The sequence below is a fragment of the Macrotis lagotis genome, chromosome 1 (genome assembly GCF_037893015.1).
Source record: "Macrotis lagotis isolate mMagLag1 chromosome 1, bilby.v1.9.chrom.fasta, whole genome shotgun sequence".
Lineage (NCBI taxonomy): Eukaryota > Metazoa > Chordata > Mammalia > Peramelemorphia > Peramelidae > Macrotis > Macrotis lagotis.
In genome coordinates, this window is record NC_133658.1 from 794743560 (window position 1) to 795240574 (window position 497015).

The following is a 497015-nucleotide window of genomic DNA, read 5'->3' on the forward strand; positions in this document are numbered from 1 at the left end:
TTGAGGATTTACATATATCTTTGTAACTAATGATTGTTCATTCAAGCGTTTTGTTTTCTCTTCCTTTCAATAAAATTTCCCTCTGTAATATTGTTATCTGCTCTGTTCTTACAAGCAAGAAGTCAATCTCAGTATGGTGGGAATACCATAGAGATGCATTTTTCCAGGTTTCCTAGGTGGGGCAAAGAACCCAAAGGAAGGGGAAAAATACCCTAGGGTGGACTCTGGCCCTTCCTATCATGACACATAAGTCTATGATTCTGTGGCATAGGAGTGGGAAGGGCTAGAAATGGTAATGATAAGAGTAGGTAGGATCTTAGAAAGTGAAAGCAAACAAATGCCTATTTGCTGGGCTTGGTGGCTAGAATCTCTCTGCTGATTTGTGAAATGACAGGGTTAGACTGGATCATTGGTGTCAAATTCGAATAGAAAAAGGGGTCACTAATGTGAAAATATGTTTAACAAATTTTGTACAACCCTATATCAGGTTGCTTGCTGCCTTGGGGATGAGGGAGAAAAGGGAGGGAGGAAGAAAAATTTGGAATTCAAAATTTTACAAAAAGAAATGTTGAAAACATGCAATTGGGGAAAAAATACTATTCAGTTAAAAAAAAAAGAAGATAAGTATACCTAAGCGTGTCATCTAGCTTCCCTAGGTAGAACATAGTAGGTACATTATAAGTGCTTGCTGTAAGCAAGATAGCTTTCAAGTATCATGTTCAATTTATCATAATTTTTTTAAAAGCAAGCTGTATATAATAGAGATTTGTGGTTTTGCATAAGATGCTATTTTTATTTTCTACTTTGTATAAGGAAATGATTTTGCAGTGGTATTAATCAAATTCATAATATAAAAAGAAAGTTTTTTTAAAAAATCTATTGCACTTCATTCCTATCAGTAGTAGTGAAAAACTACAGGTGTAGAATACCACATGTATTGTCAGACAAAGATTTTTGTAGGTAAACTCTGCCTAACCATTTTTTGTATGTTACAAGGGAAGGTTGGGGTAGACTGTCTCAGGAAAGGACTGAAGTTATAAGAAGGCATCACTGTATCACTTCAAGAAATAAATATTTGTTTAATGAATAAATGTATTTGAAATTGATTTAGCTTTAAAATGCAATCTTATTTATGTTTTATTATATTTTTATTTACTTTGTTAAATATAATGTTACACTTGATTCTTGTTCGGGGATACTGCGAGCCATTGGGGTATGTGCTCAGTTGACAAGTCAATATTTGACACCTCTGGATGTCCTAAAACACCTTGCCCTAAAACACCTTGATTTTTTTTTAGCTAGCAAACAATACACATTGCACTACTAGGTTTGAAAAACCCATCCCTTTGGTGCGGCACCTAGAAGTGTTTACAATGTAGTATATATTAACTGTGAAAAGCACCAGGCTCCAAACAAGTAACATCAACAATAATAATAGCATTCTAAGGTTTGCAAATAGCTTTACAACTACAGTCTCTTTATGTCCTCACAGTAGTCCTGTGAGGTAGGTGCTATTTATTATCTCAGTACTACAGATGAAGAAACTGAGGCACTTGGAAGTTAAATGACTAGTCCAGGGACACACAGCTAATAAGTGTCTAAAATAGGATTTGAACTGTTTTTCCCGACTCCAGGTCCAGTATCCCACTGCAACCTAGATGCTATCTTTTACCCTGAGACTCCTCCCTCACCAAAGGCTCTGTCCATAAATTAACCCTCATCCTTTAAGGCAATCTTTCTCAAAGTATGGTCCCCAGAACCCTATCAAGTGATCCACAGGATGAGACTATTATAAGGATGCTCTCATTTCTACTGTGGTAAACATCACCAGATATAATACCTATTCAAACAAAAGGTCTTTAGAGCACCAGCCCTGGAGTCAGGAGAACCTGAGTTCAAATCTGACCTCAGACACTTAATAATTACCTAGCTGTGTGGTCTTGGGCAAGTCACTTAACTCCATTGCCTTGCAAAAACAAAAAAAAAAGCTCTTGGGGAAGAGGAGAAAGGAGTCTCAATAATTTTTAAGAATCTAAAGTGATCCTGAGATCAAAAAAGTTTGAGAACAGCTATTCTAAAGGTTTTCACTTTAGCAAACAGGATTAAATATCTATTGTGTACAGAGAATGTGCCAACAATGGTCCTTGAAAGATATGTGGTTTCATTGGCTTGGGCAACTGGGTGAGAATTGAACTCAGATTGCAACCCATCTACAAGTGAATAAGTAAATTCTAGGGAAACTAATTGAGGTACATAAAATGCTTCATAAATGACTTTTATTTGCTCAGTTTTTTGGATTGAGTGAGGACAGAATAAGTCAAGGATGGATGTGTAATCACAAGATTATAGATTTGGAGCTTGAAGGGATCTTTATTTCATTCAACCCCTATATTTCAGAGAGGAAGAAAAAGAGGCCCAGGCAGGTAAAGAGACTTATCTAAATCTAAGCAGGAGAATGTGGCAGAGTTAGGATTTGAACTGTTCTCTGATCACAAATCTAGCCCTCAATTCATTGCCCCAGGCTTCTCCAGGGTCACCATGATCTAATAAGAATTAGAATCCCATCCCAGATTCTCTAATTCCAAATGCAGCAATCCATCAGGTGCAACAGGGGTTAGTGGCTTTCCAACACATATTTAAATAGTAATTATAAAAGGTAAGTGAGAAGCAGATGGATAAGGAAGGGGCAAAACAAATGCTATTTGAGATCCCAGAAGAAGTATTATTGCTGGCTATGAGAAGTCACAGAAGTGTCCATGAAGAAAGAGGAGGAATTGGAGATGGTCCTTAAAGGGTAGGTAGGAATTCAACAAGCAGAGAGGGAGATGGGAAGTAAAGACAGAATAGCATGGGTCTGTTTGACAGATGGAGAGAATAGTGTACGTGGATAGGAGCTTTGTGATCTAAGGCTGGAAAGCTAAATTGTGAAGGGACTTGAATGCTAGGTTATTATCATATGCACCTATCATCACCCATCACTTCCCTTCCCCTCACTTGTGCACCTAATTAATCCCTCAACACAATCCCAACCTAAAACACTTCAAGACTCTTTGTTGCATCTTCAAGTCAGCATAGAGGAATTTCTTAGAATGTAACAAAGAATCATAACCTATCCATGTTCCTCTGTCCACCCTTGAAGCTTTCATTCCTTCCTTCCTTAAAGCCTGAAGTTGGGGGGAAGAGTGGTCCAAAAAGTTCAATGAATAAATGAAAAGGAATTTATTAAGCTTGGGCAACTTGATTGAACTAGATTGAAAAGATGGGAAGGCAGTCTGGGAGTACGAATGCATATGGAACCACATTTTATGTACAATTACAAATTGGGCAACTGGATTTCTGATTGTGTTCCATGGTTTGTCTCTGGGCAACAATTAAGTGTTAACAGAGACAAGTGCAAGATAATCCATTTAGGGATAAGAAATCCAAACAATATGCATTAAAATGAATGGTTCCATACTAGGTAAGTGAACTGGGAGTCACTATAGAGAATTCCTCAAAGGTTGGGATACCAATCTACATGTGCTATTGTAGCCAAGACAGCAAAACAATGGATGATTATGATTTCTCCTGTATAGCTCTGATCACCTTACTTTCATTGAGACATAATTAGAGATTGGCCTTGACAACAAGACGGAGGAAGAGGTGAATATTCTTCCTTTCTGTAGCAGTGAACTTCCTCCCCTTCTGTGGTCTTCTGCTCTTAGGAGATGAAAAGAAGGAGACTCCAGTAGGTTAGTCCTGGGACATGAGCAAATGGGGACGGGATCAGCTGGCAAGATACTGCCATGTTTCCCAACATCCTAAGGGACAATCCCCCAACCACTCATTACCTACAGAAAGAGTACCCTTCAAAGGCTTCCCTTCTGCAGTGGAGAGGGGGTGGTCTGGACCTTCTGCCAGAAGAGGCATTGCAGTTGGCCTTCAGGGTGGGCATGTACTAATCTGTATCATACTCCATCCAGAGATGGAGACTAGCCTAGAGCTAGAAGGGACCCTATAATTCACCTAATTCACCCCCATTCACTTTGAGAGAAGACAAGCCTAGCTTTCTTTTCAACATACTGTGCTTCAACAGTCACTTAGTCAGCAAGTACTCATTAAGCAGTTGATCTGTTCCAGATTAAGTTCTAGTATCTATGTCATCACCTTCGGTAGGATACTGAAGCTTCCTCTTAAGCCTCCCCCTAAATCAGAGAAGCATAGCTAGTGTAAGAGTTGGCAATAAAGAGATAATGTCTCTACATCCTGAGGATTGGGGACTGGGTAGCACGATCCCCCAATATTCATCTGGATTTCCTCACAGTGCAGTGGAAAGAATGTGAGATTTGGAGTCTCAATTCCTGAGTTTGAATTCTAGATTCATGAGGTTTTATCTGTGACATCTTAGGCAACCTGGAAGGACCTCAGTTTCCTCATCTGCAAAGTGAAGGGGGCGGATTAGGTGAATTATAGGATCCCTTCTAGCTCTAGGAAAGAAAAAAATTATAACTATGGATCTTCAGACAGAAATATTTCTCCTTCCAGTTCTGACTTCAGCTGGGGAGGCTAAGTAGACTGACCGGAGGGGTGGGGCAGGGGTTGTGGTAGGACATCACCAGTACCGAAGCCCCCAGAGTTGACTGGCATATGATTGAAGTCCATGACATTCTGGCTAGGCTATGTGGATCACTAAATACTAGTTCAAAGGAATAGCCCCCTTCAAAAACTAAAGAGACAGGTTTTGAAAAAAGAAAAGTCATGTCACTTCATCTGGTGACTCAAGGACTCCTTACCCCAGAAGGTGGTCCTGAAAAGCAATATAAATCAATTCAAAAAGGGTTAGGACGGGTTTGTGAATGACAGGCTTATATGCCTTCAGGGGAAATAACCACAGCCTTTCCCATAGCAGGACTGTTGGAGACGTTGTTAGCTAGCAATGAAATGTGGATCCACTGGATCAGGATCTGATCCAAGGTGCCCATTACCATAATTCTATGTTTCTGCATGGCGGGGAGGAATGGGCTGCCCCTAAACTTCCCTCCTTGGAAAAAATCCGAGCTCCTAGAGAAGAGACCCCAAAGAAACTTTTAACTGCCTCCCACCCCCAAGCAGGCTCCCCGAGGACAAGAAAATGTGTTAGACCAAGAAAGGGGAGAGGAGGAACAGGGAAAAAAGAAGAGTAAACTGGAGCTGTCCAAGTTTCATATGGTGCAGAAAAATTGGATGGGAGGGGAAATTCTCCAGATCTTGGACTGACCAAATGGACTCAGTCAGTGAACTATTCCTGGGGATCAGTTTATTCTCTTCACAGTTATGGGTATCAAACTATCTTGGACTACTGGATGCTCCTAGTCTGAAGCAGGCATTCTCTGACCTCTGGGCAGCCACCTGGGAGACGCATCCTCCTTATCTCCTCCTACTGGAATCCTTTCCTCATTTCCAGGTCCAGCTAAAAGGCTACCTCCTTCAAGAAGCCTCCTCTATCCCTCCAAGCTGAAAGGGACCTTTCTTTCTCCCCATTGACCTCATGTTCTTTGTTGAAAATGCTCCTTTGATTTTATGATAGATAGATATAGTATATAATACTGTGTATCAGGATTATTTGTGTCTGAGTTATCATCTTTCCCCTATTAGGGACCTGATAAATATTTGTTGAATTGCATATTGCCTTACACATGTATCTGGTTTTATGTTTACAAAGCACTCTCACAAAGAGTATATTAGAGCCTCCCAACAAACATATGAGCAAACAAGGCAGAAATATTTACTTCTATTTTGTGGTTGGAGTAATTGAGTCTTTGAGCAGTTAAATGATTTTTTCCAAGGTCACAAAGTCTCTTCTCCAAGGAAATGACTTGGTCTTCTGAAGACAAGCCTAGCTTTCTTTTCAACATACTGTACTCCAACATTCACTTAGTCAGAAAGTACTCATTAAGCAGTTGATCTATTCTAGATTAAGTTCTAATATCTATGTCATCACCTTCGGTAGGATGCTGAAGCTTCTTCCTCTTAAGCCTCCCCCTAAATCAGAGAAACACAGCTAGTTTAAGAGTCGGCAATAAAGAGATAAAGCCTCCCTATCCCTTCCCTGCACCACCAACTTGCTGGCATCTTCTCCCTGCTGAGGATAGGGAGTCCTGGGTCTAGGTACTAGAAGCTGACAAAATAAGATGTAAGGACTTGATGCTGAGCATCATGGGAGTGATGCAGAATGTCCAGCACCACCAAATAGAGAATGACTGGAGGGCAGTGGGTATGTCTGGATCTACAAAATACCAAATAGTTACAGAGTACTTACTATATGACAGGTCTTGATGAGGGTGAATAATAATAATTAATGATAATTGACCATAGCTAACATTTGTATATCACCTTATAGTTTGCAAAGCACTTTATAAATCTTAACTCATTTTGTGCTCCCATGATGCTCCAGACCCTTTCTGGGATGTATCAATACCTTATCAAGTCAATGTAATAGAAAGGAAAGGGTGTGACTTTGGTATCAAAAAATTTGGTTTCAAATCCCTGCTCTATTAATTATGTGACCATGGGCAAGGCATCCAGCCCCTCTGGGCCTTAGTTTCCTCACCTGTAAAATGAAGGAGTTGGACTGGATAATTTAATAATTCCTATTTAAACCTCAAGGTGTAGTGTTTCAGAGAGGGTGTCTATTTGCTTTGGCACAGTCCAGAGACCTCTATAGCCTGGAAGTAAAGCAAACACTTTATTGTTTGCTCCTACTGACAATCCCTCCCCCCAGGTCTCTCTATAGCCCACTCCTAACATCAGAACCTTCTCAAAAGCAAATGCAACAGAGACCCTCAGTCTCTAGCACTCTTTCTCCAATGTCCAGAGAATGGCAGATTCCTCTCATTCCCATACTCACATGAAACCTTTTCTGCAAGTGCTCAGGGATACACACACACACACACACACACACACACACACACACACACACACACACAAACACACACACACATACACATACAAAGTGCTGGGGCTAGAAACAAATCAGCCTGGCCTGAGCAGATTACACAAGCACTATAAGCATGACCAGCATCCCTGCTGATTTTCCAAGCTCTCTGCTATTATAAATATGGATACACATCTGGCCTGTGGTGGGCATGTGTTCCCCCTCCCCACACACAGACATGCAGAACTCCCCCCTGCCTATTTGAGTCCAGGGCCCAGAACTGGGAAGGAGGGAGGCAGCTAACCAAATTGTCAATTAGAAGAACAAGGAGTGCCTCTCCCATTCTGAACATTGCAAGAGGTCCTCTGCCTCCTTGCTTCCTGGTTTCTCCATCCTCTCCCATCTTCAGTCATTCTTCCTTCTAAGGACTTAGGGAGCTTCTGAAACTGAAGATCCCCTGCCCCTCTCCAATTCCTCACTTCCCTCTTCAATTTGCTCTCTCCAGACTGAGGAGAACAAGCCTAAAACAAGGAGCAAATGTAAGGGAATAAGGAGAGGTTATGTGAGCATTTAATCGGAACAGAGGAGGTTGCATCTGGTGGAAATAAGGGTGAATCTGACTTTTATCTCTTCTCTTAATGTAGGATAGTGTGGGACAGTGGAAATCTGAAATCAGATTCTACTACCGCCACTACTGCTGCTGCTCCCACTACTGCTGCTACTACCACTACCACCAACACTACTATTACTACTGTTGTTGCTGCTACTACAACCCACCACCACCACCATTACTACTTGATACTACTACTACTACTACTACTACTACTACTACTACTACTACTACTACTACTACTACACTACTATAGCTACACTATGACTACTACTACTGCTACCACCACTGCTACTACTACTATTGTATAACCTGGGCAAGTCATTCAGTTCTTTGGGCCTCAGTTCCACAACTGTAAAATAAAGGTTAGATAACTCCAAGTTCCCTTCCAACCCTAATTCCTTGATTTATCTTATTCTTATGGATCTCTCTAACTCTTACTCAAAGAGTAATTATGTGGTACCATGGATAAAGTTCTGTAATCTCTGTTTGCCTCAGTTTCCTCATTTGTAAAATGAGGATAATAACAGCAATTACCTTACAGAGTTCTTGTGGGGATCAAAATGAGCATATATTATTCTCCCCATTGTACAGATAAGGCCTTGAAGCCTGAAAAAATGAAACAACTAGTACAAGGTCACAAAATAAGTTAGTGGTTTACCTAGCATTACAATCCATTCAGGTCCCTTCCAGGTTGATAACAATCTGTTAGCTGCTAGCTACAGAACTGAAACAACAATAACATTGCAATGGTCAATGAAAAAAAAATATGGAGGATACAGTTTTGCCCACTTTAGCTATTTTAAAATATTTTTCTCCCAAGGCTTTACAGTTTCCAGAAATTTCACCTCTCTGGCTGAGGGAGGCATTCTAAACTAGAGGGTGGTGTGTCCTCTGGTTATCCCTCTCCTTAGGAGCTGGGTAAGTAGTCCCTATTCCTTAGTTTCCTTCCTTCCCAACCCCATCCCTTTCCCGATACTGTGGTTTGAGCCTGGATTGGAAGGGGAGAAGGAAGGAAATGTGGGTTGGTGTTACCCTCTAGTGGTCATAAAGCTGACTGCAGTCAGCCCACCAGCAACCCTAAAAATCTACCTGGAAAATGCAGAAAAGTCCCAGAAAGCCCAAAGTCAGACCCCCTGCTTCCAGACTCCTTCACCAGGGTCAGACAGACCCCTTGATTAGCAGCAGACTCATCCTGAGTACTGAATTACTTCCTAGGGCAACTCCAATTGGAATTGGAACTAAATGATTTCAATTTTTTTAAAAAACATCATTTATTTGAGTTCATTTATTAAATATGTGCAAGATATTATTCTAGGTTCTAGGAGTATAAAGGTGACCTGTAACAAAGATCCTGCCCCCAAGGGGCTAATAATGTAACCAAGAATATTTGACATGAAACAAATAACTATAATTCAAGCGAAACAAGTCCAACAGTCTGGGTCCTATAAACAGCCAGGCCCCTAGGGGCATAGGGCTGTCAATCATGCTACTCTCCACCCTACTGCTACATCTCAAGCTTATCTGAAAGTTTGTGTCATTCGGAACACGTCAATCAATCTCTGGCTTAGCTCCCACTTACTTGGTCATGCCCTTCTTTTTCCTTCCTTTCCAGTTGCTTCATTTATTCCCCTTCCCTCAAGCTCCTACTTCAAACAGTTTAATTAGATTAGTAAATGCATAGTAAAAGTAGAAGTATTAATTGCATCGAACATAGACTTCTCATTCCATTCATTCGCCATATCAAGGCCTTCCGCAGGCAGAAACCTCTTTTAGGATGGATTAAATTTCCCTTCTCTTCAATCTTACAGTCACCAAATGAGAGTAAGAAAGAGAGCTAATTCAAAAGTTCAGTATCTTATAATAGACCTTCAATCTGCGAGTGAGACAGAATCAGTTAATTTCTCCAATCAATCAAGCTTTGGGACACCACCCTGGGACTGCGTCTTCCTGATAGGTCAGTGAGTGAGTGAAAACTCTGCTAATGAATGATATATCTAAGCTGGCCCCAGCCCAGGATGTTTCAGTCATCCACAAGGACGCCAACATCTCCTCAGTGCAGATAGCATGCCATCTGCCCTGTCCCTAGGCAAACCTTCCCTGTCTTCTACCTCTTGCTCTTGTTCTAGAAACAATAATTCAAATCATACTATGGAAGAGACATGACAATCTACTGCCCTATTGATCCTTGCATCTTCCTGTGATTTTCTACCCTCAAATTTTTATCCCTGGCTACTGCTTCTATTTGTGTTGTATCCCCCTATTTGAATGTGAACTCCCTAAAGACCATGAGTGTACCATTTTTGTCTTTGCTCACCAATACTTAACAAAGTGCCCTTCTTTAATTAAGGGCTTCATAAATGCTCCTAGTGGCTATTATATACTGGCATCAAAATCATTGATTCTCCATTCTCAAGGAGTTGACCATCTTCCTCTCCCCATCAGACCTTACCCCTATACTTGTTTCAATAAGCATGTTGATATCTCCTCAGATACTCTGGTCTCTACCCTGAAATACATCTTCTGGGATATCCTTCACTGAGAATCTCTCCATCCACACTTTAAATCTGGCTCTTCACCCTTTCTCCTATCCTCAGGAAAGCTCAAGAAGCAATCAAGAAAAATTCAGTTGCATAGGCAAGAGTTATTCTGGGAGCTTGGGTGGTAGAATGTCATTATTGGAAGGAATCTTGGAAATAGTGTAGTCTAATACATTCTACTGAAGTTCAGTCATCATTCTACTGCTAGACTCCTTCCCACTCCCAAGCTAGAGTAAAGATAGCCTAGAATTTTTATCTGTCCCTATTGTCAAGAAGTATCATTTCTTGTGGAAGAAAGATGATAGTGGTCGGCAGTTCCTTTGATATTGCATTGAATTGATGGGGACTGAAAGGGGTTTGAATCCCAAGGGTAGTCCTAGCGCCTCAGGTGTTCCCCCTTGTACTTTTGAACCCACAAGGCTAGGAAAATGAGAAATTGTTTCTGGAGAAAATAGTATCTAGTTTACTGAAAATAATGTAGGTAGAAAAAATTTTTCATCAGAAGTAAAAACAGTGGAACCAGGGTGTGTAGCAGTTGTGCTAGGAGTGGGTACATCCAATTGGGCAAAGAGAGTCTATCCTTACTCTGAGGAAGACCCTGGGAAAGAGGCACTTCATGGAATAGGGGGTTGTGTTCTAAGTCACCCAAGGCTAAAGGAGAAACATAAAACTAGGCAAATGGATAGTGATCACTTGGGCAGAAAGCTCATCCTCACTCTAGGACAAAGTGGCATTTGCCCCTAATTACAGCTAGTTATAGCTCTGCGTGTTGTCCCACACTGGTCAATCAAGGGGAGAAAAGACAGTGAGGTGGTTTGCTTTTTCTTTTCACTACCAAAAATAAAAATATTTCAGATCTGGAAGAAACTTTAGAAACAATTTAATTTATTCAAATTCCTCACTTCATAAGAAGGACCAAAGGAGAATCTAGAGCTTCCACTCAGTTGAACTTGACTCCCTGTCTAGTACTCTTTCCACTATTCCAGGTATTCCTATCTTCTCATTTGAAGTGGAGGTGGGAACCATGATATCTTCCCTATTTCAGTGCCATCTGTCATCCCACATAATCACATGAATATGTGAAGTTCCTGGAAGGAAGAGAGTGACCTTGAGACTACTAAACACCAATCCAGGATTCAGATTTTAAGCAAGCTCTTCCTTCTGCTAGCTTGAAGTAAAAAATGTGCTCCCCCTTCACCAGGTTGTACTGACCCAATGGAACTTCTGAGGTCCCCTTCCCCCACTCCATTCTTCTCCAGCCCAGACAGGAGTTCATTTGATATGTCCTGGCTGTCAGGAGCAATTCAAAGCACCCCATTTATATTCCTAAGTAGGGAGCTTGTTAATACGGAGCCTGCCTCTAGGGGAATGGGATAACACCATGTGAAATATGACAAATCATGAGCCTTATGGCCAGGCTGAGAGCACTAATATTAACTTGCATATCATTCATCACTAAACTTTATTGCCTCACAAGGGGCAGCCAGACACTTCCCCTTGCCCTGGCAGATAAGGGGACAGCAGAAAAGTGGTACATTCTGAGACCTCTAGCCCTTAATTCTGTCTCCTCTTCCCCCTCCCCAATCTAGGGACTTCCTAACTATCCTCTATGGTTCCAAGCCCATCTACCCTATCCTTAGATTCTGGCTCAATTGCTAAGGAAGAAGTCATTGCTTCCACATCCCTTTGCCCAGAGTTGGGTAGGAAAAGAGAAGATCTAAGAGCAAACAATATCCAGTTTCTTACAAGAAAAATGGAAGTAGAGGCAATGCCATGGTCCTAGGGAGATGGAAGATCAAAGAATAACAAGATGTCAGAGCCTGATGGAACATAAGACATCATGTAACTGGTCCATCACTGTTTGGCCATAATGGAGGAGAGCAAGTATTAAAACTCAGATTTTCTGTTTTCAAGTCCACCATTTAAAGAGAATATAAGAACATCATCTTATCTAAGCACAGTTCTATCCATTGAAATGAAATTTCAGTTGGTTCTGGGTTGGAGGAAGCCAGTACTAAAGTCTCTAGGAAATCCAGTCAAATTCTTTTTCCCATTGGTCAGTTTCCAACCTCCTATCCACATCCCCAGGTCTAATCTCTGGGCCAACAAAGACAGAGAATTTCAGAGAATTCTAATCTTAAGAATTATCTGGAACTGTAAGAAATTATGTTCCCACTCCCTCTTATTTTATGGAGAAGGAAACTGAATTCCTAAAAGGAGAAACAACCCACCCAAGATTTAAGGGATCTTGTGGGCAACATAGCCAAAGGGGAAACCCAGGTCTCTTGATTTCTCATTCCATTCTCTTGTGAAATGAAAAGAACTATATTTGTTCAGCCGATCTAACATAGTCCCCAGCCAGCTCAGTCCAATCTTTCCCTGAATTCAGGATATGTCTTATTCCCTGACCCATCTGCACAGAACACTCTCCCACACCTCCTTCTCCAAACACACACACACTCTTCCTTCCTGCATTTTGCCTGTATCTTCAGGCTAAAGAGACAGAGTAAGCCCATGCAACCACAGAATCCACACACTCCCTTGGTGGGTCAGGGCCCAGCGTGAATGATAGTATACTGGGATGCACCCGCATCCTGATAAGGGAGAATAATAACTTGTCAAAGATATATATGATATGTGTTTGCTTTCCAGGCGGAATATCTATAGGGATAATTCATCAAGCAGCTGGCTGTAGACCAGGGAAGAGAAGAAAGAGTACACCAGAGAAAACAAGGGCAGAATTGGCCTAGCTGGGGAGAGAAGTACAACATTTTCATACCAGATGCTCCCCCAACTACCTTGCCCTTCTAAGATCACTGGGGATCATTTTCCTTCCAAAAGATCTCACAGAAAAATCATAGACCCAGAGATGGAAGGAACATTGAAGTTCATCTTGTTCAAACAGCCTCTCCCATTTTACAGAAAAAGAAATTGTGCCCCAGAGAGGGCAAGCGATTCACCAAATGTCCCCAACTGAAAGAAAAACTATTGTGTCTAAGGTTAACATATTATATAACCTTCCTCCCTGGGAAATCTTCCTTAGGCCTAACCAATTACAATTCTCCCAGCCTAGTTCCCCTAGTTCACCACTTAAGGTGGACACAAGGGAGGGTCATTCAGTCTCATTCAATCTGAGTCTGGATCCCCTAGGAATTGTCTGGATCCCAGATGCTGATTCCTTTAAGATTGAAAAGGAATATGTCCAACAGCCACTGATCCTTCATTAAAGGAAGTCATGGAATGTGTGTCTTGGATATTAAAGATTATATCATTAAAAAAAATTAAAAGAGAAATAAATCATATATCCTTCAAAGCCATGACTAGGGGATAAATTCCTAACCAAACAAGGGATAGAGTGATTATAAAAGATAAAATAGATAATTTTGATCATGTGAAACTGAAAAGCTTTTGCATGAACAAAATTAATAATGTGACTTGTAGAAGAAGGGAAAAGGTTGCCTGAGGAAAAAGCTTTGTGTCAAATATCTCTGATAAGAGTCTGATAACCAAGATATATAGGAAAGTATTAGAAATAAATAAGAACAAAAACCATTCCCTTTCACTTATTCCAACCCCCATTACTGCCCACCCCTGACTCTTGGGCCAAGATACGGAAATTAGAGTATTCATTGCTCCCCACTGCTACTGGGTTCTCCCTCTACTACCATCACTTGGTAACCTTTCCTCTTTTGAGGTTCACTAAGTTCATATCTACTAATCAATCAAAATCTAGAATCTTTTTTCTATTGACCCCTAGGCATTATCCTTTTCTCAATGAATTCAATGCCTGGCTCACAGCCTTCCTCAAATCGTACCCTCACACTTTATCATACATATTGACTCTCCTTCAAATGTCCTAATCTCACAGTTCCTCAATTTACTCATCTCACATGACCTACTCTTCATTCTATGTCCTTCATTTTTGAAGAGGATCATGTCATTAGGGAGGAGATGCCATGAAAAGCTAGCAAATTGGATTTGAATAAGGGACTTCTGTCACCAGCCTCACTTTCTCCTCCAAAGTCATCTGGGTCCAGTGGTCAGATATGAATCAGAATGATTGGAGATGGTCCTAGATGAGAGGATTCAGTGGACAGCTAGGTGGCACCATGGATAGAGCACTGACCTTGGATTCAGGAGATTGGGAGTTCAAATTCGACCTCAGACACTTGACTCTTACTAGCTGTGTGACCTTGGGCATGTCACTTAACCCTGAATACCTCCTTCAGTCTATCTTAAACAAAAGGATGGTCATACTCTTGATCTCTCACTTCACATTCATGAACTCTGGAATTCTCTTACCTGATCATAATATGTTGTCATTCAACCACTCCCTCTGCCTTAGAACTCCAAACCCTGTTCTGCATCTTCCCCATGACCACCAATCCCTTGAATCCTCAAGTCTTTACCAGTCACCTCCCTTCCCCATCTTGACCACTTTTGTGAGCCTATTTAACTTTATACTGTTTTCTCTTGAGCCTCTTGATCCCTTATCATATTGCCAATCTTTCCTTGCCAAGCTTCAGGTTTGGATTACCCCCACCATCACCCTACACATGTGTTGCTGAACAAAGATGGAGAGATATATTAAATTGTTCTGTGTCCATTACATATTTATGTTATATAACCTCAACTGGGCCCTCACAATGATAAGGCAATTCTTTTACATATCTCATTCACAAGGACTCTTCCAAATCTTTGTATACCTCCTAAAATCTCTCCTACTCCCATCTTCTCAGCTGCTTTATATTCTACTGTGAAAAAAATTGAGTCCATTCACAGAGTTCCCTCTTCCTCATCCCACATCACCCAGATGCCTTCTGCCATTACCTCCTCCTTCACTCCTATCTGCCATGAACAGATGGCCCTTCTCCTTACCTTCTTCAATAAGTTCATCTCTATTCACAAGTGATCCCATTCCATCTTGTTTTCTCCAGCAGATTGTCCCCTCTGTCATTCCCCACTTTTCTCACTTATCTTCAATCTCTCCCTCTCAACTGGTAGCTTCCCTACTGTCTACAAATATGTCCATGTCTCTACTATCCTCAAAAAATCCTCCTTGATTCATTTAATTGCACTAGCTATCATCCCTTCGCTCTCTCCTGCCTTTTGTGGCAAAATTCTTTGAGAAGGTTGTCTAACATAGATGCCTCCACTTCCTTACCTCTCACTCTCTTCTTCAGTCTCTGTGGTTGGGTTTCTCACCTCATGGATCAATAGAAATTATTCTTTTAAAACTTAACAATGATCTCTTAATTGCCATATCTAAGGAACTTTTCTCAATTCTTATCTTTCTTGACCTCTCTGCAGCCTTTGACATCACCCCTGAAATTTTCTTCTCTGGGATTTTGTAGAATCATGTTCTATTGGTCCACCTCCTAAGTCCAAGATGATTCTCAATATCTTCTTAACAATCCCTATAACCTCTCAGATGACTTACATCTCCAACTGACTATTAAACAATAAATATCTTAAACTCAACATGCCCAAATATAAATTTACAATCTTTCCCACAAAACCCTGCCCCTCTTCTTAATTTTCTTATTACTATTGAAGATACCACCATTCTGCCAGTACCCAAGACTTGGTACCTATTTGTCATCCTTGACTCTTCACTCTGTCTCACCTCCCATAGTTAATAAGTTCTACCTTTGTCATATCTATCACATGCACCCCATTCTATCACAGCCATCACCCTCGTACAGGCCCTTATCGCCTGAAAACTGGACTTGAAGGAAGTCAAGAAATTCATGAAGAGGAGATGAGGAGGAAGAGAATTCCAGGTATGTAGGACATCTTTGGGCACTTTCATTGGCTGTCCTACATACCTGGAATTCTCTTCCTCATCTCCTCTTCATGAATTTCTTGACTTCCTTCAAGTCATAGATCTCTGGGAAAGTTTTTCTGATGCCCCTAAATTCTAGTACCTTCCTCCTGTTAATTATACTGCACATATCTTTGTTATGCAAGTCATTTGTATGTTGTCCCCCAATTAGATTGTGAGTACCTTAAGGGTGTGACTGTCTTTTTCCTTTCTTTGTATCCTTAGCACTCAGCACAGTGCCTTAGCACAAGAGCTTATTAAATATTCATTGACTGACTATATGAAATACTGACTATGTTAACACAATGTGGTGGTTGACTTGGGTGAATTTTTATTTTTTTATAATCCTTGTTGGGAAGGATATGTTCATAAATAAACTGATGTAAAAATAAGATATTCCTTTTTAATTGAAAAATATGATAAAATATAGTTATTCCCATCCACCTCCAAAAAAAGGAAGTCATGGAGAATCTGCCCAGGTCAATCAGTCTTCCTTCTTTTTCCAGCTTTACAAATTCCCAGACAAAGGCTGCCAAAATACTACAAAACTAGGGCATGACATCAGTCAGAAATGATCCCATCTGTGATCAAATGTCAGCTACCTGGCAACCTGAAGGATAACCATCCTGGTTAAAAGACAGCATAGAAGAACATCTGACAAGAAGTTAGAAAACCAATGTTTGCCATTTATTATCCCAATGAGCCTCAGTTTTCCCATCTGTAAAATTAAAACCAAAATCCTTGTACTATCTACCTAATAGAGCTGTGTCAGAAAAGCATACAATAAAATGTTGAAGAACTATGAATCATGTTACTCTTGTTCTTCTGTCTCCTCTTGACCTTGCATTCTTGCCCTTTCCCCTCCCTTCTCTGTTTCACTTTCTCAAGGGTTTCAGTGGCCTGAAAACTCAATATGAGTCAACAGAGTGATAAGCTAGTCACAGAGCTAATGCAATATCATGTTAGTGTTGTTTATTCATTTTTCAATCATATCTGACTCTTCCTGACCCCATTTTGCACTTTCTTGGCACAGATGCTGGAGTACTTTGCCATTTACTTCTCCAGATGAGGAAACCAAGACAAACTAGGGTAAGTGACCTGCCCAAGATCTCACAGTCAATAAAGTGTGTGAGACTGGATTTGAACTCAGAAGATGAGTCTTCTTGATTCCAGGCCCAGAACTCTATCCACTGTGCCACCTAGTTTCTCTAAGAGAGTCATTAGATTCCAGAAATAAGGAGGTGAGAGTCCCTTTGGACTCTGCTTTCCTCATATCACAGCAGGAATATCACATTCAGTCCTGGGTAACACCATTTCAGAAGCATGATAAGCTAAAGAAAGTCTTAGAAGGGCAACCAAAATGGTGAAAGACTTGAATCTATGACAGTTGGTTGAAAGAACTGAAGATCTTTATCCTGAAGAAGATTCAAAGGGATAAGTATTTAAGGAGTTGTCAAGTTTGTACTGATTAACCTCAGAATTAAAAGAGGATAAAAACAGATCCCTAGGGAATTTCAATTAAAATTCTCCAAGTTGATGGCTGCTGGGTGGTGCAAATGGAGTGCTGGTCCTGGAGTCAGGAGTACTTGAGTTTGGATCCCAGCCTCAGATACCTAAAAATTACCTAGCTAAGTCACTTAACCCCACTGCCTTGCAAAAAACAAAACTAAAAAACTAAAAAAAAAAACTAAAAAAAAAGGATTCTCCAAGTTGACATTGGTCTATTTATGGCACTTTAGCTACAGTCATTCAACCCATCTCAAATCCATATTATATCCAGAAAGAGAATATGATAAACTTTATCAAATGCCCTGGAAAATATGTAGATATGTAGATAGATGGAGAAAAAGAGAAAGAAAGGGAGAAAAAGAGAAAGAAAGAAAGAAAAAAGAAAGAAAGGAAGGAAAATTGATGAATTATTGAGCATGATCTGTTACATATAAATCCCTACTACTTCTTGATGATCACTGCTTCCTTTTCCAAATGTTCACAAACCATCCCTCTAATATTTTATAATTTTTACAAGAACCAAAATCAAACTCACTCTTTAGCCTATAAGTTTTCAGACTGGATCTGTACTGAGTGAAACTTTTTCTTGAACCCTGTGATTGCTATAATTCACCCCACACTTTAAGATGGTATAGACCTATTTCACAGTTCAAGGCATACTGTGAACTTCCAGAGGGCAGGGAATTTCTTTGGCCCCTTTTCATATTCCCAGAACTTACACAGTACCTGGAACAAAGTAGACACTTAATATTTATTTACTGGTAGACTGACTAATTTCTGCCTACTAAAATGAGCTTAGGTGATTAATCAAGTCCATACATTTATCAGTTTTTGCACACTGAATTTGAAAATGCAGCCAATAAAGGTTATGAGATTACATTCCTAAGCAGAAGAAATATTTATATTTATTGCATTCCTGTTTCCATGCCCATTAGGAACTTTGAAGTATACCTTGTATCCTCTTCATTTGTATATTATAAATTCAACAGGGATTATTTTTTCCCTTTTGCAAGAAGTTTAGTTTTCCTTCCCTCAGCCCACCTCATCTACTCCTCCTGGCACCTCTCAACAAAATAACAGAAGGTTCTTATAAGATCATTCTCAGGATAATAATTTGTACTTGAGGTAAGCAAGCTATCTGCCCCAAGAGAAGAACTACTTCCAAAGGTCATTAATAGGAATGCATATCAATCTTGGGCTAGTTTTGAGAACCTGTCCATCATAGAGATGTCCCTGTATCTGAGACAATTAAATATTTTGAATATATGCCAAGGGCAATTTGCCCAAAGGATCAATTATGAATTCTGAAAAGACTATCCACCAGTTCAGTCACATAAGCCTTGACCATTTCTAAATTCGTTTTACAAACATTATCTCATTTTATCCTCAGAACAACCCTGGGAGGTAGGTCTGTTTTTTTGATGAAAAAAACTGACGTTAAGAGAGGTTAAAGCAACTTGTCCAGTTTCACAGAACTAGTATCTGAAACTGAATTTCAACTCAGATCTTCTTAGCTCCAGGTTCAAAGTTCTATTCATTGTGCTACCTCACTACCTATTTCAAAGGATTATTGTAAGAAAAGTACTTTGCAAACCATAAAAAGAAATTACTTTGAGGTTGTATAGGTGTTCTTTTACCATCCTTGCAGTATTATAGAATCTTCAAATTGGAAGGAACCTCAGGAGTAGCAGAGGTGGTTTAGTGGATAGAGCAAGGACCAAGGAGTCAGAAAAATCTGAGTTCAAATTCAACCTCAAACATCTGCTAAATGTGTGACCCTGTGTGAAGCAAGTTACTTCATCTCTGTTTGCCTCAATTTCTTCATCTGTAAAAGGGAGACAATGATATCCAACTCTCAAGGTTGTTATGAGGATAAAATGAGATGATATTTATAAAACACTTTGCAAACCTTAAAGTTTAAATCTGAAATGCTGGTTATTATTAGTAAGCATCTCCAAAAAATAAGTATTTTCCTCTTGGATTATGCAGCTAATGAATCTTCGAGTATCACCTTAGCCAGTGGATAGAGTTTGAGGCTTTAGTCAGGAAGTCATCAATTTAAATCTTAATTCAGACACTAGCTGTATGACCCTGGGCAAGTTACTTAACATTTGACAAAGTTTCCTCAACCACAAAGTAAAGATAATAACAGTATCTACCTCTAGAGGAACAGTATCTACCTCTAGATCAAAAGAAATAATATTTGTTTTTTAACAGTACTTGGCACATAGTAGGTACAATATAAATGCATATTCTCTTCCCTTTATGAGAACACAGGAAAAGTTATCTTAGTTCTCTTCTTTCCCAGTTTCTTTCTCAAATAATATAAATGAAATAATTTATGTGCCTGAAGACCTTTGAGACAACTAGGTGTCACATGTATAGACCCCCAGCCCTGGAGTCAGGAGGGCCTGCCTTCAAAACTAGCCTCAGATACAGGATACTTACTAATTGTGTGACCTTGGACAAATCACTTTGCCCCACCAAGAAAAAAAAATGACCTTCCAGGGGCAAAACTATGGAGGTCCTGGATCTGCCCTTTACCCTTCTCTCAGCCCATAAACTCCCAGCTCTCAATTAATCTGAGTCAGAAATTCTCAGAATCTGAAAGGGAAGTCCTAATTAAGAGGATATAAAAGTGGAGGACTCAAAGGGCTTTCCTTGTACTCTCTTAATCTCCTCAAATTTCCTTCACTGCATAAAGTCATATAAAAGACAGTAAAGGGCCTTTGGAGGTCATGACATACTGTAAAATATATAAGATTTGGAGTAGGCAGACCTGGATTTGAATCCCAGTTCTTCCACTTCCTAGCTGTGTGAGCCTGGGCTCACACTTGACCTCCATAAGACTCAGTTTCCCCATCTGTAAAATAAGGAAATTGGACTACATGATAGTTAAGGTCCTTTATAGTTTCAAAGCTCTGCCTCTGTGATGTGGCAAGAGAAGAGAAGACTAAACTATCCTGTCCAATTCCTTTTTTAATCTAGAAGAGTGTTGATGTTTGTCCTTCGATCTCAAGAAAGACCATGACTTCAGGGGGGTGATGCCATGATGTGCAAGTGAGTTGGATTTGGAGTTGGGGAGCAAGGGGGGAGGGCTGTGCTAACCAGTTCACCAGTGTCACTCCCTCCTCTGCAGTCATCTGGGCCCAGTGGCCAAATCTGGATCAGGAGACTGGAGATGGCCCTGAGTGTAGTGGGAGACCTTGTTTTTTTTAAAAACTAGGTCTTTTTCAGGTCACAGTTTGACTAAAGCCAAGACAATTCAGTCATTAAGGTTAAGTGAGAGATAAGGCAAAGAAACCAAGAATGACCACTTCAAAAAAAAAAAGAAGAAGAAGAAAGTGTAGAGAAGGTAAGACCCTCAGGGTATCTCAGCAATGAAGGTGAGACAGTTTTCTAACACACTTTTGTTACACACTCTGTAACTCACTCTCTCTCTCTCTCTCTCTCTCTCTCTCTCTCTCTCTCTCTCTCTCTCTCTCTCTCTCCTGTGTGAGTCCCTCACCCTTCACGACCCTAATCCTTCCCTGACATCTAAAAGCCCAGGTACTGCCCAGCTCCATGAAGGTGTGGCACAGCTGTTGGCATCTGACAAAAGCAGATCTGGAACAGATTCACCCTTGCCTGGTTTTTCTGTCTTCTGGGCTCTGTTTCTCCCAGATAAACTCTGATGCCTTTTCTCCCTCCTTCCCTCCTCCCTCAACATGCTACCCAGAGACTGGGGACAGGGAAAGGCTGGCCTCTCCTCCTCCGGGTGCTTCAGGGAAGGAGGAGGGGAAGCCATGCCCCCGAGCCACACGCTGATCCAGCCTGGAGCTAGAGAGCAATTAACTTGGCATTTTCAAATAAAGTGGGAGCCTTGTTGCTGAGTCAGCGGTTGGGGAAGAGGCAGCAGCTCGGAGGCTTGCTCAGCTTGTTAGCAGGGCTGAGCTGAGCCAACAAGAAACAAGGTCAGGAGGGAAGAGCCGGTCACCCCCAAAGGGACTTAGAGTCTTAACCCTACTAAAGAAGGCCAGGCCCAGTCCTCTCTCCAGCTGGGCACTTCCCACTTGCAGACCTATACCAGCCCTACTAAGGTCAAGCCCAGGTCCTAGGAATGTTGAGTTCAAGGGACTCTCAAAAACCAGATAGCCCTTCTCCCCCTTTTACAGGTGAGAAAACTGAAGCCCAGGGAGACTAAATAACTTGCCAAGCTCCCATAGGCAAGCACCAGCATCAGGATTTGAATCCAGGATCTGCAATTGCAGAGCCCGGGCTCTTTTCTATTGTACCATGCTATCTTCCAGGAAGTCCTGGCCCACATCTAACTGCCTTGATCAACCAAAACTCCCCAGCTCTTATTCTCCCTCCAATCTGTTCACCCCAACAGAGCAGACTATTAGACCATTAGAACCAGAAAGACGTTAGGCATCCACAGGTCTCATCTTACTTATACATGAGAAAAAATAATAGAATCATAGATTTAGGCTGGAAGGGATCTTAGAAATTATTGCTTTCTACTCCATTTTATAGATGAGAACAGTGAGAACCCAGAAAAACTAATAACTTGCCCAAAGGCACACAGCTAGTAAATGTAAAAGACAGGATTAGAGCTCAGCTTCTCTGAGTCCTAGATCCAACATCCTTTTCACTCTGTGATGATGATGATGATGATGATGGCTAGCATTCATATAGTACTCAATATGTGCCAGACCCTGTGCAAAGCTCTTTACAATCATTCTATTGCCAACCCAAGGGAGGAAGGTACTATTATTATGCCCCTTTTTACAAATGAGGAGACCAAGGTAGGTAAAGTGACTTGCCCAGGGTCACAAATCTAGGAAGGCCTGATTTGAATTCATAATTCCAGGCCCGGCACACTTCCAGATTTCTAAAACCCTTTTCTTCAAATTCTCATTGAGGTTGCAAGTGCAAGTGGCATGATCCCTATTTTACAGATGACAAAACAGAGGCCCAGACCCTGACTGAGTGACTTTTCAACAGCTAATTAGTAGCAGCAAGGCTGGGGATCCCAAATGCTTGCTCAGAACAGTCCCTAGCACAGGTATTGTGCACAGCATTGTAAGGGATTAAATAAAGAACAGGCTATGTCTGACCTAGAGGCATTCTAATTAGGGAGACAGTGTAGCCAGTATAGACAGATATATGCAGAGGCAGGTATCATATGTGTGCATATGCATATGTATATGCACATGCATATATTACAGATGAGGAGACTGAGACAGAGGATACATGTGTATGTGTATGTAATTTATATATGCAGATGAAGCAACTGAGACAGGCTGCATGTGTACATACATGTAATGTATTATATATGAAGACAAGGAAGCTGAGACAGAGGCTGCGTGGATGCGTACATGTAATATATATGGCAATAAGGAGGCTGGGACAGAGGCTACATGTATACATACATGTAACATATTATATGTGGCAATGAGGAGACTGAGCCAGAGACTGCATGTATAAGTACATGTAATATATTATATATGCAGATGAGGAGGTTGAGACAGAGGATGCATATATATGTACATGCAACATATTATATATGCAGATGAGGAGACTGAGACAGAGAATGCATATATACACACATGTAATATATTATATATGCAGATGAAGAGGCTGAGACAGAGGATGCATATATACATACATGTACTATATTATGTGTGCAGATGAAGAGGCTGAAACAGGCTGCATATATACATTAATATATTGTATATGCATTCGAGGAGACTGAAACATATAGGTTGTGTACATATATGTACACATACACATACATTATAGGTGAACAAACTGAGACAGGTCATTAATATATGTGTGTATATGTATGCACATGTTACATATGAGGAAACTGAGATAGAAATTCTGTTTGTAGATATCTGTATATATAGGCACAGATATGATACAAGTGTGTGTACATCTATGTATATGTGTATATACATGTTCCTTATAATACAGATAAAGAAACCAAATAAAAGTTGTCATGTGTGTGTATATATGTGTGTTTATACACATATATTACAGAAAAATAAATTGGAACAAAGAGATCTTGTATATGCATTATACATATACACAGATATTATATATGTATATATATGTATATATTACAGATGAGGAAACTGAGACAAAGAGGTCCTGTATATACATCTGTGTGTGTATCTATGCATCTTACAATACAGATAAAAAAAACTGAGACAGAGATATTAAATACAAGTGTGTGTGTGTATAGATACATCTATACATATATACAGATATATGTGTATGTGTGTATTACAGATGAGAAAATTGAGATAAAGCAGTCCTATAATCTACCCATTGTACCTCCTAAGGGTCAGAAAACTAGACTTCCACCCAGGTCTCCTGGTCCTGGCTCTGGCTATCACACTACACTGCCTCACACAACATTAACAATAATTTTTACATATACTAGGGACCAGATGAGAGATTCTAAAAATAAGTTATATAAAGGAAAAGCACTTCATGGAAGAAGAATAACCTCCCTACACCCTAGGAATCAGCACCACACCTTTCTTAGTGACATGCTCATGGTGATGTAGTCAGTAGATTTCTCTTACTCCAGAACTGGTCTTCTCTTCTCTCTACTCACTATGCCACCCTGTTCCTAATAAATAACCTAAATAAATAGATCACCAAGACTTACAAATGATTTCTTTACAAAAGCATGGGAGGGAAGGAGTAAAGGTTTTATTAAGTACCTTTTTTAAAAAAGTTTTTGCAAAGCAATGGGGTTAAGTGGCTTGCCCAAGGCCACACAGCTAGGTAAATTTTAAGTGTCTGAGGTCAGATTTGAACTCAGGTACTCCTTACTCCAGGGCCAGTGCTCTATCCACTGCTCCACCTAGCTGCCTCTATCAAGTACTTTTTAACAAATGAAGAAACTGAGACAGAGAGGTAAAACAACTTGTCTGTGATCACAGAACTTTCAAGTATCAGTCAGGCTTTGAACGTAGATCTTCTAACTCCAAGTCCAATGTTCTTTCTATGGAAGTACACTTTTGAGCACAAGAAAATTGCTAATTAAGTGCTTAAAGATTGTCTTCTAGGAACTTACTATTTAATAAGAGAGGCTGCAGGTATATGTACATGTAATATATTATATATGCAAATGAGGAGACTGAGACAGGGGCTGCGTGTATACATAAACCTCCCAGTCAAATGCATTTATTATGATAAATAACATTTAGAGCAAGGATGAGTTGTCACCACAAGCATGGAGTCAATTCACTCTTTCTAGTAGGTTTTCAGAGAATGAACAGACTTTCCCTGTCAGTTTCTAGTCAATAATGTAGGAACTTTGGAATCACATTTTTAGAGGTGCATATCTAAGGAACTTGTAATGGGAAGTAACAGCATCCCCAACTTAGCTGCTGACCCAAATGAACCAAGAACCAACCCAGTTTGCTGAAAGTTGGGAGGGAAAGAGACTTGTTCACTCACCAACTTCTATTTAGTCATGAACACATGACCACTTCTGCCTCTTTTCCTAATCTTTGGTTTGAGTATCACCTAGAAGATATCCAGGATGGACACTGAAACCCTGTGAGTTCCAAATGGTCCTAGAAGGCTTTCTAGTGCAGCAACTACAATGTCCAGGCTTAGGACAGAGAAAGCTTAACTATCAAAGAGAAGAGGGTCAATTTGAATCTGGTCATTTTGCTAGCAAAGTGTTTGGACAATGCAATGCCCAGGTGAAATTTAAAAGACCTAATCATCAGTATTACAAAATGTCCTAATAAAGCTTAAATATTAAACCTCCCAGTCAAATGCATCTATTATGATTTAAGTTGTTGAATCCTATAAATTATGTTAATATAAAATATAACTGTTCTGTGTTTAGCATTTCTTTCTGGGCCATTCCCATCCCAAAGATGATTCATATTGTACAATAAATACTCTCTTTACCAGTCCATCCCCCTTTTGAGAAAAACTAGACTTGTGAGCCATAAGTAAATTTGTCCCAGGATGGTTGAGGCAAAGGGATTTAATAAGTCAATTAATATGGGAAAAGGGAGCTCCCTTTCACTAGAGGAAATTGACCCAGTTCTTCTACCTCCTATGGTCCACCAACCACAATGGCTGGTACTGGACAAGCTCCCAGCCTCTGAGTCCCAGATATAGGATTCTAAAGCTATCCATTCCTTAAGAGGAGTTTAATCAGCAGACTTTGGGGAGATCATGCAAGCCTGGGCAGAAATAAGAAAGCTCTCCACTTGGAGTTCATTCAGCATTTCAAGATCAGTACTAAAGGATTTCTTCAACCAAATCAACTTCAAAAGTCTGTGCTTCTGTACTGGATCCTCTCTCAAACCCAGAATTCTCAAACTTCTCCCCTGTCCAAGCACAGAGCCCCACTGGTAGACCCTACTTGTACCTCCCCCACCCTTGCCAAACTCCTTCCTTACCCAAGTCTCACTTCACACTCTGGCCCAGGTTCTTCTTGCAATTCAAGGGATCAATTATCTTATCTGATAAGGCCACCATACTCAGGTACCAATAGGAAAAGACTTTAGCAGTTCTTCAACCCTTTGCTTCAAGGTCATACATATGGATCAAAACAACAGCCTAGTGGAAAACATCAGTAATTATTGTGTAAGCATATTGTATTAACTTGTATGCCTAAATCAAATAATAAAAATACATGAACCAGCACACATAAGATTGATGTAAAACCTCATAGATATTTCTCAAATCATATGTATATGTAGAATATAATGTACCTCCTTTAAACAGTTACTTTCCAAAAATGTTACCCAAAATGTCTGTTCTCTCTTAAAAGTAGCCAAGTATGATGGCCTTGAGCAAGTCACTTATACTCTATTGATCTCAACATGGATTTCTTCACCTATAAAATAAAGAGATTATACTAAATGATCTTTGAATTAAATAATTTAAATAATTCTAATTGAAATTGAAATCTAAATCTATGATCCTATCATCTTCCTCTGGATTAGAAAATCTGGGAAGAGTACCTGTTCTCAGAATTGAGTACTAGGTAGAATTTGGACAGGTGGAGATGATTGGGAGGACATTCCAGGAGACGAAATGACATGAACAAAGACTTGGAAATGGGAAAATACAAAATATGATTGAGACCTCAAGATCTCAGTGAAGCATGGTTGGTGTTTAGAGTACAATAGATGTGGGATGAGAGAAGACTGGGAAAAATAGGTCAGGATCAGATCTTAAAGGTCCATGAATGTCAGACTAAGGAGGCATTGAAGGATTTTTATATGTAAAGATCTTACCCCTTAAACCTAGGATAGCACTTTATTTGTAACTCTAGAGCTGAAGAAATTAAAGCAAACAGAGGTTAGATGATTTTTTTCCAGGGTAATGACACAGCTAAAAAGTATCTGAGGCTGGGTCCAAGTCTAGCACTCTACTGCACCGTCTAACTGCTTACCCACAATTACCGACTCCTTGACAAATTCTCTTTCCAGATGCTATAGATTTCTCCTCTGTTTCATATTTAGTAAAGCTTCTTTTTTTAAATTAAGCCTGAATTAAACTTTCATCTAAGAGGTGGTATAAAAGTTATCATCAAGGATTTATATGACCAGAAAAGGAGACAGGCCTGTCACATAGCAAATTCAGAAACTTGATTTCTTCATAAGTTAATATGACAATCTGTTCATGCTTTACTGTTACCATAAGATAACTGAGATAACACTTTCTTTTTCACCATTTTTTGTATTTTCAGTGCTTAACACAGTGTCTGACTCATAATAGACAATAATCCTCATTTATAACTCATCATTATAAAACCAATAAGAACTGTGAAGAATGGAAGAATAGGAAATTGAAGGGTTTTTTTTCCAAAGAAGGGAAGCTCTGTAAACTAAGGGATAACCTAAGCTAACCTATCTTGAGATGGATTATCAAATGAACAATTTGTGAGTATTCCAAAAAGGAAGCAGATTAATAGAAACCACTATGGGTTCACTCAAACCAAGTTAGGTCAAACTAACCTTATTTCTTTTCTTTTTTGATAAGATTACCAGAGTGCTTGATTGGAAAAACAAGGTAGCTATAGTGTAAGAAGAATTCACTGAGGTTTTTGACAAAGTCACTAACAACTCAGTTACTCTGTGATTATGACAGCTCAAGCAGATTCAAATTCATCTGATTGTACCATGGATCAATATTAACTCAGGAGAGAGCATTCTAGCCCCAATTTTGTTCAGCATTCCCATAAATAACATAGATAATGAATGACATTAAGGTCATCTTTATAAACTTTAAAGATGATGATGGACTATGAGGGATACATTGGATGACAATAAGAATCCCAAAACAGGGTTTTTGGTTAAATTAACAGGCTAAAACCAAGAAGGTTAATAAGATTTTGGTTTATTTCCCCCTGACCTGAGATATTATGTTACCAATGCATATAAGAAACCATATTGCAACTGAGAATGGGGGAGAGTTGGAGCTAGGGAAAGGGGGAGGGAAGGGAAGAGTCAACTTATGCTAGAAGTAGGATTTGAACCAAGGCTTCCTTCCAACTAAGGCTGGCTCTCCTGTAGCACACACTTCTTAAAGATGAAATTCATTGAGATATTTGTAAAGTCTGACACATATTCATGCAGTCCAACTCCACAAATAAGCCTTGGGGGAGACTTGTCTATGGGAAAAATCTTGGAGTTTATATAAACTGTAGAGTCCATTTGAGTCTCCATTAATATATAGCCAGTTAATAGACTATTTTTATATAGAGTCCAGAAGTATGTCATGGAATAATGTCTTGATGGTACAATTCATAGAGTGATTGACCTGGAAGACAGGAAGACTCATCTTCTTGAATTCAAATCTGGCTTCAGACATTTCCTAGCTGTATGACCCTGGGCAAGTTCCTTAATGATGTTTCTCTCAGTTGCCTCATCTGAAAAATGAGCTGGAGAAGGGAATGGCAAACTACTCCAGTATCTCTGCCAGGAAAACCCCAAATGGGGTCATGAAGAGTCAGACATAATTGAAAAATGACTGAACAAAAATAAGATCTTATTCTATCCGATTGGCTCAAAAATCAACCATATACTTTCATCCTATGTTATCTGAATTTCTGGTAGAACTATTCTCTTCCCCAACACCTCTACCTTTTGCTTTGGGAACCATAATCAAAATCAATACCAACATTCCTTTAAGTTAAAAATCAGAATTGTCTTCATTTTGTTTTTACACCCCCAAGTGTAAATATGTAGTTTTTCATTCATAGTGATATCACAAATCTGAAAATCTGGGACATCTGGATCTCAGAAGAAGAAGAAAAAAACTACTCAAACAATTATAGATGTCCCAAAGAGCAATGAAGCAGCAGATAATAAGTAGAGGTAGCCCGCAGTATCTTAACAGTGAAAACTTGCAGGTAAGGAATAATATCTAAGATACCATAAAGATTATATAGTATCAAAGTTGAAAGAAAACAGAAAGATTATCTAGAATAACATTGATATCCCTGAAATATTAGGAAAGGAAGACCTCAGGCATATTGAGAGTATCTGCTATGGGGTTGGGGGATGGAATTATGAAAAGACTGACAAGAATAGGGCAATATGATATAGGACTGGGAGCATGGGTGCTGATCTCTCCCTTGGTGGAGAATATGACCTCACCTGAAGAATGCAGAACAGGGAATCAATAGCTACATGTTATTGTACTCAGAACTAGGCAGATCTAGTTATTTTTCTGTTCAGTTCAGGGCTTTGTATTATAAGAAGAACCTTGGCAAGCTTTATCTAGAGGTAAATGGCTGGGAGAGTGGAAACTTAAAACAGTTATCTTATGAGAAATAGTTAAATGACTTTAGCCTGGAGAAGAGAAGAGACGATAGCTGTCTTCAGAAATTTGAAAAGCTGTTATGAAGAAGAGGGATTAGATTCATCCCATGTGGCTCCAGAGGACAAAGCTAGGACTAATGGAAGAAAATTACAAAAAAGGCAGATTTCATTTCAACATAAGGAAGAACTTTCTAACAATTAGAGCTGTCCAACAATGGAACTGCTGTCTAGCAAGATCAGGAGCCCTCTATCACTAGAGGTATTGCTACAAAAGCTCTTGGAGATGTTTTAGGTAAGGATTGGACCTCTGAACTCATTGGGATCTTTGTAACAATATGTCTGTAGAGTCCATAAACCAAACTACTCTCAGAATTGATGTTTAGAGAACAGGTAGGGTTGCCCTAGACCTGACCGAACAGTAACCTACTGACACTTGTAGTGCTTGAAAGTCTCTTAGAGCCAGGTTTGCCCTGTGTCCCACTAAATTTGAACTTGAACCTTCCTGACATCAAGCTCTACCTTCTATCCACTACACCAGGCTGTCTCTCGAAGAAATGTTATTTAACACATGAAATTAATGAAATGCAAATGTATGTAAAGTGAAATAAAATTAGCATATGCCTTAGATATTTTCTTTGGGTCAGTGTTTTTTTGAGTCAACCGCTTGGGCACTCTTAATAATAGAGTCAATAGTGCTGACTCAAGGCCAGCATTGACCCCAGTGGCTTTGTTTGGAGAGATCTGCTGTCTTATTTGGAAAAGAGACAAAGGGGCCTGAGGGAGGAGCTGAATGAAGACTGTTTGCATTCCCAAGGTATGGTCTCTAAGGGTTCATGATTTGCCTTTCTCTATAGCCCCCAACTCAGTCTTCACCCCGGTGGCTCTGACCCAGAATGGTCCCAGCTCAGGGACCTGAGGTGGCAGAAAGAATCAGACCTAGTTTGGTTTCCATGACAACTAGAGGCATCAGGAGGCCCATGAAGTGAGTGAGAGAGACAAAAGCCAACAAGACAGCTGGTTTGGAGGTGTTGGGCTTTCTCTAAGGACCAGCTGGGCACATCCACAGGGGACCCAGGGCTGTTGCTAAGCTGGGGGGTGCCAATGGGACAAGGGCCAACCTACTATAGATTCAAACAGACACAGGAGACCCACACTACCACCACAAGCATCTCCCCTCAGACACACAGATACATATTCACAAAGAGAAATTGTACACATATATTCACCCACTCAAACACAAACCTATACAGAGACCTGTACTCATAATACACACCTATATTCACATAGATATACACGCCTACATTCACAAAACCCATTCTCACACCTCTAGTCATACAAATCTATTTTCACACAGACCTATATTCACCCAAACAGTTACAGTGAAAAACACCCATACAGGAAAAAATGGTAGGGGCAATGGTTTATAAGCACAAAACAGTAATAACTGCCCCTTCATTCCTTTCACTGTCCCACAAATCCATCCATTCCTGATTTCTATAGCCTGAATGAAGGTCTTACAAGTAATGTGGGACAGTAGAAAGATTACTGGAAGAAAAACAGGCTAGAAATTTACTCCTGACAAACTGTGTGACTATAGACAAGTTATATTCACTCTGAGCCTCAATTCCTTCTTCAATGGAAGGAACATAGAGACATTGTGGTATAGTGCAGCCAATCTCAGATGATATTAATAATAATAATAGCTGGCATTTATGTGTTGCCATAAGATTTACAAAAGCCTTGACAAATTATTCTCATTTTATCCTCATAATTCTAGGGAATAGGTGTTATTATCGTTCTCATTTTACAGATGAGAAACCTGAGGCAGCAGAGATTTCAGTGACTTGCTTAAGGTCACATAACTAGTAAGTATCTGGGGTGAGATTTGAAGCTGGGTCTCCCTGACTACAGGTCTAGCACTCTATCCGCTGAGCCATGTAGATGCCTCAGAGTCTGACTTTAAGGTCAACCTTTGACACAGACTAGATGTAGGATCCTGGACAAGTCACTCACTTCTTCAGGGCTCCAGATGCTGCCTTGGAATAGCAGAGGAATTCCTCACTTTGAGTTTCCCAGACTAAAGAATTCATAGCAACCCCCCCCACCAAAAAAAAAGGTTGGAAGTGGGAGTCACTAGTAACAATGGTACCTATTTCACAGGGTTTTGTTTTGGTTTGTTTGGGGGGGTTTTTGGCAAGTTTCAGATACAATAATGAATGTAAAGGACCTGAAAACCTTAAAGGACTTTATAAATGTCAGCTATTAGCATTCTCTAACTACTAGTACATTTACTGAAAGTTTATTATTCAGTTGTCTATGTGTTCTGCATACGTTCTTCACATCCATTTATCTTAGACTTTAAACTCCCATAGGGCATAGACAAGGCTTGTATAATTGCCTCCATGGGACTCATGCCTCTTATACTGAGGATGGAGATGATTATGATATGTGGAGGTACACTTGAACAGGCATTTGCCCAAGAATGAGACACATACATATATTACCCTGAAGACCAACTCATTCTACACTCATAGTCACACAAATTCACAGACCAGAATGTAACTAGAGCAGGGGGTCATCAAAGCTTTACCCCAGGATAGAGAAATAAGGAAGGGGGGGACACTTTCTGAGAGGGGGGACACTCTGTGGGAGGGGCACTCTTCCTCCTCATGGCATCTTAGTGGAGATCAGCATCTTAGTATTTCTCAGGCCTCTTTTGGCTTGCACTGTGGGATGTCTAATCCCTCGACCAGCTCCACCCATTAGAGCACCTGCTGCAAATTGCTTTGTTGTTATTGTTGTGCAGTAGTTTTTTACTTTTAGTGACCTCATTTGGATGTACCCATCAAAGAATTCTATTTTGCTTTATGAGCAAAGTAGAATTGAAACTTCAAAAGAATCACAAGATGCACAAATTTAGAGAATCAATCCCAAATGGATTATCTTTCCTCATCTGTGGTAGAGCTTTCCAAGTTTGTATTGCTCTGAGCAGCCACATTAGGAGACACTGAAACTTGACTCTTGCATAGTGATGTCATTTTGATCCTTTTCAGGAATGAAGGACAACAACCAGCCACATTTGGGGTTTTCTTGGCAAAGATACTGGAGTGGTTTGCTACTTCCTTCTCTAGCTCATTTGATAGATAAGGAAACTGAGGCAAATAGGGTTAAGTGACTTGTCCAGGGTCACACAACTATTAAGTGTCTGAGGCCAAATTTGAACTCAGATCTTCCTGTCTCTGGGCCCAGCACTCTAAATAGCAACCGGTGAGACTACTCTCCTGCCCAGCCATTGACAAGAACCCTGTCAAAATGGCACTCCTCAACCTTCTCCTCCCAGTTTTTTAAGACAGTCTGCTCCTGAGTCTCTTTGAAAGGTAGACTGCCACTTTTCCTAGTAAAACCAAATTCTCAGTTGGAATATATTCTGATCCACACTAACCCCACCACCGTGCTCTGTCCTTGCACTGGGTAGAGCTGTCAAAGAACTGATGTCCCTAACTAAAGGCAGGAGCATTGAAATGTCATTGGAAGAGAACAGATTTGGAATGCCTGAGTTTTTAAGTAAATCTTATATTTACTGTTTCTTTGTTTCTCCATCTGTAAAATGGGTCTAATAAAACTTGCCTACCTCCCAACAAAATCTGAGTATGAAAGTTTTTTTTGAAAGGTATAAAGTACCATGCAAATGGAAAAATTAAAAGTAAAGTAGGTTTACCCTAGAGAGTTTTCTCATTATCATCTGACTATAACAAATCCCACTTCCTCCCCCTGCTACTCTGGGACTCAGATGGGCTCCAGGAACATATGCAGAAATATATAGCTCTGTCCGTCAGCAATTACCTGTTCCCCAAACTGGACACCTGCTCATTATTTTCCAACAGCCAGATGGTACAATCGGGAAGTGCCAGCCCCCATCACCACAACCCCCTATCCTCATTCAGGCACACATGGCCAGATCCACCATGCTTCAGTTCTGGGATGGGAACTCCAGCCCCTCGCCAATTAATTAGTAATTGCTCGCTTTGAACAAATGAACGTTCTGAGAAGTTAAAGTCAGCGCCTTCTGTAGCAGTCTCCAGCTGGCTCTGAAGGTAGAACAGGAAGGGAGAAAGCCGAGTTTAAGAAGGCCTTGATCTTGGGACAAGGACATGAGACTGACCCCCTCCCTCCCTCCCTCCCTCCCTCCCTCCTCTACTCTGACAGATCTCCTCAGAAAAATTGAATGGCAGAAAGAGTATTGGACTAGGAACCAAGAAACTTGATTTCTAGTCTGAATCCTACCAAATTATAGCTGTGTGACCTTGAGCAAATTATTTGTTTGTTTGGCATTCAAAGCCCTCCAATCTTTCAGGTCTTCTTACATTGAAGTCCCATAAGGCACAATGGAAAGGGTGCTGACCCTGAAGTCACGAGGACCTGAGTTCAAATCAAACCTCAGACACTTGCTATTTGTGTGACCTTAGGCAAGTCACTTAACTCTGATTGCCTCCAATTCAGGGCCATCTCCAGTCATTCTGATTCATATCTAGCCATGGGACCAGATGACTCTGGAGGAGACTGGCGACTTAGCACAGCATCCCCTCACTCAAATCCAATTCACATGCATTTCCCAGCATCACCTCCCTGATGTCACAATCTTCTTCGAGAATAAAGGACAAGCATCATCACATCTCCCAACACATATTAGAGTATCCATTGACTCTGGCCTCCTAGCTGTTCGACATTACCTCTCTTGGTTCTGGACATTTTCCCTGCTTGTCCTCCATGCCTGGAACTCTCTTTCCTCTGCTCCAATTACTGACCTCCATGGTTCCCTTTTATATCACAACTAAAAAATACTACTTTCTATAGGAAGCCTTCCCCCAAATCCTCTTAATTCCAGTTCCTTCCCTCTATTTTATATATCTCCCATTTATCCTGTAGATAGCTTGCTTTGTCTATACTTGTAAGCTTCTTGAAGCCAGGACTGTCTTTTACCTCTTTTTGTACCACCACCCCCCCATGTTGGCAAAAGGCCTGCCCCATAGTGGGCAGTTAATAAATGCTTATGGATTAATTGACTATCTCTCTGGACCTCAGTTTCCATATCTACAAAAATGAAGGGAGTGGATTAGATGACTTTCTGGAACCTAATGCTGTTGTAGCTTATCCTGTGTTTTCAAAGGGGACCAATGACATCACAAGGTGAAGGTTTTCTTGTACGTGAATTGAATTTAAGGGAAGCAGAGTTGCTCTAAGTCATCAGCCTCACTTTCTGTTCCAGAATCATCAAAGTCCAGTGACAGGATGACTGGTGATTGCCCAGGATGCAGTGGATGACCTTGGCATCTTCAATGTCTAACCAATGGGAAACTTCTGATGACTTTTGAGCCAGAAAATAACTTGATCAGACTTGTGCCTCAGACAGATTATTCAGGCAGCCATATAGAGAAAGGATTGCAGAGAAATCAGTAAGGAAACCAATTAGGAAACAGGGAAACCAATTGGATTAGTTATGGCAAGAGGTAATATTGGGTGGTTGGTAGCTGTGTGAGTGAAGAGAATAAAGGATATGAGGAAAAGTTGTGGAGATAGAATGGAAAAGACTTAAAACTGATAAGCTATTGGAAATGAGGGGGAAGGGTAGATTTTATAATGACTTCAATGTCATAAACCTGGTTGCCAGGAAGGATACTAATACCCTCAATAGGATTAGGAAAGTTTGGAGGAGTGGTTGGGGGGTAAAGATAACAAATTTTATTTTGTACACATAGAGTTTCAGGTGTCCAAAGGAATGTCAATGTCAAACTACAACCCCAAAGAGAGATGAGCGCTAGATAGATGGGTTCAGGAGTATGTATGTAATACATAAAGATAATTGAAGTCATAGAAACTGAGGAGTTCACCAAAGGAGAGAAATTGTAATAAAGAGAAAAGAGCCCAGGAAAGAGGTTTCCTAGGAAAGCAGATCCTTAGCCAAGAGGAAGATAGATGATGAATTGAGCAGCAGCGTGATATAGTGGCAAGGACTTTGAATTTGGAGGTGAGTAGAGGAGTGCAAATCTCTGCTGTACTCCTTACTAACTTTAGCAAAAATATTTAACATTTCTGACCTTAATTTTCAGGTCCTCAATAACTAAAACCAGTATTGTTTCCACTATACTACCTGGGGTGACTCAGGGTTAAGGGTTTGTTGTTGTTCACTCATTTCTGACTCTTTGTGACTCCTTTTGAGGTACAGTGGAGAGAGCACTGGCCCTGAAGTCAAGAGGACCTGAGTTCAAATTCAGTCTCAGATATGTGACACTTTCTAGCTATGTGACCTTGGGCAAGTCATTTAACACTGATTGCCTCGAATCCAAGGCCATTTTCAGTCATCCTGGTTCATATCTGGCCACTGGACCAAGATGGCTCTGGAGGAGAAAGTGATGATGGTCACTTAGCTCAGCACCCCCTCACTCAAGTCTAATTCATATGCTTGTTGTGGCATCACTTCCCCTGTTGTCATGGTCTTCTTTGAGAATGAAGGACAAAAAACAGAACCCCATTTGAGATTTTTTTTGGCAAAGACACTGGAGTACTTTACCATTTCCTTCTCCAGTTCATTTTACAGATAAAGAAACAGATAAACAGGGTTGAGTGACTTTCCCAGGGTCACATGGCTAATAAGAGTTTGAAGCTACAATTGAACTTAGGAAAATGAGTCTTCTTGTCTCCAGGAAGATGTTAAAGAAAAGAGGAAAGTGAAACCAGAACCAGAGTGATATGTTAGCAATCCTAGCTGACATCTCAACAGCTCTTGAAGGTTTGCAAAGCACTTTACATACCTTATGTAAACTGATGCCAAAAGTAGTCTGGATTATGCCTGTTTTAGGCTCAAATAGGTAGTGACTTGCATATATATATATATATATATATATATATATATATATATATATATATATATATATATATAGTAATATAACTATTAAACAGGGGTAAAATTTGAACCCAAATCTCCATCTCCTTCAATTTCTTCCTTCAAGATTTGGTATCCCATTGCTTAGATTGAGAGGACAGATAGTTGAAGTGACTAGTAGTTATACAGAAAAAGATTTAGGCTGAGTGAGGCAGGAGACATGGAAGAACAGGAAATTATGATCAGAAAAGGTAAACTTCATTATTCAAGAATTTGGAGTTGGAATAGTCATAAGCAATGATAAGAGCTAAGGTATGACCATTTCTAGGTGGATGGTTAAATAGCATGAAGATCATTAGAGTTTAGAAGCACAAAGAGCAAACAGGATGTTTGAGGGAACATCAATGTATACTGAACTTCTTGAGTGTGACAGCAAGGAATAGGGTAGGATGACTAGGAGACAGGTAGTAAATTTTTCAAGGGAAGGGGGTAGGATGACCTGGAGATCAGTAGATATGACCACCAAGATTTGTCCTAGGAGAGAAGTGAGATAGACAGGGCTGAAGTGAATAGGAATAAGACAGATGTTTGTGTCTATTCTTCATGATCCCATTTGGGGTCTTTCTGGGCAGAGATACTGAAATGGTTTGTCATTTCCTTTTTTTGTCATTTGCCATTTTGCAAATGAGAAACCGAGTCAGGACTTGCCCAGGTTTACACATCTAGTAAGTGTCTGAGGCCAGATTTGAACTTTCTAGAGCTAGGTAGAAAAGGCTTAGGGATTATGTAATGTGTTTCATATTATCCATTCCAAGACTTTGTCTCACTCTGTTATTACAGTTAATCAAAAACATTAATATTAATAAGTGTGGCTTATCAGCCCAGAACCAATCCGGGAGTAGCCAGCCAAACCATTTGGTCTGGACCTCAAATTCAAGGAAGGCTTCAAATGTAGTAGGCAAGTAACTATTACCTTTTTGAACAGGACAGGACAGTTTAAGTGGTCTCATCAGGTCTGTCATCTGTGAGACTGAACAAAAGCTAAATCTAGCACATTTGCACTAAAGCATTTTAAATTAAATGTGTGCGCCCAAACATAAAGTCCAGTGCCTGATGCTTCATCTTGGCATGGGTGGAGGTGATTCTGTGTTCTGAAAGAGTTTGCCAATGAAAAGCAAGCTCTAGAATGTCCTGCCAAGCTGGACAGGCTTTGAATAGTGATCTGGCAATGAACTGTGTATCTGTCCTTCAAGGACCAGTCTAGCTAAATTCAGAGAGGCTTAGAAAATTGGCAAAGCATAGAACTCAGGCTTATAGGAGCTAGAGATGAAAAAGACCCTAATCATTTTCTAGTTGAGAAAAGATAGGGAAAGTGACAGATCCAAGGTAACACAGATAAAATGTAAATGATAGGATTTGAATCCAGATCTTTCAAACTACAGAGGTTCTGCTTCCTTTCTCCTGGTGCCACTTCCCTGTCCCATTAATCCTTAATCACTCTACTCCTCTGGGCCTCAGTTTCCTCAGCTATAAAATAAGAGGCTGTACTAGATTGAGGTCAGCTCAAGTGCCCTCTAACTTTAAGCTCCAATATTCCCTGAATACTCTCTTATTGGACTAGCAGGGTGTCTTGGGCTCTGGAACAAAACTCAGAAACTGAGACTATAGAACAAATTCCTGCCCGGTCAAGGTGGACAAGAGTCCACTAGGAAGAAAGAAGGCAAAGTCAGCTCTAGGGAAGTCTCTGGGCCCCCATTCTGACCAGAGTCACTCTCTCAAATGATTTGTCAACTGACAAGCAAAAATATATTACCAATTTAAGAATGTGATTTGCCTGCAACTTTTTAATCCTCGGGTTGTTGTTGAATAGATTAAAGTGTCTGCTTTGATCCATGCATTTAGATGGAAACACAAATATAGCCATCACTTATTCTCTGAGCCGGCTGGGACGGGTGTCACAGTGCATCACGCGGGCTTCCTCTCTGCCAGGCGCCCCGGAGGGGCTGGGCTAATGCATGCCAATGACCTTTTTGCCATTCAAATCCCACTGGCACTGAAGGCTGACTTTTCCTCCTCTGGCTCTCCCTGCAGGCAGTGGCCGCCTTCAGATTGCTTGTTGTCCATCTAATTGGACCAAGGCTTACCCAGGGAAATAGTAGCTCTGGGGACAATGAGGATGGAGAGGATGTGGGGCTGCAGAGAGGGGCTGCCCTAGGCAGCAGCTGGCAGAGAATCCATGGGGTGGTTCTGTCCTTCCCCAGTCTGGCCCCTTCTCCTTTCCTTCCCTCTCCCAACCCCCCACCTCAGCAGAGCCCTGGAAGAATAAATCTCCAGAGAAATAGATTTTGAAGAGGAATTTGGTACATAGATCTTCTGTCAGCGGCGCAGTCTCCGGCTCAGCCGTTTTTCAGGCTCGCTGCTTATCTAGAAATACATCTATTTTTACATGGATTTCTGGAGAGATTTCTCCCTTGAGGGGGTGGGGAGGTGGGGAGGGGAGAGAAAAGCTAGAGAAGGAACCGGCTGGATGGACCGAGGCACAGCAACCACAGCTGGAATACAGAGTGCCTGGAGAAGAGGCATCTAGGAGGGGATTTCCCGGAGGCCCAGGGGAAGACCTATATTTTTAAATTTTTCCCCTTTTTCTATCTCCCCAGGGTAAAGGGAAGATAAAGCCACAGAAGCCTGAACCTCTGGCCCTCTGGGGCATCCCAGCTGGACTTAGGCTGTGACTCTAAGGTGGCCTTTCCTTTCCCCCTTCTCTCTAGAGAAAAAAAAATTCAGTCTTTAAAACTTGGATAAATCTGCACTGTTCTCTGAGGAACTGCAAACATTGCTCCATCCTCAAGAGTCTGGGCAGGTGGGCCTAGACATCAAACTCAATCACATACTCCCATAAACACAAATTAGTCATGTGTCTTATACTTACACGCACATACACCCCAATCATGCTTGGACACTGAAGTGACTATCCCATGGTTTTCTGACAAAGAGCTGCCTGGCACCTGTGGCCTGAATTTTATTTCTGGGTCTGCCCATGGGCCCTGAGCCATTGTGAACAGTGGGAGAAAGCCTCTGAGCCGCCCCAAGGAATACTGGACACAGATGGGTGTTGGGGGCAGCCTGGGCTTTGAGCAGTGTGATCCGACAGGCAATTAGCTGTCAAACAATGGCTGCTAAAATGTCAAAAAGGAGCAAGAGGAGTAGAGAATTACCATGGCATTTGGACTGTTGGAGGTGGCACAAGGAGCTTGCCAATGTGCTAATTATCTCACAAAAGACTGGAGACAAAGCTCAAGCCTAACTCCCATGGATCCTTCAGTTGCAGGTAAGAATTGGGGGAAGGTGTCTTAAGCAGACTCCTTTTCCAACCAAGACTCCTTGGAACAAATTAGAGCCACATGTCCTAGGAATTTCCAGGCTACCAGAGAGTTCCTCCACTGCACTCAAGTTATTGCTGTTGTTTGTTATTCATTCTTGAAAAAGTCCTTGGTGTCAGGAGGGTGATGCCATGATTTGCAAGTGAATTGGATTTACATGAGTGGGGGCTGAACAAAATCAGCAGTCTCACTTTCTCTTCTGGATCCACCTGGGTCCTGTGGCAAGATATAGATCACAATGACTAGAAATGCCCTCACATACATTGGGAAACCCTTCTAAACTAAGGTTTTTCCCAGGTCTTAGTTTTGACTGAATCCCATTCAGAGATTAAAGCTAGGTAATAAATGAGGCAAAGAATGGCCTCTTTTAACCTAGTTTAAAAAAAAAAAAAAGCAAGTAGGGAGAGGGAAAAAAACAGAAACGATAGCTGTTTACACTCATTCAGAGCTATGAAAACTCAAACAGCAACCAAATGAGGTTTGGACTAGGATCTATTGTTGGCCCATCAATGAGAGCTAGAGGAATTTGAGTTTAAGGCATGATCCTTAAGAAAGAAAATTAACCCATAAACCCTAAGCTATCTTGAGAAGTTTCAGTGATCAAAATTTGTATTCCTTTGAGCAGAGCAAGCAAGGGTTCCCCATGTGGACAGAGGGAGAGATGTGAGGAAAGTAGGAAGGGAGGAAATGAGGAAGGAAGAGAGGAAGGAAGGAAGGAAGGAAGGAAGGAAGGAAGGAAGGAAGGAAGGAAGGAAGGAAGGAAGGAAGGAAGGAAGTGGAGAAGGAAGGAAGGAAGGAAGGAAGGAAGGAAGGAAGGAAGGAAGGAAGGAAGGAAGGAAGGAAGGAAGGAAGGAAGGAAGGAAGGAAGGAAGGAAGGAAGGAAGGAAGGAAGGAAGGAAGGAAGGAAGGAAGGAAGGGAGGAAGGGAGGAAGGGAGGAAGGGAGGGAGGAGGGAGGGAATAAGCAGCTTTTTTACCCATCGGGAACTGGCCAGTTGGGCACTATACTCAGATGAGGAATCAACCTCCACAGATGAGAGAGAGAAGCCATATTAGCTCCATAACTTGAAAATCTACAACCCTTTTAGTCTGTTATTACCCTACTTCTTATTCTGCTCTAAAAGCCAAGCAAGGTTCCCCTTCCTTACAAGAAGCCTCACCCACCAACCCCCAAAGCAGTTCATAATTAGGCCTAACCAGACCTTTTATCCAAGGTAGGCTAGTCCTTGCTGTTCAGTCAGAGGTTAAGCGACTTGACCAGGGTCATACAGCCAGTAATTATCTTGAGGTTACATTTGAACTTAGGTCTTCCTCACTCCAGACCCAGAGCATTATCCACTGACCACCTACAAAGGCTAGTTCTACAGGAACTCTAAATAATTGTTTTAGACTTCAAAGATCTAGGTTTAGTAGTTTCTAATTTCAGCTTTGCCATTTTGAGCAAGTTACTTCTCTTCAAGTTTTTTAGGCCCTCTGTTTCCTTAGTAATAAAATGATTTTATTGGATTGCAGCCTCTTTCAACACTATCCTCATACTCTTTCCTGTCCCTCTTGAGGACCTTTGGTGCTATCAGCCTGACCAGAGATCCAGTTTGTGCCTTCTACTGCAACCATAGCAATGAAGTGTCTAAATATTGACACCTGGGACCCTAAGAATAAGCCATTCAATTACAATCTAAGCCAAGAAGCAGTTATTACAAACCTAGTAATGTTAAACTCTGGAATAAATTGATACATCAGAAAGCAAGAAGAGCAATTAACCCTTCTTGAGATTCTTGCTGGAAAAATAATAGTAATTCTATCATGCTTGATTCAATAAAAAAGAGGCATCCTTCCTTCCTTTTGAAACTAATACATTTCCCTGTGCTCTCTCTTCCATCTCCTCCCACCACCTCCATGATCTTGTTCCTCCCCATCCTCCACTTCTCCTTCTCCAACATTTTGAATTCCTTTCATATTCTACCTTACAGAAATACATAGGTTTATCACACTTAGAAAAAAGTTCATGTGACCCTGCTGCCCCTGCTGCCCACTATGTTATTGCTCTTCTAGCACAGCATTATATGATGAAAAGTGCACTGAACTGGACATCAGATGATCCAGGCTCTAGGACTGACTCCCAACATTTACTGGCCCGAGGAAATCAATTAGTAACTTGTCCTAGTAATCTCTCTTTATTCTGACCTTGGTCCCTGCAGTGTTTGACACCTTTCATTCCTCCCTACTTGGAGTCTCTCCTCCCTTAGCCTTTTTGGTACTACATTAACCTAGAATCACAGAAATGTGGCATTCCGGACTTCCAAGGTCATCAAGTCCAATGACATTCTTGAAACTGGATATCCTTCCACAATAATTTTATCAAGAGTTTTCAAGATTTTACTTGAACACAATTAATTATATGGGATCTAACTGACTCTCAAAGTTCCTTATCATCTAAAAGGGAAGACAATATGCAGGCAAATATGTTCAAAGCAAGCAATTATCCAAGGACAAGGTCAGGGCCAGATCTCCAGGAACTTGGGGGATGGTTGATAAATCTTTTGAATCACTTTCTCCTGCAGGTGGGGTCAAAAGACAAGTTACAAATACAAATAATTGGAACACAAAATTATCCATGTATTTATGTAAGAGAGGTGCAAAGTAACATTTTAAATCCAGGTTGTTAGCAACTAAGAAGATAGTGTTGGGTTGGAATTATCTTAAGATAAAGGAAAGTCTTTGATAAAGATCACTGTCAAAGGTCACATAATAGAAGGTCATGGCTTATTAGAGAGGCTTATTTATATAGAGAAGGTTATGGTTTATTATTTGTCTGGATGATCTTTGGCACATTGAACAAAGAAGAATCAGGAAGGGGTGGTCAGCATGATAGGAGTATAGTGATAAAGTAAGGGAGCTAACTAGGAGTTCCTCATAGTCATTTAGAAGTCTTGTCTACAACAGTAGTAGCAGTCAGAGTATATGATAATGATTCACCTTGGTCCCTTGCCTTTGGTTCATCAAATGGACTAGCCCCATTTAGCATTTGTTTGCTGGATAGAGCTATAAATGAAAACATTGTCATTGGTCAATTAATCACAAATATTTAACTCAATTAAATTCAACACTATTAGTCAATGTATTAGGCCTGGGTAAATGCTGGAGTTACAAAGATCTAAACAAAATAGTTCTTTTCCTTAAAAGGGGAAGAGGGAAATGGATATAAAGAAGTATAGTAAAAGGAAAATCTAAACAGTAACAGAATTATAACTTGATAAATTAATCAGGGAAGGCTTCATGGAGGAGGTGACACCTGAGTCAAACCTTAAAGGAATACAAGGCTTTGAGAGCAGAGATAAGGAGAGTTTTCTTTTTAATCATGGGGACTGAACTGAATGAATGCCTGGAGATAAGAGTTGGAATACTGAGTTTTGTTGTTCAGTCATTTCAGGTGTGTATGACTCTTCTTGAATCCATTTTGGGGTTTTCTTGGCAAAAATCTAGCTCACTTGACAGTTGAGGTAACTGAGGTAAACAGAGTTAAATGATTTGCTTGGGGTCACACAGTTAAGTGTCTGAGGTTGAATTTGAACTCAGGAAGAATGAGTCTTCCTGAGTCTTAGCCCAGTGCTCTCCCATAGTGAGTCTGGAAAATAACTAGTAATCCATCTTGGCTGAAATATGGAGTTCATGAGAAAAAGTAGTATGACATAAAACTAGAAATGTAGGTGGAAGCAAGATGGTAATTGGCTATAAATGCCAGGTTAAGGTCATTACATTTTATGTTATAGGCAATGGGTAGTCAATGAAGGTTTTTGATCTTGGGTGCTAACATGTTCAGATCCATGCCTCAGAAAGATTATTTTGGCAGCCATGTAGAGTATAAATTGCAGGTTATTTGCATATATTTGTTTGCTCGCTGTCTCCCCCATTGGTTTGTTGAACTCCTTGAGAGAAGGGACTACCATTTGTCCTTCTTTGTATCCACAGCTCTTAGCATGCTGCCTGTCATACAGCAGGCATTTAATAAATGCTTTTTGACTGACTGACTGTTGGAAAAGCTGAGTACCCTATTGGATACATCAATTCCTTTCACTTCTTGCTCTCATTGTCCCTTCTAGATTATTTGAATAGCAACCAGAATTTCAAAACTTTGTTCTTTTCCTTCCATTTAGTTTTGTTCTTAGGCATTTAACTGTGATAAAACTTGTCCAACAAAATCCATACTGCTTGATATGTTTATTGAAGAGAGAGCTAAAGAATGAGTAAATTTTCTCTTTTCAGAGAGATAATTTTTGTTCATCAAAGCGGAGCTGGGGGCAGAATAGATATAGAGTCACACAGAGAGAATTCTAAGGTTAATCTATATGATACCAATATAAAGATATTCAAGGGGCGGCTAGGTGGTGCAGTGGATAAAGTATTGGCCCTGGAGTCAAGGAGAACCTGGGTTCAAATCTGGTCTCAGACACTTAATAATTACCCAGCTGTGTGGACTTGGGCAAGCCACTTAACCCATTTGCCTTGCAAAAACATAAAAAAGATTGCATTTATTGGGGTGGCTAGGTAGTGCAGTCCGGTCTCAGACACTTAATAATTACCTAACTGTGTGGCCTTGGGCAAGCCACTTAACCCCATTTGCCTTGCAAAAAAAAAAAACCCTAAAAAAGTAACATAAAATATAGTACATAGAACAACAAAGGAAATTTATTATTTGAAACAGTGTATTAAAATATTTTTAAATAAGTGCACAGACCATAAGTTAAGAACCCTGCTCTAGAGAAATGAGCTCAGAAAGTCTGCAAGCTGAAAAAAAAAAGTCAATTTTAATCTGAGAGAATTTGAGTGTCAGGCTTCTTACATGTGCATCATAACCTAGCTTTTTGGTAGGAAGGGAAAGTTGGTGTGGGGAGAGCACAGGAAGGAATTGGGGCAGGTTGAAGACACCACCATTTAGTTCAGTCTCCTAACTGTATAAGTGTGGTTGCCATAGTGATGCTACCATAGCAACATATGAAAGGTACCAATGTTTGAACTCACTCAAGAGCTCCCTCTGGTGATTAAATACCGATCATATTCTCCTATTAGACTAAGCTTCATGGAGATAGGGATTGTGGTTGTGCTATTAAAAAAAAATATTTCCTAGCACAGTGCTCTGCACACAACAAAATAAAAAAGCATCTAGTGCTTGCTTTTCTAATGTGAAACTGAATCTTTGTAACAGTAGAAACTATAAACAAGATGGCTTGCTTCCTTATATGTCTGCCCATGTACAAAGATACCTATCAGATTAATAGAAACCCTATGATTTCCCTGTTAAACTTTAGTCAATCCAAGGGTATCAATCAATTGAAGAGTATCTGCAAAATTCTATCTCTTCTTAGGAGAATGACTGCACCCCCCATTTCTCCACCATTGAATTCTGCTGCACTGAATTCCATCTACTTATCTACTCAAAACATTCTTTCCCACACACACTGCGGTTTTTTTACCCCTGATAATTCCAGGTCCCTCTACCTCATATGATGGTTCTTGAAGTAGACAACTGCCCGTTGAAATGTGAGGCAGCTTAGATCCATTTACAAACCATATCTTGTAGCTGATATGAGGGTCCTTGAAAGTTACAGCCAGGTTCAAAGTCTGCTTGAGTCAGCATCTTTTCAAAATTGTAGCTCTCAAAGCCCCATCCGACTTTTCTTTTATCAAACTAATCCAGAGGACACTAACTCAAAGGCGTTTAATTGTCCAGAATTGCAAAGTAAAATAGCAAAGATGTTGTCCCCTGTGTATAAAGAAGTGTTCGTTCTACTGTTGATTCTTGAGCCTTAGAAAAAGGAATAGGAATAGGAGTAGGATTGTATCTGTCATGGATTACCACTCACTGCTTCCTTGCAGAAATGTTGTCACTCTGCCAGTTTCTGGTGGGCCACCTTCTACCCTGAACGGCCATCTGCCTAGGTCTCCAATGATATCTGGTAGTTTTTTGTTAAGATACTGGTGGTATCTGTAGGTTCTACTCTGAACTACAATTGTTATGCAGTCTTTTCTGAACAAAGGTACCACTGCTCTTTTCCAGACTCTAGCCCATAGTCTCAGAGCTATTTTTACCTCTTTTGTAAGTCAGACCCACACCTTCATCCAGCCAGCACAGTGAGAGTCCCTCAAGCTAAATCTGTCTCTTGTGCTCTTTTGCCTTCACCTCTGCAGTTTGGTAGCAAGTCCTACTGTCTGAATCAACATAATTAAATTCCTTCTAACTTTCATATGTTTGTGCAGCTTGCACTAAGGTCATGCATATATTCCTAAGGTTTCATTTAGCAAGCCTTGGTGGGGGGGGGGGGGGGGGGGGAGCAGAGAGAATTGGAGGATAAGGCCAGTAACCTGTGTCCTATATTCATGTGGCTAAAACCAAATCATTACTCTCCCTATAATTAACATCATGTTGTATCTACTATGGTCAAATTATCTGCTATTTCCTCCTTGCCTCATGACGCCCCCATGTTGATCCTCTCCAGTTACCTTTATCCAACTCCAGCTTCCTAGTCTTCCTCCCAGTTCTGGAACTCTTCCCTTAGGTTCAAAAATCTTAAAATCTCCTCCCTGCCAGTCCTCCAGTATTGTCCCAGAAAGAGTCATTACTCATTCAAAGTCTTTGAAATCTCTCCTGAACTTTGTTTGCTTGGTATGTGCTGTATGATCCTTACCGGACAAAGTATCTAAAGTTTACAATTACTCTGGGTTAATTTACTGTAAAAAGGAAAGAATGTCAATCAAAAAATATGTACCAACCCCCTTCCTAAATTAAGGTGAGCCCACTTCTAGCCCTGAAAGGGGGCGGTAACACATCCTTCCCCTCCTCCTCCTAACTAAGAAAGCATGGAGAGTAATTAATCCAAAAGCTAATGAGAAATGTGTTTTCTCTCTCAACCTAACCCCACATCATATTCTTATTAGCTGAGGTTATTACAATAGTAATCATGCATGCTCCTGGCTCAAATTGGGTTTTTTGCTCCACTGCCACCAATTTAGAAAGCCATTAATGGCAAGATAAAACCCCTATGGCTCCCCCAGCTCTGGAGCTGGGAAGGTCTGTTTCCTAAACAGTCATTCACACAGTACCTCTTTATTCACCTTTCCCCGATCTACTCCGCACACTACTGGGGTGACCAGACCTTACCCTGTGACTCCAAGAATCCAGAAAGCTAGAAGCAAGAGGCACTTCTGGAGGATCACAAGATTTAGAAATGGAAAAAAAAATTGAAGATTCTTGAATCTAACCCCTTCATTTTACTGAGGGGGAAACTAAGACCCATTGAAGTAAAGTGTCTGGTCCAAGGTTGCAGAGTCCATTGCAGAGCTGGGATTCTCCTGATTCTAAATCCAATGCTCTTTCCACTAGATTGCCCAGTCTCCTGTCCTCCCTCAATCTCCAGTGTCTAGTACAGGGCTATCAGGCCTGTTGAAATGTGAGGCAGCTTAGATCTATTCACAAACCATATCTTGTAGCTGATATGAGGGGATGGGGACTTTCTGTGAAGCCCAAGGTGGAGAAGGAACTGATTTCTAGATCCCTTTGCCTTTAGTTAGTAGTTGTCAAATCAAATTATAACCAAAAGCATATAGTTACTATGGTATATAATTATATATAGTCAATAGTAATTGCCTTCCTATTTTTCATGCTCTCCTTGTGGGGCTGTATGTTTGAGGGGGAGGGGGAAGGAGAGGGGGAGAGAGACAGAGACAGGAGAGAGAAAGAGAAAGGAGAGAAAGAAAAAGGAGAGACAAAAGGAGAGAGAGAGAGAGAGAGAGAGAGAGAGAGAGAGAGAGAGATCTGATCTCTGCCTGCTATTGGCTGTGTGAGTTAGCTAAGTCACTCTGGGTCTCTGATTTTAGGTCTAGCCTTGTGATACTAAATCACCCAAGCACAAGAGAATGTTCCCATCTTTCAGAGGCATTGATAAAGGAGGACGTGATCCAGTGCTCTTCAGCAGTGCTATATGCCCTGTGCATTGGCTAGGAGGGATTTAGGGGCAGAGCAAAGGCATGAGGAGGGAGGCTGCACTGTGGAATGTGACTGAAGGCCAAAACTGGAGGATCTCCCTAGAGTCAGAGTTAATCCCTAGCCCTGTGTTCCTGTTAGAGATAAGAGGAAAAGCTCTGACTCAAACATAAATGAGTTTGATTTGTAGCAGTCCCATGGGCAGTGCTTGGGCCCATCCTGCATCCAGGGCTCTGACCAGCTCCGGTGAGTGTCCAGAAGTGACTGAACCTGGCTGAATAGGGTCATTGGCTAACACCAATCTGGGGTGGGGAGAACTCATCCCATGAGCTCTCCCTGGAGAACGTGTGGCCTGAGGCACCTGCACAAGGGACTGAACTAAGCCCCTCCCTTCCCTGCACTTTCCTTTATCTGCCTCTCCAGCTTGGCCAAGCTTCAGTGACATTAATTAGCAATAATCAACCCAGCCTTCCTCCATCCCCTCTGCTAAAGAACGTGGCTGCCTTCTGATCCCTCCCTCAGGGAGGGCCAAGTGGAAGCCCAGGTGTCAAAAAAGGAGAGATGGCTAGGGACTGTGACAGAGAAAGATGGCATGATGTCAGAAAAGAGTTGGGGCTCTCAGATTGAAACGTATGAGGCTGAGGTCCTAGAGACTCTAGAGAAGGCAGAGTCCCTGGAATTTGGGGGAATAGGAGCCAATAAGAAGTAAAGACTCTGGAGACTATACATTATGGGAAGAGAGGGAGAGAGAGCAGAGAAGAGTCGCCAAGTCCTAGCAGGAGGAGAGGCACCATAGGGGAGTCTGGCCTGAGATTCGAGTGAGAGAGGACTGGCTCAAAGGGTGAGAGATCCAGGCCCTGAGTCTGTGAGGGTCCAAGGTGGGGAAGGGACTGATTCCTAGATCCCTTTTCCTTTAGAATGAAAATGAAACTGAGTGGAAATCTAAGGAAAGCTTAGCTCTAGAAATCGGATGGAGCTATGGACCGTGGCTGCTACTTTTTCTTGCAGTCTGGACCTTATTTCCTGCTCCTGTTTGGGTTGACCTTTTAGAGATCATTCTGGTCTCCTGAGTCCTACCAAAGGAAGGAGTATAGCCCCATTGACTATAGCCAGCCAGAGGCCAAGCCAGTGCCCCCTCTGTTACCTGCAGATAAGAGCAGAGCCCCCTGAGGCAGCCGGGAACTGAGACCTTGTTGTCTAAGGATTCTAAGGATTAGAGATAAGGCAGTCCCCTCTGGTCCCTGATCTGGTCCATCTTCCTCCCATTTCTCTCCCTCCCTCCCAATCCCCATCCCTGTGGTGATGCAGGCTCCTGTGGTTCAAGGACACCTGATGCAGAGAATTTTCCTTCTCCCTCCCTACTTCTTTACTAAATACAACCGAACTTCAAACCAGTGGCGGAGTGATAGATGTGGGTCCAAGGGGACAGAAGATGTCCTTAGGAATCATGACATTATCTGGTTTCTGGCTTTGCCTTGGTTGCCTGTCTGCTCTATCTCCTAAGGATCTCCATCATCCTAGTGTTTGGTGCACCATGGCTAGAAAAGCATGGTATATGGAGCAATAGCAGATTAACCTGCTACACTGGCATTCCCTGTCCCCATCCACCATGAGGCAATATGGCAATGTCAGAAAATTAGGATGAAGGAAGTTGGAGACAAGCCACCCCACTGGGGTCCCTAAATAGCCTGTTACCAGGGTTATTGCCCAGTCTGTCCTCCATCTTGCCTCAAATGCTCCACTTAGGGGATCTCTGATTCTAACTCTCAGTAATATCAAGGTCCAATCTGAGTATTCATATTTATTCTTTTTTGTTTACCTGAAAGGGCAGAGGCAAAGGAAAATTCACAGAAGGAAGGTCATGGGAAGCAGAGTTGAAAGCTCTGGGACTGCTGGGGTGGAACAATTAATAGGTCCAGGAAAAGATGTAGGAGATAGTCATGTTCCATGGACACTGCATACATCTTGGGGGTATCTTGTTTGCATGTGGTTTCCTCAATTAGACTGAGAGTTCCTGAGGGCAGAGACTGGTTCTGCCTTCCTTCTCTACTCCTCGTACTTTGCCTAGTGTCTGGCGTGCATAGGGTGCACCTGGCATACCCAAGAAACACATACATTGCTGGAAGCACAGATAGAACTTGGGACAGATAGAGTAAATAACTGTCTCTGGCATAATATGCAAGGAGATGTGGCAGAGAACATATTGAATATAAAAATACCCAAATGGAGGGGCGGCTAGGTGGCGAAGTGGATAAGGCACTGGCCCTGGAGTCAGGAGTACCTGGGTTCAAATCCAGTCTCAGACACTTAATAATTACCTAGCTGTGTGGCCTTGGGCAAGACACTTAACCCTGTTTGCCTTGCAAAAACCTAAAAAAAAAAAAAATACCCAAATGGGTCTGTAATCTCACTCATAAGGGGCCTGGGGAGCAAGGACACACCCTAGATTAGACCACTGGACTTGGAGTCAGGAGGTCCTGAATTCAAATTCTGCTTCACTCACAGCAGCATGAGCCCAGGCAAGTCATTAACCTTGACTTAACTCAGTTTTCTCCTCTGTAAACTGGAGATAATAATAATAATTAAAACTCACCTCCCAGAATTATTGTGAGGATAAAATGAGGTCATCTGTAATCACCATATAAATATTTATTATTTATTATTATTACCTCCAACGATGCAGGTTGCAACCTATACCTGTCTTTCTCTCCCCTGTGTGACTCTTGCCCATATCCTCCTATATGCTTGACCTAAAGAGGTGTTCTATTTGCAAAAAGAAGGGAATAAGGATTTATTTATTAACTTCTAGGCTAAGTGCTTAGTATTTTACAAATATTATCTCATTTGATCCTCATAAAACTCAGGAAGCAGGGTTATTATTATTATTATTATCATTACTATTATCCTCATTTTACAGTTGAGGAAACTGAGGCAAGCAGAGTTTTTTTAAGCAATTTTTTGCCTTTCTGCCATTTAAGTATTTAATTTTGTTAAGGGTTGAAAGCTCAAAATCTCTGGTCAATAACATTTAGGGAATAAAATTTCAAACCTTAACTAGGACATACAAATGCCTTTTGGAGAGCTCTTGATAAAAGGCACCTGTAACTGTAGCTATAGAATGAAATGTGCATGGCTATTGTGGGAATTTGTCTTGCTTGTCTATATTTATTTGTTCTAAATAAATGTTTCTATTCTTTACGGGAATTTGGGGGAAGAATAGTGACAGTGAAGTCAAAAGAAAAAGCATCATTCAAATGTTTGTAATTATCAAGTTCTTAAATTAAGTTTTTTAAGCACTCACCCATGGGAGTTGGGAGATCTGGGAATGCCTCTTTCTAAGGGTAAGAGCATTTTGTGAAGATGGAAATAAAGGGACTAAAGGTGAGGAAGCACAGTATCCTTCCCCTGAAACCTTTTGAGTTCCATGTCTAGGACTCAGTTAATAGATAATTAATGGAGTTTGATTTCTCATTTTGGTGTAGAAATGGTCACCCAGTGGCACTGCCAGTACTGAACCCCAACTCTTAACATTCAGCTGGAAGGAAAGGGTTTGACTTCTCACAAAATTTTGGGAAATGTTCCCTAAATTCTTGTGAGCCTGCCCTTATCTCAATTCTGGCCTCAAAACCTTTAGTGATGAAATGCTCAGAGTGACCCACCAGAAAATGCCTCTTCCCTCTGGATCCTCCCAATCAGAATTCCAACTCCCACCATGGGGCCCTGCTGATCGAAGAGAAATTGCTACCCCTAGTCAGTCCCAGCCATCTAACTATGTTCTTCCTGCCATGATGCCCTGGGTTATGGCACCTGGAGTATATAACCTCTATTCTACCTCCTAATATGAGAATGGTAGTCAAAGCAAGATTACCATTGCTTCTGATTTCACATGTATAATCAATATCATTGACTTCTCAATGGGTAGAGAAGGAGCTGGAGGGAGGGTAAAAATTTGGAACTCAAAATATTTTAAGAGTATTAAAAAATTAATAATTAAAAAAAAGATTACCACTGCTTTTGGAAAAGTTTAAAATCATTGGCTCTCTAGTTGTAATTGTCATCCCTGTGACTTTATCATTCAGTGGCCACCACCCTCTTTTTGTGTTGTCTTTCCCTATTAAAACATAAGCTTCTTGAAAGCACTGTCACTCTTTTATAATTACATTCAGAGGCAGCTAGGTGGTGCAGTGGATAAAGCACCAGCCCTGGAGTCAGGAGTACCTGAGTTCAAATCCAACCTCAGACACTTAATAATTACCTAGCTGTGTGGCCTTGGGCAAGCCACTTAACCCCATTGCCTTGCAAAAACATAAATAAATAAAATAAATATAATTACATTCAGAGTGCATAGTAAATATTTACTGAATTTTTTTTTCATTTGTTCATTCTGCCTTTTGCACTCCAAGGCCACTGCCCAAGGCGGTGAACAGAAGATTAGAAGAGATAGGCCTAGGATACCCTCAAGGAAAAGCCCTTCCTAGGTCTTCAGTCTCTGGCAACTTAACAATGCCATGGCCCAAGGAAGGGCAAATTCCCCTTTTTTGCTTCTCTCCACTAACAATCTTTCCCAATGACAACTTTGCACACTGCAAACTCAGTCAGTCATCTGGAAGACAAAAATACAGAGAGAAAATCTCCAGTACACAGATAGATAGGTTGATTATAGGCATGCTTGTCTTACCTAAAAGAGATTTTAAAACTCCCTTAACAAAATAACACAGTCCACTTCTTAAAAATTTCAATCTAGATCTCTACCATCCTAATCACTCTTGACACTAGAAAGGAATCCCTCAGCTCATCTTCCCTACTTTCTCATACTTAAAACTATTAGAGACTGAAGTGACATTTGAAATTGTCTGGCCCAATCCTCTTTTTTACAGATGAGGAAACAAGTTCAGGGAAGTCAAGTCCAGTGATACCATTGAGTTTGGGTCTCCTATGCACTTGATTTCATTCCCAATCAGCTACCATCACACTCTCCAGGGGAAAGAAGGCATCCTCTTAGCCTATATTCATGGCTAGCTGCTCTGAACTGACAGAAAACAGCATGCAGACATTCTGGTGAAATCCTTTACTTATCTGGGGTGCTACATAGGCCCTACTAAATTCATAGTCTCACTCGGAGGTTTAGATCTCATCCAGAAGGCAAACACATTTTGAAGCTGTTGGACAGGTGACTTTTTCTCTACATACACATGTTGTTTAAATAACTCAGGGATGGACAAAATCCTGATCTCTTACTCCCCTATGTTATATCTTTAGTCCCTTTGTTTCTGCTGCTTCTTCAGCTTCAGGGACAATTCTCTTTCTCCAAGAAGCCTACTGCCCAGGAATTCCCCTTCTCTCTCTAGAGGACCTTGTGCCCAACTCTTGATCTTGACTTTACTGTTTAGGTAATGACCAAGTTTGGTATTGCCAAAGAAATCTTCCTTCTCTAGGTAAAAAGTCAGAGTATGAAATCACACTGCTTGGGAAATTGAGAATCCTCAAGTTGAGAAGTTCAGGAATGCTATCCACAAAGTCCCTTCTTGAGCCATAGTAGCAAATACATGTCCCCAAGCATGCCTACTTCAGTCATGTGCTACTCTTCCCCTACTGCCCCAGTAGCAAAATATCTCCAGTATTTGTGCAAAGAAAAAAAAAACAGAAAACCAAAGTAGACGCTGATGATTCTTTGAATCCACACATTTTCACCCTGCCCCTATAAGCCAAGAGATGAAAGAGGTATGTATCTTTTATAGAGTTAGTCTGGGTAGCTAGATGGTATAATGGCTAGAGTTCTGACCCTGGAGTCAGGAGTAACTGAGTTCAAATTCATCCTCAGGCACTTGATACTTACTGTGTAACCTTGGACAAGTCATTTAGCCCATTGCCGAGAGAGAGAGAGAGAGAGAGAGAGAGAGAGAGAGAGAGAGAGAGAGAGAAAGTCCCTACTTTCAAGTCCCTACCAGCCAAACCATCTTGGGGGCAACCCAAATCACTGATGCCTAATCAAGAGCTATCAATTGTCATCTTAAGAAGGTGTCAGTAGGCATGTCATACTCTGAAAGCTCATACAAAGCTCACTACTGAACCCTACTAATCAATCCCATCTCCCTTCTCCTCCACTTAGACTCTTGAAACATCACTCAAATTGCCACTTAATGACTTAAGACCTGAAATGATTTTATTAGGAAGAGAAGTTTTCATTGCACAATGAGAAGTAGACTTTCTCTTTTTATTATATTTAAGGCAGGGGTTAAGTGACTTGCCCAAGGTCACACAGCTAGGCAATTATTAAGTGTCTAAGATTTGAACTTAGGTCCTCCTGACTCCAGGGTCTGTACTCTATCCACTATACCACCTGGCTGTCCAGAGAAGTAGACTTTCTGATGGAATACTTGAACCAATGCTCCAAGCTCTAGTCTTAGAGACTGGATCCAATTTTAACACCAATATTCAAAGATATGTCTTGGTTCTGTTAACCAAAAAAAAAAAATCATATGCTTTGCAACTAGATTTATTACAAGAATAATGAACATGTATGTGGAACTCCAGGTGCAAGAAGTTCATAATCCAAACAGAAGTTTGCATATTTATGAAATTGCAACAAAGAGAGGAGAAAGAACAGTGATCTCCTCCTAAATTGAAGTGGCATAGGAGGAAGAAAAGAATAGTTAGGAATGGGGAAAGGACTAATGTCCTCCCCCAAAAGGAAGGAGAAATCATGAATAGATAAGAGGGAAAAAGTAGTATTCTTTTTCCTAGAGAACTGCTAGATGATGAAGATAGGATGGTCGGCTTATCTACAAGAGTCCCAGCTGCACAATTTCTCAGTCTGGTGCAGACCGGCTGACTTGACTCCCAAGGCCATACAGGGAGTCCAACTTGGGGTGTATATAACAGATTATGTCAGCTCAGGGAAGGCTTTGTCCTTGATACATTCAGGGCCTCCTGCAAACTCTGAGTCCAATGTTTCTGGAAAATATGACAACTCAAGAAGACAAGTTCAGGGGACCTCTTCACAGCTACTCTATCTAGAGTTGCTAGTAAGAAATATCAGCTTAGCTTGAAGCCTTGAATAAGGCTCTTGTCTAAGTTTCCACAGCTGAGAGGGAAAAGCTCATCATCCTATAAGCTCATCCAATCAAAAACTCAGGGTCAGCAACAAGGGACTAATGGAGTTAAAGAGGATTTTTTTTTAGCCCTGGGTCCAATAGAAGTTTGGGACAATGATAGTTCTTCCTGCTAGTAGGACTCATAAGTTCAAAGACAGACTGAATGCCTACAGGCTACAATAAACTAGCTACAATAAATTATTCTTTATTTTAAAAAAACTTAGCTCTACTAGACTAAGACTCTAGGAGCTGACAGATTTCCCTCTCCTTCTGGAGACAAAAGCCAGACATAACTAAGACTCGGAACTGACAGACCTTTCTCCTTACAAAGAGAAAATAGCTAGAGGGGGTGACAGAGAAGGGGAAGGGAGGTCCTAGTCTGATTCCCTGGTTAGATGAAGGACCTGACTTTCTCATTAAATGAACTGAAATTTAGTTTCTGAGCTCTAAGTTTAAGAAAAGATGACAGAGCTCACTTCTCAGGGCAGGACTCTACATGGGCAACAACAGCAGCTCAGGAAGAGAGAGGAAGAGAGAGAGAGAGAGAGACAGACAGACAGAGAGAGAGAGAGACAGAGAGACAGAGAGACAGAGAGACAGAGAGACAGAGGGACAGAGGGACAGTCAGAGACAGAGAGAGAAAGTGCATAAAGACCCTCATGCAACAAAACACAAAACTAACCACAATGTCCCTCTTTTTCCCTTCCCTTTCCTCTTTTTCCCCTAGCCTCTCCAAGCTTCATGTTTTCCTTTAAATCAATTCAACTGACTTTATTCATCCTATCATCTCCACCCTTCAGATCCCTTGTTTCATGTTCCTTCTCACATCAAATCACATAACATTCGAATTCTCAAATTTAATTCCTTTTAGACAAGAAGTAAATATTATCATCACTTCCTTTTTATACATGAAATAACCAAGACCTGGAGTCAGGAACACTCATCTTCCAGAGTTCAAAAGAAGATTCAGATACTATGTGACCCTGGGTAAGTCATTTAACCTGGTTCATCTTATTCCTCATCTATAAAAGGAGCTGGAGAAGGAAATGGCAAATCCCTCCAGTATCTTTGCCAAGAAAATACCAAATGGGGTCATACAAATGAATAGAACATAAGTACCTTGATGGCAAATACAATCTCTCCTTCAATTTATAACCCTAAGGCCTAGTTAGGTCCCTGGCAGATATTCTGTACAGTATTTAAGAAAAGCCTAGTTGATTGATTGATTGATTGATTGACCAAGTTTCCAGTATGCCTCAGGCAAATGAAGAACTCTGCAGAGGAATGATGAACTACAGAAGGGAAACCAGAGACCATGCATGCAAATGAGCTTGCTGCATAATTAATTAACATCTAACAGTTTCATTAAGTGATGGTGATCCTTGGCTGTTTATTGGTTTGCTGTTTTTTTTTTAATGAAATGGAGGAAAGAAAACAAGAGAAGGGAGGTTTAGTGTTGACTCAGGGGTCAATAGCTCTAACCCTGAGACACTTGGAAAGGCATAAAGGATCAAATTCTGCATGATGGGGGGTTGTTTGTTTTGAAACAGGGAGATAAAGAGGGCTATTTCACAGACAGTCAGAAATGACACAAAAATGGGTCCATTCTCAAAATCCCAGATTCAGGGACTACACCCCACTTTCTCATCCCTTCTTATGCCATATCACCAATCTTGACATCATAACCCAGATCAAGGTCACTCACTCCAGTAACTCTCCATTGGGGTGGGCTCAGAGAAACAGATGAGTTATATCCAGGGCTCTTTCTAACCACCAAACAACTCTTACCAACATCCCAGAACCAAAGTCACTGGTAGCCAAGACTCCTGAACTTGGTGGTCATTTCTGCTGCTCACTTATTTGAATTTGCAAAACTAAGCTTGTGGAAGAGGCAATTTTACTCATTCATTTGTTTCTCTGTCTCCAAATCAACCTCCACAGGAAACTGAGAGAAAGGTCACCTGTAGAAATGGAGGGATTCTTTCTAGCCCAGTGTCTCAACTCTCCCTTCTCAGTACTCTGTTTAATGTTCCAAAACTTGGGGCCGGGGGGGGGGGGGGGGGGGGGGGGGGCGGGGTAGGCAGGAAGCTCCTTGTTGAGTTCCCAGAGACATTGTTAGAGGAAACCCCTTCCTGGAACCAAGTCATAGGATCACAACCACTGGAAGACCTGACTCTCTAAAGCAACAATCTTGGGGGAAATCATAAGAGTCCTTGAGCTGTAAGAAACCTTGAGAAACAATCAAGGTCAGTCCTCTGCATCTGGGAAGATAAATATCAGATTTAAACTGTTCTGAGTACAGTTGTTGCAACAGTTTAGTGTTTTCTCATCATCAACCTTCCTTCTAATGTAATATTTACTTTGACTTGTACTCTACCTAATATGACTACTCAAAGATAACTGATCTCAGTGGAATTCCCATATCAGCAACCAATCTTCTACCTACTAAGAGACAGTTATTCTTTGCCATTTTGTTTGGGGACTTACTATGTCCTATTTCTGACTCTTTCCTTGAAGATGAGTTAAATATGTAGCTATGAGCATGACCAATAAAGAAATTTATTTTTCTTACCTATGTGGTAGCACAGTAACACCATGAATAAAGTGCAATGCCTGGAGACAGGAAGACTCTTCTTCAGGAGGTCTGATCTGGCCTCAGAAACTTACTAGCTATGAGACCCTGGACAAGTCACTTAACTCTGTTTCCTCATCTGTAAAATGAGTTGGAGAAGGAAATGGCAAACCATTCCAGTATCTTTGCCAAGAAAATCCCAAATAGGGGTCATGATGAGCTGGACCTGATTGAAAAATGACCGTACAATAATGTATGTAATGGATACAAAAATAAAGTGTGTGATAAAAATAAGAGTTTTGTTTTTTCTTTTTTTTTTCCCCTTATAGGGAAGTAAAAGAGGAGAGGGATAAGATGGGAGTTAGGGCATAGGGAAGGAGTCAATAGAAGAGAGAATGGATTGGGAGAGGCAGTAGTCAGAAGCAAAACACTTTTGAGGAGGAATAGGGTGATAAGAGAAAGATAAACACAGGGACAAAGTAGAATGGACAGTTAGTAATCATAACTGAATGTGAATGGGATAACTCACCCATAAAATGGAAGTGAATAGCAGAGTGGATTAAAAATAAGAATCCTAAATATGTTACATTCAAAAAATACACACTTGAAGCAGAGAGATGTACAAAGAGTAAAAGTAAAGGGCTGGAGCAGAATCCATTATTCATCAATTGAAATTTTTAAAAAGCAAAGGTAATTATCATGATCACAGATAAAGCAAAAAAAATATGGAATAATTTTAAAAGATAATCAGAGACGGGGCAGCTAGGTGGCGTAGTGGATAAAGTATAGCCTTGGAGTCAGGAGTACCTGGGTTCAAATATGGCCTCAGACATTTAATAATTACCTAGCTGTGTGGCCTTGGGCAAGCCACTTAACCCCATTTGCCTTGCAAAAACCTAAAAAAAAAAAAAAGATAATCAGAGAAACTACATTTTGCTAAAATATAATGAATTAATATAAATACTAGATGTAGATGCAACAAGTGGCATCACATCCAAATTCTTAAAGGAAAGTTTAAATGAGTTACAGAAGGAAATAGTAAAATTGTATTAGTGGGGTACCTAGATATTCTGCCTTCAGAACTAAGCAAATCTAATCAAAAATAAACAAAAAATAAGAAGATGAATAGGGGGCAGATAGGTGCCACAGTGGATAGAGCACTGGCCCTGGAGTCAGGAATACCTGAGTTCATATCCGGTCTCAGACACTTAATAATTGCCTAGCTATGTGACCTTGGGCAAGTCACTTAACCCCATTGCCTTAAATAAATAAAAAAAATTTTTAAAGATGAATAGAATTTTAGAAAAAGTTAAAAATGTTCAAACTTGAGAAAATCGAATAAAACAGAAAAGAATATGCCTTTTTCTCTTTGATATATGGCACCTCCATAAAAATTTACCACATATTAGGGCATAAAAATCTCATAGTCAAATGCAAAAAAGAGAAATATTAAATGCATACTTTTCAGATCATAATATAATAAAAATTGCATTCAATAAAGGACCATGGAAACATGGATTAAAATTTTAAATTAGTGACTCAAAGAACAAATCACAGAAACAATCAACAATTTCATGAAAGAGAATGACAACATGAGACAACATAACCAAATTTATGGGATGTAGCCAAAGCAGTACTTAAGGGGAAATTTATATCACTAAACACTTAGATCAATAAAACAGAGAAAGAACAGATCAATAAATTTGGCATGAAAATTTTTAAAAACTAGAAAAAGAAAAAATTTTCAATTAAACTTTTTTGTTGTTGTTGATTGTTTTTTTGCAAGGCAAATGGGGTTAAGTGGCTTGCCCAAGGCCACACAGCTAGGTAATTATTAAGTGTCTGAGACCGGATTTGAACCCAGGTACTCCTGACTCCAGGGACAGTGCTTTATCCACTGAGCCACCTAGCCACCCCCAATTAAACTTTAAATATTAAATTAGAAATCATGAAACTCAAAAGAGGAAATCATTGAACTAATAAATAAAAGTAGGAGCTGATTTTACAAAGTAATAATACAACAGAATAGATTATCCATTAGTTAATTTGATTTTTTTTTAATTTTTTTTTTGGTTTTTGCAAGTCAATGGGGTTAAGTGACTTCCCCAAGGTCACACAGCTAGATAATTATTAAATGTCTGAAGATAGATTTGAACTCAGGTTTTCCTGTCTCCAGGACAGGTGCTCTATCCACTGCATCACCTAGCTACCCCAATTTGATTTTTTAAAGAAAAAAAAACAAAATTATCAGCATCAAAAATAAAAAGTGTGAATTTACTATCAATGAAGAGAAATTAAGGCAGCTATTAGGAGCTATATTGCTCAATTAAACATCAATAAATCTAACAACCCAAGTGAAATGAATGAATATTTACAAAAATATAAATTTTCTGGATTAATAGAAGAAGTATAATACTCAAATAACTCAATCTTAGAAAAAAATAAATTAAACAAGCCATCAATAAGTTCCTAAGAAAAAAATTACCAGGACAAAATGGATTTACAGGTGAATTCTAACAAATATTAAGGAACAATTAATTCCAATACTATATAAACTATTTGCAAAAATAGGCAAAGGAAAAGTCCTACCAAGTTCCTTTTATAACACAAAAATAATTGATATTTAAACTAGGAGGAATAAAAAAACCAATTTCTCTAATGAATAATTGATGCAAAATTTTAAAGCAAAATACTAGAAAGGAGATTATAGCAATAAATCACAAAAGTCATATACTATGACCAAGTGAGATTTATGCCAGGAATGCAAGGCTTGTTCAATATTAGAAAACCCATCAGCACAATTGATCATAACAATAACAATACCAATAGAAAGCATATGATTGTCTCATTAAATGTAGAAAAAAATTTTGGCCAAATAGAAAATTCATTCCTAGTAAAATCATTGTAAGCATAGAAATAAATGAAGCTTTCCTTAAAATAATAAATACTATCTATCTAAAACCATCAAACATTACCTGTATTTGGGATAAGTTAGATACCTTCCCAATAAGATCAGGAATGAAGCAAAGATACCCATTATAACCACTATAATTCAATATTTTATTAGAAATGCTAACTATAACAATGAGAAGAAAAAGAAATAAAAGGACTTAGAATAGTCAGTGAAGAAACAAAACTAGCTATTACTCTTTGCTGATGATATAATGGCCTACTTGAAGAAACCTAGACAATCAACTTAAAAATGAGGTGAAATAATTAACAACTTTGACAAAGTTTTAGGATATAAAATAAACTCACATAAATCATCAGCATTGCTATATATTACCAACAGATTCAACAGGAAGAGTTAGAAAGAGAAACCCTATTTAAAATAACTGTATACAACATAAATATTTGGGAATCTATAAACCCAAGAACTATTTGAACACAATCATAAAATATTACTCACACAAAAAAATCAAATTAGAAAAATATTAATTGTTCATGGGTAGGCCAAGCCAATATAAGACAATTACACCTAAATTAATTTGCTTATTCAGTAAATATAAATAGCAAAAATTATTTTACAGAGTTAGAAAAAATAATAATAACACAATTTCCTAAAAGAACAAAAGGTCAAGAACATGAAGGGAATCAAAAAATAAAATGTGATGGTGGTCTTACCATACCAGATCTCAAACTATATTACAAAGTGGCAATTAAAATAATCTGATACTGGCTAAGAAATGGAATGGTGGGTCAGTGGAATAGCTAATATATAATACACAGTAGTAAATGACCATAAAAATCTGGTATTTGATAAGCCCAAAGACTCCAGCTTTGGGGACAAGAACTCACTATTTGACAAAAATTGCTTTGAAAACTGAAAAACAGTTTGGCAGTAACTAGGTATAGACCAACATCTCATACCTATACCAAGGTAAGAACAAAATGAGCACACGATTTGATGATGATGCTTGTCCATCATTCTCAAGGAAGACTATGACATCAGGAAGGTGATGCCATGAACAAACACATGAATTGAATTTGAGTAAGGGAATGCTATGCTAAGATACCAGTCTTACTTTCTTTTCCAAATCCATCTGGGTCCAGTGATCAGATATGAATCAAGACAACTGGAGATGGCACTAGATGTGAGGCAATAGGGTTAAGTGATTTGCCCAAGTTAACACAGCTAGTGTCAAGTGTCTGGGGTAAGATTTGAACTCAGGTCCTCTTAACTCCAGGGTTGGTGCTCTATCTATTGCAATATCTAGCTGCCAAGATTTAGACATAACAAGTTATATAAGCAAATTAGGGGAATAGTTTACCTAGCACATCTATAGAGAAAGGAAGACTTTAGGGCCTATCAAGATATGGAGAGCATTATATGATGAAAAATGAATAATTTTGATTGCATTAAGAAGGTTTTGCACAAACAGAACCAATGCAGGCAAGATTAGAAGGAAAACAGGGAACTTGGAGGGTAAATTAAAAACAAATTTCTCTGATAGAGGTCTCATTTCTCAAATATATAGAGAACTAAGTCAATTTTCTAAAAATACAAGTCATTCTCAAATTTATAGTCAAAGAATATGAACAGAGAGTTTTCAGAAGAAATAAAAGCTATCTGTATAATCACATATCTATATAACTATTGATTCAAAAAAACAACTCTGAAGTACCACTTCATACCTATCAGATTGGCTAAAGTGACAGAAAAGAATAATGACAAATGTTGGAAGAGTTATGGGAAAATTGGGGCCTTGGTGTATTGTTAATGGAGTTGTGAACTGATCTAATCACTCTGGCAAGTTGTTTAGAATTATGCTCAAAGGATTTTAAATATGTGCATATCCTCTTATCCATCAGGTCTATATCCTAAAGAGTTTTTTAAAAATGGAGGGCAGCTAGGTGGCACAGTAGATAGAGCACCAGCCCTGGAATCAGGAGGACCTGAGTTCAAATTCAACCTCAGGCACTTAATAATTACCTAGCTGTGTGATCTTGGGCAAGTCACTTAACCCCATTGCCTTAAATAAAATAAAAAGGGGAAAAAAGCTTAAAAATGGAAAAGGAAAAGGACTATGTGTACAAAATATTTCAGCATTTCCTTTTGTGTAGTGAAGAAATGGAAACTGAGAGAATGTCATCATTTGGAAAACATTTGGTTGGACAAGTTGTGGTGTATGATTGGAATGGAATACTATTATCAGTATTATTATTATTATTATTATTATTATTATACTATTATCACTTACAGTACTCTTGTAGTATATGAAATGATGAACAAGATGTTTCAGAAAAACCTGAAAAGACTTACATGAACTGATGCAATATGAAATGAGTGGATCTAGGAAACCAACGTATACAGTAATAGCAATAATGCATAGTCATTTCTTAATGCCTTACATATTCTCAGCAATAAAAATGATCAAAATCAATTCCAACAGATTTACAATGAAAAATTCTCTAAGAACTGATAATGTCTGGAAGCAGATCAAAGAATACTTATTTAAACTTTTTTTCTTTTTCTTGGGTTTGTTTGGTTTTTAGTCTATGTTTTCTTTCACAATACAACCATTATGAAAATACTTTTTCATGACTGCACATGTATGATCTATATCAAATTGCTTGCTTTGTCAAGAAGGAAGGGTAGAGAGAGAAAAAATTTGGAACTCAAAAAAAAACCCAAATCTTAATTTTTACATGCTATTGTAAAAAATATTTTAAAACTAAAAAAAAAAGCATAAAGGTAGACAGAGGATGCCCACTGATAGTATCCATGACAGAAGGGGCAAAACTCTTCTATTTTGTAGGATTCTTTGACCAATGGGTAAGAAAGAATGCTAGCCATGGTTGGTTGACTGAGCTCTCAGTTCTACATGAGGGGACAGAGGTTCTACTTAGACCTAGACTGATCCAGCAAATCCATTTTCCCATTGTAGACAGCAGTAGCCTTCAATGGGTCATTTAGAAAGTGTCTGGGTACTCAAGAATCTACAGTATGGCTGGGAGAAAGGGGGTAAGAATGCATTGAGGAAGGGAAGTGAAGGGAGAGAAGGGTTAAATCAAGGACTGACCCCTAAGCTCAGATTGCTCAGGTACAGGGATATTTCAGGCAATTGCACAGTCCACATCTTCCCATAGATACAATTAATTAAGAAGTACATCAAATATACAATATTCCACTGTGTGGGTGATAAAAATGGTTTTTTTTTTTTTGGAATAAAGCAAAATACTGATTTAATAGTTCTCTTCCAATAGGGAAGTTCCCTTGTACATGTTAAAATCATATAAGATTCCCCAATCAGTGCAGCCACAGAGATAACACTGTTCAATAATCCAATTAGCTTCAAGCCAAACATGGAAAATCTTTGATTTTGAGGTCAGCTAATCCAACCACTTCATTTTCAGATGAGGAAAGGAAATTGAAGCTCACAAAGGTCAGGTGATTTCTCGCTCAAAACTATAAAGGAAGTTATCACCAGGTCCATAATCAAACCCAGGGCCACTGACTCCAAAGTCAGAACTCATTCCATTGTTTCATATCAAAACACAAAGGCATTTGTTCATCATCAGCATTCACTGATGTAATGGAAGATACCTTCCCCAAAGTCCAAAAGGAAGACATATTCCCTATAATACAGTGGCATCCTACAGATGTTCCTATTTGTGGATGATATTTATTCTGATTCCATCAAGCCCTGGGAACTCCTCAAGTAGATCTAGGATTAGTCCCCAAAAGATCAGCATGATAATCTTAAGTGTAATTAGGCAGTTAGTAATATACTGAAGACAATGTTGGTATTGGAGTTAGGAATTCAAATTCAGTTGTCAGCATTTTCTGTGTGACCCTAAGAAATCACAGCCTGTTTTCTCATTAGTAAAATGAGAGTTAAACTCAAAGGTCTCAAGTTAAATCTTTGATTCTGTGACCTATATAGGGAAAAACTAAATAGATTAAAAGTGCTAATTGTTCATCTAGACTATGTCATATTGTTTAGAAGGCTGAGATAATACAAAGATTGCGGATAGAAAATAAATTGGTTCCAGAATCAAATAGGACAGACAAAAGGATGGATTGGTTTTGAGAAACTGTTTAATATTTTTAGCAATACCAAGTCACTCTTATTTAAAAGACAAATGCTTTCCCAATGGTTGTGCATGGTTGTAAATCTTGGTAAACAATAGTATCCAGGAAATTAAATGTGTAGGTGAGCCAAAGGTCAATGGAGAGCTAGCTGCATGGTAGGCGCACGTTATCTGTAGCATATTTCCAGTGATGTACAATGAGGGGCAAGTGGTATAAGTAATATCATTTAGAAAATATAGGATGGCAAAAGGAGATAGGTCATTTAGGGAAGTAATGGAAGAGAAAGATATTAGATGGACAGTTCAACAGCCACACTTGTGCCCAGCAATAAGAAAATACTTTGAAAGCCTCCAGTCCATTGGATAAGATTCTCTGTGGAGGGCATGGGAGAATGTGGGCAAGAATCAAACAGTTTAAGGTGGTCTAGATGGATATGGAGTTGTACAAATACAGGAAATACCTATACAGATGAAATCACAAAATCATAGGATTAGTGTTCACTGGAGTAGCCTTTTCTGACAAACACATCATTCTATTGGCTCATATTGATCTGGTCATGCCCCCTACCCTAAATTTGTGCAGACTGTTTTTTCTTTTTTTTCCTTCTTTTTTTAAACTTAATAGAAACTTAGATTTATCCTCATTAAATGTTTTTCTTATTAAATTCAACAGATCATGATGGTCTGCGGTCTGCCTGGAGCTTTTGATATTCAGTTCTGTAATCCAGCATGCCAAATGTCCTTCCCAGCTTCCTCTGCCAAGAGGTAGTACCAAGGTAGCCAAATGGATAAAGAACCAGGACAGGGATCAGGAAAACCTAAGTACAAAACTGGGGCTCACACATTTATTAGCTATGTAACCTTAGACAAGTCACTTAACCTCTACTTACCTCAGTTTCCTAAACTGTACAATATGAATAATCATAGCATTGATCTTGAAGAGTTGTCATGAGAATCAAATGAGATCCTATTTGTAAAGCATTTAGTGCAATGAATGGAACATAATAGGTGTTATCTAAATGCTGAATAATACTATAATTATTATTATTATTATTATATTTATGTCATTTGCAAATTTGATAAACTCCCCTCTGGTGGTGCAATGGATAGGACACTGGACTTGGAAAAAGGAAGATTTATCTTCATGAGTTCAAATATGAATTCAGATACTAGATGTGGGACCCTGAACAAGTCATTTAACCCTGTTTGCCCAGTTTTCTTACCTATAAAATGAGCTGGAGAAGAAAATGGCAAACTAATCCAATGTCTTTACCAAGAAAATCTCTTCATGAATATACATGTCATCCTTATGCAGAGGCCATACTAATCTTCTCCACCATCATTCCAATTTTAATATATGTGCTACCAAAACGAGTACTCAAGAAAATCTCAAATGGAGTCACAAAGAGTTGGATATGACTAAAATAATTCAACCACAAAAAGTTCTATGTAAAAGTTGATTATTATTGAAATGTGAAAATTTAATGAGTTTTACCCCTTCTTCCAAGTTATCAATAAAAGTGTTAAATAGAACAGAACCAAGACAGTGAGGCAGAGCAGACTGAGTGCTGGGCTTAAAGTTTGAAAGAGTTGGGTCCAAATCTAAGATATACAAGAATGCCATATTATACAATGAAATATAATGATTACAGAAAAGATAAAACTGTAAGAGTATCCAAAAAAGTACTAAACAGTCTTTAAGGTGGAAAAATTAGAAAGAAAAAAAGAAAGAGAAGGAAGGAAGGAAGGAAGGAAGGAAGGAAGGAAGGAAGGGAGGGAGGGAGGGAGGGAGGGAGGGAGGGAGGAAGGAAGGAAGGGAGGGAGAGGAGAAAGGGAGGAAGGGAGATAGGAAGAAAGAAAGAAGGAGAGAAACAAAGAAAAAGAAATAAACAAGGAAAGAAAGAAAAAGTAAGAGAAAGAAAGAAAGAAAGAAAGAAAGAAAGAAAGAAAGAAAGAAAGAAAGAAAGGAAGAAAGAAAGAAAGGAAGGAAGGAAGGAAGGAAGGAAGGAAGGAAGGAAGGAAGGAAGGAAGGAAGGAAGGAAGAAAGAAAGAAAGAAAGAAAGAAAGAAAGAAAGAAAGAAAGAAAGAAAGAAAGAAAGAAAGAAAGAAAAAGAAAGTTAGTTGTGACTTATTTCTATATGCCTTTTTACAAGGTAACTTGCTGGCTATGAATAGAGCAACAAGTTTGGAGTCAGTAAGGGTCTAACTAGTCTAAGCCCTTGCTGAGCATCTGAGAAGTTTCAGCGAGACAAACTAACTTGCCTATAGTCAGCCCAAGAGGAATTGGACTTTGGAGTCAAGTTTTCTGTTCCTAAATGCAGGACTCTTTCTGATGAACTAGGAATCCTAGATCAGAAGTGTCAAATTCAAATAATATGTAGAGAACCTTATGGGATGTATTAACTTAATTTTAAAATTTACTATTCACTTTGTTTTATTGCATTTTTGTCAAATATTTCCCAATGACACTTTAAATTCAGTTCAGGCCATATTGGAGGGTGTTACTGGTCTCATGCTAAACAAGATCCATGTGTTTGACACCTCTAATTAAATACCACGCTATCCCTTCCCTTCCTCCTTGGTTCCCCCTCTTCATTCCATCCCACAACAATATTCTCTTCCCTGTCATTTCTTCTCCTGGCACAAGTGTTCCCTGAGGGAAGGCAGCAAGGGCCTAATTGACTTTTGTCCCGTCCCATCTTCCCCCTGAAATTTGCCCACGTTTTCTTCAGTCTCAGGTGAAAAAAGAATTCAGATCTCCCTCTGACCACAACCCCAGCTTCCTTCTCCTAATGCACATGTTCCTGCAGGTGTCTCTTGAAACAAGAAGAAAGTTGAAGAAAAGTAGGACTTCTATCTCTTGCTGTGCAGGTTCAGCCTCCATCTATATGAACTCCTGTCTAATCTCCAGGCTTCAGAGGAAAGAAGAGAAGTGAAACGGAATATCCTGCTCGGCACCTTCCATTCAATGATGAATATTGATCATACCCTACACATACTAATGATTCTAAACCTCTAGAGGTCATCATCAAAACCCCATCCCCTACCACCTGATTTCTTATTTCCATCTCCCCCAACCTTCCCACCCCAAAGTCCCAATCAAATGCCACTCACACCTTCTATTGTGCCCTCTGGAATACCTGTTCAATAGTTAACAAATTCGCCTTCATCCTAAATCTTTTCTTCTCCCATTCCTTCTATCTACTAACTATTACAGAAAGCTAGAGAGGGCAGAGTCAAGATGGCAGAGTTGAACTCTTCCAACATTCCCTTCTAAATAACTTTAATATAACTCTTCAAATCAAATTTTATAACAGCAGAGCCAGCAAAAGGTCAGAATGAAACATTTTTCCAGCCTAAAAAGGTGAGTTCAGGGACACTGCAGCAAAAACTCAGGACCACCAACAGTTATAGGCCTTGGATTCTGTGACAGTAGAAGCAGCAACTTTGGGAGCTCTCAGCCCATAGAGAGTGATAGGGGAATGACTAATGATCACAAAGAGATTACAGACAGCCCTTTTCTAGTATTATCGCATATAACTAGCATTGATTGACCATAAGTAGTTCCAGGTTCTCATTCCAAGGCATGGAGGAACATTTCTGGTTGGTTGCAAGGGACCAGGGACCCTGGTTGCAGTTCCAGGATTCAGAGGAGTATTAGTACTTGAGGCTGTAGAGGAGCAGTGAGTGCCCTTCCTGGATAAAGAACACAGAACAGGAGAGTTGTATCCACACTTCTACCCAGATCACAACACAAGACCTCTAGAATTAGGTTGAAAAACAGCAGCATGAAAAAGTCTGACATTTACATCAACACCTCCTCACCACCCTCCAAGCTCTCATACCTGCCATAAGCAGAGCCCAACTTTAACAAAAAGTTCAAGTCAAGAAATAGGTTGTAAAAATGAACAAACAACAAAAAAGATTTCGCCCCCCCCCAAAAAAAAGATACTGTGATGTCAGGGAAGACCAAGACATAAACTCAGAAGAAGACATAAATGAGAAAGCTGCTACTCCCCAAAAAACTTCTCAAAGAAAAATGCTAATTGGACCCAAGTTCAATAAGAATTTATGGAAGCATTAAAGAAAGAGATAAAAGTGGTAGAGAAAAAATTGGGAAGAAATGAAAGTAAAGCAAGAAAATTATGAGCAAGGAATTGACAACTGGTAAAGAAGCACCAAAAAATCTGAAGAAAATAAAAATTACAACCATAAAAAACAGAATTGGTCAAATGGTAAGAGAGGCATAAAAAAATCAATCAAAGAAAAAAATTCCTTAAAAAAGTAAAATAGACAGATGGAAAGGAAAGTACAAAAATTAACTGAAGAAAAGAATTCCTTAAAAAAGCAGAATTGATCAAATGGGAAAAGAGGTACTGAAAAAGAGATCTCTAAAGAAAATGATTCTTTGAAAATTAAAACTGGGCAAGTAGAAGCTAATAACTCCATGAGACACCAAGAAACAATAAAAACAAAGTCAAATTAATAAAGGAAAAAAATATGAAATGCCTCATTAAAAAACAACTGATTTGGAAAATAGATTGAGGAGAGAAAATAAGAATTATTAGACTATCTGAAAGTCAAGATCAAAAAAAAAGATTCTTTATAATTTCAAGAAATTATAAAGGAAAATTTTCTTGATATCTTAGATCCAGAGGATAAAATAGAAATCAAAAGAATCTATCAATCACTTCCTGAGATTCTAAAAATGAAAACTCCCAGCAGAATTACAGCCAAATTCCAGAACTCCCAGGTCAAGGAGAAAATATTGCAAGCAGCTAGAAAGAGACAATTCAAATATCATGGAACCATTGTCAGGATCACCAATATTTAGTAGTTTCCATGTTAAAGGAGCAGAGGGTTTGGAATATGATATTTCAGAAGACAAAAGAGCTAGGATTATAACATAAAAAATGCTATAATATATGACACCCAACAAAATGGAGTAAAATCCTTCAGGAGAAAAATTGGTCACAAAAGAAGTAATCATAAGAAACTCAAAAAAGGTAAATCATTTATATTCCTGTTTGGGAAGCATTTTATCATTATTAGGACAATTTAGAGACTATACAGATAAAGGGTGTGAATCAATTATGTTGGGATGATTTTGTAAAAAAAATTAAGGAATAAGATAAGAGCAATGCACTGAGAGAGAAGGAAGAGGTAAAATGGGAAATTTTTTCTCAAATAAAAGAGGCATGCAAGGAAGAACTTTTATAATAGAAGAAAAAATTGGGGGAGGAGTAGCAGGCAATACTTGAAAACTTATTCTCATCAAAATTAGTTCAAAGAGAGAAGAATACATATCTACACTCAAATGGGCATAGAAATATATCTTACTGTAGGAGAGGAAGGGGAAAAGACATATGGAAGGAGATTAAGGGAGGCAATGGTCAGAAGCAAAACACTTCTGAGAAGGGACAAGATAAAAAGAGAAAGAGAAGATTTAACAGAAGAAGATGGTACAAAGTCAGTAATCATAACTGCGAATGAGAATGGGATAAACTCACCCAGAAAATAAAATAAATAGCAGAACGCATTAAAAACCAAAATCTAACATAAGTTGTTTATAAGAAGCACACTTAAAAAAGAAAGATACAGAGTTAAAATAAAGGAATGGAGTAGGATCTATTATGCTTCAGCTAAAGTTAAAAAGGCAAGGGTAGTCATCATGATCTCAGATGAAGCAAAAAACAAAAATATACCTAATTAAAATAATCAAGGAAACTACATTTTGACAAAAAGTACCACAGCTAATGGAGTGATATACAAAAAAATTTTATATCAAGTTTCTCTGATAAAGGTCTCATTTATGAAATATATAGGGAATTGAGTCAAAATCAGGAAAATCTGGTCCATTCCTAATTGATAAATGGCAAAAAGGATATGAACAGTTTTTAGAAGAAGTTTAAACTATATGTAATCCCATGAAAAAATGCTCTCTCTATTGATTAGAGAAATACACACTAAAACAAGAGTCAGAGGTACCATTTTACACTATCAGAAATGACAAATGCTAGAAGAGATCAAAGAAATTTGGTACATTCATAAACTGATTCAACCAATGTGGAGAATGATTTGCAATAAGTCCCACAGGGTTATAGAACAATACATACCTTATGATCCAGCAATACTACTACTAGGCCTATATGCCAAAGAGATTGAAGAAAAAGAAAAGATCCATATGTACAAAAAATATTTATAGTAACTCTTTTGGAGTTAGCAAAGAACTGGAAATTAAGGGTAAGCTCATCAATTGAGGAATGACTGAGCAAGTTGTGACATATAATTGCAATGAAGTGTGATAAGAAATGATGAAATGAATGATTTCAGGGAAAAAATAGCAAGAATTTTATGAACAAAGTTAAGTCAAAAGAGCCAGGAGATCATTGTAACTAGTAAGAGCAATATTGTAATGAAGATCAAATGTGAAAGACTTGGCTACTCTCATCAATACAATGATCCAAGACAATTTCAAAGGACTCAAGATGAGACTTTAGAGAGAGAAAACTGATGAACTCTGAGTACAAGTTGAAGTATAATTTTCTCGTTTTATTTTTTTGCTTTTTGTGATATATTTTGCATGGTTTTACATGTATAATTGATATTATTTTGCTTTCCTTCACAGTAGGAAGGGGAACATTAGGAGGGAGAGAATTTGACACTCAAAACTTAAAAAGAGAAGGATGCTAAAAATAAATAATAATAACCTCCCTGGATACATTTTCTTTAGGTCTTTTTTTTTTTGCAAGGCAATGGGGTTAAGTGGCTTGCCCAAGGCCACACAGCTAGGTAATTACTAAGCATCTGAGACCAGATTTGAACTCAGGTACTCCTGACTCCAGGGCTGGTGCTCTATCCACTGCACCACCTAGCCACCCCCCTGGATACATCTTCTAGTAGTGGTAGTACCTTCATTCATTAGCCTTGGGTCATTAGTAGAGATAGGAGAGTAGGAATATTCCTTACTCCCCATTGAGATTTCTAGATTCTCTCCCTTCCTCCAGGAATCAGTAACCTCTCTTCTCCTACAATCCATTTTATTCATATCACCCAATCACAATGCTAGTAGCTGTTTTCTACAGATCTCCAGATCACTCTACTTCCTTCCTCAATGAGTTCTACAGCTCACAATTTTTCTGTCCTTCACAATCCCTGTCCTCATATTAGGGGACTTCAACATATACATATATATTAGCTTTCCCTCAATATCCTAGCTTGTTAGTTCCTCAGTTTATTCACTTTCTATGATCTGAACCCTATCTCAGCCATGACCAAAACTGAAGATATCTTTGATCTTGCCTTTACCCATGTTTTCAAAGTGAAGTTTTTTAATTGTTGTTCAGTCATGTCCAACCCTTTGTGATACCAGTTGGAGTTTTCTTGGCAATATAATGTAGTGGTCTGTTATTGCCTTCTTCAGATCATTTTATGGTTGAGGAAATTGAGGCAAAGTTAAGTGATTTATCCAGGGTCACATAGCCACTAAGCATCTGAGATGGGATTTGAGCTCAGGAAGAGGAGTCTTCCTGACTCCAGGCCTGGTACTCTATCCATTGAGCCACCTAGTTGTCCTAAAAGTCCTTTATCTGACCATAATAATATATTGACTTCCCACCTCTATGGCAAAATGTCTTACCTTACCAAATTCTATTCTTTAATCACATATCAATTTCCAAATTCTACACCCTCCAGGTCTCTTTTAGGCCATCTTCCCTGTATTGGCTACTCTCTCCTCTTTTCCCCATCTTGACCTGAACCAGTACAACTTTTACACTGTTGTCTACTTTTAAATCTCTGGCCTTCTAATCATATCTGTGAAGCTGTACTAAGTTTCAGCCTTGGATGATTCTCACCAGCTTTTATTCCTACAGATGTAGTACTGAACAAAGGTAAAGAAAATCATTCAACCATCCTGACTGGGTCTGCTTCTACCTACAAGATATATAGGAAATAAGCTTAGGTTGGACCACGTCACTCCTCTAATTAGTAATTCCCTACAGCCTCCATCTTTGTTGCGCAAAACCCTTCATGACCTACTCCTCCACTCTCCCACCCCTCCCACATACCTTTCCAATCTTTTTACATCTTACTCCCCACCACATATTTTTAAATCTAGTGACACTGGCCTCCTTGCTGTTCTTTGAATAAGTCACTCCATGCACTCTCACTGGCTTGTCTCTCATATCTGGAATGATTTGCCTCTTCATCACTCTCTTGGCTTTCCTGGCTCCCTTAAAGTCACAACTAAAATTACTAGTTTTTACAGGTAGCCTTCCAAACCCATCTTAATTCTAACATCTTTTTTGCTAATTATTTACTACTTATCTCATATATAGCTTAATATATATATGTATAAAATATATACACCCATACATATTTGTGTATATTTTTAGATATAGATTTAGATATAGATATATCTGCAAGTATTATATAAAATTAGACTGTAAGCTCCTAGAGGGCAAGAACTATCTTTTGACTATTTGTATTCCTAGTGCTTTACCCAAAACAGAGCACATAGTTGGCACTTCAGAAATATTTGTTGCCTAATTAATATTGTATTTGTGATTAGGGCATTTTGATTTGAATCTTTTCTCTGTCACTCATTAGCCCTTGGGCAAATCATTTCACCCATGATCCTTAGTTTCCCCATCTGTGTCCTGTCTGCCTCACTAGTCTGTTGTAAAGACCAAATAAGATACCTCCTTTAAAATGGTTTGTAAACTACTAAGAGCTACCAAAAAAAAAAGTCAGATAATATTATTTCTTTTGGTTTAATTCTTCCCTGGGATGGCCAGAAGAGAGAGGAGGCATTTTAAATTAACAAGGTTATTAGCACTTAATTAGCTTAGGTATCTTTGTAATTGAAAATAAAAGAGAGAAAGGAAGCTTCATAAACATTCCTATCCCTATTCCCCCCTTCCTCCCTGTCCCTGCTTCCCCAGGGTGCTGTCTTTTTTTTCCCTTCTCATCCAGCCCCTTCCTAATTCCTCACAAGGATAAGGGGTTATAAATATTAAATATCTTGTAAAAGAAAAGAAACCACAACCAAGAGCCATTCAGCTGCCCTGTGGATATTTCCTAGCTGAACCCTCACTACAGTATTTGCAAAAATTCATTAGCTTCCAACACTCAGTAGATGGCCAGGAGACAGAGAAAGGTTTCTTTCAGAAAAGGTAGGGAAAGGGAAGGAGGCACAAATTCTGAGTTGAGAGCAAATATTATTAGTAATTTTAATCTTGACATATTTTTAATTATTCCACAATTAGGCAGAGCTGGGACATGCATATCCCAATTGCAACCTGTCAGTTCAATTGACTTTAGTCCCACCAAAGTTACTACCTGAAAATACCACCAAGATTTGAATTGTCTCTAGCTCTCTCCCTTTTCCTTTTCCTCCCTCCCTTCCTCCCCCTTTATTCTTCCCTTTCCCAGGAGAGCAACTATAAAGCTGAGGGACCTTTGGAGGACAGTGTTGGGACAACCACTTGCTGCCTGGTCCTAGCAGAGACAACACCTGTATTGGAAGTACCAGTCCCCCACACACACACGTTATTTTCCCACTTCCCCAAGCCTTCCCTAGACCCCAGAGCACTTTCTAGAAGCACATTTCAAAAAAGACTCTGGAAAACTCCTCAGTTCTTGTCAAGGTAGCCTTCCTCTACTGTGACATTAAAGAGAGCTCAGAGATCCAAGATAAGCCCCATAGAGTGGACCCTGAACTATGAAGAAGGTAGAATTGCAATAGGAGGGATCTGAGAATCAATGCTTCTGACACCTTCTGTACTAATCCTCAAATATCAGCTCTTATATGAACTTTGCATGTTTCAATTGGTCAATGAGCTACTTGGGCATCCACATGGATTTTTTAAGAAACTTTTTTTTTCCTTCTGGAAGATGCTTCTTTTTGCCTTCTCAGATTTTTTGCTTTTAAGTGCATTCCATCCCTCCTGGACTTTAGAATTTTGGTTCAAAGTAACCTTCCTATGAACCTGAATCCTTAAAAATCTGGTACTCATCAATCTAGCTTGTACATCATATTATTCCCAGGTTCTTCTTTCATCCAGAATTCTAAGAGGGAATGTTTACATCTTTCCTGCTAGCACCATAACTTCCCTGCTAGCACAATAATCCTGGTTGGTGAGAATCATATTCAAAACAGATGCTCACCTCGTTGGTTCTTCATCTTCAGAAGAATGAAATTATCGTTAAAGCAAATGAGAAACTATTGGTGTTTCTGCTTTGGGCAAAGAATGTTCCAGAGATGCTGAGATTCTGAGATTACTAAGGTATCCTATCACTACTCTAATTCAAGGTTGTGATCTCTTTCCCAAATACTGTCTTTCTGTCCAGGTTACTGGAACATATTTCTATGACAATATTGCCTCAGTTTCTGCCTCTGTTGAATTTCACCTAAATATTCTATACCACATTTCTTCCTTTGATATCTGGATTTCCTCATAGGAGTATATTTAATAATATCAAGTATTTCCAGATATAATCTGATTTTTATCTTCACAATAACTTTAGGAGGGAGTTGCTATTATTATTCCCATTTAACAGATAATAAGAAAGAAACTGAGACTGGAGGAGGTTAAGTGATTTACCCAGGTCACATGAGGTGGAATTTTAGTTTGATTCGACACCTAGTTGCCTCTACTTTCTTAATATACAATGTTATTCTGATTACCACTCCTTTGTTCCTTACTGTATACTTGTCATGAGGCTCTTTTGAAACATATGAGTAATACATTCAAGATCAAATTTGCCTTGTTGGATTAGTATCCCTTCCTTGTTACCCAAAACTTGGTGAATTTGTCTATAGAGACCTGAGGCATATGTCTTATTATTGTTAGTTCCTTCCTTAGATTTTTATCTCCAATGAACACCTGGGCACCTCTACTTCTTTTCTAGCTAATCTTTATGGTTATCTACCTTGGGGGATATAAGTTAACAATTTTCATCCCTCCCCCCCCCTTTTCCTTTTGAGTTTAAAGCCCTCTTGATTAGATTTGCAAAGGCTCAAGGCAAAAAACATTCATACTCACCCTTGTCAGATATACTCCATCCCTGGGCAGGAGTTTACATTCCCAAATTTGAAGTAATAGATCAGAAATTCAAACCTCATTTTCAAGTGCCATCTTTTTTTTTCATAAAATTTTATTAATATCTTTTCTTTTACATTACCTATATTTTAAGTTGTTTGGTAACCCTCTTTCCTCCACCTCCTCCTTACCAGAAAGCAAGCTCATTTAACAAAAAAAAAAAAAATATATATATATATATATATATATATATATATATATATATATATATATATATATATATATTTTGCAAGGCAAATGGGGTTAAGTGGCTTGCCCAAGGCCACACAGCTAGGTAATTATTAAGTGTCTGAGACCAGATTTGAACCCAGGTACTCCTGACTCCAGGACTGGTGCTTTATCCACTGCGCCACCTAGCTGCCCCCAACAAAAAATATTTTTAAAGAAAAGAAAAATATAAAAAATCTGATGAATATATTTTTTAAAAATTGGATAATCTATGCAGTGTTCCACAGCTGTGGACCTCCCTACCTCTGCAAAGAAATGGATGTGAGATCAGATACTGCATTTTTTTTGATGCAATTTGAATTAAGTGACTTGCCCAGGGTCACACAACTAATTAGTGTCTGAGGTCATATTTGAACTCAGGTCCTCCTGATTCTAAAACTGCACCATCTAGCTGCCCCTGACACTATATTCTTAACCAACCTTTTACTTCTTAAGTCTGCATTTTCATTTTCCTCTGAAACTTTTGCCTTCAATTGACAGAAGTTTTGTTTTGTTTTTTTAAACTACCTTCTAGCATCTTTCAGGTCTTCATTTCTTGCCTAAGAGTTTGTAATATTTTGCCAAGATTTTGAATTTCTTCTGACCATATCATTTGTGCCCTCATCACAAGTGGAGTCATGGCATCACCCCCCTGGTGTCCAACCTTTGAAGCTATGCAGAAAGTCCTTGCATGGCTCCAGTATGATGATCCAAGGGTTACCCTATGTGATGACTTTTCTAACTGGTTGCTGAACCAGAACTAAGTGGATGTCTAAAAGAAACAACGTGGTGCCTCTCCTTCCTCCTCCTTTCTGCTTAGAAGCAAGAGGTCAACTCTGAATTGTCCAGAAGATGGGGCAAAGCAAATTCTCTGTCTCCCACTTGGTCATCAGTCATAAGCACATGTTCTGCCAACTTGGTCTCCAGAGTCCTCCAGATCCCAAATCTCCCAGTAGCAAGACACAAGTTGTCCTCTCAGGTGTGGCTAATAGCAGGGAAGGTTGATTGTATCAGGTAATGCATCAATCACCAGGAGACCACCTAAGCTGTAAGATGAATGAGCTATACCAAAGGGAGGAATCTGCATCCTGGGTAGGACATAGGCTCAGAGATGGGCACAACAGGACAGTCGACTTTACCTGATTTGATCCTCAAGGAAGCTTTTATTCACCTACTCATTTCTAGCTCAGCAACCCATTAGAGGGTTCTTTGGCATCACCCTTAATCACCAAAGACTTAGACAATCAAAATAAGGGCAATAACAAGAAAAAGCTTCTGTTAAAATTACAATTAACTGGATACAATGCAACCCTCCCCCTCCCCCCATCTTCTCCAATTAGCACATGAATGGAGCATTATTAATAAATAATGAATAATAATTAATATTAATTATACTTATATATTATATAATTAATTATATGGTATTCAAATTAATAAAAATGTGAACTAGCATTTATATAATGTTTTAAAGTTTACAAAGTTCTTCACATATGCTCTCATTGGATCATAGCACTTACTATATGTGAGAAACTATGATAAATTCTTGAAGCACAAATTGAAAGACAGCCTCTGTCTTATCAAGGTCTTCTAAGGAGGGAGCAGTTGCAGGGATGATGATGTGAATCTACAAGTCTTCTAAAGTGAGAGCTCATCCAATGGATGAGAAAGAGAGAGACTGACAGAGAGACAAAGAGAGACCTACAGCATCTAATAGAAGATAGTGTTAGTCCCCAGAGTCAAGAAGACATATATTCAAATCCTGCCTCAGTCACTAGCAGTATAATCCAAAGAAAGTCACATATCTCATTCTTGATTTCCTCATCAGCAAAATAAAGACAATAACAGCTACTTCATAAAGTTATTGTGAAGATTATAATCTATGTAAAGTAATTTGCAAATATTAAATCACTATTTAAACGATACTGTGTAAAGAAGCTAAAATAAATATACATACACACACACACATGTACTTTGACACTGAGATCCCACTGTTGGGCATATATGTATGCATGTAAGTAGAGTCATAGTATCACCCCCCCATGTCATGGTCTTCTTCTAGAATGAAGGACAAACAATAACAACAGTCTATAGAGCTAAGAAGACCTGGGATACATTCCCCAAGGAATGAATTATTGTGTCCCTATTATTGTGACCTGAACCAGATTAAAATGTAGTTCCTATATTGGGGGACTAGAGAGCATACATACACATAAATACACTTATATATGGCAAAATTATCATGGTGGAGTCACTATGATAGCAAAGAACTAGAAGCATGATAGATACCACAGTACTGGGCATCATTACTCAAACTGAATGGAATGCAATGAAATTGCATTGTAAAGAAATAATGACTAAAAGGGACTGAGAGAAACATGGGAAGAGTTATATGAACTGATACAGAACCTAATAAGCAGAACTGAGAAAACACAACACAATTTAAAAAACAAATTAAATATTGGATAATTATAATAAATAATCTTGGTCTTGGAAAAGGAATAAGATAATATATACCTCTTTCAGTGGAAAGTTGTGAGACTGAGTGTAATCAAGTTTAAATAAAAACAGGGTCACTAAACTGTACACAGGGATCTTTTTTGGGTTACAAAATGACTTAGAAAACCAAATCCACACTTTTTTAAAAACCTAAACACATTAAAACAATATAGGAACTACATTTTAATCTGGTTCAGGTCACATTCTGGAGTTTTATGGACCACTCAACCCATGGGGAAGCATTGTCATTTATGTCACAAGAGAAGGATTTGGAGAAAAGGCAAGGGGAAATGTGTTGTAAAAAGCAAAAACCATTTAAATAGCTCCCAGATGGAAGGAGGGGGACTGGATGAGTTTACTTACTCCACCCATTTATAATGTATAAGGTTTCTAGACTCAAACACCAGGCCACCCCCCAACTCCCTGTACCTTAATTCAACTCCCAATGCACCTCCTCCCCCACTCTACTTTTCACTTTCCTCAGGCCAAAGCAATTTCTCTAGAAAAGGTTTATTTTTATTGACAATAATAGTTTCCATTTACATAATGCTTTAAAGTTTACAAAGCACTCTCTTCACAACAATTCTACCAAGTTGATTGTGCAAGCATTATTAGCCTCATTTTACGGATGAGGAAACTGAGAGACAGATTTGTCCAGTCACAAAGCTCTTAAGTTAAAGAACTGGGATTCAAACTTAAGTTTTCTTATACCAAGTATAAATTAGAACAGGGAAAAAGGAAGATGCCTAAATGTGGAGAAGGGGGGAATGTACCATGGAAAGCTAATTTCATTGCCTCTTCCTTAAAAAGCAGAATTGATTAAATGGGGAAAGAGGTACTGAAAAAAGAGCTCTCTAAAGAAAATAATTCTTTGAAAATTAAAACTGGGCAAGTAGAAGTTAATAACTCTCCCCCCACTGAAAGAGCAGGAGGGAAGCTCATCAGTTCTCTTAGATCTTCTTTGCATGGATTTTATTCTCTTCTTCCAGTCTTCTGCCCTCCTCTTCTCCCCCCCTTCACTTCCCCTTCTTTTTCCCTGAAGGATGAAGCAGCAGATGGGGAAAGGGGCCTGGTCAAGGGAGTCATCCTGGTTATCCCCCTCCCTCCTTCCCCACCATCTCAGGCTCCGGCCTCACCACACCAGCTGAGATTGCATTGCACAAAGTCACCTTGTGAGCATCTAGTAAAAGGCGAGTAGCTCCCTGTGCCAGGGAAGGCAGCCAGTGGGAGAAGAGCAGATGGGCAGCTGACTCTGGGTGGTGTGGAGAGAGCAGGTTCTGCAGAGCTTGGTGCCTGCTGAGGGAGTCAGGGCTAAGGGGTGGGGAGACACTTGTGAATGTGGGAGTTCATCATCAGGGGCTAAGTTAAGCCTCAAGGAGTAGGCTAACACTTTTAAGTGAAACTAATGGGCAGGTCTGAACCTGGAGCCACCTCTTAATTGGGTCAAGACACACAGAATTAATCTCAAACTTAAAAGAAGTTTTCTACCATGATTGGCTAAATAGGAATGGGGTCGGATCAGGGAAGGAGTGAAGCTGGAGTGGGCACAGAATCCAACTCCTCCCCTCCTCAAATTAGCTAAAGCCTCATCTCCAGACAAGGTTGCCAGTCCCTGAAGGACAACCTTTTCACAATGAGATGTGATTCCTGAGATGTTTGAAAGAGAAGCAGAAGTGAAAGAGGAAGGGAAGCTCAGAAAGGAGTAGAAGAGGCAAAATGCAAACTTTCACCTTTTAAATGAGAATCTCTAGAGTCATGAGGAAAACTGGGATCCCATTGAAACACATGATTCCCCATGCTTGAGCCCCCCACCTAAATGAGTCTACTATTAGAACTTTTTTCTCTGCAGTTGAGATTTGGTCTCATTTCTAGATTGCAGAGACTTCTAATTTTAGAACATTCTATTGCCTAAACTAATCATGTTTGGCTTCCCCAATTCCTATCTTATTTGCTTGCTTTGATAAATATAGTTTACTCACAGTCTGCAATTCTTTTGTGGAAAAAAAAAAAGATGGTGGCAGGGAGAAGTTAAGCAAACAAAGATTAAGCTGTTATCCTCCAGGTCTAGCGTGGAACTTCTTCCATCCTGTGCAACTAGAGAATGTGACTTTTATTCTGGATCCCCAAAAGAATCATCCCCCCTAGACTTCTATGCCTGATATATAATTAGATAGGTATAATTCCAAGTTTAAAAATACTTTTTTGAAGCTAGGAAAATTAAGGAGTAATCACTTAGCCATCATTTATCCCCCATAAAGAACTCCAATTTCCCTTGGAGAGGTGAGTATTCCAAATATGGTTATAAATGTTACTCACAAGCTACCCAGTCTTCATATTACAGTCAACATATGTTAGCCAACAAACATTTATTAGGCACTTGCTATTTCTCAGATAATGTGCTAAGTACTGGAGATAACTAAAAAAAAAGTCCTCAAATAGTCCCTGCCCTCAAGGAGTCACAGTCTAATGGGGAAGCAAACAACTATGTATAAAAACTCTATACAGAATACTTAGGATATAGATGAGAGATAAGACATTAGAATTAAGAAGAGTTGGGAAAGGCTTGCAGTAGAAGGAAGGATTTAGTTGGAACCTACAGAAAGCTAGGAAGGCAAGTAGGTAGAAATGAGGAAAGAGGGCATTCCAGGCTTGGAGGACAGGTGGAGAAAATACCCAGGGGCTAAAGAGATTACATAACCAAAAGGGAAATTGAGGCTGAGAGAGAGCAACCTCTTTCTCCCTGAGTCTGGTCCAAGGGATGGCAAAGTTGGAATTTAAACTCAACCACTCTGACAATAAATTTTCTATAGGATCAACACAGGGTTGTCAGAGACAGGCACGTCCAAGACTGACCTCTAAATTAAAGTCACACTTTGCCCAATCAGCTCACCTCCTCTGTCTTCATTTTCTTGTTCTTTTCCATACAAGTTAGGAGAAGCAGCAAACACTGGTCCTAAACCCTAAGGAGCCCAGTAGTGGCTACTGTTTTACTTCAGGAGGAGCCTGTTTTGCTTTCAGGGAACATGGAAAGAAAGGTGTCTCCCCTTCCTGTGATCAGAACAGACTAGGTGGGTGGGGAGGGAGAGTTGAGTGGGCTTCCTACTTGACAGTTTCTTCTTTGAATTCTTGGAGTGAAGATATTATGGAAATCTAGAGTCTATTTGTCCCTTCCTAGTGAAATGAGATCTGGGAACCCCAAGATTGAATGGTAATGATTTAATAAAGCAGACAGTGGGCTCTGATAGAAACCGGTGACACACTTACAGCACTTCACCCCTGTGTCATCTTCCCCATTTGATTGTCAGGTCTGGATAGGATTTGTCTTTTATATTTGTGCTTTTTCCACTTATTTATTCATTCATTCATTCCAAAATTCAGTGGTCTGTCAGAGAGTCCATATCCAGAGAAGGATCTGTGGAGTTTAAATGCAAACCAAAACTTAATATCTTTAATTTTTAAAAGTTGCCATATATATTTTTCTCTATTTTTTTTCCTCCATTTTGATTTGATTCTTCTCTCAAAACATTGCTAACATGGATTTTTTAGCATGATTAACATGTATGTCCTATTTTAGATTGCTTTCTGTTGGGGTAGGAGGAAGGGAGAAAAATGCAAAACTCAAAATCTTGCAAAAAAATGATTGTTGAAAACAATCATTCCATGTAGCTGAAAAAATAATTTTATATATATTATATATATTAATTTTTTAAAAAAATAAACTAAAATAGTTGCCTCACAATGTTAGTTCTGTCTTTTGAGGTTATATTTTTAACCTATTAGTGGGTGCTGTAGCCACTGGCCTGATCTTACTCAATACTAAGAATTGAACACCAAAGGGTTCTCAAGGAAAATGTCAAGCTCTATGTGATTCTCAGAGAGCTGCTACCTCTACACCCAATCACAAGTCACAGTGATGCAACTCCTTAGTCTAAGGGTATGGTTATGTTTAATTAAACACTTGGCTTGAGCTTTGGCTCCCTGGGATAACTCCACTCTCCTCTGGTTGGAACTGTATTTCAAAGGATCCTATTCACATTAGCTCAACAAAATGGAGTTGGCTGACAAACTTAACTAGTTATAATCTTTCCCTGTTACCACAGAATCAAAGATAATAACAACAAAATACTGTGACTCTTCCCAGATTTAGACTGCCATAGGCATGCTCCAAAGCCAGCAGGTCCCAGACATAATTCAAGTTGCTCAGTCATTCCCTATCTACACCAGAAACAAACATTAGCTAATGTTCTATTCACAGTCTCTAGGAGGGTCAATATCTAATTAGTTATGGGAAGTTATGATCCAGGGCAACTTGGTTGGTCTCTGGCTCCTCTTCAAAAGGCAGTCACTAACAATCTGGATTTAAATTCTAATTTCTCCCCAGGTCCCTTTCCCCTAGTGCTGACTTGCTGACTGCTCCATTCAGCTGTACCTCAAACTTCTGCTGACTTGTCAACAGTCTCATGAGGCTGTTCCAGCAGAAGGGAACCTTCCTTACAGAAATGGCTATAGGACCAGAAGCAGCCTCCCTTCACATTGATATCATCTTGACTTTATTTCCCAAAGTTTGCTCATTGACTGTTCTTGCCTCCTGACTGTTCCTCCTTGGAGTAGCTGGTTTGTTGGCTGGCCTATGTGACATTTATGTCAATGGCTGATGATGATCCAAAGCTACTAGAGATTGTAGAGTGCAGTCAAGGGCAGGTCAGGCCTAAGAACAACTCTTCTAGTTTCTAATGTTCATATAATCACCAAAAATCTCATGTTATTATCTGCTAGGGTTAATTTTCAGCTTTTTTTTTATATGGTCTTTGTTGAATGGATTGACCTATTTTTTGTCAGATAGGGCATAGTTAAAATTCCCTTTACCTCTTTATGTTCTTGGGGCAGCCAGGTAGTACAGTGGATAGAGCACTGGTCCTTGAGTCAGAAGGATTTGAGTTCAAAACTGATCTCAAGACACAAAATGCCTACTTAGCTGTGTAACCTTGAGCAAATCACTTAATCCCATTGCCTTGTAAAAAAAAAAAACCCAAAATCTCTATATGTTCTTTTTCTTCCCTAAAGAGGAGAAATGTCATATAAGGTCAAAACCTGTGACCTCTACTGCCTCTCTTTTCCTGGGCTTGGTCCAGAGTAGGGCATCAAGAAATGACTATCGATTAAAATGACAGTGCAGAGTACTGGGCCAGTTCCATAGCAATCCCTGCTCCAAAGATGTTCTGACATTCAGTTTTCTTTCAACCTGGTCACAACAGTGCTTGTTCCTGATTTGGCATCTTCAGTTACTCATACTCACTGCCCAACACTGTTCAGTCCCCTGACATCGACCTGGCAACAGAGGAGACAGGTGGGAAACAAGTCTAAGACTCATACTAGCTCTAAACTCAGCTGACAGAGGCAAACTCTAACCCTGAAACTTGGAGGGAGAAAGGAAAGAAAAAATGATCAAGGTTCCAAACAGACAGCGCCACCCCTGGACACTCACTCCTGAATCTCAGCAGCAGGGCTGTTGCTCATCAGTCACTAATTAAATCCCCCTAATGAGGAAATAAGGATGCAAGAGCCAGCTCTGCTCCGGCCTCCCCGGCCTGCAGCCTGTGCCTCTCCATTGGACTTATCGCTCGTCACAGGATGTTTACAATAATTTTTAATTTGTGCAATTATTAATCACTTTTCTATCTGCCTCATTTGCATAATAATTAGTCATCTCACTGTTTGGCATGCCTGTGAATGACAGTGTTTTAAATTGAATTAAGATTTTAATATTCTATTTTCCTGCTTTCTTCCCCCTCTGCAGGCTAATCAAAGTCACATTTGGCAGCTGGAGGAAGGAGGTGGGAAGGTGGTTGGCAGTCACTGGACCCAGCCTGTCCTGGCCTCCTGCCAGCTGTATCGGAGGCTGAAAAGCTAGGAGCAACTACCTCCAGCTCTGAGGGACTGGGTAAAAAGGGAACCGCCTCTGCCATCATAAAGTAGAGGGAAGAAATAGTGTTAGGAAGACAAAAGATGAATGAAAACCCGCAACCCCAAACTCACTCTGATATTTAATAGTTAGTTTGGCTTTGGGCAAGGAAGGGGTTGATGACAATCCCGGGAAGCAACCGCAGTCATATAAGTTATTTTCATTTTTCTTTGCACAGGTTAGTTGGTGGATGGGAAAGCTATACAGGCTATCAGTTGGTAAACTAAGTTCTATTTACAGGTTGTTAACTTGTGTGATTCACATATCTCTGAGAAACAAATGACTCTATTTAGGTTTTGGTTCTCTTTTCCTTCTAAATGTTCCATGCCCTCTGCCTACCCTCATGGAAGTGTTAAATATAAGTCCCATCCTTCTCCCTCACCCAGAAACTTAACCCAACTTGAATGAGTGGTAGGACTAACTATGGCCAATAACTAAGCAGTTATTATCGGCACTAGCAGGGATGCATCTTACAGACAGCTTTAAAATAGGTATATTCTGCTTAAGACTTATTTTTCAATGGTTAGTATGCTCCCACCCCTTCCACCCTTCCCATTTTAGTGATTCTAAGCTCTTAGTTGTTAATATGGTAGTTACAGTAGATAGAGACTAGCCCTGAAGCCAAAAAGGCCTGAGTTCAATCCAGCCTCAAGACACTTACAAGCTGTGTGACCTGGGTAAGTCACTTAACCCTACTTATCTCAGGTCGTCATCTGTAAAATGAACTGGAGAAGGAAATGGCAAACCACTCTAAGTATCTTTGCCAAGAAAACCCAAAATAGTATCACAAAGAGTTGGATACAATTGAAATGACTTTAAAAAAACTCATTCCCAGTTGTCTACTCCCTTACACTCACATCCCTCTCAGCCCTATCCCACCCCTACAATACCCTATTCTAGATCTAATTTTCCTTTCACTAGATTTTCTGCAAGGTTTGCTTTATAATTAATAGATTAGTTTGCATAGTAAACTTTTTACTGGCAGCTAAGAGTCAGAAAGTCTTGAGTGTTATCTTTCTATGTGGCCCTGGACAAGTCACTTGTCTTCTCAGCTTGTTTTCTTATCTATAAATTGAGGATAACAAATCAAATGAGGTAATATGCAAACTGTAAAGTGTGCTGCAAACTGTTAAGTAGATATTAGTTATTCTTCTTCATTCCTTCTTCTAGCTCTCATGGAGACCTTCCTAATGACACTCCATTCCAGTCTACTCTTTCCAGTAAAGTGTACTTTCACTTAAATCTCCTGATTCACTTGTTATGGTGAAGGAATTTGAATGCTGTTTCCCACTGCCATTTCCACTCTCTCAACCAATATCAGTCAAGCAACCTCTCTTCTTTAGGGCCTACACTTTCAAGTTGATCACCCAATCTGTATCCAATGGCCATTATCTATTTACCCTCAGGAAATTCTCCTTTCTCCCTCAATAAATTCAGTGTCCAGCTCAAACATATTATGATCCCTCAAATACCACCTCAAATACTCTTTCTAATCAGTTCCCATGATCAGGTGTTCGTCCATGTCATCTTAGCTAAACACCAAAATGGTAATAATCTCTAAGGACAAACTCTGAAATTCTTTTATCTGATCATAATCTTTTTCATTCCATTTTTCTCTGTCTTATGATTCTCAATTTTATTCTTTGTCCTCAGCATACCCTCCAACCCCTACATCTCTGCTATTTCATAGACCTACAAATTGTGGAGGTTATACTCTCCTCCACTATGTATCTCAACCTGATGAAGTGGTTCAATTCTATAACTATGCTTTACACCCTCCTCTCTTGCTCCCTTAATCTCTTGTTGATAACACTTTGCCAAACCTCAGTTCTGGTTTACTCCCACCATCCATGTTCTTTGATCTTATTCACATGTTGCCAAATAGAATTGGAGAAAATCACAAAATCATACTGCCTCTGTCCATTACAGATTTGTTACATAATCTTAAAAGGGGACTCACTATAGCAAGGCAATTCTTTTATGTCTCCTTAATCAATTCATTAACCAACTCCACAGAAAGTGGCTGTTCAAAACTTTTTTATTACTCTTCAAAGCCTCTTCATAGCATCCTCTACCTCCACCTTCTTAGTTGAAGAACTTGTTTCATGATTCACTTTCAGATTTTCTACCAAGACCTTCTTGTTTTCCCCCCTCTTCATTTCATACCTCATTCAAACATTTCCCCCTACTTTATGCTATTTCACCTATTTCACACTAAGTCATGACCCTTTTAGGGGCGGCAGTGGCTAGAGCACTGGCCCTGGAGTCAGGAGTACCTGAGTTTAAATCCAGCCTCAAACACTTATTACCTAGCTGTGTGGCCTTGGGTAAGCCACTTAACCCCAAGCCTTGCCAAAAAAAAGACATGACCCTTCTTGCCAAGACAAATCCTTTGGAAATATCCTTGATACCATCTTCTCCAGCAAACTGACCCTTCTTTTGTCTCCACTACTTTTCTAATCTTCAATCACTTCCTGTCTACTGACTATGAACATATCCATGTTCATCACTAGGCCTCCCATTATATCCATGCCAACACCAGTCATCCTGCTCCTATTTTTATATCAGATAACTGGGATCAGATGGTTCTGGAAGAAATAACAAGAATGGAGTCTTTACACAACACTCCTTTATTTTAATCCAAATCATATGCAAGTAATGACATCACTTCTTTGACATCATGGTCTTCTTCAAGATCAAAGGACAGCTTGCTTACTTACCAGTATCACCATCACATATCCTTAGAAAACCTTTATTTGATCTGACCTTACCAGCTGGCTATCATCTTCTCTTCCCTTTCTCTGCTTACATTAGGCACTTCCAACTCTTCTCATTCAATTCTATGCCCTTTGCAATCTGGCTTCTGATCTCATCACACAAATGCATCTGCTCTCCAAAGTCACCAATGATCAAAGCCTTTGACTCATCACTCCTCCTCAATCTCCTTGAGATTTTCATCCAACTCACATCCATTAACCAAAGATATACCAGAGGACTCTTCTCTTGGGCCCTCTTCCCCTAGTGAACTGGTAATTTTATCAGTTCTTCTTGTCTTCGATCATTAACTCTATGCCATATCCCAATTTATTTCCTTGACCTTCAGACTTGCTCAAAGTAAATATCCTATAAAGCATCTCAAACTCTAATATGACAAAAACAGTTCATTATCATTCTTGCCAACCTTCTGATTACTGTCTAGGCTACCACCAAGGTTTGCCAACTAGGTATCATGCTTGATTCTTCACTCACATTCAGCCCATATATCCAATCATGTCATTTCTACTTTTACAACAACCCTTATATTCATTCCCTTCTTTACACAATCACTAACCAGGGGGGGAGGCTAGGTGGTGCAGTGGATAGAGCACCAGCCCTGGAGTCAGGAGTACCTGAGTTCAAATCCGGCCTCAGACACTTAATAATTACCTAGCTGTGTGGCCTTAGGCAAGCCACTTAACCCCATTGCCTTGCAAAAACTAAAAAACAAAAACAAAAAAAAACTAAACTAAACTAAACACAATCACTAACCGGGTACAAGCTTTCATAACCTCACAATTATGCCTTCTGATTGGTTCCCTGCCTCAAGTCTCTTCCCAAATCAATCCATCTTCCTCCTACTCAGCTGAAAAAAAATGATTTTCCTAAAAAAAATGAGATCATGTCATTCATAAGATCCCCTTACCTAGCCCCTCCTCATCAAATTCCAGGGGCTATTATATCTAGGATCAAATACAAAAACTCTTTAGCATTTAGACTTTCATAACTTGACTCCTTTCTACCATCCTATCTTATACCTTACTCCCCTTCATGTAGTATACCATTCAACAACTCAGGTCTATTTGTTATTGTTCACACATAATACTATCTCCCTTCTCCATGCCTTTTCATAGGTTATTCCTCATGCTTACAAAGTTCTTCCTCCCTACCCTCCACCTCCTGGCTTCCTTCAAGATCTGTTCAAATCTTGCCCACTACAGGTGGCCTTTTCTAGTCTCTGTTTCTCAGTCAAACCACTCCTCTGAGATTATCTTGCAATTATGCTGAATATATCTTGTGTGAAGTTATTTGTATGCTGTCTTCATTAGAAGGTAAAGATTTTGAATCCGGGGTCCCTGTTTTTGCCATTGTATCCCTAGCACTTAACACATATCCGATACATAATGACTAATAAAGGCTCCTTGGCTGAATGACATCCATCTTCCTACCACCAACCTAAAACTTCAATTCCACTTCAAAATTTCTTGGGACAGTTATAGCAGACATTTGTGCTTCAAGTAAAAGTTGAGGTAAATGACCTCTGAGTCCTCTTCCAACTCTTAAGAGTGGAAGCTTTCTTTCTGCAGCCCCTTCTCTCACCTATCCAATTTATTGAAAGTGACATCACCAAGGTGATTCCTTCATTTACTAAGGAGAGCACTATAGTTTGGGCTAGGACTCTAGTAGTAAGTCTTTCCTATACTGTCTTCCATTATTCCTGAGCAAAGAAATCAAAGACAGGGAGGATTACCACCGCCTACCCTTTAAGCTAAGGTATAAGCAGAGGGAGGGAGTTGGATACGACCCCAGCCAACAGCTACACAGTCATCCGTAGCTCAGGGAAGAGAGAACTTCCAGTCTCATAGGTCTCCCTGAGAGCCAGCAATGCCTACAACCCACAGCCTTCCCCACGTCACAAAGGTAAAAGATTACTCATCCACAAAGAGAGGCAACATAGAGAATGGTCCAGCCGGGATTCTGCATTAGAAACTTTTCCCCTTCCTGAGAATTTTCCTCCTTTTCTCAGAAGTATTATCTCCCAACCTTTAAAATTTCAGTCCTCAAATGGGAAAGGTCATCAGGATAGAACTGGGGAGGGGCACACACTGCAAGGGAATGTAGGGATATAAGAAATTGAAAAGTTCCTTCTCCTGCCCCCTCATCCACCCAACTCTTCAGGGAATAAGGTACTTCCTTGCATTTAAGGGCCCAGAAGATGCAAGTATTCTCTATCAGCTAGAAGATCATCTACTTTTGTGTTAAATGGGGTATAACTTACCTAGAAGGTAGTCTACAAGGAGTGCCTCATTTTGAGATAGGCAGGATTTATAGAATGAGGAGATTCAACCTCAATTTTGGTGTAGTTAGTTGTCCTTGAGCTTCCTTATAGGAGCAAATGAAGAAAGCAGTTCCTGAGAGGACCAAGGTATGATGTTGTAGGGGGTACAGGGCTGGGTTTAGGTTATGTGATGCTGTGGAACTTTTCAGTACCAAACAATCCTATAATGGGGGCATTGTAGCACTCACTCTTTTGGGATCTGGTAAACTTGACTGACAAGGGAATTATTTTGAGAGGCAAAGGTGGCTTAGGATCAAATATTGGTTCTATCACTCAACTACATAACCTTGAACAAGTTACTTTATGGACCTCAGTTTCCTTCTCTGTAAAATTATCCTGTTTATAAAATTAACCTATCTGTAAAATGGTGATAATTTTACACTTCCTGTCCCAGAGAATTTATAAATAATAAAGCATGATATAAATGTTAGTTATTATTATTATTATTATTATTATTATTATTATTATTATTATGCCCCTTGGGGCACTATTTCTTATGGCTGTTTGTAATCCCCCCACCCTTCCACCAGCTAGAAGTCATTCATGGGTTGCCAGACACATCCTCAGGGTCCACTTTGTCATCCACTTTTCCCAACGAGATCTCTAGGATTTCCCCCTAAGGGAAATTAGGTGCCATGATACTCCTTGTCAACAAACCCCAGGGTGCTCCAAACCATTTGATCACTTGAGGTGTCTGAGGAGTGGGAATTTCAGGGCAGCATGGGAAAGCAGCCCTGTTCCTATCTGCCCATTCCTGTAGTCAGTTAACTATGGGAAAAACCCTAGAGGTTATATATATAGAAGAAATGACCCCTGGAGTCTTGGGCAATGTGTTTAGTCAATTTGTAGTGGAATAGAATGGAGACACAGAGACCCTCACCTGTGCACAGGCCCTCAACAAGCAAGAACTGAGGCCATGAGCAGGGAAAGGCAGAAAAAGTTGCCCCTGCCAGCTCTGGGTACAGATGCCCCTGCCACGCCCAGCTCTCTTCGTTCTCTCCACGCTGGCCAGGAGCGAGCCCTATCTGAACACAAAAGAGCACCTGGGCTACTCCCTGGGCAGGAATGGCTGGTGTCAGAGCGGCCTCTGCTGGCCACCTGCGCAGCATGCCCAGAGATGGAAAACCAAGCCCTCCAGGAAAGGGGGAGCTGTGTAAGATTTTCTTGGATTTTATTTCTTTGTTATCTACAATCCACCTTCAACCTTAGAGAAGGAGGGAACAGAACAGGGAGGGAGAGAGAGGATTGAGAGCAGAGAATCTCCTCCAGCCCAAAAGATTCAGATGTGACATGAACAAATGTACCCCTTGTTGGTCAGTTTAGGTTCTAGAGTTCTTCTTTTAAAGAGAAGCCCAGCCACACAGCTTCTACGTTTGCTTCCCCTGGAGCATAGAACATTTCTCTGGAGGGAATCTTTCATTTCTAACAATCCCTGCTCAATTTTCACCTGGCTAACTTGAATCCAGACAGAATTCTTCCCACAAACAAGCATACAACTACTTGGGAAGAATGCTGGTTCAGGAAAAAGATTTGGGATTTACCACTATTTGCCTATATGACTTTGGCCAAGTCTTAATGTTGAAAGCCCCATTTTCCTCATCTGAATAAGAGGTCTGCACTAAATGCTCCCTAAAGTTCTATCTAGATCTACAATTCCTAAGAACAAAATTCTGATCCGAGCTTCTGTTCAGCAGTTCCTATTCTGTTCAGTGTTCCTATTATTCTTCCCTCTCCCAGTACCCCTGGGACCCCCAGGGTCCCATACCCAGATGAGATAATAAAAAAAATTGCCTTGAAGGTCAGATCTCATTTTAAACCCAGCTCCATTACTGTGTGACTTTAGACAAATTACTTTCTCTTTCTAGGACTATTTCTTCATTTATAAAATGAAAAGGTTGGACAAGATCTCTGTGCTTTCAATTCTAAACCCTATGGCTAGGACACGGGCTGGCTGGCAATGTCACTTTTTCAATAACAGCAATCTAAAGAAAACTAAGAAATCCCCTCCTCATATTAAAATCAGTGGTCATATCTCCTTGCCCATCAGCCTTTGGCTCACAGAATGGCTTTCACATTCAAATGTAGAAGACCATGGCAACCCTAACACACCAATCTCCAGTCCCAGTGTACAAGTGCCTGCTCCAGAGCAAAGAAACAAGGCAAGGCAACCAGACTGACCCTTTTTCAAATACTTCTTGTGCTCCATTGACTATAGGTGAGTGTCCCTGACCCAATCTTTACACCCTAAATTATTTTATTCTCTCTTGCTCTTGTCCCACAAACTTGTTCTTTTCATCTTTCTCTCCCTGATGTATTCTGGAAGTAAAATTAACTTGTCTGTAGAGCTCAGATGCTGTTTTACTTTAAGATAGGCAGGTCTATAATGCTGGGTGACCACTTACTAGGGTTCTTGAAGAAGAGATTCTTGTCCAGATACAAGTTGAACTACATGAGGTTCTAAGATCACACTCAATTCTGAGATTCTGGTAATACCCAAATGCTGCAGGTTTACAACGAACCTGGAATTAGAAGTGATGCAGTAGGAAAAGCAATGGATTTCAACTCAGAGGACGAGGTATAAGTTTCCTCATCAAAACAGGAGGTAGGGTGGATGTATTGGGGGGGAGGGGAAAATAAGCCTAGAAGATTTCTAAGACCCCTTTCTGCTCTACAAATATGATCCTAGTAATACCAGACCACAGAGGTACTATTGTCTAAGGAGAAGATAAAGTAGTTAAATCTCACCCCACCCAAGTCAGTCCTAAGTGTCTAATACCCCTTTTCTAAAACTCTATGAGATATTAATGGCTTGTCTAATAACACAACATACCTTACATAAAACCCCTGCCCAAGTTCCAGCATCTAACATATCAAAAAACTTAGTTCCCTTGGCAGCCATGCTTGCCAGATTTCTAAGAGGGAGTGCTAGGATACTCAAACCCCCATTTTAGGATTGTTTGGTATTGAAAGTTCCACAGTATCATATACACATACCTAGCCCTGCACTCCCATACAACTTCCTACCTTGGTCCTCCCAGGAATTACTTTCCTTTGCCCCCTACTAAAAGGAAACCCAAGGAAACCATAACTGCACCAAAAGTGACCGTTGACTCTCCTCATGCTACAAATCCTGCCTATCTCAAAATGAGGCACTCCTTGTAGTCTACAAAGTAAGTTATTCCTCCAATCAACACTGCTCTTTTGACACAAGAAACTGCCTGAGTTTCTAGCAGACAGAGAATAGTCCCTTAAATGCAAGGAAATACACTCTTCCCTGCTGAATTGGGAAGGGGGGGGGGGGAGCAGGTAGCCTGACTCAAATCTAGCCAAATTCCAATGCTCCTGGATCCTGGATTATAAATATGATGGCCTGGCATCCTCTGGGTGGGAAATACCCTTACCCTGATATTCCCTTTCAGAGAGGCAGGTAAACAAGCTTTCTGCTTCTATACCTCCCTTCAAAAACTCAGGCCCAGAAATTGCCCAAGAAGAGGCTATGGCCCCATTATTCTGGCATGAGAGCAACATCTGGGACTGGCAGAGGTCAGGCAGATACAATCAGATGACACTGTACTCCTGGAAGAATCCTACTCCACTCTGGGGAACTATCCATATTAACTTCCCTTATTCCACAGTTGGTTTGGAATGCCACCTGCACTTTCAGAAGTAGTCATGTGTCAGTTGTTTTTGCCTGTTTTTGCTTCAAGGGAGGAGTTAAGGGAGATCTATCCAGAAACTGAGATGCAAAAACAAAGGGCATCAATAAGACATTTTTTTTAAACCCTAAAGAAAAAAATAACTGGGTAAGGGGAAAAGCTGAGACCTTCATCAAGCCCCTCAGAATGGGTTGCTCCTTAGATTAGACTGACCACCCTACAGAAAGAGTTTATTTTGCAGAAGGTGGCCTTACCCTCAGAGCTATCACCAAAAGATACCCAGAATCACCTGCAATCATCTCAGGGTCCAGTCTTTGGCTCCCATCTCCTCAGGCTTCCATTTTGACTAGCAATCTGAGCCTGCGCATTATTGCCACGCCAACACAAACCACCAAGACTATTTCAGGCCTTGGAAAATTATACTTGGAACCAACTATATGAAGAGCCCTAACCAGTCAGGTGAGGCTGTCCCTAGAGATGTTAGAATAAAAAAGTAGAAACAATTCCCTATGCTGACCCTTCAATTCTGAAATAACCCATAGCAACACTCTCCAACCCCTCCCCCCCCAAAAAAGATAGGTCCTAAAACTAAAGAAAGAATATTAACTAATCATTGGTTTCTAAGATCAGCTAGGCTACTGTAGATTGGGAATCCTTCAATTACAACCAAATACTATATAATTTAGGAAAGGAAAGAAAATAGATCATTAGATACCAATCACTCTGAAAACTCAGAAAAGCACTGAGGAATAGAAGACCTCAAATTCTAAACAACAATTCAGTTTTGGTTTGGGAAAGAGAGCTCCTTAAGAGAAATAATTATTTTTCTTCTTGTGTGAATTGCCAGCGCTTAGTACAAAGTTCTCAATTAAAGCCTGCTAGAATGGGAGGCAATACTGGCCAAACTAGACTTAAATGACCATTACATTTAAGGGACCTAAGGCATGGGGATAAGGAAAGAAAGGCCCCAGGTCTGTCTTCCAGGTTGTCTTGTGATGTCATCCCACCAAGGTCACTCTGTGCTTGCTCTTTTTACTATCAGGTAACCACAACATGCTAACCACCAACCAGGTATTCTTTCCTCCCCCACCGTCTGGACAGCAAGCTTTTCCAGTTCACATTCGAAGAAAAGTTGCACCACTGAAACACCAGAATTATACAGGCTGTCTCGCTAGGTACCAGAACAACTTCTAAATTGTGCTCTATAGTCTTTTCCACATTCAAGCTGCCTTACCCACTTCATAAGGTACCAATTCCAATACCAGCATTGCAGATAGCTAACTTGTGAACACAAAAGCAGCTTTCAGATTAGAAAAAGAAAAAAGTTTTCATTAGTCTCAAAAATAAGGCAAGGGTAGAACAAGTTAATGGCCCTTATAATTCCATTTTTTGAAGCCTCTCACCTCCAACTTAGTAAAAGAAAAAACTTCCTAGATGTTCTTCAAATTAAGGGCAAAACTCCACATGAAAAAAATCATTTTCAAAAAAAATGTGTATCAGAGGATAGGAAGTGATTGGCCTTTCCCACACAACTATCAAAAAGTAGCCCAAAAGGTAGCTAGGTGGCACAGTGGATAAAGCACCGGCCCTGGAGTCAGGAGTACCCGAGTTCAAATCTGGCCTCAGACACTTAATAATTACATAGGTGTGTGACCTTGGGCAAGTCACTTAACACCACTGCCTTGCAACCCCCCCCCAAAAAAAAGAACAGCCCTACCTCTTCCCAGTTCTCTAGAAAGACATATCATCCTTGCCCCAAACTTTGCCCCATGTCTCTTCCTATTGGCAAATGACTCCAATGGGGAATTGGGATAATTCTTTTACTCATGGAGATAAAAAAAAGGCCCATTTGGACCCAAAGTCAGTCGTCCTTTCCTCCCAGAGTACATAGGGATTGAAACATTTCTTCAAGTAAATAAGGGAATAGAAATTACTCTTCACACCTGATGAGAAGAAAAACCTTCCACTTCCCCCCCCATCTATTTTTGTTTTTTTTACAAGGCAATGGGGTTAAGTGGCTTGCCCAAGGTCACACAGCTATGTAATTATTAAGTATCTGAGGCAGTATCTTAACTCAGATCCTCCTCACTCCAGGGTCAGTGCTCTCTCTAGCTGCCCCTATTTCTTCAGGTTCCCTTTTTCAGGCTAAAGTTAGGGACTCCTAGCTGCCTATCTGGAGTTTCTAGGGATGCTCCCCTTCTCCCTCTTTCCTTAGCATTGACCATTTTTTGCTGAATTTATGATGCCCAAATAGGGTTAGAGAAAAACAAACCTGAAACATCTAGAAATTGTAAAAGCCTAGGCAAACTTTCAGAAATCAAAGGCAAAGGAAATAACATGCCCTCAGATTTGGTACGTGGATGGTTCCCAGGTACTGCTCACTCTACTTGTATTTGCATCTTTTCCCCATACATAGCAGAGACTTTCGTACCGTGCATAAAGAAGCTTATGATGGCTGGGATCCAAGCAACTATCAGCAGCCAAAACCTGTGCACCTGCAGGATGAGCTTACCAATATGGTCAGGAACAGCAATGCCAAATTTGATGACTCCACAGTGACCAAGGTAATCAGGTCACACCCTGTGCAAAGTAGCCACCAGCACAGGATCTTATAACACCAGAAAAATCTGTTGCCCAAGTTTTCCTCAAGATGCTAATTCTTGGGAATCCTAGAGTGATTTTTAACTCAAGTGCTGCCTTCTTTTGCCCTTCTGCTCTTCCCAGGTCTCTTACCCACCACCCTTCAAAACAATAAAAGTAGAAACAGGCAAGCAGCCCACCAGCATATTCAGATTTCCTAAAGCAAAGTTTCAAGATGTTACCACTAATAAGCAATTTTTCCAGAACTGGGGAGCCAAACCTCCAAACACTCATGGAGATATCTATGATGGGACCTACCTTAAACCTACGGTAAGCAGGGAGGCAATAAAAGACTGGCCCCTGGATTCTTTACTCAGCTCACACTCTTGATACCTCATCTGGAGGACAAAGACTGGGCTTTATCCCTGATTTTACCCCTAATATCTTGGGGATATTAATTAACCTTTCCACACTTAACTTTTTCTTTTCTGTTGGGGAAAAAAATTCCAAAGATGATAGACCCTACTGATGTTGGAAAGATGAAAAAAGGGGGGGAAAGCAGCTAGATAACATTTTTCACCATTGTTCTCCTTCCCTTGCAGTAGAATAATTTCTGAAGTCTTGCTGGCTATTGGAAAAGTAAGATTTCACCTCTACCACTCCAACTACTCCAGCTGAATATTCTTTTTTCTCTTCCTAATATTTGGATTCCTAGCTTCCATTTAAAAGCCAAACCAACTCCAAGAATATTTTCATGCCTACAATTGTCAAAAAGGCGAAGTTATTCAAACCTCAAAGCAGCAGCTTGAAGATTGAGGGAAAGTATGACTTCTCCACTGTGTACAGGGAGGCATACAGGTAAAAAGCAAGGGTTTAAGAAATCAATCCTACATACACCAAAGAGGTTGTTGGCAAGTCACAGAGAAATCCTGGGGTAGCTGTGGGTCAACTCCAAAACCCAGACTTGGCTATGGCTTCTCTGACTATTCTTGCAGGTCACTTCAATTGCCCAGCTGTCCACCGCACACCCGTCTGATCCAAAACCAGGACACAGAAACAACAAACACAGAGACTACAACTCAACTCACCTGAGCAAACTATCTGTGGCTCAGGAAGCAGTCCTTTATCAGTTTCATATCCAGAAAAAAAAAAGGATTCTTGCTGATCTTGAGTTTTGAATACAACCTTCTCTTGGAAAAAAGGGAAAAGTCCCAAAGCCACCTGAAGTGGCACTAACCAAGGACACATTAAGTCATCAATTATGTTCTGTCCAGAGGATGTTCCTTTGCTGTTCAATTGGTCTTAAGTAGTTTATCAGGGAGTTTGAGACCAAATAAGGAAAGAAGTTCTAAAACTGATTAAAAATTTTTCCTTTAATAGAAAATGGTTCCATAATTACTGTGACTCTTGATCTTAATGATAAAATGATCTACTCTTCCTGAGATGATCTTTTACAAATGAGAATGGGATGTTCTTCCAACTTTCCTTGGATCTAAGTTGTCTTGATCTGCCACCACAGTCTGAGTCATTATAACTTTATGAGTACCCAATAGGAACTAAGTCAATTGAGATAAAGGTAAGAAAAGATCATCTCCAGAAGATAATTATTCCTACAACTTTGAAAGACCTCAGACCATGCTTTCCCCAGTCCTGCAAGTTGGATAACAGTCCATTCCAGTTTCAAGTTATGAGATCATACAGCCAGTTTTTAGCAAACTAAAACTAGAAGTATCATTCCCCCAAGTCCCCCAAGTCTGTGGTATTCCCAAATATTTATGGGCAAAGAATCAGAAAAGCTTACAAATTTGAAATAGTATGAACTAAGCACATGAATAAAAAGTGTATTTCCCCCCAGGCCAGTCCCAGCAAAAACAAATATATTTCCCCTCCTCATTCCAATTAATGGTTCGTTTTGACATAAGCCAGCAAAGTAGTCATTATTTCCTGACAAGGTAAATAATGGAATGCCTTTTTAAAAAAATCTGAAACCAAAAAAATTCTTGATCAAATAAAATCCAATTGTGAGGAGGAAATGATGGAATATAGCAGTGACTAGACCTACTGCTACTTGCTACTGAGACTGGCACATGGAAGAGTTTGAAAAAATGACCACATTTTTCTCAAAAATGTTATCTGTGTATTTTCATAAGCATCTAAGGTTTGAGAAACATTAAGCTTTGAATAATTCAGACCCTTTTCCAGATCCTTTTCTTGTTTCCCAAGCAAGAATCAAACCCCTCTTATTTATCAACTCTGAGCCTAGGCTTCTCTGATAATTCTTGGCCAAAGTTAAGAAGAGGTTGGGGAGGATGAGACTGAGCTTGGCAGTGATTCTATCTAATATGTTTCAAGTGAAGAATAAGAATCCCTTATTCTCACAAATGTGAGAACTGATTCAAAGACAAGTTCTGCTCCAAATGACTGAGCAACATCCAGACAGTCATTCTCCAGGAGTATAAGAGGTGAGCAGTACACCAAAACCATCCAAGCTGATCCTTGCTTCTTGACCCACTTCTAACCCCTCCTATTTTCTAGATAAATGAAACATGACTCCCCTCCCCCAAGGCCCACTAGAAGGAAGAATCAGTTGTTTAAAATCCTTAAGAAAACAGAACACAGAAAGAAAATGGTTACAAAAATAGATATATTTGTTAGAAAAAAAAACTCCAATTAAGAATTAACTCTGGGGTACTTGTATGACCCTCAGTGGTGTATGCGTCACTTAGAAGACAGTAGATGCTGCTGTGTGAATGGTTGAAGACTTTGGACATTTCCTTAGGGCATGGTGCCCCCCCCCCATCAAATAGCAAAATTTAAGATCTCTCCCAGGGTCATTGGTGGCAACCATGAATGGCTGGTCTGTGTAAAATGTTAGCCCTGGCCCTGCCTGGCTGTCTTATTTGTCCACCACCAGAACCTACAATCATTGCTTAATTATGGGAGCTACATATCCTCAACGCTCCATTTATAGGCAAGTTCCTCAACAGCTTTCTTGCTGGCAAGTCTGGCAAAACGCTTCTCCTCAAAGCCATTGGACCTGAAATTAGAAGAGATACCACAGTAATCAACAACAGGCATTAGGTGCAGGGAACTGTATAGGCCAATTCTAAGGGGAAACCCACTGAAAGGAAAAGAGAGATCTTAATCCCTTAAAGGAACTTACAATTTAAGGGGGAAATACAGAACAGATACATGAGACACATAAGCACACATTTAAAAAAATACATGATTTAATGGTGAAGTGACTAAATGAAGGAAGGTTAGTAAAAGAAAGCTATAAGCAGATGAATTTGTAATGACCACAATTCTCCATTCCAATCAGTATATTCAGTGCACCCTCTTTTCCTGTATCTCTTGTATAACCTATGGTAATAAAGGGACTTTGCAATGTCTAATTAAAATGGGCCTGAAATTAACAGGAAACAGAGTAAGTGACAGGAAGCAGTATAAATAAACCAGAGAAAAGTAAGTATGAGAGATCTAAGAACCGAAGAGAATCTACTGGGAAAGTAAAGATAAGCTGGTCATTAATTGGGAGCTAATTCAGGGAAATTTCTGAGTTTGAGAGCTAAAGGGTAAAAACCAACCAGTTCAGGTTGTGAGGAAACCGGAATAATTCTAGGGATGTGCCTACAGGAACATCTTTCTTTTCTAGGGTCTAGTGGAGCACAGAAAAATAACTTGCACTGTCTTAGGAGCAAGAAGAGCTAGGAAACCAGGATGGTAAAAGGCAGGGGGAGAACAAACTCTGAAACTGACTGTATAGCTATAATTTGTCTGACATTCCTCTTCTCATACTTGTAGTAAATATATTACTTCCTTTAAACTCGTGGCTAAGTAAAATGTTACTCACTACCAAGAAGTAATAAAGAAAATTAAAAGACGAGGTTGGCCAGAACTAAAAGAGGTTCTTCACAAACCTTTGGATGTTGACAGGAAAAGTGGACAGAAAGCCTTACAGATGAACTTTAGATACAGAAAGCACTAGATTTGTAGTTCTCTTCTATTTCATCACAAAACAAGAGTATTTAGAAGAAAGATGGGTGTATTCCAAGAGAAGGGGATGATAATTTTTGAAAGCTGGGGGAAGAAAGCAGTAGTGTAGGAAGGGAGGACATGAGGAAGAAAGAGGGAGGAGAAGAAAAAAAAATAGAAAGGAAAGAAGGAAAAGAAAGAAAAAGGGTATGAAAAGAAAGATTTTTTTTTTAAGCATTATGTGCTAAGCACTGGGGGATATAAATGTGTAGCAGAAACAGATATGTCATAAGATATGCTAAAAGATGAAGGATAGGGACAGAATCTCTGATTTCACTCATGTAGAAAACTTTCAGATGTGAAGCTCCCTCTAACAATGCAGCTTGGTATCTTCTCTGCAACTTAGTCTTGAGATAGAGCCCTGAGAAGTTCATTTAAGTCATCTGATCAAGGTCACATAATATGTATCTCAAGAGAACCAGTCTTGAACCTAAGTCTTTTAGGCTCAAATAAGTTGAAGCCAAGCTAACTTGGGCTAAGTTTCAAGAAAAACACAGACAACCCAGTGAACACTGAATTAACACATAGGTTTACCTGTCCACACCATCCCAGCGATACCCAGGCCAAATATTGAATCTGTTGAGGGGAGGTGCTGGGCCACTGTAACGAGGCTTTTCTAAAGAGGGAAAAAAAAAGCATTCAGTCCCAATTTCATTCCAACTCCCAGAGCTGTTACCAATAGTGAAATAAATATCTCATTTATAAAATAGCTTTTAGATTTAACAAGCCATTTTCCTCAGCTCTGTTTAAACCCCAAAGGTCCCTTCCATGATATTTCCTACAAAGAAAATGTTTCTGTGCAGGAATATGTGTCTAATGGAACCCATATGATCAGGCCTCCTAGGTTAAAGATCAAATATGTCAAAGGAGATAACTAAGTCATATCACCTCTATATGTGCAAAACCATCATCAGTAACCAATCGATATTTAGGTATAGAGTTGGCCTTTAAGAATGAGAACATACCACTGACAGAATGGCTTGCACTAGTCTGAAATGATTCTTAACACATAATCTATTCTCTGTTCTCTCCTCTCCAAGTCTCAGGAAGCCTCACCTTTCTTATCCTTGTTCTCCTTGGCCTTATTCTTCTTAATGAAGTTAGCCATAGGGTCACCCTCTCTCTCCTGCTCTCGGAGCATCTGATCCAGGTCTTCATCATTGATGTAGCGGGCCAATGGTTTCTGCATCTCCTTTATTGCATCCTCCACGTTCTGTTGCTGCTGCCGACCCTGGGCAAGGCTGAATAAAGAGAAGCAAGAACCTTTGATAGACTGCCTACCATCCCTAATCCTAAATGAGGATGGAAATACCTTACTCTACTTGGAACATTTCCTCTAACGAATGAAATTCAAAATGCTGTCTTGTTCCCAACATTCTTGAAGACAGAAGATGCAGCTGCTACTAATCCACCTATCAGCAGAGTAGTAAAATTGGCTCTGCCCAATTTCTACAATGTAATCCAAGGGTTAAATACCTTCAGTAGTTCTCTTACCCCTTTCCCCACTGAGCATACTGCTCATTTTTCTCTGCCTCTTCCTCTTCTTTTCGCCTTTGCTCTAATCGTTCCAGCTTCAGGTCCCTCTTGCGGCCAGACTTATCTCGAAAAATGGTTTCAGCATTTTGGAATTCAGCTAAAAAAGATGCAAAGAACAATTTCATTTTTTTTTCTAATCTAAACAAGAATCAAAATTAAAACTTCCTGCAGAAATATGAATAGAGGAAAAGCATCCCAAGTTTAAAAGGGCAAAGTAGTAACTCAAGGCACTAAAGCTAGAGAAGAAATAACTTTATAGCTGAATCACAGAGTACCACCCAAGCAATAGCTTTTTGTCAGCTACAGACCTAAGAAATGCTATCATGGGAAAGAAGGAAAAGAATCACTTGGACTCAATGAATGGTTCAAAATATGTATTAAAAACCAGAGTTTAAATCCTACATCAGTTAACAGACCAAAAGATGACTAAGGAGCTTCATGTGCTTGGATTAGCCTACTGATCTTCAAATTTTTACCTTCCAAATGTTTGGTTTCTTGGTCCTGCCTCCTGAGCTCCTGCTGCTCTCTCCTTACATCAGACACCAACCCAGTTTTGGCCCCAGAAAACATCTGCGTGGCCTGTGCAATTGAAAGGGGGTACCACAAATGAATGAAATAGCATATGTTCCCAATAGGTACATACCAGAGGGACTCAAGGACTCAAACACTAATGGCTGTATTTTAACTAAATTATCCACAATGACCAGGGAAAAATGCTCTGGGAAAAGAATGTGTTAATTTCATTTTATATCCTCAATACAGATCACAGGATAAACAAAGTAAGAAAAGAGGATAAAAATAAAGAGAGACTTTGCAGAGAAGTGATGATTTTTGCCAGTTTTATGAGACAGAATCTTAAATTAAGATACTAGTTTATTAAAAGGCAATACAAAAAAGCAGTAGTTCTCATTTACCAAGCACTAAACTTATTATCTAGAGAAGGGACTTAAAAGTTCACTTTTATGAATCTGGTCAGAAATCTGTACCATGAACTGAAAGTTTATACTGCTACAACACTCCACTTACAATACAAAACCCCAATATTCAGGGTTCTCTGAACTACAGACAATACAATCACAAATGATATGGTCAATTAAAAACTTTTATCAGTCACTGTTTCAAAATGATGACCCAAAAATCAAATGTAAGCTAATTTCTTCAATAGCATAGTAAATCTGCACAATATTGACTGCTTCAAGAATTGGCATGGAACAGAGAGAGATAGATGAAATTTCAGTGACTCATTCCTTCAAATAGGTGATTTGAGTTTCTTGATCTATGTAATACTTAAGTACAGGGCCAGAGGAGAGCTCCAAGAGTTCCTTGTGATCTTATTGTAGACAAAGAAAAGCAAGCTATACATAATAGAAACCTATAGTCTTATGGACAATCCTCTTTTCTCATTGTACTATGTGTTATATTCAGAAGAAAAAAAAAAACCTAAAAATTAAACAAAATAAAGTACAGGGCCAGATCTCCTAAAAGACCATAAAGTTCTCCAGGAAAAAAAGACCTAAATCCCTGGATCATATTAAAATCTGTTGGCTTTACTCTTTTTAAATGAAGTTTAATAAATTCTTATTTCTTAAAAAATTTACTCAACTATCCTTGCCCCAAAATTACTTTGTATATGCTTTTCATTTATTCATCAATCAAGCAATAAGCATTTATTAAGCCTCTATTACATGCTTTGAATGCAAAGAATGAAATCACTCCTACTTGTGATGAATTTACATTATAATGGAAGTGACAAGTATATATAAAAATAAACACAGCTTAAATGTAAAGTTAATAAATACAATTACATAAAAGTAGTTGAAAGCAAAGCAGTTTGAGAACAACTAACAGTTCCTGGAGAAATCATGAAAGATTTCACACAGAAAATTGTGCACCTAGAAGAAAGAGAGGATTACTCTGAAGCAGAGACAAGGAAGGAGTGCATTCCAGGCATTCAGAACACAGTAAAAGACATGGAGTAGGGAGCTAGAAGCTCATCAGTGAGCAAAATCTATGAGATCACAGAGTATGGAAGGAGGAGGCTTGTACAATAAGGCTGGGAAGATGGGCTAGGATCTTGTGGTGAAGGGCTTTCTGAGATTTTATCTTAGAGGTAAGGATTAAGGATGCAAGCACCATGTGCTAGACACATTTGGTCTGAGTCCTTTACCAATATCACTTCATTTGATCCAGACAATCACCCTGAGAGTTTGTGCTATGTTCTTCATTCTATTGCTGAATAAACTGAGGCAGAGAGTGATGTGACTCACACAGAATCACAGTTAGTAAATGTCTAAAGCTAGACTTGAACACGGGTCATTCTGACACCAGAAGTCAGCCCTCCCCCCTCCCCCTCCACAGCCCCACCTCACTGCCTATGACTAGAGGGTGAAATGAACCCGACTCTAAGCTGGATGAAAGTGGGAAGAGACTTGAGACAGAGAAGTGAGGAGCCAGAACCAAAGAGGCAGCTGCATGAGAAAAGAGAAGAGAGGAAGGGCAATGTATGTGAAGGGGGAACCAACAAGACTCAGACACTGACTGGAAATGTAAGGCAAAGGAAGGGGAGGAGGGGAGCTCCTGATGAACCTTGGAGACTGAAAAGATAGGTGATGGCACTAGCAGAATGGGGAAATTTGGATGAGGTTAAGATGTCACTAGGATATCTAGTTTGAAATAACTAGTAGGTGGTTTGATTATTTGGGACTGAAACTCAAGGGAGAGACTGAGGCCAGATATGTACATTTGAGAGTCGTCTTCATAGAGATAATAATTAAACTCATGGGAACTGATGAAATTACCATGGGAATGCAAAGGGAGAAGAGAAGAGGGTCTAAGAAAGAACCCTGAGGAGTACACCAAGACAGGAAGTGATATAAATGACAAGATAGCAAAGGATACTGAACAAGAATAGGTTAACATAGGAGACAAACTAGGAGAGAGTAGTGTCATAAAAAAATGAGAAAGAAGAAAATATTCAGGAGGAAAAGGTGGTTAACAATCAAATACAGCAGAGAAATCATGAAGGATGAGGACTAAGAAACTGTCATTAAGAAATCATTTGGTTACTTAAGAAAAAAGTTTCAGTCGAATGACTAAGTCAGAAGCCAGACTGTAAGGGTTGAGTAAGTAAGTAAAAGAAATGGGATAGCTGGGATAGTTTGGCTGAGAAATAAAATGATAGATTGAAGAGATGGCTGAGTCTAATGAAGGTTTAAGGACAGAGGCAAATGGAACATGTTTAAAGGCGGGAGGGAAGGAACCAACTGATAAAGTTGAAGACTCAAAGAAAGCAGAGATAATTGAGGGCATAATCTGTTGAAGACAATGCAAGAAAGAAATACACGTGCATTTGCTCTGGCTCTGGAAAGAAGGCTAATTCTTTGTCAAAGACTGGAAGAAAGTGGCAGATGATGTAAGGAGTTTTAAGATAAAAAAGGGAGAAGAGGGAATTCACATCCAATGGTCTCAATATTTTCAGTAAAGTAAAAAGCAAAGTCCTCCCTCAATGGAGAAAAGAATGAGGTCTAGCAAGCTCAAGAAGGAAAGAGGTTTGGAATAGTTTTTGTGGGGAGTGAACTAGTGCTCACTGTAAGACTTCCTTACTGCAGTGATGTCCCAGTTGAGATTGGATAATTTCAATTTAAAATATACCTAGTCTATACATTGCTGGTGGAGCTGTGAACTCATCCAACCTTTCTGGAGAGAAATTTGGAACTGCACCCAAAGTGCAACAAAAATGTGCATTCCCTTTGACCCAGAAATACCACTACTGGGTCTATACCCTGAAGAGATGATAAAAAAAAAAAGGTGAAAACATCACTTGTACAAAAATATTCATGGCAGCCCTGTTTGTGGTGGTAAAGAATTGGAAATCAAGTAAATGTCCTTCAATTGGGGAATGGCTTAGCAAATTATGATATATGTATGTCATGGAACACTATTGTTCTATTAGAATTCAGGGAAGCCTGGAGGGATTTTCATAAACTGATGCTGAGTGAGATGAGTAGAACCAGAAAAACACTGTACACACTAACAGCAATATGGGGGCAATGATCAACCTGGATGGACTCACTCATTCCATCAGTGCAACAATCAGGGACAATTTGAGAATCTCTGCAATGGAGAACACCATCTGCATCCAGAGAAACAACTGTGGAGTTTGAACAGTCCAAGGACTATTACATTTAATTTAGAAAGAAAACTGATATCTTATTGTCTGATCTTGCTATCTCTTATACTTTATGTTTCTTCCTTAAGGATATGATTTCTCTTTCATCACCTTCAATTTGGATCAATGTATACCATGGAAACAATGTAAAGACTGACAAATTGCCTTCTGTGGGGGGGTGGGGGGAGGGAAGTAAGATTAGGGGGAAAATTGTAAAACTCTAAATAAAATCTTTAAAAAGAAAAAAGAAAGGAGAAGAGAAATAGCAGGCAATTTAGAGTGAGTTTAGAGACATGTCTTGTTCTCCCTTCTTCCCATCTCAATCTCTAGCAGACCACCCAATTGTTATATTTGTTGAAAGTTTAAGTGATGGAAAAGTTATTTTTCTAGGTTTCTTTTTCCATATAAAGGGGCACTGCTGCAGCCTATATTGGGGGGGGGGATGTGTCAACAAGGTTCTAAGGCAAGTTCATGCTTAAAATGTATCACACAAAGAATCCTGGTTCCAGAAGCAATTACCCATTTTCCTGCCTCAGATCTGTGCAACTCTGTACTGAAAGAAACTAAAAAGCAAAGTAATTTGCTAAATGGAAATAAAAACTCCACTGACTTCAAAAAATAAAATAAAATATACCCAGTCTATCAGTATGAGACTTCCACCAACTTCAGGAAACAGATTACAAGAAGGAGTAATGGTGGTGGATGGTGATAGTAATCCTGGATCTGGCAAGAGAAGAGCACAGAAGAGCACCCATAGGAAGAGGAGCCAAGAGATTCAAGAGCAGAAGACAAGTTAGAGTTGACATGACTAACTACTGAGTTGAGACTGGAAAAGAAAGAAAATGAAGTCAAAGCAAAGGTATTGACCTAAGGCAGTCCTGAGATGTGAAAGGACTAAAGGGAATAATGAATGAATAAAAGTGAAGAACAGTTACAGGAGGAGGGTTGCATGTAGAAAGATGAAATGATACAAAATTATGATCAGATAGGAGACTGTCATTGTTCTAATTGGAGAAGCAGAACAATTTTGGGTACTGGCTCAGGCGGAATAACAGAGTAAGTCATAGAACCTAAGGAGGTTGAGAAAATGGGACTGTGTAAGGGAGCCTGAAGAAGCATCTATATGTATTTTAATGTCCCTTAGTAGGAAGGCATTAAACCATATACATATTGTTACCTCTCCAGTACTTTGAACACAGGGACAATTTCCATTTTTGTCTTTCTATCCCAGCACCTGGCAAAGAAATGGGCACATATATGCTTGGCACATAGTAGGAATTTAATAAATGCTTATTGGATGTCTTGAGTTCTTTGGAATAATTTTTTTTTAACTATAATCCTATTTAATGTAACTACCCAGGCTCTGTCTGGCTCTTTAGCACACTAAGGTCCTGTCTGCACAGGAGAGCCCCTGAATTCCTAGAATTAACAGAAGCTGGGTTTTCCAAAATCCCTTCATATATTAGGCACCAGACTTCAGACTCTGGAAACTAAATTCTATGAGTCAGCAATAACTAGAGTACTTTGTTCATAAGGGGGAAAAAAAGGAGTTTTTTGATGTCCCTAAAATTAGGATGACAGATCTAAGAGGGGATAAATGCAGGAGATACTTGAGAAATTTGGATATAGGCAAGTTCACCTTTCTGGGCTGGGTTAAGATGAGTTTCACCAATATCAAGGCAAGACTTACCAGAATGACCTCTAATGATCATTCAGTCTAAGAAATCTTTATTCATTCAGACAGTAAATAAACATTTATTGAGCATATCTACAATACAACTGCTAAGGAAGAGATGAGACATGACTAAAAAGGGCTTGTCCCCCAGGAGTTAACAATCTAGCTTTATTTTACCTTTAAGAACTTTTTCTATTGGCTACATTTTGTTCAGTTGGCACCTAAGTGATCTAGATGAGGCACTCCACATTGGGGTGACTAGACTCCAGGAATACCCACCTTTGCTCCAGAAGGCTGACTCCTTCGGGGTGGAGAGAGATCTGAATCAGAAGACCTGATTTTCTGCTTCCTTCTTGGTGGAGAGAGGTCTGAATCAGAATCTCGTTTCTTCTTGTTCCGTGGAGGAGACAGATCTGAATCAGAGGCCTGCTGGTTGCTCTTCCCAGGAAGAGAATATCCATCATACCTCTGGTGTTTCTTGATTGAAAAGTTTGAAGGGAATTTCTTATGACTAGAGGAGTCTAGAAATTAAGAAAGAATCACTTTAATCACTTCAGAAAAGTTCAAAAATAAATTTTTCTTTGTCTGGTTTGTGCTTTCAGATCAGTTAAAATTTCTCTAGGATCAAGCTTGACTCAATGACACTATTATTTGTGGAGGAATTGTAACTAATACAAATGCCCAATCCACACATATACATTGAGGGAAAAAGAGACAAATATTTCCAAGACAACTGGAATATTGGAAGTCGTGCCAGTGATGTATGTTTCAAAATCTAGGACAACTAAGATGCCAAGGTCCCCTAGTCAGGTCAGAGTTTTTTCCATCAGTAGAACAGACAGAATAATTCTAGCCTATTTCTAGTTTTGAATGTTATGGATTCCTAGAAAATGACTGAGGTTCCCAGAACTAAGGAACCAAAAGTTCAAAACATTTTAAATCAGAGGTTAAAATCAGGGTCTAAGCATGGAGTGAGCAGTGTCATTCCATAGGATTAAATCTCAATCCTTTGCCAAAAATTTCACTCTAAAGAAGATAGAATACACAATAAATTTCCCAGTGTTTTTAGTTTGGGAATGAATATTCTTTAGTTCCCAGGAATTCAAATCTCACTACTAAAGATTTTGTATTCTTAGGGCAATGAATAAGGTCCTTGTCCTCAAAAAGGTTACAATCTAATATTAAATGACTTTCTATCCCTCCAAGGGCTTTCTCCTCTGGCTCTATGTTTTTCCCAGTAGGTAGATCAGTGTCTAGAAGTCACTCTTTAGGGAAAGATTTGAATCCTGAAATACTCACTTTTCTAAGAGGGTTGGCTCCTTTCCTGAAGGTTTCCCCATCTCCAGTCTCACATCACCAACTGCCTAATAGTCATCTCAAACTGGGGGGTCCCACAAACACCTTAAACTCAATGTGTCCAAAACAGAGCTCATTATCTTTACCACAACTCACCCACCCCCTAAAACAGACTACTTGCTCTACACTACTGTCCAAGCCACTACCATCCTTCAGTCACCCAAGCAGACAACCTCAGTCACCTACTATTTGCTCATACTAACCCCATATATCCAATCTATGTGAGGTCTTTCTATCTCTACAATATCTCATGCACATGTCCCCTTCTCTTCTCTGACACTGGCAACCCCTGGTGTAGACCCTCATTGCCTCCCACTTAAACTATTCTATTAGCCTTCTGGTTAGTCTCACCACCTCAAGTCTCTCACCACCTCAAGCACCACCTCAAGTCTCTTACCACCTCAAGTCTCTCACCATTCCAGTCAATCTAGAACTCAGGTGCCAGTCATTTTCCTAAAATTCCCCCTACTCAATAAATTATAGTGGCTCCCTTTACCTCCAGAATCTAAAGCATTCTATGTGGCATGTTAAAGTCTTTTACAATCAAACTCCCTTCTTACCTTTCCAGTCTTGTTACACTTTACACAGCTCTCTGTAGTCTACTATCCAATACCCCAGACCTTCTCACTGCTTCCCACAATTCTCTATCTCCCGACTCTTCTATCTCCTGACTCTGCACCTCTCTCTCTATCTGGAATATTCTCCTCATTTCCACCTTCTGGCTTCCTTCAGGATTTTCCTACAAAAACCACTTGCTACAAAAGGTACTTCCTAGCACCTCCCCATTCCCCCACTTGCACCTCTCCTTTGTCTCTCTAGAAGAACTGTAAGTTTTAGGATAAGGTCTATGTTTTTGCTGTATTTTTTGTTTCCCCCATACTTAGCCTACTAGCTTAATAAATGTTGCTGCCTGGCCAAAAAACAAAAAGCCCAGGAGAAATTTTGGAACAGAAGGCACTCACCCCTGGAGTCAAGCAACTGTTTCCCTGGCTCAGAAGAGGAATGTGATCGATTTTTATGTTGAGAAGATTCATGCCCATATCTAGTACTCATCTCCTTCAAACAAAAAGAGGACTTAGCAGGGACTTTACTAGATAGTGAATGACGAACCTCAGGAGCTAAATCTTGAAGGTTAGGATGGACCCTCCTAGGTGGTGATAAGTCTGGAGCGTTATGATGGGTCCTCCTAGGAGGTGAGGAGTCTGAGGAATCTGGGGAGTCATGACGGCCCTTTCTGGGAGGTGAGGAGTCTGGGGAATCATGACGGGCCCTCCTGGGTGGCGAGGAGTCTGGGGAGTCATGACGGGCCCTCCTGGGTGGCGAGGAGTCTGGGGAGTCATGACGGGCCCTCCTGGGTGGCAAGGAGTCTAGGGAATCGTGACGGGCCCTCCTGGGTGGCGAGGAGTCTGGGGAGTCATGACGGGCCCTCCTGGGTGGCGAGGAGTCTGGGGAGTCGTGACGGGCCCTCCTGGGTGGCGAGGAGTCTGGGGAGTCGTGACGGGCCCTCCTGGGTGGCGAGGAGTCTGGGGAGTCGTGACGGGCCCTCCTGGGTGGCGAGGAGTCTGGGGAGTCGTGACGGGCCCTCCTGGGTGGTGAGGAGTCTGGGGAGTCGTGACGGGTCCTCCTGGGTGGTGAAAAGTCTGGGGAGGCGTGATGAGCCCTCTTTGAAGGTGAGGAATCTGGAGAGTCATGACGAGTCCTCCTAGGTGGGGATAGGTCTTGCTCTTGTTCTAAACACAAAGCATAAAGTCAGCACAACACAGATTCCTGGCTTCCAAACACTAGCTAGATCTCCCCAAAAGTAACCCATCTCAAAATCATCCAGAAATTCTGAAAGATCCAAGGATACTGAACCAGCAACCAGGATAACAAAAATAAAACTAAATATTTTCTCAAGGACAATAAAAAAAACCCTGTGCATACAGAGAGTTCAGGTAGCCCTTAACTGTCCTTTGAGGGAAAAAATAACAAATCTAGTTTCATAGAAGAAAAGGGTTATTGACGATTCAGCTCACATCATGTCAAGAAAAGTTCCTCAGAGTGAGAGGTTTGAAATGTTTTAGCGTGCAAAGGCACAGCATGAGATAGGGAGAGTGGATCAAGTACAGAACAGCTAAGATGTTTCAATGGTTCTGCTCTGCAACTCCTCTTATTTTCACCAACCACCAAGCTATACCATAGTTAATAGAGTATAAATATTGCACAGTCCTTTACTGAATAAATTCATTTTAAACTCCAGTCTAAAGAGACCTAAGAACATCTATGATACCAAGTGAACCCTAGAGGAAGCTGTGCTTTCTCAATTTCTGTTCTCCACAATCTCCTCAAGGAAACCATAGAAACAGTGACACTTCATACAGAAATAAACTGTTCAACATTTCTCCTCTATCCCACCCTGCCTACCCAGAAGAATGAGGCTGCCTCTCACAGCAGACCATTAGGTCTGACCTATGATTTGGCACTCACCTCCTAAGAGCTTCCACTTGTTACTGGTGCGGAATGCCTCCATTTGTTTCACTTCTTCTGGGCGTTCATCAACAAATTCAGCCACCTGAAAAATTTCATAGGTTTAAGTAGCCTGAAAGATCCCACTACAGAGCCAAAAGTGACTTGGGAAGATTAAACCATGGTTCCACACGTAATACACATAGAACTGAGGAAATCTTCCTCTTCAGGATTTACTGCTCCCTCTGGTTCCATAACAACTTGTCACTGTCATAGCTTAATTACAGATCCTCCAATAACTAATGAAGTATCCCCCAAAAAAGGCAATTTATTCCATCACAAATCCTTTTTTAACAAGCTGTTAAGTTCCACATCACCTATTTCTGAGGTGAAAGATGGATATAATGTAGTCTTTCCTTTTCTACCCAGAAGGTTCATTTGACTATCCAGAAGGTTCAGCACCAATGGTTAAAGTATAGACAAGAAGACTATATCCAGTATATATCCTTCATGGTAATAAGGAGTCACCATTACAATTCACTTACAAACCAATCTTCTTAAGAGTAAACAAAACCTGCTTTATTAGAGGAGATGAAGATATCTGCAAGGAGGCTGCTATAAGGGCAGTGGATAGAGTGCCAGACCTGGAGTCAGGATGACTCATCTTTCTGAGTTCAAATCAGGTCTCAGAAACTTACTAGCTGTGTGATCTTGGGGAAGTCATTTAACCCTATTTGCCTCAGTTTCCTCTTCTGTAAAATGAGCTGGAAAAGGAAATGGCAAATTACTCTAGTATCTCTGCCAAGAAAATCCAAAATGAGATCAGAGAGTCAGATGGGACTGAAACAAGTGAACAACAATAAAAGCAGCTATAAGAAGACTTTATAAATAAACTACAAGGGGTAGCTATTTGGCACAGTAGATAGAGCATTGGTGCTGGAGTCAGGAGGATCTGAGTTCAAATTCAGCCTCAGACACAATAATTACCTAGTTGTGTGGCCCTGAGCAAGTCACCATTGCAAAAAAAAACAAGAGATAAGCTTCGCTAGGTGTTCTTGGTTCAGGATACAGCCTTCTATACATTCTACTCAATCTTATTCCTGGGCCAGTGTCCTCTGAATGTCTACCATAGGATATGTCTCTTCTAATTTTCTTTTTTAATTGAAAATTTATCTTATTTTTCCAAATACACGCAAATGTAGTTTTCAACATTAATCCATTTGCAAATTTATGAGTTCCACATTGTTCTATCACCCTCCCTTCCCTTCCCCCACTCCGTGGAGGTGAACAGTAGAAAAATTTGTACATGTACAATCATGTTTAACATATTTCCATATTAGTAATGTGGTGAAAGAGAAATTAGAAGGAAAAGAAAAAAACTATGGGAAATAAAGGAAAAACATAAAAGCTGTTTTTAAAAAGAGTAAACATAGTATTTACTCTGCATTCAGACTCCATAATTTTTCCTCTGGATGTAGATAAGAGGAATTGTATCCATCAGTTTCCATCTCACAATGTTATTGTTCATGTGGACAATGTTCTCTTGGTTCTGCTCACTCCACTCAGCATCAGGTTATTCATGTTTCTCTAAAGTCTGACCATTCATGGCTCCTTATAGAACAATAGTAACTCCATAACTTTCAACGTTCAGCCATTCCCCAATTGATGGACATCCCCTCAATTTCCAATTCCTTGCCACTACAAAAAGCACTGCTATATTTTTGAATATGTGAGATTTTTCCTGTTTTTACGATTTCCTTGAGATATAGACCTAGTATTAGATCAAAGGGTAAGAATAGTTTTACTGCCCTTTGAGCATAGTACCAGACTGCTCTCCAGAATAGCTGGATGAGTTCACAACCCTCCAACATTGATCATTTTCCTTTTATGTCATATTAGCAAATCTGATAGTTGTTTTAATTTGCATTTTTCTAATCAATGATTTGGAGCATTTTTTCTTATGACTATAAACAGTTTTAATTTCTTCATCTGTAAACTTCCTGTTGAGCAAAAAATCAGAAATGCAGACCTGATATTCTTGAAAAAAGGTATGTTTTAGGCTCCTTCAAATTCTGTATTTTCTGATTCTGTAACTAGAGATACAACTGGAAGTGATTTAGAGACCAACAAGGAAAAAGACTACAGAACCTGAAATAAATGCCCAGAGACTCAACCATGGAAAATTTGCAACTCCCTTTTGGGGATGAAATGAAGAAGTTTGGGTGCTCTCTTCTGTGAAGGCTTTCCCCACTACTATTCCCCCCATTCCATGAGTAATTATATTTCTTTACTTGGCTACATACCTATTTCACCCCAGTTAAGTGACTTGGGAAGAGAGATGTCTTCTCATAGGGAGGGCCTTGTGTGTGTATTTGTCATCTAGTAAATATTTGCAGAAGAAAATGAAGTTAAGAGGAACACTGATCATGGAAAGCCAAGGAGAGAAATCATTTTAAGAAAAGGTCAGGATTAAATGCTACAGAAAGGAAGAGGCATATAAGGAATAAGAAAATGTTCCAGGATCTAGCGAAGTCAACAATGCAAGGTCACAGAAGAGCTTCAGTGTGGCAGAGATGAAAGTGAGGAGAGCAGAGGTAAAAGTTTTATGTTACAGGGAAGGAAAGGCAATGTGTGCTTATCAGGTTTAGCAGCACTGTCTAAAAAAGTATTTCATTCTTGTTTCTAATTTTTTGTTTTTTATAAGAACTGGAGACCACTGAGAAAAATTTTTAAGCAGAAGGAAAGAAGTCAGTAGAGAGGGAGATATTTTAAATGGAAGAGCAAGGAAGGATGACTGATGAAGCAAGATTAAAGGATTTAATTTTGTAAAAATTATTAGTACTTCTGGGGGCAAAGCCAAGATGGCAGAGTAAAGGCAAAGACTCTCTAAGCTCTCCCTTAAATCACTCCAAATACCTTTAATTAACAACTCTAACTAAATTCTAGGGTGGCAGAATCCACAATAAGACTTAGTGAAACAATTTTCCAGGCTAAGGTAACTTGGAAGATCAGCAAGAAGGGTCTACTGCACCTGGGTTAGAGAGAGGGCAGTGCATCTTGGGCCACATAGGAGCAAAGTGGCCCCAAACATTCAGAAACAGGAAGCCAGGTGACTGGGCCAGGGACAGCAGTGGTAGTTCCTAGATCACTCAGTTCAGGAACTGCCAAGGACAACTAGGAAGATCAGTCAGAAAACTGCCACATCACAGTGAAAACTGGAACCCATTTCAGCACAGGCATCTGCAGCACAGCCTGTACCCCAGGCCACAGGACCTGAATCAGCAGCAGCTGCTTCCAGAGCTCCCAATCCATGGATGGTATGGGGGTCGGAGGGAGATTACAGGGATCTCTTTGCTATCCCTGAGGCAGGACTCTGTTACTTTACCCATATTATGATTTGGGTCACAGTCACAGGAAGAGGAGCAGAAGCACAATAGAGCTTGCTACCTTAGCAGAGCAGGGAACCTTCTCACAGTTCCAGGGTAGAGAGGAGTAATTGCTATCACTCACAGACCAGAGCAGAGGCAAACAAAGAGTAGTCACAACCTCTCGAAAGACCTTGGAAAATTTGAAAACTTGCAGGTCCCTAGAAGTATCGCTGAAAACAGCTACAAACCCCCCCCTAAAGCTTGGACTGGTGCGTTCTCCACCCTGGAAGCAGAGCCCCACCATTACAAAAAGTTAAAATCAAGTCACAGGTTCAGGAAATGAGCAAATGACTGAAGTAAAAAAAAAATCTATCTATAGATAGTTACTATAGTCATAAGGAAGACCAAAATACACTCAGAAGAAGATAACAAAATCCAAGCTTCCACATCCAAAGCCTCCAAGAAAAATATGAATTGGACTCAGGCCATGGACGAGTTCAAAAACGATTTTGAAAATCAAGTAAGAGAGGTAGAGGAAAAATTTGGAAGAGAAAAATGAGAGGGATGCAGGAAAATCATGTAAACCAAGTCTGCAGCTTGGTGAAGAAGTTCCAAAAAAGTACTGAAGAAAATAACATCTTAAAACCAGATTGGCCAAAAGGAAAAAGAGGTCCAAAAAGCCAATGAGAAGAATGCCTTAAAAAGTAGAATTGGTCAAATGGAAAAGGAGATACAAAAGGTCCCTAAAGAAAATAATTCCTTAAAACATAGAATGAAGCAAAGGGAAGCTGATGATTTTATGAGAAATCAAGAAACAATACAGCAAAAGCAAAAGAATAAAAACTAGAAGGAAATGTGAAATATCTCACTGGAAAAACAATTGACTTGGAAAATAAATGCAGGAGAATTTAAAAATTACTGAACTACCTGGAAGCCATGAACAAAAAAAGAACCTGGAGGTCATTTTTTCAAGAAATTCTCCAGGAAAATTGCCTGATATCCTAGAAGCAGAGGGTAAAATAGAAATTGAAATAATCCACCAATCACCTTCTGAAAGAGAAATTTCAGAGCTCTCAAGTGAAGGAGAAAATACTGCAAGAAGCCAGAAAGAAACAATTCAGGGGCGGCTGGGTGGCGCAGTAGATAGAGCACCGGCCCTGGAGTCAGGAGTACCTGAGTTCAAATCCAGCCTCAGACATTTAATAATTGCCTAGCTGTGTGGCCTTGGGCAAGTCACTTAACACTATTTGCCTTACAAAAACTTAAAAAAAAGAAAAAAGAAACAATTCAAATATCATGGAGCCACAGTCAGAATAATAGAAGATTTAGCAGCCTCCACATTAAAAGATCATAGGGCTTGGAATATGATATTCCAAAAGGCAAAAGAACTTGGCTTACAACCAAGAAACAACTACCTAGCAAAAGTGAACATACTCTTTCAGGAGAAAAGATGGACATTCAATGAAAAAGGGGACTTTCAAACTTTGCTGATGAAAAAATTGTATAGATAATCTGATCTTCAAATACAAGACTCAAGGGGAAGCATAAAAAGATAAACAGAAAAGGCAAGTCTCAAGGGACTTGATGTTGAACTGCCTATATTCCTGCACAGGAAGATGATACTGATAACTCATATGAACTTTCTCATCTATTAGAACAGAAGGCAAGGCACAGGTGGGAATTGAATTGAAAGGATAATATATTAAAAATATGGAGTTAATGGGTGAAAATGGAATGTCCTGGGAGAAAAGGAAAGGAGGAGATAGAATGGGTTAAGTTATTTCACATAAAAGAGGCAAGAAAAATTTTTTGCAGTGGAGTGGAAGAAAGGGGAGATGAGGGGAAAGTGAGTGAGCCTTACTCTCATCAGAACTGGCTCTGAGAGGGAATAACACACACACACTTAATTAGGTATAGAAATTTATCTAACCATAGAAGAAAAAAGTAGAGGAAAGATGTGGGGGAAGGGAGGGAAGGGAGGAAGAGGATCCTGGTAAGTAATGAAAGGGAGGGAAGATTGTGGGAGTAGACAGTCAGATGCAAAACACTTTTCAGGAGGAAATGGGTGAAAAGAGAGAGAAAATGGAATAAATGGGGGTGAGGGAACAGTTAGCAATAGCAACTGTGGGAAAAAATATTGAAACAAGTTTCTCTGATAAAGATCTCATTTCTCAAACATAGAGAAGAACTAAGTCAAATTAAAAAAAAAAATGAGCCATACCCCAAATGATAAATGATCTAAAGATATGAAAGTTTTCAGATGAGGCTATCAATGCTATCTATTTAAATATTTTTTTTTAAATATCCTAACTCATTGTAGAGAGGAGAAATGCAGCTTTGAACAATTCTAAGCTACTACTTTATATCTATTGGATTAGCTAATAGGATAGAAAGAGAAAATGACAAATGTTGGAGAGGATGTAGGAAAAATGAGTCATTAATACACTGCTGGAGGAAGCTGTGAAAGGATTCAACAATTCTGTAGAGCAACTGGAAAATATGCCCAAAGGGCTATAAAACCAGACCTACCCTTGATCTAGCAATGCCACTATGAGGTCTATATTCCAGATTCCAGAAGAGACGAAAAATGGGAAGGAAAAGGACCTATATGTGTAAGGATATTTATAAAAAAATCTTTTCTGGTGACAAGGAACTGAATCAGTTGGGGAATGGCTGAACAAACTGTGGTATGTGATTAAGATGAAATGCTATTATGTTATTATAAGAAATGATGAACAGGATGCTCTCAGTAAAAAGCTTGCATGAAAGGCAATTTACAGATGAGATCAAAGCAATTCATAGTCATATGAAAAATTGCTCTAAATTATTACTTATTAAAGAAATGCAAATTAAAGCTTCTCTGAGGTACCACCTCACACCTCTCAGACTGGCCAATATGACCAGAAAGGATAATGATCGTTGTTGAAAGGGTTGTGGGAAATCTGGGACACTATTACATTGTTGGTGGAGCTGTGAACTCATCCAACCTTTCTGGAGAGAAATTTGGAAGTACGCCCAAAGGGCAACAAAAATGTGCATACCCTTTGATCCAGCAATATAACTACTGGGTCTATACCCTGAAGAGATGATGAAAAAGGGTAAAAACATCACTTGCACAAAAATATTCATAGCAGCCCTGTTTGTGTTGGCAAAGAATAGGAAATCAAGTAAATGTCCTTCAATTGGGGAATGGCCTAGCAAACTGTGTTATGTGTATGTCATGGAACACTATTGTTCTATTAGAATTCAGGGAAGCCTGGAGGATTTGCATGAACTGATGCTGAGTGAGATGTAGAACCAGAAAAACACTATACATCCTAACAGCAACATGGGGGCGATGATCAACCTTGATGGACTCACTCATTCCACCAGTGCAACAATCAGGGACAATTTGGGGCTATCTGCAATGGAGAATACCATCTGTATCCAGAGAAACAACTGTGGAGTTTGAACAAAGACCAAGGATTATTACCTTTTATTTAGAAAAAAAAACTGATATCCTATCATCTGATCTTGCTATCTCTTATACTTTACGTTTCTTCCTTAAAGATATGATTTCTCTCTCATCACATTCAATTTGGATCAATGTATACCATGGAAATAATGTTAAAGACTGACAAATTGCCTTCTGTGAGGGGTGGGGGAGGGAAGTAAGATCAGGGGAAAAAATTGTAAAACTCAAAATAAATAAAATCTTTATAAAAAAACTTGCATGAGCAGATGTAATGGGAAATGTACTATATACAAAGTAATAGCAATGTTGGAGAATGATAATCTATGAATGACTTACCTTTTCTCACAATGCTGTGATCCAAGTGAACTCTGAAGGACTTTTGATAAGAATACTATTTATCTCAAAGACAGAGCTGATGATGGGGCAGCTAGGTGGTGCAATAGATAGAGCACCAGTCCTGGAGTCAGGAGTACCTAAGTTCAAATCCGGCCTCAGACACTTAATGATTACCTAACTGTGTGGCCTTGGGCAAGCCACTTAACCCCATTTGCCTTGCAAAAAAAAAGAGCTGATGGTGTCTGAATTCAGATTGAAGCATACTTTTTTCTTTTCTTTTTTTTTTTTGCAAGGCAAATGGGGTTAAGTGGCTTGCCCAAGGCCACACAGCTAGGTAATCATTAAGTGTCTGAGACCGGATTTGAACCCAGGTACTCCTGACTCCAGGGCTGGTGCTTTATCCACTGCGTCACCTAGCCATCCCTGAAGCATACTTTTTTCCTTGAAGTTTCTTTTTTTTTGGGGGGGGGGGCTGTTTACTTTTACAACATGACTATTATGATAATGCTTTTCAAGACTTCACATTTGTAACCTATATCTGTGAGGGGGATTGGGGAGGGAGAAAGGGAGAGAATTCAGAAGTTAAGGTTTTAAAAGTGAATGTAGAAATTTGTTTTTACATGTAACTGGGGAAAAATAAAATAAAATAAACATTTTAAAAAAGGTATTAGTACTACCACATGGGATGTGATGATCAACCTTAATGGACTTGCTCATTCCATCAGTGCAACAATCAGGAACAATTTTGGAATATCTGAAATGGAGAATACCATCTGTATCCAGAGAAAGAATTGTGGAGGTTGAACAAAGACCAAAGACTATTACCTTTAATTTAAAAAAAAAAAGTTATTATATAATTTTGCTATCTCTTATATTTTACTTTTTTTCCTTAGGGATATGATTTCTCTCTCATCACATTCAACTTAGATCAATGTATACAATGGAAACAATGTAAAGACTAACAGAACGCCTTCTGTGGGACATGGGGGGAGGGAAGCGAGATTAGGGGAAAAATTGTAAAACTAATGAATGAATGAATGAATGAATGAATGAATTTTTGAAGTATTCGTACTTCTGAAGAGAAGAAAAATAGGTGAAGTCCAGCGACCTCAAGAGTTCTAGGAGGCAGGAAGGAATGGAATGATACTAACAACAATTCATTTATTTAAACAGCCAACCTTGTAAGGCAGATATTACAAATATTTTAATCTCTATTTTACAGATGGGAAACTGAGTCAATTAACTTGTCTATATAGGGTCACAGACACTGAGTTAAGAGGACCAGAATTTGAAGGTGGGTCTCCATTCCAAAGAAGTCCAGTATTAAGAGATTGAAAGAAATATCCCATTTAAAGTAACTGTAGACAGTATAAAATACTTAAGAATCTAACTACCAAGACAAATCCAGGGACTTTATGTATAAAATTACAAAACACTTTTCATTCAAATAAAGGCAAAATTTAAACAATGGAAAAACATTAGACAGACCTAGTCAATACAATAAAAATGATAATTCTACATAAATTAATTATTCAGTGCCATACAAATGAAAACTGCCAAGAGCTAGAAAAATATAATAATAAAATTCATCCAGAATAACAAAAGGTCAAGAATATCAAGGGAAGTAATGAAAAAAAAGTGAAGGTGACCCCTCTCGACCAGATCTCAAACATAATAAAACAGTAAATTAACAAAACTATCTAGTACTGGCTAAGAAATAGAAATGTGGATCAGTAAAACAGATTAAGTACACAAGACACAGTAGTAAATAACCACAATAATCTTGTGTTTGATAAACCCAAAAACCCCAGCTTTTGGGACCAAGAACTCTCACTATTTGATAAAATCTTCTGGGAAAACTGGAAAACAATATGGAAGAAACTAGACATAGAACAATATCTCACACTGTATACCAAGAAAAGGTTAAAGTGAGCACATGATTTGAACATAAAGATTGATATCATAAGGACATTAGGTGAGCAAGGAATAGTTTACCTATTAGATCTACAGAGAAGGAAAGAATTTAGGGCCAAACAAGAGATAAGAGAACACTAAAGGATGTAAAATGGAAAATCTGGATTATATTAAATTTAAAAGGGTTTGCACAAATAAAACCAATGCAACCAAAATTGGAAGGAAAGCAGAAAGCTGGGAAAAATTTTTATAGCAATGTCTCTGATAAAGGACTCATTTCTCATATATATAGAGAGAGAACTGAGTCAAATTTATAAGAATATAAGTCATTCCCCAATTGATAAATGGTCAAAGGAGGGGCAGCTAGGTGGCACAGTGGATAGAGTACCAGTCCAGGAGGCAGGAGTACCTGAGTTCAAATCTGACCTCAAACAATAATTACCTAGTTGTGTGATCTTGGGCAAGTCACTTAACCCCATTGCCTTAAATTTTAAAAAATTTTTAAAATATACAAGAAAATAAATGGTTGAAGGATATGAACAAGCAGTTTTCAGATGAGGAAATTAAAACCACCTATTCTCATATGAAAATATGTTCTAAATCACTATTGGTAAGACAAATGTAAATTAAAACAACTCTGAGATACCACCTCACACCTATCAGATTGGCTAATAGGACAGAAAAGGAAAATGATAAATGGTAGAGGAGATATGGAAAACCTAGGATACTAATGAATTGTTGAAGTTGTGAACTTATCCAATCATTCTGGAGAGCAACTTGGAACCATGCTCAATGTGCTATAAATCTGTCCAAACCTTTTTGACTCAGCAATACTACTAAGTCTGTATCCCAAAGAGATGGGGGGGGGGGGGGGGGGGAGAAGAAGACCTACTTGTACAAAGATAGGAAGTTCTTCTGGTAAAGAATTAGAAATTTAGACATTAAAATGGCATGGAAGACTAATTAAAAGAAACTAATTTTTAATAGATTAAAGAATGACAAGAATACTTTAAACTCTTTTCATCAATGTTTTAGAAGGTCATTCTTACTAACTCAATTTATTCAAATATATTTAATATATATAAGACATATCTATTCTATCTTTTCCCCCCCCAAAAAAACACTGTTATCCAATTTTCCTTGCCAAATGAACTATGCAAATAAAATATATTATCCCATTAAGAAACTGGGAGGAAGTTTGAACAAGTTGTGCCATATGATTGTGATGGAATATTATTGTGCTATAAGAAATGATAAGCAGAATGCCTTAGGAAAAAACTAGAAAAACTTTCATGAACTGATGCAAAACAAAGTGAGCAGAACCAGGAGAACACTATACATAGTAACAACAATATCGTATAATGATTTATTATCCTCAGCAATAAAGTGATATGACAATTCCAAAGGACCTATGATAAAAAATGCTACATCTATTTCCAGAAAAAAAAAAACTGACAGTCTGAATGTAAATTGAAGCAAAGTAAATGCAAATTAAAATTTTTCACTTTATTTTTCTATGTCTGGTTTTGTTGTGTTTTGTTGTTTTTTTGTTGTTCTCTTTCATAACATGACTAACATGGAAATATGCTTTGCATGACTGTATATGGATAACTTATGTCAAACTGCTTGCTGTCTCAGGGAAGAAGAAGAGGAAAGCAGGAAAGAATCTGGAACTCAAAATTTAAAAAAAAATCATTAAAAATTGTTTTTACATAACTGGGAAAAAAATATAAAAATAAAAAAAAGGAAGAGGTCAGATGGACTCTTTGTTTGGATATTAGTTGGACTAGGTGGCTTCCTTAGAACCTTCCATCTCTAAAAAACACATTGTGAAACACCAAGCTCTTGTTCAAATCTCAGACTTAGTTATATTTCAATTCAATGCAAGAGACATCAACTAAACTCCTGCTCTCAGCAAGGAGCAGTGCCTGCTAGTGGATCAACATGAAATTCCTAAAAGATCTAAACCATCTTTCTCCTTTTTTCCAAGAAATTCTAGTGGCTCCTTATTACCTCTAAGATAAAATTCAAATTCCTCTGTTTGACACTGAAATCTCTTCCTCATCTGGCTTCAGGTTAAATCACTTTCTTATTTACCCTGTTATCTCCAAACTGGCTTATTCACAATCCCCATTCATTGGCATTATATCTCCTATTCCCAAGCCTTTGCAAAAGCTGCCCCTATCATAAACTTCATCTCCACCTAGTCAAATTTCTAACTTCCTTTTCAAGTTTTAATCCGTGTCATCTTCTACAAAGAGCATATGCTGATCCTCCCAACTAATTATGCTATCCCCACTGAAAATTATTTGCATTTACTATAAATACCTATTTTGTATCTACTTATCTATGTTCAAGTTACTTGTTACCCCAAACATGTTCTTTCCTCTCCTCTCCTCTTCCCTAATCATTATACTTAAGACCCTTAAAGGTAGGGACTGTTTCCTTTATGTCTCTATACCCCAGCACCTAGTCTAGTACTTGGTACAAAGCAGACTTTTAATAAATGCTTGCTTGCTTGTTTTTCTTAATGAATGAATGGATGGTGGCATCAAGTTATTAAGTACTAAGATGAAAGCAAAGGTTTCTTTAGAGTTCAGTTATGCTGCATGCTATATTTTTCAATGTAGAGTTACAACATGCCTCAGCCCAATACTAAGATAGTTTTGGCTGGGTAAAAACACATACTGGGAACTCACTCCTTTTTGATTGCTTTCTCATTATTAGGAAGATGATAATTCTACAATGAAATGACTATAGCACAGTTTTTAATTACGATTTTCCAACTGTTCTAAGCAAAGCAGTATTCCTTCTCTGCTCTCACCTTCTTCCCTTAATGCCTGACCTTGGGGAAGTTGAACTAGATAATCTCCAAAGTCCTTTCTAAATTTAACTTCTATGATCTTAACAACTGTGTGAAGGTAATCTGTTTGAGGCAACCACAAGTTCACAAGCCCCAATTACTTCCAAACTTACCACAGGCAAATCTCCCTCATCTTCCTCTTCTTCTTTTTCTGTCTTAGTAGAAATATTTGCCCAGCTCACATCATCATCCACAATCCTCATCCTAGAGAAAAGAACAGTCAGAAAAAGAACTGCTTTCAAGATGAAAATAAACATTCTGGGAGACTCAAAAAAGTTGCTTAGAAATAAATAAGAAGTATGAGGCGACAGGGTAGCCACATCTAGTTTGTCCTTTCCCTACAGAGCCAACATCTCTAAGACTAAAGAATTTAGGAAAAGTTGACGGTGACTTTTTTTTTTAGGTTTTTGCAAGGCAATGGGGTTAAGTGGCTTGCCCAAGGCCACACAGCTAGGTGATTATTAATTGTCTGAGGCTGGATTTGAACTCAGGTCCTCCTGACTCCAGGGCCGGTGCTCTATCCACTGAGCCACCTAGCCAGCCCTCGTTAATGTAACTTGAAAAACGACTGGGAACAGGAACAGACACCCTTAACCACGAGTAGGCTACCTCTTACCTCGGGGCCCACAAGTGTGCATTCCCCAACGAGAACTCCTACTTCTGGGCCAAGTCCCGTTGCTTTTCATTGGCTCCCTTGGCCGAGTTCATACCCCACGCTTAGCTTCTGCTCTTTACTATTTCATCCAAACCTCAGGCTGGAGCCTCCTAGCTGGGTCCTCAGGCTCAGGGGGAGAAGGAGAGTAAAGGGATGCCCCCGGGGCTCAGGTTGGCGAGGAGGTAGCAGGGAGGAGACAGCAAACTGAATGCGCTGCTCAGAGAAGGGGCCGCACCTAACAGGGAGGATGTCAGGAAGGGAGAGGGATAAAAAGGGACAAAGGGGGTGGCCGGGTGGCGCAGTGGACAGAGCACCGGCCTGGAGTCAGGAGGACCTGGGTTCAAATCCGGCCTCAGACACTTAAATAATGACCCAGCTGTGTGGCCTTGGGCAAGCCGCTTAACCCCACTGCCTTGCAAAAACCTAAAAGAGGGACAAAGAATAGGGAGGCGAGAGGCAAGTGGGAAAGAGGGCCGACAACCGCGAGCGGAGGCCAGGCTGCTGGGAGTCACGGAGCGGCCAGGGCGGGGATGGGAGGCGCGTCCCAGTGCCCGGGCCCGGGGGCACCACTTCAGCCGCGAGGGGGCGCCCTCGGGGGGCGCCGGGGCTCTGCAGCTCCCGCGCCAGCTGGGTTCCCTGCCGGGCTGCGGGGCCTTGGCGGACCCGCACGACCCAGGCCAAGGGCTCGCGCCGGCCCGGCCCCGGGGTCCGCGGCCGGGGCTAAGGGGAGCCGGGCCGGAGCCGCCGCCGCCGCCGCCCGGGCAGGACGGGGGGAGCGGGGCCGGGGCACAGGCGACACACAGGAGCCGCGCACGCCGCCCCACACACACACACACACCCCTCACCCTCTGCCTCCGGCGCCGGGCGGCTTCGGCCGCTTCTTGCGGCGCTTACGACCGGCCTCCGACCCCGCGTCGGCCGCAGCATCGGGCCCGGACAGGTAGCGCTTCAGATACTCCGCCTTGGACAGCGGCGGGGCGGCCGCCATGGCGGCGGAGGAAGCGGGAGGGGACCGGAAGTCGGCTACGGCACGGTCGGAGGGACAAATCCTGTAGCGAAAAACACGTGCCGAGGAGGTTAGCCAATGGGTGGAGCCAGGACTCTCCGGCCACTGGCAGAGAAGCCGAAGGCGGCGTCCGATTGGCTCCCGGATGTGGGCGGTCCCAACCCAACGGAAGCCAACCAGTAGCAGCCTCAGAAAAGCACTCGCGCGGGGTTTGGTTGGCGGTTGGGGGAGATGGGCGGGGCAGTATTAGCGAAGGGAGGGAGCTGGAAGGGACAACTCAGGACAGGCAGTCTGAGTCTCATGCGCATCTGCGCGAGCTTAGGGAAATACTAAATGCCTTACTCGGCACAGGTGGAAGGAGCTATTCTCCACCTCCATCCAGTCTTTTTTCTTTTGAGTTTCAAATTCTGTGCCTCCCTCCAGTTCGTCCCCCACCCCTTGAAAAGACCACCATTACCTACTCATTTTATCCGTGAAGTCAAGCAAAACAAGGCATGTAAAAAAGGACTGGAATGAGGCGACACTTGGTAGAGAAACTACCAAGGAGGCTATGATAGTAATCTAACAGTAAAATGATGAGGGCCTGAACTAAGGTGGTAGCTGTGTGACTGCAGACAAGGGGTCAGATGCAAAAGATGTGAATATAGAAATGGAAAGATTTGGCAACTAATTGGATATGTGAGTTAACTTGAGGCTATCAAGATTTCAAATCCAAGACAGTGGAAGAATGGGGGTTTCATTGACACATTGTCAAGTTTTCAAGAATTTGCAATGAGAAAGATAAATTCAGCTTTTAAGACATGTTAAATTTACTAAATCTTTGGGACAAGAGTTTGAAATGTCTAACTAGCTGGTCAAGGACTGAAACTGGGGGAGAGACCAAAACTAGATATATAAATCTGAGTCATTTACGTAGAGATGGAACTGTGGAAATGGAAAATTTCATGGAATTTATTGATTAGGAAGTTGTTGGTGACCTTTAGGAGGAAAAAAAAGCTTCAGTAGAAGCTATTCTGTAGAATTATGATGCAAGAACACAAAAAGCAAGAAAATGGTGAAGAATTAAGAGTATAAGGTAAAAGTACCTATTTTAAAAAATCTAACCATGAATAGAGATAGAATAGCTGGATAGATGAAAGGGTCAAGGGATGCTTAATTTGGGAGAACAACTCAGATAATTTGCACGGCTTATTCAACTGAATTAGAAGTTTAATTGAAAAAAATATGGAGGTTTTAGTGAACTATATACAAGTTGAATATGAAATACGACAACAAAAATGCTAAGATTACATTTAGGTAGGGAATTTAGGCCTAGGGAAATGAGCACCCCGCTGTCTATTCTATCCTGGTCAAAACATATTTAGAATATTTAGTTCTATGCACAATTTATGGATGACGGATAAATTGGTGAGAGGAGAAAAAAGTCAGATGGCATAGTAAAGGATTCATACCATATGAAGAGTTAGCAGTTGTGGGGCTATTTGATCTCAAGAATGATAGGCTCATAGGCTTAGAGCTACAAGGAACCTTGGAAGAAAAAAATAAAACATGACAAGTTCCTGTTTATTTCAGTTGTTCATTTATGGAAATTGTGCGTTTATCTGATACTGAAATTTTTCTTTCCAACTTGTGTCCAATGGAGAAAAATGATTTAGTTTAACTTGTGTATAATGAATTTTTTTTTTAAAAAAAAACCATCTTGTGTTCTCTTCCTCCTCCTTGGGAAGGCTGCAGCTATGAAGCATGATTGGTGACCCATAGTTCATTACAGGCTCACACCTAGCTTAAATAGGTTTGAGTTTTAAGAACCTGTTAATGCTTTTAACCCTATCTTTTCATTGTGTTGTTTTGTTTTTTGGATTTTTGCAACACCGTGGGATTAAATGATTTACCCAAGATCAAACAGCCAAGTATTAAATGTTGCTGCATTTGAACTCGGGTCCTCCTGACTCCAGGGCTGGTGCTCTATCCACTGTGCCACCTAGCTACCCCTCTTATAGTATGTTAATTGATGAACTTATTAAAATATATAAATTAGTGTTAGAAAAAATACTTGAAATATGAGTTTAAGTCCTATGAGGGAGGTTCACAAGATGAGGGGAGAATCTTGTTCTGCACTACAGAGGGGTAACAACAGAATTCCAAAAAACAGGATGTAAGTAAAAGCTAGAATTATGTAATATTTAAGAACGAAAAAATTATTCATCTTTTGGCTAAGTGTTAATATCTAAATCCATTAAATGTCCAAATTTTCAAAAGACTTATATATATAATATTTAAATGTGTGTAGTGGATTAATGGAGACCACTTACAGGTGGCTAAGATTCTTCCTGGTTTTATCCAGCTCCACATCTTTAAAGTTAAAAGGGAAATTCTACAATTATTTTCTAGTGATTTCCTTTCTGAATCATGGTTAAGGTTTCTTTAGCATGGAAAAAATGGGCTATTAAGATCCTCTCCCTAATGTCCATCCATTTCTGTATTGCAGCTTTCTTATATGGAGCACTTTTCCCTATTTTCCAGAGGACTACATACTAGCATGAAGGATGAGTTATTCTGGAGAGATTAGCATTGTCAATGACATTTAAACCAAGGATAATGTAAAAAAAGCATGTTCTACTTTAGTGATGTCTTCAAGCAAAGACCTATCATTATTAGAGACAAATCTTGGTAACGACAATATGGTTCCACTGGTCTCTCAAAGGTCTCTCCCAATACATCTAAGAGTCTATGACAAGTCAGCAGGTAGAAAGGAAGGAGTCCATAGAGACCCAAAATGCACTAGGGAAAGGTAAGGGTAAGCAGTACCTACTTAGCAGTGTGTCTTGCATGTAAGACATGCTTCATAAATAGGTTCTGTAGGAGGCAGGAGGGAATGGAACCAAAGACCAAAGCAGGGATTAGATTTAATGAGTAGCAACCTCTTCTAGACTAGAAGGAAGGCGGTGGGCAAAATTGAGCTTTGAGGAATGTAGGAGCTGGGCAGAGACCTACTTTTGGATAACTACTATTTTTTTCAATGAAGTAGTTCATCTAATAAATATGGGAAATGAAGGTGCAGATGTAAGAGACCACATTCAAAGCAGTCACTTTTTTAAGAAGTCACACCAAGGCTAGAATTGAACAGCATAAAGGACTCATGGGTAAAATCAGGTTTTTAAGATTACAAAGTGAAGGCAACATATTTTTGCAGGGAAGATGACTGGATTTGCCTGTATCTGTGTACTTGAGATAGGATAGAAAAGAGGGCTATAAATGTCCTTCACCTTCCTTCCCTCGGGGCTTAAAAACTTCCCACCACACTTGCTTGCTAGATCTATTATAATTACTGTATTGTAATCAGATAAACCACCCCATATATTATTTCTTCGAATAAAATAACAAACTTCATTTAGCTTCATGGTTATTAGAGTTCCTTGTTTTGCTTTCATCTGCCTCCTATGGACTGGAAACATGCTTTCTCCTAATTTTAACCTTCATTACCACCACATTATTGAGGAATAGGAAAAAAAAGGCTCCATAAATGGGTTTAAAACACTTTATAGGGGTGGCTAGGTGGCGCAGTGGATAAAGCACCAGCCCTGGAGTCAAGAGTACCTGGGTTCAAATATGGTCTCAGACATTTAATTACCTAGCTGTGTGGCCTTGGGCAAGCCACTTAACCCCATTTGCCTTGCCAAAAAAAAAAAAAAAAACCTAAAACACTTTATTAAACTTGCATTATTACTATTATTACATCATTCCTCACCTTAGGCAAGTTGCTTAAGATAAATTATACTTTGCCAACTCTGACTGAACCTGGCTGTCTGGTCAAAAGTCACACTTAACATAATGAAAAAAGAACAAGGTGAATTGTAAGATCACAGTTATTTGAAAACAGCAATTTTATTGGCAACCTTTTTTCTAGTCTGATATCAGGACTCCAGCCCTTCCCCATCTCCCACATGGCTCCTCCCATTTTTTAAAAGCAAGAATAGCTATAGAATGCCAACTCCTGTTTGTGTCCCAACTCATCCATTTCTCCAAGTCTAGCCCAAAGCAACTCCTTGGAGCCCCTTCCTTATAAAAAAGAAGAAATAGGGAAGGAAAGGAAGATTTTACCAAAAACAATAGTAACTTGCCACAGAGTTCAATTCCAAGTTTCTTCACAAACCAATACAAAACCTCCAAAATAAGGTCAGTAACAAAACAGACGTGCATTTGCATCATGAATTGTTTTGAAAGTATGCGCAGCTTCACGGCCCCAGACCAGGTGTTCCCATTAAAGAGAAAGTTCCTGTTCTCTTGTCCCTGTCCCTCTGACCTATTACAACAGTAATAAATAACCCTGGGGCCCTGAGTAGTTCTCTTGTCTGGCCTGGCCCTTTGCCTGCTGCTACCGCTGTGGAGTCAGTCCAGTCTCATAGCCCTCCGTCTTCATGTCATTGAGCCCCAAATCCTCATTCTGGTCAAATGTGCGTTTGTAGCGCTCAACCTTCATCTCTGGGTCATCCTCCGGTGCATACATATTCTGGTGGACAGAGAAAACGTCAGTGACTGTGCACTTCTTCAAACTCAGACCCTTTCCCCTCTTATCTCCAAACTCAAGTAACTACCTAACAAACTCCCAGGAACTCAAGAGTAGATATTCAAGGAATCCATTTCCTAGGTTGAGGCTAACCAGAGATCACCAACCTCAAGGAAAAGATAAATGAATAACATCATCCAGCCCCAAGTAAAATCAAGAAGTGGGTGAGGCTGGACTATGGCAACTTCCCAACTCCCTTCATGAGGTCTTTGTTCTTCACTACCAGCAAAACTTTCTGCCTTGTTCACTTAAGATGTAGAATAATAAAATTTAGACTGTAAAGGAGTATAAGTAATCTTGATCCCAGGATGGTAGAAATTACAGCCTCTCCAACCCTCATATTCCCTATTAAGAGTGAATAAAATTTAGCATGCCTTCTGTGAAAGGTTGCAAATCACTGAATATACCTTTCTCTATGGTCACAGATAGATGGAAAAGTAATGCCTTACAAATAATCCTTTGTGCCTTACTCCAATATCACCTAAATGAGTTCAATTCATTCTGAGAGCACATTCTAAGAGAACAACCAAAACCCCATTGTACTATTAAACTAGAATAATGTCCTTTTATTTCTTGAAAAATACTTGACATGCATTGAACATAAAGATATAAGCCAGGCAAAACATACCTGTAAATAGCTATTTCCTGCTGGATCATCCAGAATGAAGTGAGCATTCATTTTGCCCTCTATAATCTAACAATAGTAGACAAAGGATTAGAAGAGAAGCAACAGCAACCAAAAAAGAAAAAAATACAAGCATTCATTTTTTTAGTGGAGACAACTATATCTATTGTCATTGCTATAATGAATAAAGACAATGATGGTAATGTTGCTGAGTAAGTTAGTGTGTGGTCCTTTACATTCCCCAACCAGCAGATAGAAAAAGGATATGGAGTATGCATAGGTCTTCTTGTGTTCATAAGAGCAATGGTCCTAATATGACTCCTTACCTGATCCAGCTTCTGGCTAAATTCTTCCAACTTTTCTGTGCGGTCAGGGTTGGAGCTGTCACCCAGTGTAAAGGGGTTCCTGGTCACCTGCAATAGCACAAACTTGAAAGCTGGGCTCTTAAAATTATTAAAGGAAAACAGCTTGGTTAAGGATTACTTAACATACTTAACTTGTATGGTTAAGAGAGGGTACCCAGAGGTTTGGTTCACTGTCTAACCAACCAATGGCTTCTTTTTAACTAGATAAAAAAAGGACAGCTTATTTTAGAAGTCTGTACAACTTAAAAAGATAATTCTACTGAAAATCAGGAGAAGAGGCAGGACAGAGTGAAAAATGGAACAATGGGTCTCAAGTCAAGGAGCCCTGGCTTCAAATTTTACCTCAGACAATTAATAGCTGTGTGACTTCAGGCACTTAACTTGGTTTTGTTTCAGTTATTTATAAGATAAGGTCTGATTCAATGTCATAATGGCCCAAATTAAATTTTGGAGCAGCAAAGCAAAGTCAAAAAAGGGCTGTAGGAAAATTTTCCTGTCAGCAGGGAAGGTCTGTCCCCACAGTGATGGCTGGGAATGGAAGCCAACCCAGCCTTAGAGGCAGTTGCAACAGCAGCAGTGGCTTTGGGAATTCTCAACCCACAAATGGTAAGGGGGTCAGATAACTGGTCAGGAAAGAGATTACCAAGGACCCTTTGTTAATATAAGAACCAGTCCCAGTCCCATTGCCCAAAGATAGTTCTGGGTCAAAGTTCAGGACAAAGAGTAGCACACTAGCTCTTGCAGCCATAGGGAGAAGGGGTCTTGGTCTCAGTTCCAAGATAGAAAGAAGTATTGTACTTGCAGCTGTGGAAGGACAGGGTAACCAGTCACAGTTTAAGGACCAAAAGAAGGAAAAGAGAAATAAGGTTAGGAGAGCAGAGATCATTCCTCTTCCCCAGATCATACCACCTTGAAAATGTTAAAAACTTAAGAGACTCCCACACGAGCAGAATGAAATTTTGGGAGAGTTCCCAGCATCCCAGAAACAGTTAAAGACAAGAAATAAGCTGGAAAAATGAGCAAAAACAAACCAAAAAAAAAAAGAATCTGACCATGAAAAAATTACTATGGTGACAGGGAAAACCAAGCCACAAACTCTAAAGACAAAGCCATCAAAACAACTGCAAGCAAAGGCACAAGGAAATAATATAAATTAGTCACAAACCCAACAAGAATTCCTGGAAGAGGGACAGCTAGGTGGCGCAGTGGATAAAGCACCAGCCCTGGAGTCAGGAGTACCTGGGTTCAAATCCTGTCTCAGACACTTAAAATTACCTAGCTGTGTGGCCTTGGGCAAACCACTTAACCCCAGTTGCCTTGCAAAAAAAAAAAAAAATTAGCCAAATGGTAAAAAAAAAGACACAAAAATCAATTGAACTGATTAAAAAAAAGTAAAATTGATCAAAAGGAAAAAAAGAGGTACAAAAGTTCACTTAAGAAAATAATTCCTTAAAAATTAGAATTTGGAGGGCCAGCTAGGTGGCGTAGTGGACAGAGCTACCAGTCCTGGTGTCAAGAGGATTTGAGTTCAAATCCAGTCTCAGACACTTAATAATTGCTTAGCTGTGTGACCATGGGCAAGTCACTCTTAACCCCATTGCCTTAAATAAATAAAACATTTTTAAAAATTTGAATTGGACTACTGGAAATTAATGACTCCATGAGATATCAAGAAACATTTTTTTAAAAAATGGAAGGAAGGAAACAACTAACATGAAAATTAGATCCAGGACAGGTAATTTAGGAATTATTAGACTACCAGAAAGCCATGATCAAAGAAAGATCCTAGATATTATATTTCAAGAAATTAACAATGAAAACTTCCCTAATATCTTAGAATCAGAGAGGAAAAATAGGAATTAAAAGAATCCATTAATCACCATCCTGAAAGAGATCTGAAAATGAAAATTCCCATGATATTGTAGCCAAATGCCAGAGTTCCCAAGTCAAGGAGAAACTACTTTAAGCAATAAAAAAGAAACAATTCAAATATCATGGAACCACATGGATCTGAAATTATTTGTGAAGTGTTTTGTAATTGTGTTCCTAAAATTCCTTTGTTTGTTTTAGAGGAAGACTCCCAAGTATTTTATATTATCTGAAATTATTTTAAATGGAATTTCAGTAATATACTAGAAATGCTAGCATTGAAAAGAAAAAGAAATCAAAGAAATTAGTATAGGCAATGAAGAAACAAAAACTATCACTCTTTGAAGATAATATGATGGTATACTTAAAAGAGAATCCTAGAAAAGCAACAAAAGACTAGTTGAAATAACTTCAGCAAAGTTGTAGAGCATAAAATAAATCCACAAAAATGATCAGCATACAAATATGAATATATTTATGTAAACATATGGATATATATATATATATATATATATATATTACATATCCAATGAATTTTGGTCAGAAGAGATAAGAGAAATTTCATTAAAAATAATTGCAAACATCAAACTACTGAGCAGTGTATCTGCCAAGACAAACCCAAGACTATTTGAATATAATAAAAATATCAATTTTTTTCCCAAATGAATTATTCAGTGTCATACAAATCAAACTACCAAAAAATTATTTTACAATTAAAAGAAAATAACAAAATGCAAATGGAAGAACAAAACATTAAAAATATCAAGGGAATCAGGAAAAAAAACGTGAAGGAAGGTGACTTAACTATCAGATCTTAAATTGCTTTAAAAAGCAATAATTATCAAAACAATCTGGCACTAAGAAAGAGAACAGTGAATCAGTGGAATAGATTAAGTACAATACATGGTAGTAAATGTCTATATTAATCTAGTGTTTGATAAAGATCTAAGATTTCGAGACAAGAAACTATTGGAAAAACTGGAAACAATATGGCAGAAATATAGTATAAACCAACATCTTATACCATATACCAAGAATAAGATCAAAACACGTACATGTTTTAGACATAAAGGGTGATATAAGTATATTAGTGGAATACGGATTAGGAATGGAATAATTTAGGACTAAACAAGAAACAAACATTACAGATTTGAAAAAAGAAAATTTTGATCACATAGCGCTAAAAAGGTTTGCACAAACAAAACCACTGCGGTCAATATTAGAAGGAAAACAGGAAACTAAGGAAAAAATTTGATACCCAGTTTCTCTAACAAAGGCTTCATTTTTCAAATATATAGAGAACTGAGTCAAATTTATGAGAATATATGTCATTCTTCAATAGATATATGATCAAAGGATACAAACAGGAAATTTTCAGAATAAATCAAAACCATGTATAGCCAGCCATATGAAAAAATCTTCTACATCACTATTTTTTTTTTGCTTTTTGTAAGGCAATAGGTTTAAGTGACTTGCCCAAGGTCACACTGTTAAGTAATTATTAAATGTCTGAGGTCAATTTGAACTCAGGTTCTCCTGACTGCAGGCCTGGTGCTCTATCCACTGAGCTATCTAGCTGCCCCTAAATCACTATTAATTAAAGAAATGCAAATTAAAACTCTGAGATACTACCTAATACCTATCGAATTGGCTAATATGACCAAAAGGGAAATGACAAATGTTAAAGATGTGGAAAAATTGGTACACTAATGCATTCTTGGAGCTGTGAACTGAGCTAACCATTCTGGAGAGCAATTTGGAACTATAATCAAAGGACTATAATTATAAGTGTGCATACCCTCTGATCCAGCACTACCATTTCTGGAGCAAAAAAAGCAAGATAAAAAAGAAAAGGACCTTTATATAGAAGAATATTTTTAGCAGTTCTTTTTGTGGTAGCAAAAATTGGACATAGAGAGGAAGGGGAAATTGGGGAATGAATGAACTTATGGTATGTGATTGTGATGTAATATTATGCCATAAGAAATGAAAATTCAGGGTACTTTCAGGAAAACCTGGTAAGAGTTACATTAACTGAAAGTGAAGTGAGCAGAACCAGGAGAACATTGTAAGTAGTAATATGATGAACTGTAAATGTCTTAGTTAATCTTAGCAATACAATGATGCAAGATAATTCCAAAGGACTTATGAAGAAAAATGTTATCCACCTCCAGAGACAACTGACAGAATTTGAATATATAACTTAAAGCATGCTTCTTACTTTCTATATTTTTCTTGTTTTTTTATGTTTTCTTTTGCAACATGGCAAATGTATTATTTTGCATGACTTCACATGTATAATCTATGCCAAATTGTTTGCCTTAACAATGTGGGTTGGAGGGGAGGAAAAGAGAAAAATTGTTCCTCACATCTTCTTTTAAAACTTATGCTTAGGGGCAGCTAGGTGGCGCAGTGAATAGAGCACTGGCCCTGGAGTAAGGAGTACCTGAGTTCAAATCCGACTTCAGACACTTAATAATTACCTAGCTGTGTGGCCTTGGGCAAGTCACTTAACCCCATTGCCTAGCAAAAACTAAAAAAATAAAATAAAATAAAAAACATGTTTAAAAAAAATTACACATGTAACTTGGAAAAAGAAAAAAGATGTTAAGTAAAAAAATATTTGACATAATAGAATTTGTTTGCAGAAACATGAAAAATGAGGTAATTTAGAGCAAAAAAGGAGAACTGAAAACAATATATATGATGGTGACAAATAGAAATGAAAATGAAATAAATAATAATAATGAAAAACCTACAAAGGTCTTTGAGAAGAGAGAATGAACATATGCAAGAAGGCTCACACAGTGGTTGTCTGCATTTTCAAAGAATGCTTCTATATCAATATTTTAGCTTTTAAGAAATTTTAATTATTTTCCTTTATCACAAGGGAAGGTTCAATTTGGGTAAGGGAGAATACCTGTAATATTAAGCTGAAAGTAATCAAGAAAAGAGTGTGTGTGTCTATCTGTCTAATATTAAGACAAAAGCCAACAAAAAAAGTCATATATGTATGTGTTTTTCACAATATATAGGCCTGGGACAGCTAGGTGGTGCAGTAGATAGAGCACCGGCCCTGGAGTCATGAGGACCTGAATTCAAATCTAACCTCAGACACTTGATAATTACCCAGCTGTGTGACCTTGGGCAAGTCACTTAACCCACCCCAATGCCTTGCAAAAAAAAAGGAAAAAACAAAGTATATAGGCCTAATCTCAAGTTATGTTCAAGGCAAAAGATTTCCTGAATAAGGGAAAATGGTCTTGAGACCCCTGATCCTTCTAGAAGCAAAAATGCTGGATAACCCATAGGACTTACGAGATCACAGATGTCTTTCAGAAGTCCTTCCAAAGTGGTAAACTTGCCTCCAAGGGCACCCATGCCCAGCTCAAACTCCAGTTCTGGGATTTCCACACTGCATGTCTCGGACTATAAGATGAGAGAAATGGAACATTAAACCAAAATTAAATAGAAATTAGAAAAACTAAATATCTCTGAATTAACTCTGAAAACATTCTGCAGCTGCTGGCCAATATCCTAGCTAGCAATGGTAGTTTGATGTCAATCTTAAATATTCCAATTTCTTCTAGGAGAAGGCTACTGACCTAAATAAATAGAGACTATTTAACTAGAGACATAAAGAAGCAAATATAAAAAAAATAAAAACCTAAAAACCTAAAGAAGAAAATATACCCTCATAATCACAGTATCAATACTTTCAGGCACCTTGTAGGATAAAAAAGAGAGAGCCTACAAATTATGTTTAAAGTTACATGAGTGAGCTTGTGAATCAATTCTGATCTCACCAGAATCTTAAAATTCCTTCTCTACTTATAATCCTACAGATCCTAAGCTTAAGGAAAGTTCTTTCTCCTAGAAAACAAGAAAAAAGTGTTTCTTACACAATTCCAAGGAAAGGAAAATACTCTTGTCTATTCCATCTTACTTCCAAGGAAAAGAATAAAGCAGCTTTACCAACAAGTAGATACAATAAAGAACTGTCAATGTCATGATCAGGCCTACCTTCAATATATCCCTGGTCAAGTCTGAGGGATCCGTGATATGAAGGGTGATCCTGGTGCCCAAAGGTTCTACTGCTCCTCCTGACTTTACCTACATATCAAGTTCAGTCAACAGAGAAAAGGGGCCCATAAGACAGAAAGGAAAGGGGTTCTTGTGAATCAATTAAATCCAACCTGGCCCATTCAAGGTTCCCAGGACACATCAAGCAAAGGCAAGAAGTGGGAATTAGCAAAGTTTTAACTAGAGGTAGCTGCATTGTATCAATCAGAATGGGGGTGAATAAAAAGTAGGCCATTTATAGATCCAGGATCAATGCCTAGAAAATGATATCAACTTTCCCCCAAGCAAGCAGGATTAACCAAAGAAGAGATTAGGCTTTCAGATCTAACCCAAGCAGCCTTAATGCCACACTGTAAATAACTTTTCCCCTTAAAAAATTACTTCCCTCCACAGGCACTCCCACCCTTGCTAATAGTCTACAAGAGAGAATGTAAAAAGCAGACCCTTTAGAAAATGGACTCATTCAGTTTCTTCCTTCAGAGGGTCCAATTTAGAGCTTACCTCATTAGTCCGGTGCCCACAGTTATCACAATTGGTCGCCATGATGATAACCTCTTTAAAGTGGGGGATTTCTGGAAAAGGGAGGTTAAGGAAATCTGCCTTCCATATAGTAAGATCATCCTCTAAAGACATAATAATAAAGACAAAGTCAATAGTCAAATGTTTGGGTAAAGCTATCTAAAGAAGCCAATTCATGGAACAAGCTGTAGGCACAGTTGCATTTGTCCAGAGCATATGTCATGTCAGGTTTCCAAACCATACAGACTCAAAAGATGTCAGGGAAGAAAAAAAGTCACAAGATAAATGCAGAAACTGAGAGGAAGGTGCAATGACTGCATTTCCTCTCTGGGCATAAAAACTAGAACCTGCAATTTAACCCATAAAGACATGCCTTGACTAGATCATGTGCTTTTCAGGAGATATATCTTCTCTGCCCTCTAAGTGACTTCTTTGATCTGCCAGACAGAGGCACTATGACCCCACAAAAAAGAGGCACTATGACCCCACAAAAGAGAAGCACTATGACCCCACAAAAGATACGTACTAATTTCATGTTGGTGGTGGCAGGAGCATTGCACTCAGGGCAATTAGTGTTGAACTGTAACACCTGGAAAATGGGTAAAGACAAAAAGTGAACATTCCAGGCAGAGGATGATCAGCACAAAGAAATTCCTGAACAAGATTGTCACTTATATCCCAAGGAAGCCAGCAAAAACAAACCTTAGGAGGATCAGTCCAGTTCACCCATGTACCCATTATGGACTCCCCTAATAAGACTCAATTTGACTCACTTCATTCCTGAGATCTTCTACAGGATCAGTAGACTTCTCTTCAGGGTCTTCAGTCTACAACAAAAAAAAATGCAAGCCAAACAACTGCAGTTAACATTTCATCCACCAAGAAAGAGAAGAGAAGGAAAGGGTCTAGGCTTGACAGAGAGGTTAAGGGAAGAGTGACAGCCTGGAGGATATAAACACTATTTCTGACTTTATGTAACTAATCATATACTCTTAACCCAATAAGAAATCTTAGAAAATAAAATCAAATGCATAAACCTCCTGAAATAGGGCATGGAGGGCATAATTAGACAATATTGAAGGGGTACATGTATTTCAAAAGACTTTGAGCTTGCAGAATATAAGGTATTTTATGACACTCAGAGCATTTTTCTTCCTCCTCCTCCTCATTTACCTTGAGACCCAACATGTCCCCCTGCTGGGGAGTTCGGGTGTAGTGTGTGATCAGCAGAGCATCGTCCTTCCTAGGGGCATGGGGATTCTCCACAAAACTGTTCCCTGAGGGATCATCAATGATCTATCAGGTAGATGATAAAAAGATAGTAAGTTTAAGAAAAAAATGTTTTTAGAATCTGCAACCTACCATCCCAGGAAAAAAAAGTAAGCCTGCAATACAGCCCCAGAAGAAAAAGATTAAGGATGAGATCCTGGGGCTTCTTCTGCTCCCCCCCATTCAGGGTAACAATGCTACTCACAAAAGTGAATGGGGATTCTACCCGCTTCAGTTTCTTCAGTTTGGCAATAAACTCATCAATTTTCCCAGCCATGGTTTCTCCTTTTGCCTAGCATGAATACAGAAATGAGACTTTGTTGTCCTGGTACCTAGCTCCATCAGGTAGACATTCTAGATAAGAAACTTTCAAAAAAGTAGCCCAACAAAAAACAAACATCTAGCAAAATTGCTATAGCAAAAGATCAACTGGAAATTAAATTTTAAATCTAAGAACAAAGTTAAATGTTGACTTTAAAGGGCCTTGCTCTGATATTTGAATCAATTCAGCAAGCAATAGATACTGACTTTAGAAAAAAAAAACAAGTTTCTATTTTTCTAGGGCTTCTCAGAGAAGGTGGCATTTTTAAGCTGTCATTAAATGCTTCTACTCAAGCTTTTTTTTTTTTTTAGGTTTTTTTGCAAGGCAATAGGGTTAAATGGTTTGCCCAATGCCACACAGCTAGGTAATTAAGTGTCTGAGGCCGGATTTGAACTCAGGTACTCCTGACTCCAGGGCTGGTACTCCGGCACTCTAGCCACTGCACCACCTAGCCACCTTCCCACTCAAGCTTTCTAACACTGAATTAGGGACTGTGCTTACAAACAAGACACTAAAGACCGCAGAGTTGTGGCTGACACATAAGAGGATAGCTAGTTCTTAGTTTACTGAAATCTAATACTCCACAGCTTACCCTGCGGGCTGGTTGGTCCTGTTCTAAACCAGAGATGGCTCGACTAATTAATCCTTCAACAGTGGTCAGAGCTGAAGAAAAACACCAAAGTGGGCAATGTCAGTTATACTGGATTTCTTCATCTCCCCCTTAACACAATTCTTCATTCACCAACATAGTTCAAAGCTGATTACAGTTGTAAACATCCGTGTTTACTGAATCTACTATCAAACAATATACTACTTCTTTGTTTGGGATAGTTCCACACATTCACACTCACCTCCTTTTTGGCTGAAAGCAGGTATCTCAAAATCTAATTCTGGGATCCTTGCTGTGGCACAATCTGTTTTCACCACCTCTCGGTTCATGTCCTGAGCAGAGATTGAATGTCAAAGTTCAAGACTGACAGCAACACTGTCTCTTCCCCTAGACTCACTCAAATAGAGAGCTAAACCCTGATCTTTCCCAATCTTCATTTTAGGTAACACAATTCACAGTTTCAGAAGAAGTCAAGAGAATTTAGCAGGGAATGGAATGGCCTAATACAGTGGGCACCAAGCTACTGAGATGTTCAATTAGGAAGGGTATGCTATCAAGGGAATGTTTCTAGGACAAAGTTGACCATGATTACCTGTTCTCCCATCCCTCCTTACCTCAGGGACCCTAACAGACAAGGTATAGCGCACACCCTGTTCCTGGATCCTGCCAGCAGACTGAATCTCTGTGTTGGACCAACCACAATGCTCACAGGAGAAAGAACTCACAATGATCTCTTTGAAGAAGGGAATCTTGGTTAGCAGAAGCCGAGTCATCCCCTGAATAGATCCCAGACAAAGAAAAGTGAGGCCCCTTCCCCAAATTTATCCCCCTCAAATCTCCAGAGGGGACTCTTAAGTGGCAGTTCTCAGGATTTTCTCCCACCTCCCACCCACTGTTTTCTAAAATCTAGTTTCTTCTGTATCTTAACAGACATTTAAACCCTACTAGTCCCTCAAGCTATATTCCGATACTTCTCTTTCACAGTCAAAATCATAAGGGGGAAAATGTCTCAACCTATCACTTCTATCCACCTCTCTCCCTTCCCAAATCCTTGCAATCTGGTTTGTGATTCTGAAACTTCTCTTCAAAATCAGCAATAATTTTTTTATTGCTAAATTTAACAGCCCTAGCCTGTTCCATCTGTAACATCTGACCCTGCTGATAACCACATCTTATAAACATTGTCCCCTGCTTGTCCTCCTACTTGTCTGACCGGGTCTTTTCAGTTTCTCTGCCCCTGCTGGTTTGGCTATGTGACTGATCACTGAGCTCCTGGAAACTTGCTTTCTTGAGGAAGAAGAATGTAAAAATAGGTGCCCTCCCTATTCTGGTCCATTTTCTCTCATTCAACACTTCTCTGTAAACCTTACCAGCTCTCATGGATTCAAAATCTTACCCTATTGCAGACCACTCCCAATCTGTATTTATCTAGCCTTTTCCTCTCTCTCCTGAACACCAGTCCAGAATCTCTATCTAGATATCTCAATTCTGGTTGTCAAAATCAGTATGCTAAAAACCAAACTTATTATCTTCCCCAATAAATTCATTCCTCTTCCAGCCATCCAAGTTTTCAGCCTCGGAGTTATCTTTTGCCCTCAACTCTTTACTATTTGGCACACGTAACCATCATGCCCACTCTCTAAGTTTTTTTTTTACAATTCTGCCTCCACAACACCTCACATCTTTTCCTTTCTCCACTCACTCTCCAAATACCCTAGGTTTTAGGCCTCCATATCCTCTTGCCTGTACTGTCACACTATCCTGTTAATTGGTATCCATCTTAAGTCTATCATCTCTTCATCACAACTGAAAAATTAATATTCCTCAAGTATGGAACAAAGCATGTCATTCCCCAACAATTCAAAAAGATTCAGTAGTTCCCTACAATCTTTAATGTAGGGTCCACACTCTCCCTCCCACCTTCAGGCAAAAAAGGGATCATGGGATAGATTTCAGGGGCTTCATTTAAGATGAATGGGAAGAAAATCTCTAATTGAAATTGAGCATTTCCTTCAATTATAAAATTGAGCAACAAATCATTCTGGTGTTACCGGGACCTCTGACTGTCACCAGTAGAAGTCACAAATATTTTCATAACCTATTACATTGTTTCCCATCTCAAAATATTGTTCCTACCTAAAATTACTTAAAAATTAATGGATAGTGCCAGGGCAGCGGATAGAGCACCGGCCCTGGAGTTCAAATCTGGCCTCAGACACTTGATAATTACTTAGCTAGGTGGCCTTGCAAAAACTAAAAGTTAATGGATATTGCACACTAGTAATTAAATTAAAATTAAATTTAATTAAAAATAAAATTAAACTAAAAAAATTAATGGATATTGCACACTAGTAATTAAATCAAAATTTAATTAAAAATAAAACTAAAAAAGATGACTGGATATTGCACACTGGCAAATTGATTGAAGTCTTCCTGTCCATAAACTGTGATTTCTAAAATCTCTTCTGTATCTTAACAGACTATTTAAACTCTACCAGTCCCTCAAGCTATATTCCGATATTTCTTTCTTTCATAGTCAAAGTCATAAGGGGAAAATGTCTCAATCTAGTAGTTTTACATATTTTACATATTTAAAAACATCATCCTTCACATTCAATTTGGATCAATGTATACCGTGGAAACAATGTAGACTGGCCTTCTGTGGGGGGTGGGAAGTCAGATTAGGGGAAAAACTGTAAAACTCAAAATAAAGTCTTTTTTTCTCTAGGTTTTTGCAAGGCAATGGGGTTAAGTGTCCCGCCCAAGGCCACGCGGCTAGGTCATTATGAAGTGTCTGAGGCCGGATTTGAACCCAGGTACTCCTGACTCCGGGGCTGCGCCACCTAGTCGCCCCGAAAATAAATAAAATCTTCAACACGTGGTCCCGAGCTCTCCACGGGCTCCCCGAGAACGCCCAAGCAAGCCTGGCGCTCCGCTCCACAGGCTCTGCGCTCTCCCAGCCGGCCGAGCTCCGCAGGGTCTGCTGTGCCGCTTCACGCCCCGCTGCCCCCCCCAGGAGGCGGAGGGGGGGGAGGAGGAGGAGGAGGAGAGAGAGGGGGAGGGGGAGGAGAGGGAGGAAGAGGAGGAGGGGAGGAGGAAGAGGAGGAGGGGAGGGGAGAGGAGGAGGAAGAGGAGGAAGAGGAGGAGGGGGGAGGGGGAGGAAGAGGAGGAAGGGAGGAGGAGGGGAGGAAGAGGAGGAAGGGAGGAGGAGGGGAGGAGGAGGAGGGAGGAGGAGGAGGAGGGGGAGGAGGGGGGAGGGGGAGGAGGAGGAGGAGGAGGAGGAGGCGGCGGCGGCGGCGGCGGCGGCCTCCCCAGGCGCCCCTGCCGGCCACGGCCCCCGCCTCCCCGGACGCGCGCTTGCTCGGAGCGGCCTCTTCTCACTCCCACAGGGCGGCCGGGCCGGCGCCCCCTCCCCTCCCCGCCGCGGCTCCGGGCCCCCGGCCTCACGTTGCCGTAGCAGTTCATGCACAGCGACTCGATCTCCGTGGGCTCCTGCTCCTCGTCCTCGGCGCTGATGGGGTGGAACAGGCTCCCGGAAGCGAGGAGGCGGCCCCCGGGGGCGCCGGAGGCGGCGGCAGTCGCGGCCCCCGGCCCGACGCCGGCCACCACGCCGGGGTCCAGCGCCCGGAGGGCCGACATGGCCGCCGCGTTTAGGCGCAGCCGCCTCCGCTTCCGGCTTCCGCCCCGGCGGCGCGGCCACGCCCCCCTTTCACAGGAACTTCCGGCGTGTGAAGGCACCTCCCCCTCTTAAAGGGTCCTCCGTCCTGTAAGAGCGGCGGGAGAGGCGGAAGTAGATACGTACGTCCGCCGGAAGTGCCTGTGAAGAAGGGTTGAAGGCAGTAGAAGATGGAGGGCTCCTCCCTATTTAGCGTCACCATCACAGCTTTTCCCCGCCCATCAAGCTTTTCCCCGGTTCTCTAGTCTTGGAATGTACCTTCAGTCTGGTTCCCGCGGCCTCCGCCTCCTCTGACGCCCCTAGGCCAGCCCCCACGTGTTCCCTCCTTGCGGGCCTCTTCTCTTCCTTCAAGTCTGGATTTCTCCTAATCCCCAGCCCCCACATGTTCCCTCCTTGCGGGCCTCTTTTCTTGCCACATCAGTAGAGGGCAGCCTCCTCCCCACAATCCTGTGGGGTTCTCCCAGTCTGACTTTATATATCTCAGTCTAGAGACTCCCCTCCCCCAGAGAGAAATTTGAACACCCTTAGACTGTTCCCTTCAACCCTGCTGGGTATTAGAGTGAAAAGAATTCTGGATTTAAAATTGGGAAGAGCTGAGTTCAAAGGCAACTTCATAAGACACTTGCTTAGTATATGTATGACTTTGGCCAAGTCGCTTAATTCCTCTCAGCTTCAGTTTCTTCAGCTGTAAAATGAGGATAATAATAACACCAACCTCAAATGGGAATCAGATGAGACTAGATTCATCTTTAATTGTAATCCTTTCCATGACTTGCTGTTCCAAACTTTTCATATCCCCTTGTCCTTTCAATTAGATGACTTCACCTCCCAATGTCTTGAGAAGACTGAGGACATGAGTCTCTTATCTCCTCTACTCAATCCCTCAGAGCTTCTTTACATCTCCATCCACCTGCTCCTTTACCTTCTCTCCCAGAAGATAAAGTGGCCTATTTCCTCACTCTTAACCCCTTCTATATTCAGGAGCTTGTTTCATCCATTATTCTTTCTCAGATCTTCTTTCTGCCTATTCTTAGCCCCCTTACAAGTATACACAGGGACAATTCGAACAAACTTGTGATGGTAAGTGCCATCCACAACCAGAGAAGGAATTGTGGAATTTGAATGCAGATTGAGGCATACATTTTCACTTTTCTTTTTTTTTCCTTGTGATTTTCCCCTGTTCTCATTTTTCTTTCACAATATGATTTATGTCATTTTTTTAGGGTTTTTTTTTTGCAAGGCAGACGGGGTTAAGTGGCTTGCCCAAGGCCACACAGCTAGGTAATTATTAAGTGTCTGAGGCCGGATGTGAACCCAGGTACTCCTGACTCCAGGGCCGGTGCTTTATCCACTGCGCCACCTAGCCACCCCCACAATATGATTAATACAAAAAATTGTACGATTATAAAGAAAAAAATCACAAATCTACTTAGTTCTTGCCTGTCTTTTCAAAACAAACAAACCTAACCTCTCCACACTTTCAACTAAATCCCTAAAAAGAGAAGTCTACATTTCATATGACTCTGCTATCAGACCACTGAATCAATCCTCAACTTCTTAGACTGGTTTCCAATCAGATCTTTCTACTAGAACCAATCTTTCAAAGGACAACTAACCTCTTCTTTTCTCAAATCTGATAACTTTTTCTCAGGTTTCATTCTCTTTGACTTTTTTATAATGAAGATGACAGTGCTATACATCATAATGAAAATTATAACATTTTAAGGTTTATAAAGCATTTATATATAATATCTCATTTGAGCTTCATAACAGCCTTGTAAGGTACGTGTTTCAGATATTCATATTTTAGGGATGAAGAAACTGGCATAGTCACATTGTTTGTTATAAGGTTTGAAAGTGAGATACAGGTTAGTTCTCTCCTGACTCTATAAAGACAAGACCCCTAATCTCCCCTCCCTTGGTTTCAAACACAGAGGCTACTTTGTTAATTTATTATCTTCTCCTTATAGGTATCCCCAAAGATTCTGTCCTAGGCACTCTACCACTTAGTCATCTCATCCAATGCCATAAGATTCAATTAGCACCACTATGCTTTTCCCCCTTACAGATAGCCTTATATCTGTAAGTCCAGTCCTGATTTCTTTTCTGAATTCCCATTCTTCATTGGCATCTGCCTGCTGGACATCTCCATCTGGATGTCCTGGTGTCACCTCAAGGCACAACTTTTTAAAACTGAAATGATCTGTTCTTAAGTCAACTTCTCATGTCATCTTTGCTATTTCTGTTGCTGGCATTCCATTCTCCCTCCACCCCCAGCCCCAGTCACCTACACCCTAAATTTCAGTTAGCTTTGACTCTCACTTCTCCCACTCTGTTCCCAGCTCTTGTTTGTTAAATCCTATTAGCATAACTTCTCTTGAATCTATCCTTTTCCCATTCATATTAATACAACACTCTTTCAGGATTTTATCACCTCTTGCTTATCCTCTTGAAGCAGTCTCCTCATGAGTTCTTCTGCCTTGGGCTTCTTTCTTCCTTTAATCCATTCTTCAAGGAGCTGCCAAAATAAACTTCCTAAGGTATATAGGTCTGACCATACCACTCTGACTCAAAAGGCTTCACTTTTTCTTATCTTATAGCATCAAACAGTAGAAAAAGGAATAGATTTCAGTGACCTTAGGATCTGGGTTCAAATCTTCCACCTATTCCTTTGGTTCAGTCTCTTGATTGACCCCAGTTAAACTATCTTATAAAATGAGGGGGTAATACTAGATGACTTCCAAGGCACAGTGGATAAAAGCCAGGTACCTTGAGGTCAGGAAGACCAGAGTTCAAACATGAACTCAGACATTTGTTAGCTGTGTGACCCTAGGCAAGTCATTTAATCTGTCTCCCTTAGTTTCCTCAACTGTAAAATGAGGTTAATAGTACTATTTTCTCAGGGTTGCTGTGAAGACCAAATAAGATCATATTTGTAAAGCCTGGCATATAGTAGGTGCTTCATAAATATTTGTATTCCGGGGCAGCTAGGTGGCACAGTGGATAAAGCACCGGGGTTCAAATCCGGTCTCAGACACTTAATAATTACCTAGCTGTGTGGCCTTGGGTGAGCCACTTAACCCCGTTTGCCTTGCAAAAATCTAATAGATAGATAGATAGATAGATAGATAGATAGATAGATAGATAGATAGATATTTGTATTCCCTTCTCCCTCAAACCCCCCTCACCTTTTTCTAGCTCAAAAGTCCATGAGTCCAATAATTGACTTAGCCCCTAAACCTTGCCAACATGCTTACATAAATTACCTCATCAACTTAGTATTTTTTTTTTAGGTTTTTTTTTTAGGTTTTTTTTGCAAGGCAAACGAGGTTAAGTGGCTCGCCCAAGGCCACACAGCTAGGTAATTATTAAGTGTCTGAGACCGGATTTGAACCCCGGTGCTTTATCCACTGTGCCACCTAGCCGCCCCTTCAACTTAATATTTATTACCCCCACAGTCTGGTTCCATCCTACTTCTCCTGCCATGTTCCATACTTCTCTCTCTCCTGTAAATCTGTTTCAGTTAAACTGGACTACCAGCTATTTCCCAAGCACAATATGTCACCTCACACCTTCATGCCATCTTTCATCTTTAGAGATAGTCTCTAGTGCAGTCCTTCAGGAATTCTTTCATGACCCTGTGTTGCTCATCATTCATGTCATTTCCCCTAACTGTGGATATTCCACAAGGTTGCTAATATTTTAGCAAAATATTAGATAAAGTCACATTATCCTTATGGAAAACATTGGAGATACACCATAATAAGAAAGAAAAAGAACCTAGGTTCAAATTCTACCTCTGGCATTAGACCTTCTTATCTTTTCCTCTATCCTCTTTACTTGAATTCAACATAAGCTTAATTTTCTCAAGTATTTTCCTCATTCTGAGAATGCACAGCTTCTTTATCACTTCATTTCAAAATTCTTGCATTCCTTTAAGGCTCAATTTGGATGCCACCTCCTTCATGAAGCCTTTCTTAATCCCCCCCAGCTGAAAGAATGTGTCCTTTACATTCTTAAATTTTCTTTATACATTTTGGTTCTCTCCTTGCTTTCATCACAATAAGAACCATTTTAAACTCATCTGTCTACATTTGGTATGTGCCACAATCAATTATTTAACAGACAATTATTAAATACATCATGTATGCCAAGAACTTTGCATTGTGAAGAGATTGTTAGCTCTATAAAGTTGTGGACTGTCAAGTATTATTTTGTATTCCTAGTACCTACTTTACCTTACACATACATACATACTTAACAGATGTCCTTCAGTCTCCTTGCTCTCTTACTTTAAAATTTTTCATTAAAGGGATTTGTTAGAGGATTATTTATCAGGGTAGATGCTGTGCTAACAGACAAAATGAAGAGGTCAAAGTTTGTCTGTGTCTAGTAACCCTATTCTATTGAGGATGATCCTTGACCTGGGAATGATAGATTATAAATGATTAACAGAGATTTGATACCTAAGATAACTGAGGAGATAATAAGAGACAAATAATAAGAGAGAAACTAGTTGTGCTCTGTGACTTTGAACCAACAAGTCAGAAAGAACTTTGGTCCCAGGGCAGATATAAAAGTAAAGAACTCCTGTAAATGATCTTTTGAATAATCCTAAGAAACAATAGAGTGCTAGAGGCCAGCAAATGTTTTCTTAATTTTCAAAAAAGGGAAGAAGTCAAACTACTGACAAGTGTGCTTAACTGCCATTCCTGACAAAATTCTAAAACATATTAGATAGTTTGTGAACATATCATATAAAGAGATAAATGCCAAATTAATTTCCTTTCTCGATAGGATTATTAGACGAATTAGAGGGGTTTCTTAGACTAATATAATGGAATTTTAGCAAAATATTAGACAAAGTCATATGTTATCCTTATGGAAAACATTGGAGATACACCTCAATAAGAAAGAAAAAGGACCTAGGTTCAAATTCTACCTCTGGCACTTTAGCTTTTGTGTGACAATGGACAATTCAATTAGTTCTCTGGGTTATTAGTTTCCTCTTCTATAAAATCAGGACATTGTACTATAATGGCCTGTAATTCCCCTTCCAGCTAAAAATTTATGATCATATGGAGAGAGATAAAACAGCAGTAAGATGTATTCAGAATTGACTGAATGACCTAAACTCTTCATTATGGGTATCTTTAGATCTAGTTTCTAGTAGAATCCTTCCAGAACTTGTCCTTGACCCTGTGTTGCTCATCATTGATATCGTTTCCCCTAAATGAGGATATTTCCCAAGATTCTGGCCTAGAACTTCTCTTTTCTTTTTTTTTTTTTAGGTTTTTGTTTTTTTTTTTGCAAGGCAAATGGGGTTAAGTGGCTTGCCCAAGGCCACACAGCTAGGTAATTATTAAGTGTCTGAGACCGGATTTGAATCCAGGTACTCCTGACTCCAAGACAGGTGCTTCATCCACTACGCCACCTAGCTGCCTCGAACTTCTCTTTTCCCTGCACACTCTCTTACTTTTATTATCTACCATGAATTTAATGATCACCTCTATGCAAACAACCACCAGATCTCTATATCAAGACCCAGTCTCTCCCCCCAAGCTTTATTCCCTCATCACCAATTACCTATTGACTATTTCAAACATATTGAATATTTCAAAAAGTTCTCAAATTCAAAATGTCTAAAACAAAACTTATTATTCTTTCCCTTAATAACATCCCCTCTTCCAAATTTTACTATTTCTGTCAGTGGCACCACCATCCTAACAGTGTCTCTGGTTTATAATCTTAGTTCAACAAACTCATTCTCCCACAGCCAATATATCAAATAAGTTGTCAAATATAGGCATTTCTATTTCCACAATATCTCTTGTAGGAGAAATGTAACCCAATCTCTCTTCTCACACAGTTAGCATCTTAGTTTGGAACCTCATTTCTTCTCTCCTAGATTATTGCAACAGCTTAGTCTCTCTGTCTCAAGTTTCTTTCCATATAAGTTCACCTTAAACAATGTCAAAAAACTAATTTTTCTTAAGAATAGATTTGACGGGCAGCTAGGTGGCGCAGTGGAATGAGCACCAGTCCTGGAATCAGGAGGACCTGAGTTCAAATCCAACCTCAGACCATTTAATAATTACCGAGTTGTGTGACCTTGGGCAAGTCACTTAACCCCATTGCCTTGCAAAAAACAAAACAAAAAAAAAAGATTGACAACGTGTCTCCCCTGCTTAATTAGCTCCAATGGCTTCCTAGTATCTCTAGGTATAATAGTATCAAGCTTATCCCTTCAGGCCTCATACTGACATTGTTGTTGTTGAGACATTTTAGTCATGTCTGACTCTACCTGACCCACTTAGGGATTTTCTTGGCAAAAATACTGGAGCAGTTTGCCATTTTCTTCTCCAACTCAATCTGTAGATGAGGAAACTGATATAAACAGGGGTTAAGTGACAGGGTTCCACACTTAGTAATCTGAGACCAGATTTAAATAAAAAAGTCAGTTTTTATAGACTCCAAGCCTGCTACTCCATCCTCTGTTATTTATTCTATTAAACATTTTCAATTATGTTTTAATCTGGTTCCAATAATTTTTGTGGCTACATGCAACACACTGGGCCACAATTTGATACCTCTGTTTTGCATAAACTCCTCTGTTAGACTATTAAAGTTCTACACAACCTAGCCCCCAATCTATCTGGTTTCTCTGGACATTACTCTTCTTCCCCTGCTCTCTGATGCAAGTATAATGATACTGACATCTCTATTACCCAACAACAACCCTATATCCCCCATCTCCATGCATTTGCTTATACCAGATATGCAGACCCTCCTTACCTCTGCCTTATAGGGTTCCTCTCTTCTTTTAAGATGCAATTCAAACACCATATTCCATATGAAGACTTTCCTGACTCCCCCAATTGCTAAGACAATCCCAAATTACATTCAAGTAATTTGTCCTACTTTGTATTTTTTTGGTGTTTATTGACTTTTATATTTTTATACATAAACATATATGTATATATCATGTATATGTGTGTGTACATTTATGATCCTAGGAAAGACAGTAATAATTTCAATGCATTCAAATATTAGCAAAACTCACAATATGAAAAAATAAGCTTAAATCATGAGGATATATATATATATATATATAAAATGTGTGTGTATATATGTATATGAATACATATATTTGTGTATGTGTATTTGTATATATTTGTTGTTTTCCTTAATGGAGTAGAAAGTCATCCTCAGAAGAGATTTTTTTTTCATTCTTTGGACTCAGTTCCTAGAACAATACCTGGTTCACAGTAGTCACCTAATAAATACTTGTTAATTAACTGATTGATGAAGAAGCTGAAAATAGAAGTTAAGACTTGTCCCTGGTTACATAGTTAGTGAATGTCTGAAGCAATTTAAATCGAGATCTTCTTGACACCAAATCCATTACCTCACTAGCTACATACCACTGGCTGCCTCTCAGTAGCAGATAACATCTCCTTTCTGTACTCTCCTGGAACAATCTTTTTCTATGTCCCCATCTTCTAGAACTCTTAGTGGGTGCTATTGAAAGTGGCTAAACCTAGCTTCTCTGGGGTAAAGTTTAATTTGAGGGAATGGTCAACAAATTTCTTATGGGAACCAAAAGTCCCTAGGTACTGATACATAGAAGAATTTAATCTGAAATAAAGGAATCAGAAATGAGATCTAAAGCCCAGAGTATACAAAAATGGGTCTTAGAGACAAATACCAATCATTTTAACCACTAGAGCAGTCCATAAAAAAAATTGTAAGTAAAATTTTTTAAAAAGTTTTGCTTCAATAGCTCCCTCCAATAAATCGGTATGTCAATGAGCCTAATGCTTCTAACTGCACTTGCTGTAGTAACCATGCCACCAGGTGGCATAATAGCAGGCCTGGATCAATTAATAATTATAAAAATATTTATAGAATATTGCCATTCCCATTCTGCATCAGGAGAGGGAATCTCTTGCCTGGAAGTTCTTCACACCAATTAATTCTAGGTCTGATTCAAGAATAAAAATAAATGTTTATATGCCCCAACCACATATATTTTTTATATTGTAGCATGTTTTAAAATAAAAACAAAAACTTGGAAGTTTTGTTTTAAAAAAAAATGGGAGCTGGGACTGGTTTTTAAAGCCTTTGTTTTCCCCCATCAGTGTAACTACTTTCAAGGTGATCTAAAAGGACCACAAAGATGGTTTTAAGTAGAAGCTGAGAGTAGGTGGAGGAGGGATTTGAAGAGAATCTTGAGAAGGTATAATGTGAGTTTTCAGAGTCCTAGGATAGAGAGTTGAGTTCTGGTCAGATCTCATCCACATTAACTAGCTAGGTAAGGGACATTAAGCACTTTCCCTCTCTGGGCTTCAGTTTGCACATCTACATAATGTGGGATGGACATAGAAGTGAGGTCACCTCTAGGTTTCTTTCTCTTCTAATCTCTAATTCAGTGACACATAAGAAGCTAAGGATATTGAGAAGGGAACACAGGTCTAGGGCAATGGAAGAGGTGATAATCACTAAAAGTGGCAGAGGATATAGTCAGGATATAGGGAGACTAACAGTATCTGTTGCTGTAGAGAGCAATGATGGGGGATGCTCCTTTCATGTAACAGTAGCTCTAGCAATCAAGTCCAGGGAGAATAGGTCCTCTTGGAGAGCTGACTTGATTGATATAAAATATCAATTCTTAGCACAGTATTTGGAATATGGCAATCACCTAATAAAGGTTGGGGTTTTTTCATTCATTAATAGGATTTTATTGAAAACAATCACAATGAACAGCAAGAAGAGAAGAGATGGTTCTGCACCAGGCTCTGTGAGATCACTCTGATATAGAAGGGACTCTGGGCCACACAAGAGAAGCACTATGGAATTATGGGAGGAGCTCTGAATTTGAGCTCAGAATCCCTACTTTACATTTACTAGTTGTATATTGCTAAAGTTATCATAATTTTCTATGTCTCTCAGTTGCCTTATTTATAAAATGAGGGAGTTGCACTAGTTTATCTCTAATACCTTTTCCACATTAAATTTATGATCTAGAAATAAGAGGGGATGAGTGGAGAAGAGACAGTAATGATTTCAGTACATTTATATATGTTAACAAAACTCATAACATAAAAAAATAAGTTTACATCATGAGAAGGGCATATAGTCTATAACTCAAAAGGTTAACTAATCCCAGGCAATCTAGCAAGGGTTCAGTAACAGAAGTCCAGCTTCAGATACCTTTGCAATATCCTGGTCCTTTTTATGAACAGAAACAAAACCCTTGCTGATCAACTTCAAGCCCAACAACACAGACACACACTCCTCACAACATTCTCTTTTCTCACTTCAACTCCCCATTCAACATCAACTTTCATTAAAGGCATCAAGTCAATCCTATGGACCAACAGTTGCTAAAACCTGACTAGAGGCAAGTATCATAATCCAAGATGATCCACTTAAGCAAAACCTATCATCCAGAGACTTAACAAGTAGACTTGCAGCTAAACAGAAATCTTCACGTAGCTTTTGTAACTAACTTTGCTCCCTTGGCTAAGATTTCACCCCTGATTCATAAATGGGAGATGGAAAACATGGATTTGCAATTGTCAATTGAAACACAACTGGACAAGATAACCAAGATGTTGATCCCACAAATGAGGACAATGAGGACAACCTTCTGGATATGTCTGTGTCTTGCTTAGAGTCAGCCACCTTTTATCCCAACAAAAGGATTGTTGAGAACAGAGTGATGCTGGAGACTTGGGTTTGAGGATTCCCCAGAGGAAGAGATGGGGTAAAAGGTCCTAGGGCCTCAGATTATCAGGGAGCTCCAATCTGGCCATGCCCCTGATCTTGGAGATTAAAATAAATGTCTTCCCAAAGAGCATCAAGGCGGGATCTCAACTCTCCTAGGATCTTCCTGTCCCCATTATCCCCCAATAGTTCTGGAGAGAAGGTATTATGGGCAGGGGGAAGTGGAGCCAGCTGCTGTTGCAATTCCTCTGTTTCCTGGTCAATGGCTCTGGTGAAGTCAGCTATCTGCTGGAAGGTATCAAGACGAAAGGCCTCCAGCCTTTGCTGTACCTCTTTTGTCAGCTCTTCTGAAGACAGACGAGACTCTTGTCCTAACTCTCCCATGTCTTCATCTTCCCTGGCCCCAACCCCAGCATAGGCACTGATCTCATCCCGTAGCTGGTCCAAGTTGTTCTGGATGCGAGTGTGTAAGGCCTGGGCTTTCAGGGTCAGCTTTTTTGACAAATCTTGGATATAGCGACTGAGGCGAGCTGGGCTGGTGGTGGCATGTGGGGCCACATTTCGATGCAGTTCCTGAACATGCTGCCCAATTCCTGTCACGAGCCTCTCAGCATAGGGATGGAATAGTGCTTTGACCCTCCCAGTGTGATGAGCCACTTGATCCTGAAATTCTTGAAGTAGACCCCTGGCCTCATTCACACCCCCCAGCAATTGGTTCTTGGTGTCCTCCCCAACCATTTTCAGCTGCTCCTGCAGCTCCTGAACCCCTAGGGTCAGTCGCTCCATCAGTTCCACTGTATAGGGTTTGAGCTGCTTCCTCAATCCCTCCAGATTCCAGCCGACATGCTGATGAACTTCCTGGGTGTAAGGGGCCAGCCTGGTCCTCACCTCCTCCAACTCCTTGTGTAGTTGGTGCTGCAGCTCTTTTGAGTCATGAAAGAGCAAAGGAGGTTTTCCCTGTCCAACCAAGGGCCCTAGCTTCTCCAACAAAGTGTCCACATCACTGAGTTCTTGTTCACTGTTGGCTTTCAGGTTCCTGGGGAGAAAAGAAGCAAACTACTAAGTTTCTAAGCTTTCCTAACATATGCATATTCTTGGTCTCTACCTCCTAGGATTGAGTTCATTTATCCCCTCAAGGAGACCATGATATTGAACTGGAAAGGAAGTTGACTCCAGAACCAGTCTGACCCTCATCAAACTCCCCTGTCTAATATTTCTTGGAGTGCAAATACAGAAATAGGTACATGTAAACACATGCCACAACCCTCTGAGTATGTCCTTTTTCTTTCCTCCTCTCCTTTCCAACTCCTTAAACCATGGAGGCCAACATTATGACACTAGGGCTAGTGGACAAGGGAAGGATGTGTGGTCAGGGTTGAATAAGGCACTTGGGTAGAGTGGGGATAGAGGGCCCAGATTGAGAGAGGGATGACATAGAAAACTAGGTCATTTACCAGGATTTGGATTGGGGTTGCAGGAGTTTGCTATAACTTAAGGGGTTGGTTTAAGAATGGAGAATACAACAGATTAAGAATCAACCACCAATGGAAGAGTGGGCAAGATGAGAAACAATAATCAATTATATCACTAGGGTATCTTCAATGTATCTACCAAGGACTTCCTTTCCTCCTCCCCCTCCTCTGCCTTTTGACCCTAACTTCTTAGGGCTCCTAGCCTTGATCACTCACAGGAATTCCTTGCTGAGCTTCTGCTGCTCAATCTTTTCTATCCGACCCTTCTCCTGGTCACTCTGCAAGAAGTATTCCCAGAAGCCTTTGTGCTCCTTAGCTGCTGTTGACACTGTGGAAAAATTTGAATTGAAGATGGGTGGGGGAGCATGAATCCCTTAACATCCTCTCTTCTTCCACAAAGGTCTACTCTCCCTTGAAATCCTAGGAAGGAGAGAATTTCTAGGGCAGGAAAAGAAAGAAGAGATAGAGTCCACATTCATAAAATCATAGAAAGGAAGCTAGAGGACTAGTCCAACCTTCTCATTTTACAGAGAAGGAAATTAAGGTTTAGATTAGGGAAAGTGACTTGTCCAAGGTCATAGAGATAAGTGACAAGAGCTGAAATCTTTTGATTCTTCATGAGTATTCTTTTCAAGTCTAGAAGCCCAAAACTCACCTGGGATCTCTTTTTGTTCATTGACAGTTACATTGTGAATGATTTGATTCAATTCAATTCAGTTCAGGTATTAATATTTTCAGTAGCCAGGGATCCAAAGACATGTCCCCACTCCACCCACCCCATCCTCAAGAGGTGTTCAATCTAGTAGAGAAGCTAAGACACACACACACACACACACACACACACACACATACAAAACTTATGTAAGGCACACAACAATAAGGACAAAAGATTATCACAAAACACAGGGAAAGAGGTTCATAAACAAGTTCCTAAATTCAAATTAATAGGAATTAAACCAAGTTGAATTGGTAGTCGAATTGAGCTCACTTGCAAATGATTGAGATCCATGGAAGCTCCAAAATGAAGTTCTGAGAACAAAGTCTTTAGATTATACCCCTCAACCTAGACTCTAGGACTCTTGGGAACAGACCCAGGCATGCATAATCAATCAATCAACATTTATTAAGCTCCTACTATGTAATAAGGCACTATGCTAAATGCTAAGGATACAAACAGAGGAAAAAGACCTCAAGGAACATACAATCTTGTCTATCAATCAAACAATAAGCATTTATTAAACTTCCCTGTGAATGGAGGACTATGCTAAGTCTACAGAATAAAAAAACAGAAGTGAGAGTCCTTGCCCTCAAGGAATTTACATTCTAATAGGAGAGACTCATTATAATATACAGAATATATATATATATATATGTATATATATATATAAAATTAAATCAAGGTAGCTTGGGGGAGGGAATGCTTTTCCAGCTGGGAAGTAAGGGTAGAGGAGGAAGGGAGGCCCTTGAGTCTAGTATCCTAAACGTACCTCACCCCATCATTATAGCAAAGAAAGGAGCACCCACCTGAGAGGAAGACCAGAAGCAAGGGCAAGATTGTTGTTATCGCTGCCATGATCCACTCTGAGAAGGAGGAAAAGTAAATAGAATCAGAAGGGTGGGGGGAAAGGAAACTAAGAATCATTGAATGTCAGAGCAGAAAGGAACCTTTTAAGATCACCTAGCCCTAGAGCTTTTCCACAAAGTTCCTTGTAACCCTTCCCAGGGGCACTGGTCAAGGAGCTTCCTCCTAATTCTCATTCCTGAGCTAAGGTTCTGAGAAGAGAACATCATGGAGGATGAGGGAAAAGAAGAGGGTTTTCCCCAGAATTGAAGATGTCCCTGTCTTACCCACACAGAAAAGATTCACTTTATCAAAGTATCATAGTCAGGAAACCCCAAGAAAATAAATGGGTCTAAATAGAAAACTGGGTCCCTTCTTGTGCTATATCTTCATCTGTCTTCTCACTCCAGCTTCCCATTTCTCAGATGGCAAAGCTGAAGGATGAGGAAAAGGAAGATAGTACTTGGGGCCCAATTTCCTGGTTCTTGCCCCCATATTTTTTTTCACCATAACCACCTCCCTTGATTTTTCTCTCCTAAGATTCTGGAAACCAACCTTTCTTCTCACCTGCCCAAAATACCAGTTCTGGGTATAAGGAGTAAGCATTCAGCTTTATATCTCAGTGACCTGTGCCTTTGGCAACAGCTACTTCAGGCAAACACCACGTGGAGGTCTAAAGAAGAATGACCTCAACTACTGTCCAGAACTCATCAGCCACCCATGCAAGGTGCCAGAGTTAACTCTGCCCAAAGAAGAACTGAAGCTTTTTCTATGATCTATTTCCCAAACCCCAATTTCTTTGTAGTTAATTGACATCAATTCTTATTACTTTCTGAGATTTCTGTCAGAGGGAAAAGGCACATTGTGGAAGGTTTGGGGGAGGGAACCTAACTACTCAGGTTAAGGACTGAGCTCCCTACCTAGTTTCTTTAAACCCTAGGACCTTTAACCTTTCCTAATGACATTTTAGTCATACATGCTGTACCCAGACCCCAGTCTTACTCAACAGAGCAAATCATTGTGTCCCTAGAACAAACAAGTGACAAATTATCCTCACCCTTCCTCCAAACACTAGTAAACAGGGTAAGGAAGGCCTAGAATTTATAAAGCTCTTTCTCCTTTATGGAAAAAAAATCCAAGAACTAGCGTGGGAAGTCATGGGTAAGGTGACAGGCTTTACAATAGTTCAGCATTTGAGTTGGGAATTATGACTTTAAGGAACTGGAATAGAAGCACAATCCAAGCCTCCCAAAAAAAAACATGAAAGCCAAACTCTACCCACAGAGCATCTAAGGGAAACCTCTAGTCTCATCCTCCTGTGATGCCTCAAATTTATATAGGGATGGGCATCTTCTCCCTCCTCCCTCAACTCTTTTTCGCTCCGACCTTTTCATTCCTAAACTTGACTGGGGAATCTGACAATTAAAGAGATTTAATCACCTGTTTAAATGGAAGAAGAGAGGCAGTGAGGTGACACAATAGATAGAGCACTGGGTTTGGAGTCAGGAAGAGTTGAGTTCAAAACTAGCATCAGAAACTAGCTGTGTGACCCTGGGCAAGTTATTTAATCCTGTTCACCTCAGTTTTCTCATCTGTAAAATGAGCTAGAGATAGAAATGACAAATCACTCCAGAAAACCCCAAATGGATCATGAAGAATCAGACAAGAATGAAAACGACTGTGGTTTATCTTAGATTAGGTCCCTGGGGACCTAAGACAGTAAGAAATAAAGGATGGTTAGAAAGGACAAGAAATGTAGATATTTCTATAGGCTGGGCATCACAAGAATAAGAAGGTAACCCCTCAAAGGAGAGGATGCAAACTTCTAAACAAGAAGACTAGTTCTAGGGAGAATTAATAATTAAATCTAATTCATAACTCTGGCTGTCGGCAGCTATGTGATCTTGGCAATGTACTTTACCTGTCAATTCTCCAGACCATTCAGTTTGGTTAGCCTAAATTGGGGAACTATCTAATGAGCCTCTTCTAGCACTTTGTATTAAACTTGTCTTTTATTGTAGGTGTGTTTGGGTCTTATGCCTCCAGAGTCTAGCTACAAGGCCTTGTATAGCATAGGTACTTGGATCATTTGCTGTAACTGGGAGCATTCAAGAAGAGCACCCAGAACTGAGTTGTTGGCTCCTTGAACTGGAAAGGATGCTAGTCTGCAGGGGATGGGGCAGGGGCAGGTAAAAAGACCTGGTTTCAAATCCTGGATCTGCCCAATGAACTTGAGTTAGATATTAAACTTCTCCAAGACTCAGTTTTTTCATCTGTAAAATAAAGTAGTTGAACCAGATGACCTATAAATGTCCCTTCCAACTCTAAAATCTTATAAATAAACCTACTGTGTCAAGAGAACCAGGGGAAATTAGATATTCAGTGGGATGTGGAAACTAGGAACCAGCTTTGTTTGGCAGAGCTCTACTCCTGAATTTTTGTGTCCATGGAAAGTACTCCAAACCACAGACTGAGCACTCCCTCATTTGAGGCTGCTGGTATTCCTAGGATATCACTCTGGGATAGGAAAGCATGAATGTTGATACTGGTGTGAAGCATCTTCTGAAAAGGCTGCCATAGAGGAGTTGAGGGAGGGTGGGGAAGTAGTTCATCCCGACCTGACACTTTGCTAATTAGGTCCTCTGTTGGGTTTTGTTTTGAAAGATGTCCATGTTGTCAATACCCACTAAACTTGGCACTTTATGATTTGGAACTGAGGACAAATCCCCAGTGGGCAGCCAAGAGAGGCATTTTTAGTCTTTATGATGAGTATGGAAGAATTTAAGCTTCTCAAAATGTCATAGAAGGAGGGTCAAATTGGTGTGGTAAAAAGAAAATGAATAGTTCAGCTTCCCTAATACAAACCCTTTTACAGAAATCTAGAAAATACATTAGACTGAGTCCTAATGAGGAAATCCAAGAGAAAAAAACAAAGTCATTTTTCTAGCTCAGGTTGTCATAAGAAGATAGACATATAGGTATTTGGACACTGGGAACAGGATCTAGCCAAAAGCACAGGGCCAAGCAAATTGCTCTAGCTCAGGAACTGAAAGAAGATCAAAAACTGCATACCAGGACAGGACACACCCAAGCAAATCTAATGCAGTATGTGGGAATAGATGTAGTTTCCGGTCACAGATCCAGGGCCTATGCCTAGGTGTGGTATGCCAAAATGAATGGGGGTCTTTAGGTTGTTTATTAAGTAAGGAGCGAGTTTGGAGGCAAATAACCATGTGACTCTGATCCCAGGAGCAGAACAAAGACTATGTTTTAACCCTCAGTTCAGTTTGAAGCCTACAGAGGAATAACCAGGACAGAAATCTCAAAACCATTCTAGGAATCTACAGTCTGAACCTACAGAGCTTTCTATTTGACTTATAACAGTTGAGTATAGCATACTCGATTGGAACTTTCACTCAAGGACAAGCCCATATTCAAACCCAGGACAGGAACTTTCTGAGTTCAGTCCAAAGGGGTGATGATCAGATCACTTTGGGAACACTGAGAGCCTATAGATACTGAACTATCCCCAAGATCCTGTAAGTCCTTAGTCTGAACTATTCCTAAGATCCTGAAATAGCACTACACTCAATACCCCCAAGAAAGTAGTAGAAGGACTCAAAAAGACACAAACTCAATACTGACAGTCTCCACAGAAGTATATAGAGCTCAGGGCTAACATGAACTCCAAAGTCAAGATGCAGGATGGAATAATGAACAAACCAACAAAAAAGAATTCCACTATCATGAGGCTATTATGGTAACAAGAGAGCTCAAAACACAACCCCCCCCCAAAAAAAAAGCAGGACTCTAAATGTCTACAAATAAAACCTCAAGGAAAAATGCAGCATTGGCACAAGTCCATTAAGAACTCCTGAAGAAATAAAGCAAGAGTTTTAAAAAGAACTAAAGAGTTATTTTTTTAAAAAATGAGAGTGCTAGAGGAAAAAAATAGGAAAGGAAAAGAAGTGAGAGTTATGGAAGAAAAAACTGGAACAAGAAAGAGTTGTAACAAGAAGCACAAATGCATACCTAGAAAAAAAAATTCCCTAAAATCAGAATTAACCAAATGGAAAACTCCATGAAATATCAAGAAATATTAAAACAAGGTCAAAAGACTAAAAGAATAGAAGGAAATGTAAGTTATCCCATTATAAATAACCTGGAAAACAACAAGAAGACATAATCTAAGACTCACTGGACAACCTGAAAGCCATGACCAACCCCCCCCCCAACCTAGATATCACATTTCAAAAATCATAAAAGAAATTGCCCAGGTCTCTTAGAAACAGAGGTCAATGTGGAAGTAGAAAGAATTCACTGGTCATCTCCTGAAAGAAACTACAAAATGAAAACTTTTAGGAATATTTCAAAACTCTAGAATAACCAGATCAAAGAGAAAGTCACAGAAGAAGGGAAACAGTGGTATAAAATATATTAGTGCATTATTCATCCTTTGTTCTCAAAAAGCTCCAAAGATATATCACAGGATGATGATTGATTTGCTTTTGAACTGGACTTAAGTGAGGCAGAGGTGTGCAAGGACATCAGCATCTCTCTCTTCAAGAGTCATCAAAGTTTGGTGGCAAGACAAAAGTCAAGATGATTGGCAAAGACCTGTGATGCAATGATATCTTCAATGTCTGACCATGTTTTAAGTACTCCATATCACCCGCTTCAGTCACCTTCATGGCCTTTGGAATAAATTGTTCTCATCTGCCTGTTCCACCATGATAAGTCTTTACATGGGATAGACATCCTCTAATTCAACAAAGGTTTGAGCCAGTTACCCTCAATCTGACTTAGCTTGTCTACTGACAGCGGTATAGACTCTGTACATGCTATAGCTTTTTGAAATCACAGGTTGGGGCATGGTGGGGTGGGACAGGTGGACACCAGATGTGGATAAAGAGCTCAACAAACCCATCCACTGGAAGTGCTGGGTCTCTCTGAATAACCAAGACATTCCAAAACACATTAAACTGTAAGTGAGAAGTCCCAGCTCAATCATTATCTTGGACAAATAATTTGACTTTTCTGGGACTTCATTCCCTTAGTTGAATGATGAGAGTTATATTAGATTAAATGGTGATGAGATGATGATGATCTTGAGGGGAAGGACTGTCTTTTGCCTCTTTATGTATCCCCAGAAATTAGCAGAGTTTGGCACATAGCAGGTGCTTGATAAATGTTTATTGATTGATGTCACATTTCTATAAGTTTTCAAAGAACTTTCCTTTCACCAACCCTTACCAATAATATTGGTAAGAGTGAATATTCACCTAACAGATTGTGGTGATCAAACATATCCTGTCCAATTATTTTATTTGGTCCTCATAATAGTCCTGAAAGGTAAGATAGGCATTATGATTCCCATGTGAAGGTTGGAGAAATAGACCCAGAGAAAAGAAATGGCTAGCCCGATGCCATCCTGGTGACAGGGATAGGACCAGGCCTCCTGACTTGAATGGGAGTTCTTTCTATACCACAGCAGCAAAGAATGTCTAAGCACTACTGTTTTATGTTAGACCAGAATTAATAGGGACTCAAGACTTTTAAATTTGACTTCATCCAGAGCCCTATCTAGCCCATGGTTGCCAGGTGAAAGAGAAGGGCTTTTTTATTTGTATCCTCAGCACTGAGCGCAGTACTTTATACATAATAAGTATTTATTATAAGATTTTTCACCCATTCCTTCATTTGTGTCACTAACCAGTCTTTGCTGGGAGTCAGAAAACCTGGGTTTGAAATAATGCTCAATTACTTAGAAATTATGTACTTCCTTTCATTTCCTTACCTCTTTCTCATTTGCCCTAGGCTGCCATCCTTTAGGGGTATTATCATTTCAATGCCCCTCTCCATGGATGCCATTTCCATTAACCCAGAAGTAGGGGTTGGGTAAGAGCTCTCTGAAGTTCTAGCAACACCCTAAGTTAGGGATTCTTATTTGTAGTCCACCGAACCCCAAGGAATCCATGATGGATTACAGGAGATCCATGAATTTGATTATGAAAATTTCATCCTCATTTTTCTATAATTGGTACCCTTTGAAGTCCTATATATTTTATCATATTCATTAAAATAAAATCTGAGAAAGGATCCATAGATTTCACCAGATGCCAAATAGGTTCATAGGCCCCCCTGCTTTGGGGGCACAAAGAGACTAGAGAGTCCTTTGAGTCATAGAGGGAAGGGGGACTCCTTGCTTTCTCCCCCTTACCCAACTTAATTCATCCTCAGCATAGTTACAGTTGATTCTTGTGATTCCTACTTATAGAGTCTATAGCTTCATAAATTCTCTCACAAAAAAAGTAAAGGACTCTGCCATACTCTTTTTTAAAAGATTGTTTCAAGGATATGTTTCAAATGTACTTGTTGCTAGTAAAGACCCAGGAAATTTAGAAGGGCTATGTTCTCCAAGTGATAACTACCAGAAAAAAAGGCCCTTAAAAGAGAAAATGCTTGAAGGGAACCCTCTCTGCTACCACACCTGAGATATCTTAATGGATAACATGGTTTCCCTCATCTCCACTATTTTTTGGAAGGTGGTTGTCTAATAGATTCCAGGAAAACTGGGTAATTGTAGTCATGACCTCAAGAACAACATCCTGAAGGCAAAAGGACAGGCAAGGCTAGAGTGTAGTCCACACACTCCTCTCACCCACACACCCTGGAATAGAGTCCAAACCACCCTCACTCCAACCCATATAAACTCCACCCATTCAGTCTGACCTTTATCAGTTTCCCTACTTACCCTCTGTATCCACTGTGTCAGATCCAAATCAAATTGGCCTTGAGCTCTTCTTACCTTTGGGCTTGGGGTGCTATCCTTTGTTCCTGGTGTTTTGCCCACATTTCCACATGGTGCCACTCTTTCCCCCTCCGATAAAAGCAAATAAGCCAAACCATCTACTCCACAGATGCCTTTCATGGGAAACAGTTGTTGGTGGCCTTATATCCATAGACAGAATGAAAAGGAGTTGGAAGAGACCTAGGTTTGAATGCAAACTCTTTCACTTACTATGGGCAAGTCATTCAAAAAGATGCTTTACCATCTGCTTTGTGGTTTCCCTCAAAGGACCATGTGACCTTTCCATCTGATTTGCATCTAAAGTCGTGTATTATTTCTCTTTTTTGGAACGTGAGCACCTTGAGAGCAAGAACTGTCTTGTTTTTCTATTTTTGCATGCCCAGAATAAATTCTGGGTAAAGTGATTTGTGGATAATAAAGACTTAATATATAATTTAAATATTGATATATATGATATATAATAATAATAATATATTTACTCAGTCCTCCATTCAAGTCATTAACCAGTCCTAGTCTTGGAGTCAGTAGACCTGGGTCCAACCCTAGGATTCTATTACCTACACATTGTTTGACTGTGGGCAAATCATTCTTTCTAAATCCTAAAAAAGTGGGAATATTGACATTTGAGAGGTAATATGGCATAATGGTGGATGAACTGACTGCTGAGTAAGGAAGATCTGAGATTGAGTTCCACTGGACACATATTAAACTGGACATTTAATACCTGGCAAGTCTGGTAGTGTCTTCAAACAATTCTCTATGATGCTAAATTTCAGAATAGTGGCTGTTCTCATTTGATAGAGGGAGTTTCCTCACTGAGAGCTCCCTACACCAATGGAAAAACCAAACCAAAAGAAAATATTTACACTGTTACCCCACCAGGTGATTATGAGGCAAATGCTTTGTAAACCTAAACAGATCAATACTGCAAGGACTGGGGTTTCATCAACCTGGGAGTTTCCTCTATCCACCTGCAAAGCTTATGATCTTAGTGCCTAAGGCTCAAAGATCTAATAACCTTCCTCAGGTATAGGTGGTGAGAATTAGATTTGTACCCAGGTCTTCCTGACTCACGTCCCTTCATCCCTATAAACTTCAAATAGAGATAAAAATGTGCTATTAAGTCTCTGTCTGCTCATCTGTAAAATGGGAATTATATTGTATAAGTGAAATTATATGAAGTGAAAATATATGCACTTACACATGTAAAAGAGCTTTGTAGATCATAAAATATCATTTAAAGGTAAAATATTCTTATAACTGCTTCAAGTAACACAGTCTTATAATAGTCACTATTATCTCCAATTCTTATGGAGCAGCAGGACTGTAAAATGGACTTGGAATCAGGAGAGACCCGAGTCTCTGCTTTACCCCTATATCCATATCTATATCTCTATGCCCCAATATTTCATATCTACTATGGGAACATAGGCAAATCAGTGTCTCTGATCTTCACTTTCTTTATAGGGATAATAATACCCAATCTATCTCACAGGGCTATTAAGAGGATCAAGTGTGATTATGTTTTGTAAAGCACGTTACAAACCAGGAAAACTGATGAATAAATATGGCTTGGGTAAGTGATGTCCCTGATTTTCCTCTAGCCTCATTCCCCTGTGACTGTGACTCAGATAATTATTGTATGCATCAGGGTCACCCTCGGGACTCAAACTTCTCAAAGCAGTGAGGTCCTCCCTCCCTAATCATCACATCATGTCATCTCAGGCCATGCACTCCTTTGATAAGCTACTTGCAAGTTTCCCTTCCTGGGATTGGTTATTATGGGGAACCTCCCTTCCTTAGAAGCGCAGTACACCCAGAGATAGAAAAGAGGACATGCAGTTCCAAGCCCTGACTAAAGGTGCCTAGAAAAACCTGGGTTTTGAAATCAGATAATATGGGTTGGAATATTTTTTTTAATTGTAGTAATCAAACTCTTTGCTTATGCAAAATGCTTGGGGTATATATTTGGGAATCCTAACCATCTTTGTGGGTTATCCTACTTCATTTCATCCTCGTCTGAACTTAAAAAAGAAAGACAAAAATATTATAGCACCCATCATAAGCTAAACCATGCCACAAGAAACAAATATCTTTGGTTTGTATTTTTCAACAAGAAGGGCTTAGTCTGGAAGGAATTTTTAACCTGAGGTCTGTGAAATTTGTTTAAAATATTCTTTCTGACAACTGTAATTCTTTTTTTATTTCATTTTTTCTCAATTACATGTAAGAAAATTTTTTTAACATTTTTTTTAAAATTTTGAGTTCCAAATACTCTCTTTCCTTTTCTACCCTCCTCTCTCCTTGAGAAGCAAGCTATTTGACATAGGTTACATGTGGCTAATTATGGAAAACGTTTCCTTATTAGCCAAGTCTCAAAAGAAAAGACAGACCTTAAAAACAACAATAATAAAGTTTTATCAGTTCTTTCTTTGGACTGGATAGCATTTTTCACATTAAGTCCTTTGGAATTGTTTTAAATCATCATATTGCTGAGAATAACTGAGTCATTCACAGTTGGTCATTATAAAATACTGGCCTTACTGTGAATGGTGTACTCCTGGTATTAATCACTTTGCATTGTTTCATTCAAATCTTCACAGCTTTTTTCAAAAATATCCTGCTCATTTCTTATATTATATTACATTAATATTCCATCATAATCATATATTACAACTTGTTCAGTCATTCCCCAATTACCTATTCCCCTCAATTTCCAATTCTTTGTCACCACAAAAAGAACTATATTTTTGTATACATAGTCCCTTTCCTTTTTCTTTAATCTCTTTGGATACAGATCTTGGCAGTGTATTTCCAGGCCAAGAGGTATGAATAGTTTTATAGCCCTTGAGTATAGTTCCAAATTGTTCTCTAAAATGGTTGGATCAGTTCACAACTCCCTCAACAATGCATCAGTGTCCCAATTTTTCAACATCCATCTTTTCCAATTACTTGGCATTTTCCTTTTTTGTCATATTAGCCAATTCAATAGGTATGAATAGATACCTCAGAGTTGTTTAAATGTGCATTTCTCTAATTAATAGTGATTGCATTTGATTTCTTCTTCTGAAAACTGCCTGTTCGTATCCTTTGACCATTTGTCAATTGAGAAATGACTCCTAATCCTATAAATTTATCTCAGTTCTCTGTGTTTGAGAAATGAAGCCTTTTATCAGAGAAACTGTCAAGATTTTTTCCCAGTTTCTTAGTTTTCTTCTAATTTTGACTGCCTCGGTTTTGTTACTATAAAACCTTTTTAATATGATGTAATCAAAATTATTCATTTTATATCTTATAATGCTCTCTATTTCTTGTTTCTCTTAAATTTTTCCATTATTCATAAATCTGACCAAATAAGCTATTCCATGATCCTATAATTTGCTTATGAAATTACCCTTTATGTCTAAATCATGTATTCATCTTGACCTTATCTTGGTATACAATGTGAGATGATGATCCATACTTGTTTCTGCCAAACTAGTTTTCCCCCAATTTTTTTGTCAAATAGTGATTTCTTGCCCAAAAAATCTTGGATCTTTAAATTTGTTAAATTCTAAATTACTCTGGTCATTTAACTATTATCTGTTAAACTAGCCAGTACTAGATTATGTTGATGATTAACCACTGTGTAATACAATTTGAGATCTGGTACAGCTAGATTATTTTCCTTCATGGTTTGTTTGTTTTTTAATTGATTCCTTCAATATTCTTTGGATTTTACTACTATATTTACTGCCTATATAATTTTTGCCTCTTTACATCTCTAGGTTTTAATTTCCCCTGAGAGTATTGTGCTAGTTTGTATTCAGGGTCCCTTCTAGCCTTATGATCTTTGGCTTCTGTCTATTGCTTTTCCCTCTCCAATACTAAGAAACCAGAGGTGTGCTGGAGGAAAAGAGTCTGCCCTACTTCTCATTCCATTGGTTTTATCAAGCTCTTTCTCACAGCAAACATCTTTTGGGTGAATAACACCCAATCTGGTTAATTCACAGAATCAAAAATCTGTAGAATTCCATGGAAAAGGCTTGGGAGATCATCACATCCAGCCTATCAAAAGAATCCCTTGTATTCTCTCTGAGATTGCTCATTCCACTTTGGGAAGCTAATAGACTTAGGAAGATTTTCCTTATACTGAGCCAGAATCTGCTTCTTCTATGCCCTGAATACTTTCCATGCAAAGAAAAAAGGCAAATTGCTTTTCCAAATGATAACTCTTCAAATGCTTTGAAGACCCCTACCATGTCTCCTCTGTTTTCTCTTCTCCAAAGAATATTGAGGAAATCAATTAAAAAACAAACAAATAAACCACGAAGAAAGGTAAATTTGTATCAGATCTCAAATTGAATTACAAAGTGATAATTATCAAAACAGTTTGGTACCAGCTAAGAAATGAGTGGTGAACCAGTGGAATAGATTAGTAGTGAATGACTGTAGTCATAATGGTTTTGCCAAACTCAAAGATAAAAGATTTGGGGACAAAAAAAAAAAATCACTATCTGTAAATGATCCAGATAAGCTAAGGCATTAATTAAACAATTGCTATGGACCAAGCTTGTACCAAGAGCTGGAGATTCAGATGTAAACAAGCAAGTCAGTGCCTGCCTTCAAGGATTTTAATAAGTGGTCTAGAAGCATTACTCTATCATAACAACCAAAAGAGGCAAAAAATAGACTGCCCTCAAGAAACTCACAATCTAAAGGGCAAAAAAGCTATATCCCGAATAAAGAGGAAATAATTATCAGCAAGAAAGTTTGAGAATTAAAGAAGTTTGGGAAAGGCTTACTCACTGTAGAAGGTGGGATTTTAGTTGAGATGAAAAAAAAAAGAAGCCAGGGAAGGCAGGAGGCAGAGGAGGAGCAATGCAGGCATGGGGGTGGGGGTGGGGGTGGACAGTCAGTGCTTTAGGAAAATCTCTTTGGCAAGCTGAATGAACTTTCCATTCAGTGTCTGTGAAGTTGATGCTTTTAACGTCTGTAAACAAGGCTTGACTTGGGTAATGTGCTCCTAGGTGAAGTATGAGAGATAGCAACAATGATATATTTGGACTCCAAGTTAATGAAAAGAACTTTGTATAGACTTGGCATAGAAAGGATACTCAGTACGGACACTGTTTCAGGTAAATGTCTTCATCTCCCTAATAAATATCAAGACATCTATCAAGTCTAAAGGATACCAATTCCTTAAAAGTTGGTCTCTTTTGTCTCCTTAGGCAATCAGAAAGCTCCATCAACAGTTCAGGTGTTAGCTCCCTCAACCGGTTAAATTTTGTGAACTTATTTGGCTTATTCAGAAGAAAAAGTTAGCCTAACTGACAAGAAGGGGACTCAAGTATTTATTACTCCTATTATATAACCCAAGTATAAGATTTTAATTTTAATTTTGTCCAATGTTCTAATCTCTAGGAGTGTCCTTGGATACTAATTTGTCATGCAAAGTATTGGTTTTCTATAAGCTTTTCCAATAAAACCAGAGAAACAAAGCTGTCCATTATCACCACTTCTGTTCAGTATTATGCTTTGAAATGCTAACTATAGTAGTTAGAAAAGAAAAAGAAATATAAGAAATAGACATGGGCACTGAGGAAACAAAACTTACTTTTTGCAGATCATATAATGGTTGACTTAGAGTATCTTAGAAAATCAACTAAAAAACTAATCAAAATAATGAACTACAGGTTCATTTGCAGAATATAAAAATTAACCTATACAAATCATCAATTTTTTAATGTTTCCCACAAAACCTAATAAGAGAAATTCCATTTAAAATAACTGTGAACATGATAAAATACTTGAGTCTATCTGCCAACACATACACAAGAATTATGTGAACACCATTACAAAATATTCTTCACACAAATAGAGATCAGAGTAATTAGAGAAATATTATTTGCTCAAGGATAGGCCAAGCCAATATAATGAAAGTAACAAATACTGCCTAAATTAACTAATTTATTCAATGGTCTGCCAAAAATTTACTTATTCAGTGTCAGGGCCAATATCAAAGAATTATTTTATAGAACCAGAAAAAAAATAATAAAAAAGGTGAGCTTTTTTCCAAAGATTTGCATCACCAGCAAATTTAATGAGTATGCTCTTTGTACCTTTATGTGTTACACACACAGGTCAGAACCAAACACAAATCTCTGTGACATTCCACTTTCCATAGGATCAGGCATAGGAAGGATCCTAGAAGGATCCTAGAAATCCAAACTCTTTATTTTACGATTGAGAAAACTGAGGTCCAGAGTAGTGCAATGAGACTTGGCCAGGGTCACACAGGTAGAAAGTGACAGTTACCAGATTCAAGCCCAAGTGATTCCACACCCTTTGCATGGTACCATTCTGCAGTCCCAAAATGTCATCAAACCACAGGATCCAGCATTCATCTTGTTCCAAATCTACCTAATTATTCTATCTGGTCCATCATCTCATCTCTTTTCAGAAGAGTAATAAGGAAGACCTTGTCAAATGCTTTGCTAGAAATCAGGCACATGATAACTACAATATGCCCATGATCTACCAATCTAATAGGTTCACTGTTAAAAAAAGGAAATGGTATAAGTCTGATATGACCAATTCTTGATGAAGCCATGCTGAGTCTTTTTGACAATTGCTTCCTTTTCTAGATGTTCATTAACTATCCTTTTAATAATACATTTTAGCACCTCCAAAGAAAAAACTGATAGAAGTATACTTAGTACACATATGCATATGTACACCTTTAACATGCATATATAAATTTAAATATGTATATATCTATATACACATATCTACATAATGCCAAATACATATTTATATTTCTGTCAAATGGTGGCGTTTTCTCTGGTGCAAGATGGGAAGAGAGGGAAGGAAGTAAATAGTATAAATTCAAACAATTAATTTTTAGGGAAATGTATATATGTAGAGAATCAACTTGATAACTGCCTACAGTCTGTGGCTTGGTCTCGGAAGAGTTAGGAGCAATGGATAGAGATTGTAGGGGGGTAGATTTTAGCTCAACAAAGAAAAACTTCCTATACTTAAAAAACTAAAAATATTTGGAAATAGTGAGATCCCCATCATTGAAGATGTTCAAGGAAAAACTAAATGATCACTTGTCAGGTACCTTGTAGATGGGATTATTGATTTTAAAAATAAAAATACCTAAAAAAATAAAAATAAAAAATTATGGGTTAGCATTTAAAAAGTGCTTTAAAAATATCTCATTTGAGCCTCACACAACAGTCCTGGGAGGTAGGTGCTATTATTATTTTACAGATGAGACAATTTAGGGGTTGAATGACTTCCTCTGAGTCATATAGCTAATAAGTATCTGAGCTCATCTTCCTGATTCCAAGCTGTGGGCTCTAGCTACTGTCACACCTAGCTGCCTCTTTGCTCCCTTCCAACTTTTGAGATTCTGTGGTTGGGTTATGCATGTTTAAAGTATCTTGGTGTTATAAACAATCATCCAGAATATTTTGAGAGGGCATCTATTCACATTAGGGCCATTTGGGGTCAGCAGTCATCAGAAAATATCAAGAAAGCATTGTGGTAGAGTGGAAATAATTCTGAATTTGCAATCATAGGCTCTGGGTTTATGATCCTAGTTCCATCATTTACCAGCTATGTGATCTTGTTCTTTAATTCCCTTGGCCCTCAATTTCTGGGAGAGATGACCTCTAAGATGCTTTCAACCACCATAATGGTTCAGTTCTATTCACCAGTCATCCAGCTATGACCTTTAAGGAGTTTTATTTAGGATCACTCAAAGGATTTAGAAACAGAAAGGCCCTTATAGATCTAGTTTAACCCCCTCCTTATGCAAATGAGAAAATGGAAACTCATAAAGAAGGGAAATGACAAACCCAGGATTAGATACCCAGATGGTGTGGGGACTAAAACTTGGATGTTCTGATTAATACTGTACCCAGGATCTCTTGTTCTGGGAAATAATAAGGATCCACCAGACCTACCCCTAGCTGAACTTCTAAGTTCCTTTATTCATTATCTAGCTTACTTCACAAGGCCCAGTGACTTTCTTCTGGGTCTTAAGAGGTGATTGTTTCCCCTTTTAATTCTGCTAGGTTCTTTGGAACTTATCCAAAAAAAGACTTTCCCCACATTTGAGAGATTAATGCCTCCCCTCATGACTTAGTCTGGTGGTATGGTAGTATGGCCTCTAATTTAACTATTAAGTACCTAATGAGAAGGTACTCTTGGGGAAGCTTCACAAATTATAATATAGAGTTGGAACTGGAGAAGAGAGCAACGAGCAATGTAAGTCATCAATGTGACAGCCGTGACCAACCTAGATGAAACATTACACAATGTCCTAGAGTTGCAGACAAAAGGACTTTTGAAACTTTTACTGGATATTCTTGCCTGGGAAATTAAGGGACCCTCATTAGCTCCCACTGTTCCTTCTCAGGGTTGATGCCTCCCAGGCCAGGAGCATTGATCCAGTTCTAATTCATAACCCCATGCCAATCCACAGACCCAAGCTGGAGCAGGTGTCCACATAGGTGTTCCCCCAGAGAGGAGCTGGGCATGTTCCTAGTGTTACTGAAAAAAAGATTGGGCAGGTTTTCTGGGAGGAGAGCAGCAGCAGTACCCATCCTGATGACCTGGTCTCCTAAGAATGCCCTCAGCCTGCTTTAATTAGGGAAACCCAGACTGTCAGTGGATGAAATGGAAATGAATTTCAATTAGAGGCTCCCAGTCAGGGCTGATAAGATTAGAAAGTTACCATGGTGATGGGGATGTTGGCAGTCTTGGCCTCTGCCACTTCTGATTATCAGATCTTCACCTCTCTTGGTAATCTGTTTAGAGCCTTTAGAGCTTCCTGAAGCAAACCAAGCCAGACCTCTAGCTGAGCAGACAAGGACTAACCTCCCCCATCCCCACTCCTGAAAATATAGTTCATACTCACACACACACACACACACACACACACACACACACACACACCTACCTCTAATCCCACTATATTCTGTCTCCTAAAAAATATCATCCCTCCACTATCTCAGATGTAAGGCTTCCTTTTCTCCCTCCCCTCCCCCACCACAATTTCACCTAAACAAGTCAGTACCAAGGGGCCACTAAGTCTTTTCCTTCCTTTCCATGACTGAGAAACATTGAAGTTAACAGTTTTATTTAAAATGTGATGTCTAGGGGGTAGTTAGGTGGTGCAATGGATAGAACACCAGCCTGGAGTCAGGAGTACCTGAGTTCAAATCTGACCTCAGACACTTAATAATTACCTAAGTGTGTGGCCTTGGGCAGGCCACTTAACCCTTTTGCCTTGGAAAAAAGAAAACAAAAAAATTTGATGTCTAATTTTTATCACATTTAAATCCCTTCCTATTCTCTTGGACAGCCATCTCATATGTAGGCAAGAATGTTTCATAATGGATTTGATAGGAAGATGAGTTCAAATCCAGCAGCAGATATTTTGTTTTCACCTTTTTAGATATGCATTTACTTATTTCCTAATTATATGTAGTTTTCAATATTCATTTTTTATAAAATTGTCTCCCTCTCACCTGTCCTCCCCAAGACAGCAAATAATCTGTGATACATGCTGAATTCCACTTGTTCATTTCTTTTTTTTTTCTTTTTCTTTTTTAGGTTTTTGCAAGGCAATGGGGTTAAGTGGCTTGCCCAATGCCACACAGCTAGGTAATTATTAAGTGTCTGAGTTTGGATTTGAACTCAGGTCCTCCTGACTCCAGGCTGGTGTTCTATCCACTGCACTACCCAGCTGCCCCAACCTTTTCATTTCTTACAACACGCTAACATTACATCACAATCCTCTACTATGACTTCAGTCATTCCCCAATTGATGGGCATTCCCTTATTTCCAATTCTTTGCCATTTCAAAGAGCTGCCAGAACTATTTTTTGACTTGTGGAGCCTTTTCCCCTTTTTTTGATCTTGGACAGGCCTTGGGAAAGTCACTGAAATTCTCTTGGCCTCTCTGTTTCCACATCTGCAAAATGAAAATAGTACCCTTACTTTTCAGAGTTGTTGTGAGGCTCAATGGAGAACACACAATGAATCTTGAATCTCTGCAAATCTTAAGAGCACTATATAAATGCTGTTCTAATTAAGAATTTAAATAACTAAAACTATGCATGTTTGTTGGGGTTATTCATTTTTTTATGATTTTTATTCAGCAAGGACCATGAATGCCTCTTTACCACAGTAACAGTGCCAGGGCTATAGTTGGAGTGACTGGGCAGAGAGCCCTGGTTTGAGATCTAAAGTCAGGACATGGTGATCTAAGGACAGCAAGGAGGGACAGCAAGCACCTCATCGTGGGTATCCTTGAGGGTCTTGAAGAAGCAGTTGACCTTATCCCTCAGACCCTTCTCTAATAAGCTCAGGTGATCCTTCACCTCATAAGAGCAGGGTGGCCCCAGTTTCTGCTTGAGCTCTTCCAGATGCTGCACCAGGACTTTGTTGAAGCTCTCCCCAAAAGGCCCCATGCTCTTGCAGAACTCATCAATCTGATGGTCCACGTGGCCATGCATTTGGGTCAAGGACTGGTGCAGTTCCTCGGAACTTCTGGGTGGCTTCCCCTGTATCTCCTCAGCACAGGGTGCCAGCTTCTGCTTCAGGTCCTCTGTGCTGTCACAAATCCTGGACCGCAGCTGATCCACATTCTTCTTCATCTGGAAGGCCAGACATTCAAGCTGGTGGTTGAGCTGGACCTGGGCACACTTGGCAAAAGGGGCGAGCATCTTCTGAAGCTCTGAGATGTGCTGGTCAATCTTGTCTTGGAGCTGGTCTGCGAAGGGCGTGAGCTGGCACTTCATCTTGTCCACATGCTGGCAGACTGTGTGCTTGAACTCACAACAGAAGGGTTCCAGGGCCTTCTGGATGCAGCTGATGTTCTCCTTCATGCTTTTCTCCAGCTGCTGGGAAAGAGGAACCAGCTGCTGGCGGAGTTGTTCTGCATTTTCATTAAGGCTGTTTTGGAGTCCATTGGTGCAGGGACTCAGGCACTGTTTCAGGGCCTGTACATTTTCATTCATCTTCTGGCAGACCTGTTCTGAATTGGGCTGTAATTGAACTCTCAGCTCCTCCAGCTCCTGCCGGATCTGCTCCTTGAGCTTCTCTGAGTCCTGGGCCATATGACAGGGCAGTTCCATGATGAAAGGTACTACCTTCCTCTTCAGATCATCATTTTCTGTGCTAACTTCCCCACACTTTTCCTGAAAAAAGGTCCTGCCCAGGAGAATGAGAAGTAGAAGGTGATTGCTATAATTATATAATATATATTATTATGTTTTATAATATGCAATGTAATTATTAATGCCTATATTATATTGCATCACCCAAAAATCCTTCACTGAAGTTCACTGATGCCTCATCATGGTCTGGGATGACCCCAGGGTTTTCCCAGACTTTGCCAGCAGAGCACAAACTCTAGGTAGTCCTATCAGATTGGAACTGCTTCAAGTATGGGTCTAGTCTAGTGTGTATGTGTATAGGGGTGAAAGGGACTGGTGATGGGGTGAATTGAAGCCCACAATACATTTTAGTGGCCCAGGCAACATAGTTGCCTTCTTTAAGCTTTATCTTCAAAGGCCAGAAGTATTCCCAAAATATCTAACTGTAAATCTATGCTCTTGTGATTCCCTAATTCCCCTTTAAAAATTCAGCTAGAAACTTGCTCTAAAAACGATCCAAATCCTCATCCCAGTACACCTTTAGGACCTTCTAAAGGACTTAAACCAGCTTCTGGAATGATTTCCTGTGCCCATCACCCCCCCCCCCCAAACCCTTTCCCCCCATAGGTGACACCCTCTTACTTTAGTTCCTGGCAGAATTCAGCACTCTGAGGATGTTCCAAAGCATCCTTGTCATTGGTGCTTAGCTTACTGAAGTATTCCCATACTAGTTTGGATACTTGCTCAGGCTGCATTCTCAGCCTGGACACCTTGGGGAGGTAGATGGACAGAAGCTAGGCACCAAGGTTCAGACAGTTGGAAGTACCAGTTGCATGGTCTGGCTTAGTTTTTAGCAGGGCCACATTTAACCAAGAGTGTTTCTGGGTGGGGCCCATTCTGATGTAAGGGAGAAAGGGGAAGGGATTGGTTAGGGTTATCCTGGGGGGAGGGGGGAGGGGAAGAAGAGGGGACTGAGTAAGAGATATTTCCCTAGTTTTAACATAAAATGACTATTAAATTTTTATAGATCAGATTCAAATGATTCTACAATTGAGGCTCTAACCCAGATTAACATGGGAGTAGAACAGAAGTACAACTCCCAACTGTCCTGTCAACCATACTAGTCCCATCAGAATCAAATGGGGTTAATCCTCCTCTGTCATCTTAGCAGTTCTTCCTGTCCATCCCAAATTCAACCCAGAATCTCTAGTCCCATTTGAGGGACCATATCACTTTGGTGATCGCTGTAAAGGCCAGAGAGTATAATATAGTTTGAGAAACATTTTGGGCTATTCTAAGTCTAAATCCCGGTTCCTATGAGTAGAGAAATAAAGGGTGACTTGAATTTTCCCTTGGTTTTTTCCCTACTTTCTAATGACTTTCCACTGTCACACGGTTCATTCTTGCCCAGTTCCATGGTGTCTGAGGTCTTCCCCAACTTACAGAGGAGTATGCACCAGTCAAAGTTCTGGAATAGGTAACAGAGAATATTCCCTGACATCCCAAGCTTCTATGGTAATTCCATACTGGAAGGGGGTCACATTCCTGGGAAACTGTTATGACTTTGATCACCCTACCACTTGGAAGCTATCAGTCCTAAGGTTTAGAAGAGGGTCTGGTTAAGCCCTTATCCTCCCAAAAGCCCATGGAAGAATAGAAATTACAAAGTGCATAGAGGAGAGTTAGAGACTTGGAGTCTCAGGAAACCCTTATTAGAATCCCACCCACATATAGCCTTGGGACCTGGTCAAGAATGTTACTCCAGAGTATAGAAAAAGATTTCCCAACCCCACTCCTATCCTTGAACTCTCTTATCCTATCTCCTCAACTGTTAGAGTTGGATGGAAATCATGATCTATCAGTCCAAATGTCAGTTCCCAGAATTAGAATCCAGAAAGCAGGGTCTTGAAGGCCCAAGTTAGAAGTATGATTTGAAAGTAGTGGATAAAGGATAGAAACACAAGGACTTTTTTTTATTAAAGTGGGCACAAGAGGAGGGGTTTGACTGGTGCCATTGAAGTGCAATGGGATTGGGGGGTAGGGGTGGGGGAAGAGTCATTAAAAGGTTCATTTTAACTGCACTAACCCATCTTTCGGTACAGACTGCCTAGGACCAAAGCAGGAGATGGTGATAACCATGCTAGGCCATTCCTCTGTAAAGAAGGAAATATTTCCCACTAGGAAATATTTCTTCTTCCCCAACTTGCCAGATTAAAAGGCAAGTATGGCAAAGTTCACATTGCTAGAAAATTTTTTCCTGCCCTCTCCCTAGACCAATTTTCTATCCACTTCTTCATTCTGCCTCTCATATTCTATTCTATCACATCTTTCCAACCAAAGGGGAAGCCCTGTCTGAAGCCCCTCTCAGTAAGGGATAGAGTAGCTTCTCTCCATGAGAAATGGTCCATGTAAAGAATAGCAGCTCAGCAATCAGAAATCAGGGCAACAAGTGGGACAAGACAGTCTTTAAGAAAAAAACTATTTCTCTTTATTATCATTTTATTATGCCCCTCTGATGCTCGAAACAGGACACCCAAGGCCAGGGAGGTGAGTTTTCTGGCTCTCTGTACCTCTCCTATAGAAGACTAAGAGAGTCCAACTTGGTGGAAAGTCTCAATAGTCACCCAGCTTGCCCTTCCTGCCTCCCTTCCCACTAAGAAGGTGGCTTTTAGAGGCACAGACTTGTCCCTTTTTTGGAGATATTTTTAGCAGATGTGAAGGCAGTGGACACTTTCTTAGAAGTACTGTGCATCTATGATGAATTCCCTCTCCCTCCTGTGGAAGGTAATATTTATAATAGCTAACATATCTACAATGCTTTCAAGTTTTCAAAGTGTTTTGATTCTTAAAACCATCCTGAGAGGCCACTGCTCTTATTTTACAGATGAGAGATTGAGGTTGAGAAAGTTTTAAGTGATTTGTCCAAGGTGACATGGCTAATGAATAGCTGAGTTGAGATTTGAACTCTTTCAGAATCCAAGTCCAGAGTTTTAGGTGCTATACAATGCTGCCTTTAAAGATGTTAGTTTAAATGAAGCCCCAATACTGGCAGACCAGAAGTAAAATACTACTACTTTAGGTTTTCCTGCATACAAGCTCTTCTTCCTCCAAAGTATACTTCCCAAGGAACAAAACATATATTTATATATATAAATACATATATGTGTATGCATATTGATCTATGTGTATATATATAATATGTATATTTTTGAATTTGATTTTCTCAAATTTGTTTCATTTGACAATATATGTTTGTAATAGGGATTTTGTTTTTTATTCTCAATTTGGTAGAAGGCAGATTTTTGCTGATTAAAAAAAATAAAATTTATTTTTTTTTAAAAAAGGTATCCTTCATAGCACTACCAAGAGAAGATTCCTAATGCACAGCTTATCCTTTTACTGGAATGTAAGTTCCTTGAGTGTAAGAACAATGTGTTTTTCATATTCATATCCAAGAACCTAGCATAGGGTTTTACATATGTAGTAGTTGCTTAATAAATGTTTGATTGAATTGAAATTGTCTGCTTAGCTTTTTTTTTTTTAGATTTTTACAGGGTAAATAGGGTTAAGTGGCTTGCCCAAGGCCACACAGGTAGGTAATTATTAAGTCTGAGACTGGATTTGAACTTAGCTACTCCTGACTCCAGGGCCGGTGTTCTATCCACTGCACTACCTAGCTGCCTCCTCTGCTTAGCTTTTCTTTATGATTGTTTCTAGTTCATGTGATTCTAGGACTGAGACAGAGGAGAAAGGAAAAAGACTGTGAAAAGAGTTATCAGTGAGGGTCAGATGTAATTATATCTTCATTATTCACCCACATACAGTTTTATAGAGATACAAAAGTATATTTCATCTTTCAGAATGTCCTAAGTAAGGATAAACTATGGAACTACATACAAAAAATGGATTTATACCACTAAAAGTACTTTTCCATGTGAGATTTTCTTTGACCAAGAGTCCTAGGGCCAGTGAACAACCATTATGCTTCCCCTATCCCTAGTTACAGGGACAGATTCTGAGAAATAAATCAAATTAGATACTTTTCCCAGTCCCATAGATAGTTGAGGCAAATAATATCTCCTACCCTAGAAATGAGAGTAAGAGAGATTCCTCTGGTTGGCCTGGGTTGTTCTGCTCAGAGAGGCAGGGAGATAAAATAAGATAAACCCTGCATTCTATGACTCTACTAAACTCTACAACCAAATTGACACAGGGCTGGTGCCTAGATCCTCCTCCCAAGTTTAAGAAGCCTCTTTCAGACCAATCTTGGGAGTGTAGAAGAGTTGAGTTAGAAACCCAGCTTTTCTGTGGAAAAAGGATGAACACTTTTACTATCAGCTGGTGAAGGTTACTTCTCACCTGCAAGCTGCCTCTCTGAATCATTGCTCTGGTTCCTGTGTGAAATAAAAGCACATTCTATGTTTTACCCAAATCTTTAAGAGACTACTGTACCAACTTCATGTTTACAAAAAGGTTCTGCTTACAGAACTTACAGAACTTCTGCTAATTCAGAGAACCTTCTTATGTAAGCAATTTCCAACATTTCACAGTAATCACAAAAATAAAAGGTACAAGATTGAAGTTTAGGGCTTTTGGTTTACCAAGTTAGAACAATGGTAATTTTAATTGACATCTTCTTGGGGAAAAGATTTGTTTTTCATGGGAAACTCAGTGGTAAATAAAAGGAACATGAAAGTAACCACTTTGGTTTATGGTAAATTAAGAAATCATGACACTCTGGACTTTGACACCGTAAGTCTGCTGCCTTTTCACTTGGGAACTATCCTCAGTGCCTATGGTCTTCTCAGCATGTACTATCTCTTTACCTTGCCGGCCTCCTCTTCCCATTGGTGAGTTTATTCCAAGGCCTCAATTTTGGGGATGGGTCTAGGCCAGTCATACTTCATTCACAACCCAGCTAGCTTCTTGACTTTGAAACCATTTCTCCCCTTTCCCACGTATCCTGTCTCCCAACTCCATTGAATACTCTATCTACTTGAACAGTCTTTTTTTTTTTAGTTTCCTTTTATGTATTTCATTCCCAAGTATGTGTGTTTTTCCACTAGAATGTAAGCTCCTAGAGGGCAAGGACTGCCATTGTCTTGGCTTATATTTGTATTCCCAGCATTTAACACAGTCTGCCTCAGAGTAAGAGTTTAATAAATAACTGCCTGCTGCCACTCTTGTGCTGGTTTTTATAAAAAGATCATCCTCTATCTAAATGCCATTTCTGACTTCTTTGCAAAATTAAATCACACTCTTTATCTTGAGAGTCTCAGATTCAGGGAAGGCTAGGATTACCAGACTGAGGACATTGTTATAAGCTAAATTCTTAATTTTTATAATACAAAAGAAGCCTTTTTGTTATTGGCGTCCACCCTTGCCAAAGGGAGAAGGGAAGTGAGAGAGGTGTAGGAATAAAGTTGAGTATAGAATCTGAGAGTTAGAGTGGATTTCAAAGGTCTTCTAGCCTAACCTTTACCTGTGCAAGGATCCTCTACTTTGGTGCAAGACTTGAGTGACTTTCCCATTCACTAAATACTCCCGTCAGCAAGGTGGCACAGTATATGGAGTGCAGGGCCTGGAAGTTAGGAAGACCTGAATTCAAATCTAGTCCTAGATACGTCCTAGCTGTGTGTGACCCTGGGCAAATCATTTAATCCTATTTTCTCCAGTTTTGGCATTTGTAAAAATGAACTGGATGAGGAAATGACAAACTATTCCATTATCTTAGCCAAGCAAACCCCGAATGGGATCATGAAGAGTAGGACATGACTGAACAATAACAAACATTAGGGACATTTCTGGTGGGTGGGGGCATGGGGGGTGGTAATGAGAGTTGGGGAATAGAAGGGAATGAGTAGCAAATGAATATCAGGGAACACCTTCCATCCATTTCTTGGAGAGCTTAGGGATGTCATGATTGCTGTGAAGGTTATAGTTGAATAGATTTAGTTAAGACAAGAGGGAAGAGCACTGTTACTAGAGAGATTAGACCTGTTCTACAAGGGAAGAAGGAGGAACAGTGGGTAGAAGTGACAAAGAAGCAAATTTAGTTGGGTTTGATGTCAGGAAGAACTTTCCAAGCATGAGAGAGAGTAAACCCTCCCAGGAGATCTTCAAGCAGAGGTTTGATAGGCCCTTTAAAAATAGGATCAAAGGATGTTCTTTCTTTGTGCATCACAATAGTCTCTGCCTATGAAACTCTTCCCTCACCCAGAACCCAGCTGGGCCCATTGCCCAACCATTAGAATTGAACCCTGCAGCTATGATGGTTATCTATCATCATGTTGTCCAGATATTCAGGTGTACACTAGACAAGTAGATTTCTCAGCTCCTTGCCAACTCTGAGCCTCTGGGACTCTTATTAGCTCTGAAGGTCCTTTGAAAAACATTCAACAATACCCATGAGTGTTGTGGTGATGTTCTTGGTAATAATACCTAATATTTATATAGTCCCTTAAGGTTTGCAAAGCTCTTTTCAAATATTAGTTGGTTTAATCAAACACAATAACCTTGTGTAGAGTCTACTCTTAATTATCCCCAACTTAGGTTGTGAGCAGGACCCACTCAGGGTCTCACAGGTAATAATAATAATTAAATAACATTTATATAGCACTTTAATATTTGCTTTACAAATATCTTATTTGATAAAACTACTCTGAGAAGTAAGTACTTATTACATCTGTTTTATGGATGGAGAAATGGAAGTTAAGAAACTTGCCCAAGGTCCCACAGCTAGTGAAGTTTAAGGCAGGTTTTGAACTCATATATACTTGACTTCAAAGAGTGCTATTGTACTCTATCTGGATCAATTATGATGGATACAGCTCCTCTCAACAGATCAGTGATCAAAGACAATCCTGCAAGACCTGTTATGGAAAATGATACGCACATCCAGAAAAAAAAAACCCCAAACAAAAAATTATGGGGTCAAAGTAGAGCAAAGCATATGATGTTCACCTTTTAAAATTACTTTTATGATTCCCCCCCTCCTTAATTCTAATTCCTCTTTCACAACATGACTAATATGGAAATACATTAAACACAATTGTACTTGTATAACTTTTGCCAGATTGTTGCCATGGGAAAGGGGGAGGGAAAGGTGATAGAAAACCATGGAACTCATAAACTTACAAATGAATGTTGAAAACTACCTTTTCATGTAATTGGGAAAAATTAAATTTTAAAACATTTAAAAATAGAATAACACTCTATCCATTTGAACACCCAGATTTCCCTAAAACATTTCACTGGATTATTGAGAGAGTATTAATCTTGGAGACTAGAGATCTGGGTCTGATACCTAGCTAGCTTTGTGGTCATAGGCAAATTATTTAACCTCCATAAAACTCCATTTTTTCATAGACCCAATGTTAATAACTCTTATATTACTTTACAGGGTTCTCATGAGAAAAAGACTGTAAACCTTAAGGTGTTACTAAAATGTGAGTTATCCATTATATACTGTCAGCCTCCTTTGATTTGGTTAACTTTGCTAAAATGGTTTATTTGTTCCTATTTTTTCTTCTTGGTTAAAGGAATGGGGGAAGGAAAGAGATGTTAGGAAATTAAGGCAATAGGAAGACAAGAGATGATTCAAAAAAATATTTTTTAAAAAGAAACATATAGAGAGGCAGTTGTTGGTCTAGTGAATAGTGGTGGGCCTAGAGTCAGGAATACCTTAGTTCAAATCCAGCCTCAGACACTTCTTGTGATCCTATATGCAAGTCACTTAATTTCTGTTTGCCTCATTTACTCAACCTATAAAAGTATGAGGACAGTAATAGTATTTACCTTCTAGGATTAAATGAGAGGATATTTTAAAAATCACTTAGTGAAGTGCCTATAACTTAGAGAAATATATAAGAAAAGTTTTATTAGGATGGATTTGGTGCCTGAGTGCATATTATCAAGTAGACTGGATGTTGGTTTAGGATCCAGAGAGCTAGATTGTCAGGTTCTTCTTTATCATGATCTTGGGTAAATGAGTTAGCCTCTCTGTTTCCCTTCCTCTCTGACAGTGGGAGAAGAATCCATTGTTCTCACAGACTTTCCAGTCTATTGTGAGGAGAAATGAGACCAGAGATCAAAAAGTACTTTGAACGGCTGAACTCATGGTTTGGGGTGGCTCCCCTTTTTTTGTGCCTATCCTACTTCCTGATTTGTGGAGAAAGATGGCATTCACTCTCCTCTAAGGTTAGGTCAGTAGACTCTAGTCTCCTAGCAATCAGGCCATTGTTGACCCTCCTTTCATTCAATCAGTTAGTCAGTAAACATTTATTTTAAAAAGCCAGGTGCTATACTGTGGCCTGAGATACAAGGAAAGGCAAAATCAGTTCACATTCTCAAGGAGCTCACAGTCTAATGGGGGGAGACAGTATGTCAATAACTATGTATGTACAGTATCAATGAATGGTTGTTATCCATCCTTCATTTTTGAAGAGGACCAATGATATTGTGGGGTGATATCTCGATTCAGGCATGAATAGGATTTAAGTAGAGATACACAAAGACATCAGCCTCCCTCTTTCTTCAGCAAAGTCCAGTGACAAGACAAATTCAGGATGGTTGGTGATAGCACAGGATGCAGTGGATGACTTTGACATCTTGTATGTCTGACCAAGCTCTAAGTACTCCATAGCTCCTGCCTCAGTTGCCTTCATGAAAGAACATGGAACAAACTGTTCTCATCTATCCATTCTTCCAGGGGAAATCTTCACATGCTTGGGAAAGACCTTCCTAAGTCATGCTAGATTTGAAGCCTATCAGTTACCCTCAACCTGGTTGAGCCCACCTTCTGATATGGTTTTACCAGTGTGTGACCATTGTGCATGCCACACACACACACAGCTTGTTGGAGGCACAGGTGAGAAGTGGGTGGAAGGTAGGCACTGAGGGTTGGATGAGCAGCCATGAAAAGGGCTTGGCAAGTCCATCTCAAAGGGAAGGCACTAGGAGGACCAGGATGGGACTCTTAGAGAAAATGGGATGTTAAGTAAGCATCCCAAAGGTTTTAACATTATGAAGTCAGCATCCATTTTCTGTACTCCAAATGATCTATTTTTCATGCTTTTCCTTGCTACAGAGACCTCTTCCATTATCCTAAAAGCTTCCCAATGACTTTTTACCCTACTCTGCATTTTCAAACTTTCATGAAAGGATTAGATAAGCCAATATTAGGCCAAGGAATAAATAAGCAAAGATACTTTTAACTCATAGATTTAGAGCTGTAAGGGACATGGGAGACCAGATAGTCCCATTCCTTCAAATGAGGAAACAAATGCCAGTGGAGCTTAAGTGACCTGTTCAATGTCACAATCATACCTTCCTCTATTAAATTTAAATTAATAAAAAATTAAAATTAAAAAGTTATTCGTCCTTGGGGAGTTTGTCTTTTTAGCAAGGAAACCATTTCCAAACAAAAGAATTGAGTTCTAAATTGTTGAGTTGAGGCAGCCCCTGTAGGATGTTTTTAAGGGGAAGGGAAGCTGTAAACCCTCCTAACTCCCCCTTCCCCATCCTCTCAGAAATCACTTTATGTGAATAGTTGTTTTCTCTGCTCTTGTATATAGCTTTTGAATGCTGCTTTGGGCAAATCACTTGTGACTTCCTCTCCCCCTTCTATTGACTCTAGTTAAGTCAGGAACCTTGGATCCTTCATTCTCGAAGAGAACCAAGATATCACCACTATGTTGGAGTCAGGTTGCAGTGTGTCTGACTGTGGCTGATCAGACCAATATGAGCTCAGAATGCTCTACTATAGATTGGGCACAAATAGTCCATGTGAACACCTGGCCAGGGGTGGGGGAGTTCTGTAAACTTGCACATCTCACATTTCCTTTAAGCTATTTTAATTCTGCCTTGCTTATAGAGCACCCTCTCTGATGAGGGTACACCATGTTGGGTGGTCCTGTGGTCAATACCAAGGTTATTAGAGAGAACTGAAGAGCATCCTTGTATTGCTTCTTCTAACTTCCCTGTGAGTCTTTGCCCTGTATGAGTTTCCACAAATTAGTCATTTGGGCATTCAAGCAATGTGTCCAACCCATCATAGTTACTCTCTGTAGTAACATTTGAATGCTTGGCAGTTGAGCTCAAGAAAGGACATCAATGTCTAGTATCTTCTTCTGCCAGATGATCTTCAGAATCTTCCTAAGACAATTTAAATGGAAACGATTTATTTCCTGAAATGGCTCTGGTAGATAGTCCAGGTTTCACAGGCATAGAGCAATGAGGTCAGCACAACGGATCTGTAGACACCAGTTTAATACCTCTTCTCTCCCACACTTACTTTCAGAGGCTCCCAAATAACTAACTCTGGCAGTGTGTGCATCGACTTCATTGTCATTGTCCTTGAAAAGGACACTACCAAGGTTAGTGAACTTGTCCAAAACTTCTCCATTTGCTGTAATTGATGGTTTCACATATGGATGGTGTGATTCTGGCTGATGGAGCACCTGGGTTTTCTTGGTATTGTTAGACCAAAGTGAACAGGAGCAGCAGAGAATCCTTTGAAAACTTTGTTGCATCTCAGCTTCAGAAGCTGCATTGAGGGCAAGGTCATCTACAAACAGAAGATCATGCACCAACACTCCCTCTGATTTGGTCTTAACAATCCTGTTATCCTTATAGTGGTTAACCTAGGTAAAATCTGGGTGAAAATGAGGATGACCCCAGACCTTCTTCAGGATTCTGTTGGCCTCTATAGAAGCCCTGTCTGCTATGAGGAGTTGCCCTTCCACTCAGTACTCTGATTAATAATTGTTGTTGTCGTCTTAGCAATATTTGACCTCCATCAATTTGATTGCACCTAGGACTCCTATTAAACAATTCTGATATTTCTGTGCTTCTTTCCAAGTAAGTCTATTAATCTAAAAATGAGGTAACTGAAGCACAGAGGGAAGGAGTTGGGACCCAAATTCTTTAATCCCTTGAAGAATAATGGGCAGGAATCTGGAATCCTCAATTCCAGCTTGGCCAGGATTTTCCTTTGCCACGAGTTGGATTCCTGCTGGGGAACACTTTATCACTCAGTCCAGAGGGCAAGGTGAGGAAGATCATTTGTTTGTGGTGGCAAAGAGAAGGGGAAACACATGGGTGATAACACAGGACTCGAGTGTTATCTATCAGACTGGCCTCTACCTCCTAGCTCCATCTCACATGGGCTCATCTAATAAAGGTTTTTGGGTAAGGGATGCTGAGGGTGTGGGGTGGGAGATGGAAAGGTGAGTGCGTGAAGTGAAGGTATCCCTAGATCTGTGTCTAATCACAGGAATACATGGCTTCAGGCATGATGGAGCAGGGCCTGGGCTTAGAACTCTGTCTTCCCTAATAGTTTCTCTCTGGAATCACTGGTCTCTTTCTGTCCCAATCCTGCCCCAGGAAAAGGAAGAACAGGAGCAGCTCCTAATCTTCCAGACTTACAGGCCTATAAATGGTTCAGACTCCCTGTCTCTGTCTCAAAGAAGGCCCTGAAGACAATCCCTCCCACCATCTGTGCTCTCCAAGATGGGAACTCTTAAGAACAATATTTGAGAGATATCCCACCTTCTCCCTCCCTCCCCAGCAAGTTTGACATTACCTCCTGCTCAGAAGGGATGATGTTATCTGCCCTCATGCTTAAGAGAACCAGGTTGTCATGGGGCCTGGGAGTAAGGTCTTAAAAGACTCCCTCCGTGGCATTGACTCTGAGCCCAACCAACAAGGGCTAAAGGGATGGGAGGACAGAGAGCTTCTGTCTTTGTTTCATTTGGAATTTCCTAACTTAGCTGCCTTACCCTGGAAACTTCCACTCAGAGCTGGCTGCCTGGCTTTCCTATTCTAACCCTATCTGGGCAGGTCAGCAGGTGACCTTTGCCCAGCTGCCTGGGCCTCCAGTGCCCGCTGCCCAGGGGACAATATAAAACAGGCCACAGTGGGTCTTCCTATCCCAATCAGCACATCCCAGGAAGCAGCTTTTCAGGTGACACCCCCAGGGATGGAGAGGGGCGGGCAGGGGAGACAAGGACAAATTCATCTATTGTGGAAGATTTCTAACTCTTGAGCTCTGAATGTCTTTGGGGGAAACAGGGTGAGGAGAGGAGGAAATGCTCAAAGGGAGAGCACAGAATGGGACCCTAAGCCTGCCCATTTCCTCTGCTAGACAGTATCTGAACCCTTAGAGTGTCAGAGCAAGGATATATTCTTACTAGAAGACTACCCTAGTCCTAGGACCCATACATCTTGGGAAGTGGCATAGCAGGTCAGGGTGCCTGGTGCCTGTTCTCCTTGGGACTTTTTGACTTTTGCTCCTGTTTCAATCTTTTCAGAGAATAGCACTTGGCTGGGACAGAAGGGGGGTAGAGGAATTGTAGAGGGTAGGTAGAGGGATTGTGGGGAACTGGAGTCTCCACTCAGGTCAGTCATTTTCTTTCAGACGCAGAGTAGCCATGCAGAACCGAGTTTTCTTTGCTGCGGTGTTCCTGACCTTGCTGGTCTTTGCTCGTAAGGCCCTCTGGCATCGGGTGGGGGTTGGCCACGGGGATGGGACTCTGGAAAACCTCTAGGGAGGAAGAAAGGAAGAAAGGGAACCAGGGCATCCTTGCTTTCCACCTGCTCCTATTGCAACTCATTTCAAGATAGTTGAGGCTCAACAAAGCTGTGACAAGGGGATATTTGCAGCCAAGGCAAGTAACGCAATGGTGCCCACCAGTTGATAGATGGTTGAGGAGGAATGAGAAGCTGCTCTGTCCTGGGGGTGGGACTTAGAGGTTCTAGAATATCAGTCACTGCTGGGGAGGGGCAGGGAATAGTAAGGGGAGGAGGTAAAGACATTCTGGTGCATTCTCTGCTTAGCTCTGTTGTTCCTAGGGGATTGTCAGTGCTCTCCAAACTACAAGCCCCAGTACAGAGTCACAATGACCTCACCCTGAGGATCAGGTTTATCTAGGGAAGACATCCCCTTCCCCATAGAGGAAGCTCTCGCTTCCTGGTTCTAGTCAGAACTAGCCTTAAGGTCCTCTCTACCCTCAGTCTGATGGGGGCCATCATGGGAGAGCCAGGAAAAAAACCAGGAGAAAAGTTAGGGAGGATTCTCAGTTTTCTGCTTCTGTCCTTCTTAGGAGTTTTACAAACCAAGAGAAGGCTACTTGTATCCCCATGGCCTGATTTCTAGACCCATGCCATCTTCCTTCCCCTATTTCCTTCCATGCAGATGCCCACTCAGAGGAGGAGGAGGAGGAGACGATCCTGAACCGGGTCCAAGACTATGTGCAGCATGCGGCCCGACAAGCCCAGGAAGCTCTGACCAATGTGAAGGACCTTGACATGGCCCAGCAGGCCAAGTATGCCAGTTCTTCCTCACCAGCTCCTCCTGACCTTTCTTTGATTGCCATTTTTTCCTGCCCCCCACCTCTCCTTTCTCTTCCCCTTTCTCACTTTTACTTTTTTCCTTCTCCACACCTGCCTTCTCTTTTCTGCATTCTCTAAACCCCAATTTCTTTCATCCCTATCACATTTTCTCCTTTGTCCCCTTCTTCCTTCCTTCTTTTATTCTTACTGTCGTCACCTTTTCCTTTCCCCTTATCCCCCTTGTATCTTAATTCTCCTTCTTTCCCCCCTCTGTCTCTTCTCCTTCCTTCCTTCCCTATTTTCCCCCTTCCCTCCTTCTTTAGACTCTTCATCTTTCTTCCATTTTTAGAAGTTTAGACCCCCAATCTAGGTCATTAGGAAGCAAGAGCCTTGATCATAGAAATAATTTTGGGAATTTCCTACCTTTAAATGCTGGTGCCAATATGGGTAGGAAAGCCCTTTCTCCCTCTCCTTTTCTCTGTCATCATCTCTCTTTCCACATTTTTTTTCTTGTCTTCTTTTGTCCTCATTTACCATTTTCCTGCCCCTTTTCTATTATTGCCTTTTTCTTCTTTCTAGGGTCTCCTAGGAAACTTTCCCAACTCTCACTACTTCTGAGTCACAGGTTTAAGAATAAACATGCTTTGGGGCAGCTAGGTGGCACACTGGCCTTGGAGTTAGGAGTACCTGTGTTCAAATCTGGTCTCAGACACTTAATAATTACCTAGCTGTGTGGCCTTGGGCAAGCCACTTAACCCCATTTGCCTTGCAAAAAAAAAAAAAAAACCTAAAAAAAAAAAAGAATAAATATGCTTCATCTGTGTATTTTAAACTCCCTACACACTCTTATTGCTTCCCCTGACCTCCTACTATAGAGAATGGCATTTATCAAAGAATGTAAAAGCTAGAAAGTATCTTAGGCCATCCAGTCATTTTACAGATGAGGATATGGAAACCTAGAGAGATTAAGTAATTGTTCAAAGTTGCACAGCTAAGTAGTTGGTTATTCTTAAAATGAATAGCTAATCAAACAGAAACTCATCCTTTCTACCCAGTTTTCTTCTGCCCCAGCTATGTAAGGTGAAATCTGACTCAACAAGGAAAAATGGTACCCCTCTTTGAACTCCAATAGCACTTCCCAGAACCCCTCCTCTTCCCACCCCTAGTCACTCTGCTTCAACTTTGCCTGGGGGTTCTATATATTCTGGCAAAGTTGCCTGCCCCTTTCCCCTGCTCCAATCAAACCACCATAATCTCCTTTTTTAGTCTAGCCCCTAGTCTTCTTTCTAGGTCCAAGTCTGTGTTTTAGGGATAAGACAGTAGATTAAGTTAAGATATCTCACCATCTTTTACCCTCCTTCCAGATGTTTATAACCATGACAGAAATGGGTTTGTGGGGACACTGTCAAGAGTGTGATAGGTTTGAAAGAAGTATAAGGAGAGAAGAGGATAAGATGTTCAGTCCCAAAGAGATTTCTCCTATCATTTGGTCCCATATCCAAAGATTTTCCCCTTTCTGTTTAACTCTTTAGGGGCTGGATGACTGATGGCTTCAGTTCCCTGCAAGGTTACTGGAATATTTGGACAGATAAGTTAACTGGGCTATGGGACTCAGCTGATAAGATGCCAGTGCAAGAAGATCCTTAAAGAGGCACATCTTGAAGACTCAACTTCATCATTTGGGGTATTCATCTGTCGATCTCCCTGCCCTCCCTGGATCTTCCTATCTCCAGGGCTTCCTGGACTCTTCCATGGCGTCTCAGGAAAAGCATTTGCCCCCAGTCAAGGACTGCTCTTAAAAATAAAACCAGATGAGAAACACTTATGGTGTCTTGTATCCCACATGGGCTACTTTCCTTTGGGATATAGGAATAGAATTGTGGGGAAGGGGTGGGATGGGGAAATTCTAATCCATTTCATAGTTCCCAAATAAACAAGAATTGGTACCACTTGTTAGGGAATGGTACTACACTAATTGTCCCTCTTGGGGAGCTCAGGAATAGTTGGCCAATGTCCTGAGAAATTTGAGGAAAAGTGAGAGATTTAACAAAATGAAGAGGGTCCTCCCTCTCCTGCTTTGTTAACTTAGTGAAAAAGAGTAAAAAATTGGGGTTCTAGTCCTGGTTTTATGGACCTTTGGGCAAGTAATTTCCCCTATCTGGTCCTCTATTTTCTCTCATCTTTAAAAAAGGGTTTGGACTAAATTATGGACCCTTCCAACTGTGGTGTTCTGAGCCTGGGACCCTTCTGTTTCTGTCCACATTTACCAGCTAAGTTTAAAGGGGCTTTCTTCTTAATACCTTTTGGATACATCATTAAGTCTCAAAAACCCTTAGGACTGGAACAGTGATTAGTCATCAGGACCAAGTACATCATACTCTAGTGTATAGTGTCCTAGGCATAGAGAGAAGTTGTTGCTGCTGTTCAGTTTTTTAATCATGTCTGATTCTTTATGACCCTCTTTGGAGTTTTCTTGGCAGATACTGGAGTGGTTTTCCATTTCCTTCTCCAACTCATTTAACAAATGAGCAAACTGAGGCACAAAAGGTTAAGGTTAAGGGATAGGAGATAGGAAGCTAGTAAGCATCTGAGGAGGAATTTGAACTCAGGCCTGAAACTATCCACTACACCAGGATAGTGTAGCTATGCAAGCTCTGTGGGACTCAGTTTTCTCATCTGTCAAACAAGGTAGTAAAAATTCAAATCATTGGTCAGGACTAAGATGATCTCTCAGACCCCTTCCACCTCCAAATTCTATAAGTCATGCCCTCTTTCTTTGCCATCTTATTTTGTAAATGAGTTAACTGAGACCAAAAAGAAAAAACCTTGCCCAAGATCACTTGGCTAATAAGTGATAGATCTGGCCCTTTGAAGACACATCTCCTGATTCCGCTTTCTAAACTCTGAGCTGGAATTATAGAGCAAGAAATATCAAGTCAGTAGGTTTGGGTTGCATACCCAGGACCTTTCTGGGTGAACTTCCCTGGGAAGTTTTACTTATTTGCCCGTTTCCCCCCTGCTCCTCCTTTCTGTTCCTGCCTTAATAGATTCCTATTTTCTCTAGAATAAAAGACAAAATCCTAAAACAGTCTGGCATTTAGGGCTTTCCAAATTCTGACTGCAACATTTGCTCTCTGCACCCAAGTCTCCTCTTCTCTTCCCCAAGCTACATACCTCAAGTAACTAGGAAGAACCAATATCAAAACCCTGGTGCAGGACTTGGGAGAACAGAATAATTGAATGTCCTTGTCCCTGTACAAAATTGACTCTTGAAGAGTCACTGAACATATTCCTCTGCCTCCAATAGACTTCCCATTTCAAGTAGTTGAGGGCTCTTTTGTTTTGTTAAAGACCTCCAAGGAAGAAAATGCAATATCTTCCTTTGAGCACCCACCACAGTATGGAAGCCCTAACTGATGTTTATCTTCAGTGCCTTTGGTCATAGTGGAAACCTAGTCTCTCCTGACTTGCCAGGAAAAGTCTAGGTGACAAAGGAGGCAGAGATATTATCTCATTTCTTCCTTAACTCAAGGGAAGAAAAGGTCAGTCAACATGTGAGAGTATTAAAGCCAGGGGTGAGGGGGTACTTATGTCCTGGTTATGTCTGAATAGCAATCTGAGCCAGAAAAGAGTAGATTCCTTTTCTTATTGCTCTTTCTGGTGAGGGATCTTGGCCTAGAAGGGAAAGAGGAAAAGAAAAGTCTGATGCAAACCCCAAAGGAATTCATTATCTTTTCCATGTATACTCATCTCTTCTTCAAACTTCCTTCTTTCTATTGAAATCTAGTCACTGAAGTTTGCAACCTTGGACTCTCCCTCAGCCAAGCAGTCACGAAATTTGCTTGATTCTACCTATACAAATCTCTTGGGTCCGTGTCTTGTATAGACTCATCACCTACTATTTGGATTATTTCAATAATTGGATTCTCAGCTTCCGTATTCTCTTTCCTTTCTCCAATCTGTATTCTACTTAGTTCCCAAGATAATCTTCCTAAGGCACAGGTCTGAACCTCTAATTCTGTTACACAAGAATTTTCAGTGGCTTTCTCTTGCCTCTGGGGTAAAAAAGGAAACTCCTCAGTTTATAAGCAATCTCTAAAGTAAATGATTATACCAAATCATTGTTATTATACATCACTTTCATTTATTCTATATTTCAGCCTCAGTGGATTACTTTTTGTTCCCTGAATCTTTGAATAGGTTATCTTCTGAGCCTGGAATGAATTTTCATCTTTATCCATTAAAATAAAATTAGTAGAGGCAGTTAGATAGCTCAGTGCTTAAAGCATCGGCCCTGGAGTCAGGAGGACTTGAATTCAAATGTGACCTCAGCCACTTAATAGTTACTTAGCTGTATGACCTTGGGCAAGTCACTTAACCCTGTTAACCCTGTTGCAAAAATTCAAAAAGAATCCAATTATTAACTTCAAGACTCAGTTCATGAGCCACCTTTAATGCAAACCTTTCTGGATTTTCCTAACTGATAGTATTCTTTCTCTTTCATCAGACTATTTTCTCTTTATCTGTTTAGCTATTTATATCTTCTAATAGAAGTAAAATCCTTATAAAGTAGACACTGTTTTTGTCTTTTTATCTCCTTAGTGTTATAGTAGGGTCCTTGTATTTACAGACACCCAAATATTTATTGAATTGTATTGTTTAAATATTGTCCCTATTTTTAGCTAAGAAAACTGAAGCTCAGAACTGTAAAGGGACTTTCCCAGCATCAAACATATAAAGTCAGAGGCAGGATTTTAGTCCAGGGTTTCTGACTATGAATTTAGTATTCTTCCTTCTATACTATAATCTGTGTGCTGATTTAGCATCTGATTATATGGGATTTTTTATTTTAATTTTTTTTCCAATTTCATATAAAAATAAATTTTAACTTTGGCTTTTTACAGTTTTCAGTTCCAAATTCTCTCCCACCTTCCTTTTCTCCCCCATCAAGAAGGCAAGCTATTTGATAAAGAATACATCTGTACAGATGTGCAAAACATGTTTCTATTATATGTGATCCTTCTCTAATTGTTTCATATTCCTTCATCTTGTCTTTTTAGATCTAATGTGTAGTCTTGCCTGTCAAGGATTGTTTATTCTGCTTCTTTGTAGCCCCTGTTGTGCTTAACCACAGGCTGGCCAGAGTGCTAGGGGGTGATTGTAGAGCACTGGACATACATGTCCAGTCTTTAGCAGAGATTGAATCCTGAAGGTCAGAGAGCACAAAGAACATCTGCCTCCTATCCTGAACCCCATTCTTATCCAAATCCAGGTCAAGAATAGAACCCACCTGTATCAGGTCCTACCCCAGAGCTCCTACCCAACATTGCCCATGCTGCTCCCACCCCTACTCCCTCAGAATAGATGTACCAACTTCAAACCTCACCAGGAAAGACACAGACATTGCTTGATAACTTAGATATTTTTATTCCACCAAAAAGAAGTCTGAGAAGGGAAGGAAGAGTAACTGAAGAGCCAGGAGAGAGGATCATCCCGCTTCTTTTCTCCCCACCACATGTACACACAGCCCAACCTAAGGATCCATTGGTCTCCTTGGATTCCTCTCCAAATCCATCCCAGAAGCAAGGGAAATAAAGGAGTGAGAGGAACACCACCAGGTGCTCCCTTGTGGCACTGATGGCTGGAATAGTAGCAGCCTTCAGTGGAACCCTTATTTGTTTTTTGGTTATGGCTCCCTGTCCAGATGAGACTCACAGCTTAAAAAGGGGGAGTAATTTGGATTGGAGCTGGTCACTGAGGTAATGTTGAGGGAGGGCAGAGAATGGCATCCTCACTGGGTAGTCAGGGACTTCCGAGCATCTTCCAGCATGGACAGAAGATCAGCTTTGAACTTCTGGGAAAAAGGGTCAACACTTCCCTTGAGGTCCTTCAGGAGGGGAAGAACCTTTTCCTTAATGCCTTTCAGCTGTTCAGTCATCTTGGCCTGATATTCAGAGGTGGAGGGCAAGCCTTTGGCCCGGAGTTCCTGCAGCTTCTGGCTCAGATCGGTCTTGAGTTTCTCCTGGTAGGGACTCACATATTCCTGAACAGTCTCGATGTGGCCCTGAGCACTTTCTCGAAGTATGCCACCCAAGTCTGTCAGCTTCTTCTGGAGGTCATCGAACTTCTGCTTGGCGTCATCCTTCAGGTCCTTGGTCAATGGGGCAATTTTCTTGTGGTAGACATCCATTTCTTCTTGCCACTTCTTCTCCAAACTTTCGAGGTGGGGCCGAATTTGAATCTTCACTTCTTCCAAGCCCTTTGCCATCTCACCACGCAGGCTCTCTGTTTCCTTAACCAAGCTATCCCTGAGTTCCTGATAGGAAGGGGTGAGCTCCGAATAGAAAGCTTGGAAGGCCGTGCTCAGGGAAGACAAAGTTTCTGAGAGCTTCAGGCTGTGGAGAGTTGAGGAGAGAAGAGATGAGATGCTATTATACCAGTTGTGGTATCATGGGCAAGCCACTTCACTGCTGCTTGCTTCTGTTTCCTCATTTGTAAAATAGGGTTCATAGCAGCCCCTACCTCCCAGAATTGTTTCAGAGATCCATGTAATAATTGTAAAGCTATATAAATATTAGCTGTCATCATCATTATCATCACTAGCTTTGGGACACTGGGCAAGTTACTTCACTGCTTCCTGACTCATTTTCCCCATTTGTAAAATAGGGTTCATAGCAGCCCCTACTCTCAGAGTTGTTGCAAAGATCAACACAATAATTATAAAGCTATATAAAACATCAACTGTCATCATCATTATCATCATTAGCTTTGTGACCCCCAGGCAAGTCATTTCACTGCTGCCTGCCTCAGTTTCCCTATCTGAAAAAAAGGAATCATAATAGCACCTCTCTCCCAGGGCTGTTTGTGAGGATCAAATGAGATAATAATTGTCTATGGTTTAGCCCCAGGCCCAATCCCAGTAGTTGATGGGTTAGCTATCATTATAATTCTTAGCTATCATGGTCACAGGGCAGCCCAGGATTGCCCATGTCATTCCCTTGCTTGAAAAGTATCAGTGACTCCTAATTGTTTCTGGGATGAAAATATGGACTCTCATGCAGTGTCCCAAGTTTCCAGTTTATCTTTCTGTTCCCACCTTCTACAGCCCAGACTAATAGGGCTTCCAGATGCTTCTCCTCCATGGCATTCTCTCTCCCACCTCCAGGCACAGACTGTCCCCTCACACCTAGAATGCCCCTTCCTTCTCCCATTGGTCTCTTTGCTCCCTTTTCGGTTTTGCTTTAGGGTAACCTCTTAGAGATTTCTCCGATTATTGGTGTCCCAGCACCCCCAGGAGATTGTAGCTTCTTTGAAGGCAGTTACTATTTTTTTTTTTTTGGTATTCCTAGAGTCTAATCCCTTATCTTAGAGGTGCTTGTTGAATTGAAGTGAATTAAATTCTATCCCAAATGAGGGAGAAAGAGAAGAGTTGGGTGAAACTCTAGGTAGACGGTGCTTAGGAAGGAAGGTGTCTGAACTGCTCTGTCGGATACCCTGGTGTACCATCCCCTTTCCTGTTCTAGTCGGATTTCTCCTACCTGGAGCCAAGCTTCCCTAAGTTTAGAAAAAATGCTCGGAAGAGGAAGCTGTTCTTTGGAAAAGTCTTATTAGCAGGAGGAGGGTGGGGAGGTGTAGCCTATTTAAGATTGTCAGACCAGGCAACATCCAGGAAGCCACCACTGGCTGATGTAGTGCTGAGGGGTCCAACAGAAATCACTGATGCTCCCTAGTCACCCCCTTGGGGAAAGCAAGAACCCAGGAACTTCCTACCCTTGCACCCCAGAACAGAGTGCCCTCAAGAAGTCACCCCCCCCCAACTCGGAAAAAAACATGGTGTCCTATCCACTCCTTCATTAAGCTTGTTCTTTGGACAGCAAACCATCCAGGAGTTTTTAACCCAATCCTAGGACAAGCCTATTTTTTTCCCCTACTTACTCCAATTCTTTGCCCACATCAGAAGTTTCAAACTGAGTTAAGTAGTCTTTGCCAGTGTCTCTGACATTATTCAGGTAGACAGTTAGGGTTTCCTTCACCTGCTCAAGGGGTGACTGGGGTTCTTCATGCTGCCACAAGTAGTTGGCCTGGCTCCCTTGAGGAGAGGAGGAAGAGAAAGCTAGATTAGTACCAACCCTCTGTCCTGACACTCTTAAGACCCTGTTCAGTCCTTTCTGGGGGTTCCAGAGGGGAGGGGTTTCTGAGCTGGGGGTTGGGAAAAGACAGTGTATATGAGGGGAGAATTGCTCAGCTCAACCCGGGGCCAATGAGAGCAAACTTTGTATTGTGTTCTCCCAATACCATCTAGTGTAATCTGAGCAAAGAGGGAGGAAGGTTCCTGCCAAGAGCTGGGGCTTGGTATTGGCACCTACCTGCCAGGAAGAGCAGGGAGAGGGTCAAAATCACAGCTTTCATCCTGAGGACTTCTTCCTATGACCTATGGAGAGAAGAGAGAGGTTTAAACCATGGAAGAGGAAGAGGAGGAGGAGGAGAAAAGTACACTGGGCAAGGCTAACCACATAGGATGAGGAAAGAATGCCTGGCTTTAGTTCATTTATCTGTAAAATGAGGGGGTTGAATAAGATTGCCTCTGTGGTCCTGTCCAGGTCTGGATCTATGATACCTATGGTTCTTCCCCGCATCCCTTTCTCCTGCTAGGTCCTGGACATCCTGTCTGGAGGTCAGCCAACCTCAAAGGCTTGGCTACGCTTGGCCCAGACAAGCTGAGCCAAATAGCCAACAAGAAATTGGCAGATCTTACCTGAATACTCTCTCCAGGTGATCTGTAAGGGATCTGTAAGGGATCCTCAGGAGCCTGTATTTATGCTCCCTGTGAGGGCTGGGCTAAAGCAGAGAGATAAGGTGAACCTTCAGAAGGACATGTGGAGCTTAGAGTTCAAGGGTCAACCTTGCCTCTCCTCCCCCCAAACCTGGGCCTAGGCAGGTAGGCAAACAGAAAGTGGGGGCGGGTGATTGCCCAAGGGGGACCCAGCTCTGGCTCTGCAATCCAGGACGGTCCATTGGGCAAGGGATAGGCTGGAATCAGACAAGAGTAGCCCCTGCAGGGAGTAATCTTGTCTTGCAGAGATAGCTGAGGTTGGGGCCCCAAGCTGCTCTTTTTAAGGCCCAACCCCCCTCTTCAAAACCTTGGGAAGGAGCAAAAAAGACCCTGTCATTCTTCTCTTGGTTAATCCCATTACCCATTTAATCTCAGACCCAGGGAGGGACTCACATAGAAAAGGAGAAATCAGGAAAAGTGAAAAATGAACACTGGTTTCTGAAAATAGGGGAAATTGAGGCAGTGGTTTTTGGGTGGTTTCTCTCTACTAATCCAGGTTGTTTCCAAACCTGACTCAAACTCATATCTTCCAGGAAGAGTTCAGACTGACTCACTGAACTCATAGTTCAACTATTATCTTATCAATAACAATGTGACCATCAGCAAATCATTTCACTGACCCTCAGTTTCCTCATCTGTAAGATGGGGAAAGGCATACATGTAATATATAATGAAGATTAAAAAAAGACATCATGTATATAATATGTTCTGCAAAGTTTGAAATGCTCTGTGCCAGTTGCTTTCTTTCATCATCATTATATTATTCAGTTAGTTAAATGACCAAAGGATTTGAGGACCATTACCTAGGGCTTTAATAGCTAAACTTTCATCTCTTCCCTCTACTTGTACCTCGGGAGTAAGCACCCTTATTGAGGGATATGGTAATAGAAGAAAGAGCTGGCATGTTTGGGAAATTAGAAGAATACTAGGGGTAAGCTCAAAGGGTAGTACAGTATTGTAGAATGACTGATGAATACAGAACCAGAAGTTGACTCTAATTTAGCTATTGACTACCTAAGTGGCTTTGGGCCAGTCAAGCTGCCTGGATTTCAGTAAAAGGTGGGGACAGAACTAGCCCAAAATGGATAGCCCTATGAATCTAATATAATATGGTCTACTAGCATTTCCTATTATCTGTTTAGATTTCTCAGCTGATTTGTAAGTGCTTTTCTCATGGACAGATTTCAACTAGATGGAAGGTACAAACTGTATCTTCACTCCTCTGAGTCCTTCCTAGGATGTGATACTGAACTTTGTATACAACAGGTAACTTAATGGTGTTTGATAGATTCTTGCTCTACTAAATGTTGGAGAAAATTTCCTGCTGGGATTGTTTGGGGCAAGACTGGCTGGGTAGGAAAAGCCCTGGATTTTAGAATTCAAAATTAGAGCCTGCTTTTTTATTTACAAGTCATGTGAGCTTGATTTGTGTTCTCTGGGCCTCAGTTTCTTCATCTGTAAAATGCTGATAAGAATACCTCTCATCTGGGAAGATCAAATGAGATAAGAGTATGTAGCTCTGTATATAAAGTGTGGTTCCCACCTAGGAATTTATCTGAGACATTCTTCATTGGTGGTGGAATCAACGCTGAAGTTGTAAACCTACAAGAAAGTTCCTGGGGGGAAACAACCCATGCCTCAAAAATGTGTGCTTCTATCCAAATTCTTTATCTCTACCTTCAGAGACCTTTTCTTGAGGAGTATCTTCAGTCATGAATCAGGAAGTCAAAACCCAAAACGAAGCCATCTCTCCTTTCCCAGTTTCTAGCCGACTTCACAGGAACTGATCACCAAGTCTTGATGCAAACTTATAATCTCTGGGTTACATCCAAATAGCAAAAACTCAGAATTGGAAGGAACCTTGCGCATCTTTGAATTCAATCTCAGATAGAGTGGTTATACAGTTTCTATTTAAATTCCAGGTTGGCAGTTCAGTGGTTCCAAAAAATATTAGGCTACTAAAGCTTAAAACTGCACCAACACTTTGGGAATGTCCTTCATTAAGCTATAAGCTATCATCAGCTTCCCTATACCTTCTGGGGCCAAGCCAAACAAGTCTAATCTCATTTTCATGGGGCAGCCTTTTGAATAATTGTTTGAAGATGCATTACTCTTTTCCTGCAGGTCAAACATTCTCAGTTCTTTCCCCCATTCCTTAGAGAACACAGGAGTCAGTCCTCTCACCGGACAGGTCTGTTTCTTATCCTGTGAACATATATCCAGCTTTCCTTGTCTCTCCTACAATGTGGGTGTCTTTTTTGGTAAGGCAATGGGGTTGAGTGACTTGCCCAAGGTCACACAGATAAGTTATTATTATTTTTTTATTTTTTTATTTATTTAAGGCCATGGGGTTAAGTGGCTTGCCCAAGGCCACACAGCTAGGTAATTAGTGTCTGAGGCCAGATTTGAACTCAGGTACTCCTGATTCCAGGACCAGGGCTCTGTCCACTGTGCCACCTAAGTGACCCCTCTCCAACAATGTGTTACCCAGAACTATATCCACAGTAAAAACAGAGAATCTACTCTAGCCCTGGAAGGAAAAGCTGACTCCTTTGGATACTCCCATAGATGTCCACCGTCAGAACAACCCCACCCAGGTGCTCTGTGTCAGCAGCCCTGCTTATCTGTGCTAAGTGACTGAGGGTAAGGGTTAGGTAAGGATGAATGAGTGGAAGCCTTGGCTCAGCTAAATAACCCGGGGGGAAAGCATGTGACAGTGGAGGCTTGTTGTTGTTTGCCCTTCGACAATAAGGTGACGTCATGACTTGCAAGTGAATTGGGTTCGAGTGAGTCACCAGCCTCACTCTCTCCTCCAGAGCCATCTGGGTCCAGGGGCAAGATCAGGGTGAATGGAGATGGACACCCTAGTGTAGGGTGGGAAAATTGGAGAAGGGAAGAAAAAAAGGCAGGGGTGGTTGGTAGACATTAGGTAGAAGGAAAGGTTAAGATCATAAATATGGAGCTAGAAGGAAGCTGAGACCAGTTCCTTATTATTTTCTCCTCCAGTTCTTTAATTTTATAAAAACAGGACAGTTATGTGGGGTGCAGTGGATAGAACACTGGGTCTGGAGTCAGGAAGACTCATTTTACCAAGAATAAATCCAGCCTCAGACACTTATTAGCTTTAGTGAACCTGGGCAAATCACTTAATTCTGTTTTTCAGTTTCCTCGGCTATAAAATGAGCGGGAGAAGGAAATGGCAAACCACTTTCAGGATCTTTGTCAGGAAAATGCAGCTGGGGTCACAAAGAGTCAGATACAACTGAACAACAAATTTACAAATGAGGAAACAAGCCCAGGGAGAACCTGCCCAATATCACACAGGTAATGAGCATCAGAGGCAGGATTTGAAACAAGGTTTTTTTGACCCCAAGAACCATGCTTTTTCCCATTGCACCAGGATGGTCCACAACCCAAACACTGCACCACTTTTCTTAGCAACAAACATCATGTTCTCTCACAAGGCTGGAGATTTCTTTAACTTTGATTCATAGGATTGGAAGTGATCTTACTGATTATGTAGCGTGACTAGATTCTGGTCCAATTCCTTTTTATAGATAATGAAACTCAGGCCCAGGAAAGTGAGTTCATGGTTTGTCCCAGGTCACATTGATACATGTGTATTTAACACACATATAAATTATATATACGTATATGTGTGTATATTTTTATATATATATATCTATTCCTAGATTTGCAATAGAATGTCATACATATACATACAAACATATACATGTGCACAAATATATGCATGTGTGTATCTCTATAGCTACACCTCTACCTCCTATTGCAGATCTGGGAGTAGGCTTCTAAATCCAGTATTCCTACTTTATATACTTCAGTAGCTTCTGTGGTACACCACACCCACCACCACCTGGTCCCTCTTCCAGGGCTCTCTGGCAGCCTCTGGAACAGGCATCAGCAGCAACCTTTAAGGACATGGATGCTGAGCCAGGTATCAACAACCAGCTAGTTGATGGAGTGCCACTGCTTTAAAATAACTCCCTTTCCCCCAGTGTACATTCCATAGATTAGAAATTAATTTGGAAGAACAAATGCGGTTAAAGATCTCTCGTATTCTGGGCTGAGTCAAATGACAGCTTTGCTCAGTTGCTGGGGACCACATTTATGGAAGTTGACAGACTACAGTGCTTTTGGAGGGGGTCCCAAGATGGAGGGCTCAGGAAATGATCATATAATAGTGAAAGGAACTCCTGAGGCTTAACTTTGAGATTCAGGAGAGAACACTGATAGCTGCTATCAAATTTTTGAAGGTTTGTGCTCTGGAAGTGATTTAACCTCTACTCTTCTACATGGCTGCTTACTGAAATACTGAGCTTCCTCCTTCACTGAAAATACTTAAATGTAGGCTACATGAGTATTCATGCTTCTGGTAAGGGTCACATTAGATATCCTTGAAGGTCTTTTCAATGACACAATCCTTGGGAGAAAGGACCACATTCACTCAAATAATCTTCTCACAGAATGAATGGGTAGAAGGGGCTGGGACCGATTTTGATCAGGTAGAGTAGGAAATTGTGTTGGAGGTGGAGGGTGGTGAGGGAGAAGGCAGAGGCATTTTTTTAAGGTCAGGGACTTTTAAACTCAGCAGATGCGTGGGGGAGGGGCTCTGGAGCACCAACTATCATGGGTCCCAGGTATGGATATGGAATCTGGGTGAATGGGAGATAGATGGTCACAAAGAACAAGACTGACTTATTATGTCAGCTTTATGTTGAGTCCTGGCAATAGAGACTCGAATCTCATTCTAGGCTCCCAAGAGCAGAATAATGGACAGGAGGAGACAGGGATGGACCTGTGACTTCAGTGGTACAGAGACCATCTGGAAAGGAAATCCTGCAGAGACCAATGTAGGTCAGGGCTTCTCTGCAACTTAATAGTCTTTAGAGAGCCACTTTAAGCATCAAAAGGTTAAGTAATTTGTGCAAGATCTCACAATCAGAATATGCCAGAGATGGAACTTTAACCCACGTCTTCCTGCCTTGGAGTCTGACTTTCTACCCATTGCTTCAAGTTGCTTTAGGTAAAGGACTTCCCAGAATCTGCTCATTTTTACAGCCCTGATGCATGTTGCTTGTTCTCCAAGCCAATTCTCCCCAGCCTTGGGGCAATTTGGGAGTGAACCCTCAAGGAACTGGCTCATCTGAGGAATGACAGAAAAATCTTATGAAGGAGCGGGCTGAAGTATCCCAACCTAGATATATAATAATAAAAAATAACTAGCATTTATATCTGATGCTTAGAGTGTCTGACAGAGTAGGTGCCTGATAAATGTTTATTGAATTTACAGAGTGCTTTTAAATTTCTTTTATGTTCTTTAAGATACCTAAGGGAAAGAGCAGTTCATTCTGACAACTGCCCTTGGGTTGCAATGGATGCATACTTTTTCCCAGGCTTCATTCCTAATTCTAGTAATTTATTTTCTTATTGATTTTTTTTTCTTTAGTTTTTGCAGGGCAAAGGGGTTAAGTGGCTTGCCCAAGGAGGTCTCACAGCTAGGTAATTATCAAGTGTCTGAGACCAGATTTGAACTCAGGTACTCCTGACTCCATGGCCAGTGCTATATCCACTGTGCCACCTAGCTGCCCCAGCCTCTTGCAGTTTTCTCCAGCTCTTCTGAAGTCTGGGGTGCCAAAAAGCCCCCTTGGTTATCAAGTAAAAGTAGTTTGTTGGTTCCAAGGTAATGTTTAAGGTTGAAATGTTTTCCTCTAAACCTCTACCTAAGTTAGTTGATGTGTCATCAGCCATTTCTACATAGGAGTAACTAATAGCAATGTAAGGAAATTCATTGTCACCTTGAGCCCCCTGAATGGCCCCTCCTCATCAGGTTTAGGGTGAGAACCTTCTCTTTCACTGTCCAGGTCAACAACCTCTCAAATCCTCTTCTGGGAGGGAAAAAGTCCCCTCTGAGTGCTAAGGACTCAAAGTAAATTGAATTTTGGACTCTCCAGACAGGGCATGTTTTGGAAGGCAGAGAGAGAGAATGGACTGAACATGCCCTGCCCTGTGGCATTGTAGACATGTTCGGTCTTCTGGTCTAACCTTGAGTATTCACGCCGTGTAGAAAGGGTCTTTCTCTGAATCACAAGGCAAACAAGAGACTGACATAAGATCATAATCAGGTTTTTATTTATCATGATCCCCCACTGTTCAACTAGGTTATTAGTTGTAAGTGCCCCACAAAAAAAAAAAAGTGGACTAAAGGTCTTCTGACTGCAACTTGGGTCTGGTGATGGGTTTTGCTAAAATCTTTTTGTTTTTTCCCTTTTTCAGTCCAACATAAATGAGAAAGAAAAAATACTTGTGACATTTCCAAATAACAGAATAAAGTATATTAATATACATTCAACATATACTGCGCGTATTGGTTACTACAATACAAAGCATCGATTTTAAAAAAAAGTGTGGTTTGCAAGATGGCACGGTTAATAAACTCACTGGCTTTCATCTGGATTTGCTAAAGGGTGGCAGTTTGCTTTCCCAGAAACACAATATCATGTAAACAAAACTGGGGTGGGGGGGAGGGAGAGAAGAGGGAACGAGGAGGAGAGGAACTATGAGAGATAGAGCAGATATGGAAAAGTCAAATATTTTCAGTGTTTTCTTGGTTCCTTCCTGTTGAGCAGGTAAAAAATCACAATTAGAGTAGAAACTGGGATCTCACTCCTGGATAGGTCAAAGAAATGGAACCTAGGAGAGACCCAAAGAAATTCCCCATCCTATAGGAATCCATCTGGTGGGAGATATTGCTAGGGTTCTGCCTTGTCCAATGTTCTTTTTCCAACTGAAGACTGTTTCATTGATGATTCATTGGCTAAAGGGGTTGGGAGGATTGACTTTTGAGGTGAGAATGAGGAAAGGTAACCAACCTGTCAGTGGCAACGCATCAGCCATGCTGATCTCATATTTCCTTCTGTGCAAATTCAGGAAAACAACTTGGGAGGGGACTAGGGACATTTTCCTCTCCTTTCTTCCAAGGGAAAAAAATAAAAGGCTCAAGAGTCAAGTCTCATTAAAAAAACAAACAACCCCAGTCCCCCCCCCAAAACAGATATTCAAAAGGAGAAGAGCCCATATACTCTCCCAGCCCCCACCAGTGGAGAAGGCTTTGGTTTCTAAGAGTAAAGCAAAGACAAGAGCCACGGTGTATGTACTGCATCCGCGGGGGGGGGGGGGGGGAGGAAACCACACATAGGTCACTGGCACCAGTAAGAAGTGCTCACAATTACAGTGTCATTAAAAGGAAATAAAATACTTTTGAACAAAGGTGCAAGTCACAATTCAAATAGAACAGAATCTAGTTAAACATTTCTCTTTTAAACAGAAATTCCTTTTGTCTTTATTAATAATAATAACAATAATAATAATAATAATAATAATAATAACAATAACAACATTTACCAAAAACAATTCCTACATGATCAAGAAGAAAAAGGGGGCTGAGGATGGTGGGAGGTAGGGAGTGAGGAGGGATCCAAGAGCACCTCCTGTTCTTGCTGTGGCAAGGAGGCTGGAGGAAGGGAAGAATTTGAAAGGAAAAGGTATATCTATGTGTGTGTATATATACATGTATATATGTATACACACACATATATGTATATATGGAAAAACAATCCTTTTAGCGCAATAAAAAATAAGGAGAATGAAATATGTCACAAAAAAGCAGATCGCACCACTCTTGGGTGTTCTAACTGTCTGTGGGTAGAAGGGATGGTTTACCAAAGGAATAATAAAGGCAACCGGCTCTGGAGGAGACGAGAGGGGTTCTATGTGTCACAAACAACCCCCTCCCCCAAAGGAGGTGAAGTGAGATTTATTTTGCTCCAGGTTACTCCCAGCCTCAATACTAAGATTTTGGGAGGACTTTGGCTTTCTGTTAACAGCCTGCCAGGCTGGGCAAATCTTTTGAGTGGGTCTCAGCAGTGAAGACTCACAGGGTCCCAGGTAAGGGTCTCCTAAACTTTGCTTATTGCTTGCCAGTGCTAGATTCCATCCTATTAACCCCCTTCCCATCCATTCCCTGACATGTCGATTGCAGAGGTGGCCATCCTCTACACTGGTTCCTGGCATCTGACCATGCTGGCAAGGATGGGAGGCTTCTTGGAGGGCTGCTCTGGATGGTGGCTCAGAGACCTTTGACATCCATCCATACCCCAATCATCCCTCCTGTCTTGGAAAAGGCAGAAAAGAAAAACAGCCTCCAAAAGAAAACACAAAACTCAAATACACTTTAGCCAAAAGCAGAGAACTCTCATTTCCCATTTATTTCCTTGGAGGCTCGGTCTTACAGGCGTGAGCACCCTCTGACCCCGCAGAGCGGCACACAGATGGATTGGGGAGGAGGAGAGGAGCTGGGGTATTCCAGCTGGGGAAAATACAATGGCAATTTGGCGCAATGCTGCTAGATACTGTGGGTTGAAAATGAATGTTTTTTATTCCCAAGCTGTACACAAGACCTGCAACAAAGAAGAAACAGTCCAGAGTCAGAGCTTGGAGCAGGTGGAGAAGCTGCCCTCAGTGGCTCGGGGGATCCCGCTTCACTCTGCCGTTTGGGGGGGCTCCAACCTTGGTGGGGGGGCTACTCTCTACTTTCTAGCTACGATTCTAACGGAATCCCTATGCTTATTTATTTATTCATTCATTCATTCATTCATTTGTTTGTTTATTTATCTGAGGCCAGATTTGAACTCAGGTACTCTTGACTCCAGGGCCGGTGCTCTATCCACTGTGCCACTTAGCCGCCCCAGCCCTATGCTTCTTAAACCTGCTTTGGCTTCCTCCGAACATGAGCTCAGACTAGTAAACTTGCCAACTTCTGAGACAACTGCCCCTGTCCAAGGCAAATTTTTCCTTCCAATATGTCTCACTCTTTTTACTTCTTTATCTCTATATATGCTGTTTTCCTAGTATGAAATAGAAGCCCTCTCCACTGTCTGGCTGCCTGTAGATGCTACCCATCTTTCGAGGAAGAGAACAAATCAGCTCCCCCAACAGTCACTGCCAGTTAAATGGTGGCCAGCCTCCTCTGAATGTGGACGGCATTCCCTCTCCTTCCACCAGTCGGAAGATCCTTAGCATCCACTGATTACAATTGTAAACTGTTCTATTGAAGTGCTCATAATTCATCTCTCCCTAATCATCAATTAGAGGGCATAGACTGTGCCTTAATCTTCTGTATCTCCTATAGGACAGTGTGGGGCACCCTGTAAGTATTTGATATTTGTTGATTGATTTTGGGAATGCCAAGAGGATGTGAGAGTCATGCTAAAAGCTAGGGCAGGTCAACCAGTAAAAAGACAGTGATTTCACAGTAAGTGATTCTTCCAGCAAGACTACAGTGAATAGCCTTTTTTAAGCCTCTGGAGGCTGGGAGAGCTACCAAGACAACCCTATCCTAGTCAGGATGATACTCACACCTGGCTTCTTGTTACACCCCAGCCTGCTCCATGCTGAAGGAGACCTCTGGATGCTTGTAGCTCAGTAGAATGTCTGTAATACATGTAGATGGATAACAAGAGTTGTGTAAGTGCTGGTTGCCGTCGGTCAGGTCTGAGGGCTCTCGACCTTCCAAATTCTCCCTACAGCCTGAAAGATCAAAAGGAACATTTGAGATGGGTAAGGAGGGAAAAGGATGAGGGAAAGGTCCCTTTATTTGGGACCTAGGAGTTCTGAGGACCTCTAAAGAGGGATCTGTACCTGAGGATTTAGGGCTGGGTTTGATGATTTATGAGCATTTTTCCTACCACTTTGGGAAAAGACCTCTCTGTAGCACCTTGGTGCTCTGTATGTCTAAGCTTTGCTGGCAAAGTGCTGTCATTTTAGAAAACACAGTCCTACCATTGAGACAGAAAGAAAAAGGTCCATTTAGGGCCACGATGGTTCAATTTCTTAAAGCTTTCAATGCCTTCTTGGTATCATATTTGTTTGAGAACATCAACCTACTAGACTTTGAAGGGAAAAACTGGGTATATTTCCAATAGCATTGTCCACTACAAAGTTACTCAAAAATCTCAACTGGGCCCTCACAGCAGCAAAGTGATCTTTTCATACTTCTCTGATTGACTCATCCTTTAACTCAGTTCATCAGTTCTTAAACATTTCCAAACCTTCTCAAACCTTCTTTATGGTATTCTCTCCCTGAGTACCTCATCTCAGGAAAAAACTGAGGCCATTTGTTGAGAGCTCCTACTTGTCCCTTCCTCCTCCTTCCTCCTTTCCTCATCTCCCATCCCCCAGACGTCTTTATCATCTTGTAAAGAGTTGGCCATTCTCCTAAGCCAAGGCAAACTTCAACATATTTCCTTGATCTACTGTCCCTCTGTTACATCCATTCACTCCCCAACATTCACTCTCTCCCTATCTACTGACTGCTTTCCTACAGCCTACAAATATACCCATTCTTATAAAAATAAATTAAATATACCTTCATTTGGTCCAACTACACTTATGCCTCCTATCAATCTTGTAGAAAGCAATCCATAGCAGGGGCCTCTGTGTCCTTACCTCTGCAAGTATTCTAAACCCTCTAAAGCCTCTAACTTCATCACTAAACTAAAGTTTCACTCTCCAAAGTCACCAGTGATTCTTTGAATTGCCCAAATTCTTTTCTCATTCTTCCTCTCTCCTGATGGGGATGATAATGGCTACTCCCTCTAAGAGTTATTATGAGGATCACATTAAGATGACATTGGTCAAACAGTCTGATCATTTCCTTCCTTTGCCTCTCTCTATGGTTTCACATTACAACTCTGGACTGGACAAAAATATTCCATAAACTCCTTAATTTCAACATGTCTAAAACAACCCATCATCTTCTCCCCAACTCTCCTATGACTGTCAGGGGCTCAGTTCACTTCCCCACAACCCAGATTCCTGTAGTTATCCTAAAGTCCATGCTCACTGCACACATCTACCCAAATTCCATCTTGTCCACATCCCATTCTCTCAATTCACCCAGCTCCCACCTCGATAGATGCCCCCTCATCTCAACCCTAGCTCTTAGCTCTCATCACCCTAAGCCCTCACTTCAATCCTTCCTCCACTGGGTGGTGCTTTTTTAAGAAAGCAAAGGTCCCACCCTACTGGATTAGATATAAAATCTTCTGTATGATTTTTGAGCCCCTTTCCCTGCTTTGCTTCCCTCTGAGTACTTTGTCAGTTAACGACAAATGCCTGGCAGTGCTCCTGGCAATGCCAGGAGCAGGAACTGCAGACCATTCCTGAATCAGTGCCTCTTTCAGCATTTCCTCTCCAGTGGCCTTGGCTTCCTCTTGGGCTCAGCTCTCTGAATTCTAGGAATGGTCCTTGTTGAACATAAGCCTGGATAACAAACTACAAACACTTGTATTCATACTTTTCCCTACCAAGGATTTTCCTCACAATAAGCCTGTGAAGAAGATAATACAAGTATGATCATCTCCACTTTGCAGATGAATAAACTGAAATGAAGAGACTGAGTAGCTTGTCAAATTTAGAAAGCTGGGAGTGGTGGAGCAGGGAGCAGCAGAGCAAGGCACTTCCCTTACTGTCTCCAAGTGCATGCTTTCCCCAGTCTCCTGATGGTTTCTCTTTGTATTGGTGGGAGAACTTCAGATTAGATGCTCCGCCTGACAGCTTTGGCATCCAGACACATTACAGTCCAAGAAGAGAGAGCTGTCCTCCCCCCACCCCACTCCAGAAGCCCCTTACCCTCACTTTCCCTGTCCTGAAGCTGCTGGCTCCCCATGAGTGAAGACTGACTGAGGACGGCATCAGACATCCGAGCAGAGCTGAGAGCTTTTCCGGCCATGAGACTCATTCCGGGAAGGTTATCCAGCTGCACCTGCAGAAGATAAGGATAAAGTAATAACTCCTGGCCTGTGGGTCCTGAAAGAGATTGGTGCCCTAATCCCAAGCAACACTGCCCATCCTCTTAGACTTGGATGGGCAAATGCAGCAAGAGGGCAGGAATCTTACTCTCCCAGTGTTTTAAACTTTCCTGCTTACCCACTGACTATCCAAGATCTGTTGGTAATAATAATTCATATGTATGTTGCTCTTTAAGGGTTTCAAAGGGCTTTTTAAAATAAGCCTTTGAAGAAGGTCCTGAAAGTATTATTAGTCCCATTTCATAGATGAGGCAGATGAGAGAGATTAAGAGACAGGCCCTTGGTCATAGCAGTGGCATCTGCATCTAAGTTTCCTAACTCCAAGTGCAATACTCTTTCCTTGCTGCCTGAGGGTCACTCACAGGGATCAGTCATAGGACCAGAGTGGGATAAGCCCTCTTTTTATTTTTTTTTGAATTTTTGCAAGGCAATGGAGTTAATTAAGTGACTTGCCCAAAGTCACACAGCTAAATAAGTATTAAGTGTCTGAGGTCAAATTTGAACTCAGTTCCTCCTGACTCCAGGATTAGTGCTCTATCCACTGTGTCATCTAGGCCACCCAGGATAAGCCCTTTTAAAACATGGTCTCTCTAAAAGTAGATCTCCCCAACTCAAAGCATACCCTGAGTTTGCTCCTAGGAAGGAAACTTGATGGCTAATGACTACTAAGTCTAGAGTTATAAGTTCAGACCTAGTCAAATGGGCAAACTCAAGGTGGCTAATCAGAAGATTCCCTAGTCAATGGACTCAAATGTTCTATGGAGCTTAGTGGGGTTAAGATGTCATGTTAAAAAGTCAAAGTCTGGATGAAACATATTACTCTTATTCCCTAAGCTTGGAATTTGGAATATGAAGCTCAATAAGTTAATTTGTTAGAGAATGCCTAATATGTTAATTTTCTCTGGGTGCCAGATGAGGTTGGACCATGGCTGAGGGAAATAGATGCTGCCTAGCACTGGTGCTAAATCATTTCTTTTCAGAATACTCCAGATTTCAAAGTGACTTTTTAGAACCCTCCCAAAGCAGGAAGGACATAAACATACATAGGCATCATCGCTGTTCTGGATAGTGTGATGTCTCTGTAGGGTCCGGGGCCTGTGATGCTCAGTGACAGGGGAGCGTGTTGAATAACCCAACCCATTATGATCAGGTAGCTCCATAGCTTGTCCAGGAGAACTTCTGTCCATACAGTTCCCTATGACAGATTCTGGGGAGACAGAGCAAAAGAGGAAGTCAGCAGAACTACAGTTTCTCCCAGTAACACAAACCTCTCATATTACAAACACCTAATAGAAGACAATGTAATAGTTAAAATATTGAGTGATGACATCGAACTGACTGACGACATTGCTGAGAGTGAGACTGGGCTGGACCCAACCCTCAACTCCTTGGTCTGTGGCTTCTGCTCCTAGACTTGTGAGGGTCCACTAAAGAAGAAGCCCAGTACTAGAAAGTGGCTTAAGGGAGGGAATCACAGAATGTTAGAACTAGAACTTCCTAAGGTCACAAAATCCAACTCCCTCATTTCAGATACGGAAATTAAGGAGCAAAAGAGGCTAAATAACCAGTCTGAGGTCACAGAATTACAACTGAAGTCTGTTCTAATGCTTACCTATCAATCTGGGCTGGATCATTCTAAAAGCCAGCAACTCAATAACCTCAGGGTCCAGCTTCAGAGTTGAAGAGGGATAGTTGGGAAAATAAAGGTTCTCTGTTCAATCAGGAAGAATCTTGGTTGATGGAAGAATGCCTGGACATACCTTTAGTTTTCACCATCCTAAGACTTGAATATTTTATTTGTTTTAAAAGATTAGATTCCTATGACACTGGTCAAATCTTTTTAATTTTCATATAAAAATATTTGAATATGCAAAACATCTATGACTTTATCAGTCAAGGAAACTCCCTCCACCCATACAGATTGCAACTGTGATTGAGGGGACAGCGAATTGTCCAAGGAATAAAGAGTTTAAATGATTTGCTCAGTAGTAGGATTCAAACCCCAATTGTTTTTTGTTTTTATTTTTTGCAAGGCGGGGGGTGGGGTGGGGTGGGGTGTAAGTGATTTGCCTAAATTCACACAGCTAGTATCTGAGGCAGGATTTGAACTCAGGTTCTTCTGAAAGCCAGGACCGGTGCTCTATCCACTGTGCCACCTGGCTTGTCCCCAAATTTTAATTCTCTATTTCAAATAAAGTGGGGATGGGAGAAATCATGCTGATTTTTAAACCAACTGTATCAAGCAGCTGTCTGCTCAGTGACACCCTGAATTGCACAAATGATGAGGCCCTTGACGACAGAATTGGTTTGGGTCTTTTCTTTGTGTCCTCAGTGCTTCACCTACTCAGTCAGCATTTAATAAATGCCTGTCACTGATTAATTGAAGTTGTTCATTTGAATCAGGTTGGGGGTTAAACCAGGAAATCTTCTAGGTCCTAAATCTGCCCCCTCCCTACCCACTGTGCATGAATTTGGGCAAGTCCACAATCCTCTCTGGGCCTGAGGTTTTTCATCTTAAAAATGAAAGGATGGACTTAAACATTTTCTAATGTCCTTAATGTTTTAAATAAAAAAATGATGACTTCCATAGGATCATGAATTCTATGAGCCTAATGCCCAGGTCCCTCTAATAACAGGGGTGGGTCTGGAAAATACCAGCTATTAATGCAATTACTGACACAAAAATCATCTTGAAAAAGAACGCATTTTGGAGCGGCTAGGTGGTGCAGTGGATAGGACACTGGCCCTAGAGTCAGGAGTACCTGAGTTCAAGTACGGCCTTAAACACTTAATAATTACCTAGCAGTGTGGCCTTGGGCAAGCCACTTAACCCCATTGCCTTGCCAAAAAAAAAAGAACACATTGGTGGGAACCAAAGAGAAAAACTCCCAGCAAACTTCAATTCAAATTCAATTCAGAAAGTATTCTCAAATGCCTACTATGTACAATCATCCTACATAAATAAGGCTGATTTTGCAATTCAATTTGTGCTAATAAGGGATTTGTAAACCTTTAAATGTTCTATCAGTGGGTCATTTATACCTGTAAGGAGAATTGGGGGAGGGTCTGGGGAGAGGGGGAAGAAAAGAATAGAGCACGAAGAATTGTGCTGTAGAACCAACTTATATTACTCTCAGCAAACCCCTCACAGTAGACATAATCAAGAGATTTCAAACAAAGCAAAGATCCCCAAGAAGTGGCTCAACTTTGGAAGTGTAAACTGAGTACTAACCCTCTCCGTGCCATAATACTCTATATTTTAAAGCAGTTCTTATTTTCCAAAGACTGCTTATTTTTGACCTCAGAAAAAAGGCAGGTAGAGATGTTCATCATTTAACAAGTAAGGAAATAAAGAGATTAAATAACTAGTCACAAGCTAGAGCTTGTAGAACAGCAGGGGCTAAAATTCATGCTCCTGACTCCTAGGCCAAAGTGTTTTTCCCCCCTCATTAGCTCTCATTGCCTTATGCAGATAACTTATATCTGTTGCAATCACATGTTCTAATACCAAAGGGCTATAATTGTGTTAATGCTAGCCTGTGAAAAAAATACAAGAAAACCAACTGAATCACAGCAGACTAATCCAATGATGAAGAACCACTGATGCATTTGCAAATGAGCAAAGAATAACCTAGGAGAAAGAGACAGACAGACACAGATATGCAGGAGACATAGGAAAGTATAGAGAATAAGGAAACAAATAAGCGGGGCTATATCCGTTCAAATCTCAGAACATTCAAAAAAGACTGGCATCTAATTTTTGTGGTTTGCAATTTAGAGTATAAATAAGATTTTGTTTTGTTTTGTTTTTGGTAGGGAGGAAGAACATCAACCTTGGGAAAAACAGTCCCCATGCAACCAAAGCTGATAAGACTTCCTGGAAAATTACTAAGAGGTCATCAAGATAAAAATATTAACTAATGAAAGAGAATGAAATTTGAACCCCAAGTCAATCAATAAAGCATTTATTAACAGCATTCTATGAGATTCAACCCTAGAGGAATTGATATTCTATCAGGAGAGGTAATATTTACATCTAGAAGCATATACAAACTAGAGAATAAATACAAGGCACTTCAATGGGGGAGGAGGACACTAACATCTAGGAGCATGAGGAAAGGCCTCAGGGAGAAGGGACAGCTGGAACTGAATCCTGAAGGGATTTACACTGGGAAGAGAGCACAGAGCCTGGAGTGAAGAGGACTTGAGTTCAAATCCCTCCTCAGGCAGGACTCTAGGCAAATCACTCCTGCCTCAGTGTCCTTATCTGGACACTTCCTAGGGCTGTTGTGAAGCTCTTGGTACAGGGTCTCACATAAGAGGAATGCTATATAAATGTTAGTTGTTGTCTTTGAATAGAGGGAACTAAGGAAGGTGGGCATTTTAGACACACAAAGACTTGGCAATAGATGGCAGGAGTCCGAGTCTCAGCCAGGAGGTCAGTTTGGCCATGATGTGAAGTATAGACAGAAGGGTAATGTAGGAGGCCACAGCAAGAGGGCTTTTAAAATGAGTTCCAATCTGATACTAGAGGTAAAAAGAATAATTAGGAATGATTTGTTCAGACCATCACTGGTCAACCACACAGGGGACTGACTGACTGGAGAGTAAGGGAGCCCCGCCAAAGGCCACTGCAGCAGGGCAGGAAATTGTGGGTGGCTGTATGAGGAGGGAGGATATAAATGGATGGATGGATGAAGAGGGCACAGTCTAGATATGGGGGGAGTAAAGACAACTCCAAAAAGGAAGCCATCCAGAGTGTTTGGGACTAGCCCTCAATTGAAACAGGGATCTTCAGAAGAGGTGGGCAGGTGGAGGTTAGGAGGAAGACAGTGAGTTCTGTTTTAGACATACTGAAGTCAGTAGAAACATCTAATAAGTGGTTGCAGATGCTGAATGGGAATCCATCTTAGGACAGAGACAAGGGCTGGAATACAGAACACTGGAATTACCTGCATAGAGAGGCAATAAAATAAATTCATAGGTGTTAGTGAAGTCACCATCCTTTTAGCAAGGGCATCACTCTAAAGACTAACTTTTAGTGACAAGATACAAAGCAAAAAGAATGGAAAGTAGATGAGAGTTCAGCAAAGGAGACCAGGAAGGGAAGTCAGGCAGGTAGCAAAATAAGAGAGAGCAAAATCATGAAAACTCAGAATGGACAGAGTATCAAGGAAAGGGTGGCCAACAATGTCAAACGTTGAAGAAAGGTCAAGAAGAATGAGGATTCAGAAAGGACCAGATTTGGCGATTAAGACAATGATAATTTTGAAGGGAGTAGCTTTAGTTTACTGACCAGGTCAGAAGTCAGATTACAAATTGGGGATTAAAGACAGAAAGAGAGGCACTGCATATAGAGAGCTTTAGGACACGAGGTAATGCTAAGATCAGTTGAGGATTTCTTAAGGATAGGGAACAGATAGCACAGAAGGACCAAATGGACAGCTAGAGAATAAAGATTAGCATGAGAAGGGATGACCGAAAATGATAGGGAAAAGAGAAACTCTGAGTAGTAAAGAAGGCTGTCTACTCTTGGAGACAGTTTGGGGTTTAAACTTTTTTTTCTATTGGTCTTTCCAATTACTTCAAAGATCACCGAACAATTTTTCTAAATGCAGAGAAGTGTCTTAAGGAGTACCATAGCAGCTGTCTGCCTGAGCAGAACTGAGCACATACAAAGGCTGAGATAATCAGGAGGTAATCATACAAGGGAAAAGATTACTGGTTGGCCTAATTCCACCTAAGAAATCACTATATAGATACAACCCACTTAGTGTATTAACTGGGGCAGCTTGCACAATGCCCTATTGCTTCTGTCAATGTTGACTTGTCTTTATTCATTTGCAGAGTCTTCCAAGCTACTCTGGCCAAGGATATGACATGGGCAATTAACCCTTTTAGGGATTGTAAGTTAAATCTGTCACGATTTTTTCTTGCACCAAATCCAGTGGTCTATCCAAACTGGAGGACTAGTGACAATATAGTACAGTTTAGATAAAAAGAGAAGGTGTCTTCTTCTATGAAATGACAAGCTAGCAAAATCACTGTGTGAACTAATACTTGTTAACAAGAAAAAGAAATAGGTAAAGCAGGTAAAAATATGTACTGCAATACTTTGGCTGTGTCATCCCCCAGAGAAGTATATTGAAAAGGTATACCTAAACCCAGAGGGCCTGTTTGCCAACCCTTTTAGAAAGGGTATCTACTAAAGACCTTCTCATACTTTTGAGGAAGCCCACAGACTTACAAATATGGAAGCAACCCCAGAAATCATCTATTTCAATTCATACCTGTATAGGAGTATTCTCTAAACATCCTGACAAGTGACCATCAATATACCCCTCCCTTAAGCTGTCCATTCTACATTTGGGCAGGTCTCATTATTAGAAAGTATTTCCTTATGAGGAGATAAAATTTGTCTCTGTAACTTCTTCCTAAGGCTCCAGAACCAGATTAAACCCTCTTCCACAAGACAGCATTCCATATTATCTTATTGAATTTTCATAATTGGGAATGTAACCAAAAAGGAAATCTTTGAGCAAAGAAATAAATATACCCTATATTCCCCATCCTTGCCATAGGTGGTAGGTGACTAGCTCAAAGTAATCCTTCTTCCAGAGTAATAGCTCAGAGATAGAGATAGGAATCCATGTCATCCTGTTGGCCAGGTAATGGAACCCAAGATTAATATATTACAATGTAAATGTGGGTTTTTCAAAAAAGCATTTGAAATATTTACGAGATCATCATTGTGATAATTTTCAGGGTAAAAATAGGAGTAGCTGTAGATCTATATATACTATGAATCTAGGAATGGAATTATTAAAAAGTAAAGATAATGATTGCTTTCCAAGACCTTAAATGCCTAGTATAGTATACTCCAGACTCCAGACTTATTTGATAATTATCCCAAGTGAACTTTGATCCACAAAACAGTGCTGTGCTGCTGTAATCAAAGGAATAAGGTGAACTGCATTTAAGTAGGAGAATTACTTAAGTAGGAAAATATGAATAAAGTCCAAAGAGAAGGAAAAAGAAAAAAATTGAAAGGATGTTTAAGAATAGACTAAGAATAGATAGAATATTTAGAAGCTGAGGGCTACATGGACAGCTTGTGTCAATGGCCAGAAGTATAAGGGAGAACTTGGATTCATAGTTGGTGTCAGTGAGATAACAAGTTACTGAAAGAAATGACTACAAAGACACCAGTTGTGCCCAGAAGCTAATGGATACAGTAACTGAGGCTAAAATAGAATAGAGCCTAAATCCTTTATAGACCAAAAAGAGAAAACTAAAGACAAAGGCTCAAAGAGGGAAAAAGGAAGGTGGGCTAGTCAAAAGGATCCCACCCCTTTGAGTAAGAATTAGAAGAGGGGTCAAAGAATTTAGAGAAAACTACTAGCAGGATAGATTTTGAGAGGACTATTAGTGCTTTTTAAACCTGTGCCAGTAAAATTGAATAATGTAAGCTGTATGCAAGATATTTTGGCTGAATACAGTGTATATGTACTCTTAAATTCATAGAATCTTAGGATTGACAGGTATCTAAGGTCATTTACAACATCCTTACAGGTGGTCAATTAGCCCTTGATTAAACACTTAAACCAACAATCTTAGTATTATATAAGGCAGCCACAGTTCTTGGTAATAAGTTGCAAACTTTCACAGTCACTTCTACCCACTGTCCTATGTCTGCCCATCCTCTGGAGACTCCATTTTTCCAGGACAGTTCTTCAAACAGCCTATCATACCTGCGTCTCAAAGTCAGTATGGTCCTATATTTCTCTTCCCCTTCACAGCTAAACTTGAATCAGTGCTCCCACTTCTAACACTTGACTAAATCTTGTGCAATCTGGCTTCTGACCTCATCATTGAACTGGAACTGCTGTACTATCCAAAGTCCCCAGTGATCTAATAGAATGGCCTCTTCTTAATTCTACGTCTTCTTGACCACTCTTCATTCTCCAGGTTTTCCTAACCATTCTTTCCTGGTTCTCCTACTTGTTCTCATCACTCCTCAGTTTCTTTTAATGTCTTCATGTGATGCCCCATAATTCTGAGTGTGCTTCAAGGTTCTGTCAGAGGCCTTCTCATTTCTCTCTGTTCAATCACTTGGTAATCTTCATTTCCATAGGTTCAATTATCATTGCTATCTAGATGATTCCAGATCTATACATCAACTCCAGTGTCTGTTATGGGCTCTGCTACTACATCACTAATGATCTACCGGACATTTTAAACTGGATGTTTCATAGAATTTCAAATTCAATATATCTAAAACAAAATTCCCTTCTGAATTTCTCTATTACTGTGGCAAGATCACCATCATCCTTCTAGTCGTTTAGATTCATAACCTACGTGTCATACTCAACTCTATTCTGTTATCCCACAGTTGTCAATCAGTTGTGGAATCTTATCTCTTTCTCTCTAATATCTTGTGTGCCTCCTCTCCATTCACAAAGCCACTAACCTAGGTCAAGCTCTCATCACCTCTACCCTGGGCTAGTGCAATAGCCTTATAATGGGTTATTCTGCTCTAATTCTCTTCCTACTCTAATTCATTTTCCACAGAACTGCCAAAGTAATTTCCCCAAAGTATATATCTGGCCATGTTACCCTCCTGATCTCCATTCAATAATTACCCTTAGAATCAAATGTAAGGAGATTTGGCATTTAACACTCTTCACACTCTGGCCCCTTTCTTCCTTTCTCTCTCTTAAATTCAATTATACACCACAAACTCCACAATCTGGCCATACCAGGCTGATCGTTGTATTTTGCACTAGATGCTCCAGATCCCATCTCCGTGCCTGGAATGCTATCCTTTCTTCCTGTCTTTGAACTGACTCTTGCAATTCCTTTAAGACTTATCCTAAATATACCCTTCTTCAGGAGGTCTGTGTAGTCTTCCCAGTTGTTAGTCATCTCTTTTTAAGTTTACTTTTCATTTACTCTGTCTTTATCCTGAATGTTCTGATTTAAATGTGTTGTTTCCTGCATAGAATTTAAGTTTACTTGAAGGCAGGGAGGATTTTTTTTCTTTTAATTTAGAACCTAGTGCTTAGCACAGTGTTTGGCAGACAGAAAGAATTTACTGAAAGTTTGTTGATAGGCTAATTTTCTTATCCACTTTTAAAAAGCCCTAGTTTTCTTAGCTATGCTTAAGGCAACATGGTTTTCAGATCCATTATTTTGGTCACCCTCCTTTGGATGAAATCAGTTTATCAGTTTTCCTCTCAAAAAGTGGGGCTAGGAACTGACAACAGTACTCTGTGGGTCTCTGTCTGTATTACCCCTAGAAACGGATAATCATCTGCTGGTGATGCAGCCTTGGCCTGCACTGGATACTTTCCCAGTCAATCATACTAATGGCTCCTAATCATCTTATGACCAGTTAGCTACCATAAATTTTTTTCAAATAAATCTTTTTCACAGCTTCATCCTTCACTTGTACAACTAATTTTTTGAAACCCAACTTCCTCACAAGCTGAGTTGTATATCTGAACCAATGGTGTAGAAGTCTGCAATGAATAGGAGGGAAAAAAATGGAAGCTACTCAAGGAGAGAGAATAGAAAAAAGTGGAGATCCAAGGGCATGATATTTGATAGCACTCTCTCCTCTATATGTTTGATAATAACAAAAAGTTCCTGTTGAGCATGGGGGGCCATGTTACTGGATAAAGGCTATAGTTAAGAAAGAAGTTAAGTGTCTTACCCAAGGTCACACAGCTAGGTAATTATTTGAGGTCAGATTTGAACTCAGGTCCCCCAACTCTAGGGCTGGTGCTCTATCCACTGTGCCACCTAGTTGCTGCCAAGTTCTCTTTCCTAATGTCTGTCTTCTCAATGTCTCTTAGATACTGTAATGTGCAGACCTGAACTCTGTATTTCAACTCAACTCTCATCAGGGCAGTGTGAAATTATAGCCAGTTAACTCTCCAATTTCTCTTGGTCTGGCTGCCATATTTAAGTAAAGCAACCAAGGTATGGAATCAGAATTAGAGCTGACATAGGCTACAGACTTTGTCCAGCACTTTCCACATGTCCACCATGACATTCCCCAGACTTACTTTATAATGTTCATTCAATTTTCCCCTCTTCACTATTAAGCCTAATATATGTCTTTTATCCTAGCAAAAGCCATTCTTGGGGTGGCTTGGTGGTGCAGTGGATAGAGCACCGGCCCTGGAGTCAGGAGGACCTGAGTTCAAATCCAGCCTCAGACACTTAATAATTACCTAGCTGTGTGACCTTGAGCAAGCCACTTAACCCCATTGCTTTGTTTAAAAAAAAAAAGCCATTCTTCTGGACTGGGGAATACAGGGATACCATTTAAATTTCTCAGTGTTATATTTAAGGATCTCTAATTTGATTCTGATCCACCTATTCTGCATCATTTCATACTACGCTCTTCACAAAATGTTCATTTCAGTCATCTGATTACCAATTTTCTCTTGTTCTCAATTCTTCCCTCCTACAATTATAAATAAGGCCTTCAAGTCTCTCCAAATCTCTCCTTGTCTTACCTTCAAAATTCAGTTTAGGTCTAGCTTATGCATGAACTCTTTCCTGATTCCACCTATTGTTGTCACTTCCTTATTAAATTGCCTTGTATTTTACTTAACTTTGTATGTTATACCTTCCTCCAGTAGAATCTAAATGGAAGGCAAAGACTATTTTGTTTTGTTGTCTTTTTGGCTCCAGAGCATAGCCCAGAGTCTAACACAAAGCAGGTACATTATAAGTGTTAACTGGGATGACTAGAACTATATGTTGACATCCTTCCCAGAGATGTGTAATGGATAGCCTATTGGGGGAGGAGGGAAAGGTGACAGAGCCAGTAAAGTACAATCAATGGGACCTGGGTGGGCTATGGAGATCTCTTAAAATGAAATGCTATTTTCTCTTATAACCAAACTGGACTCTTTGGGTAGTTCCAGTAACAACTGAGGTGTGCAGGTTCATCTTTTTATTTCTACTCCTGGCTTATTTAAAGGGATAAAAAAGGAGAACTGAAATGGTAACTGTACAAGGAAAGAAACATGAATTATTTCAAAACTGTTATTTACTGATTTGCATCTTCCATGTCTTCTCTCATGAAAGATAAAGTCCTAAACCTTGCCACTATACCCATTTAATACCAAAATATCTCCCAAAATCTTTCTTTGGATCAGCAATATCAAAGACTACCAGTTAACCTTGCTATTGATCAAAATCATGCCCCAAACTTGGCATGCATGGACAAGGCATGGTGGACATACATACTTTTCCATGAGGAAGGGAGTCTTACCTCTGCTGGGCACTTTATTTCTACTGAATCCAGTCACTGGCTGATGTCGATATGGATGCACCCCCATTTCTTGTGCATGGCTTACAGTTCCTAGCAAAGATTCAGGGTCTCCAGGCCCTCCCGTGTTCAATAGCAGGGGGCTCTCATGGCAACCTTTGGTCAAAGTGTTTGAACTCTTACTGTCTGGAAAGCACTCCCTGACCCCTTCACATGAGCAGTCCTCCTCCATGCTCTCTGAGTGGATCAGCGCCGGCTGGTGTGCATACCCATGGGCCGGAGTGGGCGAGGGAACCTGGGAGATACATTCTTGTGCCCTGATTTGTAAGAGATGCTGGGGGCTGGTGTGGTGGTGGTGGTGATGGTGATGGTGGTGGTGATATGAGTCAGTGTTCTGATAAGGCAAAGACAAAGCCTGGCACTCTGATATACTCTGTCCCCCTAGGCTGGAAGCCAGGCTCCCAGCATCCCCTTGGTTCATATGCCTGAACAATTCTTGTAGTTCTTGCTGCTGCTGCCGCTGCTGCTGCCTTTTAATGAGCTGTGCAAACTCTGCCGGAGGCAGCCGAACGTCCGAGTGGCCTGTGAGGGAGTGCCGGGGGGAGAGGAGTCCTTGGAGGATGTGGGGGACCTGCTGGTGTCTCGGGTAGTCAGGCGGCGTGGGAGACAGCAGAGCCTGCTGGAGGGCCGACGTGGTGTAGTGCTGTTGCTGCTGATGGGCGCTGGAAGGGAAAGTGGGGAACTGGTCGAGTGCAGGGACTTTCAGGGCTTGGGCTGGAGGAAAGCCCCCTCCTGTGGATGGGCCATAGCTGGAGGGAGAGGCCCGGGACTGGTCCGAGAACAGTTGGGGGTGTAAATGTGCCTGGTCATAATTAGCAGGGGAAAACCGATTCATGTTCAAGCTGCAAACACAAAAGACAGTAAGTATACAAGATCCACGGAGGCATCAGAGACCTCAAAGCTCAGCTACTGCCTTCCTTCAACAGGGCGCACCTCCCAGGGAGGAGGGCCACAATGCCAGATGGACTCCTGGACTGGAAGGACCATTCTCCCTCATCCACTTCTATCTTCCCATGTCCTGGGCAATGGTTGGATGGGATTATGGGAGCTAGAGACATATGACAGCAGCAGTGGGAGGAAGTTAGCAGTTTGTTTTGAATGGCTTCTGGATAATTAAGAAGCATTGGTTTCTTGAGAGAATGACAGATGGGAAGGGAAACTAGAAGAGAGCCCAGGGCTTCTGAAAAGTCTATGAATGTAACAGGCTGCTGTTTTTCTCTTCTCAGACAAACAAGAATATAGTTGTGCCATTTTCTCCCTTTATCTCATTAATACCTTGACCCTGGATCACCAAACAGTTTACAAAGAACCTCCCAAGCCTCTAGTTTGATTTTAGACTATAATGGGAGAATTTGGTCCAGGGACAGCTCAGTCAGATTCCCCCCTTCCCCTCATCATGCTTTGGGGGAAAGGTGAGAAGATTCTTCTCAATTCACCTGAGGCCAACAGATGGGTGGTCCTGGAGGGCCTTACCTGTGGGCCTCTGCACTGTCGGCACTCAGTTGCTTGGATAACGGGCGGTGCCCATATGTGAGGGAGGCCATCAGGTTGGCACGGTGCTGCATCTGAATCTGGCTGGCACAGGAGTTGAGGGACATGCCTCGCCCAGCTGCTGATGCCCCTGGCATGTTGCTGAGCATGTCAGGTGGCTCTTGTACCTGGATGGTCACCTGCTGAGACTGGGCAGGCTGCTGTAGGCCCATGCAGGTCAGTGTCACATTGGGGGGAGGAGAACAGTTCCCAGACTGCTGGAAGATTGCACTTCGGGATGGCAAGCCTTGGAACTGGGAAGAAGAGGCAGCACCTATGGAGAAGAGACCTTCTAAGTAACTAAGCAACTAGGCTGGCAGTCAGAGAGGAGAAACTGGGAGCCAATAAACAAATCCTCAGGCGTTTTTATACCTGAAGCTAGTCAGAACAATGTCCCCTCACCTCTATCCGAAGTCTGACAGAAAACAGAATCAATTGGAGCTGTGGAGAGGTGTGCTAAGGCATAAATAACTTATTTCACCGAGAAAGTATTTTTTGGTTTAAACAGAGTTCTAAGGTCTACAGCTAATGAGAAATTCTATTTCTCCCCACAATGGTTCTGCCCTACTTTCCTACTCACCATGAGGCTGGAGGATGGCACTGCTGACAGGGGGGGGACTGTTACTGGGCTGCCTGAAGAGATGGTTGGTGGGGTGGCTGGGGGGAGGGCTGGAGGGTTGAATCCGTAACCTTAAAAAAGAAAAAGAGAAACATACCTCTAGAAGTCACATCCCAGTCATGAAGTGGATTTCAATCACTCAATGATTACATAAAAGACAGAAGACACTTAGCTTTTATAAGTTTTATGATACACAAACATTATCCATAATGTACTCCAATCAATAACTCTCCCTAGTTTACCAGACCTCTCATAAAAGATAGTAGCAGAGTTCAAAGGAGGCCTATGTTCAGTCTCTTGCACCAAGATATCAAGTTACTCATTTAATGAGAATAAGCAAGTATAAATAAAACTGTACAAATAGGTATGACTTCAAGGACATGTCTAGAAGAGGGTCTTGGACATAGTAGGCATTGAATAAATAATTGTTCAACTAAACTGAAGGAGGCTACACATTGAAATTTAAACCAAATATTACGTTAGCAACTTAGCTTTTTAAAATGGAAACTTTTAGAGGGAATGTCTTAGAAAGTTAACGGCTTCTCCCTGACAAATCCATTAGCCCTAGAGGTCTTTACTGTTGAGATCTCTTGATTTCAAGCAAAACAATTTGTCACCTCTGGAGCTGGTGGGTAAGAAGGGCTGGCTGGTTTTCACATGTAGTCTGAAGAGGTGGAGAGGGTTGAGGAGGGCAGATACAATCCTAAAATCAATAAAGAAAAATCAATTTGAACTATATTACTGTGAGCTGTTCTGTTGGAAGGAACAGGTAGAATTCTCTGTGACTAAGATTTCTGCTTATCATCATGTTTAGCTTCCAATTTAGAAACTGATTTTGCATTTCATCACACATGTCAACTCTTAAAATAAATCACTAAAATGAAAAAGTACGTGCAATGTACTTTGCAAATCTTATATAAATGTTAGCTATTGTCAATACTCCTCTTAAAAAAAAATTCATTCAATGTGATAAGACAAATCTGTTGGAAATCAAAGCTCTCCTAAATTGGAAGAAAGTTTGGACAGGCCTACCTGAATTTGCTGCTGGAGAATTTGATGATGTTGTTCTTGCTGGTATAACATATGTTGCTGCTGGGTCTTCTCAAGTGTTCTCTCATCAATCTGTCCCCCATACATCTTCTGCAGCTGCTCACACTCCTGTAATGAATGCAGTTAATATGGACTCGATGGAGACAATCCCATGCCATACACTGATCACAACAGATGCTCCAAAGTCTCATGGGCAAAAAAAAGTCACGGGAGATGAAATATCCTTCTACAGAGAAACTGATATGTTTATATTTGTTTATTAAATATAGTCAATCAGGTCCTGTCATACAGAAACATATGGAAAAAGCTGCAAAAAGTCCCCTCATCTTGATATCCCATGATGAGTTGGGCAATAACAGAGACTATGGTTTGCAGTGAAATTAAAGCTCAGTCACTGAAGGCTGAGATTAACTTAGAGCCTTATGATGACTCTAAAACTACATTTCTTAATTCAGGTACCAAGGCATCCTAACCATAGAGTGAACCAGACAGGACATACAGGCTCATGCAGACCGCTGACCAGCAGGGCAATGCCAGGGTTATTTATAAGAAAGGTACAAGCCAAACTCAAGATGTTTTCTTGGGAATCCTGGGGACAGTAACAAGAGTCCTGTCTGTTAATTAGAGATCAGAGACCCCTTGCAAGAAAACTATTCTTTTCTTAAGATAGAAGCTACAAGCAATCCTGCTGATGTGTCTGGATGTATTTAACATCCCTGGACATCCTGTTGGGACTCTGTGCTAATCATCCTCCTCCAATGGTACTGCAGCCTTTCCTCTTTACCTGTTGCAGCTGTTTGATGCTGCTGTGGTTGCCCATCTTCTCCAGGTGGGCTTTGAAGGCCTGGATGCTTGCAGCCCCATCGGAAAACCGGCGCACGGGGGAGAAACGCTCTGTGGGAAGGTGTAGGGTGTTGGAGTCCTTGTAGACAGAGCTGAGCACAGGGGAGAAGGTGGTTAGGGACTGGGTGTCTCTAAAGGACCTGAAAACTTGTCTTTTGAGGAGGACTGCCTAAATGTTCATCCAAGCACAAGCACAGCAGGCAACTTGTCCAGGGTGCTGCGGTGGGCAGTGCCCATGGAGTGGGTGGGCAAGTCTTCCTCTCAAAGGACCTCAATGCAGCTCCCGTTTCAACTTACCTTTGATGGGAGTCAGTCACTAAGCATTTATTAAGTGTCCATCTTTCCAAGTCTAGAGCTACATGCAAAGACACAGATAAAGATGAGCCCATGCTTGCTCTTGAAGAGCTCAGACCTTTACTTTTGGGTCAAACAACGCTGCTAAGAGTACCTTTCTATTTATGGAGTGGCTCATGCCTCCCAATAACCCTGTGGGCCAGAGTGTGCCAATATGATGACTTCTACCTATGATGAAGACTCCAGTGTTCAAGAGTGCTAAGTGGCTTCCTGAGGATCACCCAGCTGCTAGGGAGCAAGGTAGCAACTCTAGCTTGGGGCTTTTGATTCTGAAGTTGTGCTTTACAATTTGCCTCTCAAATCTACCAAAAGGATCCGTCTGCTTTTGCAAACACCAAGTGAATGATGGACTCTCAATGTCCCCAAGTTAAACTTGAGCAGCCATTCTTGCATCTATGACCACACTGTTTAAACAGTGACTCCACACTGATTTGGCTACAAATTCTCTTAGAATTAAGTTGTGTGGCAAGAGATCAGCACACAAGATGTACGCAGGTGATCCTGGGGTGATCTGGGGTTGGAGTAGCGCCCCTAAGGCCTCTCGCTTCAACAGGCACTGCTAAGGGTCTTATTTACTTCACTACTTCTCTGGGAGGCAGATGCTATGACCATTTACAGTGGAGGGTAAGTGATTTCCTGGGGTCCCACTCATATAGCTAGTAAATTTCTGAGCCCAAATTTGAATTTGGATCTTCCTGACTCCAGACCCAATCCCAGAGCCAACATGTCCTTCAGCTGCACTAAGTTTAAGCACTCTCCATTTAGGGATTCAAACTTTATTAAACTGCTTCCAAATTTGCATTTAAAGTCAATAATTTCCCATGAGATTCAAGGCTCTCCTCATTTTCCAGCCCTCCCCAACTGCCTTCACAAAAAGAGGGGGTAGCAGTGACATCATGATTCTGCTAAGATATGAACAACTCCTGTGGGCAGGCCCTCAGAACAGAGACAGATGAGAACCTGGCCCTTGATAAGGCTGTCCTGGACAACACCAGGGTTAAAGTGAATACCAACTCATTACCTAATCAGAAAGAGATGTTTATGAGTTGAAAGCATGCAGATAAAAGCCTGCCAAGGCAGCAGCATTCTGGCAGCCAGGAACAGGCTCTAGCTCGTAGTAAGGGCAGGGATGACACCGTGCTGAACTGTGATCTGCTGCACTGCCCTGCCTCTTACTCATTTTGGACTGTAACAAAGTCACAGACAAGGAGGCAGGTGAACGAGAGTTCAAATACACTCCAGACGGGGGAGGGACTAGGAAGAATATGATGACTGTGAAGAGGTGTAAAGGGACAGGCTGGAAGGAATGGATATCCCTTTCCCCTCTCAGGACTGACAACAATTTTTTAGGTTTGTTTTTTTTTTTGCAAGGCAAATGGGGTTAAAGTGACTTGCCCAAGGCCACACAGCTAGGTAATTATTAGGTGTCTGAGACCGGATTTGAACCCAGGTACTCCTGACTCCAAGGCCGGTGCTTTATCCACTGCGCCACCTAGCCGCCCTAACTGACAACAATTTTAAAGAAATCCTTCCCCGAAGCTTGATATTGCTGTATAAGTCCAAATGTAAATCTGTTTCAGTATCATTAGAAACAGGTTTACCAGTGACAAGGTCCAGCTCTTTCCAAAAAGATACCTTTAGTTCATTTTTTATTTTCAATTTTTTTTTTTTTTTTTTTGGTTTTTGTAAGGCAATGGGGTCAAGTGGCTTGCCCAAGGCCACACAGCTAGGTAATTATTAAGTGTCTGAGGTCAAATTTGAACTCAGGTACTCCTGACTCCAGTGCCAGTGTTCTATCTACTGCACCACCTAACTGCCCTTCATTTTAACTTTAGAAAGAGGTTTTCTAAGTCAAACATAGTAAAGAATCAAGACAACTTCATGGATTTAATTGCATTTTTACTTCCTTCTAAAACTTTATTAATTTTTGACTCCTCAAAGTTATTTATTAAATGATCAACCAAGTCTTATTCACTAAGAAGACCAACCTTTACTGAATCAGGAGAGACCAAAGCAATTTCACTGTAATAAATGTTCTCTACCACCCATAAATTTGTAGACTGATTTTTCTAGAATCTGAGATCAGATGTTCAGACAATGAAGAAGAGACTGATCCTCCAGTTGAAGTCAACTTTAGACTAGCTGGACTCGGTGGATTTCAGGAGACTTAGCATGGGGTTCAATTTACTTACTTATTTTTAAAAACTGTGTAAAAGAAAGGAGGTTGAGTGAAGAGTACCCTTTCCCACTTAGGTACACAAGACTGGCAAAAAAAATAACCACAAACTTTCATGGCAGTGTTCAATCAGACCCCTCTTCCACCGCTAAGCTGAACTTCACTTAGAATACTCCAAAGAGATAGAGGTATAAAGTCGACTTTCAGATCTTTAGAGATCTCATTAAATGACTACTCAATTTAGTGTTCAAAAAGTAGCTCTGAAATTTATGTTTCTATAAATCTAATCTCAGTCCCCTCCCTGCTGTCCTATTTTCTGGTGACTTAAATCCAAATTTGCTGGGTTCCTTATTTGTGCCCTTCATTCCCTGGGGTCCCCCCTCCCCTCCCAAACTGATTTAGCTGCAAAAACCTCTTGGAATATTCTATAAAGAATGTTCCTATTTAGGGAAGACATTCTAGAAGACAAGGCTTATTAGGCTTTTAAGTGGATATAAATCAAATAAAAGGACCCCATTGTGTACTCTGAACCTATGTGATTTTCTTCAAATAACGTAGAAGGCAATGATGGTAAATATAGGTTAATTTCCATGTTTTCCTAATAAGGATACATTCTCACAAAATTCAGAAAATCCAACTTGGATCTTGAAGTGCCCACGCTAAAATGTGATTTGATGGTAAAGAGAAAAGAAGTAACATCTTCTTTTAGATAATGATGAAGGTTGGAACTGATGAGTGAGCGAATAGATGGAGAAAGAGTGACTATCCAATAAATCACTTCAAAGACTCTTATGTGATTTTTATGAAAAGTTATTGCTGGGTAATAGTAGAGCTTATCATTCTTCTAGAGTTCCAGCGTGGCAATCAGTCTGTCTTGGTCTGTCAGAGTTCACCTGTTTTTGCTGATAACAATGCTCAGCTCAGCACAGCAGCTATCTATCTACAATAAAAAAAAAAAAAAACCAAAAAAAAAAACCCACTCTTCCAAGCTTGCTAGTATGAACTGGTTTCAAGATTTCATAGCAACGGTACGTCAAACTCGTATCCTTGGTAACTGTCTTGACCTAAGCAAGGAAGAATGTCAGATAAATCTTGCAAGTAAGACTTAAGCAAAATAAAAAGCTAGCAACTTGAAGTAGATTTGAAAGCTTTGTCCATTTGTCTTGAGGCCGCCTCTTGGGTACATAATGCTATCTAGTAGAAAGATGACCTTTCTAGAGGATCCTTCTTTTGTCCAAGTTACTCATCTAGATAGTAAGTCCCCTCCTCCTCCTGTCCCCCAAATTTGACTTGAATTTAAGTTTTGTGAAGTTCTCCTAGTCAGAAAGTTCAATCTAATCCCTTTTTTTACTCTCACTGAAACTGATCAGAATTGAAAAGAGATGAAACAAGATTTCTTTCCAGAATACTGATGTGATGATTTTGCAAATGTGCAACAGTGAGTAGATGTCATTCTGTTTTCCACTGAAGAGGTCTTCTTTCACATCGAGGCCAGAAGCATAGTGTAACACTGTGACATGACATTAAATGCTTATTTTTCTGCAGGAAACTGGCTATTAAAAGTCAAGTCCGCTGATACTGTCAACAAACTTCCTTTATCAGGCAGATTTTCTGGGTGCTTCTTCGGTGGCCAGGTCTTAAAGCTTAATCTCCTCTCTAAATCAATTGCTAGAATGTTGGATATCAGCTGAAGACAAGTAGGAGCTTTGTAAAGTACTTGGGAAGAAAAGTTCAAGGATCAGCTGGAAAACTTTGCCCTTTGCACCATTCAAAGAGGGGAACTGATCCCATTTAAGTTCATGATGGCAGGTGGCTTCTATTTGGAACCCTGCTGTTTTGACACCATCTGCCACCTCAGTTGGAGGGTGCCTGTCAGCTGAGCCTCAAGGGTCTCACACAGCTCATGTGGCTACTCACCGATGCTGATCAGGTACCAGGTGAGGCGGCCAGACCCGGGCACGGAAAGGCTGCTGTCCTAGCTGCCGCTGCAAGTCCGAAGGGATCTCAGCTGTTGGGTTGGTCATGGCCAGTGTATGTCTTTTGGACCTATTTGCCAAGTATCTGCAACAAGCAGGAGCACATTTCATAATGAAAAAGAGAGATAGGAATATTCTCCAGCAAGAAGCATTAGAAGTTAATCCAAAGCACTCACAAGGAAAAAATTGTGCTCTTTACCGCTCAAAATGGCTCCATAGCATAGATCTCTGAACTAGATGAAAGCAGAATACATAGCTGGCCAAACAAAAGTTGGCTCAACAGCTAAGTGGCTATCCAACAGTAGCCACAGAAAGAAATGGTGAGCAAGCCTGGTAGCAAGACTAGAGAATCTCTTTCTCTCCTTTATTCTGCCCAATAAAAAGAAAGTTCTTCATTTTTGTTTCTCTCCAACCTTTCAAAAGACTCCATGAATTATTCAGAAGCATCTAAGAAAGAATAGGGAATACATGGATATGGATTCCAGATATGCACATAAAAGAAAGACCCAATACAATTCCATTTGATCAGTAAGGCTTTAGGCCTTTACTCATAGAAAGCTCATGGTTATAGTTCACTAAGCCACAGGAAGTAGGTTGATGGTAAAGATTCTCTATATTAAAGTTAATGGTAAAGATTCTCTATATTAAAGCTAAAAGAGGCTAAAAGAGATGCTACTCTACATTTAAATCTTGTATTCGGTACTAGATCTGTAGAGAAGAAAGTGATATTATGCTCAAGAAACAACCATTTTCTTGATGAGAAAGAAATAAAGAAATGGTTGGATTTTTAGCATTGTCCAATTTTTAAAAAGGCTGAAAAGTGAAAGGTTTTCAAAAGTTGGGGAAGCTCCAACCTTATTAAGTTTTATCTTCAGGTCTTTGAGGGACACTGTTAAGATGAATATATAACAAGTTAAAAGTTTTCTCCATTCTTTTGTAATTGCAAAGTTGGGAGTTTTTTTTTTTTTCCCCACAGAAAAACTGATAGGCATGTTTTCCTGCAAAAGTATGACTAAAGAGGAAAGAAAGTCAGGGAGCAGAAAATGAAGTCCAAGAATAAGGGGATGAAAGATCAAAAGATGAAGGTGCTTTGAGGAAGAAAGACAGCAAGTCCCCTAATTTCCCTTCTGTAATTGACGTGTCTGTACATCTCTCTGGTGGTAATTGTTCACAACACCCCCAGAAAAAAAAGAAATAAACAAAAAGTTGCCAAGATTTCCCTTGAACAGCAGTGATCCCTGGTGATTTCTACACAGTAAAGGATTGCCTCACTCTACATTCTCCCCTTCTTTCCTTTCCAACTTCAGACCCACCCAGGACAATCAAGCCTTTATGCTGTAATTCTCAAACCAGACACTAGGGGAGTGGAAACATGCACAAACTACAAGTGGTTAGTGACCATGAAAAATGGCCTTCTTAAGAAAAAAAGCCTTTCATATTTAGTTACTTTGTCTTTTTTAAACTAGAAAGCAGTCAGTTAACAGACAGTGGGGTAATTAGTGGTATGATAACTTGACAAAAGGAGCAAACCATTAATAGTTTATATTCAATTTGAAAAAGGTACCCTAGATTTTCTTTTGAGTCTAAAAAAATGACAAAGGTCTGTACTCCTGTCAAGAGATTTTTTGGGGGTGTGCTTTTCATGGTATAAAGGGACAGAAAGAGCACACCAGAGATGCTTTTCCAATGCCAGCAGCATCATGAACACACTGATCAGGATTTACTTATTCCAACATCTCTAATTTCTATCAGCAAATATACAGGTTTTGGGCACATGGCAGGGTCCATTTGTGCCCTTAGGAACACTGCTGATGGTGCACTGGGAAAGTGGGAGGAAAGAGGAAGAGGGACTGCACAGGCAGGAACAGCAAGGTGCTTATGAGTTACTGTTGTCAAAGATGGAAGTTCCAATGGCTCTTGTGGAAAGTATATTTCCTGGGCAGTCTTCTGCTGATTTCAAGGTCAGGAGGACCATGCCATCTTGCACACCTAGAGGCCACACTAGTGTAGAAAGCTGCACTGCATCAGGACCTTGGGCAGAGGTGGCCTTGTGTTGACTGCCAGGAGAGACTGCCCAAGGATATGCTGCAAGCACTGCCAGATGTCACATTACCTCTGCACAGCTTCCTGATCTGGCTCCCCATCAGAGCTTTCCTCATCCACAGGGGTAACTGCTGGCACAGCCTGAAGAGAAATGGGAATGACAAGAACAAGAGTTTGTGATTTTTCTTTTCCCCAAACCTGACTCCTTGGATAACCCTTCTGCTAAATTTCTAGGCTAAAACTTTTTGGAGAAAATCGGAGTCCCCTTTCCCTTGTACATTTTTCATGAGCCCTTTTCAAAGGCAAGACCCAAATCATTATTTTAAATCTAAATTCAGTGAGAGAGACATCCTTGGGATACTAGGATAATCAGCAGCCAAGACAGAATAACATGACAACTCACAACTTCATCAAACACAATAAGTTCAACTATTTTAAATCTCATTTTATAGATAAAGAAACTGAAGGTCAGAGATTTTAGATGACTTGTCACACACAATTTGTGAGCAGTAGAGCCTGGATCCAAATCCAAGACTCCTTACTCTCTTCACCATACCACATGGTAAGAAAGGGGAAAACAAACAAACAAGTGAATGGTCTAGCCAAGAAATAACCTGATTTAGTGATTCAAATTTTACTCATTTAGACCAGTACAAGGTACATCTCCATGAAGTCTTTAATGACCATTCTCATCATTGTTCATCTCTCCCTCCTTTGAAAGTCTAAAAATCTATACACCTCATTTGGACGAGTAATCATCTATACTTTTTTTTAAAATTAAAGATATTATTTGAGTTTTATCATTTCCCCCCCAATCTTACCCCCCCCATGGAAAGCAATCTGTCAGTCTTTACTTTGTTTCCATGTTGTACACTGATCCAAATTGAATGTGATGAGAGAGAAATCATATCCTTAAGGAAGAGACAAAAAGTCTAAGAGATAACAAGATCAGACAATAAGATGTCTGTTTTTTTTTTTCTAAATTAAAGGGAATAGTCCTTGGTCTTTGTTCAAACTCCATGGCTCTTTATCTGGATACAGATGGCACTCTCCTTTGCAGACAGCCCAAAATTGTCCCCGATTGTTGCACTGATGGAATGAGCGAGTCCTTCAAGGTTGAACATCACCCCTATGTAATCATCTATACTTTTATATTGTACTTTAAAAGCTTCACTTTTGTTGTTTTTACTTCCTCACCTCTAAGAATAGTGGAAAGGCTTATACCTCCATTAAAACCCCTAAAGAACTTAGCATAGTTCTTTGTAGACAACCAATAGTCACATATTTCCTGAATGAAGATTACATGCCAGGAAAACAAAACTAGAGTTCAAAGGAGAAAAATAATTTGAAGGAGAAAATGTTAAAAAAAAAAAAAAACAAAGGAGCTGAGGGGACAAGAGAACTAGGTATTATAATGAGAACCAAGGAGTCATATGATTCTAAATTCTGTCACAGGGTGTTATTGAAAAAGGGGAAATTTCTTTTGTGGCAGGGAATTTTCAGAAATCAATTTAAAAAAACTGGAAGGAACTCACAGGTTCAACTAGCTTTTACTGAAAAGCTCATCTTCAGTCAAAGGCTAGGAGCCAAATGGCTGTTGCTGCTCCTGCCACTTGAAATGGAAAGAGGCAGGGATGTAGTAGAAACAGTCCTGGTACAACAGGAACTGGTTCATACCTCACAGAAAGAAGATGGGACTTGCTCAGGCAGGGTTAGTTTAGGATAAAGTTGGGCAATAATCAGGGAGAGATTACTGAATTAAAAGAGAAAAAGGTCAATAATCATTTAAGAAATTCCAGTCCTCTTAAGAAAATGGAAAAGACCTTACCTTAAGCCTAGGAAAAAGAACTCAGAAAAGTTGTATGGGAGATTTCTGGGACACAACCTTTTTAGGAAAGACCCCTGAAAAAGTCAATAATTCAATTCGGTCTGTGCTGCTACTCACTGGTGTCATAGTGACAAGAGGGGAGGGTCCCCTGGGGCGCTTCAGCAGTTGTTGAGCATGCAGCTGGATGTTGGCTCCTCCATCTGATGCCCGCCGGCCAAGGGGACCCATTCCATTCAGCAGCTGTAGAGTTGGAGGTTGCAGCAGGGACTGTTCCTGTCAGGGACACAGTGGAAGAGGTGGTTTAATTGGATAGGGGAAAGGTGGAGGAGGAAACAACCTTATTTTAATCTTATGAAACTAAATCTAAAACTAAAACTAAAAACTAATCTTATGAAACTCTTTTGAAAATGATCTAGAGGGAATTCTAGCTCTTCCCCATATTCTTTACAAAGTCCTCTCAATCCAGCTACTTAGAAAGGAAAATCCTCCTGATCCAAAGGGAAGCCATGTAAGTCCTAGGGATGATAAAATCCATAGGAGTCTCAAAAGATGCTCTAGCTAGTTTTTCTAGGGGGATTTTCTTAAATGTCTTAAACATTCTTATTTCCTGTGTCCATGTACCTTGTATTCTAACTGCCCAGTTGGTTGCAGATTTTGCATAGGGAGCAAGTTGTGCACGAAATTCATGTTAGGGGCCACCTGGAGGAATGGAGACTGGGGGTTGACTCGAGGAAAGCCTGGAAGGAGTTTCTGAAGATCTTCTGTGACTTCCGTGCTGACCGTAAATAAGATAAAAGAGAAGTTCAGTTAGACCCTTTTTCAAAGCACTTTCTATGAGAGGTAGCATGGTACTGTGTGAAAAGTTAAACCTGGAATTAGGAAGACTTGGGTTTAAACTCACCTCTGACCCTCTCTCTTTGATCATGGGCAAGTTACTTAACCTCTGAGGTTCAGTAGAATCGGCTATAAAAATGATACTCAGTGTTGCTGGTTGGAACAACTGAGGACTGATCTTAGCCACTGACTATTCATGTAAAACCAGCCTTCCTTACCCAAGAAAAAACCTTGGCAACATCCAGCATCAGGTTGGTTTCTAAAGTCTCAGAGGTGAATAGAAAGTTTCTGGAGGATGCAGGCCATTCACTGAAAACAATGGCTACCCTACATTGGGGCTGATCCACCAAGGGAAGAATGTAATTATGCTTGTCAGTGATGCTGTGGAAGAGAAGCACTGCATATTTGGGGTTGTCATGCCACAATAGAAGCTTTTACAACAAACTTTAAAATAAGAAATCTTTCCACCTCAGAGAATGACATAGGGCTCCACCTCTTTGCAGCTGACATAGATTGTGGAACCTGAATATGTCTCTGCTGACTGTTCAATCACAGTAAGATAGACTAAAGACTAGAACAGAAAAGGCAATGTGGCAGCATCTGTTTGTAGAGAGTTGAAATTTTAAAAGACAATCATGTCTTATCTATATGACATCTGTGCCATGAAGAAAAAAGATGGAAAGGTTAACCTCAGATGCCCGGACTGCAGGGTAGAAGAAAGGAGAGTTGATCATCAGGACTATACTTTGGGTGTATGCATCTCTAGGGTGGCTCATAAGCAACTCTAACCACTGTCCATGCTTGGAAAGGAAACACTGATGAATTTTTGTATTGGACCTGTACCATTAAAATGGTAATACACAAGAAGTTGGCATAAGGTGAGAGAATGTATGGAATGAACATGCTACTCTCCATATGACTCTTTGATGTGCAATAGGGCAATATGATGTGTAATCCTTCCAGTTTTTATTAAAATGGTGATGGAACACAGCAGTCACTACTCACCCACAATCAATTAGGTTAAGTTCAATGTTTTATCACTTACTTGCCTGTAAGTTCTGACTTAGATTAAAATTAGTTTTGTGCCTCCTAGCATTCACTGGTGAACACAATAAAAGAATGTTTGTTGAAAAACTGCAGTGTAAGGAGAAATTCCCTGCTGTGGGGTATGTAGGGTTGCTAGTTGTCTACTCACCGGGGGTCAGCTACACCCACTGTGTGCCTCCTCATCGAAAGGTACCGGACCAGGGCTTCTGGAGACGGCTCCTCGCCTTCATCGCTGTCCAAATTCATCGTCCCATCCGTCTGAGGCAAAAAGGATAATCAAACTGAATGAGCACAAGACTCGGCAAAAGTCTCTTTTTCTTGTGAAGAAGGCCATGATAATTATACCAATCTAGTTTAGCTCTTGAGCACTGTGTTAGTGCCAGAGCTATGAATGCTTACAAGCAATATATAGAAGTGGTGGAGGAGGGGCTGGGAAAACTCCTGTATGAACTGAGTCTTGAAGTTGGCAAGGGTGCGGAGGGGGAGGATTCCAGGCATGGGGAGAGCTGGGAAAAAGGCAGAGACAGGAAGCGGATTGTCCTGTGAGAGACATTTCAAGCCAGTCAGCGTAGCTTTACCGTAGATTGACACTGGGAAGAGAGATAAGATCCCCAGTGGTTAAGGATTTTAAAAATCAGATAAAAGTATTTTATATTTGGTCCTTGAAATAACAGGCAAACACTGGAGTTGATGGACTAAGGTGCCAGTGACAAGGTTATACCCATGCTTTACTAAAATCACTTTGCCAAGTGAAAAACTGTGAAGAAGAGAGAAGTCAATAGGCCACAGTAACAAGCCAGGGATGAGGAGGACTTCAGTCAGAGAGAGCTCTGTGAGACTGGAGAAAGAGGCAAGGGCAATACTATGGCAAGATACAACAGTAGACTGTATATGTGGGATGAGCATGAAGGGGGTGTTAAGCAGGATGCGTGGCTGGAAGGATGGGGATGTCCTCAATAATAAGAAAATTTGGAAGAGCAGAAAGTTTCTAATGAAAGTTTGAGTTCTGCTTTGGACATGTTAAGTTTGAAGTCCTATGGGATAGCTTGTTCAAGATATCCAAAAGGAAATAGGTGATGAGGGATGCAAGTTTAGTAGAGACAAGGGCCAGGTATCTTTCTATAGCTATAAAGATCTGTCTCTTGTCTCAGAATCACCTGCCAAGAAATAATAATCGAACCCATGGGAAATGATGAGATTACTAAGTGAAAAAATACAAAGCAGAGCTTATTAAGCTTTATTGAGACATGAACAACCTCTGGAAGTATGGTGAAGTCTAGGAACGTTTTCTCAGAAGCATGCTTTTAAATGAGTGTAGGAAATACTAAATTTCAATTAGAGGTAAGCGAAAACAAAGATGAATTATTTCCCCATTCAAATTCAAGAACTCTAAGTAAAGAATGTCTGAAATAAAGGAAGAAGATGATCCAGGGGCAGAGCACTGCAGTACACAAATAGTGGTCATGAGTTAAATGAAGATCCAGAGGAGAAAACTAGGAAAGAGTAATCAGACAGGTAAAAGGAAAATCAGAAATAGAGTAGTGACATGAAAATCTGATGAAGAATCTTAGAAGCAACAGTAATGGTATGAGAGCAGATAAATCAAAAGGATGAAGACCTAAAGTACATAGCATTTGGCAAAGCATTGGTGTCAAGTTCAAATAGAAATGGTTCCACAAAGGGTCCTTAATGATTTAACAAATTAACATTATCTAATGTTGAATTATATTCTTATTTGTGAGTTATATTTGGGAATTGTCCTAGCAATATCTGACCTCTCTAAATGAAAAGATCAATAATTGGAGAGAGACTTATTTTAAGAGAGATTTAGCAGAGTGTAGACAGCTTTCTCAAGGAGTTTAGTCAAGTGGGAAAGACAAAAATTACAATACTGTAGCTAACTGGAATAGTTGCATCAATTAAGGGTTTAAGTGGTTTTTTAATTTATTTGTTATTTATTTTAAATTTATTTATTAAAAGAATGGGGAAACAATTGCCAAATGGTCAAAGGATGTGCATAGAAAATAAGGAAACCAAAGCGATCCATAGTCATATGAAATATTGCTCTAAATCTTTACTGAGTAGAGAAATGCAAATTAAAGCATCTCCAAGGTACCACCTCACACCTCTCAGCCTGGTCAATATGACTATGGAGGACAATGATCATTGTTGGAAGGGATGTGGGAAATATGAGACACTAATTCATTGTTGGTGGAGCTGTGAACTCATCCAACCTTTCTGGAGAGCAATTGCCCAAAGGGCAATAAAAATGTGCATACTCTTTGATAAAGCCACTACTGAGTCTACATGAAAAAGGGTAAAAACATCACTTGCACAAAAATATTCATAGCAGTCCTGCTTGTAATGGCAAAAAATTGGAAATCAAGTGAATGTCCATCAGTTGGGGAATGACTTAACAAACTGTGGTATATGAGCACTATTTTTCTATTAGAAACCAGGGTGGGATGGGAATTCAGAGAAGCCTGGAAAGATTTGCATGAGCTGATACTGAGCAAGATGAGCAGAACCAGAAGAACACTTGTATACCATAACAGCAACATAGGGTTGATGATCAACCTTAATGGACTTGCTCATTTCATCAATGCAAAAATCAGGGACAATTTTAGGGTATCTGCAATGGAGAATATCATCATCTGTAGCCAAAGAAAGAATTTGGAGTTTAAACAAAGACCAAAGACTATTACCTTTAATTTTAAAAAAAAGTTATCTTATTATGGAATTTTGCTATCTCTTATATTTTATTGTATTTTTTCCCTTAAGGATATGATTTTTCTCTCAACACATTCAATTGTGATCAATGTATAACATGGAAAAAATGAAAAGACTATCAGACTGCCTTCTGTGGGGGGGGTAAAGGGAAGGAAGTGAGATTAGGGGAAAAATTGTAAAATAAAAAAAAAGAATGGGAGAAACAGTGACATGTCTATAAGCAGCAGAAAGACTCCAGTATAAAAGGAATTATTAGCAATTGGGAAGAATAGGATATAGAGGTAGCAATCTGATGGTGAAGACAATATGGAATCAAAAGTACATAAAGATGATTAATATGGATATATGTGTAGCATGGTTATGCATGTATAGCCTATATTAGGCTGCATTCCATCAGGGGTAGAGGGGAGGGAAAAGGGGGGAGAAAAATATAAAACTCAAAACCTAGCAAAAAATGCCTGAAAACTACCACTGCATGTAGTTGGAAAAATAAAAAAAATAGAATTTTTTTTTTTTTAAAAAGAGAGGGTTTGCCATGGTCAAAAAAATAGCAATCTCTTCAAGTGAGCAACAGAAGACAGTGGGGAAAAGATATTAAGAGTGATGAAAGATGAGTAGGAAGGAAAAAGAGGAAACTCTCGGCAAACAATAACTTTTTTCAATGACATCTGAGTTGAAAAGGTAGAGGTAAGAGAAAAGTCAATGTGGTGAGTGGAATGGTGAATTAATAATTAGAAAAGTATAAAAAGACATCCTTGCTGCTGTGAGGGCTTAGTTTAAATTATATAACATAAATTTGTAATGAACTTAGGCACTGGTTTCATAAAGTTCTCTTGCTCTTTTCAACAAGTGAAGAGGAATGAAGAAAGTGGAATGAAATTACAAAATATTCCTAACATAAGAAATGAAAACTCAAATAACTGAAGAAAAATAAAATGGATCATGATAGATCCATGTCAATAAAATTAAAATAACTTTATCTACCATTAACTATCCTTTCCTCTCTAGATTTTCTTGACACTACAATCTCCTAGTTTTCTTTCCATCTGACTGCTCCTTCTCAGTTGACTTTGTAGTCTCATCACCATAGTCTCTAACAATGGGTGTTCCCAATGTTCTATCCTAGGTCCTTTTCTTCTCCCTTTGAACTCCTGCTAACATCATCATAACCCATTCATAATCATCTATATGCAGATCACTCCCAGGCAGCTATCAATTGATACCTATGTCTCTAGCTCTATGTCTCTATCTATCTAGGAGTTTATCCATGTAAACAGTTATCTATATCTATATCTCTCCCAAAAGCAGCACTAATCGCTTATTGGACATTTCACTTTGACTGTTCCCAAGTCATCCTTAACTTGAAATCTCTACTAAACTCATTTTCCCCCTAAAACCTCTCTCTTCCATATTTTCACTATTTCTCAATAGTACAACATCCTTTCCAGTGCTGAATTACTCTCAACATTAATTCTCAACTCCTCATTCTCCCTCACCATAAATACGCAATCAGCAGCCAAATCCTAAAGTTTCTACTTTCATAATATTTCTTGTATCCATCTCTTTCTTTCCAGTCACACAACTACCACCTTAGTTCAAGTCCTCATCACTTATCTTCTCATGTACTCCAATAGTACTAACTGGTCTTCTAATTGACCCCCTTGTTTCATGTATTTCACCAGTCCACTTTAACTTATGCACCAAGAAATTTTCTATTAGCTTATATCAGGCCACATGACTCTCCTGTACAACAAATTCCAGTGAGTTTCTGTTGCCTCTAAGATCAAATTAAGTCTCCTTTGTTTAGTTTTTAAAGCCTCAATAACTTGGCCTCAACCTCTCAAGTCTCCTCATTCCAGCTCTCAAAATCTGGGGTTTAGGCCAATTGGTCACCTGTGTGTCCCTTCTTCATGGTCCACCATCTCCATCCTTTCCTTTGTGCATGTGTCCTCCATGCCTGAAAGCTCTCCTTCCCTTGTCCCAGTCTCCTAGGATCTTCCCTTCCTTCTTCTTCTTCTTTTTGTTTTTACAAGGCAATAGGGTTAAGTGGCTTGCCCAAGGTCACACAGGTAGGTAATTATCAAGTGTCTGAGGCCGGATGAACTCAGGTCCTCCTGACTCCAGGGCCAGTGTTTTATCCACTGTGCCACCTAGCTGCCCATTCTCTTCTTTCTAAGATGAAAAGTTCAGGTACTAACTTCTGCCTGAAAGGCGAATGTTTGTGCCCTCCCTTTCACACTATCTTGAATTTAGCTCCTTTCTTCATATTTGTATTTATTTATAATTATGCTGCCTACATCTTTATATGTACCTGCATCTCTCCTATAAACTCATTGGAAAGTTGTCTCCTTTGTATTGCCTGGAACATGACTGATGGGTACATGAATGCTCTCTACTGAGGCACTAGTAGTAGGCAAGGATAAGGCAAGACTTCTTTAAGAAAACGAAATTTGTTTGTCTACTGCTGAGTTTCTGGAGAAATGCAATGAAGGTTTGAGCTGTGTGAATGAAGAGAAGGGAACACATGTATGAGCTGCTGTAAAGGTAGAAATGACCACCCTTAACAATGGCTTGGTTATATATATATATATGTGATGACTGCAAATCCAGTTGTCAAGGACGACACTGAGGTTGTGGTCCTGGGGTCTTGGAGTTTGGGAAAACTGAATGGTAATAAGAAACGTGGGCAAGACGGAAGGGTTTGAAAAGAAGGATATATTTTCTGCTTTGAAAATGTTGACTTTGAGCTGTCTCTAGGACATCCAGTTCAAAATATCTAATTTGTTGCTGATCAAGAGAAAATTAAGATTAGGTTAAATCTGAGAATCATCTGCAGGGAGATGATGATATAGTCTCTGGGAGATAATGAGATCATCAAGTGAGATGACAGAAAGCAAAAAAGGGGAAAATAACTCAGGACACAGTCTTGGATGATACCCTCAGACAGCAGTCAGAAAGGTAAAAAAAGAAGAGAAGACAAAAATGCCCAAAGAGAAGAGCGTATACAAAAGAAGGTGATCATCAGCATCAAATCTGCAGAGAGGTGAAGAAGGATCAGGATTGAGAAGATCATCCAATCTACCCATTAAGTGACCACTGGTAATCTTGGGGAGGAGAAATTTTGGAAATTTCAAATGAATAGTGAGAAGAGAAGCCAGAATGAAGAGAGAGGAAATGGAAGGACCTGATTAGGTGACTTTCTCAAGGAGTTTCAATTGAAGAGGAAGAGACATAGATGATGTTAGAAAAGCTGTGAATTGGTCCATCCATTCTACAAATCAAGAAGAATCAATAACTAAAAAGTTTCTAAACTGTATACATCTTTTGACCTAGCATATACCTAAAAGAGACCAATTTTTGATGAAAAAGACAAGTGTAAAAAAAATAATTACCACAACATTTTTCATGAGATCAATTAACTGGAGACAAAATGAGTACTTGTCAACTGGGGAAGAAATGAAACAAATCATAGCACAGAGTTCGGAGGGGAATATTTTCCTTCTCTAAGAAATGATGAAAGAGATTCAGAGAAATCTGGGATGACTTGCAAGCATGGATACAGAATGAAGTAGACAGAACCATCAGAATAATTTATCCAATAATATCATAAAGTAAAACAAGTCGGAAAAACTTAACTAGAAGAGTATAGTGCTCTGGACCTGGAGTCAAGAAAATATGGATTCAAATCCTGCCTCAGATAGTTTAATAAATCCTGCCTCAGATAGTTTAATAACTATGTGACCCTTGGCAAATCACCTGTTTGCTGTACTTTTTTTCCTAGTTTTAAAACAAGTGTGTTAGACTAGGCCCCATTCAATTCTAAATCTTGATCCTATGACTAACAAACAAATAATCAAATTGGACATCAGAAGTCTGATAAGGTGTACATGCCTCCCACTTCTTGGAAGAATGTAGATGTACTAAGAAACAACCAATGGGAAACCGTTTTGCTTAACAATGTTTATATTAAAAAGGAAGGCTTTAGGTTCTGGAGGAACAGTTATGGGATGAAGGGATGTGAAAAAAGAAAATGATAAGAGCACAAATGTAATACTTTAAAAATATTCAGAAGTCAAAAGAAGAAAGTTCTAAAAGGGGTAGTAATGTTGGTACTATTGTGTTAAATTTAATAGATACTTAAAATTGAAATATTAGGAGCAACAGGATTCAGGATTTCAACATACAGTCCTTTTTTTTCCTGTTCTTTTTATTATATGGAAATGCCCATGGTGTTTGTCAAGCTAATAACTTTAAAAAATAAAGAAAATTATGAAAAAAAAAGATCAAAGGTGTAGGGGTGAGGAAGGTTCCTGTTGGAGTCTGACAGGGATAACTACTTGCCTCCACAATTTGGTTTTCCGGATTGATAAGCTGCACCTGGGGAACGCTGATGCTTACAGTGGTACCTGGTTGTTCAGCCTAGGAAAAAAGGGACATACAACTGAGAGAATATACATACACAAATTTGAACACACACCATTAGCAGTGAAGGAAAATATATCTTTCCCAAAATTATTGTTATAACATCTAACTCTCTCTCTCTTCAAAACCTAGAAGCTAAGGTGGCATAGTGGATAAAGTACCGGCCTTGGAGTCAGGAGTACCTGGGTTCAAATCTGGTCTCAGACACTTAATAATTACCTAGCTGTGTGGCCTTGGGCAAGCCACTTAACCCCATTTGCCTTGCAAAAACCTAAAAAACAAACAAACAAACAAAGAAACCTAGAAGCTAGAAACTACTAAAAGGAAATTATCTTTAGGAGAATACTTCTCAATTATATTGAAAACAATATCCACGTGATCCCCACTGCCCTGCAAAAACCAAAAAGAAGAAAAAAAAAAAAAAGACCCAAAATAAAATAAAATAGTAATAATAGTAGGGGTGGCTGGGTGGCAGACAGAGCACTGGCCCTTGAGCCAGGAGCACCCGGGTCCAAATCTGGCCTCAGACACCCAAAGATCACCCTGCTATGTGGCCCCAGGCAGGCCACCCAGCCCCATTTGTCCTGCACCCTCCCCATAATAATAATAATAATAATAATAATAATAATAATAATAATAATAATAATAATAATAATAAAATGTGCTTCAGTCTTTGTTCCAACACCAACAACTCTGTCATGGGTGGATCACATTCTTTTTTTTGTTTTGTTTTGTTTTTAGTTTTTTTTGTAAGGCAAACAGGGTTAAGTGGCTTGCCCAAGGCCACATGGCTAGGTAATTATTAAGTGTCTGAGATTGGAATTGAACCCAGGTGCTCCTGACTCCAGGGCCCTTACTTTATCCACTACGCCACCTAGCTGCCCCGATCACATTCTTTATGGTAAGTCCATCGCAAAAGTTACTTCCATATTTTTCCAATGTTGCCATTGCTGATCGCAACTTCCTCCTTTCTTATTTCTCCACTACCATGTACTATATTTTCTCTCTCCGGCTGTGGGCTTGGGTGCTTGTGGCTCCAGGGCTGGTGCTTCATCCATTGCGCCACCTGGCCATACCTACAATTATTACTATTTTTTTTATTTTAATTTTTTTTCTCTCCCCTTTACTTATCATTCAAGCAAGTCTATATTCATGGGGGGAGGGGGTATTTCGTTTACTCTTAAACAAGAATATTTTATTAATGTAAAAAAACATTTGTACAAAATGAGAATAAAAAAACAAAATAGTAAAGAAAGGAAAAAAAATAAAAAATAAAAAATAAGAAAACAATATCCTACAACTAAACAGAATGTTGGCAGTCTAACCTTTAATCCTCCTCTTTCAAAAGAGCCCCAGATCGTCTCTCAACCTCTGAAAATGAAGAGATGATCTATGGCTGGGGGGTGGGTAGGTGGGAATGGAAGAAAGGGGAGATGTAGGATTGGTGTGTATGTGAGTGGGGCGGGGGCGGGGGCGGGGGGGGGGGGGGGGGGGGCGCCAGGGGGTTAAATTGATTGTAGCTCCTTTGGCTCAGCCCCAATCTGCTTTTAGGCAGAAAGGGCCTATCCTTATTCTTGAGATAGTAGTTATCTGTTCTAAACCAAGGACACCTTGGTTGCTGCTCACCTGGATAGTGGCTGGTGCTGGGAAGGTCATGGTCCGAGGTACACTGGGAGGTGGTACAACACGGAGGTTCTTATGTCTCTTCAGTCGATCACACAATAGGCTATAGATTGCACTGTAGTGATCATAGGCATCTGTCCTTAATGACTGTCAGAAGAACAGGAAAAGGTCTGATAAAATAATGTTATCATCTAAACTCTTTCAATAGTAACACTAAAGTATAAAAGCCTCTAGATAGAAAAAAGAAAAGGGGATGTAAACTATATACCTGACCCTAGTTTTCTTTCCTTATAGAGTTACCTGAAGTGTTCGCTCTTTGTCGAGTCCCATCTCTACCATGGCCAACAAAACATCCTCATTCAGAGGCTCCATTTGTCTTTCAACCTTCACATGCTGGCATTCTGTTATTAGCTGCAAGGTATATGAAAAGGTAAGTCACAAATCTTAAACTGTTCAGACAAGCATTCTAAAGAAGACAGTCCTTCATATGCCACTTGATAGTGAAATTTGCTAATTTGGTATATTAAGCCTAGGATAGTGTTGAAATGAGACACCTCTGCAAATAAAAATTTCCAGCTAAGAACAGTTTGTCCGGTGCTCTATTTTTTTTTTTTTTGTGGGAGGTTCAAAGAGGATCTATATGTATAAATCATTTTGACTGAAATAATGGAAATAAAGAAGAGATGGACTTGGTGAACTCAATCAAATAAGAAGCTGTATACTCTATCAAATTCTAGATTTGATCTAGATTTATCAAAAACTAGAATTAGGAGCTTCGTATAGGAAGCAGGAAATTCTAGACAATTTCAGCAGCCTTGCTGCTGTCCTTTAATATCCCATCTTGCCAGTTCTACTTTGCTCCCTCAATGTTACACAATAGCTTAATTCCTCTTCCTACCTTTTCAGGTCATGGCCTGATTACAAAAACACTGTGCAGTCACCCCCAGGCAGATGGTGCAGAACTCACCCTTTCAAAGTTAGGATCAGCCTCTCCCAGTTTCATCCATTTGTGTTTGCAGATCTGCTCCATAGAGAGGCGCTTACTTGGGTCTAATACTAGCATGTGGCGGATCAAGTGCTCACATTCTGCAAGACAGAACAGCAGACTACTTATTTTTTGGTCGGGGAAAGAACTCCAAAAGCATTGAGGAACTACAAGTCCATTCCAAGTCAAGAAATTGCCAAGATCCTTTGCTTTTCAACTTACTCCAGGGCTTTTGCCATTTTCATTGCTTACTCAATCAAAGGCAGGAAATTCAAATTAGACAATTTGGTTACTTGTTAGTATTTTCATTAAAAATTCATCTGGAGAGGTTTAAAAGCTACTGGCTACAATGAAGTTAGGTAATAATCTCTGGACATTGTTTTTTTTCATGCTTCCTCTGGCCCCATTCTATCCGGACAATGTAAGGTTGACTGTCCTCTGGCGATATCTGGTCTCCTAACATTTCTCAAAACACTCAATCCTTTCCTCATACCTGATTGTTTGAATTCCTGGATCAGGAATTTATTAGTTTTTAGGGCTATGTTCATTTTTTAAGATTTTAACCCAGGGAATTAAAGATTTATGATGACATACTGTGGAGCAAATACACAAGGGCAGAGAGAGGTAATGAATTAATTTCCAAGTACAGGATACTTTCTCAGAACTTGTGAAGATTCTTAGGTATTCCAGTGAATAACCACTTGAAATTTTAATGAAATCATGTGTACAATATTCTGTGTTGTGTTAGCAGGCAAAGTAGAGGTGAAAAGATACACTGAATCTTTAGGACATTTTACTACACATCATGGAGAAGCATAATGAACACTGGTTTAAGAATCTGTCTCAGTTCTGCTGCTCACTTTCTGGTAAACTTGATTAATTCCCAACTTTCTCCAGGCCTCAGTTTCTTCATCTTTACTATGCAGATACTAGATGACCTCTCTCACAAAGATTATTGTGAGTATTAATACAATTAATTTGTTAGTCATCTATTACTGATAATTGAGAAAGCACATCAAAGTGTTCTGAGGAGTAATGATAACAAAAGCTGACATTTCCATAGTGCTTGCTATGTGTGAGGAAACTGAGGCAAAGAAAAGTTAAGTGATTTGCCCAGGGTCATAGAGCTTGTAAATGTCCAGACCTAGTCTTCTATCTAATACACTAGCACTGACTGTATCTCTTGTCTTTTTCATCCACTCACTCACATAATTGTTCAGACATAAATTCATACGCAAGCACTTAATAAATGAATGGCATATAAAATAGGCTGGCTTTCTGTTTATTTGAAACAAAACCCCTTAGCTTATTCTCTCTTCTCTATCCTGCCTTCAGATCTCGTTTCATCTTCTGCCCTCTCCTCACCTGGCCACTGTCATCGTTCAGGCCCTCATCAACCTTCACCTGGATTACTGCCCCAGCTTCTTGAATAGTCTCTTGACCTTCAGTCTCTCTTTACTTTTTCCAGTCCACCCTACACCATGATGCTTCAGTAATTTTCCTTAAGTGCAGTTTCGACCACTCGACCCCACTATTTGATCAATCTCTGGAGTTTCTTAATGCCTCTGTTTAGCCTTTAACCACCACCTCCCCCTACGCACATGCACATGCACACACACACACACACACACCCTCAATTCCAACCTATCTTTTTTTTTTAACTTTTTGCAAGGCAAATGGGGTTAAGTGGCTTGCCCAAGGCCACACAGCTAGGTAATTATTAAGTGTCTGAGGCCAGATTTGAACTCAGGTACTCCTGACTCCAAGGCCAGTGCTCTATCCACTGCGTTACCTAGCTGCCCCAGTTCCAACCTATCTTTCTAGTCTTATTGAACATTCCTTCTGTTCCTTGTGCAGGACACTCTATCTCCTATCAAATAAGATATTTGTAAAAGCACTCTGCAGCATGCCCATACATTGTAGGCACTCCATAAAAGCTTATTCCCTTCCTTCAAACTTTCCTTCCCTGGTTCCTCCAACTCCTTCCTTCCCTGTCTCACAGAGTTGCTTTCTTCTCTAAAGATGTAGCCCAGGTACTATCTTCTAGAGGAAGTCTTCTTATCCCCTCCACTGCTAGTACCCTTCCTCCTAGACAACCTTATCTTTACCTATTTTGTATATTTGAATTTATTCATTTTATACTTATGCTGTGATGATTCATTCACAAAGAAGATCATGACATCAGGGGACTGATGCTGAGATAAGCACATGAATTAGATTAGGGGGGTGGCTGTCTGTGCTAAGTCAATAGCTAAGTCATCAGCCTCATTTTTTTTCCTCCAGAGTCCTGTGGGTTCAATGGCCAGGTATGAATCAGGTGAGTTGAGGATGTGAGGAAATCAGGGTAAAGTGACTTGTCCAAGGGTCACATAGCTGGTAAGTGTCTGAGGCCAAATTTGAACTCAGATCTTCCTGATTTTAGGGCCGGTGCTCCAGCCACTGCACCACCCAGCTGCTTGCTGTACATATTTTAACATGTACTTGATGTCTCTCCCTTTGGAATACAAGCTCATAGCAGGTAGGAATTGTTAGTACCTCTGGTGCCTTGCACCCAGCAGGAATTTAATGAAGATTTACCAACTGATGATCTAGGATTTAAAGTCGCCAGTGCCCTGGCCACAGGGTCCTTTTTCCAGCCTCCCCTTCCATCACTGTGCTGTCCAGTCAGACTGGTGGCATTCATGACACTGTACTCACTCCCTGCCCTCACAGGTCATCTCTGAGGCTTGGAGCGCTCCCCCTGGGAGCCCCATGCCTTTCAGGACCTGTAGCCCTATTTCAGATCTCTTCTAATCTCCTGGGACATCTGGGCCACCCCACCCCCTTATATTTATTTTACGTTTACTTGATGTGTACATGTACATAAAACTCTATGGAATACTTCCCAGAGAAAACAGAAGCTGCTGAGGGAAGGGACTAGTTCACTCCTGTCATGTACTTCCCTAGCACTTTACAGGAAGATGATGACTGTTGATTGTCTTTTATTTTTTTAGATGAAACCATCTAAGCAGTATAATCACTTTTCATAATACACTATAAACACTGTATAAACTTATCTTCAAAAGAATGGAAGATGAAATTACCTCTAATTTTTGATTTACGCTAAACCTTAAATAATAAAAACATTTTTAAAAAAACCAACAAAGCTTTATTACACTGATTGCATACCAGGCATTTGAAACTTGTCCTTGCTCTGTGATTTAAAATACCGTTTTGGTCACTAGGACTGTAATGCCTACATTCCTACAGAATGGAGTAATTGCCTTTTCCTGCAACATTAAGCTTTTATTCCCACTTATATTATGTTTCTAGGCCAGCCAATCTAAAACCCACAATTATAGCTTTTCTATATATGGATGAGAAATACCATTGACAAGCATATTCTGGGGAATGCAATTATTGGTGGGGAGGGGAGGAAGAGGGGGAATACTGTATTTCATTGAGAAAGCCATGCTGGCTGAAGGATCACAAATGTATTTTAAACCTCTAGATGGCACTCCTCCATTTTCTTTCAACTTTAGTCCAGCAATTAGCACCTTAGGGCAAAACCTCACTAGCTCTAGAAGAGACAGATTTAGAAGAAGGACCAAATACAGACTTGTACCTTAAGTTCCCAAGCAATAACATCTGAAAAATAAACACCAGTACGCTCTTAATTTATGACACATTCAATTTTAAAGATTCCATATTTATAGGGAAAGATCTTTTGTTTCATTCAACATATAAATGATCAATAAAAACAACATTTTTCATAAATAATAAGAAAATGAAACATCAGGATGTACAAAGATGTTATCAAAAAGTAAATGATCATTTAACAATTTGTATTTCCTGAGTGTTTAACAATATAAGAACTTGAAATAAATTAGTTAAAATGGAGAAAATATAGCTAAAAATGGAAATTCTTCTAAGAACAAAATCAACCTATAAGATATTTAATCCAAATAGGTGAAAAGTAACTGAAGTCTGGGATCCAAGAGTACAAAGCAGCCACTTTTTCAGAAACTAAGAAACACTTCCTCCCCAGGGCAGGGCAGGGCAGGGCCTAAAAGATGAATAGAAAGGAAAAGTCCCAGCTCCTCCTCAGGAACCAGCACTCAGAGTGAGGGCTAGGGCAGTAGTCCCCTTCAGAGAGCTGCTTTCATCTGTTTCTTGTGTGACGCCAGCCCGTCTATGTGGAGAAAATCACCCTGGCTCCAATGAAACCCAATATACCAGCAGACTAACAAGAAGATGTTCCATCTTTGCCTGCATCTGGATGACTGAGGAGAAAGCTGCCTTGGGTGCAATGGGATAAGAACCAAAGGTGGAAGGAATGCTAAATAAAGAGAAAATCTTGGGGAAATCCAAGATTCTGATAGTTGTTTCCAAGTGAGTTTCAGAATATTTAGCCTGGAAAAGGAGAAATCTGGAGGATGGGAGTGATTTTCTTGGTATGGGGAACATGCTGCATTAATGCAGATGAGCAAGATAGCTGTAACTTTTAGAGAGTTCCTTCTTGTACTGTGAGATGAAGTGCCTTCCTTCTAGTACTATAGCCATATGTGTCAGAGTCGGGACTTCAACCTTGTTTTTGCTAATTTCAAGATGACGGTCTATTACAACTCTATTCAAACTCCATTCAAATACAATTAGGACTATAATACAAAATATGTTTATAATTCCTAATTTTCACAAGCTCTAAGAGGCTAAAATCTGAAACTCCATCTAATACATGAGAAATAATCAGTAGATTTGGTGATACTTAGCCTCCAAAAAGAAAAGGGGGCAAGGAAATTCATGATAGCTATCTTCAAATATCTGAAGGGCTGTCAAGTACAAGTAAAAAATGTATGCTGAGTTGTGCCGAGAGTAAAATTGGGAAAAATTAGAATTTATAGGAAGGTTTTGACTCTATTAGGGAATTTTCTGAAAATTGAATCTAAGAATGAACTTAATAAATTATTAAATGGAAATGTTCAAGCAGAGGCCAAATGATTATCAGGGATAATATAGAGTAGGTAGAGAGATTAAATAATTTCTAAGGTTCTATCCAAACCTTAGATTTCTAAGTTTATACTATGGAAGAGGCTGCCAAGGGATTATCTCTGCCTAAAGACAGGCCAGACAACTATCTATCTCAGAAGGTTTCTTTGTGGCACAAGACTAGCCCAGATGACCTTGATGTCTCCAATAGGAGAATTCTTTGACTAGACTGTTGCTATTCTGGGGTCTCATTGAAGAAATCTGTGAGCCACACTGCCATCTGATAAAATGTCCACATGTGGTCACAGTATGACAGTTATCATGTGGTGAACTAAAACAACCTTTGACAATGAAAAACATCTCTCCAAAAAACATCCCCCCCCCCCATGTCATTCCTTTGCACGCTAAAGGAAACAGAGCTGGAGAAAGACATAAGAGGAAAAAAGAAACAAGACAAGCAAGAAGATTCTAGATAAAGTAATTCAAAATCTAACTATACACCTTTGGAGGACTACAATTTTAGGAGGTGGCAGACCCAGATTAATTCAATTCCATTCCATTCATCAAGCCTTTATGAGGCACCTGCTGGCTGCTTGGAATTAGAAATGCAAAAATTAAAGTTATTCCTGCTCTCTAGAAATTTACAAGATATTGGGGTAGAATGTGCCTAAAATAAGAATTTACATAGCTTCCTTTGATCAAGTATCTCTGCTCTTCGATTCTTGGTCTTGTGACTGCTCCTCTGCTACAGCCTCTGTGACGTCATTCAATAGTTGTTCCAGTTGCAAGTACTTTCTTCTTCCTCAAATTATCTCATATTATACTTAATGTACAGACTGTGATTTCTTTCTAAGAATATAAAATTACTTTGTATATTTAGCAGCTAATGCCCTAATAAATTCAGGTTTGAAATTAGGAGATGTAGGTCCCCCAATGGGAGATCCAAAGATGCCCTATTCTTTGACACTAGTGGTGTGACATTAGGCAAATCATTCAAACTTTTTAGTGTTCAGTTTCTACATTTGTAAAATGAGGGTACTGAGTTCTATGACTGCTAAGGTCTCTTCTAGTTTCAAGATTCTAAAAAATAAAATGTTGAATGGGTAAGCTGATGATTATAGATAGCAATGGAACTAGTTGAAAATTAGCACCAAGGTAGATAAATAATGGAACTAAAAGTCACCATAAGAGGAGAAGCAGGATACTGTTGGGCTTGCAAGTTAGTTGGGGATAGGTACGCATGCTAAAAAGAAAACAAATTGGTTTATATAGTCTGATTACTGAAAGAATGATGAAGGACGTTATGGAAGACTGAAAACATCAGGTTTTCCTCCTGAAAAATAATAAGGAAAAAGAGGTAGTGAAATTTGGGAAATCCAACCACAAAGTTCCCAAAGCTGATTCCTATAAGGGAGTGAGAGAGGCCAACTGTCCCTCAAATCTTTTATGTGCTGCCAACTAATGGGACCTGGCATAGAAGTTATTTCTAGCTCTGTGGGCAGAGGGAGTGGTTCTGGAAGAAATAGAGTCATGGATTCTTTTAGGCCACATGAAACTACTCAGGGTTGAGGGAAGCACCAGGCATCTGTTTGTTAGCAGGAATGAAAGGGGGAGGCAAGTAAGAGGTAATTACCCAGCAAATTCAAACTTTTTTCTTGGAAGAAGGGTGAAGATGAGCTTCTCAAGAACTTTCCCCAGTAATGACTAGTTTTATTAAAAAATGATTCCAGAGAGCTTAGCTCAAGACTTTTTACATTTATATTTTTAATAAACTTCCTAGAGATGTGTTCCCTTCAAAGTGGTTCAGACTTCAAAGAGGGCTCAAGTATTAAAAAAAAAACACAGAAGGAAACAGAAATAAAGTTGACTAATAAATCTCTAAAACATCTGTTCCTATGGAAATGAATTATTGTCTATAAAACAAAAAAAAAAACCCAGGAGTCTAAATAGCATTAAAATTTTAAGTGATGAGAACAAAAAAGTTATTGACTATCCTCTATTCTCAATTCATTCCAAAGCCTAAGTACTGGCAAGAAAAAAAAAAGACAACATAATATGTTTGAAAAATAAAACAGTCAAACTATCTTGGATGATGAACAGTACAAGGAGAAGAAGGTCTCATTAAGGACTTACCTGTCATATTAAGTGTAATCATTTTTGATTTTGTAGGCATCCAATTAAAATAAATGAAATATTATTTACAGGTCAAATTTCTTTACAGTAAATTAGCCTAAGTGACTGCCTAGATTCCTTAGTTGTACTGGCTATCACTTGAAACAATGGCAGTCATTGTCTGGGGTCTTGAAATATTTTTAACATTCAAAAATTCAGGTAATGAAAATATTTTAGATTTGACCATTATATTGAAAATCTCTGATAGACTCACTAATCTAAGTAATATACAATAAAACAAAATTTCATTGTGACAGAAAATTTTGGATAGTACTTTATAATTTGGGTAAAGGAATTTGACCTTTATTTAGTTTTAAAAACATGCTGTTATGTTGGCAAATGAAATGTGAATATATTATTTATATGCCCGCATGTCTCTGTGGTAAGAACACATGCTTCCATTGTTTAGATGGCAGAACAGTGACCACATGGAAGAGGCTGGACTTTAACAGATGGCTGACGTCAATAGCTTACTTTTATTGGATGTGCACTGAGGGTTCCATTGAAGGCCATTCCTAGTTTTCTCAGCCCATAGCCCACAGTAACATGGGAAGGTGACACTTCGTAACTCTGACCAAACCTCTTTCCATATGACACTTACTATCTTGGTAAAAAAAATTACCTCTATTTTTATGTGGTTTACCTTTTAATTCTTTCAGCAATGATGGTTCTACCAAAAGATAATCATGGGAATATTCTGACTGTGGCAGGATTGGAATATCCTTTTTGTTTTAAAAAAAAAAAAAACTTGCCTTCTTTATAAGTGATTTTATATTTGGAAAAGATAAGCAAGATTAAAGAGAAACTTGTATGCAAGTGAGTGTTGACACTGAACAAAATCTAAACACAAACATAAAACCCCACAATGTAAAACCTTACCATCATTATATTTTGCTCTCAGTTTCTTTCAGGGAAAAAGAAAAAATCCAAATCAAATGTACACTAAGGTTAAAAAAAAATTCTAACAGATCAGTTCCCAATATTAACCAGATAAGATAGCCCTTGATTTAATTTTAAGACCTAATACTTCTGTTTTCCATCACTGAATATTTAATCAGACCTTTCAAGAATAGAGTATTAAAAAAACTTTCTTATGAATTTGACAGATAGGCATAGCAGAATAGCAAATACATGGAGAACTAGTTCAGCAGCTTTTGGCAAATAAAGCAAATAAGAAAGACAAAACTCTTGTTAAAATCCAAACAATTCAAGCTGAAATTATATTCCAAACCCCAATTACCCTACCCCCCCTTTCCCCTCCTCCACCCTTTCCCAAGTCAACAACATTTTAAAATAGAAGCCCACGGAGGGGTAAATTGCTTGGCCCAGCAATCTCTATTTATTTGAAATTTGAAACGTGTTTCTTTTAAATTTCTATGTTTTCAATCAATTTCACTGTGTGATTCCAGCACAATGAAACTTCTAATCTAAGAAGACTAGAAGGACCCTTGAAAGGACCCTTACCATACCAGAATATGGTCATTTAGAAGACTGATCACTCTACCCCTCCCTGTACTCAAAGCAAATATCTTCATGTTCTTATTCGTAGGTTTTTACTTAGTCCCATTAAAGTTATGGCAGTAAGAGTAAAATCCAAATTAAAGATTCAGTCCAGAGGGCTCAATTAGTTTTACAGGGCTACCCCAAATCAGGTATAGAAAAGAATACAGTAATGCCTGGAAAAAGATACCTTTTTTCCTAGTTGTTTTCTAAAACAATCTGCCTTATCTTTCTGAGATGAGAATGGCAGTGATTTAAAAGACAGAAGGATCAAAGACACAAGATTCTTTTCATTTCTCTTCTCTTTTCCTTTATTATCTTTTCACTAGAAAACCCTGAAAGCTAACAACCTGCAGAAGCAGCACTCTGACATGATGTGGTGGGGCCTGCTTTACTTGTGATTCTTTTGTCACAACTGTTTCACTGACTTTTCTCCTTAGGTATGGAACTTAAGTGAAAACTCTAAGTAGAGAATATCTACTGTGCTTTTCTATTCTAAGATTCTATGACCAAGTGGTGGCTTCAATTTACATGACAACTTGATTTTTCCCAGTTCTCTCTAAAGAAAGTGATTTTAACCATGAAGAATGCTGTGGTTCCTAGTGAATGGACAAATCAAAGCTGAGTTGTTTTTCTCTAAGTGGAGGATTTCTGGCAATAGTACATACTGCACTGTGCATTCTCCAGAAGCATTATATAAGGCTAAGTCTTGTATTCCCAGTAATAAAATGCTTATGTAGCATTAGAATTAATTAAGTCACAATGAAGTCTAATCAATAAGAACTCAACAATATTGTCCACTAGAGATCTCTACACACTCTCAGGCTTTAGAGTTTTTTATTGTAAATTAATTTTCCTTTAGTTAAATGTCTGCCTTCACTATATTTGCTTACAGGTGGTTCTCTGGGCAAAAGAACAAACTAGGCTTTCAGAAGCAGGCTTCTGATGACTGCTTTCATGTATCATTAGTGAGTTTAATGCTCAAGAAAAAAAATATGCTCACATAATGCACTCAGAAAGCTTCCTCACTATTCTGTGCAGCTGTATAACTGGTTATTCTAATGTTGATCTTATACAGAAACTTCAGCTACTACCAAAGTTTGATTTCTAATTTCCTGACAGATTTGGGTCCAATGGGGTACTTTACACTGTAATACAAAGAAATACTTTGTTTATTCTAAAAAATATCTTTCCAATCTCATTTACTTAGCTAACATATATAATATACAGGCATTGTTCTCTGAATTATATCCATGCAACATTTAAGTTTATTTAACCAATCCTGAGTCTGTATTCTAAGTGTTCTAAGTGATAGAAAAGAGCCTTTGGGATTCAAGAATGACAGTTTAGAAAGCTTTTAAGATACTTTCCAGTATTCAATGTATAGGTTAGTCAGTCAATAAATATTTTTACTGTGCAGAATTCTCTATTGCACTCTGCTATCGGCTAAGTTATTATAGAATTAAATTATCAGTGAAATCTCATTACTAAACAATCTAGATTATAGATTAATTCTGTCAATTAAAAGTACAGTTTCTGTTTAACATTGAGACTGATGTAAGCTTTCAACAAGTGAAGGTTGGTGTAATCATTCATTTTTCAATAAATATTGAGTCCCTACTACTATTACTGATATTATTATTCACATTTACATAATGACATACAATCTAATTCAGATCTCACAGGTGTAGGCTCTCTTCCATGGTGCAGATCACAACCTCTCCTTCCCCTCTTTTTGGTGGCTCTTGGTCATGTGCTCTCATAAATCTTCTAAAGAGTTTACCCAAGGTGCTGGAGCCATTCTTGACATTAAATAACTATCAGTGAAGGATGTATTTTGTCCATTTGGCAAACCTTGCTCTCACTATATAACCAATCCAATGCTTTTTCTTATGATACAACTCTTTAATATTAATCTTTATTATACCTATCTTATGTAGTTCTTCAGTGATCTAGGCAAGCAAAACAAATTCCTGTATACTTTTATGTCTAAAAAATATTTTATTGCCAGATTCGGACCCAGGTGCTCCTGGCTCAAGGGCCAATGCTCTGTCCACCACCCAGCCACCCCTGCTATTACTACTATATTACTACTATTTTATTTTATTTTGGGTCTTTTTTTCCCTTTTTTTTTGTTTTTTTCAGGGCATTGGGGTGGGGGGGGGGGGCTTGCATGGCACACAGCTGGGTGATTGTTGGGTATATGGGGCCAGATATGGGCTTGGGTGCTCCTGGCTCCAGGGCTGGGGCTCCATCCATTGTGCCACCTGGCCATACCTACAATTATTACTATTATTTTTTTAATTTTAATTTTTTTCTTTCCCCTTTATCGCTCAAGTGAGTCTATATTTTGTGGGGGGGAGGGGGTATTCTGTTTACTCTTAAACAAGAATATTTTATTAATGTATACAAAAACATTATTTGTACAAAAAAAGAATAAATAAATTTATCAGAAAAAAAAATGTATTGTGCACCTAGCATCTAACACCTTTCTCTGTCAGGAAAAGAGCAACAAACTTAATCACTGGTTCTCTGAAATCTCGATTGGTTATATTGTGTGAAAAGAATTCTCGAGCCTTTCAAAGCTGTTTTTCTTTATAATATTATTGTTTAAACTGTTCTACTGATTCTTTTTATTTCACTTTGCAGCTCATACAAGTGTTCCTAGAATCCTCTGAAAATGAATCTTAGTCATTTCTCACAGCACAATAATATTTCATTATGTTCATAAACTTGAGATGTTGCTTGATAGTTTGGAAACTCCTTAATTTTTGATACCTGTAAAATTGATTTGGTTTTGCTTTCAACTTTTCTCTCCTTGGTATCACCCTCTGTCTTAATACCCCACCCCAGTTCCATCTCACTTCTTTTTCTCTGTTGAATATTTTCGCTCTAAATTCTGTGTGTGTGTGTGTGTGTGTGTGTGTGTGTGTGTGTGTGTGTGTGTGTGTGTGTGTGTGGTTTCAATTTCCCTTTACCCAATTCAAAAAAAGCAAAGTTCATCTGAGACCTGATCCCTCTGCTCCTTTCTCCTTTTGAAATTTTTCTTTGCCTACACACAAACTACAAGAAATAGAAAAGTCCATTGCCTACTAATGGATTTCTTTCTTCCTTCTTTTTTCCTTCCCCTTTCTTGTAACTATGAAAACAGAACCAACCACCTTTCAAGTCTTCTGCTTGTCTCATTTAATTCTCTCAGTGTTTTAATAAAATATTTAGATGCTGAAGAGAAACTTATTTGTTCTTCCCCAATTAAAATGTTGGATCTTTATTATCATATAGCCCCTTCCAACTGTTCGAATAAATTTACCTTTCTAGGTTTCTCTGATTCATGTTTGTATTCTGAAGTTCCTAATCAGCTATGTTCTTTTCATCAAGTATGGTGAAAAATCTTATATTCCATAAAAGTTCCATTTTTTTCTCTATAGAATTTTTCTGAGATTTGCAGGGAAAGATATACTTGATTATAAGCAATATATTTGTATGCAATTTGCCAGTCTTTCTAACAGGCATTTAACATTTATCAATCTCTATTATGTGCTAGGCCCATGCTAAGCACTAGGGATACAAATATAAAAAAAGAGCTTACAATCTCAGTACCAACGTAGCGAGTCAGAAGAGAACTGAGGCATCTGGGTTGAGCTCCACCTTGAATGGAGGATCTTGAGATCATACCCTCTCCACGCCCCCCCCCCCCAATCCAAAGAGTGGTTGATTAAATTGCATTTTAAAATCTCTTCTTATTTATAAGAGAAACTACCAAGTCTGGGGTGATCCTGTTTGTGGCTCCCTGATACTCCAATGCTTTTTTTTCTGGATATTCCAAATATTTTTTCTGTAACAAAGCAACTCCAGAGTATGGCTCTGACATTTTTGGAACATATTCTTGAATTTTTCTTGGATTTTACTTCATCCTGTGGTTTTAATAGATTTTAATAGGTTTTAATAGACAGTTTATACTTACGATTCCTAAAATATAATGTCCAATTTTTAAAATGGTTTTCTGTTAATTCAAAGATTCTTTAATTATCTGTTTTCTGATTGCAGATTTTCACCCATCCTTTCAAAGTTGATTTTGTTTTAATAGGAATCAATGATAATGACTGCTCACATAATTATTTTCCCCCTTAGCCACAAAAGTAGAAAACTGTACCAACTCATTAGGAAACCCTCATATTCTTAATTTCACAATCTGAGCAATTATTAAATTCAACCTCCTCATTTTAGAGATGAGGAAACTGAAGTTCAGAGAGAATAAATGACTTACTAAGAATCGCATAGCTAATAAGGGCCTACCCTCCATCACGATGCCTGTTTTTGCCTAACTTAAACCAGTTTGTTTCCTTTTCTGAATTCCCATTAGTACTTACACCACATAAAGACATTATATGTGTGTATATATCTACTACTCCACAATATTCACTCTGACTCTAAGAGTTTACTATTCTATCATATTTTCTGGTCCATTCATTTTTGTACATGGAATTTCTTCCTTTGATCATGGTGTAGGCTCCAAGGTCTTCTCCCCTCCACCACCCCATTCTGTTGCAGTGAATACACTAAGGCCCCATTTATCAGATCACAGGATCAGAGGGCAGAATGAACCTTGGGGAGCTCTAGTCCAATTTGCTCATTTTAGAGATTAAGAAACTTGTCAAAGAACATATAGGCAGAAAATGGTTGGGTGCAGAATCTGAACCCAGGTCCTATGACTTCAAATTCTGCATTCTTTCCACAACACCACAAAATTTATTAACTTGATTCAACAATGTTAAGTTATGGATTTTAGAAAAATAATTGTCCTCTTCCTAAAATAAAACAATTCCCTCACAACTATTGCTTTTTTTTGGAGGGCAGGGCATGGCAGTGGGGTCAGGGAACTTACCCAAGGTCACACTACTAGGTAATTAAGGGTCTGAGACCAGATTTGACCTCAGGTCCTCCTGACTCCAGGGTTGGTGCTCTATCCACTGTGCCCCCTAGCTGCCTCCCTATCCCTATACATATACACATATATTCTTACCTCACAGTAAGCCCATGAAGAAAGTAATATAATTATTATTAACTTGCATTTTACAAATAAGGAAATTGAAGCTTAGTCAAGTACTCAAAAACTAATAAATATAAAAACCAGGTGTACTGACAAGAAGATTGCAGTGGCAGAGGAAAAAAGAAAAACCTAATTCAGATTAGTGACACTAATCCTATAAAAGGAATTCAAATAGTGTAACAAAGTGGAAAAGTTCTGGACTTAAAATCAGCTAGGGGGCACAGTGAATAAACCACCAGCCCTGGAGTCAGGAGTACCTGGGTTCAAATCCAGTTTCAAACACTTAATAATTACCTAGCTGTGTGGCCTTGGGCAAGCCACTTAACCCCATTTGCCTTGCAAAAACCTAAATAAATAAGACCCAGCTTCAAATCCCACTTCTGATCTGTGACCACAGACAAGTCCTTTAACCTCTAATAACCTCAGTTCTCTCATTTGTAAAATGGAAATAATAATACATTAATATCTAACTCATTAGGTTGTTGTGAGACTCAGATGAAATAAAATATTTTTCAAATTTTAAAGTACTAGCTACATGTTGGTTACTATTATACTAAGTACAATCTTGCTCAAAACAGGAGAATATAGTAGATGGCATCTGGGCCTTTAGGACTCATCCATACACACAAGGAGTATCGATAGCACTATAGTATAGTGCTAAGGATGGGAAAGAATGGATAATCTAACCTCTTCATCTTTCATTAAACTTTCCTTTGGATGTCTTTCCCATACAGGGCTTGGAGAATTCAATTAATGCTTCAGGCATCATTGAATTCATCTATCGGTGACAGCAGGTAAAATCACTCTTCAAGCTTTCACAAGTTTGTGTTTCAAGCTTGCATCCCTTTCTAAATTCACAATGTACATAATGAAGCTTTTGTTCCTACTATTTAACTATATAACAACTCCTCTATCATAAAAGAGCAACTCTATCAATTACCACTTCCAACTTAAAACAAAATAATCATGTAGAAAGCATTCAGAAATCTGAAGAAAGGACCCATAATTATCAATCCATATTTTACATGTAAAAAAATTTATTATGAAGATCATGGTTAAGAGCTTTCAAAAATCCAATACCAAATATTTGGACTCTAGTCAGATAAATGAAGAGTTGAAAGTTAGAAGAATGAGATGAGATAGCCTCTTTTACAATATGTCCTAGAAGGCTTTAGCTTGTCAAATCTTTTACCTGAACAAGACCTGTTTTTCGACAAAATCAGTGCTTATGAAGAATGCAAACATTCAGTTCCCTCTAAGTGAAAGGAATGCAATGTTAATTTTGATTCATATGTAGGGAAGTCAATTGTGCAATACTCAGTCATTTTCCCAAGATAACCATTATGAGTGAGTTCTAGCAATTGCTCAAATTAGAATACTGTACTGGATAAGCATGTTTTGGGGATAAGGAACTGAAAGCCCCTTTGACTTATTATGAGTGAAGATCTCCCTCAAGGATTCTTAACTTGGGGTCTATCCATAAATTTTAGGAGATCCATGAACAGGGATGGGAACACAATTACATCTTTATTTTAGCAAAATTGCTATCTTTGTAATTCTACATATCTTGAGCATTTAAAAAAAAGATTCTTCTGAGAAAGGTCCACAGTCTTCACTCAAAAGGCAGCAGAGTCTATGACCCAGAAATGATCAAGGAGCCCTGGTCCAGAAGGCCAATGAAGCATCAGGCCTGAAGGCATTCTCCCACCATCCTGCTTCTCTTGCCTCAGCTATCTAAAATGTAGCAAAACATACAAGCTCCAGCCACAATGGACCACAACAAGCTTTGAACAAAGCAAAACTGGTGACACTTTTTCCTTAGTACTGCCAATCTCTTACATATAAAAGGTGCATTTTATAAAAGGTGCAAGTTTATAGTCATATAAAATAAATATTTATCACACACTATCTTGTGACAATGATCAGGGACACAGTGGAGAGAGGAAGGAAGACCTGAAGGAATCCAGCCTTGCACGACCCGGACAAGTCACCTAATCTGTCTCAGTTTCAGTTTCCTCATCTGTAATTTGGGGATAATAATAGCACCTGTCTCACAGCTCACTGAGAGGATCAAATGAATTAACATATTTAAACAGCTTTGCAAAGTTTCAAATACCATATACAGTAAATGCTAACTATGCTATAATTCTCTTATCTTTCACTGTACATAAAACAGATGCTTGGTAAATATTTATTGAATGAGAGACAAATGGAGAACAGAAAATCCCAACTAAATGTTGAAAATAAGCCAAGAAAAAAAAAAAAGAAAAATTCTAGAATCCTTTAGAGGGAATAACCCCAAGCAAAGCAATTCACCACTTTGACAACTATTATATCCTTTTTTTCAGGTATAAAGTAGCTCAAGAAAGAGATAATACCATAATTATTATAGAGAACAGAGAAAAAGTTGTTCTTTTATGCTCTGTTTCTATAAATATCCTTGAAAGATTCTGACCCCTAATGATTGGAAGGGACAAAAGCTGTCAGACTTGTCTCACCTTTCACACAAAAGAATCAAAATAGAGAAACTCTTTGTGCTTGCTCAGAAAAGATCCACATTTTTCAGTCATTAACTCCAGAGAAATGGTTTTCATTAAAAGTGGACCAGAAAGATAGCAATGACAGAAACTATTCATAGAACAACATCTCACATCCTATACCAAGATAAAGTTGAAATGATTTCAGGGTTTAGACATAAAATTTACACAAAAAAGTATTACAAGTCAATTAGGAGAACAAAGAATAGGGGTGGCTAGGTGGCTCAGTGGATAGAGCACTGGCCCTGGAGTCAGGAGTACCTGAGTTCAAATCCAGCCTCAGATACTTTCTAATTACCTAGCTCTGTGGCCTTGGGCAAGCCACGTAACCCCACTGCCTTGCAAAAAAACCTTTAAAAAAAAAAAAGGAGAACAAGGAATAATTTACCAGTCAGATCTATAGAAAGGGAAGTAGCTTATGACCAAAGAAGAAATAAAGAACATTATAAAAGGGTAAAAATCCCACATGTACAAAAATATTCATAGCAGCTCCTTTTGTGGTGGCAAAGAACTAGAAATTGAGGGGATACCCATCAACTAGGGAATGGATGAATAAATAGTGGTGTATACATAGTGAGGGAACACTATTATCCTATAAGAAATCATGAGGGATGGATTTCAGAAAAGCCTGCAATGACTTTCATGTATTGATGATGAGTGAGATGAGCAGAATCAGAAGAACACTATATACACTAACAACAACATTGCTTGATGATCAACCATGATGGGACTTGTTCATTTCAGCAGTACAATGATCAAAGACAATTTTAAAAGACTTGTGTTGGAAAAATACCATTCATATTCAGAGAAGGAATTGTGAAGTTTGAATGAAGACCAAAGCTTATTATCTTCAATTTTTTTTTTTTTAGGATTTTGCAAAGCAAATGGGGTTAAGTGGCTTGCCCAAGACCACACAGATAGGTAATTATTAAGTGTCTGAGGTCGGATTTGAACCCAGGTACTCCTGACTCCAGGGCCGGTGCTTTATCCACTGCGCCACCTAGCCACCCCCATCTTCAATTTTTAAACGTTACCTTATATATTGTCATTTTTTTCTCTCTATTGTTTTCTTTTTTCCATTTGGATCTGATTCTTCTCCCACAACATGTTCAATAATACTCCATGTTTAGCATGGTCTATATTATGAGCTTATATCATATTGTTTTATGTCAGGAAGAGGGGGAGGGAGGGGAAGGAGGGAGAAAAAATTGTAAAACCCAAAACCTTACCAAAAAAATGATTAGTAAAATCTACCATTACATGTAGTGTAAAATATTTAAAATTTTTTTTTTAAAAAGCGAACCATAGCTAATATTCTTCTTCTCATTCCCCTAAGGGCTACCTACCTGTCTGGATCTGAGTCAAAATGTACAGACCTGTACTTTGTGTTCTCCCTAAAAATGAACATAGATTATTCAGCAGAACTAAAAACAATCCCTCACTACAACTCCTCTGAAACTCTATTTTAACACAAAGATAAATGCTAAAGTGCTTTAGATTCTAGGCTATGTCTTCAGTTTTAAAACCTTCTAAATCTAAAAACTCTTCAACTTTAATGCTCACTCATTTAAAACATTTATTCAATTTATTTATTTCATCACTTGAGTAGAAAGTGGGAAGATGAGAAATCTCAGATTTTCACAGGGGTTTTAAGTAGAAAACTAAGATATAAAATTAGCTGTCATCCTCAGCTTCAAGTCAGGTCTCAATGATTAACAGTTGCTGACCTAAGTCACTATGATTATGAAAAGAAATCACATTGCTGGTAACAAATAGGTCAGCAGAATGTTTCCTATCAACTATGCCCCACTGTTAGGTTCTTGATGCTATTAAGAGGCATCTGTGGTTATTAAGCTGCCAACTCCCTTACCTGTGGACATGAAAAATGGAATTCGGAACTTCCCACTCAGCACCCGGGCCCGGAGATTCTGTAGAGTGCTCCCATCAAATGGCAGGGCCCCACAAACAAGCACATAGAGGACTACACCAAGGCTCTGCATCCCAGAGAAGATATAGAAAGAAACAAAATAGACCAATAAAATATGAGCATGAAGATGAGAGTCAGTCAGGTACATGACAATGGAACAAATTTATTTTTCTATGAAGAGGCAAGCCTCAGGGGTGAAGATTTGATCAAGATTCCACTGTTTCTCTCAGCCCAGAATTCTTAGGTCCTCTCAGGTGAGGCTAATATCATTAAAGACAAGTGTGTCATGCTAATTATGTAAAATGAAAACTTACCCAAATATCCACTTTGGGCCCATCATACTCCTTTCCTTCAAAGAGCTCAGGGGCAGCATAGGGGGGACTCCCACACCAGGTCTTCAATAACTGCCCTGGGGTAAAGATGTTACTGAATCCAAAATCTGGAAAGTAATTGAGAGGGGCAGCTACTGTTACTTTTTTCCTAGAAACAAATTCCATTTTCTATAAGAGAAGATTTTATCTCAGTAAATTTGAAAGTCAAGTTTTAAAAAGCCAAAGCAATCCCATTATAATAGTCAAGCACATAAAACTAAAGTTAAAAGATAAATAGAGAAATGAAGAACATAGAAGACATTTGGTCTAATTCCCTTATTTAATAGTGAAGGAAACTGAGGCCCAGAAAGATTCTGACTTGTCCAAGATCATACAGGCATCAATGATTCATTAACTGATCAGTGGAAATAAGCATTTATTAAGTGCCTACTATGTGCACCAAGTACTTTATTGGGTGAAGGAACTGGAGCCAACAATGATAAGCTCCTGCCATTAAGGAGCTTGCCTTCAGCGAAAGGAAAGAACACATGAAATACCCAAGTCATAGAGTAATTTTAGGAGGGGAATCAGTAATTGATGGGGTTTGGGGAATGAAGGAAGATCTCTATTAGAAAGTAGCCTTTGAGTTCATATTAGTAGGAAACTGGGGGATTTATGAGGATAAAAAGAGGGAGGATGTTCAAGGCATGGGAGAGACACAATATGTAACAGCACACTTACAGGAAAAGGAATGCTGTGTTGGGAACAGCATGACAGAGTGGAAGAGCAGACAGAATTTGGACCTGGATCCTGATTCCAAATCCAGAAATCATTTCACTCTGGTATGACCCCTAGGATTGTGTGAAATGGATGCCTGGCATCTACATCTGGTACCAATGACTTCTACCAAGCAAAGAATAATTAATTTCAATTTATATAAACTATTTGTAATACTGACAAAAGGAGGTATTCCAAACTATTTCTACAATACAAATATGATCTTGATAACTAAACCAGGGAGACATAAAGGAAAGAAAATTACAAACCAATATCCCTAATAAACAATGATGCAAATATTTAAATAAAGATTAACAAGTAGGTTACAACATATTAAAATTTTTTCAATGAATGAATAAGATATTTATAACTATATGTAAATTACTGTGGATACAATGGGGAGCCTGCTCCCCAGGAGTTCACATTTTAATGTGAAGACACCGATAGGTAAAGGTCCAGCTGCAAGTCAGATGGAAAGCTCTCATGGTCCCTAGGATACACAAAGTAGATGGCAACGATTCTTTTTTCATATAATTTCCAATGATAAAATCTTATCAATTCTGAAGCTGAACCATTTAACAGTACTAAGGATTTCCTTCTCTGGTTCTTTAATAGCTAGGGTTGTACAAGCTTTAGGAGACTTGCCATGCCGCTCCAAATGGGTTGCTTCCCAGTAGGCAATGGGCAACAGGGTTGGAGAGAAGATGATGATGATGAGGGAAGTTCCACTTCATTCCCAAAGGGAAATGACAGTGGTGGAGGAGTCATGGGAAGACAGGCCTATTAGGACAATATTCCTGGAGCTGTGAACTGGGTGAGTTAATGTAGAAAAAAAAAATTTGAAGTATAAAAAGTCTCTACATACTCTATGGTTCAGTGTTATCACTACTAAGCCTATACCCCAAAGAAGTTTTTTATAAGGGGAAAAAAAGACCAATATGAAAAACTATCTTTATAAACAGTTCTTTTTGTTATAGGAAAAAAGCAGAAACAAATGAGTTAATCATTAATTGGAGAATAGCTGAATTTAATTATGCTATAAAATAATTTAAACTTAAAATAACATAAAACTGCTGTAAGACTTCTGGGACACTTTTACTGCTCTATAAGAAACCTGGAATCTTGTTCTGAAGTGATACAGGAATAAGGCATTACAGTATATGATGTTAATCATATGTTATTGTAATAACACCTAAAAAGAAAATCAACTTTGAACTATATAAGAACATTTAGTGGCCAAGAATGACTCCAGAGGTCATGCTATGGAAGCATGCCTAACTTCCTTTTTGGAAAAAGATGGTAGACTACAAATGTGGAATGAAGCACATGTTGCCCAAAGTGATTAATTAGTCATAAGGAAGGGTTCTACAGAGTTGGACAAGGGGAAGGAGGAAAATCTTCAGGAAACAACAATGATACACAAAAGAAAACTTCAATAAAATATTTTTGAAAAAAAAAAGTCACATCAGATTATTTCCAGTTTCTTTTCTGGGAGTTATTAAACTTGTAAGTCAATGAAATCTTGTAGATGCTGTTAGCCTGGATTGAAGTTAAGCAGTTGAAAGCAGTTTCTCATACCATTTTTTTGGGAAAAAATTGGAGAGTTTGAGCTAGATGACAACATAATCAGTTGACTAAAAGGCTGAATCCAAAAAGTAGTTGTTAATGGTTCAATGCCAATTGGAAAAGAAGACTCCTATGAAATACTTCTGTGATCTGAGTTTAACCCTGTGTATTGTTGGCAGCCCATCAGGCTCCGTCTTCCCAAACATCAAGGTGGATTGTCACCACACCTGGCAGTCAGGTTCTTTTTAATCCATATAGCACACATTGGTTTTTGTTTTTTTAGTTTTTAAAAGGTAGTGGGGTTAAGTTACTTGCCCAAGGTCACATAGCTAGGCAATTTTTAAGTGTCTGAGACAGGATTTGAACTCAGGTTCTCCTGACTCCAGGGCCAGTGCTTTATCCACTGAGCCACCAAGCTGCCCCCCCGACACGCACACACACTGTTTTTAAAGTCCACACAGTGGTACCTGAAATTTAGATTTTTGTTTGTTTGTTTTCTGGAAGACCCACTAAGAATTTAAAATAAATATAATAGATTTTCCTAATAAACAGGTGAAAAATATACAGGACTTTTTTTTTTAACTAAAAGAATCCAAATATCCATTTATTGAAAGTTGTCTTTCTTTACTACATATTATTTGTTTTTCTTTAATCAAGGAAGAAATCCAATTACATAAGGTTTTCCTGTCTTCCAAATAGAAGATTTTGATAAATGAAACAGTCAACTAAGTGAAGAAGCTTCAGAGATGACTCTGAGTTTTGATTAACGTTAGTATTTATACAAAAAAATCTAAGCTATCAAAGAATGGCATAATTATGGAAAGAGGGCTGGAAGAGGTGGGGCACAGCTGGAAGACCACATGGTTTCCATAGTACTTTCCAGCTTAGCAGCTGGCTACCCAAAACAGGAAAACTGAAAACCAACAAAAGCTATATTTTTTCTGAATTTATGGTATCCTCGGTTAATACTGAACAACTAGGTGTTAAAAAGATCCTTCAAAATTCTATCATTTTGAACTTTCCTTTCTCTCTCTACTCTTTTTCTCCTATATTTTATATCAACAGGCATTTATGTAAGTCAAATTGGTTTTTCTTGTGGCCATCTCCAATCTTAATACATTTCTAATATTTTGCCCAAGCATTCTTCCTCCAATCTGCCACATAACATAATTTTTCCTACAATCAACTCCTTGAAAAGCCTCTTTTGGAATAATGCATTTATTAGGTTTGTTTCGGTTGCCTTCAAAAATTTCCCAATAACTTTCAATTATGCCTCATCTGGTCACTGGACCCAGATGGTTCTGAAGGAGAAAGTGAGACTGGTGATTTAGCATAGCCCCTCTCACTCAAATCTAATTTATGTGCTTGTCATGGCATCACCTCCCTGAAGGCATGATTTTCTTCAAGAATGAAAGACAAACATCATCATCATCAAGTCTGACAGTATTTCAGTGCTGTTTCTGTTTATAGTATTATAATTATTTTATGTAATGTTCTCTTGATTCTACTCTTTACTCATTTTACTAATTTTCTCTTTTACATAAATGTTCCCGTTTCTCTGAATTCTTCAATTTAGTATTTCTTATGGTGTATCTTTATATACCATAATGTTTTCATCCTTCCCTGTTAGATGGACACCTAATTTACTTTTAGTTTTTTTACAATCACAAAGAGTATTACTGTCTTTAGTTTTGTAATTGATTTCCCTAAAATATATGCACAATCCTGAGATAGTTCTGTCAAAGCACAAATATAATAATCCCAAAGATACACGCAACAATCACAAAGATGCATTCATACACATAATACCTATAATATTTTCAACATAAGACAAACATGAATTAGGAATAAACAATTCCAACCTAGGTAAGAAATGATCATCTTAATCATTACCTAAGGAATTAATTTTAAGTGAATTCACTTGTAATTTAATAATGATAATAATAGCCAACATTTATACAGCCCATGCTATGGGCCAGGCACTAGTAAGTATTTTATAACTTTTATCTCATTTGATACTCGAAAGAAATCTGGGACTTAGGTACTGCAATTATTTCCATTTTACAGATGGGGAAACTGAGGTAAACAAAGGATGTGTCACAAAAAAATAAGAAAACCTCTCAAAAACATAAAAACCAAAGGATAAGTGTCATACCAGTAGGATGTGTCTGGTGATGCATTTGAAATCAGGTCTTCCTGACTCCCAACCTACCACTCTATCCACTATACCACATAGTTTCAAAATAAAGCTGTAAGCATCAATTAAAAAAAAGGTAATCAACAAAGACTTTATATTAGCAACTGTGCATCCCCAATCTACAGAACTCAGAAGTCATGAGTAATAAAAAATGAACAATAATGTGGTTTCAGAGAGCTCTCAGGAACCCAAATATCCACTTATCAATTAATCAATAAGCATTTATTAGATGATATGGCAGGCATGAGGGAAATAAAGACAAAAGTCAAAAAATTTCTCACATGCAAGAATCTATATTTATTTTTTTTATTATTATTTTTTTTGCAAGGCAATGGGGTTAAGCGGCTTGCCCAAGGCCACACAGCTAGGTAATTATTAAGTGTCTGAGGCCGGATTTAAACTCAGGTACTTCTGACTTCAAGGCTGATTCTCTTTCTACTGCACCACTATATTTGGATGTATAGAATACCAGCATTTCCTACTTAAAATCGTATTTGGTTTTTTATTAAAAATAATTCCTCTAATCTAAACACAAGGGCTAATCCATCTAAAAAAAAGAAAAAAGAGATGAGGAATTCATTAAAATATATACTCTTCTTCAGACAGCAGAAGCCATGAGAGTAGCGTATATTTTCTTCATGGAGCCTAAGTTTATTTATTTTTTTTCCTTACAAGTAGCTCTTAAACATATTAAATCTCTTTTCTAACTGACAACATTTGGTTGGTTAGGATTTATATTATAAGCTGAAATAGAAGCTTGTGTTCTTTGCTCTTAATTCAGAGAAATCAACTCTAATTTGAATCACCAGCTAGGGATGATTTAAATATTGAAGAATTGTCATCAATTTCAGGAATTAAGATTTCTTAGTTAAATTCAAGAGTTTGGTGCTACGCAATCTAAAGCAAATTGTAAAAATATAAAAATTGAGGGCGTGTGGTGGGGATGAGGGAGAAGAAGAGAAGGATAGTCCTGGTAGGGGAGGCAGTGGTATGGAAAACAGGAGATTTCCAGTAGGAAATTTTATTATCTGGTCCACCACTTCAGAAGATTTCCTTCTGATTCACTGATTCCATTCTGGGCTCATCAGGGAACAATCCTAATCAGACTCAAATATAATGGTTCTGGGGCGGCTAGGTGGCACAGTGGATAAAGCACTGGTCCTGGAGTCAGGAGTACCTGGGTTCAAATCTGGTCCCAGACACTATTTAATAATTACCTAGCTGTGTGGCCTTGGGCAAGCCACTTAACCCCATTTGCCTTGCAAAAAAAAAAAAAAAAAAAAAAAAACACCTAAAAAAAAAAGACTACATACAAATATAATGGTTCTGGAAAAGATGGTCAAGTAAGCAAAAGATCACAAGACCAAGTGGCAATTGGGAAATGTAAGGAGAAACAACAGTGCTATCTCACTCTGGCACAGGTCAGCACAAGAAGACAGGCAGAGACTTGGAGGCACTGGTTAGAGGACTAAGCCAAGAAGGCCTATATAGAGCCTCCAAACACCAGGCTGAGCTAGATCCTGTGGCTATATACAAGGCAGGGAGCAGTGAGAGGAATAAGGCTATGGCTATGTTGCTCTGTCCCAAAAATAGAGCCACAGCTTCAGCTCCAAATAAAGTTGGGAGGTGATGCTATGTAATAGGGAAGAGAGTGCAGACCAATGGCAAGCTAAAGTTCAGTCCCTCTGGCCCCTGAGAAGGATCTTGGATTCAGCCCACAGCTAAGGGTTAAGAAACAGCTGAATCATTAGGGCAGTGAGCTGAGGCTAGGAGTAAGCATACAATTCTGTCACTGAATCTGCTGTAGAATCTTCAAGTTAGCTTCTAGGACCTAGAGTCAGCAGCTATTATTGGAATTCCAAATAGGGCAAATCCATACTGCTATGGTCCCAGAGCAAAATATGGAAGGGAACCTACAAGAGCTCAGATCAAGAGAGCAAGAATAAAGACTGTCACTTAGAGTGATTAAACTGATTAAAGTATACTAAGAGTATATGCCCCCCCCCACCCGGGTCAGGAATCCTCTGAGGTCCCTGAAGAACACAGATGTATGATTCCAAGACTCCAAAAGAAGATGATGCATGCTACCATGCATCCTAATAGAAAGGAGATAGAATCAAGATGTAAAACAAGCCTTATATTTTTGGATATTTCCAATACAAGAATTTGTTTTGCTTGAAGATACATATTTGTTGGGGGGTTTTCTTCAATAGAGGGAAGAGGGGAAGTGGTAAAGATGAAATAAAGTAAAAATTTAAAAAGAAACAAAAAGTAAAAATAAAATAAAAACCCTGAACTCACTGAACTCGTCAAATGAGAGGGAAAACCGAAATCAATCCAAAAACAAACTGAACTGGTCTAAAGAAGGTAATATATGTGTATGAATGTGTTAAAAAAAAATACAAAGCAATAGCTTAAGTTATTGGAGAATTTTTTATGTATGAAGATGTCTGTTCCTAGATAAAGTTTATCCTCACTTCTACTTTTAATACTCTTTGAGTGCATCTCCTGTTTCTGTTCAGTAAAATTATTACTGCCATATGTTTCCAGGATATTACCAATCTGACATTTGAGAAGTCTGGAAGTACCAACTATTCCCAAATATCTTCAATATCATCACTGAAATACAATTCAACCCCCCATACTACAGGCACTTTTGAAGATATAGGGAATATTTATAAGCCTATTCTCAACCCATTGCATCAGTCATTTACTCATTCTCCAACACATATCCTTTTCCATACTTGCTCTAATGTCTTAATCATTGGGTGAACAAAGAAATTTAAAGGTATCGGAAATTATGCAATATTGAAAACATATGACCTCACTACTTTCTAATTGGTCTGCTTTTGTCCTTCCTCACAGCAATGAAGTCTTTTTAACATCAGCAAGTAGGTGGCTCAGTGAATAGAGTACTGGCCTAGAGTCCTGAAGAACTGAGTTCAAATTCAGCCTCAGCCACCTAAGAGATGTAGGACTCTGGGTAAGTAATTTAACTTCTGTTTACCTTATTTCACTGAAAAAAAGACATGGCAAACCAGTTCAATATCTTTGCTAAGAAAACCCCATGGACAGTATGTTCCATGGGATCACAAAGAGTCAAACATGACAGAACTACTGAACATTATCACTGTTCATCATCAGTGTAAATAACATGAAGATTCCTCATCTTCCTCCTCTTCTTGGTAGTCTACCTGAGCAACAAACTCCTTCACAAGATGGGCTACATGTAATCTGTCCTGAACAGCTCAATCACTGAGGAGAAACTCCCTACTTGTTAGATCTCCTGTCATTCTGAAGGCTGCTAGAGCCCCATGAGCTTTCTCCAAAGGGAACTGGTTTGAAGAAGAGGTACCGGTAGCTATTTCCTCTCACCCAGAAGAAGGACCTAATCTACCAAAGGACCCATCTTTCTTTGGGAGGATATGAAATTTTATTATTTTATGAATATGTAGACCAGAATCTTTTTGACACCAATGTGTTTATTTTTTAACATCAATGTGTCTTAACAACAATGCATATCTAAAATGACCACAGATTTTACTACAATTGTTTTTATAGTATTTGCTGGTCAGTGTCTTTACTAACATGAATTCTTTGCTTATCTTCCTGTGCTATTCCTTCTCTCTTTCTTACATCCTTGAATTAATGGATTCCATAAATCCAATTGTTTTGCTTTTGTGAGATTCACACATTTGATAACTATTCCAAATTTTTTCTCTTTGTAGCCTTCACTGCCCCCCCATTGCTCATAACTGAGACCCGTTTCACAGAGGAAGCAGAAACTAAGTTGGAACTTGTACACAATAGAAATCTGTTATGAACACAAAAATTATTTCTGTTCTTTTAGAAGAATGTAAATGTGTATATATGTAATAAATGTGTAATATGATGCATGTGAATATATGTACATATTTTAATAACTTAAAAAGAGTGTGGTTGAATGACAAGTTGAGCTATTTAAATATCTCTGCTATACTTCAAAAAGATCCTGTGTAGTTTGGACAAAATATTTTTTATCAAATAGCATTACAAAGAACCACTTCTAGACTTACCTTATTGCTAAACATGACTGTTTGGAGGAAGACAGCTTAATCCAATGTGCATTTTGTTCAATTTAAAAATCATAATGAATAAATAATTTAACATAAAAAATAACCCCTTTGGAGAGATAAGATAATTGAGAGTAAATAACTTAATAAATGAAATTTGTGGATCAAATAATGAATAATTAAAACAATAGATAATTTCACCAAAGAAAATGATAGCAATGAAACAACATAAAAAAATTCGGGATTTTACTAGGAGAAAATTTATCTTTCTTAAAGACTTTCATCAACAATAGAAAGACGAATTAGGCATGCAACTAAAACAAAATACCAAGTCAAAAATCTAAAAATCAACATCAAAACACTAAAATATAAATTCTGAAAATCAAAGAAGAGATTAACAATTGGGGGGGGAATAGAAAAGAAAAACTACTAAAGTAGAAGTTACAATTAATAACTGACTTTTTGGGGAGCAGAAACATCAAAAAAATGGATAAAATACATTAGCCAACTTGATTTTAATGAAGCAGATATCTAACTAGTGTCAAAAGTGAAAAAAAAAGAATTTACACCAAATGAATAAAAATTTATGTGAATTTTGTTTCATCTTCAGCTAAATCCAATTCTTCCTTATCTGTAATTTAGGGATGATCTTTGTCCTACCTATCTTAGGATTTGAGGAATATTTTCTAAACTGTAAAATGGTATCTAAATTTGAACTGATAAAGACAAAGATCAGAAATACTAAACTTTTAAAAAAAATTTGCTCTAAAGTTTTGAAAAGCAAAAACTAGAAGCATGTGTTCCAAATATTTTTTTTCATCTACTTATCAGGAATCTTTGACAGAAAGTGACTCAGAATCAAAGATAAAACCTGGCATTAAGGCTATTAAAAGAGGATCATTAAAATGAACATGATTAGTAAGATTTAGTACTGATTTTATGCTTAAGATACATTAAATTAAAGCCTTTTTCAAATTTTAATTACACTCTAAGTTTCCTGTAGTGGTATGGTGGAAGGAAGGTGTTGGGTGTTTTTTTTTTTCCTTTAAAGAACTGATCTTGGAAATTAACTTTTCAACTTCTGAATTAACTTTAATTAAGAGTTAACTATATTGAGGGCAGTCTCAAGGAGAAGATACTAAGATTAAGAAAAACTGGGAAAGACTTCTTGTAGAAGGTGTAACTTGAGTTAAGGTTTGAAGGAAGCCAAGGAAGTCAGAAGGAAGAGATGAAGAACTAATTCTAGGGAGATGGATGGCCTTGTTCATGAAACAGCAAAGAAGTCAGTAACACTGGATCACAAAATTAATAGAAGGGACTAAAGTATAAGAAGACCGAAAAGGTAGGAAAAGAAGTCACGTTGTGAAGGGCTCTAAAAGTGAAAGGGGATTTTATGTTTGATCTTGGAGGAAGTCATTGGAATTTATTAAGGGGGGGGGGGGGGGTAGGTGGGAACAGTGTTGGAGATAGAGGGTGTCATTAGGAAGACAAATGAGTGGAGGATGGACCAAAGAGGTGAGAGATCTGAGGCAGGAAGACCAATCAACAGGCTAGTGCTATAATTCACATGTCCAAAGTTTACACCAGGGTAGTGGCATTGTTAGAGTAAAGAAGAGAACATATGCAAAAGATGATGTGAAGGTAGAATCAAGAGGAATTGAGAAAAGAATGGATCTGGCAAAGGGTGAGCTGAAGATGACACCTAGATTCCCAGCATAGAGTAATGAGAATGGTAGTATTCAAACAATAATAGGGAAGTTAAGAAGAAAAGTTTTGGAGGAAAGATAATGAGTTCAATTTTGGATATGCTGATATCCAAGATAACCAGTATGGGAAGTGTAATAGACAATTACAGAGGTGAGATTGATGGTAGGGAGAAAGGCTAGGTCTGTACAAGTAGATTTGATAATCATTAGCTTAGAAATGATTTGAAACCATGGGAGCTGATAAGATCAAGAATGACAGTGGAAAATGATGACACCTAAGAGATTAAAAGAACAGGGGCAGCTAGGTGGCGTAGTGGATAAAGCACCAGCCATGGAGTCAGGAGTACCTGGGTTCAAATCCGGTCTCAGACACTTAATAATTACTTAGCTGTGTGGCCTTGGGCAAGCTACTTAACCCCGTTTGCCTTGCAAAAAAACCTAAAAAAAAAAAAGATGGAAGGGAAAAGAATATATGTTTTTTTGAAGAAGAAGAAGATAAGTAGAAAATGTAAAGGACATGGATTTTTTTATTAAGCTGCCATAAATGAGTCCTCCCTAGAAGCCACAAACTTGATGGCTTCTCCTTAACTATAACAAATCATATGAGTATTCTAAGTATTATACTCAGGGAAAATGGAAAGTAAATTAAAAATGCCTTACTTATAATGGGTAATTTCTTTCCATTAATGATTCCTTTATTCCTTAACTCAAAAATTTTTTGACAAGTATTCAAATTAAGGCACCCATCTCACTTCAACTATTTAAACAACAAAATAATATTTTAAAGTAACTTGACTATCGTATTTATAATAGATTATAAGAAAAACTGAAATGCAAGATAATTTTTTAAAATCCTAAAACAGTATATTTAAATTCTTCGACTTATAAAAATCTTAATCACCTAATTCAAGATAATTTTTCTTCAAAATTATACACACACATGCATACACACATGTATGTATGTATGTATATATGTATGTATGTATGTATAAAAACATTAAGTAAAGGACTTTAGCAGTATGGAACCTAATCATTCCTAACAGCACCTGATCTTCTGTAATTAACCAAAGCAAATATGTGTGAAGTAAGCAAAGATGAAATTGTGGTTCTGAATTTCAGAACTTAAGATAAAAGAACAACGGAAGGGCACATGTTGCTAATATAAATAGGTATACTATAAAACTTATGTGTGCCATTTGCATACCATATAGAATCAAAGTCTTTCAAACTTTCTCAAAAAAAGACACTATAGGCACAAAAGTGTTAAGTCTTAAACAGACTACATATAACAGAATAAGTAAGATTCTTCCTTCGACCTTGTATAAAGCAAAGCCCTGAGTGAAGCGTGTTCTTTTTGACAATACACAAACTATACAGATAAGCTGAGACAGTTTGACCCAGATTCTGCACACACCTTAAAAGGTGGCTGTGGATATATCAGGAGAATGGTATTCTCTATTAAGAAGAAAAATGTGCAGAAAAGAAAGAGGGAAAACTAGGTTAAAAGAGATTTAGGACAGATAGAAAGGCAGGCAGACAGACAAAAAAGAGAGAAATGCAGAAAGAAAATACAGAAAGGCAGCTAGCTACCTTGCTACTTCTTGTTTGTTTTTTGAATCTCAGTCTCACTAACTTGCCTGGGGTGGAAGGACAATGGTCACTCATGGTCCAAATCCATAACAACTGGTACCAAAGTGTTAACAAAATCTGTTTTCCAGTCTGGGTCACGTGGCCCCTTTGGGAGCTAGTTGGTGACCATCTGCTCCCAGGGGGCTCACTATTTTGATATTGAACTTAATGCAGACACCTGATAGACCTTAGTCATTTTGCAGTTCTGAATTCTGAACTCAAGAGATCCAGTGGCCTCGATCTCCTCAGCAGCAAGGATGACAATGCCACCACGCCTGCCTCTAAATGAGTTTAAATAAAGCAATTGAGCCAAATTCTATTTCAGGGTACTGAACTTGTGTACTATTGACTTATGTATCATTTTATTCAATTATTTAGATGAAGACACTGATGTTGTACCTATCAAATTTACATATGATATAAAACTGGGAGAGAAAAACTAAGGCAAGATTGATAGAATCAGGATCCAAAAAGAGCTGGAGTGATAGACAAATATAACAATTTGACATTTAAGAATGGTCAAAATATTGTTCCTTAGAATAATAAGCAGTATCTATCTGAAGCCATCAATAAGCATTATATTCAATGGGGAGAGGCTAGAGGCATTCCCAATAATATCAGGGGTGAAACAAGGATGCCTATTATCACCACTACTATTCGATATCATATTAGAAATATTAGCTTCAGCAATAAGAGAAGAATAAGAAATTGAAGAAATTAGAATTGGGAAGGAAGAGGCAAAACTCTCACTCTTTACAGATGACATGATGGTATACCTAGAAAATCCCAAAAAATCATCTAAAAGACTAATAAAAATTAGGGGCAGCTAGGTGGCGCAGTGGATAAAGCACTGGCCCTGGAGTAAGAAGTACCTGGGTTCAAATCTGGTCTCAGACACTTAAAAATTACCTAGTTGTGTGGCCTTGGGGCAAGCCACTTAACCCCATTTGCCTTGCAAAAAACCTAAAAAAAAAAAAAACTACTAGAAATAATTAGCAACTTTAGCAAAGTTGCATGATATAAAATAAACCCTCATAAATCTTCAACATTTCTATATATGACTAGCAAGATGCAGCAGAAAGAGCTAGAAAGAGAAATCCCATTCAAAGTAACTTCAGACAATATAAAATACTTGGGAATCTACCTGCCAAGGCAGACTCAGAAACTTTTTGAAAACAATTATAAAACACTTCTCACACAAATTAAATCAGATTTAAATAACTGGGCAAATATGAACTGCTCATAGACAGCCCAAACTAATATAATAAAAATGACAAATCTACTTAAATTAAACTACTTATTTAGTGCCCTACAAATCAAAATTCCAAAAAATTACTGTAATGAATTAGAAAAAACTGTAAGTAAATTTATATGGAGAAATAAAAAGTCGAGAATTTCCAGGGATTTAATGGAGAAAAAGTGCAAAAAAAGGTGGCTTAGCCCTACCAGATTTAAAATTATATTATAAAAAAGCATCAGTCATCAAAACTGTCTGGTATTGGCTAAGAAATACAGTGGTGGATTAGTAGAATAGACTAGATGCAAAAGCAAGAAATGATTACAGTAATCTGCTGTTTGATAAACCCAAAGAGTCTGGCTATTGGGATAAAAACTCTCTCTTCAATAAAAACTATTGGGGAAAATTGGAAGTTAGTATGGCAGAAACTTGGATTAGACCATCACCTCATACCCTGTATCAAGATAAGATCAAAATAGATACAGGATTTAGACATAAAAGACAATATTATAAGCAAACTAGGAGATCAAGTAATAGTTTACCTGTCAGATCTATGGAAAAGGAAGCTGTTATGGCCAAGGAAGAGATGGAAAACATCATTAAAAACAAACTTGATAATTTCAATGACATTAAATTAAAAAGCTTTTGCACAGACAAAACCACTGTAACCAAGATCAAAAGAAATGTAGTAAATTGGGAAACTACAACTAATATTTCTGATAAAGGACTCATTTCTAAAATATACAGAGAACTAAGTCAAAGTTTAAAAAAAAACAAGCCATTCTCCAATTGATAAATGGTCAAAGGATATGCAAAGGCAATTTACAGATGAGAAAAATCAAAGCAAGCGATACATAGTCATATGAAAAATTGCTCTAAATCACTAATTTTTAGAGAAATGAAACTTAAAGTATCTCTGAGGTACCACCTCACACCTCTCAGACTGGCCAATATGACCAGAAAGGACAATGATCAATGCTGGAAGGGAAGTGGGAAATCTGGGACACCAATGCATTTTTGGTGTAGCTATGAACTTATCCAACCTTTCTGGAGAGCAATTTGGAACCTCGACCAAAGGGCAATAAAAATGTGCATACCCTTTGATCCAGCAATACTACTACTGGGTATATGCCCTGAAGAGATCATGAAAAAGGGTAAAAACATCATTTGTACAAAAATATTCATAGCAGGAGGGCAGCTAGGTGGCACAGTAGATAGAGCACTGGCCCTGGAGTCAGGAGTATCTGAGTTCAAATCTGACCTCAGACACTTAATAATTACCTAGCTGAGTGGCCTTGGGCAAGCCACTTAACAAAAAAATTCATAGCAGCTCTGTTTGTGGTGGTAAAGAATTGGAAAGCGAGGGGATGTTCATCAATTGGGGAATGGCCTAATAAACTGTATATGTATGTGATAGAACACTATTGTTCTATTAGAAATCAGGAGGGATGGAAATTCAGGGAAGCCTGAAAGGATATACATGAACTGATGCTGAGTGAGATGAGCAGAACCAGAAGAACACTGTACACCCTAACAGCATCATGGAGGTGATAATTGACCTTACTGGACTTGCTCGTTTCATCAGTACAATAATCAGGCACAATTTGGGGGTATCTGCGATGGAGAATGCCATCTGTATCCAGAGAAAGAATTGTGGAGTTTGAACAAAGACAAAGACTATTACCTTTAATTAAAAAAAAAAAGTTATCTTATTATATAACTTTGTTATCTCTTATACTTTATTTTTCTTCCTTAAGGATATAATTTCTTTCTCACCATATTCAACTTAGATCAATGTATACCATGGAAACAATGTAAAGACTAACAGTTTGCCTTCTGAGAGGGGTAGGGAGAGGGAAGCGAGATTGGGGGGGGGGGGGGGAATTGTAAAATTCAAAACAAACACATAAATAACTTTAAAAAAAGAATGATCAAAATAAATCACGTATTGAAATTTAAAACAATTAACTGTTTAAGTACAAGAATAGGTCAGATCTGGTTTAAATCTACTTTATACATAAAAAAATTAGGGTAAATAAATCAATTATGAGATATGACTAATAAAGTGACAGATATTCTAATTTCAAATTGATTTTTTACACTATGCTACTTTACTTGAACAGAGCAGATAATAAATGTGGTTTAAAAAAAACATATGGTAAGAACAAACACATACAGGTAATACGCAAGATGAACCAGAGTTCCTAATACAAAGAGGCAAAATTAACTTCACAGATTTTGTATGACAGGTTAAGTTGATATTTATGACTGAAATATAACTTTAGATTGGCATAGCCATCTCCAGTCACCCTAATCTATGTCTTACCACTGGAACCAGATGGTTCTAGTGGAGAGAATGAGACTGATGACTTGCACAGCCCTGCTTTACTTAAATCCAAGTTAAGACATTGCCTTCCTGATGCTATTGGTCCTCTTTCAGAACAAAGGACAAGTAACAACAATGGTATTCAAAACAATATGCTATTTGTTCTTTGTTTTTGAAGAGGACCAATGACATTGCAGGGTGATACCATAACCTGTGTGTGAATTGGATTTAAGTGAGGCAGAAGTGGATAAAGCCTCACTCTCTTTCAAAGTCACTGAAGTTCAGTAGCAGGACAAGGGTCAAGCTGACTGAAGATGGTGAGGGAAACTATGGGTGACCCTGACATCATCAATTTCTTGTTCAAAAGAACTAGAATAAGCAAAAAGGAACACTGTAGCTCAATATCTACTCGTAAGGGTAAATAAAAGAATCAGAATGGAGAAGCATCTTGGAGAACATCTTGTTGATGATCAATGTAATTAGAAACATTACTAATTTTGTCAACAGAATAGGAAGAAATAGACAAAAAGTCAGTCCTCCCACATACCAGAGACACAAAGGAAGATTTTGAAACAAAAACAACAAAAATCAGGTAAGAGCTCATAATCTAATGGTACACTACTACCTCTCTACCACCTTTTGTGTGGCTAAACTCTTTGAGAAGGCTGTCTGTAATGAGTGCCTCCTTTTTTTCTCTCTCTTCCTTGTTTTCTTTTTAACTCTCTATAATCTGACTTCTGAATTCATCATTCAACTGAAATTGCTTTCTCTAAAGTTCTCTTACCTGCCAAAGATCTTTTAATTGTCAAATCTAATGGCCTTTTCTTAACCATCGCCAAGTAAAATAATAAAGAGGAAGAAAGGGCAGAATCCTGGGGAGTAACTAAAGTTAGTAGATAAAGCCAGCAAAAGACACTCAGAATGAGTGGTTGAAAAGGTAGAAGAACCAGTAGATATCAGTGTCACAAAAACAAAAACAAAAAAAGAGTGTCAAGGAGAATTAACAGGTCTAAGAGAGGTCTCTAGATGGATGGAATGATAGATGTAGTAAGGATTTTTTGAGTCTGGGGGACCATGGGCATACTGGTAGCCAGTAGGGAAGAGGAAGTAGGTAAAAAAAGATTGAAGATAAGTAAGAGAGGGAATTTTTAGGGAGAAAATCTCTTGAAGAGGACAGGACAGACTGAGATCACCTTGTGTATTTAGAGCACTTAGTCATGGTAACAAAAAAAAAAAAAAAGAGCTCTTCAGATGTTCAGGAAATGGGCCAGAAGCAGGATCTAGTAGTGAGGAAGAACTCTTTAGAATCTATTAAAAGCAGAAAAGGAAAAAAAATTTTAAAAATTTTTTTAAAAGGTAGAAAAGGTAACTAACCACTTCATTTAATTTAATGATGTCATCCTTCAAAACATAAGGATCCAATGAAAATTCAATTCTGGATCAGATTCTCATCAATTACTAGAGGGTAAACTATGATTACTTCATTAAGAAGAATTTGTCATAGAAGAGAAGAAAGCTGGGCAAAGTCTGACATTCACTCTAAAATTTTGGAGAATAAATTTTAAAGGATTGGGAAGACAGACAATTGTGGATTGTCTAGCCTACTAAAGGAGAAATCAGTTTAGATTAGATATGAAGCTCTCAAGCATGAAATTCTGAAAACACAAGGAAAAAAACTTGCATAAGAAAGAAAAAAGGAAACTCAGAGAATTCATCAACCAGCAGAGACAGTTAAAAGACATAGGCAAAGAACTGATAATAGAGAATGAAACAAAAGCCTAATACTCCTGAAAAAGTTGATGGTAGGCAAGAAAAGATAAAAACATCAACAAGATTTTTAAATGAAATTATACTATAGAAAAAGAAGAGTAAAAAACAAAGGATAGGATTGTTGCTTAAAGTAAATGCTGACAACCAATAACAGAGAAAAGAGAGAACTATCCAAATCTAATTTTGCTTCTGATTTCTCTGTAGAATTAAATGATCTTTGAACAAGAAAAGTCCGAAGTGTTTAAATACACAGCTGATAATAAATATAACTAAGGGGACAGTAAGAGATTCTTCACTGACAAACTACATTCTAGGAATTAGGAAGTATGATTAGAGTCACTGTCAGTGATATTTAAAATATAATGAAAAATAGTAACTTTAAGACTAAGGAAAGTTGCTCAAAAAAAGGGAAATGAATACAATCTACAAACCCACCACTCTAACCTGAATTCCTGTAAATAAAATATATTATTAAAAAGATGTCTAAGAAACAATCAAAATAAGAAGCAGTGAGAATACAGTCATAATAAGAACAGATCTCATCCAAGAGATACTCCCCAAGGTATAGATTAAGATGTCAAATGAAAAAACACAGGTTTCAGAAAAAGAAATGCAAATTCTGCCCATTTTGACCATATTTTGATATATAATAAGGTAAGACTGACTGTTTCTTACAGGTGGAACCTTTGTCTTTAATCCATCCTTTAGTTGATAGTCCTACAACAGAGGTCTGACTATGTGATTCCCAATTTCCTCTAGAATAAAATACAATTTCACCAACTAGATAATTAAAGCCCTTCATAATTGGACTCTTATTCTTATTTTCCAGTCTTATTTCATATTCTTTGCCTTGAATTACATGATGTAATAATCAAACTAGCCTAAATTAGCTTTTCTCCACAAATGACATTCCATTGTGCATTTTCACACATTGTCCCATGTTTCTTATTCAACCTCCTCAGTAAGATCTTTTCCAGTTTCTTCCCTTGTTGTTAGCATTCCCTTACTTTTGAAACCTTTTTACATTTTGTACTTACTTTATGTGTGTTACATCACTCTAGAAAAATGTAAATTCCCTGAGGGCAAGGACTGTTGAGGTCTTTGCTTTTTATTTTTATTTTTTTGGTCTTGTACTCATATAATGTTTAGTTGAATTAAAATATATCAAAAAAAATAATAAATCATGAATGAGAGAAATGCAAATTAAAACAATTCTAAGGTCTTGTTTCACACTCCAATAGGCGAAGATGAAAATAGATGGAAAAAATTGTGAAGGGGCTATGGATAGCAATCAAATGCTGCAGATGAGGTGGAGGAAGATGGTATTTGATCTATATGAATTTTATCCAATGTGAATTGATCCAACCATTAGGGAAAAATAATTGTGCATTATGAGAAAAGTCTTTAAAGTTGTTCTCAAACTTTTAGGTCTCAGGACCCCTTTTATTTACACTTAGAAATTATTGAGTAATCTTTTCCAAACAGCTTTTATTTATCTGAGTTTTGTCTCTATCAATACATGTTTAATTAGAAATTAAATGCCTTGGAATTATTATAAAAATAGTTTTGACTTTATAGATTCCCTGAAAGGATCTCAGGAATTCCCCAGGAGTCCATAGACCACACTAAACCATTTATTCCATTTGTAATTGCACTACTGCACATATATCTCAAGGATGTCAATATGACAAAGACAAAGGTTCCACGTATAGGAAATAGTTGCTCTTACATTATATACCAAGATACGGTCAAAATGGGCAAGATTTAGTCATGAGGAGTGAAAACATAAGCAAATTAAGGAAGCATGGAAAAATTTATCTGATAGATCTATGGAAAAGGGAAGAGTTTAAATCCAAACAAAAAAGATGGAGAGAATCACAGGAATTAAAATAGATAATTTTGATTATGAGGAATCAAACAGTATCGATGCAGTCAAAGTAAGAAGAAAAATAGGCAACTAGGGGCACATTTTTTACAGAAGATTTCTCTGATAAAACCCTTATTTCTCAAATATATAGGAAACTGAGTAAAATGACAAATGTTGGAGGGGAAAGAATGGGAGAGAAAGTGTTTTCTTATTGATATGAGAATGGCAGAACAAACCAGTACATGATTAAGTAAATAAGTAAAAAAATGAATTCAGAAAAAATGAAAAGAATAACAGAATTTCAGTGTAGGAAAAGACATCAGATGATATCCAGGTCAAACTGTACCAGAAAAAGAATCTCCCTCTATAGCACACTGACTCAGCCTTTACGTGAAGTTCTCTGGTGAGAAATCACATTTTCTGCCAAGGCAATACATTCTAATCTTACTCTCTATAGCCAAAAATGTCAAATCTAATCCTTCTTTTATAACAAGGTTGTCCAAAATGCAGCCAGCAGGGCGATTTTATGTTGCTGCTTTGTGGGATTACTAAATGCTTTAGTAAATGAAACCAAACTACTGCAGAGTTCTCACTAAAATGGAAAATCAAAATATATTATCTATTGTTTTAATAAAAACTTTTTTTTAGGTTTTTTGCAAGGCAAATGGGGTTAAGTGGCTTGCCCAAGGCCACACAGCTAGTTAATTATTAAGTGTCTGAGACCGGATTTGAACCCAGGTACTCCTGACTCCAAGGCCGGTGCTTTATCCACTACGCCACCTAGCCGCCCCTCAATAAAAACTTTTAAAAGTAAGGTTGGACAGCCCTTTTCTTTGTCTACCCAAATATCTGATGAGCTATTTACCTTGTTTCCTCATGGGACATCTCTTCACCAAACTAAAGATTTTATCTTCTTTAATTCATCTTCATTTGAAACAAATTCAAGGGCCTTCATGAGCCTAGATATTGCCTGCATAATATTCAATTTATTAATAAATTGTAGAAGCCAGCTCCAAAGACAATACTCCAGACAGGACCTGACAATATTAGCTATATCTTTTACCAAAAAATTTCTAACCACATCTTATTTTTTTTTGTAGGCTTAAGAGTTTACCTTTGAGCTTTTAAATGTTGTTTTAAGATATCTGGTCCAATCATTACTCTTTTTTAGACAGTTGTTATTCAGTATGCTAAGCTATCCCTTACAGCTTAGGTCATATGTAAATATGATCAACATGTCATCCATGCTTTTATCCAAGTTGCTTATCAGAATGTTCAATAGGTTCAAAGACCAAACACAGATCATTGTGGAATTCCCTCAAGACTACTTTTCAAAATGACAATGGACTATTAATGATTAACTCTTTGGGTTTGACAATTAAACTTGTTCTAAATTCAAATGAATATTGTTTATCTCAGCAGTTTCTAAACTTTTTGGATCACACACTTTCTATTAGTAAAAAATTTTTGAATAGGAAGCAAGCACATGAATATAAATTTATTTATAAGTTATTCCCAGGTATTGCTAAACTCTATATTTTATAAAAGCATATACAAATGTGAAAATCAAAAGAAATTAAAGGAAAAAGACAAAACAATATTTTAAAATACTTTTAAAAATGTTTTTATTTTTTGACTTCTTTGCAAAGCAATGGGGTTAAGTGACTTGCCCAGGGTCACACTGCTAGGTAATTATTAAGTGTCCAAGGTTGGATTTGAACTCAGGTTCTCCTGACTCCAGGCTCAGTGCTCTATCCACTGCGCCACCTAGAGGTCCCATTTGAAATACTTTTGTTAGTAATACAAAAAAATTTTTGTTCCCTCTAAAAGTATTGCTAACAATATTTTTGATGAGAGCAATGTGATTAAGCTTCATAGCTCATTATTTTATATTTTAGTTCCATTTTGGTATAAATATGAACAGCAAAAAGTCAGACAAAGTGAAGGAAGGAGAATAATGTAAAATAAAGATGGACATGCAAAGATAAAAAAAGAAATTCCATTCAAAATAAACCATGCATTAAATGAAATATCCAAAAGTTCATCTAGCAAAATATACAGAAACTATATAAATACAAATTACAAAACACTACATAAAAAAAAAGATGTTAGGGGCAGCTAGGTGGCACAGTGGATGGAGCCCCGGCCCTGGAATCAGGAGTACCTGAGTTCAATTCCGGCCTCAGACACTTCATAATTACCTAGCTGTGTGGCCTTGGGCAAGCCACTTAACCCTGTTTGCCTTGCAAAAAAACAACAACAACAACAACAACAACAACAAAAACCTAAAAAAAGATGTTAAGTAAATAATTGTAGAGATGCTAACTGATTGGGCAAAATGACGAAACTATACAAAATTATGTGTCTGTGTGTGCAAGCATATATAAAATTTATTTATTTAGTACTACATCAAACTGCCAAAGAATAATTATAGAGAGCTAGAAAAGTAAGAAATGTATCCAGAATAATAAAAGGTCAAGATTCTCAATGAAAAGAATGTTTTTTTTAAAAAAGAGACAGAAGAAGGCCTAGCAGTACACATCTCAAATTACATTACAAAATAATAATCATCTAACTGCTTGGTATGGTAACAATAACAACAAAAAGTTATCTGTGAGAGACTAGAGTTATAAGATACAGAAGCAAATGAAGATGAAAGTTTATTGTTTCATAATGTGAAAGACTCAATTACTGGAATAAAAATTTATTTGGGGGGCGGCTAGGTGGCGTAGTGGATAAAGCACTGGCCTTGGAGTCAGGAGTACCTGGGTTCAAATCTGGCCTCAGACACTTAATAATTACTTAGCTGTGTGGCCTTGGGCAAGCCACTTAACCCCATTTGCCTGGCAAAATCCTAAATACACACACACACACACACACACACACACACACATGTGTATGTGTGTGTGTATGTATGTATGTATGTATGTGGCAAAAACTGTTAGGAAACTGTAAAGTGACCCAGCAGAAATTACCCTTATTCTAATTCAGGGATGGGGAATGTTTTTTCTGCCAAGGATCACTTGGATATTTATAACATCATTCACAGACTAAATTTGGTCAAACATTTAATTAATTCTCCCCTAAAAAGCTACTAGATTTATTGAATTTTGAGTTCCAACTGTGGTTGTCTTGACAACATCACACCTATACTCTCAGCCATCCCTGTTCTAATGATAACTTAGGGCAGCTAGTTGTTACAATGTGCCACACCTGGAGTCAGAAAGACTTGAATTCAAATACAGCCTCAGAAACTTTCTGGCTGTGTGACCCCTGGGCAAGTCACTTAATGATGTTTACATCAGTTTTCTCATTTGTCAAATATCCTAGAGAAGAAAATGGCAGTATCTTTTCTAAGAAATTCTCAAATAGGGTCACGAAGATTCAAATACAATTGAAACAATAGAACAACAATGTTAGTATTTTCTTAGATACCATTCTATATCTATTTGCTGCATAAAACTGTCGACTATTTCTGTCCTGAATATTCTATCCTCCAAGGCTTTTTCATGGCACTCCTTTCTCCTGGTTCACTACCTACCTTTCTGACTACTGCTTCTTTGTCTATTTTAGCTGACCTCATCATCCATATCATGTTCTCTAACTGTATCTTTCAAGGTTTTCTTCTGCCTCAATATTCTCTCTTTTGGTAGCATAACACACATGTATGTGTATAAATGTATTTATGTATATACACATGCATATATATAATATTTATGTATATATGGGAGAAAAATAAATATTTACAAATATAGATAGTATATTTCTTCCCTGAGCTTCAATCTCCCATCACTGTTTGCCTATTAAACACTTCAAAATGGATATCCAGGAGATCTTAAATTCAACAGATTCAAAACTTAACATACTTTCCCCTTTCCAAATTTCCCTATTTCTGTTGAAGGAACCACCATTCAACTCATTTCTAATCACAGCATTATATTAGGATTCTAATTTTCATTTATCCCATATTCAGTTACTAAATCTTGCTCCTGACTCCCTAGAATCTTCTGTATCTGACCCCTTCACCCTATTCACAGAGCTACTTCCATGTTTCAGACTCTCATCACCACTTATTTAGATTACCTTGTTGTCTCAAGTCTCTCTACCACCCCAATCCTCCCTATACACTGCTGCCAAAATTATTTTCCTTAAACACAGATCAATTTACGTAAGTACCTAAACTCAAATCTAGTGACTTTCTACTACCAGTAGTGTAAAATATAAAGCTCTCTGTTTAGCTTTTAAAGCTAAATTTCTCATTGGAATTATTTATGTTTTCAGAAAATCATTCTTGAAAACTGACTTCTCAATTTCAGTTGACTTCTGCAGAATTTTGTTTCATGGAATTCAACCTATCCTTGTTTTTTGGGTTTTTTTTTTTTTTTAGGATTTTGCAAGGCAAATGGGGTTAAAGTGGCTTGCCCAAGGCCACACAGCTAGGTAATTGTTAAGTGCCTGAGACCGGATTTGAACCCAGGTACTCCTGACTCCAGGGCCGGTGCTTTATCCACTGTGACACCTAGCGGCCCCTAACTTATCCTTGTTCTGAATATTCAGTTCTGCTCTCAGGATGTAAGACTAATCATTCCCAGCCTCCTTCACTGTCTCTTATTATAAGAGAGAATGGTCAGTCACTTCCCTTGCCAAAGCTCCCATCATTTTTACCCTAGTAACTAGCTGCACCTTTTCATTTTTATAATCTTAAAACAGAATCAAACTCTCCCTTGTTAGATCTTTTACATTTTAAAGAATGAAAATATCATCCAAGTCAACAAAGTATTTCCTTCCATGTTTTTAGCAAAAAAGACAGTTCCAGCAAAGTCCCATAATTATTCTATCAAGTTTCTGATCTATCTGTCCAAATGGAACATTATATTCTTTGATGACTAATTCTCCTCTTTTTTGTCTAAATTGATTTTAACCTAAACACTATCTCTACTATATTTTCTTCCTTCTGGATTCTGATTTTCTTTAAGTAGAAGTTTTAAAACCTACAGTAATGTATAGAAAGATTTATAGGAAATTATAGGCAGTTTGTTAAGCAGAACCAGGAAAATATACATGACTATAACAATATGATCTGAAAGAATGCAAAATTGAACGAACCTTTAGTAACCAGAACGATCAAGGTTTGAACCCCTAAAGAAGACTTTAGAGAGACAGTGGCTATGAAATAATGCATCTATTGTCAGATATGGCCTATGTGTGTGAGTTGGTTTTACTGAATTTATTCCCCTTTGTTAGAAGGGATGGCTAACTGGAAAGGGAACAGGGTAATGACATATTTGGAAACTAATGTGATATTAAAAACAAAACATTTAGGAATATATTTTTTAAAATTCAAACAGACATATGATCCTATTCCTACACCTGCTTTTTAAAATAATCTATCCTTGGGGCATCTAGGTGGTGCAGCAGAGCACCAGCCCTGGAGTCAGGAGTACCTAAGTTCAAATCCGGTCTCAGACACTTAATAATTATCTAGCTGTGTGGCCTTGGGCAAGCCACTTAACCCCATTGCCTTGCAAAAAACCTAAATAAAATAAAATAAAATAATCCAACCAAATAGTGTTTTATAATCCATCCAAAGTCTCATTATAGTTGCAGGCATCATCCACCAAGTCATAATATAAAATTTGATTTTCTTGAATGAAGACCTCCAGTTCCTGCTATTCAATTCCCACTCGTTGTACCTTTATGTATGAAACATTTGAGATCTCTCTCTGGGCTCCCTTCTTGAATTCTGTGTCCTCTAAATCTGGGTTTTAACTGCTCTTTTCCCTCTTACATTATAGCTATTTGGTATGGTTCATCAGTCAATCAATAAGTTTTTATGAAGCACTTATTAAGAAAGATTACAATGAAAGGCAAAAAACATGGTCCCTGACTTCAAAGAATTCATATTTGAAAGGTGACATGCATCACTGAAAGGCCAGAAAAGGCATCCTGAGAAGGTAGCAGGCAGAGATGAAAAGATACAAAGTCAGGAGATGGGAGTCGTATGTAAGGAATTTCATGGCCAACTAATATTGCTGGGTATGAGTGTATATGAGAGTATGGTGTAAGAAAACAGGAAGAGGAGGAAGGGGCCATACTGAAAGGAGCTTTAAAAGACAAAGGAAAGAATAAAAGGATCTTGAATTTATTCCTGCAGGTAACAGGATGCCTCTGGAAGTGAATGGAGAGGTGGGAAAGCAGAAGAAAGATATGAGACAGAATAACCTGATCAGAACCGTACTTTGGGAACATCTGTTTGGCAGCTGGAGAATGAATGGGAGTGGGGAGAGACTAGAGGCTGGGATACCAACTGCAAAAGGATATGAGGACCTGCAGACAGATATATTGTAAAGGTAGACATGAAAAGACGACCACAGAGAGTATCTATGTGGCTGGGGAAGAGTAGAAGATGGCAACAAATCTGAAGAATCCTGGATAACTAAGAGAATGGTTGTACCCCTACAGTAATATCAAAGTTTCAAAAAGGGGCAGGTTTGAGAGGGAAAGAGAGCAAGTTGTCTGTTCTTAATACATTGATTCTGAGATGCTTAAAGGACATCTAGTTCAAGATGCTTACAAAGTAGCTGTTACAAGACTGAAGGAAAGGAGAAAAACAAATGTAATCATCTCAAAAGAAATGACAATGATTCCATGAGAGTTGATGAGATTATCAAGTGAGAATAACACATAAAAAAGAGTCAGTTCAATGCAAAGCTTTATTGCAAGCAATGGGAAAGAGGAGTAAGAGGAAATAGGAGGAGACCCGCATGCACACTAGTACTGAATATAACTTATCTAAGGGTAGCCTGGATGAAGATATTGGACCATTGATTAGGATGGAGAGAGCTCCAGTCAGAAGGCAAGCTCTTTTTCTGAGAGTGAAGTTCTCACACTCTAATTTTGGGTGGCTCCCCTGGAATTGGGTAAATTACATATCAGGGGTCAGAGCAAAATATTATTGGGGTAAGGGCTATTATCAGGAACCAAGAACAAGCTGCTGGTAGACAAAATATTATTTGGAGCACAGGTGGACTAACCTTAAAAAAGTAAAGCAAGCATTCTGCCCTGAGTATATTCTGCTTATAAGTTCTCTTAAGGGGAGACTGTCATGGTAGTCTCTTCAAGACTACCAGGCTCAATCTTATAACAAGCTAGAAGGGCCCATGAAGGCCCACGAAGGCCCTTATTGCACAAGGCAAGTTATTGGCTACTTTTGTTGAAATTTCTTTAGCAAAGGAAAATTCAAGGGAAAAAGCATATGGGGCATTTGCTAATATGCAAAAAAAAATTAAGTTTTACAAAGAAAATTTTAAAAATACAGAAGAACAGACAGTGTCACGTCAGTATAATTATTTCATTTCTCAAAGTATTGTGTAAAATGTCTCCTGCTATTCTTGTGGAAAAGATAAAGAAATATCAGTTAGGTGATAGCACAATTAGTGAAATCTGAAATAAGAGAAACTGGATCTAAAGAGTAGTCATGGGGAAGGGCTAGGTGGCACAGTGGATAGAGCACCTGCACTGGAGTCAGGAGTACCTGGGTTCAAATTCGGCCTCAGACACCTAATAATTACCTAGCTGTGTGGCCTTGGGCAAGCCACTTAACCCCATTTGCCTTGCAAAAACAAACAAACAAACAACAAAACTAAAGAGTAGTCAGGACATAATCCCTATTCACAAGGAGCTTAAGTAGGGCTGATGATAATGCTCAAGACAAAGTTAATTTACAAAGTGCTTCTAGTTTTGAAGATAATAAAAACATATTTAAGAAACCATGTCTTTATCAAAGATACTATAAAAATTCCCCCCAGTTTTCCTCTTTCTAATTTTGGTTACATTGGTTTTGATTATGCAAAATCTTTAAAATTTAATATAATAAAAATTATCCATTAAAAAAAGAGTAGTCATGAATGGTTCATGTCAACTTGGAAGATTTCTACTAGACCACCACTTTTGAATATATGCATTTTTAAATGTTCTTGATAAAAATATATCAAACTGGGTGACAATCAAGATAAAAAAAATACCTTGACAACTTAAACTATTAATCTGAATTTAATAGGATATACTTTTTTATATGTTTGTTTTTTGGGTTTTTTTGCAAGGCAATGGGGCTAGGTAATTATTAAGTGTCTGAGGCCAGATTTGAACTCAGGTATTTCTGACTCCAGGGCCGATGCTCTATCCACTGCGCCACCTAGCTGCCCCAGAATATACTTTTAATAGAACTAAATGAAAGGTCTATACTTGGGATTAAAAAAAAAAAATCAACCTCACAAATTTCCCTCACAAGGGAAAACAGTTAAATAGGCTGCTATGGTGGTTCATTAAATACAACTGACATAATTTACCAAACAAATTTTTTTAGAAGTGTAACTAGTTTCATTTTTTTAAAAATCAGAATAATAAAAAGAAATAAAAGATAAATGAAATTTTTTTCCTTATGTTTTATTGAATAAACCATTTGTCACCAAAGGGTTCTGGAGACTATATGCTCAATGAACAAAGAATATGAAGTGATAGTTGAAAAAGCTAATGCAATTTGGGTTTGCATTTAAAAAAACAACTAACAAAAAACATATTTTTCCAAAAACAAAAAAGATAGACTTTTAGCCTACCCTTTTAGCCTAGAACTAGATGTCCTTTAAGCATCTCAGACTCAAAGTGTTAAGAACAGACAACTTGCTATCTTTTCCTCTCAAACCTACCCCTCTTTGAAACTTTGATATTACTGTAGGGGTACCACCATTCTTTTAGGCCTAGCCTAGTAAGACCACATAAGAAAAGCTGTCTGTTTCTGGATGTCACATTTTAGAAAGGCCTCTGACACATACTGTTTATGTGACACCCCCCCCCCCCCCCCCGCTTAATCTCACTGGGTTCTAGGGTAGTTCTTTAAATCTGTATTTTAGGAAATTCCCTCATTTAGAAGTTTCTGATATTAATGAAATCAACAATTGAAGTGACCAGAAATGTTAGCATAAAGAAAAGACCTAGGGGGTACCCTGATAGCTATTTTGAAATATCTGAATAACTGTCACATGGAAGAACAAATAGACTTAATATGCATATGTCATAAAAAAATAGAACTGCAAACAGGTGGTAGAAGTTAGCTGCAAAGAAGCCAATATGGGCTTAATGCAGGGAAAAATATTCTAATACTGCTGCTACCCCAATGTAGAACAGGTTGTGGAGTCAATAGGTTCCCCTTCATTGGAGGTCTTCGAGCAAAAGGTGAATGATTACCTCTTGGGTATATAAGGAATTCTTTGTTAAGTATAGTTTAATCTATACAAGGCCATGAAGTAGCCATCTCAGAAATTTTGTATTCCACCTTCACATACTTTAGATTTCCATTAAACTTGAGTGCTCTTCTCCCATTTTTATGTTTTCCTCCCTCTCCCCTCTGTAGATTTTTGTTCATTTTGACCATTATGTCTTGATTAGACCCTTTGCCTTTACCAATCTCCCATCCCCACTGGAAGTCCCTCCTTTCCATAATATGAAACATCCACAGAGTCTTCCTCCCTGCCCCCCAACATCTACTCCTCAAAATAGGCAAAACTGACTATTTTTCTCCTCAAATCTTTCATAGTAATTAATTTTCCTTTGATTTGAACAACCTTGTATTACCTTTTAATATCTCCTTTCCACCCCTCTTTCTTGGTCAACTTAATCCAAGCAACTTCTTGGGGGACAGAGGATCATTACTAGTCAATGGTTTTCCCTCTCCCATTCTTATTGGAGGGTTAGTTCAATTTTTTTCCTGGTCTTTTACTCCCTGCCTTACATGAAAATTATCATTAGTATATCATTGTAGCCTACTTATTCCTACCATATGTCCTTTTCATTGCTTTTCGGGTTGTTTGTAATATTCTATATCAGGGTATCACTCTCAAGTTATAGTGGCAATTTTCTATATCTTAAAAAAAAGTAAGCACTTGGAATATTCTTCACAGAAAACTGACTTTTCTGTGGCTGTGCTTTAAACTTCAGTTGCACGCTTACTGCCAACCAAAACAACAATACTAGAGTGGGAACTATCTCATGGAGACCATTCTGGGAGCCAACATTTAGAGAGAATAGTTTCCAACTTCCTTGGGTTTTAAAAAAAAGTTTCCATCATTTTCAAAACATTCGCATAACTTCTGTGTTTTCAAGAACATTTCTTGAGGGAACAATCTACATTTAGGCTTTTCCCTAAGTAAACTTTTTTTTTCTATTTAATGTGGGAATTTCTCCAATTCATCTTTGGGGACATGATTAAAATCACCTTAAAATAAAAGAGAATAAGCAATTTTAAGACATAAGTGATATGAGTACATTAATAATATTCTTTGATAACTCCATCAACAAGAGAGTATATGTAAAATGCATGGTAAAACAAAGCATTATATAAATAAAACAATTGTTTGTTATGTCATTTTGACAAAAAGAACAAGATATTTCTTCTAGAGAGATTTTAATCATCATTCTTGTCAATTATTCTCAAGCTTTGTCCATTCTACCTTTACCATATCTTCCCAATCTATCTCTTCACTTTTCTTCTTACTCCCACCTTCTGGGTTACATTATCATTTGATGTCATAGCTTTGTAACTCTCATTAACCCCTAAATTCAAAGAACATTTCACTGAAATATGGACCTGGAAAATCAGATTCAATTATTAATTGCTCTTACTCAAAAACCTTCAATAGATTCCCCTTTACCTAGGATCAAGTCTAAATTATTTATATGAGAATTTAAAGTTCATAATCTAGCCTCTACCTGTATCTTTCTCTATCCCTCTCCTACATATGACCTATATTCTAACCAATTTCATTTGATTCACTAGCTTTTCAAAACCTCTGCTTTCCTGGCCCACTTTTGTTCTTAACATTCCACTCACATTGAATATGCCTTTCAACCTCTCAAACTACTACGTAACTTTCAAAAAAACAGCTCAAAACTCACTTTGTGCTAGTCTTAAAATGATCTCTTTTCTCCTCTAAGCCACTATAGCAATTATTATCCATACAAATCACTTGGGAATTTAACATATACTAACTTGTGACATCTCTTTTGTTATTATTTTAAAAGTCTATTATTGCTATTTAACTTTATGTTTATAACTTGTGATGCAACCTGGACCATTTGCTTTTGGAGCTCGTGAGTCATGTCTTATTTATACTTTAACATTATAATAACCGCTGAATCTTATACAACAAGTACAATTCCAGTAACTGATAAAATTTTTCATTTTCCATTAATTTCATTTTTTAAAGATGGATCTGTAGATCTCATGATTCTATGTTCTCCCTCTACAAGCAGAAATTGCAACTCTTCCATGACTTCTCATTTTGCAAGATTTTTTGTTCATGTGAGTCTGTAAATCTTCAAAAAGAAAGTCATGCTGGAAATCCTTCTCTAAATCTTTTAATATTAAAATAAAAATTAGTTCCAAAATAAGCAGTATTTTTTTTTCCTCTGCTGATAGCTGTGACTTTTTACATTTCCTTTCTTAATTTAAAACATTTTCTTTCTCAAGTCTAAAGAAGACAGGATAATTCCATTAAGTTAGTATCACATATTCATGTAACATTTAAATATATAAATTTCGGAATGCAACATTAATCATCTGCTTTGATCTTATTAGATGAGAAATATTCAAGAAAGCTAAGATTTGTAGTTAGCTGTGAATTAGTTTAATCTTTACAAGGAGAAGGAAAACAGCACTTTTTCAGAGAAACACTTGATGACGCCTTCACAGTAGCCTGATCCCATGATTTCAGAAATAAAGAACTGTCATATCAAACATAAACTGTACTGGTAAGTTTCATTTGCAAACAGCAAAAATGAAGGACTATGGGCAGCTAGGTGGCACAGTGGATACAGCACTGGCCCTGGAGTCAGGAGTACCTGGGTTCAAATCCAGCCTCAGACACTTAATAATTACCTTAGCTGTGTGGCCTTGGGCAAGCCACTTAACCCCATTGCCTTGCAAAAAACAAAAAACAAAAACAAAAACAAAAACACTAAAAAAAATGAAGGACTATAAAAATGGACATCTGGAAAGCAATATCAATATATGCAAATTTTAAAAATTCTTTAAAGACAGTAAAACCATTTAGGCAAATACTGGTAATAGGAAACACTTTTATTTTTTCTTATTTTTGAATTTGCATTAGTTGTAAGTTTGTTTGTTTTTTAGGTTTCTGCCAGGCAATGGGGTTAAATGGCTTGCCCAAGGTCACACAGCTAGGTATTTATTAAGTGTCTGAGGCCAAAGTCAGGTACTCCTGACTCCAGGGCCGGTGCTCTATCCACTGTGCCACCTAACCACCCCCTGTAAGTTTATTTGCAATTGTTATTTGGACTAAAAATAATTTAAGTAAAAGATAAAATTTTCTTTTTTCTCCTTTTTTGGGGATTTTTATATATCTCCTCCAGAGTTTTTTTGTTAAAGGATACAATCATTAGTCAGAGAAATTCACTAAAATTTCAAAACAGCTACTTTCAACTAGTAAAATGTACAATTGTCATTCTCCTGCCTACTGATTCATCATAATGACCCCACACTCTCATAGTTCCCATTCTCTCTTCCTAGGGAAAAAAGCTTACCCACTTGTCATGCAGGGCCTGGTTCTTCCATACATGTGCTCTTCTAAAGTGATGTGAGAGATCATCAAGCCCAATTCCCTCTCCCATTCTACAAATGAGAAAAACCAAGGGGCAAAAAAGATCAAGGGATCTCCCCAAATCACCAGAACTTTAAGGGAGAGGCAGGTCTTACTCTTGCTCTCACTCAACAATAATACTAATACTAATACTCAAACTAATACTAATACTCATCCATTGCTCTTTTCACTATACATATCTATAAACCTCAAGATAAATTAATTCTTCTTGCTCCCCTTTAGATAGTAGTACATTTCTGTCTAAAATTTCATGCACCAAATTTATTTCCAAATCTACTTTTTCATTCTGATGCCCCTAGCTTTAGTTGGAAAAAATGATGAAAATATTGCCTTTGCCTCTGGAGATCTTCAGGTTTGTACTCAGAAATTCATAATCCCTAATAGTATCAAGACTACCAATTTAGAATCACTTGACTAGTAAATCTGATAACCTTTTCTAAATCCTCATCTTACTTGAGCTCTGACTTCTCTGAAAGCTTCTGTCGTCAATAATCCCCCCCCCATATCATCCTAAATATTACCTTTGTCTTTCTGGCCTTCAAAGTACCACTATCGCATGACTCTCTTTTCCTGTGTCTCAGGCTCCTAGATCATCATCTATGTCCTGATATGCAGACATGGTGTCCATCCCTCAATGCTCTATCCTGGATTTTCTTCTCTCTATATACTTTCTCTTCATTATCTCAGCAACTTCCCACTAGTTCAATTATCATCTCTGTGCAAATCGCCAAGTTTTAGCTAAAATTCTTCCTTCTGCAAGAAGTCTTTCCTAGTCCCTCTTCATGCTAATTAGTGTCTTCCCCTGAGATTATCTTCTTCCCATGTATATTGCATGTATATTTTAATGAATTTGTCTGGCTAATTATTGTATCCTTTAACAAAAAACCTCTGGAGGAGATACATAATATATACTTTTATAAAAACAAGCAGCTTTGAAAGCTATAAGGATTATGATTAATATAATGGAATTTGGTTTTGCTTTCTATCAATGGGATAGGGCCCTGTGGTGAAAAGAGAAAAGAGATTTCTGTTCATTCAAAAATAAGGAAGTAGGGTATACTCTACAGAAGGGGAATGCTGCATACACTTTCAGATGAGGTTATTGAATTGTAGTTTTCTCTTATTTTACTTTGTCACAAGGGATATCTCAAAATAAAAGACATCAATAAAAGTTTAAAGAATGTATCTTTTACATATTATTTGTACATTTTTTTGTATGCTGTCTCTTGTAGGCTCTTTGAGGACAAGGATTGTTTTTGCTTTTCTTTGCAGCTCCAGAATACAGCACAGCACCTGGAGCAGAGTAGGCACTTAATAAATTCTTGTGAACATCACTTCTCTCCTCTTCCTGCCCTTCTTTCTCTTCCTCTCTGTCTTTGTCTCTCTTTGTCACTCGCTCTCTTCCTCTCTCTCTCTCTCTCTCTCTCTCTCTCTCCTCTCTCTCTCTCTCTCTCCTCTCTCTCTCTCTCTTCTCTCTCTCTCTCTCTCTCTCTCTCTCTCTCTCTCTCTCTCTCTCTCTCTCTCTCTCTCTCTCTCTCCTCCTCCTCCTCCTCTCCTCCCTCCTTCCCTTTCTAGACTTCATCTCTCTAGGCTTCAGATCAGAACTGAGGCATAGCTAATACTTGAAGGAAATTAAATTCTGAAAGAGGTGGCCAGGTCCCATGGAGGAGAAGGTGAAATCTTTCTTATGACATTTACTACTCGTTTGGTGAAAGTAATTTTACTCCCCAGAAGCTGTTTTCTTATCTCTAACAAAAATAATAGTCCTCTCTAGGAGTACTATGAGAATTACATGGGCAATTATGTATAACATACTTTGCAAACTTAAAATGTTAAATAACAGCTGTTTTATTAATAAGAGATTAGGAAGTCCAACTGAGGACAGCCCTCAAACGTAAAGAGATGGAGGGAACATCAAGCTTAGAAACTAGAGAGAGGCCAGACTAACTGTGATGTCTGGGTTAAAAGGGGTTAACAAAAAATCAGTCTGGAATGGGGGCTGAGAATGAGATTGTACAGATTTTCAATGCCAGCATAGGCTTCCCTCCATCTCTATCACAAACTCAATATGTCAAAAGCCATCATCATCATCATCATCATCATCATCATCATCATCATCATCCTCCTCCCCCCTAAGCTTACATCTCTTCCTCAGAAAACTGTGGGAAGAAATCACTATGTAGAAAATTCAGACAGAAGTTTCCAGGACACCAAATAGATCTAGCATTTAGAAGCCAGGATCAAAGATCAAAGATTTCTGGGAAGAGCAGCAGCAGCATTCCAGTCATCCTGTTTGTCATTTCAATTCATCCTTAGGTCTTTCCTCTTGCTCATTCCCTGAATCTGTGAGATGCCTAGCATCTCCACAACAACTGCTAGGATCTGAGCCCTCTGCTCCATTTCTATGATTTCCCCTTAGTTCAGTCCCTCCCCGCTTCTTGCCTAAATTATTTCCACAACTTCCTAACTGATCTTTCTGATTTCAATCTCTCATTGCTTAAACTTATCCTCTACCTAGCTGAAAATTAATAATCCAAAGATTATGAACATGATGCTCTTTTGCCTGATGAGTTTCAAAGGTTACCTACTACCTGACAAAATGCAAATTATTCATTCAGAAATATTTTTAACAATCTGGCTCCCACCTATCTTTCTAAACTAATTTCATATTACTCACCTTCAAACAATCCAATGTTCCAGACAAATAGACTACTATTTTCTGAACTTGACACTTATCTTTTGCACAGGCTATGCATTATGCTTGGAATTCATTCCTATTACATTTCCTAGGCTCCTTTGCTATGTCAAATTCTTATACTCTTTAAAATTTTTTTTTTATTTTTAGTGTTCTTTCCTTTTTAAATTTTGAGTTACAAAATCCCTCCCTCCTACCCTCTCCCCCAACCACTGACAAGGCAAGCTATATAAATTATATGTGTGGAATCATGCAAAATATATCTTCTGCCCATTTGAAGCATTTCTTCCATTCTCTCAAGAAATATTTAATTTTTCAAGATGAGCTGGAGGAGGTACAGGCAGGTCTCCAACCTTTTCATCCTTCCCCGAGCAAGGAGATTGCCCTACTTTTTTATATATATCCAGTTGTTTCTTAGCTTCAATGGAAACACAATAGCACAATCTCTGCAGATCACTTTTCTATACTTGCAGTAACCAAGATCCCCAATTCTCTTTGATCCTGGCTTCTAAATATTAGGTCTATTTGGTGTACTGGAAACTTCTATCTGAATTTTCTACATAGTGGTTTCTTCCCACGGTTTTCTGAGACTTTCCAGTCTTTTCGAAATCTACCTGGCAAAACTTGCTCAGGTATTTTTGGACTACAGTTAGCATATTTTTCTAGCAGCTTAAAACAAACAGTAACTAAGTGTTAAGTAAATTTAAGCTATTAATTGTGAGATACTCTTCTGGAAATCTAACATCCACCATTATTTGTCTCTCCTTGTCTCTTCTGTAAATGCTGATCAAACATCAGGTTTTCTGTACATTACTTGATCTGTGTAGGTACTTACTCCTTTATTTCAGCAACTATCTTATGCAGCTGGTTGGCCAATATATATGGCTGGTTTATCAATACATAAATACTTATTAGACATTCTAAAAAGACAATGAACTAATCCCAGAATTAAACAGAAAAAAGAAAATTGAATTACTTTTGGAAACATGCACAGGTTTTTTAATGATCTCTAAAGGTTGGAACAGAAGGCTCATATCTTTAATAACAATATTCTGTCAGTAAAAATCATGGACTCCCAACATCTCCAAATACACAAAACTTTATAAAGGTCTCCAAAAGGGCAATGGAGAATGGAGAATTGCAAGGTTGGCATGTCTAGGTTGAAAAATCTTATAGACAAGACATCACTAGAAAAAGAACATGACCATAAAAACAATGTAAAGACTAACAGACTGCCTTCGGGGGGGGGGGGGGGGGGGGGGGGGAAGACTGGGGAAAAATTGTAAAATTCAAAATAAATAAATAAAAGTTAAAGTTAAAAAAAAAAGAACATGAAAATGTGTGACTAGGGGAAAAAATAGAGATCAGTCTCATAGAAGGAGTGACTGATGATCCAAATGCTCCACTGGTAAACAACAGTGTCAAAAGATCTAGAGAAAGACACTAAGGATTCTCAGATGAACCTAGAGTTGATTGACAGGAGGACAGATCCATCAAAATATCAAAGAAGAAACTTCCACTACCCAAATGCATCACTGCCTATCATAAAAGGTATTCATTAACTGTAGGTCTAACATTGTGGTGATGAGACAGACCGAGTTCTAAACAATTTCCTCCTTGCATCTGACTTCCCCCAGTGACATCCCATTGCTCAAAATTCTCCGAAAGTCACTCCTCCAGATGCAGGAGAGGCTTGGAGGGATATGTATGTCAGAGTGGATCTATAAATGACAATCTCTTCCTGTAATGTGCATGCCATCTAATTATACCATGATTCCTCATCCCTCTCATCAATTCTATCATTATCATTTTCAGGATATCTCTTCCTATTTTAACATAAATAACTAGTTAACAACGGCCTTCCTCTCTATATTACTTCATACTCACACACTACGTCTATATGTATATATATGATGTCAACACTTCGATTTTAAAACTCCTCATTAATTTGCTTTTGACACACCTGAGACCATCGAGAACTAAAATGACTTCAAGGTACTGGATATTAAAATTTAATTTCCAACCTTTTACTACTCCTGCTTCCTCACCCCTATTTGAATCTGATTTTTTTTCTCCACCCTGACCTTTAGTTCCTTGACTTTTGTTTTCCCAAGGAATATTGGCCTCTTTACCTGCTTTCTGATCCAGCCTGAAACCCATGGTCCACCATCACAAAGACGCATTATTGCTATTCTAGAATGCCTGTAACACCTGAAATTCTTGCCCTGCTCTCACAGTGCTGGAAACTGTCACCATCTGTTTTCTATGTTCTTTCATTCCCCCCTCCTTACTCTAGTCTTGGCTCCTAGGCCTCCAAACTATACTGGCTTGTCTTGGAATGTCCTCAGCACCAGGGTTCTGTTTCTCTCTACAACATCCATTGGCCTGCTAGCATTCTCAACATGAAAAATTCCTCTTTGGGCCCACTCCTTTCTCCACTGGTGAATCTCTCTTACAGCTCCATTTTGGAGAGGGGCCCAAGGATGACTTTCATACTCTCCTAGCCCAGACCTAGCCTCTAACATCATCTCATTTGATCCTCACAACAATTCTGTAAGCCAGGTGTGATTGTTATTCCTGTTCCTATATTATTCTTCTACTGTAGAAGAAACTGAGTCAAAAAATAAAGGGACTTGCCTAGGATGCAAAATGAGATAGTATCTGAGGCAAAATTTGAACTCAGTCTTCTTGACTCCAAGTCTAGTGTTTTTTTATCCATTATGTCACCTAGTAAAGTCCAAAGTAGTAGAACTTCAGACAAAACTAAAAAAGAGCCCAGAACAAAATTAATTTGTAAATCTTTGAGATTTTACCATGTTCAGTGTTCAAAGTTTTCAATCTAAAGATTTACTATTTATTTTGAATTTAATTATTTGTTTATGAACATTAATTTTCTTACAGCAAATTTTACAAACCTTTTCCACATACTCTAACCTGTTCTGCACACTGTCAGTCAATAGGCATTTATGAAGCACCTACCCTATGCTAAGCATTGGGGAATAGAAAGAAAGGTAAAAGGAAGTCCCTGTCCTCAATGAGTTTACAGTCTAATGGGAGAGACAACCTACCCAAATAAATAAATAAATAAATTTCTTTGAAGAAAAAATAGGAAATAATTAAAAGAGGGAAGGCTCAAGAATTAAAAGAGATTAGGGAGGTATTCCTATTTTTAAGAAAGTATGAAAGGTTTATTACATACTTTATGATCTGCCTCCTGCCTCTTGCAATGAGCTATATTCTCTCTTATTCTCCTTTCCCCTCAAGCCTTTGGCCCTTACCCCCCTTCTCTCCCCCCATCATCCCCAAATGTCTGGAAGAATGTTTAGTACTTACAGACCATGTTCTCTCACATCCTTAGCAATCTTACTTCCAAATCCAACCATGTACAGAATATGTTTTCTATAAAAATTCTCAATCTAGTCACCAGATCCAATGACTTATTGGGGAGAGGGGCATTGTGTCCACAGTATCTTACAGCATTATTTCAACTATTCCTCAATATGTTTCCTTCCTTAACTTCCCTGATAGTACATTCTTGGTTCTCTTCAGCCTTCTTTGACTAGTTCTGTGTTTCTTTTATGATGGTTCTTACTTTCAGTCTCCAAATAAAGAAATTTTTCATGATTCTATCCTTGGCTCTTTTCTCTCTCTCTTTTCCTTAGTGATTTTATCTACTCCCATGGCATTAATTACCAAGACCCTGCAAAAGTACTCCAATATCTCTCTCTAGACTGAACCCCACCTCTAATCTCAAGACTCAAATTTCCAAAAGGATATTCTACTGAAATCTCAAAGGAACAAGTACAGACCAACAGAAGGTTCAGAGTTGGAGAGGACTTAAGAGAACACCTAGTTTTTCCTTTTTCAAATATGCTTGACAAGTGGACATCTACCTTTGTTTGGATAACGGCATGGGGGAATTCCCTATTTCCTAAAGAAGTCCATTCCACTTTGGGAGACCTCTTATTGTGAGGAAGTTATTACTGACGTCAAAATTAAAGTTGCCTTTTTGAGACATTCACCCAGGCATGGGGGCCTGTTCTAATCAAGAGGGATGCAAAGGAGGGGCATAAAAACATGTCCTTGTCTCCATAGGGATCAATACTAAGTATTAAAAAAGTCATCTACAATGGAGGAGTTGTCTACAAGCTAGACAATGGCTAGAAATGCCTTCCTCGCCTCCAGTGACAATGGCCTCCCTGCTGTTCCTTCCATACAACCCTCCATCTCTGAGGGCAAGCATTTTTGCATGCTTACTTCCCTCTTCATGTTTTCAGGCTTCCCTGCCTTCCTTCAAATCTAAACAGACCAACCTCCTACAAACATCTTGACCCAGTCATTCCTAATTTTATTGCATCCACTATGACGCTATCTCTAATTTGTCCTGTATGTATCTTGTTTGCTCATACATAGCAATTTGCATATTCTTTCTCTCCCATTAGACTTCAGCTTTTTTGAAAGTATGGCTATTTTTTCTTTTTCTTTTTGCATCTCTAAAAACTTATCACAGAGCCTGACACATGGTAAGACCTTAATAAATGCTTACTCATGGATTGATAACATGAATGTAATGAAATATAGCACTGTAAGAAATGACAAAATAGTTTTTAAAAATCTGGGAAGGCCTGTAAAAACTGGTGTCAAGTGAGCAGAATCAGAACAATTTAGAGAGTAACAACAGTATTATAAACAAAAATAATTTTGAAAGACTTGTAAACTGTCATCAATGCAATAACAAATCATGCTTACAAAGAATAAAAGATGCTCAATGAGTAAAAAACTTTACATGTGTCCAATGTGAGAAGTTTCTTTGCTTGACTAAGGATATTTATTTATGAGGCAAATAAATGCTTTGTTAATTTAGTTTAAAAAATAAATCGAGGGAGGGAGCACAAACTCAGAGGGAAGATATTACTAACAATGAGATAGATGCTGTGGGTTAGGAAAGGTCTTTTGAGCTGATGATATTTGTTCTTTGTTATCAAAGAAAATCATGATATCAAAGAGGTGATACCATGACAAGCACATGAACTGGATTTGAGTGAGGGGTGCTGTACTGTCCCCAACCTCACTTATTCCTCCAGAGCCATCAGGATTCAATGGCCAGATATAAATCAGAATGAATGGAGATGGCCCTGGATGAAAGGCAATCGGGCTTAAGTTACTTGCCTAATGTTATGCAGCTAAGTGGCAAGTGTCTGAAACTGGATTCAAACTTCCATCCTCCTGACTCCGACCGAAGTCAGTGTTCTATCCACTGCACCACTGAGCTGCCCCTTTGGATATGAGCTATGTCTTAGAAGAAGGCAGGGAAAAATCACAAGCTCATCTGGAGAAGGCAGAGTGGAAATTCATTTAAAAGCACAGAGTCAAGAGATGACCTGTCCTGTGTGAGGAACACCAAGTTGGCTGTGACACTGAATAGAGGGGAGGAAAGTGAAGAAACGGAAAGGCAGAATGGATCTGGGAAGACGTGGATATTTATTAAACATGGGATTTTCTATTTGATCTCAGCAAGAACTGAGAGTCAATGTAGTTTAAATGAGAGAAGTGAGGGAGTCAGCTCTCCACTTAAGGAAGATCCCAATAGAAGGTGGAATGGGTCAGGCAGATATGTGAAGATGAGAAACCAACTAGCAGTCACTACAACAGTTTGAATATTTATAGGAGAAGTGGCAATGGATTGGACATGTGGTTGTAAGTTTATGAGCTGAGAATGTCTGAGAAATAGATAATGCCATTGACAATAATGGCAAAATTAAGAAGAGTTTTGGATATAGGTATAAAGAGAATGAACTTTCTTTTGGATATTATTAAGCTTGAGATATCTATGACTATCTAATTTGAAATAGTAAGTAGTTGGTAATATAAGTCTGGAGCTTGGAGAGGTTATGACTGGATATATGGATCTGGGAATCACATTCATAGAGATAATTAAATTTATAGAAAATGATGAACTCACTAAGCAAGGTGGAGAGAAGAAAAGCCAGGAGAAGTTTAGGAGACAGCTACATTTAGTGGGTCTAACAAGGATAAAGATCCAACAAAGGATACTGAGAAAGAATAAGCAGACAGGTTCCTAGGAAGAACAATGTCATGAAGATCTAGTGAAGAAAGTATCCAGGAGATGGATAGTTGCAAAGATTATGCATTAGGGTCTACTAAGATTGAAAAAAGGTCATTAGATTTGGAAATTAAGAAATCACTGAAAGGAGATTTCAGGATGAAGAGTGTGCTTTGTAAGAATGTGAGAGGGGTGGCTAGGTGGCAGAGTGGATAGAGCACTGGCCCCAGAGTCAGAAGTATTTGATTTCAAATCCGGTCTCAGACACTTAATAATTACCTAGCTGTGTGACCTTTGGGCAAGCCACTTAAACCCATTGCCTTGCAGGAAAAAAAAAAAAAAAAATATATATATATATATATAAATTTTAAAAAGGGCAGCTAGATGGCACAGTGGATAGAGCACTAGCCCTGGAGTCAGGAGTACCTGTGAGTTCAAATCTGGACTCAAACACTTAATAATTACCTAGCTGTATGACCTTGGGCAAGCCACTTAACCCCACTGCCTAGCAAAAACCTCAAAAAAAAAAAAAAGATTGTGAGAGAGAGACATGGATATATCTGTAAGCTATAGGGAAGGAGCCAATAGACAAAGGGAGACTGAAGATTAGGAAAATGGGCAATCTGATAGAAAAGATTAGAGGAGAGGGTCTTTATGTTGGTGACTAATAAAGAAATGTTTAACATAGTTATCCATGTGTAACCTGTACTCTCTGTCAAGGGGAGGGAGGGAGAGAGAAAAATGTGGAACTCAAAACCTTACTAAAAGTGACTGTCAAAAACTATCTTTACCTTTAATAGGAAAAAGAAATTAATTATTTTTTTAAAGTTTATGTCGAGGGGGTTTGCCTTAAGGAGAAAGTCCACCTTTTCATCAGAGACAGGAATGAAGGAGATAGGAGGAAGATGCCTGAGTGATGTAAAATAAGGAGGGGAAAAAAGGACCCTCTCAGTGAAAGGCCTCAAATTTGCCAGAGGGGGAATGAAAGGTTAAGTGAACTTACCCTGCGCCACATGAAGAGAAAGACAAGTAAGAGACTGTCTTGTTGCACTGAAGGCACAACTGAAATGACATAAGATGAATCTGTAGTGGATTCACTCAGCATGGTTTCATGATTTTCTCCAGCACCACTCGATAGCACATGAATCTGAAGAAAGGAGACAAATGGAGGGAGCAATCCTGGACTGGGGACAGAACCAGGAGGCAGGGGATTCCAGAGGACAGTGTAGAGTTGAACTGAGTCAACAAAGGGTCGGCACAAGAAAGGGAGGAATGATAGCCTGAGAAAGTTCTTTGGTGTTGAAGGAATGGAGATTGATGTCAAGATAAAGACTAGGGTTGACACTCTTAAGTCATAAGGAAAGACTGAAAAAAATATTATGATCAAAAGAATTTTGTAGTTTGTGAATGTGGAAATGAACCACATATGGATAACAGTAAGATCAAAGCTAAGATATCTTGGTATGCAGCTCAACTGCAGTTGAGGAGTAAACCATGAGAAGTGAGTAGACTAAGGAACTGGGAAATTAAGATATTTGAAGAAGATCAATATGTATGTGGAAGTGAACTGGTTTGAGTGATAAAGAATAAGCTTGTAAATCAGATACTAAACACATCAAAAAAGAAAAAGAATGTCCTAGGGAGCAACAAAGTCACAGCTACCAGAATCCTGATTGACTTAATTAATTTGGATTGAATGAACCTCAAAGGAGAAACTATTGCTGAATGATGGTGGTAGAAGTGGCAACAGAGAGGCAAGTAGAGATCTCCCACTATGACTTTAAGGGAGATTAGATTAGGCAGAGTATGAGTGAGAGTGCAAGCACAGCTAAAAAAGAGTGACCAAGGTCTGGTTGCCCAGCACAACTACCAGAACAGTGGAGAAGATGCTGGAGGAGACAGGCAGGTAGCTGGGAGTGGTGGTAGGGAATGTCCTAGAATAAAGAATGAAGCCAAAAACCAGGAGGCTCTGCACAAGGCCCTAAAGTCTTCTAGTTTGCCTTCTTTCACCTGACATTCCCTCATATACTTAAAGACAGTTAATGTGTCCCTTCCTGAGTTTTTTCTTTACTTGGTTAAATAGACCTAATTATTTCAAAAGATACTTTTATTGGTATGTATTCATTATCTTTCCTCATTTTAGTTGTTAGCCTTTAAACATTCTCCACTTTATTAATTGTCTTCCTAAAAGGTGGGAACTCAACATTCCAGGTATGGCCTAACCAAAACAGAGTACAATAGAGCTTATCACCTCCTTAATACCTCTTATACCTGTAAGCAATTTTTTTGCCTGTCATTGCACTAATAACCCATAACAAGTTTGCAATTCACCAGAACTTCCATATTTCTTTCTCACAATGTTGCTTTACCATACTTCTCCCAATCCTCTACTTCTAAAGATGAGTTTTAAAAAAAAAAAACAAACCAAAATATAAGACCTTACATTTATCTCTATTACTTTTCACGTTAGTAGTTTTAGCTCAATGTTCTATCCTGTCATGTCCTTTTTGGATTCTGGCTTCACATCCGACAGATTAGCTATTTTTCCTCAATTTTTTTTAAATTTGCTGATATGACAAGCATATCAAAGAGGAAAAATGTTAAAAAGTCCAAAACCGAAGTCATCATCTTTCAATAAAATTCCTTATGATTTTCTTATTTCTGGTTAATGGTGCCATGATGTTCCTAGAGCCTTTTATCTCTGACTCCTGCCTCTCCTTCTCATCTTTAATAATCTAACTGCCAAGTTCTTTCAATTTTATCAACTTTATGTCACTCACATAATCTTCTATTTTACACACACACTGGTGGCAATTCAACTCAAATATTTATTACATACATCCAAATGCAAAGCACTGTCCCATTAACAAACTTGACATAGGTCTTTAAAACACCATCCTAACTCGGGTTCTTAATCCCTTCCAACTGAGATTCTGGGAATAATTTTTATCTATTACTGCCCCCTAACCAGTCTACTCCTCTAATCCATACCATACATGGTTGCTGGATTAATCCACTTATTACTTGGACCTGATGATATCATTTTAACCACTCAATCAAGTTTAAATGCCTTAGCCTGATATTCAAAGACTAATAAAGCCTGGCACCAAATTACATTTCTAACACTTTATACTCTATCTTAATATTCTATCCTCTCTCTTCTAGCCAAGCTAGAAGACTTTCTTATCTTCATGTTGTTTTCTACATCTAGAATATACACAATCTCATCTTATCTCTTTTGTCTCATTTAAATACTACCTGTATTTCAAAGATCAGTTTAAATTCCATTTCCTTTGGAGAGTTAATTCCTAGATCTCTGGCTCTTCAGAACTCCCAGCAATTTGTTCCTTTCTCATGCACTTATATTCTAATTTACATCATAATTATTTATATTTATCTCTTAACCCCCCCCACATACAATGCTCTGTACAAAGCAGGCATTTAATAAATATTTTACCAGTTGAATTTATTGAATGATCCAATTTACTTCTCTTACATCAAAAATATTTTTCACAAGCTTTAATGGGAAACATTTCTCATACTACTCTAGTTGATTCAAAGAATAAAGGAATAAGAATGCAATCTAATTTCTATGCCAGTAATTTAGTCTGGATTGTAATTATTAGCCTCCTTTATGACAGAAGGCATGAGTAAAGGTAATGTTAAACATTATGGCATACTACAAAACCAGGATTGCTCAAGTGTCATTTGCTTTGTTTTGTTAATATATGTAATAAGATGACAAAGCACGTGTTAGCTCATAATGCTTGCTAAGGTGTGCTTTGGCAAGTGAAAAGCCCCTGGCTGGTTGCCAACAACCACTGGAAGTGTGTAATTACACACCAACACGTGTCCCGAAGCATCTTGTTGTGACTACTTTGCTTTGTTTTAAATATTAACAAAGAAAAAACATTTAGAAACCTCTTGCCCAAATCCCTGCATCTGTAGAGATGCCAACCTTTAATTACCAATGATGGCTGCCTCCATGTTTGGTTTCTCAACGAAATAACTAAGGCCATAGAAATGTTTCTAAGTTCAAAAACAAGAATGGAGAGGCAAAAATAAAAATTTTAAGTTCTGATCAAGGGGGATGATAATAATAAAACTATATAATTTTCCAAGCACTTTCACAAGTATTATTATACGTGATCCTAACAACACCCCTGTGAAGTAAGTGGAGAGGGATTCCAATTTAACAGAACAGAAAGCAGTTAAATGGCGGTAGCTAAGGGGCAAGTGGATAGAGCACGGGCCTTGGAGTCAGGAGTACCTGAGTTCAAATCCAGCCTCAGACACTTAATAATTACCTAGCAGAGTGGTCTTGGACAAGCCACTTAACCCCATTGCCTTGCAAAAAAAAAAAAAAGTTACGAGCAGTTAAGTGAAATGCCCAATGTCAAATAAAAAAAAAAGGAATCATGCAATAGGGAAAGGGCTTTCCCAGAATGAATAAACCCAGCTCCCCAAACTAAAAAGCCCAGAAAAATATTTTTTGTATTACATTTATGGACTTGAATAAAACTTCTGAAGAAATACCTCAGGAGTCATTTCTTCCATCATTGAGATGGTCATGAAAAACCTCAGCAGAGCAGAAGTGAACAGATTTGGGGGGAGGCTTAGGCACAAATGCTTTTAAATCTATATTCTGAACATTAAATCCAAGTAAGGAGCATGAGGAAATATGGAGAAAATGATACTCTAAGCAAATTTATAATTTCAGTCAAAATTCTAAGCAAAGGGGTGGCTAGGTGGTGCAGTGGATAAAGCACCTGCCCTGGAGTCAGGAGTACCTGGATTCAAATCCGGTCTCAGACACTTAACAATTACCTAGCTGTGTGGCCTTGGGCAAGCCACTTAACCCCATTTGCCTTGCAAAAACCTAAAAAACAAACAAACAAAATTCTAAGCAAAGAATTTAGACATGGGTTAAATTCAGGTAAAGACTACATTATGCCTTTGAGACAGTTTCTTAGCTTTTTAATTGTTGTTTCTTTCTAGTGTTCTTTATAAGAGTGTAGAAGCATTTCTTCTTTGATAATGTTAAATTTGTAAGTTTCAGGTGACATGTGAAACCTTTTTTTGAAAGATTTTTCTCAAAGTTTTGAAAAGCTATTAGCCAGGATCATGGTGTAATAAGACATAACATTTTCCTTTAAAAAATTTAAGTGCATGTGTAGAGTTAAGAAGCTGTTATACATTTATGATATAATAAAATAATTCTAAAGGAAAATAAAAGACTACATTGTGTACCTTTTTAGTGAGGGCAACACCAGAAAGGGGTAAGTGAATCAATAGTACTTACTGTTGTTACTCTCTCCTTCCTCCCCTTCTACCCCTAATGTATTAATAATTATTACTAGCCTAGATGGAAAAGAGTTTTACACATTCCTTAACTCTAAAGAATAATATGACTATAATGAAAAAAGAACCTTTTTCCAAGTGTCCTTCCCTACTTCATCACCCTCTAAAAAATTTGCCCCTTCCCTGTGCTCCCCACTAAGGATTAACTTCATCCAATTCCATTCAAATATTTATTAAGTGACCACCATGAAAAGGAATTATGGTACAGTGTGGAAATTCTGCAAGACGTACAATAAGGGATACAGACCCTACTCTCAAAAGATCTTAAATTGGGGCTGCCAATGATGTTTAAATGAAGAAGCACTGGTATTCACATGGTTTTCTTCCTTCTTACACAGATACCTCCTACTTTTTTGCAACAAATAACTTTTGAAACCAAATCCCAGAAAATGGTTAATTACACAAACACTCTCTCTCTCTCTCTCACTCATTCACATATTGAAGAGGGTGACAGATATCCCTATACTGTGAAGGTTTGACAAAATTTTTTCAGGGGGCTACATAATCAATCAAGGCAATGCAAAATGAAATGTACGTACTATTTTTAAGCACTTTAAGTTTGTCATTTAAGTTTCAAGCCATCTCCATCAGAGGAACCAGGCTTATTCCAGCCTCTGTAGCAGATTTACCTTTCTGCTTGAACCTCCACCTCACTCCTTATGCTCCAGAGGATTCCCTGCCACCCAGAACAGAAGATTTCAAGCACTCAGTTTTCACAACACATGCTCTAGCTCCAACCTTTGACATGAGTTATGCAAACATATCAATCTCAACCTTGTTACATGTGGGGGTCATACAGAAATCCTACATTTCCTCTTAACTGCTCCTCATTGCCTCTTTCAGAATAGCTGGAGACAACTAGTTCCTTAGTTCCTTGTTTTAGGGCCCTAAGGAAGAGCAGTCATCTCACCTGCTATCTTGATGTTCAGATTGGCATCCAGAAGCAGGTTTTCTGCTTTCAAGTCCCTGTGAACAATATTCCGGCAGTGGCAGAAATGAACAGCAGCCACAATCTGCTTGAATTTCCGACGAGCTTCTTTCTCTGCCATTCGACCATGGGCAACCAAGTGATCTGTAAAGAAGAAAAAGGTCCCTTTTCATTCTGAGAGCTGGGACAGTCTCTGCACTTGAACTTGCATTTGGGAGAGGGTCTCCCATCCAAATTTGAAAGAATGAATCTAACATCTTCTCTCAAAACACATTCAATTTCGATCTGTGTTTAATATGGTAACATATGTAAAGCCTATATCAGATTGCTTCCTGTTGGGTGCAGAGGGGAGGAAGAAAAACTGTAAAACTCAAAGCCTTGCAAAAAAAAAGTTTGTGGTTAGAAAAAAGAAATATTTATTTAAAAAAAGAAAAAAGAGATTAATCTAACAAGTCATGTTTAGAGACATGAGAAATTTTTCCTTTTCTGAAAAAGCAAAACTACAATTTTCCTATGTGGAGGGAACTTCCAGAAAAAAGTTTCTTCTCTCAAAGCCAAGCAATACTTGCTCTAACACATCAAGTTAAGACTTGATATGTTCACACCATTTCTCTATCCCTTCCATCACACAATGTCTCTCAGTTTGTCTCTAAATAAAAGTTGTCTTAACTGCAGTGCCTTAATGATTAAGTCTTAGATAAAATAATATTTTTTCTTCAAATGAGGTAAAAATTATAAATCATTGGTACAGTAGTGAATGCACAGTAATGATAGTCATTATTAGTAGTAGTATAATAATTAATGTTAGTAATTATTATTATCATTATATCCTAAAATGTGTTCTACTAGGATGTGTATAAAAAGAATTCTTTAAAGAGAATTCTTTCAGATATCATAAAATTAAACACTTTGATATCCTGGAGAAAAAGATTTCATATGCATAGGTGCATATGTATGTGTGTGTGTATACATGTATAAGTGTATAGATGTGTGTATACAAAAATATATATCCCATAAATACATACATATACATGCACACATGTGCATGAAGATATTACATACCTGTGCTATAGGATAAATCAAAAATGAGCCAAAAATAGTCATTTTAGTGAAGAGGTTCACAGCAAGAATCAATAATTTCAAATAAAACACTGCAGTCAGTTCTGCTATAATGCAACAGATGCAATTCCAAAAAGCATCATGATATACAAAACTGCACAATAACTAAAATCACATGGCTTTTGGGAAAAATGAGTTTAGGGATATATGTTCAAAAATGTCATCAGTGACACACAAAAACAACAGGAAACTAATAAAAATAGTAACATAATTTTTATAAATGTTAAATGGTTAAGAAATATATAAATGTTACAATAAATCATGGCAATGACTCTGTGTTCCAGGTCCTTAAGATGGCAAAGTCTTGAATAAGTAGGGCAAACTACAAGCACGTTGAAAGGTTTATTGGGGTAGAGGAGGGAGCAGGAGTGTGCTGCATGCACATGGAAGAGGGGAGGGGAAGAGAATGCTTTTCTACCTATAGCTCCTATTACATCAGAATATGTACAATAATTATGGAGCTTTACTTAAAGGAGTGGGCCTCAAAAGGGTTGCAGCATGTGAATTATTGTGAAGTGGTACAGTTTTCTGAACAACATGACTGAAATCCATCTTATGCTCAAAATGTTCCCTAATATATCAATCATGTTGGAACAAATTTAAGTTTTCAAAACAAGTGTTATAGCAGAGCTGACTATTTGATAGGAGACACTTCTTAGGTTGAAGAATAATTTGGAAAAAAAAGATTTATAATTTGATAACTAAAATATAACAGAGAAAACTGAATTTTTCACATATATCACAGACAGGTACAGTCAAGTACATGTTCACACATAAACTGATTAGGTTTTAAAGCAGGGAAATTGTTCCTTTTTTTAAGAGTAATAACAGAGAATCAAATATATACCTTATATGAATTTCAAGTCAACCTATAAGTTTGTTAGATGTTTAAGAAAATCCTGTTATCAACTAAAATATTTCAAAAGAAATTTGCATGAGAAACAGTCTATAATATTGCAAAAGTGATCCTACTGACTCATCATCACAAGGATTAGGATGTCACTTGTTTTTTCCAACACTGGGGATAGTTTACTCATCTAAATACATACACCCTGTGATAGTAAATATTGTCCCTTATGACAACAAACAGCATTTGTTGATACTTGGTAGCTGAATTTCAGCTACAGCAAATAGCCACAAAATAGTTCTTCCCCTAAGCTAAAGCTTAGCTTAACTTCATTACCATCTAGTTGGGAATTATGCTGATAATGGCACATAAAGTACATTGTAAACATCACTGTAAACCAGAAAGTTGTTTTCAAATTTTCAGGATGTATTTATACAGATAGAGAAATCTTCATAACAAGAATCCTGGATAGGAAACAAATTCAGAGTAATAGCTTCCCTACAACTGAGTCACAGAGAGGCTTCTAGAGTACTAGACAAGTTGGGTGAATTGACCTGAGTCTTATAGCTAAGATGTTAGGAAGAACCAGGTATGTATAGCTCTGAGGACACTTTCATACATTGGCTAATTTTATTCCAATAAGTATGCTATTATTAATACTACTTTGTATTCATTCATCCTTCAAATTAAGTTAATGAAAATGAAATATTAAAACATCCCTACTATCTTAGTACCAAGTATAAAATGCAGGGTAAAAAATTTTTTCTTCAAAAAAAAGGTGTGTGGGGGGGGGTTGAAAGTAGAAGTCAGGGATATAATGGAAATTGATTTAAAATGAATCTCAAACCTGAAGAACATTAAAAAAAAAACCTGGTAGCAGAAATACTATGATTGTTGAAGGAACATTAATAACAAATCAACAGACCAACAAACAATAATCCACTTTAAAAAAGGATCTATAATTCTATCTTACAAAGCACATTTTTCTTTTCAAGAGAAATAATCATCAGGGCAGCTAGGTGACGCAGTGAATAGAGCACCTGCCCTGGAGTCAGGAGTACCTGAGTTCAAATCCAGTCTCAGACACTAAATTACCTAGCTGTGTGACCTTGGGCAAGTCACTTAACCCCATTACCTTGCCCATCCCCCAAAAAAGAGAGAAATAATCATCTATTGCACCAAATTAATAAGAAAAGAAGAAAAACAAGTTTCCAGTTTGGTGGCCAGAACAGCAGCTTCCTGAGGCACTGCAAGATGGTAATAAATGAATTCCCCAAATACGATGTTGAAGTTTCTCCAGAAACATGTCCCATGAAGTATCCAACAAAAGAAGAGGCACCTATGAGCTGTGGCATTCAGCTGCGTTGTCCAAGAACGCCAAACCCACCTTGAGTCGGACTTTCCTTTTCACTTCAAGAAATCATTAACTGTTGCTCTGACTCTAGATTTCCCTCAACTCAAGGCCTAATTATTCTAATCACATGTTTTGGTTGGTAAACTTTTTAATTAAAGATCTTTGAAGAGACAGTCATTCTTGAGAAACATAAAAATAAATCTTTGTGAAGGTTTATAATCAGGAGTTTATTTGGTTAAGCCACCCATTAATTAAAATGTCCAAGTCTCAACTGTCTTGCAGTAAATATTAATTATCAACAGACATCAAAACCTTTCTTGCTTAAGATTTCTTGATGTCTAAAATAATGAGAATTTTTAAAAAATCTCTTAATGGTTTCTAAGTATCTCATCTTTCAGAGATTAGAAAGTTCTCAAAATTGCTAGTAACACTCCATCCTTATCTCAATATTGATGCATTGGCTAATCATGGAATAGTCACTAACCCGAATTTACCTCTCCTTTTCAATCTATTAAATGAAAGAATCAAGTAAACTCTGTTGTATCATGTAGTTAGAAAATGGAGTAAAATGGAGAAAATATAGTAATATACTAACAGAGATCAATTTTAAAAGAATTCTGATAAAATATACCACACTTAAACAGCATTGAATTTTTCTTTAATATTTAGGAAGATGTGGCAGTGCTTCAAGGTGATCCTTATGAATCTCAATTATCATTCAAGTACAGTGATAGTAGTGAGATTTGTGCTTGACAGACTGTTGGGCAAACAGCTAGGATCCCAGGAGCCATGGGTGATATTTATATATCACTTTCCAAATTCTATAATTAAGATGTTAATTACCAAGTAAGAAGAACTCTCTCCTAACCAATCTTCAATGATATAATGACCAAAATACCTTTGTTCTCCAGGGATATGACAGCATGTTAGTTCAATATTACTTACGTTAAAAAGGCTAAGCCTTCCTTCTTTCTAGTCACTTCACAATTCATCTGCTTTCTGCCCAAGGCTCCAGCCTGGTGGGTATTTTAGGAAAGCAAACAGCCTACAGTGGTTTTCAGCTCCAGTTAAAAATGTCCTTTGGTTGCCCCTTGACAAATGGCTGGTTATATTCAATGTATATTCTGTATGTAGGCAGGATAAAAAATTCATCAAGTTAAGATATGAAATTTGACTTTCAGGAAAGGAAATTCATAGCAGTGGCCCAAACTAAAACAACATAGAGCAAAATGGCTAAAAAAAAATCTGGGGCAATTTTTGGAAGTTTCAGAAGGTAGTTAAAACAATTTAACACTCAATACTGATGATAAATTGTGATCTAAAAACTATCAGAATGAGTTAATGCAGCAGGACCTTCAGAAGAGTTGGTTTGGCTATTGAAGATGGATCAGTGGGCTGGCTAAAGACAAGACTGAACTACTGTCCCTAGGTTGCAATTATTGTTCCACAAGTTATACTTCTTGCTCTCTATACTCCAAGAATTCTGGTGAGTCCTTTCAGCTCAATTTTCTCAATAATGATTTTTGTTATCACTGTTGGTTAAAAATCATAAGATTAAATTTTTCTGCCAGTATTTCATACTTGCCAAACTAACAATCTTACTAATCAGTCAATGAATGTACATTAAGTATCTGCTATGTGCCAGGCAAGGGATATAAAAAGAGGCAAAAGACAGTTCCACTCCTGAAGTGAGATGAAGTTAATAATGAGTCATTTTAAAAATCAACCAATTTTTTTGTGGTGTATTCAAGCAAATTACTAACAGGGACAGTCTCAATTTTCTCTCTCATCTTTTTTTTTTAATCAGGACTAGATCAACATTACTGAATAAAGGAATGTAAGGGGCGGCTAGGTGGCGTAGTGGATAAAGCACCGACCCTGGAGTCAGTAGTATCTGAGTTCAAATCCAGTGTCAGACACTTAATAAAATTACCTAGCTGTGTGGCCTTGGGCAAGCCACTTAACCCCATTTGCCTTGCCAAAAATAAACAAACAAACAAATAAATAAATGCATAAGCAAATAAACAAATTAATGTAAATATGTTTTCCTAGATCTTTCCCACCATTAATTTCATTACAAATTTTCTATTATAATTCAAACCTCAGTAAATGCTATGACATAACTATTATGGCAAAAAAGTTTAAACAAATGATAGGATCACTCAGTATTTCCCAGATGAAGGGGATGCAGTTTCATACTCCACTCATATAAGTAAAGTAGTCCACAAAGGGCATTTTGTCCTTGCAACAGGAGATGGGAGAGAATGAAACCCCCACTAGATAACCAGACTGTTTTCTTTCAAAGAGGTCAAAAAAGTGCAAATAGAAGAAATGTATCAGTGTCAAAGTCAAGACATAAGTGGGGTAGTGTGGTACTAGGGAACTTACTTTATTTCTTAAATTCACTTTTCTACTAGATACAATGTCTTAAAAATGAACATACCACCAACATATATCAAATTCTAAGGTGTAGGGGGCGGAGCCAAGATGGCCACATGAAGGGATCAAGTCTTAGGCCTCTCTGATAAAAACTCAGAAACTAAGGACTCTAACTAAACTTTTGAGAGACAGAACCCACAAAGGGACCCAGTGAGGCAGTTCTCCTACTCAAGGTAACCTGGAAAAGAGCAGAAAGGTTCTGCTCCCCGGGGCCAGAGGGGTGGCCCCCCAGAGCAAAAGAACTTCAGCCTCTCAAAGGCAGCCCTGAGCTGCACGCCCGGGGGGGGGGGGGGGGGGGGGGGGGGGCACTGGCACAAAGTGGGGGAACAGTGGGGGACCTCTGCCAGAGCAAGCACGTGGAGCCCAGCCCTCAGGGCACACAGGGAGCAGCTTGGTCTTTCCACAGCCCAGACCTGGAAACAGAAGCAGGAGCCCCCAGGGCATGAGCCCATTGAGCTGAGGGAGGGGAGTGAAGAGAGACTGCAGAGCTCTGTCCTCTGCCCCTGGAACAGGACTCTGGGGCTCTGACCACATTCAGATCCTGATCGCAGTCTAGGCCCCCCCATAGAACAGCAGGGGTCCCCCACCTCAGCCCTGTGGCAGAGGGGGGTGCATACGGTCATTCACAGACCAGGAGGGAGGACAGAGCCTCACACACAGAGATCCTTGTGGGAGTGTCCCAAAAGCTCAGGAAGCACCCCAAAACCAGGCTCAGGCTGGGAAAATGAGCAAGCAGACAAACAAGAGGAAGACCATTGAGAAATAGTTTGCAAATGAGCCCAAGAAGGATCAAAATATTCAGTCTGAAGATGAGGAAGCACAAGCTCCTGCATCTAAAAACGCCAAGAAAAACAGAAATTGGGCTCAGGCTACTGACAGAGCTCAAAAAAGACATTGAAAATCAAATGAGGGAGTTAGAAGAAAAACTGGGAAAAGAAAGGAGAAAGATGCAGGAAAAACATGAAAATGAAGTCAGCAGCCTAGTCAAGGAAATCCAAAAAAATGCTGAAGAAAACAGCATGCTAAAAACCAGCTTAGGTCAAATGGATAAAACAGTTCAAAAAGTGATTGAGGAGAAGAATGCTTTAAAAAGCAAGATTGGCCAGATGGAAAAAGAGATAAGAAAACTCTCTGAGGAAAGCAAATCCTTCAGACAAAGAATGGAACTCAGGGAGATTGACGAATTTACAAGAAACCAGGATTCATTACTTCAAAACCAAAAAAATGAAAAATTAGAAGAAAACGTGAAACATCTCATTGAAAAAACAACTGATATGGAAAACAGACTTAGGAAAGATAATTTAAAAATTATTGGAACACCTGAAAGTCATGATCAGGAAAAGAGCCTTGACATCATTTTCAAAGAATTACTTCAGGAAAATTGCCCTGATATTCTAGAAGCAGAGGGCAAAATAGAAATGGAGAGAATCCACCAATCCCCCAGAGAAAGAGATCCCAAAACACCAACCCCTAGGAATATTATACCCAAATTCCAGAACTCTCAAGTCAAAGAGAAAATATTACAAGCAGCCAGAAGGGCACAGTTCAAATACCATGGAGCTACAGTCAGGATCACACAGGACTTAGCAGCAACTACATTGGAAGCTCGTAGGGCTTGGAATACAATATACCGGAAGGCAAAAGAGCTTAGAATGCAACCGAGAATCAACTATCCAGCAAAACTGAATGTCCTCTTCCAGGGAAAAAGATGGACTTTCAATGAACCAGGGGAATTTCAAGTGTTCCTGCTGGAATGGCCAGAGCTAAACAGAAGGTTTGATCTTCAGATACAGAACTCAGGTGAAGCATGGAGATTGGAGGAGAGGGGGGAAATATGAGGGACTTGATGATGAACTGCATGTATTCCTGCATAGAAAAATGACACTGATAATACTCATATGAACCTTCTCAGTTAATAGAGCAGGTAGAGGGAGTTTTTATAGTTGAAACAGAGGAGAAAGCTGACTCTTAAGATAAAATATGGTGTAAAAATGGAGTCAATATAAAAAAAGGAAATGTAATGGGAGAAAGAAAAAGGAGAGGGGGGAATAGGCCAAGATATCTCATATAATAAGATTTTTCTTTATTACAATGAGCTATTGCAATGATATGGAAGGGGGGGAAGGCAAAGGGGGAATAAGGGAATCTTTGCTTTCATCAGAGGTGGCTAGGAAAGGATACAGTATATATACTCAATGCGGTATAGACATCTGGAGTAAGAAGGAGAGGGGGGAGACAGGGAAGGGGGGGATGTGAGTGATGGAGGAGAGAATGGACCATGGGGGGAGAGTGGTCAGATATAACACATTTTCGTTTTTACTTCTTGCAAGGGGCTGGGATTGGATGGCCTGTCCGGGACCACAGGGCCCAGTGGATTCTGGGTGTAAGGGGTGGTATGGGGGCTTGGGGCCTCTTGGCCCCAGGACCAGGGATCTGTCTGCTGTGCTACTCAGCTACCCTACAGCAGAGTCAGAGTGAAAGGAGAGAGAAAATATAGTACATGGTAGTGGAGAAATACAAAAGGAAGGAGTTGCGATCAGCAATGGCAACGGTGGAAAAATATGGAAGTAACTTTTGCAAAGGACTTACCATAAAGAATGTGATCCACCCGGGACAGAGTTGTTGGTGTTGGAACAAAGACTGAAGCACATTTTTTATTATTAATATTTGGGGGGGTGCAGAGCAAAGGGGGCTGGGTGGCCTGCCTAGAGCCGCATAGCAGGGTGATCTTTGGGTGTCTGAGGCCGGATTTGGACCTGGGTGCTCCTGGCTCAAGGGCCAATGCTCTGTCCGCCACCCAGCCACCCCTACTATTATTACTATTTTATTTTATTTTGGGTCTTTTTTTCTTTTTTTGGTTTTTGTAGGGCATTGGGGTTGGGGTGGCTTGCATGTCACATGGCTGGGTGATTGTTGGGTGTATGGGGCCGGATATAGGCTCGGGTGCTCCCAGCTCCAGGGCTGGAGCTCCGTCCATTGTGCCACCTGGCTATACCTACAATTATTACTATCTTTTTTTTAATTTTAATTTTTTTCTCTCCCCTGTACTTTATTGCTCAAACGAATCTATATTTTGTGAGGGGAGGGGATATTCTGTTTACTCTTAAACAAGAATATTTTATTAATATATAAAAAACATTTGTACAAAAAGAGAATAAATAAATAGAAAAAAAGAGAAAAAAGAAACCAAGTGGAGTAACAACAATAATTAGGCAATAAATATTAAAAATTGGACATCCTAAATACCAAAATTAGGAAAGTTTTCTAAATAAGCTTCATTTAAATATGTGGAAATTGTCTTTTAACCACACATTTCTCCTCTTATGCAACTGAAAAATTAGCACAATATAAATGACAGTTACAGTTAATTTAAGGAAATATTCCACATGGAATATATTAATTTAGATGTTATTTTAAAGTATATATGGTAATTCAAACTAGAGTTACAAAGTATTCTCTTTTTTTTTGTCAAATACTTTCTAGTAGACACCTTCAAGGGGCTTATTTTAACAGATAAGAAAAGTTTATCAATTTCTTGGATATAAATGGATTCAGTTTGACAAATAAACCTTAAATGTATGCCACTTGCAAGTCTCTACAGGTGCTAGACATAAAAATTTAAATATAAAATATTCTCTGCCTTCAAGGAGTTAATATTTGTTGGGAGCTGCAATGTGTACATAAAAAAGTAAATGAAAAATAAATTGAGAAGTGAGAAAGTAGGAAAAAAAAACATTCACCAAGTACAAATAGTTTTCTATTAGGTATGAGACAATATGAATAATTAAAAATTATCTTGAAAAAATCTGTATCTTTTCTTTTCCTTTTCATCTACTTAATCAGAATATTATCTTATTAAGGAGATATGATAGTGGTATTGTGAGGGGGGAGGAGAAGAGCACAGTTTAGAAATTTCATTTCTTGATAGCTAATAAAAGGCAGTGTACTACAATGGAAAGAACCTGAGATAAGAAGTCATAGAAGAAGTCTGATTCTGGCTCTGAAAGTTGTCTTGAGATCATGTATTCCACCTCTGCGTCTCAATTTCTACAGAATTATTATTAAAAAAAACTGAAAACTTTAAAGTGCCATGTAAATATGATCTATGATTATGTCATATCACATTTTTAAAATTTTTCTCATTCTTTTAGTATCTTCCTCTTCTTGTGCTGTCTTGCAAAACAAGCCCCACAACACTTTCAAGAATTTATTTTCTCTGTGATAATAAGCACTGGGCATACAAAGAAAGACAAAGACAGGGTCCCTCCTGCACATTCAAATGAGGAAGAACCAAAGAGGGCAAGTTCAAGAAGGAAGCGCTGGGTCACTGGGAGGAACTAGCAGGGAAATCTTCTACTGGGAATGGAGGACAGACAGTGAAGAAACACCATCAGGAGGGGAAAAGCAAGAAGGTCAGTGTTGTCAGATTAAAACATATGTGGAAGGGAGTGAAAATAATAGAAGAATGGAAAAGCAGAAGGGGCCTGACCATGAAGGGACTTTAAAAAACAAAGCACTGCATATTTGATGTAGAGATACATAAGTTTAACCATTCATGAAACTTAAGTACTACTTTCTCATTTAGCACCCCCTAGTACTTATCTCTCTTCTGGGATCCAATTCACCAAAAATTTTCTGTTGAACATCTCTACCTAGAGTACCTAGAAGTTCCATCATTGTTTAAAGTTAACAGTTCCAAGAAGAAACTCATTATTTTTTCAATGTAAACTTGACCCAAATCCCAACTTTCTCACCAAAATTATACACCAGAGATAAAAGTTTCAGACATAAAGCTTGAAACCACACCAAAACTTTCAGACACTGGGGGGGGGGGGGGGGGAAGAGAAATGTGTCAAGATGGTGAAGTGGAGGCTGGAATTCTCAGAAGTTCTTCCCCAAACGACTCTAATGCCTTGAATTATGACTCTAACCTAAATTCTAGAGAGGCAGAACCCACAGAAAGACTGAATGAAAGAATTTTTCAATCCAAGACAACTGGAAGATCCATGAGAAGGGTCTGTTCCACCATGGTTGGAAAGGGCACCAATTTAGCTCCTGAACTTGAACAGAGCAGCTCCAGCCTTCCAGTAATAGCCCATGGGGCACCTGGGTCCCTGGGGGTACTTAGGTCCCCGGCAGCTGGGATGATTTCTATATGTCTAAACCTGGGGATCACCAAGAACAATTTGGAGGGTCAATGAGAAAATTCTGCTGCAGCAGAGTGAGCACAAAGCCCAGGTCAGTCAGGCCTCAGTGCAGCCCCAATCTGGGAACCTGAAGAGTCAGCCAGCAGCTACATCCAGAAGGCTCAATCCAAACAGTAAGGGGGTCAAGGGAGACTGCAAAGGTCTCTCTAAGACAGGACTCTGCTGCTTTGCCCATACTCAGATCCAGGTCACAATCTGGGGCCTACCAATTGCCATAGTAGAGCAGCTCCAAGGCAGAGAGGAGTGCCTCTAGTCATCCACAAACCAGAGCACAGGCAAAACAGCAGTCAAAGCCTCTCATAAGATCTTAAAGGAATTGAGATTCTTTGGGGGGGGGGGGGGGGGGGGAAGGGGAAGAGAAGATGTGTGTTCAAAAAACCCCTCTAAAGCTTGGGAAAATGTGTTAAAATCAAGTGATAGGTTAGGAAAATGAACAAACACCAGAAAAAAAAAGAACCTGACCATAGATAATTACTTTGGTTCAGTGGAGAATCAAAGCACACACTCAGAATATGACAAAGTCAAAGCTTCTGTATACAAAATCTCCAAGAAAAATAGGAATTGGTACCAGGCTATGGAAGAACTCAAAAAGAATTTTGAAAATCAAATAAGAGAGGTAGAGAAAAAAATTGGGAAGAAAAATTAGAGCAATGCAGGAAAATCATAAAAACTAAGTCAGTAGCTTGGTGAAGGAGATACCAAAAACTACTGAAGAAAATAAATCTTAAAAACTAGCTTGGGTCAAATGGAAAGAGAATTGGGGGGGGGGGGGGGCAGCTAGGTGGCGTAGTGATAAAGCACTGGCCTTGGAGTCAGGAGTGCCTGGGTTCAAATCCAGTCTCAGACAATAATTACCTAGCTATGTGGCCTTGGGCAAGCCACTTAAAACCCCATTTGCCTTGCAAAAACCTTAAAAAAACACACATAAGAGAACTGGCCACATGGAAAAGGAGATAAAAAAGCTCTCAAGAAAATAATTCCTTCAAATGTAGAATGGAGCTAAGAGAAGCTGATAACTGTGAGAAATCAAGACACAGTAAAACAAAACAAAAAAAAAATGAAAAACTAGAAGAAAACATGAAACATCTGATTGGAAAAACAACTGACCTAGAAAACAGATCCAGGAGGGATAATTTAAAAATTATTGGGCTACCCAAAAGTCACATCCAGGAAAAGAATCTAGACTTCATTTTTCAAGAAATTCTCCAGGAAAATTTCCCTGATATCCTAGAAGTAGAGGGTAAAATAAAAATTGAGGGAATCCACCGATCACCTCGTGAAAGAGATCCCAAAATAAAAACTCCCAGGAATATTACAACCAAATTCCAGAATTCCCAAGTCAAAGAGAAGATATTACAAGCATCCTGAAAGAAACAATTCAACTACCATGGCCCTACAGTTTAGTAACACAGGATTTAGCAGCACCTACATTAAAGGCTTATAGGGTTTAGAATATGATATTCCAGAAGGCAAATGAAATTGAATTACAACTGAGAATTAACCACTAAGCAAAACTGAACATCCTCTTCCAAGGGAAAAGACAACCATTCAATGAAATAATGGAATTTCAAATGTTCCTGTTGAAACAGAGCTAAACAGAAAGTCTGAACCTCAAGTACACGACTCAGGTGAAGCATAGAAGGGTGGACAAGAAAGACAAATTATGAAAGATTTAATGATGTTAAACTGTTTTATTCCTACATGGGAAGATGATACTGATAACTCTTATGAACCTTCTCATTTATTAGGGTAGTTAGAAGGAGCATATAGACAAGGCACAGGAGAGAGCTGAATATGAAGGCATAATATATTATAAAGATGGAGTCCATGGACAAGAAAGGAATGTACTGGGTGAAAGAGAAAGGAGAGATAGAATGAGTTAAAATACTTCATGTAAAAGAGACAAGTAAATGCTTTTGCAATGGAGTGGAAGGGAATAAGGTGAAGGGAGTAAATAAGCCTTCATTCTCATTGGAAGTGGCTCAGAGAAGAAAGAACATACACACTAAATAGGGTATAGAAATCTATCTTATCCTTGAGAAAAAAGGAAAGGAAAAGGATGGGAGAAATGGGATAAGGGAGAGGAGATGGGGTATACATGATAGAAAAGAGGGAAGATCGTGGGAGAGGATAGTCACATACAACACACTTTTGAGGAAGGAAAGGTGAAAGGAGAGAGAGAATAGAATAAATGGAAATGAGGAGGAATAGGATGGAAGGAAATATAGCTAGCAACTGTGGGGAAAAAAAAAAATTGAAGCAATTTCTCTGATGGACTAATGATAAAGAATGTGATCCATGCCAGAGACAGAGCTGATGGTACCTGAACACAGACTGAAGTACACCTTTTTCCCCTCTCACTTTATTTTTCTAGAAGTTTCTCTATCTTTGTGGGGGACAAGTGGGATTATGTTTACTCTTACAACAAGACTATTATAGAAATGTGAAAATAAATCAATTAAATATTCAAATAGTTAAGCAAAAAATAAAATAAAATTTAAAATACAAAAAGCCTTTCTGACACTACAGAAACTCTAGATCTCTCTCTCTCTCTCTCTCTCTCTCTCTCTCTCTCTCTCTCTCTCTCTCTCTCTCCCTCCCTCCCTCCCTCCCTCCCTCCCTCCCTTAAGAGAGATGAGGGAATTTAAGTGTGGAATATTTCATATGCTGTCAGACTGAGTTGGATACTAGTTTTTATGAAATGCTAGTTTTTTTCTTTGTAACAAGGGATGGTTTTCTGAGTAGGGGAGTAAAAGGGGCATATTTAAAAATAAAAGTGATATTAAAAAAAGATAGAGTAAATTTCCAAATGTATATAAAAACCTGTGTAACTTAGGATAAATCACTTATCTTTTCTAGGCCTCAATTTCTGCATCTATAAATGTTTCCTAGTTCTAATTCTATATTCTTAATCCAACTAGGATACAAAGTCTTAGAGGATCATAAACTAAGACCTAAGAGTCATCTAATTCAATTCTCTCAAGATGAGGAAAATGAACAGAACCTTGACTCATGCTAAATCTGAAAGAACTAAGGTGTCAACTTGCCCAAGGACAGTAAGTGAATGACAGAACAAGATTCATATCACACTTCTTATGGTAGCTCCCTTTTCAAGTATACTTTTTCTACTCTAATCAATGTAGAAGATTTTTTACTGTGATCACTTTAGAAAAAAAAAATTCTATCAAGGACAGTATAGGCCCAGAAAGATCTTGAAGACAATCACCGATATTGGGAGAGTCGGAGGGGTGGGGGTGGGGAGCCTGCAAGAAGAGACCTTAAAAGAATGACATTCTGCCTCTACTGTTGTAATATATGAAGGATTGTTCTGACTGCCCTTCTATAAGGGCACAAGCAGATTACTGTTTTTCACTAATAACCTAGAATATTTTGTTAACAAAGTAAACTACTTCTTTTGGGGTCTTAAACTGTTTCCATGTTTGTGTAGGATTATGGAGGTGTGATGGGCAAAAACTGTCACATTTCTTGAGTATAAGACAAATGCTAAATGAGGCAGAAGATGATTCTGTGATATGTTCATTGCTCACTCTAATGCTCGCCAAAGTCTGAATTGAGGCTATCCCTATTCTCAAGTTTCAACACTGAGACAGCAAATCCTGAAAACAGCAATGTCAAAAAGTCAATCCACACAAATGCAATGTTGATCATGAATGTCTCAAATTATATATTCTCTTATATACAATCCAATCATTATAAATAACGTTATATTTAAATATTAAAGAAAAGCAACAGATATGTTAATAATTTGAGTTCAGAGCTTATGGAATACATTCTACCTCTTATCTCTAAGGCAAAAGTAGTTCATCACTTTCTTTAAATGAATTAACATTTGCTGTAGTGGCCAACAATACCAAGGATCAGCTTTTTCCTAGTTGAATTATATGTAAAGATAACTTTCTGTTTTGCTAACTTATTAGATAATTCAAAAGGGATTCAGGGTTACTCACTGATAATAGAAAAATTAAATGGCAAATAAGACACCAAATTAAACAGAAGTTAAGCAGAATAAGAAATTAAATAGGGGTGGCTAGGTAGCACAATGGATAACAGCACCAGCCATGGAGTCAGGAGTACCTGAGGTCAAATCTGGCCTCAGACACTTAATAATTACCTAGCTGTGTGGCCTTGGGCAAGCTACTTAACCCCATTTGCCTTGCAAAATCCTAAAAATAAATAAATGAACGAATAAGTAAACAAATAAATAAATAGATGGTTATCAAAGAGGAAAGTACTTAGTACCTTAGCTTATACATCTGTGACACAAGCCAGAAATTTACAAAAAGAGTTCAAGAGAAAAAAGTTTCATCAAGGACTCCTTTAAGTTATATGCAATGGCCTCCAAATAAGTATTGTTAAAGATATCATTGGTCAAATAAGATTAAATTTATATTATTTTCATTGTCTTGTTTCATAGTGTTCATATAAAGTAAGTTACTTTTTAATTGGTGGGATGGCAAATTTTGATACCTGTTTTCAAGACTGGTTTAGTAATAGCTGTTGAAAGAAACAGAATTATAGTAAAATTCCCTGAGTAGTCATCAGTAACATCAGTAACATTGTGATAGGGTGAGAGTCAGAGAGGCAGGCTAGTGAGAAAAATACTAGCCTTTTAAAAATAATTTATCAAAGAATTAACTAATACATCTCCCAAAAGCCTTAATAATTTTACAAGAACATTTTTTAATTTTAAAAAAATTATAGAATATTAAATTTTCCTACCTTTATATTTTCCTCCAAATTTCAGAGCCTATAAAAGGCCATATAAATAAATTTAAGTTATCTTAAAGACAGTAAACACTTTCAAGTAGCCAAAAAGTCTGATGAAAAACAATGAAATATAAATTATGCAAATAATCCTCAAATACATCAATGTCTCACTCATTTTTGACTAGGACATAAAGAGTATATATTTTTCTTTTTCCAGAATCAAAATTTGAGTGGAGAAATTAAATTAGTCTAAGAAGGTAGAGAAAAAAATCCCAGAGAACTTTTGATAGTCATCAAAAAAATGCTAATTACCCATATGTCTTTGGTGAACATCTCTATGTTAATATTATTCTTTTCTGGAATCCTTTAGTACACAGATTCAATTATTTTATATTATCCTTAATTTCTGGGTAAATTGCTTTCTGTTGGCATATGTATGAGATGCAAGCTAATTTAGATGGTAAGAAGCAGCCTATTTTAGTGAATAGAGCCTTATTCTCATAGAGTTCTGCCTCTGGCTGAGTGACTCTGACAATGAACTTTTCAGCTCCCTAGAAAGTTTTCTTTCTGTTTTTTTTAAATCTATTTTTATTAACTTTTTAAAAAATATATTACTCTTTTTAAAAAAAATTTTCATTCTCTTTCTAGCTCTTCCCCATTCATTGAGAAATCAAATAATACATGTGAAGCTAAGCAAAACATGTTTCCACATTAGCCATATTGATAAAAAAAGAAAAAAGAAAAAGCAGTAGATCATTATACTGATTAGGGAAACTAAGTCATTTACAACTGATCACATATAATGTTGCTATTATTGTATACAATGTTTCCCTGGTTCCATTCACTTCACATTTTAATCAGTTGATTTAAGTCTTCTCAGGCTCTTTCTGAAATCATCCCCCTTATCATTTCTTACAACATAAAAGTATTTCATCACAAACGTACATCCCAATTTGTTCAGCCATTCCCCAACTTATGGGTAAAATATATTTAAGGCAGAACTAGAAATTTTTTCAACTGGGAGCTCCCTATGCCAATGAAATCATAGAACCAACTCTTCATCTCCCTTCCCCCACCAACCTCACATGAATTAAAATAGCTTAAAGCACTGTATAGATTTATTTTATTCATGAACAGAATCTCCTATTCAAAAGATATTCCAATGCTTATAGAATGTATAAATACTTCTTCAGTACTTTCAAAGATTTGTAATTTTGCTTGGCTATATCCTCCCTCTCAATTATGCATTTATCACAACCCATCTATGATTTAGTAAGATGTCCTTGAAAGTTGTGGCCAAACATGACCAGAAAGGATAATGATCTTTGTTGGAAGGGTTGTAGGAAATATGGGACACTATTACATTGTTGGTGGAGCTGTGAACTCATCCAACCTTTCTGGAGAGAAATTTGGAATTACACCCAAAGGGCAACAAAAATGTGTATACCCTTTGATCCAGCAATACCATTACTGGATCTATACCCTTGAAAAGATGATGAAAAAGGGTAAAAACATCACTTGTACAAAAATATTCATAGCAGCCCTGTTTGTGGGGTGGCAAAGAATTGGAAATCAAGTAACTGTCCTTCAATGTATGTCATGGAACACTATTGTTCTATTAGAAACCAGGAGGGATGGGAATTCAGGGAAGCCTGGAGGGATTTGCATGAACTGATGATAAGTGAGATGAGCAGAACCAGAAAAACACTGTACACCCTAACAGCAACAAAGGGGCAGTGATCAAACTTGATGGACTCGCTCATTCCATCACCGCAACAATCAGGGACAATTTGGGGTTGTCTACAATGGAGAATACCATCTGTATCCAGATAAAGAACGGTGGAGTTTGAACAAAGACAAAGGACTATTACCTTTAATTCAGAAAAATAACTGATATCTTATTGTCTGATCTTACTATCTCTCTTATACTTATACTTCCTTAAGGATATGATTTCTCTCTCATCACATTCAATTTGGATCAATATATACCATGGAAACAATGTAAAGACTGACAGATTGCCTTCTGTGTGGGGTGGGGGGGAGGGAAATAAGAGTAGGGGAAAAATTGTAAAACTCAAAATAAATAAAATCTTTAAGGAAAAAAAAAGTTGTGGCCAAAAAAAATAGTCTATCTTTAGCCAACGTGGTGACTGATGCCCAAGGACTTCCCACTCTTTTCTCTAGACCAAACTGACCTCATTTCTTATCATGGGTTTATTACAGGTCCATTCTCACCTGGATACTGACTCTCCTCATTCTCACTTCCATCAAAGACAACCCAAAGCCCCTCTCCATCCCAATCATTGGGGTCACTCCCTGTGCTTTCAATGTTCTGGACTATTTTCCTTGCCATTGTTTACCAAGATCTATACTGCCTTATTATCAGGCCTGCAATGTTTATCATCTGGCTTTTATTTCTACTGTGGAGGCTAATCCTATTCTATGTGATTTTTTCCTAATTAGAATGGAAGTTCTTTGAAAACAGATATTGTCCTCCCTTTTCTGACTAATAAAGAAATGGATTTCTTCCGTCACAGGGTCAAAATTCAAAGTCATTCCTACCTGGTAGGATCTACCATATACTGCCCAGTGTTGGCACAATCTTCAAGAACCCATGATATGATGAAACAATAAATGAGGTTTAGAGTAGAATAAATGAAAGTATTATTAATTATCTACTCAGAATATTAAATTTGGCTTTTGTACTATTGAGTCAAAGATTGAAGATTTGAAAATATTTCTACAGATTACTGTTATGTACTTTAAATAACTCAAAATTCAAAAAAGTAATTAATGAATAATTAATTGATAAACAAACGTCGAATCAAATTAATTCCACAACACTAGCAATCATTGTGCTTAACTAGCAGTAAGAATTTCATAATACAATAAAATTTCTTTTTAATCGAATCCATGGAACAAAGGTGCCACATAAATATAATAAACACATAAATTTCATCCTTTATTAAAGGAGTGTTAAAAGGTATTTTGATTTATTTTGGAAATGATAAGAAATGCTAGGACATTACCAAACTGATATATGATCAAAGAGGTAAACAATTAGTTTACTGAGGCAGCTAGGTGGCACAGTGGATAAAGTACCGGCCCTGGAGTCAGGAGGACCTGGGTTCAAATCTGGTCTCAGACACTTAATAATTACCTAGCTATGTGGCCTTGGGCAAGCCACTTAACCCCATTTGCCTTGCAAAAAAACTTAAAGAAAAACAATTACTTTACTAAGCAAGTAAGCTATCAACAGATATGAAAAAAAAATTTTCCAAATCCTCAATTAAGAATAATGTAAATTAAAGCAAATGTGATTCCTCATCATGGCCATCAAATTGGTCAAGTTAACAAAAAACAATAATGACAAATGTAGGAAGATAGGATCATTAATGGACTTTTGGTGAAGCTATGAATTTGGAACTTTGCCCAAAATGTCACTAAATTAGGAATACTCTTTGTCTCAGCTATACCACTATTAGGCCTATACATCAAAGAGAACAAAGAAAAAAAGAACACATGTGCAAAAAAATATTCATAGCAGGTCTGTCATGGAGGTAAAAACTGGAAACTACTGTATTACATAAAATAATGAAAGATAAAGGAAAACTTGTATGAAATAATAAAGTAAGAAGAGGGCAAAATCAGAAGAAGAATGTGTACAATAACAATAGCATTATAAAGACATACAACTCTAAAAGATTTAAGTATTCCAATCAATACAATGACCAACCACAATTTCAAAGAACTGATAATGAAACATTCTAACCATTACCTAAAAACAAGCTGAATTCAGGGAGCCTTTAATCCAAAAACTAAGCACAAGGATAACACCAAACAAAAAAAAAAAAAAAAAAAAAAAAATTCACCTTTCCTATCCATCTCAAAAGTCAGAAGAGTAAATAAGTACAGAGAGTACTCCTATCTGGGATGTGTTGCAATACTAAATGCTTTTTACACAACAGAGGTCATAATGAAGCATACAGTTAAAATCTGGTCAAAAGATAGTGAGCAATATCAAAGGTGTTCAGAGGTAAAAACTTCCTATATAAGAACTTAGGAAGAAAATGCAAACAATTAAAGTCCAAGTAGCCACAAATGATCAATAAAGAAAACCCCACTTTCAAATTGAAATCACTTAGAATAGTTTCAATTGATAAGTTACCTAAGATCTATAAACAGAAACATATTCCTATAAGCCATATTCAAACAAAAATTCTAAAATAAAAATTTTAAAGTCTAATACCAAAAAAATGAATTTTTCCAAGAATGTACTAAAAGGAAAAAATATTTATATCAATCTAATTTTGTTTGTTTTACCTTTATTCCTTATTACTGGTGTTAAAAATATTTGTTTTCTTCTAAAAACAAAACAAACTTTTCCCTCAAAAAAGCAAAAGACACCAGTCTCCTCTTTTTATATAATTATGAATTAATAATGTACAACATCCCTTTGTGACAGTGTCACTGAAATAGCTAGGGAAAGCATCACAGTAAGAAAGAATAACAGTTGCTGAAAGGAAAAAATCTTGAAAATTAACAAGAGTCAAGGAAAACTGTGAACACACAGAAGAGAATATGGCTTTATATTTAAATATATCACAGTTAAACATTTCTGAGATTGACTGCTTTGGTGTATCATTCTCATTCATATATTCCTCCCTCAGTCTCTTCTATATCTCTCTATCCCCATCTCCTCTACTCTGTACATGGATTCATGTGCCACGCATGCAAATACAGGCTATCTATGCACATGTGTGCCCATAGAAAGAGCTAAAACAGCCTACTGGAATGTGTGTTTGGTTTTGGAAGTCTTTGGAAGTATTAAGTGGTTAACCTAGACTGCCAAAATTGGCCAAAACACCTGAATATCCATTGGCAGCTTAAGGATGACGAAGTGATTTTTCAAGTTGAATCAAAAATATTTTGCTCTACAGAAACTGACAACACTGAAATGCAATGACTAGTGACACCTACACTGAAGGGACCAATACAATGAGTCTTAAAGTTTATTCAATACAATTTTTGTCTAAAGAATATAATAAAGATACTTACCAAATATTTCTCCTCCACTAGCATATTCTGTCACCAAATAAATCATCCGCTCTGTTTCCATAACCTGGGTGCAAATGTAAGAAAATGACAATGATATATATGACAGGAAGGCAACTAATGATTCCTTCTTAATCATAGGGAAGGTTGACATGTATTACTTGCTACAAAGTTAAAACACTTTTTTTTCCTAATAGATATAAATGCTGCTAAAGAAGCTGGAATGGGGGAATTCTTGTGTAGGAAATTTACTAATTGACAGAGACCATCTCTCTCACCCTTGTTCTTACCAATGTCTTTATTTCTTCCCAAACTCCAGAGAACTGAAAAATATAGAAGGTACTAAGAAGCAAAGCTAAAAGTTATATCCCATATAAATACTAAATCTCAGAAATATGGAAGAGGAAAAAAAAAACTTAAAAAAAGCCCAGAAACTATAATTTCATGTCTTCTCATTTACTTCAAAACTATTACTATCAAAATTTTATTTTTGAAATGTCTTTCCCTGAGCTATCTATCCTGTCACATTGGCCAGGTATAAAAGTCAACAGGGGAATCCAGCAACCAAGAAATAAAATGAGATTTTAAGTTTTCTTCAGAGAGACAGTGTACAACAACGGACAGATGATATCTCTCCTAAGGTGTCCCATTTTAAGAAAGCTATACAATTGAAAGAGTATCCTGGAAAACAACAACCAGGACAGTGAAGTGTCTCTGTTTCTCACATTACTAAGAACTGGAAATGCTGAAAAGAAATCTTGGGAGGGACATAATAATAGGGCTTCAACTATCTGAAGGACTAACACATAAAGGAAGATGTGTTATGCCTGGATCCAAAACTAGGAGCAAGAAATGGAAGTTTTAAAAAAGTCAGCTTTAGGCTTGAAGGAATGAAAAACTTCCTAACAAAGATATACAAAGTCAGCCACTAAAAACTATAAGAGCACTTCTCAGGTACACTGGAGAATAGATCATTTTTCAGGCTTAAGTTAGAATCATTTGACTGTGAGATCCTTTGCCACTTGTGGTTCCCTTTTTCTTTGAAAGCTGGAGTACTCGCCAATACAATGGCAGCTGCCAGAGGACATAAAATGAAAGTCCCTCAAAAAGATAAAGAAAGGTATGAAGATGTTATTAATATTATATCTAAGACATGGGAAGATAGTTTTATGTCTAAAAACATGGTGGGCTGGTAAAACTGTAGACAAAGTGTAAGTTTTTAAAATCCAGATACAAAGCTAACCAAATTAAATCAATTTCTTGAGAAAGATTAAAAAGAGACTGAAGGTAAATTTAAGCTAAATTCAAGAAGTATCTATGGTCTGTCAGTAGAGAAGAGTCAAATTGGGTTCTCTGCAATTTAGAAAACGTTTAGAAGGCACCAGGATGAGCAAAAACTTAGAGTGGGATTTACTTCTAGGGCAAGGCACAGGTGGGGACAAGCATAATTTCATCTGACCAATTTCAACAGGTCAAGTCCTGCAAACATGATCCATTTTCCTTTGTAGAGATTAATCCTCAGCAGAAGCCTTCTATTTTAACACTTACTATTAAAACATGGTCTTTCTTTAAAGTCTGAGCATTGTGCACTGAATTTGTTTTAAGTCTCAAACATTTCCTTCAATCATCCACATGCCTGGACCAGTAACAAGCAAATATTAAAGGATAATAATGATAATGTTACTCATTTTAACAAAGTAAGACTCAGAGTATGGGATTGGGGCTGGGTAGAGGAGTGGAGGGTAGAAGGGGGGGTCCTATCCTTCATTACTAGGGAAGAGCCATTCCAACAGACTTTTAAATAGGGTTATTCCCTATTCCCAAGGAGCAGTTAGGTTGGCACAGAAGAGTGATGGATATGTAGTCAGGAAAATATATCTTTCTAAAATCAAATTCAACTGTAGACACTTAATCTGTGAGCCTAGGTAAGTCACTTATCCCTATTTGCCTCAGTTTCTTCACCTATAAAATGAATTGAAGAAAATGGCAAAGCACTCTAGTATCATTGCCAAGAAAATCCACAAAATGGTAATAAAAACTTAACACACCACCAAAAACACAACTAAACAAAAATTAGACTATTCAGATAAAAATACATGTTTGCCTATATAATGTCAGAAGCTTCAAAATTATTTTCTGCAAGTCAATGATCACATGCTGTCCTACACTTATACCTGATCTGATGATGTTTTTGACCTTAAATTGAGGTGAGATAGTTATATCTAGAACATCAGTATTAAAATAAGGATTGATATAAAGACCTAGAGGAGAAAAGATGATAACGCAACTGTCAGTAAATCAGACATAGAATCATAGAATTTCAATACTAGAAGAAATTTTAGTGATCAGGTACCATAATCTTTATATTTTTAAAATGAAGAAAATGAATTTTAAAAAGGTTAAGGAATTTCCTAAGATGGCACATATGATAAAGCAACAAAACTAAGATTGGAAGCCAGGAGAGGCAATAAGCTATAGGGAAAGAGCAATGGATTTGGAATAATGAGACAGAATTTTACTGTGGCTCTATTACTTACAGTATGACCCACAAGATAAAGTAAAAGAATATCAGAGAAACATCTTCTTATAATATGGAAAATTATAACATCACTGCTCCTGAGGGTAGTTTGAGAGTCTCCAAATCACCCTAAATGTCCCAGAAGCCCTTCTTGTAACACTGGGCAAGCCACTTTACCCTGTATGCCTCAGAGTCTCACCTGCAAAATGAACTAAAGAAAGACAAGACAAACCATTCCAGTTTCATTGCAAAGAAAACCACCAAAGGGGTTAGAAAGAGTTGGACACAACTGATCATGAACAACCCAGTTTAAGAGTTGGTAAGTTCTCTCTCTCTTTGCAAATCATTATGAAATTCTCCCTCCTTCAAAAAAAAAAAAAAAAAAAGGACGGGGGGAATAGAAGGGAGAGATGTGGAAGGAACAGCAGGAGTATGAGAGAATACTTCAATTAGGAAATGGATGAATAAAAAATATAAATCATATATGAATGATATATGAATGGAATAGACCATCAATGTAATGTAACAAAGAAAAAAATATAAGCAACCTAAGAAAAGCACAGGGTTACATCTCCTACTCAAAACTGTGAAAGTATATGATATGTTTTTCTTCTAATTATTTTTAAATCGATATCTTGGTTTTTCCATCACCAAAATTTCTCCCAGTTTTACTGCTTCAAATCTACTGGAGAGAATCATTCCATACAAGAAATTAAAAGATTTAACTGTGAAAATCCTAACTTCTACAAAAAATTGTGGGGAAGTTGTCTTCTCATTTTTCTTTTTTTTGGGTCCATACTTATTCCTTATAATTTTGCAACATAAATTTTTGAATGTTTTGTGGTTGTTCCTTCCATTTATATTGTTGTAGTCATTGCAAATGTTATTCCATTGCCTTTAATTACTACATTCTGTATCATATCATGTAAATCCTTCCATGCTTCTCTGTATTCATCACATTTCTTACTTTTTAAAGTAATTAAAGTAATATTCTATTACATTCATGTGCCACCATTTGTTTAGATATTCTCCCATTGATGGGCATCTACTTTGTATTCATTTTTTTTGCTACCAAAAAAAGTGCTGTGGTGAATATTTTGGTGTATGGACGTTCTTCTTATTAATGAATTCAAGGGCAGCTAGTGATGCAGTGGATAGAGCACCAACCCTGGAGTCAAAAGGACCTAAGCTCAAATCGAATCTCGGACATTTAATAATTATCTAGTTGTGTGATCTTGGGCAAGTCGCTTAAACCCATTGCCTTGCAAAAAGGCAAAAAAAAAAAAAAAAAGACTTCTCAATTTAATCACTTTATTTCCTTAGTTCTAAGTTGCTGTCCAAAATGGTAATACTGATTCATAGCAACATCAAAAATGCACTATCTTTCTGCAGTACTTCAAATGCTTACTCCTATCTTTTGTCATCTTTGCCAGTTTGCTGGGAATGAGATTGTTTTTCTTTGCATTTCCTCCTCTTATTAATGAGTTAAAAAGTATTCTTTCATTTATAGGTTTTCAATCATTTTTTGAAAAATATTTGTTCACATGGCTTATACACAGTTGTGGATATAGATATAGATATAGATATAGATATAGATATAGATATAGATACTGGATGATGTTTGTTCCTCGTTCTCAAAGAAGACCACAGTATCAGGGAGATGATGCTGTGACAAGCACATGAATTGAATTTGAATAAGGGGGTGCTGTGCTTAGTCACCAGTCTCACTTTCTCTTCCAGAGCCATCTGGGTCCAGTGGCCAGATTTGCATCAGGACAACTGGAGACAGCCCTGGATGTGAGGTAATCTGGGTAAAGTGCCCAAGGTCACTTTACAGCTAGTGTCAAGTGTCTGAGACTAGATTTGAACTCAGGTCCTCCTGTGCTTTATCCACTGCACCATGTAGCTGCCCCCTAGAGTATCTTAAATTTTATCTATGAATATATTCAAAATAATTACATTATTTTAATATTAAGCATCAACTAGGAACAAGTCATGTGTATAAATGTATGCATATACAGGTATACATAAACATACATTTTTAATATCTTGAATATTCAGTTATCTGAAAAATTTTATATAGATTTTTCTCATTTGATCACTTCACTTCTTATTCTATGTGTATTTTATTTGTTAAAAAGTTGTCTTGCACAAACATACAGAACTGTCTACATATATACACCTGTGTGTGTCTTTTTGTTGTCGTTGTCTATAAATCTTGAATACTCAACCATTACATGAGAAACTTAATACAAAGATTTTTTCTCATTTGATCACTTTTCTTCTTATCTAGATGCAATGATTTTGTTTGTTGTAAAAGACTTACTCAATTTCATGCAATTAGTGTTATGTATTTTTATCTTTTCTAATTGTTTTTATTTCTTGTTTGATTTAAGAATATACCTCCTAGAACAATTTGGAACTAGGCTCAAAAAGTTTTAAAACTGTGCATATCCTTTGACCCAGCAATACCACTACTAGATCTGTATTCCAAAGAGGTCAAAAGAAAAAGAAAAAGTACCTTTATGTACAAAAATATTTACAGTAGATCTTTTTAAGGTGGAAAAAAAAACTAGAAATTGAGGGAATCCTCATCAATTGGGGAATGACTGAACAAGTTATGGCATACATTTGTGATTAAACTGTCTGTAAAATAGTGAGCCCTGTCTATAAAACAGTGAGCCAAGCTGGCTAAGAACTAGAGAATCATATAGGAAAACCCAGTCTCAGAAAAAAAATCACAATAATAAAGACAGCTCCTTCTCCTTAATTGCAAAAGTAGACCGTCCCATCATCATATACCAGATATATTTTCAGACTCTCACTGCACTGGTAGGGTTCACTAATTGTTTTTGTCCTTTTTTTCTTTTTTTTTCCTGTAAAAAATACCATTTGTTATATGGGATGGCTCACTGTAGTGGGGTAAATGGAATAAAACTGGGAGAAATTCTGGTGATATATAAAAATAAAAGATAACAATGAAATATTAAAAACAAAAGCATGGAAGTTTCTTAGACAATATATGATAACTGAGAAAATATACACTACAACTGGCACAAATAAAGATAGAGAACACTAAAAAATACTCAATGACTGTTTAATCTTAATGACCAATCTTGGACTCAAAAGCTGGAAGTAAGAACAAAAAATAAAAATTCAATAAAATAAAAAGTTTTCTTTAATTTGAGTTAATGATATTGATATGGTCTACACTGGAAGATAGAAAGTTTCTTGCAAATTCTGAATGTCTTTAAGTATCAGTAGATTTCAGCTCAGGTACAGTGGAACTAGAAAACCTTTGATTTTTCAGTCCAACCTTAATTTTCAAATGTTAAGATGACTGGGAGCTAAATAACAAAATAACTTAATCCATAACAATCACCAACACACAATTTTAAATTCCCAAAATCTAACTTTTTACAGAATTTAGGTTATCATTAGGCCAAAATAAAATGTCTAAGTTTTCATCAGATTCTGAGCAATTTTAAAATTCTTGCTCTGAGGAGAAAATCATATTTAAATAAAATATAAGCTTAAACACTTAGAGAAAGGTTATGAAAAGTCCAGATAGGTTGAAGACCAAGAAGAGTAAGCTCCTGGTGTGTGTGTGGGGGGGGGGGGGGGGGCGCGCGGGCGCACTAAAGGAGTCTGAGTAGGTTAGAGGATCATTCTACACTTAAACTGAGTGTCTAAGATGTATATTGCCTAGTTTAAAATTTTGTCTAGGTTCACACAGAGATTTTTAAGGTTGAATAGAAACAAATGCCTGCTGAAGAAGGGAATGGTAAACCACTCCAGTTTAGTTGCACAGAAAAGACTAAATGCGTCACAAAGTATCAGACATGACTAAAATAATGATTGAACAACAAAAAGAAGCCAATGTTCAGTAAGAAGAAGAATACCCCAAAGAGTCTGTGCTATCCTTCCCCCACCCCCTTCTTTTATTCAGAGGTGACAGCACTTCTAGGTGGCTCTTCTTGGAGCTCTGAGGAAAAACGTTGTGATTGTACCTGGTATAGCCTGATGATATGTGGGTGACAGAGCATCTTCATAATCTGAACTTCTCGGAAAATCTTCTTGAGGTTTTCTTCATCCAGCTGGGTCTTATCTATGATCTTTATAGCAACCTTTAAAAAAAAATACACAGAAAAAAATTTTACTCTATAGTAGTATTAAAAGTAGTTTATTTAGTGGCAGAGCCAAGGTGTAGTGCATTAAGAAATACAGTGAGCTCACACTCCCCTAACCTACACTGCTCCAAATAGCTCTAGAAAATGACCAGAGAATCCTGAAGAGGAAATCCAATAAAATATCAGAGTGAGTCATTTTTCCAGCAAGGAAATTTGCCAGGAGATCTGAGGACACCAGCAGTGGAGTCTGTCAGAAGTGCTAGTCCTGGCAGAGGCAGTGGGACTGAGTACAGTGGGGTCACTGAGAATCTTAAAAATTCCAGGCTAATGTGAAGTTGTACACCAGATCCTAGATTTAACATGAATAAGGCCAAAGCTTTGTAGCAACAACAAACCTCTGTAGGGGGCAGGAACAGGTGTACCCAGGAGAGCTCTGTCCCTCATTATCAGGTCACAAAGATCAAGGAAGGAAAGAACCCAGGATGACAGTAAAAAAAAAGAGGACTCAAATCCTAGCCTGTGCCTAACAAGCAAGGAGTGTGTTCAGAACCAAGCAATAGCTGGTGGCTCTGACTTCAGGAGCAGAGCAGGATCCTAATTCCAGCTTCTGGTTCAACCGGAAGTGTAGAGAGCAGGTGTGAGGAACTGCTTTTCTGCTTAACTTAAAAACTTAAAATTTAGCCTGCTATTTTTGGTGAAACCTTTAATTCACCCCTAAAAAGCTCTAAGATTAATGGAATTTTAAGTACTGCCCACGGCTGCCTTGGCAGAGGGCAGAAATCCCAGATAAGGAGACATCTACAATTCTGTCCCTCTGAACCAGGGGATCTTTCATCTGACTTAGCTGACAGGGTTCGAGTCCAACAGCAATCCATTCTTGCCTAGAGACAAATGTAGCTCAGGAGCTTGCAGAGCTCAAATCAGGGTGGCAATGATCAGACTTTGCCCTGGGATCGGATCATTTTGAAAATACCAGAAAGCTTGCAGATCCAGAACCTGAGCTACCACTGGTATCCTGGATTAACATAATCCTCAATGGGACAAAAAAGCAGTTAGAGGGGCCAATCCAGACAATGCCTCCCAAAGTGCAAAAAGCCTGATCCTAAAATCTAGTCTTGTCAGGAAGTAGGATGAAAGAATGAGAAAACAAAAAGAATCCCACCCTGCAAAGCTATTGTGGTAAAAGGGACACTCAAGATACAAGAGTTTTAAAAAGTTTTTAAATTGTTTAAATAAATGATAAAAATAGTGTGGAGGAAAAAAAATTTTGGAAAAGAAATGAGAGCTATGCTGAAAAGATGTGCATGAACTGATACTAAGTGAACAGAACCAGAAGAATATTGTATACATTAACAAAAACATTATGTGATGATAAATTAAGACAGACTTAACTCTTCTCAGCAGTACAACGATCAAAGACAATTCTAAAGGACCTGTGATGGAAAATACTATGAACATCCAGAGAAGGAACTATGAAGTCTGAATACAGACCAAAACACAATGTTTTCCATTTTTAAAATTTATTTGATGTCTTTTTTCTTCATGGTTTTCCTTCCTTTTGTTCTGATTCTTCATTTACAACATGACTAATATGAAAATATGTTTAACACCATTACACACGTATAACCTATATTAGATTACTTGCTGTCAAGGGGAAGGAAGGGATGGAAGAAAAAAAATATAGAACTAACAATTTTATGAAAAAATGGTTGTTGAAAACTACCTTTTCATGTGATTGGAAAGATAAATAAATTTGTTAAGTAAAAAAAAATAAAAAATGAATGAAATGAGAGCTATGAAAGAAAGAATTAGAAAGAAAATAGCAGCTTCTCATAAGAGGTATAAAATTTGTCTTAAGTAGTCAACTACATGAAAATTCTAAACCATCTATGGTCAGATTTTAAAATGTTCTACATCTCTACTGATTAGAGACATTCATATTAAAACAATTCTAAAACATTCGAAAACAATTCAGAAATGGTAACTGCTAAATGGGGATATAAGAAAATAGATACACTAATAAACTGTTAGTGGAATTGTGAAAAAGTTCAACCACTCTGGGGAATGGCTGATGATGATGATGTTTGTCCTACATTCTAGAAGACCATAACATTAGGAAAGAGATACCCCATGAAAAGCATGTGAACTGAATTTAAATGAGGAGGTTTTGCACCTCACTTTCTCCTCTAAAGTCATCTGGATCCAGTGGACAAAAATGGATGTGAGGCAATAAGGGTTAGGTGATTTGTTCAAGTCACAGTTATTAAGTGTCTGAGGTCAAATTTGAACTGAGGCCCTCCTCTCTTCAGGGCCAATGTTCTACCCATTGCACCATCTAGCTGCCCAATGGCAGGAAAAGGGCTAAACAATTAGTAGTATAGGATTGTTATAGAATACTATTGTGCTGTAAGTAATGAAAAAGACTGAGTAGGAGAAGAGAGGAAAAAGTGGGGAAAAGAAGGGTGAGTGGGAGGAAGGAGTTAGAAGAAAAACCTGGGAAGACTATATGAATTGATGAAAAATAAAATGAGGAGTAACAGGAGACCATTATATGTAGTAACAGCAATGTTACTATGATTAATACAATGAGACAGGACAATTCAAACTCACAATGGAAATTGCTAACTGTCTCCAAAAAGAAAGAACTGACAAACTCTTAGAGCAACTGAAGTACAATTTTCTGACTTTATTTTTCTTGTTTTTATTTGTGACAAGTCTAATATGTAAATATTTTAGAATTTATTTCTTAGTGGATGGGGGGAGGGAAACAGAGGGAGGGAAAGAATTTAGGGAGCAAAAATTCTTTTAATTCTTAAAAAATAAATATTTTTTTCAAAAAAAAAAGGAGGGGGAGCGGAGCCAAGATGAAGACAGGAGAGGATCATCTCTTAGGTGCTCTCTCTCAAAACTCATTAACTAAGGACTCTTAACTAAATTTTTGAAAGACAGAATGCACAGAGGGATCCAGTGAAGCAATTCTCCAGCCCAAGGTAACCTGGAAAAGAGAGGAAAGGCTCTGCTCCACAGGATTGGAGGGGCAACCCACCAGAGTGAAGGAACTTCAGCCTCTCGGAGGCAGCCCCAGGGCACTGGGAGCCACAGCTCACAGCAACGAGGGCAGTTTCCTCACCTACACTTGGGGAGCACCAGGCACAACTGGGGGATCAGTGGGGGACCTCTGCCAGAGCAAACACATCAAGCCCAGCCCCCAGGGCTTAGCGAGCAGTATGGCTGGGGCAGCCCAGATCCAGGAGACACTAAGCAGGAGCCCCCAGGGCATGAGTGCTGAGCCTAGGGAGCAGAGTGGAGAGAGACTTCCAAGGTCTGTCCTCTGTCCCTGGAACAGGACTCTGGGGCTCTGACCCCATTCAGATCCTGATCCCAGTCTAGACCCTCACATAGAACAGCAGGGCCCCCCCCACCTCAGCCCTGTGGCAGAGGGGTGCACTTGTAGTCATTCACAGACCAGGAGGAAAGACAGCCTCACACACTGAGATCCTTGTGGGGAGTGTCCCAATAACACTCAAAAGGTCAGGAAGCACCCCAAAACCAGGCACAGGCTAGAGAAATGGGTAAGCAGAGAAAACAGAGGAATACCATTGAGAAATACATTGGCTATGATCCCAAGAAGGATCAAAACACTCAATCTGAAGATGAGGAAGTCCAAGCGCCTGCATCTAAAGACTCCAAGAAAAACAGAAATTGGGTTCTGGCTATGATAGAGCTCAAAAAAGACTTTGAACATCAAGTGAGGGAGATATTAGAAAAACTGGGAAAAGAAACAAAAGAGAAATGAAGGAAAAAACATGAAAAAGAAGTAAGCAGCTTAGTCAAGGAGATCCAAAATAAATGCTGAAGAAAATAACATGTGAAAAACAAGCATAGGTCAAATGGATAAAAGAGTTCAAAAAGTTACTGAGGAAAAGAATGCTTTAAAAAGCAGAATTGGCCAGATTGAAAAGGAGATAAGAAAACTCTCTTGAGAAAAAAAAATCCTTCAGATGCAGAATGGAACTGAGGGAGGCTGCTGATTTTATGAGAAATAAGGACATAATAGTTCAAAACCAAAAGAATGAAAAATTAGAAGAAAATGTGAAACATCCCATTGAAAAAACAACTTATCTGGAAAACAGATTCAGGAAAGATAATCTAAAAATTATTGGAATACCTGAAAATCATGATCAGGAAAAGAGCCTTGACATCATTTTCAAAGAATTACTACAGGAAAATTGCCCTGATATCCTAGAAGCAGAGGGCAAAATAAAAATAGAGAGAATCCACCGATCTCCCCAAGAAAGAGACCCCAAAAAAACCAACCCCCAGGAATATTATAGGCAAGTATCAGAACTTCCAAGTCAAAGAGAAAATATTACAAGCAGCCAGAAGGACACAATTCAAATACCATGGAGCTGCAATCAGGATCTCACATGACTTAGCAGCAACTACATTAAAAGCTCGTAGGGCTTGGAATATAATATTCTGGAAGGCAAAAGAGCTCAGAATGCAACCAGAATCAACTACCCAGCAAGGCTGAATGTACTCTTCCAGGGGAAAAAGATGGACTTTCAATGAACTGGGGGAATTTCAAATGTTCCTGTTGGAATGCCCAGAGCTGAACAGAAAGTTTGATCTTCAAATACAGGACTCAGGTGAAGCATAGAGAATGGAGGAGAAGGGTAGACTTTGAGGGACTTAAATGATGAACTGCATGTATTCTTGCATAGAAAAATGATACTGATAATACTCAAATGAACCTTCTCATTTAATAGAGCAGGTAGAAGAAGCTTTTACAGATGAAGCACAGGAGAGAGCTGAATTTGAAGTGTAATGTGGTGTAAAAATGGAGTCAATAGCTAAAAGGGAAATGTAATAGGAGAAAAGGAGAGGGGGAATAGGCTAAGATTTCATATAAGAAGATTTTTTTATTACAAAGAGCTATTGCAATGATATGGAAGGGGGGAAGGCAAGGGGGAATGAGGGAACCTTCGCTCTCATCAGAGGTGGCTAGGAGAGGAAACAGTATATATATACACTCAATAGGGTATAGACATCTAGAGTAAGAAGGAGAGAAGGGGGACAGGGGGAAGGAGGAGGATGTGAGTGATGAAGGAGAGGATGGACCATGAGGGAGAGTGGTCAGATATAACACATTTTCTTTTTTACTTCTTGCAAGGGGCTGGGATTGGATGGCCTGTCCGAGACCATAGGGCCAGGTGGATGCTGGGCCTAAGGGGTGGCATGTGGGCTCGGGGCCTCTTGGTTCCAGGGCCGGAGATCTGTCTTCTATGCCACTCAGCTACCCTACAGCAGAGACAGAGTGAAAGGGGAGAGAAAATATAGTATATGGTAGTGGAGAAGTAGGAATGGAGGGAGTTGCGATCAGCAATGGCAACAGTGGAAAAATATGGAAGTAACTTTTGTGATGGGACTTATTAGATCATAAAGAATGTGATCCACCCATGAAAGAGCTGGAGGTGTTGGAACACAGACTGAAACACATTATTTATTATTATTATTGTTGTTGTTGTTGTTGTTGTTGTTATTGGGGAGTTGCAGGGCAAATGGGGCTGGGTGGCTTGCCTAGGGCCGCACAGGTGGGTGACTGTTGGGTGTCTGAGGCTGGATTTGGACCCGAGTGCTCCTGGTTCCAGGGCCAGTGCTCTGTCCGCCACCCAGCTGCCCCTACTATTATTATTATTACTATTTTATTTTATTTTGGGTCTTTGGGCGGGGGGGGGGGGGGGGGATTGCAGGGCAAATAGGGCTGGATGGCTTGCCCAGGGTCATGCAGCTGGGTGATTGTTGGATGTCTGGGGCTGGATTTGGGCTCGGGTGCTCCTGGCTCCAGGGTCAGTGCTCCATCCCCTGTACCACCTAGCCACACCTACTATTATTATTTTTTATTTTAATTTTAATTTTTTCTCTCTCGTTTACTTTATCGTTCACACGGATCTATATTTTTTGAGGAGGAGGGGATATTATGTTTACTCTTAAACGAGAATATTTTAGTAATGTATAAAAAAATTATTTGTACAAAATTAAGAATGAATGAATGAATGAAAACTGGGAAAAAATGAAGAAAGGAGTAATTGAACTAGAGTCTCAATCCTGTGGGGCAGGCAAGTAAATTGCCAGGGAAGCAGGAGGGAGGGGCACAGAGAAAGAGGGTTAGGGTTCACTGAATACCCTTCTATTAATCCCTCAATGAGCACAAATTTAGAGTCTTTGAGAAAAATCTGGAAGCAAAATGAACCTGGTAGTAAGTAGAGAAGCAGCTACTTAACCTGGAGGACATGGAGGATATGTGGAATAGATCCATCTCTGGCAACAGAAGGGCCTGGAGAAGAGGTTGTAGCCCTTGAACCAGAGGCACTATCCAGTCATCTTCTTAACCAGAAGCTCAGAATTGATGGAGTTAGCAAATGCCCATAAAAGACAAAGGCTGGGGGCAGCTAGGTGGTACAGTGGATAGAGCACTGGCTTGGAGTCAGGCAGACCTGAGTTCAAATCCGGCCTCAGATACATACTTACCTAACTGTGTGACCTTAGGCAAGTCACTTAACCCCATTGCCTTGCCAAAAAAAAAAAAAAAGACAATGGCTGCTACCTAACTAGACACTGACATCCCCATAACATATGCTTCCAAGTACATACTATTCAACTGTATCTCACCCTTTCTTAACACTAAGAACTGAAGTGACAGCTGACATCTATGAGATGAACAAGAGGTTGGTCTTCTTGGGGCCTTAACTTACTAAATCACAGAAACAGAGACTTTGACCAAGGCCTTCATGTGGATATCAGCACTTCTAGTCACAGATTAAGTATACTACTGCTAACCCCAGCCCACCACCACCACCACCTAACAGTCTATAGAATATAGGTAAGAAACTGACCTGGGTACTTCTACCAACTCCCCAGAACCCTCCCAGGTCCCAACATGCCCAGGATGCCTATTTCAGGGCATTTATGTCTAGATTCTTGCTCAACCACCACTCTCTGCTAGGTTCACATGGAAAACAGGGCACCCCCTAGTATCATTCAGTTGCAATCCTTATGAAGAACAGCTCTTATGAAAAAAATCTAGAGACTGAATCATTCAAATAAAGCATTTCTCTTTAAATAAGAACTTAAAAAAACAAAACAAGAATTAGACTACCTGAATGTCATGCCCAAAAAAGAGCATAAAGGAAAGCTCTCAAAGATCTATTAGGACCACAGGGTAAAGTAGAAAAAGAAAGAACCCACTAATTATCTACTGGAAAAAAAAAAGGCTAAAACTTCTTAAACTCCCAATAAATCTGGAAAAGCCCAAAACTTATGAATTAAAGGGAAAAAACAACATTGCAAAGCCACAGTCATAATCACACATGATTTATTAGCTACCACTAAAGGAGGACTTAGAATATGAAATTCCAGAAGGCAAACCCATATAGGCTTACAACCAATAATAATTTACCTAGCAAGCTGAGCATAATCCTACGGGGGGGGGGGGGGGGGGGGGGGGGGTGTTGGAAGGTAGGGGAACTGTATTTTTAAATGAAATAACTTCGAAGCATTGCTGATGAAAAAAAACAAAACTATGTGGAAACTCTAACGTTCAAACACAGGAGTTAAGAGCAACGTAAAAAGTAAACAAGAAGGGGCAGCTAGGTGGCATAGTCCAACCCTGGAGTCAGGAGTACCTGGGTTCAAATCCAGTCTCAGACGCTTAATAATTACCTAGCTGTGTGACCATGGGCAAGCCACTTAACCCCATGTTTGCCTTGCAAAAACCTTAAAAAAAGTAAACAAAGAATGAACTATCATAAGGGACTAAGTAAAGATAAAATGAGTACATTCTAATATAGAGAGATGATACATGAGTCCTCATGGAAGCCTATCATCAATGAGGCCAGAGAGGACATCTAATTAGGCAGAAGGCTTGGGAATGACTTAGTTATGTCTTGATGATCTTGAAGAATGGAAAGGGAAGAGATGGAGAATAGACTTAGGGTATAGGGAAAAGAGGCTTAGGGAATATAATATCACATATTTAGAGTGCAAAAGGAAGTCTAAACAATAAGAGAGGAGAGGAGAGGCTGATACTTAAACATCTCTTTCACCTAAATTGGTCAAAGGAATGCAGAATAAATATACACACATTTAGGTATAGAAATACATTTTGCTCAACAGGAAAAGAAAAAGGAAAAATTAGAGAGAAGGGGTATACAGTAAAGGAGAGATTAGTCCTAAGTACAAGTCTAAGGAAATAAAAAATATTTTTTAATTTTTTTTTTGCAAGGCAATGGGGTTAAGTGGCTTGCCCAAGGCCACACAGCTAGGTAATATTAAGTGTCTAGGGTCAGATTTGAACTCTGGTACTCCTAACTCCAGGACCGGTGCTCTATCCACTGCACCACCTAGCCACCCCCAGAAATATTAAAATATTTAAAGATCTTTTTGAGGTAGCAAAGAATAGGAAATCTGAGGGCCTACTTATGTACTGGGGAGTGATTGAACAAAATATGGAATATAAATGTGATGAAATGTCATTGCACTATAAGAAAAAACAAAGGTTATCAGAGAAACTTGGGAACAAGTTATATAGAATGAAACACAGTGAAGTATGCAGAAACAGAACAATTTTTACAATGACAAAAATATGATTTAGAATAATTTTGAAAGAATTAGGAATCTGAACAGTATAATGAAGAACCACAATTCCAGAGAGCTAATGATGAAACAAACTACCCAGCTCCACAGAGAGAAGTGAAAGATTTGGAGTATAAAACTAGACAGACATAAACAGAAACAGAAATACACACACACACACACACACACAGAATCAATGCAGAAACTTATTTTGCTTAACTATACATATATCACATGAGTGGTATTTTTCTTCTATTCTCAATTAAAGGAGAAGGCAGCTGAATTTTTTTGCTGATGAAAAGCTATTTTCTTTTAAGTTTTTGCAAGGCAAATGGGGTTAAGTGGCTTGCTCAAGGCCACACAGCTAGGTAAGTGTCTGAGGCCAGATTTGAACTCAGGTACTCCTGACTCCAGGGCCAGTGCTCTATCCACTGTGCCCCTTATCCATCCCCTTAAATTAATTTTTAAGTGTTTAGTAAATTAAATTAATTTTGAAATAATAAGAATACATATAGAGGCTATATGCTGAAAAAAAACCCAGTAAGATAAGTGAAGATATCTGAAAGAAAAAAAATCTAAAAAGCAATAGGTCTTCCATTATTTCTTAAAACTCTGATACTATAAAATCCACAATAAAAACATCTGATAGTATCTGATAGTCTCAGTGATCTTCCATATCAAACCTCAGAAAACTGTAACTGTGTGACCCTGGGTAAGACACTTAACTTCTAGGTGCCTCAGTTTTCTCAAGTGTAAAATGGGGAAAATAATAGCTGATACCTCCCAGGGTTATTAAGGGATCAAATGAGATAATATTTGTAAAGTGTTTATCCCAGGGTCTGTGTCTATCACATAGAATGTGGGTAATAAATGTTTATTCTCTTTCCTTTCCCAATGACTGGGAAAAGGGAGTGCTCATTACTTAAGGAATGTCTGGACAAATTCTAATCTATGAATGCAATGCCATATTATTACACCATGAGAAATAATGAAGTGAACAGAACCATGAGACCAGTTTACATTACAACAAAACTGTAAAGACTTTGAAAACTCTGAAAGGTTTAAGTACTTCAAACAATACAGTGACCACTCATAATTCCAATGAATGGACTGATGATAAAATATGTTATCTGTCTCTTAACAGAGAAAGTGATAGATTCAAGATGCAAAATGAGACAATTTTGTGGACATATCCAAAGAAGGAATTTAGTTTTATGTGACCATGTATATTTGTTGTAAGAGGGGTTTTTTTTGTTTAATATGAAGTGTAGAAGTAGGAAGAAGAAAAAATGAGCTTGTTAATTGAAAATTAAAAAAATAGAAGAAAATGACAGAGTAATCTCATTTCTTTTTTTATTACAGTATAGAAACCTTCCCAAAATCTACCAGCCTCTTCTCTCCTCTCTTCTCCTCTCCTCTCCTCTCCTCTCTTATAGTTGGAGAGAATTAAGTTAATGACAGACAATACAATTAGATGGATAGTTGAATGACTATATAGAGTGGTGTTCAATGACTAGAGGTCAACACAGGAGGGAGATGCCTAATGATATGCCTCAGGACTCTGTTCCTTAGCCTTTTTCTGATGTTTTCGTTCAATGATAGATGAAGTCAGAGATATTTTGCTTATCCAATGGGCAGCTGACAGAAAAAAAAAGGCAAGAATAGACAATATACTGGATAATGGATTCCAAAGATGATCTGACAATACAGAACAGAGGGTCAACACTAATAAAATATAATCTGATATGGATCAGAAGACTAGAAAGCATTATTTTATAGTTTTTGAGTACTGTTCAACATTTTAGAAGGCACCTTAACAATTCTTAACACATCCAGGGTAGATTATGATACTGAGAAGCATTAAATCATGTCATACAAAGACTGAAAGTAAAAAGTCCTTGAAGAGAAATCTAAGCAGGGTGGGGTGGGAGGTGGAAATAGAAAAATAGAATATTTAAGGGGGAGGAAATAGAAATAGAAATTTGATACTTGTCTTCAAAAGCATAAAGGATTCAATCATGGAAGACAATTAAACTTGTTCTCCTTTGCCTTATCAGTAAAATTGAGACATAAAAGAAAACTGCAGGATGATTATAATTTTTTTTAGATTTGGGGCAAAGATGACCATAATGGAATGAAGATGTTAACTTATCATGACTATATTCCAGATAGTTGGTCTATCTCTACTGATTTAACACCCTCTGAACTTCTGAAAGACTGCCACTAGATTCACACCAAAAGAATCCATGAGCCTTTCCCAGCTGAACTCTCCATAAGAGTAGGGAGAGTCTCATTTTTCTATTGCTGCACTTAGCACATAGCTGGCATCACAGTGCTCAATGAGTGCTTTTTCATTCATTCATTCATTCATTCATTCATTCATTCAGGCAGGCAGGGTTAGGACCACATAAATTCTTTTACTTTGGCGGGAAACTTAACATTCCTTTTGACATAGAGGACAAAGTCAGGTAGTTAACAAGTGTCTATGTATAATGCACCAAGAGAGAATCTTCTAGAACCCTGTTATAAATTATAAATACTTACTACAAAGCTTAAATTTATATTACAAAGTAATATCAAATTACTGGTGTTGAAACATTGAAATTTCCCTATACGATAGACCACTTGGAGAGGTAACTGAAATACCCATCAATTTGTGGGTATTTTTCAGAACCAAATGATTTCTGCCAGCTGATGTGGGAAGATGATGAAAGGATGGTAGCTGAAAACATGCATTCCATTCACGAAAGTCAGAGTGAGCCACAGGATGAAATACATGGCATGATTTGTCCTGAGTTGGCTGAACTAGAAAGCAGTGAGATTTTTCTTTACAAGAAAGATTTGTTTTTCCCAGTTGCCATTCTACAAAATAGCTAACATATAAACTAACATATAAAAGTATAAATATGCTGAGAAAGAAAATTCACTAAATCTCACTAACTGGTTCTACTTCAACAACATTTATTAAAATCTACTACATGCAAGGCACTATCGCAAGTGTTAAAAAGATACAAGGACACAGTTTTTCATATAATAATAATAATGCATATTATTATTAGATAGTATATATTACACACACATATATAATCAAGGATCACTCTCCCTTCAAAAAAAAAGGGAATTATAGTGACATGGATATACAAGAACACAATCCCAAATGAAAACAACTAATTCAAAATATCTTACAAGTAAAGCCTCAAAGAAGAGGCAACTGGACAAAGATTCAACTAAAATTCCTGGAAGATATGAAGTATTAATTTAAAAAAATTTTTTAAATGTTTTTGAAAATGAAATGTGAGAACTTGGGGAAAAATTAGAAAAGATATGAGAACTATGGAAGAAAGAATTGGAAAGAGAAATTACAAATTGGCACAACAGGTATAAATTTGATCCAAGCAACAAACTCCTCCTTAAGATAACAAAATATATTAAAACAATCAAAAAATTTTTAAATAAAATATATAGTATCGCATAGCAAAAATGAACTGACCTAGAAAATGGAGCAAAAAGAAAAAAATTTAGGAATCATTGAACTAGGGGAAAAATGTCTAGACAGCTTATTTCAAGAAATCTTAAAAGAAAATTGCCCGACCTCACAGAAACAGAAAGAAAAATGGAAACAATCAAATCTATCAGTAATCTCTTGAAAGAAAGCCCAAAATGAAAATATACTAGAGATTTCCAGATCACAGAAAAAATACTACAATCAGCCAGAAAAAAAAAGAAATCAAGTACCAAGGAGTCAGTCAGGTTCATATATAATCTAGCAATCACCACTGTAAAATAGCAGAAAACTTGGAATATAATATTACAGAAAGTAAAAGATAAGGGCTACAGTCAAGAATACCTTAGCCAGCAAAGCTGATTATAATGCTACAGGGAGGAAAATGGATATTTAATGAAATAAAGGACTTCCAAATTGTCCTGATGAAAAGAACAGAGCTACAAAGGAGTAAAGAGAACAATAAAAAAGTAAATTTGAGTGAATAGTGATAAGGGACTCAACAAATAAAGGAGGTGATACATGTTTACTCCCTGAAACCTATCTCAAATCAGAAGTCAGAATTAAACAGAATTAAATCAGAATTAAACAATTAAACAAGACCTGGGAGTAGTTCTGTTATGTCCTGATGATCTTAAGAATGGTAATTGGGGGGCGGGGGTAAAAGGAAAGGAAATTAAGGGGAAACTGTCACATATACAGTGCATAAGTGAAAATCTATACAAACAAAAAGGAAGGGTATGAGGAGAACAGATGATACTTTAACCTCATTCTCCTATGAAAGGTTAAAGGAAGAACATGCCCAATCCCACACAGATGGATATAGCAATACATTCTACTTAAAAGGGAAATATGAGGGAAAAGGAATAAAAGGGGATGAGGTGAAAGAGGGTAGATTGAAGGAAGAATTAGTACTAAGCAAAATATACTTTAATGATGTACAAAAATATTAATAGCTCTTTTTGAGGTGGCATGGAATAGGAATTTAGGGAGATACACAAAAATTAGTGGGTGGATAAATTATCACATGTCAATGTGATGAATACTATAATACTGAAAGAAGTAACAGGGACAGCTAGGTGGAGTAGCACCGGCCTTGGAATCAGGAGTACTTGGGTTCAAATCCAGTCTCAGACACTTAATAATAATTACCTGGCTGTGTGGCCTTGGGCAAGCCACTTAGCCCCATCTGCCTTGCAAAAAAAAAAAAAAAAACCAAACCCTAATGAAAGAAATAACAAAGGGGATAGTTTCAAAGAAACCTGAAAAGATTTGCATAAAGTGATGTATGGTGGATAAAACAGAACCTAGAAAAAATTATATATACTGAAAACAACATGATAGCAATAAAAAAATTTTTTTGAAAGAATTAGGAATTCCTATCAGTGAAATGACCAACTAACATTACAGAGAACTAATGATAAAACAGTCACCCATCTTAAGACAGAAGTAAAAGGACAGACTACACAAATGAGATTTTATTTTTCTTTAGTTCTAAAATGGGGGGCTGAGACAAGAAGATGATAAACCAGATTTTTTCCTAATTAAAAAAATAAAATATAAGGGTTTTTAAATTAATTTATGAATTTCTTAGATAGGTGCTCTGGAAAAACTACATAATGATGATAGATACTATGGAAAATATCTTCAAATTTAAATCCTAGGAAACTATGAAAGATTTTAATTTTATCAAGAAGAGCATTCCCTATAGCTTCTGTTAGGATGCCATTTGACATTTTAATAAAAAAAAAAAAAGAACTAATACAGTTCAACCAGCCTCATCTGTAAGAAAAAGTGTAACAAAAGACTTTTTGTCTGGAGCATTAAAGAAATATCTTCAGAACTTTGTTTCAGGAAAAAGGGATGATGGAAAGGAAAGGGGCTAAGCATTTTCATTGAGTCTGCATGTGTGAGACACTGAGCTAAGCACTTTTTACAGATATTATGTCATTCAACCTTCAAGGCAACCCTTTGAGGTAGGTACTATTCTCACCTCCATTTTACAGTTGAAGAAACTGAGGCAAACACAAATTAAATGACTTTCCCAAGGTCACACAGCTAGTCTAATTGTCTAATTGTCTGAGACCATACTTGAAATCAGAACTTTTTAATTCCAGACTCAATTTTCAGCAGAGACAATAATCAATTTTTTAAAAAAGAGTTGGGAGGCACTAAGATATTGAAACATTTCATTCTCAATTATTTATTCCCAGAACCTTAACTAAGGTACAGCAACTGGAGTTCTGGTACCAAGCACCAAAATATAGAAGGTGTTGACTGAGTTTAAACTACTTCAATAGAACAGTTGAGCTTAGCAACTAGTTGACAAAAATAATGATGTGAAATAGAAAGTTACCAGATGGTTTGTACTTCCTCCCCCTGGGCTGCTACTGATCTAGGAGTGTTGACTTCCCCTATCAAACTGAATGTGTTTAAAAAACTGATTTAGCAATGTTTGTCATGTTACTTGCCTCAATAAAGTTTTGTAAAATTTCCCACAAAAAATTAAAATGTGATTTATAGTTCAGTAATAAATAATTTAGGGTCAAGATTAATCTTGCAAATTATACTAAAAAATAATACCCTGATTACTTGCTTATGTGGCAGTTAAATACCTTGCTGTATATATAGTCTCCATATTTTTTTATTATGTTCTGGATTCTTTCATAAACTTTTGACTACCCTAAGGTCGCTTTATTGACTTCTCTATATCTTTGAGAACAAAATAAAAACTAACTGCTAATGAGAACTGGATTTTATGAATAATAAATTACTCAGAAAAAGGAGGGAAATGCTAATAGTGACAAATATAATAAAACATGCACTATATAAAGCAGTTTTTCTTTAATAGAGTTAATCTCTATGAAAAACTTTTAGCTTTTTACTAAGGAACCTTAATTCTAAATTTCCTCTAGTCCTTGTAGATACCAAGAAATATTAGACTTGAATTCTATTTCTAAGTTGGATTTTGAAAATATGTAAGCACCATTCCAGCAATGATTGTCAACTCTCTAGGACTAATCAGTTGGGAAAATCAGTTGACCTCTCTGGGGTTGGGTGTCCTAACCTGCAAAAATGAAGAGGTTAGACCAGATGACTTTCAAGGTCCCTTTCATCTCTAACATCTGTGACTCTAAGAATTCCTAAAATAATACTGAAAAACTTTCCACAGATATTTTCCAAAGTAATTGATTCTTAATGCACACCTCTTAAAGATGTTATAATGCTCTAAAAAAAAAGGTTTAGTTTAGTCCTATAGCTACCCCATTTCCACTCTCCCTAACAGTTTACTGAAGCAAACGATACATTTTAAACAAATAAGTCTAATATGGCTTAATACTACTATGACTTGTTTTGTTTCCTATAAATTTAGCCATCAAATATGTCTATAGTGGACAGTGGGTAAAGCCTTTAGTGACAGAGGACAATGCCCTGCTTTTTTTTTTAAAACCAAAACTGCCCAAGAAGCCTGAAGCCAATGAAGTCGGCCCTCTTTGAAATTCCATCCCATTGGATCTCTGGGAGTAGTATTCCAAAGTAAATAAAAATATAATTTCTGTTAATACGAAATTCTAAATTAGATTAAGCTGCTAAGAGGGTATATATTAGTTTTATAAAAATAGCTGTGAACTCAATCTATTTCATGCTAAAATAAAACAAAGTAAAAAATTAGATTGGCAAGTTTTCAGGAACACAAAAAATATTTTTAAAGAGACTTGATAAAAAATTTTGTCATCTAAGAAATGAAAAATTTCTCCATCAAGTAGTTTTTCTGATGATTGATATTTGCATTGGCTATATAGCTTTGTATATAGAACATGTAGAACAAATGTTTGCGTAATATAGAATAGAAATTCCAAGCAGCTTCTGTGCCAAAAGCTGACAGGGATAAGCAGTTGTAAGAGTATGTTCTAGTGTATTTTGTATTGTGTACTGAGTAAGGAACAAGTTCAGAAGCAAATAGAAGATATTTGGGATCAGTGGCAAATATAATAAAACATGTACTATATAAAGCAAAAGGCCTCCAGTTTTTCTTTCATAAAGATTAAGAACTTTTAGTTCTTTTTACTAAGGAACCTTAATTAGATTGGCAAGCTCTGATCCCAAGTCCAAAGCCAGGTATCCAAGTTGGAAGTCCACAGTAGAATTAGTAGGGCAGAAGCTCAAGACCAAAGGAGAGCCCAGAAAGCCTCCTAGTAGGTTAAGTTCATCTGGAATTTCTGAGTCTTCTGAAATTTCCAACCAGATACAAGGTAGTAGAGCAAAACTCCAAGTCAGCAACATGCAGACTCAGACCAGGATTTTACCCCAGTGAACAGGTTTTACCCCAGATCACATCACTTGGGGGACACTGAAAAGTTGGGTATAAAACGTGAGCTGTGAAAGTAGCAGGACACAAGTAGACAAAAGAAGCTCAGATCTCAGAACTGAGAGAGTCTAGTTCAAAGACAAGAAGTAACCTGGAAGAATGCACAAATCAAAAAAAGAATTCCATCATAAAAAGCTATTATGATGACAAAGAAACTAAAAACATCAACTTCGAAAAGAATGATTCAAAAAAATCCACAAGCAATGCTTCAAAGAAAAATGTAACTAGGATATTAGTCCAACTGGGATTCCTAGAAAAGTTAATGCAAGAGGATGGTTGTTACTGTTCTTACTGTTGTTGTACTTTAAAAGAAAAAAAAAATTCTTAAAAACCAAATGAAAGTGATATAAGAAAAAAATGAGGGGCAGCTAGATGGTGTAGTGGATTAAAGCACTGGCCCTGGAGTCAGGAGTACCTGGGTTCAAATCGGTCTCAGACACTTAATAATTACCTAGCTGGGCGGCCTTGGCCAAGCTACTTAACTCCATCTGCCTTGCAAAAACCTAAAAAAAAACAAAAAACCAGAACTGAGTAGAAAATTCCAACAACAAACACAGAAGTCAAGGGAAACATAAAAAAGATAAATACAAGCAAACAATCATAAGATACTAAAAAAGGTATAAAAATTGTCCACATTCTAACCAGATCTCAAACTTTACTGCAATGCCAGAATCATCGAAACAATGTGATACTGGTAAGAAATAGAGAAGTTAATTAGCAATAATGGTACTTAATAAACAGAAAGAAATGAGTATAATAACCTAGAATTTGATAAGGCTAAAGATTCCAACTACCAAGAGAAGAACTTGTTACTGGACAAAAACTGTCCAGAAAAATGGAAAGCAGTCTGAAAGATATATAAAAGACTTGCCTCACATTGTAGCAAGACAACATGGGTACATAATTTAGACATAAAAAGTAATATGATAAAGTACCTATCAGATCTACAGATAGGGGAAAAGTTTATAACCAAACAAAAAGTACAACAGTTCATAAAAGGCAAAATGAACAATTTTGAATACATAAAGTTCAAAAGGCTTTGCACAAACAAAACCAGTGAAGGACCTATATATACAAAATATTTTTAGCAACTCTTTTTGTGGTAGCAAAGAATTGGAAACTAAGGGGGTACCCATCCACTATAGTATACAGCTGAACAAATTATGGTATATGAATGTGATGGTACTTCATTATGCTGCAATAAATAATGAGGGAATGGTATTCGACAAGCCTAAGAAGAATATAAGATAATGTAAAGTGAAGTGAGCCAGAACCAGGAGAACAATTTTTTTCATTAATAATAACATTACGAAGATAAATGACTTCGGAATTAGGAAATGTGGGTTCACACAATTATCAATCAGTTACAGAAAATAGATAAAGTAACACGTGTACTCACTTCCAGATAGAGAGGTAATGGATCCAGAGAGTAGACTGACAGGATGCAGAATATAGTTACTATAATAATTTGTTTTGGTTGATTATATCTTTGTAACAGGTTTTGTTTTAATACTTTCCCTATTAGGAAGGAGGGAAGGAGGGGGGGAAAGAATTCAAAAGTAAAAACAAAATACTTTTTTAAAAAGAATATAAACTTCTTGAGGGTCAGAGGTTACCTTGATCAACTGTATTTATATCTTCAGCACTTTATCTATCTGTATGACTTTCCAACTGTGAAATTCTGTAATGGTCATAAGTAACATAAGTAGCTCTGTTTACTCAGAGCTGATTTTACAACAATGAGAATATTCACCAAGTAAATCTGAGAAATGAATGCACACCACTGAAAGTGCTTCAATTCAAGGTAGGAATAATACAGAAAAAGACTTAACTTTTAATAAAATATAAACTGAAAAAATTGTTAAGTCCCATTCTAAGTAAAAGTTTAACTGTGATATGACCTATATTAAAGCACAATGCATGTACTCGTTCATCTATAAGTAATTTTTTTATTAGAAATATCTTATAAGGGGTGGCTAGGTGGCACAGTGGATAAAGCACAGGCTCTGAAGTCAGGAGTACCTGGGTTCAAATCCGGTCTCAGACACTTAGTAATTACCTAGCTGTGTGGCCTTGGGCAAGCCACTTAACCCCATTTGCCTTGCAAAAGAAAAAAAAAAAGAAAAAAGAAATATCTTATAAATAAGAAACTCATCTCTATTGTCTCAACTTTCTGTTTCCATAGTGAAGGTGCTACTCCCTTCTACCATACTTTTGGATAAACCCAAACCAGAAGAAGAGCCAGAGAATGGCTGACACATGTGAAGAAATTTTAGATGAAGGTACAGTCATAACTGATATGTTTCTGAATGTTAATGACACAGATTCCTTCAATGCAGGCTAATAAAGACCAGATTCCAAATACCAGGACAGGATCATGTTACCCAGCAAAGCTGTTGGATTCACCATTAATGATTGCAGTTAAACCTCACAGAAAGCAGGTATTTTCAATAAATTCCAACACTTGGACTCATTTTCTATTTGCCACATTACAATAAAACTTTCCATCCACCTTCTTTAAATATCATAAACAACACTTAGAATATCCTTTAGAGGCCACACAACATCAATACTTAACTTGGACCTATTGATTTAATTAGCCTTTTTCCCCTTTGTCTGATGACAATATAATTCATGATAATTTTTATTAAGGCTCATGATTGGTATTCCATCTAAAATTAAATGTAAAGTAAGAAGTGGAATGAAAAGAGCAAAATGGAATTGGAACTAAAAGAAAAAAATTTTATTTTTATCATCAAACTAGACAATTAAAATAAACCTTAATACTAGACAAAGGTTTTAAATTTCAAATGCTAAACCAAAAATTTAAGAATAGGGTGTAAAGGTGGGAATCACATCTGTTATAAATCAAAGTAAACCAGTTATCCATTTCCTACTTTTCCCATTCATGACAATGAGACTGCTGTCTTAAGAGAAGCGTGCCTATTGTGTTTTAACTGGTGAAAATGAGGTCTAGAACTATATTGTTTTTCCCTGCTTTTTTTTTTTTTTTTGCAAAGCATTAGGGTTAAGTGGCTTGCCCAAGGCCACACAGCTAGGTAAGTGTCTGAGGCGGGATTTGAGAACTCAGGTACTCCTGACTCCAGGGCCAGTGCTCTATCCACTGTGCCACCTAGCTGCCCCTTTTCCCTGCTTTTAAAAAATATTGTGATGTTTCTTTTTTCTCATATTCGACATAAGAAATTATACACAAACTACATATATACACACATATCATATTTATTCCTGGATCTAAACTGTCATTATAATAGTTTATGACATGATTAAAAGTAAAATATTTCAAAATTCGGTACAGAAAACACAAATACTATGGATTAGGTCCAGTTAATTCTAAAGGGGTTTTAAAAACAGACTTCTTTATATTGTTTGAAATAAATTATTATGATTTTGTTCAAATTGCAAATACTACATATAGGCTTTTTCCATCTTTAGCTTTTTAATAGACCCAGTATCTTTAATATTAAATGCCAATTTTCCATTCATGTTGCCATTTTTGTAAAGCATGTGATGATAGAATCATTTTATTAGCTGGTATATACAATGGTATATCTAAAATCTATTACAACATAGCAAGGTTATCAGCAAAATTCAAATAAATAAGAAATAACTTATTTCATACATTCTGATAATTGGCAACTAAAATTGCCTGAAAATTTATTTTGTTTCCTAACTAAAGCCACATTAAATGGACACTCTATGACTTCTTGTTGTTCATCTAAAAGGGGGGAAAATCTACTCTATTCAATGTAAAACCACAGACTTGGGAAATAAAAGTTTTAAATAGAACGTGAGACTTGACTTTTACTACTTTGGGTTGAAAAGTCATTGTGAAGTGTGAATATCATTTGAGACATTTGTTGCTTAAATTAAGATTTTGTTCATTGGAAATATTTTAAGGGGGAAAAAGGGTAAGGGCTCTTTAACCTGAACAGTTAAAGAGCAAAATGAACTTTGGAAGTGAAGCTGACATGATCTGGGCAGGTGACAATTTAAAGTTCTGTCTTCTCAGCTTTTTGCTATTATTTATATCTTCAGGAATTGCAGATTAAATAGTAACCTAACCCTAAGACTGACTGCTTCCTGAACTAAACAGGGATGAGGCCACACATACTATTTAACTACAAACCATCTTGAATAAAGTATGGAAACACTCCAAAAGACAGTAATCTGATTCAATATTGTGCAGTTGTTTTTCAGTCGTGTCCTACTCTTCATGACCTCATTTGAAAGTTTCTTGGCAGAGATACTGAAGTGGTTTGCCTTTTCTTCTCCAGCATACATGAAGAACTAGGGCAAACAGGTTAAATGTCTTGCTCAGGGTCCCACAGCTAATGTCTAAGGTCAGATATGAACACATGAAGATCAGTTTTGTTGATTCCAATACAGTGCTTTGTATGAAGGGCACCATCCAGTAGCTGTTTGATTCAATAGATTCAATAATAAACAGACCATTGAAATTGCCTTTGGTTAATACTATGGAAATGGAGACAAAAGAAAGATTCTCCTGTGGATTCTCTAAGACTGAAAATCTGATTTTAATAAGTTATATAAAGGTCAAGGTAGAGTACAAAAGGACAATGTTATCAGTAACATCAGCAAAATATAACAATTTTTGAAAGCAAATCAAATTCAAAACATGGAAAATAGAGTATACTGTTTAAACTCTACCAAACTGGCAAGTCCTTTCACAAACATATCCACATAGTCATTTGAATCTATTTACAATTTTATTTCACTGGATTTTCCCCCCCTCTACTCTCCCCACCCATCCAGTGCATAGCAATGAAACTCGGGTATAACAGGTAAATGCTTTAGATGGAGGTTTACCCAAAGCTGCTTAAAACTAAACTGCAATTTTTCAATCTTTGAGGAGACATTTCTTTTTCTTGATTTGGAAATCTATGGTAATCTGTGGAAAAGGGACCAAGGGATATTCTTGTTGGTACTTTGTTTCTACTCTAAGTATCTTATTTATATACTGGTGGTCTGTCTTCTCCATTGCCCTTCCAATCCAAGAGTCTCCTCTTACTTAATCTTTCTTCTTTTTGTTCTTTCAGTTCTACTCTTCTAATAGCTCCTTCTCAGCCTCCTTCACTAGCATAATCACACCCATTAACTGTGAGTTCATTCCAAGGTTCTGTTGAAGGCTCACTTTCTCATTTTTCTCTTAGAGACCTCACCTCAAGTTCCAATTATCATCTCTATGGAATTGATTGCAAGAGCTATATATCCAACTCTAATTTCTCTCCCAAACTTCAGTCCCACATCATCCTTAGACTAGTAGATATTTCAAAGTGGACATACCAAAGGTTTCTCAAACTCAAAATATCAAACAAAAAACAGAAGTCATTATCTTGTATCTACCTAATTGTTTACATGTTATCTCCCCAATTAGAATGCTCCTTGAGATCAAGAACTCTTTTTTGTCTTTCTTTGGATCCCTGGTATTACACAAGTAGTAAGAGTTTAATAGATTCTTGTGGATAATTTACCTTTCCCCAGGCCCACCCATCTTCCAAACATCTCTTTCTGTTGAGGCACAAGGGATTTGTTAATCACCCAGGTTTTCTCCTTGATGTCTTATTCCATTCCTCTCTCACTCAATCCACATACTGGGATTTGATGATTACCAGATCTTGACATTTCTGTCTCCAAAATTAACTATTCTATTCATTCACTCAGCCCTATTCATTCCTCTTCTCTCATCCTTGTAATTAATATCTGCCTACCTCAGGTTTCTTCCCACTCCAATCCATTCTCCACAAAGGTGCAGAGGTGTTTTATGTAAAATATGCCTGACCATTTAACTCCCCATCCTTCCAATCAACAAATTCCAGGGACTCCCTATTAACTCTAAAATAAAATAGAAACTCTTCTGCTTGCTACTTACAGTTCTTTATGGTCTATTCCCATCTTTTTAATCTTCTTACTAATAAATTCCTCCTACACACATTCAACTCAAATCAATCAGTCCTCCCAGCCACTCCTCATATTTAAGTCTGCCTCTCCCATCTCCAAGAGAAAAACTCTCGATTCTCTGACCCTGGAGTGAGGATGTAAAAAGAAAACACAGATTTATTAAAAGGTAATTATAACACAAAAGAAAGAAAACAAGAGGTAGTAAAGAATTTTTTAAAGGTTACGTGGTTTTGGGGTTCTGGGTTCTGTAGTTTAAAGAGACAGGTCAGCTGCTGATTAAACTTGAGGGCATGTCAGCCTCCTGCTAATTGCCCCTCAGAGTTTGGGGGCCCCCTACAGCATTTTGGGGTGTGGTTGGGATTTTCAATTGGAGAGACTGTGGTAGGAGGTTAGGCTGTAGGAAGAGCTCCTACCTAGTTTAAGGTGATCAGTGTAATCTATCTTGACCCATAGGTGAGTGCAAGACCAAGGGTCAAAATAAAGGTCAAGAGGAAACATTTTAACAGTGCAGAGAAGACTACAAAGATCAATTCCCAATATGTATAAGATTATAGGATATAAACATTTTAACAGTGCCAAAAAAGATTACAAAATATGTTACCAATTCCAAGATTTCTCTGTGCCTATAATTCCCTGCATCCACAGCCCCTCTTTATCTATGTCCCTCAAGCCCTGGATGACTCTCTCCTTCCTGAATCCCTGGCTTCCTCCAAGATCCAACTCAAAGCGCCTCCCCCACCCCATCCCTTTCCCTAACCTAGCTTCTCATCCCTGGATGTCAATTCTTTCCCCTCACTTCCCCAAATTTGCCAGATATTTAGTAAGCACTGATTTGTGGTTTCTTTAAAGTCTCAGGAAAGTTCCACCCTCTGCAAGGAGCAGTTCCTCATCTTCTTTAATTTTAAGGCCTTCTCTGAGACTATCCCCGAACTATCCTGTATGGCCTGTCTGTTCAGTGTATCTGTTTATAGATGTATATAAAAATACATGGAGGATGTGTTTCCTCCATTAGGCTTGGTTCCTAAAGAATGGGTCCTGCTTCTACCTTTCCCTGCTCTCCTCAAGAGCAGGGCTGACATGCAGGAGGCCCTTAATAACCTGATTTGGTGACACTAAAATAGACGGAAAAACTAACTACAGCCACTACAAAACCATCCAGGTCACCAGCAACACTTTAAAGACCCTGCCTAATTCAAGAAGTATTTATTAAGTGCCTCCTTGGGGGCCAATTTGCTGAAAACATAAAGTACAAATGTATTCTAACGAAATCTAGACAATTACAATCTGAGTTACAGTATCTCCTCAGGATGGACAAGTTTTCCAGAATAAAAACTACTACAACAACATCATCAATAAAAACAATAACAATGGCTAGTATCTGTATATAGCTAAGTCCTTAACTTTCATCTCATTTGATTTTTACAAACAATCCAGGGAGGCAGCTGCTATTATTCATTTCCATTTTACAGGAGACATGGAGTAAACTAAAGCAGAGGTCAAGTGACTTGTCAGAGGTGGAATTTGAAAGTAGATTTCCTCCTGATTCCAGGCTCAGTGTTCCACCTATTAACCTGCCTAGCTGCCTTTAATAGCTAATAGCTACAGGGAATTATATACTGGCCCATAGCTAGGAAGAATTCTTCTAGATTTTGAAATCATGTCCGGTCCAAAATGGAAATTTTCTTCTTTTTAAAAGAGAAGAGATCTTGGGGAAGGGACATACAAGCCAAACAAGTCAGAAGGTTCAACATCAAAAATGGATATAATTGGGGCAGCTAGGTGGCACAGTGGCTAAGACCACCAGCCCTGGAGTCAGGAGTACCTGAGTTCAAATCCAGCCTCAGACACTTAGTATATTACCTAGCCATGTGGCCTTGGGCAAGCCACTTAACCCCATTACCTTGCAAAAAACTTTAAAAAAAAATGGATATAATTTCCTCAAGTATCCTCAGTACTTAAGCATAGTGTTCTGCACATTTTCACTAAATAAAATGCTTTTTATTCATTCAAGGCTATGCAAAGGAAAAAAGTGTAATATGGAAACACTACACAGGGAAATTATTAAAACAAAACTCATTTACAATGATTCCTTTCAGGTTATATAATTAGGATCCAAGGATTATTGCTTTTTTTAATATTTATTTATTCTCATTTTGTAAAAATAATGTTTTTATACATTAATAAAATATTCTTGTTTAAGAGTAAACAAAATACCCCCTCCCTCAAAAAAATATACTCGCTTGAGCGATAAAGGGGAGAGAAAAAGATTAAAATTTAAAAATAATAGTAATAGTTATAGGTATGGCCAGGTGGCAGAATGGACTGAGCACCAGCCCTGGAGCCAGGAGCACCTGAGCCCATATCGGGCCCCATACAGTCAACAATCACCCAGCCATGTGATATGCAAGCCACCCCAACCCCACTGCCCTGCAAAAACCAAAAAAAGAAAAAGTGGCTGGGTGGCGGACAGAGCATTGGCCCTTGAGCCAGGAGCACCTGGGTCCAAATTCGGCTTCAGACACCCAAAGATCACCCTGCTATGCAGCCCCAGGCAGGCCACCCAGCCCCATTTGCCCTGCACCCCCCAAAATAATAATAATAAAAAATATGCTTCTGTCTTTGTTCCAACACCAACAACTCTATCGCAGGTGGATCACATTTTTTATGATAAATCCATTGCAAAAGTTACTTCCATATTTTTCCACTGCTGGCATTGCTGGACCATTGCTTTTAGAAAAGATTTTTATAAGATGTTGCTCCTTCCTTTTTAGGAAAAGAAAAGTGAATGCCAGGAAAGTGAAGTGATTGATACAATGTAACAGGGCCACAAGTTTAAAGCCAATATTCAAAGTCACATCCTCTAAATGAGATATTATCATCTCCATTTTAACAATTAGGGAAGAAACTGACTTGTCTCCAAGTCCAACACTCTTAACATTTCACCATACTGCCCTTATAGTAACAAGACAGAGTCAGTGACCAGAATAAAGAAGAAAAAAGCCAAAGACAAAGGATAAAGGCAATAAAGTTGCTTACACATGTAAATAAAATGTATAGATAGATGGTAAATTGGAAAGGAGAGGAAAGTTAGTCTCAACTAGAGACTTTTTCTTCAGCTTCACTCTCATATATATATACATATATATGTATATATGTATATATAAAACCTCAGTTATTCATGTTACATATGCTATAAGGATTTACCTCTAAATTAGCAGCTAGGTGTGGAGAAATTAAAAAGTCAAGAATTTCCAGGGATTTAATGAAAGAAGTGCAAAAGAAGGAGGCTTAGTCCTACCCAAACTAAAATTATACTATAAAGCATCACTCATCAGGACTGTCTGACATTGGCTAAGAAATAGAGTGGTGGACCAGTGGAATAGACTAGGTGCAATAGCAGGAAAGGATTATAGTAATCTGCTGTTTGATAAACCCAAAGAGTCCAGCTATTGGGATAAAAACTCTCTCTTTTCGATAAAAACTGCTGGGAAAATTGGAAGTTAGTATGGAAGAAACTTAGATTAGACTAACACCTTACACCCTTTTTCAAAGATAAGAACCAAATGCATACAGGATTTAGACATTAAAAAAAAATCCTATAAGCAAATTAGAAGATCAAGGACTAGTTTACCTGTCAGATCTATGGAAAGGGGAGCAGTGTATGACTAAGGAGGAGATGCAGAACATCACTAAAAACAAACGATGATTTCAATTACATTAAATTAAAAAGATTTTGCACAGATAAAACCACTGCAACCACGATCAAAAGAAATGTAGTAAACTGGGAAACAATCTGTACAACTAATGTTTCTGACAAAGGACTCATTTCTAAAATATACAGAGAATTGAGTCATATTTAAAGGGGGGGGGGGGCGCGGTGGCTAGGTGGCATAGCGGATAAAGCACCGGCCCTGGAGTCAGGAGTAACTGGGTTCACATCCGGTCTCAGACACTTAATAATCACCTAGCTGTGAGGCCTTGGGCAAGCCACTTAACCCCATTGTGCCTTGTAAAAACATTTAAAAAAAGCCATTCCCCAGTTGACAAATGGTCAAAGGATATGCAAAGGCAATTTACAGATGAGGAGATCAAAGCAATACACAGTCATATGAAAAATTGCTCTAAATCATTATATATTAGAGAAATGCAAATTAAAGCTTTCTGAGGTACTACCTCACACCTCTCAGACTGGCCAATATGACCAGAAAGGATAATGATCATTGTTGGAAGGGTTGTGGGAAATCTGGGACACTATTACATTGTTGGTGGATCTGTGAACTCATCCAACCTTTCTGAAGAGAAATTTGGATCTATGCCCAAAGGGTAATCAAAATGTGCATGGCCTTTGATCCAGCAATAGCACTACTGCGTCTATACCCTGAAGAGATGATGAAAAAGGGTAAAAATATCACTTGTATAAAAATATTCATAGCAGTCCTGTTTGTGGTGGCAAACAATTGGAAATCAAGTAAATGTCCTTCAATTGGGGAATGGTTTAGCAAACTGTGGTATATGTATATCATGGAACACTATTGTTCTATAAGAAACCAGGAGGGATGGGAATTCAGAGAAGCCTGGAGGGATTTGCATGAACTGATGCTGAGTGAGATGAGCAGAACCAGAAAAACAGGGTACACCCTAAACAGCAACATGGGAGTGATGATCAACCTTAATGGACTTGCTCATTCCATCAATGCAACAATCAGGGACAATTTTGGACTTTCTGCAATGGAGAATACCATCTGTATCCAGAGAAAGAACTATGGAGTTTGAACAAAGTTCATTGTTATCTCTTATACTTTATGTTTCTTCTTTAAGGATATGATTTCTCTCTCATCAAACTCAATTTGGATCAATGTACAACATGGAAACAATGTAAAGATTGACAAATTGCTTTCTATGGGGGTGGGGTGGGGGGAGGGAAGTAAGACTGGGGGGAAAATTGTAAAACTCAAAATAAATAAAATCTCTAATTAAAAATAATCCTGAATCCTGAATCAGACACTTAATAATTACCTAGCTGTGTGACCTTGGGCAAGCCACTTAACCCCATTGCCTTGCAAAAACCTAAAAAAAAAAAGATAGGTAGAAACCACTATTGTATATAACTGGAAAATAAAATTCTTTTTAAAAAACAAATAAATAAATTAGCAGCTAGGTGAAGTGGAGTGGCCTCAGACTCTTACTAGGTGGATGATCCTGAGTAAGTCACTTAATACTGTTTTTGTCTTAGTTGCCTCATCTGTAAAATGAGTTGGAGAAAGCCTGGCAACCACTCCAAAATCTTAACCAAGAAACCTCAATGCAAAGAAGAGTCAGACACAACTAAATAGCTTATTTCCTTATGAATAAGCATATAACACACAACTGTGTATATATGTATCACATAAGTTATTGTTCCTGATTCTATTCCTTTCCAATATTAAATATAATTCAAATTTAGAAAAATATCACTTCTAAATACTTTAAGCCCAAGGAAGGAAAGAAAAGAGGTGAAGGCAAAGATAAGAATCTGTTCTAACAGCAACCCTAGGAACTTCAGTTTACTGAATTGTAAGTAAAAAAAAGCAATAGTAATGCTTATATGCTGTCACAGAATTGTAAAGGAAAGCATTCTATAAGCTTTAAAATATTTATTCTTATAATCAGTGTGCTCCTGGGCTGTAAATGTGAACTGTTTTAAGATGTGGTAGATGGTTTTAATAGAATATTATTGTGCAATAATAAATGACCAGCAGAAGGGATTGCAGAAAAACCTGGACTTCCATGAACTGATACAAAGCAAAATGGATAGAACCAGAACAATATATATGATAACAGCAATAACATATAAAGAACTATGAATGAGTTAGCAAATTATCCAAGATAATTCCAAAGGACTCATGATGGGAAAATGTTATCTACATTCAGAGAATGCAAATTGAAGCATACTAATTTTCACTTTATTTTTCCATAATTTTTTACTTTGAGTCAGTTTCCTCTTTCACAACATAATCAATATGGAAATATGTTTTACATGACTGCACATATATAACCTACATCAAATTGTTTACCATCTTAAAAGGGGGGGCAGTGAGGGAGGAATAGAGAAAATTTGGAATTCAAATTCTTTTTAATGAATTTTTATAATTATCTTTACATGTAATTGGGGAAAAAATAAAATACCACATAAAATATGAATTATTTTTATTATTGTTATAAATGGCCCATGAATACGTAGTCCAGAGTAATTAGAATGGTTTTTATTAAGGCATATTAATAAATGGCACACATCTCTCAAGGAGAGAGGGGGGTAGAAATCCCAGAAATGCTAGATCTTAAATGCACTTTGAAATGCTTTGTTCCTTCCCCTTCATGCCACTATTGGCTAGGGTCACAAATCTAATTGATATATTTACCCCCAAAAGTTTTCCCCACCCTGTTCATTATACTAATGGGCAAGAACAGCTTCCTCTTAGAACATGAACAAAGGAGAAAGACAAAGACCCAAAATTAACCAAGAACTAGGTGGGGCAGACCTGATCTCAGTTTTTGATAAGGTAGAAGCTAAATCTTTTGTCTTAACTCACATACCTGCCCCTAGGCAGTACAGGCAAACCTCAGTCTCGGTAATGTAGACAACTTCCCTTCACATTCTTGTGAAACCCAAACACCCCCATATTCCTCACAATTATTAACATCTATAATATTTTACTTAAGCCAAAACTTTTTCAGAGCCTATTTAAACAATTTTCCCTTTGAACACAGGATTTTCTTGGAATAACAAAGGACAGTGGAGAATTATACAAAGCATCCCCAAAACTATTTAAGTTAATATTATTAAATTATACTAAGAATTTTGGGGACACACCATATAATGTTTTACAGTTTATTAAATATTTTTTACAAAAAAACTTTAATTGTGAGAATTACCATCTTCATTTTACAAATAAGGGAAGTGAGACTCAAGAAAGGTTATGATTTCCATGAAGTCATACTGGAATGCTAGAGAAGGAATGATTTATGGGATCAGATGCTGAGCAAAGAGAGTAGAGCCAAGAGAACAATGTACACATCAACATTATGAGATGAACAAAACCTTGATGGAAGCAACTCCTTTCCACATCCAGAGAGCTAGGATATTAGCCTGGTAATGGTCTATATTATCCCCAGTCAGCAGGGGAAAAAAACCACTCTACCATATCTGATGAACACTTAATAAAAATTATCTCTTATGTATCTCTTTCCCTTAATCCTCATTCCTCATGCCAAAAATCACAAATTTGTAACAAAATATGTATGTAAAACACTAACCTGATTTCCCCATTGAGGATAAGCGGTGGGAAGGAAGGGTGTAGGGAAATTTTGTAACTTTGAAATACACATGTACAAATGGATAGCAATTTTTAAAAGAAATTTAAAAAAAAGAAATACCTTCTTAAAAGTAAATAACTCTTCCAATTTATATGTTCCCCATCTCTGACTTAAATTCTCATTCAGAACCTCCCTACTTCCCAGCAAACAAAGCTCTTCAATGCTGAAACATTTTAATAAAAACCAAAAATTTATAAAACCAGTATCTGATTTATCTACAGCTTTCAATCCCACAATCACAAGAAAATCAGCAGCCATCTAGTCCAACCTATACACATCCAATCAAACAATAACATTTATTAATTATTATTTGCCAGTTTATAGGCATTGAAAATACTCTCAAAAAGACAATCTAAAGGGGGCGGCTAGGTGGCGCAATGAATAAAGCACCAGCCCTGGAGTCAGGAGTACCTGGGTTCAAATCCAGTCTCAGACACTTAATAATTACCTAGCTGTGTGGCCTTGGGCAAGCCACTTAACCCCATGTTTGCCTTGCAAAAACCTTTTAAAAAAAAAAAAGACAATCTAAACTGTAGAGCTCTTGCTCTATGAAAGCAAATACAAGGTAATAGGACAGGAAAAGAGAAGCGCTAAGACTTAAAAATTAAATAATTAATCATTCTTAATTAAGGGTTCATGTTGAAAGTAGCAATTGAGACTAAAATTATTTGCCCAGGGACACACAGCTATTAAGTGTCAAGGGAGGCTGGATTTGAATCAGGTCTTCCTGATTCCAGGGCTAGTACCACCTAGCTGCAGGAAAAGTCAGTTTCAAAGAAACTATGCACAGGGACAGCCCTTTGCAAAGGCAGAGAGGTGAGAAAAAGTGGATGTGTGTGAAAAAAAATAACAGTAATGTCTAAGTCTGAAGGCATAGGCTGCTGTCATATTGTGAAGGACTTTAAAAGCCAAATAGTAGAATTTGTATTTTAGCCTAGAATCAATAGAAAGTCTCTAGAACTTTTGGAGGAGATATCACAGTCAGATCTGTGCTTTAGAAAAATTACTTTGGTAGCTGTGTTAAGGATAGATCGTAAAGGGGGGACCTTAGAGGCAATGAAAGCAACAAGTGGGATACTGTGACAGACTAGAGTTCATGTGTCCTTATACTCCAACTTATCGGTCCCCCAAATTCTTAAATTAAGAAAATGCTAGCCATTAAACCAAAAATAACTAAATGGACAATAAAAATAGTGTTTCATAAGTAACATTACGATTTCACTAAAAACAAAGAAATTTCCACATGTGATTTCTCCAATACCCAAAACAATACTTTTCCAATACTGTACTCATTAAGAAACCTGAAGGATTTCAAGAAATAAGTATATTCTCATGTCTTTAACCCAACGCAGAAGTAGCAAAGGAAAGTGCTAAAGTAAGCTGGTCGGGGGTGGCTAGGTGGCGCAGTGGATAAAAAAAAAATTACCATAAAAGTAGAAAGAGATAGTGACAGAAAAGGGGGGGGGGGTTCAAATTCTTCTCTTAAAAATATAAAGCCTACATAAAGACTTTTTCTTTTCTATCTAAGGATACTAATCTTTAGGGGGAAAGCAATAAGGGTCACATATTAGAAAAGATCAACTGAATTACACCTTTTCAGAGAGAGCAATAGAATCATATATTTTAGACATTCAAAGAAATTTACAAATTATCTTTCTTCAATCCACTTATTTTATAAAGAAGGAAACTAAGTTCAGAAAGATTATATGTCTATGATTCTATAAAAAATAGTTCATTCTTATGTGAATTGAGGCAGAATTAAGTAATAAGAATCAGAAAAACTTCTAAGAACAAAAAGAGATACTAAATATTATGTAATTGTAAGTTTGGCCCTAGAAAGTGTACGAAAATGAACCTCTACTCTTTCTTTGGAGAGGTAAAGAGCTATATTATATATACTGTCACATTCAGTTCGTATGTTGGATAATTTCATTTAGTTAATTTTCCCTTTATTTTTTTATCAGGATGGTTCTCAGATTAAGAAAGGAACAAGAGAGGCAGCTAAGTGACACAATGACTCTGGAGTCACAAAGTAGAAATCCAACCTCAGACAAGAGATACTAGGTCTGTGATCTTGGGTAAGTCACTTAACCCCCATTGCCACATAAACCCCCTCCCCTCCAAAAAAATAGGAGGGGTATATTTGGAAATGAAATGACATATAAAAACAGGAATTATTAATACATTCATTTTTATAAAAGCATCCCAAATATTTAACTGTCAGATTAACATTCCAAAATTTCTGCTTTCAACACTCTCATTATTCAAGATCAGTGATTCTCCACTGCTTATGGTATCAAACTCAATTGCCATGGCCTACATAAATAAAATCATCAGCTCTGTTTCCCTTCCACATTTCTGTCCAGTATACTACCATCTTTCGGGCATTCAGATTTGCAACCAGGCATTAACATCAGCTCTTCAGCCTCTTCTCATTACCAATACCCATTCAGTTTCCTAGTCTTTTTAAAAAAAAAAATTTTAACTTATTAGTTTACTTAATCTTCAAATGCATTAAACAGACAAGAACATCATTAATAGTTCTGAATTCCAGATTTTTCCCTCCCTTCATTTCCTCTCCCAGCTAATGGCAGGGAGTAACATGATATAAATTATATATGTACAATCATGTTAAACATATTTCCATATTAATCATGTTGTGAAAGAAGAATCAGAATAAAAGGGAAAAAACATGAGAAAGAAAAAGGAAAAAACAATTTTTAAAAAGTGAAAATACCACGTTTTGCAATCTTTATTAACTAATGTTTCTGACAAAGGACTCATTTCTGAATATACAGAGAACTGTCATATTTTTTAAAAAATGCCCCATTGACAAATGGTCAAAGGATATGCAAAGGCAATTTACAGATGAGATCAAAGCAATACATAGTCATATGAAAAATTGCTCTAAATCATTATATATTAGAGAAATGCAAATTAAAGCTTCTCTGAGGTACCACCTCTCAGACTGGCCAACATGACCAGAAAGGATAATGATTATTGTTGGAAGGGTTGTGGGAAATCTGGGACACTATTACATTGTTGGTGGAGCTGTGAACTCATCCAACCTTTCTGGAGAGAAATTTGGATCTATGCCCAAAGGGTAATCAAAATGTGCATGGCCTTTGATCCAGCAATACTCACTCCTTGAAGTTATTTTATGTGTAGCTTTTCTTTTTGTCTCTCCAGCAGTGCCTGGCACAAAGTAGGCACTTTATAAAATGACTACTGAATTGAAGATAGGTAATATATTCAATGGTACTAATCAAATGCACCAAATAAGTGGAAATTTTAACAAAATTCCTTTAAAAATAGGTAATAACTCCCTTTCCCAAACCAAGCTAGTTCTAGACATAAATATAGAGATCTCTCAGATAAATAAAATATTCTCTTCAAATGCAAGTTAGCCCATAAACCCATTCTCCTCAATTTCTAGTATTAGAAAGTAGCCTCAAAAGATTAGATGATGTGCACAGAAGACATAAGCATATGTTTCAGAATAAGTACCTGAACTCACTTTCTACCTCCAAGACCAGCACTCTTATCTGATGCAGGGAGTTTATGGGCATATCAGATGTTGATTTTAGAAACAAATTTTGTAATGTTTTACAGTTAAATTTTGTCCAGTAAGAAAAAGTTATCTGCGCTGGTGATCTAAATTGATTCCTATTGTTCCATTGTCCTCATTTCCACCCCTCCTGCCTGACCTCAGTCTTCTAGGGGGGAATGGGGATTTCCCCCTTTGCCCAAATTCTGGCCAGGAAGTGGGCAAGACTTTATAAAAGTCTTGCCTGGACTCTTCTTGTGACTCAGACTAGCTCAAGTCACAGTCCAGTCAGTTCTTCTGGGTTTTTTTTTTTATTTTGGATGTCTGTCTGTCTCCATCCCACCCATCCGCCATCCAACTGTCTCAATTTAGTTCTACCCTCAAGTAGCTTACAAGCTACTTGCTGCTTCTCCAGGAGGAGGAAAAGATGCAGGTTTCTAGGAGGTGAGAGAAACTCTGAACTAGACCATCTTTCCCAGATCACGCCAATTGGACTTTTAGCAAAAACCCTTCTTATTCGACACCTCTCTTGCTCCCAGGAGTCCTTGGAGGAGGTGAATGTGAGGAGTCCATGGTGTGAGACTGTTTTGTGAGTTGGGATTGACTAGCCAATGACTGGGACATTGGCATTGGGTCATCCTTGTCTGAGATGGGTAAGGATGGTGAAGGCATGCAGTGAGAATTATGTCCTTTTGGAGTCCTTGAAGTAGCATAACTTGTCTCATGTATCACAAGAATATGCTGAGAAGGACCTTTTTTTTGGTTAAGAGTTTGACTGGTATTTCTGAGAAGAAAATTGGCTAGTTACAACCTCTCCCTCCCCTCACTCCTGGAGGACAGCAGCTTATCTATGTCTCAGACTTTGTTTCTGCTTTTCTCTATCACTGTCTCTCTGAGAGAATAGTGTAAAAAGCTCTCTCCCTCTCTTCATATCGTGTCCCACCCACCCACCCAGGGGCTTACTTCTAATACCCAGGAACTTGATCCTTGCCCTAGTTGCAATGTATTTCTCCACTGATTGGGTAAGTTCTCAAAACTATCTGAGGGAACTCCCCATGCCTTATCCCTAGCAATATATCCAGTCTTTCTACTTATCATTACTAGTATTATATGATCAACTAATGGATAAGTAGTGCCAAAAATTAAACTAATATCTGGTCCACATTCTATGTTATCTATATTATTATTTATTATTATCATTATCATTGTTATTATTAATTTTAGCAAAGAAATAAATATGCCATATAGTAATAATCACTCCATTCCTATTCTCCTGGGAATTCTCCACTCAAAACTAATTTTAGGCAAGATGTTATTTTTGTTATCTGCGTCTCATAAAAATAAACACCAGGAAATCATGAATAATATCTTGAATAATTAAATTATTTGTAATTACCATGTGTGATTAATGCTTAAAGATTTGTCTGCATGGGATTTTTATGTTTAACTACTTTCTCAAACATTGCTTTTATAAAATACAGTACTGTCAAGAAGTCAAGAAATAATAAAATGGGGGTGAAACTTTTCTTTTAAGATTTCAAATTTTAGGGGCAGCTAGGTGGCACAGTGGATAGAGCACCGGCCCTGCAATCAGGAGTACCTGAGTTCAAATCCAGTCTCAGACACTTAATAATTACCTAGCTGTGTGGCTTTGAGCAAGCCACTTAACCCCCACTGCCTTGCAAAAAAACCCCTAAAAAATGAAAATAAAAATAAAAAAAACAAAAAAATCAAATCTTACTAAAATATTAACAATAAAGCATCATTTTGAGTGATAACTTATAAAAATAATCAAAATTCACTGAATTATAATGAATTCATTACTCTGTTCAAAGCAACAGAAAGATAAAACGTCCATGCAGAAGTCTTTCCCTAATACATTATAGTAATTAAGTACTGCAAAATCTTGCACATAAGAGATCGCCGAACCCTTGAACATGCTTATTAAAGAATTCAAATACATTGGCTAATGTCAGCATGGCAGAAAGAGAAATAACTGGCTCCAGTGAGACCATAAGTCACTGACATTGTTTTCGAGTAACACTAAGTTACCACCAGATTGCTAAGGAGCAGTTTGGCAAGTGAGTCCATAGGAAAGAATAGATTCATTCTCTTTGTTGGTCAAGTACTCAATCTACAGGTGTGCAAAACAGAAGGAAGTTACAGTGTACATAATGTGACGGGGAAGAGTAGAGCAGCTAAGTGGCATAGTAGATAGAGCACTGGCCCTGGAGTCAGGAGGACCTGAGTTCAAATTCCACCTCAAAACACTTAATAATTACCTAGCTGTGTGGCCTTGGGCAAGCCACTTAACCCCATTGCCTAGCCAAAAAAAAAAACCCTAAAAAAAAAGAGTGGGAAGAGTGAAAAAAGATACCAGATCCAATTTAAAAAATAGATTCTTATATATTACATAACTCTCAGAATCCATTATACAAGAAAAAAATACATTATACAATGAGTTTTCTTGTTGCCTCTTAGTTTTTGGTAGCTATTCCCAAGACTCTAAAATAAAATTTATTTATATGTTCTTTAAAATTTAAATTTAAAGTATAACATCTTACTCAAAAGTGACTTTATAACCTTAGAGGTTTAACAAAACCTTATTAAATAAAATATCCAAATGCTATAAATTATGACCACACATTCAAATCTGCACTTCAAGCTTTAATTTAAGGTGTGTGATCTGAATGCTACGGGCTAATTCAAAATTTGAAAGGAAGATCTAACTCATGGGAAGGAGGGAGGGAAAGAGAGACCAAGGGAGGAAAGAAGGGAAGAAAGGGGAAGGAAGGAGGGAAGGGAAAAATCTAAATTGCAAAGGAGAATGTGAAGGGGGGGAGAGAAAGGGATAATAGGTAAATAGGTATAATCTTTTCCAAATCATTAAATACAATGAAGAACTACAACATTTTGAAATCATCAGTCTTGAGAGAGAAAGGAAGATCCCAACAGCAAACCTCTGTATTCTTAAAGAGTTTTTAAATAAAAAGAAAAGTCTTCTAAAAAAAGTAGTTAAACATATAACTCCACATGTAAGATCAATATTAATAATATTTAGCCATTTCCCTAGGTACTATTATCAACTAAACAAACTTCTAGAATAACAAAACACTTATTCATCCATTTTCTCCTCCCTATGGTAAGGCCACACACACTTTGGTCCATAAAGGACTGAAGATTTGGTCATTCATTTCCAAAAGGTTGCTTTGATGTGGAAGCAAGTCAATGACCCAAACAGATCAAAGACATAAGGAATGGTTCTACATGTCCAAAAAATATTTACTGAAGCACTTTTTGCATTATCAAAAAATTGAAAGGAAATAAGTACCCACAGATTTGGGAATGGCTGCACAAAACTGAGATAAGAAATAAGGGAATATTGTTGTACCAGAAAAAATGACTACTATGAAGATTTCAGAAAAATTTAAGGAAACATTTATGTAATAAAGAGTAAAGTAAGAAGAACCAGAAAAACAGTTTATAGAATAACCAAAATGATATAAAGAAAAACAACATTAAGAGACTTTCAGGATTCTTATCGATATTATGACCAACAATGATTTCAGAAGACTAAGGGTATAGCATGTCCCAGCCCCTCTCAGTAAAAAAAGTGATTAAGTATGTGTGTGTGTGTGTGTGTCTCTCTCTCACACACACATATACACACTTGTGATCTATAAATGTGAAATGTGGTAATCATCTGTAAATATGACCAGTATATTAATCATTTTCCTTGACTGAACTTATTTGTCACAAGGGAATGTTCTCTGGGGTAAAGGAGAGAGGAATCAGAAAGTGACAATGATATAAAAATAAGCATCAATAGTCAGGAAAAGGAGGGTCCAACAGTTTTGGGAATGGCTGAACAATTCATGTTAGATCAATGTAGTGGCATGTTATTGCACCATGAGAAATGGCAAAAGTGATGGTTCCTCTTGAAAGCCAGGAGATTTGAACTAATATATGCACATTTCAGACTGAAATGAGTTGAACCAAGAGCACTATTTATTGAATAGCAAAAACACTGTAAAGACAAACAATTTAATCAACACTGTCAGAATCAACAAAGAAAATTTGCTAAAGAAGCATATAACCAATTCCTAAAGTAGAAGTAAAAGACACAAGATAGTGTCTGTGATGCTTTATGACATAGAACTGTAATAATAGGGATCTCATTACCACTTTCTAGCAGAACCCAGGAAAAGTCCCACTCCCCACCCCGATTTGGTCCGGCTGCCATGGCAACAGCAGGCAGACTCAAAATTCAATAAATCTAGGAGCTCTTAAGGAGTGAATTAATTAAATATTTGACTAAATATAACAGGCTAATGATGTTATAAATACACAAATGACCTTGGCAGGAAAAAGGTTCCCCCTCCCTACTCTAAAGCATGTCTTCAGAAAACTGTTTACAGAAAGTCTGTAGATGCTGAGTTGGTCTTGGTAAAAGAATAGACTTTTGTAAAAGATAAGAGTTTCTATCTTGGCCACCTAATTGTCAAATAATTACTTGTTTTCACCAAGGTTCACTGGCATATAACCTTTCTCTTTATCTTGGTAAATTGGGTTATAAACATGAAAGATGCTTCACTCTGAGAAAAAAAGTTTTGAAATTTGCCATCATATAAAGTATTCCTAAAAATGCAATAAAATTAAGATTTTTTTAATATCACAGAACCAAGGCTTTTAGGAACATATGGGAGAAATGTTCATAATATATCATGTAAGCATTAGTCTGAGAATCAAAAGCATGCCACAGAAAAATGATAACTAAACTTACCAAAACACTAGTATCCCTAAATGAACTCTGCTCAAAAGGAGGTGGAGGTTGTATTTTTCCTTTTCTAAAATCCAATGTGCACACACTCCTTACAGGTAGCCAGAATTAGTAAAGTTAGGACTTGCCAGCACTAAAAGCAGTCAATGTTTTACCTTAAAATATACCCTAGTTGTCATATAAATGCTGCCTTTGTAGTTTAGAGATGTGCTTAACGAAAACAGAGGAAAAAACCTACCATAGCATCCTCTTCTCTGGAAGGCTATTACCTTCTTGCTACATTATGTTCCTAACGCAGTTTCAGAAAGCCCACAAAGTAGTTTACACCAGACCTGGTCCACAGACTGCTAACATGTCTGACACAGAACCAAGTCTAACACATGCCCAACATTTAGTTTTGCTTAAAGAGTTTCATACTCAACCGAAACATTAACCAAAAAAAAAAACTTAATTGCAATTCTTAAATAGTTACATTAACTAGAAAGAAAGGAATCTAGGACACAGTTGTCTTCTGCCCTTAGAAACAGTGTATCTATCAAGTCTAGTTAAAAAAAGAAGTCTCACTATTAGCTCCAATTCTTTAAGTCTAAAAGCTTCATTAGACAACTTTTAACAGTTTAAGCTACTTTTTTAAAAATACTTTAAGAAGTATTCAGGAAATCTTTAAGAAGATATTTAAGTGCACTAATGATTTGGAGAAAATTTTAAGTTAATGGTTTTATAAAAATCAGATTAAAATTAAAACAACTGATAAAAGAATAAAAACAATCAGTGTACTTGCTTTTCTGGACACAGACCATTTTAGAGCTAATCTTGTCTTAAAAGGACTATGGATTGATTGTTATTTATTCCATGGGCTCTAAAGTTACCAGAATCATTAAGTGAGCAAGAAAAGGTAACAGGTGAAGTAAAAGTTAAAGCAATCAGAGGAAAAAGCAGCAGCAAATAGTGGTACCTTCTTTTATCTATAATCTCTTAGTATTATATACAAATTTAAATATAATTTCTAGGAAAGGATCATAAACTAAACTAATTTAAAAATCAAGACAGAAATTGACCCTTGAATAAACAGTAGAAAAAAATTAAGTGGAAGTTCAAAGTAACAGGATTAATATTGATGGGGCAGCAGGCTGACAGTAGTAACAGAAACAATAACATAGGATTATTTAATAGTAACTGACAAGAAACATTGAAAATATTTTGAATAAGTGTAAATTGAGTTGCATATAACCAGATATTATCTAGAAGGAACTGAATAGTGAGAAAATTTTAAAAATCAAATACTGAAAAAGCAGTTTCCAATTTATTAATATCTACCTTAATTAGATCTCCCAAATTGAAAGCATATGGATAGCTACAAGACTTTTCCCTTACATCCACTGCCACTAGGTTTATTCATTTCCTTTCCCCTTAACTCAGCAGATGCCCTTTCAGGAACTCTACTCATCACAGTCTTCTCCAATCCTCATTTTCGCCTTTAATAATTTAAAAAAACTGAAGAATCACTGGATAAGTAGGTTTTTTACTAAGATGTTTCTTTAACTAAAGTTCAGCATCAGGACTGGCTGGGGGTTAGGACATAGAGGTCATCCAATCTAGGAGTTAACCCTGCTTCCATCAGGGATCTCTGCTGCAAGCAGTCTGGTGAAACCTATGAGATCCTCAGAATAATGTGTTTAAATATGAATGGTATACAAAAAACAGAGAGAGCTAGGTGGCTACCTGAATAGGGTGCCTTGTCTGGAGTCAAAAAGCCTCATATTCCTGAATTCTAAACGGATCTCTTAAATTTACTAGCTCTCAGTTTTCTCATCTATAAAATGAACTGGAGAAGTGAAAAGCAAACCACATCAATATCTTTGCCAAGAAAAATCACAGACGGGGACATAAAGAATTGTACATGACTAAACAACAATAAAAATACAAAAGAAACCAAATATATAGAAATATGATTTCCAAAACCTTATAAAAAACAAAACAAGTTATTGGGCTCCAGGTTAAGAACTCCCTGAAAAAATCCAACTTATGATTTTATAAATAAGAAAACTGATAAAGAGAATAAATAATGTACTTACAGCAAGGTATCATCAGTTTTCATAATAGAGTATTCTACTATCTCAGAGGGTTGATATGAGGAAAGCAATTTGTAAATTTATTGGTTTTGGATTGTTTTTGTTTTAATTTTAATTAATTTAATTTAAATTTTAATTAATTTTGTTTTAATTATTTCCTTTATAGTATGCTTCCTTTCTTTGTGAAAGGAATATGTAAGAAACAGATCAGAACCTTCTTACAGAATACAAATGACTCTAAGAGATAACGGAATGACAATTGTATACTTCAATAAATCAAAATATATTAGAAAAATAGCTCCCTTTTAAAAGACATAATCTTGAAGCCAGTTATAACTCCTTAAAAATATTTTAATACTCTGTTCATTGCTTGTTATAGAATCCTACTAAAAGCTAGTAAACTTTGGTCTCTGGTTTTGATAAACTAGAGCTAAAATGGTCAACTAACTGTCAAAAACAGAACTCTCTCCCACTGCTTAATTATTTCAAATGTTAATCTCAAGAATGATGGGGGGGGAGGGGAGGAATCTATTATTCCTTCATTTTGTTTTCCTTTCTTTATCCTATTTCTCTTTCATTTTCATTCCTAACCCTGACCTACATACTGCCACTGGACTCTGGTGACTGGAGGAGAGAGTGAGGCTGATAACTTTACATAGCTCTGCCTCAAAGTCCAATTCACTTGCAAATCAAAATATCACCCTCCAGAAGTAACTGGTCCTCTTAGAGAATTTAAGACAAACAATCATCCCTAATCAGTAGAATTCATGACACATAGAAAGCTGCAATCAAAACAAAGTCCATTTAAAAATCTCATGCTTCTCTAAAAACTGAATTCTCATTGAGGTATTTTTAAAGGTCTAAGGCTGAATTTGAACTTGGATCCTCCTGACTCCAGGGCCAGTGCCCTTTCCACTGCCTCACCTAACTGCCCCATAAAAACTGAATTCTCTAAAAACAACTCCAGAGTCATCCAGAGTGTTTTCAAATTTAATTCACAGGAATTCTGGTACCTTATAGCATTCAAATTTAAAAGTGTCTTACAAAATTAATTTTGAGAAGGCAGCTAATATCAGATAGCAAGAAATAAAACCCACAAGCCAAAACACACTAAGTCAGAACCACATAGCTCAAAGTACTTCATATTTAAAAGGATCAATTTAAGAATATCAAGCCTTTAGCCTAAAAAAGACTTTATGAAAGTGACTGACATCCCAGTCATGCAGATATTTGTTCTTAAACTGGCCTAAGAGTCATAGTTTTCAGATCTAATAAATCAATCATCTTGAAACCTGATTTATCATTTCTTCAAAGAAGTAGAGTAATAATGTAAAATTAAGATTTTACAGAATAAGAGGTGGCTAGGTAGTGCAGTGGATGGAGCACTAGCCCTAGAATCAGGAGTACCTGAGTTCAAATCTGACCTCAGACACTTAATAATTGCCTAGCTGTGTGGCCTTGGGCAAGCCACTTAAACCCATTTGCCTTGCAAAAACCTAAAAAAAAATAGAATAAAATAAAATTTTACAGAAAATAGAAGTTTGAGATTAAATAGGCACAACTTAAAACCACAGTTTATCATTTAGTTGCATAGTCTTTAACTACTCTTTACTACCACCATACAAAAATAATTTAAAAAGACTTTGAAGGCTCATTTAATTTTGCTTTCACAAAGTCAATCCTAAATCACCATAGCCTTCTATCTAATAATACAGGCTTCTTTCCTGTTCCTTATACAGGCTAAGTGAATCTCCCTAGTGCAGGTATTTTCCCTGACTGTCCCCCATGCCTGAAATTTTTTCCCTGTCCACCCTGATTTCTGCCTCCTGGACACCCCCCCCCCCCCCCCGCAGCTTCCTGAGAATTTCAGCTAAACTGCAAACTTCTACAAAACATTTTTCTTCGATCTCATTCAATGCTAATGCCTTCCTTCTATTGATTAATTCCTTTTATTGATTATTTCCAATTTACCCTGAACTCATTTTGGTTGTCCATAAGTGTTAGCATGTTTTCTACACCTATTAGATTAAGAGCTCCTTGAGAACAGGAATTTTTGTGGTTTGTTTTGGGTTGTTTTTTGCTGTTATCTCCAGCACTTAACTCACAGTCTACCACACAATCTGAACTTAATAAATGCTTTTTGACTTTCAAAACCCAGTAACCAGTTATTTTTTCCCAGTAACTAATTTTTAAGTGAAAGATCTCAAATAAACTGAATTAGTTATGCTTCTTTTTTCAATGAACTTTCTGTTAAATGTTGACAGGAATTTATGCCTGTGGGGAATTGTGAACATCTGTTATAGTCAAATAAACTTGGGAGTAGCTTTCCAAAAAGTTTCATAAAGTGCTGATTTATTTACCAAAATGCTATGATGTAAACCAATAAGAAGGCCCCAAGCTGTAGATGGTGAAACTAAAATACCAACTTGAGAAACTTGGTCTCAATTACACATGACAGTCAGGGAATATATCAAGGAAAAATTTGGGAATTATAAGGTAGACCAGAGGGATGCTACTTCTGAAAATCTGAGATCCCTCTCCCTGCTTCCTGTCTTCCCCTCCCCCCCCTTGGAATTAGATTAGGTGTCAAGTGAATAGTTGGGAATCTCCGCCATCAGGTTAACTTTATTCAAAGAAGAAGAAAAAAACCTATAGGTGAGTTGGTGGGAAATTGACCAGAGAGAAGCTTAAGTAAAGAAATAGTCTTCATATTTCATGTGATTTTTTAAAAAGGAAAAAAGATAGTTTAATCAAAGTGAGAAATTCTCTATCTACCTTGAACATATTTGTGATAAGCATCTATAAACTCAAAATTTCTGTGGAAAGTAATAGTGGGAGCTCTACCTAAGTGGAATTTCTTAGGATTTCTGTGCAGGAAAGAAGAGAGAGAAAATGTTCAACGGATGTTTTCATCCTGAAAGGCCAAAGTTTCCTCCTGGAGTCAACAGCAATAAGTCCAGGTAAGTCTAAAAAATGATCATGCCTGGCCAGCCCTGGCCTGGAATTTGTTCGGTGTTACTCCTTATTTAAGGAAAAAAAAACCCTCTAGCTCAGGGCCTGTTCTGGACAAAGCCTCTTTATGTTAGGCAAAGGAGAAAGGGAAAGAGGGAATGAAGTTTTAAGAAAGAGGATTTGTCGTTTTCATAAAATAACTTTAAAATGCTAAAGCTCTGGCTCATATAGCTTGTTACCCCTGAGCAATAGAGGCATTTAACTGAAGATATGTTAACACCTCACTTAATGCACAGTTGGTGTTCTGTTCTTTCCCTTCCAGATTAACAACAGCAACTTTCATAGAAAAGCCCTTGTCCCAAATTAATCTTGTAATGAAATAGAATATATGATAGTAAAAGGGAAGTGAACTAAATAAAAAGCAGTCTCAGAAAAGTTACCTCAGCAAAATTAACTTTTTACAAGAAGGAAAAGTGAATTGGGGGCTTCAATCTCAAAAACTGATTATTACATGCAGTTCAATAGAATATTATTTTCCTTGATACTGTTTCAATTAATTTTTGTCAAAAGGGGGGCGGCTAGGTTGGCCAGTGGATAGAACACCAGCCCTGGAGTCAGGAGTACCTGAGTTCAAATCCGGTCTCAGACACTTAATAATTACCTAGCTGTGTGGCCTTGGGCAAGCCACTTAATCCCATTGCCTTGCAAAAAATCCTAAAGGAAAATTTTTGTCAAAAGGAAGAAAAACAATTTACCTTTAGATTTACTAAGTGTCAGTCTGTTTTTTCCATACCCAAAAGGAGTTACTTATACCCTGCTATTTATTTTAAATGTTCACCCCATTTTGATCATTTATTTGAGGATATATTTGCCTATTTGCATAATGTCCATATGTATTGTAGATGTCTCAGAAATAACTCGAATTCAACTCAATCATCCTTCTCTCTCCTCACCCCTACCCACCTTCCAGTTTCCCAGGTCCATTACTTTGGCATCATTCTCATTAACCTTCGCCCACAAACCATGTCATTTTATATTCCCCACCCTATTTCCCTCCCCTCAGGTGCATCTTAGCTCCAACCCTCATCTTCTCACTTGCATTATTGGGTTTTTGTTTGTTGTTTTGGTGAGGCAATAGGATTAAGTGACTTGCCCAATTTCACACACAGCTAGTAAATATCAATGTCTGAGGTCTGATTTGAACTCAGGTCCTCCTGACTCCAGCTGGCTATTACTCTATCCACTTTGCCACCTAGCTGTTATTGTTTACAGTTTCTCCCCACTCCAGTCCATTGGAAACCCTGAAGCCAAGGTAATTTTCCTTAAATGCAGATCTAACTAAAACTCCTCTACTTAGTTAATTCCAATGAGCTCCTAGACCCTCTAAAGATAAAATATAGCTTCCTCTGTTTAGGTTTTAAAGGCCCACCTAACTGGGCCCTGGTCCATCTTTCCAGCTCTCCTTTCTTCACTCTGGTATCTAAACCAACTCTATTCCTTATACACAGCATTCCATCTTCCACCTCCATGCCTTTGTCCTAGCTTCCCACCAGGCCTGGAATGCTCTCCCTCACCATTTCAATCTCACAGAATCTATCTTCCTTCACGATATGCATGAAGTTTTTTTCCTGTTCCCTCTCTACCTCACCCTCCCTCCCAACATCCTTCTATTTAACTACTTTGCACTGATTTATATGTATGCTGTATATATTTTCATTTGTCCCTGTCTCCTCCATTATCTTTGTGAATAGGAACTGCTTCACTTTTGTCCTGGTATCACCAGTACTTGTGCCTGGCACAAAATTAAACAATAAATTCTTGTTGATTTATCAATATTATGTAACAAATAGCAGATATTCTGGAAAGTGTCCTAAATGTTTGGAATATGACCTGCACTGAAGTATCGAATTGTCCTTTCTTACCAAAAACAAAGGGTGAAAATTTCTCTTAATCATATATGCAGGTACTACTACCTCTTTGTCACTGTCAAACAGTACTTGGGGGAGGGGGGGCTTGAGGTGGGAGAAAATTTAGCAAAAATAAAATCTCAGCTACTGAGAAAGAAAAAACTGAAAGAAACTCTAAGAAAGCAATCAAATAAATTTTGCTAAATGACCCACAAGTTTCCTATCCATTTTAAGTTCTTCAATTCAAATAACTCCCAAAACATAGAAAACTTGTAATAAAAAAACAAGGGGAAGAGGAATATAAGAAGAAAGGAAAATAAAAGACTCTATACAGTTTTTTTTTAAATAACCAATTCAGCAACTCTGTGAAAAGGGCCAGACCCCCTGAAATCATAGTCAACCGCATTGTGCACACATGTACATTCAATCACAAGACTTAGCTGCATAAATGGAATTGTGGTTTCAATTCTGTTTCTAAAAAGGATACTAATGCCAAACTCAAGGGTTACTTCAAAACCCTACTGACAAAGAGTTTAACTCTACAAAGCTAAAGAACTTGAAAAAATTTTGGCAGGATAAATGAGTAGATATAGCTGAAATGGGCAAACCGAAACCCAGCAAATCACTCTGGCTCTTAGACCAAAAGACTAAATTGCAGTGGTCTCAGATTTGGTTAAATTAACTTCCCACATCATGAGTATGAGTGAGTCTGCAGTCACTCTAGTAAGCAAAAGAAGCAATCCAGCATTAAATTATTGCAAGCTGTTTATCTATGTGTGTGTCTTTACCAAAACCTCAGATTAAATGACCTAAAAGACCAGAAGATACAGTCCCTTTAACTGGAATTTTTAGGAAGTTGTTAACAAACAGCTCCTATAATTTAACCCACTCCTTATGAGTTTTTATGTAAAATTAGTTAGGGCTCTCCCCCCACCCCGTGATTTTGCCATAGGTTTATTTCATGTTTATCCTAAAGATTAAGAATCTTAATTTTTTTCAAGTGTGCTTAAGATCCTGTGGTAATCTAGTGAATTGATGAAGCACTTTAATGAAATCCTGTTTGAAAATAATTTAAGGAAATGCTAAATTTCAATTCTTAGACATTATCTAATGACTCACATTTTCAAATCTATAACATTTGTTATAGACTCAGTGGAGAAGCAGCATTGAGCATCTTCCTCCTCTATACTCTTTCAAGGCATTTCTTATACTACCTCTAACAGTGACCACATTCTCACTTGGATTATGTTTATCTGTGTCTCAGTAGATATAATGCATTGGGGTGGGAAGAAATATTGAGTTCAGTTCTGGAAATGTTGAATTTGAGACATCAAACTCGGGCCATCCAGTTTAAAATGTGCACTGGGAAGAAGGAAAGGGAAGAGAAAGGGGGATACAGAACAACAGAACCTCTGAAAGTACTCATAGGGTGGATAATTAAGATAACAAACCAGAAAACAAAATGGAGACAGCACAATGCTAAAGGAAGAGCCACCAAGGGGAAGTCATGTCATGAAATCCCAGAGAACATAGAGTATTCATCAGAAGAGTGGATAACAATGTCAAATACAACAGAGTAGTTCAGAATGAAGTTAACTAAGAAAATATCAACTATGGCAATTAAGTATTGATAACTAAGACAAGGGCAGTTTCAATTTAGTAATGAGGTGAGAAATCATATTGCGGAGGGTGAGGAATTAGGAGAGGAAGTAGAGGCAGTGTCTATAGGCAACTTGTTTTAAAGAAGTTTGGTCATTTAAAGGGTAGAGAGAAATAGGTTAAGTTTGAGATAGCAGGGTATAGTTATGATTTTTATAAGAACTGAGATACCATATGGAAGGAAAAATACATTAAACATGTATTATTAACATCTCTTATAATGAACTAACAAAAATGAGGACCTTCAAATCCCACCTCAGACACTTATTACCTAGCTGTGTGACCTTGGGCAAGTCATTTAACTCTATTGCCCTGCCCAAAAAAACTGAGGGATGCTTCTGTGGGGGTGGGGGGAGGAAGTATGGGGAGATGAGAGTATATGGTTCAAAAATGCCATAGATCTCCCCTCTGAGCACACATGGACAAAATTAAATAGGGGGTCTCTCTTAAGCCCCATGCATTTTAGAGCAATAGCACCATATATCACTGGTCTTACGTAAGGAACAATGATGAAAAGTCTAACTCTCTTGACACATAGAGTGCTCAATGAAGTAACCTGTGGGTATCTCATATCACATTTTTGTTCTTCTCTACTCAGTCACTTGTATCATTCTGCTGTGACCTTGGTGTTCAGGGACAGAAGCAGACACACATAATTTCTACTGAATTAAAATCAAATCAGTAACAAAATGTCAGACTTAGCATACTGTGGAGCACATTAATAATTTCATTCCTTTATTCAGAGCAAAATGGCTTCTCTTTAGTTGACTATAATAAAATTAAAGATCAGTGTTATTAGCACTATATTGAACAATGGAAAAATCTGAACCCTAAGAGAATATCACCAAATAATACACTATCAATTAGTAAAAATTTATAATGCCTTTTTTTCCATCCTTAAGGAAAATAAAATGTAAAACAGGTGAACCCGAACTTCCTCACTTCTTGTTTTGTTTTTTTTTTGCAAGTATTAAGTGCCTGAAGTTGAATTTGAACTGAGGTCCTATGTCTCCAGGACCACTGAGTTGCCCCTTTTTTATTTGTTTTTGTTTATTTTTTTAACTACCCAACTTTTTAAAAAGTTCAAAGTGGGACTCACCCAAAGAAAAGCCCTATTCTGCCATACTATTTTCTATCTGGCAAGCAGTATACAAGAAAATTCATAGATAGATGGTATATCTAGTGAGTTGAATTTAAACTGACTATTCATTTGCTCAGAAAAATCTGGCTAAGAAGGGCCTGATTCACCCACGGTTATTTGGGCAAAGTTTGAGAAAAGGTCTGCCCTAAGTGTGGCAAAATAACAAACATTAAACATCCAGAAATATTTACACCAAAAAAAGGGAACCAACAGTCAAAATTGAAAGGGTTGATGCTGTTGCTAGTGACAAAGCTTAACCATTTGGGTACAAATTTCTTCTAAAACCCAAAGGAAAACTGCAGAGCAAATGTAAAGAACTGGGATCCCTTATACACTTGGCAAACATTAATAAGTGTTAACAACAGCATTGTAACAACAATATTTTACATTTTGAGGAAATGAGTCTTGGAAATAAGCAAAGAAAAAGCGATCCCAAACTCAGTGCCTATATTTATCTTATCTTTTAAACTGGCATTAGGCCTTGAAGAGAGTGATAAAAATCATTCAGTTTAAAAAGCATTTGTGGAAAAAAAAAAGTATTTGTGGCAGTCTATGTCCTGATGAAAGCCCTCTCCATTCACTATCTGAAAACTTTGTTTTACATTGCTTCTCTCAATTCCTCCTTTCACACCCCACTTCTCAATGCCTTATATTCCAGATTCTCACTACTCAACCAAAATGGTTATTTCCAAAATTACCAACAATGTCCTATTAATTCCAATGACTTCCTAATTTCTTATCCATTTTTGTTTCTCTGCAGTTTTTGACATTTTTGTCCACTCTATCCTAGACTATCCAATTTACTCAGTATACATGACCTACTCCTCTACCTCCTCACCTCAGTAACACAAAATAGACAGTTAAACCCTTGATCTTGATATTACCCACAAATGCTACACTTCCATGTTTATGAAATTTGAAATTCTCTTATCTGATCACAATCTATTGTCTTTCTACTTCACCCAAACCCTGCTCTTTTATATCCTTACCTCTAATCCTTCAGCCCTAAATTCTTTCTCACACCATCATTGCTTGTACTAACTACACTCTCCTTCTTTACCCCATCATGACCCCTTGGTTACAGAGTTCAATTCAAACATTGGTCTCTTCTCTTGGGTCCGGTGGTCCTTATTACTAATTTAGCTTTGCCAACTTCAAACCTGGATTAATTACTCCCATTATCTGCTGCCTTCTCCCTACACCATGTGCTATGAAACAAAGATGGGAAAATCACTATGCTACTACATAAAACTACAACACAGTGGCTCTTCCAAACCCTTTTGATCTGTATTCAAACCTCTGATGGCTCCCCATCTCACCACTCTCTCAGTTTAGAGATTTATCTCACATTTACAGAAAAACAAAGCTATTCACCAAAAGCCCTTCACTAGATACTTTCTGTCACTATTTCCTCCTCCAATGTTGTCTCTACTTATAAGCATAAACTGTCTTCTCCAGTGGATTGCCCCTCTCTCACATTCCCACTCTCAATTATGTTCAGCCTTTATCTACTGGATGCTTCTCTAAGAATAGTTTCCCAATCCTTTAAAAAAAACAACTCAATCTGTCCATCCCTGCTAGCCATTACCCCATCTCTCTTCTCTCTCTTTTACTGCTAAATTCCTTGAGAAGGCCATAACAACAGGTGTCTTCACTTTCTTTTATCTCTCTATCTTAATCATTCTGTAACTTTTTTGGGAGGGGAGGGTATTTTTGCAATGCATTGGGATTAAGTGGCAAGCCCAAGATCATACAGCTAAGTAAGTATTAAGTGTCTTGAGGCCAGATTTGAACTCATGTCCTCCTGACTCCAGGGCCAGTGCTCTATCCACTTGTGCCAGCTAGTTGCCACCATTCTGTAGCTTATTAACATTATGGATCACTTCCTTCTCCTTGATACCCTCTTCTCTGTAGATCTCTGCAATACTATCCTATCTTGGTTGTCTGCTAAATATCTAACCATTTCTCCTCAATCTCCTTTGCTACATCTCTCATCTCATGTCTCTCATCTGGCTCCATCAACTCTACTCATACAACCATCACTAATTCAGGGCCCCATAACCTGTCATTTGAAATACCACCTCAGCCTCCTTGCCTCCAAGTTTGACCTCTCTCCAATTCAGCCTTCAGACAGCTGATAAAGTGACTTCTTTAAATGAGAAGTCTGAAGTCACAGCTCCTTTGGCCTCATAGCTTCAGTAGCTTCTTATTGTCTCTAAGAGAAAATAAAAGTTCTTCTGTTTGGCATATAACAATCTTTATAATCTAGCTCCAGCATATCTTCCTGGTTAGTTTCACATTTTCCCCTCCCAATGCACTCTAAACTGCCCAAAATGATCTACTTTTTGCTTCCCATACAAAATATTCTATTTCGCACTTCTATGTGCTTGCAGAGTCTATTCCCCAAAGAAACCTCTAGAAATATGAGAGTAATCTGTAAATGTAAGCAATATAAAAACAAAACACACCAAAAGTAACCCAAAAAGTACAATTCAAATATCGTTTTCTGTAGGTAGCCTTTTCTGATGTCCCCAAGTATTAAACCCCTATACCCAGAACTTACTTTGTATTTTTTCTTGTTCATATTTTGTATATGTCAACCATATGCTTGCCAAAATAAGGCAAGCAGTTAAAGAAGAGTCAGAAAAAGCAAATCAAGGACACTGAAGGTATCTCTTAAGAATTTTGAAACTGATTGAGCAACATGGGAGACACCAGCACAGGTCCACCCAGCAAGGCATACCCTCATCAGACAGGGTGCTGTGCTCCATTAGCATGGCAGAATTGAAACAGCTCAAAGTAAACATGAGATGCCCATTTAGAGAACCCTCCTCAGATGTTCACATGCACTATGAGCACCTGACTGATGTAAGAGCATTCCCAGCTCACATTGGTCTGATTAGCTGCAGTCAGACATACTGTCAATTGACTAGAATCAACTGCATGGATAAGAGTAGACTGTAACAGCCATTCCCCAATTGACAAATGGTCAAAGAATATACAGAGTCAATTCACAGATGAAGAAATCAAAGCAATCCATAATCATGAAAAACTGCTCTAAATCATTACTGATTAGAGAAATGCAAATTAAAACATTCTGAGGTACCACCTCACACCTCTCAGACTGGCTAATATGACCAGAAAGGACATGGATCAATGTTGGAAGGGATGTGGGAAATCTGGGACACTAATGCATTGTTGGTGGAGATGTGAACTCATCTAACCTCTCTGCAGAGCAATTTGGAATTATGCCAAAGGGCAATAAAAATGTGCATACCCTTTGATCCAGCAATACCACTACTGGGTCTATACCCTGAAGAGACCATGAAAAGGGGCAAAAACATCACTTGTACAAAAATATTTATAGCAGTCCTGTTTGTGGTGGCAAAAAATTGGAAATTGAGTGAATGTCCATCAATTGGGGGATGGCTGAATAAACTGTGGTATATGTATGTTTATGGAACACTATTGTTCTGTTAGGAACCAGGAGGAATGGGAATTCAGAGAATTCTGGAAGGATTTACATAAACTGATGCTGAGCAAGATGAGCAGAACCAGAAGAACACTGTACACCCTTAACAGCCACATGAGGTTGATGATCAATCTCAATGGACTTGCTCATTTCATCAGTGCAAGTGCAACAGTTGGGGACAATTTAAGGGTATCTGTGATGGAGAATACCATCTGTATCCAAAGAAAGAATTGTGGAGTTTAAATAAAGACCAAAGACTATTATTTTAATTTTTAAAAAAAGTTCTTATTATGTAATTTTGTTATCTCTTTTTATTTTTTCCTTTAGGATATGACTTTTCTCTCAACACATTCAATTTTGATTGATGTATAGCATGGAAACAATGTAAAGACTAACAGACTGCTTTCTGTGGGGGGGTGGGGGGAGGGAAGTGGGGAACGGGGGAAATTGTAAAATTGAATAAAAATAAAATAACTTTAAAAAACTGCAAATATATCATGCAGTTTACCAAATCCAGTAAGTGGACTCTATACGTTATATAAAAAGTATATTGTAAACTACATAAGGTTACTGTTTCTACCCTATTGATCTTTGTATCTACAGTAGCTAGTGCAAGGATACTTAGTAGATGTTCAATAAATGCTTACTTAAGTAAATGGAATTCTATCAAACAAAGAAACATCCAGGTGATTGTATTGTTTTATTTTCTTCCATTGTACCCATCAAAAAAGGAAATGAAGCACTACCTAGTATAGGAATCATCCTTTCCACTTTCTTTGCTTCAAAGGTCACCAAGGTCAAACTACATAGGTAATTAAGTATAGCACCAATAACAGAAAGTGAAGTCTAGTCTTGCTAAGTGCTAATACATTTTTGACTCAAAGGAGTCAAAGTTTAAAGTCAAAATCCTTAAGTATTGACATCCTTTTAGAAATAAACACCAAACCACCCCACAAACAAAAGTTCCAATTAAAACATTTGCCTTTCCTGACTTTCCTGTCATTTTCCGTTTTAATCTCATCAAATTGCTACACACATTTTTAAAGAATAATTTTCCTATGGAACTGTTTGAAACCTCTGCCTCCCTTAAATAAAAAGAAGCAAACATTAATTAATTTTGAGATTGCCTGACTTCTGCCCATGGGAGCTTAAGACCAAAATCTATCACCTTCAATTGCATTACCCTCAAATATCGACAAAACTAATGGTCTATTCATGTTACAAAGTCACATTGGAAAAGTCACCACTTGGCATTTCCTGTGAGGAGTGAAAGGAAATTCCCTGAAATCTTCCTGACAAATAAGTGAAGTAAATGACAAGTGCAGATCCAAAATTCAATCAAATTATCCCTTTATTACTGAAGCCATTCATATATGTCAATTAAAAATTTGTTATTGGAGGGGGATAGAATTTCAAGGGGAAATTCAAAGTAGTATAGATATATAGAATTTACATTAAGAAAGAAATGCTTTCACTGGCTTTTAAGAGAACCTACTTCAGCCACTAAGCTTCTTTATTCAAGAAGAATTTTTTTTTTTTTTAAAAAGCTATCTCTTTCAGTAGGTACCAAAAAATTTCCTAAATATGGTCTCCAACTCTGGAGAAAATAAGCACTGCTTGGTGATGGAATGCTGAGTTTAACCACTGGCAGAAAGACTGCAGAAAACAACAACACCCAAGATAACGAGCGTAGGCTCAAGTACAGCATGTTCACTTTTTAAAATAACCACAGTGAAGTTCTAAAGTAAGTCAGTCTTGCTAATAGATTTTACGAAAATGCATTTGCAGCAACTACCATATGAAATACATTGCCCATGCTTATTTCTGACATTTTATCTCTTTTCTCTAAAGAAAACTAAATATAGCCTCCTTAAGAAAGGAAAACAAAGATGATTTTTGAAAGACAAACAAAGCTGCCTTGATGCCTTGGGAGTCTAAAATGTTGTGAAGTTGCAACTATTGGGGGGAGTTGGGAGGGGAGGGTGAAAGGAAATTTTTGTAATTTAAAAATATACATATGCATATGGATGAAAACAAATAAATTTTAAAAATAAAAATGAAATAAAAACCACTATACATTTATTTCAAAGTTCAGATAACACTATTTACAAAAATCATAGAAATTTATGGCACAGATACAAGGCTAAATCCCTTCTCATTTTACAAATGAGTAACTGAGACCCAATAGTTAAAAAGGTACTAGTAGAAAGAACAATGCATGAGTTGCCAAAAGACCCAGTTTCTAATTCAGTTGCAGCCGTTAAACCCTAGCAAATTTTAATTTGGGCCTGTATCAACTATAAAATGAGAACAATATCTACCCTGTCTACTTCCTACTATGGTTTGGAAGGGTTACATGGCATAGTATGTATAAAATTATTTGTTAACTTAAGTATGAAATAAATGTAAAATATCATTAACATTATATTATAGTTGCCCACAATCAATTATATGGCTAGTGGCAGTCAGAACTAGAACCTAAATCTTCTGAGTTACATTAGTGCTCTTTCTACCACACAAGAGTCCATTATTTAGTCAAAAATTGTTTATACTAAAATAATTTCCTATCATTGAAAAAAACTTCAAATGGAACATAAGAAATAAATAAAAATAAAAATATTTTCTATCATAAATGTGTCAAAATCATTTCCCACTATATTTAGTCTCACATTTCAACTGATCTATTATTGAAAGTCTCAATATACCATGATATGTGACATGAAATCGTTTTTCTAACATTTTACTCCATTTGCAGTATAGAGATAATATTGAGTTCTGGCATGACCTACAACAAGCAAAAAGAAGTTGGTCATAGTAACTTATAAAATCATCTACTAAAGTGTGAAAGGTTGACCAGATTATCAAAATTAATAAAAATCTTTCTGAAATATTAAATAAGTTACAGACCATAAAACAAATAAAATATAAATTATAAAAAAAAATACAAAGCAACTGAAAGCTTGGGTAGATAAGAGGTGCCGAAGTAATTAGAAAAGGTCTCCTACAGAAGGAAAAATGTAAATTGAACCTTAAAGGGAGGTAAAGAAGGAAAACTATTTCAAATACAGGGAACCATCTTTTCAAAAAGCATGGAAGCTGAATCATGAATAATGTCAAGCTAAATAAACCTTAGAAAAGTTAGTATCAATTTTGATTATAAAGGAAGTCTTTCCTCATACTCCTACTCTTAAGGAACCTACCCATTTCTTGTTTGCACATAGTTTAGACCAGGGCTGTCCAAAATGCAACCCGCAGTGCCATTGCATGTGGCTCCCTGTGGGTTTACTAAATGCTTTAGTAAATGAAGCCCAGCTGCCTCAGAGCACTCACTAAAAATGGCAAATCAAAATATATTGTCTATTGTTTCAACAAAAAACTTTTTAAATTAATTTTTATTAAAGATATTATTTGAGTTTTACAGTTTCCCCCCCAATCTTACTTCCCTCCCCCCACCCCACCCCCACAGAAAGCACTCTGTCAGTCTTTACTTTGTTTCCATGTTGTACCTTGATCCAAATTGGGTGTGATGAAAGAGAAATCATATCCTTAAAGAAGTCTAAGAGGTAACAAGATCGGACAATAAGATATCTGTTTTTTTCCTAAATTAAAGGGAATAGTCCTTGAACTTTTCAACAAAAACTTTTAAAAGTTAAGTTGGACAGCCTTGGTTTAGACTCTAAGTTCCTTGAGGGTACTTGGTCCCCAGTGCTTAGCACAGTGCCCCACACACATTTGGTGCTTACTATATAGACAATCTATCCAGTCAGTATACCAGAGAACACTAGAGAGAGGCTGGGATGATTGAGCTGATGAAATAGCCTGACCTTATGGGCTGAATTGGGGAGAGACTGAAGGAGAGGAATGGGAGGGAAGAGAACAAGATTGGATGAAGCCTGAAACATGCATCAGGAGCCATCTCTGATGAAGGGAAGACACTGCAACAGTCGACAGAGGTGATAAGCTTGTGAATTAGGGAAGCAGCCATGAGAATCCAGAGAGGGAACAAATTCAAGAGTAGCTATAAAAGCAGATTTTACAGGATTCAGCAGCTGAGCAGATGAGAAAGAGGGATGAATTAAAGAGCAATTAATTAATCAAGTTAGCAGCTGGGTGGTTCAGTTGATAGAGCCTAAAATCCTCAAGATTCCTCTTCATGAATTCAGATCCAGCCTCTGATACTCACTGGCTACATGACCCTGGGGACTTAATTCTATTTGCCTCAGTCTCCTTAACTGTAAAATGAGCTGGAGAAGGAAATAACAAATCATTCCAGTATCTTTGCCATGAAAACCCCAACTGGAGTCACAAAAAGTCAGACATCACTGAAATGCTAAAGAACAACTGATCTAATCTATTAAGCCCCAACTATGTTCTAGGCATGGTGCTTAAAAGTGGAAATACAAAATTGAAAACGTGGCCTGCTATCAAGGAGTTTGCTTTAATAAAGCATACATACAAAAAGAAAGTATATAGCTGGGGAGAGGGGGGAGCCAGAAATGTTCCCCCTATAGAAGGTGACACATAAACTGAGTCTAGAATAATATCAGAGATTCCAAAAGATGGACATGAGGAAGAAGAATGTATGAGGGTGGAGGGGAGAAGGAGAGAAGGAGGGAAAAATAGCAATACAAAAGCACAACTTAGAAGATAGACCATTATATGTGAGCAATACCAATACTGATAACCTGTAAAGTGTATACAGGGGAGTAATTTGCAAAAAGACTAGAAATAGAAAGGTGTTTTTATTTGTTCCTGAAATGTACTAAGTCAACTGGGTGGGGGTTACATATTCAAATATACAAATTAGAAAAATCTCTTCAGCAGTTGTATGGAGGACAAATTGGAGCAAGGAGAAATCTGAAGCAGGGAGACAAATGAGAAGATTACTACAGTATTCCAGGTGATGAAGAACTCAACTAGGATGGTGGCTGTGTGGGTAGAGAAGCAAATATCTTTGAGATGTCATGGAGATAATTGGCAAAATTTGGCAATTTGGTGGAGGACTAGAATAAGTGAGGACTACACCAATATCTGGGTGACTAAAAGGATGATGGTGCCTCTGAAGGCAAAAGGAGAAATGGGGGTTTTGGAGAAAAGGTGAGTTATTTTCTGGTCATGATGATGCTAACTGTACATTCAGTTCAAAATGCCAAAGAGGCAGTTTATAAAGTGAGTCTACAGCACAGAAAAGAAATTAGGGATGAATAAATAGATCTGATAATTTATGTATTGATAACTTGATAACAAGAACATCAAGCAAGAAAATATATAGAAAAAAGAAGGAAGGGCTTAGAACAGAACCTTAGAAGACATTCACAGTTAGTGTGCATCATCACATGGACGAAGATCCAGCTAGGGAAACCAGTTAGAAAAGGAGCAGTCAGAGGTAAAAGAAGCAAACTAGAGCAATTTCATGAAAACCTAAAGAGAGAGTATCTACAAAAGAAAGATGATAATGTCAAATGCTGCAGAGATAAAGAAGAATGAGACTGAAAAAGGACATTAGACTTGGCAATTAAGAGATCATAAATGATTTGGGAGAGAGATAGCAGTCTTAAAGGATGAGATCAGAAGTCAGATTTCACATAGTTTAGAAGAGAGTAAGAGGAGCACTTTAGTTAAGCTGAAAAAAGGAGGAAAGATATTGAACAATAGTTGGGGTTTTTTTTAGGTTTTTGCAAGGCAATGGGGTTAAGTGGCTTGCCCAAGATCACACAGCTAGATAATTATTAAGAGTCTGAGGCTGCATGTGAACTCAGGTACTCCTGACTCCAGGGCCAGTGCTCTATCCACTGCACCACCTAGCTGCCCCTGAACAATAGTTTGAAGGATGATAGGATTTAGTGTGGGTTTTTTAAAGGATAGATGAAAATTAATGTTTGTAGGCAGCAAAAGAACCAGTAGGTACAGAGACTGAAGATTAGAGAAGAGATAACAGTGGTGACAATATGTTAGAAAAGATGGCACTGGGTGGCATCAAGGATATGAAGAGGTTGGCTTTAGCAAGGAGGCTTATCTCTTCATCAGGCTTGAGTAAAGGAGATAATGACAGGTAATATATTAGGGGGACATAAAATGAAGAGAAAGGGTGAAGAAGAATCATTCAAGAAATAGCCTAGATATTGGAAACCAAAGCTGTAGTGAGTAGGCAGGGTAAAGAATAGATTAAGAAGTAAAAGGATGGTTTTTCTCATTAAGAGTTGAGATTAGATAACAAACTTGCAGTGGACTCAAGCAGAACAATTTCATGATTTCCTCTAACTCCATGCTACACTGAAAGAAGATTTATAGATTGTTACACTGTGTGGCTGGAAGGATAGTGGTGCCCTGAATAGAAAAAGGTTAGTGAGAAGGAGGTGTGTGTTTAGGGGGGAAAAGAATTGATTCTATTATGCATTCTACCTTCTATATATGCATTCTCTATTACCTAGAAAAATATGAATACACAATAGGAATTAGTGAACTAATATATATACCAATTTTTAATTATCTAGAGCAATTATCACAAAACATTCTAAGTGTATTGGGCAAAAAAAGAAAAGTTATAGTGTTGAAATGGCAACTCAAAACACCACTTGACAACCATAGCTCCACCTTGATTTTGAACAAATACACTTCCTCAAATTAGGCTAAAAGCCTGGGTCAAATGTGAAAACAATTTGAAAATACAGACCAACTTACAAATTATATGTTAAGAAAACTTCCCAAAGACTGAATGAGCACATTTTTGGCAAAGGCCCTTGTAAAACAATGAATAAGAGAGGACTGGATGCTGGCACAGCATTTCACTTTGGCAGTTCACTGAAGCTGTGTCTACAGTGTCTCTCCAGTCAAGCTCTATCTCCCCCATTCATCTCTTTGTAAGTGAGATGTTTCAGTTTTGTATGTCTAAAGGAAAGCTGGCTCTGAGTTAAGAGGGGGGGGGGGGGGAGAATAAAAAATAAAACAATGCACAAGAAACTGGAAAGAGAAAGTGAAGGGGAAAATAAAGCCATAGATATCGGTAAAATGGATTTCAATTTAATAAAAAAAAAACTTTTTAAAGAATCCTAGGGTCAACAGAAACCTGATTTTTTTTCAGAACATGTTGAAAATAGCATTACTTTCCATTTTAGACTATAAACCTCCCCCCAAAAACTCAAGTTTATAAACTCCATGCATTTCCATAAAATGATTCATTTTGTAGGAATGGAAAGTCATACAAATGCAACAGAAGTTACAGCTTTAAATGTTCAATCTATCTAGGCTTAAAGATTATAATATGGTACATGGTACATGGCACATATACTATGGAATACTATTATTCTATAAGAAACCATAAATGGTGGGACTCTAGAGAATCATGGAATGACTTACAGGATCTAATGCAGAGTGAAGGGAGTAGAACAAAGAAAACAATGTACTCATCAACAACAACATTGTGAAATAAACACCTTCATGGAAGCAGCTCCTCAGCAGTCCACTGAGCTAGAACAACTGTATTAGACTGGCTGTGGACCATATTATCCCCATCTAGAGGAAGAAAAACAAAACAAAACTCACAAAAAACCTAACCCTTTCAGAATCTGATGAACACTATATAAAAATTATCTCTTATGTATCTCTTTCCCTTAATCCTAATTCCTCATGCAGAAAATTACTGATCTGTAAATATGTTTATCAAAATATGTATGTACAATGCTAGCCTGACTGTATGCTGCTGAGGGGAGGGGAGGGGGGTGGGAAGAGAGGGTGGAAGGAAATTTTGTAACTTAAAAATATACATATGCATATCTATGAAAATAAATTTTTTAAAAAATGATAAATGGCACTGCTAGGGTAGACCAGGGATTTTATATGAGTAACAAGGAGTCACAGGCCCTGCTCTCAAGGACTTTTTAAAAATCAAGAACTAAGGGAAAGATACTGGGTAGAGACCTGAACAAAAAAAAATAGATGGAAGAATAAAACAAACTGAAAGCTATAACTATCTGATGGCAATGAAATCATCCCCTGAAAGAATAAGAGTGTGTTTAGAAATATGAAACAAATAAAGAGAAATATGCAATTTGTTTAGTAACACTGCCACATGGATATCAACAATCAAAGAACACAACTAATTTCCCAATATTAAAATATAAGTAGACCTAGCTATTGAAATCTGAAGAAAAAATTTGTTCTCTGTTCCAAGCAAATAAAACACTATTTTCCAGCTTAGACAAAACTAGATAATTCCTACAAATCAACATTATCATGAGGTCAGTTCCTTTCCCTTTCTGATATCTTCTTTAGCAATATGTCTCCAGAAACAATAACTTGCAAACTATTTTTTACAACCTGTTAATCTCCTAAACTGAAAACAGATTTGTGGACTTGAGTGTAAACTCCCTAATGGCAAAAACTATGTCAAATGAAGATTAAGGAATCAAAGTCAGAGGGGATAGAGCAGTGTGCACACAGATAGACAGACAGACACAACACACACACAGATTAGATCTGTGTCCTTAAAATTGTACTTTTAAAATAATTTATAAACTTTTTCAGTGCCCTCTAGTTCTAGTGTCCCCAGTTTTCCAGTCTGATAATTTAAGCCTTCTTAGAATTGGTCCACCTTCACAGCAGCATGGAAGAACTCCTCTTCATTTAAAAAGAACAAATTCAGAAGAACTAACCAAGCTCAGACCTCTAATGGACAAAAATCTTTGTATAGCTCAGTCATTATCACTAAGGGAAGTCACCTGAGGAGGTCTCCCAAAAGTAGGTCCCTGCCAGCTCTAAAGGAGTCATATATGTGTTTGGACAAAGTGTAGTACGGGGCAGCTAGGTGGCACAGTGAATAGAGCACTGGCCCTGGTACCTGAGTTCAAATCCAACCTCAGACATTTAATAATTACCTAGCTGCAAGCCACTTAACCCTATTGCCTTGCAAAAAACCTAAAAAAAAAAGTGTAGTAAATGGCTTTTTGGAAATGACAATACAACTAAATAAACAATACTCAGATCTATAATTGTATATGAATAAAACTAGGCAGTTAAAGGTAGACATAAAGGACCCCCCCACACAGTGAAAAAATGCAAACCAAGATAGACCTCTAGGATAAACAGATTTTTAAAAATAACTGCTGAAGATACAGTTTGATTTGTTTCTTTATTTATTTTGTAATTTGGCTTTTAAAAAGGTCAAACAGAATCATACTATGTGAACTTTGTTGTGATTTCTTTGGTCCAACCAAAAGAAACAATACTTAAGTCTCCCTGGGATCCAGAGGTCATGCTGGAATTGAAGATTACTGCACCCCATTTAATTTTTTGATGACGGAGTTTCCATTCTGTGTGCAAATATATTTGTAAAATATATCTATCTCTCTATGGAGTTTCTTGGGACCCCAGCAGAGGACAAAGTCCAGTCCCCAGGCCCCAGGTCGTAAGCCTAAGGCATACGTCCCAACCTAGGCTGAAATGGCTACTCCTTGGCTTATGGAAAATAGAACACAGGTACTGGCCTAAAAGACTACTTAGCTCTATCGCTTTTCATGCTAGTTTTTGATATTCCTTGAGCACAGACAAACAATCCTAAAGTCAACATTCCAAACTAGCAAGGTTCTCTCCTTGCTTTGGAGAGGATGATCAGAGACAAGAAAGGAGACACTACCACCTCACACCGACAACCCCATCAGACCTGGCAAATTAGTCAGAACACTTTAACTTGTGTGGTGGCTCCCTATCTCATCATATGAGGTGGTCCAGCCAGGGGAAGTCAAATCTCAGCATGAGAGCTGTCAAACTCCAGTAGAAGCAGGGGCAGGGCAGGAGCAGGAGCACCTCCAATGAAGCAAAGGATGTAGTAGTAATCCAGGCCAGTAGCAGCCCTCTGCATAGGGAACCAGAGTCGGAATTGCCACAGGGGAGGCAGTGGCAATAAGACTCAGTAACCATATGAAAGAGTGCAGGGTCTGGTAAGTGACACGTCCTACTCTGGTAGAAGAGGATAGCTACTGAGCCAGGCATAACAAATAGCAAGCACAGACATGTACCCAGCAGTAGTGGGAGGTGGGTAGATGGTAAATGTGCATCCCAGCAGCTCCGAGAGACAACATCAACCCAGGCACCAAACAGTGTCACTGTAAGCCCATCATACCCTGGCTCCTCCACATTGTTGCCAATATAACCCAGTATCCACTCTGTGACAGAGATCACACAACTCTTTTCCAAAGAGGGCTTAAAGTCTGTAATGTACCTGGAGGTGGGGGCATGGCGACCAATCTATCCAATGCCTAATGCCTGTTTATGTAAGCACCAAAATGCTTTTTAAAAAAAAATTTTACCTAGCTGTGTGGCCTTGGGCAAGCCACTTAACCCGATTTGCCTCGCAAAAACCTAAAAAAAAAAATTTATACACAACTTTATTTTAAATTGTAAAAACCATTCTTACCTCAAAGCCCTACCAAAAACGACAATTGTTTCTTGATCCCTGGCTTAGAGGAATGAACATGGATGGCATTGCTGGGTGGGTACTTATTTTCTGGCAACAAGGGAAAACCAGAAGTGTCTAACCAAGTCTTCCAAAAATAAGGGAAGAAATTCCTCAGAAGCTTTCCACTGGGCCCATATTTTGAATCTCCTTCCCCTACAATGGGGCTCCAAAGGAAGAGGAGGTCCCAGGGACCGTTATTCTACTATTAAACTTCTTGAAAAGGCCCTCTACGAACATATTACAAGAAGCCAGAAGGACACAATTCAAATATCATAAAGCTGCACTCAGGATCACACAAGACTTAGCTACAACTACATTAAGAGTTTGTAGGGCTTGGAATATAATATTCCAGAAGGCAAAAGAACTCAGAATGCAACCGAATATCAACTACTCAGCAAAACTGAACATCCTCTTCCAGGGGAAAAGATGGACTTTCAATGAAACAGGGGAATTTCAGATGTTCCTGATGAAATCATCATAGCTGAACAGAAAGTTTGATCTTCAAGTACAGAACTAAAGTGAAACATAGAGAGTGGACAAGAAGGGTAAATTATGAGGGATTTAATGATGTTGAACTGCATGTATTCCTGCATGGAAAGATGATACTGATAATACTCATATGAAATTTCTCATTTAATAGAGCAGGTAGAAGGAGCATGTGTAGACAAGGCACAGGAGAGAGCTGAATTTGAAGGTGTAACATATTGTAAAAATGGAGTCAATGAAAAGGAAAATGTACTTGGGAGTAAGAGAAAGTAGAGGTAGAATAGACTAAGATATTTCATATAAAAGCTATTTCATGTAGCTTTTGCAATGGTATGGAAGAGGGAAAGGCAAGGGGGGGGATGAGGGAACCTACATTCTCATCAGAAATGGCTCAGAGAGGAAACAGCATACACACTCAATAGGATATAGACAAAGAAGAGAAGGGGGACAGGGGGAGGGTAGAGGGGATGTGGGTGATAGAGGAGAGGGTAAATCACAGGAGAGGATAGTCAGATATAACACATTTTCTTTTTTACTTTTTGCAAGGTGGTGGAATTGGGTGGCCTGTCTAGGACCACAGGGCCAGGTGACTGTTAGGTCTCTGGGATGGGATGCAGGCATGGGGCTCCCAGGGCCAGGGCTCTGTCCCTCCGTCCGCTGCATCACTCAGCTGCCCCACAGCACATTTTTGAAGAAGGAAAATATAATAGATGGTAATGGGGAGGAATGGAAGGAGGGAATTACAATCAGCAACAGTAACTGTGGAAAAATATGAAAGTAACTTCTACCATGGACTTATGATAAAGAATGTGATCCACCTGAGACAGAGATGATGATATCAGAACACAGACTGAAACACATTTCTTTCTCTTTCTTATACTTTATTTCTCATGAGGTTTTATATTTTTGTGGGGGAGGAGGTATGTTTACTGGTTTTGGTTGGGTTTTTTTTATGTTTTTGCAAGACAATGGGGTTAAGTGGCTTGCCCAAGGCCACACAGCTAGGTAATTATTAAGTGTCTGAGACTGGATTTGAACCCAGGTACTCCTGACTCCAGGGACTGTGCTTTATCCACTGCACCTCCTAGCTGCCCATGTGTTTACTCTTAAACAAGTATATTTTAGTAATGTGTAAATAAATTAAAGAAAAATTTTTTTAAAAGCCAAAAACAAAGACCCTCTACAATAGGTCCTTCCACTGTCTCTCCCATCCACTCTCTTCCTAACTTTACAGTATGCTTCCAATCTCATCATTCCACCAAAATTCTATGTCTAGAGTTATTCATGATCTCATGATTTCAGTCCTCATTCTCCTTGACTCCTCTGAAAGCTTTCACATCAGTCTCTCCTTGACACTCTCCTCTCTAGATTTTCAGGACACCATTCTCTCCTGCTTCCCTTCCTAAATATCTAAATTGCTCCTGTTAATGGATACTTTTTTTTTAAAACAATGAAAGGCCTATTGTGGATTACAAAGATTTAGCATCACTCACCACATAGATTTGATCATTTAGATCTGGAATTTGGTTCTTCCTGGCCCCCTCCCAAATTTGGTCCCTCCTTCAGGGAGTTGTTGCACTATTTGCTTTCTGGTCTGATCATGTTTTGAGACTTCATTTCTGCTTTAGTTTTTCCTCTCCCTCATTTAATGTTGCTTTTTCAGGCTTCTTCAATACCTGAAGATGAGAGCTGACCAATCATAGCCCTAAAGTTATTTAAATGGTGGAAGATTTAACAATGTGAAACATACTGTAATAAATATCCAGATTGCTACTGAAAATAATTGAGAAATATTTTTAAAAATTAATAAAAACACAAGAAAATAATGTTAATATATAGTTTTCTAAACCACAGAGATCCTTACATACATTAGAAGCCTTTTTTTTTGAGTTTGACACCATTTCTCAAGAAGACTTAAGGTCTTTACCATCAAGAGAAAGAATATGTAGAAATAATATCCTATATATGATTTCTCTCTCATCACATTCAACTTGGATCAATGTATACGATGGAAACAATGTAAAGACTAACAGACTGTCTTCTGTGCGGGTGGGGGGAGGGAAGCAAGACTGGGGGAAAAATTATAAAATTCAAAATATATAAAATCTTTCTTTTATATAAAAAAGAAATAATATCCTCTGTCCCCCATAAAAGCTATAATAGTTTTTCCTTTAAAAGTACTGAAACAATCCTCAAAACTTGGTTGGCTTAGAGGACTAACAGCTCAAATTGCTAATGTCACTTTCTCTTTGCCTGAGTAACAAATAGTCATGAGGTATTTCAAGCCCTCTTTATGATGTTTGCTGGTGGGAAAGATGAGCATCTCAGGCAAGGGAGATTCATTCAGCTGAATCAGTTTGAAGTATCCAAATTGGATGTCCTCCTCCTGCTCCAGGTAAATAAATCCTCAAGTGCCAATTGCTGAATTTGTAAGCTGTCCATCAATGGAGATCTAAGTGAAGGCCAAACAGTTTCATGTTGTGAAGATTTCTACTCCATGACAAATTGGATGTCAGAAGTCCCTCTTTAGCTCTGAGATTCTATGAGTCTAAAGATGCCCTTAATTATCTGACTTAAATCACTAAAGATTTTCTGATATCTTTTGCAATTAAAAGAACATGTTATTTCATATTCTCAAATGGCAGATGGGGGGCGGCTAGGTGGCACAGTGAATAGAACACCAACCCTGGAGTCAGGAGGACCTGAGTTCAAATTTGCCCTCATACACTTAATAATTACCTAGCTGTGTGGCCTTGGGCAAGCCACTTAACCCCATTTGCCTTGGGAAAAAAAACCTAAAAAAAAAAAGTTGTCACTGAAATGGCAGATAATACCTTTGGAGAAGTCCTTTTGCCATAAATGTTTCAATTGAAGCTAAAATTTTTTCTTTAGGGCCAGATGTACCTAGTAGAACCCCTATTCAAAACATAAATCTAAAGCCTTTCTCTCTCTCTCTCTCTCTCTCTCTCTTTCTCTCTCTCTCTCTCTCTCTCTCACATAGATCCTTTTGGAGATCTCTCAATAGTCCATAAGTCTATTGACAATCTAACAAGAACATATTTTCAGATTCTTGGCAAGAAGAAAGTTTAAACATACCAACAAACTGCTTACCAAATCTGGGCAGACTAGGCCTAATATGAGATGGCTATCAAACCTTATACACAACCCATAATTTCCCAATAGGTCAGTATATGTTAAGAATACCCCAACATTTTCACCTCTATTCTTTTCAATCAAAAACGTATTCTAAACCTTCAAAAAAAAAAAATCTGTGGGGCGGCTAGGTGGCATAGTGGATAAAGCACCGGCCTTGGAGTCAGGAGTACCTGGGTTCAAATCCAGTCACAGACACTTAATAATTACCTAGCTGTGTGGCCTTGGGCAAGCCACTTAACCCCATTTGCCTTGAAAAAAAAACCTTTAAAAAAGTGTTCTACTGGGCGGCTAGGTGGCACAGTGAATAGCGCATGGGCCCTGGAGTCAAGAGGACCTGAGTTCAAATCCAGCCTCAGACACTTAATAATAACCCTAGCTGTGTGACCTTGGGCAAGTCACTTAACCCCATAGACTTGCAAAAAAAATGTGTTCTACACTCAGGCTGAAGAAAAGATTCAAAGAGCCAATCTCCATTCCTCAAAATCCCTTTTTTCCCCTTATCAATCTGGTGATTATCAAACTAAAGATTAAATACAAATTTTATAAATTTTAGTTTTTTATAAGTCATCAATGATGCACCTCTGTTATCTTGCATGTAAAGTCACAAAAACCTAGACTACCTGCAATAAATTTAAAAGATTCCTTACTAATACTAAACTTTTCCCTGAAAAAAAAACTCATCTTTTAAATATCAACACTCTACTAGTCTTATGATTTGTCTGAGACAGGAAAAACAAATCTCTGGTTATCAGTCATAGAATATCACAGAAGTCAATGGAAAATGGTGACTGGGATTCAACTGAGACATTTAATTGAATGAGGAACTTCAAAGAATAAGAGTAAAAAAATGTCATCAGGGAAATTTAAATGGGCTAGTTCCATGTGGAGGGTATATGCCTGGGCCCTGCATTAGTATCCACTTGTACAATGTCAGAACTTCAAGAATATTTCTAACACATGGAGTACACTATCTATGGCAAGCTCATGAGCAGACATGAACAAGAGTCAAACAGGATAAACATACATGGAAGTTAAGAGAGAACATTCACATTGATGAGATCAAAGATACAAATGAGTCATGAAATGTCTTGTGGCAAAACACATCAACATACAGAGAAGCACAATAGTAATAGATTCAGCAATTTAGGTAGGGAGAGAGGACGTAGGGGGTTCACATTATCATACTACCTTTACAATTGATTTCTTTGGGTTTAGACTTTGATTTTTTTTTGACCCATACTAATTTGCATGAATGAATGCTACACCAATACATAATTCTAATTCCCAAAAAAATGACAGTCATCATGATTATCCTCATCTTTTTTGCTATCATTGTCAAATTCAAACCCAGTTTCCCTAATTCCAAGTGTAATAATAATAATAATTTAGCAAAATAAGACTACTTAGTGGAGTGATGCCTTAGTAGAGTTTATGAGAAGGAACTGAGAATGGAAGAAATTTTTTTAAACTTTTTTTACATAACACACAGTACAGTAATACCATATTTACTGATAAGAACCCAAGGGATAACCCAGAAAACAGAAGGCCTTGAGACAAGCAAAAGTAAGAGAGACCCTCTGGTCTTTTCCCTCAGCACTCATTCTTGGGTTAGCCAACTTCTCAGACCACCCAGGGACCAGAATCAGCATATTCTTTTTCTAGGGACAGGCAAACTATCAGAAGAGGGAATTGACAATTGAAGAAATTTTTTTAACTTTAAATAAAACAAACAATACTCAAAAGCACAAGATTCTAAAATCATTTACTTTAGGTATCCAACAAATATTGAGGGCGATAACTGACATTCAAAATGATTGTGAGTCATCAGTTAATGGTAAAATGATATTCAGTATACTCCATTAAACAAGGCAAGAAAGCATAATATTTTATAGAAAGCTTTCCATTCCACCTACATAAACTTTTTTTAAATTTTATCCTAAAAACAGTAAACTTATGTTGACAGAAAAATCACTTAAGTGGCACACCTCATTTCCCAATGATGCCAGAATATTTTAAGTGTATCTGAAAATAGCTTTCACTCAAGAAACTTAATGGTCATTATTGATATTAACCTTCTAAGTCTCTCACAAACATTTAAGAGAACAATTGGGTTTTAATTTAATTTTCAAAAATTATATTATTTGGTTACTATTGTTTCACATTGCTTTAAATATCCAAAAGAAAGAAAAAGTTTGCAAAATATAGAGATCCACATCCTTCCCCTAACAACTTGAAGAAACCTACCATTACAAGTACTATATTTCCCCATATATAAGATATACCCTTTTAAAAAAATTTGGGGTATAAAAACTGCAAGCATCTTATACATACAGTGGTTGTAGATGTTTTTACTTGAATTTCCTGCTTTTTTTTTCAAGCTTGTTGTCTTTGTGCTCATTGTTTCACATTTGTTACCAGTATATTAGGTTTTATTTTATCATGTTCTGTCCAGAAATGGCTCAGAAAAGGTTTTCATACAGTGCTGAATTCAAGTTCAAAGTGATCCAGTTTGTAAAAAGTGTATGAAAATCCTGTTGCTGAAGGTAAGTTTGGTCCTCTTCCAGTTGAGAAAACAATATGAGACTGGCTACAGGAAGAAGAAAGCCTACTGAAAATGCCCTGGCAGAAGGTCATAAGAGGCAAGTCAGCAAAATGGCCTAATGTAGAGAGGGAACTGAAGAGATGCATTGAAGAGCAAAGGGCGATTGTAATTCCTGTGTCCACAAAGATGGTTCAGTGTGAGGCAAGAAGAATTGCTGATGAAAAAGATGTGCCTGATTTCAAAGAAGGACAGGAGTGATGTTTCAAGGTCATGAACCAGCATTCGTCCACACATCAGACTTGCCCAAAAGATGCCTGAAAGCTATGAGCAAAAAGTCCTTAAATTTCAAGATGAATAAAACTGGAGTTCAGTAACTTTGTGATACTTTTTTTTTCAAATTTCAGGCCCCAAAATTAAGGTGTGTTTTATACAAGGGGAATACAGTAATCACTTGCTTGAGAACTAGATTACTTGAAAAACTGAGTAAAACCTAGCTTCTGATCCAGGTGCTAAAATTATTTTCCAGATGGAGTTGAAAATTATTGAATATTTAAAGAACACTGTAAAGCTTAAAGCTTTATAGACATTACTTATTCCCAGTCCCCTCCAAGTCTATGCATATACTTCAGCTAAGGACAGCTAGGTGGCAGGCAGATAACACTGGCCTTGGAGTAAGGAGAATCTGACCTCTGACACTTGATACTAACTAGCTGTGTGACCTCAGGCAAGTCACTTAACTCTGATTGCCTGACATCCAGGGCCATCCCCATTTGCCCTGATTCAAATCTGGCTACTGGACCCAGATGACTCTGGAGAAAAAAGTGAGACTAGCGAGCACAGCACCCCCTCTCTCAAATCAGATTCATGTGCTTGCGATGGTATCATCTCCCTGATGTCATGGTCTTCTTCAAGAATGAAAAGACAAAATTTTCCCAAAGAAGTTGCACCAATCTATCATCCACACACCTTCTAAAGTCATTTTCCTTAAATTGAGATTTAACCATATCATTGTCTATTAAAACTCTATTTGATGGGGTGGCTAGGTGGCACAGTGGATAAAGCACCGGCCCTGGAGTCAGGAGTACCTGGGTTCAAATCTGGTCTCAGACACTTAATAATTACCTAGCTGTGTGGCCTTGGGCAAGCCACTTAACCCCATTTGCCTTGCAAAAACCTAAAAAAAAAAAACAACTCTATTTGAGTCCTTATTGCTTTTAGAATAAACTATATATTCCTGTTTAGCTTTTAAAGCCCATCACAACCCAGTCTCAACCTATCTATCCAGTCTTGTAGGATATTATTCCCCATTCAACTAGACCTGGACCAATCATCCTTCTTTCTATTTCTCACATAAAGATAAGTGTGTCCTTCCACTACTCCTCATTCATCATACCAGGAGTGTACTCCCTCCTAATCTATAAAATTCTTCCAATGCCCTAAGTGCCCTATACTTGGTTCTCTTTATATTTATTGTATATATACTAATATATGTATTTGCTAACTTCCCCGTTAAAATGTGTGATCAAGAGTAGGAATTCCTTCATACCTTTTATTTGTGAAAGTCCTTAATAAATGCTGATTGATTAAAGAAATGATTTTAAAGTATTTAACTTACTATGCTATGTGAAGTACTCAAAACCCATGCTATATCAAATACTGATATTAAAGCAAACATATTCCAGGTCAAAATTAACTCTGACCAATAATTTTAGTCCATTAAAAAAGTACCTTAACAACTCCTTGAGTTAAATAATGACTAAGGATTCTCAGAGGTTTAAAAATATTCAAAAGGGTCTATGGATTCAGAATTCAGAATTTGGTAATCAGATATTTCTTAAGCACCTCTTTGGAAAGAGTACTTCCAAAAACAACACAAAAGGTTCTGAAAAATTAAAAAAAAATGTTTTCCCCCCAGTCCTCCACAACCTGGCTTCCTCAAAAACAGCCAAGAGTCATTATGATATAGTGGAAAGGCCACTAGCTCTGGAGTCAGAGTGCCAGGATTCAAATCTTGCCTTTGATGATATTTAATACCTCTGAAATCTTTGTCAGAAAGCAAGTCATTAAAATGTCCTAGATTTCTACTTTCTGCCTATCTTTGAAAGAAAGAAATGGACTGGAAGGCCTCTGAGGTGGCTTCAAACTAGATGTCTCCCGTACAACCTGTCTATCCTCTTCATACACTGTTGCATCTAGTCCTATACATACCCTAAATTGTTCTACTTTGACTTTTTAATCATGCTGTTATTTATGATTAGAATGTTTTCCCCACTCTTCATCTATTAAGATTTCCTAGCTATTCAATAAATCCCATTTTGTCATGGAAATCTTTCATATCCTAGTTAATAAAGTCCTTTCTCCTTGAAGACCTCACAGCATTCTATTTGCAACTTTCTAATGAAAATCTGCAATATATTCATTCTTCTAGATCAGAGTTGATGTGTGTATGTTCCCCACTAGTTTTTTTTTTTTAATACAGTGAGTATGGAAGGAGTTATGTCTTATCTACAACCTTTATATCTCACTCAGGTTTTTGCATATTTGATAGGTCAAAGATCTGTGATTAATTAGTACAGGAACGCCTTCCATAAAAGGAAAAGCATATGCAACCCATTAGTGGTTGTCTTACAGAACCAAAGAGGTTAAGTAACTTATTCATAGTCACATATGCAATAAGTGCCCCATACTAGATGTGAACCAAATTCCAAAAAGTTTTGTCCAGTGTAAAGCATTGGACTGAGTCTAATAAAATAAAATTCAACAGGAATGAATGTAAAGTGTTACACTAGTGACAAAAAAAATAAGTTTCATTTGAGTAGACAAGATTTTATATATATATGTATATATATAAATATATATCTATAATATATATGTTATATATAGATATATATAAAATATATATCAATATCTGAGATCCTGAAATAGCATATGTGCTATATATATCTATAAAATATATATGTGTTATATATAGATATATATAAAATATATATATATCTATATCTGAGAGATCCTGAAATAGCATATATACATATATATATATATATATATATATATATATATATATTTGAGATCCTGAAATAATTTCCTATAAAATACAATTTTAGATTTTTTTTCTCTCCAAATAATAAAAAAATCTGGTAATGTTTCTTTTGCAACTAAATCATATTCAATCATCTTTATTTCCTTTGGAGACATTACAAGCCAACATGTCAAATCCAAAATGGAAAATATTATTAAAATGGTTAGAAATCAAATTGTCTGAAAAAAAATCTAGAGCAAAGGTTCCCAAACTTTTTCCATCCTTGTGCCCTTACAGTCTCAGTCATTTTTTTAACACCTTTAGGTTGAAAAAAACGTTTAACAATTCTGTTTATTAAATTTCTAAGATGGGGCAGCTAGATGGCACAGTGGATAGAGCATTACCCTGGAGTCAGGAGTACCTGAGTTCAAATTAGGCCTCAAACATTTAATAATTACCTAGCTGTGTGGCCTTGGGCAAGCTACTTAACCCCATTTGCCTTGAAAAAAAAACTCAACTAAAAAAACCCTAAATTTCTAAGATAAAATTTTTTAAAAATTCCATGGTGGCCCTGAGACCCTGTGACTCCAAAAGGCACCAGAGTATAATAGTTTGGGAACTTTAGACCTAGTGGTTTTAGTGGATGGCTGCCAAAAAACTATAGTTCTTGTGCTGCATTATGAGAGGGATGGCTCAAGCAATGAGGAGGGCATGGTTTCTCTGTAATCTGCTCTTGTCAGACCTAATTTAGAATACTGTATTCATTTCTGAGGAACTCAGTTTAAGAAAGATATTAATAAGAGAAGAGTGTGTCCAGAGGACAACCAAGATAGGGAAGGGCCTTTAGTCTATGTCATATGAGGTTCGGTTGAAGGAAAGAGCCATGTTTAACCTAAAGATAAAAGGAATAGGTAGTGCTTGATGATAACCCTCTTTAAATTAAGGATCATCATGTAGAAAAGAGATTAAGGCTTATTGTTCTTTATGACTCTCCAAAGGAGCAGAAAAAGGAATAGAAAGGACAAAGTCAAGAAAAACTTGCTAAAACTTAGAGCTATAGGGGCTGGGTGGTGTAGTAGACAGTACCAGTCTTGGAGTCAGGAGAACCTGAGTTCAAATCTAGCCTCAGACACTTAATAATAACCTTGGGCAAGTCACTTAACCCCACTACCTTGCAAAAAAACAAAAAACACAAAAAAGAAGAAAATTAGAGCTATATAGTTTCTTCTTTTTTTAAGAGTGACTTGCCCAGCTAGGCAATTTTAATATATCCAAGGTAGAATTTGAATTCCGGTCCACCTGACTCCATTGTGCCACCTAGCTGCCCCCTATATAGTTTCACAAGAGGTGGTGGGATTCCATTACTTGGAGGTCATTAAGCAGAGGCTTGTCAATTAATCAGATCATGGCAGAGATTCATTTTGGGTATAAGATGGGCTGTATGAATAATGAGGTCCCTCTGAACTTTAAAATTCTCTGATTCTGTGACTCCAAGACTAGCACCCTGCACAATATCCTATCCTGCCTTTCTGTTCTGTTCTACATATACCAGACAGAAATATTTGTTCAAATGTATTGATGGGAAAAAGGAAATTAAGGAAAAAATTTTCACTGAAAAAAAAAGAAAGGAATAGGAAATGGACATGGGATTTAAACTGGTATAGAGAAATCCCCTGTAAGAAAATTCCTTCCACTATTCAAGCTGCTACTTACTCTGCAATTTATATTTCTAGAGTTGTTTAGAGAACTGAAAGATTAGTCAGTAAGAATGGGTAAGAGATTGGATTTGAATCCAGGCCTTTCAGGCTTTGAAGCCAACACTTTCTACACAGCAACACAGTTGCATCTCTAGGAAAATCAAGTCAAGTTAAAAAGACAGTTGGGAAGTGGCTCCTATGGGCCAGGCTCTGTGCTTTAAGCCCTGGGTATAAGACCTGTCTTCAAAGAGATCACATATAACTAGGGAGATAATCTGAAAACAGCTATGGATATACCTGAAAGAGACAAAATATTCTTGCAGAAGGTGGACTTCAGCTAAGACTTGAAAGAAACCAGAAGAAAGAGGAGAGGAAGAAAAACTCCAAAGCAAGGGGAGCAGACAGGAAAGAGGCTGGAGTAGGTAGAGGGAATGCATACATCTGAAAAACAGCTAAAAAAGTCACCATCACTGGGGCATAAAGCAAGGAGCAATGTAAGAAACTGAGAAAAGTAGCAAGTGGTCAGATTGGCTGTTTGCATTTTAAAATTAAATTTTATTTTCAAACAAGGATTAGCATTCTCTCCCTCCCATTTCCCTTCTCTTATCCCCTATTCTCTTTGAGAAGGCAGAATGAACAAAAACCCTCTTACAAACATATACTCAAGCAAAATAAATTTTAGTATTGGTCATGTTAAGAAAAAAATAGTTCAGAGACAGCTAGGTGGCGCAGTGGATAGAGTACCGGCCCTGGAGTCAGGAGGAGTAGCTGAATTCAAATCCAGCCTCAGACACTTAATAATTATTTAACTGTGGCCTTGGGCAAGCCATATAACCCCATTTGCCTTGCAAAAGCTAAAAAAAAAAAAAAAATTCAGACTGAACCCTAAATCTATGACTTCTCCATCAGATAAAGTCCTGAGAACTAGTCACTGAATTGAGCAAAATTCCCACATTATTGCATGTAAGTGTGTGTGTGTGTGTGTGTGTGTATATGCACATATAAATATAAGCATATATGTATATACACATATATACATACACACACACACATTGTTTTAATCCAACAAAACCCATCTTCTTACCCTCCCACTTCCCCACCCACTCAGAACACAAAGGAAAACAAAACCCAATACAAACATACAGTCAATCAAAATAAAGTTCCACATTAGCCATTTCCAAAAAGATTTATCTCATTTTGCACTGAGCCCTCTCTAATAAGAGATGGATAAGTGTGATTCCTCTTTAGTCCTCTAAAATTCTGGTTGGTCATTATACTAGTAAAGAGCTCGACAAGCTAGTATATTATTACATTTATTTATAACAATTTGTAAAACTATTCACTGATTTAGGGGTACTCTTGTCAGATTCCTATTCTTTGTTAACTCAAAAAGAATCATATTTTTGTAATCTTTAGAGTTTTGCTTACAACTAATCTCTTCCAGACAAAACTCTCATTCTTTGCAGATGACATGATGGTCTACCAAGAGAATCCCAAGAAATCATCCAAAAAAATACTGGAAACAATTAGCAATTTTAGCAAAGTTGTAGGATATAAAACAAAACCCTCATAAATCCTCAACTTCTCTATATATGTCCAGCAAGATACAGCAGGAAGAGCTAGAAAGAGAAATCCCATTCAAAGTAACCTCAGACAATATAAAATACCTGGGAGTCTATTTGCCAAGACAGATTCAGAAACTTTTTGAAAACAATTATAAAACACTTCTCACACAAATTAAATCAGATTTAAATAACTGGGCAAACATCAACTGCTAATGGATAGGTAGAGCTAATATAATAAAAATGACAATTCTACCAAAACTAAACTACCTGTTTAGTGCCCTACCAATCAAAATTCCAAAAAAAAATACTTTAATGAGTTAAAAAAAAGTTGTAAGTAAATTCATATGGAGAAATAAAAAGTCAAGAATTTCCAGGGATTTAATGAAAAACAGTGCAAAAGAAGGGGTGGCTAGGTGGCGCAGTGGATAGAACACCAGCCCTGCAGTCAGGAGAGCCTGAGTTCAAATCCGGCCTCAGACACTTCATAATTACCTAACTGTGTTGGCCTTGGGCAAGCCATTTAACCCCGTTTGCCTTGCAAAAACCTTAAAAAAAGTGCAAAAGAAGGGGGCTTACCCCTACCTGATCTAAAATTATATTATAAAGCATCAGTCATCAAAACTGTTTGGTATTGGTTAAGAAACAGAGTGGTGGACCAGTGGAATAGACTAGGTGCAATAGCAGGAAACAATTATAGTAATCTGCTATTTGATAAACCCAAAGACTCCAGCTATTGGGATAAAAACTCTCTCTTTGATAAAAACTGCTGGGAAAATTGGAAGTTAGTATGGAAGAAACTTAGATTAGACCAACACCTCACACCCTATACCAAGATAAGACCCAAATGCATACAGGATTTAAACATAAAAAACAATCCTATAAGCAATTAGAAGATCAAAGACTAGTTTACCTGTCAGAGCTATGGAAAGGGGAGCAGCTTATGACTAAGGAAGAGATGGAGAACATCATCAAAAACAAACTAGAAGATTTCGATTATATTAAATTAAAAGGCTTTGCACAGATAAAACCACTGCAACCAAGATGAAAAGAAATACAGTATTTGGGAAACAATCTTTACAACTAATGATTCTGACAAAGGATTCATTTCTAAAATATACAGAGAACTGAGTCATATTTAAAAAAAAAGCCATTCCCCAGTTGACAAATGGTCAAAGGATATGCAAAGGCAATTTACAGATGAGAAGATCAAAGCAATCTAGTCATATGAAAAATTGCTCTAAATCATTAATTATTAGAGAAATGCAAATTAAAGCTTCTCTGAAGTACCACCTCACACCTCTCAAACTGGCCAATATGACCAGAAAGGATAATGATCATTGTTGGAAGGGTTGTGGGAAATTTGGGACACTATTACACTGTTGGTGGAGCTGTGAACTCAGCCAACCTTTCTGGAGAGAAATTTGGAACTACGCCCAAAGGGCAACCAAAATGTGCATACCCTTTGATCCAGCAATACCACTACTGGGTCTATACCCTGAACAGATGATGAAAAAGGGTAAAAACATCACTTGTACAAAAATTTTCATAGCAGCCCTATTTGTGGTGATAAAGAATTGGAAATCGGGGCAGAGCCAAGATGGCGACAAGAGCAGATGTGTCAGGCATCACTCTCATAAAATTTCTCAACTAAGGACTCTTAACTAAACTTTTGAGACAGAACCCACAGAGGGACCCAGTGAGGCAGTTCTCCTACTCAAGGTAACCTGGAAAAGAGCAGAAAGGCTCTGCTCCCGGGGGTAGGAGGGGCGGCCTGCCAGAGGGGTGGCCCGCCAGAGGGAAAGAACTTCAGCCTCCCAGGGGCAGCCCCAGGGCACTGGGAGCCCCAGCTCACAGCAGCTGGGGAGTCTCCAGAGCTACGCCCCCGGGGAACAACAGGCACAAAGTGGGGGAACAGCCTGGGGACCTCTGCTAGTGCGAGCAGGTGGAGCCCAGCCCTCAGGGCACACAGTGAGCAGCCACTGCATTCCAGATCCAGGAAACAGAAGCAGGCGGAGCCGGTAAGCAGGAGCCTCCAGGGCATGAGCCCACTGAACCTAGGGAGGGGAGTAAAGAGAGTCCTTGGAGCTCTACTCCCTGGAACAGGACTCCTGGGGCTCTGACCATATTCAGATCCTGATTGGAGTCTAGGCCCACCCCCCCACTTAGAACAGTAGGGGCCCCCCTCCACCTCAGCCCCGTGGCAGAGGGGGGCACATATGGTCATTCACAGACCAAGAGGGAGGACAGAGCCTCACACACTGAGATCCTTGTGGGAGTATCCCAAAAGCTCAGGAAGCACCCTAAAACCAGGCTCAGGCTGGGAAAATGAGCAAGCAGAGAAACAAGAAGAACACACCATTGAGAAATATTTTGCCTGTGAGCCCAAGAAGGACCAAAACACTCAGTCTGAAGATGAAGAAGCACAAGCTCCTGCATCTAAAGATTCCAAGAAAAACAGAAATTGGGCTCAGGCTATGACAGAGCTCAGAAAAGACTTTGAAAAACAAATGAGGGAGTTAGAAGAAAAACTGGGAAAAGAAATGAGAGAGATGCAGGAAAAACATGAAAATGAAGTCAGCAGCTTAGCCAAGGAAATCCAAAAAAAATGCTGAAGAAAATAGCATGCTAAAAACCAGCTTAGGTCAAATGGATTAAAACAGTTCAAAAAGTTATTGAGGAGAAGAATGCTTTAAAAAGCAGAATTGCCAGATGGAAAAAGAGATAAGAAAACTCTGAGGAGAACAAATCCTTCAGACAAAGAATAGAATTCAGGGAGATTGATGAATTTATGAGAAATCAGGACTCATTACTTCAAAACCGAAGGAATGAAAAATTAGAAAAAAACATGAAACATCTCACTGAAAAAACAACTGATATGGAAAACAGATTTGAGGAAAGATAATTTAAAAATTATTGGAATACCTGAAAGTCATGATCAGGAAAAGAGCCTTGACATCATTTTCAAAGAATTACTACAGGAAAATTGCCCTGATATCCTAGAAGCAGAGGGCAAAATAGAAATGGAGAGAATCCACAGATCCCCCAAGAAAGAGATCCCAAAAAAACCAACCCCCAGGAATATTATAGCCAAGTTCCAGAACTCCCAAGTCAAACAGAAAATATTACAAGCAGTCAGAAGGACACAATTCAAATATCATGGAGCTCCAGTCAGGATCACACAGGACTTAGCAGCAACTACATTAAAAGCTAATAGAGCTTGAAATATAATATACTGGAAGGCAAAAGAGCTTAGAATGCAACTGAGAATCAACTACCCAGCAAGGCTGAATGTCCTCTTCCAGGGAAAAAGATGGACTTTCAATGAACCAGGGGAATTTCAAATGTTCCTGTTGGAATGGCCAGAGCTCAACAGGTCTGATCTTCAAATATAGGACTCAGGTGAAGCATGGTGATTGGGGGGGGGGGGGGGGGGGGGGAGAAATATGAGGGGCTTAATGATGATGAACTGCATGTATTCCTGTACAGAAAAATGACACTGATAATACTCATATGAACCTTCTCAGTTAATAGAGCAGGTAGAGAGAGCTTTTATAGATGAAGCACAGGAGAAAGCTGAATCTGAAGATAAAATACGGTGTAAAAATGGAGTCAATAGAAAAAAGGGAAATGTAATGGGAGAAAGAAAAAGGAGAGGGGGAATAGGCCAAGATATTTCATATAGTAAGTTTTTGCTTTATTACAATGAGCTATTGCAATGATATGGAAGGGAAGAAGGCAAGGAGGAAAGAGGTGACTAGGAGAGGAAACAGCATATATACTCAATGGGGTATAGGCATCTGGAGTAAGAAGAAAAGGGGGGTACAGGGGGAAGGGGGGGATGTGAGTGATGGAGGAGAGGATGGACCATGGGGGGGAGAGTGGTCAGATATAACACATTTTCTTTTTTACTTTTTGCAAGGGACTGGGATTGGAAGGCCTGTCCAGGACCATAGGGCCAGGTGGATGCTGGGCCTAAGGGGTGGTAGGGGGCTCGGGGCCTCTTGGCCCCAGGACCAGGGATCTGTCTGCTGCACCACTCAGCTACCCTACAGCAGAGTCAGAGTGAAAGGAGAGAGAAAATATAGTACGTGGTAGTGGAGAAATATGAAAGGAGGGAGTTGCGATCAGCAATGGCAATGGTGGAAAAATATGGAAGTCACTCTGGTGATGGACTTATCATAAAGAATGTGATCCACCTGCAACAGAGTTGGTGGTGTTGGAACACAGACTGAAGCACATTTATTATTATTATTATTATTATTATTTGGGGGGGGCAGGGCAAATGGGGCTGTGTGGCCTGCCTGGAGCCACATAGCAGGGTGATCTTTGGGTGTCTGAGGCCGGATTTGGACCTGGGTGCTCCTGCCTCAAGGGCCAGTGCTCTGTCCGCCACCCAGCTGCCCCTACTATTATTACTATTTTATCTTATTTTAGGTCTTTTTTTTTCTTTTTTTGGTTTATGCAGGGCAGTGGGGTTGGGGTGGCTTGCATGTCACATGGCTGGGTGATTGTTGGGTGTAAGGCGTGGATATGGGCTTGGGTGCTCCTGGCTCCAGGGCTGGTGCTCTGCCCACTGCGCCCACCACCTGACCATATCTACAATTATCACTATTATTTTTTTAATTTTAATTTTTTTCTCTCCCCTTTACTTTATCACTCAAGTGAGTCTATTTTTTTGGGGAGGGGTATTTTGTTTACTCTTAAACAAGAATATTTTATTAATGTATAAAAAAATTGTACAAAATGAGAATAAATAAATATTAAACAAAAAAAGTAAAAAAAATTGGAAATCAAGTAAATATCCTTCAATTAGGGAATGGCTTAGCAAACTGTGATATATGTATGTCATAGAACACTATTATTCTATTAGAAACCAGGAGGGACAGGAATTCAGGGAAGCCTGGAGGGATTTGCATGAACTGATGCTGAGTGAGATGAGCAGAATCAGAAAAACACTGTATACCCTAACAGCAACATGGGAGTGATGATCAACCTTGATGGACTTGCTCATTCCATCAGTGCAACAATCAGGGACAATTTTGGGCTGTCTGCAATGGAGAGTATCATCTGTATCCAGATAAAGAACCGTGGAGTTTGAACAAAGACAAAGGACTATTACCTTTAATTTAGAAAAAAAAAATAGATTATCTTATTGTCTAATCTTGTTATCTCTTATACTTTTTGTTTCTTCCTTAAGGTTATGATTTCTCTCTCATCACACTCAATTTGGATCAATGTACAACATGGAAACAAAATAAAGACTGACAAATTGCTTTCTGTGGGGTGGGGTGGGGGAGGGAAGTAAGACTGGAGGGAAAACTGTAATAAAACTCAAATAAAATCTTTAATAAAAGAAAAAAAGGACTAATCTCTTCCTCTGATTACCCCTATCCATTCTCCTATTTCCTTCTCATTTCCCTACAGAGTGAAGTGTATTTCGGAACCCACCTCTGTATAGGGATATGTGTTTCTATTGACCGGTTCAGATGGGAATGAGGTTTGGGCAACAGTCAAATTCTTCAAATAGTCTTTCCTCACTGCATATAGTTTTCTGCACCCTGATTATGAGATATTTCCTAATCTCCCTTTTCCTTTACCTTTTGTATAGTCCTCTTGCCCTCTCTTTCCATGTTTGCTTTTCTTAAGAGATCAAGGTATAACCAAACTGTTACAATCAGACCTTGATTAATGATGAAGACAGAGATCAGAGCAATACCTGCATCATCTCTCCATAGTTGCATTGCCCAGTTCATCTTTGTTCTGTGCTTTGTCAATACTCATTTCATGTTCATCTTTTCATGCACCTCTTCATTCTTGAGTTTGAATTCCACAGGTTCTCCACAGCTCAGGTCTTTTCATCTGGAATTCTTGAAAGACTTCTCTTTCATTAAAATCTATTTGCACATGTAGCATTAGAGCCCATATACTTTACCTTCTAAAATAATGATAGCCAGAGATGGCTCACATTTACATAGTATCTGCCATGAGGCTGGCACTGTGCTATCTCATCTGTTCATCATAACTACCCTGGAAGGGAAATGCTATCACAATCCCCACTAGTTCAGGGATGTGCCCACAGTCATAAAATAACTAAGTATCTGAGGTCAAATTTGAACTTGGGTCTTCCTCACTCCCAAGGCTAGCACTTAATAAACTGTACCACGCAGCTGCCAAGAATATCATTTTCCAAGTTCTCTATTCCATTAAAGTCAGAGCTGCTGGGTTGTATGGGAACCTAATTGCAGCCTTTGGTCCTTGAATTCTTTTTTTCTAATTGCTTGAATTTTTTTTTTTCCTTTAACAAGGAAGTTGTAACTTTTGGCTATAATGTTTCTGGGAGGTTTCATTTTAGAGTTTCTTTCAATTTCACTCTGCCCTTTAATAGGAACTCTGGGCAGTTTTCTTTTAGGAATTCTCAAAACAGGATACACAAGTATACAGATAATCTGATAAACTCTTCATTCTTTTCTTTCTGATTTGTCTTATGAAATTTCTCCTATGAAATATTTGAAATTTTCTTTTTTTTAGCCTTTTGACTTTGCTTTAATAATATTTATTGCCTCATGCAATCATTGGCTTCTGCTTGTTCCATTCAATTTTTTTTAAGTTTTTGCAAGACAATGAGGTAAAGTGACTTGCCCAAGGTCAGACAGCCAATTATTAAGTACCTGAGGTCATATTTGAACTCAGGTCCTCCTGACTCCAGAGCCAGTGCTCTATCTACCATGCTACCTAGCTGCCCCTCCATTCAAATTTTTAGGGAGCTTAGTTTAGTTATGGTTTTTTAACCCTTGCTTCTCCTCATTCAGAAATTTAGTTGAACCTGTGATCAAGCTGTGTTTTTCTCTGTGGCAATGCTTGAGATATCTTGAGGTCACTCTTTTCTTCTCTGCCTGTGCCTTAAATTCCTCTGCCACATAAAGAAGAACAAAACCCAATACAAACATATACAGTCAATCAAAAGAAAGCTCCACATTGGCCATGTCCAGATTTATCTCATTTTGCATTGAGCCCTCTCTAATAAGAGATGGATAATAAGTGTCTTTCCTCTTCACGTTGAAGTTTTTTTTTTTTGTTTGCCCATTCTTTCAGTCTTCTTCCTTACCACACTGGATGTTAGGGCTCATAGACACTTCTGAAGTCTATGTTGCTCTTCCTTTCTGTCCCTTTCTTAGGGCTTTGAGTGTTGTGTCAATCAGAATCTCAGAGACAGGCTGGGGACCGGTAAGCTTTCAATGCTCCCATATCATGATTGAGGGTGAAGACTGATTGAAGGCCCTGTGGTCTAAGCTCTGCAAATTACTGGTGTAGGTTTTGTGTCTATGCAAGAGTAGACTGCTTTTGGAATCCACAGCCTCAAGTTATCTGAAAAACTGTAGGCTTCCTTTTCTTTTGGGATTCCTGACTTACTTATTCTTATGTAGACTGAGCTAGATGCTGGAAGTGAAAGCTGCTTTCCCTGGGTTGTTGACCATATTCCTTTTGCTAGCTTCTGAATACTTTTTCCAAACACAGTCCAAGGCTTCCTTACCTAAAATACTTTGCCACTCCTCTGCACAAGTCCCTTTATCACTCTTCCCTGGATAGTGGGCAACAAAGCTGCCAGTTTGCACCTGTTCCTATCATAGAAACATAGAATGGTGCTCAGGGCTCCTTGCTTGGGACTGAGACTTCTGCTAAGCTGTTGTGTCTCCCCACAAGGTGCTCTTGGCCTTCCCAGTGTTCACAGATCTTCCTGTTTGTTTCCTTATGTCAACTGGTTAGTCTTTAGGCTCCCTATCATTTTCTATGGATTATTCTCACCAGAATTTGGTCTAATGTATTTTCTAGCTCTGTCTAGAAGAGTTTGCGCATAGTAGCTCATCTTCACTGCTTCCTATCCCTACACTATATGGATACTCCACCCCACCTCCCTAAATGAGCAGGTTTGTAAAGATTTTAAAAACTAAATTCTGGATTCTGGAGCTAAGGAAATTTACTGAGTAGGGGGTGATAAGATCATCCCTGAACCTTAGGAAGATAACTAGCAAATGAGTGAAACTAGAATAGACTGAAGACCAACCAGAAACAGCCTAGGCATAAAATGATGAGAGTCTGCAATGAGGTGGTGGCTGTGTCAAAGAACAGAAGGAAAAAGGGCACAAAACATTTTGGAATGGGAGAATCAAAAGGACAGCAGTAGAATAGATATAAGGGTTATATATAAGGGTGAAGAGTCATGGATGACATGTAGGTTTCAAGTCTGGATGATTGGGAAGATGATGTCCTTGACAGTAACAGGAAAGTTTAAAAAAGGTAAGGATATGGTGTAAAGGATAAGTAGCTTAGAACATGCTAAGTTTAAAATGTCAACAGGAAAAAGAATGAAGTAAAAAGTAAGATAAATAACAATGAAAGCAAAATCAAAGTTTCAAAATTTAACAGTTCACATTTCTATAATCCTTTACATTTTGTAAAGTAATTTATTCATAAGAGCCCTATAAGGTTCATAGAACCTCTAAAGCTCTAAGACAAAGATTCTTGGATAACTATGTTCCTTCGTCATGGCTGTAGGAGTGATAAAAGTAGCATTCAAACCAACTCTCCTGTCATTACTTCAGGCTGCTATTAATAATTTTTTTCAAAAAATCTCTCATATTACAAACAATTTTTCTACCTTTTTCTCCAGATTTCCAAAGGAGTTCATAATGGTGCTCACAACTAAAATTCTAGTCCTGACTCTGAAGGTAATTAGCCATGGAACTATTTTATGACAACATAACAAGCAGGGGGGTGGTTACTACTAATTTTAATTTTACTTAATTTCTCTTCTTTAGGACCTTGAGGGTGTTATGTAGAAATATCACTTGGATTTTTTTTACTAAAGAAGCATAGCTATTGAAGAAAAAAGTCTTAGAATTAGTTTTTAAAAGTCACAATTATAACTCAGCATCTGCATATTGTTTTTAAAAAAGAAATTTGTTTTTTAAAATAAACACCCTCTCAGAACCTTCGTAGAAATCCTTAGAAAAAGGGTACAGTCAAGATGATCGATTAGGGTTAGCAAACCAGCTGAACTCTCCCAACCCTCCCCTCTAAACAACTTCAAAATAATGCCTCAAATGAAATTATGGAACAAGTAGAGGCAACAAAAAGTTGGTGAAATTTTTTTTAGCTTAAGAAAACTTAAAAGTTTGGCAGAAATCTGTAGCACAGGGATGGAGGTCTGGTTTAATGACTAGAGTTTTCAGACCAGGAACATTAAGAGTGTCAGGCAACTTGACATAGAGATTAAAGGAGACTGTTTGTTGGAACAGGGTACAGCTGGCACTGATTGATAACTCTACTGCCCATATCCAGAGTGAAAAGGAGAGCTTGTGGTCAAACACAAGGGACCAGGGACCCCAGTCACTGTTCCAAATCAAAGAATAGAGCTAAAGCTTGCAGGTACAAGAAGCTAGGGATCCTTCCTGAGTAAATACTAGATCCCAGACAATGAGAAGTGACCACACCTCTCCCAAGAACACACCAGTTTAGAAGCATTAAAAACTTGCAGACCCCCAGAACTAGTACTGAAAACAGCAGCATGAAAAAGCCAGAAGCTTGGGATAACATCTCCCTATCCCCAGAACAGAGCTCAACTTTATAAAAGATCAGGTTTAAAAAATGGGAAAATAAGTAAATAACCAAAAAAAAAACCCAAAAAACTAGATCATAAAAGGCAACTATGGTGGCAGGAAATACATAAACTCAGAAGAAGACAACAATATGAAAACAGCTACCAAAAAAGCATCAAAGTAAAAGACCAGCAATAATTCCAGGAAGAGTTAAAGAAAGAAAGAAAAATGGTAGAGGAAAATTAAGAAAAAGAAATGAGAATGATACAAGAAATATGAAAATAAAACAGCTTGGCAAAAAGAGGTACCAAAAATACTAAAGAAAATAAAAACTTAAAGAAAAAGAATTGGCTTAATGATAAAAGAGGTACAAAAAAATTACTGAAGAAAAAAATTCCTTAAAAAAATAGAACTGGCCAAATGGAAAAATAGGCACAAAACCTCACTGAAGAAAACTCCTTAAAAATTAGAATTAGACAAATGAAAAATAATGATTCAATGAGACTTCAAGAAACAATAAAACAAAGTTAAAAGAATGAAAAAATAGAAGAAAATATAAATTATCACATTAGAAAAACAACTGACCTGGAAAAGAGATTGAGGAGAAATAATTTAAGAATTTTTGGAGGACGGATAAGAAAGGAAACTGCATCTTCTTAAAAGCAATGAAGTATCAATATTAAAGATATACAGCAAGTAATATAGCATTCAAATTCTTAGAGGAGAAGTTATATGAGTTATAGAGATGTAGATAACAAAATCATACTAGTGGGGGATTTCACCCTTCCTCTGAATTAGAAAAATTTAACCACAAAACAAACAAGAATGAAATTTAAAAGGTGAATAAAATTTTTAAAAATATAGATATGGCAGACCTCAGGAGAAATATGAATAGGGACAAAAAGGAATATAGCTTCTTCTCTGGTACAAAAATTGTAATAAAAATCACTTGTAATAAAGGGCCATGGAAAGATATACTAAAAATTAATTGGAAACTACATAACCTAATATTAAAGAATGAGTGAATCAAAAACAACAAATCTTAGAAATAATCAGTAATTTCATGCCAATCAATGACAATAATGAAACATCATACCAGATTGTAGAATGCAGCCAAAGCAGTTATCAGAGGAAATTTTATATCTCAAAATATTTATATGAATAAAATAAAGAGATCAATGATTTGGGCATACAACTAAAAAAGTTAGAAAAAGAACAAATTAAAATTTCCAATTAAATACTGTATTAGAAATTCTGACAATAAAAGAAGTAATGAATAAAATCAAAAGTAAAAAAATTTAAATTAGTACATAAAACTAAGAGTTAATTTCATGAGAAAAAAGATAAACCTTTGGTAAATCTGATTTAAAAAAAAGCAAAAGGAAAACCAAATTACTAGTTTGAAAAATGAAAAGGATAAAATCACCACCAATGAGGTCATTATTAAAGTAATAATTTGGAGCTACTTTGCCCAACTGTATGTCAACAAATCTGACAACATAAGTGAAATGTATGATTACTTACAAAAATATAAACCGCCCAGATTAACAGCGAGGAAATAAAATATGTAAGTAACTTCAATTCAAAAATGAAATTGAAGAAGTTATCAATACTCCTAAAGAAAAAATCTCCAGAATTACAAGGTAATTCTAACAAACTTTTAAATAACAATTATTTATAATTCTATATAAACTACTTGAAAAAATAGGTGAAGGAGTGCTGACAAATTTCTTTTAGGTGCTGAGACCTAAACCAGGAAGAGCCAAAATAAAGAAAATTATGCACCAATCTCCCTAATGAATATTGATGCAAAAAATTTAAATAAAATTTTAGTGAAGACTACAAACAAGTTATTACTAGAAAATTACACAATGATCAGTTTTTATAGCAGGTATGAAGAGATGGTTTGATATTAGGAAAACAATTAGCATAATTGACCATATCAATAACAAAATTAACAGAAATCATATGATTATCTCAAATAGATGCTGGAAAAAACCTTTGAAAAAATACCGCATCTATTCCTATTTAAAAAAACCAGAGAACAGGAATAAATGGGGTTTTCCTTAAGATGATAAGCAAAATCTATCTAAAACAATCATAAGCATTATAGGTAATGGGGATAAGGATCAGGAGGGAAGCAAGGAACACTTTTATCACCACTGTTGTTCAATATTGTATTAGAAATATTAGCTTTAGCAATAAGAAAAGAAAAAGAAATCAAAGGAATTAGACTAGGCAATGAGGAAACAAAATACTCACTTTTTCCAGATAAGATGTTATACGTGTAAAATCCTGGATAATTAACTAAAAAACTCCTTGAAGTACTTAATAACTATAGCAAAGTAGGAGGATATAAAATAACCCCACATAAATTAGCATTTCTACATTTGACCAACAAAATCCAACTGCAAGAGACAGAAAGAGAATTTCTATTTAAAGTAACTGTGGACAACATAAACACTTTTCACAGAAATAAAGTCAGATCTAAACAATTGGGAAAATGTCAATTGCTCATGGTTAGGCAGAGCTAATGTAATAAATATGACATTTATTTCTAAATTACATTATGCTTTTAGTGTCATACCAATCAAACTACCAAAAATATTTTAGAATAAGAGAAAAAATAATAACAAAATTCATCTGGATCAACAAAAGATCAAGAATATCCAGGGACTGAATTTTTAAAAAATGCAAAGGAAGTAAGGTGGCCTACCTGTATCAGATCTAAAACAATATTATAAAATGACAGTCATCAAAACTGTCTGTTATTAGCTAAGAAATAAAGAAATGGATCAGTGGAACAGATTAGGTACAAAAGAAACAATAGTCAATGACTATGTTTACAGATTTATAAACCCAAAGGACTCTAGCTTCTGGGATAAGAATTCACTACTTGACAAAAATTGCTGGGAAAATTGGAATGGTAAAAACTAGGCATAGATCTACATCTCACACCCTGTACCAAAATAAAATAAAGTCAACATGGGTACAGAATTAAGACATAAAGGGTGGTACCAGAGGGTAGATGACTGATGAACTGTGAGCAGTAATACAAGCCAAGAAACAAGGAGATGAAACCAAAGAACTCAAATTCCATATTCTAGAATGGTACCTTACTATTGATATAATGGCAGAAGTTGGAGCTGTGCAATGGAGTGCTGTGACAGACTAATAGATCTCCAACATGGTCACAGAAAGCAATTAATGCTGCTCAGTCTTTGGATATTAGTGTGTACTACATGATTGTTCAGGGCGTTGGGTCATTTACTCAAAAAAGTAAAGAACAAAGATTTGAGTAACCTAAGAAGATAAGCAGATGCCATTAAAAAATGGGGATTCTAAAACTAGATGTTTTAGAAGAATAGTGACCAATGTGTATTGCATATTTAGAAAGTATAAGTTCTAGCAAACCTTTGGAATTTGTTTGCATTGGGGTTTTTTGTAAAGTTATTAAAAAGAAGAGAAAATAGATCATTTCATCAAATATGTTCTATGTATGTTGTAATTGAACTAGAAAAGCTTATATGGCTGTTCAAATGCTGCAGAAGCATTTTCTAGGATTCATTCTGAATAATACTGAAACTTTGAGAACAGGCCAATTAAAAAACAGTTAACTTTGGCAAACATTAAGAAATCAAAAACTTAAGTTTACTACCCCCAAGGAGAACAAAAAATAGCCTATCTGTTGGATCTATGGAGAGCAGAGAAGTTTATGATCAAACAAGAGATAGAGAACATAATAAAATGCAAAATGGATGATACTATATTAAATTTTAAAAATTTTGCACAAATACAGAAGATAATGGAAAGGAGCAAAATACAGTCAATAATCATAACTGTGAATGGAATGAGCTTATCCATAAAAGGGAAGCAGACAGTAGAAGAGATTAACAACCAGAATCCAACAATATGTTATTTCAAAGAGATATACTTGGGGATGGCTAGGTGGCGTAGTGGATAAAGCACCGGCCTTAGAGTCAGGAGTACCTGGGTTCAAATCTGGTCTCATACACTTAATAATTACCTAACTGTGTGGCCTTGGGCAAGCCACTTAACCCCATTTGCCTTGCAAAAACCTAAAGAAAAAAACAAAAAAAAAGAGAGACATACTTGAAATGTAAAGTTAAACATAGTTAAAATAAAGGGCTGGAGCAGAATCTATTATGCCTTATTGAAATTAAAAAAGGCAGGGTTAAGCAATTATGATCTCAAACAAAGCAAAAGAAAAAACTAATTAAAAGAGATGATGGAAGAAAATACATTTTAATAAAAGATACTATAGACAATGAATATCAAAACTTTTTACAGCAAGTTTCTCTGAAAACGAGTTCATTTTTCAAATAAATCCTGAGTATAGAACTGAGTCAAATTTATAAAAAGAAAATCTATTCACAAATTAATGGTCAAAGGAAATGAATGGTCAAGTTTTCAGAAGAAGAAATAAAAGAAATAAAAAAATGTCCTAAGTCACTATTGATTGGAGAAATGTAAATTAAACAACTCTGAGGTTCTACCTCATATCTATCAGCAACAAATGTTGGAGGAGATAGGGGGAAAAAAAAGTACACCACTGAACTGCAGGTGGAGTTGTGAACTAGTCCAACCATTCTGGAAAACAATTTAAAATTATGCTATAAAACTGGGCATACCCTTTGATCCAGAAATACTACCACTAGGTTCATATCCCAAAAAATATGGAACAAAAAGGAAAAGGATCTATAAATGCAAAAATATTTATAGCAGTTTTTTTGTGATAGCAAAAAATTGGGACATCAAGGAGAGATGGTCACCAATTATAAATGGCAGAATAATGGCTGAACAATGGCATATGACTGTGATGGAATACCATTGAAAGGATGAGGGGGTAGTTTCAGGAAAAACATGGCAAGACCTGACCTGGTGCAAAGTGAAGTGAAAAGAGCCAGGAGATCATCATGCACAGTAACTGCAATGTTGTAATGATGATCAACTGTGAAAGACTTATCTAATCTGATCAATATTATGATCAAAGACAATCTTGAAGAACCTTTGAAGAAAATATACTTGCTATTTTCCTCCAGAGAGAAAATTGAGTAACTATGAGTGCAAATTAAAGTCTAATTTCCTCCCATACTTCATTTTTCTTGGTTTTCAAGAAAAAAAATTAATATGGAAATGTTTTGCATGAGTTCACATGTAAGAGTGACATCATATTGCTCACCTTCTCAGTGGGCAGGAGAGCATGGGAGGAAGAGAGAATTTGGAACTCAAAATTTAAAAAGAAAATAATGATAAAAATAAATAATAATTTTTTAAAAAGAGAAAAAAGATCCTTAGAAATAAATTTTAGATTTTTTCCCCCTACCAAAAGGTTCATTTATGGTCATTTTTCTTTCACTTTCATCAGTAGTTCTAACGAACCTTTAGCAAGACAACTAGCCAGGTGTCAGTGGGACAATGAAGAAAAAAGTCAGGTAAGTTGGTAATGTTGTAAAGAAAGGTTAATGATCAGGAGTTTTGGGTGGTTTTTCTTTTAAAACAAAAAGAGAGGGGTTTTGCTACTAAATAACTTATGAGGTTTGACTTTAAAGAGACATTTCAGTGGAGGTCCTGATTTACAAAGAGTAAGAATTTAAGTTCCATAGTTCAGCATTAAGACCAGGCACACAGTAAGAGTTTTGGGGGTTTTTTTTAGATTTTTTTAAGGCAAATGGGGTTAAGTGGCTTGCCCAAGGCCACACAGCTAGGTAATTATTAAGTGTCTGAGGCCGCATTTGAACCCAGGTAGTCCTGACTCCGGGACAGGTGCTCTATCCACTGCACCACCTAGCTGCCCCAAGAGCTTTCTTAATAAATGTCTGTTTCCTTCCTTCCCTTCTTCCAATGGTTGGTCCCTCTTTGCCCAAAGTAAAAAGATGAGATTGAAAAAGGTTGCACAGTCAGTGCCTGGTCCATATATTTAATAAAGGCTGACTAATTTTTTTTTAATATGGATATTTTGATTTGATGACTATTCAGTTTCATGGATGGAGTACTACTCTCAAGGACAAATTTAAATTTATCCATGCCTTTTTTAACATATAAATGATTATCCATATGTTTCCATAAATCATCTATCAAGGAGTTATCAATATGTTAAATTTTAAATACTGAAAATAAAATCTGCTGTATGAGTAATTACTGCATTATCTTTAGAAAAGGGGAAAGGGAAAGGAGATAAAAGGAAAAAAAGGAAGAAAAAGAGAAAGATGAGGAGGAAGAAGAGAAACAGGAGAAAGTGGAGGGGAAGGAGAAAAATTTTGGACAGAACTATTTTCAGATTCTAGTTGAATGTGGAAGTTTAAGTGCCCTAATATCTTCTTCCCAGATAAAAAAATCTACTACAGATAGAAGTGATCCGGAGAGATCATGGTATCTAGTCTTTAGGAGAACCTTAGTCATAAGCTTTAAAAGATAATGGCCATTCCTTTAAAAACCACGGCAGTTCTTGCTTACATGAGAGTTCTGGGCAGTGAAATGGGAGTTTTTAGGAAAGCTACAGGAGCCACGATTTTAAAAAAAAAAGTAAGCCATAGGCTAAGTTCACAAAAAATGAAGTCACTATGAAATATATCAGTATAATTTAAGAATATAGAAAGAAAAACAACAGTAAAAATCAAAGACCCCCAAGTGGATACACTGTGCTCTTTACACACTACTGGACAGAGAAGCATCCAATAACCTAGCAATTCACTTTATAATCAAGGAAGCTTTCAAGCAGATACTCAGCAACCTGAGTGTTTAAAAAGCAATATATCCACACAATTTCACTGAGCTAGTATTTGAATGCCAGACTCTCAGATTCAAAGTCATAAGATGGTGAGAAGTGTAGCTCTTTTTTATGGACAGGCAACTGTCCATAACTAACATGCTTCACTGACATCCAAAACTTTATTACATTTAATATTTAAATTGGTATTTAAAATACTTTTCTGTATAGAAGACATTATTATAGGTGTGGTGAAAGATCCAAAATGAGATCTGTCTTAAGAAGCTTAGAACTTAACTGAGGAGACAAGGCATAAGCATACAAAAAACTAAATGTTACAAGTTTAAAATAATATAATACAAAAGAATAAAAAAAGTCACAAGATAGTGAATCATTTGTCAAATGAGTAGTATAGGTAATAAATGCTTTAAGTTCAGAGGGAGATCACTGTGAGCTGAGAAGGCTTCATAAAAAAAAAAAAGGAATAAGTAAGACCTTGCTGAATAAGAAATATTTGGATAAGGAGAAAAGAGAAGAGAAAGGTATTCCTTTCAAAGGAACAAAAGGAATAACTCACAAAGCATTATTATCTGTTCTCCTCAAGGAAGAAAACTTAGCCATCAGTCAAAAACTAAATAAAATGTAGTACAGCTTTATTCCTTTGTCTTTTGGAGCATTTAATCTAAGGATTGTGAATAAGAATTTTCTCTAGGATTGCAAACTCCATTAAAGAAAGAAGGGAAAAAAATGAATTCAAAACACAATTTCTGTCACTCCCACACAAGAATGGTAATCATCAAGATGAACAAAGGTGAAGAAAATCAACTTCAATGATTTAGAAGCTGTTATGTAAAACAAATCCATTGAATTTGCATTTTCCTTTGGTTTTCTAAGTGTACATCAAAATGAGAAACTTTTAGAGCAGAAATACTGACGATGTATTTGTACTTTATCAGTATTTTAAGCACTGCCTCTACTCATTCATCTGGCAAGACACAAATTTATACCTAGGGTCAGTCCACACAAAACATCTGGAGCTTACTATGTACATGGTGCTGTATTAGCATTAGAAAGACAAATTAAAAAGTCAACTCTGTTCTCAAGGAACTTAAAAGTCTGATGGAGATCAAAGTATGAGTTTAATACAAGGTAGAGTGTACTAAAAACAAAAGGGAGGTCTAGAGAAAGTCCCATGTGAAATTTGAAGAGAACAAAACTAGTTTCACTAAGGAAGTATCAGGGAAGATTTCACAATAGATGTAACTGGGTCTTCACTCAAAAGAAGAATTTCAAAAGATAGGAATGGGATCCAGTAACAGGTAAATAGTGGTACAATTTGGCTAGAATATAAAGTACATGAAGGGAAACAGAATGAAAAAAGTCTGGAAAGGTAAACTGGTACACAAATGTGTAAAAGTCAGACTAGCTGGCTAAGGAAGCTTGTTATTCAACAGAAAAAGTAAAACAAGAGCAAGATTCTGAACAGAGACGAAACACATATTTGAAAGGGCACTCAAAGGCCAAAGAGTCTGACCTGAGTCGACCTTCGTTAATATTAATAAGTAGTCACTGTCCTTTGATAGAAGACCTCTAATGAGGGGACACCCGTTATATCTCCAGGAAAAATAGTAAATAACTACTAGAAAAAATTTCCTGGCATCAAATCTTGCCCCTTGCTAATTCCACTGCTGGTCCTTAGTTCTGCCCTTTTGGGTCAAGGAGAAGCAATTAAACCCTTTAAATGTTCTTGAATGTGACAGTCCTTCAAATGAAACCAGCTGTCACGTTCTGTACCCCCCCCAAAACCTTCTCCAGGCTAACAATTTCTAGTTCCTCATATCACATAGCCTCCAGACTCTTAGCATCTTCAAGGACCTTCTTTTAACCCTCTAGAGCTTGTCTATGCCCTCCCAAAAAAAAGTGGTGCCCAGAGTTAAACAAATGTGATCATATATGTGATCTGACCAAGATAAGAGTACAGTGTTGCTATCACCACCTCATTCTGAACCCTACCTTCTTAAGGTAACCTGGTCTCTCATTAGTTTTGTGGCAACTATATGAAACTGTTGGTTCATGTTGTGAGCAAGTAGCCCTAGAGCTTTTCAATTAACTGTTACTAGCTATGCCTTCCCTATCTTCCAGTTAATTTTATTTTTTAATCTTAACTGTTCATACTTATTTCTAAAACAACTTTATCTTTTTTGGTTCAGCCCAGATTTAAGATTAAAATAATTCTTTTGGCAACTGTATAAAGCATGACTTGTTAAAAGGAGAGACTAGAGGCAGAAAGACCAGTTAGTAAGCTATTACAATAACTAAACTAGGTGGTGGCAGCTTAAGTAAAAAAACAAAATTGACTGTGATAAATGTTATGTAGATAGAATTGCCAGATCTTTGTTACTGTTTAGATCTAAGAGATGGGAGAAGAATACAAGATGACTTAAGAGTTTCAAATATAGATACCTAGGAGGATGGTAGCTTGAACAACATAAATAAGAATGCTGAAGGAACAATGGATTTAGAGGTAAGGTTTTGGAACAAACTGGGTTTGAAGTGTCAGCAGACAATTCAGATGGAAATGCCTAAAAGGCAGTTAGAAATGCATAACTGAGCCATTTCTACAAGTGTGATGAATGTAGCCATGAAAATGGGTTAAAGAAGATGAGGACAGGGGTGGCTAGGTGGCGTAGTGAATAGAGAACTGGCCTTGGAGTCAGGAGTACCTGGGTTCAAATCCGACCTCAGACACTTAATAATTACCTAGCTGTGTGGCCTTGGGTAAGCCACTTAACCCCATTGCCTTGAAAAAAAAATCTAAAAAAAAAAGATGAGGACAAAATAAATGCTATCAAGTGCCTATATCATGCAAATTTTTTTTTAATAAAGTTTTCTCAACTGCCATTTTTCTTCAAGAAAACATTTTCAACCTTAAAGAAAAGTTTCATGCTTGCTATCTTTTCTTTTGCTGTTTATCCTGGAGAAAAGAAATGCTATGTCTTGTTTCACTCATATAAACAGTACAGCATCAAACAAAATGAGTTACACCAGACATGTGAATTAATATATCAAGTAATATATATAGAAATAGAAATATCCTGTCTGGAGAGTCTCCTTATAGGATTTTGCTCACCTGCTTTGGCCTTCTTCTCTCCCAGCAGTCTTGTTTTCTCAGCCTGATATGAACCTACTCAACTTAATACAGAATCATTCAAAAGAATCTTCACAGAATACTCAAATGAATGATTCATAGTTTACATAAGCTGGATATTTGGAGATTTTTCAGTTTCAACAATCTCTTTTTTTGTGGAGTCTATTTTTCTTGCCAGGTGGCACGATGGATAGAGTCTTGGGCCTGCGGTTAGAAATATTCATATTCCTGAATTGAAATCCGGACTTGGACACTTACTAACTGTTTGACCTTGGGCAAGTCACTTAAAGTTGTTTGCCTCAGTTTCTTCATCTTTAAAATGAACTGGAGAAGGAAATGGCAAACCATCCCAGTATCTTTGCCAAGAAAACTCCAAATAAAGTCACAAAGAGTTGGACAGGACTGAAATGACTCAATAACAGAAAAATTTTTCTTGTCAGTCTCATTGTTATCAATACTAATTAATATAAGTATTTTAGATAAGGGTCAGCTAGGTGAGAAGCTGGAAGTCAAGAGGATCTGAATTCAATTCTAGCCTCAGATACTTACTAGCTTGTGAGACACTGGGCAAGTTGCTTAACATTGTCTGCCTCAATTTCTTCATCTATAAAATGAACCACAGAAGGAAATGGCAAACGACTCCAGTATCTTTGCCAAGAGTCTGAAAGGACTCAACCACCACAACAGAAATATTAAAGATTCACTCACAGTTCCTAAGATCAATCAATCTACAGCCAGGAAATTGAGATAGGTTAAATGATATCACTCAATGTTAAATAGAGAGAAAGTGGGAAGGAATTTTTTTTTAATTAAATTTTTGTATTTACATTTCAATATTCAAGCTATAACAGTTATTGCCATAGGTAAGAATTCTTATCACTGGAACTATTTTCTCAAAAGAAAAAGGAAACGGACTCTTAAATGAAATCAAAAATGGTCATTTAACCAGGATATAAAGAAAATCCAAATTCAAAAGGCAGACCTTTGCAGAAAAATATAAAGAAATGCTTAACATTCAAAATAATATCAAGTTTCTGAGGCTATTACTCATCAAATTGAATATTCTCTGCCAACAAGGAAGGCATAAGCATCTAAGTATGTTAATAATTCTAAGACAACCCTGCATGCAGTGGGCAGAATGCAAGAAGTCTTGCACTAGAAACAATTCTATTTTCATTTCCCTTTGCTGATAATTATTTCTGTTGTTACTTCAAAGAAGGGAGAGATCATTTCCTTCTAAGGGGAATCAGGGAAGCCTTCACAAAGCCTTGACATTTGATCTGTCAAATTGAAGGACTGAAGGAAAGAAGAAAGCATTCTAGAGAGAAGATATATCAATAAGGAACCATTTATTCATCACTTATACTATGCCTTAAAAACAAAGGAAATATAAAGCCATGAGCCAAAACAAGTACCTGCCCAAAAGATCTTTTATTATAATAGGGAAGATAACAAGAACATATAAAACAAACATGCAAAGTAGATACAAGGTAATCTTAGTAGGATTTAGCAGCTCAGGATAAAGCTTTGGTAGGAGGAGTTTCAACTGAGTTGTGAAGGAATCCAAGAAGCAGAGATAAGGAAAGAGAGAACATTGAAAGCATGGGGCCTATCTCCAGGGCAAATATACAGAAGACAGGAAATGAAGCTTTCTATAGGAGAAGAGAAAAGAGAATCAAAATGGCCTGCCAGTTACAGAGCACAGAGAGGTAAGAAGAGATAAGAAGCCTAGAAAGGTAAACTGGGGAAAAAAGATTCTTCCATTCTAAAATGGGAATGATAACAGCAGGACCTAGCTCCCAAGGTTGTTATTTGGATGTAATGCAAATGTCAATGTAATGTAAAATGTAATTTGAATTAAATTCAAAGAATGGGAAAACAAAGCTGAACAGCATATGATGACATTATCAGGTTTGATCATGGAGCAGAGATGAAAAAAAATACAACTCACTCCTTTCTTTTGAAAGAGACTATGGGTGGGAAATATTATAAATGCTGTCAAACAGTTTTGGCTGAATTTTGGGTTTTTTTTAAACATTATGAGGGAAGATGTGCAGAAAATGGAAAGAGAAATGGAAGAAAGGGAAAAAAAGGAAGTGGAGGGGCAATGAATTCCAGCCCAGTCTTTAGAACCTGATGAAGACAGTAGGCAGTGCAGAAACATAGCAATGTGATTATATACTTTTATTAATAGAAAATCTTCCACAATTATAGATCCCTTTAACAGGTTTCTTTTATTTATTTTTCACTTAATATCATATAAATAATATCAATGGTGAATACCTAATCACTCACCATACCATAGTTTCTAGTCTCCACTTTGGAAATCAAAGAATAATCTTATACATTAATTCTACTAACTCATCTTGGCATACATACTCCTAATTTTTTTTCCTTTATCCAACAGAGAATTACATAGGCAGAAATATTTTCCTTTAAAATATTAGAAAAAAATGACTGGTAAAACAAGTTTGTTCCTTTTCTTAATGCTTTCCTCTGATTTTTATAACTTTTGTCCTTATTATATACTCTTTTTGCTCATCCAAACAACAAGCTCCTTTTCCTGGTTTGCCGAATTTCTTGATTTTTTTCCTTCTTCTCTCCCAGTTGTCTTTATTTTCAGATAGCTTCACAGTACAGATTACTATTATCACATAAGAGTTCAACTATTAATATTCTGAACTATCTTACTTGTATCAATAAGTTCTAATAGTTTAATTGAGAAACATATCTACAAAGAGGTCCTTCTACTTATTGTGTTGGTTATGCAGATGACATCATATAATGCCAGTTGAGGATCTTACTGAGTCTTATTTTTTAAATGACAGCATAAATATCTAAGCACACTTGTCAGAAATTCAGTATTGAAGTCAAGAGACTCTTATTTAGGATAACATAAGGAAGAATAAAAAGGATTTACTTTCTTAAATGTTTTAACTAACACACTTTCAAAGAACCCAGATGCCCAGTGTTCATAAGAAATAATTCACTATGGATTCTCCTTGAGCTAAATCCCATCTATAAATGATGTAACTTCCCAATTAAGAGAAATTCAAGTAGCTTAGTTCCAATATCATGCCTTATATCAGTTGATCAACTGAAACTTCCCTTTCTCTGTTTAACCAAGTGTAGAGATGACAAAAATTGAATCATAGGTGATATAAAACTACTGCATAAATGGCAGTCTAAACTAATCAAAGTAACAAGGCAGAGTGAGGGAGACAGGAAGCAAACCTATTGAGTCAAACCACCACCACACCTTGATTCCCATATACCTCCTTAGATCCCTTAAACAATTCAAGAGCCTTGGGAATACCAACATCCCCAAACCACAAGGCCTACTTTCAGTCCAGACCTTGTAGCCAACATTTATTCTCTACAATTACATCATTGTAGAGAAGAGGACCACATCCTTACCAGAAACAATTGCTAATCAACTGCCCCACAAGTGGCTGAAGTAGAAAAGTATCATGGGGAGAGACAGGAGAATTCATACTCACAGCAATCACATCATACTAGCACTATCTTGACTACTATTTCCCTTCAAACAGTGATGGAAACAGTCAAGTACTCTGAACCCAAGTCTTGGAAATGGCCATACTTCTAGTCCAGTGCCCTCAGACATGATCTTAAGAGAGCAGCCCCTGTAGAGATGTACAAGTAGCCATGACTCCTTTAAGTGTAGAGGTTATAGCTACAAAAGATCCAGAAAATTTAATTCTTGTCCCCAAAGTCTCTGGTTCTGGCAAATGATTCAACATCATAAATTTGTGATTTTCTCATTATAAGTAATATTAAAGAAGAAGCATTTCAGTTCCTTTACCAATGCACAGTTAAGTACCACAGGACCTTTTCTTCCAGTTAAAACCTACTATATGTGCAAATTCCCTCAGTAGAATATATAAGTTCCTTGAGAGAAGGGCTACCATATTTCCCCATGTATAAGAAAGACCCTCTTATGAACAAGATGCACCTTCATTTTGGGGCCCAAAATTTGAAAAAAACTCAAGTTTTATTCATAATGAAATTCAAGGACCTTCTGCTCATAGCTTTCAGGCATCTTTTGGACAAGTCTGTTGTCTGGAACCATACTTAGTCCATTCTGGTTCATGAACCTGAAGCACCAATTAAGTTCTCCTTTGAAATCAGTCACATCCTTTTCATCAGCAATTCTTCTTGCCTCCTGCTGAACCATCTTTCCAACTGCCCTTTGCTCTTCAGTCCATTTCTTCAATTCCCTCTCTATATCAGGACATTCTGCTAACTTGCATCTCTTGTCCTTCTGCAGAGGCATTTTTCAGGAGAGTTTCTTCTTGTTTTCTCAGTTGGAGGAAGAGCAAACTGACATTAAGCAACACAATTTCCATTCATTTTTACAAACTGGATCACTTTAAAATTGAATTCAGCACTGTACGGAAAAACTTTTCTGAGCCATTTCTGGGCAGAATGTGGCAAAATATAACCTAATATACTGGTAACAAACATGAAACAATGAGCACAAAGACAAGTTCAAAAAAGCCAGAAATGCAAGTAAAAAAACTACAACAATGAGTGCAAAAACAAACACGAAAAAGTGGGAAATACAAGATAAAAAAATCTACAACCACTGTATATAAGATGTTCCCAGGTTTTAGACCCCCAAATTTTTCAAAAAAGGGTGTGTCTTATATATGGGGAAATATGGTATTTTACTTTCCCACTGGCATCCTCAGAATTTAACCCAGTGTTTTGCATAATCAATACTTAATAAATGCTTTAATCTTTCATTCATCTATTCATGCTAATGAAGATTTAAAAAATAAGAAATGTTTTCTTTGTAGATGCCAAGTTCTATATGGAAAATAAATGTTGAATCAATTATGTAGTTTTGTTATTTCATTAGCTACTTGAAGTGGCAGATTATTTATTGTGCTAGAGTACTATTTTGTTGAGTCAATAAAATATGAAATGATTGTCCTAACAAAGTATTTGTAGACCTCCCATAACTAAACTTTTCTCTTCTAATATCACATTAAACCCATAAGATTTATAAAATCTTCAAATACAAATAAAATTGTTTCTTAGTGACATGATTTCCTATCTTACCATACTTGCCACAACTAAAAAGTTTTTGATTCAGCAGAAGACATAACCCCCACTGAAGGCATAATACTACTTTTGAAACTAGGAGTGGGGAAATTTTAATGACTAAGAGAAAAAAAACTTTTGAAGAAATGAATCAGAACAATTTCTAGACAACATTTCACTTCTTGTATTACTTAAATCTCACTATTAAGGTCTACATTTATCATCTAACAAAAATTCCCAGGATCACATAAAAATATAATATTCTACCCTCAATCTGAGTGTTATCCCAAAACTGCTTCACTTTCAAATGAAAACAATGAAAAGTAATGTTAATTTGATCTCTAACTCAATAAATGATATTAATTTGATCTCAACTCAGTAAATGATATATTCCAGATTTGAAAAGTATCATAACCTACAAAATTAACCCCAAATGACTTTTTTCTTGAAGAAGAATTGGAGGTTCCAAAGTGTCAGCACTGTCAGCTAAGATTTAATGTAGTTTAATTGTGTGCATATGGATAAGCTATTATGTTTCCCTGCCAAGTACAGTTAATAAAAAAAAATTGTCCCTTATCACAAAAGGATGTAGATATCAGATTAGTTCTGAATCAGGGAAATATTTTATATCAAATGACTGAAATCAATCAACAAGTATTTACACTGTGTCTACCATGTGCCAACTAAACATTAGGGGATGCAAAGACAAAAATGTTCCCTTATCCCAAAAAGGCTTTCATTTTATCAAGGAAACAAGACATAAAGCAAAATGGGGGGGTGGGGGGTGGGAATGGGGAATAAGAACACCAAAACTATTAAAACAAACTAAGAAGTAAATGTCCTGGGTTGATGTTTGTTAGTCCTAGTTTTGTGTGGTTTTTTCCAAATAGGTAAGTACTTATTTTGACTGGCCTTTATTTTTTAAAAGAGCAATGTCGCTGAAGTTTCTTTGTTTCCATCTCTAGGACTGTGATTTATACATGAAGATGAAATACACCATCAAGGTGTTTAGTATTTAAGACTAACTCTAATTTCACCATCATAATCTAAAGTTCTGCTACAATGACCCCAGATCCTAGAGGCTTTATCAGTATAAGCACTACAGGTCCTAGCAATCTGGAAAAGCTCTGAGTTTTAGAGTGACTGCTCTAGACTGACTGAGAACTGGCTAAACCAGCTAAATTCAAAAAGGATTATCACACTTTAGGGTGATATGGTTTTTTTTCTTTTTTTACTATTTCAACTTCAGAGGAGGGTTGAAATCTGTGTCAGAAGGAAGCAGAACAGTAACCTCTGTAACACCCAAATAATCGTTATTGAATATTGAAATAATTTAAATGCTATTTTTACTTCCTCTTGAAAAAAAATTTAGACTTTCATTTAAAATTCATCTCATTGATCACAGAATTACAAAATGAACTAATGAAAATTAAAGGAAGCAGAATCATAAAAGCAGTATATTGTTCACAATGCAACCCAGAATACTGCAACATTATAAATGACCATGCTTGTTTCTAAAGAAGACAAAAAAAAAAAATACATCTCCCTCCTTTCTTTTCAGAAATAAAGAATATGGGTACAAAACATTGGATATATGTACATTTGGCTGTTGTGTTGTTTCATTTTGATTAATTACTTCTCCCTCCAATTCTTTTTTTTTTAATAAGTCTCTGAGTAAGCAAGGAATTAAAATATTTGGAAAGGCAAGTGATTTAAAAAAAACCCAAAGAGATTTAAATTAGGATCATGGTTGTTTTTTTTTTCTTAGGTTTTTGCAAGGCAAACGAGGTTAAGTGGCTTGCCCAAGGCCACACAGCTAGGTAATTATTAAGTGTCTGAGACCGGATTTGAACCCAGGTACTCCTGATTCCAAGGCCGGTGCTTTATCCACTACGCCACCTAGCTGCCCCCAGGAGCATGGTTTTAAGTAAAACTGAAAGGTACTTTAGTGGACATCTGTTCCAATTCCCTTGTTATACACAAAATGAAACCGAAGTTTAGAGAAAAAGAATGACTTGCCTAAGGTCACTTCACTTGCAAATGGGACTAAAAGATTGGTCTTTCCACATGCAAAGTTCATCTATGCCATCTTAATACTGAATGTGGTAGAGTTTCTCTATATTTTAAATCCTGTTTAGACAAGAGCATCTATTCCAATGACTGTTTCAATTATGAGTCACTCAGACAAGCCAAGACACATTACTAGACTAAAAGTAAAATGCCAACTTAAGAAACATGTGAATAGAAAAGACATAATAAAGTCTTCCAGGAAATACTGTACCCCTCCTGGGTGTCAAAAGGCACCGGTCTATTCACTGGTTTACTTAAAATAAATATATACTTCTTTATAAACACTGTAGGCTACCAAAAATAAAAACAAAAGCACTACCTAATCAAGCATCAAGTTCATTAAACAAATAAAACAATCAAAATTACCTGATTTGGAGGACACTAAATAGATGATAATATCCACAAAACAACCACCAATACTCATTAAATATTTCAGGCACCAAAAATAAAACAAAATGTTCATGGTTGAATATAGTAAATATAAAACAAGTATAATCAGCTTTATATATTTTATTTTATCTTCATTCTGATCTTATAGGATTCAATTTTACTCTCATCTCCAAAACTATAAAATAGAAGCATAGGCACATTCTTAGCTAGAAATGCTTAAGGAAGATTATCAGCAGCTAATTACATTCTGCATACTGATAGGAAAAATCTGTTCACCTGCCAAAGGGCTTGAGAGAATGAGAGCTGCAGATAGAACAACACTCACTGGCTTCCTACTTCCACTTCACAATTATTTTTGCAATTATCTGTGAACTATAATGTCATTTATAATCTAGAATCAATTATAATATACTTATAAAATATAGATAAAAAAGGAGTTTTAACTAGAGGCATCATCATGAAGCTAACTGAACCTACTCTGATTCTCACCTGAATTCAACACTGGAAAAATTAATGAGATTCTCGTTTCTTGAATAAAGAGAAGTAGGACAGGGTCCCATAGTAAAGAAAAATCTTTTTTGCCACCCTATTGCTACATATACCACATATTTCTTTCAAAGATGAATCTTTGAATTAGAATGAGACTCAGGATCATTAAAATATCTACAATATTTGCAAAATGCCATCCACCTGCTCTTAAAAACCATCTTTCCAATCAATTTAAAGGCAAGTTAGCTAGATTTTGGACTTACAAAGAGTTACTGATGATAGTTACTTAGCTGTGTGACCAAAACTAAGTGAATTAGCTGTTGTGAATCTTGGTTTCCACTTCTATAAAGTCAAGAAGTCTCACGGGGCTATCCTAAAGCCCAAAAGAAATAATTTGTGTAAAATGTTTTACAAACTTTAAAATGATATACACCAACTTTTATGGACTGACCATGCAACTGCATATCCTAATTTGGAAAAAAGGTAATTTTTTAATTCATTTAGTTTTTCCTATCTGGATGGTAAAGTCCATATCTTTTGTTTTGTTTAGTTTTTAGGTTTTTGCAAGGCATTGAAGCTAAGTGACTTGCCCCAGGTCACACAGCTAGGTAATTATTAAGTGTCTGAGGCAGGATTTGAACTTGGTCCTCCTGACTCCAAGGCCAGTGCTCTATCCACTGCACCACCTAGCTGTCCCCCAAGTCCACAGCTTTTGAATAATCACAGGTGTCATTCTTCTATGATAATTAGGATGAAACACACCTTCACCTAGAAGGAATCCCTGGATCTTCATCCATGTTATGCCCATTAATGATGGGTGTGTATCCTAAGAGTATTGCCTGGACCCTTATCTCTATTTTCTCCCTTGATAATCTTATCAGGCTCCATGGAATAAATTATCTAGCTTCCAAATACCTTTCAAAAACCTGAAACATCTTAAAGTAAACATGTCCAAAATAGGACTTATTCACTTTCCCTCTACCAATCTCCCACCCCTCAGGCTCACAACCTAGGAGTCATCCTGGACTCCTCACTATATCATTCCCCATATCCAATCTGTTAAGGTCTATAACATTTAACCTATAACTATAACCATTAACCTTAACCTAAAACTTTTAAGTTCTATAACATTTCTTGAATATACCCCCTTCTCTTCTCTGACACTACCACTCTCATGGTGCTGGTTCTCATCACCTCACAGCTAAACTATTACAATAACCTGCTTGAAACGTCTGCCTGCTACAAGTCTCCCTACTCCAAAAACAACACCCATATAAAGAAACCAAAGTGATTTTCCTAAAACAAGTGTCTGACTGACTATGGCATACCTATGTCCCATAACTAACCAAGAAAGCCTAGCAGTAGGCTAGATAGCAGAAAAATAAGTTAGATTAGACTGCTGATTCAATTAATATATGTATAACCTAAATTACTGCATAGTTGGGGGGGGGGGATTTCAAACCATGAAAGAATAGTCTATAGCATATAAAAAAAAATTCCATTTAACAAATTCCACAAAGCTGAGCAGATTTCCTATCTTAATAGTAAATAATTTTTTTGCGCCAATATCTTCACTAACAACTTTAACAAAATCTGAGAGCAACAACATTTATTTTCCATAAATGTGATGTAAATATATTTCCAGGCAAAAAGAATGGTGCAGGAAAAATGCATAGAAGGCAAGAAAATGTAATGTATGTTCAGAAAGGAAGGAATAATTTAAACTGGCTGAAACTTCAAATTCCTACTGGAGAGTAGTTAGAGACAACATTAGCAAGTCAGGCTGAGGACAGGTTCTTAATATAATCACTTTTAAAAATGCAACTTACTATTTGTCTATTTCTACAGAACCTGAACTCAAAAGGAATATTACCAGAAAGATTAAAACCAGCAACTCAGATTACTTAAGAGTGAAACAGGGAAGGGGGGGGCAGTTAGGTGGCGCAGTGGGTAGAGCACCTGCCCTGGAGTCAGGAATACCTGAGTTCAAATGCAGCCTCAGAGACTTAATAATAACCTAGCTGTGTGGCCTTGGGCAAGCCACTTAACCCCATTACCTAGCAAAAAAAACCTAAAAAACTAAAAACTAAAAAAAAAAAAAAAAAAAAAAAAGAGTGAAACCAGTAGGTAAATCCTTTAAAACCTTCAATGGTTCTCCACTGCCTAAGGTAGGAGAGGGAAACCTCTGACCCAGAAGTCTTTTAAACCCTGAGAAATCATTTGTTTTGGTGCTGAGAAGGTAACAGCAGGCAGGATTTCAAATTCAATAAATTTAGGAACTTTGAAGATTAGGATTTTTAAGTAATCATTTTGAATGGCCCTTGAATGATGCTGTAAATATCCAAATTCCCTTGGTAGAAAAAAGGTTCCCCTCCCTGTCTTTTTTGTTAAGTTTTTGCAAGGAAAAGGGGTTAAGAGGCTTGCCCAAGGCCACACAGCTAGGTAATTATTAAGTGGCTGGATTTGAACTCAAGTAACTCCTGACTCCAAGGCCAGTGCTCTTTCCACTGCACCACCTAGCCACCCCATCATAAATTTCTTCTTGTAAATACTGAAAGAAAAAAACACTAATTTGACCTTATATAAGTACCTATAGAAAGTTGAATAAATCCATATTTTTTTTAAAAAGTAAAGTTCTAACTTTAGACCAACTCAACTGTATCCTCTAAAGGAAAATAATACTGCTGATAGAAATTTTCCAATCAATGGCCTGCATTATCCCACCCCTCATTTTCTAGTCAAAGCTGGATATCTCGAGATGGGATAAAAAATTTACTAGCCATAAAAGAATTCATATTTTCCTGTCTAGTGATTGCAATATTTTCAGAAAGATATTAATTCATCCAAAAATGGGATAACTTTAAATGGAGGTAGTTAAGACTAGGGATCAATGTGTTACTCTCACAGTTATCTTTTTTTTTAAGGTTTTTTTGCAAGGCAAATGGGGTTAAATGGCTTGCCCAAGGCCTGGCAGATAGGTAATTATAAAGTGTCTGAGGCTGGATTTGAACTCAGGTACTCCTGACTCCAGGGTGCAGACCCACTGCGCCACCTAGCTTCCCCACCACAGTTATCTTCTTAAAGTTAATTCAACCCATTTATTGTGACTTTTCTGTGCCTGGAACTTTGCAAAGTTCCAAAATACAAAAGAGAAAAAAAAAGCCAAAAGCCTGTCCCTACCCTCAAAGAGAGTTCAATTTAATGGGATAGGAAACATGCAAAGCAAATTCATACAAAGCAAGCAATGTATAGGAGAAATAGGACATAACCAAAGAGGGAAAGGTCTGAAATAAGGTTTCCTATAAAAGGAGAGATTTTAATTGAGATTTAAAGAAAGGCAGGAAGACCAGTAGTTGGATAAAATTTGTGATGGTTTTAAAATCTGAAATAATATAAAATCTCTTCCTCAAAGCTACACTCAATCCAACCTGTTTTCTATACCAAATATTTATTTTTTTGAAATTCCTACCAGGAAAAAACTTTTTTTTAATTATTATACCTGCCTAAAGCAGAAGGCTGACCACGTCACCTCCCTATTTAGTAAACTCCAGTGACTCCTTACTTCCTCCAGGATCAAATATAAAATCCCCTGGTTTTTCAGAACCAGGCCCCCTTGCCCTTTTCAGTTTTCTTAATCCTCACTCCCCTCCACCCAATCTGTAATCCAGTGACACTTGCAGTTTCTCAGACAAGATAATCATCCTCTCCAAACATTCTCACTGGTTGTCCCCCATATCTAGAATATTCCTGTTCCTCAGCTCTGCCTCCCAGCTTCCTTCAATTCTCAGTTAAAATTCCATCTTCTGCAAGAAGCCATCCCTAACCCCCACTTAATGCTAGTGCTTTTCCTAAAAGACTACACCCCCCCAAAAAATTGGTCTTCCTTCCTATCCTTCTTATCCCAGCATTCATCATAATATCTGGACTATAAATGGTGCTTAACACTTACTGATGTGACTTGACTTTCCCAAGTCTGTCCTTAGGTAATTATTTAACCTCAATACAACTGACACTTAAAAACTGAATCCTACTACATCATTTTCCCTGAGACAACATCTCTGTCAAAAGGTCTTAACTTCTATTCTCCAAGGTCTCACTAACTAGTTCAGATTCCAGTCTAATTTGAAGAAATTAAATAAGTTAACACTGTTGATATACAAAGCTGATTCAAACATGACCAGCATGTACGACGTATGCCTTCTGTACATAAACAAAAAATATTTTGGGAATCAAGGCATTATAGCTATAACTCTAATTTTGCTTCAATTTAAATACAAATTATTTCTCATAGTCAACCTTGAATAGCATTCCAAACTTTCTTTCCAAATGAAAGTTTTGGTTTATAAATCAGTGACTGTGGGAGAAGTTACATCCTGAAGATATAATAATGAGACTAGGTCTTTGTACCACCTATTTTTTCCTGGGGGAAAAAAGTATTACCAAAAAGTGAATAGCTACAAACTGTAAATTGTACTATATACCTTTCCCTCAAATTAATAATTCAGAGTAAAAACTAAATGAATCTGCAACATGTCTCAAAATAATCAGTGACTGATTATGCTTAGACCTTTAGGCTGGAATATTCCTCTAACCACATAAGAATCCAGCGAAACAACTTAATTATTATCTATTACCCTAAGTTATGGTATTTAGATCTCTAAAGCAACAATGTTTCAGAATCTCTCTGCAAGGTACTATGCCCACTCCAGCTCAAACATTAATTGGCAGGATGTTTATACCAGAAATACAACTTCAGGACCTAGCTTCTTTTTTAATAAGTAAGCAATCCCTCTGGCATGGGCTACCAGTAGAACCAGTAACAGATACATACCAGGCAAAGAACATGCCCAGATTTAACCCTGTGCCTGAATATTATTCATCTTAAGAGGGGGAAGCAAATCTGCTTGGGAATTATGCCATGGATTACTATACAGCATTCTGCTATACTTCATTCAGAAGATAACAATGATTCTTCAGGCTAGCTGATAATCTCCTCAAAGGTCAGAAGGTAGAGTCAAAATAACCCTGCCAATAATAATGCAGTACTAAGAATTTCCACAAACTTTATATAAAAGGTTTAAAGCTACTAAGACATTTTGGTTGTTTCAGGCACCATTAGCTCAAGAAGAATTTGATAGTTATGTGATAATAGCTAAGAGATTTTTAAAAGATATTATTTGAAGTGGTTATTTATAACATTTTAAATTAGAAGTTTCATTCTAAGCCAAGTTCACAGGAAGGAGGAAGGAAGGAAGGAAGGAAGGAAGGAAGGAAGGAAGGAAGGAAGGAAGGAAGGACGGAAGGAAGGAAGGAAGGAAGGAAGGAAGGAAGGAAGGAGGGAGGGAGAGAGGGAGGGAGGAAAAGAGGGGAATAAGAGAAGAGGGGAGAAAGGGGGGAGGGAAATAAAACTCAACCTATCATTTTGTGAAGGCCTCCTCTTAAAGATTTTAAGGATTTCTTGATCCTAGAAGCCTCTCTAGTACAAAATTATTGGTCCAATATTACTTTATTCACTTCAAAGAAGTATCTGACTGTAAATGGTATAGTTTTTAAATCCAGGTCACATTTCTTTTCTACTGATCAGCTCTCCCACAAATAAAAATTGATACTATAATTTTAGCATATATTATCAGAATTTCACTTTGTACATAATTATCCACTATTCAGAATTTTATTGCTCAAGGAATATTCTTTTTATTATTTATTTATTTTTGTTTCATCTATAATGCACATGTATATTTTTAAGTTATAAAATTTCCTTCCCCCCCTTCCTTCCCACCTTCCTCCCCTCAGAGGCAATCAGGTTAGCATTGTACATACATATTTTTGATAGACATGTTTACATATTAGTAATTTTCAGTATGAGGAATTAGGATTAAGGAAAAAAGATATAAAAAAGATAATTTTTATAAAGTGTTCATCAGATTCTGAAGGGTTGGGTTTTTTGTTTTGTTTTGTTTTTCTTCCTCTGGAAGGAAATAACATTGTTCATAGCTGGTCTAATACCGTTGTCCTGGCACTCTGAACTGCTAAGAGGAGCTGCTTCCATTAAGATAGATCATCTCATAATGTTGCTGCTGATTGTGTACATTGTTCTCTTGGTTCTAACTCCCTTCGTTCAGCATCAGATCCCATAAGTCATTCCATGCTTTTCTAGAGTCCAACCATTTATAAGTTCTTATAGAACAATAATATTCCATAATATTCATGTACCATAACTTGTTCAATCATTCCCCAATTGATGGGTATTCCCTCAATTTCAAATTCGTTGCACTACAGAAGGGCTACCATGAATATTTTGGAACATGTAGGACTTTTCCCATTTTTTATAATTTCTTCTGGAAATAGACCTAGAATTGAAATTGCTGGGTCAAAGGGTACAAATAGTTTTATTGTTCTTTGGGCATAGTTCCATATTGCTCTCCAGAATGGCTGGATCTGTTTACAATTCCACCAGCAATGTATCAATGTCCCAATCCTCTCACAACCTCTCTAACTTATCTTGGCCAATCTGATAGGTGTGAGGTGATACCTCATTGTTGTTTTAATTTGCATTTTTCTACTCAATAATGATTTGGAACATTTTTTCCTATGATTATATAAAACTTTAATCTGTTCATTGTTTATCCTTTGACCATTTCTCAATTGGGGAATGACTTGTAAACCTTAGAAGTTTTATGCAATTCTCTATATATTTTAGAAATGAGACCTTTATCAGAACTCCTAGTTGTGAAGACTGGTTCCCAGCTTTCTGCTTTCCTTCTAATTTTGGCAGCATTGATTTTATTAGTGCAAAAACTTTTTTAATTTAATACAGTCAAACTCATTTATTTTGTTTCCATTGATCTGATAGAGTATTATTCTGTCTATTAATTTATCTATGGAGTCTCCCTTTATGTCTAAATCCTGTACCCATTTTGACCTTATTTTGGAATAGGGTGTGAGATGTGGGTCTATGCCTAGTTTTTGCCATATTATTTTCCAGTTTTCCCAAAAAATTTTTGTCAAATAGTGAGTTCTTATCCCAGAAGTTGAAGTCTTTGGGTTTATGAAACAGTAGATTGCCGTAGTTATTTATTGGGAGTTTCTTTTGAACCTATCCTAATCCATTGATCTATTACTCTTATTACTTAATCAGTATCAAACAGTTCTGATGACTGCCACTTTATAGTATAGTTTTAGATCTAGAGGAGCTAGGCTACCTTCCTTTACATTTTTTTTTTATGGGGTTAAGTGGCTTGCCCAAGGCCACACACCTAGGTAATTATTAAGTGTCTGAGACCAGATTTGAACCCAAGTACTCCTGACTCCAAGGCTGGTGCTTTATCCACTACCACCTAGCCGCCCCTCCTTTACATTTTTTTCATCAGTTCCCTTGCTATTCTTGATCTTTTGAGGCAGCTAGGTGGCACAGTGGATAGAGCACTGACCCTGGAATCAGGAGGACCTGAGTTCAAATCTGATCTCAGACTCTTAATAAATGCCTAGCTGTGTGACCTTGGGCCAGTCACTTAACCCCATTGCCTTGAAAAAACACAAAAAAATTGCTATTCTTGATTTTTGTTGCTCCATATGAATTTTGTTATTTATTTTTTCTAGTTCAGTAAAGTACTTATTTGGTGAATAAGTAATTTAATTTACATAAGCGATTGATATTTTTTCCATTTTTTTTAGATCTGACTTTATTTGGGTAAGAAGTACCTTATAATTTTATTCATGCAGTTTCTGGGTGTGTCTTGGAACAAAGTATTTAATGTTACCTATATTTACTTTAAATGGGATTTCTCTTTCTATCTCTTGCTCTTGGGCTTTGTTGTTCATATATAGAAATGTTGATGATTTATATGGTTTTATTATATATCCTACTACTTTGCTGAATTTGTTGATTGTTTCAAGCAGTTTTTTAGATGATTTTCTCAAGTTCTCTAAGTATACTATCATATCATCTGCAAGAGTGAAAGCTGGGGAGGCTAGGTGGTGCAGTGGATAAAGCACCAGCCCTGGAGTCAGGAATAGCTGGATTCAAATCTGGTCTCAGACACTTAATAATTACCTAGCTGTGTGACCTTGGGCAAGCCACTTAATCCCATTTACCTTGCAAAAAAACCTAAAAAAAAGTGAAAGCTTTGCTTCCTCATTGTCAATTCTGATTTATCAAGAAATATTCTTGCAGCATCCATTTAAAAAAAAACTCTAAAATTTGAATTTAAATTTATTTTGAATTCAATTTTCAAAAAAGGCAAAGAGTTTTACATATATTATCTCATTTGATACAACAACCCTGATAAAGATACTCTCATATACCTATTTTGCAGAAAGCAAAGAGAAGATACGTATTAAATGAATTACACAGGTTCACATAAGCTTAGTGATTGTCTGAGGCAGGACTTGAACCCAAGTTTTCCTGACACTCTCCAAGGTCAGTTCTCTAGAGTTAAACATCTGAATGCCACTATATGCAGCAACTTTAAGACCAAGAAACTAGCACGCTGTATGTAAGTACAACAAACAAGTATATATGAAATTTAGGAAATAAAACTACATTACTATAACTAAAAACATGAACAAAAATGGTGAAGCAATAGGGGAAAAAAGCACCCCTTTAGGAAAAAAACTAGTTGCTTCTTTCCTAGACCTTATACAATCAAAACTTGTAATATAGTAATCAGATTGTGCATGCACAGAACAATCACTCATTCATATTTATTAAAACTTACTATGTCAAAGAACTTAATTAAAAGGGATTACTAAATGAAAAAACACAAACTGAAGGTTTAAGTGATTTAAAATAATAAAAACTGGGGGTAGCTAGATGAGGCAGTGAATAGAGCACCAGCCTTGGAGTCAGGAGTACCCGAGTTCAAATCCGACCTCAGACACTGAATAATTACCTAGCCCTGTGGCCTTGGGCAAGCCACTTAACCCCATTGCCTTGAAAAATCTAAATAATAATAATAATAATAATAATAATAATAATAAAACTCACTGTGAAGCTTTGAGCAAATCATTTCACCTCTCCATAAGTTTATCTCATCTGCAAAATGAGGAATTAAAGCTGAATAATTAGAGATCTTTCCTCTTCTAACATAATAGTCTATAAGAAACATGCTTTTAAAATAATCGTAATAATTAACTGTTTACTTGACCCCACCCAGTTTTTTATCCTGCTTTTTTGTCAGGTAATCCATTAGCTATTTGCAATAATCCATGAAAAACAACTCCATTCCATTTCTTAGCTTAAATTCTGCTTAACAGTAAAGGAATATAATATTTCTTGGAGGACAAATGTCTTTGGAAAATATATTAATATTGGCATGTGACAATAGAGTTGGAAAGATTAATCTTGTTTAGCCCCTTCATTTAACAAATTAGGATGAAGCCCAGCTACGTTCAGTGATTGTTAAAATCAGTCAGGTGGTAAATGGTAATGCCTGCATTGAAACCTAGGTCCTCTGAAACTAAACCCAGTCCAAAAAGAAGCAAAAACTGAAGATAAGAGTTTCCAACAATTCGAAAATTGAAAGCTGGAAGAAAGACAAAAAAATTAAGAAAGGGCTTGTATCCATAACCAATAAAAAAATCATCCCTACAATATTCACATGCTGTCAAAAATGTCCATGATATCTGAAGACAAAAAGTTATCTACAAGTAGATAATCCTTCATAATTCAATACAGATCCAGTCAAGCTATGAATGGCACATAAAGTTGTTTTACTATTGCTTTGAAAGTGAGCTTAACACACAAAAACCATACCATTAAATAAGTTTAAAACTTTTGAATAAGATTTCCTTTGACAAACAAGAAAAAGAAAGCTTTTTATAAAATTAAATGTGGGGGCGGCTAGGTGGCGATAGAGCACCTTAAAGAGAGAGAATTATGTGTACATAATTCAAGATTTTTTTTTGTGAGGGAAAAGTTTCTGTGATCTTTATAAGCATTTTTTTAGATTTATTTTTTTTTTGCAAGGCAAACGGGGTTAAGTGGCTTGCCCAAGGCCACACGGCTAGGTAATTACTAAGTGTCTGAGACAGGATTTGAACCCGGGTACTCCTGACTTCAGGGCCTGTGCTTTATCCACTGTGCCACCTAGCAGCCCCTTTATAAGCATTTTTAAAGTAAAACCATGAATCAACTATTTGAATGCATTCACTTGGTTTTAAATGGAATTTATTAATTTGATGATGAATCAATATTAAAGTACTTCACATTTATATAGAACATTAAATTCCTAAAGTTAGTAATTAATTGTGTAGATTCTCAGGAGTCTGGTTTTGCATTAATTTAGAACTTGTTTTACTTCTAATTTAGTAAGTGATAAACAGATCATGTAAACAGGGATCACTGCAAACAATCAAGTAACAGAACTTTCTCCTTAAAAAATGTCTGTACAAAAAACACATTGATTCAAAAAACTCATAAGCCCTGTGTCTAAGTATTTAATGCTAGAAGTAAATGTAAGTACTTCTGCGGCCTTCTGGATGAACTAGAAGAGTCAAATAAGGTGGGTTCTAAGAAAAAGAAATATAGGCATACTAGAATTATAGCTTAATTTTAAAATTCTCTAGTGTAAAGAAAAGGGCTTTAGAGTCTTTGTGCTATCTTAGGACAACTCATGAAATTACAACACAAATTCCAAATAAAGGCTTTTTTAGCAGAAAAATAAAGAAAATTAGTGATTTCCTCTAACACTTCTATTTAAAAGGATTCACTCCTTCCAAAAAATACCCTAAACAGAACCAGTAAAAAATAGGTATCAGAGAGAAGTAGGGATGGAAGAAGTTGACTAGAAAAATGGTAAACATTCAAAAAAACTTATTTTTTTAAAGAATATATTATTTTAATTTCTATCTAGTCTCTTTATAGTATACTTCTATAAAGAGGCAATATGGCCTAGTATGTTAAAGCCGGACAGAGGATTTTATATCTGATCCTGGAGGCAATAAGGAACCACTGGAGGTAACTGAAATGTCAGGTGCTTTGGCAGTTAAGTGAGGATAGACTGGAGTGGGGACAGATTGGTAGCAGGGAATCCAATGAGCATGCTACAGCAATGGCTAGGCATAAGGTATGTTACAACAACCTACACTAAGGGGAGACAATGTCAAAGGAAAGAAGATTTTTGTGAGATCCGAGGCAGTGAGCAGTGACAGTATTTGACAATAGATTGAATATAGGAGGGAGAGAGACTGAAGAGTCAAAGCAGAGACCTACATTTTTTTTGCCTAGGGAATGGGAAAAAGGTGGTATCCTCCACAGTAATAAGGAAATTAGGAAGAGGGGGGTTTGGGAGAAAATAATGACTTGGTCATGTTAGGTTTAAGATTTCCAATAGGCAATAGAGACGGAGAGGCAGCTAGGTGGCACAGTGGATAGAGCACCAGCCCTGGAGTCAGGAGTACCCGAGTTCGAATCCGGCCTCAGACACTTAATAATTACCTAGCTGTGTGGCCTTGGGCAAGCCACTTAACCCCATTGCCTTGCAAAAACAGAAACAAAAAAACCTAAAAAAAAATGTGAGACATACTGGCAGTAGAGATGGGAGAATGGACATCAGCAGAAAGGACAGCACTAAGGAAGTAAATTTGAGAATTATTACTAGCATAGAGATGAACATTTGGAAGCTGAGAAGCTCACAAAAAAAATAGTACAGAGGGAAAAGAGGACAGATTAGAGTCCTGGAGGATGTTAGTAGGTGTGACCTAGAGGAAGATCCAGCAAAGAAGCCTGGAGAAGAAATAGTCAAGGGAGAAGAACCTGGATAAAGAAATCTAGAAAAAGTCAGTAATTTGCCTCTGTTGCAAAGTCAAGTGACAGTGCCAACATTTGGGGCGGCTAGGTGGTGCAGTGGATAGAGCACCGGCCCTGGAGTCAGGAGTACCCGAGTTCAAATCTGGCCTCAGACACTTAATGATTACCTAGCCATGTGGCCTTGGGCAAGCCATTTAACCCCATTGCCTTGAAAAATCTTAAAAAAAAAACAAGACAGTGCCAATATTTAAACTCAGGTCCTCCAGTTTAGTAAGGGTTTCTCTATCTCTGGATAGAGAAATCCAGAAGATGGTGATCAACACTTCAAATGTTGCTGAAAGATCAAGAAGGATAAGAAACAACAAAAAAGTCATTCAATTTGACAATTAAAAAAAAAAGATCATTGGGGGCAGCTGGGGGGGGCGGCTAGGTGGCGCAGGTGGCGCAGTGGATAAAGCACCGGCCCTGGAGTCAGGAGTACCTGGGTTCAAATCCAGTCTCAGACACTTAATAATAATTACCTAGCTGTGTGGCCTGGGGCAATCCACTTAACCCCATTTGCCTTGCAAAAAAAAAAAGATCATTAGGAACTTTGGTGAGAACAGGATCAATTGAATGATGAGGTCAGAAGTCAGACTGCAGAAGAGTGAAATGAATATGAGGAAAGGAAACAGAGGTTTATTTTAGTTTGTCTCTAGAAATTTAACCACAAAAATGAAGGAAAATATTGGGACAATAGCTGGGGAGGAATGAATGGAGTCAGTGATAATTTTTTGAGAATATGGGAGACGTGGGCAAGTCTGTGAGCAATAGGTAGCCAGTAGACTAAGCAGAGAGAAATTAAAGATTAGCAAGTGGTGATGTCAGAAAGGATGGAATGGATCACTTGTGCATGTAGCAGAGTTTTATCCTAGCAGAGAAAAGTCACCTCTCTTTGTTAGACAGGGGTAAGAGACAAAAGTAATACTACTTTTGTAGTAGGCATCTGAGTTAAATGAGCTGAAAAGGAATGAAGAGAATGCTCTTAGCAAATGGTCTCAATTGTTTTTTTTTTCTATAAAATATAGGGGAAGATTTTTAGTTAAAAGAATGGGGAGAGTGGGAACCATGAGAGATTTGAAGGATTAAAAAAGTTGGGAAAAGTCATTGGGGTGAGTGGATAGTGAGTCAAGTATGTAGCTATAAAGGTACTCAGTCCTTTCCACAGTGAGAGCCCAGCTGAGATTATGTTAATATAAACTGGGAGTGGACCCAAGTCAACATGACCTTCTTCATCATTCAACAGCAGGTAAGTAGGAACAAATGCAGGATATGTTAAGGAGTGATGCAAGGGCAGAAGTTTAGAGTGGCAAAATCTTGAATAGTATAAAAGAATAAGGAACTCAAGGGAAGACAACAGTGTAGAGTTGAAATGGTTCACCAAGGAGTCAGGAAGAGAAGAAAGGGAGTATCCAGACCAAAAAAAAACAAAAGATAGGTATATTCTTTCATATTTTGCAAGTTTGTAGAAAAAAAAGCACATAGTAGAAGTGAATACAAGGGCAAACCTGAGATACTAAACATATCTACTTTTATGGGTTCACAATCTACAATGACCTAAGAAGCAATGATGCCAAGGAAAAAAGAGGAAGCAGACAATCTAGTCCTGCTAAGAGATCCAATTGGGGTTTCATAATAAATTAAGAAAATGGATGTTCCAGAGAAGAACAGGAGTGAAAAAAAAAATATTTTATGTAACATTTTACAATTTACAAAATTTACAATTTTGCCTATAAAACCCCTCAATATTTATGTAACAGTTTACAATTTACAAAATACTTTCCTCACAACTATGTCATAAGATAGATGATAAAAGAAATATGATTTGTAAATATCAAAACTAGAATTAGAACTACCTTTATCTGTTGATACCACTGTTTTTCCACCATATTGTCTCCTATATCTAAAATACCTTAAAAAGGAAAAAAATGAGTAAAATCAAAAGCTATAAGTAGGGGCAGCTAAGGTGGCACAGTGGATAGAGCACCGGCCCTGGAGTCAGGAGCACCTGAGTTCAAATCCAGCCTCAGACACTTAATAATTACCTAGCTGTGTGGCCTTGGGCAAGCCACTTAACCCCATTGCCTTGCAAAAAACCCCTAAAAATGAATGAATGAATGAATGAATGAACAAATAAACAAAAAAAGAATGAATAAATGAATAAATGAGTAAAGCTGTGAGCAGTGTGGTTAAGTGGAAAGTTTTGGATTCAACAGACAGGTGACTATAGTCACAGTTTTCTCACTGAAATCACCAAGTGCCTCATTTTCCCATTTTGTAAAAGAGCAATAAAAATTCCTATCCATATACAATGCTCTAGAAACATTTCAGACTAATAAGGCAATAAATGCAAAACTGTTTGAGATGAACAAAAGTACTAAAGTTACTGAGGAGAGGAACTAATATTTTTTAAAAGCTTAATTATAAAATATACTGTCAAGTTATTGTTAAATAAAATTGATAAGGGCGGCTAGGTGGAGTAGTGGATAAAGCACCAGCCCTGGAGTCAGGAGTACCTGGGTTCAAATCTGGTCTCAGACACTTAATAATTACCTAGCTGTGTGGCCTTGGACAAGCCACTTAACCCCATTTACCTTGCAAAAATAAAAAAAAATATATAATGGATAAGTAGTTACCTACAGTCAAGAACAATCCAAATCCCTGTTCTGGCACCTTAAGTCTTAAATCAATAGACTCTACCTTACTTATCTGATTCATCTTCCACTAGTCCCCAAAACAATGTTCCAATCTAGTTAGGCATTTCTACTATACTTCTGAAATAATTTGTTCTTTACTGTTACTTTTTTTTCACCTTGAAAGTCCTTTCTGCTCTTTAATACCATTCAAATCTTTCATTTTGTTAAATGTTCAAAAGTTTATTTTGTTAAATGTTCAACTCAATTCATAGGATCACAGAGTTGGAACTGAGTCAGAGGTCTTCTAGCCCAATATCCCCACATTATAGAGGAGGAAAATGAGACCTAGAAAGAGTCAGTAATTTGCCTCTGTTGCAAAGTCAAGTGACAGTGCCAATATTTAAACTCAGGTCCTCCAGTTTAGTAAGGGTTAAGCTTTGTTTGAAAGACTTTTCCACACTATATTTATAAATTTTCCCACATTATGAATCTTTCAACATTCATTAACGGTTGAGCTCCAGTTGAAGATTTTGCCCCATTTATTATTCATACATTTCCCTGAATGACTTTTGTGATGGCCAATAGGGGTCAATATTAATCAACAAGAATTTATTAAGAAACTATGTACAAGACACTCTGCTGAGCTCTAAGGATACAAAAACAAATGTGGAATAAAGTGTAAAGAGCTCCAAATAAGTAACTTTGCAAAATCACTTCATTTTTCAGGTTCTTGGTTTTATCCTGTATAAAATGAAAGAATGGCCTCTAAGGTCCATTCCAAGGAGTTTTTTTTAAGAGGGAAGCAACATGTCCATAGATAAAAGTTATAAATTTAAAAAACAAATGTTGGCACAGTAATAGGCAGTAGAGGCTAACCTGGGGGAAATGAAGAAAGTACTCTTAAAAGGAGGTAGCACTTGAACTAAGGCTTAAAAGGAGGCAGAACCAAAAGAGAACCAAGAAAGGACTCTTAAAGGACAAAAAACTTGAACTAAATCTTAAAGGTAGACAGAACCAAGGAGGTTCTGCCAAGAGAAAATCCAAAAGGAAGAGCATAAGGGACAGACTATGTAAATAAAGAGAGGCAGAGACAGAATGTCATAAACCGTGAGTATACTCTGTGTTTGTGTGTGTGTGTGTGTGTGTGTTTGATGTAGAATAATGTGTCATCAGTCTAGAGAGACATGCTGGAACCAGAGAATCAAAGGCTTTACCTACCAACAGAGGCAGTTCTATTTGACTTAAAAGACATGAGAAGTCATCCAAGGTCTTTGTACTGGAGGGGCATTGTCAGATCTGCACCTTAGGAACAGCAGTTTGGCAACTGTATAGAGAATAGAATGAAGAGAAAGGATGGGATAACGGAGGCCAATTAGGGGGCTACTGCAACAGCATCAGCAAAAGGTGACAAAGAGGGCCTGAACTAAAATGGTCATGGGGTGAGTAAAAAGAAGGTGGTGGATTTAAAACCAAATTATTAATTTGAAAACTTTGGAACATATATTCCATCCATGGATACTTTTTCTAGTATGAATTTTATGATGCTACCTACCAAGGAAAGAAATGTTAGTGAAAGTTTTGTCAAATGAATTACATCCCTAGGGTTTCTCAGATGCAGGTTTAAGGCTGAAAGGAACTGAAGTCATCAAATCCAATCCCTTCATTTTACAGATGAGGAAACTGAGATAATGAGCTAAATTTCATGTCAAGGTCACATTGCCAAGAAGTGCCTACATTCAAGCTAGTGCCCATAACTTTCCTTTCCTAAATCATATTGACTTTTTCCTTTTCTGAATTTCTGCTACAAGTTGTACTAGAGAATAGGGACCTCTGAAATAATTGGAGTAGGAAGCTCCTGGTGAGGAACTTCTTCTGCCAATGCAGATAGACACCTTCATCACTGAGAGGTCACATGTAGCATATGAACCCAGAGCTTCCTAATTTCAGAATCAGTTTTTTAATCCCCCTTCCCCACACATTGCCCTTATCCCTAGTAAAACATACATTTTTACATATTTTACTATTTTTACATACTACATATAAGCGTAGGTTGAGGGCTGGAAGAAAAAACCTTAAAGGTCTTCTAGTTCAACCCTCTCATTTTACAAATCAAGAAACTTGGCCAGGGTCAAAGTGATAGAGCTAGAATTTCACCCCAGGGCACCAAGATCCTCAAGTACTTTGCCTAGAAAAGACAGGGATCACAAAAAGCACTCTGGAACGTGATGGTCAACATACTTAAGACCAAGCAGGACCAACAAAAACACACAAAAGTGCAGCCCGGGACAGAACCTGGCTCTGTCACAAAAAACCTAGATTAGAAACTAAAGTTGAAGAGGTGAGTAAACCAAAGAATAATCCAACTAGTATAAAAAAATTACTGAGGGTCTAGATCCCTAAAAAGGAAAGAAAATAGATTTTCCACATAAGGACTATATAAATATCAAATTGAAGCAAAGAATAAAAATTAAAGCTCTAGAGGAAAGAACTGAAAGAACTCAGCTCCAGTTAATCATCCCACAATGTATACACATCTAAATGCTAAAAATGACTTAGGCTATCCTCCCCCCCACCCCATTATTCAGTCTCTCTATCTTAAGAACTACTAATTATGAACACAACAAACCATTTCTCCCAGAACATATTTTTTTTAACACAAAACCAGGAAGTATGTTCACTTTCCCCCAGGGACATTCCAGTTAGCCAACATGTCTCAATGATCTTTTGGTGGAGGCTACACAGTAGTGGCTCAGGAGAGCCCCTCAGTTAGCTGTCTAACAAAAAGGCTGAGACATTTCACCACAATTCCTGTGACCATAAAATCAGCTCTAGGACAGTAGCCAATAACTAACAGTGAATCACAGCTCCGGAGTACTTATTTTACCTAAGTGTTTACATCTCACATTATAATTCCCCATCCAATAGCAGCAGAGTTGAAAATTTCAAAGGAAACCTCCCCAGAAATTGTACACACTGTTTCTTAACAGAAAGTAGGTAATGGACTAAGGAAACAAAGTCTAGTTGGAGTTAAAGCATATAAGATAGTATTTGGACCACGAGAAAAGGGATCTTTCCAATTAAGCACTTGGGGGGGGGGGAGAGGAAGGAGAGGAGTGAAGGGAGAAGATCTCATTTATAGTAACTTCCTCAGTATTACCTATAGGTCATCTAGTCCAACCTCCTTTTTTATTTTTACAGCTAAGGAAACTGAGGTTCAGAGAGGTTTAGGGATACAAGAAAGTAGTGAATGACAAAACATGCACTCAAACGCAGGTCCTCTGACTTCAGATCCAGTGTTCTTATCTCTGATATCATATCATCTCTCTAATAGTAACTCAAAAATATTTGTTAAATTGAGTTAAAAGTAAATCTAAAGGTCCCTAATACTAGAGATAGTAAAACCACAGTTCCCTAGAAACCAGATAGAACCAGTAAGTAAAAAAAGTAAACATATACCATTACCTGATAAATGACTTTTCATCTTGTCTCTATCCTCACATGGATTCTGTCAGTCTCTATGAGGAATCTGTCTCTTCTCTTTCCACCCATTCTTTTCCCATCTCTTCTGCTTTGTAATCTCTCTCCCTCCTTCTCCTTTTCATTACATTACTAACTACAGACAAGAGGATCTTTTCTTTCTTAGAGCCTAGGTCTGAGTGCTAGTCTCCTTTCTACAACCTTTATCCTCTTTGAGAAGGAAGGACAAACAACAATAACAGCAATTAGTGTTCAACTACATTTTTATCAAGAAAGTGAGCAGATTCAACTTCTGGCCTACTTACTATACTGATTAGGATTAATCAATTTAATTTATTAAAGTTCCCAACAATATTGATAGTCCTATACAAGTACGAATTAGCCTCCCAAATATCACTTGTTCTCACTTTCTTTAGCACATCCTCTACCCCTACTTTCCCAGGTATGAGTGAAAACATCCTTCTGTAATTCTGAAGAAAAAAAATTATTTCTAGGACTTATCTTTAACTTATATTTAAATAATATCACTTCTCCACTGAAATGCTTTCCTACTTCTTAACCATCGATTGCAATCCCCTGGTCTCAGACCTTTATCAAGTCTTATGCTTCCCACTATTTCCTAGCTCATATCCTGGGCCTCTTCATGTAGCTAATATAGTCATTAAGTTCTGCAAGAGTAGAGACTAAATCTTATTCAGTATTAAATCTCCCCCAATTCTATACAAGACATAGGAAACTTAACAAATGTTTATTAAATGAATAAAGCACTCTACTTTATTTGAAGTCTATCCATCCTAGAGGGTTTTAGCCCATAACTTTGGTTTATGGAATCACTATACTCTAAATTTATCATATGTTTGTTATGTATTTTGTCATTATTCTCCTCCATTTTGTCTTCAGTTCAAACTACTTTTCCTGCCTCATAAAGCTCCTTTTTGCCCTCCAATATAAAATCTTAGAACCCAGTTAGAGGCTACTTCCTAGAAATTTTCAATCTACTTACCCCATTTTTCCATTCTTCTCACTCTATATTTGCAATTTTACAGAGATATTCATGAGGACCTTTCATTTACATATGACATTGATCAGATGACTAAGACTTATATAAAAAGAAAGTTTCTCCTCATGCTATACATCTTACAACCTGCACCATCAGTAAAGAAGACAGCAAATTCACTTCCTAGGTCAGTCTCAACATTCCAACAAATACCACCTAAAGCAAACTATGTTCCCTTCCATGATCTCATTCTGTCAAGTGACTCAAGTTAATATATTGCTTCTATTCAAACTTGCAGGCTTGCTAATTATGTGTCTATTTGCTATGCTCTTCCACATTCAATGCTATTTATAACTCCTATATCCCTGTTCATTGGAGTTTTGCTTAAATCTTTAAGGATTCTCTGAGCCATTCCATTTCACCCTTCAACTTAGATCAGGGACTCAATCTAAATCTAACTCCCAAAGGAGACAAGGTAATGAACTAAAGGTTCTCTCTTTCAAGACACAACCTAAGCAAATCATTGGCTTGTGTCACATCTAAAAATAAGTATAAATGAAGACCCAGCTAAACCAAGGCAAAGAAAGACTAATTGAACAGTCAATTTTCTGTCTTCTAGCAGGCAGAAGATGGGGTAGCCAGATGGGCACAGTGGATGAAGTGCCAAGTCTACAGTCAGGAAGACTCATTCATCTTCTGAGTTCAAATCTGGTCTCATTCACTGACTGGCTGAGTGACCCTGGGAAAGTCACCTTATCCCTATTTGATTCAGTTTCGTCATCTGTATAATTGGCGCTAGAGAAGGAAATGGCAAACTAATCCAGTGTCTTTGTCAAGAAACCCCCAAATGGGACTATGTCTGAAAAGTGACTGAACTATAGACAGTCTATTTCTTTGCATAAGTAATTCTACCAAGAGGGGCAATAAGACTTACCAAATAAACAACCATATATTAAACACCTACTATTTGCCAGACAATATGATAAGCACTGTAGATATAAAGACAAAAATAAAACAGTTGTTTAAAGTCTGCTATGTCTACCAACCCCAAATTTAAAGAAGCATTACTGAGGACATGTTTTTAAATAATGTCAGACCGTCATAAAAATGATCCACAAGCCTTACTCAAAAGAGCAACTATGCTCCCTCCCCTCTTGCCTTCCTACAAGTTATTTCTGGAATTGGCCTATGAAGCAGCACTTTGTGGACTATGAGTTTCACACAGACTCCCAGTCCTCCCCCAATATTCCCTTCACATGCAACCCTGGTTCTTTCTGGCAGAAAGTTCTAAAACCTCAATGGAATACATAATGAAATGCTGGGTTACTTTAGGGCAAAAAGGTCAAATCTAGAAAAGCTTTATAATTGGGTAATCCATTCATTGAAAGCATATAGAAAGCTACTAAATTTATTTTTTCCTCATTTTCCCTTTTTCCACAAGTTTCTCAATTGACTTTCCTCAAAGCAAAGCTTCAGCCCAACTACCTAAACAAATCTCAAACATCAAGTGGTGTTTTTTGCAAGCACAAGTCTCAAAGGAAAGAAGCAAACAAGAGATAACATCTACCAACAAGCTACCATTAGTGGCTCCCCAGTAGTTAACTGCCTAAAAACCATCTCCATTAAGATTAAGATTGAGAAAAATAACATTTGAAGCCAGAAAACAAAAACAGAAATCTTCAAGTAAATCATCTACTCTTTTATAGAAAAGTCCATTTTTTCCTTTTTTTTTATCCAAGGCGGTTAATTGTTAGGTGGAATGAAGAGCTAATCTAAAGAACATAAGGAAGTAATCTGAGGGAGATTTTTATACAAATCTATTTTTCAAGTCCTGATAACTCCAAATTCCACAGTCAAAAGGAACAATTTTGAAAAGGTAATCAAAATGGAAAAAAACTAGTCACACACAAGGAAACAATCATCTGCAAATAAGCTGTTACAAATTAATTAGAGTTGTTTCAGAATGTGTTCTGGAAAAGTGTTGGAATTGTGAAGAAAATAGTCTCAGTCTACATGTTAGCCTCACTTTCCATCAGTCAAAAAAACTTCTCCAAGAGTCTTAAGTCCAATCAGTGGCAGCTCTTCTCACTCATGGATTCTCTCCCTTCTCTTCTCTTGACTTCCTCCAAGTCATAGCTGAAATTCTCCCTTTTCCAGAACCCCTTAATGTTCCAAGTGCCTTCCCTCCAAAGCTTCTTCATATGCTCCTGTCTATATCATATTTGCACTTCATCTTCTTCCTCATTAGACTGGAAGCTCCCAGAGAACACAAACTTTTTTTATCTTTGTATCCCCAACACCTAGTACAGTGCCTAGCAGAGAGTAGTTCCTAAAAGAATACCTCATGAATAATATGTTGCACTAAAGACAAAACTGCCATTCAAAGTTTAATGATTCATTATAGTCAAAAGAGAAACTTTAAAATGTAAACTTAAGAAAACCAAGGGAACAGGGCAGAGCCGAGACAGTAGTGAAGGCAGGAAATCCCAGAAGCTCTCCCCCAGACCTCTCCAAATGCCTTTAAACTATGACTAGCCAAATTCCAGAGTGGCTGAACCCACAGAAAGACTGAGTGAAACGATTTTCCAGCCCAAGACAACTTGGAAGATCAGTGGTAAGGGTCTGTTCCACCAGGGTTGGAAAGGGTCTCAGTGCAGCCTGGGATGTGCTGGCCAAGAGCAAACCAGCTCCAGCCACAGAGGAACAGCCTGCAAGGCGCCTGGGTCCATGGCAGCCAACGGGTTTCCAGACCTCTCAGTCCAGGGATTACAAAGGACAGCTTGGAAGGTCAGTTGGAAAACTCTGCCACACCAGAGGGAGCACAGAGCCTCAGCTCAGGCCTCAGTGCAGCCCCAGCCTGGGAACCAGAAGCAGACCTGTGGAGCCACCCAACAACTGTCTCCAGAGTGCTCAGTTCACTATCCCTGGGACTCTGCTGCTTTTCCCATACTCAGATCCAGGTCAAAGTCTGGAAACCCATACTGCCATAATGGAGCAGGGATCCTCCTCACAGCTCCAGGGCATAGGGGAATGCTTGTGGTCATCCACAAACCAAAGCATAGTCCAGGAGAGCAGTCAGAGCCTCTCTCTCATAAGAACCTGGATGAATTGAAGTCCTTAGAGGGGGGTGGGGTGCTGAAAAACCCTCAAAAGCTTGGGAAAATATATCTCCCACCCTGGAAGCAGAGCCTCACCTTAACAAAGAGTTAAAATCAAGTCACAGGCTGGCGAAATGAACAAACAAAAGAAGAAAAGGCAATTACTTTGATCCCATGGAGAATCAAAACACACTCAGAAGATAACAATGTCAAAGTTTCTGTATCCAAAGCCTCCAAGAAAAATAGGGATTGGTCTCGGGCTATGGAAGAGGTCAAAAAAATGATTCTAAAAATCAAATAAGGGAGGCAGAGGAAAAACTGTAAAAAGAAATGAGAGTGATACAGAAAAATCATAAAAAACAAGTCAGCAACCTGGTGAAGGAGATATTAAAAAAATTGAAGAAAATAACATTTTAAAAACCAGCTTGGGGGATGGCTAGGTGGCACAGTGGATAGAGTACTGGACCCGGAGTCAGGAGTACCTGAGTTCAAATCCAGCCTCAGACACTTAATAATTAGCTAGCTGTGTGACCTTGGGCAAGTCACTTTAACCCCGACTACCTTGCAAAAACCTAAAAAAAAAAAACCTAAACCAAAACCAGCTTAGGTCAAATGGAAAAAGCAGTCCAAAAAGTCAATGAGAAGAATGCCTTAGAAAGCATAACTGGCTAGATGAAAAAAGAGATAAACAAGCTGTCTGAAGAAAATAATTCCTTCAAATGTAAAATGGAGCTAAGGGAAGCTGATAACTTTTTGAGAAATCAAGAAACGTATTTAAAAAAAAATCAAGAAACAATATAACAAAACCAAAAGAATGAAAAAATAGGAGGGAAAATGTAAAATATCTCACTGGAAAAACAACTGACCTGGAAAACAGATCTAGAAGAGATAATTTAAAACTTATTGGACTACCCTGAGAGTCATGACCAGGAAAAGAGCCTAGACTTCATTTTTCAAGAAATTCTTCAGGAAAATTGCCCTGAGATCCTAGAAGCGGAGGGTAAAATAGAAACTGAGGGAATTCACCAATCTCCTCCTGAAAGAAATTCCAAAATAAAAACTCCCAGGAATATTACAGCCAAATTCCAGAACTCCCAAGGCAAGAAGAAAATATTACAAGCAGCCAGAAAGAAACAATTCAAGTATCATGAAGCTATAGTCAGGATTACACAAGATTTAGCAGCTTCTACATCAAGGGCTTATAAGGCTTTGGAATATATTTTGGAAGGCAAAAGAGCCTGGATTACAACCAAGAATCAACTATCCAGCAAAACTGAACATCTTTCAGAGAAAAAAAAAAATGGACGTTCAGTGAAATAGGGGACTTTCAAACTTTCCTGTTGAAAAGACCAGAGCTGAACAGAAAATTTGATCTTCTAGTACAGGACTCAGGTAAAACATAGAAGGGTGAACAGGAAAGGCTACCCTATTTCCCTATGTATAAAACCCACCCGTGTACAAGACACACCTTAATTTTGGGGTCTGAAATTTGAAAAAAAAAAGTATTACATAAAGCTACTGAACTCAAGTTTTGTTCATCATGAAATTCAAGAACCTTCTGCTCATTGATTCCAGGCATCTTTTGGGCAAGTCTGGTACATGGACGCATGCTTAGTCCTTTCCGGTTCATGAACTTGAAGCACCAATCATGTCAACCTTTGAAATCAGGCACTTCTTTTTCATCAGCAATTATTCTTGCCTCCTGCTGAACCATCTTTGTGATACAGGAATTCCAATAGCCCTTTGTTCTTCAATCAATCTCTTCAATTCCCTCTCTACATCAGGCCATTTTGCTGACTGTCCTCTCATGGCCTTCTTCTGCCAGGGCATTTTCAGTAGGGTTTCTTCATCCTGTAGCCAGGTTCATATTTTCTCAGCTGGGAGAACAACCAAACTGATGTTCAGCAGAATGATTTTCATTTACTTTTGCAAACTGAATCACTTTGGATTTGAATTTGAATTCACCACTGAGTCATTTCTAGGCAAAACATAACCTAATATACTGTACAAATGTGAAACAATGCGTTCAAAGATAACAAGCATGAAAAAAGCTAGAAATGCAAGTAAAAAAATCTGCAACCACTGTATAAGAGGCTCACAGTTTTTTAGACTCCAAATTTTTTGGAAAAGGGTTTGTCTTATAGATGGGGAAATATTAATTATGAGGGATTTAGTGATGTTGAACTGTGTTTATTCCTGCATGGGAAGATGACACTAATAACTCCTATGAATTTTTTCATTTATTAGAGCAGTTAGAAGGAGTGTGTATATATATACACACACACACACACACACACACACACACACACACACATACACACACAAAGCACAGGAGGGAGCTGAATATGAAGGTGCCCTAGATATGAGAATATTGTTATTAAAAATGCTATATAGGTGAGAAATGTAGGCATAAATTGGCATATGTTCTATAAAGAGCTAATTGATACTTTAGTTGATTTTTTTTAGCAGTAAAAAAATCTAAGACTTTTTCCAAACCTTGAGTATTTTCCCTTTTCTCCATATATCTCAAGAATCATCTCATGCAAAAATGTGTCAGCCCAGGGGCAGCTAGGTGGCACAGTGGATAAAGCGCCAGCCAGCCTTGGAGTCAGGAGTGCCTGGGTTCAAATCCGGTCTCAGACACTTAATAATTACCTAGCTGTGTGGCCTTGGGCAAGCCACTTAACCCCATTGCTTTGCAAAAACCTAAAATAAATAAATAAATAATGTGGAAAGTGTGTCAGCCCACTGCCTTTGTCTCTCTATTTGGTCTAGTCTACCTGCTTTTTCCATCTTTCCTTCAGTGACATTGCCACTTCTTCTATAAATAAATTAAAGACTGTGATATTAGAATCCAAAATGTTCTTAAGGGTGAAAAGTTTGTTATAAAAATCCTTTGCAGATGATTTCCACCTTTGTTGTGCTCCTTCCAATTTAATCCTTAAATGCTCTCTAGATCATTTTGCTTAGTTGGTTCTCCCATCAAGCCTTCTTGAAGCTGATTTTTCTCTTCACTGCTTCATATGATAAGCTCACTTTACAAAAATCAATTCACATCCAAACTCTTGATGTACATTTTTTGGTTCCACTTATTTCAGTGATCCTCTATTCTTTGCAATCTGGCTGCTGACCTCAATTATTGAACTAAAATTGCTCTTTCCAAAATTACCAATTAAATGTTTCAAAACTTTAAGTATTTTCCATTAATATTCATCCATTAATATTCACTAGCCTTCATAGAGTTTGCAAAGTACTTTACAAATATTATCTCATTTGATCTTCACAATCTAGGAGGTAGGAGGCCATAATTATCTACAATGAATAAAAGACCCAAGAAAATAGAGATTAGGTGACTTGACCAGTCACATAGCAAATAAGTGTTTAAAATCTAATTTGAACTTAGATTTTCCTGACTCCAGGTCCCTAATCTACTGAACTACCTACCTGCCTCTTTCTTGCCCATATTGGGGGGGAAAGGGGACCCTTATACAAATAGGCCTACATAGGGGCAGCTAGGTAGAGCAGTGGTTAGAGCACCAATCCTGGAGTCAGAAGGACCTGAGTTCAAATTTGGCTTCAGACACTTAATAATTACCTAGCTGTGTGGTCTTGGGCAAGTCACTTAATCCCATTGCCTTGCAATAATTTTTAAAAAATATGCCTACATGATCAAAACTAATTCTTCCATTGGCCATGTCAAAAAAATAAGTGTCTCAATCTGCCTCCTGAGACATTACCTCTCTGTTAGGAGATAGGTAACACATTTGCCCATGGGTTCTCCGGAATAATTTCTTTTTTTTAAATTTTTGCAAGGCAATGGGGTTAAGTGACTAGGTAATTATTAAATGTCTGAATCCAAATTTGAACTCAGGTCCTCCTGACTCCAGGATTGGTGCTCTAACCACTGGACAACCTAGCTGTCCCTGGAATTGTCTTTAATCATTGTTGATCAGAATTGTTAAGGCTTTCAAAACTGTCTTTACAATGTTACAAAATTGTTTTGTTCAATTTACTCTGCATCACTTCATCCAGTCTTCCAAGGTTTACCTGAAACTATGCCTTTAATCACTTAAGCACAGCACTGTCTCAACTGAAATCCAATTCATGTTTGTCATAGCCATCACTTCCCCTGATGTCATGGTCTTCTTTGAGAATGAAGAACAAACATCAAGTCACAAAGTATTCATTATATTAATTTACTACAATTTTTTAGCCATTCCCCAAATATTAAGTGCTCCCTTGGTTTCTGGTTTTTTACCATCACAAAAATAGTGGCTAGAAATATGTCTATATATACATGAAATTTTCCTAATAACAGTAGAGGGTATTTACAATTTAGTAACTTTGGGGGCATAATTCCAAATTGCTTTCCCGAATGGAGAGGGCAGTTCAATGCTCCACCAACAGTGCTTTAATGTTTCTATTTCCCTTTAACCCTTTCAACACATTATTTTCCTATTTTTTTTAATTTCATCAATCTACTGGATAAAGAGTAGAAGCTCAGAGATGATTTCACTTCCATTTTTCTAGTTATTAATAACTTGCATTTATTACTTTAAAAACTGCCTATTCATATCCTTGGCAAATTTATCAAATGAAGAATGATTCTTACCTTCTCAGTTCCTTACATGTCTTAAAATGGAACCCTTATCAGAGGGTTTCCACAAAGGCTTTTTCCCCATTAACCTGTTTCCATTCTAATTTAACCTAAATTGATTTTATTTGTGCAAAAACTTTTAACATTATTTGAAAAATATTTTTTTTAATTTTCTGTGATGTACTCTAATCTTTGATCATGAATTCTTTCCAGGTCATTTTTCACCCTACTCTCCAGATCTGTTTAAGATATCATTCTTTATATCTAAGTTAATGATCTCTTGGTGACCAAATCTGATGGTCTTTACTCAGTTGTCATCCTGTCTACTGAATGACTTGATGATTTTTTTCATCCTGGATACTCTTTCCTCTCAGGACTTTAGTTCTGGTTCTCCTGCTTCTATGTGTGACAATTCTTTCTCTATCTTCTTTCCTGGTTCATCATTTATATCAGGGGTGGGGAACCTTTTTTCTATCAAGGGTCATTTGGATATTCAAGGGTTATATTTTGTCTCAAAAGTATCTTGACTTAATGCATTTCAAGTCCTGCCTGTGATTGCCAGACGCCTGGGCTAGAGTTCCCCACACAGATTTATATCATGCCTCTTAACTACAAAGGTTTTGTCCTAGGTATTCTTTTCTTTCCACATTCTCTTAGTGACCTCATCAATTCCAAAGCTTAAATTATCATCTCTATGCTGACCACTCAGATCTATCAAATCCTAATTTCTACTGTACTCCAACCGCACATCATCAACTATTTATTAGACATTTCAAAATTAATTAACTAAGAGACATCAAGATAACCAAAACAGAACCCATTTTAACCCCCTGAAACACTTCTTTCTAATAGATATCCCTATTTCTGTTAAGGACAACTCAATTCTTCCAGTTTCCCAGGATTTTTTTTAATTTCAGCATAATCTTTAATTCTTCACTTTCATCCTATATATACAATTAGTTGCCAAAATTTGTTCTTTCTACCTCCAAAACAATTCCCATATCTGACCGTTTCTTTCTACTAACACAATCACCAGCATAGTTCTGGCACTCTCACTTTTATCTTTGCAATGGCCTAGGTTGTTCTCCCAGTCTCAAGTCTCTCATGATTCCAATCTGTCCTCCATTATGCTGCCAAAATGATTTTCCTTAAGCACAGATCTGAATATGTGACTCCTGTATTCAATAAGCTCTAATGGCTTCCCAAGACCTCTAAGATAAACTGTAAGTCCCTCTCTTTGGCTTTTACAAACACTTTCACAATCAAGCCCAAACCTATCTTTCTGTGCTCTTTCTTACTCTCTTCCTCCTGCCTGACAAATTGGTCTTCTTGTTCTTCCTCACACATGACAAGCCAGTGCCTGTTTCCAAGCCTTTGTACTGACCCTGGTGCTCAAGTACCACATTCTCCATTTCCTCATGCTTTCCTTCCCTTACCACCTTGTATGCCTTTTGTATTTCTTCTGTGTTAATTTATTTCTGTACACAATATCTCCTTAGACAGATAGTAAGCTCTTGAGAGCAGAGACTTTCACTTCTGTGTCCCTAGTGCATAGGACATAGTAAGGTCTTAATAAATGTTTGACAACTGATTCATTTAGACATCTTTAAAAGAAAATATACCTGTAAGTAGAGGTCAGAGCCTGAGATGGAAGTCAAAGGAAGGTAAAAAAAACAGAAAATAAAAACAATCAAAAATAGAAATGAAAAACAATGTAAAGCTAAATGACAGATTTTTTAGAGTTAAAAGCATTTTAGGAGTAGATGAGGTATAGAACACACACACACACACACACACACATATGTGTGTGTGTGTGTGTGTTCTACCCTCCTCAATTTATAAAGAAACAGAAACTCAAAATATTTAAATGACCTGCAATCACAAAATGGTCAGACAACTAGGACAAAGGTCCTAGGGTGGACCATGATCTAGTGGAGAGAACACTGGGTGAGAAGTCAAAAAATCTGACCTATCTCTGCCACCTACATCTGCTGTATAACTAGAAACAAGATATAACTTCTCTGCAACTTAATTTCTTCTTCTGTTAAAATGGAAGTAATACTTGCTCCATCCAATTCACTGAATTGTTAAGAAAGGCATTTTACAAGCTATAAATTGATATGTAAGATATTGTTTTTGCTGGTGTTGGTGGTGAAGCTGAACTGGAACACTGAATCTCCTGCCTTCCCTGTTCCAATGTTGACAAAGGAGGAAAAGCTGGAACATGTCTAAATAAACAAAAAAGAAAAGAAAAGGTTTTAGAGCAGAAGTAGAAGAGAAATTAGCTATCAAAGCTGAAGTGAGAACCTTAAAAACTGCTACCAAAACGGATTCATGGAAATAAAAAAAAAGTATGAAAATCACTGATAAAGACAATGGGAACCCTTGTACTTAGGATTATTTAGAATAAGGTTCTGAATTCAGCTCTTGAGTCAAATGAAGGCAGCAAAATGAGCACACAAGAGGAACAATCTAAAAATCACTACCTACTTCTTCAGATTTTCCATAGACAATGATAAACATGCATGAAACAAATACTTTTCTTTCTCTAAAAATCTTTCAAGCCATTCTGAAATGCACAATCTCAACTTTACTTGCATCATACAGAAAAAGAAAGAGATACACAAAGAGGCAGAGACATAGACCTATAATGAGAAACAAAAATAAGTTATAACAGTTACACCATTTGAACAGAATAACAAATCAACTAGTGATGTAGAAATGAGAAGTATGTCAAAATCATAAAATAACTAAAAACATTTTGAGAATCAAAAAGAAAGAAATTGGAGGGAAGACTACTAAAATATTCATCCATATTAGGCCACTGCTTATGAAACAAGAATATTTTCACATAAGAAAAGGACAATAGAGGGGCGGCTAGGTGGTGGAGTGGATAAAGCACCGGCCCTGGAGTCAGGAGTACCTGGGTTCAAATCCAGTCTCAGACACTTTTAATAATTACCTAGCTGTGTGGCCTTGGGCAAGCCACTTAACCCCATTTGCCTTGCAAAAACCTAAAAAAACAAAACAAAAAAAAAAAGGACACTAGAACACAGGAATCAGAAAAAGAAAGAAGTAGAAAAATCTTGCAAGTGACCAGCTAATGCTCAAAAAGACAGCACCATTCCTGACCTCCACAATGAAAATGTTTTCATAAACCAAGATTTTGTCACCAGGAACAGAAAAATATAATAAGAAAATGTCAACCTGTTCCATGGAATATACTTAACTATAGACACAAACTTTTTAAACTCTGGGAATTTTATTTCCTTCTCCTGTGTTTTTAACATCATATTTACCAATTCAATTAAATAGAACTGCAACTGGAAAGGGATGATCAAGGTTATGCCCCAGCTCAAGAAATTTAAATGGCAAAAATTTAACAGGTGCATTCCTTGGATATGGCTGAGAAATGAAGAGGAGATTCAAGTTATGGGAAGCTTTCTCTGCACAGGGTCTCACTTTCCCTCCCTCTTCTCTAGATTTAACAGCCTTTTTCTGATCTTCTCCCAGATAATCCTACCTCATCCACCCTCCTCTCCAAAATACTAAAATTTCTAGTGCTACCTTTTATCTCTCTCAGTGTGAAAGGAAGCCTCAACAAGGCATCTCTAACAAAATAGAATAGAAACAACAAAATATCATAAATCCTATGGGTTGGCTAAGATGATTTCCAGAAACTACTAGAATGGCTAATCTCCTCCCCCTCAACTGAATTTATCTTTTTTTTATCTTATGCAATCTTTTTATGGGATTAAGTGACTTGCCCAAGGTCACACAGTTAAGTATTAAGTGTCTGGGATGGGATTTGAACTCAGGTCCTCCTAACTCCAGGCCATTATTCTATCTACTGTGCCACTTAGCTGCCCCTCAAATGAATTGATCTTAAATACCTCTAGTATTATTTACACATAAGGAAGTACAAAGTTGATTTGAGGATTCATTTTGTGTTGCTTGCCTCAGGTGCTATGCTGAAAATTACTCTATAAATGCAAATTAGCATCTAAGTAATCAAAGATGACATCAAGATGATATACCATCACAATCTATCAAATGTCATCAAATTTCTAGTAAATATGATCTATTCACAATTCAATATATCTTTAAAAATGATAACCAAAATATAGCTATCTTTGTAAGGTAAGACTAAGAAGAATCCTATTTGTTAATATCAATTTCTTTACTTTTGGCTATCCCTAAAGAAAGTAAGGGATAATTACCTAGCTGTGTGGCCTTGGGCAAGCCACTTAACCCCATTTGCCTTGCAAAAACCTAAAAAAAAAAAAGTAAGGGGAATTATACAAACTTGTCTTTATACAACTTTTATTCATCTTTGAGATGGAGTTGATTTGCCTACTAAGAGCAATCAGAGGCGAGTCAACAATTCTTTCCTTCAGCAATTCCTCCAGATTACATTTGTGTATACTAATTTGTGAAATATCAGGATAGAAATATTACTTACTAATTGCTGAAAGTAAAATATAATTGTATGTTTCTAGGAAAAAGGAAAACTTCAATTTTGAGGTTCTGGTACAGAGAAAGAAAAGATTCTTCTCATATGAAAGACTTAACTACTTCTGTCCCCCCCCACAGGTGGCTCAACAGACAATTTTGTACCTCCATCCAAGAAAAAGGGACAAAAAATAAGATAAGAATAAAAAAGTGGTGTGAGCCAACTGAAGAAGGGTAAAAGAAAGGGCACTGATCTATGCAATGATCCCAGGGGGCCAAAGAAGCAAGCTTCAGACTTACCTCCTGAGAGAGATAATGTTATCAAGATGCAAAAAAAAAAAAAAAGACATTTTCAAATAGGGTCATTATGGACTTTTGTTTTGCTTGTCTATACATATTTGTACTGAGGGGAGGGAAAGAAAGGGGAAGGGAAGAGACAAAATGGTTATTGAAACATGTTTTTTAAATATCTGGAAAAGGTCAGAGGGAATCATGGATAACCAAAAACCTAATATTTCTCCTATGAGAACAAACTTGGTCAATACAATTAACAATAATAAGAGCTAGCTAGTACATATAAGTTTTATACCTTATAAAATGCTTTATATATATTATCCAATTTGTTTATAAATCATTGTTTTTTAAAAATTTAAATAGCTGGGGAGCAGTGTATAGAGAACAGGCCCTGGAGTCAGGAGTACCTGAGTTCAAATCCAGCCTCAGACGACACTTAATAATTACCTAGCTGTGTGGCCTTGGGAAAGCCACTTACCCCTATTGCCTAGCAAAAACCTAAAAAAAAAAAATTTAAATAGCTGAAAGGAGTGAGCATTGACAATTACTCCTCTCTCTCTAGTTCTGCTAGTTATGAAAAAAAAAGTCTGTTATTCCTTTACCCTAACCCTTGGACCAGGCAATAACAAAATGTATTCACCTTTAAAGTAGCTACTGTTGGGGCAGTTGGGTGGCACAGTGTAGAGTACCAACCCTTAAGTCAGAAGAACTTGAGTTCAAATTTAGCCTCAGATACTTGATACTTACTAGCTCTGTGTTCTTGGGCAAGTCACTTAACCTCATTGCCTCGCAAAAATAAAAAAAATCAAATAGTTGCTGTTTAACTGCTGGTGGTTAGACCCTACCAATATAACAAAATTATAAAACTACCCAAACTGATTTACAGATTCAGTGCTATACTAAAGTATCAAAAGAATACACCACAGTACTAGAAAAAATAACAAAATTCATTTGGAGGAACAAAAGGATAAAACTCTCAAATGAAATAATGAAAAAATACCAGATCTCAAAACTGTTTGCTATCTGTTAAAGAATATAAGAAGTCATCAGTGGAATAAATTAGATACATATAAAAGTAATCAAATACAGTAGTAAGCATTCAATAAAAATGAACCCAAGGATTCCAACTACTAGAAGGACTTATGCTATTCAACAAAAAGCCATAAGGAAAGCTAGAAAATCAATGTAGCTGTAATTAGGTTAACACCAATACCTTAACCACTTATCACATTAAGTTCCAATTGGATATAAGATCTAAAGATTAAAAAGTCCTAACATAAACAAATTAGGAAAAGAAATGGTGGCAACTTCTCACATCTGTAGATGAAGGAGAGTTTCTGCCCCCCCCAAAAAAAACCATCAATGAAGTTAGAATTAAAATGGAAAGTTAATTGGCGGGGGGAATTCTTTGTAGCAACTTCTCAAAAGCCTAATATCCAAAATATATAGAAAATTCTGGGGGAAAAATATAACAAGAACCATTCTACAATAGGTAACTGTCAAATGACATAAACAGTTTTTAAAAGCAAAAGACCTTCTGTATAAAAAAATACTTGAAAATACTAATAATAAAAATGCAAATTAAAACAATCCCTAAGTTCCATCTCACAATCATCAAATTGAAGATGATGAAAATAGAAAAATGACATATTAGAGGGATTGCATGAGGCACTGTATATTATTGCCTTTGACTGATCTTCAAAATGGTACAACCGTTCTGAAAAATCATAGAATTATATCCAAAAACTTACCAAACAAATACAATATCACTACTGGGCTTATACCTCAAAGAGATCAATTAAAGAGGGGAGAAAAAAATCTCATGTGTACAAAAACATTTATGGTAGCAATTTTTGTTATAGCAAAGAACTGGAAACAAAGTGGATGCTCATTAACTGAGGAATGGCTAAACAAATTACACCATATAAACTTAATGAAATACTACTATGAAAAAAAGGGCAGATTCAGAGAGATCTGGGAGGTTTTTGTATGAATTTAATGCAGAACAAAAACTGAAGAAACAGCTCAACAACTTATATAATGGCTATAACATTGTAAAGGAAAACAATTGTGAAACACAAGTTCTATAATCAACATCATGACCAATCATGACTCCAAAAGAATGAAGATGAATCATACTTCCCACCTTCTGACAGAAATGTGATGGACTAAAAGCACAAAATAAAACACATTTTCAGATAGTGTGTGAATCTGTTTGGTAAGATTATACATATTTGTTACACTTGGCTTTAATTTTTTTATTGAGGGGGAGTTATTTGGGGAATAGTGATAGTGATAGTGATTCTAAAAAGGAAGAAAAAAAGAATAAATGAATCATTAAAAATAAAGAGAACAGAAGGAAATTCAGAAAGAGACACAGACAAACAAGGATGAATTAAAACAAATGTAATAAATGTGAATTATACTTACTCCCTCTCCCCGGCAAAAAAAACTCCAAGATTAACATAATGCAAAAAATCCCCTATAGATAACACAAGTTCACAATTTCATATATAATCCCTTTTTCATAGTAAACACGAGCATACTGAAATCATTTTTATTGATATTTATTATGCTTATAATAAATGAAATTTTTAAAAAACAGGTTCTATTTTGAAGGTGAAGAAGAGAAGGGACAGGATTATTCAGGTAAAATATTTCACTTAATTTTCTTTTCCAAACATGGGGGGGGGAGAAGAATAGGAAAGAGGCAAAACCACAAGTAAATAAAATATCATATTATGAACTCACACAACCAACACCAGATAAAAATAATCTGAGTTATGAACATATGATTGCCTATTCACAGTGGCAAAATGTCTCCCCCTCCCAATCCTACTTCATGCCCTGCCTCTCCAGGCACAGAGCCTCCCTGGACAGATGGTACAACCCAATGACTGGCTGGCACGAGGAACTCTTAACCTTAAGCCTCCTCACCATCTCTTTTGTTACCCCTCAGAAAGATGGTCCATAACCTACACTCCATTTCTAAGATGCGAAGTTTAGTTAATTGACTTCTGTTGAAATTTTTCACACGTAAATAAATGGCAACGGCAAAGTGGAGAGACCATGGGGTTGAAAGTCAGATGACCTAAATTCACCAGCTGGGTGGCTCAGGAACGTAACTTAACCTTTCTCAACCCCAATTACCTCATCAAGGAAATGGAGATAATAGTCACACCTATTTCCCTGGATTGTTGTGAGGCTCAAATAAGATTGTACATCTGTGTGTATAAAATTTTACAAACTTTTAAGTATTATTATATAAATGCTAATTACTACTATTAGTAGTAATTAAATATTCTTTTTCTTTCATTCTTTCAACAGTTGCCCAGTTACACTGGAAAACTTTTTCCTTTTTCTCCACTTTTAGCTCAAAATGACCCTGATCATGGGTGTTAAACTTAATAGTGCTAGTCACAATCATGGAAGATAAACATAATAGTGCTAGTCACAAAGGAAAAGAAAAATGAAGGTAAGTTGTTAGCAAAATCAGACATAATAACGAGCCTATGTCATCAAACTCAAAAGTCCTGAAAAGTATTCAGATGTCTATTCCTGAATCTCTATCTATAAAATGCTCCCTTTACAAGCACATTTTAAGCACTAGAACTCAAGATAATTAAAAATATATTTCTATTCAATCCTTAGTGTTATATAATTTGTTTAATTACTAATGTTACAACAGTGTTTCTACTATTTTTTGATACAAATGTACAGTACTTCAATTATGCTACAGAGTACTATTCAAAGTTAGTTTGGGACCCAAACCATCACTTTTTTTTTCTCTGTATTTTAATGGAGATGATGGAACATTAAGTGAGTTGGTTCCTTCACTTCAGCTCCTTCACAGCCAAACCAGGAGGCAGGGACTGTTTAAGTTTCTCTGCCTTCTCTTTGTCTGTGATGACCAATGTGTACAGGTACCTGGCTGCATCAGACCTTAAACTTCACATTGTCCTTGTTTTTCTTGATCTTGACAGATTTAGCATCTTTTTGTCTGGCTGTGAGCAGGAAGTCTTTTATTTCCTCATTTTTTCGGGGCATGGTGACAGCAGTGGCGAGTGGCCCAAGAGATAGAGCCCCTATCACTATCCCCGGGGAAGTCCTGAGCAGCCCCGAGCCCCCACAACCGGAGGATAGCACCGGATTCCCCACAGATTAATCAAGCCTTACCTCCAAACCATCACTTTCTTATAATAACATGTCTATGGAAAAATAAAGACAACTTAATAGACAAATTTTTGGAACACAATCCATTTGTAAAGCTGGGCCTTCTTGTATATATGGTTTCCATATATACAAGAAACAAAAAGTTAAGAGGCAGAGGGGGAGGGGGAGGGAGGGGTCATCAGTACTTGAAAACTGTCTAGTTAGAAAGCAGCTTAATTCTGGGCTCCACAACCAAAGGACTACAAAAACTTAAAAAGTTTTCAGGGGTGGGGCGGCTAGGTGGCAGTAATGGATAAAGCACTGGCCTTGGGAGTCAGGAGTACCTGGGTTCAAATCCGGTCTCAGACACTTAATAATTACCTAGCTGTGTGGCCTTGGGAAAGCCACTTAACCCCATTTGCCTTGCAAAAACCTAAAAAAAAAAAAGTTTCCAGGGGAAGTAGCAAAAACAACTAACAGTTTGAATAAGTCCAATGAGGAAAAGTTAAAGAAACAAGGATTAGTAAAATTAAAGGCACAAAAGAAACTTTCCCACCTGTCTTCAAGGTCATTTTAAGTGGTATTGGCAACAAACCAAGCAAGCTCTAGAGGTTGCTGTCCACAGGGAAGCACTGTATAATGAGCTGTTTTGTACAATTAGGATACTGAATTTAAACTACAACACTTATAACAGGAATATAGAACTTTCTAATGGCAAGAGCTGAATAGGATGAAAACACACTGGTAAAGCATTTTGTAGCATCTCCTTCACTGAACATTTAAGGGGAAACAGTTGACAGTTTTCTATAAGGAGATGGGGATAAATGGATTCTTGATTTCCCTTCCAAAAGTATGAGCATATGGTAGGTACACTGATTATAAATACAAAGAGTTTCATAAGCACTAAAAATACTTAAAGTATATTTAAGTTATAATATCTTGGAATACTAAAGAAAAGGAAAAGGCACATATTTTGTAGTTTTTTTTAACAAGATTGTTTCTTTAAAGAGCATACTCACAGTCAAAGCATTAGAAGAAAACAAACAAGTTTCCTCTCAAAAAAAAGTCAAGTCTCAGATTTCACTAACTAACCTACATTTTCTCACTACATGTTGCTTCTGAGGAGTTGTGAGAAGAAAGGGCTATCAACATTAGTGCTACTAAATCTAGCCACAATTTGAAAAGTTATACAGACTTTCCTAATCAAAATCTAAATTTATCCTCAGATAACTGGCAAAAGTATACAACTGAGTAGTCTACATACACAGACAGTCTAGACAGGTGGTGGGTTTGCTTTTTCCGTCTGTTTCTTGAAAATGTAGCTAAGTTATATGAATTCTATTTCTTAGCACCAGGCAAATTCTGAAATGAACCCCAGATCAATGACCAGTTATCTTCTTGTTCAAACTGAGATATGTTCCTGGATAGACTATATGACAATTCATCCAATAGCTGGTCTACTAGTTGCTGAAATTTGATTCAGGAAGATTCTGAATGGAAAACGTTTCTTAAAGCCACTGTCTTGTAGCTCTTATTTGTCATTTACCTACCATTTACTTACATGCGAACAAACACATACACACACACACATTTCTAAACAAGATTATAAGCTCTTTGAGGACAAGGACCATGTTTTATAATCACTTCAATTCAACATTTATTATGCCTCTCATGTGTAAAATATTCTGTTAGGCAATAGGGATACAAATATTTTTTAAATGATGATCCTCCCTTCAGGAGGATTCTCCTGGAGAGGGGAAGGTATAATCTATACTCAAATAAGCATAATATAATGTACAAAGTAATAGGTTAAAAATTCCCAGATCAAAGTCTATTATCTTCATGTTCAAAGAGTATCTCCTGGCTAAACTAAATGACAGCACATCATCTACTCACTAAGGAACTTTTATTCAGAGTTGCGCTGGAAAATCAGCTAGAAAAAAGGAGAGATTACACTTTCTTTCAACTGAGATTCTGTTATTTTAGGACCAAAGAAATAGGGTGGATCAAAAAGCACTGAATAGGGAGTAAGAAAACCTATATAACCCTGAATTATTCATTTCCCTTCCCAGATCACAGATTCCTCATCTGGAAATTTAAGATATTAAATGGTCTCTACCTAAGTCCTCCTTGCATTTCCAACTCCCAGAAAGCCTACCAAAAAAATATTTGAGAACTAGCTGATGTTTTATACATGAAGAGGCTAGATACAGGGGAAATTCTTTTCTCCTACTCAAGGTCTATTTTCCATTTCTTCTTATGCCCAACTCCAAAAAACATTAGACTGCTGAAAGAACATAAGCAGTACCTCTAGCATCAAAATGAATAGACTAGCCAGATGCATATCTACATAACTTCCTAGACACCTGACACAGAAGACAGAGTGTCTTTTTTTTTTTGGTAAGGAAGCTTCAATGATTAAAGTAAATATCATAGTTATATCTTTGTAGATTCTAATTCAAATAGGTTTCCACTTATCAAAATTTTTTCCAATCACAACTGTACTCAAATAGTTATTCATGTATGAAAAAAGTCCAAAGCAATAATACTAATATTTATATAGAAGCAAATGCTGAGGTTTTACCTCGTGTCCAGAAAATCAAATTGGTTAAGATGATAAAATATGGAAAGTCAACCCTGGAAGGGCTGCAAAAAGCTAGGTACACAGATACAGACAGGTAGACTACAAATGGATTCATCCATTCAGAAAAATAACTTAGAACCATAGAAAGAGAGCAGTTAAATATACATATACTTTGATCTACAAACTCCTCTAGATGAATGAAGAATTTATTAAATGTTTAATATGTGCAAAGCACTGTTCTAAATAGAAAATAAGACAGTTCCTGGTTTGAAGGAGCTCACATTCTAATGGAGGAGACAACACATTTGAAAGATTTCAGCTGCAAATCAGATGGAAAGTTCTCATGGTTCTTTTGGTATAGCAGCAAAAGAGATGGTAATAACCTCTTCTTTAATATTATTTCCACTGATAAAATTCATATAAATTTCTGATTTTAAATCATTTGACAGTGCCAAGTACTCTGGTAATTGGAACATTCTTTTCCTAAATTTCAAATGATGTGGCTCTAAGAACCTGCAGGAGTGTGTCTCTACAAGGGCTGTTTCCCAAGATGATGTCTGAGGGCACTGAGTTGCAGCACTGCTACTCCAAAAGTTCTTGGGTTCAGGGTCCTGAACTGTTTCCATCAGAGTCTGAGGGCCAAAAAATTGTTGGTGGTGATTTGACTTCCCCTGCAAAGGTTGCCTCCTGTCTCTCACTGAAGTTGCCTTGCTATTTTGGCTAGGGTAAACTTGCCTGCGCTGTAGTTGACAATTGGTGGGAAGGATTGGACCTTTTTCCATAGAAGCCACTTCCTTAAATGATGATTATGAGGGCTGGTCTAGAAAAGAGGCCCAATGGTATGTGGGATGATGCTACTCTCAGAGATACTGTGCCTATCTGTCTGCTGGAATCAGTTGGTCAGCAGTTGATGGTGGTGGTGAGAAAGCCTGGCCCCTTCTTCAAAATGACTGCAACTTTCAATGATGACTGCAAAGTCTGGGGCAGATCAGTGACAAAAAACTTCATATACACCAAAATATCTACAGTAGTACTTTCTGTGGTAAAGAATTGGAAATAAAATGTTCTGTTAGAATGGCCAGAGCTAAACAGAAGGTTTGATCTTCAGATACAAGACTCAGGTGAAGCATGGAGATTGAAGGAGGGGGAAAATATGAGGGACTTAATGATGATGAACTGCATGTATTCCTGCATAGAAAAATGACACTGATAATACTCATATGAACCTTCTAAGTTAATAATAGAGCAGGTAGAAGGAGCTTTTATAGTTAAAGCACAGGAGAAAGCTGAATTCGAAGATAAAATATGGTGTAAAAATGGAGTCAATAGAAAAGAAGGGAAATGTAATGGGAGAAAGAAAAAGGAGAGGGGGAATAGGCCAAGATATCTCATATAATAAGTTTTTTCTTTATTTCAATGAGCTATTGCAATGATATGGAAGGGGGGAAGGCAAGGGGGAATGAGGGAATCTTTCCTTTCATCAAAGGTAGCTAAGAGAGGAAACAGCATATATACTCAATGGGGTATAGGCATCTGGAGTAAGAAGGAGGGGGGAGCAGGGGGAAGGGGTGGGGATGTGCGTAATGGAGGAGAGGATGGGCCATGGGGGGAAAGTGGTCAGATATAACACATTTTCCTTTTTACTTCTTGCAAGGGGCTGGGATTGGAAGGCCTGTCCAGGACCATAGGGCCAGATGGGTGCTGGGCCTAAGGGGTGGTAGTGGGGCTCGGGGCCTCTTGGCCCCAGGACCAGGGATCTGTCTGCTGTGCCACTCAGCAACCCTACAGCAGAGTCAGAGTGAAAGGAGAGAGAAAATATAGTACATGGTAGTGGAGAAATAAGAAAGGAGGGAGTTGCGATCAGCAATGGCAATGGTGGAAAAATATGGAAGTAACTCTGGTGATGGACTTATCATAAAGAATGTGATCCACCCATGACAGAGTTGTTGGAACAAAGACTGAAGCACATTTTTTATTATTATTATTTGGGGGAAGGGTGCAGGGCAAATGGGGCTGTGTGGCCTGCCTGGAGCCACATAGCAGGGTGATCTTTGGGTGTCTGAGGCCAGATTTGGACCCGGGTGCTCCTGGCTCAAGGGCCAATGCTCTGTACGCCACCCTGCCACCCCTACTATTATTACTATTTTATTTTATTTTGGGTCTTTTTTTTCCTTTTTCGGTTTTTGCAGGGCAGTGGGGTTGGGGTGGCTTGCATGACACACGGCTGGGTGATTGTTGGGTGTATGGGGCTGGATATGGGCTCAGGTGCTCATGCCTCCAGGGCTGGGGCTCCGTCCATTGCAACCCCTGGACATACCTACAATTATTACTATTATTTTTTTAATTTTAATTTTTTTTCTCTCCCTTTTACTTTATCGCTCAAGTGAATCTATATTTTGGGGAGGGGTATTGTTTACTCTTAAACAAGAATATTTTATTAATGTATAAAAAAATTATTTGTACAAAAAGAGAATAAATATTAAAAATAAAAAAAGAATTGGAAATAAAGTAGATACCCACCAATTGAAGACAAACCATGGTACATGAATCACTATGCTGTAATAGCAATGATTATGATGTATAGAAGAAAAACATGGAAACACTTCTATAAACTGATGCAAAATGAAGTAGAATCAGGTAGACCCAAGAACACAATGACAACAATGCACACAGCAAGCACAACCAAAAAATCAAAACTAAATCCCCTTAAAAAATTATAATGATCAAAGTTGGCATCTAGAAAAAGTGAGAAATGGTGAGAAGAAACTACTCCTCTACAGAGGCGAAAGACCCATGAATTTGGACATTTTTTTTCTTCCTCTTTTTTCCTTTTTTTTTTTTTTGCTTGCTTGTTTGTTATTTCTTATAAAAGATGGTTCTCTGGGAGAGGATTTGGAATACAGTAAGAATTATAATTACTGTTGTGTTGTTAGTGGGAATTATAATATGAGATGAACAGATAATGGTAAGTAATAGATGATAAATGCAAAGCACTGGCAGTCTTTTTTTAAAAATTAGTAAAAATATGGCTTTTCTCCCTCATCTCACTCCAAATTGAGAAAGAAACATAAAATGTCTGTTTATAAACATGCATGGTCAAGTAAAACAAATTTCCATATTGGCTATTTTCCTCCACCAATATTAAAAAAAAAATCTTCCATTCTTCACCCTGAGTCTTTCACTAATAAAGAGAAAGATGGTAAGGTAGCTAGGTGGCACAGTGGATAGAGGGCCCTGGAGTCAAAAAGGCAGGAGTTCAAATTTGACCTCAGTAACTTGACAGTCACCAGCTTTTCAACCTTGGGCAAGTTATTTAACCCCAAAGCCTCACATAAGCAAAACAAAAAAAAAACAAAATGAATATAACCAAACATGAGACAGGTGGTATGTTTCATCATTAGTACTTTAGAATCATAATTGGTCATTTTACTGATCAGAGTGCCTAAATCTCTTCATCATTTTACAAAGTTGTTGTTATTATGTAAATTGTTCTCTAGGTTCTGTTCATTTCACTCTGAATCAGTTCATAAAAAAGTTTTCCAAGTTTTCTCTGAGACAATCTCCTTCATGTTTTACAACACAATAGAATATCCTATCACATTTATAGACAATAAATTCCCCAATTAATGGGCACTCCCTCAATTTTCAATTCTTTACCACTTCAAAAAGATCTATAAATATTTGTCAACATTCTTGGAGTTTGTTTTGTTTAGTAGTATTAATTCCTCTCTTACTCTACCCTCCCTCTAATTCTCCCTTCCTTCATTTCCAACTTATTTCCCTATTGAATAAAATGTATTTCTCTATCCAACCTTGTGTGTATATGTATGTGAGTGTGTTTAGTGCACTGTTTCCTTTGATCAGTTCAGATGAGTGAGGTTCAAGTGTCAGACACTCTCCTTTATCCCTTCCTCCTTGCTGGTAGCTTGTACCTACATCCTGATTATGTGAGATAATTTTCTCTAACATCTTCATCCCCTCTTTCCCCAAATATACCTTTTATGGTCATCAAGACATAACAGAACCAATTCCAGACCTTCTGTCTAATCAGATTCTCTATATACATCTGATAATAAATTTCAGAAGGGACACATATCTCTTCACATCACTGACTATTTATCTGTAGAATTGTACTAAGTTTTTTGCTGCATAAGTTATTCCTGGCTATAAGCCTAGATACTCTGCATTTGGGAATACTATATTCCAGGCTCTACACTACTACACAATGTTGGCTGCTAAGTCATGTGTAATTCCTTGGTACCTGAATTTGTTCTTTCTGCATGCTTGTTTTATTTCTTCTTTGACCTGGAAGATCTGGATGTTGACTGTAATGTTCCTACAATTTTCTCTTTGGGGTTTCTGTCAAGAAATGACTGGTCAACCCTATTTCCATTAGGTGGCACAGTGAAAAAAAAAAGCACCAGTTCTGGTGTTAGAAAAACTCGAGTTCAAATCCGGTCTCAGATGTGATAATTGTATAACCCTGGACAAGTCATTTAATGTTTGTTTGCCCCAATATCTAGCATCTACTTCCAAGAGTTATGTCAATAAAATGAAATATTTTAAAAGTGCTTTTAAAATCTTAGAACAGGGGAGGCTAGGTGGCATAGTGGATAAAGCAAAGCACCAGCCTTGGAGTCAGGAGTGCCTGGGTTCACATGCGGTCTCAGACACTTACCTAGCTGTGTGGCCTTGGGCAAGCCACTTAACCCCATTTGCCTTGCAAAAACCTTAAAAAAAAAAAAAAGAACAGCCCTGGAGTCAGGAGGACCTGAGTTCAAGTCTGGTCTCAGACAATAATTACCTAGCTGTGTGACCCTGGGCAAGTCATTTAACTCCATTGCCTTAAATAAAAAAAGAAAAAGAAAACCTTAGAACATTATACAAGTGCTAGCTATCATCATCATTATTATTATTATTATTATTATTATTATTATTATTCATTCAACCCATACACAAGTGGATTTGAGGCCCTTTACTATTCTAGTTGCTCTTATTTGGAAGCTCTCCAAAGTATTTAACATACATGCATTTAGCAAACATTTATTAAGCACCTACCCTGTGCAAAATACTGCATTAGGCAGTGGCTGTTGGGCATAGATATATTAAATTTTAGGTAAGATAGGATTCCCAACCTCATTAATATTTCCCATTTATCCTATAGGTAGCTTATCTATAGTAAGTTTGCATTATCTGCCCCATTAGATTTTAAGCTCCTTGAGGGTAAGGACTTTTTTCTTAGTTTTCTTGGCCTCTTTTTGTTTTCAAGGTACTTAAATGCTTAGTGACTAATTGAAATAAGATGTCTAGACTCTTTTTTTTAGTCTTGTCTTTCAGGTAGTTCAATCCTTCTTAAATTATCTCTCCTTGATTTGTTTTCCAAATTAGTTGTTTCTATTATGACACATACACTTCATATTTTCTCCTATTTTATTCATCAATTTCCCTTAGGTTTTAATCTTTCTTATCTCAGGAAGTCATTAGCTTGCTTCTCTTTAGTCCATTCTAATTTTTAAGGAGTGGTTGTTTGTACAAAGTTTTATATTATTTATGCCAAGTTAATTCCAATTCTTTTATGGCTCTCATTAGTTGAATAAGCTCAAGTCATTTTTTCTTTAAGGCTTTGCTTATAGATATTTTGATGTCACTGTATTTCTTCTGAGTTTGTGGCTGAAGTATCCCTGTTTTGGGGTTTTGTTTCTTTTCCAAAGGCAATGTGTTTAAGTGACTTGCCCAAGGTCACATGTGTCTGAGGCAAGATTTGAACTCAGGTCCTCCAGACTGCAGGGCTGGTGCTCTATCCACTGTGCCACCTGGTTGCCCCTTGAAGTGTCCCCATTACCAAAATAGCTTCTCATGGTACAGTTTTTGTTTGCTCACTCTTCCAGCTTCCTTCCTGACTTCTGACTTGATATTTTAGCCAGGCTCTGAAAAACTGGAGAGAACTTCTGGGATGGTCCTACTGCTGCTTTCTTGGGATGTTCAAGATTTCCTGCAAGTTATATGATGTAGGGCAAAAATCTGATCACCATCCTCCCCTCCACTTCTGAACTCTGCTAGTTCCTAACTTGAGCAACAGGCCTGTGAGCCTGCCCTGTTTGGAGTTTCAGGAAATTGCTGTTAGAATCAGCCACCATCAACCAACAGAAAAGTTTTGCTGGGTCAGAGTGACAGAACTAGAGGCTTCCTCTTGGTCCCAGATCCCTCCCTTGGTTATTACTTTGTAAATTTCAAACTGAATTATCAGTTGGAATTGAGACCCCACTCCACTCCTAACATCCAAACACACAGTGGTGCTTGCTTCTAAATTTGCTTTTAATTCGTCCACAGCTAAGGGCCTAAAAACCATGGAATGATATCCCTAGAAGTACATCTACTCCTCAATCCCCTCCTGGATTTGTGACCTAGAATTAGATAGTGTCACAGCTAGCAGTCTGCTCCTATTGCTTTACCCTGAACAAGCTGAAGCCCCTTTATGTTAGATTCAGGACCTCCTCTTAACATGGTGCCCAGCCTCACCCTGAGATGGAATGATGCACTCCCAACCAGACCCAAACACCAGTGTCCAAAAACCTCTCTATCATTCCATGCCCACCTGGGCCAGAAAATGATACAATGTTGCTTGTTCAGTTTTTCTTGGATTTACTAATCAGGATTTGGTCTGGTACATTATCTAGTTCTATTTGGAGTGAAGTTCCCAGTACTTTTTCCTGCTTAGCCACCATCTAAAAGTGGCTTAGACCTCTAATACTGGTGTCAGGAACCTCAAAATCATAGCTATCTGTAGGGCAAACTGAAATTTGATCCACTGTCAAATTTTGGGTGTGCTGAAATCAATCAACAAATATTTACTGAGTGCCAAGCATTGTGGTGGAACAAATACAGAAGTGAGGCAGTACCTGGACCTTACATCCTACTAGGGAAATATAACATACACAAATAAGTAAATAGAGGATATATGCAAAATTAAATTACTAAGAGGAGGAAGGCAACAAGGAGGTACTAACAACTAATATAAAAACAAGGAAATGCAAAAACCAAAAATATAACAACAAATGCATTTTTTTAAAATAGTTATTTACGGCCAAATTTTTTTATTATCTATCAAAAAGATTTTGCAATATATCCAAAATTTGCTTTTTTTATTTTTATTTTTTTCCTGACCCAATGACTTCTTTGCTTTACCCACAAGTATAACACAACCTCTCTCTGCTTACAGCCCCTATTCTTCATAGATGAAGATGATGCTTACTAACTCCTCCTCTTGTAAGATCATGCCAACCCTGAAATTCACACCTCCCCCCCCCCATCCCCATTCTCCATTTAAGGAAGGCCCAAGGCAATCATCTCCCCAGGCTGAAGAACTTCATCAGGTCCTTCCCTTTCTCTCTCTCCTTTTAGTTTTTTTTTTTTTAATGTATTGTCTTCAGGCATCAGTTCTAAAGAGCTTGGAGCACAAGAACTGTCTTTTGCCTTAAACTTTACTAAGTGTTTAATGGTTTATTGACTAATCCATCATCAGTTGGATATAATCTTTGAGTTGCTTCTCTAATATAACAGATAGATTTGTTTCTGAACCATCACTTCTAACCCTAACTTCTTATAATCAATGACAATATATTTGGGATGCAAGCTGGTCACATACTAAATGTAGTTTATGGCTAAGAGATAGAATGAATCTTTATTCTTAACTAAAGCTAAACATGTATGACCTGGGGGCAGCTTAGGTGGTGCAGTGGATAAAGCACTGGCCCTGAAGTCAGGAGAACCTGAGTTCAAATCTGGCCTCAGACACTTAATAATTGCCTAGCTGTGTGACCTTGAGCAAGCCACTTAACCCCATTGCCTTGCAAAAAAACTAAAAACAAAAACCAGAATGTATGACCTGGATCTGGATAGTAAGTGTCACAGCTGGCATCTGCTGCTTCACCTTCAACAAGTTTAGATCCTTCTACGTTAGATCCTAGAGCTCCTCCTTACACTAATGCCCAGTCTCACCCTGAGCTAGAATGGTACACTTCTGACAAGACTCAGTCTCTGGAGTCCAAAAACCTGCAGTCCAACACCCTAGGCGCCACTTGGGTTGGGAAAATGGCACACAATGGGTTTTTTCCTCTTGAATTTACCATTCAGGATTTGGTCCAGTACATTGTTTAGATTGTTTGGAAAAGAACCATACTTAGTATTATGTTGTAATAACTGAACTAGATATACCAAATATAAATATGTTCTTAAATCTGTTAATATATCTTCTCCATTTAGCACTAATTAAAACAACTTTTTCTTTAGGTTTTCACCTATCAACAAAAACCTATGCCATAAATATTACAACAAAAGACCAGCTCAAAAGGAAGCCCAGAGTCCAAAAAGTTGTTAAAGTTACTTTCATCAGAAACCTTTAGTCAGAATTGAGTTTTGTTAATAGCAAAGTGAAAAAAACTGATAAATGCAAAAACAATTAACAATCCAATATAATTTTATAGTAAGTACATAGTAGGTACAAAGAACTTGGGAAAAATTTCAATGCAGCACCTATAATACTTCAATCAAATAACTGGTAAATGAAAAGATAAAATCTAATCAAAAAGTATGTAACAAAATCCTTTTCTCTGGAAGGAGGAAGGAAGATTGCCTAACTTATTATATGAGAAAAATCTAATGAATTCTTCTGTCCCCAAACTCAAAGCACCAGGGGATAAGAGATTTATAGCTGGAAGGGACTTTCACAGTTGTCCAGTCCAAACTCATTTTACAGATAAGCAAGAAGTTAAATGACTTGCTCAGGATCATATAGCTAATAACTAATAAGCATGCCATGCAAGAGTCAGATCTTCTTGACTCAAGGCCAGTGGATAGAGATTCACTACACAAAGCTGGCTCTCAATTTGTTTCTACAATCAAAATGTTGAAAAAAAATTAGGCTCCAGCATTGGACCATAAGCCCAACTCTCATTCTTCCTAAGGAAAAGATACATATTTTCCATTATTCTTAAGCCTTTTTGGTTTATCTGCTGTAAGGTGATGCTCAATAAATATATGTTCACAATGCTGTCTACAAAGTCTCAGGCCTAAACTCTAAGAGGAGGAGGAGGAAGAAGGAAGATAAACAGGACCACTGGTCAAAGCATGTCCCATGATGGGCATCCTCTTTTACTGATCTTTCTCCACTGACTTGCAAAGTTCTGTAGTCTTGGTGCCATTAAGTCTAGTCTAATAAATGCTGTACTACAAAAGGAACCTACAGATGGGGGGGGGGGGGTTCTTCTTGACTCTGCTGATTTTATTCCTCACAGTGTATTCATCTAAGAACTCTAAGAGTTAACATAATGAATTAAGAAAGGTCTAGACTAACTGATCTTTATTTGATATAATGTCATGGTTTAAGCAATAAATCAAGCTTATTTTAGCTACTTATCCTTTAAAATGAGCAATGCATTACTGAAATGTAAGAACAAAAATAATTTCACTGTTCAGAAAATACCTATACCTGCCCCTCTAGGAAAGAGCTCTTTGCAACTAAAAACCAAAGTTCATTTGTTATATATGAATCCACCAAAAAGTCTGAACTGTTCATTTCAACTCTGGCCATAGGAAAAGACCAAAAGAGAGAGAGAGAGAGTGAGTCAGAGTCTTCACAAGCTACTTGAATTGCTTAAAGCCCACACTAATTTAGGGAAAGATTTTACTAATACAGACTTTTAAAATGGCTATCTTTTCATTCTGGATGACATTACTAGACTACTGCTACATTGCATAGATAAAAATCTACCCATCTGAATAAAACATAGTTTCTTCAACTTTTAATACCTGTGTACCTTTGGTACCATTTTATAACAAAATCATGACCTTAACAGGATAATATACTACATCTCAACAGCTGTTAAACACATCTAAGTTGTCAAAAGTTGAAATCCCTTTCTAAAGTGAGTTCAGAACAAACCAAAACACATTCATCTTTTCCTTTAAATATATGGTAATCCTAAGGAAATACACTTCATTTATATTTTTAGAGCCATTTAAGCAGCAAAAGATAGGACACTTGTAACAGTGAAACTGGGAAATTACACACTACTACAGAAACACAGGACTTAATGGTGTGATCCTATCATGTATGCAAATCATTGTCCAAGGCTTTTAGGTCTCATTCAGGACTTTGAATATTTCCATACATGGGAATATTCCACAAATGAGCAGTGATAAAGACCAACATAAACAATGACACCCATTTATAAACAATTTGATGCTTAAAATGGGGTCCTAAAAGATACTAAGGACTCAGAGAACAACAATGAAAAAAAATACTGATAACTTAGAAAGCAAGGAGACGAGTGATAACAGGCCTCCAGCTCTGTTTACTACTGAAGATAGAAATGCTCTTTATAAAAAAAGGATCAAAAATCTGCAATTATGTGTATGACAGTATTTGACCCTGTTGTCAAGCAAAACCAAAAGCTAGAAGATACAAAATTCTTTAACTCATTGATACCCTAGAACAAATTAGTTCATAGTTTATCCCATAAAAGTCTAGAGAGAACAATATACTCATTTAAGAGAGAAAAAGGAAAATCTAAAACAAATAACTGGGAATGAACTGCTATTGTTGTTTGTAAACACTGGGTCAGCTGGGTGATAAAGGACACTGGGTTGAGTTTAATTGTTCATTTTCATTTAGAGTAACATCTTCAGGATTTCGTTTTACTCTGACCTCAAGAGCCCATGGGCCCAAGGATGAAAACGTCGAAAAAGTTGAAGGGAGTCCCCTAGAGGAAGTGAAACTGACCAATCAATTCTCTCCCAGCCACGCACCCAGGAGAGGAAGGGTTCTGGTAGTCTTTGACAGGAAAAAGAAAAAAAAAGGAACTTCTAGGTTGCAAGGGAGCTAAAGAGAAAAGGCCCAGATAAATCATCATTCCTGAGAATAAATGTCCTCACACATTGAGTAGAGAGAAAATAAGTGATAAGAACCTAAGGGAATGGAGGACAAGCCAGGCTTTGGTGGAAGAGTCTGCGGTCAAAGGAGTTCTAAGCAAATCAGGGGAGATTTGGAGAAAAATAACATGTGTATTCAAAAGACTGCTAAGAAGTCAATGAGATTTCTAGATTCTATCCAGCTATATGACCTTAAGCAAATCATTTGGGTCTTTTTGGGTCTGAGTTTCCTCCCTTGTAAAAGAAAGGAGTTGGCCTAGATCGGAGATTTTTTTCCATCCTTTTTGTGTCACCGACCTCTGTCAGTACCTTCTCAGAATTTTTTAAAAACGTAAAATCAAAAACATTGGCTCACAACAGACACCAATTATACGGAAAAACAATTGTCAATACATTAAAAGTTTTAAGCTCCCTGATAACTTCGAATTCCATCCCCAGAGAAATTCATGAAGCCGAGGATAAAAACCCCTGACCTAGATTATCGACAAGGTCCTTTCAAATGCTGAAATTATCTGCGGCAGAAAATTCAAGTGAGAATGACCCAGGAAAAGGAGGACCTGGGAGACGGAGAGCTTCAGAGAAAAACAACAGGCTGTTTCCTGGCAACAGAAAAGATGGAGTTTGTAAGCTCTATCAAATTCAAAAAAAAATGCACCTGATTTCAGATTCAAACAATACCCAGGGGAGAAGGCTGCGGGAAGGTGCCGCTCCTCCTTTCTCCAGGAGACAAGGGGGGATCCCACGACCCTGCGGGGTGATCCTGCGGCGGCAGCCCACAGGCGGCCGGCCCGGGCCGGGGTCGGCAAGGGGGCTCCCCTGCGCACCTCTGCCCCGGCGCCAGCTCCCCTGCCGGAAGGGGCTCTCCGGCCGGGCGCCGGGCTGTGCCCGGGGGCGCCGGGCTGTGCCCGCGGGCGCCGGGCTGTGCCCGCGGGCAGGCTCCCCCGGGGACGCCGGGCCCCCGCGCCGCCCGCTCCGGGCTCGTCAGGAAGTCGCTGCCCCTTCCCAAGCGGGCACCGCCGGAGGCGCCTCCTCAGCGGCGCCGCGTGCCCCCGGGGTCCCCGGAGCCGGCACTCGGGGTCTCCCTCCGGGGCCGCCCGCTCCGCCCCCCCCCGCGGGGTGACCCGCCGTGCCCGGGCCGCCCCCGCCCCCCCCCCGGCCCGGCCGGCCCCGAGCCGCCCGCTACCTTGGCCTTGGTGACGAGGTGCGTGGCCCGCTTGACCACGGCGAAGTTGCCCTTGCCGATGGTGCGGTCGATCTCGTAGTAGCCGATGCGGGCGGGCATCGGGCCGCGGGGGGCCGGGGCCGGAGGGCGCGGGGGGCCGGCCGAGGGCCCCGGGGCGGGCGCGGCCGGGGGGCCGGCCGCGGCCGGGGGCAGCAGTCGGGCGGCCGGAACGACTCCCCCGGCCCCGGCCCCCGCAGCCCCGCCAGCTCCGCTCGCCGCCGCCGCCGCCATCTTGTTGTGCAGAGAAACCTCCGGGACCGCGGGGAGCCGGGCGGGGGGGCGGGGGGGCGGGAAAGGAGGGGGAAGCGGGGCGGACGTCACCGGGGGGCGGGGCGCCCGCGCCGCCCGGCGCCCGGCGCCATGGCAACCGCGCGTCACGTGCCGATTCGCGTCACCGCCCGGAGCCATGGCGACCGTGACGTCCCCGGCGCGCTCGGCCTCCCCGCGTGGGGCGCCGGCTCCCGAGCGCCCCCCTCCGGGGCCGAGTCCGAGCTGCGGCCGGGCCCGCCCACGTGACCGCTGACCTCCCTCACCCCCTCTCCGGGCGCCGGCCGCCGGGGTCGCGCCCCTGGCTGACCCCGCCGGCCCTCCTCCGTAAAATGCTTCCCTTCCTGCCCCTCCGGCGCGCCGCCGACCCCGCTCTGAGGTCACCGATGACCTCATCGCCACAGGAATGACCTCTGACCGCCGGCGGCGTGACGTAACGCCCCTTCCCGGCTTTGTGACCTTGGGGGGGGCTGCCTTTCCTTGCCGCCCGGCCCCGCACCCCCCCCCCCCGCCTCCCCGGACGCCGCGACTCCCCGAGCGCCTCTCCCCCCGCCTCAGTTTCAAAAACGGGTTCTTGTGGGGGTGCGGGAAGGAAGCAAGGAGGGGGCAAACGGGAAAACTCAAAATAAATAAAATCTTTCTAAAAAAAAATGGGTTCCTTTCCTCCTCCTAACCCCTAAAGGAGTATATTCTCCTTCCCTTCCATGAGGTTATTTCCTTCGGGTTTCAATTAGACCTTCTGGGGCATGTGGCTCCTGATGTATCTAGAGTTTAATCTCCAGCAGGATATAACTTCACGTTTTCTCCCTTGGTGGTCCCACAAGCACCCAGATTCAAAATGTCCAAAACCAAAAACACCGCCTTCCCTTTGAAACCACCTCCTGAATTCTCTCTTTTTTTTTTCTTCTATTATTGGCATTTTCCTGTCTACCTCCAGAAAGCCCCAAATCATGCTTCACTCTGCCTTATATGGAATCGGTTGCCAAGTTCTGTCAAGTTCTAGGTATCTCACACCTGTTTCCTCCTCTCCCTCACTACTGTCATCACCCAAGCTAGACTTCCATTGCCTCTCACCTGGACTGTCACAACTGGATTCTAACTGGTTTCCCCACAAGATCTCCTTTCCTCAAGTCATCCTTCACCCAAATGCCAGAGCAATGCTTTACTAACCGTGAAACTCTCCTCGGACCTCATCATATAACTTCAAGAGTTTGCTAACTCATCTTCCTGAACTTAAAACTGGCCTCTAGCTATACAACCCCAGGCAAGTCACTTCACTCTTTCTACCTCAGTTTCCTCATCTGTAAACCGAGCTGGAGAAGGAAATGGTAAACCTTTACATATTTTTGTCAAAACTCCAAAATGGCATCACAAAAGCCTCAGACATGACTGAAAATGACTCAACAACAACAAAGCAAGGTAATTACCGCATGAGAAAATGAAATTGTGAGACACAGGGTTAACAAGATCTCTATGAAGGAACAACAGGGATTTCCTATTCCCTTTTCCTCGGTCATGAGAGAGACTTCCCACTAACCATCCAGGAATAAAGGATCACTACAACTAAATATATTTTCTGAGCAGTGGCAGGTTTTGGTCATTTAGAATTCTGGATTGCCATGTGAGAAACAGGAAATTCCTCCTCTTTCTCTTCACCGTCTCTTTTTCTTCTTTCTCCTTCTTCTCTTCCTCCTCCTTCTTCCCCTTGTCCTCCTCCTTTTTTCTTCCGCTTCCCTCCATCATGCCTATTTCCTGAATAAACAGAGGACAAGACTATCATCCAGAATCTCCTGCTATACTCATCCAATCATAGCCTGAATCTGCTCTAAAATTTTCTCTAAACTTTAGCTTCTAAATTCCCTGGTATTTGGTTTCTGATTTCATCATGCAACTAAAACCAAGCTCTCTCCAAAGTTCCCAATGTCTCTTAATTGTCAAATTAAGAATTCTCAACCTTCTTGATCACTTTGGTTTTTGTTGTTGTTTTTTAAGTTTTTTGCAAAGCAAATGGGGTTAAATGGCTTGCCTAAGGCCACACAGCTAGGTAATTATTAAATGTCTGAGGTCAGATTTGAACCCAGGTAATCCAGACTCCAGGACCGGTGCTTTATCCACTGCACCACCTAGCTGCCCCTCTTGATCACTTTGTAACAATTTGACAATAAGTACCTTTCCCCCCCTATAAATACTCTCACCTCCAGGTTTTCATGCACCTGCTCTCAGTGACAACTGAATCTTTCTCAGTTTCCTTTGCTGGATGGTCATCTATGTCAAGCCAACTGTGGGTGTCCCCCAAGTTCTATATTGAGCCCTCTCGTTTTTCTCTCTATTCTCTCTCACTTAGTGATTACATTAATTTCCATGGATTCAATTATTATCTCTATGCAGAGGATTCTCAAATCTACATATCCAATTCTTGTCTCTCTGCTAAATTATAGTCCCACATTGACAAGTGTCTTATTGATATTTCAAAGGCATCTATAGACATCTCAAACTGAATATGTCCAAAACAAATTGTTTTCATTTTCTCCCAAAACCCAACCTTCTTATAAACTATCCTATTACTAACAAGGGCATCCTCATTCCTCAACACAAGCTCATAATCTTAGTATTATCTTTTGACTCCTCATTCTTACTCCATACTTCCAATCAGGAGTCAAAATTACGTAATTTTTTTTTTCTCAAAATCCCTTTCATGTGTTCTCTCCACTAATAACCACTTCTATCTTGGTTCAGGCTGTTATCAATCCTCACCTAGACCTCGGCAATTACTTGCTAAGTTTCTTCCTACTCCAATCCATCCTGCAAATAGCTGCTGAAATAATTTTCCTAAAGCATAGATCTGACCATGTCATCTTTTCCCCCACCCAGTAATCTATAATGGCTTCTTATTATGGTTCTTTTAGGATCTAACATAAAATGATTGTTTAGCATTATGAAACTATTTACAACCCAGTCCTTTTCTGTATTTCTTCTTTCTCATTATTCCCCTTATTCCCCTCAATGAACTGCACAGTTCACCATATTGACTAATTTGCTCCATCGCCCAACTCCATGACTATGGACCATTTGTGCCCTATCCCTGGAATTTCTCTCCTAACCTCTGCTTCCTAGCTTCCTTTAAGAATCAGCTCAGATTACACTTCCTGCAAGAGACATTTCATTATTCTTTTTTTTTTTTAGGTTTTTGCAAGGCAAATGGGGTTAAAGTGGCTTGCCCAAGGCCACACAGCTAGGTAATTATTAAGTGTCTGAGACCGGATTTGAACCCAGGTACACCTAACTCCAGGGCCAGTGCTTTATCCACTGCCACCTAGCCGCCCCTCATTAATTCTTTCTTACCCTGATTGCTAGTACCTTCCATCTAAGGCTGTCTTCCATCTATTCTGTTTGTATGTGCTAAATTATTTATAAATATATATGTATGTATATATAAATATATATGGAGTGTAAGATATTATACTTATATACCTGATCCACATGAATACTAAGATAGTTAAGTAGATAGAGAACTGAACCTGAGGTGAGGAAAATTCATCTTTCTTGGTTGCAATCTGACCTCAAATGATCCCTAACTGTGTGACCCTGGGCAAGTTACCTAATCCTGTTTGTTATTTGTAATTTCCTCATCTGTGAAATGAGCTGGAAAAGGAAATAGAAAACTTCTTCTTCCAACCTTTCTGGAGAGCAATTTGGAATTACACCCAAAGGACAACAAAAATGTGCATAATCTTTGATCCAGCCATACCACTACTGGGTCTATACCCTGAAGAAATGATGAAAAAGGGTAAAAACATCACTTGTACAAAAATATTCATAGCAGCCCTGTTTGTGGTGGCAAAGAATTGGAAATTAAGTGAATGTCCTTCAATTGGGGAATGGCTTAACAAACTGTGCTATATGTATATCATGGAACACTATTGCTCTATTACAACCCAGGAGGGATGGGAAATCAGGGAAGCCTGGAGGGATTTGCAAGAAGTGATGCTGAGCCAGATGAGCAGAACCAGAAGAACATTATACACCCTAACAGCAAAAAGGGGGTGATAATAAACCTTAATGGACTTGCTCATTCCATCAATGCAACAATCAGGCACAATTTTGGGGTAACTGTGATGAAGAATACCATCTGTATCCAGAGAAATAATTGTGGAGTTTGAACAAAGACCAAAGACTATTACTTTTAATTTAAAAAAAAATTATCTTATTATATAATTTTGCTATCTCTTATACTTTATTTTTCTTCCTTAAGGATATGATTTCTCTCTCATCACATTCAACTTAGATCAATGCATACCATGGAAACAATGTAAAGACTAACAGACTACTTTCTGTGGGGGTGGGGGGAGGGAAGCAAGATTAGGGGGAAAATTGTAAAATTCAAATAAATAAAATCTATCTAAAAAAAAAAACCTCTGCACTTTCTTTGCCAAGAAAATCCTACATGCATGGGATCAATTCAGTTAAGTTATTATCTCCATTATATCATCAATACCATTAATTAGCTCCTCTATATAATTTAATCAATTAGCTTTTAAAAAGAACTATTTATTGAAAATATATAGCAAAAACAGAACTAGAAGCCATCACACACACACACACACACACACACACACACACACACACACACACACACACACACAGACAGACTCAAATGCATACTCTCTCCTATACCACCTTGGTTCCTGGGAGGATGTGTTCAAACTTAAGCTATCTCATTTCTTTACTTCTTTTTTTTTTCCTTAGAAGACAGTCAGGATTAAGTAACATGCCCAAAGTCACAGAGACCTAAATGTCTGAGGCTATATTTGAACTCAAATCCTCTGTACTCCAAGGCCAGTGCTTTTATGTACTGCTCTACCACTTTACATTTTAATTCGAATGGCCAATGAACAAATTGCTCTTTCCTTATTGGATGCATTAGATCCACTGAATTTTCACTAGGCTCAGCTGTCAACAAAATCTGGCATGGATATCAGCTCATTTCTCTGGTGATTCACTTTCCCAACCATTCTAAGCTCATAAAATCACAGCCTCTTCTAATGAGACTTCATCTAAGGAAAGGAAGTTAAAACAGAGGGGATACAGAAGATAGTCATATGTCAGAGATGTATTACCCAGGGCCTTTGTCCCTGTCTCTGTCCCATCTTTCTCTCTCTCTGTCTCTCCCCTCCCATACACCTCAAATCAGGAAGCTTACAATACTACTACTTACTGGAATTCAAACAGGAAGCAAAGAGATTAGGTGATGCTTTTGCAAAACAACTCAATTCCAGTTTAATAGGTATTTAAAAGCCTTCTCTTAGGGGCATCTAGGTGGCACAGTGGGTAGAGCACTTGCCTGGAGTCAGGAGGACCTGAGTTCAAATCCGGCTTCAGACACTTAATAATTACCTAGCTGTGTGACCTTGGGCAAGTCACTTAATCCCATTGCCTTGCAAAACCCAAAATAAATGATTAAATAAACCCCCAAATATTCTCATTTGAAAAAAAAAAACTTCTCTTTTTCATGTGTTAAACACTCTGGAAATGACACCTGCATATATTCCAAAGTATACATGGGAACTGCATTAAGCAAAGCATGCTGTGCAAGGTTCATGAAGCCTAGGTTCTCAACAGTCACTTCTGCTTCCCTGTTACATATATGTTGTATCCCCTATTAGAATGTAAGCTCCTTAAGGGAAATAATTGTCCTTTTTTTCTTTGTATTCCCAGCCCTTAGAAATTAATAAATGTTTATTGATTAAATGATTGATTGAGAGCACACAGTAATGTTGAACCTGGCCACCACCATCCTATTGTCATCAATTCATCAGGAAGGGAAGTCAGGATAAATCCTTCTGTCCACTCTGGAGGCTGGAGGAGTGCAGCTGTAGTCAAGTTTCCTAGCAACTGGACAGCCTCCCTTTTTCTCTTCAAGGGTAATTTAAACATCAGCTATCACAACTTTTATGCTTTCCTGGAAATGATTAGAAACCAAGGCGCCTCTGGAAGAAAACAAGAGCAGGGAGGGTGCATCTACTTTCCAAATAAAGGACATAGATAAGTTTGTTCCCACTATAGGCACTGGAATGTATGATAATTTTTGAAAAGGAGCATTTATGCCTGATATCCTTATGTAAAGAGAGGTGGGTAATGAGCCTGAGCATGACTGTATAAACTAGGAGGTATCTCCTGACATTATTGAATCTTCCTTTCATTTCAATTCTGTATGAATTTACTGAGCATCAACTAGGTGGCAGTCAGAAAGCAAAAACAAAATGAAACCAATTTTGTTTTCTAGGAGCAGGGAACCTACATTCTACTGTTAAAAACAAAAAGCAAGCACTAGAACTGGCAGGAGAGGATGAGGAAAGGCAGGGTGGAGTGAAATTCAATAAGCCTATTATACTATGCAAGAACAAAACAAATAGAGTCCCTGCCCTTAGGGGGTTTGTATTCTACTGGGGGATATCCACAAATAAACATAAAAGTAAAAATAAGATCTTTTTGAGGAGAGAGCTGAGCACTGGGGACTAAGGGATCAGGAAAGCCTCCTGTAGGAGGTGGAGCCTGGGCAAGAACCTTGAAGGAAGATAAGAATTTTCAGGGGCAAGAGGAGAGGCCTCTGGAATAGCAGGAGAGCAAGAGAGGAAATACTAAACTGGGGAATAATGTTTGATAGGAGAACCAGGAATGTGCAAAAAGGACAGTGAAAGGAGCAGCTAGGTGCACAATGGATAGAGCACTGGCCCTGGAGTCAGGAGGACCTGAGTTCAAACTCAGCCTCAGACACTTAATTACCTGGCTGAATGACCTTGGGCAAGTCACTTAACCCCATTGCCTTGGCGGGGGGGGGGGGGGGGGGGGGGACGGACAGTGAGAGATAGAAAAAAGTTTAGATTACAAGAGAATTATGACTGAAAAGAAATGATTTGTCAAGTACCTCAGGGAAGGTAAACCCAGTTTAGACCCAGAGAGGGAAAATAGTAGACTTTTTGGGAAACAGGCTAGAACTATCCTATTCTTGTTTATTAAAAAAAAAAAAACATGTAAAAACTGTGTAGGTGATTTTTTAAATCTGTGAACAGTGGATGTACCATCTACACCAACACCAACTGCTTAAAGTAAGTAGGTATTATTGCATTCACTCAGCAACCTGACCTAGAGGAATGAACTCTGACTTTTGAGTTAAAGAAATCAGGTCAGAAATTGAGTTCTTGCTTATTACTAGTTAGAGGACTTTGGACAAGCCACTGCACCTCAGTTTGTGTCCTACAATGTATTCATAGTACTAAATCCTAGGCAAGGTTTGCTAAGGCTGCTCTGAGTGTGTTTTGCTTTCCTGACAAATCTAAAAGATGATCTAATGTTTTGTTATCCTAACAATTCTTAAAAGATGATCTGAAGAGGACTTATATGAGACCCTGGAGCATGAAGAATAAAGCACTGGACCCAGGTCAAGTCTGGAGATCTGGGTTAAAATTCAGCCTTAAATCTTTTGAGTGATGTGACCATGGAAAAGTCACTTGATGTATCAGGAAGTCATTTTCATCATCCATAGAATGGAAATGATAATAATTAAACTGACTGACTGCATGAAATTGTTTTAAAAGAACCATTTTACGAATCTTAAAGCATTGTATAATGGTGAGTTACCTTTGTTTTTGTTTTTTTGGGTTTTCTTTGAGGAGGTGGGATGGCATCAGTCTCTGATCTGAGATTTTATCCATATGCTTTACTCCCTAAATATGAAATGTCTATTCAAATGGAAATCGGGAATTCCTTTGTAACTTATGGTCTTAGAAAGTTGACTAATCCAGTTTTCTAAGGAAGAAATCCAAACTATTAATATCTACCTTTAAGAAAAATGTTCCAAATCACTTATAATTAGATAAATGAAAAGCAACACTGAAGTTCTACCTCGCACTTGAAGTTGATGAAAAAAGGAAAATGACAATGCTAGAGAAGCTATGGAGAAAATAGATAAATTAATATACATTGGTGGAGCTGTGAAGTGGTCCAGCCATTCTCAATAACTAGTGGAACTATACCCCCAATCCCTAACCTGTACAAATCCTATGACCCTGAGATGTCACTACTAGATCTATACCCTTAAAGAGATCAAAGAAAAAAGAAAAGGACCCATGTGCACTAAAATATTTAGAGTAGTTCTTTCTGCTGTGGTAAGAAACTGGAATCAAAGGGATAACCATCAATGACTAAACAACTTATGGCATATGAATGAATGAAATATTATATAAAAGAAACAATAAAAAATATGTATAAAGTGTGTACCATGTGTCAGCCATTGTACTAAGGAGATAAAAGAAAAAGGCAGTCCCTGCCTTCAAGGATTCAGGATCTAATGTAAAAAACAATATATGAAAAGAAGCTGAAAAGTGAAGGACCTTGGGTACAAGGTGAAGGACATGTTGAAGTCCAGAGGAATTAATCTGGGTTTGTGAGAATGAAAAGATGGTTGCCTGGGGCACTGTCCTTAACTGGAGGATGGGGAAGTTATTCCCATTGTCCACCCTCCACCCTCTCCAACCAGAGGGAGGGGAAGATTTCAGGGCTGATGTGAATACCACCATTGATATGATCTCACAGTTTGAAATTCAGAGAAGTACAATTGCATGGGAAATGAAGCCTTTGTGAGACAGCTTGTAAACCCAGGAAGGTTCAAGTAAACTAAGGCAGAGTGAAGTGAGCATCAGAAGAACAATTTATGCAATAACAACAGCATTATAAAGGTAAAAAAACTTTGAAAGCTTTAAGAACTCTGATCTACTAAATGACCAAACATGATTTGAGAGGATCAAAGAGTGCTTCCGATCTCCTGACAGAGATCTGATGATCTCAGTACAGAATGGGATGCAGACACACACACACACACACACAAATATACACATATGTACCTACATACACATATAAATATATGTATATGATACATATTTTTCCTGTGGACAATGTGAGAATTAATTTTGCATGACCGCTATATAAATATATATATAATATATATACAAATAATATAAATATATATATAATTGGTGACAAAGGTTTTATTTTGCTTTTAATTTTCAATGGTATGAAGGAGGAAAATGGTTTTTGTTCATTTTTAAGAAATTTGATTTTTTAAATGATTTGCTCATAATGACACAGCAAAGCTGTGGATTTGAACTCAAGTCTTTCTGAATCCAAGGCCAGCCATATTATCCTGCTACCTCCTTCCAGATCCTTCATTTAAGAAGAATACTCCAAAGAGCTGATTGGTGATCCAGAGAATAGAACACAAGCCCTGGAGTCAGGAAGACCTGAGTTCAAATTTGACTTCAGATACTTACTAGTTGTGTGACCTTGGGCCTGTCATTACCCTTTTAGCTCCAGTTTCCTCATCTGTAAAATGACCTGAAGAAGGAAACCATCTCTCCCAAGAAAACCTTAAAATGGTTTAACATCCTCATCATCATCACTAAGATTTCTAGTGGGACCAGGAAAGACTTCTCTTTGTGGATGGGATTTAAACTGAGATTTGAAGGAAGCCAGGGAAGCCAAGAGACAAAGATGTCTGTAATCTGAAGATGGATCACAGAATATGTGAGTGTGTGTGTGTGTGTGTGTGTGTGTGTGTGTGTGTGTGTGTGTGTGTGTGTGTGTTTGGGGAGTGGGGTGGAAAAGGCCTGGGGGTGGGAAGCAAATAAAGTGTTAAAAGACTGGAAAGGTAGGACCAGATTTTGAAGAACTTTGAAAATCAAACAGAGGAATTTACATTTGATCCATGGGAGTTTATTGAGTGGAGGGGTGTAGTCAGATCTTTACTGTAAGATGAACAATCTGGGGTCAGTGAGGTGGCACAGTGGATTGAGCACCAGTCCTGAAATCAGGATGACCTGAGTTCAAATTCGGCTTCAGATACTTAATAATTGCCTATCTGTATGATCTTGGGCAAGTCACTTAATCCCATTGCCTTAAATAAAAAA

The 497015-nt window shown here is 38.2% G+C and overlaps 8 protein-coding genes and 1 non-coding gene across 19 annotated transcripts; 2 read left to right on the forward strand and 7 right to left on the reverse strand.

Moving 5' to 3' along the window:
- Positions 1–65380: 65380 nt before the first annotated feature.
- LOC141510539 (U6 spliceosomal RNA) lies at positions 65381–65488 on the reverse strand. Its single transcript, XR_012475007.1, has one exon. It is a non-coding gene; the product is annotated as a U6 spliceosomal RNA (small nuclear RNA).
- A 15645-nt stretch (positions 65489–81133) lies between these two features.
- On the reverse strand, positions 81134–124057 carry BUD13 (BUD13 homolog). 2 transcript variants are annotated; one of them, XM_074216734.1, is made up of 11 exons: positions 123862–124057; positions 122475–122565; positions 110448–110532; positions 108944–109711; positions 106905–107146; positions 101259–101361; positions 100741–100879; positions 100303–100487; positions 99781–99862; positions 98133–98248; positions 81134–81330 (listed from the first exon to the last, which is right to left on the reverse strand). In XM_074216734.1, the coding sequence occupies exons 1-10, from the start codon at positions 124002–124004 to the stop codon at positions 98155–98157; spliced, it is 1932 nt and encodes a 643-aa protein (XP_074072835.1). In that variant the 5' UTR covers positions 124005–124057; the 3' UTR covers positions 81134–81330; positions 98133–98154. The 2 variants fall into 2 exon arrangements, with proteins under 2 accessions (XP_074072835.1, XP_074072834.1); XM_074216733.1 differs by lacking the exon at positions 81134–81330 and having other exon boundaries at positions 97839–98248; positions 123862–124056.
- Positions 89892–96547, forward strand: LOC141507098 (uncharacterized). The gene is made up of 7 exons (XM_074214472.1): positions 89892–90128; positions 92982–93090; positions 93674–93806; positions 95048–95195; positions 95356–95541; positions 95927–96069; positions 96207–96547. Exons 1-7 carry the CDS (start codon positions 89892–89894, stop codon positions 96301–96303), a joined length of 1053 nt encoding a protein of 350 aa, XP_074070573.1. The 3' UTR covers positions 96304–96547.
- Positions 124058–127882: 3825 nt separating the features above from the next.
- Positions 127883–141951, reverse strand: ZPR1 (ZPR1 zinc finger). Of its 4 annotated transcripts, none has more exons than XM_074216735.1 (14): positions 141699–141949; positions 138866–139027; positions 138493–138583; positions 138234–138304; positions 137525–137611; positions 137224–137346; positions 136824–136877; positions 136573–136639; positions 136033–136103; positions 135472–135561; positions 134767–134877; positions 129541–129627; positions 129218–129283; positions 127883–128532 (listed from the first exon to the last, which is right to left on the reverse strand). In XM_074216735.1, the coding sequence occupies exons 1-14, from the start codon at positions 141888–141890 to the stop codon at positions 128398–128400; spliced, it is 1407 nt and encodes a 468-aa protein (XP_074072836.1). In that variant the 5' UTR covers positions 141891–141949; the 3' UTR covers positions 127883–128397. The 4 variants fall into 4 exon arrangements, 3 of the variants coding, with proteins under 3 accessions (XP_074072836.1, XP_074072837.1, XP_074072838.1); XM_074216736.1 differs by having other exon boundaries at positions 141704–141722; XR_012474382.1 differs by having other exon boundaries at positions 128499–128532; positions 129218–129627; positions 141699–141951.
- A 9029-nt stretch (positions 141952–150980) lies between these two features.
- APOA5 (apolipoprotein A5) lies at positions 150981–155293 on the reverse strand. Its single transcript, XM_074216738.1, has 4 exons — positions 155245–155293; positions 154653–154709; positions 153345–153456; positions 150981–152692 (listed from the first exon to the last, which is right to left on the reverse strand). Exons 2-4 carry the CDS (start codon positions 154699–154701, stop codon positions 151723–151725), a joined length of 1131 nt encoding a protein of 376 aa, XP_074072839.1. The 5' UTR covers positions 154702–154709; positions 155245–155293; the 3' UTR covers positions 150981–151722.
- A 16325-nt stretch (positions 155294–171618) lies between these two features.
- Positions 171619–173518, reverse strand: APOA4 (apolipoprotein A4). The gene is made up of 2 exons (XM_074188583.1): positions 173299–173518; positions 171619–172711 (listed from the first exon to the last, which is right to left on the reverse strand). The coding sequence occupies exons 1-2, from the start codon at positions 173409–173411 to the stop codon at positions 171763–171765; spliced, it is 1062 nt and encodes a 353-aa protein (XP_074044684.1). The 5' UTR covers positions 173412–173518; the 3' UTR covers positions 171619–171762.
- Positions 173519–184516: 10998 nt separating this feature from the next.
- Positions 184517–187809, forward strand: APOC3 (apolipoprotein C3). 2 transcript variants are annotated; one of them, XM_074216741.1, is made up of 4 exons: positions 184517–184621; positions 185075–185142; positions 185852–185981; positions 187521–187809. In XM_074216741.1, the coding sequence occupies exons 2-4, from the start codon at positions 185088–185090 to the stop codon at positions 187633–187635; spliced, it is 300 nt and encodes a 99-aa protein (XP_074072842.1). In that variant the 5' UTR covers positions 184517–184621; positions 185075–185087; the 3' UTR covers positions 187636–187809. The 2 variants fall into 2 exon arrangements, with proteins under 2 accessions (XP_074072842.1, XP_074072841.1); XM_074216740.1 differs by lacking the exon at positions 184517–184621 and adding an exon at positions 184695–184729.
- Positions 187810–191399: 3590 nt separating this feature from the next.
- Positions 191400–194795, reverse strand: APOA1 (apolipoprotein A1). The gene is made up of 4 exons (XM_074216739.1): positions 194744–194795; positions 194355–194419; positions 193924–194077; positions 191400–192383 (listed from the first exon to the last, which is right to left on the reverse strand). Exons 2-4 carry the CDS (start codon positions 194395–194397, stop codon positions 191780–191782), a joined length of 801 nt encoding a protein of 266 aa, XP_074072840.1. The 5' UTR covers positions 194398–194419; positions 194744–194795; the 3' UTR covers positions 191400–191779.
- Positions 194796–203077: 8282 nt separating this feature from the next.
- SIK3 (SIK family kinase 3) lies at positions 203078–487280 on the reverse strand. Of its 6 annotated transcripts, none has more exons than XM_074216743.1 (25): positions 486748–487280; positions 334705–334821; positions 328180–328243; positions 307410–307571; positions 260582–260706; positions 260211–260334; positions 242099–242217; positions 241432–241542; positions 241135–241278; positions 239428–239505; positions 232505–232614; positions 231097–231250; positions 230593–230748; positions 228718–228788; positions 226546–226689; positions 222040–222190; positions 221238–221363; positions 220823–220908; positions 220167–220276; positions 219530–219860; positions 218000–218898; positions 207753–207916; positions 206531–206663; positions 204257–204331; positions 203078–203298 (listed from the first exon to the last, which is right to left on the reverse strand). In XM_074216743.1, exons 1-24 carry the CDS (start codon positions 487192–487194, stop codon positions 204270–204272), a joined length of 4188 nt encoding a protein of 1395 aa, XP_074072844.1. In that variant the 5' UTR covers positions 487195–487280; the 3' UTR covers positions 203078–203298; positions 204257–204269. The 6 variants fall into 6 exon arrangements, with proteins under 6 accessions (XP_074072844.1, XP_074072847.1, XP_074072843.1 ...); XM_074216746.1 differs by having other exon boundaries at positions 204257–204427; positions 218000–218718; positions 486748–487279; XM_074216742.1 differs by having other exon boundaries at positions 204257–204427; positions 486748–487279.
- Between the last annotated feature and the right edge of the window lie 9735 nt (positions 487281–497015).

What these genes read in the sequence shown, in the direction of transcription:
- APOA5 (XM_074216738.1), bottom strand. Translation starts at nt 154,701, where the DNA reads ATGGCAGCGATAACAACAATCTTGCCCTTGCTTCTGGTCTTCCTCTCA. An exon ending in GCTTCTGGTCTTCCTCTCAG is followed by an intron (nt 153,457 to 154,652) that starts GTGGGTGCTCCT and finishes ATTTTTCCACAG; the next exon opens with TGTCAACAGCAGCTAAGGAG. An exon ending in AAGCTCAGCAAGGAATTCCT is followed by an intron (nt 152,693 to 153,344) that starts GTGAGTGATCAA and finishes TTTTCTCCCCAG; the next exon opens with GAACCTGAAAGCCAACAGTG.
- APOC3 (XM_074216740.1), top strand. Translation starts at nt 184,710, where the DNA reads ATGTCTTTGGGGGAAACAGG. An exon ending in ATGTCTTTGGGGGAAACAGG is followed by an intron (nt 184,730 to 185,074) that starts GTGAGGAGAGGA and finishes ATTTTCTTTCAG; the next exon opens with ACGCAGAGTAGCCATGCAGA. An exon ending in GACATGGCCCAGCAGGCCAA is followed by an intron (nt 185,982 to 187,520) that starts GTATGCCAGTTC and finishes TTAACTCTTTAG; the next exon opens with GGGCTGGATGACTGATGGCT.
- BUD13 (XM_074216734.1), bottom strand. Translation starts at nt 124,004, where the DNA reads ATGGCGGCCGCCCCGCCGCTGTCCAAGGCGGAGTATCTGAAGCGCTAC. An exon ending in CCCGGCGCCGGAGGCAGAGG is followed by an intron (nt 122,566 to 123,861) that starts GTGAGGGGTGTG and finishes TCTTTTCTCTAG; the next exon opens with GATGAGGATTGTGGATGATG. An exon ending in GGAGAACAAGGATAAGAAAG is followed by an intron (nt 99,863 to 100,302) that starts GTGAGGCTTCCT and finishes TTCCCTCTTTAG; the next exon opens with AAAAGCCTCGTTACAGTGGC.
- LOC141507098 (XM_074214472.1), top strand. Translation starts at nt 89,892, where the DNA reads ATGAGCAGGGAAAGGCAGAAAAAGTTGCCCCTGCCAGCTCTGGGTACA. An exon ending in TATACAGGCTGTCTCGCTAG is followed by an intron (nt 93,807 to 95,047) that starts GTACCAGAACAA and finishes CCCCATACATAG; the next exon opens with CAGAGACTTTCGTACCGTGC. An exon ending in GTGTACAGGGAGGCATACAG is followed by an intron (nt 96,070 to 96,206) that starts GTAAAAAGCAAG and finishes CTATTCTTGCAG; the next exon opens with GTCACTTCAATTGCCCAGCT.
- APOA4 (XM_074188583.1), bottom strand. Translation starts at nt 173,411, where the DNA reads ATGCAGCCTGAGCAAGTATCCAAACTAGTATGGGAATACTTCAGTAAG. An exon ending in GAATTCTGCCAGGAACTAAA is followed by an intron (nt 172,712 to 173,298) that starts GTAAGAGGGTGT and finishes TCTCCTGGGCAG; the next exon opens with GACCTTTTTTCAGGAAAAGT.
- SIK3 (XM_074216742.1), bottom strand. Translation starts at nt 487,194, where the DNA reads ATGGCTCCGGGCGGTGACGCGAATCGGCACGTGACGCGCGGTTGCCAT. An exon ending in GGCCCAAAGTGGATATTTGG is followed by an intron (nt 260,335 to 260,581) that starts GTAAGTTTTCAT and finishes TCTGGGATGCAG; the next exon opens with AGCCTTGGTGTAGTCCTCTA. An exon ending in CTGATCCTAACTTTGAAAGG is followed by an intron (nt 241,543 to 242,098) that starts GTGAGTTCTGCA and finishes TATACCTTGCAG; the next exon opens with CTAATAACAGAATGCCAGCA.
- ZPR1 (XM_074216735.1), bottom strand. Translation starts at nt 141,890, where the DNA reads ATGTCGGCCCTCCGGGCGCTGGACCCCGGCGTGGTGGCCGGCGTCGGG. An exon ending in GTGGGCACCGGACTAATGAG is followed by an intron (nt 135,562 to 136,032) that starts GTAAGCTCTAAA and finishes CTTGATATGTAG; the next exon opens with GTAAAGTCAGGAGGAGCAGT. An exon ending in TTAGCCAGAAGCTGGATCAG is followed by an intron (nt 129,284 to 129,540) that starts GTAAGGAGTCAT and finishes TACTATTGTTAG; the next exon opens with ATTATAGAGGGCAAAATGAA.
- APOA1 (XM_074216739.1), bottom strand. Translation starts at nt 194,397, where the DNA reads ATGAAAGCTGTGATTTTGACCCTCTCCCTGCTCTTCCTGGCAG. An exon ending in CTCCCTGCTCTTCCTGGCAG is followed by an intron (nt 194,078 to 194,354) that starts GTAGGTGCCAAT and finishes CCTCTCCTCAAG; the next exon opens with GGAGCCAGGCCAACTACTTG. An exon ending in GATGTGGGCAAAGAATTGGA is followed by an intron (nt 192,384 to 193,923) that starts GTAAGTAGGGGA and finishes AACTCTCCACAG; the next exon opens with CCTGAAGCTCTCAGAAACTT.